Source organism: Schistocerca cancellata, chromosome 6, assembly GCF_023864275.1.
Source record: "Schistocerca cancellata isolate TAMUIC-IGC-003103 chromosome 6, iqSchCanc2.1, whole genome shotgun sequence".
Taxonomy (NCBI): domain Eukaryota; kingdom Metazoa; phylum Arthropoda; class Insecta; order Orthoptera; family Acrididae; genus Schistocerca; species Schistocerca cancellata.
In genome coordinates this window covers 576,154,294-576,731,009 of record NC_064631.1, presented here as the reverse complement: position 1 = coordinate 576,731,009, position 576,716 = coordinate 576,154,294, and the positions used below count along the sequence as shown (strand labels likewise).

The following is a 576,716-nucleotide window of genomic DNA, read 5'->3' as shown; positions in this document are numbered from 1 at the left end:
GTTTGATCGAAATTCACTAAGCATTTAACAACTGTCTTTTGCAAGTGGGACTATAAAGAATATTTGCATCATGGCAACTTTGTAAATATAAGGGTGAGCACAAAGTCTTGCCCTGATTATAAAAAATTATAACAGAATAACCATTTGACACAATAAGTTACATTTGATGCCGTTACATAGGTTAGTGTTACTAGTTTTTTAAGACCACTTATGTTAGTAAACCACAACGTGTGCTCCCTTGGTAGCTCGGAGAATGGAAAGGCGCTATTCCAGGTCCAACCAGGTGTTTTGTAACATGTGTTCTGTCACAGTACCCACAGCAGCTTGTTCAGTACGTCGACGTCAGCAACTGGTGTGACGAAGACTCTGTCCTTGATATAGCACCAGAAAAAAAGTCAAGGGGCATAATGTCTGGAGAGGGGAGTAATGTCCGAATCGGTGGATTGGAAGGAACAGTCCAACACCCTGGTCAACCTGCTCTCCAGACATTACGCCCCTTTACTTGACTTGACTTGAACTCCAGCATTACCAATGGAGGGCGCCACGAACTTGTAGCTCATTTTCAACCAGATGTCCGGAAACTTTTGATCACATAGTGTGTTTTCATATTGCGGCCTATTGCAGGGCAACCATTCATGCACATGATGAGGCATTTGGCTACCTTAAGGTCGTCCGATCACCGTCCAAATCTTACAGCAAATTCAAAGCTTCTCATGAGAGTGTTTTCAAATTTCAGCTTGTAACATGGCAATCTTTAATGCTCGTGACGAAGCATTTGGCTACCTTAAGATAGTCAGATCACCGATAAACCATTACAGCAAATTCTGGGTGTTTCACCATTTTCAAAACTTCATGTCTAAAGATTTGAAACTCCAGCCTGCTGCACAGTAACCATTCATCCTCATGGCGATGCATTTGGCTACTAAATCGCCGATTATGAATCCCCACAAGGAAAAAATTGACTGATATGTCAGAAGATTTATAAAATAATAAGTATATAGCTTTTAAAATTTATATAATATCGAGTATATAACTCGTAAGAAAAAAATTCAGTATGTGGAACATTTTGCTTTGGCGTCAGATATCTGGACGTTAAACAATTCATACTGCGAATTTCGGATGTTTCACAAGCTATTTTCAAAGTTTCAAACCAAAAGACCCAATACTGCAACCTGTACTGTGGTGTTTAGTCATAATACTGAACAGTCATTCGGTAACCTTACTCTCGTCCGATAGCTGTCAAAATCTATACAGCATGTTTCACGAGTCTGTCTTCAAAATTTCAGGTTGAAAGATCAGAACTTGCAACCTACGTAGTATCCATCACGCTCATGACTATATACGTATGTATAGTCATCTATTGGGAAAACGCAGAGCTCTGGTTAGTTAACTGAATTGAATCATAACCTGCGTAGAGGCAAAAGAGAGAACAGTGCTGAATGTTATATCAGTTTTTTTCATCCAAACTCGATTTAACTCACTTTACACAAACTTTCAGCTTGGTTAACTATTCAAATGTGTATGAATTCCTATAGGACCAAACTGCCGAGGTCATCGGTCCCTTGACTTACACACTACTTAAACTAACTTACGCTAAAGACAACACACACACACTCATGCCAGAGGGAGGACTCGAACCTCCGGCGGGAGTGGCCGCCCGATTCGTGAATGGCGCCTCTAACCGCGCGGCCACGCCGCGCGGCCTTGGTTAACTCCATTTAGCGTAAGCCCGAGTAGGCCCATCGCTATTGTCGTCTACCTTCCAGTTAAATAAATCCAAACATACAGGGGATAGGCAAAATACTGTGAACAGTGGTAGTAATGGGATGGATGTGTTTAACGGTCAACAATGCAGGTAAGACACATGTCGCGTTGGATTGTGCATGTTCATTACGGACTATTATTAGGCATCAGTGCATGTTGTTTACGAGTAGTGCATACTAGGCATCAGTGGTGGTTTCTTACGAGTAACGCACACTTCGTAATTGCATTCAGAGGCGAGCTAGACGTGCAATGAAAGAACTACCAGTGTTCCAAAGATGGCAGATTGTGGGGGCCTGACTAGCTAGAGCATCAGTAACCAAGATAGCCAAGTTATTGAATGTTTCCAGAGCAACTGTTTCAAAACTCACGACAGCCTATACAAAACATGGAAACACATTATAATGTAGACGTGAAAATGGGAGCAAATCAAAACTAAATGACAGAGATCGTCATACGCTAATACGAATTGTGAAAACAACACAAAACTACGGCAGTTAAATGACTGCGGAGCTCAATAATCATGTTAGAGACCCCATATCTATCGACATTGTCCGCTGAGAATTCCATAAAGCGAATATGCATGGACGAGTGCTATACTGAAACCATTAGTGGCGACAATCAATGCAAAGAAGCGTAAAACACGGCGTCAAGAGCATAAATGCTGGATGGCTGGATTGCTGATGAGTGGAAACACATCATATGGTCCGACGAGTCAACGTTTTCGTTATTTTCAACATTGGGCCGGGTTCAAATATGGGGAACGCCAAAAGAAGCTTACAATCCTGATTGCTTGACTCCAATGGTTAAGCATGGAGGTGGAAATGTAATGGTGTGGGAAGCCATATCATGCTACTCTGCTGGTCCTATCATTACTCTCAAAAGCCGTGTCACACCTGACGATTATATGGGCATTTTAGACAGTTATGTGCACCCCATGATTCAAATGTTGTTCCCCAACAATGATGCCATATTTCAGGACGATAATGCTCCCATTCACACAACCAGGACAGGCTGGAGCATGCAAATGAACTGCAGCGACTTCCCTGGCCAGTACAGTCCCCAGACTTGAACGTTATTGAACCCCATGTGGGTGGTACTGGAGCGCAGAATCCGGAACAAATTTCCGCCTCTCTCGTCACTACAGGACTTAGAAGAGGTTCTGATCGAAGAGTGGCATAACATTCCACTGGGGATTATACAATCACAGTATTCCAGTATTTCAAGAAGAATCACAGCTGTATTACAGGCAAATGGGGGTACAATGCCTTATTAATAAACCGTTCCCAAGTTAAGTATAGATGTTCACATTATTTTGCCTATCGCCTATATTTTGCTCCTTAACAATGCATCAATTACAGTGCAGTGTTGGATGGAAGAGGTTGTCAGCGAAACCGCATCGCTAGAGTAATTTAATTTATAAGTAGATCTTGTTGAAGTGATAACATTGCAACAATCAATAGGCTACATATTTTCGATGGTTTAGATACACACAAAGTGTTTTCAGAACATACATAACCTTGTTATTCAACTTCACCAACTGTCATGTCAAATGTTTAGGCCTACATTATTAAAATGATTCCTTAATTCCAACTTTTTCCCACTGCATGAAATAGATATTCCCATCGCACATTTTCAGCTTCTCTTTGATAATTGTTGCTTCCCAAACGAGCCACTGACTGCAGACTAATTGTATACTCGCACTTTGCTCCTGAAATATCTCCAGCTGTATTGAAATCTTCTTGGTCAATGTGCTATGCTTGGAAGTAGTTTGGCGATGTCATTCTTAACCAGTTGTGTAGACTTCAAGCAGTCCATATCACTTTATCAGTTGTAGAAAATTTAAGCTCCGCTGGTCTAAGAAATATTCTAAACCGCAATACAAGTATGGCGAAAGTATTCTCCACTGCACATCAAGCTCTCGATAGTCAGTAATTACGTATTTTTCTGCTTTTGATAAAGCAGTTCTGCTGTAACATTTCATTAAATTTTTTCGCACAGGAAGGGCATCATCACCAACATTCACTGATTTTTCTTGTATGTCAAGTAGATTATTCTGCACGGCTGTATTGAGAGTAGAGTCACAGAAAATGGCACTGTCACTAGCACATCCATTTCCACCCACATCAAAATTTCAGAAATAGTAATTTACATTTAACCAAGCTAAATAAAATAACACAAGATGTTCCCTTATAGCTGAGAAATGTAGAACCAATAGGCTGGGGGACACTTTATTTGGACATGCTTCCCATCAATTGCTCCACAGCATCCTGGGAATTTCCACCAATGCTGGAGACTACTAGATATTTGAATCCATTCATCTCTTTTTCTTGGCATCTGAAATAATAATAATAATTTGTATCAGTAAATAAACCAACAGAGGAATCCCTGGAATACAATGAATGTGAATGTAGTAATAATGATTCACAACTGGAGTCGTCTCTTAAAGCAGCAACTACCCCAATTAAGAGATCGCTAGAAAAAATGAATGCTCAGCAATTCCAGCACGAAAAATAAAAAAAAATCAGCATCACTAACTGCCAAGTCATTAGAGAAGTTCAGACTAAGTCCAAAATGAAGACGCATTTAACCATTTTGGAAAATATGTAGCAGCAGAATTGAGGCAACTTTGGCAGTGTTCAACAGAGTTGAGAGGAAAAGACTACAGTGAGAATCTTTCCATGTTCATTCTGTGCTCTCCCTCAAATGATGCAACAGAAGCACATTCGCCATATGTCAAATATATTCATTTAACACCTTCAGCCCAAAGTGACAACAGAATTCTTGAAGCCATTGCTGTTTCATTATTAGAAAAAAAATCGATAATAGTACTTTACTCAAGTACGCACAGACTGTTGTCACAAACTCTGATTTCATTTCTTTTCTTGTCATTCTCCTTGCTTGCTGTAAAATGTAATTTGCAAAAAAACTGTAATTCGCTATTATTCCTGACAAACGTTTTGAAAATATTTAACAAATGAATGAATAAACTTATGTGTACAGCTTATCTGATTTTTCACTGAAGAGCCAAAGAAACTAGAACATCTGCCTAATATCGTGTAGGGACCCCACGACCACACAGAACTGCCGCAACATGACGTGTAGTAGTGCTGGAGGGAATTGACACCATGAATTCTGCAGGGCTCTCTAGAAATCTGTAAGTGTACGAGGGGGGGTAGAGATCTCTTCTGACAGCACGTTGCAAGGCATCTCAGATATCTTCAATAATGTTCATATCTGGAGAGTTTCGTGACTAGCGTAAGTGTTTAAACCCGGAAGAGTGTTCCTGGAGCCACTCTGTAGCAATTCTGGATGTGCGAGGTGTCGCACTGTCATGCTGGAATTGCCCAAGTCTGTCGGAATGCACAATGACATGAATGGATGCAGGTATTTAGACAGGATGCATACGTACATGTCACCTGTCACAGTCGTATCTAGACATATCAGGGATCCCATATTACTCCGATTTCACACGCTCCACATCATTTCAGAGTCTCCAACAGCTTAAACAGTCCCCTGCTGACATGGAGAATACATGTATTCACGAGGTCATCTCCATACCTGAGTTTGTACTGGGTGTATTGAACCACGGACCTAGAAACGACAGAGAGGCTTCGTCCCACTGTAGCCCTCAGTGGTTCACAACCCCACAACAGGCCACAGCAGTCCACCCACCCCACTGCCGCCTCACACCAAACCCAGGGCTATTATGTGGTTCGACCTCCAGTGGACCCCCCCAGAAACGTCTCATACCAGGCGAGTATAACCCCAAATGTTTGTGTGGTAGAGTAATTATGGTGTACGCATATGTGGGACAGTGCTTGTGTAGCAATCACCGACATAGTATAATTGAGGCAGAATAAGGAGAACCAGCCTGCATTCGTTAAGGCAGATGGAAAACCGCCTTAAAACCCATCCACAGGCTGGCCGGCACACCGGACCTTGACACTAGTCCACTGGGTGGATTCGTGCTGGGGACCAGCACAACTTACTGCTCGGCAAGCAGTGCGTTGGACCATGCGGTCAACCACGTGGGCCACCATGGATTTGTAAGGTTGTCTCCATACTCGTACACGTCCCTCCACTCGATACAATCTGAAACGATTCTTGACCAAACAGGCATCATGTTTCCAGTCATCAACAGTCCAGCGCCGGCGTTGACGGACCCAGGCGAGGTGTAAAGTTTTGTGTCATGCAGTCATCAGGGGTACACGAGTGGGACTTCAGCTCAGAAATCCCATATCAATGATGTTTCGTTGAATGTTCGCATGCTGACACTTGTTGATGGCCCAACACTGAAATCTGCAGCAATTTGCAGAAGGATCGCATTTCTGTCACGCTGAACGATTCTCTTCAGTTGTCGTTGGTCCCGTTCTTGCAGAATCTTTTTCTGGCTGCAGCAATGTCGGAGATTTGCTGTTTTACCTGATTCCTGATATTCATGGTATACTTGTGAAATGGATGTTTGGGAAAATCCCCAGTTCATCGCTATCTCGGAGATGCTGTGTCCCATCACTCATGCACCGACTCTAACACCACGTCCAAACTCACCTAAATCTCGAAAACCTACCATTTTAGCAGCATTAACCTATATAAAAACTGGGCAGATACTTATTGTCTTACATAGGCGTTGCCAATTGCAGCGCAGTATTCTGCCTGTTTACATATCTCTGCATTTGAATATGCATGCCTATATCAATTGCTTTGGCTCTTCAGTATAAAACCTCTGTAATTACATTCAGGACTTGTGAAATGGACTTGGAGATAGAACACTGAGGTATAGGAAATAGATATTCAGGTGTTTTGAAGCTATCACCCATTGCCAAATGACGCAGTGTTACCTCTAGTTTTGTCCTTGGCAAGATCGCCATCCTTGTGGTGGTGTTCTGTTTTCTTAATTTATCCTCTACCATCTCCAATAACGTATCAAAGTTTTCTGATGTCATCCTCATTATGTTTCTGTAAGCAGAAGGATCTTTGCATGATGATTCCCTCAAAAAATTTGCATAAGTACCTATCCCTCCTCTCAATCCACTTTCTTATCCATTTGTTTAATTTCTTTTTGCCTTTTCCATTTTGTTTTTGTTTGATTATATGTTCTGTAAGATTGTTGCCAGTAAGACAACCCCAGCAATTATGACATTTTTCGAAATTTTCACCCAGTTGATAACTATTTTATTTGCTCCTGTATATGGCACGGGGCAACCAACACTAGGCGGCGACGAGAGAAACCAGCGACCAGCGAAAAAGTAAAGCACACTTCAACTTTTGATGCTCTCGTTTCAGAGTAACGACTTTATTCGCTGTCTGTTATTACACATGTCGAATTTAGCAGCTTCTTCCAAAAACGCCGGTGAATAGCGAATAAATAGGCTCCATCTTATATAGCCTTAAGGGTAAATATTTTATTTTTTATTTAATCTAGTAGTTTTTAAAATTTGTTAGTAATAGCTGTCCCTATCTGGTATTTACTTCTCTTAAGAACCAATATGAGATCACAGTAGACCTACAGTCTGGAAAATGTATGTGGCAGTGAAATTGTACTATGGTTATTGTTTGAGGAAGATGATCTCTCAGATGATGACTTCGGTATTTACAGCGATGTGGAAGAAGACAGTGTAGAAACAAGAAAAGAAAATACCGACACCGAGGTAGATGCAAACTCCAGTGATAGTTACAGTGATAATCATGTTGACGAATATTTCCTAGGAAGGAAATCAGTTATTTACTGGGAGTGAAAGGAGCTGCAAAGAATTCAAGAACACAAATGGACTGTTGGGAATGCTTTTTCGACAAAGAGCTGCTCTCTAGCAGTGTTTTGGACACTAACGAAAAGGTGACTGAAGTACAGGGACATTATTCCAGAGAAAAAGATGCTAAGGGACATTATTCCAGAGAAAGGGGTGTTAAACTGACAGACACTACTGAAATAAAAGCTCTGTTAGGAACATTGCATTTATGTGCAGCAAGAAAAATATCCACACAAGCCCACAAGACATATGGGCCTCCAATAAAATGGGAACTGAGTTATGTCGTCTAACAATGAGTGAAAGATGATTTAGGTGCTTCTTATACTGTTTGAAGTTCGGTAGCAGAGATACCCGAGAGGAAAAAAAGAAGGCTAATAATTTAGTCCCTACATGTGAAATATTTTCTACTTTCGTGGCTAATTGTAAAAATGCTTAGTCATTTGGGGAGTACTGCACTACTGATGAAAAACTAGAAGCTTTCAGGGGCAAATGTTTCTTCAGGCAGTACACCCGTAGCAAACCCAATAAGTATGGGCTAAAAATATTTGCTTTGATAAGTCGTGGGATGTATCACACCGCCAACCAGGAAATATGTGCTGGTAAACAGCCCATAGGGTCATTTGCAATTAGCAACAAACTGACAGATGTTATGAAATGCCTCACTTCTGTGATCTCAGGATCTGAGCATAATATAACCATTGACAATTGGTTCACTTCCTTAGAGTTAACTGCTAACATGCTTCAGATGAATCTTACTGTGGTTGGAATTATGATCCCAATAATAAACCTGAAATCTTTACAGAGTTTACACAGACAAAGGACCTCTGTTTAGGTTTCAGAAAAACTCAACTCTAATGGCGCAGCACCAAAAAAAAAAAAAAAAAAACTGATACATTCCACAATGCATCTTGGTAATGCAATTCATACATTTGGTGATAACAACAAGCCAGAAATGATAACCTTTTGTATCAGCTGTGTATTACATACATCATATCAACAAATACCAGCAGATGACCTATGGTGATTTTTTTATAGCATGATGAACATTGCAGCTACAAAGGCATAAATATACGATGCAAAAAATACTGATGCTTACACCAGGTGTAGTGAGTATCTGAAACTTCTAGCACGTAATCTAGTTGATGTTTACTTGCATCTACGTCCTCTATGTTCATCATTGCCATGAGACCTCAGACGAGATATTCAGTCTTTTTCCAGACGAAGACGCAATCCAACCCACAGAAGAGGACCAACACTCAAAACAACAGAGATGCTGTGAATGTGGTCGTTCAAAAAACAGATACACCTAGTATAGATGTTGCGGCTGTAAGAAATATCTCTGTTTAGAATATGCACAGCAAGTATGCACTGACTGCTAATTGTACAGCTCATTGAATGTGATACTTCTGATATAAACTGTATAATGCATCAAATAGGAATACTTCCATATAACGAGAGTAATATGATTTTCTAAAAAAATTGATAGTGGTTTTTCACCTCTCTGATAAATGAGATTAAAAATTGAGCAATGTAATAACCAACAGTTTTCTGGGGTGCATTTATACCTAAAAATCAGGAAACTGAAATATACTCTATTGGTCAGAATGTATATTCTGTATCTCTCATTTTACTTCATTAATAGTTTTAGACTTATAAATTTTGACAGATTGAACTAAATGTAGATTGTTAACATAACAATACTTTTGGTATCAGTGAATACAATATAAACCGATATACTATGAGTTATTTACATACATCATACTACAATATTTTCAATTAATTCCAATATGCACATACAAATAATACTAGCATTCGTCATTCTTTACGTATCTGCTCCTCTAAACCATAAAATTTTTTTCCCTTAAGTAAAACCCCTAGAAGCTTCTTGAATGTCCTTTCACTCATACTGTACTGTAGATTCTTGGAAAGCTGCTTTATTAATTATACATCTGAGTATCAAGGACCTTTTTCAGAAGCTCACTGTCTGTGAGGCATACTTCTCAGCTGACCTTCACTTCTTGTGTCATATGAATGAACCAGTATTTTAGATTACACAAAGCATTTCTGCATGAGTCTGTTCTTTATTCAAAATTGTCCTAATGATCTTTTTTGCACTACAAGAATTCTTCTTGTGTTATTATTGTTGGAGTCTTTCCCAAAACAGTAATTTCAAATGGTACATATGGTTCAAATAGTGCATGGTGCACTGAACATAGTAGTTGTTTATTAGCATAATGAACAATATGTTAAATAATAAATATTATGGTGCTTATTTTGCAAGAGACACTGTTTATATGTTGTCTCCATTGGAGCTTATTTTCAACTATAATTCCCAAAAAAATTTGTTTCATATATGGCTATATCTATGTCATCTCTCATTTCACTATTCTTGAACACTATGATCATTGTGCTTTTAGATTTATAATTAAGTCATTCTCTATGAGCCACTGTACTGTGTTATTTGTCGACATAACTACATTTCTCTCCAGTGTTTCCAGATTTTCTTCTACATTATTTAATGCCATGTCTACTGCAAGCAGTTCTTTTATCCCCCTCAACGACTTTAAAATGGTTACATATTAGTTGAACAGGAGTGAGCAAAGTATAGATCCATCAGGTACACCATACTGAATATCCCTGATTTCAGATCTGCATCCAGATTCTGTTGTCACAAACATATTTCTGTTACTGACATATGATTTTATGCACTGCATTGCATGTCCACATATGCCATAGTTTTCAAACTTTCTTAAAAATTAGTGCTTCATGGTTGATTGTGTGAAAATCCTTAGGCAAATCTGGAAACAAAGCAGATACAGTTTCTTGTCTAACGCATTTATAACAGTTTCTGATAGGCCTGATATAGCTATTTCTGTAGATTTTTCTTTTGGGAAAACATGTGCTGGAATAAGAATACTATGTTTCTCGAGGAATGTAGTCATTCTACTACACACGAGCATCTCTAGAATATTTGAGAGTCTAGAAATTAAAGGAACTGGTCTATAGTTATTTAGGTCATCTCCATCACCTTTATTATATATTGATACCACTTTGTTTATTTTTAATTTTTCTGGAAACACTCTATGAATGAGCTGTTTGCTACATCCAAAAGAGGTTCAATTATTTATTCATTTATATGCTTTATTAGATAACTTGGTATTTCATCATCTTCTGTGGACTTCTTGGATTTCAATTTCTGAATTATTTTAATGAGTTCTGGTTTGGTAATGGTACAATGAACATTGATTGGGATGGTTGCTCAAGTGTGCTAGGATGCTTCAACTCTTGATAATTTCTTTCCCCTTTTAAATTTTGCACAGCATCTATAAAACTGTTGTTGAGTATATTAACAATTTTTGTTCCAAGTGTATCTATATTGTTTTGAGTTTTTGTTGACTTAATAAAATTTCTATTATTTACACTTTTTTAACTATATCTTTAAGTGCTGATTATTAACCATGCTGCTTTCCTTTTATGATTTGAATTTGCTCTGGCTCTATTTATTGAAATGGCTTTTGTTTTTCTTATTGATTACCTGCACTTCTTCTGATACTGTTTATATGACTCCATGTTCCATTTTTGTCCGAGTTCTTTCACTCTAGTCCTTAGTTCAATTATTTCTTCTGTAATTCATTTGCTATGGTGACCTTGCTTTTTCCTGACAGATCCATTGTCGGAAGACCGCATGAAAATGATGGATTAGGGTGTTAAGAAATGCATCATAATTCTCATTTGTGCTTTCATTGTTTCAGTTCCATTTCCCTTCCTCAATGTTATTTTAAAATTTTTGTGTTTCATAGATTCATAACCCTGATTTCTCTCTAACCCCGATGTCTTTCGGTTTTTGAGCTCCTGTTTTGGCAGATACAAAACATTAACCCATGATGATTGGAGATAGTGTTTGCAGAACTTTTGCTTCACTATCACTGTTTTCAATACTAGCATTTATGTTATCAATGGTGGTCTAACTCTGATCAGGTACTCTTGTTATTATTTTCATATTACACTGTAGCAGTGGTTATTTGAATTTTTGTTTTGGTTTTGATTCTTCCAGTAATAATTTTGCTAGTTTTTTGAGAAATGTTGCAGTGTTGAAAATTCTTAGTTCTTTACACATTATACCAGTAATTTCAGAGTCTTTTCAGTGCATGCTGGAAGATTTATACACTTACGGTTTTCAGACTATCGATTTTCTTCTTGCATAAAACAATGTCTCCATCTTTATGTTTGATCTACAGAAATAATTAATAACCTCTTATTATAATATTGCAAAGTTCTATTTCATTTAGACCATGCTCAATAATACATAATACTTTTGGTCATGTTTCACTCAGGAGCACTTCTGTTTCTAGCTTTTTGATACCTAGACATCGAATGTTTTGGGTCAAGACTTGAATGTTATTTTCTTTCTGATGACTATTGAGCTGTTGAAAATCTGTTCTAGTTGGAGACTGACATGTTACCCCCCCCCCCCCCCCCTACATGTATTATTATTTATCTTGTCACTCTTCTCTCTCTTTGGCTGTGGAATAAAAAATCTTTTACTGAGTAGGGAAGAACTGCTTGTACTCTCTATGAAGTCCACTTTGGCTTCTTTTCTATTTGTTTAACTTCAGAAGTTGCTGTTTGTTGCTTTCTCATACTTTGATGTATTTCATATTCTTTTTGTGGTGTTGTATGTCATGGGTCATTTATTAAATTTAAAGCTGCTCAAGCAGGTTCTTCTGTTGACACATTGTGATCTTGATTTTTTTTACAGTGTTGAGGTTCCAATTGTAATACTACAGTTAATGCTGAATCTGCTTCTTCTGTTGTTGGATCAGTGTAATATTCATCGTTTTTGGCGTGTGAAGGTCTGGTTCTGACACTTTGCGGTTTGTTTCCTTTTGTAGGTGATTTTTCTTCTTCTGTCACTATGGTTTTTCTTGTGTTACTTTAAAATAGTGTGGTCTGCAAAATATGTTATTGGTCAGTTTTGTGTGGTAATGCGCTGAGAAATGAAACACTTCAAAACTTTGACATTTATTTGCTAATGAAAATCTACATGTTCAAACACATCATACAGTACTTAAAAGGGATTAAGTAAAGCCTGCTTATGTCACCTATATTTTTTTTCTTCTGTTACTAATAATGTCATGAACAACTGAATTTTTCTCCTTCATTAGAGCTGACATTTTCAATTATAAATCATATAATTGTTATTTACTGAAAATTGCTTCATCAGCTTATGGTCCCCTAAATACACATTGTAGCAAAACTCTGTTCTCTTACTGTAAAACCTAAATCATTTTTCGTTTTCAGATATCTGATCTCACTTATGAAAGAACACTCACTGGAAAAAATATCGAAGTCATCATGGAACATTTGTGCTATAACCAGGAATAACACAATAAATATATCATAGTTCTACAGCTTATTAACACGACACTGATACAAATAATTCTAATGCTAGGTGAACACTTTACGAAAATAATGTAAATTTGTGGTGGTTATACTAATGTCCAGGAAGTGCAAGCGGAATGTGGAATTCTGCGGAAATTACTAGTCAATTGACATACTAAGTGTATTTCACTTCATTTGTTATCATCCTTTTCATTATTTACATGATACAGGAAATGTCATAATACTGTCCAGAATATGCACAACAGAATATTACAAATTTCTATCAAACACACAAGATTAACATTATGTTGAAAATTAAAACATTGAATTAAAACACATAAAATTAACATTGTATAGTATGTTGAAAAATAAAACATTGAATTAATGTGTTGTTCTTTACATGCTCCTTTAACAAGTACTGCATGTGTGGATTTATATATATTTAGTAAATTTTGGGAAACACATACTACACATAATTTTAGAGTTAAAAAGAGTATAAATGACACATACAACTGACAATGAGAACATGATATTAACAATACAACTATCAGTTAGTGATTTAAGGATTCAAAATATTCCTCTATGCTATAAAACATTTATTTACCATAAACTTTTTAAATTCTGACTTAAATTTTCCTTCATCTTCTGTTGTTCCTTCTCATTTACTTTACCATACTGTATGTAATTTGTTTTATTTAAATTGAGTGCCAACTTATTAGTGTAAAACCACTGTTACACACTCTTCAGAACCTTTTGAGCTGTTGTAAATAAAGATTTGCTGTCATCACTTACAATTATGCTTGTATCATCTGCAAATAACATAATATTTGATGATCTGTTGGGCCTTTCAATGTCATTTATATAGATTGTGAATAATAGGGGGCCAAGAACACTACGCTGAGGAACACCTACTGCCACTTTCTTAGCATCAGAAACCCACTTTATTTTTTGCTTATTCTGAGATGAGGTGAGTTCCACAACCTGAGTTCTATCTTGGAGATAGGATTCAAACCATTTCCTCCCAATTCCTCTGATGCCTATTGCCTCCAGTTTGTCAAGGAGAATTTGATGATCTACTGCATCGAAGGCCTTGGAAAGATCTAGGTTGATTCCTACCACACATTTGTTATTGTCTAAATTTCTAATAATTTCTTCCATATAATCCTGTATAGCTGTTTCTGTGCTGTAACCTGTACGAAAACCATGTTGATTACGATTTAGAAGATTGAAGGTGTCAAGGTAGCTTATGAGTCTAATTTTCATCAGTTTTTCAAAAATTTTTGATAAAGATGGAAGGAGGGATATAGGACTATAGTTTTCTACCTCATGTATATCCCCATTTTAGAATAATGGTTTAACCTTAGAAATTTTCAGCCTTTGGGGGAACACACCTCCACTGAATGATAAATTGGCAGTATGTACCAGTTGTTCCAAGATTTGTGTGGCGACTTTTTTTATCATTGTCACTGGCACTTCGTCCAGTCCTGCAGACATTTTGGGTTTCATATTGTTAATTACTTTCAGTATTTCATATTTATTAGTGGAACTTATTGTCATGCTATTGACTACTTTTGGAGCTGTTGTTTTCTCATCTTTGGTAAAGCTCTTGCTTAAGTTATCAGGTACACTTAGAAAGTAGTTGTTAATGTAATTGAACAAGACTTCCTTCTTTATTTCAATGTTATCACTAGATTTAAGTACAATACCCTGGTCTTTAGAGCTTTTTCCTATTTCTCTTTTAACAATTTTCCATGCGGTCCTTGATTTATTGTCTGACTTCCTTATTAGTCTATCGTTACTTAATACTTTTGCTAGATTAATTACCCTTCTATATACCTTTTTGTAGTTACTAACATGTTTTTTGAAATTAGGCTCGATATTGGCTTTCATTTCAGAGTTTAGTCCTTTCATAGTCTTGGAAGAGTTTTTGATGCCAGATGTGATCCAAGAAATTGTGTGTCTGTGGCTAGATGAGTTGATTTTAACTTATCTTTTTGGAAACCACATTTCAAAATTCGTCATGAAAAGAGAGGAGAAAACATTGTATGCAGCATCTGTATCAGTTTGTGACAATACTTGTGCCCAAGATTGGTTAGTCAGTGTGATACCAAATTGGTTGCCGTTTTCAGGAGAGAAAATTCTATTATACATATGATGTGCTGTTTTTGCATGTATTGGAACTGTGAGCACTTTAATAGTAAATGCATTATGATCAGATATTCCTAGGTCAATATTCAAAACTTCTGTATCTGGGCTTTCTACATTTGAAAATATATTATCTATAAGACTTTCTAAAATGTTTGTTATCCTTGTAGGAGTGTTTATATTAGAATATAGGTTGAAACGGTGTAGAATATTGAGGAATTTAATGTAGAGAATGTTAAAGTGCAAGTGTCAGTATAGTAGCCAGATTCTAAGTCCAGAGTGCAGCATCGAGCAGCAGGTACACCAGTTCAAGAGACAAAACAGTCCACTACAGCACAGTACTTCTGAGTTGTGGAGTACAACGTAGCATGATGAGAACTGGCGTGTAGATGTTGGTGGCGACGATAAATAAGCCTCCATAGTTAACGGAGCAGGCATCTGGGGTGGCTGTATATTCTCAGCGGCCAGTTGTTGTGTGTTCTGAGTGGCCAGTCACTGTGGTTTGGAAAGTGAACATATAAAGGCGGCCTGTGATGCTAGCAGTGAGTCATGCATGGAGAAGTGGCGCCAACAATGAGTTTCTCGTCCATGATCAGATGAGTGCGCCACTGCTCAGTGCAGAGATTTAATAGTGGTGCAGTCCACATCCCTTCTCACTTGCTGTCTTGGGACACAGGAGCATATGAACGAAAACGCCTCAGCAGGGGCGAAAGTTGTACAGTGTTGACCTCGGCAGCGAAGCAGGTGGATCACGAGGAGCCACCAGCATATCTACATCATCATCCAGAATTACTCATGGTTGGTGACTAGGAGATATATCAGTGTCTGGGGAGGGCAGTCTCTGCAGCTGGTTGATATCTAGTGTAAGCAGCACTTGCTGCGGTGTGGTGTTGGTCAACTGGTTGTGGGCGAAAATCATGTATAAGTCTGGCATTACACTGGCAGGGTGGCTTGAGTAGGATGGGAACTAGGAGACCGGAAATGACAGTGTAGAGAGGAGGGAGAGAAAGACTGTTAGGAATCTAATAGGGGATGATGTTGATTTGTATGTCTCAGAACTTCCCAGTCTGGAAGCTGCACCCAGAAGACTTTCTGGCCTTGGTGCTGGATGATGGTTTCCAAAATCCAGGCTGTTTGCTGGCAAAATCCTTTTGCTCACAATGGGGTCCTAGGGCGGAACTTGGAAAGTGGGCAGCGGTGAAGCTGGCCATGGCGTCGGCATGAGCAGGCTCAAGAGAGTTCAGGCTTGCTGTCTGTGAAGAAGTTCCACTGAACTTTTGTCTCTGATGGATGTGAACCTGTAACTGCTCTCGGCTTCTCCATTAGATTGTGGATGGCAGGGCGGCATTATAACGTGGCGAATGCCTTGCTGGGCACAGAGAGCACGAAACTCCTTGCTATGGAATTGTGGACCGTTGTCAGTTACGAGCACTTCCGGCAGACCTTCAGCCGCAAAATTTTTTTCTAAATTTGTGATGGTGTTGGTGGTTGACATGGCATTGCATCGGATAGTGTACAGAAATATGGAGTAGCATCAACCACTATCAAGAATTAGCTTTTAAACACTGGTCCAGCAAATAAGTGTGTTTCCATTCCCAAGGGCAAGCACATGGTGGGCAAGAAGCAAATAAATATCGTGGGCTGCCTGCTAGCTTTGGCAGAATGGACATGTTCAGGGGAGTCGTTCAATCTCCTGGTTCATGCCTGGCTAATAAGTGAACCTACAAGCCAGAAGTTTAATTGGGGATACCCACCAGTGACCCTGTTGCAATAGTTGCAGGACATGCTGATGTAAACATTGTGGTGGAAGCGAGTAGAATTACTAGGTCAATCAACATCAGCTGACAGCGAGCATTAAAGAACTGACAGAATGCCACGGAAGCCTTGGTAGGTTTCGTTTGGACCATCCATGAACTATGTGACTGTGGACTTGCTAGAGTGCCTCTTCATTACCGACTGTGCCTGCTACCTGAGAGCTAGTCACTGGAAAAGTATCCATGGCGGCTTGCGCTTCTTCATCGATATAAAAGCACAGGATTTCTTTTTTGTCAATCTCTGCATTGGATCCCCATGGAAGGCAGGAGAGCTCATCAGGTCATCAGTGTTGTCATGCTCAGTCACATTGCAGAAGTGAATCTCGGACTGGTAGCGCGCCAAAAATAAACCCCAGCACTGGAAGCACTGAGCGGTCCAGTCTGGAATCTTTGCTGCTGGATTGAATAAGATCAGCGGTTTATGACCTATGATAAGGCGAAACTTTGTGGCATACACTAAAAGGAGGAATCTCTTTAAATCGAAGATGATACCCAGTGCTTCTTTTCTATTTCGGAATAGCTCGTTGAGTGTCAGTCGTGTTTTCGATGCATAGGCCACATGGAACTCAGAGCCATTTGCCTCTGTTTGTGTCAGAACCTCCCTGACGCCTGTATCAATTGCATCTATTGGAAAAACTATCTGCTCTGCAGGATATCAATCTGTGGAAGGCGCGCTCTAAAGCTGGTGTCCGCTGGAAAAGCACCACTTTTTTCCATAACTGGGACAAGGGGCGGCTCTGTTGCCGCTGCAGATAAGAACTTTCAGTAATACAATACATTCATCAGAAAGGAATGAAGTTGCTTAAGCATTGTTAGTCTGGCGAGTTTGATTGTGGCTGGTTTATCCAGTGGACTAATGCCAGAGCTGGAAATGATGTGACTGAGGTACTCATCTCAGGTTGAAAAAAACATCATTTTTTCTTTTCTGCATTTTACGCCAGCCTCCCTTAACAGCTGAATAAAGATTTCAGAGTGCAAAGGTGTTCGTCCTTGACTCTCCCCGTTACAATGATGTCGTCTAAATAGTTAATGCAGCCATCCACTCTGAGTACTAATTGTTACAAAAACCGTTAAAAATGGCGGGGACACTTGCTGTACCAAACATCAGGCATTTCAAACGATATAACCCAAACGACGTGTTAAGTGTAAGAAACTTTTGAGATTTTATAACAAGGGAAGTTGGAGGTATGCATCCGCCAGGTCTGTTTTAGAGAAGAAGTTTCCACCTGTTAATTTGGACAGTAATACCTCCAGCTTCAGAATGGGGTAGTCTTGATCTCTGATTGGGCACTGACGGTTACTTTAAAATCACTGCACAGGCAGATCTCCCCCAATGGCTTCCAAATTTTGACTAATGGGGTAGCACATTGACTAGAAGCAATAGGTTCTAGAATTCCAATTACAGTTATGCGATCCAACCCTTCCTTTACTTGGTGTCTGAGAACTAACAGAACAGCATGGGCTCGTAAGTACCGAGGCCATGCATTATGTTTCAGTGCAATGTGCTCCTTAGTATCCTTTGTAGTCCTGAGTTCTGGGGTGAACAGGTCCTCAGAAGCCTGGCAAAGTGTCTCTACGTGCGAGTTCAGAACATCTTCGGATACCAAATTCACAGAATTGTCTATCGAAAACCCAAATTTCTGAAATGAGTCAGGTCTGAACAAGTTCTCAGCAGAATCACTCTTAACGACTAAGAAGGTGATGTTGTAGGTGGCATTATGATACATCGTTGGCAGTGTGACTTGACCACAAGTTGGAATGGTTTGTCTATTATATACCTTTAGACAGCTCTTTGTGTCTTCCAAGGGAGGAGCTCCAAGTTTCAAATAGGTAGCTTAATTCAGGATGCTCACAGCTGCACTGGTGTCTACTTGTAATTGAATCCTGCCTGTACTGTTGCTATGTCCAAATCACCACTCGTATGGCCATTGGATGCTGACTCAGATGTGTTTACATTAACGGCTGCTATGTCGACCCACAACTCTACTTTCTTGTCTGCTTCTTGGGGTCACTTCGAAGTTTTGCAGTAAGTCCAAAATTTTTTCTAATGGCGGATCCTCGAGTTGAAGTGACTCACGCTGGAAATCCCTGCTTGGATTACCCTGGATGATCATGTCCCTGATCATTTCTTCTCAAAATAAGTCCTTACTTTTAGGAATAACAATGTGACATTTTCGCCCTAAGCCTTGCAACGGCACAGCCCATTATTTATGAGTCTAGTTTGGCTGTTTCTAGTATTGGTAAAAGACTACCCATGATGAAATAATATGGGTATGCCACTGGTAATACTTGGTCAGCAACGAGTGAATATTTCAAAAGGTTATCTCCAAAGGCTTAAATAATGGGGCCAGTGTGCACAGTAGCTGGTAAATCTCACGTTTTTATCAAGACAAATAGCAAAGATTTCATGAGGCTGGCATCAGTTACCTTCAGTGCACGGAAATGGTCCATTAATCTTAATTCATAGTCTTCCCAAACCTCCAATGCCTCATCAAAGGAAGGAAAAGCCGACACTTGCTGCATTGCTTGTGATTCTCATCCTGTCGATGAATAAGATGCATGAGTATAGCTTCCAGTGTAGATGGTTGCTGTCTGGTCAGCACTTTTATTGTTTTGTAACCACGAATTTACACAATAAATATAGCAGTTTATTAAGACAACCCTGGTACTAATAATTCTGTCACCAAGTGCCAAGTGGTAGGTGAACTCTTTGTGAAAATAATATAAATTGAAGGTGGTTTTACCTTGTCCAGCAATTGAAAGTGGAATTCCAGCAGATATCACAAGTCTGTTGATATACTAAGCCCAGTGAAAGTTAAAGTCCAAGTTCCAATATGGCACCCAGATCCTATGTCCAGAATGCTGCCAAGCCAACATCGAGTGGCAGGTACACCAGTCCAGAGACAAAACAGTGCATTGCAGCATAGTATTTCCGAGTTGTGATGTACAACATGGCACAATGAGAACTGGCTTCTAGACGCCTGTGGTGACGTTAAATAAGGCTCCATAGTTGATGGAAACGGAGGCTGGGGTCGCTGTAAATTCTGAGCGGCCAATCGCTGTGTGTAATGAGAGACCACTCGCTATAGTTGTAGTGCGTGTGCGCGAAGGCAGCCTGCGATGCTAGCAGCGGGTCGCGCTTGGAGAAGTTCGGCCAACAATGAGTTTCTGATGGGTGCGCAGATTTAATAGTGGTAGATACCACAGGCTGCATCAGCGCATCAGGGATTCCATGCGACGGAGGGTGGATGCATGTATCCTCACTAACGGAGGACATTTTGAACATTTCCTTTAACAAAGTGTTTGAAGTCACGCTGGCACGTTCTGTTGCTGTGTGTTTCCATTCCATGATTGATGTGATTTGAAGAGAAGTAATAAAATGAGCTCTAATGTGGAAAGTAAGCATTTCTGGACACATGTCCACATAACATATTTTCTTTCTTTGTGTGTGAGGAATGTTTCCTGAAAGTTTGGCCATAACTTTTTGTAACACCCTGTATAAACAGATATATGAAAAGCAAGGTCAAAGTCTTCAAATAATAATATAGCTTGTAGTAGTAATAATGGCAACATGATCAAATTGTAAGGCTTACATTCTATTTCATATAAAAAGCATTCCATCAACAAGTGATATACCAGTGCTACAAAGTCAGTTCTTATAGTAACGTTTAAAATTAAATGCTTTTGACAAAATATTACACTGTGACAAAGAATTCTTATAAAGAATAGAAAGAACTCTCCAAAAGATAAAGATTTAGCTTTTTTTTCATTTTAGTCATATTCCCAATGACTGATCTGACATTATATGGGAGTTAACTGTATGCGATTATGCTTGAATAGTGCACTCGTTCCTGTAACATGCTGAGATTTGTTATATCTTTGTGTAGATCACGTTTACTTCTTGTATCATGATCACAATATGCAACATTTGTTTTGAGAATTATATGATTATTATTCACAAAGCACATAAGTGAAAAAAATGTACTTGCATACGATGCTGAGGATCCCCAACTGTTTGAATAAATTTGTGCAAGGGCATATATGTTGCACTCTAGCCATAATATGGTATTTGACTGTTTTCTTGAAATTGTCTTGAATGATTAATTATGTCATTTTATTCTCCCAGCATGCTTTTCATCCCCTTGAATTTCAGTATTCTTCTAAAAACACGGAAATGAAATTCAAATAATTTGAAAGCGCTCTAAAACGCTCGTTTCGAGTCTTGTGATGCCTGTGACATCACTGTATAGCTTGATGCTTTTACTGTCATAATGATAATTCACAGTGATGTTTTATTTTGGAAAGTGAGTAGCAAGTGGTGTGTAGGACCATACTGTACAAATAAATATATAAAAACTATTGAAATGTCGTTTTTCAGTGTTCCAGTGAATGAATAAAATGTGGTTCCACTGCACTGGCAAATTTCAACCACATCGACACACAAGTTTATGAACCTAATTACAAATTTGTTGCACTGTGAAGATACACTCTCCCACTGTTACAAAGAAGGATAGCGTCATTCAATTAAATTAAACTCCTAGTGAAAATTATCGTTTCTAGGGTTGCCAAATTCTTTGAAATAAATGCTTCAGCTTTCATTAAATTTAGATTGCAATGGTTCATATTACCAGACCATCTGCTGTTCATCAAAGAAAAAATTCTTTCAGTGTGAGCATTAGATGCCAGTATAGTGAAAACAAAACCAAGAATTTCCTTGGCTTTAATCCCTTTGCCCTCTGCCTCAATCTGTGCTACCATTGGTGGCAATTTTTGTATTTATTATATTTTTCCGAAGAACAAAATTCATTGTACAGGTTATCCTCATTTATGTCTACCTGAATATGAGTAAGCCTGTTCTAAAAATCTTTAAAATCAACCGAATTCTTTAGGGCAGTAGGAGGAAGAACTGAATTGTAGCATTGTGATTATGTTTACATTTTATTCAGTGTAAGTATGAAAGGTATCATAAAATTCGACAAGATTATTTTGAATTCTCTTCTGATTGACAGGATCTAATCTATTTAAAATCTTGCTTCCAAGAAACGAGTCATCTTTCCTTTGCACAATTTTATTTGACAGAGCTTCAGTGGCACTACAGTACTCCAACATAGTTAAATCTGAAATCTCTAAATTCTTGAAGTTTCCAAAATATTTCCAATGTAAGGAAAAAACTGGAGACATGCTTCGAGAATTTACATTTTGCTTGAATCCTCATCACTAAAATATAATTTCAAAGCTTTAGGTGTTTCATTTATGCTTTGAAAATTAATTATTGGCTCCCAGTTATTTACTAGCCTGTCAGCAGCTGGTGTGAGGGACAGCTACCTAGTAGGTACATGACTTAAAATGTGTCACCAGTCAGTACCAACAAAATTAAAAAAAGATATTAATTATTCCCTGCATTTTGCTGACACTGAAAAGTGTCCATAAATCTTAACAAATGTCATTTCTATGCACATATCTAAGATATAAGAAGCATATTTAGTGCCATTATGGATTCTGTAATTTGTGCAGTTTGCTGTAAATATTATGTTATTTTTCTCACTCTTCATCACAGATTTATTGTTGCCATAATTGACGCTAGCATTATCGGCACTATATGACGAAACGTTAACATTTAATGGATGAGATTCCATACTGTTTACTATCAAACCATGAATATCACTAGCGCTTTCATCTGCTTGTTTCACAAAATACAGTTTATTTATGATGCCAACACAAGCTTCAAACTATCTGATTACTACAGGAAACATTTTCCTGTTGTTGACCTTGAGGCATCTGAAGCCACAGAAAAAAAGGTGCTACACTTCTATGGATCATTAAGCACACCTAGGAAATCAATTAGACTTCTAGGTGCTAATAGTTTTTTTTTAAATATTCTGCTTTTGTTTTGTCCTACCACGACGTATTTTTTGCCCGCATCCGAATCCATAAATACGTTCTTTGCAAGTTTATTTGCACAGTCCATGCTAATATAACTTCAGTTGTATTTCACTCTATGATACACATACGATAATTCATTTCACTGCAGATTTTTCAGATTCACCACTAGCCGCACTATCACTTGGGCACTGAAAATAGCTGGATATCTTACATGTGTTACTTCCACTATCTCTGCTTCTGTCCTTCGATGTTGGCGTGCTGCTGGCTGACTGTATTACCACAATGTGCTACGCGGAATTCACGCTTGCAAAGGGTGCAATGCCCTTTAAATTTGTTTCCTTTGCAGGATTAAATCGCAATGAGGTTCTTCCCATTTCTTCTGATACGTACAGAACTAGTTTCCTCTCTTTTTATGCGGAATTTTGGATTCATCCATGTCGTGTAACTCGGATTGGGCGGAACGACAAAGAAACAATATAATCGCAACGTGACTCGCGACACCGTGTTATGTTCCCTGCATACCATATAGCAACTGCATCGATTATACTATGCCGTATCGATTAATCGATGTTGTAACGATGTCGAGCAACGAGATTCGAAAAATATGCGGCAGGTTTAAATCTTAATCGGTGTCATTTTCTCAAATACGCGAGATTGTATCTCCCGTATAAAATACAAACAGGAGACGGGAGTAGACTTAAAAATTCAGAAAAATAGTGTTTCACCCAACTACACCTGAACTGTTCGGTACCAAAGTTGTTACAGCGGTAGACAGTAAAATTTTACATGTTGATGACCATAGATCGCTGGTTGGAATCTAACCCGAAAGAACATTTTAACTGATATGTAAAAAAATCGACAGTCATCTCATATGATAACCAAATCACAACATCACACCGATCAAAAATACAATATTCTGTGTTTTCCTTGCTGTTTAAGTGCACTAACATTTGCAACTCCTGTTCATACACTTTGTATTTAGAAAACTATTTGCTTGTTAATGTGACCAAACACTTTTTACTTTATGAGAAACAATGTTTTGATCTTCGTACTGTCCAGCTAGGATTCTTAAACTTTAGCCGTTTCGTCACCTCACATAAAGTACCGTAAAATGGGGTAACTTGGAATGGTGGGGTTACTTGGAACACTTGTGTTATGATTTGTTTCTACGTGGTTGGCAACAATGATATGAAGTGAATTTTTTCATGTTCAGCCAGAAGAAGAAAGCTTTATGTGTGTTTTCTGGCGCAAATTTATGGTAAACTACTACTGTTAGTACCTTTTAAGCAATTTTAACCACAGAGACATTTCTTAACCCAAAAATATAGCTCTGTAAACTTCTGCCATGCAACGAAATACATAAGAGTGAAATTAACGACACTTCGTCAGTTTCTAACCTCACTTATTGTCAACATGGCTATATCAACAAACTTTCATTACTTCTCAAACTTTCTGACATATTTACTGTTTTATATTCTAATGACAGATGTGGGGTAACTTGGAATGGGTGTTGCAAGTATCCCCATGCATTTCAAGTTACCCCAGTGTGTAATGTAAACGCAATTTCACACTATAATTACATAGATAGACAAATGGAATATGATAGTTTTATTTATTTCGTTTCTTTTGTTTTAGTCCAGCCAAGAGTGTATAAAAGGACCCCTGGTGCTCGCAAATATAGAAATTATTCTGAAGAAACCTTACAGGACGCTTTGCAAGAAATACAGAGTGGTGCTATTTCATTGAATAAGGCAGCAAAGAAGTATGGAATCACTGCATCAACTCTTTGCAGAAAATTACATGGCAAAAAAAATGAAAAATGTTGGTAGACCTGAGGATGAAAAATGTCTTGCAGAGGGAATTATGCTGGCAAGTGAATGGGGGGTTTCCATTTACTCAGTTCGATGTTCATCTCATTGTGAAAGGGTTTTTAGGTCGAAGAGGTACTGTAGAGAATCATTTTACAAACAATATGTCTGGAATTGATTGGATACGAGGATTCCTTGATAGACATCGATCAGTTCTGTCAGAGTTTGTGCCAGAATATAACTCGAGCAAGAGCAGCTCTCACTGCAGAAGTGATTGAATAATATTTTGAGGAATTGAAAAAATCTCTCAATGGGCTGATTCAAGAAGCAGTCGCAAACTACGACGAAATTAACACGACCGATGACGCCCAAAGGTAAAAAGTTATTACTCGCAGGGAATATAAGCATCCAGACCGAATAATTGATAACTCAAAGTCTAGTGTTTGTGTAATGTTTTGTGGTTCAGCCTCTGGAGTTGTTCTACCTGTCTATGTTTACTACAAAGCAGTACACCTGTATGACTCGTGGACTGAAGGCGGCCCTACTGGCTTTCGGTACAACAGATCTAAGAATGGTTCGTTCAATGGGATGATTTTTGAGGAGTGGTTTCACAGTGTTGCTTTGCCATACTTCAGAAAGTTGGATAAAGATTCTCCTAAAGTACTCATTGGGGATAATCTCAGCAGTCACATTTCAATGAAAGTTATCAATGAGTGTAAAGAGAACAATATTCGTTTTGTCCTACTGCCACCCAACAGCACCCATTTGTGTCAACCGCTTGATGCAGCATATTTTAGGCCTCTTAAGAGGTCTTGGCGGAAGGTTCTTGATTAATATAAGACTAAACACAGGGGACCCATTCCAAAAGATTGTTTCCCTCATCTATTGAAGAAATGTTTGAATGATTTCGAAAAAGATGGTTCGTCTATGCAAATCTTGATAGCAGGGTTTGAGAGATCTGAGGCCTCACAGACCAGTGCAAAGCATTCAGTTAATCAGTGCTCAAACTCACAGCACAGGAAGAAAAAGCGCCTTGCTGTAATACCGGGGAGAAGTGTTTCAGTGGATGACATTCAGCAACTACCGGTACAGCAAAATGAGAAAAAATAGCAGCCCTCAGGTTCCAGTACTAAAAAAAAAGAAGGCGAAGAAGAGACTGAATAACCCTCCTGGGAACCAACAAGTACAATCTGTACAACATCAGGTCAAGAGCACTAATAAAATGAGAAAACAGAATACCTCACAGGTGATTTGTACTGGCAGTGACACCGGTAGTGAGACTAGTGATTATTCAGTACATGAGTCTAGCAGTGACATAGACCTTATCTGTAGTTCCCCTGAACAATAAGGAGAAGAAGAAGAAGAAGAAGAAGAATACCGCCAGGAAGATGAAGAAAGGCAGTTTCATCAGTACACAACTGCCAGAACTGGAAATATTGACCATAGTCACCTAAAGCCAAATGATTTAATCTTGGTGTAATAGTGTCACATATAGTGTGAAATTCATGAGAAAATCAACAAAAGCATCAAACATATACATATTCCCTCAACAAGATGACATGGGCTCTATAAACATAAAAAATGTTGTCCGTGTTGTTACCCCTTTATTTGAAAAAGAGGACGCTACTATTTTCCATTGGAAACATAAGCTTGTACTTAAATTTACAAGTAATTCTTTAACTATTTTGCACTAATGTCACCCTCATGTAATACACATTTTGAATGTACATCAGTAGGCAATGCTTCAAAATGTTTACAACTGGTACCAGTGGTCAATTTTGGAATTTTTTATAAATAAAAAAATATCTAAAGTCTTCTTTCGTCTTTATTTCAGTGTTGCAAGTATTCCACAATAAGTCAAACTTGCAAAACTGCAAGTTTCTATTATAAAAGCATGTGTGTTCCAAATAACACCCTCCCATGGGGTAACTTGGAACACCAACATTTTGGTAAAAAACTAGTATAAAAAAATTTACAAAACTGTTTTTCTTCACATATTCATTTGCTCTGTAATGTCACATGTACTTTGGACTTATTTAAATTAATATTTTGGCAAAACTGAACAAACCAAGTCCAGATGAAGATCAAAAGTGTCTCAAGTTACCCCATTTCACAGTAGTAGTAAGTCTGCTTCAGACACCAACGTTAGTTTACACACACAAACATCACTGTCCTTACGTTTGTGATGCCTGCATATTGTACACACTTTATCTCTCTCTGTATAACCTCGTACTTTGGGCATGTGGTAATATCTTCACTACTAGCAATGCTTTCCAAAAAAGTGAATTGTGTGTTCATAAAGTAATTGCACTTATCCACCGTTGTTCATTTCTCAGACTAAGACTAATGTGAAGCTATAAATAACATATCCCACAATCGAAACAACAGCTACAATCTTTTCTTGCTAACACTACTTCGTATTTCGTGTAAAACCTTTAAAAATGTGTGACCCTGCTAGGATTCGATCATGTGACCTCTCACTCTGTAGTCGGATACGTTACCTGTTGTGCGGCCGAACGCCTGCTAGAAATAGGCACTGCCGAGTGCCTTCTACAGAGGAAATCAGCATTCAGTTTTTCCAAGAATAATTTTTTGCACACTGGGTCAAAGCTCATGACTCATAGTCAACAATCTAGCTATAATACATGGATCCATTAGTAAAAGTTTTACAATTCCTTAGTTCTGAGCCAGTTTAATTATGCTGCGGAATGACCGTCGCTGCATATATTGCCACTAGAAATGGGTGGAGCATAAATGCATCAGCTTTCGCAAGGTTTCCAGTGTTTCACATGATGGTAGCGTTCACAAAAATTTGTTTGTATAGTTACTTAAAAGTTGTTTAACTGCCTTTACCATCACTAAATAGCTAAACTGTTTGGCAAAAAAGTACTTAAAAACCTCACAACTTAGGCTAATGCTCCTATAACACACCTAACAGCTTCCTCTTACTCCTAGTCTGTGACATTGTCAGAGTATCTGCCAATAACAGAGCATTTTTGAGCATGTGACCAGATCTTTATATATAATGATGTGTAAGCTTTAATTACATAAAATAACATACGTTGTGTGAACATTGACTGTAAATCCTTCTAAAATATTATAATAAATCAGAATAACAACAATCTGAACCATATTTTTAATATAGGAAAATAGCCTATTCTGTCGATCCCTTTCTGCTTAATAAAGACTATTTGCTTGTCACTGGTTTCCCCAGAATATGTTGTCACTTGTCATAAGTGAATATAAATTCCAAGGTATGGAGCTTTGATGGTTTCCAAGAGACACAGATGGATCAGAGGAATGGCAATGCTGCTGTATTCAGTCTTTTACATATTTTGGTGACGAGAACTGATCAGTTTAAGTTGTTGTTAATATGTAATCCAATGAATTTGGACGACTCATCTCTCAATATTTGTCACCAAGTTTTATTTGAATGTTTTCTCTTTTTATTTGCTGTTTGAAACGGAATGAAATAAGTCTTGTTAACATGCAGAGCAGATTGCTTGAAGTGAACCAATCTAGAGCTTCTTTGAATATAATAGTCACAAAACTCTAGACAGCATTTGGGTACTTTGTCAATCATAATGGATGTGTCATCTGCAAATACAGAGAAGAGTGCTTTTTGTGTCCACCATGGCAGGTCATCAATGAAGATTAGGAAAAGAAAGGGACCAAGCACCGAGTCATGCAATACTCCACATTTCATTGTACCCCGGTAAGAGAACGTGGAGGCCACTGCACAATTATTTAGTACGACCTTCTGCTTTCTGTCATCTAGATATGACTCTAGCCACATCGCCAGTTAAGCATTTAAGCCATACTGCTCATTCTCCCTAAGTAGGATTGTGTGATCCACACAGTCGATTGCTTTGGATAGATCACAAAAGGTTCAAGTAGATGATATTTTCTTGTTTATAGATTCAAGGAATTGATTGACAGATAAGAAAATGGGCTACTCAATTAAAATACCCTTTTTTATTCCACACTAATTTTTATTAAGGATGTTATATTTTCTAAGATGATTCATAGTTCTCTTGAACGCTAATTTCTCTAAGATTTTAGAGGTGTTTGTAAGCAATGAAGCTGGCCAGTAGTTGAAAACCTCTGCATTACCACCTTCATTGGACAATGGTTTAATGATTGCTTTTAAAGACAGAACCTTGATCTAGAGACTAATTACATGTGTGACAGACTAAGAATAAATTTGCAACAGAGATCCTTTTGATAGATGTATAGTCCACCCCAGTGACACCTTTGTTTTTCATTTGACTTGTTACCTTTTCAGTCTCATCTCTTGTGATGTGGGTTGCATGCATTTCACTATTGTTCCAGTAGTTTCTATACAAGGTCCATAGCTTAAACCATAGCACCTTTGCAACCAATCTGATCTGCTACCATTTAAAGATATTGGGTGCTATCTCTCTTTCATCTACCATGCTTCCATTATGACACACTTCGACAGTCTGTATCTTCTGAAATTTTCTATCTCATTTTTAGCACCTTCGAATTGTTTTTATTTTATTATCTGAAGAGTCCATTTGAGATTTAATAAGCATTCTCCTGGATTTTTAAGCTCATTCTTTAGGATGCTACAGTATAATTTGTAGTGCTTCCTATCCTGCAGTTAGATAGAATTTCTGAGTGAAGTGTAAAGCATTCTCTTTGTTTTGCCAAATATTTTGATTCCCCAAGTAATATAGGACCTTTTCCTCACACGTGATTATTAACTGTATATGTTACACCTACACCACAGCTAGCTGTCGTTCAGTGGTCTAAATCTCTGTGCTTATCTTTGTGTTTAGTGTAGTTAGTCATGTAAGAGTCATTCCTCCGCATTTATTGCCTGTTAAAAGTTCTTGATCATTCATATTTAATTTATTGATGAGATAGTCAAAGGCTCCTCTGCTCATTCACGTGTATTGGAAGAACTTGTCTGGTGATCTTCGTAGTTGACGATACTTATGAAATTCTCCATGGAGATTGCTCCCTTTGCAAATTTCATGCACAGCATTCCTTTTCACTTTATTTTCTTAAGTAAAACAAATTGTGTATCCTTATTCTCCAGATAAAGTATTCTACAGCTTAAGGACGCCGTTTTATAGAAACAGCTGGTTGGCTCTAAGCAGCTATCTTGTGGCGTGACATGGTCGCTCACATGCAGGACTATCTAGGTTTTCACCTGATGTTGCTGCTTGTCACTGGAGTGTCGCGTATCCAGAATCCGCTCACTGTCGCTCGCTTCTGTCACTCACATAGGACACGGCCTTATGGAAGTTACGGGAAACCTAAATCACGATTGCCAGATGTGGGTTTGAACCATCATCTTCCTGAATGCGAGTCCAATGTACTAACCACTGTGCCACCTCAACTCACTAGCATAGGATGGAAGCACTTAATTGCCTCACATATCATCAGTAAATCACAGTTTTACATACTCAATTTTTGTTGTAACACCAACAGTTTGTATGAGAAAATGGCCAGAGATTGCCACATACTATTGTTGTATTGCTGAAACATTTCACCCACTACTGTCTGGCTCATGTCCACCACCAATGCTAGCATTGCGTTCGGCTCCATGTGTGCTACTAATGCAGCATCTTCTATTCCTTTGTCATGCAGACTGTAGACAAATTTTCTGTGTTTCTTTTGCATTTAGACCTGTTAAGGATTCTTGTATTTCTGCCACACACTGCAGGTTGCAGCAGTAAAAGTTCAGCATACCGATAAAATCCCATAATTCTTTTATTGTGGTCTGCCGAGAGATCTGGAGGATGGCTTCCACTTTGTGAGGTAATAGTAAGCAGCCCATGGGGAAATGCAGTGGCCAAGGAGGTCCAGTTGTGGTTGACTGAAGATACAATTTGCCGTGTTCAGTACCACACCATATTGATCTAGTCATCTGAGTACCTCCACAAGATCTGGCGAAGCTGTTCCAGCAAGGCTGAAAATACCAGTACATCACCTAAATAGGCAAAACAGAAGGACAGGCCTCGTAATACAGAATCGATTAACATATGCCATCTCATTCTGGGAACACATGCCTAATTTGCGTGGCATTCCAGAGGCCAAACAACATGAACTTCCTCTCAAACAGGCCAAAGAGGGCTATTATGGCTGTCTTTGGAATATCTTCTTCAGAGACTGGTATTTGCTTGTACGTCTTGGCAATGGACAGTTTTAGTCGTGGAGTAATGGCAGCTAGGTCTGGAACTGTATGGGCACTGAGTGATCTGTAGATGCCGTATGGCTACCACGTATCGCACTTCCGTGTAACCAAATGCAATGGTGAAGCCCAGTAACAGGTAAATGGCTATATGAGGTCTTCATATATCATGCAGTCGAATTCTGCCTTGGCTATCACTAGCTGATCCAGAGCTAACAATCATGGTCTATAAGATATGGTGGTCCTTCAGTGGTCTTGATGTAGTGTGTGGTGCTGTGCCTCACTACCTTAGGTGCGCTGAGAGACCTCATCAGAGTTGGAAAATCATGGAGTAGTATGGCATACTCACCATCTGTAACTTCAGTGAGCTTGGAGGAGTGAATGGCTGTATTACATTGGAATCCTGATAGCGTCAGTCAGGTGTTGTTGTAGACTAGTCACATTTTTATAATGTCAAGCAGAAGGTTGTAGTAAGAGAGGAAGTCATCAGCTTTGAACAGCAGTAGCTTTGGTATCTTATCCATAATTTTTATGTTGCTGTTGTTGGCAAACAGAATTTTGCATGACACTTTCTGGGATGCCATTAATATAGATCAAAAGTAGGGCTGGGCACAATATAATCCCCAGTGGGACTCCTATGTTAATATGTTTAATATGTGATCCCATATTTACTTGAATCTAAGCCGCACTCGAATCTAAGTCGCACCTGAAAAATGATACTCGAAATCAAGAAAAAAAAAAAAAAAAAATCCCCGAATCTTAAGCCGCACCTGAAATTTGAGACTCGAAATTCAAGGGGGAGAGGTAAGTTATACACCGCACCTCCAAATCGAAACAAAGTTGGTCCGTTGTAATATGAGAGACAATGCAGGTTGAACAAATGGACGATACAGCTACAGTAGTTTGGTTCGAGTCGAAAGCCTAGCAGTTAAGCTTTACCAGGTAGCCATTGCTATGCGTCAGGCGCTCCGTTCGTATTTATACGGCTACCCTTCCTTTTTCGCGTGCTTCGTCTGGTTTGAATTGATTGCTTATTTTTCTTTGATCTGACAAGTGCCGTTCTATTTGCTATAGGTATTTACACCACTCTAAGCTGAAAATGCATTATTGTACTGTGTTGTGCATTTTTTGTTGCATTCTGATAATGAGTGTTTACGGCCTGTTGCCGCTCGCGGCATGGATTGCTTTTGTGCGCGCTACCGCCGCTTACAATAAAAAAAAAGTGAGGAATTGTCTCATTAGCGAAACAATGGCAAGAGAGTGCTATTTGTTGTTACTTACACTGCTGCTTTCTTTGATAATGATAAACGAGAACCAAATAATAGACTGCATATGGTAGAAGATGTGAACGAGAGTTTAGTGAAAATTTTTCTCCGTTTGAAAATCTTTGCAGATGCCTCCTTAGTACATTACCTTCTGCATAGAAATTAGAGTCATCTTAGATTTAAAAATCTAGTCAGTTGCCGTGCTTCATCTCTGACTCTATCACTATTTGGCATAAGAATAATACGAATATAAACATGACATGATATGTATATTCTTTCGCGTTTGCTGTTGTCTCACTCTAGTTTCATAGTTTATTAGGCAGACAGGATTTAAATGAGATAGCAGCAAACACGAAGGAATACATGGCAAAATGTTTACATTCGTATTATTCTTATGGTGAAGAGAATACTGCATGTGATTCACAATTCGTAAAAGTTCCTATTAGCAACCATTACTTGTCACAGGTAGACAAAAATTCAGAACGTAGAGTTGGGTATATTGACAAACATCCCAAACAGTCTAGCCAGTCTCGGGGCGTAGAAAAAAGCTCGTCTTACACCTTTTTTTAAATTTATTTACTGACGCAGAGGTTTTGGCACCAATATTTATCTTTGTGCCTGCAAAGCATGCCTGTGTAGCGCTACATATATTCGACGGCAGAAGTTAGTTGTGGCCGCACTTACCAACATTTTTCAGAACTTCCACTTACTTTGCTCTCAATTCTAAGCCGCAGGCGGTTTTTTAGATTACAAAAACCGGAAAAAAGTGCGGCTTAGATTCGAGTAAATACGGTAGATGTTTGTCTATGCAATTGAGATCTGTATAGGTCTCTGAAATTTCTACTCGGTGTATTCTATTCATGACATATCATTCAAACTACCTTTTTACTATTGATTTTACTCCTAGAGCCTCTTGTTTGTGGAGGAGCGTTTCATGATGTACTGTGTCCAATGCCTTGGAAAAACCTAAAATTATTCCTGTTTCACAATTGCTTTTCTCCATATCTTCCATTATGATTTTAGCAAATTCTGACATAGGTGCTTCTGTACTACGATCATCTTGTCTGAAAATAACTTGAGATTTCATTAGAAAGTTATATTAATTAAGGTAGTGGATAGGAATATCTTCCATAACTATTTCTATTATTTTTGAGAATGAAGATAACAAAGATGATACACAATAGTTTTCCGTATTTTCAGTATCACCCTTTTGTGTGCTGGTAAAATTATGGCTTACATTAAGTACTCATGAAAGATACCTGAACTGAACAACTATAGAATGTTTTTTAGGGGCTCATTTATGTTGTCTATGCATTCTTTGAGACATACATGCTGCCCTTCTTTGTATATGTACAATATCCCCATTGAGCTCAGAATACAGTCATAATTTATGAAACATAGACGTTATTTTTGTGGATCACTTCTGTTGCAGTGCTTCTTGTATGCTCTCTTCCAAACACTGACAAAAAATTTTTTTAGGCATGTATAGTAAAATGTCACGTAAAGTAAAATCCAAATAAAGCTAGATTTTTGAAAGCATCTACATCTACATCTACTTGATTACTCTGCAATTCACACTTAAGTGCTTGGCATAGGGTTTGCCAAACCACCTTCAAGCCGTTTCTCCATTGTTCCATTCTCTAACAGCATGTGGGGAAAACGAACACTTCAATCTTGTATTTAAATTATGATCGTCATCTTCCCTATGTATGTGGGCATCAACAAAAAAAAAATTCACACAAAAGATACTTCCGCAACGAAAATTTCATAAGTTTTGGTTATAATTTGTCCCTGTAAACAGTAATGGAGACTTATCTTCAGCTACTACTTTTTACTACACCTTGCAATGGTGTGCCAATGATTAAATTCCATCACAATGGCCACTTTGCTTCGACTTTTCAGTTCCTCATGCTCAATTACCATTTTATTTATTATACTAGTGATGGAAAAAAAAATCAAAATAAATACAAGCTTCTCTCCATTCCCAGCAAGGTATTTAATGTCAGTAACATAGATGTGTTACTTTCTACTTAGCACTCTGGAGTTCAACTTATAGATTTGTTAAGATTTTTTTCCGTTAACTGAGAATACACGTCCTTTGTTTTACTCCCACATTAACGACACAGTTTAAGAATTAATTATTTCTACAGCCGTAGTTTTGCTGGTTTATTGGTATGTGATGTCTGTTCAAGAGTCAAATGATTCATACAAAATTACAGCAATACATCTGTTTCAGAAGAAATGGAATGTTATGCTAGAAAACATCTAGTTTGGTAATAAACCTTATGCTTTAACAAGAGGTCAAGCACAATTATTACAGGTACTGACCACTACACACATGAACTAAAATTTGCCCTACAACAAAGATTGGAGGAAAACACTGACACAAATAGCAGCATGTGTGCACCCCCCCCCCCCCCCTTGCGCGCGCACTAACACTAACACACACACACACACACACACACACACACACACACACACACACACACAGAGAGAGAGAGAGAGAGAGAGAGTGTGTGGGGGGGGGGGACTGACTGCAATAGAAAACTAAAATGAAATGAAAAGTCTGATATTGTCTCTTATGCGAAACACTGTTCATTGTTACTGCGACAATCATCTCAAGTGGGCAAGCTGTTTATGAATCCATTGTCCATTACCACTTCAACAGAAGTATATTACGAATATAGTTTCTCTCCATCTCTGACCTAAATATTTCCACATTTATAAGCTTGTTTCATTAGTTAATTGACACTGATAGCTTTCCAAGCACTGGCACCTAATTAAGCAGTAAGTTCTTGTACATGAAATGAAAATACATATTCAGAGGAATACTGTAAGCCCAATAACAGGGTGTCAGTACTGGGATCTTTTAAACTAATAGCATTTTAGCAAAATCAATTATCTGCAATGATCTATACATCAATACACCTAATACATCAATAATACATCTTGAATTTCAGTAACTTTTAACCATCACTGTATCAAGAAAAGTGTATAACATTAAGTTACACTTTATCTAATAGAAAGATTAATGATGCAAGGTGAAGGAATAATGAAATAAAAACATTGGATTTAAATGAGGGTTAAGTACATACTGCATCTGCAGAGGTTAAGCGCGTGACACCCAATCTGAAACATCACTACATACATGAAAAATGTTAAATTGAAAGCTTCACTGCCAAAAATAGTAAGAGCAAGAAGTTGTCTTAAGAATGTGAGATGAAATAATATTTACAGAATATGCTTCAATCTGAAATCAGATTTGTGAATTTCTATGCCCACAATTTGTGGGTAAAGAAGAATAACAAAACAGCAAAGGTAATAACAGAAATAATTCTCTTTCGCACATCAAGCAGTGTGATGACTGGAAAGAAATGAACAATGTGTTCTGTCACTTGTATCACATAGTTAAGGAACTGAGAGGTATGTACGTTAATGAGACTACTGCCTCATTGAGTATGTTGCGTCCATTAACTGGGCTTTACTTGTAAAATTAATGGATATACCCCTTCCAAATAACTGTGTTTATCTTGCAGAGAGATCTCATTTTTCTTTTAGCAATAGGGGATTTCTATATAGTTAACATTTCACATTCCAAACATGATCACCTGTTAAAGAATGTAACAGACTTCCATGCAACATTCATTCATAATGTGCAATAATAACCATCATGTAAACACCAAACAAAAGTGCAATAATTTCCTTTACAGACTGCCAGAACTTTGTATCAGCTAACAGTTCAGGTATCACAGACACTGTTGCAATGTAAATGAAGCCCCCAGCAGTGAATGGCAGAATCCAAGATGAAGCAGCATTATCTGAAAACAAAATTAATATTTTAGTACAAACCTTATCTTAGGGATACAAAGTGCTTATTAGTAAATAGACAATACATAGGAAAATTGATTATAAATATCTGACTGTGTGTGTGTGTGTGTGTGTGTGTGTGTGTGTGTGTGTGTGTCTGTTGGTCCATGAAAATGAATTAGCTCTTTTCTGGCCTGAAGGGAAATTAATTCTAGCAGAGTTATAACAGAGCCACTATTTCACTGGTATGTTGTTAGTTAAATTAATTAAGAAACTGTGTTCAAAAATTATTTGCCACACTTGTTTTACTGCTCCCAGTATTCAAATGTAATTACTTTCAGACAAATAGAATATCTCAAGTCAATATCACTTTCTTAAACGATTTGTGCTGTACCTATGGTATAACAATGAATTAAACAGTTAGATGGTGTTATGTGACTTATGAAAGCTATTGAAAATGTTAGTGATTTAGAAAAAAATCTAATGGTTGAAAAACAGATGTTTTGTTATCATATGTAATTTAGAAAACTTCTATAAACAGTTCCAAGAAAACCACATTGAGACAGATTTCTTTATTTCATGACTTACTTCTGAAAAACAGTTCCAGTTTCAAATAACTACACTGATTTATTTGAGTGTTAGTTATCTTCTTGTTGAATCTGATGATCACAATTGCTTTCTAGTTTCACTGTATTGTGGGCTTATTTCCAGAAATGATCCTTTTACTAGGTTTTTGTGTCTGTGGTCATTGTTATGTAGGAAACTGTTAACACAATTAAGTGTAGTGTCTGTTACAAAGTTTGTGCCAAACAGCAATGTTATTGTGTTCAGTGGTGCAGTGTTGTGTGTGGGGTCGGTGATAACAAAAGAGTCACAGCTGTCAGACAGCTTCCGCACCAACTGCCAAGGGTGCTCTGTTTCAGAATATGTCTTTATGTTCTCTTGTACTCTTTATTTCTTGGTTTGTGAAGTTTTACATGATTTTTGTATGTTCCATCTTTTTGAGTGATTATGTCTATCACTCTGGGATATAGTGTCAACAACCATTTTTTCCAACTCACTTCTTCCTTAGTAATATGCACACTAAGAACGTTTCACCTGCAGGTTAAATGTCCGGATTCATACTGGACTCAAGGAGTAACCACTTGTCTAATCAGTTACCACAATAGAGAATTTTGGTTCAGAAGAAACCTCCAGACCCAGTTTTGTTCATGCTAAGCAAATTCCAGCCAGCCCAAATTGTGCTGATCCCTACAACTGGTAATCTTGACATGATCTGGGGTGAAGAAGGAGGTTGAGTGATTACTAGGGACTTTAAGTATCAAGCAAGATACAGATGTGTCAACAGTGTCTAGACTAGTGGTCTCTTTACTTTCATTTTGCCTGAACAATGTGGTCCTAGGTTTTCTCAAGTCAAAACCAGCTTTAGCTATGCATGAATTATGGCCGAGTCGACAAAATTTACCCTCATCATGAGCAGAATTGACCACCCCTACACTGCAGAAGTAAAAGATGTAATCACTGTGCTGCTGCACAAATGAAAAGCTTAAATCAGAATTAATTTGGAGAGTCACTGCATCACACGAAAAGTGAATTGGACAGGTACTGACACAAGAAGACATTGGTAATCATAAGCCGTTACAATATCTGCATCATCTATGGAGCAAAGTTGATAAAGTTACACAGTGGAGCAGTCGGCTACCAACCCAAGTCAAAGCAACTCTGGCATTGCATATGGAAATATCACTGGATCATATTCAAAAGGCCATCACAAGTGCACAGGTTAATGCAGTGACATCGCCAGGCAGTAATATGACAGTGGCACCAATAGTCAACTTGCTTGTGGCAAAAGTAGACATGCTATGCACACAGATTGGTGTGCTATTGTCCCAGGATGGTGCTTGGAATAATGGAGGGCATAATTGTGGGAGATCCAGAAGCTAACCATCAACCAAAGCTGCGTCATCACCCATAGAACACCCTGTATGCTGGTATCACTGTAGGGTCAGTGAACATGTGCTTCAATGGACAGCACCATGTTCATACCTAAATGTCAGCAGCAGCCAGTAGTAGGTGCAACTGACTGCCCAAAAAAGTCATGATGCCTGTTTCTTAGTGATAGGAGGTCTGGTCAAAAGTATTTAACAGAAACTGACTCAGACTTAAGCATCTTACCAAGAACTTCAGTCCATTACTGTAGACAGCCAATTGCATTCCATTTACGTGCCACGAACAACTTACCCTTCTCTACATATGGAATTCAGCACGAGTTAAATTTGGGATTGTGTTGTGCATTCACCTGGGACTTTGCCACAATGTTGTGCAGCCAATAATAGGAGCTGATCTTCTGGCATATTACTGTCTTTTGTGAGATGTAGTCAACTCCAGATTGGTCAACAGCGTTACCAGACTGACAGCAGCTTGTTTTCACCGCAACACATCATTGCATAGTGCCAAGCCAATATATGCATGTGACCAGTAGTACATTACACTGCTGGGGCAATATCCAACCTTGACCAGACCACCAGTCGCACCTATGCACACGGCATACAACAAGGTACACACCATATAGAAACCACAGATGGTCTACCAGTGTCTTGTGGACCTACAAGATTGGCACATGCTTGTTTATCTACCACTAATGTGGAATTCTATGTGGTGCTCAAAGAAGGTATAATCTGGTTGTCAACTAGCCCATGGTCATCTGCACTACACCTTGTCCAGAAGAAAGGAGGAGCCTGGTGCCCGTGTAGCGACTATTGCATGCTCAATGCAAGAACCGTGGTTCATCACTCTCTGGTACCACTGCTACATGATTACAATTATGTGCTACACAGCATGACTGTATTCAGCATGTCAGTCCTTGCCAAATCATATATGCAGATACCTGTGGCAGAAGAGGACATTCCTAAGACAGCAATAATCACTCAATTTGGGCTCTTCTAGAGCAAATTTATGACATTTGGGTTATAGAATGCTGCGCAAACCTGGAAGAGGGTTAACAACTCCATTCTATAAGGACAGCCATTTTGCTTCACCTACCTGGATGATGTACTCGTGTTTTCTGCCACCAGGGAGCAACATCATTGTGAAAACCTTAGCCTCTGCCTTAAAGTCAACTTGGTTAGCTATGTTAGGCTGCCCGCTCCTTATTAACTACTGATTGAGGCAGGCAGTTTGAACTGGAATTGTTCTCCCAGTTGGTTAGATTCTGTGGGTTTGTACATAAAAAAAAAACTAGTATGTACCATCCTGCTAGTAACAGCCTGGTCATGAGAAGGCACTGGTTCTCTGAAGGTAGTTGCCATGTGCCCTGGTACATCCTGATCTTCCACCCTTCCGATAGTTCTCCTGGGCCTAAGAATGATTTATAAGCAAGATTCGGACTCCTCAGCCGTGGAATTAGTCTACAGTGAACCACTGTGTCTTCCCTAGGAATCTTCTGAAGCCAGCTCACTACATTTACAACTCAAAGCAAGCCTAACTCCTTTAACAATTAAGAGACCATGTTGGACACATATGACCCCCAGTGTCTCCAGCCATGATACACCAATCACTTACGTGTCTTGCAACTTGGAAACCTGTACACATGTGATGCTTCAAACGGAGAGTGTTAAGCCACTGCTGCAACTGCCATACACTGGCTTGTACTGTGTCCTACCATAAAGCACCCAGGCTTTAGACATTGTATTAAACAGTAAGCCTACAACTGTTGCCATTAACTGCATCAAACCTACACGTTTTCAAAGAAGAGCCATCATCCACAGCACTGGGATTAAAGCAGCGTTCAGCACTGGTTCCACAATCTCTATCACAGGAGTAACAACTGGCCAACGTCGACTGACGACGAGTGCAAAACTCTTTACAGCTGCCTCGTGCACACACTGGCCCATTTCTGTGCAGGCTAATGTACCACCAGCTACGAAGTTTGCACCAACTCGTGATGTTACTGTGTTCATTGGTGCACTGTTGTGTATGTGGTTGGCAGCAATAAATGAGTCACAGCTGTCAAACAGCTTCCACGCCAACTGCCAGGAGCGGTGTGTTTCATAATATGGTCTCTTGTATTGTTTATTCTTTGGCTTGTGAATTTTTATATGATTTTGTATGTTCCATGTTTTTAAGTTAGCTGTAATTATATCTATCACTCCAAGACACAGTGTCAACAACTGTTCTTCTGACTCTCTTCTTCCTTAGTTATATGCACCTGTGAGTTAAACATTCAACTTAGGCAGTAACCGCTTGTTCAGTCTGTGCAGCAGACACTGTTACCATAATAAGGAATTTTTGTTGTGTTGAAACATTCAGAATCAGTTTTGTTCATGCTAATCAAAGACTGGTTAGCTCAAATTGTGCTAATGCCAACAATAAGTTTGCACCAAAATTAAACAAGCAAGCTACAAAAATAACATCACTTAAACATATATGTGGTGTCACCTCCAGACACCACACTTGCTATGTTGTAGCCTTTAAATCGGCCATGGTCCGTTAGTATACGTCGGACCCACGTGTCGCCACTATCAGTGATCGCAGACCGAGCGCCGCCACATGGCAGGTCTAGTCTAGAGAGACTCCCTAGCACTCGCCCCAGTTGTACAGCCGACTTTGCTAGCAATGCTTCACTGTCTACATACACTCTCATTTGCAGAGACGACAGTTTATCATAGCCTTCAGCTACATCATTTGCTACGACCTAGCAAGGTGCCATATTCAGTTCCTATAATTACTACAAGAATGTATTCTGAACAGATAATATTGTGAATCATGTACCGTCAAGAGCGACATTCATCATTAATGGATTAAAGTTAAGTATCAAACTAAGTACGTCCGCTTTCTGAATTCTCATTCCTTGTCATGTTCCAGCCTCACGTCAGTATAGTTCTTCCCTCCTTACGCCAGCCTGTGTGAGCTAAAACACTTGCATTTCGGCCTCCACTCATAACACGGTGTTGGCTCTTCTGCTAACACAAAAATATATAAACACTGTCCACCATAAAAAAATCTGATGCAAGAAATTACATTAATACGAAATGATGATCTGACCGTATCAGAGGCAAAACAGGCAATTCACGATTAGATTTAAAATTTGATTTGCTACCTGTTACATATTCTAGGTTTTATCAAAATGGTCAGATACTTTTGTGGCTACATATTAAACAGTTTTCTGAAGAATCACGGCTTTAGTAACGAATAATCGAGGTCACTTTCACTTCTAGTGTTATAACTGTACAAATCATCACTATTTATTCTCAAATGATAATGATTAACTTTTGACAAATTTCTTATTCACTATCTACTTAATGACTGTTAGTGAATACAACATATTATTCTCATTGTCACTTTCATGCAGTCAATACTGTCTTTTTAAGTGGTGAATTACCTGAGAAAATTATGCCCCAAGTGATTCTTTATAATCATTAGCCATCTAATGTCCACTGTTGGACAAATATGCTCCTTTAGAGTTTGCATTATGGCCTTCAACCATATGGATTCATGTTGCTCTTACATGTTTTCTAATGTCATCCTTCCGAGATCTAGTTATTGTTTATATGAAACAGCATTATATGGGCCCCAGCAAATAACATAGAACACATATCCACAACTCCTGTAGATATACTTATCTTCTGGACAGTGGTTGTTAAGGGTTGCATAACCATAGGTCCATTTTATTACTGAGGTGACCTTGGGATTATAAATAACAAGCAAAAACTTTGTTATTGTCCAGTACAAAAATAATAAATGAGTATGATGCACAGCAATATCTCACAGTCAGTGCTGTCACCTTCACACTACACAAAAACAATATAGCACCATCTTAAAAACATGTACATCTCTATCTGTAAATGAATCTGCTTGCTAAACCCATTGCTATCATGTCAAGACACCCACAAGTGCCACTACTACCCACCTTTGAATTGCAGTTGTTCATAGATCTTAATGGAGGGATTGTAAATATCTGATTGAGGTTCAGTTTGCAACATATACATGTTTCACCTTTCATTCACTGTGTGATGCTGTTATACTTCAGTTGTGAATATCTGCTATAGTATCCTGGTAAGTTCGCAGCAAAACTGTCATGGCCTTCTTGTGGCGATGCTGCACTGTATTTTACGATCTACTTTCTGGATTTCACTGTCCTGTGACTGCCATAGCTTCTCATGGAAGGTGGGGGGCAGCCACCCAAAGATGGTCCTGGAGATGTGGGACCTCTATCATATCATGCAGTGGAACTGTAGGAAAGTGTTGGTAAGCATACAGCTAAGCAGAGTGTACAGTTCTCCACAGTTTGGAGTGACTCCAGATGAATTTCAGCAGCCTGGCCCTGATGACAGCAGCATATTTGAGGACAGGGCAGAGCAGTGCCTTGTATAGTGTGACAGCCAGTTCAGCAAGGGGTACAACTTGCTAAGGTGGCCCTTGGATTTGTTCTTCACATCATGGGTATGTTGATGTTACATAAATTGTTGGTACAGAGTTACGCCAAGATATTGTGCTGCAGCTGTCCATATGACAGGGCTGCCTTCCATAGTGATAAGTGCCAGTGTTGTGGAGACGATAAGGCGAGTAACTGTCCGGAACATATATTGGAATCGTTTAAGTTCAGGCACCAATTGACAGCTCAGGTGTTGAGACAGTCGGAGGCAAGCTGCAATCGACATTGTAGGGTGTGGCATTCATGCTTCGGTTCAGAATTGCTGTTTCAGCAGCATACAGCATCAGCTGCAAATGGTCTTGATGTGTCAGCTGCGTAAAGCGGGTATAGGATTGTTCCTAAAACCAAGACCTCTGGCAACATACTGTTAACAACCTAATGTTGGCATTCACGCTTTGGTTGGAAATTGCTGTATGGTGATACAGCATGAGCTGCATATGGTCTGTCTTTGATGTATCAGCTGCATACAGCACGTACAGGACTGGTTTGAAAACCTAGACCTCTGGCACACCAGTACAGATGCAAGGTACTGTGGACATCCTAGTTGTAGTCTCCTCACAAAAGATCCTCCTGTCAAGCTAAGAATGGATGAGGCAGCTGTGTGACACTAGCACCCCTGGTTCAAGTAACTTGAACAAGCAGCAGCTGTGCAGCACATTATCAAATCCTAGCACAATACACCCAGAAGCACTGAAACGAAGTACTCATGATGCTCCATCACCTCAAAAGGATCTTCTACTAGTCACAAGAGCTGATGCAGCATCGAATGGCTGCAGCAATCTGCTCCTTGGGTAGCATTGCTTCAGTGGTGATGTGATGCTACACGCTCTTAACATACACCCTCTCAAAACTTTAGAGATGGCAGTTAATAAAATTGACAAGCAATAACTCTGCACCAGGTGAAGTTGTTTCCCAGTCTTAAAAATAGACACAATTTCCACACAAGGTGATATGTTGTTGGTCTGGAATAACTCATTAAAGATGTCAACCAGATGAGTGGTGATAGCTGGTGGCATCTACCTAAAAAAAAAAAAAGTACTGTATATTTCATCACATCCTGTGGCCTTCTTGGTGTTGAGAGCATGAAGTGCTGGTGTAAATTCTTCTGCCAAAGTTTTACTATGATGTCCTTGTGTCTCTCTTTGTAAGGTAGTGTGGGAACCATTCACCTGTCAAAGCAATGTGGGCTGCAGCCAGTTGATTTTCAATGGGAGCAGAATTCACCTGAAAGGCTTTGACTACGGTCTGTGCATTTAGTTTGCTGACTGTAATCAAGTCAGATTATAGAAATCTTGTTTGCCTGATCTAAATTTCAGTATTCTTCTATGCCACTTAGACGTCTTGGCGCAGTCAGTTGAGCAGTCATATAGTGGCAGTGTTCCTTGTACATTGCCGTTCCTGGTATACCCTATTCTCTCGTTTTTGGCCACAAGTGTGTGTGGTATCAGGTGCCATGAGTTTTCCCTTATGGTGAGCAGTGCAGGTGATGTCACTTCCTGAGCAACAACAAATGTAGCAATGGCGAATTGTATTAGCACTGCATTGTTTCCAGTTTCTGCTGGTGACAAGTTGTTCTGTGATTTTGGTATGTAAGAGGTCCACACTGATGCCCGTAAGTGAGACTCCACATCGACAGTACAGAGATATTCATATCTACGTCAAAAACGATGGGGAAGTGCTCTGAAGGTAGTGCAGTGCACATTGACGCTGCAGAACAACCTTCATGACGGAAATATCAATGATGCCACAATATCAACAGATTTCAGGCCATCCTCAGATCATCATCTACTAGTAGCTGATGTCTTTGAATGCTAGCAATGGAGATCTTGCTATGCTAGAAAAGCAAAGATTCAAGATCAACGGTCTCCAGAGGACTAGACGATGACTTGTAGACTGCAATAAATGGAATGATGGCCATCGACGTTTGGAGGAAAACGCTGGTGGCCTCCAGCATATCCAATGGAGGGAGCTGATGCTGCTGCTTTTATTTCAGTAACTTGTGACACCATTTCCATGGCATCAAACAAGTGCTACATCAGAGTTATTATTGAGTTTCACGTAATTTTAAGCTATGTTGACAGCTAATTGTACAGTTAATTCTGTGCACACTGGGAGTGTCTCACAAACTGCCGCTTATGTTCACATGCAAATCGTATTTAATTATATATTGAATGAACTGGGTTGAAAGGGGGTGGACGGGCTAAAAGCATACAAAACAAGAATCGTAAAATATGGCAAAATAAAAATCTAACAATGTCATTGTGACGTATTTCAAATGATTCTGTCTGATCACAGGATTACAAAATTGAAATTGGATTTTGTCTAAGGCAAAGTACTGGGCAGTTATAATTAAAGTGCAGCTACTCATTGAGGTCCTGTGTGGGCTGTAATTATCATGTGGGAGCAAAACTTGGTTGATATGCTAATATGGAACTGATTTATGTTGGAAAACAAATTAGTTCCAACTGTGGCCATCAAGTGAAAATCTGGCCTCATACACTGTTTGTATGATGATATGGCTTCCATAGTCATTTGAAGAGCCATAACATGAGTGAATAGTATAGCCATCGAGAAGAGATACCATATGCTTTTAGTGAAACTGTTTTATATGAACAGCAACAATTATAGCGCTGCATTGAGAGAGTATCATCGATTGAAAGGTCTGTCGAGAGGCCCGATTCATTAAATGGTTTAAAGAAGAAGAAAATGAAATTCAGAAACATGGATGAGCTGGGTGTGGTAACCAGAACAGGAAGGCATCCTATCCAAGTGGAAGTTATTGATGAGGTTGCCGTTGCTGTAACTGACCATGTAGCACATGTCCCAAACAGTGCTAGTGCTTGAGCAGTATCACGAGAATTGTCTATGCCATTGTCAACACAATGGAAAATTTTGTGGTCTATATTACACTTGCACCTGCACAAGATCCAGATGATGCATCAACTGATACCTCATGATGCACAACAATGTTCTGAATTTGCTCTTAATTTCACGGTGTGGATCAAAGTTGACGACATGTGGTAGGGCAATATTCTATAGAGTGATGATGCACATTTTACGCTAGAGGGTGCAATGAAAACACAACACTGCTGAATTTGCGGTTCTCTTAAACAGTGTGTTGTGCACAAAGGGCCACTACACTACCCATATGTGACTCTGTGATGTCGCTTCATGAGCAACTTTATTCTCAGTCTGTTCTCCTTTGACGAGAATGCACCTAGAGGACCTGTCATGTAACGTGATGTCTGCAAGTTATTGAGACATCCTTGTGCAGCATGTGATCCTTGTGTTGGTAGAATGCAACTGTGTGGAAATCACCATTTTCATGCAAGTTGGGACAACACGTCACCCACACAGTGAAATCTACGCTTAATGCAACCTTCACAAACGTGTTATCTCCTGAGGTTTCCCAGCTGTATGGCCTGAAAGATACTTCTGGCTCCGGGGATATCTAAAAGAATGTGTTTACCAGGGACAAATCCAGTCTCTACCTGATCTGAAGGAAAGTATAAGGGAACAGATTGCTCAGATTCCATCTAAACTGCTGTGAGCAACTGTTGATCGCACCATTTTACAGACACATCACCTCATTGACGTTCCAGTGCTCATATTTAACAAATTGTTTACATGGCAGTTAATAATAAAATCAATAATATACCTTTCTCACTTGTTTGACCTCCTCTGCCTACATCCCGTTCATAATCCATTACATATGGAAACATTTTTAGACATCTTTCTTGCATTCACAGTGCCAGGTTTGCACCTAGTGGCCATAATTGGAACTAATTTTTTTCTCAGTGCAAATCAGTTCTGCATTACCGCATTAGCGTATCCACCACAGTTTGTTACAACAATAATTATAGCCCTTATGGGACCTGCATGAGAAGATGAACTTTTAACTGCAAACAACTGGTATTACGAAAGCTGTTGGTTTTAATCACTAATAGCAATTAAAACATCATCTTTAAGTGAAAGTAGTTATCAAATGGAGGTATTTTAACCTTGCCCTTGAATGAAATACATCAACTGCTTCAAAAGGCTTTTCTAAAAAAGTGAAAGATTAAGATGCACATTTTTGTTGTATGAGCTTTGGCAGAATTAGTTTATGGAAGCTATCACCCACAGAACTTACTACGTCACTGCAAATAAGAAGTGGTTTTGTCTCCAAATACATTTTAGTAAAGCTGGGGCTAATTTCTAAATGACACATTTGATACAAAAAATTTGGCTACATGAGGAAAGCTGGGTAAGTAAACACGAGCAAGAAGACTGACATGGAAAGGGGCAGAAAATTTCAAGCAATTTCATGTAGTGGCCAAAAGTGTCTTATGTTACACCAGAATCAATCTCTATTATGTAAAACTTGTGGTTTTCATTTAAAAAGCAGTCAACTTGGAATAGACAACGTGGCAACAACTAAACTTAAATTTATGAAAAGTGCAACACGTTCAATAGAATTATACCACAACCTCACCTCCCACTGTGTTGTCAAGTCCTGTCTTTTTTTACCTCTTAGGATCCAGTGAAGAATTTCCTGACCAGCCTACCAACCATTCACAGAGATGCACATCCCATCCACCTTCATTTCATTTTTCATTTTCATTACAGTCATAATTATATCTTCCATTCCAATCTGTTCTCTGCTTCATTTGTTTGATTTCATGTCTCTGCTAATAACTCACGACACATGTCTTTCCATTTCTCACTGAGCAACCCTCAGTTTCTGATTTTTTTATTCTCTCCATCCATACATTGTCTTCTTGTGATTCAAATACAATAACTCAATCAGTGGTTCTTCAATTTTATTGTTACTTTGTACTATATTCCTTTCAGTATATTGGTTATACATTATTTTAGTCTTTTTGTATTTGAATTGAAGTTTATTTTTAGACCTACTTTCCTATTTGCTTTATCCCAGTCTTCCACAGTTCTTGAACTTTATTTGCACTAGACACAAGGTGTATAGAGCCACCAGCAAAACAAAGCTCATTTAGATATGTTACACTAACATGTATTGAATCTTTGTTTTCTAAGTTTAAGGATTTTAAATCCTTTCATCTATAGGGTCATTGAGAATGATTTTAGTGATGCATCAAATCTTTCCACAATTTGTATTTCATTTCTGAGTCTAATGGAAACTGTAGCATTAACAAATATGTTCTTCAGTAAAACACAGACTAAATCAATGCCTCGTTTCTCAAGGGCTATTAGTGCAGATTTTGCTGAAAGCGAGTCCGAAGCTTTCTCAAAGTCTATGAATCCCAGGCATGGCTATATGTAGTTATATCGTTATTCACTAGTTTATCACCCACGTTTACTCACACAGTGAATATCTTCAAATTTTAAATAAATTGTTACAGTACAAGTCCCCAAATTTTAGTTGGTATCCTTGTATAGACAGTCATTTTAGTGCGCAAAGTGGATACTGTTTATGCACATATTGACTAATTTTGTTGTCCAGTACGGCAGAACAGGCTGAATGAACTAAAAAATAAAGTGGCAATTCAAAGGAGAGTTTAGTGTCCTGGTGTCTTTTCTATAGCCCCTAGATGGAGGGATACAAATTACATTCCCTGGGAAGAACGAGGCCATGTCATGTCCATAAATAGTGCTATGAATTTCTTTTTATTGCTAAATGATCATCATAAGTAATGAAGTACTGCTTCAACTGTAAAATTTCACATATTTAGAGCATGTTATTAAATTTAGGAAACATGCAGTGTAGACATGCTTGTGAACTCAATAAAGGCCAAAGGAGGCTATAAAAGCTCATAAACCGAGATGAGAGAACAAACCTTATGGTCAATAGAGGGAGCTGCTTGTGTCACTGTATTCTGCTCTGCTGTCAGAGCTTTTGCACTTGAGTTCCTTACAGTTCATGCTGTCAACAGTAACTTAGTAACAAGTCGTTAGAGCTTATTAAGTGGGAGCATGCTGGCCAAAGTTAACATTTCCTGTGATTTTTCCTGATGGAACCTCCTCCTAAATCTGCATGCAATGGCTGGATGACAGAATACACACTTTTAGGACCATGATTACACAGGCATTTAATACTGGTAGTTCACAACACACAATCCAAGCACTTTGTACTTGTAATTGACAACCCACAGCCCACTACAATGTCTCCAATACAGAACTGCACTTAAAATGTCAAACATGTAGACCACAACAACCTTACAGTCCAGGAACATTTATTTGATTATGTCAGTTAAATGAATGTATACATCTTTTGTCCCCTATCAGTACCAACATCCTTGCTAGCTGTAAGTATCATGAGACATGATCGCTATTCAGATCTTTTGCTGGAGTCTGGCAATGCAAGATTAGTAAACAGATTGGCTTTGATTTGAGAAACTAATAATATTGCATCTCACAACTTTTATAGTTCTCTACCTCAATTGATAAAAACGGAACCTTTATAGGATCATTTTGTTGTCTGTGTCTGAAAGTTGAAAACCCCTTTTCTCAAGAATGAGTAGACATATCAATCTGAAATTAATGTCAAATACTAAAGTCTACAGTCCCTTGGTGGTGTACAAATTGAATCCATGTCATACATTTTGATACTTACAAAGTATCTCATCAAAACTTATAGGGTGGTTCCTGTCGACCTAGAATCATGAAATTATGCAAGGAAGCGAGATTTTGCTGTCCAAGTAAAGGGGAAAAAATCTACAAAGTGTTAATTTCTAACTATATCACAAGAGAACCATATTTTTTGTCATTTGTTATCTGACTGACTGACTGTTGGTCCGTCTACCCCTTTCTATCTGGAATGGGTAGATGTATTAAGTCTAAATTATGTCATATACTAAGGTCTACGGTCCCTTCATGGTGTAAAAAACTTAAGCCTCTAAGTCAATGCAATCAAAAGACATGGCCACTTGTGTCAAATATTTTGGTATTCACATTATCGCCCATCAATACCTATATCATACTTCCCGCTGGACTAGAATTGTGGCATTTGGCAAGACGGTACGTTTCACACTACCAGTAAAGAACAAAAATCAGAAAAAATTGTTAATTTGTAATTATATCACCTGAAAACCTCAGGTTGGAATACCAACAATGTACGGAAAAGATTGATGCTTCCACTCTTATCAATATCTGCAGTCTGGTCCAAGCTGCCGGAGATGGCAATACTGTGTGCAAGAAATGTCCTTGCTTGTGTATGTTTCTTTTTCTGATGAAGGCTGTGGCTGAAGGTTTATGTGTACATATCTGTCTGCAACTTCATGTCACAACATTGAAAAAAAAATTATTTTGTCATTTGTTATCCAACTTCAAACTTGAAATTAAAACAGTCTTCAAAGTCTTGAAACCACCAGGACTGATATCTTGCCAGTGTCAAATGTCAATAGCAGGCAAAAATTGTCGATATTCTTAATCCATGGAATGGATGAATGTCTATATACACAATTAAGTTTGAACGGAATCCTGAGAATGTGATCCTACTTGATTGTGGCCAATTTCTTACCTACACAGTGTCAGCATTACAGGTACCAAAGGCTTACCTGACATCAGTAAGTGTGCAAACATTTTTCTAAAGTAGTTAATTCACATTTACTGTTCTGTTATACAATTTTGTTCCAAACTTGCAAATGGTTCTGTACATTATGTCCACTTCTGAAGCCATAGATTGTTCCTTTGCATGATTAAAATCTGAAGTCCCTCCTCCCACGTAGCTGTGATACTTTTGGTAAACATCTTGTACATTACGGAGGAGGAGGCTGACATGTTTATAGCCTTTTTAGTTTGCTATCTGTTTTTGTGAACCTAAATAATGGACACGTGAGTGCCTTTGTCCAGCACAGGCTTTAGGTTTTCTTTCTTTCTTTTCCTGTAACACAGACTAAACTGTTGTATTATGTTTTACAGCCATTGTCCAAAACACTGCCAATGAACTTACTGATCAGTTTTGCCTATTCGCTCACCATGGATGAAAGACTTAAAAGCAGTAAGCCTGTAGTCACCTAGAAAGGTATCTTGGCTGATAGCATTGTTCCAGTTTTGAACAATTGTCTTCCTCTACAGACATTCTGTAAACTATTTTTCACATTCCTTTTATACTACTTAGCCCCCAGCCTTACCCATTTCTACATGAACACGTACAGTTCCTTCCTCCATATCTCAAATGGCTTTATACACTGCCCCTGATATTATTTTCAGAACATCATTGTTTTTATTTTTACTGTCTGTGTTGTAGATTCATAATAAATTATACACACATTTAAAGAAGTCTTGTCTTATTGGTTGCTGCGCTGTCTTAAATGTTACATCTTTTTCACACCCTTATTGTTTGCAAAATTTTTACATTTTTATTCAGTTTCTCATGCTACACACTCCTAAGACAGTAATTAGTGGAAATATGCTAAATATGTTGAGACCTACATATGTTTATTTCCAAAAGCAGGAATCATGCTAAGCTGTTTTTGTGCTGCCATTAAGTTTGTTTGAATCCATGGTGAAAATATGGTAGTTTCTCACGCAAAAGAACTGTTCAATGGACACCTGTCTACTCCATAAAATAGCTCTTGTGGCAACATGTTATTCAACAGGTTTTTGCAATCCAATTTCTGTGCTACCAGCCTGGAGGATACCAGTTATGTGGTCAAGGCATACCAACATTCATCCACACAAACACAACTGAGGAATAAAAGGATCTGTAAATAAATTCAAATTAATGTTGCTTCTGAAGACCCTCTCTACCTATCTTCAAGCCCAAAATTTTATGTACTTCATTTTTTGATAAAATTAAATATTTTTCTTTGGATAAGGCATGAAACTAACAATTGGCTTATGAAGAATTCACAGCAGACACACTACATTGTTAGAACACTGTCAGACACAACAGCACATGTAAATTGAAGATAAAGATATTACAGAGGTGTTAATAACAAATCATTTCTTTATAACTTCAAACCACTATAGTGGTACATTCTGATAATTATGTTTAAAATTAATACCTCATGAAGAGCTGTAAAACCTTATTGGTGTAGTGCTCAGACTCAACTGAAAGCACAGAATTGTTATGTGATAAGTCCCATCCACCCAAGTATCTTAGTTATAAGGATCAAGAATTTGAAATGAACCATACTGGCAATGAAAGTAATGTGTTGTGGCTTGTTAAGCATTATACTTCATTCTATAATGAGTGCATACAATTGCAATGTGCAACAGAAGGTATACTGCAAATAACTGACAAATATCAACCAAGATACCTCTTTTGGTGAATACAGATTTGCTGCTTTTAAGTCTTTCATCCATGGTGAGTGAATAAGCAAAACTGATCAATACTTTCATTGGTGGTATTTTGGACAATGACTGTACAACATAATACAACAATTTGGTCTGTGTTACAGGAAAAGGACGAAAGAAAACCTAAAGCCTGTGCTGTACAAAGGCACTCACATGTCCATTATTTAGCTACGCACCAATTTGCGTGACTAAAAAACCATTGTACCGGAACTTAAATATGTGCTTATTGTGATCAATAAAAAATAAGCTACCTTATATAATCTTTCAATCCCCACCCCACCCCTTTCTCATTCCTCCCTCCACCTCTCCTACTTTTCATCAATGTTTTTACAGCTGGGTGAAATACTTTTACTTTATGACTTCAGTAACTTATTTTCTCTGTTAAACTACAGACTGTAGGCTGTTTTTCATGGCAATTTCTCCACTTTTCAATTAATGGCATTCCAGTATTAATGTAGAACATTTTTGTCTGACAGTATATTGTTTTCTAGCATAATGTTAATGAACATGTTTTATATTTTGTTCTGCATGTTTATTTCTAACGAATTTCATAAACGACAAAATATAGATTTGCTTTCTGGAACTCTTCAAATCACTTTCAGAATTCTCTATGATACTTACCCACACCTTCAGCTAAGAGAGAGACAACAGTTCCACTCAGAGCACCAAGAGCTGTCAGCAACTGCAATAACATAGCCTGCAAGAATATTTAAGAAACATTATGTTCAGCAAAATCCTTAAAGAAACCAGAAATACTACCAAATTATCAATTCATTTTACATCAGCAGTTACAGCAACACTATCTTACCTTCTTCCGATCACATCCAGATTGTATTAATATTGCAAAGTCACCAATTTCATGTGGAACTTCATGCAACAGAATGGTAAAAGTCGTGACAACACCAATTTGTTCTCCAGCTATATATGAAGCTCCAATAGCCAAACCATCAGTAAAATTGTGTGTAAAATCTGCAGCAAGATTCAGATATCCAGCCACCTTAATTTCACCTATTTGTACAATAAAAATGACAAGTTGTAGAATATATTTGGAAGATAATGAAAACTAGTGAAAACTAAACTACCACTTTCATTAGTGTAGAAGTTAAATTGGATTTTTAAGCACATGACGGGGAAAAAACATAACTATTCACAACACAGATTATCTTTGTCACAGAATCATGCAGGAACCATAAATTTATCATATATAAAGGCAGTGTCAGAGATAACACAGATAATTACAAATAAATAAGGTAACAGAAAGTCCTTGATGAAATATAAGTCACAGAAGGAGTGAAGGTAAAACTCAGTATATACACTGAATTGTTGTGAGTTTAACAGGCACCTAAGCAAGAACACTTTCATTACCATTCACATGTCTATCAACCACTCAGTACCGCGATGGGATTGTACCTTTATTCCTTCCCTTATACATAACTATAAGTAATCCACAATCATGAATCTTGAGCAAACTGAAACCAGGCACTCCTTTCTCTACAGCAAGGGGGAAAATGGATTGCTGAAACAAGTGACGAAAAAGAAAAAGTTGATCAGAACCCTGAACCAAAGTGGCACCAGCATGAATAAAAATAGGTACAAGTAACAGATTATATTGATTAGCTGCAGCAGAAAAAGTAGTTACCTTACCACAAAGCAATGATTATGAGAGAAGAATGACTGTCTTATGAGAAAGGGGAATTGGAAACTTGTGAAATAAACAACTTAGTTATAAATCTTTCAGTTTTCTCTGCTCTTTCCTTACTTCACAAGAGACTGTTCTTTTTTACATTTTTCCTTTCTACTCCCACTCTATGATCAAAAAAGTGCCTCATTAAATTTATCTGGTGCAGAATGTCACAGAGTCTCTCTTGTCTCACACAAACAATCACCAAAATCACCAGGAGAAATTTCATTAGTGAAGTATTAAATACTACAAAAAATCCTTTTAACACTGTGCATGTGAGACCCCTATACAGCACACTCATTCTACATATCCCCTTTAGCTCGAATATAAACCTTCAGTGTTGATCTGAAATGCATAGAAGCAAGATGTGCTATATTGGAGTCCATGGTGGTGAATCCTTAATGGTGTCACACTGGGGCACTTGATTCATTGTTACCCTTTGAATCACGTTCCATATATAGTAATCCAGGGGATTTAAATCAGGGCAGATGGGAGGCTGAAATTCTGTAGACTTGAATATATCAAAATTGTCCAACAGTTTTGCACCAAATGACTTGTGTAATTTGGTAAAAAGTATTGCTGAAAAACTTTCTTTCCTTTTCACCCTGTCTGGTCCACCTCCCCTGGTCCTAGCTTCTGGGCAACTTTACTGAATTCTACCTCTTTTCCTAAAACTCACCAGCCCTTTTCCTTCAGACCTCTTCCTTCCCTTTCAACCCTTCTGCCAGAAGAAGGAGTCACTGGCTCCGAAAGCTAGCAAATTGTAATACTTTTTATATGTGTGTTCTCCTGTTGCTGCTTGGTGAGTAGTTTTTTTATCTGTTCAATTACTTACATTTTGGTATTTACGAGGTGCATTCAAGTTCTAAGGCCTCCGATTTTTTTTCTAATTAACTACTCACCCAAAATCGATGAAACTGGCGTTACTTCTCGATGTAATCGCCCTGCAGACGTACACATTTTTCACAACGCTGACGCTATGATTCCATGGCAGCGGCGAAGGCTTCTTTAGGAGTCTGTTTTGACCACTGGAAAATCGCTGAGGCAATAGCAGCACGGCTGGTGAATGTGCGGCCACGGAGAGTGTCTTTCATTGTTGTAAAAAGCCAAAAGTCACTAGAAGCCAGGTCAGGTGAGTAGGGAGCATGAGGAATCACTTCAAAGTTGTTATCACGAAGAAACTGTTGCGTAAAGTTAGTTCGATCTGCGGGTGCGTTGTCTTGGTGAAACAGCACACGCGCAGCCCTTCCCAGACGTTTTTGTTGCAATGCAGGAAGGAATTTGTTCTTCAAAACATTTTTGTAGGATGCACCTGTTACCGTAGTGCCCTTTGGAATGCAATGGGTAAGGATTACGCCCTCGCTGTCCCAGAACATGGACGCCATCATTTTTTCAGCACTGGCGGTTACCCGAAATTTTTTTGGTGGCGGTGAATCTGTGTGCTTCCATTGAGCTGACTGGCGCTTTGTTTCTGGATTGAAAAATGGCATCCACGTCTCATCCATTGTCACAACCAACGAAAAGAAAGTCCCATTCATGCTGTCGTTGCGCGTCAACATTGCTTGGCAACATGCCACACGGGCAGCCATGTGGTCGTCCGTCAGCATTCGTGGCACCCACCTGGATGACACTTTTCACATTTTCAGGTCGTCATGCAGGATTGTGTGCACAGAACCCACAGAAATGCCAACTCTGGAAGCGATCTGTTCACAGTCATTCGGCGATCCCCCAAAACAATTCTCTCCACTTTCTCGATCATGTCGTCAGACCGGCTTGTGCGAGCCCGAGGTTGTTTCGGTTTGTTGTCACACGATGTTCTGCCTTCATTAAACTGTCGCACCCACGAACACACTTTTGACACATCCATAACTCCATCACCACATGTCTCCTTCAACTGTCGATGAATTTCAATTGGTTTCACACCACACAAATTCAGAAAATGAATGATTGCACGCTGTTCAAGTAAGGAAAACGTCGCCATTTTAAGTGTTTAAAACAGTTCTCATTCTTGCCACTGGCGGTAAAATTCCATCTGCTGTACGGTGCTGCCATCTCTGGGACGTATTGACAATGAACGCGGCCTTATTTTAAAACAATGCGCATGTTTCTATCTCTTTCCAGTCCAGAGAAAAAAAATCGGAGGCCTTAGAACCTGAATGCACCTCGTAGTTTGATCAAACTTAGCCACAGCAGTATCCCTAATAAGCTCAGCAAAATGTGTGTGGCAGATACTATGTTTTGTGCATAACAAAAAGTGTCACTTTTAAAATGTCAATAATATACTTACTGAGGAAAAAGACTGCGTATACTGGGAAGGGGGGACCTGCTTGTAATACTATATGTTCTATCAGTGGCAATCACCAATGAGTTCACACAGGCCTGCATCCATTACTTAGATTGTTCCAAACATTTCTGCATGTAATTTTCCTTAAGGAAACAATGAGTTCCAATGATTTTGTCTTCTGGCAGAGGGCATGATCACATCTGTAACAGACTGCTCATTCAATGCCAATATGTTGAAAATACAGACATTGTTCAAAGTCTAAAAATAGTTGTGCACTAACACACTAGGGCATATAGTTCCTTAGAAATGGGAGCACCTAGTTTCTTGTAACTGCTAGTACTACAGACAAACTGATCAAAGCAATAAATTATGGAAATTCAGAATCATATAGTGGAAACAGACAGTTATCCTTCCCTGACATCATCTATAGGGACTGAAGAGGGGCGGGTTACTTAAAACTGAACACTTGCACTGATAAGCCAATACATTATAACTACCGTCCATCAGGACAGTCGTGCAGGCACTGTGGGCATGTGATGTGGTAAGAAAAGTATATAAGCAGAGCAGAGACGAATGGGGAATCATTCTAGTGACAATGTGGGTCACAAATGAGGAAATCCACTAACAAACGCAACTCTGACAAAGGGCAGATTGTTTTGGGCTGTACATGAGAACAAGCACTCAGAAAATGGCAGAGCTGGTTGGCTGTTTGCACACTGCTGTCTCCAGTATTTTTTAAAAGTAGTTGAAGAATGACAAAACTTAGTAAGTGACAAGGTGCTGGGCATCTACATCTTACTGCAGAAAGTGGAGATCAGAGACTTGCACACAATGTAAAACAGTATGGGTGGCAATCCATGGTAGAGCTGATGACAGAGTATAATGCTGGTGTAGCTACAAGTGTTTTGCAACACACTGTTCAGTGCACATTGTTGAACATGAGGCTTCACAGCAGATGATCTCTCTGTTTTCACATGTTGACCCAGCGACACCATCAATTATGACTGCAGTAGGCACAGGATCATAGAGATTAGACTGTAGGTTAATAGAAACATGTTGCCTGGTCCGATGGATCAGTTTTGTTGTTACATTAGATTGACTGTCTAGTCCAGATACACCGTCATCCAGGTGGTTGGCTGCTGGAAACACGCACCACCTCAAAAACAAAGACAACTGAGGGCAGTATTACGTTTGGAGTACATATTCCAGACCATCCATTGGACCTGTGTTGCATTCAAAATCTACCTAGTATTTGTCGAATCCAAATGTACTGATAATGTGAATGGCTGAAAGCAGGGGGAAACTGAAGCCATTATTTTTCCCAAGTGCAATAGTGTTACTGTATGGTTTAATGATGATAGCATCCTCTTGGGTAAAATATTCCAGAGATTTCATTTGGATTGTCTGATGGGGACTATGCAGAAAGAAACAGGCATTCTATGGGTTGCATCATGAAACATCACCATCGCTTAATCAGCTATGTCGGTCAGAGAATTTAAAAAGTGAAATGGTTAGGTTGAACATAAATGTATTGGGAATTAGTGAAGTGCAATGGTGGAAAGATTGGGACTTGCAGTCAGCCAAGGTGGACACATTGCAAACACCCACCACAGTAGAAAAAGTTTATACACCTACTAGTATCGCAGATGATGAAGTGACTGACAGAATATATGATGAGATAAAGGAAATTATCAGAATAGTTGAGGCAGATGAAAATTTAATTATAATGGGATTACTTGAATTCATCACTAGGAAAAGAATGGGAAGAAAAAATAGCAGGAGAACAAGCACTGGGGGAGATGAATGAAAGGGGAAGCAACCTGGTAGAATTTTAGACAAAGCATTATTTAATCATTGCAAACACTTTATTTAAGAATTATGAAAGAAAGTTCTGTATATGGAAGACACCTGGGGACACTCGAAGGTTTCAGATAGATTATATAATGGTAAGACAGGGATTTCAAAACCAGATTTTAAACTGCAGATTATTTCCAGGGCATAGATATGGGATCTGGCCATAATTTATTGATTATGAACTGGAGATTAACACTGGAGATACTTCAGAAATTAAGGAGATATGACCTGGATAAGGCAAAGGAACTGGAAGTTTCATAGAGAGCATTAGGTAGAAATAGATGGAAACAAGGAAAAGAAATACATTAGAAGACAAAAGAGTAGCTCTGAGAGATGTACCAGTGAAACTGGCAAAGGATCAAATAGGTAAAAACACAAGGTATTGTAGAAATCCTTGGATAACACATAAGATAATGGATTTAATCAACAAAAGAAAAAAAATATAAAAGCAAAACATGTGAAGAATGCCAAAGGAATATTAATATCTAAAAATGAGACTGACTTAAGATAAAACATGGGAAAAGTAGGAATGGGTTGATGATAACAATGCTGCAAAAAGCATGCATGACCACAGTAAAGATGGACATCACTTGTGGGAAATTTGAAGAGACCTTTGCAGAAAACAGAAGCAGCTGTATGGATATCAGATGGCATGTCATTATTAAGAAAAAAGGGGAAGCTAAAAGGAAGCAGGAATATACAGAAGAACTATACAAGGGAGATATGATACAGTGAGAAGAATTTGACAGAGTTCAAAGGGATCTAAGCTGAAATAAGGAGTAGGTGATGTTCCCTGAGAATTACTGAGAGTCAATCACAGAAAAACTAATCCATCTGGAGTGCAGGATTTATGATAATAACAAAATATCCTCATACTTCTAGAAGGATGTAATAATTCCAAAATTCAAAGATTAGCAAACTTTCACTTTATGTCATAGCTGCAAGATGGTGACACAAATTGTTTACAAGAAGAATGGAAAACTGATGAGATACCAACCATTAGAAAGATCTGATTGGCTTCTGGAGAAATGTAGAACACACAAGGCAATATTTGCTGTATGACTTATCCTAGAAAATGTTGTTGTTGTGGTCTTCAGTCTAAAGACTGGTTTGATGCAGCTCTCCATGCTACTCTATCCTGTGCAAACTTCTTCATCTCCAAGTAACTACTGCAACCTACATCCCCCTGAATCCGCTTACTGTATTCATCTGTTGGTCTGCCTCTATGATTTTTACTCCCCACACTTCCGTCCTGTACTAACTGGTGATCCCTTGATGCCTCAGAATGTGTCCTACAAACCAATCCATTCTTCTAGTCAGGTTGTACCACAAATTTCTCTTCTCCCCAATTCTATTCAGTACCTCCTCATTAGTTACACGATCTACCCATCTAAACTTCAGCATTCTTCTGTAGCACCACATTTCAAAAGCTTCTATTTAGTCTCTTCTTGTCTAAACTGTTTATCGTCCATGTTTCACTTCCATACATGGCTACACTCCATACAAATACTTTCATAAAGGACTTCCTGACACTTAAATCTATACTCGATGTTAATAAATTTCTCTTCTTCAGAAACGCAACCATCATCAGTTATTTTGCTACCTAGATAGCAAACCTCATCTACTACTTTAAGTGTCTCATTTCCTAATGCAATTCCCTCACCACACCTGGTTTAATTCAACTACATTCCATTATCCTCGTTCTGCTTTTGTAGATGTTCATCGTATATCCTCCTTTCAAGACACAGTCTATTCTGTTCAACTGCTCTTTCAAGTCCTTTGCTGTCTGATAGAATTACACTGTCATCAGCAAACCTCAAAGTTTTTATTTCTTCTCCCCGGATTTTAATTCCCACTCCAAATTTTTCTTTTGTTTCCATTACTGCTTGCTCAATATACAGATTGAATAACCGTGGTGACAGGCTACAACCCTATCTCACTCCCTTCTCAACCACTCCATTCCTTTTGTGCCCCTTGATTCTTATAACTGCCATCTGGTTTCTGTAAAAATTGTAAATAGCCTTTTGCTCCCTGTATGTTACCCCAGCAGCTTTGGAATTTGAAAGGGAGTATTCCAATCAACATTGTCAAAAGCTTTCTTTAAGTCTACAAATGTAGGTTTGTCTTTCTTTAACTTATGTTCTATGGGAAGTCGTAGGATCAGTATTGCCTCACATGTTCCTACATTTCTCCGGAATCCAAACTGATCTTCCCCAAGGTCAGCATCTATCAGTTTTTACATTCTTCTGTAATGGATTTGAGTTAGTATTTTGCAAATTGTGACTTATTAAACTGATAGTTCGGTAATTTTCACACCGTCAGCACCTACTTTCTTTGGAATTGGAATTATTATATTCTTCTTGAAGTCTGAGGGTATTTCGCTTGTCTCATACATCTTGCTCACCAGATGGAAGAGATTTGTCATCGCTGGCTCTCCCAAGGCTATCAGTAGCTCTAACGGAATGTTGTCTACTCCCAGGGCCTTGCTTCGACTAAGTCTTTCAGTGCTTTGTCAAATTCTTCACGCGGTACCATATCTCCCTTCTCATGTTCATCTACGTCCTCTTCCATTTCCACAATATCACTCAAGTACATCTCTGTTGTATAGGCCCTCTATGTATTCCTTCCACTTTTCTGCTTTCCCTTCTTTGCTTAGTACAGATTTTCCATCTGAACTCTTGATATTCATACAGGTGGTTCTTTTTTCACCAAGGTCTCTCTAATTTTCCTAATAATCATAGAATATAGGCTAAAGAAAGACACAACTACATTTACAGCACTTCTTGATTTAGAGAAAGTTTTCGAGAATGTTGACAGGATTACATTCTGAAATTCTTATTACAGTAGGGATAAAATACAAGGAGCAAAAGAGTATCTACAACTTGTACAGTAATTGGAATGCAGTTAAATAGATGAAGGACATGTTGGGGAAGCAGCAGTTGAAAAAGGTTATAGAGGGTTATAGCCTTTACCCAATCTTATTCAATCTGTACAGACATTGTAATTCAGTCAGAGGTGGCAAAGGACTTGGAAGGATAGGTGAATGGAATGAATACTATCTTGAAAAGAGATTATAAGATAAACCCCACAGAAATAAAATGACGGTAACGGAATGTACTTAAATTAAATCCAGTGATTTGAATCAAATCAGGAAATGAGATACTAAAAGTAGTAGATAAGTTTTGCTATTTGTGCAGCAAGGTAATCACTGAGGACCAATGTAGAGAGTATACAAAACATAGACTGGCAATAGCAAGAAAAGCATTACTGAAGGAGAGAAAATTTATCAACATCAGATACAAATTTAAATATTAGGAAGTAATTTTTGAAGGTATTTTTCTAGAGCTTAGCTTTGTACAGAAATGAAACATAGTTATTAAACAGTCCAGAGCAGAAGAGAATTGAAACTTTTGAAATGTGGTGCTACGGAAGAATGCTGAAGTTTAATGGGTAGGCTGAATAACTAATGATGAGGTACTACATGTAATTAGTGGAAGAAAGAAATTTATGACAACCTAACTAAAAGAAGGGATTGGTTGATAGGAGGTATCATGGGGCACCAAAGAACTGTCAATTTGGCAATTTAGGCAAGTGTGAGAGAGAAAACATTTTAAGACTATACCAAGGCTCGAAAACAGTAAGCAGGTTAAGCAGACGTAGGTGGTAATAGTTTTGCTGAGATGAAGAGAAGCATAGTATAGACTAGTGTGGAGAGCCACATCAAATCAGTCTATGAACTAAATACAACAACATGCCAAATGAAAACTGTGTCCTATAGAGACAAGCTACTCATTCAGATACCTTGTCAAATGGCCTCAGAGGTCTGTGAGCAGCCCCATTCCAATCTGCCCACAAATCCCTTGCAGAACCAGGAACGAAACACAGCTCCTCCGCATGGGAGTCAGACTTGCTATACAGACTGACGCAAAACGTCATTGTATTAATGTCATCTCCCAACTTCTTTCAAATCTGGCAGAGGTTTTCCTGTAGCTCTGTCATGTTCACAGAGTCAGTCTCAGTGCTGAAACAGAATTACTCTCACTTTTTATTCATTTAATCATCGATTAATCCGTTCACACATCATATTCCATAAATGCCATAATGGAGGAGAACCTTTTGTAGTATTATAGCTTATCAATACTGCCGGAGGTGGAACCTCAAATATTCCTGCAGGTGTTGCAAGCACTGCTTTGCATATTCCGCCAATGAGGAATGTCCAGGCTGCCGACCAACAAAGCCAGCCAGGATGGTGTTAAAAGAGGTGGGCACCTGAGCACCAGTCTTCTACTCAACATTACTTCAGTTGCTAGTCAGTTCTAAATGTTAAACCACATTGTTGATAGTAAGCACTACCTGCTAACATTCAGTGTGCATATATGTTGGTTGTCTGCGCTCTTAAGTTGTCAACAGTGTAGCACTTCTTCACCCAAAAGTTGAGTGCAATATACTTATTTAAAAAACCAATTGTGTCAACTAACATTTTTCTTGTCTGCCCAGTTCCTTTTGGCGACCTTCCACCCACTTATCATTAGCAGTAAGGCTGTAACATTTGGCTCCTCGTAACTTAACAGTTACCGACTTGCAATGTAACATCTGGTGACAAACCTTATTGAATCTATGGCACCACATCATTTTTCTTCGTTTGTTGCCATTTTTTTTATCACTTGCTAGATTTTTTGTTGTACTTTTACCATATGTGCTTGGGAGTATTTCTGTTTCAGATCGATGCTTGCCATTTTTGTTCAGTTTACTTGTTTGCACTGTCAAATACTGATTTAACTTTAGTATTTTTTGCTGGGCTGCGGCTACCCCACCATCCCACGGCCCACGTATGCCTGCCTCACACTTAGGAGTGCCACAATTGCAAATGCCTTTGGCACCAAAGTTCAATCTAACACAGCTTTTCAGTTACAGGTGCAACAAATCACGCAACTTATTGAGATGATGAAGGGCTTCAGTCAAATGCAAATGGCAACCAATGAGAATCACAATCAGGTGCCACCAGCTACTGCACCACCAAATGCAGCCATCATTAGCGCCTCTGTTTTGCTCATTTAAGGAAGACAAAGAGGACTGAATTGAATAATTGCTCCAGTTTGAAGCTCATCTATCTACACACCAAGTATTAGGTACTGTTAAATAATTTTTTCTTATCAATGGTGGGTATGTTAGTGTATATGACGTTCTGCAAACTGTTCCCTGCTTTACAGCTAGACCTTGTGGACTGTGAAGAATTAATCCACACTTTGAATAGATACTGCGACACGAAAGTCCATGTGGGGAGACTGCCAGGTTTAAATGTTTCAGACTAAAGAAGCAGTCAGGACAAAGTCATAGACAGTAGGTGACAGAACAGTCTTACAAGGGCTTACTAGGCAGTGTAAGTTTATTGTGACTGTGGCAAGTATTGCAGTGACTTCATGATATGTGATGCCATTACTTAGAATGTGGCTGATAATCGAATAAGGGAACAGATTATTAAGTATCCCGGCCCTCCTTTGCGGCAAGTCACGCAAAATATTAACTATTAAGATTGTGACAGTGCCATAGACAGTCCCAGTCAGTAAACAGTTGTGATGTAGCGTCTAGCAATATCATTGCGCAGCTGCATAAGCAGCCTGTTTCCAAGTCGAGCGCACACTGGCCCACCAGAGCTCAGCTAGACCAGTAAAGTACCAGCATGAAGTCTTGCCCACACTGCTTCACAGGGCATAAGAGTTACTTACTCATATCATGAAATGCAGCTTCTTTTTCATTGGCAGAAACGGACATCTTCAAGTGGTATGCTTACAGGAAAAGAAGCCTCTCTCTCCTAAAATACACCCACAGAAACCAAACTTCACTCTACATGTTGTGCATTCTGAACCAAACAGATCTTCTAGTGTGGAGCAGAAGTCTGGTAGTTCTTAATTCAAGAAATTAGTAGCTTCTTCTTTGGTGAAATGCCATTCTAACAAATTCTTTGTGGACCTTGTGATAGCTCATCAAACCATTAAGTTGCAATTAGAAATGGGTGCTTCAGTTTCCTTGCTCCATCGCAGTTCTTATGATGATCTTGCCAACACTGAGCAGCAGAAATCACACAGTATGCTTACAGCATAGAATGGACAAGACATTCCAGCACTCAGTTCACGCAGCCTTCCTGCCATATACCAGAATTTTCAAAAGAATACGACATTCCAGATTTTGCATGTACAGAACCATGGAAATATATCTGGCCTCGATTTGTTTGGGTTGCTAGTGGTAGACAATGTGTTCAGTTACTCCGTTTGATTTGAAGGACAGTGTTGCTCAGCTGTGTGCTGAATTCAAAGGCTCGTATGCTGATGGCTTACACAAAGCTTCTAATTTTCTTGCTTCATCAGGGCAGGTACTCCATGAACAGGTTGCTCAGGAACTTTCACAGTGGCAGGACAGTGGTGTCACTGCACCCATCACAGCCAGTCAGCGGACATTTCCATCAGTATCTGTCAGGGAGCCTTCAGGCAAATTGTGAATTTGTGCAGACTTTAAGGGAAAAGTGTACCCCTAAACTGTGACTGCTTCATTTTCTTTACCTCAACCTGATAAACTTATGGACCATTTGGGAGCTGGTCGTTATTTCTCTAAGATTGATTTGTGTAATGCCTACCTCTACAACCCTTTAGATGACCAATCACAGCAAGTGTTTGTTGTTAATACACACAGGGGACTCCAAAATTGTTAGTTTGCCTTTCGGTAGTGCATTCACATCAGCAATTTTCCAGCATTATTTGGAACAATTAACTGCATCTGTGCTTCATGTACAAATTATTTAGATGATACAGTGGTATCAGGTCACACATCAAATGAGCACCTTAGTAATCTTTGCACACATTAAATGCAACAGAGACAAGTGTGTGTTCTTTCAAACTGCAATTGAATATTTGGGGTAACAACAAACCTCTCAAGAATGTTACTAAATTACGGTTAGTGTTAGGGAAGCTGATATAATGTACCTGTTCATTCGAAATGCAGCTCAGATTGTGGCACCAATGCACTGCCTTTTCCACAAAAGGGTACTTTTTGCACGGTCCCAGGAAAGTGAAATTGCTTTTCTTTGACTAAGCACGCCAATGCAGACATGTTTTCGCATCTTCCATTAAGATTGGATGCAGACTTCCACTTTTCAGAAGCATCTTGTTACCACACTGCTGCACAGTACTCAAGACGTGCTGGACCAATTTCCATTAGGTCACTAGATGATCAACCAGGCCACAGCAGCGGGTCTGGACCTGCAGATCCTGTTGCACAATGTCTGCACTGACTGGCCTCATACTGTGAAACAAATTGTTAGTCCAGAGGATTGCCCATATTTTGCACATTGACATGATTTGTCTATGTTATATGGTGTCCTATTGCCATGCACTGAATCTGAACAATCTTGTTTTGCAATTAGTTTGCTTCATCAGTGTCACTGAGGCATGGTTTGCACCAAACCATTAGCTCGCCGACATTGCACATGGTTTGACATGGACTCACACTAGAATATATGATAGATCAGTACCATGCTTGAGAGTAATACCATGCAGCCTCTTCTCAACAGTTCTTTGATTGGCTGAAGCATTGGCAGCTCTTGCATTTGGATTCTGCTGGACCCTATAGGAAAACTCATTGGCAGATTCCCATCAAAACACATAGCAAATCTACTTTTGTGGTTCCCGTGCACTCTACAATGACATGTTGCACCCTTCAAAGCCTTGTAATCCATATTTTGTCTTGAGGGCCTACCAGAGTTGCTTGTGACAGACAACTGACCTCAATTTGTGTCCGCAGAATTTGAGGACTTCTGTACAGCCAAAGGAATTTGTCACAGCACCAGTGTGCCTTACCATCCACAGTCTAACACAAAAACAGAACACTTTGTTCACACTCTTAAGCAGCAGATGGATAAATTAAGCACGCATCACATGTGAGACCAAGCTTTGCCACTCTTCTTGCTGTCCTACCACTCCCAGCCTTGCAACAGTGCAGCGACATCAGAGTTGCTTCATGAACGACGCACCGCATCTTGCTCCAGTTTCTGCGCTCACAATGGTGGACGGCGCCTACTCCGGCCCCTCAGGCAATGTATCACATTAATGACCTAGTTATTTTTTGATCATACAGAGGCCAGAGGCACTGGGAACCTGGCATCATCATAAATTTGTTTGGCAGTTGCATGTTTTTGATACAGGGCCCAGGCAAATTGCAGTGACAGCATCTGAATCAACTTCACACCTGTAAATTATGTGATCCTGAAACTTCCTGGCAGATTAAAACTGTCCAAGACTTGAACTTGGGACCTTTGCCTGCAAGTGCTCTACCAACTTAGCTATCCAAGCACGACTCACGCCCCGTCCTCATAGCTTTACTTCTGCCAGTAACTCACCTTCTACCTTCCAAACTTTACAGATGCTCTCCTGCGAACCTTGCAGAACTAGTACTCCTGAAAGAAAGGATATTGCGGAGACATGGCTTAGCCACAGCCTGGGGGATGTTTCCAGGATGAGATTTTCACTCTGCAACGGAGTGTGCGCTGATATGAAACTTCCTGGCAGATTAAAACTGTGTGTTGGACTGAGACTCGAACTCGGGACCTTTGCCTTTCGTGGGCAAGTGCTCTACCATCTTTCTTTCAGAAGTGCTAGTCGGCCAGGAAGTTTCATATCAGCACACACTCTGCTGAAGAATGAAAATCTCACTCTATGTGATCCTGCCAATAGCACTTTGTTCACAGATTCATTGCCTGCCTGCATGATGCATCCTGCATCTGCTCCAGGTAGCTCAGGTTCAGCGTAGCCAATACCTGACCTTGAAACAATGGACCTTGACCCTAAAGCAGGCAGCTGACATCCACAGGTGTTCGTCCCACTACTCCCCCCCTCCACAGTCAGCCAGGGGGCCACCGCACCACTTCAAGATGCAATTGCGGTTTGACCACCAGAGAACCTTGCTGTAACTGAATGCAGAGAGTGCACCCACCATATTGTTTCTCAGCTGGCATTCCAGGACAGCCTCAAGGCGAATGTTGGGGCGTAGACAGGAGCTCAGCACTAGCCACAGCTCTGGCTTCTATCTCCTCATCACGTCCTGCATCCACGACACCCCCCCCCCCCCAATCATCATCACCACTGCAGCAATCATCACTACACAATTACGGTGAGGAGGTTCAGGGGGGAGGAGAGTAGTGTCGTAACTTATTGATACTGCCACAGCTGGCACCTCAAACATTTCTGCAAGTGCTGCAAGCAGCACTTTGAACATCGCCACCAATGAAGCCTCCAGGCCACGGAGCAATGGAGTCTGTCAGGACGGTGTGATAAATGGAGGGCACCTGGGCACCAGTCTTCCAGTTCAAGATTATTGCTAGCTGAGATTATCCAGTTTCTGGTTGGGGCCGAACATTACACCAAGTTGTCAATTGTTAGCTCTAGTGGCAAACATTCAGAGTACACAGACGCACAACAATGTCACGACTCTGCTTATTGCTAGCCACAACTGTCGTAAGTTTTACAACCAATATTTAGGGATCTAGGCATGAAGCCCCTGCTACAAAAAAATGACAGCAGTACCAGAAGTAACTGGCTGTGCAGCTTGTACAGACAACTTGCTCCCATTCATGAGTGCACAATCTAGTGCACAGATAGAAGGCAAGATACAGATTGCAATGGAAATACTGCACACATGATGTTTACAAAATAAATTAACAGTTGCTGCTCATAAGACAGTGCATATGCTACTGAAATGGTAATTCTTATTTTCCAACTGCATTTTGTAATCATTTTCTCTAGATAATTTCTCAATCTCAAGAAGATGAGAGCATGGCAAAGAAAAGATCAAATAATATCAACCGAGTCATATTTTAAGCAAAACAAGAGAAGGATTTTTTAAAACATTCAATAATAGTTTAAACAATGACACATTGCCAAGTTGACTGTTTATAGATTCAAAAACACAGAGACTGCATATAATAACAACAATAACTGCAGAATACTTGCAGATTACTTCACAGAACTACACAGCGGCGATCCACAGAGGATTAACTTCATTTTGATGATGTAATCCAAATACAGCCAGACTCAAAACCACCAACAATAGAAAAAAAAAAAATCATAAATCATAAAGAAATTTAAAAATAATGAAGCGTCAGAAGCCATAGTTGCTGAATTCTGGGAACACTTTCTATGTTTAACAGAAATCATTAATGAAATTTGGACAACAAACAGCTTACCATCAGTATAGATATCAGCACTAATACATCCACTGCATAAAATAGGAAAGAAAACTGATCCTACAAATTATTGAGGAATCCTTCTCTTGCAAGTGACATGTAAGATCTTGTCCGTGGCACTTTAAGGAATACACGACCTACAACTAAGAGAATATTTGGCAGGATTTACGAAGGGAAGGTCTTGTGCAGAACAAATTCTAAATCTAAAGAACACAATAGAAATGAAGAAAATCAGAAACTTGAAATATATAGTAATTCTCAAAGATTTTAAAAAGGCATATTGTCACATAGAAGATGGTGTAATTAGAATGACGAACACTAACTTCACTTAACGAAGGTTTATTCAGCACTTGCACATACAAGAGCATGGAGCAAACTGCATCCGCCCAGAACACATATGGTATATATACAGTTACAGAACATTCCAGTATAATGATTCTTGATATTTGTGGATACTTCTAGGATGTCCTCGAACTGAATATAGAAATTAAAATTTCACAGTTCAGGTGAGTTTTGAACTCACGACCCTCCACGCAACAGTCTAGTATCATAACCGCTACACCACAGTGACGGTGCTACTCAGCTTCTTCTGCGACATTGCTCTCTCCTTAAGAGAACAGTGTCTCGTTACGTCTTCCTATGCCGAGAACGAGTCATCGGTCCTGTATACTCTGATTCCTGATGACCGATGTTCACCCTGGCAGTGACTTCCTTAGAACTTCCTTTGTCACTATGCTCTTCGTCACCTTTCCGCTTGTTGCCTGTGGCTGGAGCTACGAGTTTACCCTGGTTTGTAGGATCCTTATAGGGCTTCATTTGAAGGACGTGGACCCAATATCTGATTTTTCGTCATCTTGTGTCGGGATCGAAAGCTTCAACTTCGTAAGTAACATCAGACAACTGTCTTACAACCTTATAAGGCCCAAAGTAGTGCCTGAGGAGCTTCTCAGAGAGACCAAGCTTCCAAACAGGAGTGAAGATCCAGACGCTGTCACCAAGCTGGTACACAACAGGGCAGTGGCTCGTGTCATACCTTCGGCGATCGTTTTCTTGAGCCTGCAGTGTGCGGAGTCGAGCTAGCTGCCGAGCTTCCTCAGCTCTGGTTAACACCTGGCCAATGTAGTCGTCGTCCACATCATCAGATGTAACAGAAACATAGTGTCCATCATCGTAGTCGCTTCACGCCCAAGCACCAGGAAAAATGGCATAAATCATGTGGTGTCTTTATGGAATTTCTATAGAACATCTAAGCACATGTGTTTAGGAATCACTGGGTGTCACCTCTTTCCAAACGGATCAAAGTTTTTCTTGCAAAATAATCCATTAACTACCTTGAATTGTCCTTTCACATCCTCTGACCAATTTAAGGCAAGCATAATTTGAGATATCTTGGCGTCCTGCTCAGCAGAGAGATCCTGGAGTGCAGCGAGACAGTCACTATCTTCATCAAAGCCTTGATAGTCTTGCACAGGGTTTCTTGAGAGACAGTCAGCATCTTGGTGTTTTCTTCCACTTTTGTACACTATAGTAACGTCATACTCTTGAAGACGTAGTGCCCACCTGGCAAGTCGTTCTGTTGGGTCCTTAAGGCCTGTCAATCAACAAAGTGAATGATGATCTGGAAGAACTGTGAATGGCCTTCCATAGAGATACTGTCGAAATCTGCACATGGCCCAGATTACAGCAAGACATTCTCTTTCTGTAGTTGAGTATGTTTCTCTCGGCTTTATTAAGTGTCCTAGAAGTATAGGCTATAATCTTCTCTTTTCCATCCAAAATTCGCACCAGAACAGCACCAATCCCATACCCACTGCCTACCATCCACAAACTAACCAACTTACTGTATGCCTTAATAATACCTTCCGGATTCTCTGGTGACGATGGCCAAGATCCAAAAAAGTGGCTGAAGGTATATGAATGTATAGCCAAATTTAACAAGTGAGATGACACGGTGTGTTTGGCTAACGTATTTTTCTACTTGGAGGGCACTGCCAAGCAATGGTATGAGAACAACGAGGAGAAGTTCACAAGCTGCGAAGTATTCCAGGCGGAACTGCGCAAGTATTTTGGTGACACAATGACAGAAGTGCAAGGCTGAAGATAAATCAAAGTGCAGGGCACAGCATCCAGGAGAAACTACAGTATCCTACATTCAAGATGTCTTGGAGCTGTGTAAAATAGTGGATCCTAGAATGGAGGAGGAAGATAAGCTTGCACATCTCATGAAGGGTGTTGTGAGGACGTGTATCAAGCACTACTCCTGAAGGAGATTTCAACAGCAGACAACTCCACAAAATGGTGCCAGTATGTCAAGACAACGCATCAAAAAAGAATTGCACGCAATAAGTTTGAACAGGTTCCAAGCGCCGTATTGATGTCTGTGATGGAGAAATAAATTGATTTGTCAAATGTTTGTCAGATAGTGAGAAAGGAAGTTCAGAAGGCACTTAAATTGCACAGCGAGCGGAAAACAGAGACACTTCGAGAGGTCATAAGGAAGGAAGTGGAACAGACATTGAACCCAATCTCTCGTCCTTCATTTCCCTTTACAATGGCGAAAAAGTTGAGACCCAGGTGAAGTTACGTTCCTACAATGCTGCATGAGGAACCTGTTTGGGCACCAAGGAAGAATGATGTCTGGAGGACTCAGGATAACCAACCAGTATGTTTCCACTGTGGATGACCGAGACATGTGGTGCGCTATTGTCGAGAAAGGTGGCGGATATTTGATGACGCCCGCACCAGGAGACAGCAGACCGATCTCAGCCGACACCAACTCCGGGACAACGAAGATGAACAAGATGTGGGTACAAGACAATGAAGGTCACCATCGCCGCACGCTAGCCGCTGGGGAGGACGCTTCCCAAGATGCCGATCAAGGTGTCCATCGCCGTTTAGAAGCTCTAGCCAATCACCTAGCCACCCCAACCTGAAAAACTAAAGGGTGTGACCTTCCTTGGAGTTGAGGCTGCTGAAGAGAAAAATCCTCTGCCGTTGATCACTACAAAAATGATCGGAAACTACGTCGATATCCTCATAGATGGCCAACCAGCCCAAGCTCTTGTGGTCTCTGGAGCATCATATTCAGTCATTTCGGAGAAGTACAGTCGCCAGTTGCAGAAAACTGTATTCGTCGACAATAAAACATCTCTGCTGAAGGGAGCTAATGGGAAATATGTAACACCTACAGGAAGATGTACCATCCGTGAGGGTATAAGTGGCCACACACAGCCCTTAGAATTCATCATCTTATAAGAGTGTAGTCATGAAGTCATTCTCAGATGGGACTTTTTGAAAGCTTCTCAGGCAATTATAGATTGTATTCGCTCAAAAATTATGCTAGACAAGATGAGATACGGTGGACGGGAAGATGCACATCTGAGTGTGTGGAGACTGTGCTGGATGAAGTGATCATTCCTGTAGTCAGCGCTAGAAAGGTAACTGGTCACGTGTCATGCCATGCATCAACCCAAGGATCTTGTAGTGGAAAGTAAGAGGCATAACACTGAAGAATAACTTGGTCATCCCAGCCTCTGTCGTCTCATTTAAAAACGGATTCAGTGAATTATGGATAGTTAACTGTCGCCGAGAACCACAGATCCTTCCAAGACACATGTGCATAGGAAACGCTAAGCCATTAATTGCAGAGCAGCTGAGCATCATAGAAACTTCCCCTGCCGAGTCTGTGGGCGAAATTAGCACCATCACTACGAGACAAGATCTTCTAGCTCGACTATCACAGATCTCACTAAGGAACAACAGAAGAAGCTACTTGCCATTCTTCGAGAGTTCTCTGAATGCTTCAACCCACAGGTGAACAGCAAATTAGACAGATCGACGATGAAACACCAGATTAGCACTGGAGACCATCAACCAATAAGCCAGAGAGCATACCGTGTGTCAGCAAAGGAATGTCGAATAATTCACGACGAGGTAGAGAAAATGATGAAGAATGACATATTCGGCTTTCGCAGAGCCCATGGTTCTCGTCAGAAAGAGGGACGGCAGTTCGTGCTTTTGTGTTGATTACAGGATAATAAGACAATTAGAAAATATGTTTACCCTCTTCTACGAATTGACGATACACTAGATTGTCTGAAGGGAGCTAAGATTTTCTCAACCATGGACATGTTTTATTCAGCACTGTTTTAGAACACTTACAATGTTACTTGTGGAAAGTTTATAAGCCAGATAAGATCCGTTTATCTGAATAGTCGCCATTTGACATTTGTTGCCGTATTGTTTGAAACAGCTGTTAATAGCAATATGGCTCGATATTTCCGACAGCAGGATATAGATGCTTCTACCTGTTTGCATGAAGTGGACAGATTTGTACTTTTGGATGAGTTAACTATTATAATGAGATCACTGGGTATGAGTCCAACAATTCAGAAACTTAAAAAGTATATGAAAGAAAAATGTGTAAAGATGTCATTTTCAGAGTTCCTTGAAGTGATGCATATCCAGCATCTCCACCAGAATAATGTCATGTGGAAGAAGGTGTAATTAGATGAATGACAAATACTAACTTCACTTAACCAAGGTTTATTCAGCACTTGCACATACAAGACTACAGAGCGAACTGCCTCCGGCGAGAACACATATGGTATATATACAGTTACAGAACATTCCAGTACAATGATTCTTGATACTTGTGGATACTTCTAGAAAGACCTCGAACCGAATATAGAAATTAATATTTTACAGTTCAGGTGAGTTTTGAACTCAGAACCTTCCATGCAACAGTTCTAGTATCATAACCACTACACCACAGTGATGGTGTTATTCGGCTTCTTTTGCAACAATATAACTCAATTGGAAAAAAAAAAAATTGTGTGTGAAATCTTATGGGACTTAACTGCTAATGTCATCAGTCCCTAAGCTTACACACTACTTAACCTAAATCATCCTAAGGACTAACACACACACCCATGCCCAAGGGAGAACTCGAACCTCCGCCGGGATCAGCTGCAAAGTCCATGACTGCAGCACCTTAGACCGCTCGGCTAATCCCACATGGCTAACTCAATTGGTAGAAAAGCATTAAACAACATTATAAAGGAATTTGGACTCAACAATAAAACAACAGAAGTAATCAAAGGAACTTTAACAAACACAAAATCGAGAGTAAAATTTCTGGAAAACTGTCAAAACCCTTTGACATAAAATCAGTATTACAACAGGGAGATGGTTTATCATCTCTACTTTTCAACCGCACATTGCAGAAGCTAGTGAGAGAAAGGAAGAAATCCATCAATACTATGAGTGTTCAGTTAGGAAGAAACCAAGAAAAAGTTTTATAGCTTTTGCACATGACTTGGCAATAATTACTGATTCACTGGGTAGTGCCATAAAACAAATCACAGAAATACAGAAACAAGCAGATAATATAGGACTAAAAATACAATTTGAAAAACAATTCACGTCAAATATCGTAATTTCAGCTCAAATCTTAGAATTCAAAACAACACAACACCTAAAACAAACTGTTTTAAAGATCTAGGAGAAAGGATAACAAGCAATACAGAAGAAAGGATAGCCATAGAAAAGCACATAAAATGAAGAAACATATATGACAAACTTTGTCCTAGAACATAAAATTAAGACACTATCAACAAGTGGTAAGACCTGAAACACTGTAACAAGGTTTGGGGATCTTAAAAAACTGGAAAAAGTTAAAAGAAGAATTCTAACAAAAATATTGGGGCCTAGAAGTAATATTAATGTTGAATATAAATTAAGATCAATCAGAAAGTTCTGTTTGAAAATGGAAAAGCTAACTGATGTAATAAGAAAAAGGAGACTACAGTTTAAAAGACACATATACAAACTAAGCAAGCTGACCAACTTACTAAACAGCTGCAAGTCCAGACCACATGGTTCACTGAAATTGACAAAGATTTGTGGAACACTAAAATTACATTGGGCATAACCAATACACTACTTTATAGAGAAGCAACACAAAAGACAGGATAGAGGTCTGTACAAGGAAGAAAGTGGATACAGGAAGAAAAGGAATGACACTCTCAAAGGATGAAGGAAGTCCAGGAGCAATTATAGTTAAATGAAAAGAAGCAAAACCAAAGTTGATTTATGATACCCTCTGAAACGGTTATTTGTATCAATTAATTAATAAAAGGGAAATTATCTACAATGAGAAACCCTACAATTGGATCGAACAAGAAGCCTCTGAAGAGTAGAAAAAGGTAGTTATTAAGGCATCACATTAGACGAAAAGCAAAGGCTTCCTGGCTCAGCTTAAAAATGTAAGCACCAGAGCCTCAACCATAATGCAAAAAGTCATACATATAGCCCAAAATAAATTTAGACTGCCTTTACAGCTAATCCAAATAGATTAAGAGTACATTCTCACTGGCATCGTGGCATAAGGATGTAGTGTTTTCGCTCATAGACAGATGGTGGCAATGCTGGTAAAAGTGCAGGTACAGAGAAGGGTCTTGCTATGGCTTACCAAAGCATACAACACCAGGTAATGCCTCTCATTGTGATTTTAGGAATAAAGTCAACTGAATATATCATAATACAGGGTGACAATTACTGAACTATAGGAAAACACTGTAAATTAGTCATGCACTACAGCGTGCACACACTTTCTTCAACATGTAAACGTCACTATAGATATCTGTATTTAGGTTATGACATGTTCAATATGCCTGCCATCATTGGCAATGATGTAGTGCAGCCAAATAGCGAAATTCTGCATGACCTGCTGAAGTGTAGCATCGATGCTGTCAATAACCTCCTGAATGGCTATTTTCAGCTCGGCAATGGTTTTGGGGTTTTTGCTGTACATCTTTTCTTTAATATAATCCCAGAAAAAGGAGTTGCATGCCTTCAGATCAGAAGACTCAAGGGGCAAATGAGGCCCATGTCAGTGTCTCTGGGTCCTGCAGAGCCAGAATGTGGTCCCCAAAGTGCTCCTCCAGGACATCAAACACTCTCTTGCTTCAATAGGGTCGAGCTCCATCTTGCATGAACCAAATCTTGTCGAAAACAGGGTCACTTTGGATAACGTATATGAAATTAGCTTCCAAAACCTTCATGTATCGTTCAGTAGTCACTGTGCCATCAAGGAATATCGCATTGATTATTCCATGACTGGACATTACACACCACACAGCCACCTGTTAAGGGTGAAGAGACTTCTCGATTGTGAAAAGCAAATTCTCAGTTCCCCAAACCCACCAACTTTGCTTATTGATGAACCCATCCAAATGAAATTGGCTGCATTACTAAACCAAACCATGTCAAGCATACTAATTCCCATCATGCCCCACCGCCAACGCCAACCGTGCAGTTTGAAAGTCCTAACACAAACTATTCAGAAGTTATGCTGATTTCATTTCACATAATTCAATAATTGTCAGCCTGTATAAAGAGGAGTGGCATACTATCTCCAAAGATGTCACAGAGAAAAGTTCTGCGACATTGTGGGTGATTACACTTTTAGCAAATTACAAATAAAGCACAAGTTAATAAAAGAGAGGCAGGAAGCTTGGAATAGCAGCAATACCGAAAGACATGTTTATGAAATATTTCCTAACACTGAGGAAAGACTACTGATGGATGATATCCATGGTTAACAGAAATCTATTAAGGCATGTCAGAGATGTGGATAAACAGATAGCTTCTCTGGTCTCGCACTCCAATAAAAATACTGCAAGTTTCTTTTTTGTGTAACAGCTTTGTTATAGTCACTAGACAGTAAAACTTACATATGACAGCAAATAAAAATTAAATAAATTTATATATGTAGGCCTACATGTACACTTAGTGAAAAACAACAACCACTCCTCCTCTCAACTTAGTTGCTTTTTTTTTATTTAGTATTTCACACAAATCATTTATGTAACTTTGAGAAGAACACTTCCAACTGCCTATATACATTTAATGGAAAAGTAAAGTTCCATTTAGTACAAACATTAGAGTTAACAGAATTTACATCCCTTGTTCTATTCTTATAAACTGTTGGAGAAGTGGCTGCCTAGGTATCCTTTTTCATTCTTGAATGTCTGATGGTTTTCAGTTTCCAGTCTGATGTCTGCTAGCAACATGTTAGATTTTTGAATGGGAAACCAGTGTTCCCATCACTACATAGAGATGCATAACCTATATGGAAATTAGTATTGCGGTTGTCAAAAGGGCACTTCATTCTAAATTCAATCTTGTTATTAACCAAAAACATTAGGGAGAATGTGTTTGGCATGTAGGTGCAAGAATCCCTTGGCCCCTGAAGAAGATTGTGCAAGATGTTCAGTTATTGAATTTACAAAGTATTTGTACTGCATCCTTCTGTAGAATAAATACTGTGTGAACTTTAGCTACTGTGCCCTTAAAGATTAAGCCATAGGACAGTACTGACTGAAACAATGCAAGCACACTAGCAATCCAACCCACAGATAAACATAAGAAGAGAGATTTCCAAGGCAAAGAAATTCTGGTTTTATGTAAAAGCTATAAGTGGCACCAAAGTTAGAGCCCAGTCCCTAGCGAATGAGACAGGAACTGAAATTGAGAGTAGCAAAGCAAAAGCTGAAATGCTTAACTCTGGAGAAATTACCCAATTTAAAACTCAACCATTGAAAAGATGAATGAAGTAAGTATTACTGTCAGTGGTGTTGAAAAACAGCTGAAATAATCAGAAATGAACAAAGCTCCAGGCCCCGACGGAATCCCTGTCAGATTCTATACTAAATTTGTGGCTGAGTTAGCCTCTCTTCTCACTATAATTTATCATAGATCCCTTGAACAAAAAACCGTGCTCAGTTCTTGGAAAGAGGCACAGGTCACGCCCGTCTAAGAAGAAGGGTAGTAGAAGTGATCCACAAAATTACTGTCCAATATCCTTAACAGCAATTAGTTGTAGAATCTTAGAAAAATTCTGAGCTCAAATATAATGATGTATCTTGAACAGAATGACCCCATCAATGCCAGCCTAGTCATCGTCAGATGTAGAAGTAACTTCTGGTATGCCCCAGGTAAGTGTGTGGGTACCCTTCATGTTGTATATTAATGGCCTTGCAGACAACATTAATAGTAAAATCAGGCTTTTTGCAGATGATGCAATTATCTATAGTGAAGTGCTATCTGAGAGAAGCCACGTAAATATTCTGTCAGATAACTTCAAGTCGCTGTTGGAATCGGCCACCTTATACATCCAGGTGCTTGTAACACTTTGTCAGGATGTGAAATAGAATGATCACAAGGGTTCAGTCGTGGGTAAAGCAGGTGGTAAACTTTGGTTTATTGGTAGAACACTAGGGAAGTGCAATCAGTCTACAAAAGACATTACTTACCAATCACTTGCACAATCCATCCTAGAATATTGCTCAAGTGTGTGGGACCCATACCACATAGGACTAACAGGGAATATTGACGGTATACTGGGAAGGGCAACACGAATGGTCACAGGTTTGTTTAATCCATGGGAGTGACACTGAATGAACCAAAATGGCAAACTCTTGAAGACATACATAAACTATTCCAAGAAAGTCTATTAACAAAGTTTCAAGAACCAGCTTTTAATGATTATTCGAGGGATATACTGAAACACCCTATGTACAGCTCACACAGGGATTGTGAGGAGATGGCTAGAATAATTACTGCATGCACAGAGGCATTCAAACAATTATTCTTTCCACACACTCCATAAGTGAATGGAACAGGAAGAAACCCTAGTAACTAGTACAATGGGACGTATGCTCTGCCATGCACCTCAAGGTGGTTTGCAGAGAATAGATGTAGATGTACAGCAGGCTGAGCAGAGCATTTACATGAACTTATCTACATGTCAGTGCCATCTCAGTTTATTATCCACCTGGATATCAAGGAAACTCAAACATGACACCTTATCCAGTGTGCTCTTTGATCTCTACTACTGGTACCTGTAAGTTTTTCTTTGTTCGGAAATGCACAGTATAAGTCTTTGTAGTATTAAAGAGTTAAACTGATTGCTGTGAATCAGTTGCAAGCTCATTCTATTATCCTTGGTGTTTCTGGTACGGATGCATTTGAGTCAGCATATTAAATGTAGAGAGAGGTTTTTAAGAATCCTAAAACAGGACTAGGTCAAACATAAGATCTTGCAAGACAATGTATTTAATGTATTCCCACTCTAAAATTCAGTCTTACTCCTACTGTAACATTTGTTAAAGTTATCCTCTGTTTTTTATTGTTAATACATGTCCTCACTGATGAAGGAGAATGCCTTTAAAACCTTACTAATTTATTTGGATTTTATGACCTATACTACCACACACAGTGACAAGACTACAGAAAATATGAACAGGGTAATTTTCTAACAAATTTTTTTGTGAGACCATATATGTCTTTCCCAGGAGAGATGATAATGTACACAATGTTCTGGTTGAGAATTATGAATTATTTAGGAATAAAGGAGACGACTCACCAAAAGGCCAAAGTGCTGCGTCGTCAATAGGTACACAAAAAAAAAGGTACAAAGCTTTGCTCACTTTCAGATGGGGGTGTGGGATGGGGTGGGGCGAGGAACAGAGAGAGGCGGGAAGCAGGGAGCAGGTTGGGGACACGTATCTAGCAGCTTGTGGGAGAGTGGGGAGCCGTCTATGGGCTAGCTAGGGGTGCAGGTAGAGGGGCACGTGGCAGACAGCTGGGCACATGATTTCATACAGTAGGGTGCGAGATAACAGCAAACAACTAGCTGACACAAACTGGGCAGGGGATGATGAGCGTTAATTTATACTAATTAAATCTATTAACTACAAAAACTGCAGACAGTAACAAACACACATGTGTGGCCAGGCTGTATGGGAGGGATTTTTTGGAGTTGAAGTGATGATAGCTGTCAAAGTGCAGTTACTGTTGGTGGTTGGTGGGTCTCATGTGGACCGAGGTATGGATGGAGCCAGGTGTTGTCCTCCTCCACCCATCATACCACCTTCCTAGATGTCGATCTCCTCCTCTCAGATGGCTCCATCCACACCTTGGTCCATATTAAATCCACCAATCACTAATAGTAACTGCACTTTGACAGCTGTGTCACCCCTTCAACACCAAAAAATCCCTCCACCTGTTGTAGATGCTTCTGAAGTGATGACAACTTCCTCACCCAGTATGCTGAAGGCCTCACAAAAAGCCTTGGCAGACAGGTAATACCCTCCAGACCTAATTCACAAATAGATTTCCTGTGCCACATCCTCACACACACCTGATCCTCACATCCATTCCAAGAACCATCCACAAAGGAGTGACCCCCTTGTCACCCAACACCACCAGGACTGGAATGAGTTCCGCCACCCACCCAACCTGCGCAACATCCTAGTCTGTCACTATGCCACTCCCACCCCCCATACCCTGCCACAGGGATCAGATGGTGGTGGAAGACCCAGATCTCCCCAAACCACCCACCCAGCACCATCTACTCCAGTCCCGTCACAGGGTAATTCTACCTCATCAGAGGCAGGGGCACCTATGAAACCAGTCATTTTATATACCGGCTCTGCTGCAACCACTGCACAGTGTTTTACATTGGTTTGACAACCAACCAACCGTCAAACTGCAATGAATGGCCACCAACAAAATGTTGCCAAAAACAAGGTGGACCAGCCTGTGGGACATCGTGCAGCAGAGCACAACATGTGAGGTTGCAATGGCACTTCACAACCCATGCCATCTGGATCCTCCCCACCACCATCAGCTTTTCTGGGTTGCTTACATGGGAGCTATCCTTACAGCACATAACTGCCCCCTCTACCTGCATCCCTACATAGCCCACAGACGGCTCCCCACTCTCCCACAAGTCACAAGCCACTAGACATTTGCCCCCAACCCCCTCCCTGCTTCCCACCCCTCTCCATCCTTCACACCACACCCCACATCCCTCATATCACACCACACCACACCACACCACACCACACCACATCTCAGTACACTCATCGTGAGCCAGCAAGGAGCCAACTAGGCACAATGTAGGAAGACAGAGGGTGTGTGTGTGTGTGTGTGTGTGTGTGTGTGTGTGTGTGTGTGTGTGTGTGTGTGTGTGTGTGTGTGTTTTTCCTTCCAGCTTGGAAAAGGAAGTTCACTCAGAAAGCTAGCAGAGCTCTGTACCTTTTGTTTGTGTACCTATCAACAACACAGTGCTTCTGCATTTATGAAAACCAAATTGAGAGGTTATTCTCAGAATGGTGGTTCGATATACTGTCGTAATCTAGTTTTCAAAAAACTTTTGAAAACAAGGGAAGGAGGGAAATATGTAACATAATTAACTCCATGTTTATAAATTGGTGTTTCACTGCAAATTTCCATTTTTCCAGAAAAGCACCTTGACTCATTCACTGGTTACAAAGGAAACAAAGGGTACACAACAAAGTCAGTATATGACTTTAGTACTTTGTTTGGAATAGCATTATAACCACAAGAGTGTTGTATTCCGTGGTCTAATGATTTCTAGAATTCAATAAATAATTGATTTTGCAAAACTGTTTTCTGGTAGTGGAGAATGCAGTGCCCATACAATTGATCTACTTTTCATTGCCCTGTGTTTCCAGTTACTGTTAGGTAGGATTTATTAAATTTAGTGAACCTTAATTCAAATTATCATCAAGCCAAGCTATTACTTGTATTATAAAAGCTGAATGTTCTTTACCTTACTGTGTTCATTTGTTTCATACCTAATAATACTCCACAGTGGCTTTGCTTTGTGCTTGGACTTTAGGAATTTTTTGTCTGTGCTTTGTATGTTTTTTCCCTGTTTGATGACATGGTGAGGGATTTTTCAATATTGTCTGTAGTACAACTTTTAAGTCATAATTATAGCCTCTCTTCTGTGTGAAATAAAGTGATCTCTTCCTGGTGCAAGTTACTCTCCTAAGTTACATATAAAATATTACATTCTACTAGCTAATTCATGCAGAACTAGTATGGGAAAAGCAGTTGTTACATATATTTCAATGGAACACATGTTCAGAAATATTGAGACAAGTAGCTTTTTTAGTGATCAGTACACAGAAGTGTGTGCTTGTAAATTAATACTGAAAAATAGCTCACTTTTAATTTTAACTGTATATAGACCCCCACTGAGAAATTTTGTATTTTTTATCAGGGATCTGGATTCCTTACTGTGCTGCCAGACAGCAGCAAGTGGTTAACAGCGTGATGACTTCAGTGCAGATTTCCTAAGGAATCTGATATGAATAATGATCTGGAAATCTTATTTCGATCCTAGAATTTGATCCCAGTAATTAACTTTCAAACATGAATAGATAAATACAGTAGGACCCTAACTGACACTATTTACTTTGGTGAAGATCAAAGCAAGAAATAACTGACTTCCCAGTGATAAATGCTCTCTCTAATCAATGTGTACCATTAGTGAGGATGGATTAGACAGTGCTTTACAGTATGGATACTCCTCATTGTAAATCAGTTACAATAATTAATGACTCCAGGATAAACATTTTTAAGAATAGTTACCTAGGATGAAATTTATAATGAACCAAATACTAACATGAAATCTTATCTATTCCATGAAAAATTAATCTCATTATTTGAAAATAGCTTTTTGCTTAAGCCAATAAAAAAGGATATTAAATAGCCACAAAGAAAACCATTGATCACTAGACGGATTAAGTATCTTGTGAAAGGAAAAGGGAAATTTATCTGTTGGCAGAAACAAGTAGATCATGCAGTAGCTGCACACTACAAAAACTACTCAAAAATACTAAGCAAGGTCATTAAAAAAATCCGGGAACATGCACATAATGTCAGAAATCCATAATTCTGAAAACAGACTTAAAGGCTATATGTAATGTAATGAAACGAAAGACAGGACGACCAGCGACATAACGGAATAACATCAATACTGAACTGAACAGAAGGGCCATAAGTGATGAGTAACAGGTAGCCAATAAATTTAATAATTATTTCTTAAATACTGTAGAAAGCATTAGGACAAACAGTTATAAGAGAAAAATCACAGCTGTATGTGGAAAATGTAACTCTCATAAAATTCCATCATATGAATGTATCACCAACTCTTCCTTCTGAAATAAAATTATACTTCCTCTCAAAAATAAAAGCTCATCTGGTTTTGACAGTGTTTCCAATAGAATATTCAAGATTTGTTTCCATGTAATAAGCCTGGCCTTGTCCAAAATATACAGGGTGAACATTAATAAAACCGACAAACTTCAGGGACTAATTCCTGAAGGGAAATGGAGGAAAAAATGTCATATGAAATTGTGGCCTGAAATGGATGGTGCGCGTGCAATGACAACAAATTGTTCCGGAACACAGTACATAGATGCACTGCATCCACATCACATCTGACGTTCAAAGTGGACTCCATGGGCTGCAGGTGATAGGGATAGTAACGGTTGTCATGCAAGATACACATGATCTTACTTTGGCTTAGACCATGTTGGCAAGCTACTTGCCTTGAGCTAGTACTATGGTTTGTCTCAATATTACGTAGAACCTGGTCCTCTAAATCTGGTGTACGTGCAGCCCACTACCTCCCTGCACATGCATACATCTGAAATGACCCGTGATCACACAAATGCCCAAAAAGGGCTTGAAATGTTGTGTGGTGTTGTTAGTGTCTGTGAGGATACTTGTTTTGGTATAGCTGTGCTGCCTCTTGACCACCCCCATCTGCTTGGTCCTACACAAATACCATCTATCCTTGTTCCAGATATGAATACTGGGTCATTCTGCTGCTTACAGTAGGCAGGAACACACACCATGTGGTCAAAGGAACTGTCACTCGTCAGCACTAACTACCATGGCAACAATGCACATGATCACAGGGCCTTTTTTCCTCCAATTCCAGTCCGGAATCCATCCCTGTGGTTTGTCAGCTTTATTCCTCCAGTTCCAGTACAGAATCCATCCCTGTGGTTTGTCAGTTTTATTGATGTTCACGATGTTCACCCTGTATAACACATCACTAACTCAAGGTGGTTTTCCAGAGAGGTTGGAGTGTGCCATTGTTAAATCCCTCTTTAAGAAAGGTGATAAGAGAGATGTTAATAATGACCCACCTGTTTCACTGCTGACACCAATTTCCAAAATCTTTGAGAAGGTGATGTATTCTACAATAGTATCGCACCAAACCAACAACATAATCAGCAAATCACAGTTTGGGCTTCAGAAGAGTTCTTGTAGGAGAATGCCACATACTTGTCAATTCACCAAATTTTACAAACATTAAACAATAAAATAGCACTGGTTGGTATTTTCTATGACCAGACTAAGGAATTTGACTGTGTGAATCACAGTATTATCCTAGATAAATTGAAATTTCATGGGTTTGATGGTATAAACAGCTAATGGATAATGTCATATCTAAACAAACAAAAGCAGAAAGTTGTACTTAGTAATTCAACCAGTATAGCCCAGGGACGTAATTCTGACTGGGAAGAAATTAGGTATGGGGTTCCCAAGGCTCAATCTTGGGTCCACTATTTTTCCTCATTCGAGTGAACGATCTTCCATCTAATATATAAGCAGAATTAGTTCTTTTTGCAGATGGCACTAGGATTGCAAACAATCCAAGCATACATACAGAAACAGAAGAAATTGTCCCAATGCCCTTAGCAATATCACTAACTAGTTTTCTGTGAATGGTCTCACCCTCAGTTTTAAAGAAGTAACTATTCATTTCTGCACATCAAATGTTACTAAATCAGTGATAAGCATGACACATGGTAAAGAAATAATAAATAGTGCAGAAACTTCAAAATTATCATGTGTTCATATTAATGAGTATTTGAACTGGAAGCAGCATATTTTGAAATTAATAAAACAACTTAGTTCAACCACATTTTCACTTAGAATCATGGCATATCTTAGGGGAGAGACAAATCAGAAAGTTGACCAATTCTATATATATTTTCATTTTGTAATGACATACAGAATAATGTTCTTTAGTAAGTCATCTTTAAGAAAGGAAGTCTTCATTACACAAAAATGTGCTCACCCACAATCACCTTGTAGACATCTGTTAAAGGAGTTGGACAGTCTGACTACTGCTTCATATTATATTTATTCCCTCACAAACTTTGTTGTAAATACTCAATTACAGTTCAATAGGAACAATGATGTACATAAGGATAACAGAAAGAAAAATGACATTCATTACTCATTTTTCAGGTTGTCCTTAGAACAAATGGGCACACAATGCTACAACAAAATTCTGAACACTTACCTGGTGATACAAAATGTTTGTCTGACAAAGCAAAATTAGGAAACAAACTGAAAAACATTATCCTCCTATTCTGTAGAAGAATTCCTATTATTGTAATGTGTAAAGGGCGGGGGGTAGAAATTAATAACTCACATCTGCACATTTTAAAATGTAAAATAAAATTTTAAAAACACTTATAAATATTCAGCATGTAGCCATATTCACAAATTAATGCAATTAATTTGAATGTAAAATTGACTCGTTCCACATCATTAAAATTTATTGTGCAAAATTATCCATGAAACTAACTAACCCACTCCACAGTATTAGCTTGCCTTTCTCTTGGCTTCCACTGTAAAGGTCCTTAACCTGTTCCAAAGGTAAACTGGACACACAGTCTTGTAAGAATAATTTTAGCTAGAAATCAGAATTCTCATGTACCACATGTCATTCCTTCTTATTCCCTATTTTCATCTTTCACACTCTCTGAATAGTTACATCATTTATAATTCTGTGAAACCAAGCTTTTCTCATTCACATATTTGACTGTGAATTAACAATGTAACTGCTATGGGGCTCACATCTTTTTCATCAAAGACAGCTGAATTCAGAACTAAATAGGCCTAACTAAATTATAAGCAGTGTTGGAATACAGCCTCCTATTCTTGTTGAGAATGTTCCTATGGAAAACAAATCAAAGCTAGCTATCTGTAATATCTGTGTTATCCGAGATGAAATCAACATTGAAATCTCCACAGACAATGACCTTGACTAAGCCTTACCAGTGCTCTTTCTAACTGCTTAATGAAGTATATTTGATAAATTTCCTGTTGGAGATCTGTAAACTATCATTTTGTATGTTTCCAAGTCTGTTACTTCATCAAAAAACTCAAATAGCTGCTCAAAGCAGTACTCATTTATGTATAGAAACATATTTTAATGATATACATACTGAAATCAGCAGCATATGATTTCAGTAGCAGTACTGGGTACATGTAACTGCTAACACCTAATGCAAAACCCAATTGCAAAATAACAACAACCTGTGTGCGTAAAGGCGTAAGGTGTCAGCAAAGTGAATGGAATGCATATACAGCTAACAGGAATCTAGAAAGTAACTCAATGACAGCAGCACTCATCATATATAGCTGCCCATATTGGTGAAGTTACTTAAGATTAGAAATTCTACTTTATCATCAATGTGTAACTCATGTCGTCACCATTATTTACCATTTACAAATACTGCTACCCAGTTTAACCAAGTAAATTAATGGAAGGATAGCATGCGTCAGGGGGGGGGGGGGGGGGCGTTTCAAAATACTTCACTTGTAAAGAAAAAATGGTTCAAATGGCTCTAAGCACAATGGGATTTAACATCTGAGGTCATCAGTCCCCTAGACTTAGAACTACTTAAACCTAATCACACATATGCCCTAGTCGAACTGCGACCTTAGCAGGAGCGCGGTTCCGGACTGAAGCGCCTAGAACCGCTCGACCACAGATGCCGGCACTTATACAGGAAGGAACATTAAACTTACCGTCTGATGAATGTTGATCTATTACTCGTTTCTCGTTGATATCATGTTTGTCTTTTTTTATTTTCTTATCATTCTCTTTACTTCTGTCTCCAGCGCCTTCATTCTTGGCTACTTTCTGATTATCTGACTCTGTCTTTTTCTGGATTTTCGGTTTTTCTTTGTGTGCTACGTGGTGTGTGTGCCCATGCCCGCCTTTAACTAAACGTACGAATTTTTCGACAATTAGGAAAGTAATTATGCCTAGCAAAACCCACAAACCGACACTGGTGTCATGTACGTGTGGTTCTCCTCCCACATCTGTATGACTATGGCTATGGGAATGATCATGAGAATGACTGTGTGACTCGTGATCGTCACCATCGCTTTCGCCGTGAGAGTGAGGCGAAAGGGCATGGGGGATGAGATGCAGGAATGCATCACCTAACAAACTACCGGACGCGAAGCTCAGCAGTATCTTAAGCATAGGCTCCCTTTCCTTACTGTTGTCTAACGGGACAAATAATAGTATCAAAAATGGTGCAGCACTTATCAGTAACGTTGAGCATAGAGCTTGCACCCATAGTGTATACATGTCCTGCAATAACTTTGTTCTATGGAAACGTTCCTCGGGATCAAATTCTTCCGCTTGCAAGTTAGCCTCTCTCGAATATTTGTAAGATGGCCTTTCTTCGAAGTATTCTTGCGATAAGTCATGGCTATGGCCGTGGCTATGGCCCTCATGTGCCGAACAACCCAAAGGTAAACCGAAGAAAACCAAAACAAATATGACAGTGATAACTAATTTAAATAACACACGTCTATAATTGTTCATTTTGAATCAATACTACGTCAACAGGTGTCACTACTTCGGCTGCACGAATATAACATAAACAAAGCAAAGAGCACTGAAAAATCTTAAACGGAACTACAGTCACATGTCATCCTAGCTCCACATGTTATCGACGCGGAGATCTGCCTCGTTGTAACCAAGGACTTACAGCCTGAAGAGATGGAGATATTACTGTAGAAAGTGATCGACAATTCTCTAGGTTAATTAAGGGATTACAGTAATTAAAAGATTTGTATCATCACATTTAAAGCGTGCGATTTGCATCGCAAGGTTGCCGACGTCAGTGTGTTTCGCGAATGGCTATATCTATATGAATCGATTGTTCTTTGCCTCAGATTCTAATACAAATGTGACACATCAACTGTTTAGCATCTGAACGAAACGAAAACAATATATGGTAGCACATTCAACGGCTATCATCCTACAAGAGAGTAATTTCAAGATAAAAGACATAGTCTTTTAAAAGATTACTCATCAATAGTTAGAAATTGCAACCTATTAAGCAACAACAGGAGAAATTAAAGTGATCGTTAATTCAAGCGTTAAGGCATGTCCACACGCAACGATCTGTCTGCGCAAATGTCTGCGCACATCACATCTGCGCAGACAGATCGTTGCGTGTGGACAGAAGATTTGCACCAACCTGAGGTGTGTGCAAACCTGGAAGATGGAGTTGGAGGTTTGAGCGAAAACTCTCAAATCTGTGGGTTCAAACCACATCTGCGCAGACAAGTTGGAGCGTGTGGACAGGAGATCGCCACAAATCTGGCGCGAAACAGCTGTTTGCGCCAGTCTAGTGTTTGTATTTGTGCGCATAGGACATTAAAATGACTGACACTCGTCAGTGTTCTCGAGAGTTTGTAAGTGAATTCATTGAAATATATAGAAACCACCCATGTTTGTGGAAGATTAAAAGTAATGGACATAGTGACCGAGACAATAAGACAGCAGCATACAATGCTCTAATTGAAAAATTGCGGGCAGTTGACACCTCGGCAGACAGATAAACGGTAATAAAAAAAAGTCGTTGCGAACTGGCGAAATTATTTTCGGATGGATGTCCAAACTTATAATTATCTCTTAAAGCTTGTAACCCCTCATATTATGAGAAAAAATACTTGTATGAGAAGGGCAATTTCTCCTCATGAACGGCTGGCGGTAACATTAAGATTCCTAGCAACAGGAAGGAGCTACAAGGATTTGGAATTTTCAACTGCAATATCGAAACAAGCGTAGAGTAAAATAATACCCAACACATGTGAAGCTATTTACGCTGTCCTGAAGGATGAGTTCATGAAGGCAAGCTAAGTAAATTAAGTCTGTCAGCGAACTGTTTGCCGAAAAGAGTTATCCAAAGTTCAGAAATCTAGGAGATCTGGTGTAAGAGTAGATCAAGTATACCAGCCAACGTTATGGTATTTTGATCTGCTTGGCTTTCTTGTAGTGATCAAGAAACGCCAAGACCAAGCAGGAGTACAATTGAAGATGAAATTGGAGTGTCAATGTGCCAGGAAATGGAACACGAGGTAATGTAAAACAAAACAGGTTCGCCCTGCAACTCTCGCAGTAAATGTAGGTGAGAAAACTGCTTTCGCTTTAGCAACCACTGTCTACACCATTTTGACCGCCTTCTCTGTTTCCTGCGGTTGGTCTGAATGTTTTTTGCAACACAAGTTGCGAACGCAGACCACAACAGAACTTCCTCCATTTCTATATGTCAAAATAACTGAATTAAATTTTTGACGTTTACGGGGAGCGTAGTCGCTTGCCACGGATATTTCTTTTTTACACCGACAGATGGCGGGCGAGTAGTAGATTGGGGTTTGTGTCGTGTGAACACACCACATTTGCAGCGATCTTTTGCATGTACAGACATCTGCGCCAATGTCTGCGCAGACAGATCGTTGCGTGTGGACCGGGCTTAAGACACTGTTACGAAAAAAAATGAATTAAAAATGAACTGCACAGCCAAAATGAAAAATAAGTGCATCCTACCATTAAAATACATAAGAAGGAAAGTTAAACAAAAGAACTGTAGTAATTGATACTAAAAATTAGAAAAGGGCGATTCACACGAGACGTAAACGTACCGTCACGGCACATCACATCACGTCACCACCACGCCAGGGTGCATTTACACTGGACGTCGCCTCACATCACGTCAGTTCGTTGAAGCCTAGCTCCGAACGGTGAAAATGAGGTTACGAAATTTCATCTATGAAATTGTAGCGACGCTGCCGCGCGCTAATTCAAGCTCGTCGGTGCTTGTGTGTGTGTGGTGTGTGCGCGTGTGTCAGGGCAGTGCTGTGCGGTCGTAATTACTGTATACGACGTCTGTGTAGTTCCGCACCCAGCCTCTAGAGGCGCTGTGTTTTCTAGCTTTTATATACGTTCTGTTTATTATTATTATTCCTTGTTTTTTGAGCTAATTAGTAGTTCCGTGCCTCCTGGCTTGTATGGACGAGTACTGTTTTCTCTCCAATAACTACGGAAGTTTTCCCAGGATTAAGGATCCTTCTGTAGAGGCCGGAAGCAAATTTTGTAACTCCGATCAGTCCATGCATGCCGGGCGTCGTCAGATACGAGCTCGCAATAAAGTTATTGTTGCTGAACTGAAGGTCTTTATACTTCTTAATCACGTTAAGCAAAGGTCGGACAGCCACCAGTTAGCTGAACCCGACAAAATAAAAAGTTGTAGTATATTTTCGGAACTGAGGAAATACCAACGGTAAAGTTCATTAATGGACAAAGTAAAAATAACAACGCACGCTCTTGATTAATTTTGTGTGGCACAGTGCTGAGGGTGAAATAACACGTTATAACATCGATATTTGCCTGCTGGCGAAAATATATAGGCCCTACTTACAGACATATCAAACAATATTTACAAGGGAACAGACATTCTGTTTCACTTAACGATTAATTTTTTTTCCTTATATAACTAAAAGCGTCTGCGACACCTCCTTTTTTTTTTTTTAGTAATACTCAATAATAGGACTAATTCTCTCACACACCATATGTGAAAACTATGGCCCAGTTATGAATGATTGTCTACTCTCAGTGAGGAATAGAACCTCCTCAACAGACTATTCAAGGCCCAGTAGTCTTATCTATGTTGTCTGTTCTATTCTATTCTCTGAGTTTCAGTCACTTAGATATTTGGAGATTCATTCGTATTATTATCAGGTATTCATGTTATCAAATATTCAGGGACTCAGATATTCCCATTATCAGATTTCTTGATTACTGGATTATCAGATTTATTACGTACTGCAATTTTAAGACAATGTAATGTAAGTGTTCATGTTTTTTATTAAATGATAATTGTTATTTAAAGTCTGTGTACGTATTTCAGGAACCTTTCCACTACCTTTTCCTTAGTAAATGTGGCTAGTAGTTGTGTGGGTGATTGTTTATGTGGTTTGATTATTCTTTGTTTTCCAATTATTCAGAATTCCATTTTATGTTAAATGGCAACCCTTAATCTCTGCGTTTGCGAGGAGTAAAAATAATTCACGTTCAAATTTTATCTTTGTTTTCCAAAGTAATTTCGGACCACATTAGCTGCTGCTCGGGTTAACATTGGCTTGAGCAACACTGAATGTAACGCAATAAATTTTTAATCTAAATTCACATCGTAATATATCTTAAATTAATTTCAGCTCGAAATAGGAAGCATTCAGTTTTCAGTGTTGTGAAGTATGAAACATATCTTTGCTCTTTACGGTCAAAATAGTTGAAGTACTTTTACATTATGTAAATAAGGTATCAATTGCATTTGCATAGTAATAGTTGGATTTTATGAAGCTAAAATGCTGGCTTTGATGAACATTATTAGACTTCAGGTCACACATTTACAGAGATATTTATCTTTCTCAGTCACAGTGTATAATCGATCATCCAATGCATTGTAAGTGGCGAGCGTGACAGGACTGATGAAATTAGGGTTTGTAAATATGTGTGTATGGAAAATCTATATTTATGGAAATTGTTAATGATTGTTTGCTTCTTTTCGTACAAACTTCTGGAAATATAAAGGGTAACCCAGAGTAAGATCGAACACAAAAACGACTGAACTTACAGGATTCGACTTAAGGCAAGGAGACTGTCGTTGAGTTCTGTCACAAGATATCGTATTCCAGAAACTATAGTGACTCACGATCCTTTATTCATAGGGGTTTTGCTGAAAAAGTGTGTAAAGTACTGGGTTCTAGTAGTGAAATACGATGTGTTGCAAGATGGCGCTATGCAACTTTAGTTTGTTTTCGGAAATGGTTAGGGAAGAATAAAGAATCTGACTGCATGAAGCATTATCATAATTTTTGTCGAGTGTTAAATCTAAGAAAGGGTGCACATGAAGATATTAAGAGATTTTACTTTGCTTGGGTTATGAAAAAAGTCGGCACACATCCGAAGATGGATCCGGATGCACAAACTAGCCAAGAGAACGTTGCGATGATGAGAATATAAGTGATTCTGAACAAGAAAGTTTAGATCAGGTTGGATTTGTGTCAAATACGCCTCCACCAGATTCCGAAATGCAGGTGCAGGCTAAGCAAGAGACTACCTTGTCTACAGATCCTTTCGAAAATTTGTTCTGGAGAATTCAAGACCATGCGAAAATTCAGGACAATGACATGAAATCTACGTTACAAGCTTCTGCAAAGCAGCAAGGAGAAAAGATAGAAAAAACCTTACAGTCTTAGTTGCAACAACAGCATGAGAAAATTAACCATGCATTAGCCACCCTTTCAGTTGCGCAAGCTTTGCGAATAGATGATACATTGAAGTTGTTCATGGAACAGAAAGCTGAGAGAACACAGCAGATGCTAAGTCAGTTTGCAGCACAGTTCGAAACTAAGCAATATAATGTATTGACTTAATACAAACGCGATTATGATAAGGTACCACAAAATGTTAACAAGATCAGTGAAGATTTGTGGTGAGTGCAGATGACACAATCGAGTCTTAAGTTAGCTCTAAGAAATACTCAAGAGAAAGTACAAAGTTTATCACTGCAACCTAGAATGCAGATTGAATCAGAGTTTGAGAATTGCAAACAAAAAGTCACTACTCAATTTAACCAGTGGCTGCCACAATAAGATGAGCAAATTGTAGCCAATTTAAATCAGGAATTACCAGTGGCAGTGCAGCACACTGGTGCACAAATCACATCAGTTACAACAGAAAGGGTTGAAACTCTAGCTTCAGTGTTTCAACAGATTACTTAACAAACAAAGAAACTTAAAAATGAAATGCTTAGCATGAGACATGTTAACATGGATCAGCCATCAGTGGATTATGATAGAGAAGTGTGTTTTGGGAATAATCAAATTATTTTACTGACCCAGGAATATGTGTCACAATCCAATGCATCAAATGGTTATTCGCTAGCAGCAAATTATAGAGCTAGTCAACAGGCGAACCTCGATGATGAGGAAAGCCTCATAAAGCATAGGTAACTCTCAGTTGTTATTCAAGATAGGAAATCAATACATTTAGTGGTTTTCATTACGTTATTACTGATGTCATCTCTAGATTGTGGAGTGAAGGTCAAAAGATAGCGTTTGTAGTGCCCTTACACATGACGGTGTCGCATTGTGGGCTACGGAGACAACAGAGTGGTGTGATACATTCGAATAATTCAAATGTGCATCTTTAGACAAATTTTCGAACACTGTGTTGCAGGAACATTTATGCAATAAACTATACAACTCAGAGATGTACTCACAAAATAAAGGTTATTTGTCAAAATACTTTGGAGAGATATATTAATTAGACAAAGTACTCGAATGACCGTATGTTACTGAAAAATGTAATCAAGATATTGAAGTCCAGGTTACCGGTATCTGTACAAGAGAAACTGTTAACTATACTGGACAATGACATTAAAAGTTCCTGTCCATCATCAATTCCATAGACCTTATGCAGGAAGGAATGAAGGTGACTCAATGTAATCAGAACACACTTGGTCCGAATTGTGCCATTGGTAACTCCCATAATGAGAATGGTAAGTGGAACTGTGGTACTTTCAATGGTGGTGGACAGACACAAGATAGACAATATCCCTACATTAATCAGTATCTGTCTCCAAATAATAGAGGAAATGGATACTTTCAACCTGCAAATAGCAATAACCTGAACCATTCCTACCCAAACAACAAGAAGTGTAGGAAAGAAAATCGTCTATGTAATTATAGCAAGAATTATAATCAAGGTCAAAATGACAAAGGAATTTGCAGGGTAATACCTGGAGTCTGAACCAGCAACCAGGCAGATGGCCAACAAATAATCGATCGTCTCCTGGTGGAATGTATAATTGAAACAGCATATGGAATAACTGTGTATCCCAGAATACACCAAATCAGTGGCAACAACAACAATCTCATGAAATAAGGGTAGTGGGCGTACAAACTGAGTCACTCCCATCTACCTCAAATCTGACAAACTAAGAACGACCACACTGCACGCTCGAGTGTGGGTTACAGAACTGCAGAACCAAGTTACATGTTCGGAACAGGACACTAACAGACTCTACACTTATAGTTGGGATATAGAAATAATTACAGAACAGGTTCTTGTGAAGAAGACTTGAAACTATGTATAAGATAAAACGAGGATAGAGAAATGAAAGACGAACTCTGTGTTGAATCAGAGAAGTGTAAAACTGCAATGAGAGAGACAGTGCAAGCTGCCGTAAAGGAGGTTATTTGTAATTTTCAAATAACAGCCATTTGGGATGGAGCTAGTACAAATGTTATTAATGAAGCATTTGTTACGAAGTTGAAAGCCACATACGTCATTCCTACTCTGTCAATGCACGTAAAGTAGCAGGTGTGATTGGTGTGAAAGCAGGAACTGTAAAGTATCAGATACAGGTCGTTGTTGATCTAGGAAATGGAGCCTACAATTGCACATTCCAGCTAGTAAATGAAATGATTGTACGGCATTGTTGGCCGGGAGACCCCATGCGGGGTGTTCGGCTGCCGAAATACCTTTCTTTTCACATTTGGGAAGCTACAATGCTGTCCTATCTTCCTCGGACGTTTTGAAGAGCCAAAGTTCCCCCATATATTATGGGTATAAGTTATAAAATTTTTGACTGGTTTACCCAGAATACATACTTTCCACTGTTCAGATGTGAGAATACTTTGAAGGAATAACATAACTTTATACAATTTATAATGTTCTGACAGTTTACTTCATGGATTTCAAACTATTTAATGCTTAATCGTTTGCCATGTTGGATCGTTCTCTTGTAAAATCTTTGCATTTTTGCACATCCAAAGAAGTGACCATCTACACAATTGGTCTTTCATAAGCAAAATTTTAAATCGGGCAGTCTTTTCTACGAACTTATTATACTCAGTTAACCTGACTGGTAATCCTGACAAGCCATTGGCAGTGATGATGTCCTTGCCTTGAATGTTCACGATAATCATAATGCAAGTTTGTGAAGTAATTTGCGTGTATTCAAAAACAATTCCTTATGATCACAGGAAATCTTAATATGCTTCCCATAGATATAACAATGAAATTTTTTCAGCGCCCACACTACAGTTAAGGGCTCTAACTCTGTTGTGTAGTATGCTCGATCGTATTGCGACAAGACATGACTCATGTAAAGTAACTCTACATTATTGGAATAATCGACACCCCACACAGGGATACTTACTGAAACGTTTACACTTTTATGTTAGGTTAGATTCAGTTTTCGCTCTAATTCTAAGACTTGCAACAGGCGAGTGGTCTAACGTCACATGCCGTTTTTTTTAACAAATTACAAGATCTTGTGTGTTATGTCAAGAGAGTTATTCTATCAATGGCAGCAGTAAACTTGAATTACACCCCACAGTGCCTACTGAACCTCTTCAATTAACTTGCATCGGTGTATCAGAACTTCCACCCATGGCAGAGGGGGTATGAAGTATATGACTGCAATCTATGATGTCTATGATGTACTTTCTAAATATGCAAAATTGTATGCAGCAAAAGCGACCTCGGTTGGACCCATGATTCATAGAATTGCTACTGACAATATATCAAAGTTTTCTAAACCAGAGAGCATATTGTAAGATAACATGAGTAATTTTACTTGTTAGAAGTAGCGAAATTTCTTAAAGGATCAGCAGAACAACTAGGTTTTGATTTCAAGATGGCATCCACGACCAAATTGTGCAGACAGGGAGTTCTGAGAATGTAACTGATTCATACAAGCATATGCTACTGCAAGACCGACTCTGTGGACCACATTAATATAGCTATTTGAAGAAATAATCAACAATTTGCCACATCTGTCTGAAAACTAAACGCACACTGAGCTGCAATTAAAAATGAAAGATGACAATGAATGGGTGAAACTCTTCCCTAAAGTCCAAGCGGTAAATGTAAGTTACAGTGAAAAGCTGCAAGATGCTTTGTCATGCCTATGAAGTGAAGCCCAGGCTACAAAAAGAATGTACGATGAATATGTGAAGTGTGTGCGAAAGTTCCGAATTGAGGAAAAGATTCTACTAGGGGTTTTTCCAAAATCTTTCCTGCTCAAGAAAAAGAATAAGAAATGACAACATTTGTAATAGCCTGTGTATAATAATGAGTATTTCATATAAGGGGAGCTGTTTTCTAGTCTACCCCAGAATGCAGGAGCCAAAGGCTTATATCTCCATAAAGACATTAAGAAATACAGGCAGAAGTAAACTTAGAGGCACAATAGTATGGGATGCAGGTACCCTTTGTAGAGCATGTTTTATATCAGTAAGTAAAGTGAAAGAGTAAAGGAAAATATTTAAATGTCTTTAATACTTTGTAGTCTCTAAATAAAGTAGTATTGGGAAACCTTCTTTTTAATTTAAAGTCATTAGTTTATAACATGGTAGACAGTGTAACCAAAGAGTTAGTGTGGAAGACGTGATGCAAATAGATGGACTGCAGCCTGCAGGCTACTTCTTAGTGTAGCGCCATATGACATTGTGGTCAAGAGTGCCTAGGGATGAATAAGTGATTATAATGTCATAATTCTCACCATGAGCTCTAGCAGGAAGAGCTTTCTCATGTGTGATTATTTATGTAGACTATATTGTTAAAATTTTTCTTAGGTAAGACTAAACAACTTTCCATGAGGCAAATGAAATTTAAACATTAATTAGAATCAGATATCATAAACCGCAGCAAATCCTTACTGAAGAGAGGATTGTGCATGCATGCATGCATAACGCAAATTCTAGATTTACGCAAGAGCTATTTTACCACTCTTATTGCTTGAATCTGCTTAATGTTTCTCAGACTGGTTAAATACCGATATAAACAGTCTGTCACAGAAGATATTGTTTAAATAGCTGAGATCTCAACTCCAATCTCCCAAAGCACGAACAAAAAATTGCAACACTAACATTCGAAGTTAATTTAACAGTCCGTCTATGTTAGGCTGTGAGGTCAAGTTAATGTTAATCTCTTTATGGTATTTTGTAACAGACTTTGTGAACATGAAAGGTGCAATTGCAAGTGACAGCTGTATGCAGATCAGTGTGGGGCCAAGCTATGCTTAACTGTCACTGAAAACGTGTAAATCATACAAATTCGTGACAAAATGTCTCATACGAGTAGTACTGGAATCAAGACAGTATACTTACTACAGTGTGTTCTACTGGAAAACGAAGTATGTAATAGATAAAAAGTTATATGAACGTTATTGCTTCAGATTGCATGAAGTTTTAAAGATAGTCATTGAGTGATCAATACAAAGACACACTATTGTGTGGATCAGAAAGACAATGTATTACAAATATAAGTGTGATGTGTGTAAATACACTGTCACTGTAAAAGTGGTAACCAGGTGGACTTCACATGTAATGGCAGTGACTTGAGAGTGTTAAGTTATCAGCGCAAAATGGGTTTAGCAGTAGCAGCACAACAATGAAAACTACAATCAACGATCTGTTTAACGTGCTTCATGCCGCAGCCAATTGCAATTCTTAAAAAGATAAACTATTCTGAGTGGATTTGATGTGACAAGGACACAATTAAACATGTGAAACACAATCTGAGCAACATACGAACTTGGCTTACGTATTATGGACTTTACTACACCAAACACATAATCATGCATAATTGTAATGATCATTTTTTCTTTTGTAAAGTAACTCTACATTATTGGAATAATCGACACCCCACACAGGGATACTTACTGAAACGTTTACACTTTTATGTTAGGTTAGATTCAGTTTTCGCTCCATAGACTCAAAAATGAGATGATTCTCGTGGGTGTAGAACAAGACAGAAAGTATATTATAAAAACATAAAACATCTGAATATAATACTGACTCTCCTAATCATTTGTCAGGTGATTGTCAAGTTAGGCGAATACATTACAATAAACTGGAACTGTTAATATTTACAGAATTACAGAGTTACATACTTTTAATAAATTTATCACACACAAAATACCTAATCTTGCCTGTTGTGACTAAGTGTTGTCAAAACTAAAATCTAACAGACATTTTTACTTAAGCTGGTCCAACACTCCTAGTTAAGATATTTCATTTATAGAGTAGAAGTAGGTGCCTATCAAAAAGTCTTTCAAACTCTGTTTGAACTGACAAATAGTAATCATTCTTATGTAAAGTCGTTTGAGTTCATAAATGCTTGTGTAAATGACGGGTACAGGAAGTGGATGCTCAACGCCTGTTTAGGTTCCAAGTCAAATTCAGGGCGAGGTGGTGCACTGCCTGACACAGAGATTTCATGGAAACAGCAACTTGCAGCTTACGACACGGCAACAACTGTAAGGGTGCCAGCTGACTGTCAAGTTAGCTGATCTCAGAGTGAGGTCATTGTGCATCCCATCGCCATCTCTGCTGCTAGGTCAACGACCTCCATGTCTATCCATCGGAGAAGATAATCTACTTTGATTTGTATAAAGTTATAAATATGAAACCAATTTTCCTGTAGTGCTTGAAGTTTTGATTGTATATTGAAAGACATTCCTCAACCAGAATATTGCATATTATGGTACAGCTAAAATTTCATCCATTTTTAGTGTTGCAAAACCACCTAAATAGGAGTAACTTGATTATTTGAACTCACATATTTGAAACGTTAATCAAAATTAATGTTTGTGCCACATTATTATTGCACAGTTAGTAATCTAATTTCTGAATGAAAAATTAAGGTAATACTGCAGCTGAATATAATTTTCTATATGTGTGATATAAATTAACATTGTCATAAAATGTGAGGGAACACGTCGTACCTCTGTCCAAGTTTTAAGCTCAACTTTTCTTTGGACCTTGCCCAAATGGAAGAGCTAAATGTTGTTGTCCTGACTGCAAGTTATGATTTTATTTCACATATTCCCCCAAGACAGTAGACACGTTGTTACACAAGTAGTTTGTCAATAATTGTGAACGTAAGTGAAAGTGACTGAAGATAATTAGCTTGTGTTGATTTAGGGAGAGATTTTAACCTGAAATTTTAACATACATAAATGAAAATGTAATGGTAAACATAAATTGTGATATTCAGATAAACTTGGACTGTCAAATGACAGCATGATGTATTAACTGAATGTGATTTTTTTTTAAAATTGAACCAGTAAACAAACTTTATTTAATTTTCAGAAATGAAACCTTACTAAACGTTTTACATATGGAAGCCCGAAGGCAAGGTTTTTCAACACATGCCTTCAGCCTTCCGGGGGGCTGTGTGACATCTCCTTTTTTATTTTTAATACACAATAGTGAGACTAACACTTTCACACAGTATACGTGAAAACTTCGGACCAGTGATGAATGATTGTTTATCTTAGTAAGGTATAGAACCTTCTTGAAAGACTATTTAAGGCAGAGTCGCCATATTCATTTTGCCTATTTTATGTTAGCCTATCCTCCAAGTTTCAGTCACTTAGGGATTTGGAGATTCAATCATATTATTATCAGACATTCATGTTATCAGATATTCAGAGACTCAGATATTCCGATTATCAGACGTCTAGATTCTTAGATAACCAAATTTGTTACATACTGCAATTGATGGATTTTTTACTGAATAATAAGTAAGTGTTGTTTAAGGGGACCACACAGTAGTTCAGGTCGAAAAAAATCGATTTTCGGTTTTCATCATATTTCGATAGATTAAGGTTTTATTTAAGTACTCTGAAAAGGATTTTGCAGAAATAATTTTTTCCAGCATTTAAAGAGCATTTTCCTACCACGTGTGTTTATGGCCAAGAAAGCAAGACAAACATCCAGGACGGTGAAAAAGAAGCTGGAAGACCTGCTAGAGGCCAAAGAAGGGCCATAATATGCAGCAGGACAGTTTTAATTAATTAGAAATATCGTTTTTCAAATGTTTTTTCTTTAAAGTCAGTTTCTTGCAAACTAAAATTTTCAGTACATATGCCCCATTATATCAGAAACTGTAATAGATAAATCAATGAAATTTTCAGAGACTCTGCCTTACATAAAAAGCCATCCCTGGTACTACATTCATTAATATTCCCCCATTAGGAAGTCCACAAAAATATTTTCTGCAGAAAAAACTTAATATATTTCGTTAATGAATTTAAAAAAGTATTTCTTAAAACTATAATATGGATAAAGTAGATTTTAGTGCAGTTGACTCTATTAGCATCATATAACATACAGTAAAAATATTAAGGACCTGCATCAAATAGCTTTTTTTTCAGAAATGGGTCAAATATTTGCCTAAATTAACATGGGTTAGATAGGCAGGGTGTGGTCCCCTTAAAGTTTGTGTACGTATTTCAGAAACCTTTCCTCTACCCTATCCTTAGTAAGTGTGGTCAGTAGTTGTGCAAACAAACACTCATGTGGTTTGGCGATTCTTTGTTTTTTAATTATTCTGAATTCCGTTTTATGTCAAATAGCAACACCCAATAACTGAGCACATTCATTTTATAGTAATGGTTATAGTGTTTTGAGTGGCTTCTTAATCTTTCTTTCACTGGTTTGCTTTGTTTTCGTGGCAAATTGCAAATTCTTCTTGATCAGTTGGATATCTTTCCGGTATTTGTGTTTTACAATGATTACTTCATTACACCAGCGATGGATGCCCTGCAGAAAGTAATTTGCTGTATTATTGAAAGTTATTTGTGAATCTACTTTTGCAGTCCTTGAGCACACACAAATCCTGTTTCTAAGATGTAATAGTTATTAATAATTTTATCAGGGGCATATGTAAGTTGACAACATTTACAATAGCCAGTCATAATACTTTTTACACTATTGAACTAGAAATGTACCCATTAATTTTGGTTGTGCAATCATCTCTAGCAGCTATATTTAGTCTGGGAGGGAGGGAAAGTAACTGGAGATGCAACACTTTCACTGTTTTGTTTTATGCAACAATCTCACCTTAAAACTCTCAATGAGTTTTTCAACATGAAATATCTATTCTCTAATGTGAAAGAATTAAGGGAATGGACAAAAATATGGAAACGCCACAAGAGATACTGAATAAATGCATATTCTAGTCAAGCCTTCTGGTTGTACTGATGTATTTTATCATAAACAGCAACTGTGAAATATCCCAGTATTTAGCAAGTATCAGTTGTGGTCATAACAGTGTTCTGTGTATTTATGAGTGTGTTATATTGGCGCTAACACCCAAACCTACGGATGTCAGACACTCAGATCGACACAAAACGGTGTTTGTCGATAGAGACTGAACCAAAGCACCGATTTAGTTCGTGCTGTGTGCTGTCGTCCAGTAGAACATAGGTAAACGATAATTAAAAGGATGACCAGAGTTACAGATCACGGGAAAAGCTTATTGTGAGTAAATAAACTGCGGAACTCGAGTGTGTCGTCTGCTAAAGGTCCCACATTCAAATCCCATCGTTAACAATAACTTTAACTGTTTACATGTGAAACTGTTATATGGGAAAACATTTTCCTGGCATGTGGAAGAACTTTTCGGAGTTTGTAACAGTGTTCTTTTGGCAGTTCGCTTTCGCTTCGTTAGTTGAACGTTCTGTATTTATTATAGATTTAATTATTTTGTTTATTATTAACTATTATTATTATTTAGGGATATGTGATGCATTTCTTTATTTTCCTGTCATCACCATATATTCTGTGTAACTACTAATGTACACTGGACTCTACAGATTTACTTTCAAAGAAACGAGGCGACAACAGACTGCCAAGAGAACATTGCTGCAAACTCCAACAGCCCTTTTATATGTCATAAACTCACTGTCGCATATAACATTTCCATGTGTAATACAGTATAATAAATTGGCGACCTTGGGATTTGAGCTCGAGATCTTTGGTATCACAATCTAAAGTACAACAAATTTAGCCAAGGAAGCAGTCACAGTTATGCTTTGATGTACTCCTTAGTTCTAGTGTTACTTTTAATTAACGTTTACGCCCGTTTTGCTGGACGACACCACATAGTACGAACTAAATCGTAGTTTTGATTTATACTCTATCGACACACAACGTTTGGTTCTGATCTGAGTGTCTGACATCTGGAGGTTTGGGTGTAAGTGAATTCTAATCCATAACCAAGATATCCGACGTGTTGGGTGTATCAAGAAGCACCGTATCGAAGATTTACGCCACAAACAGGAAAAGCAGTAAAACGTCGTACGCTAGGTGGCAACGTGGATGAAAGTTTGTGTTTAATGACCGTGACAGATGGTCACTGAAGAGGATTTTGACAAAAAAAAAACAACAATGGGACAATGACTGGAAAAGTCACCGCTGAACTAAATGTCGCTCATGCGAATCCCATCAGTACCGAAACAACACAAGGATAGATCCATAAACTGAGAATTGCAGGGCGAACTGGAATTCCAAACCCACACATCATCGATTCAAATGGCTGTAGTAAAATTTGGTGCCATAGCCATAAAACTTAGACTATGTAAGAATCTAAGGGAGTCAGTTGGCTAGAAGATTATTGTTTGATACTGTTTCCAACTTACGCTCGAGTTTATGCTCCAAGAGTGAAACATGGCAGAGTTTCTTTGATTTGGGCAGCCATATCGTAGTATTCCATGGCCCCATGGTTACTCTGCAAGATCAACTTACTGTTAAGTTTTATATAAAAGTTTTAGCTAATCAGGTCTATCCCATGGCACAACGTTTGTTCCCATTGGTGATGTTATGTTCCAAGACGACAGGGCCACCATTCACACAGCTTATTTCCTATATTTTCGTGAGCATGAAGATGAATTGTCGCATCTCTCCTAGTCACCAAAGCCACCAGATCTGTAAATATTATTGAGATTTTGTGGCCTACTTTAGAGAGAAGAGTGCGTGATTGCTGTCCACCTCCATCATCATTACCTGGAACTGACACTATTTTGCAGGAAGAATGGTGTAAGATTCCCTTGAAAACCATACAGGTCCTGTATTTATACATCTCGGGCGAATGGAAGCTGTTTTTAACGCGAATGTGTTTCCTCCACTTTATTAGGCGTGGTAATGTGTTTTATTTTTGGTGTTTCCAAATTTTCGTCCAGACGCTCATGCCATGGGGTTTCTATATCAGCCAAAGTTTTCAGTACAATACTGCATTTACCAAAAGTTGTGATTCTATCTCGTTTTTCGGTGGTGTTTACTCTTATTTCAGACATACAGTACATAATTGTTCAAATGTTTGTGAAATCTTATGGGACTTAACTGCTAAGGTCGTCAGTCCCTAAGCTTACACACTACTTAACCTAAATTATCCTAAGGACAAACACACACACCCATGCCCGAGGGAGGACTTGAACCTCCACCGGGACTAGCCGCACAGTCCACGACTGTAGCGCCTTAGACCGTTCAGCTCATCCCACGTGGCAGTACATAATTCATGCTGTTCATATAACTATGCAATACTCTGAAGTATTTATGAAGTTACATCTTTTTCAAATTTGTCTATGATATTATTTCACATTTATGCAAACTATTATGTGAAACAATTACAGGACAAAACTTGGCGATCCTCTGGATTTCATTGCAGAAAATGAAATTTTGCGTCTATTAAAAATGTCATTCGTTATTTGTTTTATATTACTCACAAATAATGCCACTTATTTTCAAAATTTAGTTTACATAATGATAAATGAAACCTATCTCTGCACCAAATCAAGAACCATCCTTATACTTCAAAAACATGCTTAAATTCTTCAGAAACAACTTATCTTGATGTAAAAGCTTTGTATATACAAACCTTTAGACAGGGTATACTTTGAAATGGTTAAACTTCTTTTCTTAACTAAATAAAATAACATTTGTTATTGTTTTATTTCTCAGATTTTTGTATCCATAAAGTGATGCATTTTTTACCTAGATGTTTACTGCTTATAAAACAGGCGCGAATGATAACTCCAATTTGCAGGAATAGCTTCTAGAACATTTTGGAAAATAGTGTTAATTTATGTATACATCTACTTACATGCGAGTTGCATTGTTCTTGTCTGAGGTCCTAGTTAGGAATTGTATATGTCACATCGCATGAAGCATATGTTTTGTTACAAGTGGTTTTCTTTTGTATTAAAACCATGTGTTATGTTTTTTGATTCTAGCTGCTTGTAAACATATGTGTGATGAGAAATCGTTGAAAGGAAAATGTTGAAGTTGAAATTCTATGGAAGTGCTTCAGTATCACGTAAATAAAAGTCCAGATGTGAGTTATTATAATGAACACTGTTATTTGTAATCAGCCCCTAGGTGCTGACGCCAATTGAAGATAGGTATTGACATAGCACCTCCTCTGTGAACATAAAACATTAGCGATACTCACTAGAAGTATATGTATGAAGTATTAATAGTCTGCACAAGATTAGTTTGTTATGCCCTGTAACAGAGCCAGAGAAGGGGCATACACTCATAATGCAAACAAGACTAATATGTGAGCCACAGCATCTGATGCGCAAGATGCAACACCTGGAAAGCGTTTTGAGGAGCATTGGGTACTCCACCAGTTTTATAAGTGGTGTAACAGACTCAAACACTCAGCGAAGTGTACTTTCCCAGACTGATGGATAGAAATGGCCATATATTGTGCAAACACAGTGTAAAGACTATTTATAATCCGACAAAGAAGATCGAAGAGTGTGTCACATAGGAAGAGGAGAACAGGGACATACTTGCAATGTTGGGAATATATAGCATACTATGCACACACGGGAAACTTTATGTAAGAATGACTGGACAATCAATCAACACCAGCGGCATTGCAGGTTGCAGCAGGTGGAGAAATCGACTGTGGCAGAGCACTCACAATGTGAAACTAATCTCATAGTAAAATTCACAGACTTGGAAGTTCTGTCTGCAGAGAAGAGCTATCAAACTATAGAAATACACAAACATGAGAATAGCGTCAATAAGAAAGATGTAGAGGACAAGGGGTTATTTTTAGAAAATATGGTGTGAAATTGTGATTTAGTGTGTTTAAGTGCGCGATGCATCAGCCTCCCTGCAGACGGCGGAGGAAGGCTGGCCAGCGCGTTATGCAGGTGACAGAGTTTTGCAACGAGCGTCGGTATTGTGTATGTGCATGGTAGCCATCAACAGCCAGAATGCAGCATTAGCAGAATTACGCAGGCGCGAGCCTCGTGTGGCGCGGTTGCGTTAGCCAACTCATTGAGAACGTTCTAATAAACACGGCGCCGCGTAACCGGCGGATTCAGCAGCGGTCTGCACTATTTAAGGGCATCAGAGGTGGTCGTCGGCATTCGGTTCGACCGATTGGGCGTTCGGTCGCTGTTACGTCGTCGTCATAAGTGACGGTGTACCCGAGGACCGGCCGGCGGAGGGCGTTGCCCGCTGCTACACCGGTGACTCCCGGCGTCGTCACGAGCTGCCGCGTCTGCAGGAGGCGGGCTAGGCCGGCCCTTGTGCTGCTAACCTCCTATCGCCTGCGCAGCCGCTGACCGAGCGCGGCGTCGCGTTCCCTGGGCTGCGTGCATCATCACGACCCCACCACAACACGAGTGGTGGGGCTGAGCTACCGGAAAATGTATTGGAAGAACCAACAACAAAGAGGAAGATTGCTAAAAACGGCCACATTCTTCTACTCAGCTGTGCCCTACAACCCCGACCACGTCACCCGCTCCAGTTATCGTATTACAAAGAAGAAAGCCTTTAGGTGAACATATCCTGCATTCCCATGCTGCAGCAAACGACCGTTGCAAGTAGCAACAGAACCGCACTGGATATGACCGCAGAAAAGTCCTTGGACGTTGGCGCGCCAGATACATATAATCTGCGGTCGCGAGCTCGACTTCAGTCCACCACCAGCAATGGAGGGTGAAGTTTCCACAATGCCAGCCACTTCTCCTGGTGAAACGTCAGAAAAATTATCACAGAAACTTTGGCTGAAGAACCCCTACCAATATCATCATGAAAACTTTCTTCTTGCCAAATCTTCATGGTGACATGCCTTAACATGATGTGACATTTCGTGCCATTGTTGACCTGTGTCATTTGATAAACCTTGTAGAATTTTTTGATGTGACATGACATTTTTGTCAAGTGTAAAATGCCTTTAAGCAGGGGTTCCCACAGGCATGAATTATTTACACATGAATGTCTCAACAGCACCCACATAAAGTGGCCTCTAGACTATCAATAACATTGGACCATAATATTGTGCTTCTTTGGTACAGAGCCGAATGGAGGGTCTGAATCAGAGGCTGAGACGGTTCTGCGACCGTGTGGGCTGCAGATTCCTCGACTTGCGCCATTGGGTGGTGGGGTTTCGGGTTCCGCTGGATAGGTCAGGAATTCACTACACACAGCAGGTGGCTACACGGGTAGCAGGGCTTGTGTGGCGTGGACTGGGTAGTTTTTTAGGTTAGATGGCCTCGGGCAAGTACAGAAAGGGCAACAGCCTCAAAGGGTGCGGGGCAAAGTAAGGACATGTGGGGACCAAGCAGCAATCGGTATTGTAATTGTAAACTGTCGAAGCTACGTTGGTAAAGTACTGGAACTTCAAGCGCTGATAGAAAGCACCGAAGCTGAAATTGTTATAGATACGGAAAGCTGGCTGAAGCCAGAGATAAATTCTGCCAAAATTTTTACAAAGGCACAGACGGTGTTTAGAAAGGATAGATTGCATGCAACGAGTGGCGGCGTGTTTGTCGCTGTTAATACTAGTTTATCCTGTAGTGAAGTAGAAGTAGATGGTTCCTGAGAATTATTATGGGTGGAGGGTGCACTCAACAACCGAGCTCGGTTAATAATTGGCTCCTTTTACCAACCTCCCGACTCAGCAGCATTAGTGGCAGAACAACTGAGAGAAAATCTGGAATACATTTCACATAAAGTTACTCAGCATGTTTTAGTTTTAGGTGGAGATTTCAATTTACTAGATATAAACTGGGACACTCAGGTGTTTAGCACGGCTGGTAGGGACAGAGCATCGAGTGACATTATACTGAGTGCACTATCCGAAAATTACCTCGGGTAATTAAACAGAGAACCGACTCGTGGAGATAACATCTTGGACCTACTGATAACAAACAGACCTGAACATTTCGACTCTGTAAGCGCAGAACAGGGAATCAGTGATCATAAGGCCGTTGCAGCATCCCTGAATATGGAAGTTAATAGGAATATAAAAAAAGGGAGGGGATTTCAGATTACGTAACAAATCAAAACGAAAATTTCTGTTCAGACACTGACAATGTTGAGTGTTTATGGAAAAAGTTCAAGGCAATCGTAAAATGCGTTTTAGACAGGTACGTGCCGAATAAAACTGTGACGGACGGGAAAAACCCACCGTGGTTCAACAACAAAGTTAGGAAACTACTGCGAAAGTAAAGAAAGCTCCACTGCAAGTTTAAACGCAGCCAAAACCTCTCAGACAAACAGAAGCTAAACGATGTCAAACTTAGCATAAGGAGGGATATGCGTGAAGCGTTCAGTGAATTCGAAAGTAAAATTCTATATACCGACTAGACAGAAAATCCTAGGAAGTTCTGGTCTTACGTTAAATCAGTAAGTGACTCGAAACAGCATATCCAGACACTCTGAGATGATGATGGCATTGAAACAGAGGATGACACGCGCAAAGCTGAAATACTAAACACCTTTTTCCAAACTGTTTCACAGAGGAAGACCGCACTGCGGTTCCTTCTCTACATCCTTGCACGAACGGAAAAATGGCTGACATAGAAATAAGTGTCCGAGGAATAGAAAAGCAACTGGAATCACTCAACAGAGGAAAGTCCACTGGACCTGACGGGATATCAGTTCGATTCTACACAGAGTACGCGAAAGAACTTCCCCCCTTCTAACAGCCATGTACCGCAAGTCTCTAGAGGAACGGAAGGTTCCAAATGATTGGAAAAGAGCACAGGTAGTCCCAGTCTTCAAGAAGGGTCGTCGAGCAGATGTACAAAACTATAGACCTATATCTCTGACATCGATCTGTTGTAGAATTTTAGAACATGTTTTTTGCTCGCGTATCATGTCATTTCTGGAAACCCAGAATCTAATCTCTAGGAATCAACATAGATTCCGCAAACAGCGATCGTGTGAGACCCAACTCGCTTTATAAAATATCAAATACAGGCTCCCAGGTAGATGCCATTTTCCTTGACTTCCGAAAGGCGTTCGATACTGTTCCGCACTGTCGCCTGATAAACAAAGTAAGAGCCTACGGAATATCAGACCAGCTGTGAGACTGGATTGAAGAGTTTTTAGCAAACAGAACACAGCATGTTGTTCTCTATGGAGAGACGTCTACAGACGTTAAAGTAACCTCTGGCGTGCCACGGGGGAGTGTTATGGGACCATTGCTTTTCACAATACATATAAATGACCTAGTAGATAGTGTTGGAAGTTCCATGCGGCTTTTCGCGGATGATGCTGTAGTATACAAAGAAGTTGCAGCATTAGAAAATTGCAGCGAAATGCAGGAAGATCTGTAGCGGATAGGCACTTGGTGCAGGGAGTGGCAACTGACCCTTAACATAGACAAATGTAATTAATTGCGAATTCATTTATTGTATGATTATATGATAGCGGAACAAACACTGGTAGCAATTACTTCTGTAAAATATCTGGGAGTACGCATGCAGATCGATTTGAAGTGGAATGATCATATGAAATTAATTGTTGGTAGGGCGGGTGCCAGGTTGAGATTCATTGGGAGAGTCCTTAGAAAATGTAGTCCATCAACAAAGGAGGTGACTTACAAAACACTCGTTCGACCTATACTTGAGTATTGCTCATCAGTGTGGGATCCGTACCAGGTCGGGTTGACGGAGGAGGTAGAGAAGATCCAAAGAAGAGAGGCGCGTTTCGCCACAGGGTTATTTGGTAGTAAGCGTGATAGCTTTACTGAGATGTTTAGCAAACTCAAGTGGCAGACTCTGCGGGAGAGGCGCTCTCTATAGCGGTGTAACTTGCTGTCCCGGTTTCGAGAGGTTGCGTTTCTGGATGAGCTATCGAATACATTGCTTCCTCCTACTTATACCTCCTGAGGAGATCACGAATGTAAAATTAGAGAGATTTGAGCGCGCACGGCACACCGTTGGGTGGCTTGTGGAATATAAATGTAGATGTAGATGTAGATTTTGCTGGTTGTCTCTGGACAGCGAGTTACTATTATCTAATATTAGTGTTAAATTTGGGACAAACAAATAATGGCAGACATCAACAGCAGCTCTTGGACTGGCTTTGCACTCATGTAAGGAAAAGGAGAAGCCTAGATGAATTTCTTGGCTTTACAAAAAGCCATAGCATCATTGTACTGAACTGTTGGCTCCACTAGAGCATCTCCGCTACCTCTGCTTTTTAATACACTCATAATTCTTTTAAATTCTTTCCAGTAATGTGTCTGCAATGATTGTAATTTCTTTACAATTGCTTACCAGCTTCTCGGTGTATTATCCATATTTCGACAAAAACTGATCATATTACTGTGTTTTCTTCTGCTGATTACTATACTTGTTTCGTTTATAGACTCCATAAGGCTGGCAAACCACTATATACTTCCAATAATTCTCCAGTGGAAGTGCATTCTGCCGCTGTTGAAGTCATTTTCACTTCAGAACACAAAAAATTGTCTGAAGTAAACCGTTCAGCATATGACACTGAGCTAACAAATATAATATAAGGCAGAGACTATACAGTCCAAGCAGTTGCCTCAAAAAAATCAATTTCAGTAGATCTGTCAATATGTTACACGATTTCTTGCACGAATTTCATTGTCATCTACAGATACATGCCTTGATATGAGCCCTAATTTCTCTCATCTTATCTTTGTAGTCCTTACATGAAATGTACTTTAGTGGCAGTAAAATTCTTCTGCAGTCAGCTTCAAATGCAGGTTCTTAAAATTTTCTCAATAGTGTTCCTCGAAAAGAACGTCGCTTTCCCTCCAGGGATTTACATTTGAGTTCCCAAAGCATCTCCATAATACTTGCATGTTGTTCGAAAGTACCAGTAACAAATCTAACAGCCCACCTCTGAACTGTTTCGATGTTTTTCTTTACTCCTGATAAGGATCCCAAGCACTCTAGCAGTACTCGAGCATGCTCCACACTATTGTTCTATGCGCAGAGTCTTTTACAGATGAACCACACTTTTCCAAAACTCACCCAATAAACGACCATTAATACCTTATGCACTAGAACCCTTACATTCCTGTTCCACTTCGTATCGCTTTGCTATATTATGTCCAGGTATTGAAACAACATAACTGTAACGCTGTATTTCGAATATTACACAATTGTTTTTCCAGCTCATCTGCATTACATACATTTTTCTACATTTGGGCTAGCTCCCGTTCTTCCCATCAACTAGAAACTTTATCTATGTCGTCTTGTATCCTCCTAAGGTCACTCACTGCAGACACCCTCCCATACACCAGAGCATCATCATCAAACAGCTGCAGATTGCTGCTTACCCTGTCTGCCAGATCATTTGCATATACAGAGACAAATAGCAGTCCTATCATACTTCCCTCGGGCTTTCTCGATGATACACCTGACTGATGAATACTTGCCTTCATGGACAATATACTGGGTTCTGTTACTTAAGAATTCTTCGAACTGCTCATACATTTGGGTACCTCTTCTGTAGATATTCATCATCCAATATGAGTGATGGTGCTCCAAGCTATGCTGGACAGCAGAGCAAATGTAGCCTATGAATGCAGAGAACGTTACCTTAGCATACGCCATTTTGATGATGTCATCATGATTTAATTAAGCCAATCAGGTGCCGTCCATTGGGCATGTAAGTGTGAGCCTCTGCAGTTTTATGACAGTCAGACCTAGTCTTTGCCGATGGTGATGGAGGCTGTATGAAAAGCTTGGGCTATTGAACAAATTTGATGTGGCAAGTTAACAGATCTTTTTACCGATATGAGTAAATTTATTGTGTAAAACCGAGAGCTCTGCATCTTACAGAAATCTCTTCAGGGTCCTTGGGAGTCTTACACTTACATTTCAATATATTTACTTCCTGATAGAATTTGTTGTTAATAAAAGGTATAATTTTACTATGTTCAGTGAAATGAACTGTCAAAATGCTGGAAGTAAATATAATGTCCATGTAGACTACGCATGCCTGCCTACGATTCAGAGTGGAATTTTACATTCTGATACAAAAGTCTTTAACAGGTTGCTGCTATACATCAGACAGAAAACTGGAAATCCTCAGATATTAAAAGAATACAAAGTAAAAAAGTATTTTATTAGCCTCTCTTTCTATAATTAATTATAATTAAGCATAACGCTTCGACTCAAAGATGCATCTGCTGGTTAACACTAAGATTCATATTAAACAGAATTTTAACATTACTGTTATACTGTAAAATTATGAAATGCTTTGTATGAAGTATGAGAGAAAAATAGCACATGAATAAAAACTATTGATAGCTTTCAGGGCCATTAGAAACTTCCACTGGGAAGATGGATATGTTTTGGAAGATTGGGAATGAGGGTAAGATCACTTAGACCATCTGTGCAGAACACTACTGTGACCCATTCATGAGTACTGCTCGCTGAAGCAACACAGAGGCGATGGCTAGACAGGTTATCAGTAGGTTCAAACAATATATGAGTATTATGAAGATATTTGACAAACTCATATGAGAATCCCTGGAGGGAAGACAAAGTTCTTTTTGAGGAACACTATTGAGAAAATTTAGAAGATATGAGAAATTAGGGCTCATATGGAGGCATATAGACAGCCTTTCTTTCCTCACTCTATTTGCGAGTGGGACAGGAAAGGTAATGATTTGTAGTGGTACAAAGTACCCTCCGCCATGCACCATTTGGTCCCTTGCATAGTATGTTTATATATTAAAATACGGAAGAAAACTGTGACTACGTTACTACACTCATGCTCATAAATTAAGGATAATTGCAGAATGTGGCGCCACACAACGTGATACTACACAAAACTGGCGCTAATAGCATAGGCATATAGAGAACACACGACACAGATCTGTAACTCCACGGTATTGGTGATAACTTGAGAAAACCGTCCCAAAACACCTGTGCTACGAAACGCCATTGTTTCCTGCACATGTACCCCGATATCAATATGGGACATGATCACCATGCACATGTACACAGGCCACACAACAGGTTGGCATACTCTGGATCAGGTGGTCGAGCGGTTGCTGGGGTACAGCCTCCCATTCTTACACCAGTGCCTGTCTGAGCTCCTGATGTGTCCTAGGAATTTGATGACGTGCAGCGATACGTCGACGGAGAGCATCCCAGACATGCTCGATGGGGTTTAGGTCTGGAGAACAGGCAGGCCACTCCATGTGCCTGATATCTTCTGTTCCTAGGTACTCCTCCATGATGACAAGCACTGTGGGGCCATGCGTTATCATCTGTCAGGAGGAAGGTGGGACCCACTGCACCCCTGAAAAGGTGGGCATACTGGTGCAAAATGACGTCCCGATACACCTGACCTGTTACAGTTCTTCTGTCAAAGAAATGCAGGGGTGTACGTGCACCAACACAATCCCACCCCACACCATCAAACCACGACCTCCATACAGGTCCCTTTCAAAGACATTAGGGGGTTGGTATCTCGTTCCTGGTTCACGCCAGATGAAAACTCGTCGAGAATCACTGTTCAGACTATACCTGGACTCGTCCATGAACATAACCTGGGACCACTGCTCCAATGACCACGTACTGTGTTCTTGACACCAGGATTTACGGGCACTTCTGTGACCAGGGGTCAATGGAATGCACCTTGCATGTCTCTGGGCGAATAAACCATGTCTGTTCAGTCGTCAGTAGACTCTGTCCCTGGAGACAACTGTTCCAGTGGCTGTGGTAACGTCCTGAGCAAGGCTACCTGCAGTACTCCGTGGCTAGCTGCGGGCACTGACGGTAAGATAACGGTCTTCTTGTGATGTTGTATACTGTGGACGTCCCGTACTGTTGCGCCTGGACCCAAATCCTGTCTGCTGAAATCGTTCCCATAATCTTGAGATAACACTTTGTGGCACACGGAGGGCCCCTGCTATGACCTGCTGTGTTTGACCAGCCTCCAGTCGCCATAGTATTCTACCCCTCATGATGTCATCAATATGTGTTCTTTGAGCCATTTTCAACACGCAGTCACACTTACTCGCTGCACCATATTCTGACATGCACCAACACACCTCTGCCAGCGCCACCATGCGACGACCACAGGTGAAATGCACCACATGGTCATACCCCAAGGTGATTTAAAGCCGCAAACCGCCCACCAGAGCATTGTTTCACCATGTATCAGAATTATCCTTAATTTATGAGCATGAGTGGACATTAAAAAATATTAGTTGAAACAAACCTAAAGCTCCGCGATTTATTTCAGGTATTTTGTTCCACATTTAACTGTACCTGACACACTCTGATAATCAGTGACTTGCATGTGTAACAGACTGGGAGATCTCATTACTGATTAGATCTATTAATAATCCCTCATTCAGCTCTGTTTATCAAAATATCACATAAAAATAAACTAGATTATGAGAAACTACATATAGGAAGATGTGATTGGCAGATAGCTGCTTGTTTACAGAACAACAACGATAAAAAATTAATGCATATCGGTTGATTGGTTGGTTAATTTGGGGGAGGGTAACACAGATTGGGCAAGAGCACATCTGGCCTGGAGTACTGTATTGGAGTTCGCCCCTCCCCTTTCCCTAGAAACCTTGGGTGGAGTATCAAGTCTATCTGTAGCATAGTCTGAGTCCTACATAGGTCGAAAAGTAATAACTTCCTTGACAGTTGTGGAACTCAACATATGACAAATAAAGGTTTGGTAACAGACAACGTGTGCTATTGCCTAATATTTTATTTGCGCCATATTTGAATGCACTTTCCCACATTTAACGCATTTTTCATAATAAAAACTACTAGGCCATGCCCAAAAACATATATTAGACAATGAACAAGAATCCGATGTGCGTTCTGATACATATTACGTACATATACAGCACACAAACTGCAAAAAGGCAAGGGGCGTTCCACTACGTATCTTTTATCATATCTGATCCCTCTCTCCACATTTGTTACTGCTGGTATGGGTGCAAAGACAAATTCGTAGTTACGTATTGTATCCGTCTGAGTGGTAGTTACATTAGTAAGCTGCACTTAATACGTTATAAAAACACTTAGAGACATTGTCCTGAAGGCGTAATATGTGTTATGCTATAAATCACTCTACCATTCCCTAATAATTCGTAATCAATTGGCTTCAATCAATCACGTAAGGCTCTAATCTGTAACTCTGACTACAGTACGGGTTAGTATGTCACCATAATCGAGATTATTTGCATTTGATCCTTATTTCTACATTTAATTCTCATAACTGAAGCTTCATTCAACTAATCTGTATTAACTTGGCATTCCAAAATCGCGCGCTGAGAGCAGGTCCGTATAAAGCCTGTGCCCACCAGGCGACTGATGTCACTTACGTCAATAGAGCTGCTTAAAGGTCTAGTCACCAGGCAGCACTGTCATATTTTCGGCCTTTCTGATAACGTCATGAAGCGATTCGTCGGGGCCCACGAGATGCACATCTGAAAATAAGGCTATGCGATACAATCTCTGATTCTCTAGATTAGATTAGATTAGATTAATACTAGTTCCATGGATCATGAATACGATATTTCGTAATGATGTGGAACGAGTCAAATTTTCCAATACATGACATAATTAAGTTAATTTAACAACATACTTAAGTTAATATAACAACTCTTTCATTTTCTTGTGTTTTTTATTTTTATTTTTTTTAAATATTTTTTTTGTTTTTTTTAATTTATATCTAAAAATTCCTCTATGGAGTAGAAGGAGTTGTCATTCAGAAATTCTTTTAATTTCTTCTTAAATACTTGTTGGTTATCTGTCAGACTTTTGATACTATTTGGTAAGTGACCAAAGACTTTAGTGCCAGTATAATTCACCCCTTTCTGTGCCAAAGTTAGATTTAATCTTGAATAGTGAAGATCATCCTTTCTCCTAGTATTGTAGTTATGCACACTGCTATTACTTTTGAATTGGGTTTGGTTGTTAATAACAAATTTCATAAGAGAGTATATATACTGAGAAGCTACTGTGAATATCCCTAGATCCTTAAATAAATGTCTGCAGGATGATCTTGGGTGGACTCCAGCTATTATTCTGATTACACGCTTTTGTGCAATAAATACTTTATTCCTCAGTGATGAATTACCCCAAAATATGATGCCATATGAAAGCAACGAGTGAAAATAGGCGTAGTAAGCTAATTTACTAAGATGTTTATCACCAAAATTTGCAATGACCCTTATTGCATAAGTAGCTGAACTCAAACGTTTCAGCAGATCATCAATGTGTTTCTTCCAATTTAATCTCTCATCAATGGACACACCTAAAAATTTGGAATATTCTACCTTAGCTATATGCTTCTGATTAAGGTCTATATTTATTAATGGCGTCATACCATTCACTGTACGGAACTGTATGTACTGTGTCTTATCAAAATTCAGTGAGAGTCCGTTTACAAGGAACCACTTAGTAATTTTCTGAAAGACAGTATTGACAATTTCATCAGTTAATTCTTGTTTGTCAGGTGTGATTACTATACTTGTATCATCAGCAAAGAGAACTAACTTTGCCTCTTCATGAATATAGAATGGCAAGTCATTAATATATATTAAGAACAACAAAGAACCCAAGACTGACCCTTGTGGAACCCCATTCTTGATAGTTCCCCAGTTTGAGGAATGTGCTGATCTTTGCATATTATGAGAACTACTTATTTCAACTTTCTGCACTCTTCCAGTTAGGTACGAATTAAACCATTTGTGCACTGTCCCACTCATGCCACAATACTTGAGCTTGTCTAGCAGAATTTCATGATTTACACAATCAAAAGCCTTTGAGAGGTCACAAAAAATCCCAATGGGTGGTGTTCAGTTATTCAGATCATTCAAAATTTGATTGGTGAAAGCATATATGGCATTTTCTGTTGAAAAACCTTTCTGGAAACCAAACTGACATTTTGTTAGTACTTCATTGTTACAGATATGTGAAGCTACTCTTGAATACATTACTTTCTCAAAAATTTTGGATAAAGCTGTTAGAAGGGAGATTGGACGGTAATTGTTGACATCAGATCTATCCCCCTTTTTATGCAAAGGTATAACAATAGCATATTTCAATCTATCAGGGAAAATGCCCTGTTCCAGAGAGCTATTACACAGGTGGCTGAGAATCTTACTTATCTGTTGAGAACAAGCTTTTAGTATTTTGCTGGAAATGCCATCAATTCCATGTGAGTTTTTGCTTTTAAGCAAATTTATTATTTTCCTAATTTCAGAGGGAGAAGTGGGTGAGATTTCAATTGTATCAAATTGCATAGGTATGGCCTCTTCCATTAACAGCCTAGCATCTTCTAATGAACACCTGGATCCTACTATATCCACAACATTTAGAAAATGATTATTAAAAATATTTTCAACTTCTGACTTTTTGTTCGTAAAGTTTTCATTCAATTTGATGGTAATACTGTCTTCCTGTGCTCTTGGTTGACCTGTTTCTCTTTTAATAATATTCCAAATTGTTTTAATTTTATTATCAGAGTTGCTGATTTCAGACATGATACACATACTTCTGGATTTTTTAATAACTTTTCTTACTATAACACAGTAGTTTTTATAATGTTTGATAGTTTCTGGGTCACTACTCTTTCTTGCTGTCAGATACATTTCCCTTTTCTGGTTACAAGATATTTTTATACCCTTAGTAAGCCATCGTTTGTTACAAGGTTTCTTACGAGTATATTTAACTATTTTCTTGGGGAAGCAGTTTTCAAATGCATTTACAAAAATGTCATGAAATAAATTATATTTTAAATTGGCATCAGGTTCACGGTACACCTCATCCCAGTCTAACTGCTGTAGGCTTTCCCTGAAATTTGCAATTGTTAAATCGTTGACTGAACGTACTACTTTGGAGGACTGTTTAGTATTGCTGAATGGAGCTATGTCATATATTGTAACTAGCTGTGCACCATGATCAGAAAGACCATTCTCAACAGGCTGAGCATTTATCTGGTTAAACTTATCTTGGTCTATAAAGAAGTTATCTATCAGTGAGCTGCTATCCTTTACCACCCGAGTAGGAAAATCAATAACGGATGTCAAATTGAAAGAACCGAGTAATACTTCGAGGTCATTTTTCCTATTACCCTCTTTCATAGAATCTACATTCAAGTCCCCACAAATAATAATTTGCTTCCCCCTGTCTGACAGATAGCACAACAAGGAGTCCAAATTTTTCAGAAATAGATGAAAATTTCCTGATGGGGACCTATATACAGTTACAATTATAAATGTGCCTTTATTTAATTTAAGATCACAGGCACATGCTTCTATATGTTTCTCTACACAAAACTTTTTTGTTTCTATACTTTTTGCACAATGATAACTTTTGACATATATGGCAACTCCTCCTTTCTCCATATTTTCTCTCATTACATGTGCAGAGAGCTTATATCCACTTACATTTACCTTATCCATATCAGTAACAATGTGATGCTCAGACAGGCATAGTATATCTATTTCATCCTCAGCTTCTAAATCTTCTAAACAAACCAGAAGCTCATCTATTTTATTCTTTAAACTCCCGATATTTTGATGAAATATACTTACATTATTTTTAATTATACTTTCATGAGAACCTTTCCTTATTCTATTATTTGCAGTACTCTCCTGTCTGAGTTTCTCATTGTGCTTAGGCCTAGTTGCTATACCAGTGGTCACATGGTGTTCAGAGAGGCAGATTATGTCAACTGGGTTGGGTGACTTTAATTCATCAATGCAATTACCTAGGACTGAGATACAACTTGGTGGAGATAAAATTTCTGGTGATTGGTGAAAATTTATAATTGACAGCTGTGATTGGTGATCCAATGTGCTAGAATTGTGCTGTTTTTCTTTCCTAAACTGAAGATTTGTTTCAATCCTGACCTCTCGTAGAACTTGACATCTTTCTGTCTTACCTATCCTAAAAAAGGTGCTGCTCCAACACCTGTAACCACTGGTATTTTACCATTCATGGCAGTGCCTCCCCCCCTTAAATTTCCTGCTATTACCCCAGCCAGTTTCCCCTTCCCTTTCCTGTTGAGATGTAGGCCATGCCTGGTATAGTCCCACCTACTGAGAGAATCAACAGGAACCACACCAATATGAGCCCCCGCACCCGACCCAAGCAGCCGTTCCAACTCCAAATTAACTCTCCCAACAGAAGAGTTCAAATGAGGCCGGTCATGGCGCCTCAGGACAGATACAAATTCAACATTGGTGTGTCTCGATGCTGACGCAATCTTTACCAGGTCACACTCTATACTGTACCCAGGATCTCTGTCGATGCTGTTCCCTGGCCCTCCCACAATAACCACGGTGTCTTCCCTGGTAAATCCTTTACAGAGTGAACCTAAATCCTCTGTCACCTGATCCAGACTAGCACTTGGTTTGAAAAAATTTGTGACCTGGTATTCTGGTCCTAATTCTTCCTGCAGAAGTTGGCCTACACCTCTGGCATGAGAACTACCTAACAACAAAACTTTCTTCCTTTTCGATGGCTTTCCTACATTCTTTTTCAATTTCCTATTGAAAGTTTGTTGTGTCCTGTCTACACCTACCTCTGCTTGAGGCTCATCAGTTTCTAACTAAAGCAACAGGTCAAACTTATTTTTGACATTCACCACAAAACTGTCAGACTTAGTTCTAGGCCTGTTTCTTCTACTACCTGTTGCCACTTCCCACCTCTCTTTGCCCTTCTCCCTCCTTAACCTGTCCAGATCTTCCCTAGCCTGATCTAGCTCAGCCTGAAGGGCAGCAATTTTCCCCTCCTGTTCCACTATCTTCCTATCTCTGCTGCAAATCCTACATAACCACTGATGAGCCTGATCCACTTTCCCGACACCCACGCCACTGCAGTCCCCCCAGTGAAAAAAACTACTGCATCCATCACACCAAATCCCGGAACTAACAATTCTACGGCAAGTCAGGCACTTCTCACTCATGGCAAAAATAATACGTTAGCTAGAATAAATCAATTAAATTACCGAAAATCAAAAAAGACGTTACAAGAATTAAGCCTATTCACAAATGTATATAAGCAAGTTTCTGATTTAAAATTCCGCTGTTTTTCTGAGATCTGTATTAAAACAATGAAGGTATAGTCTATTTATTTTATATTTCACTCGATGGAATGAAAAAAAGGACAATTAAACGAGATACTTTAACTTTGATTCTCCAAAAACGTTACGAGAATTAGGCCTATAAACAAATGTATATAAGCAAGTTTCTGATATAGAGTTACGCTGTTTTTCTGAAATCTGTATTAAAACAATAAAGTTATACGCTATTTACGGTAGTTTACTTATTTGTTACCGAGAAATTAGTTAAATTACCGTGAAACAAGAAACAAACACGTTTACAAAATTTAAGCCTAAGCGCGACTTCGCGAAGTTACGATCTTTTCGTGTTTTCTGAAAAAATACGCAAAGAAAAGTCAAACCTTTAACGGCAAGACTAAATGATACACTAATGCATGTATTTAATTTGTTGTCAGCGTTAAACTAAATTATATTCCTGTCTAAATCACTTAACTTTCTGGAAATAGTTTCTGGCGTCACTTACTCGACGGCCATCTTGGAACCGATGACAACAAGTGGTAAGATGACAGCAAGTGACGATGGCGATTAAAAAAGTAAAGTGCAAAAACACATTAAAACCATGGAAAATGTTTTGGTGTGTGGACTATGGTGTAGAAAATCCTTCCACAATGATTGTGTAGACCTTAGTAACATTGGAGCTTGTGTTGTGACGTGCTCAAAACAGAGAATTGAGTTTCATTGTGAAGCATTCTGCTGCATTTGGAAATATCAAACCTAAAAGTAAGATCAAAACACTAGTTGGCACAACAGACAAACAAGGAATGCTGTACGGTTGCTACATCTTAGCAGAGTCAAAAGTGGCACAATTCCTGAAAATGTCACTAGCGTCCTGCAAAGATCTTTCTAACCATAACAACTTTACAGCTGAAAAACTTGAAACAAAGCGACTAAATAACAGTTTCAGAGTTATTCTTGACTTTGAGCTTAGAGATAAAGTAATGGAAACATTATATGGCCAAAAAATATTTTGGTAAAGCGTTTTTTATGCTGGAGAATGTCAATCATTTCTGTGAAATAGGCTCTTCTGTGACAAATAGGCACCAAGAGTATTTAAGCTCAAAGGGAGTAAGCTCTATAACTGAAAGAGCAAGAATTCTGATATCCACAGGTAAAAAAGGTAAAGAAAAAGCAGAATATAGAAAAGAAACAAACTAATATTCAGTATGCTTCAAAATAAGTAGAGGAGAGGGACATTTTACTTGCTGCCGAGGTACCAAATATCTACATAATGACTGAACATGGACTAACTGAAAATGAAATAAAAATGAGCAATTTACAGGGTTATAGTAGAGTGTCACATTGCTGCAGAACACAAAGTAAAAGTGGTGGGTTAGCATTGTATCTGAATAGCAGTGTAACTAAATGTGTTCCACAGCCAGTTACAGACTGTAGAGACATGTGTTTTGCAGCAGCAGTTCAAACAAATTTTCAGATCTAGTGTTAAGTATATATCTGTCTTGAAACCCCAGCATAAATGATTTCCTAACATAACTAGAAATACTACTCAGCAAAGCTATTAAGAAATTTCCATACTATTAGTAACTGACGGCCTAAATATAAATACATTGATACAGAATAGCTGCATAAAACGTTTTCATGATGTTGTAACCCAACAAGCAGCACTGAATCGTCAGAAACAACAATAGATCATATTTTTGCAGATATACCTTTAAATATACTGAAAGTACACATAATTAACACTGTCATTTCAGATCACCACGGACAGTTAATTGAGCTACAGAATAAGAAAACTGAAACTGGAAATATAGTTTTAGAATGTAGTATGACAAATGCTGGGAATCTCTACACATTAGAAATGTACTCAGATTAGAAAACTAGAAGGCTGTAATTAGCAGTGATGTGGAAGAAAGCTGTAAAACTTTCATTTCAACTTTAAGTCATCACATAAACATAGCTCATCCAAAAGGTAAAAGAAGGATAAATGTTAGGCATACGAAGAAATGGACCACCAGAGATATCAAGAGCGGTAGAGATGATTTAAAGCATTGAAATGAACGATATAGGAAATCAATTGGATTGTGAAATGTACAGACAAAAGAAGATAGAATACAGCAACACAGTAAGGCAAGCAAAATTGAGCTATTGTAAATGTAAAATAGGATCTTCATCAAATATTTCGAAGACAATCTGGTCACACATAATTACAAATAGGAAACAAATAAGACAGAAAGTGGGAAAATAGTATTTACAGCATAAGGGAAAGGACTGACTGACCAATGTGAAGTGTGTTCCACTTTAAATCAGTATTATGTAAATATAGTGCAGAAGCTAATGAAATAAAATGAAGCACTGACTAAAAAGAGTGTAGCTTTACCAGAAATAACAGAATGTCTGTTCCAATTTCGAACACATGAAATGGAAATTACAAATATAATCATATCAAAAATGGTTCAAATGCCTCTGAGCACTATGGGGCTTAACTTCTGAGGTCATTAGTCCCCTCGAACTTAGAACTACTTAAACCTAACTAACCTAAGGACATCACACACATCCATGCCCAAGGCAGGATTCGAACCTGCGACTGTAGCGGTCACGCGGTTCCAGATCGTAGCGCCTGGAACCGCTCGGCCACCCCGGCCGGCTATATTCAGATCATTAATAAACAAAGACACAGAGGACAGATACACTATGTGATCAAAAGTATCCGGACACCTGGCTGAAAATGACTTAACAGTCCGTGCCGCCCTCCATCGGTAATGCTGGAAGTCAATTTGTTGTTGGCCCAGCCTTAGCCTTGATGATAGCTTTCTCTCTCGCAGCTATACATTCAATCTGGTACTTGAAAGTTTCTTGGTGAATGGTAGCCCATTCTTCATGAAGTGCTGCACTGAGGAGGCCTGGCACGAAGTTGGCGTTCCAAAACATCCCAAAGGTCTTCTATAGACTTCTATACGATTCAGGTCAGGACTCTGTGCAGGCCAGCCCATTACAGGGATGTTAGTGACGTGTAACCACTCCGCCACAGGCCGTGCATTATGAACAGGTGCCCGATTGTCTTGAAAGATGCAATAGCCATCCCCGAACTGCTCTTCAACAGTGGGAAGCAAGAAGGTGCTTAAAACAGCAATGTAGGCCTGTGCTGTGATAGTGCCATGCAAAACAACAATGTGTGCATGCCTCCTCCATGAAAAACACGACCACACGATAACACCACAACCTCTGAGGTTTACTGTAGGCACTACATACGCTGGCAGATGACGTTCACCAGGCGTTCGCCATATCCATATCCTGCCGTCGGATCACCACATTGTGTACAATGATTCGTTACTCTACACAACGTTTCGCCACTGTTCAATCGTCCAATGTTTACTCTCCTTACACCAAGCAAGGCGTCGTTTGGCATTTACCAGCGTGATGTGTGGCTTATGAGCAGCCGCTCGACCATGGAATCCAAGTTTTCTCACTTCCTACCTAACTGTCACAGTTCTTGCAGTGGATCCTGATGCAGTTTGGAATTCCTGTGTGATGGTCTGGATAGACGTCTCCGTATTACACATTACGACCCTCTTCAACTGTCGGCGGTCTCTGTCAGTCAACAGACGAGGTTGGCATGTACGCTTCTGTGCTGTATGTGCCCCTTCACGTTTCCACTTCACTATCACTGGGAAACAGTGGGCCTAGGGATGTTTAGGACTGTGGAAATCTCGGGTACAGACATATGACACAAGTGACACCCAATCACCTGAATACCTTCGAAGTCCGTGAGTTCTGCGGAGTGCCCCATCCTGTTCTATCACAGTGTCTAATGACTAGTGAGGTCACTGATATGGAGTACCTGGCAGTAGGTAGCATCACAATGCACTTAATATGAAAAACGTATGTTTTTGGTTACATAGTGTAGAATATCTGCAAAATTAATCAAACACTGCTCACAGTATCTAGTTAAGACTCTGATGTTCCTATTAAATTTGGTAATGGAGGAGGGACTGTTCCCCACATGTCTAAAAAAGAATGAAGTAGTGCCAGTTTACAAAGGTAGTGACAAGGGTAATCCTGGAAACTACAGACCTATAACAATTATATACACCTTCACAAAAATTGTAGAAATAGCTACTAAATACAAAGTTATAAATTTCAAAAAGAAAAACAAAAATATCCTGAATGAAGCATGGCATGGATTTAGGAAAGGGAAGTCTAGAAAAACAGGTCTAGCAAGTTTTATGGTAGATTAAATCAGAGCTTTGAAAGAGCAAAATAAATTTAGTAACAAATTCTTTGATCTCTCAAAATCTTTGACTGCATATGACAAATTACTCTGTTAGGTAAACTGCATAGATATGATAAATCATTTATAGAAAACAGAGAACAAAGCGTAGAATTACGATACAATGTGAACAATATGATGGAGACCTTTTACTCTGATTTTCAAGTGGTAAAGTATGAGGTAGCACAAGGCTCAGTACTTCGTCCACTAATGTTTATATTGTATGTAAATGACATGGCAGCATCAGCAAAAATAACTGTTATCGTGTATGCAGATGATACATCACTAATTGTAAGTAATGGCTCAGTAAATAATGTAGAAACAAGAATTATCATGGACATAGAAAGGCCAAATGAATATTTCAAAGAAAACAATATACTGTAAATGAAAAGAAAACAATCTATATAGAAATACCTGCAAAGAGAACAACAAATGAAGAAAAACTAAATATAACACATAGAGGCACATTGCTAATAGAAGTTGACAGTTGCATGTTCATGGGATTCACAATAGACAGACTTATGATCTGCAAAAATCATATAGGAAAGACGAGCTTAAAAATAAGTAGCAGAGTATTTTTATGAAAGATTATGTCCCACACATTTGATGTAGATACATTGTACTATGGACTAGCTTATCCATATTTATCATACTGTATAATAATGTGGGGCAGGGTAGCAAACATGCATATGAACAGACTGCTGAAACTGCAAAAGAAGTAGCAATCAGATCTATTGGAAGGCAATCATCAAGAGAGTCACATAAAACCAAATTCAAAGAATATAAAATTATGACCTTACCCTCTATGCATATATTCTAAACTATCATGTATCTCAAATTAAATTGTAAACTGATGCTAGTTTGAGGCCTACACAATTACTGCACAAGAGTAAAATATGACTATCACATTAACACTAGCCAACGACAACTGACTGATAAACACCTTATTAAAGCAGTGCACTTATTGTGCAACAGATTATCAAGTAGTTTAAAAAATATATAAAAGCATGAGCAGTTTTCGAAACAAAACTTAAAGAGTGTTTACAAACAACATGTTTTTCTGTGTTAAAGAATATTTTGAGACCAGTCCAAAAGAATTAGACATATTTTGCAGTACTGAAGCAATAACTGACCTATGTACACTGTGTAAATGAAAAATGAACATGAAAATTATTCTTATGCCTCATCCATTGCAGCAGAAACTGAAACTTGTTTCCTATATGTAGTAAATTAAATTAACAGAAAAATCTATATTTTGCCTTTTTTCCATTAATTGAAGACATGTGTAGAAAAATGGGCTAACTGCCAAATATAAAAACTTAGAGATAAGTGTTGTCATCTGTTACTGGGTGCAGGAACTATCAGAATTGACATTGGTCTCACCCCTACATATCACTTAGTTTAAGTTAAGGGTTAGCCTGTTTTTCTGTGAATGTCTTCAATTGTCTTCAATTATTTTATATATATATATATACACACACACACACACACACACACACACACACACACACACACACACACACACACACACACACATATATATATATATATATATATATATATACACATACACACAAATATATATATATATATATACAGGGTGTTACAAAAAGGTACGGCCAAACTTTCAGGAAACATTCCTAACACACACAAAGAAAGAAAATATGTTATGTGGACATGTGTCCGGAAATGCTTACTTTCCATGTTAGAGCTCAATTTTTATTACTTCTCTTCAAATCACATTAATCATGGAATGGAAACACACAGCAACAGAATGTACCAGCGCGACTTCAAACACTTTGTTACAGGAAATGTTCAAAATGTCCTCCGTTAGTGAGGATACATGCATCCACCCTCTGTCGCATGGAATCCCTCATGCGCTGATGCAGCCCTGGAGAATGGTGTATTGTATCACAGCCGTCCACAATATGAGCACGAAGAGTCTCTACATTTGGTACCGGGGTTGCGTAGACAAGAGCTTTCAAATGCCACCATAAATTAAAGTCAAGAGGGTTGAGGTAAGGAGAGCGTGGAGGCCATGGAATTGGTCCGCCTCTACCAATCCATCGATCACTGAATCTGTTGTTGAGAAGCGTACGAACACTTCGACTGAAATGTGCAGGAGCTCCATCGCGCATGAACCACGTGTTGTGTCGTGCTTGTAAAGGCACATGTTCTAGCAGCCCAGGTAGAGTATCCCGTATGAAATCATGATAACGTGCTCCATTAAGCGTAGGTGGACGAAACTAAAATGAGCTCTAACATGGAAATTAAACGTTTCCGGACACATGTCCACATATCTTTTCTTTATTTGTGTGTGAGGAATGTTTCCTGAAAGTTTGGCCGTACCTTTTTGTAACACCCTGTATATATATATATATATATATATATATAATTAGGAGAAGGAATCACTTAAAATTCCAAAGTGTTACCAGAAGTCCAGCTACAACAATGAGTGTGCATAGTGAGTTAAAAAGACTGGAATACACTGGTCAATCAGCTCATCATATATATATATATATATATATATATATATATATATATATGTGTGTGTGTGTGTGTGTGTGTGTGTGTGTGTGTGTGTGTGTGTGTGTGTGTGTGTAAGATTATTTAAAGTAATAATTTATGTGCTCAAATTGTTATTTGCACTGTAGCTCGAATTGTAAATGCATACTGACATATCCAGTATCGCTGTAAACAGTGACCCTATGACGAATAAATGAATCAATACAAAAAGTTACACAATAGTATAAGGATTAGGGAATTAATAATTATAAAAGTTTCTTAATGTGTAAAGGAAACTTTAAAACAGTTTGTTTTGAAGAAATTTGTATTTGAAACTGTTAAAAAATAGGAAATTTATTGTCCAAACATTCCAGACATCGACATTTACGCTCTTTGATGAAAAGTATCCAGACACCCTTGTCAATGGGGAACTGACTACTAGATGTAATGGTCCTGTCATAATAAAAGGAGGCACAGAATGTAGTGTTATCAATAGAGAATTAGTAACAGCAGAATTAGTCAGTCAGGACAGTTCACGAACTTCGAACGAGGACTCGTCATAAGATATGACGTGTGTAATAAATTTAGGTTCATCAGGGACGTCTTAGTCCTTTTAAAGCTGCACAAGTCGACTGTTTGGGATGTTACTGTTAAGAGAAAACGCGAAAAAACATCCGCAGATGAACTAAGACCAGGCAGACCTCGTTTACTGATGAACAGCTGCATCAGTAATTATGTAGTGAGAGTGAGAAAAATCGAATAAAATTAGGAGAAGGAATCACTTAAAATTCCAAAGTGTTACCAGAACTCCAGCTACAACAATGACTGGGCATAGTGAGTTAAAAAGACTGAAATACACTGGTCAAGCAGCTCCTCATAAGCATTTCAGTAGTCAGTGGTACATCACGATTGAGTTGGCATGAAGAACGATGCCATTGGACAGTGGATAACTGGAAGCAAGTAATCAAGAGTGATGAATCATGCTATACTCTGTGGTAACCCGATGAATGTGTTTGGGCTTGGTGAATGCCTGGAGCACATTACCTGCCATCATGTGTAGTGCCAACAGTGAAGTACAGAAGAGGTGATGTTTCAGTATTGGGAAGTTTTTAGTGATTAGAATGTGATGCCCTTAAAACACTTAATAAAATTAAAATTGGGTAGAAAGTAAACACATTTTACAGCATTATGTAGAGTGTACAGTAAATGAACAGTTCGTAGACCCATATATAAAGCAGCATCTGTGAGACAATGATTTGTGGACAATAAAATTCCTGTAATGGAAGAGCCTGCCCAGATTCTACAGAGCCACACCCCCCCCCCCTTTTTAAGATATTATTATTTAAACAGATAACATCAGTAAATGCCATATCTAACAAACAGTTGATGAACTTTAAATCAGATAATATAAGAATATAGCTTATGTTCCCTGACTTCCTTTCCAGAGCAGGCACCACTATGAATTTAATTATGTAAAATTAGTTAAATTAACCTTCTGCAAGCTTGAAAGTAGAGAGAGGCAAAAATTCAATCATTTGCATAACATCATTTTCATGAAAGTCCCACGGTTTTTCAAAAGTTCACAGTTGAGGTATTATCTCTGTTTTTGCCTATAGATATCGATAACAGAGCCACTTCAGACATCAATTATTCTAGTGTTCTCTACAAAATTCAATTCTGAGGAAGTCAGATGTAAATTCCATCTACCATTACCACATAAACATCCACTTTAGAAATCTTGATAGACAATTAAACAATTTTCCACTTCCACAGAGATATTTTATTTGAACACAGTCTTTACAATAACATCGACGTTGATCATAAGCAGTCAAAACAAGAACTGAAATAGCTACCATTACATTGTCCTTTACAACAGTGATCGTCCTATTTTTGTTTGTTGCATGAAATTAAATGTATTTATTTGGTTTAAATCAGAGGGTGATAACACACGCTGACAGGATCTTGTACTGTGCAACAGTGTTCACTTGGTGGACAATATTGGTAAGCTCTCTGCTTGGCGACTGCACTGAAGATGATGCCATCGTTGTGTTACTGCCCTCTCCCATGGAAACAGATACAAAACAAACCATTTAAATACAGTTCCAATTTTATAAACACACAAATGACCTCAACAATAATCTCATTAAAGATCTGACGTTATGATTGAGGAATGCATACAACATATGATTAATTGTTAGGAGACTTGGAGTAATAATCTTGGTATTTGGTTACACTAGATTCCCCACTTGCTGGCCCAGTTTGGCAGGTAATAAGGCTCATACTATCCCTTTTTGCTTTTTTAAAAAATACTTATGACAGTCTCTTGTTTATCTATAGTGATTACATTGAGGTGACAAAGTTAAGGATTAGCGATACACACATAGGCAGACGGTGATAGCATCGTGTACACAAGATATAAAAGGGCAGTGCGTTAGCGGAACTGTTATATGTATTCAGGTGATTCATGTGAAAAGATTGAGAGATTGCAAGGCACTCTCACTTGTGTTTCAGTGTTATGCTGCTTGATGTTTTTAGGGAACATGATCTTTATTGCAATTTTGACTTCAGTAGTTAATGCTCTTGCTTGCGTGCTCTATGGAAGGAATAACGGTAAGCATTACCTGCATTCAAAGGAATAAGGTGCCGATTTAAACGACTGCAATAAAAGCGCACGGTGATGGTTGGCCGAGAGAAGCGCGTTTTTTTCTGTGGAACCTGGGGGAGACATTTCCGGATGGTCGAGTTCCGCAGTCTTTTTGTGCAGGCAAGTTAGTTGGTGCCGGTCGGGAGGCAGCCGCGTTCAAGTAGACTGACTAGCTCCGAGAAGGCTCATAGAAAAGTACCTGTCTTCCGATTTAAGCGAACGCGAGACCGCGTATTTGTATTTTTCGGGCGCGCGACATTAATAACAGATTGCGGCCGTCCATGACTTCAGTTGCCGAATGCATCGTGGTGTGCCGCCCTGACCACCAGGAGGCTAAAGTATTCGCTGCTACGGCGTAGGGCTCCAATATATGTTCCTCAGCACCCTGTTCTTTCGAACCATATTTTCATTTTTGGAATGATAGAATATAGACGCTTGATTGTGGTGTAGTTTTGTGCCATAACCCGGATTCACGTGTATGAAGTCAGATAAAGCGATTAGCGTTCAGGTTAGCGTCGTGTGTCGATCCCCAGCTGATCACTTTGTCCACCATAGACCCCATGTTAGTGAAATCGTTCGTCAAACAAAAATGTTTGTGCGACGTTTCTTTAGTCATTTGTGTTGTCTAGTGATGTTAAGGATGAATAAATCTTTTGTCATTTAGATCACAACTTCTCCCTGAGTTCTCATTAACAGTACCATCCCATTTTACTATTAAAGTCTAGATTTGAAACGTAAGTTGAAGGCGTTCAGTTGGCGAACTGCTGCCGGGATCCAAGTCCTTGGCACTTCTGTGATGCTGTCAGTTTGACTACTTCCCTTACAGGTCCACATTATGAGGAAATTAAAACAAAAGAAAAAGAAAAATGTGGTTCATTAGTATGCTGTAGATAATTAATGCTCTGATTGTGTTGTTTACGTGTTTATTTTTTTTTATTAAAAGTGCATTTGCGTCATCGACTTCTGTGTCATTTGTCGACCGTTCTCCCGTCGTTGCTAAAGGCGTTGTCGTATTATTTTTGTGGTGTTTACTATTGTATTTTCTTTGTATTTGGTTGTTTTTGATTCTGAATATCGTGTACTATTGTCACTGTATTGTACTTCGTAAATTTTGTGAGTTAGATAATACGGTTGCCACGTATTGCACGGATAATTAAAGTTTGTTGTTGATAGATAATTTGAATGATAACGAGAAATAGGGCTAGACAATTAGACCGGGAGCGGGAAAATAAAGCATACGTCATGGAGGAAGAGCGCAATGAAACGGTTGAGGCACAGTTTGAACGTAGGGAGGCGTTGCTGTTGAACGGTATTAGCAACAACGAGGTCGTACAACAAGAAAATCAGGGAGACGAAAGCGATATGGCTTTTCTTGAGGGGACAAACAGTGTCAGATCGAGTGTGACATAAGATGTGAGCGTACCACAACATATCGATGCTGAGGTGGTTATTAGAAATCCGGACAGAGAAGACAGGGCGGTATCAGAACGCAATGAAGCGACACACCACAGAAATCATGTACGAGTTCGGACGATTACGATACTGAGGCGAACGAAAAGGACATCAGTCTAGTGGCATTTTTAATGGGAATGGGGAAGAAACTTGATAGACTAAAGGGAATGGAGGCTGGACTAAAAGGAATGGAGGAAAAGATTAATGAAGTAAAAGGAATGGAGGAGAAAATTAACGAGACGAGGATGGACATAAAAAATATCGGGGCTCAGGTAAATCAGAAGCGAGAGGAACACAAGTCATGGGCAAATAAACTCCAGGAAAACCTACGGAAAGTAAACACGAAAGCAATGAAAGGTTTAAAGATTGCACATGATGCTAAGAAGACGTCAGAGAGCGCCAAGACAGTTGCAAGTTTAGCAAGACGAGTAGCTGCTGAAGAATCGAAAGCGAGTAAACGCATAGGATTGCAAGGACGAGAGGCGGTGATCAATTTGAACAAGAAGGTCGAAAGCGTGGAAAAGCGGCAAAATGACGCGGAGCAGTGCATCGACATAAAAATACGTAAAGTCATGGATTTTCCATGCGACAGCGGCTATGTACAAATTAGAATTTGAGCAGCGCGAATTAGGGACTGGTTCGGAGGTAACAACTACAACTCCAGTGAGAGAGACTGAAGAGGTCCGGACTCTCCTTTCGTTCAAATCGCAACAGGAAGCGTTCAACATGAGTGTGGAGAAGAAACTGGAGGAGGCGCTAAGGAAACAAATTCAAATGCGGCCAAGCGCGAACGCAACAGAACATGAAACAAATTTAGACGGGACACCGTTAGCATCGAGCAGAGGACATGATGAGATGAACGTCGCAGTTTCTCGAAGCCGATGAGGGAACACAGATGAGGGGACGTCGAACGAGGACCTTTTCGTTTTGCTGAAATAACTAATTCCACATTCAGGTACTTTTCAGAACAGACTCCTCAGGCATTCCTTGCCTTACGAATTCGCACCTGTGTATGCTTTGTAATCACACTACTCCATTCTATTACCTTTTCAGTTTATCACTTAATGCTTGTTTGTGATTAATGGCTTGCTGATCATTCTTCCTTCCTTTCATAGTTGTCCTCTGTCATCAACCACTACGGGAAATCGGTTCTCCCTCTCTTTGCTCTAGTTGCTTGGATTAGTAACAAGTATTGTGTATTGTGTATTGAAACTGTGGATCTAGAAATGATGGAGCGGCTTCGTCCCACTGTAGCCCTCAGTGGTTCACAACCCTACAACAGGCCACAGCGGTCCACCCACCCCGCCACTGCCCCGCACCAAACCCAGGGTTATTGTGCAGTTCGTCCTCCAGTGGACCCCACCTCCCCCCGTCCCCCCTAGGAATGTCTCATACCAGACAAGTGTAGCCCCAAATGTTTGCGCGGTAGAGTAATCATGGTGTACGCGTACAAGGAGACAGCATTTGCGCTGCAATCGCCAACATAGTCTAACTGAGGTGGAATAAGGGGTCCCAGCCCACATTCGCCAAGGCAGATGGAAAACTGCCTTAAAAACCATCCACAGGGTGGCCATTACACTAGACCTCGACACTAATCCACCAGGCGGATTCATGCTGGGGACCGGCACGCCTTCCCGCTCAGGAAGCAGCGCATTAGACCCTTTGGCTAGCTGAGCAGGCTACTTATAACTATTGGTAGTCAGCTGACATAAATCTATGAATAATTTTATTGCACCTTCTGCAAGGGGTATGCTTTGTACACTTACTTGTTGAGAAATGGTTAAATCTGCTCTACACCATCTAGACGTTTAATAACTTCTGATATTGGCTCTTTTGGTAACAAGAGTTTTGGATGAGACATCCATTCCACTACCAGCAGTCTTCATAAGAGTAAAAAAACTTCTTGCATTCCTTCTCACTTTTATAGCTTCTGGGATGTGATTTGGCTAAGACTAAGTCTCCTTCTTGGTAGACTGGTTTCCTAGCTTCCTGTCTGTATCTTCAAGTCTCATCTCAGCATTCTGTATTAAGTTATTATGTACTACTTCAGGCTGTACCTGCCAATTCGCTCCTTCCTCCAGAGGCCATGAAGATGTCCATAATAACGGTTCTCTTATTATGCGTTATTTCTAAAGGGGATGAACCTTTACTAAAATGTGGGAGTTCATTCAGACTTAACTAGTATTCCATTTCCCAAATGATCCACAATCCCACTTGTGCTTAAATGTGTGAGTTCATTCAGTCTTAATTCACTGGTAATCACGTATCCCACCAGTATTAGATTTCCCAAATTATCCGAAACCCAGTTCCACTCATCATTTAAATAAGTGACTAACTTGTTAACCCATTGTATTTGATCTTAATTCTGCACATGAAACACACTGGTAATCACGTATCCCACCAGTATTAGATTTCCCAAATGATCCGAAACCCAGTTCCACTCATCATTTAAATAAGTGACTAACTTGTTAACCCATTGTATTTGATCTTAATTCTGCACATGAAACACATGATACTCTCGTTTATGCTCTGTGTCAGTTCTGTCTTTTTCCTGGTATGGAATACACAGAACATAAGAAGCGATCCACACCGACCTTCCATTTTGTCCATCTCCAAACCCTTTCATCGAACTGCCTTTCGGTAGGGTTGTTTGACTACCTCCTTTGGTCACTTGTAATTGAGCAAAATAGTCTTTTGATCGCTTGTTACGCTTTGAACAGTATCCGTATAGTACTATGGACTATGTTAAACTCTGTTTCTCTCTACTACACTTTGTTGCAACATGTTTTGAAGGTTAGTTACTTCCCTCTCAAAGAATATTTCTGTGAGCAAAAGTTAACGCCCCTCAGAGTATTCGTTATCTATTTACTCTTATTTAAATGCCATTCGAAGTATTTTCTACTTTTGCTCCATCGTCCATTGTAAGGGCTTGGATCTCGTAGCTCGAATGTAAACTTCTGCTGTTCACATTCTGACTAGGATTTGTTCTTAAATCGTTGCATAAAATCTGACCAATTCCTAAAATCAGTTTTATGAAGTATAGCCTATCTGGCTGCTTCCTGTACTCATTAGACTATTCATTCCATTCAGCATATCACGTAATTCTTCATCACTTTCACTCAGGATGGCAAGGTCATCAGCGAATCGTATCACTGATATTTTCTCACCTTGAATTATAATTCCACTTCTGAACGTTTCTTTTATTTCCATCATTACTTTTTCGATAAACAGACTGAACAGTAGGGGTGAAAGACTACACACCCATCTTACACCCTTTTTAATCCGAATACTTCGTTCTTTGTCCACCACTCCTATTATTTCCTCTTGGTTCTTGTACATAATGTATATTACTCGTCCCTCCTTATAGCTTCACCCCATTTTTCTCAGAATTTTGAACATCTTACAGCATTTTACATTGTCGAACGCTTTTTTCAGGTCGATAGACGCTATGAACGTGTCTTGATTTTCCTTCAGTCTTGTTTCCATTATCAATGGCAACGTCAAATTGCCTCTTTGGCACCTTTACCTTTCCTAAAGCCAAACTGATCGTATTCTAACACATTCTCAATTTTATTTTCCATTCTTCTATAAATTATTGTTGTCAACAATTTGGACGCATGAGCTCTTAAGCCGATTGCACGATAATTCTCGCATTTCTTAGCTCTTGTAGTTTCGGAACTGTGTGGATGGTATTTTTACGAAAGTCAAACCGTATGTCGCTAAACTCATACATCCTGCAAACAAACGTGAATAGCCGTTTTGTTGTCACTTCCCCCAATGAGTTCAGAAATTCTGATGGAATGTTATCTCTCCCTATTGCCATATTTGTTCTTAGGTCCTCCAAAGCTCTCTTAAAATCTGATTCTAATACTTGATCCCCTATCTCTTCTAAACTGACTCCAGTTTCTTCCTCTATCACGTCATCCAAACCTTATCCCTCATAGAAGCCTTCAATGTATGCTTTCCATTTATTTGCTCTTTCCTGTCCATTGAACATTGGAATTCCCATTGTACTCTTAATGTTACCACCCTTGCTTTTAATTTCACCGAAAATTATTTTGACTTTCCTGTATGCTTAGTCAGTCCTTCCAACAATCATTTCTTTTTCAACTCGTTCACATTTTTCATGCAGCCATTTCGTCTTAGCTTCCCTGCACTTCATATTTATATTGTTCCTCAGTGACTTGTATTTCTTTACTCCTGTATTTCCCTGAACATTTTTACACTTTCTTCTTTCATCGATCAACTGAAATACTACTTCTGTTACCCATGGTTTCTTTACATTTACCTTCTTTGTACCTACATTTTTCTTTCCAACTTCTGTGATTGCTTTTTAGAGATGTCCATTCCTCTTCTGCCGTACTGCCTATTAAGCTATTCTTTATTGCTGTATCTACAGCCTTAGAGAATTTCAAGTGTATCTCTGCCATGTCCCACTTATTTGCATATTGATTCTTCCTGACTAATCTCTTAAATGGTAGCCTACGCTTCATCACCACTACATTGTGATCTGAATCTGTATATGCTCCTGGATATGCCTTACTATCCAGAATCTGGTTTCGGAACCTCTGTCTGACCATGATGTAATATAACTGAAATCTTCACATATCACCCAGCCTTTTCCAAGTATACCTCTACCTCCTGTGATTCTTGAACAGAGTATTCTCTATTACTAGCTGAAATTTATTACAGAACTCAATTAGTCTTTTTCCTCTCTCATTCATTAGACCAAGACCATAATCTCGTGTAACCTTTTCTTCTACTCCTTCCCCTACTATTGCATTCCATTCCCCCATGACAATAAGATTTGCACCTCCCTTTATGTACTGTATTACCCTTTCAATATTCTCATACATTTTCTCTATCTCTTTGACTTCAACTTGCGACATCGGCATGTAATATCGTTGTGGTGTTGGTGTGCTGTCGATTCTGAAAAGAACAAACCTCTCACTGAATTGTTCACAACAACACACTCTCTGCCCTGCCTTCCCATTCATAACGAATCCTTCTCCTATTATACCATTTTCTGCCGCTTTTTATATTACCCTATGCTCACCCGACGAGAAAACCTTGTCTTCTTTCCATTTCACTTCACTGACCTCTCCAGTATCTAGATTGAGCCTTTGCATTTCCCCTTTCATATTTTCTAGCTTCCCTACCGCGTTCAAGCTTCTGACTTTCCACATTCTGACTCGTATATAGTTAACCTTTAGTTGGTTATTCAACCGTTTTCTCATGGTCACCTCCCCTTTGGCAGTCCCCTCCCTGAGATCCGAATGGGAGACTATTTCAAAATCTTTTGCCAGTGGAGATACCATCATGACACTTTTTTAGTTACAGTCCGCATGTCCTGTGGATAAACGTTACACGTCTTTGATGCAGTGGTTTCCATTACCTTCTGCGTCCTCATGCCATTGATAGTTGCTGATTCTTACGCTTTTAGGGGCTGTTTCCCAACGCAAGGACAAAAGAGTGCCCTGAACCTCTGTCCACTCCTTCAGCCTCTTTGACAAGGCCGTTGGTAGAATGAGGATGACTTCTTATGCATGAAGTCTTCGGCCATCAATGTTGACCATTAATCAAAATTTAAGCGATGTGGGGCTTCGAACCCAGGACCGAGGACGTTATGATTGCTAACTAAAGACACTCCCCCTACACCACAGGTGCTTCCTAAACACATGTATGATAAGTAAAGATGTATTAATGTCCAAAATAAAAACTTTCAGGCTTGTTTTGCATTGTCAATCCTGGCCTGCGAGAAAAATTATAAGGTACATCCAGAGTGCACATTTCGATACAGTAGATGCCTTGACGTTTAGAAATGTTACAGCTTTGATTATATTGAGTTCCCTGTCAAGGACCAGGACATACCTAAATTTGAGGTGCGGAATACCAGAATATCGGTTCATGTTTATAGCCTGGAGAAGAAAAGCAAGTCAGATGAGCAGAACAAACATAGAGTCATCAGCCCCCTCCATTTCTCACAGTTTTCTGGCGAGTGTAATATGCATGTAAACATCCTCTTAATCTTCAAGGGGAAAAACAAGGAAAAGGCAATTATCATTATGTTCGGATCAAAGACATGTCCCAGATCCTTTCCTCCCAACTGTCAACAGATTGTCATGTAGAGTATATTTGCTTAAGGAGTCTGAACTATTTTTCCTCAGAGAAGTTATTAGCAGCACATCTAGCAGATGGCGCTTCCAAGGATCCAATACGTGTTATTATGCCTACTGAGGAAGACAAATTCATAATGTTTAAAAATGTTCACCATCAGGAACGATGCCCATTTGTAGTGTACACGGATTCCTCTGAACCACTGTGATGGTGTTCCTAAAGTCACAAATGCTGTCTTCACAGAAAAACACGTACCGTATGTGGCAGTGTACCAAATTGTAACGTCTTATGATTCAAGTATTAACCACCACAAATTTTATGCCAGGGATAGTCCTGCGGTTTGGCTGCTCATGGAGCCCCAAAAACTTTCATGGTACGTTGATAAGCTTTATCGCAGCAACATACTCATGACCAAATCGAAGCAGACTGACGATTTGCCGGCCGGTGTGGTCCAGCGGTTCTAGGCGCTTCAGTCCGGAGCCGCGCGACCGCTACGGTCGCAGGTTCGAAACCTGCCTCGGGCTTGGATGTGTGTGATGTCCTTAGGTTAGTTAGGTTTAAGTAGTTCTAAGTTCTAGGGGACTGATGACCTCAGAAGTTAAGTCCCATAGTGCTCAGAGCCATTTGAACCATTTGAACTGAAGATTTGTATAATAATGCGGTTGACTGTCATATTTATGGGCGGCCGTTAGAACAGCGGAAAGTCCTCATAGGGACTACTATCATATTACAGGGAAGTTCCATGGTGCAGCTCGCAATATGTCCAATTTGAAGTACTAGTTACTACGGCACATACCCGTTTCCTTTTATAATTTAAGTGGGTATGACGCTTACTTTCTTGTCGAGCACTTGGCTATTTTTACATGGAGAAAGATCAGGTCAGCGTTACGCCTGAGAGCATTGAGAAATATACTCGTATTTCATCATGCAAACGAATGACGCAAAGAATTACGCTACGCTTGCTTGACATGCTGCGTTTCATGCAGGCATCACTCCAGAAACTCATTGAAACTCTATCTTGGTAGGATACGCATATCACTCGAGTTGCATTTCCCGATGGGCAAAAGTTTTTTTCCCCATACGAGTGTGTGGATACTGTGTCAAAACTCAACGAAACCAGGTTATCTGAGGTAGCTGTATTCTCCAGAAGTATTACCGGCGATGCCATAACAGTTGTGAGTATGAACATGCGATGAATGTCTGGCGGGAATTCAGCATCTCCCATTTATAAGAGTATGCACCACTCTACATGGACACAGACGTGCGCTTGCTTGTGGATATTTTCGAGAAATTCCAGAGTCTATGGACGACTACATATTCTCTGGATTCCTCCTTTTATTAAACAGCAGCTGGGTTGCCTTGGGACGCAATGCTCAAGAAAACAAAATGCAGCGTTGAACTATTGACCAATGCTGACATGCTTATTTTCTTTGGGCGAGGGATGTCCAAGGACAGGCCAAGCCGAATATTGCACAGGTCAGTGACAGGTTCAATGCATCCCTTGATTCGAGATACATCATATACTTGGATGCCATAACGGTGTTGGAGGCAGAACTCACATACCCTTTTAGTTCACATGATGTGCATGCCGATTTTCCACAGTGTCCAGAGCAACTATATACCACATCACCTAGCACGGCACTTCCACGCATAGAAGCGGAGCAGAAAGAAAGTGTGGGGAGATGAGAACTGTGCATGTGCAGCAGTAGAGAGCAGGCAAACAAAGTCCACATTGCCGAACTGCATTGCTGCGGCAACAGTCAGGGTCTTTTGCCTACAGTATGTTGTATTATACGTTCAATTCTATGAGGGAAATAACAACTATTAAAACCAATTTCGATCAGTCGTCATGAGGGGAAATATTAATTCACGTCTTTGGGCCTGATCATCACCTTCTCCAAATCAAAGCAAAATTTATACCGAACATACAAATCAAGAGAACCAACAGACCTTTCAGAACAGATCCCGAGTACCTCCAACCAAACAAGAAAGAAATAATAGAAGAAATTACGAAAATCTACAGCAACAACTGGACAGAACTATCAGAAAAAATGAGAGAACTGATAAAATTGGGGCAAACACCAAGAAAAAGGAAACATTGATGGTGGAACATGACATGCAACAGAGCCATAGAAGACAGAATACAAAAAATTTAACGGCCACAGAACACAAGAAAAATGGGAAGAATTCAATAGGATACAAAAAAAATACTTCAAAAATAAACCGCAGAGAAAAATGAGGTTACGGAAACAGCACGCTGAAGGAGATAGAAGAGGACTTCACCAGAAACAGCACACGGAATTTTTACAGAATATTCCGAGAAAATTTGATAGGATATCAACCTCCAAGCTTATGCTTCAAAAGACAAGATGGAACACTGGAGGCAAATCCAAAGAAAAGCTATGAAATATTAGCTCGATACATTAACACATTACTAAGCTGTGATGAACCAAAACAGAGATTACAGTTTACAAAACCAGAACCTATCCAAGACTCTGAACCCCCAACATATGAAGAAATAGCGAAAATAATAATATCATTGAAATATAACAGAGCACGAGGAGAAGATGGACTGATTGCAGAAATATGGAAATTAGATGATGTAAACATTACACCCAAAATACACAGAATAATTAAAAACATCTGCGAAATGGAAACGGTGCCAGAAGAATGGAAGTCAGCCCTAATACACCTACCCCGCAAGAAAGGAAACAAAACAGACCCTAATAACTATTTAGGAATTTCGTTACTGCCTGTGACATACAAAATTCGGTCCAAAGCTCTGTTAAATCGCCTAGAACCTGAGATAGATCCACATATCGGAGAGTACCAAGCAGGGTTCAGGAAGGTAAGATCTTGCAGTGAACAGATCTGATGTCTGAGAACAATATAAACAACAAGAAAGTCCAGAAACACCACAATAACATTTGTTGATTTCAAGAAGGCCTATGATTCCATAGACAGAGAAACACTATTCAATGCACTGGAAGAAATGAAGGTAGACAACAAGACCAGAAAATTAATGCAGGAAACATTAAAAAATACAAAATAAATTTCATGACAGAGATCTCGGAACCGTTGGAAATCGAGACAGGAGTGAGACAGGGAGATGGTCCGTTCTTGAGAAAATAACCAGGACATGGAACAAAGGAGTCAATGGGGTAAAGATGGGGAGACACAAAAATAGAACCATCAGCATGAAATGTCTGGCCTTTGCCGATGATACAGTCATCATAACAAATAACAGAAAAGAAGCCAAAGAAGCCCTAGAGACACTACATGAAGTCGCAGCCAGAACAGGACTCTAAATTTCGTATAAAAGAAACCCAGTACATGGAAACAAAGTCCACAGACAGAAACCCGCTGGTAACAAAGTACGGAAAGATAGCACAAGTAGAATGTTTCAAATACCTGGGAGAGATTATACAGAAAACAGGACTAAACTCGACAGCCAATGAAGAAAGAGTTGCAAAGCTACAAAAAGCTCACAGATTTACATGGAAACATTACAACAAAAGAAGTATTTCCGTTACTGCCAAATTAAGATATTGCAAAACAGTAGTCTTACCAGAAGCCTTGTATGCCTCAGAAAAGACAGTAATCTGGGAAAGAACTAAAATCAAGGAAATGGATAAGCAAGAGAGGAAAATTCTGAGACAGATCTATGGGCTAGTTCAGAGATTAGATTAGATTAGATTAGATTAATTATTCATTCCATAGACCCACAAAAGAGGGGATCCTCATATGTGTGGAACATGTAAGATAAACACATCACAAAAATGTAATTAGAAAAACTTGAATTTCATTAATTTTAATGATCCTCAGTCAATAAACAGTAAAATTATGTAGATGAATTAAAATTAAACTTCTAATGTCTACAGGTTTAATACTTACATCTGCTTTCATTAAATCCATCATTCACACAGTAGCCAGTTACTTGGCTATTTCAATAAAGTGTTGTCAAAAATTAAAATAAATTATTCATTTTAATGCTCCTCAGTTAAGAACAATCAAATGATGTACAAGATTTAAAGTTAAACTTCCACTATTTACGGACTTAAGACTTACATCTGCTTCCCATACATCCGTCATTCACACAGTAGGTAGTTACTTGGCTGTTACAACCAAATATTGTCAAAAATTAAAGTACACTCCTGGAAATTGAAATAAGAACACCGTGAATTCATTGTCCCAGGAAGGGGAAACTTTATTGACACATTCCTGGGGTCAGATACATCACATGATCACACTGACAGAACCACAGGCACATAGACACAGGCAACAGAGCATGCACAATGTCGGCACTAGTACAGTGTATATCCACCTTTCGCAGCAATGCAGGCTGCTATTCTCCCATGGAGACGATCGTAGAAATGCTGGATGTAGTCCTGTGGAACGGATTGCCATGCCATTTCCACCTGGCGCTTCAGTTGGACCAGCATTCGTGGTGGACGTGCAGACCGCGTGAGACAACGCTTCATCCAGTCCCAAACATGCTCAATGGGGGACAGATCCGGAGATATTGCTGGCCAGGGTAGTTGACTTACACCTTCTAGAGCATGTTGGGTGGCACGGGATACATGCGGACGTGCATTGTCCTGTTGGAACAGCAAGTTCCCTTGCCGGTCTAGGAATGGTAGAACGATGGGTTCGATGACGGTTTGGATGTACCGTGCACTATTCAGTGTCCCCTCGACGATCACCAGTGGTGTACGGCCAGTGTAGGAGATCGCTCCCCACACCATGATGCCGGGTATTGGCCCTGTGTGCCTTGGTCGTACGCAGTCCTGATTGTGGCGCTCACCTGCACGGCGCCGAACACGCATACGACCATGATTGGCACCAAGGCAGAAGCGACTCTCATCGCTGAAGACGACACGTCTCCATTCGTCCCTCCATTCACGCCTGTCGCAATACCACTGGAGGCGGGCTGCACGATGTTGGGGCGTGAGCGGAAGACGGCCTAACGGTGTGCGGGACCGTAGCCCAGCTTCATGGAGACGGTTGCGAATGGTCCTCGCCGATACCCCAGGAGCAACAGTGTCCCTAATTTGCTGGGAAGTGGCGGTGCGGTCCCCTACGGCACTGCGTAGGATCCTACGGTCTTGGCGTGCATCCGTGCGTTGCTGCGGTCCGGTCCCAGGTCGACGGGCTCGTGCACCTTCCGCCGACCACTGGCGACAACATCGATGTACTGTGGAGACCTCACGCCCCACGTGTTGAGCAATTCGGCAGTACGTCCACCCGGCCTCCCGCATGCCCACTATACGCCCTCGCTCAAAGTCCGTCAACTGCACATACGGTTCATGTCCACGCTGTCGCGGCATGCTACCAGTGTTAAAGACTGCGATGGACTGCCACGGCAAACTGGCTGACACTGACGGCGGCGGTGCACAAATGCTGCGCAGCTAGCGCCATTCGACGGCCAACACCGCGGTTCCTGGTGTGTCCGCTGTGCCGTGCGTGTGATCATTGCTTGTACAGCCCTCTCGCAGTGTCCGGAGCAAGTATGGTGGGTCTGACACACCGGTGTCAATGTGTTCTTTTTTCCATTTTCAGGAGTGTATAATGAATTTTTATTAAAATGGTCTACTGCACTTGTTGAGAAATTAATGGATGGAATAGCAGGAGTTGGCCTCCAAAAATTCTTTTAACTTATGTTTAAATTGTGCCTTGTCTGAAATTAAATTCTTAATGTTTGCTGGTAACTTAATGAAAATATGCGTTTCTGAACACTGGACTCCTTTCTGGGCAAGAGTAAGTGATTTTAAATCTTTATGTATATTGTTCTTATTCCTAGTATTGATGCTGTGTACTAAGCAGTTATTTGGAAAAAGAGATGCATTATTTACAACAAACTTCATTAAGGAATAAATATACTGAGAAGTTGTGGTTATTATGCCCAATTCTTTAAATAGGTTTCGACATGATGTTCTTGGATTTGCACTATACATTACTCTTATTATAAGCTTCTGTGCTCTAAAACTTTTCTCTCTGTTTGTGGAGTTACCCCAAAATATGATACCATATCACATAATGGAGCGAAAATAAGCAAAATATGCCAGTTTTTTATATTTATATCTTCTATGTCAGACATCATTCGCATTGCAAACACAGACTTGTTTAGGCACTCTAGCAGTTTGTTAGTATGTCGCTCCCAACTGAATTTATTATCAAGTTGTAATCCCAAGAATTTTACATTCTCAACTTCCCCTATTTCCATGTCATCATATTTTATACACACACTAGAAGGAAATCTCTTGGAAGTTCTGAACTGCATATAGTGGGTCTTTTCGAAGTTTAATGACAGTGAATTGGCTATGAACAACTTATCAATGTCAGTAAAAATTTGATTAACTGCCCTTTCTAAATTTATATTTTATTTACTATTTACTGGCATCTGGTAATGTAACAGCAGTCCGGGAATGTCCCTGTGATAAGTGATTGATTACACAAATAAGATATGACTAAGTTCACATGAACGCTCTTTTATTAACTTTGTTGATATGTTATCACAACCACTAGATGCTTTGATTTCAATGACTTTATGATGGAGTCTATTTCTTTAGTTGAAGTAAGTGTCAGTTCCATTTTACTGAGATTGCTTGTGTGCACTGGTCTCAGCTATTCCATTGCATTATTTACTGAACCTGACAACACCATGCTATCAGTAACAGAGACAAAATAGTTGTTTAAATGGTTTGCAACACAACAGGAATTTGTCACCAGGATTTCATTTATTTTTAGAGCTATTTGTTCCTCCTCATTTCTGGTCCTACCTGTCTCTGACTTAACTATATCCCATATTTTCTGGCAGATTAAAACTTTGTGCCGGACCGAGACTCGAACTCGGGACCTTTGCCTTTTGCGGGCAAGTGCTCTACCGACTGAGCTACCCAAGCACAACTCACGCCCAGTTCTCACAGCTTTACTTCCGCCAGTACCTCATCTCCTACCTTCCAAACTTTACAGAAGCTCTCCTGCGGTAGAGCACTTGCCCGCGAAAGGCAAAGGTCCCGAGTTCGAGTCTCGGTCCGGCACACAGTTTTAATCTTCCAGGAAGTTTCATATCAGCACACACTCCACTGCAGAGAGAAAATCTCATTCTATATCCCATATTGTTTTTATTTTATTGCTGGATGTATTTATCTTCTTCTCATAATGCAAGTGTTTAGATTTCTGGACAATCTTTGTCAATAGCTTGCAGTAATTTTTGTAATGAGCTATAACGCTAATATCAAAGGTGTCCCTAGCTATCAGATAGAGTTTCCTTTTTGTCTCACATGATATCTTTATCCATTGTGTGATCCATGGTTTCTTAATAGACTTCTGCTTAATTTGAGTTACCTTCAGGCGAAAACAATTTTCGGATAAGGTGCTAACTTTATTAATGAATGTTTTGTATTTTCTATTTGTGTCTTGGATGCTGTAAACGTCCATCCAGTTAATTTCTTTGAGCAATCTCCTAAATTTCTCAGTTTTTGACTGTTTTATTGGCTTTCTGTACTCAGTTCTGTTAGCTGTTTTACCCTGAAAATTTTCAAAATTTAATTTTAGATGTTGCATGTCATGGTCAGATAGCCCCTTTACTACTGGTTTTGTAATGTGGCTTATTTGCCTACAATTGTCTATAAAGAAATTATCAATGGCAGTCTTAGAACATTTGTATACCCTAGTTTGGAAATTTATAGTAGAAATTAAATTGAATGACAATGTAACTGATTTCAGTAACTGTTCACTGACAGTGTTTTTCAGGACATCTATATTAAAATCACCAGCAACCACTAGTTTTTTGTTTTTTAATTTTAGATGAGATAATAAATCTTCAAGACCGTTTATAAACAGATTGAAATTTCCTGAAGGTGCTCTGTATGTGGCCACTATTATAAAGGACCTATTATGAAATTCTATCTTTGTTGCACATGCTTCTAAGTGCTCCTCTAAGCAAAATTTATTAATGTCAATATTCTTATTTAAAATGGCTTTTAACAAATGTGGCAACTCCTACTTTCTCCATATTTTGTCTACAGAAGTAAGAGGTCAACTTAAATTCTGTAAGGTTTAACATATCTATACAAGTGGTCACATGATGTTCAGAGAGGCAGATTATATCAACTGGGTTCGATGACTCTAATTCATCAATGCACATAAGTAGTTCATTAATTTTACTTCTAAGCCCTCGAATATTTTGATGCACTAAAGATAGTTGGCATTTCACATTTACCAAGATGAAATCAGGTGGATATAAAATTTCTGATGATGTGTAAATTTTTAACCAATAGCTGTGTTCGCTGATCCAATGTGCCAGGATTATGCTGTTTGATTTCTTTCTCAAACTGAAGGTTTGTTTCAATATTTACTTCTCTCAGAACTTGACTTCGTTCTGTCCTATATATCCTAATATAGGTTCTGCTCCAACACCTATGACCACTGGTATATTACTACTCATGACAGTGCCTCCCCCCTTACATTTCCTGCTATTAGCCCAGCCTGTTAACTCTTCCCTTTCTTGTTGAGTAGGTGTAGGCCATGTCTAGTATAATCCCACCTACTGAGAGAATCAACAGGAACCAAACCAATATGTGACCCCACACCCGACCCAAGTAGCCGTTCCAACTCCAAATTAACTCTCCTGACAGAAGAATTTAAATGAAGTGGGTCATGGCGTCTCAGAATAGACACAAACTCAACACTGGTATATCTCGTTGCTGATGCAATCTTTGCCAGGTCACACTCTATATTGTACCCAGGACCTCTGTCAATATTACTGTCCGGCCCACCCACAATAACCACGGTGTATTCCTTGGTAAAATCTTTACAGAGTGAACCTGAATCCTCTGTCACCTGACCCAGACCAGCACTAGGTTTAAAAAAATTTGTAACCTGGTATTCTGATCCTAACTGGTCCTGCAAAAGTTGGCCTACACCTCTGGCATGTGAACTACCTAACAACAAAACTTTCTTTCTCTTTGCTGGCTTCCCTACATTCTTATTCTATTTTCTACCGAAAGTTTGTTGGCCCTCTCTACGCCTACCTCTATCTGAGGCTCATCAGTTTCTAACTGAAGCAACAGGTCAAACGTATTCTTCACATTTACCACAAAGCTGCCTGACAAAGTTCTAGGTCTGTTCCTCCTGTTACCTGTTGCCACTTCCCACCTCTCTTTACCCTTTGCCCTACTTAACCTGTTCAGATCTTCCCTTGCCTGCTCTAACTGTGCCTGAAGGGCAGGAATTTTCCCCTCCTATTCCGCTATTTTCCTATCTCTACTGCATATCCTACAGAACCACAGATGAGTCTGATCCACTTCCCCATATCCCACGCCGCTACAGTCACCCCAAGGGAAAAAACTACTGCAGCCATCACACCCACAAGGGATCTGGATAAAAAAACGACAAAGCAACTCTACAAACAGACAGAGACAATTACAGACAACATCAGAAAATAAGGGCTAAATTCTATAGGCACATTTGTAGGATGAACGAAAATAGGCTGATCAAGTAGATTTTTAACATTGTGATGAGTGATACGATGAAAACTCACTGGGCAAAGGAAACCATGAAAGATCGCAAGAAATTAAATATCTCCATAGAAAAAATAATAAACAGAGAAAAATACAGAGGTAAAATCAGCAATCTGAGGAAACACCAAAAGAAAAGAAACCAGGAAGAAAGTGGACAGAAGAGAGGAAGAAGAAACACAGTGAATATATGAGAGGTTTTTGGGAAGAGAAAAGAAAGAGACAAAAAAAGAGCTATGAAAATTCATTGTGTATTAACGCTCTCCTAAATGGGGAATTAACGATAGGAATAATAATAATTCATGTCTTTGCGACGTTGCGACCACTGCTCTACAAATTTACGCTGAGTCACGTCAGGAGGTGAGAACAACTGACACAGCTTTGTGAAGACATAAAGCAGAATTTTTCTCAGAACGACAATACAATTGCCTAACGACAAGGTAACTGAAACTGCTTGCAATAATTACCATTTATTGCGATTTGAACCGTATTATGAGCAAAAATTTTAATACACAAAAAAATCAATCAAGCACAAACCGAAATCATCATATTTGTTTGACAACTGCTCCTGCTCGATTGAATTTTTAAAAATGTGTAAGGCTAGTGTGTGTGTGTGTGTGTGTGTGTGTGTGTGTGTGTGTGTGTGTGTGTGTGTGTTTGACTATTGCTAAGTGTAGTCACTGCGTGTAAAAAAGAATTAGTGGTAGAAAAGATTAATGTAAAAAAATGGTCATTGAGTTGTCATATCCTTCGTTGTTAACCAGCATTATTAGTCTAAACTCACACGTTCGAAATTACAGTGAGAAAATGCGTTTATAATCCATTGAACAAGCAAACAATTGACCATCATCTGCGAATGACTCCAGGGAATCTGAACGATAACATCGAAAAGCGATATCTCGATAACTAACAGTTACAACTTGGTGGGAGAAGCTTAACTTCTTCTTGGGCAATATGTTGAACATTATAATTTGCATAATTAAAATGATACTAGGTCCTAATAAAAAGGCTAGAAAGTTCTCATTATTATTTATGCAACTGATATGTTGACAAACACATTTTTTAAACCATGAGTCTTTAAAACTAAGAAGTATTATTACTTTGCTCCAAAGTCTGAACTGTAATACCATCGTCACTTCTATTTGAGTCTGTTTCTGAACAATCTGATTGTAAATTTGCGATAATAGGTTCAAGGCTTATATCAATCATCACTTCCCTGTGAAATTCTTCTTTCTGAAGCTTTCAGCACGCCACACAGGCTGTGCCCACGCTACAGGTGGGATGTTGTCTGTTACCTCATTGTGTATTGCCTCACGCACAAGCGATTCACTGTATGTTATCCTGAATTTTATTTTTTCTCCCACAAGGCCTTAAAACCTGTTTCTCAAATTAATTCTGAGGGGCTACAATGACAGTGACACAAGGGTAAACGCAAAACTATGTAACCCTATTCACTTGCAAGGAAGTCAAGTAAGTACGTTCTGGCGTGTGACTTGTATAAATCAACAAGCTGCAGTAGATCGGCATGAGTCTGGGTTATACAGTGCTTCTTATTTTTGTTTTTATGCTGCGTAAAAGTATACGCTTTTCTGGTGTTTGTACTCCGTGTTTTCTCTGTAACAGTTGAGTTATAATTGGCAATGACTGGCTTCTAAGCAAGGTATGACAAGAACTGTGAATCACGCCACGAAGATGACAGCGTTCATGTTCTCTCAGAAACAAAACCAGAAGAAGAGTCAGCATGCAGAATAATTATCTGAGAACCTATTCCTATGAGAACTTTAAAACTGCCAGTACCATAACTCATTTTCCAGCAGGTCTTCTTCGAATGATTTTAATTGACCCATGTTTCATCAAGGTAATACACTGCTGAACTACCTTCTTTTTTTCTATTGTGAATCTTTATATGGCATATAGTTTGTGCTGCACCTACATCACTTCTTTGAACTGAAAACTCTCTTCTTAACGCATCTGGAACCAACGTCTTTTGAAATTCTTTACATTGACAAAGCATCTATAACTGTAACACGTTTTTGTGATGCCGGGCATGCATCATTCATATGAAGCACGCTAAAAACAGCATTGTGTTACAGGTTCCTTGTGATTTCGATGCTTTCCAGGCTACACGACACCAGGTGTTTCTATGGTTGCTACAACTCGGACACTTTCGTTTACAATTCTTTGTACAGTTCTCTTGCCGATACCACATGGTTCTGGAGTCAGTTCTTGTGTTTTCCAATATCAACAGTAAGAGACCTGCTTTTAAATTCGCGTTTGAAAAAGTTATAAATGCGGTAAATAATACGCCTCGTCTGCTTGTGAAGCACTTCACATTTATTGCCGTCACCTGACTTTTCTTTTAATAGCACTTAAACATTTACAAAATACATATTCACTGCTATACTGCAGCAAAAAAAAAAAAAAAAGAAAAAAAAAAAGTACTGATAGTTGAGTGAATAATTTGGTTGTCGCAAAGTGCGGCAACAGTGCAGCATGTAGGATCGAGATCCTCGCTCTGTAGCTGTAACTCTGTGCTAGCCACTCGGACAAGAATGAATATTATTGGCCGCCAGTGGCTAGTGGAAGGGGATGCGCAGAACGGCTGAAAATTGGGCCGCATTCTTACATGACACGAACTTTAGTTCCACGAGGAGGCTCCATTCCAAAACTGATGACAATGCTGGGGAATAAGCAGAGATACACTATTCATTATTGAAATCTCCAGCAGTGCCTCAGCTTGGGGATGGAGCTGGTTAGAATCAGTGGTGGCTCATGAGTGCAGATTCTAGGTGTTCACAAACTTTGAGATTCAAATAAATATGACAGTGTGAAATTAATAGCATCTGCTGTATAACAGTCATGCTTACTGACATATTTATACAACTACAGCCACTGCCAACAAAAATAATAACAGTAATAATAATAATAATATGCATTACTTGTCTGAAAAAAGAAAGAATTGTTTTGTGGAATTTTTTTTGTTTTGTACATAATTACAGTTTATGGCAAGAATAAAATAGTGTTTGAACTTTCACTATTTCCTGTTTTGTATTTTTACATAATGGGAGATTTCATGATTTTTAGTTTTTTGAAACAAATGGGCAATATCTCTAACACTTGTATTAGTTAACGAATTGCCTTCCGGGGAGAACATTTAACAGAGAATTGTATGATAAGCGTAAATTGTTGTGTGGGTCGTAAAAATGAGAATCAGGCATTCTTAAGTTGCGCCCACACAACAACTTATTCTTATTTTACACTTCTTTGTTATATGTTCGCTTATAGTCACACTTATTTGATTTCGTAACTTTGTCAGTCAACAGATCCGGTCTCAGAGGCCCTAGTGCCTGTGTGGCTAACTTTTTCTGAGCATTTTCTTTTATGTTAGCACTTTGAACAGATTCAACAGAGTCCATGTACACCCTGCACATGAAAGCCGATTCCTACACAGTAAGCAAGGAACTCTAAGTACAAACTGCCATTTGTGGAAATGATTAAATTCTGCTAGTACTGTCTACCAACTCTGGCACTTGACTAGAATGCAAATGAGGCTCAATGGTCAAATAAAGACCAAAAGCACGCCATTTTCGAGCCCACATGTAAGTGAATATCAGAGAAACCAGTGAAACAGCTTTCGTGAATGTTCATACATACAATGTGGTCCTACTGTGCAGATAAAAAAGTTCCACCATAAAATCAGTAGATGTAAGAAGCATGACGAAATGATGATGTGCTTTATGGTTCTCAGCGCCTTTAATGGATTACTGTTTGGGAAAATCCAAAACTTAATATACTGTATCTCGTTCAGATTCCCACAAAAAAGATTTTTCTATCAGTATAACAGTAACATATACGTATGTCCGATCTAATTTTAGTATATAGTGAGTGAACTGCCATATCTGAGGATTATGCCACCGTCTAGCGGAATTTATGCCAAGTGAAATGGGATATAAGTCTGCTGCAGTATGCTACCACCTTGTTGGAACTGACGTAAACTTGTAGTTGAGTGGTAAGGGCTAGCTTTAAACGCTATGAACGTACACGTTGTTTATTAGAGCCGTCTGTATTTTGCATGTAAGTCGATTACGTCACGCCAGTCGCACAAGCGTAAAAGGTCCTTCTAACATGCACAACTGAAGCTATGTTCACGATCCTGATCCCAAATTTCAAGGTGTCTAGAGGAGTAGAAATGTAGCATAGCGCCATAGATTTAGTGCTGTGTATTTCAGATTACCACATCTACATTACGTTTAACAGCTTTGAAAGAAAAAGAACCAATAAATCCGCATGTTGTCAAAAGTCAGGGTATTGACGTGCTCTTGTGCTCTTACATGATAGCTGCCACTGGTTAGAATCACCCAGGTTATTTCCTTCAAGCAGTCCCCCTGGTTGAAGGTGTATATTGATTTAGACACGAGACAGAGAGCTTCTGTGACCTGTAACTTTAAGAAAGATTTTTATAACTTAATGAATAATTCAATTTTCGGCATAACAATAGAGAATTCGAGAAAAAAACAGAGGTGCAATTTTGGTTAGAACCGAATGGAATGGACGCTGAGGCGTAAGAAAATGCATAATCAGACAAAATTTTAAGTGGGCCACCATATTAAATAAGAACATTGTTGTTGTGGAGATGGCAAAGATTACAGTAGAGTTTACGAAGCCTATTTATGTGAGGATGTGGATACTAGACCTATCCAAACTCCACTGTACCACTTTCATTATGAGTTTCCGAAAACTCATTTTGCAGATCTTAAATTACTTTATATGGATACAGATAGCTTCATCTACTGAGTAAAGAACTGTGATCTATACGAGTTAATGAGGTACCATGGTAATGAATTCGACATGTCCTCATACATGACCGATAATCCTTATGGTAGTGTTCCACAGAACAAGATTATTGGCTCTATGAAAGACAAGACAAATGAATTGCCAATTGTGAGGTTTGCAGGTCTGCAATCAAAAATGTATGTATGTCACACACTGGAAGGTGCCACCCAGAGGAAGGCCAAATTGCGAGAGAAGGGTTGGGGGACTCAGTTGAATGAGAGGGAGAGAACGCGTGAGAGAATATGTGTTTGTGTGTTTGTGCGTGTGTGTGTGTGTGTGTGTGTGTGTGTGTGTGTGTGTGTGTGTGTGTGTGTGTGTGTCTGAAAATAGTATGACACTTTTATCATAGTATATGTAATTGTGTGTGTGTATGTGTGTGTGTGTGTGTGTGTGTGTGTTGTGTAAATATTGATTTACTTATATGTTTATTTACATATTTATTATGTATACTATGTACATGTATTGTATATATATGTTTGGAAAGAGCATAAAACAAGGGAAAAATACGTATAGTTATGTCTAAATATATAAGCACACCATTTGTGAGACAAAAGTAAAAAATCTAGACAAAAGCGTAAACACAGAAAAAGTATTTGTATGTTTATTTAATCATAAACAGTGTACATGTACTGTGTATATATTTGCATGTGCTATTTACATCATTAGTTTTTAAGATTCACCTGCTGTTAACTGTCCAAGACTGATTAGTTTCTGCATGTACACAGTCCATCAGATATACATGTTCAACTACTGGCACTGTGGAATTTTTCTGTTGTTAAAAAGAGTCTCTCTGCGTTAGTTTTTAGTCCAGATTTTAAAAAAAATTGTAAACATTCTTATCCAGTGCTACTGGAAAAAATTATAAAACATATTCTCAACCAGTCTTACTGTTGTAGCATGTAAGTTAGAAGTATCTCTGCATTGAAATATCAGAGTCATATTCTGTCTCAAGAAGTGAACTGTACCTCAAAAACTGCATTGAAGAGTATGTCAAAAGATTCAAATTATATCTCTGTGAATTGAATGAATGAAAAAATTCGTTACCATACGTCTTTATTGTCATTATTTCACAAATCCCTACCCTCACAAATGTATATATAAGATGTGCATGACACAAATGATACTAGTTTCTCTGAAGATAAGTGCTATTAAGGAGGTGAAGTTTAAGATGGAAGATAACAAAATATATAGATTTGTTGCAGGGGATTACGCCTATTGCACAGTGTGAGCCGGCTTATGGGAGCAGGAGGCACATGACTGTATCCATGTCCAAAAACATATGGCAAACACGTCTAAAATTATATCTCCTGTGTTTGAAAGAAACCACAAATATAGTATCTAGGTAAAACTGTATCCTATCAAAGTGGTAACATGATGGAAAATAGTAGACAGATATTATGATGTAACAGCTCATTTATTTCTCAGCCAAATTAAAAGTAATTTTACGTTTTCAAAATATTCTTGAGTCGATGGAGGGTACGACACCTATAGAATTGAACAGCAGAAAATTTAAGATTCAACGCATCCATGAGATCTTCCCCTTCAAGTAGATGATGGTACCTCTTTGGTTGAATAATTGAAGTGACGTCACCATATTTTTATAGGGTATGCCAGGATCATTCCAGTGAATTTATGGTAGAAATGTTTTCACCACTTTTCACTCTTTCGTGTTCTACCACACTTCACATTCTTGAAAGAACTCGGTGATGCAATGTTCGCTGAGAATGTCTCTATTATTCTGGCATCTTCTGTGTATGCTACGAATACAACATCTTTAAATATGAACTGTCTGTGCTCATCATCATATATACCCTGAGCATTTGCAATGACTTTCACACCTTGAGATAGCGTTGTGGAATGGTCCGAGTATGGCGCAGTACCTTTTCATTTATACAGCTTGTTGCACAAGTCTGGTGAGTGGGGTATAATTAATCACATGGTCATGTAGAACTAGGGCATACGCTATAGTATGTTCTGGGAAATTAGCTGAAGATTCAAATTCAGTTTGTACATCTATAGGTCCAGATTTAATTATCTCGTTCTGTTTTGAGCAGTCGATTACGATGATTTGCACCATGTCCTCGAATTTCTGTGGACTGAGTAGACATCCCTCCTCTTCATAGTATGAAGCACAGAACCTCTCATACATGCCATGTGCTACATTGTATATATTTTCATCCCACTGCAGGTGTAAATTGTCATACAGGTAGAATTCAGAGTTCAGATATATTTTGGTATTAGTTAATTTGAAATTATCAAATTTGGTGGAATCATTTGCTATATTCCCTCTTCTGTTGGTCTTAAACGCAAGTATGATGAACCTGGGCGTTTCCAGCTGAGCAGAGATTTTAATAGTTCACGTCTGTCTGCTTGCAGTTGGTAGCACTGGGTACTCAGAAACCTTTAATGAACGGAAAGATAACAATAGAAGTACACCAACGTTCAGAACTTTCAGAAGCTTCAAACACCGCTTATTCAATACTGTGATGTGTGGCATTTACCATATTATTTTATTGATGGTGATTTCGTTCTCCTCTTGAGCTCCTTGAAGATATGAGTAGTTATCCATTGCACTCCATGCCAGAATAATTTCCTGTTTAGCATTCAGAATAACTCTCCACATATCCTCTAAGCATCCCATAAGCAATTTTAAAGACATACATGCACTGAATCTTTTGTAATCGTCAACTGTTCTATCCACTGGCTCGTCAATGAATCACCCAGCATATTCTAAACCATTCAAATCCGAAGGAGAAGCAGGGATATACGTTTTAAGAGTTGATGTTATGCTTACATTGCGAGTACAGTCAATCTCGATCCTGTTAAGTTTGTATCGTATCTCATGGAACAGGAACGCTAAAGTATTATGTGTAAGGTTCGATGCAACTGTAGCAGTACAATCCCTTTTTGTGAATGATCCATCAAGATATATGAAAGTATTTCAAGGGAGGTTAAAGCGTCTTGGTGTTGGACGACAATTCTAATTTAATCGTTTTTGTTAAATATGGTTGATGTATAAGGTTCATGCGAGAAGTATTCTTGGCGTGTAATACACTCGTCATATTCAACTGGACTATTTATATCGAACGACGTCATTGCATGGCTTCAGACTCAATGATTTAAGAAACTCATAGTTTTCACGTGTTATCACCTTGCTGTTCTGTTGTGAAATGCCGTACTGTGCGTTCTGCACTTTAGTTTCATACCTTATGCCAATCCTGTCTTTACTGACAATATGGGGCTGCTGCGATCCCTGACTTGAAGCTCGCCACCGATGCTTCGGGTCCGCCAAGTTAAAGGCCCTCGATTCTGTCTCCAACAGATTCTGGCTGGTTGAAGGCTTCCACCACCACTTCTGGATCTCTGTACGTTCAAGGTCACTGCTGGTTCCGCTTTAGATGTAGCCATACAACGATTTGGACGCTATGAAAATCGACGGGTTGATTATCCTGGTCCACAATACACAGCTCCAGGCAGTCCAAAGCCTGAACTGTTACTGGGAGGTAAATAGTGTTGGTAAGGGTCTCAACGATCTTATACTCTGTTCCCACTGATGGGAAGAATCTGTAAACTGTATGAATCGATCTGTTCTTGATATAAAAGTTTGTTGCAATGTTACGCTTGATACGGTTTGTACTAATATGGAGTATATTCACTGTTTCGTCAGATCTGTAGAATTTATTAGGATCCTTCTTCAAAATCTGTCCTTAAAATCTGTCCTTTTGTGGAACCCACTAACCGTCCTATTGGCCTTTCTAGTTAAAGTAAATCGTTGCACCCGTTGTCTTACTTCAGATTTATGTGTATCATGCTTGCACATAGCGCAAGTGCTTTTTCAGACCGTTTTAAAACTTTGTTTAAATATTCAATATCGTATATACCAGGTTCTATTTCCACAATCTCTTTTCCTCCATTAATTTCCAGACAAGGTTTATTGTTAGCCTGTGTGATATTCGGATATTCGGAATGCTGCTGTAAGTCTCCAGTCCAGTCATCGCAATACTCCACTCCCCTTTCGTTAAAGCAATCGGTGGGAATTAATCCGTGAGTAATATTGACAGTCGTTCTTTTAAAGTCAGAGTATGCGACACTGCATCAGAACCTCAACTGACAGCTGGATGCTTAATACGTCTCCTCATATATATCCTTCTTCGTAAATGTTAGGAGAAACATGATGCACGGGTACTGGCATAAGGTTTCGATGAAAATTGTAGAACACACGTCTTCTGTTGGTAAAGTAACTCATCTGGCGGCTGCAAGTCTCCAAATGAATCGAAATAGCAGATGTTATTTGTATTTTTCGTAACAAACGCTACCCAGTGGGTTCCTGGTCCTCCAGCAACATATAAATTCACAATACCACATTCTCTGCATTTCCCCATAGTCTTCAGTAATGTATCCTGAATAAAAATACAGCGGAATCTTGAAATGCTGTATTTTCTCCTAACAAACTTGAGCAGATCTGTATTTGCAAGCGGTCTATCCGATAGGACTGCTAATGGTCTTTTTTTATGAAAAGACCTAATGATTTTCTGTATGGTTTCAGGTGCAGTCCTTTTCCGATGGCTGCTGCTTTCATAATTCGGTGATGTCTTCTTGCTTCCTCCTGGCAGTTGTATAGGTTCTTCACTATTCTGGCAACAGCCACAACACCACCTGGCAGTGAACCCATCGCTGATAGATCTGCGAGGGCAGGAATGAGGAAGGGAATAATTCCACCTGATGTCTCCGGTATCGGTAGAGCTTTGGGCGCTTCAACGGGTCCTTTGTGCTTCAGGGCGCTTTTAGCTGCATACATCGCTGTCAGGATTCAGTCTTTTGAACACCCCTTCTTCTTCTTCATCTCTGTCTTTTTCTTCCTCAGTGCATGATGTGCAGCATTAATAATTTGCTTCAAATTCATCATCCATAAGCCCAACTTAATTTTACCATTCATGATTTCATCAAATACAAATGCAGCAATGCACTGTCCTGCACCAATATACCTTTTCGCACGAACTGTCTTGGATTTATCAGCTAAAATTCGATCTGCAGCATGACGTCCTGGGACAGTTTTATTTTTGCTTATGCAGTGTCGTGTTCCAAACACGCCTCGTCAAGCAGGTTAATGCCCTTATCACCACAATCCTAATATTTTGAAAGCTTTGTAGCAGATCCACAGTAATAACAGCCAATAATGTGTAATTCGACAGGAAGTTTGCCTAGAATTTCACCACCTCCTATAATGCAACTCCTGTCATGCATATGGTGCTGGTTGTGCTCTGGCACGCCATTATGTAGCAGATCGTCAGTGTCAATCCAACTGTTTTGTGTTACATGAAAACCAAGCCATTTCACTAGTGCTCTGTTCCTTCGACATCTTATGATACGCTCAATGAGAAATATGTGTGCTTCTGCATTTCCTCGGTGTAAATGCATCCTAAAATTTCAGTGGCATTACCATCCTTTAAGATGTAAGTTATGGGATGTGTTCTCTGCACTTTAGGGGCCGTGAACATCTCGCTCGACCAGTTTGGGCGATATGACTTCCCAAATGTGTCTTGTGTTTTCAGATACTTACCAAATAACCTACATTAAATTTACGTTTACGTGGATCGACTGTTTTAATAGGATAGTACACCGTATCCATGAGTCTATTATCATGAACATCGATTGGCCTCATTTTTAGTGTGGTATGTTTGGGTCAGTTACACTGTGCAATTTTTTCTGGGAGGACACCTGTCAATATGTATGAACTGCGAAGATTAAAAGGCATTCGCATTTGACCTTCTATTGTCCTGTTCAAACGTTCCACGATACTTGCCTTCAGGTGGGTGAATGTTGAGTTGCGACGTATTCCATACAGTTGCATCACAGTCTTGAAATGCCTGTTGTAAAGCTCTCTACCATGATCGGTTTGGAGGCTGTTTGGGTATCAGTTCATCGCCATCTGCAACAAACGTTCAAACACATCCATGACATTTCTCCCCATTCTTGTTTTTACAGGTAATGTCCTGGCAAATTTGGAGTATGTCTCAATAACCATCGAAATATATTCGAATCCATTATTCTCATGTGAATATTTCCTCATATCTACAAGATCAGCCTGCCATAAGTAATCCAAACCTTTAATAATAACATGCTTATGAGAATATGATTTGTGTGCTGGTTTGTGCAGTTCTTGAACTACTCTCTCTATACTCATTCGATAATACCTCTCTCTCTGAGCTCTGAAATTATTGAGACAATCTCATTCAAAAGAGCTGTATTGCTGGCAGCAGTTGATGCCATAAGCAGTCGAAGTCATTCTGTTATCTCATAGGGGTCGTCATAGTACATATACTGAGGAGGCTGATAGCTGACTCTTTTATGCTAGATGTCAATACCGTCACCACTGCTACGGTGGCCGTGTAATAATGATGGTTTTATAATGTCGCTGTATTTCGCACTGCTTTGGTTTCCTGCTTTCCTGTGTACACTGGTCAATTGCAGTATTTCACCATACATCTCCAGACTTTTGGGTGATAATTTTACTGTTTTTGAGGTTTTTAGGAAAAGAGGTTTCGTAGACCTAGTGTTCTTTGAAATTCCCTATCCTCTATCTGTATTTTTTTCATTTAAAGTAGAGGCTGTGTACCCAACATGTATAGTTTTTCACCACTGACACCGAATGTTTTGTATATCCTAGCATAGCTGTGGCAGTTAATGAAACCCCCAATAACATCATCGTCTTTGTTGTGTAATTTCGCTTAGAGTTCATCGAAAGATTCAGCAGTTGGTTTAAACACTTCTCACAGTGTCTGCTCTTGTTCCAAATGTCCTAACCTCAGCAACTGTAACTTCTCACGAACGGCCTTCAGTGTAACGATGACCTTATGCTTAGTAGACATCTGGCTATATACTACGTCAGCTGCTTCACACGCTGTACCTTACATACATTTCGCTCAGTCTCTACAGTTAAGTCATCTACTTTCTTGTCAATTTCATCAACTTTTTCATGTAAGTCATCAACTTTCTTTATGAGAACTATGTGAGAGTACATCTCTTGTTCCTTAACCCTAGCATATAATTCGTTGATCAGTCTCAGAAGGGTCTGAGCACACGTCTGTAGCGCCTTAACTTTACGTTCAAGAGGCTTAATTTTACCATCTATGTACAGACTCATTCTCTGTTGATGCACTCCTATCCTCTCAGCCTCATTGCCTGATGTACATGCAAACTTGTCCATGGTGTGATGTATACTGACTTACACATTATTTTTTTCGTAGTTATATGTGTATAAACTCCTGGAAATTCCGTCTATTCATACTGTCATTCAGTTTTCTTGATTTATCAGTAACAAGGCACCTGTATTGTGCGTGTTTCCAGCAATCTGCAGATATCTTTACGAAATCACTGAGTGACACGTCAGTTCCTACATGTGCCTAGTAAATATGTGTTAGATTCAAACTGTCTTGTCTGATAGCTATAATGAGATTTACATTATCACTAACCAACTGTTTCGGGATTGTGATATCTGTCTGAGTCAAATAAAATATTTCAGTACATATATAACGACCAAAACAGAAATATCGTATAATTTGATCTTGGTTTTCCACAGCAACATCGTCAAATACGAACACTGAGTTTGGCTTTCCTTTTTCTGGTGGGGGAATTTGATTGCTTTGCCTTAATGTCATGTATGTCACAGCATCAACACCCTACAGTATCTTTTGCAGTAGCTGGTACTTGGGCTGAAACAGCGTTTAGAAAATACACACATGCTCAAATCAGACCCCATCCGGACGTGTGAGTAGTGACATGAGAACATTTGTCTTGATACAGTTGGTTGGACCCACAATTACAGCTCTTATGTTATCAGGGAGGAGTATCTCATTCTTCCTCTTCTTCCGGTCTTCTTCTACACCATCACAGGACCAGTCACTTACAACAAAGTCCTGATACTTCATCCACCCTGACATGTGCCCAACCACATCAGGTCATGACGTGCAATGGCCTTTTATAGAAAAATGAACACTTGTAATAATAATAATAATAATGTGTGCAGTCACTATAGCATAATCGTTTTACCGGCTGAGCTATCATAGCTACATTATAATGAGAGGGGTATAATGTAAGAAAAACATACAGGATTTGCAGTTACGTGTATTTACACATTTATTCAAAAATCATACATTGGATGCAACACATTTGAAAAATTAACGGTTTCTTTCTTCACCTTCACTTCTGTACAGAATTTACCAAATAAGAGTTTCTGGTATGTGTGGCGTTCAACTTAAATTTCTCTCAGCTTCTCTTTAGTTTCTTTTGGCATTGTATTTATACGAAGGTGTAAATCGTCAGCATGCACACTGTTCACTCAGAGATGGACTACAATGTCTTTATACACACTTTTAACGCAATGCAACCACCTGTTCAGTCTTTCCAAGACAATGGGTAATGCTATCCCTAGACCAAAACTGTTTGTAACCTTGGAGTGTTGCAGATAAATAATTGTGTTCCATAATTTCACACAGAGGACTGAGTCACCATACACTGTTGTAATTGAGACAGTTAGAGCACCAAAGTTAATGTCTCTTGGGGTACGAGTTGAATAGTGCTCGGTGGTCATCTGCTGATTGATATAGGCTTCAGCACGTTTTATTTCAGCCAATTTGTGCTCAGTAAATTGCACTTTAACATTTTTAGACACATTTTCAATTTCAAACAACAGACACCAGTCATTGGCTTCTAAGCTGTGAGTATGCCAATATTTAAACAGTTTCAACCTGTAGATGTTAAAATGTAAGTTGAGGCGAAAAGCATTAGAGCAATAGATGCTACTGCTAGTTTCTCATATACAGTACCTGCATCTCGTTCTTGTCGCAGTGACATTGGAATTATCTGAGATGGCTCGCATGTTGGTAGCCAATACTGATCTGTACCATGTAGGGTAGAACCACCTGAACACTTCTAAGAGTCAGGGACAGACTGTGTGTGTTCATCACTGGGTGGTATAGACAACAGCACATCACTGTCCTGCTCCAGCATGCTGACCAGGTGTGCAAAATGTTCCCACAGTGCTGATGTTGATGCTCGTCCTGAGACGTCACTGTAGATCCTGACAAGTCGATGGTTGTTGCTGCCGCTGGTCTGGACACGTCAGAGGTCACAGCTGAACAGAGAAGAAGCATTAAGCATCCACACAGACAAAGAAAATGGAGTTGATCTAAAGAAAAAAAACGGAATTCCAGTGAGACTACTTACTTTTATCGTTATACCTATTCCGCTGCTGTGGCGTCCCACTCGATCTCGGCTTCTGTTGGCGATGCTTCATGGTTCTTCATCTTCCAGAGACTGACTGAGACTGGCGAGCTGCCGCATTCGCCTTATATCCTCTACTTCATGGTTACGTGACCAGATATAGTGTTCCTGTGCTCCTATTGGTTCCTGAGGGATGTAGTGGGGATGGACAACAGCGCCCTTTGGTGTGATATTATGCACTAACTCACTCAAGACCTGAACACTTCTGGCGATTTCAGAAAAGGTAGGCAGTTCCAGCACAAGCATCTATCTGCAGGAGTTCTGAAATGCGTCATGAATCCATCCTGCCACATCGCCATTATTTGTCATAAAGTATTCACCTGACGCTCATGCATTACCTTTTCTTTGCAGTCGTCGTGTAGGATGTTGTGGGAGCAGTCCTGGGTTGCGTACTTGTACTTAGTGCAGTTATTAAACTCCTCTCTGTTGGTAACCATCTCCTCAACTGAACACATTGCTCACAAATGGGTGCTTGTGCCAGAATGGGTGAAAGTCTTTGCTCTTGTGCTTCAGAAGATTGACTGGGCTTTTCTCAAATGATTTGCAATTCCAGCACAGACATTTATCCACATGAGTTGCAAAGTGTAACTTAACCCATCAAGTTGCATGTTCATTATTTGATGAATTGCATTTGTATTCTTCAAACACTCGTTCAGTATCATCATTTTCCAAGCAGCATGGATGGAGCTATGGGCACAGTCCTCAACTACAAGATTACAGCTAATAAAACCGCTAAACTCCTCCTTGAGTGACGCAGGCATTACGTCCACTGAACATGTAGCACATAGCAAATGTTTACATCAGTCCTGTCCAATAGCTCAGCACAGACAGAAGCTCCCTCACAAGTGGAGGAGGGGGGGGGGATGTGGGTGGTAGGGAAGTGTGGTGGTGGGGGTGGGGAGGGCCAGCAGTACCCTCGGTGGTGGTGTTGTGAACAAGGTCAGTTGGTCTGCAGATCTCAAGGTGAACACACAAATTTTGGTATTCCCACCAATAAATTTGAACTTCCCACCAAAATTTCAATGTCCCACCCACCATTTCCAGAGGTGGGGGAGGTGATGGGAGGGGAGAGGAGGGAACAAGAGGCGAAGGGAAGGGGAAGGGACCCATGAGCTGCCTCAGGAAAACCCAAGACATCATCAGCAGATGGAGAGCGATGTCCTTGAATATGTATGCAACCGACAATAACAAATTGTCTCAGAACATCGTTTATTCCACTACTGATCTAACGAGCCAGTTGGGCAGAACATGGCACAATATCCTTCAGGAGGACATTCAAGAACTCTGCCAATAAATGCTAAGCTGAATAACTGCTTGCATTAATGTCAGAGGTGGACCAATGCTTGATTGACTTGCTCAATTTGTGAAGCTCTTTCTCTTGCATCAATCATGCGATTTTTCTGAAATTGTCATTTGTTTATCTGTACATGTACATCACATCTGCAGATTTTCTTCCCATTTGAATAATTCCTTCTCGGTACATTAACTTTACGTAGACAGGTATTTCATTTTATCTTTCTTATATTTTAGCATGTACACATACTATTGGTCTGCTGTGTATAGACGATTCTGCTTTCGCAAGATAAGAAATAGCTGTTGTCCAAGCTTTAAACAGTGCTGAACAAGTACAGTCGAAAATATTTAAATCGAAATCGACTTAACTTCTATCTAAGCACTTTTTCACACGTTAGAAAGAAGGAGAATAATATTTCTGTAAAGGATCAGGAAGAAATGTAAAGATGAATGCAAAATACTAATCCTTCTATGTAAATATTGCTAAGAGATTTTCATTTCATTACAACTCGAACTGTTACTGTACAACGAAGGAACAGAAACTCTGAAGTGAAAATTCTAATTTGAAACTTTGGCGAAGGCTTTGCGTGTTTCTTAAAAAACACTTAAACGTATGTCAACGAAGTAATGAATTTGCTAGAAGAGTAACGTCCAAGTTAAATCCTATGATGGCCATGTGTTGCTGTGTGCAACTGGACCCTTTCACCGACAGGTGCTTTCAACTTTACTTACTTTCTTGTGTTCCAGTGTGTAGATCAGGGATGTCCTCGGGAAGATTGCGCGTGCATGCAAACATGTGAACATGTTGACTGTTTCCCGCACCAGCGGGAGTGATCTCAGCTACAATCCTCAGTTATAGAATACAGATTTGATTATTTGATTGCTGAAACGAAGCGTCTAGTACATGGCGCCATTACAAACAGTCAAACGACATAAGAAAAACAACGATGAAATACGGGTTAAACATCGACATGCACTTTTCCAACTGTAAATATTCTTAGTATGTAACAGAATCACTCGTTGCGATTTGCAGTGATTAGGAAACTTATAAAATTGCACTACATTGAAAATAAAGAGACTTCATAATAAATTAATCATAAAAATATTCCATATCCAGTGATAAAAATTGAGCATATCTCTCAGATAAATGTACAGGTATGTGTATGCATGTATTTTATGTCTTGCTAGAATGGAAATTTTATATTCGTCCACTTAAAACTTTTCTTTTGCCACAACCATATCATGTGTTTGCAAAGATGTCACTGATTCAGCTGTACAAAAGTTTCATGAAATTTGGCCCTTGTTGACCATTCGATGCCTTCTACTGTTTAATCAATAATTTTAAGAATAATAATTACGATGGAAATTTGTTGGCGCCACACAAGAGGTGCAGCAATATTGAGTTCCCTCGGGAGCATGTGTCTCAGCTAATTTAACACATCGACGCACGCTCCAGACAGGCAGGTTTGCGATGTTTCGCATACATGAAAAATCTTGAAGCTAATTACTTCCTCTTCTTTGATGACAATGATACAGCGTCCAGCTTACTCTGCTGACATTTCTTACTTCTTCAAAGTATAACAGATACTGGTAATGCAGATACATAGATCAGATGTGCGCTATAGATACTGAGATTCGTTCCAGAACCACAGCTGTCAAGAGGAGACATTACCTGTACTTCGATCAGTATCAGACTTCAGAAGCAATCGTAATATTTAATTGTAGTTACGCTGGTAAATACGTTCCTGGTTCCCAATATTCTTGTGAGTCTTTTATGTATTTGATGGTCTGTAGACAACTTGTGTGGGGTTTAACTGCCACTGCAGTATGGCGCTGTGTACTAAATAGTGTTGCCGCAGAAAGTCACATCTGCAGAAAAAGAAGGGCTGACAGTGCTCCCACACCAGCAGCAGAAGCAGTTTGACGCTTAAATTCAATGATGGACGGACTGTTCCATTAGGATTGCTAGGAAGAATGCATCCTGTGCTATTCTGGGAAGCATTGCAACATCTCTCTTGGCACTGGACCCACACTGCAGCTATGCGTCATCATGCCAGCAATGGTGCCTAGGTGAACATGTCTCTCGACATGTATTTATTGGGTGTCATGTATGAAAGAGATGCCACTGCCTCATCCTTGTGGGACCCGAACTGACACCTACAGATGGTTTGGCAGCTGATGACTGTATCGTTACTTTGTGGGGCCGCCACACATCCAGATTCCTCAGGACGTGTGCGGAGTTGGCGATGTCGGATGTTGAGTGGCGGGATGTGTTTTTTATTATCGAACTTTTGTTTAAACTATATTTCATCGATTTCACTGACCAATAGGATGCTGTGAATTTAAAAAAAACTACCCCTTAAATGTGAAGAATATCGATTTAATTAATTTAAGTGCAGAACACTAGGTTAATTTTCATAATTTTTATGAAAAACGCAGTACAATAGTTTAAGGGGGTGAATGACAAAGAAGAATGCACCAGAAATGGCGTTCAAAAACATGTGGCATTCGAAAAGTGTACCAGAAAATAGTGGGAGGACATAACTATTTACTTAATTTTGTATCAAATTCAGTACAATAGTTCAAGAAAATGGGGTGCCATGGAAAACCACTTAACAGAACAATAGGTTAAGTGCTGACAAAGGGCCAAATATTAGGTTAAGGCACCCAGAGTACAGTGCCGAGCATTAGGTTATGCAACATGTTTGCCCCATGTAATTACTTCTTACAAGACCTACATGTTTCCAAACAGCAGAGAATGATGAGCAGGAAAAATCGAACCCCCACAAACTGATTTTTTTTTATAAATAAACAATATACCCTTGAATTTCCTTTTATGAGATCTGTCCTCTCCACCACCAGACCGCCATCTTGGAATATGTCACGGAAAGGACGACAGCATTCTCTGGTGGCAGTACTGTGTACTAGGTCAGTTGGACTCCTAACCTTGGTGTTTTACACACATGATGGCGGTACTGCCTCTAATTGTTTAAATAAATTCTGAAAATAAAGACTTATTTCCATCCTATCCAGCATAGCCTAAGTCCTTTTCCAGCCTATTCCTAGGAAGAGGTGGCGGTTGGATGACTTAGGTTAGTGGAGGAAGCCCAAGTGCGCATTTTTCCCGCCATTTTCTTAGGTTAGTGGAGGTAGCTGTAGTATGTTGTATTGCCCTGATGGAATCTGAACTTCCCGCCATTTTCTGGGGGAGGGGAGAGGAGGGAGAGGGGAGAGGAGGGGGAGGGGAGGGGATTTACCAGAGGAGGAGAGGTTAATTAATTGATCAAGTTCATTAAGTAGTAGTAGTAATTGCTAAGAGTGAGAGGAGCTACTCCAAAAACTCAGGCCTGAAAATATACCTGCAGCAGCAAGGGGGTGGTTTCCTGTGGGGGGAGGGGAATTGGAGGGTGTGGGTGCCTGTCAATCAAAAGGAAGGATCCTTTTAGCAGAATAATAGGTTAAGTACCTGTCAATCAAAGGAGAACAATAGGTTTTCCCCTAAGTGTATACCTGCCCCTAATGTAGGCAAGCTGCACTAACAAAATGGGCCAGAATAAAGCTTGTCCCACTACTAGTGAGGCCTGTAAGCATGTCCTGCATTGGATGCATTGATGACGCATTGGTATCTTGTGTGTCTACTGTGTCTTGTTCTGTCACATTTGAAACAAGTTCTTGTGACATGGAAAATTTGAAGTTTACTGACTCTGCATTAGTACGTCTTTCACTGGCTTCGTGCGAGAAAATGCTTCTTGGCGAGATTTGGAAGTTAATCTCGTCTACCATGAGTATGAGATATTATTGTTATCATCATAAACTGAATTTGTGTTATATTCACGGCTGTCGTCGATATGATCGACATTTTTTATGTCACTATCATTTGTCATTGCATTCATTACAGCAATATTTTGTATCTCTGCATTGTTTTGATTAGTCAACGTAAACTTTTTAACTGGTTCCATTTTGTAAATATTTTTTAAAGTTATAAATATAGAATAAAATTGAATTTTAATCTTAAAACTAATTACGGGAATTTTCCCGATCAGTACATGGTGTTTTCTGCACTAGTATTACAGGATATTGTTGTCATTTACAATTTTTGTAATCACATTCCAAGCTCTTTAAAATAAAATAAAAAATGCTTCAAATAGATGATGGAATAGAGTAAGGTACTGCTACTACTTTTGATTGAGGCGTTACCAAGTGCAGTCATGTAAGCTGTAAGTTAGAGTTCTTTCATACCTTATAGATAATCTTCTTAAATGTAGCTGGTACGATTCCTCTGGTTAACAAATTATAATATACGCATACCTTGTGGTGTCTGCCTTGGTTTTCTCTCATCAATGTTATTCCAAACATGAAACGAAGGAAACAAAAAAACAAATAGTACAGTAGAATGTTACACAACATGTTTTATATCATTTATTTACTGGAGCTGTCTAACCCATCTTGCACCGTCCTGTCACTTTCGCCAGTTCCACCGATTAATTAATAATTTTGAGAATAATAATTACGATGGAAATTTGCTTGCGCCACACAAGAGGCAGAGCAATAGTGAGCTCCTTCGGGAGCGTGTGTCTCAGCTAATTTAAACACGTCGACACACACTCCAGACAGGCTGGCTTACAATTTTTTGCAAACATGTGAAATCTGTAACATAGAATATTGACTTATTAGATGACATTTCTTCGAGACTTGAAGTTGTTTACGTCCTCTTCTTCCTCGAAGACTATGTTACAGCGTCCAGTTTACTCCGCTTACATTTCTTACTTCTTCTAAGTATTAGTGATACTGGTAATGCAAACACATAAAGCAGGTGAAATAAGGAAGTAGTAAATGAAGTTGACCTTGTACTATAAGAATTAATGTATTTCAAATTATTAGTGAACTAAACAGAAATTCACGTCCTCTATCACGGACGGGAAGAGCTAGACAGTACAAGATCGATGAAACATACGACAGAAGTTTTTACAGACATAAGAAGGTTAATGTTCATCATCTTTTCTCGCTATCTTCACAGGCTTGATTGCTGCAGGTATACCACGTTTAAATCTTTGGCATATACTACTTAGGTGGATGAAAGGACAAAAATAGACAGAAAAAATAAAACATATTCCACCGTACAGGTGAACCAACATTAGTTCGAATATAGCCTACATGAGTGACAACCTGATTGATTCGTGACATCCTGCACCAGTACTACAAGAAACGATCGAGGGCAGAAGCGTTTGTGTCGAGTTGTCAGTCCTAACAGGCAAGCAACGCTGCGTGAAATAATGGCAGAAATCAATGGTAGACGTAAGGCGAACGTTTCCGATAGGAGAGTCCGCCGAAACGTGGCGTCAGTGGGCTATAGCAGCAGACGACCAACGCTAGTGCCTTTGCTAACAGAACGACATCACCTGCAGCGCCTCTCCTGGGCTCTTGATCATATTGGGTGGACCCTAGACGACTTGAAATCCGTGACCTGGTCAGATGATTTGGTAAGAGTTGATGGTGGAATTCGAGTGTGGCGCAGATCCCATGAAGTCATGAGCCCAAGTTGTTAACAAGGCACTGTGCAGGCTGGTGGCTCCAGACTGGTGTCGACTGTATTTACATGGAATGGACTGGGTCCTCTGGATGTTTGGCTACTTGGAAACCTTTTTAGCCATTCATCAACGTCATATTTTCAAACAACGATGGAATTTTTATGGATGAGAGTGTGCCATGTCATCAAGTCATGGATGTACATAATTGGTTTGAAGAACATTCTGGACAGTTCTAGCAAATGATTTAGCCACCCAGATCTACTGACATGAATCCCATCCTACGTTTATGGGAGATAATCTGTAGGTCAGTTTGTGCACGAAATCCTGCACCGGCAACATTTTCGCAATCATGGATGACTATAAAGGCAGCATGGCTCAGTATTTCTGCATGGGGCTTCCAACGTCTTGTTGACTCCGTGCCACATCGAGTTGCTGCGCTACACTGGGTAAAAGGAGAACAGACACGATAAAAGAAGGTATCCCATGACTTTTGTCTTCTTGCTGTATAAGGAAAACAGGGCCAGCATTATTCAAGGGAACTGTTTATTAGAAAATTTCTAAGGAATATTGACAGCTTACTAAATGAAGAGATGGCATGATTGAATACACATCACGTACTTACATTACTAGATTGGCAAAGGCGCATCTTTTACTGAAGTCTGACGTTTCGTGAGGTAATATGGCAATGTCAGGAAATTTACTTATGGTACTACTACGATTTTCTTAAACAAAATGACGTTGTAAGCTTTAAGGGGGACATTGATGAAAAACACACACTATTTAAAAAATGCACCAAATCCATAGTTTTGGAGATATGGCAATGAAATTTTGTACCACGCTTTACATGAAAGTAACACATTTACATATGAAATCCTTTCATTACATATATTCAACTTTTTTAAATGAAACCCGAAATTTTATTTATACTTTCTCAAAAGTATTCAAGAGATTACTAAAAAATTCTCTGTTTCATCTCTTTATACGTTGTAAGCTTCTCTCCCCCCCCCCCTCCCATGAACCATGGACTTTGCCATTGGTGGGGAGGCTTTTGTGCCTCAACAATACAGACAGCCATACCGTAGGTGCAACCACAACGGAGGGGTATCTGTTGAGAGGCCAGACAAACGTGTGGTTCCTGAAGAGGGGCAGCAGCCTTTTCAGTAGTTTCAGGGGCAACAGTCTGGATAATTGACTGATCTGGCCCTATAACACTAACCAAAACGGCTTTGCTGTTTTGGTACTGCAAATGGCTGAAAGCAATAGGAAACTAAAGCCGTAATTTTTCCCGAGGGCATGCAGCTTTACTGTATGATTAAATGATGATGGCGTCCTCTTGGGTAAAATATTCCGGAGGTAAAATAGTCCCCATTCAGATCTCCAGGCGGGGACTACTCAAGAGGTCGCCGTTATCAAAAGAAAGAAAACTGGCGTTCTACGGATCGGAGTGTGGAATGTCAGATCCCTTAATCGAGCAGGTAGGTTAGAAAATTTAAAAATGTAAATGGATAGGTTAAAGTTAGATTTAGTGGGAATTAGCGAAGTTCGGTGGCAGGAGGAACAAGACTTTTGGTCAGGTGAATACAGGGTTATAAATACAAAATCAAATAGGGGTAATGCAGGAGTAGGTTTAATAATGAATAAAAAATAGGAGTGCAGGTAAGCTATTACAAACAGCATAGTGAACGCATTATTGTGGCCAAGATCGACACGAAGCCCTCGCCTACTACAGTTGTACAAGTTTATATGCCAACTAGCTCTGCAGATGATGAAGAAATTGATGAAATGTATGATGAGATAAAAGAAATGATTCAGGTAGTGAAGGGAGACGAAAAATTTAATAGTCATGGGTGACTGGAATTCGAGAGTAGGAAAAGGAAGAGAATAGAAACGTAGTAGGTGAATATGGATTGGGGCTAAGAAACGAAAGAGGAAGCTGCCTGGTAGAATTTTGCACAGAGCATAACTTAATCATAGCTAACACTTGGTTCAAGAATCATGAAAGAAGGTTGTATATGTGGAAGAACCCCGGAGATTCTAAAAGGTTTCAGATAGATTATATAATGGTAAGACATAGATTTAGGAACCAGGTTTTAAATTGTAAGACATTTCCAGGGGCCGATGTGGACTCTGACCACAATCTATTGGTTATGAACCGTAGATTAAAACTGAAGAAACTGCAAAAAGGTGGGAATTTAAGGAGATGGGACCTGGATCAACTGAAAGAACCAGAGGTTGTACAGAGATTCAGGGAGAGCATAAGGGATCAAGTGACAGGAATGGGGGAAAGAAATACAGTAGAAGAAGAATGGGTAGCTTTGAGGAATGAAATAGTGAAGGCAACTGAGGATGAAGCAGGTAAAAAGACGAGGGCTAGTAGAAATCCTTGGGTAACAGAAGAGATACTGAACTTACTTGATGAAAGGAGAAAATACAAAAACGCAGTAAGTGAAGCAGGCAAAAAGGAATTCAAACATCTCAAAAATGAGATCGACAGGAAGTGCAAAATGGCTAAGCAGGGACAAATGTAAGGATGCAGAGGCTTATCTCACGAGGAGTAAGATAGATACTGCCTACAGCAAAATTAAAGAGACCTTTGGAGAAAAGAGAGCCACTTGTATGAATATCAAGAGCTCAGTTGGAAACCCAGTTCTAACCATATAAGGGAAAGCAGAAAGGTGGAAGGAGTATATAGAGGGTATATACAGGGGCGATGTTCTTGAGGACAATATTATGGAAATAGAACTACTGACAGCCTTGGGAGAGCCAGGCCTAACAAAACTCTACCATCTGGTGAGTAAGATGTATGAAACAGGCGAAATTCCCTCAGACTTCAAGAAGAATGTAGTAATTCCAATCCCAAAGAAAGCAGGTGTTGACAGATGTGAAAATTACCGAACAATCAGTTTAATAAGTCACAGCTGCAAAATACTAACGTGAATTCTTTACAGACGAATGGAAAAACTGGTAGAAGCTGGCCTCGTGGAAGATCAGTTTGGATTCCATAGAAATGTTGGAACACGTGAGGCAATACTGACACTACGACTTATCTTAGAAGAAAGATTAAGGAAAGGCAAACCTACGTTTCTAGCATTTGTAGACTTAGAGAAAGCTTTTGAGAATGTTGACTGGAATACTCTCTTTCAAATTCTGAAGGTGACAGGGGTAAAATACAGGGAGCGAAAGGCTATTTACAATTTGTACAGGAACCAGATGGCAGTTATAAGAGTCGAGGGGCATGAAAGGGAAGCAGTGGTTGTGAAGGGAGTGAGACAGGGTTGTAGTCTCTCCCCGATGCTATTCAATCCGTGTATTGAGCAAGCAGTAAAGGAAAGAAAAGAAAAATTTGGAGTAGGAGTTAAAATCCATGAAGAAGAAATAAAAACTTTGAGGTTTGCCCATGACATTGTATTTCTGTCAGAGACAGCAGAGGACTTGGAAGAGCAGTTGAACGGAATGGACAGTATCTTGAAAGGAGGGTATAAGATGAACATCAACAAAAGCAAAACGAGGATAATGGAATGTAGTCAAATTAAATCGGGTGATGCTGAGGGAATTAGATTAGGAAATGAGACACTTAAAGTAGTAAAGGAGTTTTGCTACTTGGGGAGCAAAATAACTGATGATGGTCGAAGTAGAGAGGATATAAAATGTAGACTGGCAATGGCAAGGAAAGCGATTCTGAAGAAGAGAAATTGGTTAACATCGAGTATTGATTTAAGTGTCAGGAAGTCATTTCTGAAAGTATTTGTATGGAGTGTAGCAATGTATGAAAGTGAAACATGGACGATAAGTAGTTTAGACAAGAAGAGAATAGAAGCTTTCGAAATGTGGTGCTACAGAAGAATGCTGAAGATTAGATGTGTAGATCACATAACTAATGAGGAGGTATTGAATAGAATTGGGGAGAACAGGAGTTTGTGGCAGAACTTGACTAGAAGAAGGGATCGGTTGGTAGGACATGTTCTGAGGCACCAAGGGATCACCAATTTGGTACTGGAGGGCAGCATGGAGGGTAAAAATCGTAGAGGTAGACCAAGAGATGAATACACTAAACAGATTCAGAAGGATGTAGGCTGCAGTAGGTACTGGGAGATGGAGAAAATTGCACAGGATAGAGCAGCGTGGAGAGCTGCATCAAACCAGTCACAGGACTGAAGACCACAACAACTACAACAACAAGCTTCTCTCATAAGGTTTTTTGCATAGGTCAAATAGGAGAATTTTCTTAATGTTTTCATTATAATTCCACAAGTACAATTTTAAATTAATGCAGAATTCCAAGCACTTTGCCCCATATCTCAGATTGCAATCAAAATTTCAAAATTTGCTCTTGAGATAACGTTAATCATGTTTACAGAAATATGTGTACAAAATATCATAATTCTAGCATTCATAGAATCTGAGGAATATGTACATAAACTTTAAAAAACAAATTTTTCAGGAAACGCAATTTAAAGTTTTTTCGTTATGTCACTTCTTCAGAAGGCTCCACATTTGTACTCTGGGTCGCCTTTCGTTTCAAGGCTTCCGTTCTGGTTTCTTGTTGTCTGTCTTCTTTCCTCTATTGGGTCTTCAACTGACTTTTCAGCTGCAGACGCTCTGTAAATATATTTTTCTCAGGATGTCTTGAGTAAAACTTCCTATAGTGTAGTCCATTCTTTTCATCCTCCCGACGTTCCTATCATTAAATACACAACTGCATCATAAGTTGCAATTCTGACAACTGTAGCAGACGCAAATGTGTTTTTTGGTCATCGTTTCCATATGAGTTTATAAGATACGGAACAGAGTCAAAGATGATCTATAAAATCAAAGAGTATGTATCACGGGCTTCTAGATGTATCCCGCACATGTTTGGTTGTAAGTAAGACACAGAATCTTTGTTCACTGAGCTGGTATTGAAGTGCTGCTTCAAAACGTGGGTGTGGCAGGGAGGCCGCATCACACTTTTCATTAATTTTCAGGCACTTCAGATGCGATTTCAACATTGAAACTTTCGGAATTTATTGTCCATGAGTTGTACTAACAAATAAAAAATAAAGCGAAAACTGACATTTTTGGTCAATTTCATCACCCCTTAAGAGGTGATCTGAACATGTTTTGCAGTTGATCAAATATTTGCATACTAATTGAGTTTAACACATACACTGTAGAATCGTGTTATGAGAAGATCACGTTACATGTACTCACGTTTAAAGTAGACTGTAGTTCTCGTAAGAACACTCAGTTTAGTAAAGTCACTTGTTATCAACGACAAATGCCATGTTCTACTTACAGGAGCATTCTACTTATAATAGCAGTTTCATAACGATCATATTATTCGAAGAAAAGCAGAAGTTGATCAAATCTGTTTAAAAACACATTATTAATCCATGTCTGTTAATACTACATTTATTAAACCCCTTAAAGTATACATAAACAATTTAAATACTGCCAGTGTTTCAGATAAAACATACTGTAATGTAGGTGTTTAAGCTTACACATGGTAGAAAAGCAAAACTTACTTGCATTGAGACATGTTCCTTTCCTTGTATCCTCCGTCTGTTGTACAAAAAAGTACAGCTGGACCCAATATCCTGAAACTCTAAATGTAACATAATTATATCAGTTTATCCCCATTTAGTATGACTTTTTATCAGTAAATAAAAGGCCTTTTACACGTCTTTTGCACTCGCCATCATATTGCGATTCTAAACTTCAGAATATATAATAACGTTAGTCTAGTAATATATGTCTGTAATATGTATGTAGCTTAGAAGTAATCTGTGTCAACTTTTCATTTGTATTTCTTAAGGAACAAATGCTGGAATGACAGTATCTACTACTGTTTTTCTTTCCTTGGCTCTCCTCTGACTACATGTTAGGCACAAGGTGGTATCATTCTTTGTTGTTTATTTTATGATAGTTATAAACTTAATGAGATGCAGATTGTAATTACTTATTACTTTAAACATTTCCTTGAGCTAACTTGTTTTCTAAATATTTTTACAGCAAAAATTGCTCGGTCAGTCGCTATTGTAGCATCTTTAATTGCACATTGCAGGATTAGTAATAGAACCTTCCTTCACTTAAAATTCTCATTAAGAAGTCTGATATTATTTTGAGTAGTCTACAAGGGCAATACTGGCACTGAAATTCTTAATTGTCTTTTTCATGGTTACACATCATCTTATTAACTGTGGACCGATAACCACCACTTACTCCGGTTTTCTCAGCCTCGTCATCAGGGAGTTGTTATCTGCCCTTTCTGAATTTATTTACATTACACATAACCAACAACGTTTCAGAAAATCAGGAGAACAGAAAGAGAAGATTACAGCCTCAAAATCTCCGATTGCAAACTGTAATTTCTTGCTGTCATCACATTTAGATGGCAAAGCTCCCTCAAAAGTCCTCCAAAATGTAATTGGATGTAGTTGTTCTTCTAGTTTGAAACTTGGGGACTCGTTAGCCATGTGAGTATTGTTACTGTTAATTTAGCGAATATCGTTTACCCTCTTTATGTTGTTGTAGTTCCAGTGAACCGTTTTTGCTTGTTCCAGGTTCTGCTGATTTGGTTGTACCACTCGAATAATCAAAAATGGCTTAATCGACACTCTTCTCTACATTATTACTACTATCTGTAGTGTAAGAGCTCTTCGATACTGTGAAATCTGAGACCCATTACACATTTTCTGCAAACACAATTCGTCCTAGTAGTTCTGCCTTTTCTATTCTCTGACAGTCACCACAGTAGGAACACTCTGTGCAATTGTTATTTTTTAACGTACTTAATGCTTTATAGTTTTCAGATACTTGCGTTTTTAATTTCTCTATGTTTCTCTTATGCATAAGGAGTTATTACTGCCATCTTCCCACTCAGAGATAATAAATATTTCATGACTTCAGTAGAAACGTTCTTAATACATTCTAATAATTCCTCATGTACGTGTTTAGTTTGATTCATAATTTCTTAGCAGATAGCAACATTATCTTTAGCGTTTTGCTCCTGAACTACGACTGTCATACTGTCGACCTGCTTAGTCAATTTATCACGTTTCACTTGCAGCTTTTCTTCCCTTTATTCACGAACATGGTCGTCTAACCTGGAATGAATATTCGCAACCTGATACCTGAGGTACTCTGCTTCTTGATTCATTTCTTTATTTGAGGTATTTCAATTGCCTGGCTTTAGATTAATACTATCTAATTTGTGGTTTATCTCTACATTTTAGGTCTTTAAACTGGCTAATTTCTGGTTCGTTATTTTGGTCCACAAAGGCCACTCACCCATAACCACTATGCTACCTGCCCACTGATTACTGATAATTCAAAACTCTGTACTACTTACTGTTACAATAACCCACAGCCACACCGTCAAAGTCAAGTCTGTTTTCCCAGAACACTTGTATTGTTTGTCAACGTGAACTGCATCCACTGAGTAAACTTCAATTGATGGTCAGTTTGCTCGTAGTGTAGGGTACAGCCCACCAGTAGCTGTAGTTTCAGCCAGCTGCTACTATGTAGCTATCTGCGAAGTCAGCTCAGTGACGGCCCCTGCAATGATGCATTTGTTTTTGCCATTAACGTCTGGCTTCTAGCAGTAGATCATGTTGCTCGAGGCTGGTGACACCTGGCGGCTGCTACCTAGAATGTAAAATTTCTCTATTGATAACGCTCAGCTGCCATCACATGGCTTGTGTCGTTGCTCTCTACCTCAGCTGCCTCGGCAGCCACTACCAGAAATACTGCACCTCGTTGCTTTCACCCAATCGCCTGATAATGAATGTTATATTTCCCACTGCATTCTCTTGCACTCCTCTCCACTCCTGCATCAACCAGTGTCTATTCCTATGTTTCGTAATCTCGCTCTCTTCTCGTGAGCTTAGCCCCTGCGACCTTATTCTCAGATGTCACTGTACTGGTCGCCATGTGTGGCGCCGCATCCCTGTTTTGGATGTTATTATTTAAACAGACAATATCAGTAGACGTAGTATGTAACACCCAGTTGACGAAAACTTTGTCAAGTATATATAATGATTCAGGTTGATGGTTTCAGACTTCTTTTCCAGTGGGGCACTACGACGAATTTGAATTACTTCAGTGAATTAATTAAATAAACTTCAGTAAGCTCAGAAGTAGAGAGAGACTACAATTCAGTCATTTGCGTAACATCAGTATCATAAAACGTCCGTGGCTTTTCAAAAGTTAATATTTGGGGTATTTTTTTTTCTTTATTGTGTTTTTGATCACCTTACACAAAGGCGGGCTGTCAGCAGCATAGTACGCCGCTCTTCAGCCTTGAGTTTTACAATAAGTATTGCAGATAGGTGGCACAGAGAATACAATCAAAACTGCAGGCAAAAAATGTAGACACTAAAAAACAAAAATACACGGAGCCGTTCACGCTGGACGAAAAATATCACTAACACTAGTTGACACGGCGCACATAACATGGATGACGGCGACGGCACACGTGAACAGTGGTGGCGTGACGGCGAAAGAACACTAAACACAAACGAAGGCACACACACGAGACACTGATGGCGATGATCTCCGGCATGCAAATGTTCACTGAGCGTGTGCGAGTCTGAGGACCTGCCAAGAGAGGAGGAGGAGGAAGGGGAGTGGGAGAGGGAGAGGGGGGAGCAGAGATGCCATGGGCAGGGGAGAGAGGGGGAGGGAGGAAGGGGGAGGGGAAGCCTGGGGGAAGAGGGGTGGAGGAAGGGGGACGAGGGAAAAGGAAAGAGAAGGGAGGGAGGGTGCCTAAAGGAAAGGACACAGGAAGTGGGGGGGAGGACCAAAGTTGATAGGAGGGGTAGATGGAGGGGAGGAGGACACCATCAGGGAGGGGGAGCTGGTGGAAGCCACCTTGGGAGAGGGTAAGGAGGGTGGAGAGATGGAGACCGGGAGGGACGTGGAATACAGGCGAGGCAGCAGGCGGGGGTGGGAGAGGATGGGTGAGACAAGTGGGTGAGGAGGATCGAGTTTGTGGGAGGTGTACAGGATCCGTATCCTTTCAAGGAAAAGGAGGAGGTGGGGGAAGGGGATGAGATCGTACAGGATCCACGTGGGGGAAGGGAGACGGATGCGATAGGCGAGGCGGAGAGCATGGTGTTCAATGATTTGGAGGGATTTATAAAAGGTAGGAGGGGTGGAGATCCAAGCTGGATGGGCGTAACAAAGGATAGGGCGGATGAGGGATTTATAGGTGTGGAGGATGGTGGAGGGGTCCAGACCCCACGTATGGCCGGAAAGGAGCTTGAGGAGACGGAGTCAGGAGAGTGCCTTGGCTTGGATTGTCCAGAGATGGGGAGTCCAGGAGAGGCGAAGGTCGAGGGTGACGCCAAGGTACTTAAGGGTGGGAGTGAGGGCGATAGGACAGCTATAGATGGTTAGATAGAAACCAAGGAGGCGGAAGGAAGGGGTGGTTTTGCCTACAATGATCGCCTGGGTTTTGGAGCGATTGACCTTGAGCAACCACTGGTTGCACCAAGTGGTGAACTGGTCAAGATGGGATTGGAAAAGGTGTTGGGAGCGCTGCAGGGTGGGAGCAAGGGCAAGGAAGGTGGTGTCATCGGCAAACTGGAGAAGGTGGACGGGGGGTGACGGCTGCGGCATGTTCGCCGTATACAAAAGGTACAGAAGAGGGGAGAGGATGGAGCCTTGGGGCACACCGGCGGAGGGGAAAAAGGTGTAGGAATCTGTGTTATGGATGTTGACGTAGGAAGGACAGTGGGAGAGAAAGGAGCCGATCAGACGGACGTAGTTAATCCGAAGGGTGAAGGTTTGGAGCTTGAAGAGGAGACTGGAATGCCATATGCAGTCATAAGCACGTTCGAGGTCCAGGGAGAGGAAGATTGCAGAGCGACGGGAATTAAGCTGGTCGGAAAGGAGATGAGTGAGGTGAAGGAGAAGGTTGTCGGAAGAGAAGGACGGCCGAAAGCCACACAGGGTAACGGGAAGGAGGCAGTGCTAGCGGAGATGCTGGTGGATGCGTCGGGTGAGGATAGATTCCAGGACCTTGCTGAAGACTGAGGTAAGGCTGATGGGACGGTAGGAGGAGACGGCGGACTGCGGTTTGCCAGGTTTAAGGAACATCAGGATACGGGAGGTCTTCCACAGGTCAGGGTAGTAACCGGTGGACAGGACAACATTGTAGAGCCTGGCCAGAGTGGAGAGGAAAGAGACAGGAGCTTCACAAAGGTGACGGTAGGTGACACGATCGTGAACCGGAGCGGTGTTGCGTTTTGTGCGGAGTGTAGCAATGAGATCCTGTGTAGTGATAGGGGCATTCAGTTCCATGTGTGCAATGTTGTCCAAGTACTGGAAACCAGGTGCGAGGGGAGGGATAGAGGTGTCAGTTCAATCACGGACATCCGGGAAGAGGGAGTAATCGAACTGGGGGTCATCGGGGATGGAAAACACATCGGCGAGGTAGGAGGCAAAGTGATTGGCCTTACTAAGGGTGTCGGGGAAGGGGTGATCATCATGGAGAAGAGGATAGTAGGGGGAGGGTTTAATTACGGTAAGGCGACGGAAGGCTGACCAGAACTTGGACGAGTTGATAGGTAGGGTAGCATTTAAACGGGTGCATGTCTGTCGCCAGTCCCGGCGTTTCTAAGCCGCGAGCAAATTACGAATGTGTCGCTGGAGTTGCCGGTGGCGTCATAGTGTGTCCAGGTCACGCGTGTGGAGGAAGGCACGGTAGAGACGGCGGGATTCACGGAGGAGGAGGACGGCCTGTGGGGATAAGGTAGGACGGTGGGGATGGATGGCGACAGTAGGGACGTGGGCCTCCACGGCCTGAGACAAGGTCTGCTGGAGAAAGAAAGCGGCATGGGTCACATCATCAGGGTGGTGGTAGGTGAAGGGGTGGTTATCGACCTGGGTGGAGAGGGTATCTCGGTAGGCATTCCAGTTGGCACGGGAATAGTCATGGACGTACTTATGGGGAGGGTCATTACGAGGGTCGGGGCGGGGGCGACGACCGTCTGAAACGGTGAGGAGGACAGGGAGATGGTCGCTACCAATAGGCTCCAGGACATCCACCGTGATGCATCCAAGGAGGTTGGGGGAGGAGAGGATAACATCAGGAGTGGAGTTGGATTCGGGACGGGTGTGCTGGGGGATGGGGATGAGGTCGCCTTGAAGGGAGGAGAGGAACCGATGCCACCGCCGTAATTGGGCGGCGGAACGACTATGGATGTTGAGGTCAGCGGCGATCATGTAGGAGGAGAAGGTACGGTCAACGTGGGAGAGGAATTCGAAGGGAATAGGGACGTTAGGGCGGACATAGATGGTGGCGCAGGTAACGGTAAGGCCGGGGAAGAAGAGACTAAGGATCAGGTGTTCGGTGGGGTCGGGAAGGAGAGGTTGGAGCCGAACGGGGATCTGGCGGTGGTGACCAATGGCAACTCCACCACGCGCAATTGGGAGGGGATTATAGAAGCGGTGAAGGAGGTAGGGCGAAGTGTGGATGGTGTGGTGGGGTTGGATGAAGGTTTCATTGAGGAGGAAGGCATCCACGTGTTGGGCGGCAAGAGTGTGCAGGAAGAGGTTCTTGTTGGTGGGAAGGGAGCGGATATTGTTGAAAAGGATATGGTGCTGTCACGCCATGACAGAGATTTAGACGAGGATGTCGAGATGGGAGAAGGTGAAATGGGCCTGGTTGCTGGAGTAGGTGGCGTACATTTTTAGTTGGAAAACGGAACGGGCGGCAAGGGAGATCTGTTGGAGGGTGTGGGGGGCGCTGAAAAGGATGAACATTCTGAAGGACGATGGTGAGGAATCGGATGATGTCCTCAGTGGTAGGGGGTGGGCGAAGTGAATTGCTGGGAGGGGTGGGGGCGTCCAGAGGCCGGACAGGAATGGTGAGTTCAGGAGTGGTAGGAGGGGGTCGGGCCTTACATTTCTGGGAGTATGTAGGATGAGGGAGGTTACAGGTATTGCAGGAGGGGGGAGACTGGAGATTGGGGCACTGCCGTAAGAAGTGGGCTTGTCTACAGTGCGGGCAGTTGGGGGCCTCGCGGCACTCAGATGCCGGGTGTGCGTTATACCGCAAGCACCTCTGAAAGCGGCTTGCCTTTTTCATTGTCAACGCGGGTGTTGTGTTATGCCAGCCGCGGTGGCTGAGCGGTTCTAGGTACTTCGGCCCGGAACCTCAGGTGTTAAGTCCCATAGTGCTCAGAGCCATCTGAACCATTTTGTTGTGTTATACTGTGTGCTCGTAAAATTGTTTCCCTCCACCTGCCCAGAAACTAAAACTTATGACGAAATGATTGACGCTCTGAATTCCCACTTCCGGGATAGTGTCAATGTGGTAGCTACAAATTTTCGTCTCCGGCGTGGCCCTACTCAGTCAAATAAATCATGGTTCGCGGACCTTCAGGGACTAACTTCTAATTGCTCATGTGGACGCTCATATGCGGATATAATGACTAGAGACGGTATTGCGCAGAATGTGGCGGTTCACCGCATCCACGAGCAAATCCTAAAATTTAAAAACCCGTCTTTGCAGAAAGTAGTGGACTTGCTACACAGACAAGATACATTAGACATGGCTACTTCCACGTTCAATGTGACCCCGGTTGTACGTACTGTTAGCGAGGCACAACACGTGCCCTCCCACCCAGCCCCAGCACGGCAAGTCACGCCGCGCCCCTTGCATGCAAGTAAACAAGTTTCAAGCTTGGCACCCCACTAGGAAACTGATGAAATCTTGTCCGAACTGCTTTCGTGCCCACCCACGTAACAGTTGCCCATTCCGTCAAGCACAGTGTTATTTTTGTAATAAGAAAGGACATGTGCAAGCTGTGTGTAGTAAGAGAAACTCTAACTCACAACTTTTCTCCCGTTCGCGTGACTTGTGTGGGCGTCACCTCAACGGAAACTGCCGTGATCACGATTCCCATCAGCCTATGGACGTTAATGCATTTATTCAAAGCCTTCTGCTTCACCTGCTTCTACAGCTCCCTCGTGTGAATCAAGTTTTGCCAGACACTTCCTCTCGCATTCAGAGCACTGTAAGGAAACTTTTTGTGACTTTGGACGTTTGTGGACGTTCTGTTCGCATGCATCTGGACACTGGCGAGTCTGTTTCTTTACTGAACAGATAGACGAATGACTTGCTTGGTTCACCCCCGCTTCGTCGTTCGCATTCCACACTGACTGCATTTACTGGACAGGAAATCTCAGTGCTCGGCGTGTGAAGTTTGCAAGCCACTTATGGGGCAATGATATGTACGGTCTTTCCATGTGCTCCGTTCTAGTGATGCTACGAACATTTTTGGCATGGGCGCATTTAAACTTTTTGGCCTCGCAGTTCAGGACAATGTACTTTGCATCAACGCTAGTGACTATGCAGACTGTGTTGCCGCACTATGCGATGATTTTGCTGAACTCTTTTCTCATAGGCTTGGTTGCGTCGCAGACTTTGCAGCGCATATTGTAGTTAAAGACAATGCCATGCCTATTTTCCAGCGCGCACGCCCGGTACCGTACGCACTGAGCGACACCGTCGCTGCTGAACTTTAGTGGTGTCATTCAACCTGTTTCTCCTTCGCCATGGGCTTCGCCTATAGTGTGTTTGAAGAAACCAAACGGTCATCTCCGTATTTGTGCTGACTTTAAGTCTACAGTAAACCCACACAGTGGTCGCTACATTTCCTTTACCGCGTCCTGAAGACATTTTTGAACAGCTTGGTGTGGGAAAATTCTTTTCCACGATTGACTTGCGGGGCGCATACTTTCAAATTCCGCTCAACGGACAGTCGCAGCGCTATTTTGTGATAAACACCCACCTTGGCTTGTTGAAGTTTCGCCGCCTTCCGTTCGGTTGTGCTTCTGCTCTTGCTATTTTTCAGTCTTACTTGCAGCAGTTGTGTGCCACTGTCCCTGGTTGCTCAAATTATCTGGACAATATATTTGTGTCAGGTCGAACCCCTGACGAACATTTGCAGAATCTGAGTGCCTTATTTACTGTACTTTTGCAGGCAGGACTAAAGTGTAACAGAGATAAGTGCAATTTTTTTTCAAACTGAGATTCAGTATTTAGGTCATATGATTAACGGACAGGGTATCCACCCCTCGCCGTCACATATCAGTGTGATTAGAGACTTGCCAGCACTAAGGAGCTTGAAAGAAATTCAATGTGTGTTCGGCAAAATTACATATGAAGGGCTTATTACAATAGTGGTACAAGTCCATTACCCCTACTTCTCTGCCTATAACGCTTCTGAAATTAATGATCCAAACAAACAGAAAGAAAGGTTCATCTCTAGCAAGAAGCTATATGCTTGAATATTTCTGGTATCTCAACTGCAGATTTTTCAGCACTCATTTAACTTTAGGACTGTGTATCTCAAAATGAAATAAGCCCTTCATATTATATTCGGTTGATACGAAATGCTGCGCAGATTGCGGCGCCTTTTGCATTGCCTTCGGCGTAAGAACGTGCCTTTTTTTTTTCTTCGGAATGTGACGCTGCTTTCCACAATCTCAAATCTGCTTTGTTGAGTGATTGCTGTTTGATTCCTTTCGATCCCTCCAAACCAGTTCTCGCTGTCGATGCATCTTCTCATGGCATCAGAACGGTTCTCTCGCACCGCATTAATTCTGTCGATTGCCCGATCGCTTTTGCGTCTAAGTTGCTCAACTCTGCCCAGCAAAACTATTCTCAAATCGAGAAAGAAGATTTAGCTGTTGTATATGGAGTGACAAAGTTTCATGATTTTTTTTTTTTTTTTTTTTGGTACGCTCGCAAGTTCTATTTGGTCATCGACCATAAGCCTTTGACGTCGTTGTTTCACCCGTCAAAGCCAGTTCCAGCCCATACGGCACAAAAGTTGCAAGGTGGTCTTTGTTTTTGTCTAACTACAATTACGAAATTTTGTTTCGGCCTATGGCCCAGCATGACAATGCTGATGCTTTGTCGTCTGTCTATCGGTCTTGACGAAGTGTCTGAGTCTTCCGAATTGTCTTGTACGTTCATTGATTTGCTAGATAAGGAATTATGTGATGGTTTTCCGGTGGATTTTCGTCCCATTGGTTCTGCAACAGCCGCCGATACTTCTTTGCAGATTTTTTTGCAGTATATTCGTACTCAATGGCCTCCATCTGCTACACAGATTCGTGATCTACTTGTTCGACGTTACTTTGCGCAACGTCACAACTTGCCTGTACAACATGGAGTTGTTTTGTTATGAACTCACAATGATCAGTCTCGAGTGGTTGTACCTTGTTCGTTGCAGTCGGAAATCCTCAGAGGCCGCGCGGGATTAGCCGAGCGGTCTGGGGCGCTGCAGTCATGTACTGTACGGCTGGTCCCGGCGGAGGTTCGAGTCCTCCCTCGGGCATGGGTGTGTGTTTTTGTCCTTAGGAATAACTGGGTCGGCATTTATAAATTGAGAATTTGCTTGGTAATTGTCGCTTTTGCGCAGAGCACCAATCTGCTCCACGCCAGCGCTTCTTTGCGTGGCCGACTACTACTGCGTCTTGGCAGTCATATTGATTTTGTGGGTCCTTTCTGGGACATTCGCTGGTTTGATTGTTATTGATGCATTCAGGAACTTCCCTTTTGGTGTGCCTATGTCTTCTACTCCTCTCCCCGATGTTATTCAATCTGTATATTGAGCAAGCAGTAAAGGAAACAAAAGAAAAATTTGGAGTAGGTATTAAAATCCAGGGAGAAGAAATAAAAACTTTGAGGTTTGCCCATGACATTGTAATTCTGTCAGAGACAGCAAAGGACTTGGAAGAGCAGTTGAACGGAATGGACAGTGTCTTGAAAGGAGGGTATAAGATGAACATCAACAAAAGCAAAAGAAGGATAATGGAATGTAGTCGAATTAAGTCGAGTGATGCTGAGGGAATTATATTAGGAAATGAGACACTTAAAGTTGTAAAGGAGTTTTGCTGTTTGGGGAGCAAAATAACTGATGATGGTCGAAGTAGAGAGGATATAAAATGGAGACTGGTAATGGCAAGGAGAGCGTTTCTGAAGAAGAGAAATTTGTTAACATCGAGTATTGATTTAAGTGTCAGGAAATTGTTTCTGAAAGTATTTGTATGGAGTGTAGCATGTATGGAAGTGAAACATGGACAATAAATAGTTTGGACAGGAAGAGAATAGAAGCTTTCGAAATGTGGTGCTACAGAAGAATGCTGAAGATTGTATGGGTAGATGACGTAACTAATGAGGAGGTATCGAATAGAATTGCGGAGAAGAGAAGTTTGTGGCCCAACTTGACTAGAAGAAGGGATTGGTTGGTAGGACATGTCCTGAGGCATCAAGGGATCACCAATTTGGTACTGGAGGGCAGCATGGAGGGTAAAAATCGTAGAGGTAGACCAAGAGATGAATACACTAAGCAGATTCAGAAGGATGTAGGTTGCAGTAGGTACTGGGAGATGGAGCTTGCACAGGATATATTAGCATGGAGAGCTGCATCAAACCAGTCTCAGGACTGAAGACCACAACAACAACAATGTCTTCTACTACATCTGCCAGTACTGTTCGGGCTTTGACATCTATTTTCTGCATTGAGGACCTTCCTGAAGTTATTGTCTCCGAAAGGGCCCCCAATTTGTGTCGTCCGAGTTTGAACGGTCTCTCCTGTAACTATTGCACCCGCCTCTGCTCGCTCCCGCTGCTTAGCATCGTTCTGGCTTGGCGCCGCACGATTCCTCTACATCTACATCTACATTTATACTCCGCAAGCCACCCAACGGTGTGTGGCGGAGGGCACTTTATGTGCCACTGTCATTACCTCCCCTTCCTGTTCCAGTCGCGTATGGTTCGCGGAAAGAACGACTGTCTGAAAGCCTCCGTGCGCGCTCTAATCTCTCTAATTTTACATTCGTGATCTCCTCGGAAGGTATAAGTAGGGGGAAGCAATATATTCGATACCTCATCCAGAAACGCACCCTCTCGAAACCTGGCGAGCAAGCTACACCGCGATGCAGAGCGCCTCTCTTGCAGAGTCTGCCACTTGAGTTTGCTAAACATCTCCGTAACGCTATCACGGTTACCAAATAACCCTGTGACGAAACGCGCCGCTCTTCTTTGGATCTTCTCTATCTTCTCCGTCAACCCGATCTGGTACGGATCCCACACTGATGCGCAATACTCAAGTATAGGTCGAACGAGTGTTTTGTAAGCCACCTCCTTTGTTGATGGACTACATTTTCTAAGGACTCTCCCAATGAATCTCAACCTGGTACCCGGCTTACCAACAATTAATTTTATATGATCATTCCACTTCAAATCGTTCCGCAAGCATACTCCCAGATATTTTACAGAAGTAACTGCTACCAGTGTTTGTTCCGCTATCATATAATCATACAATAAAGGATCCTTCTTTCTATGTATTCGCAATACATTACATTTGTCTATGTTAAGGGTCAGTTGCCACTCCCTGCACCAAGTGCCTATCCGCTGCAGATCTTCCTGCATTTCGCTACAATTTTCTAATGCTGCAACTTCTCTGTATACTACAGCATCATCCGTGAAAAGCCGCATGGAACTTCCGACACTATCTACTAGGTCATTTATATATATTGTGAATAGCAATGGTCCCATAACACTCCCCTGTGGCACGCCAGAGGTTACTTTAACGTCTGTAGACGTCTCTCCGTTGATAACAACATGCTGTGTTCTGTTTGCTAAAAACTCTTCAATCCAGCCACACAGCTGGTCTGATATTCTGTAGGCTCTTACTTTGTTTATCAGGCACCAGTGCGGAACTGTACGGAACGCCTTCCGGAAGTCAAGAGAAATAGCATCTACCTGGAAGCCTGTATCTAATATTTTCTGGGTCTCATGAACAAATAAAGCGAGTTGGGTATCACACGATCGCTGTTTCCGGAATCCATGTTGATTCCTGCATAGTAGATTCTGAGTTTCCAAAAACGACATGATACTCGAGCAAAAAACATGTTCTAAAATTCTACAACAGATCGACGTCAGAGATATAGGTCTATAGTTTTGCGCATCTGCTCAACGACCCTTCTTGAAGACTGGGACTACCTGTGCTCTTTTCCAATCATTTGAAACCTTCCGTTCCTCTAGAGACTTGCGGTACACGGCTGTTAGAAGAGGGGCAAGTTCTTTCGCGTACTCTGTGTAGAATCGAATTGGTACCCCGTCAGGTCCAGTGGACTTTCCTCTGTTGAGTGATTCCAGTTGCTTTTCTATTCCTTGGACACTTATTTCGATGTCAGCCATTTTTTCGTTTGTGCGAGGATTTAGAGAAGGAACTGCAGTGCGGTCTTCCTCTGTGAAACAGCTTTGGAAAAAGGTGTTTAGTATTTCAGCTTTACGCATGTCGTCCTCTGTTTCAGTGCCATCATCGTCCCAGAGTGTCTGGATGTACTGTTTCGATCCACTTACTGATTTAACGTAAGACCAGAACTTCCTAGGATTTTCTGTCAAGTCGGTACATAGAATTTTACTTTCGAATTCACTGAACGCTTCACGCATAGCCCTCCTTACGCTAACTTTGACATCGTTTAGCTTCTGTTTGTCTGAGAGGTTTTGGCTGCGTTTAAACTTGGAGTGAAGCTCTCTTTGCTTTCGCAGTAGTTTCCTAACTTTGTTGTTGTACCACAGTGGGTTTTTCCCGTCCCTCACAGTTTTACTCGGCACGTACCTGTCTAAAACGCATTTTACGATTGCCTTGAACTTTTTCCATAAACACTCAACATTGTCAGTGTCGGAACAGAAATTTTCATTTTGATCTGTTAGGTGGTCTGAAATCTGCCTTCTATTACTCTTGCTAAACAGTTAAACCTTCCTCCCTTTTTTTATATTCCTATTAACTTCCATATTCAGGGATGCTGCAACAGCCTTATGATCACTGATTTCCTGTTCTGCACTTACAGAGTTGAAAAGTTCGGGTCTGTTTGTTATCAGTAGGTCCAAGATGTTATCTCCACGAGTCGGTTCTCTGTTTAATTGCTCGAGGTAATTTTCGGATAGTGCACTCAGTATAATGTCACTCGATGCTCTGTCCCTACCACCCGTCCTAAACATCTGAGTGTCCCAGTCTATATCTGGTAAATTGAAATCTCCATCTAAGACTATAACATGCTGAGAAAATTTATGTGAAATGTATTCCAAATTTTCTCTCAGTTGTTCTGCCACTAATACTGCTGAGTCGGGGGATCGGTAAAAGGAGCCAATTATTAACCTAGCTGGGTTATTGAGTGTAACCTCCACCCATAATAATTCACAGGAACTATCCACTTCTACTTCACTACAGGATAAACTACTACTAACAGCGACGAACACTCCACCACCGGTTGCATGGAATCTATCCTTTCTAAACACCGTCTGTGCCTTTGTAAAAATTTCGGCAGAATTTATCTCTGGCTTCAGCCAGCTTTCTGCACCTATAACGATTTCAGCTTCGGTGCTTTCTATCAGCGCTTGAAGTTCCGGTACTTTACCAACGCAGCTTCGACAGTTTACAATTACAATACCGATTGCTGCTTGGTCCCCGCATGTGCTGACTTTGCCCCACACCCTTTGAGGCTGTTGCCCTTTCTGTACTTGCCCGAGGCCATCTAACCTAAGAAACCGCCCAGCCCACGCCACACAACCCCTGCTACCCGTGTAGCCGCTTGTTGCGTGTAGTGGACTCCTGACCTATCCAGCGGAACCCGAAACCCCACCACCCTATGGCGCAAGTCGAGGAATCTGCAGCCCACACGGTTTGGTGTTCTCTCGCGTTTTCTCTGGCAGGCAGCGCTGGGAGCAGGGGCGCATTCTTCGCCAGCTTGGCCGCGCCTTATTTTTCATTTCTAGTCCCTCCGGCACTGACAAGCGCCAACTGAACCAGATCCGTATATGCCGTCCTCGGTTTTCTACCGCTGGTTCCTTTCCGGCAGAATTGGAGGCTTTGCGGCTTCCGCCACCTCAGCCCACGACCATGCTGACGGCGTCTCCGCTGGCCGCGCCTCCGCGGCAGGCACTCCTGAAGCCGCCGCCGCTGCTGCTCGGGTCTCTGCACCAACACCGACTCAAGGGAAGGCCTCGGCGCTTGTTGGTGACGTCACGTCAGCTAGGCACGGCGAACGCCAGGTCTGTTGCAAGCAGAAACGCCTGGGTATGCTCATCACTACAGGGTGTTACAAAAAGGTACGGCCAAACTTTCAGGAAACATTCCTCACACACAAAGAAAGAAAATATGTTAGGTGGATATGTGTCCAGATACGCTTACTTTCCATGTTAGAGCTCATTTTATTACTTCTCTTCAAATCACATTAATCATGGAATGGAAACACACAGCAACGGAACGTACCAGCGTGACTTCAAACACTTTGTTACAGGAAATGTTCAAAATGTCCTCCGTTAGCGAGGATACATGCATCCACCCTCCGTCGCATGGAATCCCTGATGCGCTGATGCAGCCCTGGAGAATGGCGTATTATATCACAGCCGTCCACAATATGAGCACGAAGAGTCTCTACATTTGGTACTGGGTCTGCGTATACAAGAGCTTTCAAATGTCCCCATAAATGAAAGTCAAGAGGGTTGAGGACAGGAGAGCGTGGATGCCATGGAATTGGTCCGCCTCTACCAATCCATCGGTCACCGAATCTGTTGTTGAGAAGCGTACGAACACTCGACTGAAACGTGCAGCAGCTTCATCGTGCATGAACAACATGTTGTGTCGTACTTGTAAAGGCACATGTTCTAGCAGCACAGGTAGAGTATCCCGTATGAAATCATGATAACGTGCTCCATTGAGCGTAGGTGGAAGAACATGGGGCCCAATCAAGACATCACCAACAATGCCTGCCCAAACGTTCACAGAAAATCTGTGTTGATGACGTGATTGCACAATTGCGTTGCGGATTCTCGTCAGCCCACACATTTTGATTGTGAAAACTTACAATTTGATCACGTTGGAATGAAGCCTCATCCGTAAACAGAACATTTGCACTGAAATGAGGATTGACACATTGTTGGATGGACCATTCGTAGAAGTGTACCCGTGGAGGCCAATCAGCTGCTGATAGTGCCTGCACACGCTGTACATGGTACGGAAACAACTGGTTCTCCCGTAGCACTCTCCATACAGTGACGTGGTCAACGTTACCTTGTACAGCAGCAGCTTCTCTGACGCTGACATTAGGGTTATCGTCAACTGCACGAAGAATTGCTTCGTCCATTGCATGTGTCCTCATCGTTCTAGGTCGTCCCCAGTCGCGAGTCATAGGCTGGAATGTTCCGTGCTCCCTAAGACGCCGATCAATTGCTTCGAACGTCTTCCTGTCGGGACACCTTCGTTCTGGAAATCTGTCTCGATACAAACGTACCGCGCCACGGCTATTGCCCCGTGCTAATCCATACATCAAATGGGCATCTGCCAACTCCGCATCTGTAAACATTGCATTGACTGCAAAACCACGTTCGTGATGAACACTAACCTGTTGATGCTACGTACTGATGTGCTTGATGCTAGTACTGTTGAGCAATGAGTCGCATGTCAACACAAGCACCGAAGTCAACATTACCTTCCTTCAATTGGGCCAACTGGCGGTGAATGGAGGAAGTACAGTACATACTGACGAAACTAAAATGAGCTCTAACATGGAAATTAGGCGTTTCCGGACACATGCCCACATAAAATCTTTTCTTTATTTGTGTGTGAGGAACGTTTCCTGAAAGTTTGGTCGTACCTTTTTGTAACACCCTGTATAAATCTCTTAGTTTTGAACAAAATGTTTGGTATTGTTTTGGATTCTGCAGTTTTCTTTAAATGAAAGATTTTCTTACTATCGTAAAGCTACAAATGAAGATCATAATTCTGTATTACTGAATCCTGTCAAAACAAACATAGATCAATATGAGAAGATGCTTTGCCCCATTGCAAGCTTCGGAAATTTTACATTCAAGTAACTAAATTTACTTGATCCATTTTGCTATCAAAACTTACCCCAATCCCCTTACAATGAACTCGTTTCTTTTATTTATTTATTTATTTTCGTTTGACAACGTCACTGGAAATGTCAACTAATTTACATGTGTAAATGTCCAACTGTTGCTAGTCATTAGATTACAGTCGTTTTCAACGAAAGGAATTCTAAACAGGAAACAAAATAGCTTCATACATCGAAAATATTGCTGAGCTTAAACTTTTTTAAACATGCACATTATAAAAGATAAATATTCCCCTCTTGCAACTGAAAGGAGAAACCTTATAAGATAAAAAAAATTTATTTGATAAAACAAGTATCTCTTTTGCCTCTTCTGTCCCCCACCCCCTCCCCCAACGTGTACAATCGCAAGATATTTCATTAACATTCAGTGCTCCTCACCCCATAGTCAACCAAGCTACCTAAAGAAGAGCACCAATATGTTCAGTTCCTTGTAAAAGCAACCCAGTACAAACGTAACTTCCTCAGATTTACAAATAAGGTAAAGAAGCACGAATTCTGTTGCTGCTGGACCATGAAGTTGTTTTTGTATGTCAGTCCTTTTTTAAATGGGTCAAATGGCTATGAGCACTATGGGATTTAACATCTGAGGTCATCAGTCGCCTAGAACTTAGAACTAATTAAACCTAACTAACCTAAGGACATCACACACATCCATGCCCGGGGCAGGATTCGAACCTGCAACCGTAGCGGTCGCCCGGCTCCAGACTGTAGCGCCTAGAACTGCACGGCCACTCTGGCCGGCTGTCAATCCTTAAAACAGGTGGAAATTTAACTTCAGGAGTACGCTATTTGTTAATAAGTGTTATGAATTGCACAATTAACTGATTGCAGAAATCTCTCAGAACAATGTGTGTTGGTCAACTATCGCCAATAGTTTCACATTTTCCTGTGTCAGAGAGGGAGACACCCCCATTGAGTATGCCTGCAACAGAGCTGGCGTTCGCCGTGCCTAGCTAACGTGACGTCACGAACAAGCGCCGAGGCCTTCCTTTGAGTCGGTGTTGCCTGCACCGGGCTGGCTCCTCTCGCCTCTCGGGTCGGCAGCACACCCTGGCAGTTCTGCTGTCCGCCCCCTCAGTTGCGCCGCCCCGGGGTCCCTCCACCCGCCGTCGGCAGCCACACTCAACGACGGTAGGCCATTTCAGGGGGGAGGGAAGCTGTGGAGCTCGACGAACGCCGCTCCACATCAGCCATTTGATCACGAGGAGACGACCTAGCAACATTGTTTCATTTTCATAATGGGCGAGACACTACATATTTTGCCTGTGTAACTTACGTTAGATTATATAATGGTAAGACAGACATTTAGGAATCAGATTTTAAATTGTAAGACATTTCCAGGGTCAGAGGTGGACTCTGACCACAATCTATTGGGTATGAACTGTAGATTAAAACTGAAGAAACTGTAAAAAGGTGGGAATTTAAGGAGATGGGATCTGGATAAACTGAAAGAACCAGAGGTTGTACAGAGTTTCAGGGAGAGCATAAGGGAACAATTGACAGGAATGGGGGAAAGAAATACAGTAGAAGAAGAATGGGTAGCTTTGAGGGATGAAATAGTGAAGGCAGCAGATGATCAAGTAGGTAAAGACGAGGCCTAGTAGAAATGCTTGAGTAACAGAAGAGATACTGCATTTAATTGACGAAAGGAGAAAATACAAAAATGCAGTAAATGAAGCAGGCAGAAAGGAATACAAACGCCTCAAAAATGAGATCGACAGGAAGTGCAAAATAGTTAAGCAGGTATGGCTAGAGGACGAATGTAAGGATGTAGACACTTATCTCACTAGGGGCAAGATAGATACTGCCTACAGGAAAATTAAAGAGACCTTTGGAGAAAAGAGCACCACTTGTATGAATATCAAGAGCTCAGATGGAAACCCAGTTCTAACCAAAGAAGGGAAAGCAGAAAGGTGGAAGGAGTATATAGAGGGTCTATACAGGGGTGATGTTCTTGAGGACAATATTATGGAAATACACTCCTGGAAATTGAAATAAGAACACCGTTAATTCATTGTCCCAGGAAGGGGAAACTTTATTGACACATTCCTGGGGTCAGATACATCACATGATCACACTGACAGAACCACAGGCACATAGACACAGGCAACAGAGCATGCACAATGTCGGCACTAGTACAGTGTATATCCACCTTTCGCAGCAATGCAGGCTGCTATTCTCCCATGGAGACGATCGTAGAGATGCTGGATGTAGTCCTGTGGAACGGCTTGCCATGCCATTTCCACCTGGCGCCTCAGTTGGACCAGCGTTCGTGCTGGACGTGCAGACCGCGTGAGACGCCACTTCATCCAGTCCCAAACATGCTCAATGGGGGACAGATCCGGAGATCTTGCTGGCCAGGGTAGTTGACTTACACCTTCTAGAGCACGTTGGGTGGCACGGGATACATGCGGACGTGCATTGTCCTGTTGGAACAGCAAGTTCCCTTGCCGGTCTAGGAATGGTAGAACGATGGGTTCGATGACGGTTTGGATGTACCGTGCACTATTCAGTGTCCCCTCGACGATCACCAGTGGTGTACGGCCAGTGTAGGAGATCACTCCCCACACCATGATACCGGGTGTTGGCCCTGTGTGCCTCGGTCGTATGCAGTCCTGATTGTGGCGCTCACCTGCACGGCGCCAAACACGCATACGACCATCATTGGCACCAAGGCAGACGCGACTCTCATCACTGAAGACGACACGTCTCCATTCGTCCCTCCATTCACACCTATCGCGACACCACTGGAGGCGGGCTGCACGATGTTCGGGCATGAGCGGAAGACGGCCTAACGGTGTGCGGGACCGTAGCCCAGCTTCATGGAGACGGTTGCGAATGGTCCTCGCCGATACCCCAGGAGCAACAGTGTCCCTAATTTGCTGGGAAGTGGCGGTGCGGTCCCCTACGGCACTGCGTAGGATCCTACGGTCTTGGCGTGCATCCGTGCGTCGCTGCGGTCCGGTCCCAGGTCGACGGGCACGTGCACCTTCCGCCGACCACTGGCGACAACATCGATGTACTGTGGAGACCTCACGCCCCACGTGTTGAGCAATTCGGCGGTACGTCCACCCGGCCTCCCGCATGCCCACTATACGCCCTCGCTCAAAGTCCGTCAACTGCACATACGGTTCACGTCCACGCTGTCGCGGCATGCTACCAGTGTTAAAGACTGCGATGGAGCTCCGTATGCCACGGCAAACTGGCTGACACTGACGGCGGCGGTGCACAAATGCTGCGCAGCTAGCGCCATTCGACGGCCAACACCGCGGTTCCTGGTGTGTCCGCTGTGCCGTGCGTGTGATCATTGCTTGTACAGCCCTCTCGCAGTGTCCGGAGCAAGTATGGTGGGTCTGACACACCGGTGTCAATGTGTTCTTTTTTCCATTTCCAGGAGTGTAGAAGAGGAGGTAGATGAAGATGAAATGGGAGATATGACACTGCGTGAAGAGTTTGACAGAGCACTGAAAGACCTAAGTCGAAACAAGGCCCCAGGAGTAGACAACATTCCATTACAACTACTGACAGCCTTGGGAGAGCCAGTCCAGACAAAACTCTGCCATCTGGTGAGCAAGATGTATGAAACAGGCGAAATACCCTCAGACTTCAAGAAGAATATAATAATTCCAATCCCAAAGAAAGCAGGTGTTGACAGAGGTGAAAATTACCGAACTATGAGTTTAATAAGTCATAGCTGCAAAATACTAACGCGAATTCTTAACAGACGAATGGAAAAACTGGTAGACGCCGACCTCGGCGAAGATCAGTTTGGATTCCGTAGAAATGTTGGAACACGTGAGGCAATACCGACACTACGACTTATCTTAGAAGCTAGATTAACTAAAGGCAAACCTACATTTCTAGCATTTGTAGACTTAGAGAAAGCTTTTGACTATGTTGACTGGAATACTCTCTTTCAAATTATGAAGGTGGCAGGGGTAAAATACAGGGAGCGAAAGGCTATTAACAATTTGTACAGAAAGCATATGGCAGTTATAAGAGTCGACGGACGTGAAAGGGAAGCAGTGGTTGGGAAGGGAGTTACAGGGATGTAGCCTCTCCCCGATGCTATTCAATCCATATATTGAGCAAGCAGTAAAGGAAACAAAAGTAAAGTTCGGAGTAGGAATTAAAATCCATGGAGAAGGAATAAAAACTTTGATGTTCGCCGATGACATTGTAATTCTGTCAGAGACAGCAAAGAACTTGGAAGAGCAGCTGAACGGAATGGACTGTATCTTGAAAGGAGGGTATAAGATGAACATCAACAAAAGCAAAAGAAGGATAATGGAATGTAGTCGAATTAAGTCGGGTGATGCTGAGGGAATTAGATTAGGAAATGACACATAAAGTAGTAAATGAGTTTTGCTATTTGGGGAGCAAAATAACTGATGATGGTCGAAGTAGAGAGGATGTAAAATGTAGACTGGCAATGACAAAGAAAGCATTTCTGAAGAAGAGAAATTTGTTAACATCGACTATTGATTTAAGTGTCAGGAAGTCGTTTCTGAAAGTATTTGTATGGAGTGTAGCCATGTATGGAAGTGAAACATGGGCGATAAATAGTTTAGACAAGAAGAGAATAGCTTTCGAAATGTGGTGCTACAGAAGAATGCTGAAGATTGTATGGGTAGATCACATAACTAATGAGGAGGTATTGAATAGAATTGGGGAGAAGAGGAGTTTGTGGCACAACGTGACAAGAAGAAAGGACCAGTTGGTAGGACATGTTCTGAGGCATCAAGGGATCATCAATTTAGTAATGGAGGGCAGTGTGAAGGGTAAAAATCATAGAGGTAGACCAAGAGATGAATACACTAAGCTGATTCAGAAGGATGTAGGCTGCCGTAGGTACTGGGAGATGAAGAAGCTTGCACAGGATAGAGTAGCATTGAGAGCTGCATGAAACCAGTCTCTGGACTGAAGACCACAACAACAACAAGAACAACAACAACTTATGTTAGCTTTGATACATCCAGCTGTAACGCCGGATATGCATAGCCTCCTATTTCCATCTATTGTACTATTTTTTTTCCTTGCTTTGTTACCTCAAGATATGACATTTCTTTCTCTTTTTTATATTGTAATTGTTTTACTGTTTGTATATATATATTTATGTATTTATGTCGATGTATAATTGGTTTGTTTCGTAAATATTATTTGTATTTTTACTCTGGGTCTTGCCTAGGGAAAACTGCTATCGAACGATTACGTCGATAGGTCGTGTGAAGAATCAAAGTGTGTAGGATCTTTGGTAGTGTTAACTCTGCCGCGTGGAGCGCGGGCTGAGCGGAAGGAGTCTGGCTGGAGTAGCGAGTGGAGCAGGTGTGTTGTGTGACGCTCCCGCGAGTTGCCGCGCTTTCGGGGTTTGGCAGCATGTAATTGCGCTTGACTTGCGATGATAGTTTCTGACATGGTGTCGCGGATGGGAAACATTAACTAGCGCACATCAAGAGCCCGTTTCGTCTGGTGACCGTGTCGAGAAGAAGGCGCGCCAACATCCAGCTTCTGCAACAGCGACGGCCGACAATGAGTGACTGTCGCCACCTCCTCGACCGACGGCTTCAAACCTTCAATCAACCGACAAGGAAGACTGGACGCACGTAAAGTTTTAGAACTGTATGGCAGACCTCAGCTTTTCAAACTGTTCCATTTTCGTCACTATAATTACAGCAACTTAGCATGAATGTTTGTTGCTCATTGTCCCAATTGCATTACCAAGCAGAGTCCCTTCCTTTTCCGAAATGAACCCGAGTGTCGTTGAAATTCAAACGCCAGCATTAAAGTCATATAGCTAACTCGTTTTCACTGCTTTAATTTCAAAGTTCAATTATGGCATTAATAGCTGGCTACAATATTCAGATTACACAAGCACGAATTAAGAGTGCGAGCTTTGTTACCGTATTTTAGCTTACCTGTGACTGCAGCTCAGCTTGGTACGTACTAAATTTTACTATTGTTAATTGTTCAGAATCATTTAATTCAAGTTCAAAGTTAAATCTCTTCTTTCTAAATTGCGTAGATTCAAGTAGCTTTTGAAATGATTGTTGAGGCAGTCCAAGACTAACCGTATTTTACTGAATTTCGATGTGCTTCAGAAAGAAAGCTCACTATTAACTTCAGTCACTAAATTAACTTTCGATTTTCCGGTTTCATTCATTCTTTTGCTAAATTAAGTCAGGGTGTAGCGAAATTTATTGCTTCTGACAAACTTTCAGTTTTCACACTACGCGTGTCAACCTTCAGTTGCCACGCTTCTAGTGCTAATTATATGTGTAATAACCTTTCTTTTTCAGTTACTATAGTAATTGTCCTTAGGACTGGCGACCGTGATTTCCCCCAAATCTCAAATACCTAATTACCGCTAGTTAATTGTTAACGTAGCGGCTGCACATTTACTTTCTTTATTAACTTTACCCCTTTTCAAAATTAATTTCCACCAGTTTCATTAGCACATTTCCTTTCATTTAGATGTAACCCTTTCCTCCCTCTTTACCGACAGGCTAACTTCGGTGACGATTGCTTTTCCAAAATTCCCATTAGGTACACGCGGTTTCATTTTTCACTGTCATTAAGGTCGGTAAGTGAGGGGGAGGTTACACGTGGCGACCTGGTGACAGGACAATCTTCGGATTTGAGGTTGTTCTGGACACGAATTTTGCATTGTGCAAATCTCGTAACAAAGTACTGGTTATGTACAGGCCGTTACGTCAGCGAGAATAAGTAGTGGGAGTAATCCTAATTATATTTGAGATTTGTCATTTATATTGAAAATTATTAAAATGAGTGAAGGCAACAATTACCAAAATTTGGTAGACTTGGATACGGAACAATCGTTCGAACAGTGGGAAACGCGCACGGCGGTTCCCATTGTTCAGGGGCAGGCGGCTAGCATGAAAGACGCGACCGCCGAAACGCAACAAAGAGCAGAAATGGAATTCCAAACTTTAGAAAATGTTTCGGAATCGGAAGCGAAAATCAAATCTGTACCCCTTGATGATGAATACGGGGGAACATATATAGAGGAACCAGCTACGGAAGTAAAACCGGTAGTCTCCGGGAATTTAACTGATTTATTGAATGTTTTGATTAATGAAATCAAGAGTCAATCGGCAGAAATTATAGCTCTGTCTGCCAAGCAAGAAGCTCAGTGTGCCAAGCAAGAAGCTCAGTCTGAAAAAATTGAACGAAAGCTAGACAATCAGAACAAAGCTATTAACGTTGTTAACAACAATGTTGGAGTTGTTAATACAAAAGTTGATAAAATCAAAGAAGATATTGTTGTAATTAATACCGAAATCGGTAATCTTAAACAGGAAATGATGGGCGTTCAGGCGGAAATTGCGAGCATAAATACTCGTTTTGATTCCGAAATTAGCAGAATCGAGAAAAGTGTAGGAGAAGCAGTTGCTCCGATCATCGAGAATAAGGTGACGGAACAAATTCAATTAGTGAAAAAAGAGGATCAACAGAAGGTGGAAACTTTAAAGGCTTTAGTGTCCGAAGTAGACACTAAAGTGAGGGAGCAGGCTAATACCTGCGAAGAGAAAAAGAGGGAAGTGGAAACGCTTGCGACAACCACTTGCCAAGTAATTACGAGAGTGTCGGAATTAGAAAAGAAACTTGACGAAAAACAGAGCTATGTGCCAATCTGTGCACATAGTTCGGAATTGTTGACGAAAGAGGAGCGGTTCGACCCCTTGAGAAAAGGCGGTATACACGCGACGGATTTCATTAAAAATTGTGAAAGAGTTTTACCCAGATCATGGACTAATGAGAGAAAAATTAATGCGGTTATTGATGTGCTGGCTGGTGATGCCAAGCGTTGGGGCTTAAACCTCAACATTACGAACCTGACTTTTGACGAGTTTAAAAATTTGTTTCTGGCTGAATACTGGTCAGAGCAAAAACAGCAAAGTGTCTGGCGCGAATTTGTCGTATCGAGGCCTTTCGATGCGAATTCGCGCGGTTCGATGAGGGAGTTTTGTGAGGGCTGGATCCGCAAGTTGGAATATTTGCGTGATCGCCGCACGGAATCCGAAATAGTCTGGGAACTCTACAAGAAGCTCCAGATGATACAAAACGCTACGTAGGAAGCAATTACAGGACAATCAATGATTTCCTGGAAAGAGTTGAGGACGAGGACAATTGGCGCAATAATCGCGACAGTGGTAGAGGCCGTGGTAACAACAACGGGTACCACCCCAACCATAACAACGATAACCATGGGAATAATGCATACCGCAGCAATAACAATAATGGTTCGGACCGTAATAACAATCGGTACAATGCAAATAATAACAGGAATGACAGAAACCAGTATCATACTAACGTGATACGGGCTTCACAGAATAGTAATAACGCCAGAGGGTGTGATCAGCCGCCTCAGCAGCATCCGGGGAGCGTATCTGCTGGGACGAGACAGGGAAACCATTAGCCGCGCCGGTGAGGGGCCGAGCGGGCGTGGAGAAATTTTGGCGGCCGAATAACAAGAGAAAACCCAGGTGTCGCCGTTATGAAAATTCCGTATGGAATAATCAACGGCGGGAGAGTGTGCCAGTGTTAAGAGAAAAGAGTGCGCCCACAAGCAGTAGATCAGCTGTATACACGGCAGTAGAAAATACATTCGCTGTCAGTGAGAACAATTTAAGTAGTGTTCCGGAAATCGATCATAAAGTGGCAGCTGTAATACCCACAGCAGAACTGGAGATTGAGTTTAATAATGATTCACAAGTGTTGAGAGAAGATCAGATGTCGGATAAAACGTCCGTCATCGAGCGAGGGGATGCAGAGAGGGATGAGGTCTGGTTAAGGCAGTTCGGTCGCTTATACGACGAACTAAGAGATTATAGGGGTCTGTATGGGAGAAGCGTTTATGGGGAGCGCGTGCAGGATTTTCCGCGTCTCGTCCCGCAGGAAGATAGTGTTTGTGAAATGATAGAAAGTTCTGGCCCTAATCGGCAGACTTTACTAGAAATAGTTGATGTTAAGGGGGAGCACGAGCAAGATTCGTCGTGTTTCGTCCCGCAGGAGTTAGATGTTGAAGTAGTAACGGAAAGTTCTGGCCCTAACCGGCAGACCTTACCGAAAGTTTCAGTGGTAGAAGTAACTGACCCATCCGACGCAAACCTCCAGTTTAAACATTGCGAGAGTATTAAGGAGAAAGATTGCGAAAATTTTAGTGATAGCCGGACACGATTGGCAGAAAAGCACATAGATTACAACGTGTCTGAGGTTAGGGCTGACGTTATACGGTCAGACGATAGCAGTGTGGGTTGCGCAGATCCAGAGGAAGTAATTGCAGATACTACTGAGCACATTCCTCCAGGTAGATTGGCAGATGAGATCAATCTGGCCAAAGATGAATCAACGAAGGTGACAATTAGTAAATTGATAGCAAAGCAACACTCAATAGTTGACGAGTTACAGGAAAAGGTTTCGGTATTGGAGGCGAAGCTACAGACTAAGCCTCAGGACAAACGTGTTGAAATTAAAACTGTAAGTGAACAGAGGCTGAAAAAGCCGCCAGATAAGCCGGATTTAGGATCAAAGTCGGATGTTTTTTTCTGGAATGACCTGGATATAGACGAGGATTTACTGTGGGAAAATAAAGAAACAGTCGAGGACAAGTGTAGACAGATAGTAGTGTCTGTTAATATACGTGACCTACAACTAAACGTATTGATTGACACCGGTGCAGAATTGAGTGCTGTATCTGGGAAAATACACTCCTGGAAATGGAAAAAAGAACACATTGACACCGGTGTGTCAGACCCACCATACTTGCTCCGGACACTGCGAGAGGGCTGTACAAGCAATGATCACACGCACGGCACAGCGGACACACCAGGAACCGCGGTGTTGGCCGTCGAATGGCGCTAGCTGCGCAGCATTTGTGCACCGCCGCCGTCAGTGTCAGCCAGTTTGCCGTGGCATACGGAGCTCCATCGCAGTCTTTAACACTGGTAGCATGCCGCGACAGCGTGGACGTGAACCGTATGTGCAGTTGACGGACTTTGAGCGAGGGCGTATAGTGGGCATGCGGGAGACCGGGTGGACGTACCGCCGAATTGCTCAACACGTGGGGCGTGAGGTCTCCACAGTACATCGATGTTGTCGCCAGTGGTCGGCGGAAGGTGCACGTGCCCGTCGACCTGGGACCGGACCGCAGCGACGCACGGATGCACGCCAAGACCGTAGGATCCTACGCAGTGCCGTAGGGGACCGCACCGCCACTTCCCAGCAAATTAGGGACACTGTTGCTCCTGGGGTATCGGCGAGGACCATTCGCAACCGTCTCCATGAAGCTGGGCTACGGTCCCGCACACCGTTAGGCCGTCTTCCGCTCACGCCCCAACATCGTGCAGCCCGCCTCCAGTGGTGTAGCGACAGGCGTGAATGGAGGGACGAATGGAGACGTGTCGTCTTCAGCGATGAGAGTCGCTTCTGCCTTGGTGCCAATGATGGTCGTATGCGTGTTTGGCGCCGTGCAGGTGAGCGCCACAATCAGGACTGCATACGACCGAGGCACACAGGGCCAACACCCGGCATCATGGTGTGGGGAGCGATCTCCTACACTGGCCGTACACCACTGGTGATCGTCGAGGGGACACTGAATACTGCACGGTACATCCAAACCGTCATCGAACCCATCGTTCTACCATTCCTAGACCGGCAAGGGAACTTGCTGTTCCAACAGGACAATGCACGTCCGCATGTATCCCGTGCCACCCAACGTGCTCTAGAAGGTGTAAGTCAACTACCCTGGCCAGCAAGATCTCCGGATCTGTCCCCCATTGAGCATGTTTGGGACTGGATGAAGCATCGTCTCACGCGGTCTGCACGTCCAGCACGAACGCTGGTCCAACTGAGGCGCCAGGTGGAAATGGCATGGCAAGCCGTTCCACAGGACTACATCCAGCATCTCTACGATCGTCTCCATGGGAGAATAGCAGCCTGCATTGCTGCGAAAGGTGGATATACACTGTACTAGTGCCGACATTGTGCATGCTCTGTTGCCTGTGTCTATGTGCCTGTGGTTCTGTCAGTGTGATCATGTGATGTATCTGACCCCAGGAATGTGTCAATAAAGTTTCCACTTTCTGGGACAATGAATTCACCGTGTTCTTATTTCAATTTCCAGGAGTGTATTTGAGTTACTGAAAGACAGACCTGGCATCGTAGTTATGCCAGTAACAGGAGTGAAAATTATCAGTGCTACTGGGAAGGCCAGTAAACCGGTCACAAAACAGATTTTTGTCCACTTCGAGATATGTGGGGCACGATTTGAACAAGAGTTTGTCGTCGTGCCAGACTTAACTACGGAAGTAATTGTCGGGTTAGATTGGCTATTAAAGTACCGTGCAGTGATTAATTGCGAAAGCAAAACTTTGACATGTACGTCACAAGATAAAACAATAGTAGTTAGTTTTGACGAGGCAGGAGACGGTGTGCATAGGCAATACCAGCCTATACACATTGTTAACTGGCCGGATGCTATTGACATGGGTATGAATTTGAACTACTGTAATGTGAGGAATCTCGGCATTGACAATAGTGTAGAAAGTGAATTGGAAAGTATTGTAGACGGTGTGTCAAACGTAACACACGAACAAAGACGAGGCCTGTATGAAGTAATAATGAGGAATAAGAGTGTGTTTTCAGACAAACCGGGACTTGTGGAAGGATATAAATGCAAGTTGCATGTAATTCCGCACGACCGTGAGACCGTATGAGACCGTATGCTATACCGCTGTCCAAAAAGGAAGCAGTGCAACGGGAGATAGATAAGATGATCGAATGGGGAGTGATTGAAAGAAGTACGAGTCCATACAATAACGGTTTGGTCATTGTAGCAAAACGGGATGGTAATGTGCGTATTGTGATTGACGCACGCACGTTGAATAGGGTCGTTCAACGCGAAACAGACAGACCAGAGAGTATGGAGGAGATTTTGCAACGTTTTCATGACGTTAAGTTCATGACTAGCCTCGATCTGACGGCTAGTTACTGGCAAATAGAACTCGAAGAAGAATCTAGGCCATACACCGCCTTCTTGTTTGCGGGCAGGTGTTATCAGTATAGAGTACTGCCGTTTGGACTTAATATATCTGTGTCCGTATTCATCAGGGCCCTAGATAAAGTGCTAGGACCGGCTTTGAGTTCAAGATTAACTGTATATGTTGACGACCTATTGTTGGCCAATGCCACTTGGCATGACCATTGTGACCTGTTAGATGAAGTTCTTAGAGCATTGCGCCATGGCGGAATGACTCTAAAGTTAAAGAAATGCGAATTTGTGAAGCAGGAACTGAAATTTTTAGGGCATGTAATTACCACTGCTGGTATTACGAAGGACCCAGAGAAACTAGAGGCAATAAGGAATTGTCCTCCACCCAAGTCTAGGAAACAGTTAAAAAGTTTTCTAGGGTTAACAGGATTCTATCGTAAATTTGTAAAAGGACAAGTGTTTAATGATGAAAATTTGAATAACCTCTTACGCAAAAACGTTCCGTTTGTGTGGACTGACGGGTGTCAGGCCGCTTTCGAGAGATTAAAAGACGAGTTGTTAAGATCTAACATACTATTTCATCCTGATTTATCGCTACCCTTCCATCTGGGAACGGATTCGTCGAATTACGGGGTGGGGGTAGAACTGTTCCAAGAAGTTGGTGAAGGAGAGGATAGGGAACACCGGACGATAGCGTTCGCGAGTCGAACTTTATCAAAAAGTGAGCGAAACTACACGATTTCTGAGAAAGAGTGTCTCGCTATCGTGTGGGGATTCAAGAAGTTCAAGGGTTACCTATGGGACCGTAAGGTGATTATTCATACGGACCATAAGGCGCTCACTTATCCGAAGGATTGTAAACTACTTCACGAAAGACTGACTAGGTGGTCGCTGTATTTACAGCAATTTAACTATGACATCTGTTACGTAAAAGGGACCGACAATTGCGTAGCTAATGCGCTGTCGCGGTTGCCCGAGTCTAATCAAGATGTATTGAAAGATGAGTCAGATGGAGTGGTCAAATTATACTATTTTAAAGAAGTTGAGGGACGTAAATTAATAGTGGACATCTGTAAGAATCTACGTCGTCATCAGAACGAGGACGGTTGTTTAAATATGGTGAAAACCCGATATGACGAAAGGAGTCCAGAAGGAGAGAAATTAAGAAAGTATTACAAGATATACGATCATATCTTGTACATACGTAAGGGTGAAGATAGTAATATTTGGCGGGTATGCTGGCCCACCAAATACGTCACGGAAATAATAGACTACTAACATTTGGCGTATGGTCACTGTGGACCTAAGAAATGTACGGAAAAGCTGAGTGAAGTAGTGAATTTTAACAACATGTTAAAACGCGTTACTGACAGAGTGAAAACTTGCGATTTATGTCAGAAGGTGAAGGTTACCAACTGTATGAGTCGTGGTCCTATGCAAAGTATAAGGCCTAACGACACCTTTGAATTACTGTGCGTGGACTTGTACGGACCTTTGCCCAAGTCATCAGGAAACTTTGCCTACATTTTAGTAGTGCTAGAAGCTTTTTCCAAGTTCATCAAACTATACCCGATTAGGAAAGCTACAGCCAAAGCGGTCTATAGCAAGCTTGTGAACGATTATTTTGTTCATATTGGCAAGCCCAAGGCGATTCTATCAGATAATGGGGCACAATTTACTTCTAAGTTGTGGAATTAAGGCATGGAAAGTAATGGGGTCGAGGTGATCCATATTTCAGCTTACTGTCCGGCTGGGAATCCCGCTGAGAGGTATATGCGCGAGCTAGGCCGACTTTGCCGTACCTATTGCCATCACAATCATAGGGCATGGGGCAAATATGTAGCAGTATTTGAGAGAATTATGAACACCTTGAGACATGAATCGACGGGATTTTCTCCAGAGGAAATCCTGTTGGATGACAGAAGTAAAAGTTTAGTGGAAGAGATAATCAAATTCCCTCCACGGATTGACATTAGTATTGGTGTGAAAAAAGATCGTTTGCGAGAAGTAATGAAGCTAAAAGCCGATGCTCGCAAGCGTCGTCATGACGCTAAAACGCGTTTTGCTAAGTTTGCAATCGGAGACTTAGTACTTGTAAAAGCTCATGAGAAATCGAGCGAGATAGACAATGAAATCTCTAAATTTAAGTTTGTTTATAATGGACCATATAAAGTCATTGGTATACCTCACACAAATGCTTATTGCTTAGAGTATCCAAGCTCTGGAAAACGATTAGGTATACGGAATATTGTAGACTTGAAATTGTACCAACCTAGGATCGATTAATACCACACAATGGGTAACTTGTACAGTATGTAAATATAGAGTGTAAGATTTAAGGATGTGCCATGTTACGATGCTTTTGCCTGACCTAGAGGTCATTAAAGAAGTTGTAATTAATAAGTAATTAATTTTGACTAAATGATTTAAGAGTAACTGATTAGTAATCATCTGAAAAATCCAAGCTGCTAGTTTAAGTTTTCAGCTGAGTCACAGTAGATTAAGGAATGTAAATATGATATTGTAACTTGCTGTAATATTTCATGAATGTGTGTTTTTATTAGTCATTGCCGATGTACTTAGACGCTGTTTTAAGTTTCAGGCTAGTACATGCGTGTCATGATGGACAGTGTTGAGTTATCCGCTGTGATAGTGTTTATGGACTCCTTGAGATTACTCGGGAGTGAGTTTTTCCGAAAGAATTCAGTGAAACGGACGTTCTGGAAACGCCGTTACAAGGGCGAGTGAGATCAAGCGTGCCGCACAGGCGGGCGCAACAATACTTGCGAGGCGAAGCCGCTGTCGGCTCTTGTGCCGCTGTCGGCGCTTGTGCCGCTGTCGGCATCCTTTGTACTTGCGAGTACGGAAGGTGGAGTTGTTTTTCTTCCCGGACAGCTGATGTGAAAGAATCGTGCTGTCAATATTTATGTTTTATTTTATCTGCTGTATATTATTTTCTTGTTTAGCGTTAATTGGACATGACGAGAATATTAATTATGAAAAGGTTACATAAAAATGTGTATTCTATGTAATTAATTATTAGTTTGCGTATTTTGATATACCTGTTTTTTATGACCATGTACTCTGATCAATTTTGCAAATAGTATTCCATTTCTTATAGTGTTACGAATTTTAATGATTTTGGAATAGCTAAACCACTTTCTATGTTTTCTATGAATTTTGATATGTTGTCAACCTGTTTTATTTTGTGCAAGATGACAGAGTGGAATAAGATTAGGAGTGTCTCCACTCAATTATTATTGTCTAAAAATTGGTTTATGGTTAATTAGACGAATGCTAAATTTTTTTGATGTTTTAAGCGTATGCATTTCCGCTGTTTCTTTTTTGGGACATTTTCTGAGTCTGTTTACGTTACACGAACATCCTCAGACAATGTGGGGCACGTGTAACGCCGGAAATGCATAGCCTCCTATTTCCATCTATTGTACTATTTTTTTTCCTTGCTTTGTTACCTCAAGATATGACATTTCTGTCTCTTTTTTATATTGTAATTGTTTTACTGTTTGTATATATATATTTATGCATTTATGTCAATGTATAATTGGTTTGTTTCGTAAATATTATTTGTATTTTTACGCTGGGTCTTGCCTAGGGAAAACTGCTATCGAACGATTACGTCGTGTGAAGAATCAAAGTGTGTAGGATCTTTGGTAGTGTTAACTCTGCCGCGTGGAGCGCGGGCTGAGCGGAAGGAGTCTGGCTGGAGTAGCGAGTGGAGCAGGTGTGTTGTGTGACGCTCCCGCGAGTTGCCGCGCTTTCGGGGTTTGGCAGCATGTAATTGCGCTCGACTTGCGATGATAGTTTCTGACATGGTGTCGCGGACGGGAAACATTAACTAGCGCACATCAAGAGCCCGTTTCGTCTGGTGACCGTGTCGAGAAGAAGGCGCGCCAACATCCAGCTTCTGCAACAGCGACGGCCGACAATGAGTGACTGTCGCCACCTCCTCGACCGACGGCTTCAAACCTTCAATCAACCGACAAGGAAGACTGGACGCACGTAAAGTTTTAGAACTGTATGGCAGACCTCAGCTTTTCAAACTGTTCCATTTTCGTCACTATAATTACAGCAACTTAGCATGAACGTTTGTTGCTCATTGTCCCAATTGCATTACCAAGCAGAGTCCCTTCCTTTTCCGAAATGAACCCGAGTGTCGTTGAAATTCAAACGCCAGCATTAAAGTCATATAGCTAACTCGTTTTCACTGCTTTAATTTCAAAGTTCAATTATGGCATTAATAGCTGGCTACAATATTCAGATTACACAAGCACGAATTAAGAGTGCGAGCTTTGTTACCGTACTTTAGCTTACCTGTGACTGCAGCTCAGCTTGGTACGTACTAAATTTTACTATTGTTAATTGTTCAGAATCATTTAATTCAAGTTCAAAGTTAAATCTCTTCTTTCTAAATTGCGTAGATTCAAGTAGCTTTTGAAATGATTGTTGAGGTAGTCCAAGACTAACCGTATTTTACTGAATTTCGATGTGCTTCAGAAAGAAAGCTCACTATTAACTTCAGTCACTAAATTAACTTTCGATTTTCCGGTTTCATTCATTCTTTTGCTAAATTAAGTCAGGGTGTAGCGAAATTTATTGCTTCTGACAAACTTTCAGTTTTCACACTACGCGTGTCAACCTTCAGTTGCCACGCTTCTAGTGCTAATTATATGTGTAATAACCTTTCTTTTTCAGTTACTATAGTAATTGTCCTTAGGACTGGCGACCGTGATTTCCCCCAAATCTCAAATACCTAATTACCGCTAGTTAATTGTTAACGTAACGGCTGCACATTTACTTTCTTTATTAACTTTACCCCTTTTCAAAATTAATTTCCACCAGTTTCATTAGCACATTTCCTTTCATTTAGATGTAACCCTTTCCTCCCTCTTTACCGACAGGCTAACTTCGGTGACGATTGCTTTGCCAAAACTCCCATTAGGTACACGCGGTTTCATTTTTCACTGTCATTAAAGTCGGTAAGTGAGGGGGAGGTTACACAGCTTCGCACCTACATGCTGATCTGTACGCAAAGTTAAGTAATATTATAATTTGTATATGTTCCTACACCAGTAAAAGAGCTTTAACCTATGCGCAGTACTGAAGTACTTCACCTTTTCATGCTCCTCCATGCGTCCTTCACTCTTGGCCTATTTCGCAGAAGCAGTTCACAGGAGCAGATTCATGTGCCGCCTATCCAGGCGGGATACAAAAGATAAGTAATTCAGTTCGAACTTCAATAATTATAGTATTCTCAACAAAATTCGATAACGAAAAAATAGCTACGCCATATTTAGTATATCTTTCATATGAAGCATTTTTCTGTTGCTCCTTTTCTGTTTCGATAGTTTCAGTGAATTGAGGAAACATAATTATTTGGGTAAACCTGGATAAAGCTCATATCTAGTTCTCCATCTCTGTAACAAATGCAATATTTAATCAAATTTGATTGACTACATATGTAAAACACGTAAGTGGCACCAGAATAAATGTTCTAAGCACACATTTTCATGTACAGTACCATGAAGTACATTAAACTATTCCTTTCAAGATGTGTCATTGAACAGTAGACGATTGCAGCTTCAGTTGTCATTGGCAGTTGACACCTTCGGTCACTTAAAAAGAGGAAAAGGAAAGTTATTTAATATCACTATGGGAGACAATGTATAGGAATCTCAAGTTCGAGTTTTCTGTCAACCTTGTCTATAGCAAATCGTGGCTTCAGGTTTATACGAGAGAGCATTACAGTATTTCTTTTGCAATCAGAGGTACATAATGAGGACGAATTGTGCCTGAATAAATTGTCACCAGTTTAAAGTGTGTTGCCACAACACAGACATATTACAACATACTAACTACAGGCAAAACCCTTGACTACAATCTACAAAAACTTTCATTTAAGTACCAGGGTACTTTCTAAAGAACAGAATTACCACGCCAAACACTAGTTCATAGTTTATGGTATAAAACAATAGCTACATCTGCATCTACCATGATACTCTGCAAGCCACCTACTGTGGGTGGCGGAGGGTACTCTGTACCACTACTTGTAACTCTCCCTCCTTTTCCACTTGCAAATAAAGTGAGGAAGCAAGGGAAAGACGACTGTGTGTACGCCTCCATACGAGCCCTAATTTCTTGTATCTTCGTGGTCCTTACTCGTGATGTACGTTGGTGGCAGTGTAATCGTTCGGCAGGTAGCTTCAAATGCCGGTTCTCTAAATTTTCTTAATAACGTTTCTCGAAAACAACGTCGCACTGAACCATTGACTGAAGTTTTCTATATCCCCAGTAATGTAAATTTTTTTTCTTTCCTTACATTAAACCTCAGAGAAGGCGACTGAGGGTGTAATCTATAAAAGACAGTAATCCATACACTTCAGATGATTCATGCTTTTCTAAAGAAAACATGACACAGCAACGATAAAGCTACCTGAAGCAGAATGGCACTGACCTTGGAACATCGATCATATGCCTGAATATACTTTTTATCATATCATTAATACAGTAACCTGTTTAGCAACTGTTGCCTTCACTTAGTTACAACTGCAGAAATGGGTTAGGCCTATAAAACAGGAAAAAACAGTAATACAAACTCTCACATTCCTCAGCTTTTATCTCTCTAAGACACTTCTTGTTTTACATACAGTAGCGAAGGCTAGAGGTTCTGATATTGAACAATGACTGAAAGGCAGCAACTAGGTACACCAGTGTTAGGTATGGATATAGAAAAGTCCCACAACTATTTAATGGAATTAGAAAACTACATAAGCAACTCCACTGTTGCTCAGAGTGCTACATCAGATCTTTATAAATGTTTTGCTGTGTCAGAAATACGTAAATGTATTGAAGTGTTGCAGATGTCATGCTGCCAATGAACTATGCACTTTCCTATTGGCCAAATATTAGGTGCTTATTTATTTGTTTTGAGATGTGTAAGACACCTTTTGATAATGAACTGCTAGCATACATGCTGAAGTAGTGATAATTTAATAATTATACATTGAATTACTTTCTCTTTTTTTATATATGCTTTTCTCTGCATTTTTCTTGTAGCTGTATCATGTGATCATGGCTGTACTGGGATAATAAATGTAATTGTGATAAGTAAATTGATATTACTAATCTAAATCCCTGCTTGGTCCTAGCATTAACAACAGGTTATGGACCCAGGTGCCAAGTTTTTCAGTTGTTGTTGTTGTTGTGGTCTTCAGTCCTGAGACTGGTTTGATGCAGCTCTCCATGCTACTCTATTCTGTGCAAGCTTCTTCAACTCCCAGTACCTACTGCAACCTACATCTTTCTGAATCTGCTTAGTGTATTCATCTCTTGGTCTCCCCCTACGATTTTTACCCTCCACGCTGCCCTCCAATACTAAATTGGTGATCCCTTGATGCCTCAGAACATGTCCTACCAACCGATCCCTTCTTCTGGTCAAGTTGTGCCACAAACTTCTCTTCTCCCCAATCCTATTCAATACTTCCTCATTAGTTATGTGATCTACCCATCTAATCTTCAGCATTCTTCTGTAGCACCACATTTCGAAAGCTTCTATTCTCTTCTTGTCCAAACTATTTACCGTCCATGTTTCACTTCCATACATGGCTACACTCCATACAAATACTTTCAGAAATGACTTCCTGACACTTAAATCTATACTCGATGTTAACAAATTTCTCTTCTTCAGAAACGCTTTCCTTGCCATTGCCAGTCTACATTTTATATCCTCTCTACTTCGACCATCATCAGTTATTTTGCTCCCCAAATAGCAAAACTCCTTTACTACTTTAAGTGTCTCATTTCCTAATCTAATACCCTCAACATCACCCGACTTAATTCGACTACATTCCATTGTCCTCGTTTTGCTTTTGTTGATGTTCATCTTATATCCTCCCTTCAAGACACTATCCATTCCGTTCAACTGCTCTTCCAAGTCCTTTGCTGTCTCTGACAGAATTACAATGTCATCGGCGAACCTCAACGTTTTTATTTCTTCTCCATGGATTTTAATACCTACTCCGAATTTTTCTTTTGTTTCCTTTACTGCTTGCTCAATATACAGATTGATTTTTCAGTACAACAAATAAAGGTGGAATAACTGTTCAATGAATTCAGTACATAATTCACACTGTTAGCTAAGAAAATGGAGAAGTACAGGATATCATTGTTTGGTGGCATGAACTTTAGCAGCTGGAAATTTAGGATCGAAACACGTAAGTCAGCTGAAATTACTGAGTTTTGTGGAGAAGTCCTATACAGAAATGATAGAATCGACTCAGTATGACACAGCTGAACAATGTGCACAGAAGAAAAATTTCTTGGAGAACTTAGCATAAATAATAAAAAGTGTAAGCCACAAATAATCCAAAGAATTCCAGACAATTATTTGTAGTATGCGAAGAACAAGGAAACTGCCCATAATAAGTAGACTCGTTAACTCAAACTTCTGAGCAGAAAGGTATGTTCAAATGTTCATATGTGTGTGAATTCCTAAGGGACAAAACTGCTTAGGTTATCGATCCCTAGACTTACACACTACTTAAACTAACTTATACTAATAACACACACACCCATGCGCGAGGGAGGACTTGAACATCTGACGGGAGGGGCTGCGCAGTTCATGACTTGACGCATCAAACTGCGCGGCCACCCTGCATAGCAGAAAGGTATGACTCATCAACTTTTATAAAGAAAAATACTCTGTTGACAGTGAAGTCTAATGCAAATGATGATAATGCTGAAAATCATTTTTTGAAGTGCAATAAGTTAATACGCGATTTGAAAGCATCAGGTGCTAATTTGGAAGAATCTGGTACAGAGTGCAGATTTTTTTACTAACAGTGCTTCCACAATATGAAGTTACAGTTACTGCTGGAGACCTTGTCGGGTGAGTAACTGAAACTCAGTTTTGTAAAGGGTAGATCATCAAACGAAGAAGCAAACTGTAATAATTCTAAAGATAACAAAAGACCTTAAATGCATTGTCTTTGTCAATGGCATTTACCTCTCGGCAAGGCCAAGGGAAACATCAAGTGACAACCAAGTTTAAAGAAATGTATGATTCAGCCGAAGTTCCATGTAAATATTCATGTTACAGATGTGGGAAACCAGGCCATATTAGGGCACGATGCATAGTTAAGTTCTCTCAAAACCATAAAAGTAACAATTTTGCAAATGTAGTTAAAATGTGCAAGAAATGAGTGGAGGTGAAAATGAGTTAGTTTTCTCAGCTGCTACTGGAAGTTTTGCAGATGGAAGAGTAGAGGGTTTTCTAGACTCAAAGGCAACAGAACATTTAGTTAACGAATCTGTTCCTCTGAAGAATGTGAAGATGTCAGCAAAGTAATTTACTGGCGTTATCTGATTGGAACTGTAAGATTTATTGTATATATTAACATGTTAAACACAGTTACACAAACTATTGTATTATACAGTCCACATAATAAAGAGAAACATTATCTCTAGCAATGCAAAAGATGTTCACCGAATCAAGGCCAGGTTCTAAACTCTAACATCCCGATTAGAATCATACCTAAAAAAACTACATTTTCAATCCAAGCTCTTGTAGCAGCAGATGATGGCGATATTTTGCCACAGGTTTTGTCATCATGTCTGCCAGCATTTGGTCTGAAGATATGTGCTCCACACTGACTTGGGCTGACTCTATTTTATCTCTTACAAAGTTGCGTCTTTTGTCTAAATGTATGGTTTGACTCTTATGGCCACTAGTCGTAAATAATAGTTTGATTCTTGGGGGTTGGAGATATTGCTTTGTCTAATCTCTGAAGCCATAGAGCCTCCTGACAAGCTGAGCTCAGTGACATATTCTCCCTCAGGTTATGGTTGGCTGTTTCTTACTCTGCCAGGATGTAACTGTCCCATGAAATTTAAAAAGACGTCCAGTTGTTGACGTCCTGTCATTGGAATCTCTGGCCTAGTCAGCATCACAATAACCTGTTATATAGTACTTCTCTGTTTTAGTAAACAGTAGCTTCAAATTCTTGGTTCCTTTTAGATATTTAAAGATTCTTTGACTGCTCACGAGTGTGGCATCCCTGAGTTGTTACAAAAACAACTGACCATTCCTGTCAAATAAGCTAGGTCTGGCCTTGTTCGTTACTGAGCATACATTAAACCCCCTATTGCTTCACAATAGGGCATGTTCTTCACGGCTTCTTCCTCCTTTTCTGTTTTTGGTCACATGTCAGGAGTGAGCATTTGGTTACCGTCCTGTGGCACAGATATTGAGCTACACTCTTCCATATTAAATCTGGTGAGATTACCATAAATAACCTTATTTTCGTTTCCTGGTAATTCAGTTACCTAAACAATTTGTAGCTTCACCAAGATCTTTCAGCTTAAGTTTTTCTCTTACACTGTTTCTTTTTTTTTAACGTCTTTCTCTTGTGAACTGTTACTGGAAATTAGCATATCATCCACATATACAGCAACTATTAAAATGTCTGAATCTTGATTTTTGTAATAGGCACAAGCGTCAGCTGTTGATCTCTTGAAGTTTAGATTCAATAGTATATTGTCTAATTTCAGTTTCCAGCGGCGACCACCGGAATATACTGCCTTTATTAATCTTTTAATACCAGTATTTTTCAACATCTCTGTAACAGGGTCTCTGTCTAGGACTTCACATAAATCTTTTCATGTAAGCCATCTTGTAAGAAAGCCACAACAACATGTAGATGACCATTTTTAGCAGCCATAGCAATTAAATACGTTAATTAGTTATATCTTATAACTGGTGCGTACGTTTCATCATAATCTGGACCTTGCTTCTAAGCAGAACCTTTTATTACTAGCTGTCCTTTATAGCAAACAACGTGGCCTTTCAAATCTTTCTTTGTTTTAAACATTTATTTCACATTTATTGGTTTCCTATCTGAAGGTGAAACAGCAGACTCCCATGCGCGATTGTAACTATTCTTCTATTTCCTTCAGCCAGTCTTCAGCACTGTCTGAAATCATTGCTTCTTCCAGTGTCAAAGAATCATGTCAGATGACTGTTTAGAATGATAAGTTACAAACTCATGTAGCTACTTTGGCTTTGAAATTCTGAATGACTTTTGTATTGGCTCAAGTTGCTGCAGTTGCTCATTATCATTATTTGCATCATCAGGGCGTGATTACTAATTGCAGCTAGTATTCCTCAAACTAATACTTGAAGTGATAGTCTCAGGTTCAGGCTCAAATTCTTAGACTTCAGTTGTTATTTCATTTTGCTTCTTTTCTATCAGTGGAAGAAACAATCGACGTGGTTTCTGTGACTCAGTTTTTTTCTTTATACCATTTAGAGCTACGTGCATCAAAAATTATCTCCCTTATTTTTATGATTCTCTGGCAATTAGGTTCAAAAAGCCTGTCTGCCATTGATAGATCTGGCTTCCAAATATTTGGAGATGTCGAAGATCTGGATTCTTGTTTGTTTGCTTTTTTGTCCAAGCTCTTCTGGAGTTCTGTTTTTTAGTACCTTGGTCAGAGACCTCTTAATTAAATAGACTACAGCGGAAAGTGCTGCTGCCCAGAATTTATTTGACAAATTTGCTTTGAAGTCCAAGCAACTTGCTTTTTCTACTATTGTTCCATAATAACGCTCAGCTACTGCGTTCTGTTCTGGTGTATATGGCGCTGTCGTCTGATGTCAGCATTACTTAATTATGTAATACAAAATACAAAATTTTATACAGTATGACTTATTTTTTTTAAACTGTTCAATGGCATTGTCCTGAAGTTATGTACATCCTCCAGTTCAGCATTAAAACCATGCACAGTACACTAGATCACTGGGCCATTGATTGGTTGAGTTCACATTCGCACGTTTGCAAGACCCTATGTTGTCGTCATCTCCCTGCTTCTTCTGACACCCGTCCTCACCAGGTTCAGCATAGTCCACACTCTTCTGGAAAGTTTAAAGCCCTCTATTGGTATGTTTGAGTCAGTAATCAGTTTTCTGTCCTTTACTTTGCTTCTACTCCATGAACTTTTCCATTCATTTTCTGGGCCGAAGGGAAACACCTCTTCACCTGTTTGCCATATAGATGATCTTGATCTCAGGCGGTTTTTTGGTGTCAGATCCTGGTGTTTGGGGAGGTTTGGGTTTGTCAGTATTTTGCTATATTCTCTTGATAGTAGCTCATTTCTTCTGATTTTGGGTGGTGCTGTGTTAGAAAATATGGGTAGCCAATCTATAGATGTAGGTTTAAGTGCTCCCAATCTTATTCTCGTTATCCCTCTTAGCCAGATATCGATTTTTGATACATGCACACTTCCGGCCCATACAGGTGCACAATACTTGGCGACCCTGTATACCAGTGCCAAGGCAGAGGTTCTCAAGGTATTTGCATCACATCCCCAGGTGGTTCCAGTGAGATTGGCTAGAATGGCATTTCTAGTTTTCAATTTTTGTTTTGTATCCTCTAGATGGGCTCTGTACATTAGGGACTGGTCGAGCTTTACTCCAAGGTACTGGGCATTGTCTTCATGTTTAATGGTCTGGTTATTCATGCAGATGTTCAGCTTTCTCTTGGCTTCTCTTTTATTGAAATGCATGTTTAGACTTACTGTTTTGTCTGGATTAGATTGTAGATGTCATTTGGTGTAGTAGAGGTGCAACAGGTTTAGGTCTTCATTCAATTTCCGCTCTATTTATTAAAAATATTTGCTTTGATAAGCTATTGCCATTACGTCCGTGTATGTAAACTTACGGGATGTGGTTTATGTTATATCTGCAGTTTAAAAGTTAAACAATAAGGTGGCCCGTACTGAGACCTGAGGTGGTGCAGTGGTTAGCACACTGGACTGCCATACGGGAGGACAATGGTTCAATCGCGCGTCTGGCCATCCTGATTTAGGTTTTCCATGATTTCCCTAAATCGCCTCAGGCAAATGCTGGGATAGCTCCTTTGAAAGGGCACGGCCGACTTTATTCCTTATCCAATGAGACTGATGACCTCACAGTTGGTCTCCTCCCCCCCAGACCAGCCCAACCAACTGAGCCCTACGGGAGTCTGTTGTAGAGTGCTACGCATCTGCTGGTTTTGCCATTAAGAGCTACTCTAATTTTTCTTACAGTTAAAGTGTTCTTCATAAGTTTATAGGTCGGGCTGCTCTGAGTTTTTTCTATCAGTTTATAAAGTAGGCCATCCCTCCACACTGCATCATACACTTTTCGATAAAGATTATGAGATTGTGAGAACAATGACTTGATCACAATAATTTCTTTTAGTCCTAAAACCTATTTGCTCCCTTGGTAGAGAGGGTTCTATATATGGGGAGAGTCTAGTCATCAGAATTCTTTAAAATCATTTATACACAGTGCATAAGAGAGAAATTGGTCTAAAATGTTTGGGGTTTTCCCCAATCTGCCCTGGTTTCAGGACAGCGACTACCTTGGCTTCTTTCCATATAGTAGACTTTTGTTCTGCTTGATGCACTCAGAGAATAGTTTTGCTAGCCAGTTTCTTCCTGCTGGTTCTAGATTTTCAAGTAATTCTGATAGGATTCCATCTACTCCTGCTGCTTTGCCGGCCTTCACTCCTGTCGCTGACGCTGACGCTGGAATGACGAGCCTGTCCTTGGCTCGTGGTGGTGAAGTTTAGACAAAAAATTTGTCATTCCTGCGGTTCCTGTAAGAGAGAGAAAGATGTATTACCACTCTTGTTGATTGGTCCTGTCTGGTGTAACCTGAAAAAGAGAAAGACACACTCTGTTGAGGGGTTAGTAAAACTTAATCCCTCAGCAGGTCAGGCCAACGCGTGGTTGGCCTGTGATTAGTCCACGGATGAGATGGTTGCGGGAGCGTCCCGTCTTCTCGTAGAACTTCCTGGCGATGGCGCGGAATCTGTCTCGGAGAGGCAGGATCCCGGTGTCCTCGTGGAGTTCGTGCGTCGAGAAGCGCCTCGGAAGATGCATAGCAGTCTTCAGGGTGCGGTTCTGTATCCGCTGCAGAGTCACAATGTGAGCATCTACGGCTTTCCCCCAGACCACGGCCACATACTCTAACAGTGGGTGAACCAATGTTAGGTAAAGCGTGATGCCATGTTGCGGTGGCAATGACGACTGCGGGTTTAGCAGCGGATACAGGGCGCGGAGGCGTCCTATTGCTCTCCCTTTCACATCACGGATGTGATGCTTCCAGGTGAGCCTGCGGTCTACGGTAACCCCTAGGTATTTCGCCGTCCCACTCCATGGGATAGGTTCTCCCAGGATTTCGACCAGGGTACGCCCTGGCGGCTGAAGTCTTTGGGTGAAGACGACTGCCTGGCTCTTTGTGGCGTTGAATTTCAACCGCCACTTTGTTGCCATGCTGCGAGTGAACAGGACTGTATCATCAGCGTACAGCGCCAGTTCCACTCCTGCCACTTTTGGCGCGTCGGCAGTGTACAGGGAGCACAGCGAGGGGCCGAGAACCGACTCCTGCGGCACCCCTGCACGTGTCTGCCGGTCTGTGGACGTACCGTAGTCAGCCCTCACGTGGAAGGTTCGTTCGGACAGGTACGACCGCAGCAGCGTCATGTGGGACGTCGGTATCCCTTGTTCAAAAAGTTTGAACTCGAGACCGTCGTGCCACACTGAGTCAAACGCTCGGGAGTCGTCGAGGAACACTGCTCCAAAGAATTCCCTTGTTTCCAGTGCCCTCATCGCCGGTTCTACCACCTGCAAAAGCTGGTGGGAAGTGGCACATTCTTCTCGGAACCCGAACTGCTCGTCCGGGATGATGCCCTCCAGGGTGACGTGTCGCAATAGTCTTCTCGCGTACAGCCTCTCGAAAAGTTTCGAGAGGGAAGTGCGTTATTGAAACTCTACATCTTTTATCAGATCTATGTTCTTCTTTTGGTTCTTCATTACCTCTTTTGTCATATGATCCAAGTCTTTCTTTTCAGATGTTCTTAGATGGATTTTCGAGGTTTGTTTTACGTGCAACGCGATCTGGGTGGGTGTCATTGTCGTCTGTGGTCTGTGTAGGGTTGTAACTCCTCCTAATCTTCTTAGCAGACTCCAGCTCTTGCTGCTAGAATGGGTGAAATCCATGCTCTCCATCGTTTCGCTCTATCACACCTACGTTCTTCGTTCATTGTTCGAACTAGTTGTTCTGCAACCTCATAGTTTTCTGTCTCCTGGTATTCCTCCAATAATGATTCACACTCTCTCGTCCAGCACAGAGTATATTCTTTCCTTACACTGCGTGGAATACTTTTCAGTGCACGTTTATATATCAGAGTAGTGAACCGCTCATATTCTTTGGTAGCGGAGGAATACAGTTCTCTGTTCTCTCTGTGAGAGTCAGAAATGTTTCCCAGACAGCCTGTTTTAGATTCCATCGTGGCATTGGAGGGCTTTGTATGACAGAAACTGACAGTTCCACTTCGACGATCACAGGTCAGTGTTGGCTTCTAGTGAACTTGGGCAATACCTTCTCTCCGCTTGGAGAACGTTTCCTGTTGCTCTCCTTGTAACAAAGGTCAAGTCAGGTGTTATTTGTGATCCCCATGCTGCTGATGAAAAGGTTGCTCCGTCTTTTGGATCGTACCAGAAGTGGAGATCTCTCTATTCAGTCCAGTTACTCGTTGTTTTTTTTTTTTTTTTTTTTTTTTTAAGTTTGTGGAGTGGCTGATGAGACTCTCAGTATTATTGTATCCTCGTCACAAGGTTGATTGGATTAAAGTTTTCGGTGAGTCATTGCTTCTCATAGATACTTTTGCACTCAAAATTTGCCATGATGTGCCTGGTCTGTATGTGGCTAATCATAGCTTTCAAGCCAAAACGCCCAAAATTGCCGCCTGTTGCATGATATAAATGACATTTTTATTCCTGCATTAGTTCCATCGTAGCCTCTTCCACATCTCTTATTAAAATAAATAGCATCATCTGCTTTTCTTTAAGAGTTTAAAACTCGTTTCTTGTTTATCACAGCTTCGCGTTGTATCATCAGCATGTCATACAACCACAGATACGTGTAAAAGTAGGACAAATACTCATGTAACTACACTCCTGGAAATTGAAATAAGAACACCGTTAATTCATTGTCCCAGGAAGGGGAAACTTTATTGACACATTCCTGGGGTCAGATACATCACATGATCACACTGACAGAACCACAGGCACATAGACACAGGCAACAGAGCATGCACAATGTCGGCACTAGTACAGTGTATATCCACCTTTCGCAGCAATGCAGGCTGCTATTCTCCCATGGAGACGATCGTAGAGATGCTGGATGTAGTCCTGTGGAACGGCTTGCCATGCCATTTCCACCTGGCGCCTCAGTTGGACCAGCGTTCGTGCTGGACGTGCAGACCGCGTGAGACGACGCTTCATCCAGTCCCAAACATGCTGAATTGGGGACAGATCCGGAGATCTTGCTGGCCAGGGTAGTTGACTTACACCTTCTAGAGCACGTTGGGTGGCACGGGATACATGCGGACGTGCATTGTCCTGTTGGAACAGCAAGTTCCCTTGCCGGTCTAGGAATGGTAGAACGATGGGTTCGATGACGGTTTGGATGTACCGTGCACTATTCAGTGTCCCCTCGACGATCACCAGTGGTGTACGGCCAGTGTAGGAGATCGCTCCCCACACCATGATACCGGGTGTTGGCCCTGTGTGCCTCGGTCGTATGCAGTCCTGATTGTGGCGCTCACCTGCACGGCGCCAAACACGCATACGACCATCATTGGCACCAAGGCAGAAGCGACTCTCATCGCTGAAGACGACACGTCTCCATTCGTCCCTCCATTCACACCTGTCGCGACACCACTGGAGGCGGGCTGCACGATGTTGGGGCGTGAGCGGAAGACGGCCTAACGGTGTGCGGGACCGTAGCCCAGCTTCATGGAGACGGTTGCGAATGGTCCTCGCCGATACCCCAGGAGCAACAGTGTCCCTAATTTGCTGGGAAGTGGCGGTGCGGTCCCCTACGGCACTGCGTAGGATCCTACGGTCTTGGCGTGCATCCGTGCGTCGCTGCGGTCCGGTCCCAGGTCGACGGGCACGTGCACCTTCCGCCGACCACTGGCGACAACATCGATGTACTGTGGAGACCTCACGCCCCACGTGCTGAGTAATTCGGCGGTACGTCCACCTGGCCTCCCGCACGCCCACTATACGCCCTCGCTCAAAGTCCGTCAACTGCACATACGGTTCACGTCCACGCTGTCGCGGCATGCTACCAGTGTTAAAGACTGCGATGGAGCTCCGTATGCCACGGCAAACTGGCTGACACTGACGGCGGCGGTGCACAAATGCTGCGCAGCTAGCGCCATTCGACGGCCACACCGCTGTTCCTGGTGTGTCCGCTGTGCCGTGCGTGTGATCATTGCTTGTACAGCCCTCTCCTCTAGTGTCCGGAGCAAGTATGGTGGGTCTGACACACCGGTGTCAATGTGTTCTTTTTTCCCTTTCCAGGAGTTAATTTTTATAGAATACAGAAGTTTTTATGAGATGTGAATGGCATTAGCCACGCTGAATTTTAATTATGAGTACTGTTAACTGCAGATGTACTTTTGCAGATTGAAGTCGGTTTTAAACTCTTAAAAAAAGAATGTTAACAGAATCTTCCGTTGGTTGTTGGTGGAACAACACTCGTCGTCGGCTGATACTCGTATCCGAGTTTTCATTTCTCTCCTGAGATTTCCTTTGTCACGGTTCAGGCGTGGAAGTGTCGTTGATGGCTTAGCAATCCAATCCTAGCGTGGAACAGGCGGCCACAGACATTACAGCTGATGGAAGGTGGAGGATGTGGCTGAGCCTGGAGGAGTTTACATCTCCGGCGTTTGTCATTCTCCATTCTTCGACGTTCCAGCTCAAAGTTTTGAAGAGCATTAGAGGTAACTGAGCGCCAGCGACTTCGGTCTTCTGTTATTGTGGACCAGTTACTCGGATCGATGTTCAAGTTTTTCAGATTTTTCTTGTACTGATCCTTATAACGTTTGAGAGGGGCACCTCGTGGCCTTTTACCTGTGCTCACTTACTGTACAGCATTTGGCGTGGAAGTCTGTCATTTTTCATCTGCTGGACATGTCCGACCCATCTGAGTTGCTGCCCAATGATAAGAGGTTCCATGCTATACATTTTTGGTTTCTCAAGAACAGCCGTGTTGGATATGAAGTCATCCCATTTCAGGTTCATGATATATCTTAGCTTCTGTTGGTTGAAGCGTTCTAGTTTGTTCAGATCACAGCGATATAACGTCCAGGTTTCGCAACCATATAGCAGGGTGGAAATGACTACAGCTTTGTATACCATCAGTTTGGTGTACAGTGTTAGGTCTTTATTCAGGAAGACACGCTTTGTAAGACGTCCAAATGCTACATGGGCAGCACGTAATCTATTCTCCACATCTTTTCCAGATGAGCAGTTATACGACAGTATGCTTCCCAGGTAGAGGAAATGGTCCACTTGTTCCAAGGGTGTATCATAAATGGATATGCTGAAGTCAGGAACGGAGGAGCCAGGAGTTGGCTGCGCCATCACCTTTGTCTTTGGAATATTGGTGGAGAGACCAAATCGTTCGTACGCCCTGCTGAAGGAATCAACTGACAGCTGCAACTCTGCAGGTGAATGAGCTGGAGAAGCATTGTCATCAGCATACTGCAGCTCTGTCACACGAGTGGTACAGGTGAACCTTTTTGAATGGAGTCTGGACTGGTTGAATAATTCTCCATCAAACCTGTACTTTAGTTCTATTCCTGCATTGTTTACGGTTGTCTCGTAAAGCATAGCTGACAGATACAATGCAAATAATGTTGGTGCAAGGACGCATCCTTGTTTAAGCCCACTTATTGGGTACTCACCAGTGGTTTCATTCTAGCAGAGGACTTGTCCAGTCATATCATCGTGGAGAGCTTCAATCAGGTGAACAAAATGTTCAGGGCAGCCGAAGACCATCCACATGGCTTCTCTGGGAACTGCATCAAAGGCCTTTTCTAGATCATAGAAAACAAGTAGTAAAGGCTTTTGCTGTTCTCTGCACTTCTCCTGTAGTTGTCGTGCACAGAAAATCATGTCAATTGTCCGTCTTGAAGGTCGAAACCCGTATTGAGACTCAAGTAGTATAGTCTCTTAAAGTGTCTGGAGGCGATTTAAAAGGATTCTTGCAAAAATTTTGCCAGTGACAGAGAGTAGAGATATTCCCCGGTAGTTACCACAGACGCTTCTGCCGCCCTTCTTGAAGATGGTGACAATTGTGGAGTTCTTCAAGTCAGCTGGTACCTTGCGGGTTCCCGCATTAATAGAATGAGTGAGAAGAGTCTAGTTTTTAGAGGCAAGCCGCCACCCTCAATAAACTCCATCGGGATGCTGTCAGGTCCAGGAGCCTTCCCAGGTTTCACACTCTTGAGTGCCTTGCAAAATTGTTGAAAAGTTGGAGGATCATCCATCCAGGGTTTTGGAGGGTGCTGTGGGACATTTTTGAGAAAATCTCCAGCGGCAGTAGAAGGGCGGTGTAACAGTGAGCTGAAGTGCTCTTTCCAACGATTTAAGATGTCCTGACTTTCAGTAAGAATGGTGGAGTTGTCAGCAGCTTTCAGTGTTCCTGATGAGGAGCGGATAGGTCCATACAGCTCTTTAATACCAGCTTACAAGCCACGCAGGTTCCTTGCATCGGAAAGATTTTGGAGTTCTGTGGCTTTCTGTTGCCACCATTTGTTCTTGATTACTCGTATTTCACTTTGACATTTCTGTTTGAGTTCTTGAAAGTGTGCTTTCTTTTCTGCGCAGGACGGATATTGAGCAAGGGATAGGTAAGCATCCCGCTTTGCATTGATGATGGCTTGGATTTCTCCATGGTTGTCATCAAACCAGTCACTTCTTTTCCGTGCACTAAAACCAACAACATTCTCAGCAGTTTCTTTGATGATGTTCTCTAATGTGGTCCATTCTTGTTCGACATCATTTGTGGTTGCTGGAGCTTTGTTAAGTTGTTCAGACAGTATGTCTTGGAAGTGTGAGCGAACGTTTTTGTTGTTCAGGTTGCTTATGTTGAATTTTCTGCGTGGTGGGTTTGAAAAGTGGGATCGTGGCTTGTGATACTTTGGTTTTCTCACTAAAAGTCTATGGTCAGTCCAGCACTCATCGATGTTTAGTGCTGCTTTTGTGATGAGAATGTCTTTCTTGTCACGCTGTCGCGTAATAATGTAGTCTATAAGATGCCAATGTTTGGAGCGTGGGTGCATCCATGTGGTCTTATAGCGGTTAGGCAAGCGTAATTGGGTATTGGAGATGAAAAGCTCATGCTCAGCACATAGACCAAGAAGTAACAACAGAATCTTCCGTTGGTTGTTGGTAGAACAACACTACAATAAATGAAAAGCATCTGATGTTTATTCTCTTAAAAATATTTATAAACGACTGATAGCCAACCGAACAACATACGTAATTCGAATCGCCTCGTTGATAGCGGAGGCCACCACGTAACGCGTGAACACAACTCGAGTTATAACAGTCTCTCATGGGTCGACTTTAAACCTTCTCAGCCCGAGATGACCCGGTTTGTTAACTCGTGTTCACACAGCTCTAGTACTCATTGTGTGTGGTCTGCCGTGTCCTGCGGAGAACGCACACGTAATGTTACATTTCATTTCATTCGCTCAAGGAGGCAAACTGTTCAGTGTACAAATATGGAACTGGCATCAGTGTGTTCTTGAAGAGTTGCACTAAGTTTCGATTCTACTTTTATGTGCGGCAACAAATTATTCAGACGATTATGGACAGTTTACGAAAATGCATTTTCTTTTGGTGTTACTAAATTTTCGACTCGCAGGAAAATTTTTTGTTATTGGATTTAGGTGAACACGTTACGAGAGCAAAATCTTAGGACATGTTCATCAAATTCAAACCGAAACTCCGTCAACATTTCCTAAAACGAGCTAATTTTGGTTAAATACCACGCGTAATGGTCTGTTCGAGTGTCAAGTTCATAAGCTGTCGCCTATGTGGTTCGTTCCCAGAAACAGATCGCTGTGTGTGTGTAATAAACAAATAGATATGGTTTGCTACAGAAAGTACTTCCAGGAAAATCAACAGTAAAGAGGTCCTGGAAGAAGACGAATGTCTTGGTTTGACAACCTCGGCAGCTGGTTCAATATATCTTCAACAGAAGTATTTCGTGTTGCTACCAACAAGAAAAGAATAGCCATGATCATAGCCAACATCCGAACCAGATAGGTACCGAAAGATGGCGATCCGCCTACTTATTTCTCACATAAGAAAATATAAGATTTATGGTATGAGGTGTCATGATGAAGAACATCAGGAAATGTCCATGACACAATTGTTTGGTGTATACCCAAGAATTTTCGAAAATCAGTCTAAAAACTTGAGTCTGGTAAATAACAACAATTTTTTTAATTTTCTTCTCGTTTGCAAGATTGCCACCTCTCCTTTCGAGATTTCCTGGTAGGTGTTTCGCCAGGCAAATAACTTTTTTTATTGTTAAACCCATATAAACTTCTACAGTTTCTCTCTTCAGTATTTCTTCGGGCCACGTATATCAATTTTTGCCTTCCAAGACACACAAATTCTGCCATTACTACCAAATAGCTGGGAAATGTTAATCCCTGCAGAACTTACTCAGCTTGAACTATGCTTCAGACCTCACTTCAAAAAACGGAGAATGTTCTGAGAATGTCGTGAGAAGCTCCTCTAGTTTTATTCATACGAAATCAGAGATGTTATTTGTTTTGAGCAACTTGGGTCACCCTTTTATTCATGCTGAGAACATTCTCGGGTGAAGTATATTCTCCGACTAGCTTTATTCATGCGAACGTGGGAGTATTCTCCAAAATTTCGAGTATAAAATATATTCTTTTTATTCACACGGCCCGTCGGGTATGGTAGAATGTTACTCAATCTTTGACTTTTCAATTTTGGCGGTAGAGATCAAAGATAGCTATTGAAGTTTCGGTTAAGATAAATTCAAACAGATGTCATATGGCGGAAACGTTTGAAAATGAATTGTGTTAACTTCATGAAATACAATTTTTATCCAAGTGATAGTAATTTACAAGGCAAGAAGTGTTAATCCGTGTAACGGCAGAAGATGTAGAGTAGATAATTATGACTGTCATTGCTTATATCCATAAAAATACTTCATTGGCGTGTAAGTCTCTAGAAAAACTGCTGTTTCTCTAGTAACTGTGAGAATAGTCTTCCTCCAAATTGTGTAAGAGTTTACATCGCAGATATGATAAAACTTATGTAGAAATGTTATAGTTTTTAGGTGTTGTGATACCAGAATTTGTTCAGTGACCTGACGTCGTATTCAGGATGTATAGTGCCACCCCACTTCCGAATGAAGCCTGAAAAGCAGTGTCATTTACGTCATTTACTTATTAACTTCTGTGGCAGACAGCTAATTGAATGCTTGTACCCAGTTTATTGGATTAATATTCGAAGAGGAAGTCTCGCACATTAAAAAACTTGATGAGCGATATGAACAAGTAAGTTTTGTTGACTGTCCATAGGAGATTTCGGCAGTGTTTTTGCTTTTTTAATTGCAAATGGACGTTTCTTTTTCAGACTAACCGATGAAAAACATTTTAAGAAAAGTTATGGCATGACTGGGCGTGGCACGCCAGGAAAACCTAAAGAGGAAGGTAATGGCCAGGATTCTGGCATTAAACAGAGAACAACGTTTCGGTCCCGCCCTCAGACACCCAATCACGCTCTACATAAACAAATTCAACCACAAGGAAAACAGAAATTATCTCATGAGGAAACTGACAGTAAAATGATCTCTGGCCACCTTAAACAAACTCCTGGGATAGAAAAACCACAGAGAAGCAATAGATGTGATTCACTAGGTAATACCCCTGTTTCACACTCATATCCTTTACCCTGCAAGAGAATTCTGAGATTATCATGTGAGACGCCACCAAGCACAAGAAATGTGAAGAATGTAGAGTATTCTGGAGCAACTCCAATTAATATATTGAACAGGGATGAAATTCCGCAGTCCTGCACAGACACACCTGAGTGCTACAGCAATGTGAATCTGGGTACACCTAGTCAGAGGTTTCATTGTGGAGACTTTCAGGACCTGCTAGGTGAAGAAACTAGCAATCTTACTGTAGGTATCAGAGTGAGGCCATTGAGTTACAGAGAAAAAAGTGTCCCATCTGTAACTAGTGTTGTAAATGTTGTTGGTAATGAAGTGAAAGTAACGTGTGATACTGGAATTCTACACAGATTTTTTTATGATCACTGTTTCTGGTCAAGTGACTCTTCACATCCAGAATATGCAGATCAAGAAACTGTGTTCAGCATTATGGCTCAACCACTATTAGATAAGGTGCTGAATGGATATAATGCATGTTTATTTGCCTATGGTCAAACAGGATCTGGCAAGAGCTATAGGTAAGTTTCATCAGGCCTTAATTTTCTACACTTCCCTCAAAAGAGGAAGTTTGGAGATTTTTTTGCTAGCACTGTGAAAAATTTGAGACTCGTCAGATTTGTTAATCCTCAAATCTTTCTAGATTTGTTTGTAAAATGTTCGTGTATAATATTGTTTCATATTAAGAAAAAGGTAGTACACTTTAGTGATTGGATACATGCTACAGACTTGCTGCAGTGAAATGATTTTTCTGTTTATACATAATAAATGTTCAAGTAAAATAGAGCTGCTAGAAATGCCTGTAGAAATTCTTGATCCTTGATTAATCCATCACTTCAATTGTTTGAAATCTAGAGGTTTATTTTCAGTTTGTGTCAAGGTATCATAGTTCTTAGGATATGGGTGCTGTAATTATATTATGAATACAGAAAGTTTGGTTATTCTTTGTCGTCTCTCCATGTTTGTAATAGTGCTACATTCAGCAGTATTCAGAGAATAGAAGCTTTCGAAATGTGGTGCTACAGAAGAATGCTGAAGATTAGATGGGTAGATCACATAACTGATGAGGAGGTATTGAATAGAATTGGGGAGAAGAGGAGTTTGTGGCACAACTTGACTAGAAGAAGGAATCAGTTGGTAGGACATGATCTGAGGCACCAAGGGATCACCAATTTAGTATTGGAGGGCAGCTTGGAGGGTAAAAATCATAGAGGGAGACCAAGAGATGAATACACTAAGCAGATTCAGAGGGATGTAGGTTGAAGTAGGTACTGAGAGATGAAGCAGCTTGCACAGGATAGAGTAGCATGGAGAGCTGCATCAAACCAGTCTCAGGACTGAAGACCACAACAACAACAACAACAGCGGCAGCAGTATCTATAACATCATTTGTAAATTGTTGAATTGAATTTTCTATTCTATATTCAGGACGATGTTAGTTGATCCCTGACAGCTTGTAGAGCTGTTGCCAGCTCTCGACTCTGAAACGCCACTGGCTCACTTGCAGCTGCAGACAGTAACTCTCTACAGAGCTATGGCAACACTGAAGCATTGCCATAGAGACATTTATAAAGTCATGTTATGTGATTGGTTGAGATGGGCCCACAGTGCTGCCTTGCCCAGCCCTTTGCAACCATCAGATATCAACTTATACTGACTCAACTGCAGACTTAATGTGTTACATTTCACAAAAAGTTTCCCAGTATGATCCCATATATGCACTATCTGTGACTGAATGACCACCACTTGGTTAGTTATCTTCAAAGATGTAATTGAAATAGTGATATTGCAATCACTGCAGCTGGTGATAGCTCTGTCTGGAAATGTATGTGTATAGGATTTTGCTGTAATAATAGAGTAATTGTGTAAATGAACTTTGTACCAGGATTAATATAAATATGGCACCGGCTGAAAATCTTATTATAGCACAGTATCTTCGATGAAATTTAATACGCACTCAAAAGAACTTTATTGATACTGTAATACCTGAAAGCGTATAGTACCCATCTGCACCCTTTCCCTTTCTCTGATGGTAACTGTGTGTTATTGCATGGTGTCATGATTCATAACTGCTCAGTCATCTGCAACTGATTGAGACTGGTTGAAGATTAAGCTCTTACGTGCACAAATCTTAGTCCTTGGTGTTCTGTATTTGTTCAATGTGATAATAGGTCGGGTGACACAGGGGATCACACAGACACCTTCATGTGTATGGAGTTTTCTTCAATTCTGACACCTTGGGAGTGGTTCTTTGACTTGCTGAAGGTACAGGTCAGCTGTGGACTGCTGTAGATAAACAAATGTATAGGTCTGCTCAAGACTGGACCATTACAGTCTGCGATAATAGACAAGACCCATCTCATAAACTTGTTGTCCACGGCAGTTGACTCTGATGGAGTAAGTTTTTCCCGCTATGCTTGGTGCACTCGCAGTATGCCCTTCACACGGTGGTATGGGGTAACTGAAGTGGCTGTAGGACCTTACAGGTTGAATACCCCTGTGCATCAGACATGATCAGGTTACAATCAGATGCACTGATATTGCATTATCCCTATCTTGCAGCAGCCTGGCACACTGCTGTTGAGTAAAAGATCTGAAAATCTTCCATTCACATGGCACTGTGAACTGTTACATTTTCCATGGAGACATTAGTGCTCTCCCTCCCAATTGCTCTTAGGTGTGTGTAAGATGCAAAGAGCTGGCCATATAAAATGCTGTGTGTACTGTGCCTGAATGCTTCTAATTCAGAATACTTATTGTTGCATGATACAACTTGGAACTGCAACACACTTCTTCTTATAATTGAAATGAAAGTTGTAAACCTGCATGTGTGACTGTACCAGGAAAAACACAAGTTTGTGGTAGTGAAAATTTACAGGCCCCCAGCAGGAAGAATTTTCATCTTCATAAAGCAGCTATAGTTGAGATTGTGTTAGATCCCTGACAGCTGTCAGCACTGTTGCCAGCTTTCAACTGCAAAGTACTAAAAGCTGTAGGTGAAAACAGTTGCCAGTTGCAGAACTGTGACAACACTGAAGCTTTGCTGTAGAGACGTTTATAAAATTGTATAACGTTATGGGGCGAGGTAGGCGTGCTAGGTTGCCATGCTCAGTCCACTGCAGCTTGCAGGGATCAAATTATGCTAACACAGCTATAGAGACAAATTAAAAATCTTGAGGTTGTACAGATTTAGCTGGAGAATCATTGTTGGTGAAGGCTTCAGTGTTGTTTTTGGTAGATAGTGCAGATAGAGGACACACAGAATTGCTGATGTGCTGCTTTTGATCATCTGCCATAGTAAAATTTTGTATGTGATTTGAAGGACACCATGTGGCAACCGTTGGCAACATGATTTCGTACTCATCTACCTTCTGTTAAATTGGTCTAACAGTGATAAGTAATGGTTTATCTAGTCACAATTGTTAAATGTTGACCTGGTTTCAATCATAGGAAAAAAAAGTGATAGCACAGTATCATAAAATCAATTTTAAGAGAGAAATTATGGGAAGAATGCTAGGATGAGATTTAAACATATTCTTGTAGAAATTTAAGTTTCCTTTTAAACCAGACAAGGGTACCATTGGACAAAACCAGTGATAGGAAACGGATAACATCCAAATTAAAATATATTGTAGTAGGAAGAGAGGTCTACCTAAGAGGGCAAGCTGTAGTCAAGAGATGGCAGTTTAAATTCTATGACTGTACTGTGGTGAGATCTAGGGAACACTATGGATGAATGGCTCTAGTTTCTTGTGAGATATGCCTTTATACTCCTCATTCCTGATTTAAAGTATTATACGAGCATTCATCAGTGACTCTGTACTTTGATTTGACAGCAAGTGATGAGTCTCTTGACCGAGGCAGTTCTATAGTTACATCATTAGCAGCTCATTGGTCACAAACTTACTTCAAAAGCTCTGTATCGTTCACCAAATAGAATATTATGCAATAATGAATAATTCTGGGTGGGATAGAAGCAACAAAAAACCACAACATCCACTCATTGAACTCTAGGCAGAAAGAGATTTGTGCTTGCTTAATATTTCCTTGATCTTTGTACAGTGAGATGTGCTCTATCTGCAAACAGAAGAACAGGAAAAATTGAGTGATATGTCTCAAGTTTTCACACAAGTACAAATGCTTCCTTGTAGAAGTTACTTGTAATAATTTATAGCATTTTACTGTAACATGCTATTTGTTTGTGTGTGCTGTTGCAAATGCTTTTTATGTTTTAATTTTTAATTGCCGTGATAGCTTACTGTGAATTCATGTTACTGGTACCATGAAAGTGGCTAAGGCTAACATAGTCCCATGAAAATGGGCAGAAATAAAGTGCTAAAGGCAACTACTCACAATAGGCTGTAGTGGAATCATTGATCAGTAAATACACTATAGCTGTTTATGTGCTTATCTATCACTCAGTGATTCGCGGATGCATTTACTCGTACTATTTCACGCAACATGGAGTGTCATGGATCAGTTTTTTGTTTTACAATCTCTGTTGCTCCTTGCAGTATGAGAACATCAACTCCTTATCACCCTGACTGTCACCTTGCCAACTCTAAGTTATATTAATTTTTTGTCCCAGTTTTTAATGTCATGGGCACTAATTTTAATACAGTGTATTAATCCATTCCAAGGTTTCATTGTAAGCTCACTATCAGGTTAAATATGCCTTTGTCACAATGCAGGTGCTATGAAAGATAGAATACATAGGGGCTGATCATGTTACATAGATCTTGTCTTCTTTGCATACCTGCTGCTGCAGGAGAGAGTTACTGCCATTGATATGAAATCTTTCCCATGCATGTGTCTGATCTCATGCCATTCCATAGACTTTTGGCAGGTCTCCACTTCAGTAGGCCCCTACTACACTCTGATTAAAATTACTTGCTAGTTGACACTTCATGGCGTGGAACTTAGTCCTGCAGCCAGAACTCGTAATGTGCCACAACTACATCAGTTCACTTGCAATGTTTGGTTAGTGTTGTGCTTTCACATCTGTTATCATCACTACTGACAGCCTGTTTGATATTTGCAGTTGTAGTGGTTGAAACTGTGGAGTCAACTGAAGGTTGTGGTACCCTCTGTCTGCTTTCACCTGTGACATGACTGTTGTATTGAGTGACATCATGGGGCATGACATATTTGAGATATATAGTTTTTGCAGAGGGCATCTTGAAGTATGTGATGGCACTTTCTAGTGTGAAATGTTTGTTTCTGAATTGTGAGTGATGTTACTGATTCATTGAACTCCATGAGTGCTGTTTTTGAGAATAATATTGAAAGTTTGTGGTTTGTTAATGAGTTATTTTGCTGTGGCTATGTATGGGATTTGAATTATCAGTGCAGAGTGGTGTTTATGATTTGAGATTTAATTTTGTGTTTCGTTTTTTATTTATGGATATGATAACGAAATTCACGAGTAGATCCCTGCTTGCCACAATGGTGGTATGACATGTTGACCATGATTAAATTCTTTCAGTTATTCAGTTTAATTGCTGAGAATGTGAAGTGTTTGTGGAGAAGGCGTGAAGTTAGATGTGGTACCAATAAATGTGGTGTTTTTGGTGGGTCAATGTATGGCATTCTATCCAGAGGGGTTCCTGGACTGAGAAGCCTAGGCAGGCCATTTGAGAGACTCTGTTGGTGACAGAAGTTTGCTTTTGCTGGAGTGCTAGATTTGCATGTCAGCTGACCAGGTGATAAGTATCTTTTTATGTTCCAGAGTTTTTATTTTAGTATGTATGGTATGCATCTTTATGTGCATAATTGTGTGTTTCTTATATATGGAAATAGCATGGATACAATTATTTAGGAATTTTTGGGTTGGGGTGTTATTTGTTGGTAATCATGTTGGATTGTGGTTGGTAGGTATCAAGAAGTTTGTAAAAACTGCGTTGGTGTGATTGGGTTTCTGATGTTAGTTATGTGAGTGAGTTTCAATTTTGTGGTACTGCAGACATTGTTTCAGCTATACAGGTCAAGTGAATTTCCAGTACCAGGTTTTGGAGCTATTTGTGGTATTGTGGATTCCATTTTAGATGTATAAGTCAAGGGAAATTTCTAATACTACCATAGTTTACAAATATTTTATGTGTGTGTGTGGGGGGGGGGGGGGCAGCTGAGGAGTTTGTTTACTTTATTTTTGTGTTAGTATTTGTTTTGGTATGTTCTCATTTCTAGGATTGTTGTGTATTTAGTTCGTCTCGTCGAGACCACCAATTCCTGCAGCTGTCCTGTTAGTATTTCTGCTATTAAATATGTTTTGTACTATTTTTGCCTAAACCCATGTGTAAAGAGTGATGTTAGCCGCCATACTGTGTAAGCTTGCAGTAGTAGTGTCCAGTGTCTTGATGACCTGATGGGTGGTACCGCAATCTGTGGTTTTGCCAAACTGTGTTCTGCTTGAGTTGGCACTGCAGACTCTTTAACACAGATGCAGCTGACAGCTGATGCCATGTGGCAAATGTGAGAAATTTATTCCAGTGAAAGTCAATTTCTGTACAACTATATTTTTTTTTTAATTTTTTGGATGTTTATTTCATCTATATGCAATTGATTTCAAGACAAAATTGTCTTATCCGTTAGACATGCTTCATGAATCAAGTGCCGTAAGTCCGTAACCATAATTTCATCAAGGACAGCATCTATATTGTGTCTGCAACACAGTTTGATAATTAATTCATGCCAGATACTATCTACTGTCTGCATTCGAACAAAATTTGAGCAGAGTAGAGGGTGTTTAAGGTGAATTATCAAACTGTGTGGCAAATGCATTATAGGCATCTTCCTCGTTGGGACAACAGTTATGGTGCTTACGGGATTTGATTCATTAAAGCATGCCTAACAGGTACCTGAATATGTGGTAATTTTGTCTTGAAATCAGTTGTATGTGCATGAGGTAAGCATCAAAATATAATTCAACGATAATGAATTTGACTTCCATTGGAATAAATCATAATTCCTTTCGCTATTCGACACACAGTCCACAAAAATAAGTGTGGAATGAGTAGTTTTAATTGGAATATGACTTCTATGTGCTAGCAAAAGGAACACATCTAAGGAACGTTGTTGTGGTCTTCAGTCCAGAGACTGGTTTGATCCAGCTCTCCATGCTACTCTATCCTGTGCATGCTTCATCTCACAGTACGTACTGCAACCTACATCCTTCTGAATCTGCTTGATTTACTCATCTCTTGGTCTCCCTCTACGATTTTTACCCTCCACGCTGCCCTCAAATACTAAATTGGCGATCCCTTGGTGCCTCAGAATATGCCCTACCAACCGATCCCTTCTTCTAGTCAAGTTGTGCCACAAATTTCTCCTCTCTCCAATTCTATTCAATACCTCCTCATTAGTTACGTGATCTACCCATCTAATCTTCAGCATTCTTCTGTAGCACCACATTTCGAAAGCTTCTATTCTCTTCTTGTCCAAACTATTTATCGTCCATGTTTCACTTCCATACAAGGCCACAGTCCATACAAATACTTTCAGAAACGACTTCCTGACACGTAAATCTGTACTCGATGTTAACAAATTTCTCTTCTTCAGAAATGCTTTCTTTGTCATTGCCAGTCTACATTTTACATCCTCTCTACTTCGACCATCATCAGTTATTTTGCTCCCCAAATAGCAAAACTCCTTTACTACTTTAAGTGTCTCATTTCCTAATCTAATTCCCTCAGCATCACCCGACTTAATTCGACTACATTCCATTATCCTTCTTTTGCTTTTGTTGATGTTCATCTTATACCCTCCTTTCAAGACACTGTCCATTCCGTTCAGCTGCTCTTCAAAGTTCTTTGCTGTCTCTGACAGAATTACAATGTCATCGGCGAACCTCAAAGTTTTTATTCCTTCTCCATGGATTTTAATTCCTACTCTGAACTTTACTTTTGTTTCCTTTACTGCTTGCTCAATATACAGATTGAATAGCATCGGGGAGAGGCTACAACCCTGTAACTCCCATCCCAACCACTGCTTCCCTTTCACGTCTGTCGACTCTTATAACTGCCATCTGGTTCCTGTACAAATTGTAAATAGCCTTTTGCTCCCTGTATTTTACCCCTGCCACCTTTAGAATCCGAAAGAGAGTATTCCAGTCAACATTGTCAAAAGCTTTCTCTAAGTCTACAAATGCTAGAAACGTAGGTTTGCCTTTAGTTAATCTATTTTCTAAGATAAGTCGTAGGGTCAGTATTGCCTCATGTGTTCCAACATTTTTATGTAATCCAAACTGATCTTCCCCTGAGGTCGGCTTCTACCAGTTTTTCCATTCATCTGTAAAGAATTCGTGTTAGTATTTTGCAGCTGTGGCTTATTAAACTGATAGTTCGGTAATTTTCACATCTGTCAACACCTGCTTTCTTTGGGATTGGAATTATTATATTCTTCTTGAAGTCTGAGGGTATTTCTCCTGTCTCATACATCTTGCTCGCCAGATGGTAGAGTTTTGTCAGGACTGGCTCTCCCAAGGCTGTCAATAGTTGTAATGGAATGTTGTCTACTCCCGGGGCCTTGTTTCAACTTAGGTCTTCCAGTGCTCTGTCAAACTCTTAATGCCGTATCATATCTTATATTTCATCTCCATCTACATTCTCTTCCATTTCTATAATATTGTCCTCAAGAACATCACTCTTGTATAGACCCTCTATATACTCCTCCCACCTTTCTGCTTTCCCTTCTTTGCTTAGAACTGTGTTTCCGTCTGAGCTCTTGATATTCATACATGTGGTTCTCTTCTCTCCAAAGGTCTCTTCAATTTTCCTGGAGGCAGTATCTATCTTACCCCTAGTGAGATAAGCCTCTACGTCCTTAAATTTGTCCTGTAGCCATCCCTGCTTAGCCATTTTGCACTTCCTGTCGATCTCATTTTTGAGACGTTTGTATTCCTTTTTGCCTGTTTTCATTTACTGCATTTTTGTATTTTCTCCTTTCATCAATTAAATGCAGTATCTCTTGTGTTACCCAAAGATTTCTACTAGCCCTCGTCTTTACCTACTTGATCATCTGCTGCCTTCACTATTTCATCCCTCAAAGCTACCCATTCTTCTTCTACTGTATTTCTTTCCCCCATTCCTGTCAATTGTTCCCTTATACTCTCCCTGAAACTCTGTACAACCTCTGGTTTAGTCAGTTTATCCACGTCCCATCTCCTTAAATTGCCACCTTTTTGCAGTTTCTTCAGTTTTAATCTACAGCTTTAATCAATAGATTGTGGTCAGAGTCCACATCTGTCCCTGTAAATGTCTTACAGTTTAAAACCTGGTTGTTAAATCTCTGTCTCACCATTATATAATCTATCTGACACCTTCCAGTATCTTCAGGCTTCTTCAGGTATACAACCTTCTTTTATGATTCTTGAACCAAGTGTTAGCTATGATTAAGTTGTGCTCTGTGCAAAATTCTACCAGGAGGCTTCCTCTTTCATTTCTCTCCCCCCCCCCCCCCCCCCCCCAAGTTCATATTCGCGTACTACATTTCCTTCTCTCCCTTTTCCTACTACCGAATTCCAGTCACCCATGACTATTAAATTTTCTTCTCCCTTCACTATCTGAATAATTTCTTTTATCTCATCATACATTTCATCAATCTCTTCATCATCTGCGGAGCTAGTCTGCGTATAAACTTGCACTACTGTGGTAGGCGTGGTCTTCGTATCTATCTTGGTCACAATAATGCATTCACTATGTTGTTTGTAGTAGCTTACCCGCATTCCTATTTTCCTATTCATTATTAAACCTACTCCTACACTATTCCTATTTGATTTTGTATTTATAACCCTGTATTCACCTGACCAGAAGTGTTGTTCTTCCTGCCACCGAACTTCACTAATTCTCACTATATCCAACTTTAACCTATCCATATCCCTTTTTAAATTTTCTAACCTACCTGCCCGATTAAGGGATCTGACATTCCTTGCTCTGACCCGTAGAACGCCAGTTTTCTTTCTCCTGATAACTATGTCCTCCTGAGTAGCCCTGCCTGCAGATCCGAATGGGGGACTATTTTACCTCCGGAATATTTTACCCAAGTGGGTGCCATCATCATTTAATCATACAGTAGAGCTGCATCCCCTTGGGAAAAATTACGGCTGTAGTTTCCCCTTGCTTTCAGCCATTCGCAGTACCACAACAGCAAGACCGTTTTGGTTAGTGTTAAAAGGCCAGATCAGTCAATCATCCAGACAGTTGCCCCTGCAACTACTGAAAAGGCTGCTGCCCCTCTTCAGGAACCATACATTTGCCTGGCCTCTCAACAGATACCCCTCCATTGTGGTTGCACCTACGGTACAGCTATCTGTATCGCTGAGGCACACAAGCCCCCCCACCAACGAAAAGGTCCATGGTTCATGGGGGGGAAGGAACATTGTACAGATGATTATTTCAATTAATCTTAATTTTATCATGTATAAACTACTTGAATTATTATTTAATGCATAGCTTTTTTAGTCCTGCTGCACTTTCGCACTTTGTTGCCGCAGTGATTGACACTTATTAATTTTTTTGTTGCCAGCATGATGGGCCTTGAAACAGATGGGGAAAAGGAGTTTGGAAAAGAAGCTGGCATTATACCCAGGTTCTGTCATGCGTTATTCAAACTCATTGAGTCTGGGAATGACGATGGAAAGAAAGCTTCCTCATCGGGAAATGTAGCAGTTGAAATAAGTTACTTTGAAATATATAATGAAAAAATTCATGATCTCCTAGGAAGCTCATCAGACAGAGAAAGGAGAACGCCACTGAAAGTTCGTGAACATCCTGTTCTTGGACCATATGTTGTGGATTTGTCAGAGCATGTAGTTGTATCCTATGAAGATCTCAAGGTGAGTTCACATGTTGAAAAATTTACACTTGCTTTTTTAGAGTATGTGAAGATGTGAGTGTGTGTGATGTGGTATTTCTTGGAATTTTTCTCTTACTTTTGGGAAGTGTGGTCTTAAAGTCCTTGTTTGGCCATCCACATATGTTTTTCATGGTGTCTGTAAATCACTTTTCATAAATGCTGGTGTGCTCCCTTTGAAAGGGATATGCTTGATTTCCTTCCCCATCCTGATCCAGTCCCCACATATTTAATTCTTTAAGCTTATTTTTGTTCGTTTTAAGGGTAATTTTGTGGAAAGTTCTGATAGAATCGAAAGACAAGGGGGCTCAATAAGTAATCGATCACTTTTATTTCCCTGCCCAGTTTTGTTTGGAAAAAAAAGTGGAATTTGTTATGAGCAGCATGGAATATTTCTGCTTTAGCCCTCATAGTTTTATGAAGTTCCACTTGGTGGCAGTGCTATACACAGTCTTCAAAATGGTGTCCGTAACGAAAGGTATGTTCCAAGCAGAGTGTTGTCATTGAGTTTCTTTTCGTGGAAAAACCAGAGCATCGCAGATATTCTTAGGCATTTGCAGAATGTCTATGGAGACCTGGCAGTGAAAGAAAGCATAGTGAGTCATTGGACAAGGTATCTGTCATTGCAACAAGGTTGTGCAAACATGTCCGGCTGGCTGCACACAGCTCTGACTCCTGCTATGTTGGAGTGTGTGGACACTCTCATTCGAAGTAACTGGCTGATTTCAATTAAGCACCTCGTTGCTCAACTCGATGTGTGTATCAATAGTGGTGACACACACATATCCAACAGCTTGGGTACTCAAAAATGCATGCCTCATCCAACCTACAGCTCAGATCTTAACCTTTCAACTTCAATCTGTTTGTCCCAATGGAGGATGCTCTCCTTGGGAAGCAGTACATGGATGATGGGGAGGTTATTGATGCAGCAAGACGCTGGTTCCGACGTCGGACAGTAAAGTGGCACCATGCGGGCATACAGGCCTTCCCAGAAAGGTAGTGTAACACTGTCACATAGAATGGAGATTATGCTGAAAAATAGGGTTTTGTAGCCAAAGGAGTGGGGTATAATATGGTGTATTGAAATCCTGAATAAAACCAACCTGCTTTCGGAAAAAAAAGTGTTGCAGTACTTATTAAACAACCATTGTACTTCCAGATTAAAGGAGACCACCCACTGAAAATCAGGAGCTTGAGGTGTTGACAGGACACATAAAGAAAGAAAACTTCCTAGTTTTTGAAGTAAAACTTTTTGGAGTTATGAGTACACACACACACACACACACACACACACACACACACACACACACACACACACACACTCTCTCTCTCTCTCTCTCTCTCTCTCTCTCTCTCTCTCTCTCGCCCCCTCCCCCCTCCGTCCCTCCTCTGAAAGCTAGAAATTTCCTACATCCTCCCTCCTGCTGTACATCTACTCTGTACCTCTTGATGATCCTTGACCAGGCTCTTGTCCACATGCACATGCTAGTAAAAATCAACTGACTCATGCTGTTGTGGGAGATGAGCAGGTATGTGGCTCTCACCCTCCCTCTTTTTTAGAGTAATTGGATTGTAAAAATCTCCAGTAAATGGATTTCATGCATATTTATAAATTTTATTAATTTGGGTAAACTATTGTATGTATAGGCTGTAAAAATGTTTTCTCCAGGGGGTGAACTGTGGTTCTGCTGTTTGCATTTTACAGCAAAATTCTTGATGATTTGAATAAATAAACCAGCTATTGAAATACTCGTTTAATTCAAATTTCACTGTGGTTTATATCTAATAGACTGTCTCTCACACATTGTTATGGGTTTGCGATTTTAGGGCTGGCTGATGGTGGGTAATAGTCAAAAAGCAACAGCATCTACAGTGATGAATGAAAAGAGTTCACGATCCCATTCAATCTTCTGCATTACACTTACTCAACGACAGGTAAGTTATTTTTATTACATGCTGCTATTTACGACTAATAATGAACTTAAATTCCTCACGAAATAAGAACAAAACATTAAAAGTTGTTAAAATACATATACATTATTTTGTTTGTTTTCTGTCAATGTGCCAGAAATTAACATAGTTTATTTTGACATGTCACTTGTTTCATTCACTTATTTCATATCTTTTTCTCTGCCTACAATCTCTTCGCCTCACCATTCCCCCATTTTTCCCTTTTAAAAATCAAAATAAAAGTATTTATCATTTGTGCAAGTAAAAAATTCTAATCATTGAACTGAATGATTATGTAAGTAACTGTATGAACTTTCAAATTGCTGCCTGATCAGGCATAGGATTTTGTTTTTCAAATAGCTGAAACAGGAGCCTTTGCAGCTGATAGAAACCAATTGCAGGTAGGTGCAAAAACTTCAAATAACTTGAGGTTTTTAGGACTTTAAAAAGAATGAAATGTGAGGCTGAAAGGGTAATAGAAATCTGGAAGAAAGAGAGAAGAGGCAAAAGATATGTGGTTCAGTGAAGAGAATTGATAGTCCGTAAGTAAGGTGGCAGTTATGACTTTAGCCACCTTATTTTACAGCACATATTTTGGTTAAGGTGTATTCGGTCCTCGTATCTGGGTTAGACCTCAGCCTTTTCAAAACTTCTCACAAAATGTGCAAACTATGAGGGGAAGATCCCCCAATATGCAGCATGGTAGTCCGTCCTTCGAGGACTCATTGGATATCTGTTAGGAGAAGCCCCTTGACCATGCAGAGATCATACACTTGACGGTGCCTGTCCCTGCAGGAGCTCTGGGCACTGTCCATCATGCCAAGTGACGTTTGCTGTGGCTGGGTGGTGCCTGTGGGAGTAGTCCTCTGAGTAGGTGGCATCATGATGGATATTTGGTGTCTGGCTGCAAGTCTGCAGTAGTCTCTGGACTGCAGTTCAGTGCAGGTCGTTGCAGCCTTTAGAACTTCCCTCCTTGCCCACACCATAAGAATAAAACAAAACCAAGTGATTTGCAGATACTAGGCTGCAGTCACAGTGCTATGGCCAGAAGCCTTGCCTTGGTCATCCCTCTTTCTCTGTTTCAGTTGCTTTTAGATGCTGTCCAACCTTTTTGTGCTGCATCCCATTTTACATTTTAGGATGAAGGCAAGACCTTAAGACTGTTGACAAATAAACAGTTGAACAGTTTTTATACTTTCTTCAAGATAATTTGTGTCATTCCCATCCACGCTTTGACTACAATGGATTGAGGGTGGGATGGCTGTGGGAGGAATGGCCCCCATCTCATACAGAGGCCTGGTGGACACTCAACTGGCCTCGCCCGCCTATTGACTTGTTTGTCTCGCCTTCTTTTATTTTTAGTCCAACTGATTTGTTGATTACTTTTTAGTTCTCTCTCTCTTGCTATTAAGATTTATCCCAGCTAGAAGGCATTTTGTAGCTGTCTTAGCCATTAATCAGGTTGATGGGGGTCAGATGCAGGCGAGGTTTCTCATGGTACAGGTGAGACCTGGGGAGCCCTTGTCAGTGTTCCGACTAGTGTACTGAACCATCTTACGCTTCCACCTCCCACAATTATTTCTCAGCCCTGGCATAAATATTGCCTTTATTTTACCACTCCTTCATACTTTCATAATTTGATCAAATGTCTTCCAGGCATCAATCACTAACTCCAGATCTACCTCTTGACCAAGAGACTGGTGACCTTGCTGTTTTGTCCCTGAATCCGCCAAACAACTCCCCTCCCCCACGTGCCTATTGCTGACCAAGGGTCTGGTGACCTCACTGTTTAGTGCCTTAACCCTCCAAACACCCCCACCCCCCTCCCACCCCACCCCTCCCCTCTGTTCCCTAATCTTCCATTAATGTTTAATGCCCAGAAAAAAACAGCCAGTGATGTACCATCATTTCAGAGCAAATATCTCAGTTTTACCACTATGTGAAGAAGTAATGTTTCTTGACTCCTCTGTGAACATAGCTACTGGATCTTCATATTAAACCTATGCAATGCTCATGATCTCTCCTATAATGCATTCTGTTGGTTATCATTGAACACGTCATTGACATACTTGCACTGGTTATACCTAACTGAGAATAACAAGGTTATTAAGAACTAGTTATTTACAGAAAAGGTACCATAGTAACAACCAATAAGAGAATGCCCTTGGTTTGACCATCTGTTCTACTCAGCACTATCATACCACTCTGCCACCTCAGGTGCTGTTTACTACATTCAGCTGCTAATGCCTTGTGATTTACTTTTGTTACAGTCATGTTTTTTTCCCTGTGGGGAGTGTTTATTTTACACATCAGATGATCAGGAACGCCTAGCAAAAGTACACAGAAAAGTGATAAAACTAATACAGTCTTGTAAAGCGAACTCAGCACTGCAGGCCAACAGGTAGCATGTGAATGTATTCAGTACACAACTGCAGAGTTGCTGTTGCTGACATAGCATTAGTGCTGTTAATGGTGAACCAACAGTGTCTCCCCTTTCCATGTTTGACTGTGCATGAGAGCCAACTAATTTGTTGTTGGAGTGCAGGTATAAACAACCCTATGATTGTTTTTTTTATTCTCTCCCTCACACTCTTTTATGCTCAAGAAATTAGATGGATCAGTCATTTGAAGTTAACTTTCTTCGTGAAAGAATTCTTCTTCTTCTTCTTCTTCTTCTTCTTCTTCTTTAGAATTCTTTCTGTTCAGGGACATGACCCTGATAGCACTCAATTTTTTTGCAGCACATTTAAAAAAGTAATTGCTGAATGAAAAACTAAAATTCCATTTCATTTGCCTCTCTTCTTTAAATACCCAAGCAGACCTTCCAAAGCGAAGTGAATGTCATATTTGGACTACAAAGATTCTTGAATGAACAGCACCAAGCAAAAGACTCAAAAAATGAATTATTTGCATTCTGCTTTCATTTCTGGTCAGTAGATCATGACATAACAATTACTTTGATTTTTCTTATTTATTTGTGTTTAATCCCAAATATTTTGTCAGCTGACTCTAAGGGAAACACTGATTATTTTCATTTCGTAAATGTAGAAAATTAAGAACTTGTGTAGCACATTAATATTTGTAACTGTAAGTGATTCTTTAAACTGTGTTTTCTTCATGTTTCAGAAAGATGTTCTTAATGGAGAAATTTATGAACATAGTCGCAGAAGTAAAATAAATCTAGTAGACTTAGCAGGCAGTGAACGTGTTTCACAAACCTGTGCAACTGGTGAGAGATTGCGGGTACGAAACAGCTTTTTTCTTGCACTTGAGTTACACATCCAGTTTAAAATGCCAGTGGGAAAAAAGCCTCTTGACCGTTATGTAGGAAACATATTTATTAAAACCAGTCAGTTTGTAACTGTTTGCTGTTAACAAATATTTTCTGTTTCCTGGCATTTTTTCAGGAAGGTGTAAGCATAAACAGGTCCTTGCTAACTTTGGGTAAGGTGATAGCGTCGCTTGCTGAAAATACAAGCAACAAGAAAAGACACTTCATCCCCTATCGAGAGTCAATTCTTACTTGGCTGCTTAAGGTGAGTACTATTCTTGAAGAAACAATTTTATAGCTACAAGTATAGTATTTATTATCCGGAGTATTTCGCTAGCTAATGAGTGTATTTGTTGTAGAAAACTGGTACACAAAAGGTACATTTATGCAAGGAATAGAAATGGCACATTTCTGATGGTGTGAACATTGTCATCCACACAAATTGCTTCTCTTCCTCAGTCTCAATCTCATCTTCGTTTTCAGGCGTTCTTGATTTTGATTGCATCGCTTGTTCAATTTGAGGCTGATACTGAGGAAGAGTCACCAAACGTATCATATCTACCTTATGCTGGCCAAGTATCCAGAAAGATTGATAGTCTTGTATGAAAGCATACCATCTAAATAAAAAGTATTCTTTGTAAAAGACGATCTAGGTCTCTGTAAGCTGGGTGTGTACTGCATTCTATGCAACAGTGACATCGTCTTGTTTATAGCAGACCACAGAAACAATCAAGAAAAGATGTGAGATATGTCAGTGACAAACACAACTAAAATATTCAAGCAAATCAAATCAGCTGTCACACTAGCACTGCCCTGAATATAATCATGAAATGTAATACAATGAGACCAGTGCTGTGGTGTAAATGTCTAGTTTCTGAGACAGCATACTTAAGAAATCTATCAAAATAAAGTTGTTAGAAAACCTAATAAACAGGGATATAGGTTTCAATTTAAATAACGCTTGGGACTGGCACTCAAATTATTAAAATCTCAATAGCCATCGCATCCACTAGAGTAGGAAACCGCTGTGCAAATTTGAGTTTCAAGGAATACACGAGAGATCTGGAAACAAAAGCATGAAAGGGTGTAGGGAACATCGGGAATTGAACTTGGCTATAAATAGCAGCACAAGAGACAACAGTAGTTCAGTCTGGTTGGAGTCCAGCCAGAGAATACACAAACATAACAGCGAAACTCGTAGAACCTGAAGAAGATGGCTGGCTCAGTCATCAAAATATTGTGCGTAAAATGGAAACAATAATTTGGCAGAACACCTGGAAGCACGTAATTAACTGCGGAAATTACTTTCAAATACCAACAGATTTACACAGTTGGAATTAAATACCTCATGTCAAAAAGGATTTTTGTTAAACAGAATATTTGCTGCAGCAGTTATATGTAAGAAGTTGAAACTGTGTGCCTAATGAGGATTTGATCCTGATTCCCAGCCTTTTTCTGGCAGTACCCCATCTATAATTACAGAAGGGGTACGCCCTGTGACAAAATTTAACACTGAACTACTTTGTGAGGCTTGCTTGGATGGTGGTAATTGGTAGTGAACTGCCCAGAACAAAGAGTTAGTGAATGTGTCCTGGAGACTCCAATTCATGCTTTTTAAATTCAGGGAAAATATTTTCTCTCATTAGAAAGAATTATTTTGTTTTGGAGGTTTGGAATGTTGAACACAGATTAATTTCAGTACATTGGCAATTGTTGTTCAGAGCAAATTGTCTCATAGCTGGAAGAAAAAAATTTTGACAAGCTTTGGTTGGTGTAAATCTTAGGTGTTTGAAACATTCTGAAGAGGGTATGAATAAAAGTGTAAACTGGTATGCCATACAAACCCACAATGATTTAGGTATTTGTTAACAGTAAACAAGAAAATGTTCCTTATAATTTATAAGATAGCATCCATATTTTCATGGAATGGAGTTTCAACTGTCAATTTCTTTTTTTAGTCCTGGACCATTAGAAGAATATTCTCAGTCACCAGACACTTCACGACCTAATCATATTTTAGAAAATTTTCTTCTTTCCTTAGCTTGCTTCTCTAATCCCCTTTTTTGCTCTCTGAATACCTATTTCACTAACCGATGTAGAATGATAATTACATATTTTTCTTGATAATTTGATTGTCTGCAGCACATCATGCTTACTAATACTCGCTTATTATTTTTTACTACACAGTGGCCATTCTTCTATAGAACATGAAATTTTCAGGGAGCTGGATTTTACCTGGAAAAATTGGGGAAATCTCAGGGAATTTTATAAAATGTTGAGGAATTGCACATTTTTAACTCTGCATTGAAACTGAAATTTACTGTGTTTATAAATAATAAATTTAAAATATGTAGTATTTCAAACACCCCGCACCTGGAATTCCCAGGTGTTGCCCCTCATAAGCTTGAGTAGCCACCCTGTATTATCATCATATACACCGTCACTACACACATTTTATATAATCCTGGTTGAATCGCACTCTCATTCTGATCCAGGAAAGTGCTATTTCTTGCTCTTTACACTTAAAAAAATATTAGTCTTAAGACAGGTTGTATGCAGCAGATAATTTAATTGCTGTTTATAATGATAGTTTTATGATTTTGCAAAATTTACGTTACTAGATATCAGAAATTGAGAATATTTGGATTTTGCAAAATTTACATTACTAGATATCAAAAATTGAGAATATTTGTTCTCCGATACATGGTTTCTTTGCACTAGCTGTGAGAGCTGTCTCTTTATATACACCTTCAGTATTGGCTGTAGCGTTATCTGTCAAATATCAGTGTCTTGTAACCCCCATTTAGGTTTCTACAAGAATAGGCACTGTATTGTTTTTATAAGAAGAAGCACTGAGAAACCATCATTTCCTCATTTTCAGGATCAGTGTACCCTTTATCCATGTAGATTGCTGCAAGGTGGATTGCATTGTACAGTATTATTTAACAATGAATACTGAATTAATTTTATAGGAACAGTTGTTACAGTGTACAACAATAAACTAGCAAAACAAAAGGTAAAGTTCATTAATTACAGGAAAAAAGTTAAACCTTTTAAGGACCGTCCACTTGCTGTGCTTGTGCACAGTATAGGCCAAATGTTGACTGTGCATCATATCTTGTTGGAAGCAGCCAGTTAAGAGGATGGTATAGGATATCAAGTGACAACTTCGTAATGTTATGTATATGTGCCAAAAATACTACTTGTTGATATGGGGAGGTACTCGATTACTTCCAGTGTTTGCTGCATGTTGATGCTTTTGTCACTGATATGTGTAGAAATTTTGAATTTCTTATGTTGAATTACACTGCTGGTCATTGAACTTGCAATACAACACAACTGCACATTGGGATGAAATATGCCGTATGCTTGGATATGCAAATGATTAGCGTTTCAGCACAACCACACGAAGTTGAGTAATGCTATCTGAGAGATATTATGGAGTGGGTTTCTCATTCAGAAAGAACGTTTGAATGTTGTTTGCTTTTTGCGAAGATCATGGTGCGCCACCTCCTGCATGAAGGAGAAATGTCTACCAGCACATGATGGAATAAAAAGGCATTACGATCATGGCCCATTGAGACTAAGATTTATCATTCAACAATTTTGTTGGTTGTTTTGGTCAGATCCCCTGACTGTCAGGTAAATATGGAATTGATGGGTTTAGGGGAGGGTCTTACTCAATGCCACGTAGGATCTGACTGTGTGACTAGAGCCCAAGAAAGTTAGATTATTCAGTTGGCTTTGCAGGATTGCACAATCATGTCACATGCCTTGAGTCACGAACTGAGCTTGTTTGCAGCAAGCGAAGTATCTACATGGCCAGTGCAATGGCACCTCAGGCACCACAGTGTGGAAACAATTGTTACGGCTTTGCAAAGAGACAGCAGCAGAGAAACACTGGTCATGTCGGTGGCACCACTTTCCAAAACTGTCTACAGCATCATGGTGGATCTGTACACGTGTAGAAGCTCTAATGAAGACAAGCATTGCCAGATTGTATTTGTATTGTCACACATGCTCAACACCTGGTGTGATATTGGTTATCATTGCGTAAACAACACTCAGTTTCACATAGCTGCTAATTTAGACAGCAGACATTGCAGTTCTGACTTCCTAAAGCCGGTGGATGTGCAGTATTTTCGAGGTATCTGTGACAATCTACCACCAAGATAATGCGAAATTGCATTTTGTTCATACTGTCCTGATAGGTGGAGTTCAGCTGTTGTTGCCGGCCGGGGTGGCCGTGCGGTTCTAGGCGCTACAGTCCGGAACCGCGTGACCGCTACAGTTGCAGGTTCGAATTCTGCCTCGGGCATGGATGTGTGTGATGTCCTTAGGTTAGTTGGGTTTAATTAGTTCTAAGCCATTTGAACCATTTTTCAGCTGTTGTCCTGGCTAGCACATATCCAGATCTCTCACGTGGTGAAAACAGCTGGTCCTGGATTGCTGATACACTTTGATGCCCCATTGACAGCCACTACGATTGATGAACTCTGATATAAAATTGAAGCACCATTGGTTGATGTGCCCATGTCGGTTATCCTAGCCCAGTTTAACTCAATACCCAGTTAAGTTGCCCATGTCCAGCCATCCTGATTTAGGTTTTCCATGATTTCCCCTAAATCGCTTCAGGCAAATGCTGAGATGTTTTTTTTTTTGAAAGGACACAGCTGACTTCCTTGATGGGTTTAGGGGAGGGTCTTACTCAATGCCACGTAGGATCTGAATCGATCTGTGTGACTAGAGCCCAAGAAAGTTAGATTATTCATAACGCTCATGGGACTGATGACCTCACTGTTTCGTCCCCACTCTCAAATCAATCAACCAACCAACTCACCCACCCAGCTAAGTTACTCATCCTTGGTGCCAGAGGTGACAACTCAGTGTACTGAATTTCACACTCTTTATAGCTCCAAATTGCCTAAAAATTTAAATCCGTATTATTTCTTCTATATTGTAAGTGTATACTAAGTAAAACTTTTTTGGTTTCAGTCTGAATTAGGTTACAAGAGTGTTTCAATTGCTGCGAGCAAAAAAACTTACTTTTTTCAGAAAATTTTATTTGTTTGCACTTGGAATTTGAAGCTTAACAATAAATGAAAATGTCATGTTATTGTGTCAACTACCCATTGCATCTTCAATAAGCTGTTACCAACAAATCTTTGGAGGTAAATACATGGAAGGAACTTGATAAACTTTTGGCCAGAATTCATTAGTCAGAACATGTGCAGCATACTTCGTTAAGGAACTTCTAGTTATCTGTTCATATTATACAGGTTTATTCTTCTAAGGCTATTACAGTTTGTGACATAACTAAAGGTATCTCATTTGTGTTGTCACATGTATATTCAACATTGCCAATAGTCCCATTTACAGATACAGTAGTAATATTTCGGTTTTTGGTGGGAGTGAACCATTAATCAACTTGCTGTGTTGATATGTTAGTACCGCGCTTTTTATCAGCTGCTAGTATTTTTATAACTTTACAGGGTGCTCCCTGCCGCCATTGGATAAGCAGCTGCAGCAGCAAGTCGTATACTGTTAGCTCACTTATTTGTTACGTAGTTTAATTCTTTATTCCTTTGCATGTTTTTGGTACTTGCATTGTTTAATTCATAAATTTCGGGCGTATTATAGTATTTGAGAGTGTAGCATCACGTTTTAGTACCTGAATAGTGTAAAATTGCGTAGTCTCCTTCCGCCGCCGAGCAGTGTGTCAGCAGTGTACAAGTAGCAGCATTACTGCATCTATTAGGCAATCTTGTATTTTAATAACCTTTTAAATTTTGTGCCGAATTGTTTGTGCTCTCTGTAGATTAGTTCAGACATTCTTTGCACAAAAGTTTTTAACATGAATAGGGACTGCAACTGCTATGTTCGGATGCAGGCTGAGTTGGCATCCCTTCGCTCCCAGCTTCAGGCAGTGTTGGCTTCGGTCACACAGCTTGAGGCTGTTGCCAATGGGCATCACTGTGGGGGTTGGGATGGGGGTTTGTCGGGGACGGCCAGCTCATCCCACGCATCCCCTGCCTGATCGGACTACGACTGTGGCTGCCCGGGATACTGCCCACATTGAGGCTGATCCCTCACATGTGGTAGAGTGGGAGGTCGTCTCGAGGTGTGGCAGGGGGCGAAAGACATTCCGGAGCGCTGAACGGAAAGCCTCTCCAATTTTTCTGACAAACCGGTTTCAGGCTCTGTCTCAGGCTGATACTGATCTTCGGCCGGACATGGCTGCATGTCCTGTTCCAGAGGTTGCCCCTCAGTCTGCAAGATCCGGGCGGTCGCAGAGGGTGGGCTTACTGGTAGTTGGGAGCTCCAACGTCAGGCGCGTAATGGGGCCCTTTAGGGATATGGCAGCAAGAGAGGGGAAGAAAACCAATGTGCACTCAGTGTGCATACCGAGGGGAGTCATTCCAGATGTGGAAAGGGTCCTTCCGGATGCCATGAAGGGTACAGGGTGCACCCATATGCAGGTGGTCGCTCATGTCGGCACCAGTGATGTGTGTCGCTATGGATCGGAGGAAATCCTCTCTGGCTTCCGGCGGCTATCTGATTTGGCGAAGACTGCCAGTCTCGCTAGCGGGATGAAAGCAGAGCTCACCATCTGCAGCATCGTCGACAGGACTGACTGCGGACCTTTGATACAGAGCCGACTGGAGGGTCTGAATCAGAGGCTGAGACAGTTCTGCGACCGTGTGGGCTGCAGATTGATCGACTTGCGCCATTGGGTGGTGGGGTTTCGGGATCCGCTGGATAGGTCAGGAGTCCACTACACGCAGCAAGCGGCTACACGGGTAGCAGGGGTTGTGTGGCGTGGACTGGGCGGTTTTTTAAGTTAGATGGCCTCGGGCAAGTACAGAAAGGGCAACAGCCTCAAAGTGTGCGGGGCAAAGTCAGGACATGCGGGGACCAAGCAGCAATCGGCATTGTAATTGTAAACTGTCGAAGCTGCATTGGTAAAGTACCGGAACTTCAAGCGCTGATAAAAAGCACCGAAGCTGAAATCGTTATAGGTACAGAAAGCTGGCTGAAGCCAGAGATAAATTCTGCCGAAATTTTTACAAAGTCACAGACGGTGTTTAGAAAGGATAGATTGCATGCAACCGGTGGTGGCGTGTTTGTCGCTGTTAGTAGTAGTTTATCCTGTAGTGAGGTAGAAGTGGATAGTTCCTGTGAATTATTACGGGTGGAGGTTACACTCAACAACCGAGCTAGGTTAATAGTTGGCTCCTTTTACCGACCTCCCGACTCAGCAGCATTAGTGGCAGAACAAGCAGAACAACTGAGAGAAAATTTGGAATAAATTTCCCATAAATTTTCTCAGCATGTTATAGTCTTAGGTGGAGATTTCAATTTACCAGATATAGACTGGGACACTCAGATGTTTAGGACGGGTGGTAGGGACAGAGCATCGAGTGACATTATACTGAGTGCTCTATCCGAAAATTACCTCCAGCAATTAAACAGAGAACCGACTCGTGGAGATAACATCTTGGACCTACTGATAACAAACAGACTCGAACTTTTCGACTCTGTAAGTGTAGAACAGGAAATCAGTGATCATAAGGCCGTTGCAGCATCCCTGAATATGGAAGTTAATAGGAATATAAAAAAAGGGAGGAAGGTTTATCTGTTTAGCAAGAGTAATAGAAGGCAGATTTCAGCCTACCTAACAGATGGTAGGACATGGTTTGAGGCATCAAGGGATCACAAATTTAGCATTGGAGGGCAGTGTGGAGGGTAAAAATCGTAGAGGGAGACCAAGAGATGAATACACTAAGCAGATTCAGAAGGATGTAGGTTGCAGTAGATACGGGGAGATGAAGAAGCTTGCACAGGATAGAGTAGCATGGAGAGCTGCATCAAACCAGTCTCAGGACTGAAGACCACAACAACAACAACAGATCAAAACGAAAATTTCTGTTCCGACACTGACAATGTTGAGTGTTTATGGAAAAAATTCAAGGCAATCGTAAAATGCGTTTTAGACAGGTACGTGCCGAGTAAAACTGTGAGGGACGGGAAAAACCCACCATGGTTCAACAACAAAGTTAGGAAACTACTGCGAAAGCAAAGAGAGCTTCACTCCAAGTTTAAATGCAGCCAAAACCTCTCAGACAAACAGAAGCTAAACGATGTCAAAGTTAGCATAAGGAGGGCTATGCATGAAGTGTTCCGTGAATTCGAAAGTAAAATTCTATGAACCGACTTGACAGAAAATCCTAGGAAGTTCTGGTCTTACGTTAAATCAGTAAGTGGCTCGAAACAGCATATCCAGACACTCCGGCGTGATGATGGCATTGAAACGGAGGGTGACACGCGTAAAGCTGAAATACTAAACACCTTTTTCCAAAGCTGTTTCACAGAGGAAGACCGCACTGCAGTTCCTTCTCTAAATCCTCGCACAAACGAAAAAATGGCTGACATCGAAATAAGTGTCCAAGGAATAGAAAAGCAACTGGAATCACTCAACAGAGGAAAGTCCACTGGACCTGACGGGGTACCAATTCGATTCTACACAGAGTACGCGAAAGAACTTGCCCCTCTTCTAACAGCCGTGTACCGCAAGTCTCTAGAGGAACGGAAGGTTCCAAATGATTGGAAAAGAGCACAGGTAGTCCCAGTCTTCAAGAAGGGTCGTCGAGCAGATGCGCAAAACTATAGACCTATATCTCTGACGTCGATCTGTTGTAGAATTTTAGAACATGTTTTTTGCTCGAGTATCATGTCGTTTTTGGAAACTCAGAATCTACTATGCAGGAATCAACATGGATTCCGGAAACAGCGATCGTGTGATACCCAACTCGCTTTATTTGTTCATGAGACCCAGAAAATATTAGATACAGGCTTCCAGGTAGATGCTATTTTTCTTGACTTCCGGAAGGCGTTCCGTACAGTTCCGCACTGGCGCCTGATAAACAAAGTAAGAGCATACGGAATATCAGACCAGCTGTGTGGCTGGATTGAAGACTTTTTAGCAAACAGAACACAGCATGTTGTTATCAACGGAGAGACGTCTACAGACGTTAAAGTAACCTCTGGCGTGCCACAGGGGAGTGTTATGGGACCATTGCTTTTCACAATATATATAAATGACCTAGTAGATAGTGTCGGAAGTTCCATGCGGCTTATCACAGATGATGCTGTAGTATACAGAGAAGTTGCAGCATTAGAAAATTGTAGCGAAATGCAGGAAGATCTGCAGCGGATAGGCACTTGGTGCAGGGAGTGGCAACTGACCCTTAACATAGACAAATGTAATGTATTGCGAATACATAGAAAGAAGGTTCCTTTATTGTATGATTATTTGATAGCGGAACAAACACTGGTAGCAGTTACTTCTGTAAAATATCTGGGAGTATGCGTGCGGAACGATTTGAAGTGGAATGATCACATAAAATTAATTGTTGGTAAGGCGGGTACCAGGTTGAGATTTATTGGGAGAGTCCTTAGAAAATGTAGTCCATCAACAAAGGAGGTGGCTTGCAAAACACTCGTTCGACCTACTCTTGCGTATTGCTCATCAGTGTGGGATCCGTACCAGGTCGGGTTGACAGAGGAGATAGAGAAGATCCAAAGAAGAGCGGCGCGTTTCGTCACAGGGTTATTTGGTAACCGTGATAGCGTTACGGAGATGTTTAGCAAACTCAAGTGGCAGACTCTGCAAGAGAGGCGCTCTGCATCGCGGTGTAACTTGCTCGCCAGGTTTCAAGAGGGTGCGTTTCTGGATGAGGTATCGAATATATTGCTTCCCCGTACTTATACCTCCCGAGGAGATCACGAATGTAAAATTAGAGAGATTTGAGCGCGCACGGAGGCTTTCAGACAGTCGTTCTTCCCGCGAACCATACGCGACTGGAACAGAAAAGGGAGGTAATGACAGTGGCACGTAAAGTGCCCTCTGCCACACACCGTTTGGTGGCTTGCGGAGTATAAATGTAGATGTAGATGTTGTGTGAAATTATCTTTTACATTAATTCATGAACATTTAAATTCTTTATGGGAAAGACTATATTATTGGATTAGTTGTAGACGTCTGTTAGACATAAGGGAGTGGCTTTCCTTGCCCTCTTTAACGCCGTCATCGCCTATTGTGAAAGTGTTTATATATATCACCTGCGAATAGTTTTATACTGATAAAATTAGTTTTGAATGCCATTGCGGTAGTGTGTACAACTGAGAATGGTTTTCCATTACAGTGCACTTACAGCACAGTTTTAGACTGTCCACTATGCATTCACGTAATCCTTCAAACACTATCAATGTTTGTTCTCATTCTTCATTATAAGTACTTGTCCACCCATTGGAAGTGGTGTTTGTGCACAGATTCTTCATTATCATATTGTGTACAGACTTAAACATTTTTTCAAGTGTAATTAATATGCCATCTCTAGGCTAAAGATTGAGGTGACCTCAGAAAAGTTGTTTATGGTTCAAAGTAATGAATCATTGCTGCATCAGTGCCCTATAGGAAACGTTGTGTCACATTAATATTGTCATGCCAGATGCACCAAATACAGAATCAAGTAGGGCTAGCACAAAATAACGTGGCATCTGATGAAGCACATTTTTGCCATAAGTGCTGCTGGGCAACTCCAACCCATTGTTCAGAACAGAAGGCCACCTCAGTTGACTGTCACCTGCTGACATCCACGCTTTGAGCATTCTTGTTGTTGTCTCTTTACTACAAAGCATGGCATCACAGTTTTCAAGCCCTGTAGGTCCAGGGAAAGTTCTTCGTAAGCAAGCACGTGTGATTATATGCAAAGCCACTAAATTTATATCAGAAGAGGAGAAGCATGATGCTAAAATCTCATTTTAAAATGTGCTTGAGAGAGCTGCTGGTACCACTAGCTATTCCAGTTGCACAATAGAGAGACTGGGGGGGCGCAACATGATATATAGAATCCCAGATAGAGAAGTAACAGAAGTATTTTTGTTTAAACTAGGGAGTCTCGTTCAGAAACTAACAAAAGAGCTAAAGAAAATAATTATCATAGTTGCTAATTTTAATATAAACATAATACATAAATCAGTGAATATAGGGAGTTTATTGTTCTGATTCAAGCATTTTGTTTCAAGCTCAACTTTACAGAATTCTTGAGAGAGAGCGAACAAACTGGAACATATGTAGACAACATTCTGTGAAATTATTCATTTGATGATACAAAAAAATACTTTACTGATTTGATATTTTTGACCGTTCTGCCTTGTTTTTGGAGCTACCAAGAATAAATGAACAAACAATTAAAAAAATGTGCATCAAACAATGATTCAGTAAGGAAAATATAAACTCATTTTATTATAGACTTTAAGAAGTAAAGTGAGCTGTGGATCATAGTGCCAAAAATTCTAAAAATTTACAGATTTCTGAATGTTTTCCCACATTTTTAATGAAATATTTCCTCCTGCAATCTGCCATAAAAAATGACACGCAAACTGAAGTAGATAACTTCGGTGTAAAAGTGTCAAGCATCTGAAAAAGACATTTACATAATGAACTGAAAAGTAATAAAAATTAAGATTTTATGAAGTATGCAAAATGGAGTAAAACTGTATTTAGAAGGGTGGTAAAGTCAGCAAAAGAAATGACACACACAGAATTCATTCTGAACCATACAAATAAATCTAAAGTAATATGGTTAACTGTAAAATCTGTCACAGCTGGCACTCCACAGATCTATCTCCAAAATTAAGATAGGGGACAAATCCATTGAAAATCCTGCAGAAACAATGGAATATTTCAGTGAATTTTTCATAAATGTATCTGATTACCTAGACAATGTCCATCCCTTTGGATTCATTCAGGATAAGAGGTAAGTTCTTACTAAATTTGAACAAATTACAGCTGAAGATGTATAAATAGTGGTATTCTCTCTTATAAATAACACATTAATGTGTTTGTGGGGGTGGGAAGCAAAGGGTCCCTCTACTCTAAGACTCCCGCCACAGTTTGGCAATACCCTTGGGGCCAGCCATGCATATTTGTTGAGCACTTTAACCCTCCATTAGTCATGTGGGTGACAGTTTAGGATCAGGAATAGAATTGTGTTATCTCACAGTGAGTGAAAAAAATCTTGATTCCTCCACTAAAGACAGGCACAGACACGTCTCAGGCCTAGTAGCTTCCTGAGAATGGGTGAGGTATAAGCCAGTGTAGGTCTGACTTTCAGTGAGTTAACTTTTGCCCTTTGAAAGTAAAATTCCTACAGTTTTAGTCCACCTGCCTTATGATGTAATCATTCTGCAATGCCTGAAACAAATGTGATACTGATGATATCCAGTCCTGCAGAGTATGATTATACCGATGAAGAAGATCAGTCACAGGAGGATATTTATGTGGATAGTGAACACAATAGGGTGAACCTAATATGGAATCGGAACAGAAAATTGATACAAATGAACTTCAGAAAGTTCATGTGATAATGCTAGTGACAAGAAAGATAATAGCAACCCATATAAATATTATTTTAGTAAAAACTTAACAGAACTGTTGCTAATGTGACAACAGTTGCCCATAATATTATAAAAATTTTCTCAGGTCCTAAAATGAATGTTAGGAATGCAAAAAAAAAAAAAAAAAAAAAAAAAAAAAAAAAAAAAAATCAATGTCTAAAATTATTTTTGGCTGATGATATTGTCACAAAAGTCATGACATGCCCCAATATTTGCATAGCTTCAATTAGAGAAAAGTTCTTATGGGTTCATTATTCAAGATTTGTATACCAAATAGAAATTAAAGCTTTTGCAGGAATACTATTCATTATTGGAAGCTTCTGTAGTTCAAGAAAATATTTGCATCAGATTAGGGACAGTTCCAAAGGATCAGAAATAGAGCTGTGTTATCCCACAGTGAGTGAAAAAAGATTTTGATTCCTCCAATGATGTCCAAGATTTGATGACATTCACACCAAAATGGGTAGGAACAGATACACAGGTTGACTCCAATCAGAAATAGTTTTGAAGTATTTGTACCCAATTTCCACAATAATTTTATTGCTAGTGAATATCTAACCATTGATGAACAGCTATTAACTATAGGGGCATGGCTCCTCCAAACAGTATATCCCCAGTAAGCTTGCGAAATACTGTATTAAAATGTTTGCTTTAATAGATGTCAAAACTGACTTATCATTAAATTTAGATATATATGCAGGAATTCACTAATCTCAAGTGTGCATCACAACATTGCCATTGATGAAGACTCAGAAGAAAAGAAACGTGAAATTATCATTTTTTAAAACAAAATAGGTTGGTTTAGATTTGTTTGTTCAAATGATCCAGAAATACAGCATAGCATGTACCATTTATCGCTGGCCAGTGGTAATTTTTTATGACTTAATAAATATTTGTGGCACGAACACAATGCATAAGTTTAAATTAAATAATGTGGACAAAGGAAAAAGCTCAGTTTCTTTTGAGCGCGAAATAAATCTTCTCGAAAAAGGTGTAAGAAATTTATTTGTAAGGATAATACGCGTGAAGTATGTCCATATTGTTATTTACATGTATGTAGCACCAGATATCATTCATTTAATATTTTCACACACAAACTTCTTTAATTTTTTTCTTTTTTGCTTTAGGATATGACATTTATTTTTGTTAAAGCTCTTCCTGTGATGTTAAACGTACATGACAAATCTATATGTATTTTTAATATTTACTATAACTTCCTTCTATTTCATGTTACAAGTCAACAGTTTTTCAAATAAAACCTCAATTAATCATAGACAATTTCAATTTTGCCATAAATACTGTTTACTTTTAAGCAGCAGGCAGGAGGATAACTACGTAGAACAAAAATGTTTCGTAAGATATGCAACCCTTTAGACAATCTTCACTCAGTTTCTAGACGGTTCACCACTGGTTTCTAATGGCATCTGGTAAGACACTGATCGAATATGCAAACTAAGTGATTGAAATGGGGTAATGTCCAATAGTTATGCAACACACGTAACATACAGGTAATGCAATTATGCTCTTAATTGACCAAGGCTAGTTGGAAAACCACCGTAGTCTACGCTTATGTCTGTAGCCTACAGTAGTCTTACAACTAGCAATGAGAGTAAAATTCTGATTCCTTCTGGTAGCACTTGTTTTACACTGACTAATACTGTGTTTATTTTTCTTTTGGTACTGTTATGATAAACTGTTGACTTTAATGTCTATATTTATCGATTTATTGGTTGTACAGGCATAACCTGTTCAATATATTCATGAGCGGACTGTAGCTGTAACTTGCTATGTGAGATATGAGTTTGTGTGTAGGCATCGGCTGTCAAAATTCGCATCCCCCATCAAACAGTGGTTGTTCACAAAGGAACCCCCTCCACCACCATTGTCTCCTCCCCTGATGTGCTGTCTGTGCAGTTATGGGCTGTTATCTGTGTGCACTGTACCTATTACAAGAGCAGCTTGTTAACAAGAACTAACACTTCATGTTGGGAGTACATTTGCTGAGCACACATGAAGTACATGTGTACATGTGCTGCTGATCTGCCTGACTCTATAGTGTGTACTCCTACTTATGCACACGTAGAATGCACTAATAAATTACATTTCATAAACAGGTCTGAGAACCTTATAGAAATTACAATTATTTAACAGTAAAACTGCAGGAGGCATGAAACAAAATGATGATCTGCATGTCACAAGCCAGCAACAATAACTCTTATGCTGTGACAGAAAAACTGTACACTGGCGTTGCTCCCACTACTCACAAAACAGTGACTGGCTGTTGCAGAGTGGACTATGACTTCAGACTGTGGATATAGTCTCATTGGTCCTCTGTATGGAAGTGATTGTAGATTCTTGTATTCTGATCATGTTGTCATGTCATTATCACTGCACCATTCAAATGGAGTTAATTACATCGAGGTATCATAACAGTGAATGGTCTGCCAAATAAATAAAATTGGACTTTGTTGATTGCCCAGACAAATGCTAGACACTGTTTCTCAGTCATAAAGTCATTCTTCTTGGACTTTGAGAGTAATTTACAAGTACAAGCAGTCACTCCTTCATTGCATTCCTGTATTTTGACTGCCCATTAGTATCAGTGTGCACTTCCATCTCAGTGTCCTCGTCAAAAAATGGTGGTGCTCTTGGAGGTGTCATTTCTTTTGCCTCTCTCTGCAGCAGTTCTAATGGCTGTGTTGTGCAATTGAAATCTTTAATTAAGTTTTTGTAGTAAGAGCACATCCTGAGGAAACCCCTTAATTTTTCTGTATCAGGATGGACTCCATTTTTGTTTACTACATACCCCAAAATTTTAAATTATTGGGTGACAAAGGAGCATTTCCTCTGATTCAGGCAAAGACCTGCTTCATTGGTACGCTTCAGCACAGTTGCCTGGTAGCTTAGATGATATTTAAATGTCTTCAAGAAAACAACAATGTCATCCAGATAGCAAAGACATATTGTCCATTAAAGACATCAAAGCGGGTTGTCCATCTTGCATTTGAAAGTGGTTGAAGTGTTGAGCAAACCAAATGGAACTAAGACATAAATGAATTAAGGACTTTAGCTGCCAGTGGATACTGATTTAAATCAATGGAAAAAGTTGAGAATTTGTGCCGGACTGGGATTTTAACCTGGGTTTTCTGCTTACCAGGCAGAATAACTGAACAAATAGTTCTCTTCAAATGGACAGTGTAAGGTTTCATAAATTTGCAGCCACTGATATAAGTCCAATTGGTTGCTTCTGTGCAGCCATTGGTAATTGATACATGAAAGCTGTGTCTCATCTTTCTTCTTCCAGAGTACACAGGGGAAGACCAACAACTATCTGGTGGCTGAATAATGTCTCACAACATCTTCTCTACTCATTTCAAAATTGTCATGCATCTGGAGGCTCCCTGTATGAGTGAAATGCAGGAGGATCTGCAGCAAATTGACGCACGGTGCAGGGAATGGCAATCCAATCTCAATGTAGACAAGTGTAATGTGCTGCGAATACATAGAAAGAAAGATCCCTTATCATTTAGCTACAATATAGCAGGTCAGCAACTGGAAGCAGTTAATACCATAAATTATCTGGGAGTATGCAATAGGAGTGATTTAAAATGGAATGATCATATAAAGTTGATCGTCGGTAAAGCAGATGCCAGACTGAGATTCATTGGAAGGATCCTAAGGAAATGCAATCTGAAAACAAAGGAAGTAGGTTACAGTACGCTTGTTCGCCCACTGCTTGAATACTGCTCAGCAGTTTGGGATCCGTACCAGATAGGGTTGATAGAAGAGATAGAGAAGATCCAACGGAGAGCAGCGCGCTTCGTTAAAGGATCATTTAGTAATCGTGAAAGCGTTACGGAGATGATAGATAAACTCCAGTGGAAGACTCTGCAGGAGAGACGCTCAGTAGCTCGGTATGGGCTTTTGTTAAAGTTTGGAGAACATACCTTCACCGAAGAGTCAAGCAGTATATTGCTCCCTCCTATGTATATCTCGCGAAGAGACCATGAGGATAAAATCAGAGAGATTAGAGCCCACACAGAAGCGTACCGAAAATCCTTCTTTACACAAACAATACGAGACTGGAATAGAAGGGAGAACCGATAGAGGTACTCAGGGTACCCTCCGCCACACACCGTCAGGTGGCTTGCGGAGTATGGATGTAGATGTAGATGTAGACTGAATACTGATCTTTGGTGCTGGCTTAGTGTTCAACAATAGGTTGTTGAGGCTATCTCACCTCCGCTGTGGACTTAAATGCACTTGGAAATTGAAAGAGAATAGCAAAACCTCTCACATTATTCCTTGCTCCAGCTGGGGCATGTTGGCAGCTGGGTGGTAGTGTCCTCTGGTGTGCAATTAGTAATGGTAGCATGACATGGTCTCCATTCATGGGACTAAGCTGTTGTCGATGGCAGTTGATGATCCAAAACTGCCCTTGATAATTAATGATGGTTATTTTTATCCCTGGCATATAGATTTATTTTATGAGGCTATTTACCTTTTTGCACTCAACAAGAACTTCATAGTTAAACAGTGTGTCCAGATTGTTGACTAGAACTTGTGTTGGTGGTGAGGCCAGGTTGACTGTGTCATCAGTGATAATGATTGCCCAAAGGAATTGCTGTTGTGACTGTGTGGGAGTAGCCTCGTCAGTCCGGAGATCAAATCTTCCACAGTCTGTGATTGTGTCTGACACCTAAAAAAGAAGTTCCATCCAAGGATAACACTATGGCTGCATTCTGGCAAAATAACAGAATTGAAAGTTTCTTTTCTGTGATTGATAGTTAACCTCAAAATAATAGTAGCTCTTGCTGACTGGACATATTTTCGTTTTGTAACTTTCAGCTTAATCATCTTTGAATATTGGGACATAATCTTATTCAGCTGGCAATATAATTCAGAAAGATGCCTCAGAATCAATTGCTGTCTGAATTTATTTATTTATTATTTTTTGTCAACAGTGATGTCTGTGATTACCTGTGTCAACGGAGAATTTTCATCTGCAGTGACCTCACTTCTATAGACAGTCATCTTATTTAGTTTCCGTGATTTTTGCTGCTGGATGAACAGCTGTAATCTCTAGATGGCGATGTAAAGCGGCCTTTTAAGAGTGGCCTCAACAGGACTACAGTGATGGGCTTCCTCCCACAGGTTGCACTAGTTGCTTATGCCATCTGCAGTTGCCTGGGGATATCAGTACCACTGAATGACAAACTTCGTTCTGAATTAGCAGTGCTTCCTAGTGACTGGGTTTGACATAAAATGCTCCTACTGTCAGACAGCTGGGTTTGATGTTAACAAGTGTCATAAATCTCTTGTATTTCTTCTAATTATGTGCAGTGTTAACTGCATGTGGTTGTGATGGTCTTCCATGACTATCATCGGTACATCATTAGACAGTATGTGTACGCCTTGGGAAATCTCGAAAAAACCCTGGAATTTTTTCGGGGGAAATCAGGGAACAACCCGAGAATTTTTTAGACTTCCTGGAATTTTTCATTATTTTAGTTTTCAGTTAAATTTTTGTAATTTTGACTGGTAAGGACAGATAACTTTGACAAAGAATTACTTTAGCCTGCAGAAATAAAATGTAAACAAGAGAATAACACCAAAATAAAACTTTAATTGCAAAGAAAATGTGTCATTTACAACAACAGAACACAGTGTGCATACGAGCATCTGCCAACAGCAAAATGTGTCAAAGGCCATGTAGTAACTCATAAAAACAAACTGCTTTCAATGCGTCTTTCATGAGGGCTTCTTTTTGAAGAGTGTGGCATCACAACTGTTTACATTTGTAACAGGTCACGACAAAATATTGTGAATGGTGGGTTGAGAAGTGTTACTTTCAAAGTAAATTTCCTTTCAAGCAAGATGAATTATGCTACACATGAGAATGTGCAGTGAATTTCTCAAATCACAGAGCACTACACTCTCTTTCAAAACTTAACACTGAGGACAAGCCACTTAGAAAAAGTTTTATGCCATTCTTTAATATTTTACTGGCAAATTTGTGTTTGATATATTTCAGGGGATAACACACACTAAAAAAGACGAAGTTTCAAGTTTAGTTTTTCATGTTTATTTTAGTTCTTTCATTGATTACAAAATATGCTATAATGATGGCAAAAAGTGTAAATATCCGTAAAAGAAGTGCAAAGTGAGTTCTTGAGCAATTGTACACGTAATTGGCTTTTCTATGGAAAAGATGAAGTGCTCGATGGAACATGTGTTCAACCAGGTAACCTACAAAATATTTGGTGCACGGCAGTGAAATTTATAATCATGCTTGTCAGGAAAATTCAGCTGCAGCAATTTAAGCTGTGTTCTTAGAATCCTGCCTAACCACTCCCTTGGAAAAGAGAAACAGCAAAAAATTTTTGATGGCCAATATTACATGTGATTGTATGTATATTAATTTAAACCATTAACTTTCCCCATTTGTTTGTTCATGCTTCTTTGCAATGATGTTGCTGTTGAATGACAATCACATGCCCTATGCTCTGAATATCTGCTGTCATTGGCTGGTGAGATCACATGACATGAGCTATGATTGGCTGACAAAAGTGCATCAAGATTGTGATTTTAGTGCTTTGGAAGCTACTGTGCCATTTTTGGTGGAATTCATTGGTTGAGCACTGCGCTCTGTTCTTTATTTGTTGTTTGGCTATGCAGTTCTTCTACTGGTTGGCACCAAATGTCCTCTTAATTTCCTCCAGAAATTTGCCCTAGCTTCTGTTTTCAAACCACTGCTGGGCTGTACCATCCAAGTAAAAGAAGATACTTCCAAGACGCATCATGTCATCCTACCTTCTGTATTTCATTCCGTGGTTGAATCCCAGCCATCTAGTCAGCTATTGGCTAGTGTCTGTTGAAAACAGTGCTGTATTCCTGATACGTGTCTGACTTGTCAGTGCTTTTATATCTATTGGTACCTTGACAATGCCAACAGTCAGATGTAATGGTACCTAATGGTTACCACTTACTGAGTTGCTCTTCCAAACAGCGTCCCATAGTAGCAAACCAGTTGTGTCTTTACCTCTAGTTACTCATAGTTTAGATACTTGTGCAGTGCACGGCTCTGTTTAAAGACAATAGCTGAATGCAGGCATAGGCTTGAGCTGCGCACATCTGCTTTCGTTCTCCACAGCTAAAGCACTGCAAATAATAACGTATCGCTGTAACCCTATAGTCAAATACTCTATGCGTTGGCTAGAATTGCAAGTTGATAACAGAAATACAAAATAAAAGTTAAATGAATAATTTAATAACAAGTGTTCTATTCTAACATCTGTAATTGATGTAAACAACAGAGAATTATGTTTATGACGATTATTCAAAAAAGAACAGGTCAGATATGTGGGAAGTGTTCATAAGATATTCCGTTATAATACAGACAGAAAATACCCTTATCAAATGCAGTAAAGTAACATTGAGAGAGTTACGAGAATGATAGCAAAATCCCCAAACTAAATTGTAATCAAAAATACACAAAAGCTAAGTCCATTTCATAATCACAATACAATACATTAAATATTCAGCAGCTCAAAACAGTTCAGAGCTAAAAATAATGATTCGCAAATTAATACACATGATACAAAGAATAGTAACTCATACTCTGTCTATCGTCAGTTCTGTAATACAAGTGGAAAAAGTCAGTCCTATATTAGAGCACGTTCAGACCTCTCAAAATATAGTCTCTAAAGAAGTTAGAGTATGATAGTGGCTGTTCACTGCCCAGTATCACTGACCTACACCTTTCTGAATTAGAAATGGATTTACTGCTGCAAAGGACTGACTGACTCTTCAGTACATGAAACCACTAGGAAAAATGGTGGGAGGGTCTTTGAATCAAGAGCTTCATTCCGTTTATGTAAGGTAGACATGGACTGCAAAGTCGATGATTGGCTCATTGCAGGAAAATGCGACATAACTGCCAATCTCTCCGATGGCACGCCCCTTCAAACTGGAAGGGGGGAGGGCTTCACAAGAGGGCACACTCACCTTAGGTGATTGTTCGCACCTCAGATCACACTTCCTGAACATCTGACAGAGGGACAAATTGGCAATTTCGGAGGATAGCAGCTCAGGCAATCACACCCCCTGGGCCTGTTCTGTGCCAGGGGATACATGCAAACCCTACCTGTCGACCCGAGGCTGGAAATTATACATTACCCAGTCACATGTTATGCGCCAAACATGTAGGCCGGCCTTTAGGAGCGCACAGGGAGGAAGAAGAAAAAGAGGAACTTCAAACGCTGAAGCAGAGGAAGGATAGGAGAAGGGGAACGAAAAAAGAAAGAAGGAATGAAAGACAGTGGAGAGACTGTTCCGATATCAGCGACTGAATATGTGGAACACATTTCTAACGACATCCCATACATGTTCCCCAAGGGAGGGGAAAAAGAACAGCAAGAGATAGATATGCAGCATAGAAGGGAAAAGATGATGCATTGGCTGGAGCCCCGCAGCTGCCATAAACTAACTTGCCAAAGAATGACAAGCCCCCTGTGGGAATATTAAGGCTTTTGTGTAGGGTAATAGTGAGAGAGATGATCTAGTTGTGTATGGGATTGGCAGATCAGGTTGTTTTTCAGCCACTGCTTTAATTAATAAAGTTCCATTCCACACTTTTTGTAGATTGTTTCACCAGACTTATCTTCAATATTCCCCACAAAAAACACGGAATTCATTGTTGTAATGAGTCACTATTTGTCCAGGTGCAAAATAAATAATCGGTAAATTAACTGACTCCTTATATCCTTATATATTCAATGACGAGGAGAACAAGGCAAGTGCAATTACCCAATTTCCAGGGTAGTGCCGTAACCTAATTTCCCAGAAACTTCGCTCAATGGAAGGTGGGTCAGAATAAGTGAACACATGTCGTGTGCCTTTGAGCGAGCAGAGTTCAGTCTTAGTGGTGGGAACGTAGCAGCTTTACACTTACATTCGAAACCCTATTATTAATTTTATTCTGGTTTTTCCATTTATCTACCCATGTTTGTAGAAGTTTACTAGATGAATGGTTCCATTCACATATTGAAATAATATTCTAATTCATCTATTAATTGTATGCTTGGTGAATATATTAAAAAGATAAAAAGAAGAAAACACAAAACAATAAAGTAATGAGACAATTATTTGAAGCTGTTCACAGTTTAGTGTTTCTTGATTCATAATCGAATTTCAAGTGCCAGTTTTTGGTAATGTGATCTGTTATGCGTGGTTTGCCACAAAATTATTACCAACATGTGAAATCATAAGCAATATTTCTTTTCCAAGTGTGATCCAAACAAAGAAATGTTCCTGCCAAACCTGCCTTTGTGCGATGCTTATGACATTCGAAACTTCTCTGTCTGTGATGTTTCTACAATCAGAATAATTCAAGGGAATGCACCAAGTCTTATTAAAGAATAGATGTAAGAACAAAATATAAGAATTTATATTTGAATTGATATAAGAATGAAATATAAGTTTATCAGAATATAAAAATATTGTACCATACTCGCTCACATTATGAATGAATGAATGTATGAGACTTATTGTGAAACCCATTGTAATTTTACAATTAATATACTGTCCTTGTATTCCCTAACTTGCTAAGAGGCATTTGTGTAGTAACCTCCAACAGTTGTGGCTAGATAAATGAATAATAAAATAACAATAATCAGGTTCAAAAAACGGGGTGGAAAAGTGAGAGGCTGCAACGCTAGCCCCTGTGCCACTATTTTGGCTGACATCATCATGTGCAAGTTGACAATTGTTTCCACAGCAACGGTAGTGTCTATGGATAAGCCATTTATTTTGACTCTTCTTCTTCTTCTCAGCAAAGTTTCTGAGAAATAAGGTTCTCCTCACGAGACAGCCAATCCTATGTGTCTATAATCTGGCTTAAGTTTAATTCTTTTAATTTGCAAGGTCTCCGCCCTAAATGCCAATTAATCCTGCCTATGCCTCTCCTGACAGGTGTCACTGCAACACTGACCAGGCTTGGTCATTGCTTGGCGTCCTGGTGCCTCTGGCTTACATGCGCAAGTACCAACTCCAGTATCAGCAATGCAAGCTCTTGGCTGTCAGGAGGGCTACGGTCTAAGCAGTGGCTGTCAAACTGCAACCTAATACAAATATTCCTGTGCTCCATGATTCTTAGCTGTATTTTATAATAATATGCATCTAGCAACTAACAGCTGAACCCCAAAACATCAACTAATGTTAAGAGCTTCTTAAGAGTGTAGTCTTACCTCTCAGTAACAAACAAAAGTACTTACACAGACAGTAATATTTTAAGATGTGCTTAATTTTAATTGGCATTGGTGAATTCAGTCATGAGGTAAGTACAGTTGGCCACTTTGTGAACAGGGGGGCAAGTAGTGTGGCCACTGCGTGGTTTCAGGATGCAAAAGGAGGAATGTTTTATCATTTGTGCTCCAGTATTACAATTCACTGGCGTACACAACTCATGTCAATCTGCTGTGATGGTATTACTTTTGAAACGGAAGTAAAATACATTCGTGAATGCACATTACAGAGACGGTCATCTCCAAATGCGGTACTTATTTGTAGCAAGGAATACTAGCTGTTATAATACAAAGCACTGAATAGGAAGAAAACTGGAATTTAAAATTATTTAGGAAACTTTTGTGATGGTCTGTCTTATTCAACAGTGCATATAAATATGAGAACAGATACTATTATAATCAAAGTCATTCACACACATAATAAAACCGACAATACTGCAGTAACCAACTCTGATGTCACAACTGTTAGATCACTGAGGCTGGCAGCAAACTGAAACAGACTACAGTCAAGACAAAGTGTTCTGGATGACGCCAGCTTAATGATCAGTACATGAGGGCCAGTGGCCAACATATTGAGCCCTCACTCTAGTGAGTCTATTGGGAGTACATAACATACTATTTTATGTAGATTTCCAGTTACTAATGCTGTCCCTATAGTCCAATAGTCAGAGTTGCTGCCTTCAGTGTGAAAGAATGCAGGTTTGATTCCCTGTGCTCACTCAGACTCTCTCTGAGGTAGGGAGTTCTTCCATGTGGTCCACTCAGAACTTGTGAGGCCAAGTAATGAGATGCTGGAATAAAGAAGTAGTGGCATCATCAGAATGCTTCTGCTGTTAATAATGGATGGAGGGACTGGTGACATTGATCACATGTGTAATGATCACAGATTGCTCCTCATATGCCTTGTAGGCAGCAGTCAGTCAGCTAGCCAGCCAGTCAGTCAGTCAGAACACACCTAAGGCCTAATATGTAAGGTGTGCTTATATTTTATCAATTAATAATAAAATGTGGTCTGAGGAGCTGTGCCACAATGACGTTATTGGCTCTTAAGCAAAGAAGTCTGACGATCACTGGTCTAGAGGTTTGACCCTACATAATGATCTGCCATGATCAATTGGCTACTGCTTTTGGCTTTTTCACAGGAGCGGTTGTCCGTGTACTTAGAATGTATAAGTAACCATCATATATTGTGGATAAATGCTGTTCAAGATATTTTCGTCTAAAAGATCTGCACTACCGTCTAAATTTTGAGAACTGAAAAGGATTCAAATCTGAAAGTTGGGGCTAAACTAATCTGTTGAAACAATGGTAGAGGAAAACAAAATATGTCTTCCTATTCTGAACATGGGGCACAGCCAGGTCAGTACAGGGTCAATACAGTTTGAGAACAGATAGCCTGAGGACGGGGTGGGGGAGAGGAGGGGTCAGTGGGCAGGGAAGGGGATTGTAGCAAGGAAATTAAGTTAATTCCAGTTAAATAAATGCACCTAATTCAGTCAAGAAGTAGATGTAGAAGGTTATGGCATGAAGAATAAGTGCTGAGTATGAACCCATGCATTTAGTAAACCATACAGTCTTGCAGCCAAACAAATATTGAACATAAATACAAAAACTTCTACCAGTCAATTTTGAAGTATTTGATTATTACTGTAAACTAGTCTGCAAGCCTCCTCAGGCTTGTCTTGACAGTCTTTGTAAAATACTTCAGACATATAGCACATTTGTGACACTAGCAGATATACAGGGCTATTACAAATGATTGAAGCGATTTCATAAATTCACTGTAGCTCCATTCATTGACATATGGTCACGACACACTACAGATACGTAGAAAAACTCATAAAGTTTTGTTCGGCTGAGCCGCACTTCAGGTTTCTGCTGCCAGAGCGCTCGAGAGCGCAGTGAGACAAAATGGCGACAGGAGCCGAGAAAGCGTATGTCGTGCTTGAAATGCACTCACATCAGTCAGTCATAACAGTGCAACGACACTTCAGGACGAAGTTCAACAAAGATCCACCAACTGCTAACTCCATTCGGCAATGGTATGCGCAGTTTAAAGCTTCTGGATTCCTCTGTAAGGGGAAATCAATGGGTCGGCGTGCAGTGAGCGAAGAAATGGTTGAACGCATGCGGGCAAGTTTCACGCATAGCCCGCGGAAGTCGACGAATAAAGCAAGCAGGGAGCTAAACTTACCACAGCTGACGGTTTGGAAAATCTTACGGAAAAGCCTAAAGCAGAAGCCTTACCGTTTACAATTGCTACAAGCCCTGACACCCGATCACAAAGTCAAACGCTTTGAATTTTCGCCGCAGTTGCAACAGCTCATGGAAGAGGATGCGTTCAGTGCGAAACTTGTTTTCAATGATGAAGCAACATTTTTTCTTAATGGTGAAGTGAACAGACACAATGTGCGAATCTGGGCGGTAGAGAATCCTCACGCATTCGTGCAGCAAATTCGCAATTCACCAAAAGTTAACGTGTTTTGTGCAATCTCTCAGTTTAAAGTTTACGGCCCCTTTTTCTTCTGCGAAAAAAACGTTACAGGAGACGTGTATCTGGACATGCTGGAAAATTGGCTCATGCCACAACTGGAGACCGACAGTGCCGACTTCATCTTTCAACAGGATGGTGCTCCACCGCGCTTCCATCATGATGTTCGGCATTTCTTAAACAGGAGATTGGAAAACCGATGGATCGGTCGTGGTGGATATCATGATCAGCAATCCATGTCATGGCCTCCACGCTCTTCCGACTTAACCCCATGCGATTTCTTTCTGTGGGGTTATGTGAAAGATTCAGTGTTTAAACCTCCTCTACCAAGAAACGTGCCAGAACTGCGAGCTCGCATCAACGATGCTTTCGAACTCATTGATGGGGACATGCTGCGCCGAGTGTGGGAGGAACTTGATTATCGGCTTGATGTCTGCCGAATCACTAAAGGGGCACATATCGAACATTTGTGAATGCTTAAAAAAACTTTTTGAGTTTTTGTATGTGTGTGCAAAGCATTGTGAAAATATCTCAAATAATAAAGTTATTGTAGAGCTGTGAAATCACTTCAATCATTTGTAATAACCCTGTATTGTGGTTAAGGGAGTAATCTGTAGCCAATAGACAAACTGGAAGCTGTCAGGTGGATACTAACCGCAATGCTGCCCACACCACCACAAGCCACTGCCCAGCATCACACTATGAAAATAGAGATGTAACTTCTGTATGCTTCATCCAAACATGAGACTGAAACAGCTCAAAAAGTACTTTATGTGACTAAACAAATATTTCAAAAGTGACATATACCAGTCTTTTGTATTTATATTAAACTAATATACAGTCGTGTTCTAGAATATCCACAATAGATAAACATAAACCATTACTGCCTCTTGCTGTACGTCAACCACTATAATGTAGCAGTCAGTTCCTGGCTGGTGACATGTACCTCACTGGTTCAATGCCCTCCTCCCACAATTGTTTATTGTTTAAGATTTTTAATTCCTGGAAGGTTCTGGAACTGACTAACAATTACAGTAAACAATCTGTAGTTTATTCAAACGTTCCACATATGTTGACAGGAGCACACACTGTTTACACAAGCTGTCCAGCTTTGCATGTATTTCATGGGTGCTCAAGATACATGCTTTCAGTGCAATGTGTTAGGTCTTGTTGACGACCCTGTTCTCTTAATGGTGCTCAATACTGGAAACTGTGTGAGACAGTTTGGTAGAGACATTAGGCATTTCTGAAAACGTCACTGTGGCTCTCATAAGGCTTCAACAACTTTATCTTCAATGCCAGGAACCTGAATACAAACTGTGCACTCTTCCATGTAATGTTACGTATACAAAGGCAAGTGATTTGACCACCTGGAAGTGGTATGAGGGGAGATGAAATTGTTGTATGGCTGGAAATGAGGGGAGATGAAATTGTTGTATGGCTGAAAGCTAGAGGGCTCAGGGCATGCCACAGCAGGTCCGGCTGGGTTATTAGTTCAGGTGAGTCCAGGTACAAAGGTGAAAAGTGTCACCAGAAACGTGTAAATCACAAAGTTAGGCGTTTGGATGGCTGTCATTCACATGGGATTGTGCAAGAAAGGCACCAAAAATGGCAGTGTGTCAGACGAGCTGAAAGATTGTTTCTTACAGCTCTTCAAGAATCTATAAAAACTCAGTCTAGTATTAAGGCAAATCTGAATACAACTGTGATCTCAGAGAAATGAGGTGCATCCAATGACACAACACTATTGCAATATCTGTAGAACTACAGAAGTTAATATTTCACGGCAAATAAACATTTTTGACAGTGAACCTCTGAATTAACAACTCTTTAACACTTCATGCAATTTCAACATACAATATCTCAAGTGACAGAACTCCACAATAGGTATAATCTCTGAAAGCTACATATCTGTATCTATTTCATTTCTTGATTTATTATGTTTTTTATATCTTTTCATTATGCAAATGTTTGTCAGATCATGATATCCTCCACAGTTACAAAGCAAATGAATGCAGAGCATATCTCGTGTATTTCATACGTGTGTATTTATTTAACAAACATTTCACTATTTTACCAGTAACTTTTTTAAATATTAATTAAAATTGATGCTACAAAACCATGGTAAATTAAGAACTGGTCAACCGCAAGAGTTAGGTGACCTTTGTAAAAGAGTGCCAAAAGGCAGTTCTGACAAGTGGGACTAAATTATTATTTAAGTAATATTTAACGACAATCTGTTGTTATTTATCGTGTGCACACTTACAAAAGAATATTGTTCTTGGTTATGCAATCACACTTTGCTTTTGGAGACTACTTCTGATTCTCAAGCACAGCAGCTGCTTGTCACTTCGCTTTTCCACCACCATTGGGTGAATAAAAGGTAGATGTCTCTTTAGTGTCCACACACACTTTTTTTCTCACCTTTGATGGAGTGGTGCTTCTGTCTGAGATGATAGCCTTACAAAGTTACCATGGTCTGACCGTACATTCCCAACTTGATGCGCTGCTGCCAGTGTAATTGTTTCAACCACACTGGAATGTCTTGTCGACACCCGGCCAAAAGCCTAACCTGTGGTAGGGATGCGCATGAGGCCAATTGTCCACCTCCTTCTCCCCACTGTATCAACTGCAACGGCAACCATGCCACCACCTCTCGAGATTGTCGTGTGTATCTTGAGGAGCGGGCTGTCCAGGCGATCCAGGTAAAGAAAAAAGTACCTTACTCGATTGCTCGCAAGTTATTGGCTAATTGCAAACCCTGCGTTCTCCTGTCTGGCACTTACAGTACTGATCTTGCCACATCTCGTTCCATGGAAGACATGGCCACGCAGACATGTGACCTCAAATTCAGCTCTGAGGTTGTGAAACTGCGCAGTGTTGTGGTAGCATCGCTGTCTCCTCATCCAGCTGTGCAACAAGCCATCAAACTTTCGTCCCACTGGGCAAAGTTACCAGCTACACAACCAGCAGACCAGACGGAACAGAAGGAAGACTCTCTTGAAGACTTCCTATGTCCCTCCGCCCAATACACACCTGAGTCATCCTCTGCTAACTGGAAATGCTCGAAGAAGTCAAAAAAAGGCAAACGGTCTTCTTCACCAACTCAAAGATCCTCTGGACGGTGTTGCTACGTGATACCCTTGCCTGGCCAGCCTCCATGTCATGGGTGTGCACCGCCAACCCGTTTTTCTCCATTGGACTCCACAGGCTGACAGCTGCAGAAAGACTTTGCTTTTGTAGACCTCATGGAGCAGGATCCTCCTGCCTCTGTGCCCTGTAGCAGCAGTCTTCACAGGCTGACACTTGGCAGCTGCCTTGGTGACACTGTTTCATTTTTTTCTTGTCATGACTCTCCTCCAATGGAACGTTAGTGGCCTTCAATCCACAAAGAGGATTTAGGGCTGCTCTTAAAATTGCAGCATCCACTTGTTCTCTGCCTTCAGGAAACAAAATTGTGTCCTCATGACCACTTTCAGCTTTCGCATTTCTTCCCGGGCCATTTTGACCTTCCCCGAGGTTGGCGTTCCATCTCGTGGGGGAGTCACGCTGCTCATAGAGGATGATGATCATAGTTAACCCACTTCCCTGACTACCTGTCTTCAAGCTGTTGCAGTTCGCCTTTTCTTTCTTCACTTGACCTTTTTCCTTTGTACCATTTATATTCCTCCATCATTCGATATCACCAGGACAGACTTCCTTCAGCTTATTGGGCAGCTACCTCAACCCTTTCTGCTGCTCAGTGACTTTAATGCACACCATCTCCTCTTGGGTTCTACCAGAACTTGTCAGAGAGGTATCCTCTTGGCTGACCTTCTTAATCAACTTAACCTCCTCTGCCTTAACACAGGAGCACCCACGTTCCTTTCAGACACCTCACACTTCTATTCCCATTTGGACCTATCCTTCTATAATGACCACCGAGCGAGGTGGCGCAGTGGCGCAGTGGTTAGCACATTGGACTCGCATTCGGGAGGACGACGGTTCAATCCCGCCTCCGGCCATCCTGATTTAGGTTTTCCGTGATTTCCCTAAATCGTTTCAGACAAATGCCGAGATGGTTCCTTTGAAAGGGCACGACCGATTTCCTTCCCAATACTTCCCTAACCCGAGCTTGCGCTCCGTCTCTAATGACCTCATTGTCGACGGGACGTTAAACACTAACCACCACCACCACTTCTATAATGCCCAACTTGCCCATCATCTCAAGTGGTCTGTTCTCTCTGACACATACTCGAGCGACCATTTACCGTGTGCTATGTGTTTGCTGACTCCTATCCCACCTCCGAGCACACCCAAATGGCAGGTTACTAAGACCTACTGGATGGTTTACTCCTCCCTGGCGACCTGCGACGAACAAGATTTCCCCAGGTGTGATGACCAAGTGAAATATCTTACAAATGTTATCCTTACAGCCGCAGAATGTTCCATTCCTTGCACTTCCTCTTTACCATGCCGTGTCCTGTTCCGATGGTGGACTGAGGTGTGCCGCGACGCAATTAGCCCACGGAGATGTGCTCTCTGCATGTTTAACAGTCATCCTATGATGGCAAATTGCATTCATGGTAAATAGATGTGTGCACAGTATCGTTGCGTTCTTTGGGATAGCAAAAAAGCTAGCTGGATTTCATTCACTAGTTCTTTTAACAGTTCCACTCCCTCTTCCGTTGTGTGGGCCAACCTCCGATGGCTCTCTGGGATAAAGATCCATTCCCCAATTTCTGGCCCGACAGTAGCACATGATGTCGTTGTAAACCCTATTGCCATCTCAAACATCTTGGACCGCCATTTTGCGGAGATTTCAAGCTCCTCCCACTATCACCCTGCCTTCCTCCATTGGAAACGAGTGGAGAAGGCTCGGGCAATACCCTTCTCTTCTCAGAATTGTGAGTGCTACAAAGCCAGCTGTACTGTGAGGAAGCTAGCTCGTGCTCTCACTTCATCCCAATCCTTCGCCCCAGGGCCAGATGATGATCACATTCAGATGTTGCAGCATCTTTCTCTTGCGGGCAAGCACTTTCTGCTTAATATGTACAGCCGCATCTGTGCAGAGGACATGTTTCCCAAACACTGGCATGAAGCCACTTTCATACCCATACCTAAGCCTGATAAGGTGAAACACCTTCCTTCTAGCTGCTGCCCCATTTCTCTCGCCAGCTGTGATGGGACGTATGATTCATGCCCAGTTGGTATGGTGGTTTGAGCCTTGCAATTTACTGATCACTGCACAATGTCGATTTTGAGTGCGCTGTTGTGCAGTTGATCATCTTTTCACTTTGTACACCCATGTCATGAATGGATTTCTGTGGAAATCCCAGACTGTGGCTGTGTTCTTCGATTTGGAGAAAGCCTACAACACCTGCTAGAGGGCTGGTATCCTCCGTACACTCTACATGTGGGGTCCAATGGCTGCCTGCCCCATTTCCTTCAGGAATTTTTAAAAGACCAAGTTTTCAAGGTATTTGTGGGTTCTGCCTTGTCGGACACCTTTATCCAGGAAAACGGTATGCCTCAGGGTTCCGTCCTCTTTTATCACTGAACGGCATCTTCAGCGGTGTCTCATTCGTCTTTACACATGGAGCATCAACAATGGCTTTTGTTTTTCCACTGACAAAACCGTTTGTATCAATTTCTGGCAATTCAATTGGTTTCTTCCACCTTCCTTACATCTTGGGCCTGTCACTCTTCCGTTCATTAAAACTATGAAATTCCCAGGGCTCATGCTTGATAGGAAACTTTCTTGGTCCTCCCACAAGTCTTATCTGGCAACTCGCTGCATGCAGTCCCTCATTGTCCTATGTGTCCTCTATGATGCTTCCTGGGGTGCAGATCGAACCATACTCCTCCGTTTGTACCGGACCCTTGTCCATTCAAAAGTAGACTGTGAGTGTTTTGTGTATGCAATTGCATGTCCGTCCCTCATACAGCATCTCAGTACTACCCATCATCGTGGCATCTGTTTGGCCACTGGTGACTTTTACACTTGTCCGATTGAGAGTTTGTATGCAGAAGCTGCCGAAATACGTCTGTCCTACCACCGTGACTTTCTCTACAGCAGATATGTATGCTGTTTGTCTGCCAGTATGGGGCACATCCCTGTTCTCTGTTACCTCCTGCATTTCACTTTCGGCTCTTGCTCGGGCAGCCTAACTTCGCGCTCCCTGCAACATTCCTGTTGAGTGTGAACCCCTCTCCACCGTGGGTTCATGCGGCGGCCCGTGTTCACCTTGGCCTTCATTCGCTACCTAAGGACACTACTCCAGCCTCGCTCTGTTGCCTTCAGTTTCTCCCAGCGGCTTGGAGACCTCATCTTGGCCTTCTCGCAGCAAGGAGGTCATTTTAACTAGGTTGCGTATTGGGCACTGTCTTTTTAGCCATCGCCATTTATTAAGTGGTGCTCCCCCACCACTTTGTGCTCATTGCACCCAACTTTTAACTGTCTGCCATTTCCTGACGGAATGCCCTTTTTTTAATCGCTTACGTTCCAGTGCTTACTTCGCGATAGTACCTTTGTGTACACTGATGGCTCTCAGACTGACCGTGGTGTCGGGTGTGCCTTTGTCATTGACGCTGACATTTTTTGGTATCGGCTTCCAGAACACAACTTAGTGTTTACAGCAGAGCTCTTCGTCCTGTATCAGGCCACACAGTACATCCAGTGATGCAGGCTTTTCAATTGCGTCACCTGCTCAGACTCTCTGCGCCCTTCGAATCTTCTGTGCACTGCACACCATCCATCCCTTAGTCCAATGAATCCAGGAAAGCTGTCACTTGCTAACTCCTGATGGAAGCACTGTGATGTTTATGTGGGTTCCTGGTCACATTGGTCTGCCAAGAAATGAGACTGCTGCTGCTGCCGCCGCCACCAAGGTTGGAGTCCTTGTACCTCAGCCTGCTAGTTCTTACACTCTCTCCGATGATCTCTTGTCAGCAGGTAGTGTCACTGTGGCATCACAACTAGTCCTCCCTTCATGGGAACAAGCTCCATGTTATTAAACATCTCCCAGCGGCTTGGAGACCTCATCTTGGCCTTCTCGCAGCAAGGAGGTCATTTTAACTAGGTTGCGTATTGGGCACTGTCTTTTTAGCCATCGCCATTTATTAAGTGGTGCTCCCCCACCACTTTGTGCTCATTGCACCCAACTTTTAACTGTCTGCCATTTCCTGACGGAATGCCCTTTTTTTAATCGCTTACGTTCCAGTTTGTGTTTGCCGTCTGAGTTATTGGCCATTTTAGTGAACGATGCGTGTGCTGTCGACCATGCTTTACTTTTTATCTGTCATAGCAAAATGGCGAAGGCCATTTAATTTTTAGTTCTGTACCTCCGTTTCTCTATGGCATATTTTCTAGACCTTTCTTCATGTCCCTGTTTTTATCTGTGTTCTCTTTCATCAATTGGGATTGACGTGCAGTCGTTTTTAACTTGTCTCTTTGTCTTTACACTTTTGACATGGGTGCGTATGACCGTAGTTGTTTTTGCACCCTAAACAAAAACGGCCTTAATTTGACCTAGAGTTTTTTATTTTTAGCAGAAATCTTGCGCTCCAATCTGATTAACTCAAAGGAAAATTTGGAATATCAAATCATTTTCTTAATACAGGGTGTCTGGGCTAGAGGTACACACAAATTCTTATAATGCAACAACTCAACATTTTATGTTGCTGGGTAAAAACGCAATTGATAGACACACTCCAGGATGTGATCCTCACCATTTGATGAATGACACTGAGTCATATTGTGCATGTACGAGCATGAGTGCAAATACTTACTGTACAGCAGGTAGATGTACTCAACAGTCAGCAAGTGGACAACACACAGAATGGTGCTGTGTGTGCTATGGTTAGTAGAGTTAAAATCTGTAACACTCGCTCAGCAAAAAAGGGAGTGGAATGTGGATCCTCCCACACACAAATCCATTTATTGGTGGAACAGAACTTTTTGAAAAATGGGAAATTTGATTTCAGATGCTGGAAAACTTGCTAAAATGCAACTGAATGAAGAGACCGTGGTAAGCGTGCACGAAGCATTCTCTCGAGGCCCATGTAAATCCATTAGATGAGCTAGTAGGGAACTAGCCATCTCCCGTTTCACTGTGCGTGACATTGTGCACAAATGTCTCTGGTTTTGTGCTGACAAACTCTAACTTCTGCTTCACATTAAGCCTGACGATGACTGCAAACAATGTGATTTTGTTGTTGAAATGTTGCATCATATAGATGAAAATAACTACCTCAATGCAGTGCTGTCCAGTGATGAATCTACCTTCCACATCTGCAGCAATGTTAACCAACATAATTGTCGAATATCGAGAAGTGAGACTCCAGAGAAGTGAATGAATGGGAAAGGGTCACACCAAAATTTAATGTGTTGTTGGATTGGATAAACATGGTGTGATTGGTCAATTTTTATGACATCTACTGTGACAGGGCACTTGTATCTCAATTTGTTGGTGAACTATGCTGTTCCACAGAAGCCTCCTGATGTCAATTTTCAGGAGGCTCATGTCCCACCCCAGTTAGGTCATAAGGGGGTGCCCCATTGCCTGTTGCACTCTATCTTGCAGTTTGATGCTGCTGGATTTCAGTGTGTGGAGGTTTATCAAGAACATTGTTTACAAAACAAAGATATGAGATCTGATAGATCTGAGGCAACAGATTTACACTGCAGTAGAGGCCATAACACCTGTCATGCTTATGAATATGTGGTTAGAATTGGAGTACCGTTTTCATATCTGTCAAGTTACAAACTGTGCCCAAGTTAAACTGTACTAACATGCATAAAAATGTTTGAAGTCCTTTGTAGTGTACAGTGTTGGACAAATAAAATTATAGACCTTAATAAGTACTAAAATATAAACAAATGTTTCATATACCTCTACCTGGAACACCCTACAGCGCACGCAGAAGGCAGCCAAAGTAAAACAGAGTTGGTACTTGTGCCTTCATATCGGCATTTGAAGTACACTTCTTAGCAGGAAAAGTTAGTGTTTCTATATTTCATGTTAAGCCTTATATCCTGCCACCCATGAGGATGTGCTTCAGATATTTCTGTTTTGGTCATATATTGTCCTGCTGTACTTCAAAACCCATCTGTGAAAACTGTAGTAGAACTGCTCACAGTGATAGATCTTGTGAACAACCTCCATTGTTTGCAAACTGCTGATACCATCACCTGTGCTGGTCACAAGTGTGCCCAATTTAAAAAAAAAAAAAAAAAAGAAAGAAAGATAAAGGAACAAGACATTTGATCATCTATATAAGCATGTAAAAAATATGAACGACGTCATCCAGTGGATGTGACCACAAAGTCATGATAAACTTCCAAAATCAATAAACTGTTTGAGGAAGAAGTTACCACTTTTGAATACCACTTATATGTCAGTGGATACCCCTCTGATAACCCAGCTGGAGCCCTTCATCTTTTTTCGCATTCTGGAGAGATGATGCCCCTGCCCAGGACATATCAGTGGGAGAAAGGAGTTAGAGCAGTGGGCATTCGAACAGTCAGTTTGTGCTGCTAAACGGATGTATAGTCTGGCAAGGCCCCATTTCCTCATCCCCTTAAGACTCAAAATTTCCTAAAGAAAAAAGAAGAGAAGGAAATGGAAAGATATAAAGCAAAAACTACGATCATAGTACTCCTCAGTCTCAAATCTTCGCCTACAGCACAACTACCTGTAGATATGGGTAATACGGCAGTTGTACAGGTGTTATTGGATGAAACCTGCACATTGGTACCATCATCCGCTTTTAAATTTGCTACTGGACATCACAATTGAAGCTGTATAGTCGTTTGACTCTAACTACTGCCTCACTAATGATGTGCAACTGATACCTGTGCCAGCTAGAGATATATCCCATCAAGAGATAGAAAAGTTGTTACATCGGTTACCTTTCCCTTTATCCTGCTGGGCAGCTAGAAGACAAACAGTTGAGGTCAACTAGTGGAATAGCTCCTCAAGGTTTTTAATCTTTGTCCGATGAGTAGAGACTCCAACACATTTTAGTGCCAGCCATGGCACCTTCTCGACAAGCAGCTTAAAGCTCTGCAGTCCTAACTTGCATCTGTGATAAAATAGCATGACCACAGAGATTTGTGGGACTGCAACCATTACCTGATAATTTTATCAATACCACATTTGAGATCCACTTACACTTTGCCAAGGTGGTCCTACAGAAAAGCCAGGTAGGAAGCTTAATCCTCTGAAGCCTATGTCACAATAGTCTAAGAACAAGATGTTGACATGATAGTGCAAGAACAACTATTGTGATTATCCATGCAGTGCGAAATGTGATACTTGTCTCTTCCAGGCCATTTCGGTGCAAACCTGTACCATTGTGGCCTCTGATAGTAGCTGAGACCATCAAAAACAGACAGCATTAAAATGATAAAGAAGACCTCCCTGTGTTAATAATCTGATAGTGCAAACAAGTGTGAGTAAAAGCTCATTATTTAATCAAATGGTGGAAGTGGGACTATCGAACAGTTGTTGCTTCATTGAATGTGATGCCATACTCTCGCTTCACTATACTTGGAACTAGTATTATTTGTCCGTATTACCAATAATGCATTGAATGACTTTTTTATTTTATGATATCCTTTCTTATACTGCAATTAAAATTACTCTATGATTGACATTGCAGCGAATTGAGTGGCAGGAGCTAGCTTACAGCCATTCATAGTTCTTTCTGTCTTGCCTGTTTTGGAAGTACATGCAGCGCCTTATGAAGTATGGCTGACTGCATGCCAGTAACATGGCCCTGTCTCTCACCAGTGATCCATCAATCACAGAGTAGTTTCAATCGGAGTGTAGTGTTGGTGCAGGAGGAGGGTGGGAAAGGAAGAATTATGAGGTAAATCCTCTGCTCCTTTTTTGGTATTCTGCAAGAACCTTTGATAGCACGCTTCCTGCTGCAACTTTACCTTTACCTTCACCTATGCACATTCTACATTTTTTTTATCAACACATGCAGTTCACGGTTCCACATAATTCTTTTCCTGTACCAATGTCACAGCTCTTGACCCGACTTTATCCGTATTTCCCACAAAACTCTTTTATTAGCTCACTGATTGAGAGAACAAAGGGACTAATAACTATACTGTTGAGTACCTTGGAAATGCCATAACACCATTCATTAGCATCATCTTGAATGACAGTAATTTTTCACCTATAAATCTTATCTCGTTGGGATGTCATATCCACAAGGAAATGTAGTTAGTTAAAGACCTTTAGATGTAAAGCGTTCTTTCACAATTTGACCTGCAAAAATATTTCTCTGATCTCTGATGACATACCTGTTGACAAAACGTGCTAGTAGTCTTGATGCCAATCTTATAGAAACATATCCATATCTGAGTGAGAAATGACTAGATAAGTGTCTTTTGATGCTTCTGTGAAAGAACTGACTTTGTGGTTTGGTAGCTGATATTGTAATAAGAGTTCTTTGGGCTTGTCACATACATGAGTAATTGATGTTTTAGAACTTACAATTGTGCAGGAAAATGATTTGATCATTCTGTGTGAAAAATTTCATATTCCATCTGAATAGTTAAAGTTATTTTCTGTATTTTCCACGTCATTGTGAATATAGAGCAGACCTTCTCTAAGAACATACAGTATCTCTGTGATGGCACTAAAGACAAGTCAGCACTCATTGTGTTGCCACATGTAAGCAATTGTAGCAGTGACTAAAAGAGATTTAGGTACAGGTACGTTATCTGACCAACTGTGCTGCATACAAATTGTAACATAAGAGATGTGTAAGAAGTTGAGGATATTATTCACTGTAATAAATGTAGGAGAAGTGCACAAAAGCTTTAGCACACATCCAAAAGAAGACCAGAGCAGTGAAAGAAAAGTAGATATTTGAAGCAATATGTATTTTTAACTTTTTATTTTTCAAGATCTTCACACAATCATTGGCAGACAATTGCATAAATGTGTATATTTCAAGACTAACAACTTACTAGTCATTCATTATTTTGATACATTTCTTCCCTCTTAATCTATGCTGGCTACTTACGATCTCTGGGCAGATTGTTTTGTATATTGTATTACCTTCCTGTCTAAGTCAACACTCCTGTCAGTCCTGCTTTTCTCATCATTTGGAGAGATTATTTCGATAAATGTTTTGTAATGCCTCAACTTTAATTTGATTTGAGATTATTATCTTAGTAACAGCCATTTTACTTCAACTGGTTGTGATATACAACCATTTTACCTCAACTGGTGGTGTTGACTTTCTCTCTCTCTCTCTCTCTCTCTCTCTCTCTCTCTTGACTTTGTGTGTGTGTGTGTGTGTGTGTGTGTGTGTGTGTGTGTGTGTGTGTACTACTGGTAGGGTAGAAAAATAAACAGCATTTGCTTGCATCTCTGTTCCTGTACTCATTTCTGTGGGTAGTGAACTAATGAAGTCATCCGTTCAGTGGAAACCTCTGCACTGTGCTGCACGAATCTGGTATAATATGCGCCCTCTGCTAGGCAGTGTACAGTGGTATGTAGAGTATGCTGTGGAAAGGTAAACTTTTTGTTGCACAAGTAAAAAATTAGACGCAAGAAGTCTCTAAAAAACCCTAGATTTGATGAAAATCCAATAAGCAATACTATAATAGAAATAAATGGAAGAATATTATCTTGTTAGAGGAATAAATTTGGCTGAGCACCTGATTTGACATAACATATTAATAAAGAACGTCTTTGCAGCAAAAATCATAGTAACAAAATATAGGCAGGCCTGCCTTTTTGATTGTGTAGTTTTTTAGTAAGATGCAGTTTGTAATGTTGAAATTTTATATGCCATTATATTTTTTTCTAATTGTTCTATTACATTTTTCAAATTCTTGAGATTATAAAGCATTGAGTTCCATCATTCATATCAAAACGGTCTCCTTTTTGATCGGATTTCCTTACGCAAGCCCATATGGAATTCAAAGACTGTTTATCTCATAGACCAACATTGACTGGATTTCTGAAGAAGTACAATATGTCTACTAAACAGTTTAAAATAATGATGAACAGAGGCAACAAAATTTGGGTTTACTAATGGGAATTTAGCTTTTTGCTCAAGAATTCTATAGAAATTTGTCATTCTACATTCTTCATTCTCTAAACATTTGTGTATAACTGTTGTTATCCTGAAATGCTTGTGATCATAGCATCTAAATATTCAAATACTGGAGAAGAATTAAAGTTAACTCATGACTGTATGTAAGAGTGCCATGTCAAATTCTTGGTGCCACTTGATTCTTTGTGATGGGGAACATAAAACTTAGATAATGCTTCCTCTACAAAATATACCGGGTCCTTAAATGTGTATCTGAATGGCTTACATAAATCTGTCTCCAGAGAATGTGAATCTTTATGGCTGTCACTTTGTATTTAATGGACAAGTAATTCTTGTTTTATTTTAGTGCAAATATTGTCAGTCATCCGCAATGTCTGTGAAATATTGCCAGCTTCACAATTTTCATTATTCTAGAGCCATAGTGGAATAAAATTACTAAATTTTATGGGTGCTAAGAAGGATTCAAGAGGAAACAGAAATCACTTTGTGGACCAGTAAACAAAGATCTGAGGAAAAGACTTGCCAAATGTTACATGTGGAGCATTTCACTATATGGTGCAGAGACCTGGACATTGAGGAAGGAAGATGAAAGAAGATTGGAGGCACTAGAGATGTGGATATGGAGAAGAATGGAAAAAGTGAAAGGGGAAGACCGAGTAAGGAATGAGGAAGTAGTAAGAAGAGTTGGAGAAGCAAGAAACATGCTGAAAGTCATCAGAAAGAGAAAACAGAAATGGATTGGACATTGAGGAGGGACTGTTTATTGAAGGAAGGAATAGAAGGAATGGTGGAGGGAAAAAGGGGAAGAGGAAAAAGAAGACATCAAATGCTGGACAATATGAAAGGAGGCAAATATTCAGAAATGAAAAGACTGGCTATGGACAGACAAAAGTGGAAGAGGCTTAATCCATGACAAGACCTGCCATATGGCAGAATACCATACATGCATACATGGGTGCTAAAGAACTTTTCACTGGGTCACTGACTAGAATAGGAGGTAAGTTGTCATTTTTGAATAAAGCAAATAACTCAAAACCACAAAATTGTTGTTTTGGAACAAATTCAATTTAGCAGCAAAAGCTATTAGTTCACAACAGCTAATCGCATAAGTGGTACAGCCCAGAGAGTTCTCCAAAGCCCCAAATTATGAAACCAAGGATGACTGTGTAGCAATGCTGCTCATGAGCTCCTCCAAGGATAAGTGCCATATCTGAAACATGTCAGTCAAGGAACAGGAAATGGAATTGGCAGATACTGTGTTCAAATTTGTGCCATTTCCTTTGTGAACCATTTTGGAAAGTTATTACTTCCTAACTTGCTCACACGAGTGTGAAACTATAGTATACTTCACATTTATTTTAATGAAAGTACTTGAAATATTTTCAGTGTAACATTTGTAAGTTAATTTCACTCAAAACCTTTGGTGTTGTGGTTAGAATTTTGTAAGTACATCGCTCATTGAAATGACATCATTTTTCTTAGAAATTGTCCCATAGTGTCTCCTTTGTATATGGTTTTTGCGTTTGTTCAGTGTTGGGTTATCTGATATATTTCTGGAAAAATTAACTACAGCACAACCCCCATCAGTTAGTGTCTATTTGGAGGTTGGAAACATTACCACGAGATTGCTTAAATTATTATAATGTGGGAAAAAGAGGTCCACTGTTGCAGGAGAAAATAGCATTTGGTCTAACTGAACGTACTCCTTATGTAAGACAAAAATTGAATCTGTTGATGCCATAACATTACATTATTTCATTTCCTATACTAAAGAAATACTGATTTGAAGTTATCTCTGATTTGAGCATTGGAAATATGGAGACTATGCAAGATATTTCAAAAACCTGGCCAGTTTTAAGTAACAAGTATGTAATAGTTTCAATAAACTTCTTTATTTCTTAGTAACATTACAGGTAGTCCACAACAAGAAATTTTTAATAGTCCAAGTGATGTAAAATATATACATACGAAATATTAGCATAGCCACATTTATCTTTCAGTTAACAGCAGCCTCAAAGGTTGCTTTGTGTGTCTTCAGTTTCATAAGCAAGTGTTTCATCACAGATCATTGTTATAGAAGGCAGAAATATAATACAGTAAAAAAGCCAAAATGAACTGTGTAATTTACACAGGATTACAACTGAAAATGTGGAAGACTTTTAGGTATGGTATAAGATACTGTGATGTCTCAAGTGATGAATTTTTGAGACCAGACTATAAGTGTGAGTTAATATGAAATGATGCACAGACACGATGCAACTTCCACTGGTACCAGGGGCACCATACACTTCATTTTACAGCAGTTGAATGTTATTATATAATCTGGTACACTGATTTTATTGTAAGAGTTCTATTATTCTACCAATACTTAAATTCATGTATTCTAATTGTAGTTTGGAAATTTAAAGGTGATAGAGTAGCAATTTTCATAAGGTGCAGAGGTGATGCTTGTTGCAATATTCACATATCAACTTATGCAAATATTATTTAATATTGACTGAATTGTGCAACTGTTGGATTTAAGTGTCACTATTAACTGTTTGCTTCAAAGTAAATCCTTTAAAACTACTGTTTATTTAGCAAACCATATACATGTGGTAACGGAAAGTCTTTGGTGAATTATTCATACAGGAAGGTTAGAGATAATAACTTGCACATATTGATGCATTGAGTGGTTGGTGAGAAATATAAACACAATTGAAAACATTGCTAAGACAATGATGGAAGCTGAAGAACTGAATTAAAATTTATTCTATGGCCAAGACTTGAACCTGCATGTGCTTGCTTACTTCAATTCATTTTATTAGCTTTCATCGTTTTCGCACATGAAGTTGAGACTCATACTTCTCTTTTAGTTGATGCCCTCCTTCAGATCGAAGTAGTATGAGGGACACACACACACACACACAAAGGACATTGCCTAAAAGCTTATCCAATGTTTATAATGTGCAATAAGTTTTGCAGCAGTGTTGAAACATTCTCAAGCATCTTGATAAAAAATAACATCTCAGTGTAGGAGACATTTATGTCAGCAATGTTGGATTGAGCCGGTAGTTTTTGTAGTAAGCAGATTATTCCTTATATTTAGCGATTTATGTCTTTTATGTTGCTTGCAGTTACTTGAATTGTGTATTACCTGTATTGAGTAAATGTACACTGATTTTCTATTTTTCCACAGAGAATACATTTCCCACAATTCTCTTTCCATAACTGTATGCTTCTGAAACTTAAATACAAATAAATCTTAAAAAGGACAAAGAATAAAATTATGAATTATTAATTCTTTATATTCTTTAAGTTTCATATTATCCGTAGAAAATTATACAGCAGATAATGAAACATAATTTTTGGTTTAATGCATCAAATCTGTGTAATATGAAAACAAGAGTGGTCGTATTACAATCCTCCTACACTTGCATGGAGGTTTGCACGATTGGCAGCATTCGCTTTTTGATAATGGTTTGCAACATGTAGATGTTGTCCTCTTCTGGTTTGTCAGCTTATCTGAAAAGAAGAGAAAATAGTTAACATTTCCGATACCATACAACTACAAATTGCTTATATTCAAGCTAACCAGGATACAAGTGAAACATTATTCTCAATCTAAATGCCTGATGTGCAGTTACCACAATGCTTTCTGCCCGTGCTGTACACTAGAATATATTGCCTGCGTGGTGCAGACGTGATTTTAGAACTTTGAAATGAAATAAATAAATAAATGAAAAGTTAAAATTTTAAGTTATTACCTGAAATACGTGTTCCCATTTGATCTATACTTGAGTTTGCAGCATTTCTGCTTACTCTGAATAATATTTTCTCTCTCATAGCTTACAAATCATTTGTTCTAGGCTTTAAAAATTTAGCTTCCTGTTTACAAGCGGAATCCTACTACACTGCCACTGTAACACCAGTGACATGACAAGGGCATCATACATTCCATTTGCCACTACTGTTTCTGCTGACGCAGCCAGCTCTTCATTTATCCAGTTCACTGTGAGTCTGTAAACATGGTACATACCTAACATTCCCCTGCCAACAAGAAGTTGCATACTTCAGTTAGATTCTTCTTCCAAACATCGAGACAAGGGAACTTCCTTGTTTAATGTAGTCACATCATTGTGCGCCTATGTACCATTCTCCCCACCCCTACCATCCCTCGTCTTCATTACAAATGCTGAAATTTAAAGTGTTCTAAAATTGTTTAAAAAATCATATTACATTACTGTACCATGTAACAATATCAGCTGAAGCAGATATTCTTTTTGTGAATATAAACACACACTTATAAATAAAAACATTATGACCACTTGCTTAATAGCATATTGCCCACTTCCAGAATGCAAAACAGAAGTGATTCTGTGTGGCATGAATTTGACAAGCCCTTGGTAAGTTTCTGGAAGCACGTAGCACCAGATGTGTATTCGCAAGTCACAAAATTTCAGAAAATTAGGAGTTGGCGATTTGTGAAGCTGACATCCAGTAGCATCTCAAATGTGTTCCATCAGGTTCAGGTCAGGCAATTTTGTGGCCAAGACATTGTGGGTACACTGTTAAGTTCCTGAAACCTCTGTTGCACAATTCTGGCCTTATGAAATGGACACTTACCCTGTTAGAAGATGCTACTGCCTTTGGGGAATACATCAGTATGAAGGGATGTTGGCAGTCTGTAATAATGCTCAAGTAGAACACAACTGTCAGTGTCTTTGATTATTATCACAGGTCCAATGGCATAATAATGGGTTCCACGGCTTGAATCCATGATGCAGTGCACATCTCAAGCGGTAGTTCACCTGGATGACAGAGTATTTGGACACTATCATCGACCTAGCAAAAAATGTTTCATATGACCAGGCAGTCTGTTTTTATAGTCCAGTTTTGATGATACTGTGCCCTCAGTAGTTGTAATTGACAATGTCATTGGGTCCGGCTTCCATGTTCCGTGATGAGACATGGACGTTCAATATCTTAGTGCCTAATCATGGTTTCATTCTCCATCCATGAATCACTTTCAATGGATGCTCATGCAGTAGCACACAGCCAGTCACCTTCCCTGTTCCTGAGAGGGTCTTTCCCAAGTGCCGTGCCATAATAGTCTGCCCTTCATCAAAATTGCTCAAGTCAGTAAATTTCCCCATTTGTGGCCAGTATTGTTGTTAAAATGATAACCCATTTGCGTCTGCTCTTCTTACATACTTTGCTTACTGTGTCACGTGCCTGCAGCACTATCAGGTGGTATTTAATCTTGCAGTAGGCAGTGGTCCTAATGTTTTGGCTCATATGTGCATATGAATAGACAGAGACAATTTTGAAACTTCCTGGCAGATTAAAACTGTGTGCCTGACCGAGACTCGAACTCGGGACCTTTGCCTTTCGCGGGCAAGTGCTCTACCATCCGAGTTACCGAAGCACGACTCACGCCCGGTACTCACAGCCTTACTTCTGCCAGTATCTCGTCTCCTACCTTCCAAACTTTACAGAAGCTCTCCTGCGAACCTTGCAGAACTAGCACTCCTGAAAGAAAGGATATAGTGGAGACATCCTTTCTTTCAGGAGTGCTAGTTCTGCAAGGTTCGCAGGAGAGCTTCTGTAAAGTTTGGAAGGTAGGAGACGAGATACTGGCAGAAGTAAAGCTGTGAGTACCGGGCGAGTCGTGCTTTAGTAGCTCAGATGGTAGAGCACTTGCCTGCGAAAGGCAAAGGTCCCGAGTTCGAGTCTTGGTCGGACACACAGTTTTAATCTGCCAGGAAGTTTCATATCAGCGCACACTCCGCTGCAGAGTGAAAATCTCATTCTAGAGACAATTTTACTCAGAATACAATATCTCAAATGCTGCCTACCTTTGTTTTCAGTATTGTTGACAGAACACTGGAAATGGTTTGCGGGATGTGCCTTTACATTGGATTTTATTATTTTTTATCGTTATGTTGTTAGTTAATTCAGATTTTGTAGTTCTGTATTGATTCATTTAATTGGATGGGGGACTGAAATTCAGTAGTAGGAAAAGGAAGATTAGGTAAAATAACAGGTTAATGTGTATTGGGAAAAAGGAATGAAAGAGGAAGCCACCTGGCAGAATTTTGCACAGAGCATTATTTAATCATCACTGACACTTGGTTTAAGAATCATGAAATAAGACTGTATACATGGAATAGACCTGGAGACACTGAAAGTTTTCATATTGATTATGTAATGGTAAGACAGAGATTTTGGAACCAGATTTTAAACTGTAAGACATTTCTGGGGGGCAGAAGTGGACTCTTGACCACAATTTATGGGTTATGAATTGTAGATTAAGACTAAAGAAATTACAAAAAGGTAGGAAAGGAAGCAGATGGGACCTGGATAAGTTGAAAGAACTAGAGGTTGTTGAGAGTTTCAAAGGGTGCATTAGGCAACAATTGACTATAACATGGGAAAAGAACACAGAAGATGATGAATGGGTAGTTTTAAGAGATGAAACAGTGAAGGCAGCACAGGCTCAAATAGGTAAAAAGACGAGGCCTCATAGAAACCCTTGGGTAACACAAGAGATATTGAATTTAGTAGATGAAAGGAGAAAATATAAAAATGCAGCAAATGGAGCAGGCAAAAGGAAATTGAAAAAAAGAAATTGATAGAAAGTGCAAAATGGTTATGCAGCAATGGCTAGGGGACAGATGTAAGGATTTAGAAGCATATATCACTAGGGTAAAGGTAGATACCACCTACAGGAAAATGCTTTGGAGAAAAGAGAATCAGCTGTATGAATAGAGCTCAGATGGAAAACCAGTACCAAGCAAAGAAGGGAAAACTGAAAGGTGGTGGTGGTGGTAGTGTACAGAGGTTCTTTGCAAGAGAGATGAAATTGAAGGCAATATTATAGAAATGGAATAGGACATAGATGAAGATGAATGGAAGATATGATACTGCAAGAAAAATTTGACAGGGCAGTGGTAGATCTAAGTTGAACCAAGGCCCCTGGAGTAGGCAATATTCCATCAGGACTGGGAGAGCCAGCCATGACAAAACTATTCCATCTGGTAATTATATTATTGTGGTCCTCAGGCTGAAGACTGGTTTGATGCAGCTTGCCATGCCACTCCCATCTTCTGCAAGCCTCTTCTTATCCGAATAACAACTGCACCTTACATCCTTCTGAATCTGCTTACTGTATTCATCTCTTGGTCTCCCTCTACAATTTTTAACCCCCACACTTTCCTCCAGTACCATATTGGTGATGTCTAAGAATGTGTCTTATCAACCGATCCCTTCTTCTAGTCTGGTTATGCTACAAGTTTCTTTTATTCCCAATTCTATTCAGCACCAGCTCATGTATTACATGATTTACCATCTAATCTTCAGCATTCTCTTGTAGCACCACTCTTCAAAAGCTTCTATTCTCTTCTTTTCTAAACTGTTTATCGTCCATGTTTCATTTTCATACATGGCTACACTCCATACAGATACTTCCAGAAAAGACTTCATAACACTTAAATCTCTATTTTATGTTAACAGATTTATTTTCTTCAGAAACACTTTTCTTGCCATTGCCAGTCTACATTTTATATCCTCTCTAACTCAGTCATAATCTGTTTCCCTCAGCATTGCCTGATGTAGTGTGAGTGTATTCTGTTATCTTTTTTTTTTTTTTTTTTTTTTTTTTTTTTTTTTTTTTTTTTTTTTTTTTTTTTTTTTTTTTTTGATGTTTAATTTTATATACTCCTTTCAAGACACTCCTCATTCCATTCAACTGCTTTTCCAAGTCCTTTGCTGCCTATGACAAACCTAAAAGTTTTTATTTTTTATCCCTGAATTTTAATTCATACTCCAAATTTTTCTTTTGTTTGCTTTACTGTTTGCTCAATATACAGGTTGAGTAACATTGGGGATAGGCTACAATCTTGTCTCACCCCTTCTCAACCACTGCTTCCCTTTCATGCCCCTTAATTCTTATAACTGCCATTTGCTTTCCATTCAAGTTGTAAATAGTCTTGTGCACCCTTCATTTTACCCCTACTATCTTCAAAATTTCAAAGAGAGTATTCCAGTCAACAGTGTCGAAAGCTTTCTCTAAGTCTACAAATGCTATACATGTAGGTTTGCCTTTCCTTAACGTATCTGCTAAGATAAGTTGTAGGGTCAGCGTTGCCTTGCATGTTCCTACATTTTTCAGGAATCCAAACTGATCTTCCCCAAGGTTGGTTTCTGTCAGTTTTTCCATTCTTTTGTACAGAACTCATGTTAGCATTTTGCAACCTTGACTTATTAAACTGATAGTTCAGTAATATTCACACCTTTCAGCTCATGCTGGTAATGGTCGGATTAAATCAGGTGCTGCTGAGCGAATTAGAGTAGGAAACGAGACTTACAGTAGTAGATTAGTTTTGTTATTTGGCAGCAAAAGGATGACGGACAGAGTAGAGAGCATACAAGGATATGAAATGTAGACTGACAATGCCAAGAAAAACATTCCTGAAGATAGTAAAATTGTTAACATTGAATGTAGATTTAACAGTTAGGAAGTCTTTTCTGAAAGTGTTTGTCTGGAATGTAACCATGTATGGAAGTGACACATGGATGACAAACAGTTTAGGCAAGATGAGAATAGAGGTTTTTGAAATGTGGTGCTACAGAAGAATGCTGAAGATTAGATGAGTAGCTTGTGTAAATAAAGAGGAGGTACTGAATAGAACAGGGGAGACAATAAATTTGTGACACAATTTGACTGAAAGAGGGGACTGGGGACTGGTTGATATAACACATTGTGAGACATCAATGCATCACCAGTTCAGTATTGGAGGTGTGTGTGTGTGTGTGTGTGTGTGTGTGTGTGTGTGTGTGTGTGTGTGTGTTGGGGGGGAGGGTGTTAAAAATTGCAGCGGGAGACAGAGATGGATACAGTAAGCAGATTCAGAAGATTGTAGGCTGCATTAGTTATTTGGAGATTTGTTCAGGATAGAGTAGCATGGAAGCTGCATTAAATCAGTCTTCATACTGAAGAAGACGGTGATAACAACAACAACAACAACAACAACCATTAATTTCCTCCTTTTATCAGCCAACAGTATGAAGTGGACAACTGGTTGCTGGAAACTCGTTTTGGCACTGTGAAATACATATGACTCTGTAGAAAGAAAAATAAGTAAAAACATAATGACTTAAACTCTGTGGACAGTATGTAATTTTTCCAAAAATCTTATGAATACTACCTTTTGAGCACAAATAGTTTTGTTTGTTGACTTCATAGCACAATGAATAACATTTCATGAACCAGAAAGTTTTAGAAAATTAAAAAGGCTCCACCAATCCATTCAAAACAGACTCTTAATGTTATCACATGGTGCTTCAATTCATGATGATACCTGACTGCCTGTTACTGCATTGACTCAACAATGATCCCTGAGGGAGATGATTGATTACACTCTGTACAGTTTGCATTTAGTACAAAGTTATTCCTACTTGTTTTATGAAATAGGTGGGCAGACAGCATTTCACTCATGGTAGACTGCAAGGTGCCACGAGAACATGGCTTAGCAGACTGGTGGCAGTGTCTTTTAGAGGGGAAAAGAAAGCCCATATATGTGTGTAGTAGCCATTCATAAATCCTTTCTAACAAATCTCACTTATTTCAGTTTTCAGCTTTTACGAAGATAAATAAAAAATTACCTTTGTAATATTTTAACTACCATTCATGTGTTTTTCATTGTTATAAAAAATAAACATGTGCTTCTGATAGCCTTAGGTTATGTGCTCCTGAATGTGTGTATTGTAATGCCCTCACATCAGGCATATGCCTGCATGGCGACAGTAAGAAGAAAACGTAAATTTCTTTATTATTTGACTTGGTTGTTTAGGGGTTCAGTGTAACACTACAAATTTAAGAGTTGGAGTATCAGTTCCTGACTGGTACTAATTTATTTTGTTAGTTCTCAATTCTGGTGATGATTTGGGTATGTGTGAAAAAATGCCAAGCTACACTGTGATTTGCAGTCATTGTTGAACAGTAGGTGCTTCTAGAATTGGCTGAGTCAATCAGTTCACAGGTTGTACCTTGTCACTCCAAAAAATTTTGAGACTGGATTGAGAGAGAGTGGGGGGAGGGGGGGGTGGGGGGAGGAAGAGAAATAAAATGTTAAATTTGAGCTTTTAATGCTTAAAGTGTTCTTCTACACAGTCTCCTCCCGCTTGAATACAACACACAGACTCTTCTAGAAGCAAGTGAAATTGTCAGAAAAGTCCTCCTTTGGGATGTTGTTCAACTCGTTCATCACATTGGCTTGAATGTTGGTTGTGTTGTCAAAGTGTTGATCCTTCACATGAATTTGTGCACTCTCGTGTTTTGTGGTAGGTTCATATTAACAGTATACAAGTCTTGTCACCCGTGACAATTTTTTTATTTTTATTTATTTTTTTTTTTTTTCCAGAATAGAATTGCTTTTGTTTTGTATGTCAGTAATGTCGTGACAGGCATCCATGTGACGTTTATGTTAGGGAGTTGATATACATGGGAGACACTTTTCACTTCCTGAAAGTATTCTGGAGAATGTCTTGAACACACGATTTAGAGAGGTTCTGTTTGTTGCTTATTGTGATTTGTAATGTTAATGCAAGTCACATATCTACAACTGAACACTGTCTGCTCACAACTTGGTGGCTGAACTACCATCTGTTGTGTACAGCTGTTAGTTCAAGCTGCAACCTTATTGCCACTTATACACCAGGAACAAATAAATCTTGGAACTTTTTGGACAGATGATATATGTGGCAATAGCATACCACCTCCAATTGAACCATGCCTAGAAAAGTATTGTGGTGGTCAAACCAGTCATTAGGTTAAGGACAACTCTACTTATTTAAAAAAAGTTTAATGGTTTAATTAGCAGCAGATCAAAGAGCCTACTTCCCATATTTATTTAACTGTAATTTTTGGTTTCATTCGAGTTATATAAAAATTGTGATCCAGCCTGTTTTGTTCATAAAATAATGGAAGAAGATCACTGCTATGCCCTGCACACAATGCTGCTGTCTGTATCATTTGTTTTATTCTATCTGAAGGTTTCTTACAGTGGGGCAACAAGTCATGTGGTATTTTGTAACATTAAAACTGATGAACTGATATTAATTCATGTTTTCACCTATGGTACCACAACCGTTACCATATTTGATTATATTTAAAAGCACACCAAGTATACCTTTCTTCATCAGGACAAAAGTGAAAGTGTGTCTTCTGCACCATTAAATTTGTGACATCATTTGGTTTTGACGACATTTTTTTCATTTTATTTGTTACAGTTCCCCATTTCAGGGTTTTTATGTCATCAAGGGTGCAACACTCTCTGCAGTAGATGTCTAATATATGAGATTCTTCTTATATTTGTATAAAAAAAGAAGTCACTTGCAATGATACTACATGACTTGCAACATTTTTCGGCTATTCCAAATGCAAAAACGCCATTCCTCATTTAACGAGTTTAAAGAAGAACCAGAAGTTTCAAAAAATTATCACAGCATTGTTTTGAATAATTTTGTTTGAATGCCAAACAGTTTTCATTAAGTGCGAACATAGGTACAATCCCAAATACCGGACGTGACTTCGGTGTCAAATGACCGCATTGCCGATAAAGGCCTATGGAACGGTTTTTTAAATACTGCAAACTTTTTTAAGGAGGGTGACTTCCTCGTCGAATTTCGTGAAGCCAGGTTCTCTGCCGGAAGCTAATGTTAATCCTTTCATATTTTGATTAAGTTCGTCGTGTTATACATGAAGGTTCATTTTTTACCTCCGTGGGGTTATATTGTTAACATTCATTGCTTTTAACGTGTGATTTTACGATGGATGCAAGGAGTGAAGTGTCTTTCTTGTGAGCAAATTTCGTTAAGAGAAAAAGTATTAGAAAGGGAAATGATTTTTTAAAAAGTTATTTCACGAACACAAGAGGAAGACACAGGGGTTTCGAAATGTTTTCTGTATTTTTACATTTTTTCCCGTATCGGTAGCAAAGAAGAAGTTGCTGATTTAATGTCATGGAATGTTAAGTTATTTCATCTTGGAATTCTCTGCAATGTGTACAATTCATTCAAGGAACTATGTCAAGAATATCACTCATGAATGTTGACTTTTCTTTTACTTGCTGTTTCTTTCGTGCTGAAACTCTACCTTTTTAAAGACCGGCCGTCTTTTTTCAGTACAGTGCGAATTATTTAGACATTACAACAACGCGACAGTGTTTATTGCATGAACTTGAACCAACCGATGTCCGATAGAGCTTTTTCATGCGTCGCGCAACATCCGGTGTGGATACCATAATCAGTCTCGGAGAAGGAATATAAGAAAAAAAGTACGGGTCTAGTTTAGCAGGGGATACAACCCGTCGGCTTTGACCAATGACGTCAACAAACTAATACTCCAAATTACCTCAATATCATTATGAATAATTATTTTAATGTACAATGATAGCGCTTATCCGGAACACAGAACTCATTTATTATCTATGCCTCGAAGTGAAGACATTACTATCTATGACTAAGGAATGACGTCATTGTTCAAAGCCGACGGGTTGTATCCCCTGCTAAATTAGACCCAAAAGTACAGTTACTAATGAATCAGATTCGCTGTCAAGTCAGTTCCTATTGCCACGGTATTTTATTTATTTTTCTTTTTCAAAATTATATCATGTTTAATAAAATTTTATTCACAGACGCAGAAAATAAAATCTTACAACTCAAGGCAAATGAAAGGCCGGTTAACGTTTATACAAAAGTTAATTCAATCTGAAGATTGTTAAAAAAACATACTCACCTGACGATTTCGATTCCTTTGTATCTTCCCGCTTCGGCCACAGCATCTTGGGTAACGTCTGCGCGAAGTAGATAAGTTCGTGGCGCCATCTGAGGATTTATATTGATGCTATTGGTGCACACGGTTTTCCGCACGGCACTTCATCGCGTAACTGCATGGTTTCGCAATGTGAAGACGTCACCACGTTGCAGATGCAGTTTGATATGGACTGCCTTGTTGTCAGGCTTTTCGAAGATATATATTGAGTGTGTCCAAATTTGGTTTTTTCGAAGACATACATTGAGTGTATGCAAATTTGTTTTCAAAATTTCTTTCACTATCCAGAGTGAAAAAAAGAATTATATTACAAACTGTAAAGCAACTCTCTGCGGTTTTCGTCCTACAGCTTTACCGACGAAAAAACATGCTTCAAGGAATTGCTGTACTTATATGTATTCTCTGTTTCAGAAAATGTACTTTGTTTCTATGGACAAACGCTACTGTTATTAAATGTTCCTCGCACTTGAAGATTTATGGTACTGTGAATCGTGGGGATGTTTTTATAATACTAGCGCTGCCAATAGGTTAGAATTCCGTACACGGTCACCGGACCCCTCGAAGTAATAGACTGCCAAATTTTACGTAATACTTGTCTATAGGGCATCGAAGGATGTCTATATTCTTCACTGAAAATCAATTCATCGCAGTATCACAACAGATTTCGGAGAGAAACTAAGCTTCGAATATACGCTAATTTAGAATTTCAGTATTACTGATCTCTCTCTAGTTGCTGCTAAATTTGTAGCTTAAAACGAAAAACATAGTGCATTATATTTATTATAGGTTTCAATTATTTCTTATTTCAGTACCTAAATGATTCTCGGAATCTTTTCGTTCTGTCATGACTGAAAAACATGTTTTGAATTGTACGAATACTTATTATTTGGAAAGATCTGAGGTTCAGCGACACTAGCTTAGCAAAATTTGTCTTCAGTTTTATAATTCAAAGGGAGGTACGGCGAGGAAATGTACGAATTAAATCATTCAGCACAATCACAACTTCCCGTTGCGTAGTAAGAAATGTTGCGCACGTCACCACTCGGCCCTGATCTCTGGAGACATTAAAGTTCTAATCTACTAATTTTCCTTGCATCTCTAATAGTTAATGGATTTCTAGGTGGTGGTGGTGTAAAGGACAATTCACTTCATGCAAATGAAAGAAAAAGAAAAGGTTTTATGGTTGCGTTGGTATTGTTTTTACGCAGTGGGGCAAAGTATCATTGAATATTTTTATTGTGATTAAGCATTTTAACTTCGAAAATCTCAAAACATTTTGTGGTTAAAATGTTTTGATTACTGGCAATTTTTTATCTTGCCCACAATCGAAAAAACTTTGCTTTCCACACCATTAAGTAGATTACAATCATAATAAAAACTACACATTACCTACAAAAAATAATTGTTTATTCTGATCACAACTCAGTGTATTTTTCGTTATTGATTTCTAGATGGTTACCCTGTTAACTGTACCTTGGGTGAGTGTGGTCCTTAAGAGCTGGGTGAGTGTGTTCCTTAAGAGCTGTTAGTCCCAATAGTTTATCAGCTTTTTTTTTCATTAATAAATAATACTGACATTTAACAATGGGAGGAAATATATTAGCACTTTTTCTCAAGAAAGATTTAAAGTCATCGGAATTTCTCGAGACATTTTTTTGTCTTGACAATGGAATGTGTGCTGTCACACTGAATTCAGCAGGCTCGCTTACATATTTATTGGTAACGTAAATAGGGTGATAAAGTAGATCACTGATAACATGCCATCCCCTTCTAATTCCTTCCCTCTGCTGCCCCAGTTGTGGTAAATTGGTACCATTATGATGCAAAGTAGTTAAAGTTTTTAAGTCACAATTCTACAATGTCTGTTAATTTTTATATAATGAAGTTTCGCGTAGCAGTTTTGTGTTCTTGACAATAAAATGTAATGGTGTTTTTTTGACATCCCCCCTAGTTATGAAATCTCGCTCATACTGACCATTAGTTTAGTCACATTGTTTACAGTTGAAACTAAAGTTACTTTTTTTAACTGAAAATTGCTGCTGTTATAGTTTTGAAATGAACTCTATTGTTGTCATAATTATTACTGCTATTATTTTTTAAAGACATACAGAGGTTTCAAAATACATTGGTTTACAGGTAATTGTGGTTGCACATCAGAGTTACAATGACAAGATTATATTTAAATGTCCAGATCATTGAGACAGCTTGTAAGAGGTGATCAAAAAGTTTCCATTTGAGGGTGTTACTGCAGTGTATATGCGATGTAGCACGACTCCACGAGGGTCTATAATCACCAACACATAGGCAACAGATTAGTGTGGCATTTGTGCCTTACCAATGTGTGTGTGCTTAATGTAGATACATGTGTTATGGCTGCATTATAACCAGATGTACCCAAATGGGACTAGCATGCTGGTGTTCTTTTCGTGCCTGCCAAAGGAGAACTCTTATCTCTGGATTGCACAATATCTCCTTCCTTTGCCAAAGGATGTCTCATACCAGCACACAAGCCAGTAGGAGGGCAATCGGTCAATGAATACTGGCCACTTACAATGTTGAATGCTGACTACAAGACCTTTGCCAGTCTTTTGGGCTTCTTGGCTCCCGAAGGACAAATGTCATTAGATGTCTATCGGAGAATGAAGAATGCATATGATATAGCATATTTGTTGAAAACCACCATTGTGGAATGGTGTGACATGGGGTGCTGCAGCTTCATAATGACATAAGTCCCCACTATTGCAAATGTTGTAATGTTGAAGTTCGCTAACTCAAGTGGGAGACATTCGAGCACCCACCCTACAGTCCAGCTCTCTCCACATGTGATTATTGTGCCTTTTGTCCCTTAAAAATGGCGTTGAAGGGTCGACAATACCTGTCAGATGAGAATGCGCAGCAGACAGTTGTGGACTTCTTTACACAGCAGAACACAGTGTTTCAGCAGACAGACATCTTCAACCTGGTGCATCACTGGAATGATTGCCTCGATGCCCATGATGATTTTACCCAGTTGGCGTATCAATTCTGGACTGCATGGCCTTTGAAAGGAAACTTATTGATTGCCCCCTTAAAGTGTGTCACTTGGTGTTTGAAGCTCTTTGTATTGTCAATGAGAGCTTCAAAGAGTACATTACATTGCTTTGTAGTAGACTATCAGCAGCAGGTTGTCATAATAACAAGTTCACGAAACAGAAATTGCATACCTCATGATGAATCTAAACTGGATTTATTGATTCTCCGCTTCTTAACGACACTTTTTCCCAAAAAGGAAATAGGAGTGGTGTCTTACCTGCGTAACATGTTAATAACTTAAAACACTCACATTCTTTATGAAATAAATAAGTAACAGTTTTCTACTGTTTTATAACTGCAGCACTTCATGTGTGGTCAAAAACTGTTTTTATGATCTTGTTAACTTGCAAATAGTGACCATTTTGGTTATGTAGCAAAGGTGGGAATTCAGAGAAGGATCTGATTACATATGTGTATTTCATCCTTCCATGTTTCTGCCTTTTTTATTTATTTTTCATTTTATTAATCAATCACATGTCCAAGTAATAACCAGTAAATCAGAGATATATATATCTTCTGAATATATATCTTCTGAATAATTCACTGCTGTCTTCTCAAATTCTACTCTGCAAACAGCTGATGGCCATAACATTTGTTAGCTCTATATGGCTTGAATAACCTGTTTCTCTCAAAACAGTGATTATATATATATATATATATATATATATATATATATAATAGAGGGAAACATTCCACGTGGGAAAAATATATTTAAAAAGAAAGATGATGAGACTTACCCAACAAAAGCGCTGGCAGGTCGATAGACACACAAATAAACACAAACATACACACAAAACTCTAGCTTTCGCAACCAACGGTTGCCTCGTCAGGAAAGAGGGAAGGAGAAGGAAAGACAAAAGGATTGGGTTTTAAGGGAGAGGGTAAGGAGTCATTCCAATCCCGGGAGCGGAAAGACGTCATTCCAATCCCGGGAGCGGAAAGACTTACGTAAGTCTTTCCGCTCCCGGGATTGGAATGACTCCTTACCCTCTCCCTTAAAACCCAATCCTTTTGTCTTTCCTTCTCCTTCCCTCTTTCCTGACGAGGCAACCGTTGGTTGCGAAAGCTAGAGTTTTGTGTGTATGTTTGTGTTTATTTGTGTGTCTATCGACCTGCCAGCGCTTATATATATATATATATATATATATATATATATAATCACTGTTTTGTCTCTCAAAACAGTGATTATATATATATATATATATAATCACTGTTTTGAGAGAAACAGGTTATTCAAGCCATATAGAGCTAACAAATGTTATGGCCATCAGCTGTTTGCAGAGTAGAATTTGAGAAGACAGCAGTGAATTATTCAGAAGATATTTGCAAATATTATCTGTCAGTTTGGGAATTGTCATTTGGACAGTAGCTATAAGCTTAAATTCTTGGTATAAGGTGTAAGTTGTTAATGTTAAAACAAAATTAAATATACATTTCTCACCATTAGTTCGATATTTCGGAGTACTCAGTTTAGGATGTCATACCACCCATGCAATTTCAGACCTAAGTTTTGAGATACCTGCATAAGATCCAAAGTGAAAACATTTGCCTCTCCGCTTTTCATTGTGTCGTTGTCTCTACTCTTTTTTATTTTATTTTTTTTTCACCCTAAAAAATGAGTCTACTATATGTTTCTTAGTGCTATAGAACTAGTTAAGATTTTTAAAAGTTAATAAATATTATTCTTTTGAAACATGCTTTTTTAAAGGTGGCACAGTAAACAAGACGACATGTCATAATTTACAGTAACATCTGAAAGTCGCTTTATACACTTATGCAGTGCACTAACAGTTTGTGTGAACATTAATGGAACTAAAACTAAATATAATTGCATAGGCTTCTGCAGCCAGAGTCAGTCGACGAAAGTTTTGCGGGTATGGTACCGCGTTATACTGTATAAAACTATTGCTGGAGAAAACCAATGTTTCAGCGACAGTTGCAGCGGCCTTCTTCTGGGTCTACTGGTGCGTTCTAGCTATGCAGTGTCCCTTATATTTTGTTACTACTGTTCACTGTGCATGCCATTATATCATAATTTTGAACTAAATAAATAAAGAAACAAGTTGTTTTTATTAGATAACAACTGGTTAATACAATATAGTGGCTCATGAGCACCAGCTTTCAGGACTAAAATTTTATTTGTCTGACAGAAGCGCGAGACTGCAGGGAAATTCACTCTCCAAAAGTTATATACAGCATTACAACTGAACGGGGAAGTCAGTGGAGTGCCTGTAAAAACATGTCAGTGGCAGTGTATGTTGTTGATGTTGTAGCCTTCAGCCCAAAGATCTTCAACAATCTTCTGTAACTCATTTCAAAAGCTTCTTTTCACTTCTTATCTGCTTATTGTCCACGTTTCACTTCTGTATGAGGCTGAACTCAAGAGAAATATCTTCAGAAAATACTTCATAATTTAATTTATATTGAATGTTAATAAATTCTTCTTTTTCAGAAATGCTTTCCTCACTATGGTGAATTTGCCTTTTACGTAGTTTCTGCTTCGGCTGTTAAAAGTTATTTCCCCCCCCCCCCCCCCCCCCTATGTTGTTAGTCGTCTGACTGGTTTGATGCAGCCCCCCACGAATTCCTCTCCTGTGCCAGCCTGTTCATCTCAGGGTAGCACTTTCAGCCTATGTTCTCAATTGAGATTTTCACTGTGCAGCAGAGTGTACGCAGATATGAAACTTCCTGGCAGATTAAAACTGTGTGCCCGACCGAGACTCGAACTTTGCCTTTCGTGGGCAAGTGCTCTACAATCTGAGCTACCGAAGCAAGACTCGCGCCCGGTCCTCACAGCTTTACTTCTGCCAGTATCTCTTCTCCTACCTTCCAAACTTTACAGAAGCTCTCCTGCGAACCTTGCAGAACTAGCACTCCTGAAAGAAAGGATACTGCGGAGACATGGCTTAGCCACAGCCTGGGGGATGTTTCCAGAATGAGATTTTCACTCTGCAGCGGAGTGTACGCTGATATGAAACCTCATGGCAGATTAAAACTGTGTGCCCGACTGAGACTTGAACTTGGGACCTTTGCCTTTCGCGGGCAAACGGAGTACTTGAACGGAATGACTTAAATGTCTAAAGATGGTTGTAAAAAGAGGAAGACAGATAGGAATACATCCAGCAAATAATTGAGAACATAAAAAACTTCCTGGCAGATTTAACCTGTGTGCCCGACCGAGACTCGAACTCGGGACCTTTGCCTTTCGTGGGCAAGTGCTCTACCATCTGAGCTACCGAAGCACGACTCACGCCCGGTCCTCACAGCTTTACTTCTGCCAGTATATCTCGTCTCCTACCTTCCAAACTTTACAGAAGCTCTCCTTCTTCTGTAAAGTATGAGCTGTTGATGAAGAGCCAGGGTATCAGTGCGTGACAAATGGCCCTGGTGTGCAGTACAGCTCAAAGTTCAGCCTGGAGGATACTACACTAGAAACTTGTGTATCCTTATCATTTTCAATGTTTGCGGGACCTACAGCCTGCCAATCACCCACCATGGGAGAACTTTTGCTGATGGTCTGTTGCACAAACTGCCAGTCCGTTGTTTATCCCTTCAGTCCTGTGTATAAACGAGGCATTTGGAAGAGATTCAGTAATGAATTTTCACAACCAGTGTGTATGGGCTGATAGCAGTCCCAATGCTCAGTGTGGGCTAGGCATTCTAATCAGTATAAAATTGTTTCGGCTGACTGTAGATGGCTGTCTGGTAGGGCCATACATCCTCCCAGAGTCAGTTGGGAAGCAAGAGGAGGACATTTTGAGCATTTATTATGAGTGTGTTTGGGATGAGCTCCAATCACCTGAATTGTAAAATTTCACTAACTTGAAAACAAAGGAATTTTGATTTGATGTTTGTATGAACTTTTTCCTTGTTTTGTTATAAGTAACCTGTCCCCAAAGTTTGTAAAAGTATTTTGGAAGTATCTTCTGTATTCCTTTCAGCTTTTCCTTCTTTGTTTAACACTGGCTTGTGATATGAGCTCTTAATATTCATATAATTGCTTATCTTGTTTCCAAAGATCCCTTTAATCTTCGTAGAGGAGGTAGCTGTCTTTCCAACAGTTATACAGGCTCCTATAACTTTGCATTTGTCCTGTAGCCATTCCTGTGTAGCCGATGTACACTTTCAGTCAGTCTTAGTGTGTTCCCTTTCACCTGCTTCATTAGCTGAGTCTTTATTTATTTTTTCAGTTAAATTCATTAATTTCTACTAGGCCTTGTCTCTTTACCTATTTGATCCTCTGCTGCCTTCATTATTTCATCTTTCAAGGTTACCCATCTATCATCTACTGTATTCCCTTCCCCTGCTTCAGTCAAACTGTGAAACTCTCAATAATTCTCTGGTTCTTTCAATTTATCTGGGTCTCATTTCCTTAATTTCCTACCTTTTCGCAATTTCTTAAGTCTTAATCTACAGTTCGTTACAAATAAATTGGGGTCATAGGCCTGATTTGTCCTTGGAAATGTTTCACAGTTAAAAATTATGTAATCAATCTGGAAACTTCCCGTGTGCCTAGGAGCCATTCACATATGCAGCCTTCTTACATGATTCTGAAACCAAATGTGAACAATGTTTAAATTATGTTCTGTGCAAGATTCTACCAGGCAGGTTCTTTTTCCCTTGTCTGTATCCTGCTGTTACTTCTCCTTTTCTTCCTTTACTTGCTATTGTATTCCATTCTACCATCACAAATTTTTGTCTCTCTTAACTATGTGAATTATTTATTTTCTATCATTATTCATTGTTTTATTCTCTCCAGCTGTGAAACTAGTTGGCAGATAAACTTGTACGGCTGTGGTGGGTGTTGGCTTCATGTCCACCTTGGCTGTGATAATGGTTTTACTATGCTAGCCATAGTAGCGTACCCCCATTCCTGTTTTTCCTTCATTATTAGACCTTCTCTCACATTACCCTATTTGATTTTTTGTTTATAACCCTTTACTTACCAAAAGTCCTGTTCTTCGTGCTGCTGCACCTCACAATTTCCCCCTATATCTAACATCAACCTATCCATTTCTCTTTTTAAATTCTATAACCTCCCTACCAAATTTAGGATACAACATTGCGCACTCTGGCACGTAGAATGCCAGTTATCTTTTTTCTGGTGACACATCCTCCTGATAACCATCCAGACAGCTGTGCATGCTCTCAGAAAAAATCACAACTATGGTTTCTTGCTGCTTTCATTTGTTTGCAGTACCAGTGCAACTAGGCCATGTTGGCTAATGTTACAAGACCTGATAAGTTAATCATTCAGACTGGTGACCCTGCAACTACTGAAAAGACTGCTGCCCCTCTTCAGGAACCACAGTTTATATGACCTCTCCATAGGTAGCCTTGTGTTTATGTTGCACTTAGACTGTAGCTATCTGTATCACTTTGAGGCACTAAAGTCGTCCCAGCTCTGCAAGGTCCATAGTTCATGGGGTTGACAGTGTATATTGTATTGGCCAGATAATAAGACGCTACCACATAAAAGCTGCACCTCTAAACTCTGAGGAAGAAATAAAAAAAATTTTTGCATGAAATAAGCCACACTCAGAGAGGAGAAAAATTATCAAAAACTTACTTGTACTTAACATGTATGATGTAGGTATGTACTATAAATGTTTGTTCTGGCATATGACTCATTGACACCTAACATGTCGGTAGCATATTTTATCTTGCTCGCTCTCATCATTCGCACTCCAAGTATTTTATCCATTCTCTTCCCACTGTATGTCAGCCTCACAGCCATCTAGTGCATTCAATGATCAGCATTTCTTGAACCCCATGATGATGGATTCTGATGATTTGGAGGACTGTAGAGCAAGAATCCATTCACACAGAAGGGTGACTGACGGCTTCTAGATATATCACATAGTGTAAGGGTATTGTGTTCTACCAGGAGCCAACCCGAATACATTTTTTGGAGTTTGTCCTTGAATGGCTTGTTTATGGCCTTGTTTAGCACCTGTAATTCTGAAGTCATTTCTCCATGTATGATGACAAGGTTACTTCTGTGCAGCAAGTTTATCTTATACTTCATCAGTTAGCTGTCCCTTAAAACATCCAATACTAGCATGGCTCTGATAGCAAGCCGTGCCCGAGGTCTGTGATTCCAAACGATAGACGAGCAGTCAACAAGAAGTTGGGCTGTCATCCAGCCTTTTTCTTGGTAGCAAATCACTAAACCCTTAGAAAAGTTTTCTTTGGGCATATTTTTACCTTCAAATTGACATTGGCTGTAACAACAAACACCACAGTTCTATATTTTCATTCCTTGTCCCTCCTAATGGGCTTCTTTTTGCCCCTTTCATGTCAACTGTTGTATTAATCAGCGTGTCAAAAAATAATGGCAATTTGTCAGCATCACCAATCTGATGAAAAAGGTATGAATGACACTTTTGCAATTGGATGATGTATCACTGGATGTTAACCAGTTTCTTCTTGAAATCAACTGACGTTCTCTCTGCTAGTGCAGTACTTCATTAGAGAGCAAAGACCACTTCTTTGCATAAGCAGACAACAACCAGTACTCAAATGGAATTATTCTTGTGTCATGTTTAAGGCTCATGTGTTTTCCAGAGCCTTCAGTTGGATTATTTCCTATGAGACAGGCATCCCATCTTTCGTATCTCGCACACAGGAAAGAACCTTAGCTTTAAGTTCTGGATATTTACCACATTTTAGTTCTCTTGAGTGATTTTTTCATTAAAATTGCCTTCTTCCATATTTCTTCTGAAACAACCCAATGTTGCACATTAGATTTGTCCAGTCCATTCTGTTTTGGACCTGTCTGTTGGTTGTGGTTATAGTGTAATGCACAACCATAAGTTTGAAGCCTGCATCATAACTGCACTGAAATCCTCACCTGAATGGCTTTTTGCTCTAAATGGTCATTTGTATCAGCATAAATTGGGATTTCTTACCAGTATCCAACAACTGAATTATAAGCTCATGTAACATTATTAGTAGACTTAAAAAGTTTGCATTGTTGTGTAATAATATGTCTTGCTGCCAGTTTCCATTACAGACAGTAGTTGTATTGTTGCAAATCAGCATTATTTATTTATAGCAAGGTATGTAAAAAGATAAGGTAGTGGATATAAGCCACACCCTTACTATTCAAGGGTTAAATCTGGATGAAAAGTACAGTTTATCTTAGGGCCAAAGTGGTAGTACTAGCAAATGAGAGATCAAGGATACAAATGTAGATGGACAGATGTTGACAGTAGCTTGGTGGACAACTGTTGACAGTTACTTGTCTAAGGGGTGAGGCAAGTTCTGGATAAGAACAGAAAAGGCAACCAGTGGTAATAAAAATAACAAACTGCATAATGTTAAAGGGAGACCGAAAAGGAAAATAAGTGTGAAGTAACAATAAATTATGTCAGACATGAGAGAATGGCAGTACATAAGAACTGGTAAAATGAGTATGAATTATTATTGAATGGCCATGCAAATCGAGTATACATTGTATAGAAAGTTCCGAAATTTGGAGGTTCAATCTTTTAGTGATGGAAGTAAAATCCAAACTGTGTCCATGGCGGACTAAACATAAAGTTCATAGTTGCTATTACATTACAGCATGTATCCTGCAGCAGGGTATTGCAAAACAGTTGCTGTTTAGCATCTGTTGCAGCTCAGGTATGTAAGGATTACCTTAGTTAGCACAGATGTGGTGATGTCACTTAAGTTTAATCACATGGCCTGATACTGGAAAGTCCTGGGTGAAATATAAATACTGAAAAAAGTAATGGTAACTAAACAAAAATGATGATTTTTTTTAATAATGAAACTTCCACAACATTTCTACTGTAGAAAGCCATATAAACAAAACTAATGTGCAGATCAACTTTGCACTTGACCTACATTCTTGTGTTACATACAACCAACGTAACAAAAATAAATTTTCATTTATATAAATGCTGCTTCTGTGCTGGACCAAGGACTTCCTACTGCACCATCATATAAACAGTTTAAATTATTGGTAACTGACACATGCTCCTAGCAGTATCAGTATTGTAATATTCAAATACATGTTGACTTTTTTATTTTAGTTTATTATCTTTTTTGTCTTCAAGGTGGACCATGTGAGTCCTGTTCAAATATGTATGCCAGGGTCATCCACCCACCTCTTCCTCAGGCACCAAGCATATTCTCAACCAGCTGGTGTATAAAAACGAAGCATTTGTCATTGGCTTCTGTCTGTAAGAGGTGCTAGTACCAGTTTCATTCTTATATCTTTCCATTTGTATGTAATATTTTGAATATCTGTTCAGTGTCTTAATTTCTTATTTCATCTCTAAGCATATGTCTAGTTATTTGTCTTAAGAATTTGTTTTCCACTGTTTCAGTAGATATCTCCTTTCTATTCAGTTAGATTCTCACAACCATGTTATCACTTCATAAAATTTCAGTTGCGTGTCCTTTTGGTTGGTTTTCTGTTTGAAGGCCCATGCATCAGTTGAAATTATTCAGTGTATATCCTAGAACTTCATCTTGATCGTAGGATGTCAAACATCTGAAATAGTTTAACCCACTAAACTGCTTGATTATATCACTGTCAGTTGTAATCTTTGAACAGACTACATAATCCCCACCCTCTCCAGTGGAACTATGCCAGTTTTTGGAGAGGCACAGTGGTGTTAACCACTGGTATACCTTAAGGTCACAGCTAATAGTCTTGAGGGATTTCAGGCAGCACAACGACATGTCATGGACATTGTGCGTCATCCTGTGTTATGTCTCATGTGACTAATATCATGGCGCCACTTTCCAGCAGGACAACGTTTGCTCACACGATGTGTATGTCCATGAATCGTCCGCATTATAGGGTATTCCAGAGGCCAGCAGATTAGTCCCCAGTAGAACATACATGGGACTAGGTCAGTTCCATCCTGGCATCAGTATCCAGGGTATCAATACAAGTTAAAACAGTTGTGGGCCAGTTTGCCAGCTAGAACGGTTTTACATGTTTCCCAATTAATCAGTGCATGCGTCCAGGCCGTAGTATGTGCAGCAAGATACTGACAAGTGGGCTCGTACTGCTAAGTTGTAAATTTGACTCGGTGCCAAAGTCAGTGAAAGAACATTACATATCATCTCAGCTCCTGAAGTTCGTTTCCTCCTCCTCCAGTTTTTTGTCAGGCAGTGGTTTACTTAATAATTCATGACCATAGGATGTTTGGCATAACCACAATTACACAGTTTCCTTTATTCCTGTTCTCCCCACGCTACATGTCCGTTTGTTTTTTATCTCCCCCTTGACGTATCTAGCTTGAGTGGCCCCAGCAGAAGATGATTATTAGTTAGTAGTTACTAATTTCTTTGGTATTCCATATATAAAGTATCTTGCAGTAGAAATCGTATATTTTTAGTTTTATCTATTTATCCTTTAATTTCATGTAAGCTGTGGCAACTGATTAAATCTCTCTTTGTTTTCAGTCGTTCTTATCTGCCTGTTATTAACACTCGTACAAGAGGCCATTCTGAAACCATTAAATAAACATGCAATAACTCTCTTTGTTCATCTGTTAATGCTGTATCAGTGTTCAGGATCTGACTCCCAAAATGGGAGCAACTGATCCAGAGCTGTCATGTGAAGTGGAAAACACTTTACACTTTGAAGTTTCAGAACTTAATGAGCAATTTTTGTACCATTAACGTCCAGATTAGTTTTTTGTGATTCTTTTAAATCGTTTGAGGCAAATGCTGTGATAGGTCATTTGAAAAGTTCATACAGTCAGTTTACTTCATCATACCCAGCATGAGATTGTGCTCAATCTCTATTGAGCTTGTCTCTGACAGGACATCAGACTCTAAGCTTCCTTCCTTTTTTTCCTTTTCCTTAATCCTTTTTGCCATTCAATTCTTTTAGGAATTCCTGTTTTAATTTTTATGTTTGGTGTATAGGTAGACCAGATAGCCCCTAAATACAATTTTCGTGATTCTAACAATGTACGATGTCTGTTCAGAAAATTCAGGAACATTTGTAATTTCATGCCAGTGGTGTGTTGGAGCAAAATGCTGTTGGCATCCTTGCACACACCTGTATTTTATGTTTAACTGCTGTTAAGTTTCATTGTTGCATGTCTGTTAGTTATTGTTCAGTGCTGTATTGAGTGGAAAGTTGTGTCACACAGTTTGCGAATTTCGAGATGACAGAGTTTGAGGAACAATGCCCCTCCATTAGATTTTGCATGAAACTCAAGAAAACCTTTATAGAGATACACCAAATGATGCAGGAAGCCTACAGTGATGAGTGCTTAAGCCGTACTCGGTGTTACGGATGGTTCACACGATTTAAAGGTGGCCAGATAGTAGTCAAAGGTGACCCTCATCCAGGACATCCTTAGACGCCTGCCAAGGATGCTCATGGTATGAACATAAATGAAATTGTGTGTGCCAATCGAAGACTGCATGTTAGAGAAGTTGCCAAAGTATGTAACATTTCAGTTGGATAATGCCATGAAATCCTGACAAGGCATCTTGGAATGCATTGTGTTGCCACCAAGTTTATTCCACAGCTCATGAAATCAAGACTAGAAGGACATTCAACTCGCATTCTGTGAAGAGCCTTTGGATCCGGCAAATGAGAACGATATGTTCCTTAAGAGAATCACAACTGGGGATGAGCTATAGCTCTATGTTTGTGATGTTGAGACCAGGTTCAATCTATAGAATGGTTTGGGAAAGGTTCTCCAAGAGCAAAAAGAGCTTGTTAGGTCAGGTCAAATGTCAAACAGTGCTGAGAGTTTTCTTTGACTTCGAAATATTAGCTCCTCGTGAATTCATGCCACAGGGACAAACTGTTTATCAGTGGTACTATCGGTAGGTGTTATGGTGCCTACGAGACAATTCATGACTCTTGCACCATGATAGCGCACCCACACATTCATCCCTGTTCATGCGTGACCATTGCGCAAAAAACAAAATCATTATATTGCCTCATCCTCTGTACTGTCCAGACCTGGCCCTGTGGGCTTTTTTTTTTTATTTCCGAAGTTGAAAAACCCACTGAAGGGATGAATATTTGCAACGATAGACAAGATTGCTTCACGTGATCCACCAAGATTGCTTCCGGAAGGGGAAACGGGGTTGGGAGTGGTGTATCAATTGTGGAGGAGAATATTTCAAAGCAGATCATGTACAATAAGTAAAAGGTAAGTGTAGAAACATTTTGTGGATGAAATTCTGGAATTTTTTGAACAGACCTTGTATATTGTGAGAAACAAAAGTGTATTCTTGATATTCATATTGAATTTTCATACTAAATATTTTAAAGAGCTTATTTTCTCATTACACTACTAGGAAATAGATAAGCAAATAAGGGAAAAACTAGCTCACCCAATGATAATTACGAAAAATAAATATAACACACAATTATGCACAACAATAACGTATATACACTCCTGGAAATTGAAATAAGAACACAGTGAATTCATTCTGTCGTCTCTCTATGTCGACTGCTTCATTCTTGACGCTGTGTTCGCCTATGATTCACCCAGTCTCCAACATTGTCGACTAGTGGCATTACACCTATTCAGATATCGAGCGATTCATTTCGGTGGTTACTCCAGTTGGCTTCTTTGAGCCCAACTACTTGTCCTCTGTCAAATGCTGACATTTGCGTGTGTTGTTCACGCACCCGTCTGCGATACATAGTTACTGTGCAGAAGAGTTCACGTAATCAAATTCGCAAAGACTTTATGCCCCGGTACCGAGACGTCGTGTTTACTGTTCTTGCCAGCTGTGTGGTGAAATTGCGTTGCAGACGTCACACATTCTTCCATTGGGCACCGAAGTTTTCAATCGCATTTTCATCGATACCTATTTGAATATCAATTCGTGACCTTATCATACCTCTTTCAGAATGGATCATGTACTTTAGTCCTTTTAGAGGAAGACGCATATACATCCTAAGTCTAGTGTGCAATGTGTGGCGAAATGTACCTAGTACACTCCTGGAAATTGAAATAAGAACACAGTGAATTCATTGTCCCAGGAAGGGGAAACTTTATTGACACATTCCTGGGGTCAGATACATCACATGATCACACTGACAGAACCACAGGCACATAGACACAGGCAACAGAGCATGCACAATGTCGGCACTAGTACAGTGTATATCCACCTTTCGCAGCAGTGCAGGCTGCTATTCTCCCATGGAGACGATCGTAGAGATGCTGGATGTAGTCCTGTGGAACGGCTTGCCATGCCATTTCCACCTGGCGCCTCAGTTGGACCAGCGTTCGTGCTGGACGTGCAGACCGCGTGAGACGACGCTTCATCCAGTCCCAAACATGCTCAATGGGGGACAGATCCGGAGATCTTTCTGGCCAGGGTAGTTGACTTACACCTTCTAGAGCACGTTGGGTGGCACGGGATACATGCGGACGTGCATTGTCCTGTTGGAACAGCAAGTTCCCTTGCCGGTCTAGGAATGGTAGAACGATGGGTTCGATGACGGTTTGGATGTACCGTGCACTATTCAGTGTCCCCTCGACGATCACCAGTGGTGTACGGCCAGTGTAGGAGATCGCTCCCCACACCATGATGCCGGGTGTTGGCCCTGTGTGCCTCGGTCGTATGCAGTCCTGATTGTGGCGCTCACCTGCACGGCGCCAAACACGCATACGACCATCATTGGCACCAAGGCAGAAGCGACTCTCATCACTGAAGACGACACGTCTCCATTCGTCCCTCCATTCACGCCTGTCGCGACACCACTGGAGGCGGGCTGCACGATGTTGGGGCGTGAGCGGAAGACGGCCTAACGGTGTGCGGGACCGTAGCCCAGCTTCATGGAGACGGTTGCGAATGTTCCTCGCCGATACCCCAGGAGCAACAGTGTCCCTAATTTGCTGGGAGGTGGCGGTGCGGTCCCCTACGGCACTGCGTAGGATCCTACGGTCTTGGCGTGCATCCGTGCGTCGCTGCGGTCCGGTCCCAGGTCGACGGGCACGTGCACCTTCCGCCGACCACTGGCGACAACATCGATGTACTGTGGAGACCTCACGCCCCACGTGTTGAGCAATTCGGCGGTACGTCCACTCGGCCTCCCGCATGCCCACTATACGCCCTCGCTCAAAGTCCGTCAACTGCACATACGGTTCACGTCCACGCTGTCGCGGCATGCTACCAGTGTTAAAGACTGCAATGGAGCTCCGTATGCCACGGCAAACTGGCTGACACTGACGGCGGCGGTGCACAAATGCTGCGCAGCTAGCGCCATTCGACGGCCAACACTGCGGTTAATGGTGTGTCCACTGTGCCGTGCGTGTGATCATTGCTTGTACAGCCCTCTCGCAGTGTCCGGAGCAAGTATGGTGGGTCTGACACACCGGTGTCAATGTGTTCTTTTTTCCATTTCCAGGAGTGTATATGGCCTCCACCGGTTCTCGAACTCTAAACGTAAACCCTGCTTCTCTAATTTTCTATGGTGATCTCAGTAACACTAGTGACAGCACAAACTATGGGAATCTCTCCACTCTTATTTACTGCATTACGTTCTCTGAATGAAGCTCAGTGGTTTTGAAGGGCCTTGGGGCTGATGCAAATTGCCTAATGGTACAGTCAAATGTCTTGTCCATCATGGCACAGGTCATTGAACACCCTTTTGTGTAATGCTTTCGGATTTTGCACTGGTTGGGCAAGTGACTGTTGTGAGATGTACTTCTGAAAGTGACAGTTTACCACATACCTTGTGAACCCAGGTAGATCCAGTGGTTTCTCCTTGTACTGTTGTGTTTGTCTGTATAGCAACCAAGCATTTAGTGGGGAAAGTGAGAAGTTAGTAGTACCATTTCTTTGTTCTGAAATTAATCCTAATATTTTCCAGTATCTTCATCAAGTGTGTCAACTCCTGCTGTGGAAATGTTATAGTTAAAAATTGTGGCAGGTGTGGATATGTCAATAAACTGTTGACCGAATGGAAAGAAATTTCTTCTGAAGCCAAGATTGATAATTAATTATTATTATTTAGTGATCTTCACTTCAGAAGAAATTTCTTTCCATATTTCACTTTTTTTTCCAAATCTTCTCCTTGACATTGCTTTTGGGACAGCTAGGTTATAGCAATCCTTGCCCATTTCCCAGTACATTCTGTGTGTTGGTAGAGGGTGGTAACCAATTAGAAGAAATATGGTCAATAACACTTTTTTTCAGCCCTTGATACCTTGAATGTTATATCCCCTTGCTGGTGGTTGGAGGTATTTGTATAATTAGCTAGCATGTCTCTAATAAGGTGATCATAGAACAGTTAAAATAGCTGAACATTATTGAAACTGGTGGTGCTGGATGTTTAACACAGTGGCTCCTTAGACTCCTTAATCCCTATGTAGGAATCATCAATCATATTTTTATAGTTACGGATAAATATCTGAGAACATTCTAATAAGCATATTTCATAACCAGTCTTTTCACGTCATAGTAATCTACCTCTTTGGTAACAATTTCTCTATTACAATACTTTGTAACTTTTGCTTCTGCAACAGGATTTTTCTCTCTTTCACATACGCCATCTTTCTTCATCTGACTGTCTTGGGTAACCTTGGGGGTATGTGTATAATTCAGCCTCAGAAAAATCAGAATCCTCTTTTAATTAGCCTGTCATTTCATTGGCAGTCAACCAAGTGCTTGCAATTATTTCAATGCTCCCATTCAGTCCCACTGTTCCAAAAATGGAAAACTTGGGTATAATGCATTATAACCCTTTGTTGAGAAATAATTATGAACAAATACCACATACACATTAACATTCAGTTGCTTATACACCATATTTTGTAAAAGTAATATGACTATCTAGTGTCAAATATGATAAAACTTATTTACATTTTCTTTGAAGCCACTTTTCCATAAACAGTAATTACTGTAGCATTAGCAAGGTTGCTCTGCAGAAGTTCTCACCAGAACTGTATGTTTTACACAAAAGCACAGAGCATTTGCCTCAAAAATGTAGCAGTGGGATTAACTGGATTAACACTGCAATCAAACTAATTGGTAAGCAGCCAGATCATTCATCATAGTTCAGTACCTTGCCCTTGGACATAGACCTACTAGAAGATGGTCGGTCGACCAAAAGTAGACCTTATATAAAATAATATCCTTGTTAAACTTTAGTTCCCCATGTAACAGGCTGGATAAGTCAGTGCAAAGTCCGAAGAAAAGCAACGACATAACACCTACAATAGGATCGTGCCTAGCAAAGCACTGTGGCATTCAGATCATCCTTCAGGTTGAATATAGGTTTACCTTAACTTAATAGCAAATTCTGGTGATTTTGGTAGCAAGATTTATTCATGAATTGCCTCAAGGTTAGTGGAACATAACTTTTGAGCTCTTAAGATTTTTCTGGTAAAAAGTACACACATTCACACTCTACTACGCAAACCCTCCACTACGGTGTCCACCGTGATCCATATTATTAAATTGCAATTACCTGGGTTGATAGATATAGGGAGCAGGCAGGGAAGAACACACGGGACAAGGAGGGAGCAGTGGATTAGTGCGAGGTAGGAGTGGGAAAGAGAAATGACTCAGTGGCTGCACCAGAAGAAGAAAGGATTTCTGAGGAAGGAGAGGAACAGGGAGAAAGAGACGAAGGTTGAGTCGGAGAGGGGAATAGGGAGGAGAAAAAGGAGGGGGTAGGGGGGAAGAGATAGGGAGGGAGGGAGATGAATGCCTCCTTTGGAGAAGGGTGACAGGAGAAGGCAGTACACAATCTGGATGGAGAAGTAGTGTTGTGGACCTTGACAGAAGGAAGAAGGGAAATGTAAGGTGAGACAACTGAATGGAATTTGTTTTTGATCCTGTAGGATTACATTGTGTAAATAAATGTGCGTGTAATATAAGACATATCAAACATTATCACTTATTTCTGAAGGGGAACCGTTTTGAAACCTCCTGCCAGATTAAAACTGTGTGCCCGACTGAGACTCGAACTCGGGACCTTTGCCTTTCACAGGCAAGTGCTCTACCACTGAGCTACCGAAGCACAACTCACGCCCGGTCTCACAGCTTTACTTCTGCCAGTATCTCGTCTCCTACCTTCCAAACTTTACAGAAGCTCTCCTGCTTCTGCTTCGAGTCTCGGTCGGGCACACAGTTTTAATCTGCCAGGAAGTTTCATATCAGCGCACGCTCCGCTGCAGAGTGAAAGTCTCATTCTGGAAACATCCCCCAGACTGTGGCTAAGCCATGTCTCCGCAATATCCTTTCTTTCAGGAGTGCTAGTTCTGCAAGGTTCGCAGGAGAGCTTCTGTAAAGTTTGGAAGGTAGGAGACGAGATACTGGCAGAAGTAAAGCTGAGAGACCGGGTGTGAGTCGTGCTTCGGTAGCTCAGTGGTAGAGAGCTTACCCGCGAAAGGCAAAGGTCCCGAGTTCGAGTCTCGGTCGGGCACACAGTTTTAATCTGCCAGGAAGTTTCATATCAGCGCACACTCCGCTGCAGAGTGAAAGTCTCATTCTGGAAACATCCCCCAGGCTGTGGGTAAGCCATCCTTTCTTTCAGGGGTGCTAGTTCTGCAAGGTTCACAGGAGAGCTTCTGTAAAGTTTGGAAGGTAGGAGATGAGATACTGGCAGAAGTAAAGCTGTGAGACCGGGCGTGAGTCGTGCTTCAGTAGTTCAGTGGTAGAGCACTTGCCCGCGAAAGGCAAAGGTCCCGAGTTCGAGTCTCGGTCGGGCACACAGTTTTAATCTGACAGGAAGTTTCATATCAGCGCATACTCCGCTGTAGAGTGAAAGTCTCATTCTGGGAACCGTTTTGATTAAACTCCTGAATATCACTGATCGTAAAGAACAATATAAACAAATTTAATTTAGTAAATACTTTTTAATGCTAAAAAAATGCTTTTCGACCAATAATATTTGAAATTTTTTTGGAAAGTTAGTGTCATGTATGCTGTCATGCAGGTTTTTTGGCAGATTGTGGGAATATGATACTCTAGTACTAAGGTCATTTTACAAACATTGTCAGTCAGTGGGTTGTGCTTTGTGTATCATTCTTTCCCTGTGTATTCAGGTGTGTACACTTGCATTTGTAATTCACTGCGAACTATCTTTTGTGATGTATGTTGTTGTTGTATATATGTACAAAGACGCAAAAATTAAATTTTTAAAGAACTTTGTGCATGTTTCATAAGCCCTTGTTCATCTTTTGTTTTTTCGATGTTTGTGTTTTGCCACACCGTCACTCCATACTGAAGGTACTGTTCAGACTGATCATGGTATAGTGTGTACAGAAGCTGTTCGTCTGGGTATCATGAAAGCTGCTTCATTATGAATGTGAAAGAGCTTAGTTTCTTAGAGACAGAATTTGTATGCTCTTTCCATTTCAACTTATTATCTGCAGTAATGCCTAAAGATCCAGTGGATTCTACTTCGTCCATCTTTATATCGTCCACCTCTAAATTCGCAAGCACAGATTTCTCTCTGTTTGTGAACACTGCATACATAGTTCTCTTCAGATTTGTAGCTAATTTTCTGTGAACCCCTGTGCTATGACATTTGCAGAAATACATGCTTTTTCTCAAACTGTTCCACATTTTGGTCACTGTTGTGTATTGTCATGTCATCTGCATATAGTATTTCCTCCTCTCTCTCTCTCTCTCTCTCTCTCTCTCTCTCTCTCTCTCTCTCTCTCTCTCTTCAATGGCTATATCATTTACAAACATTAAACGCTAGTGATCCCATTACTGATTCCTATGGTACTTCATATTTGATGTCTTTGGTTCCTGACTGACTTCCCTATTGATACCTTGTTGCATAAATATTATTGTATCCAGTCTTTTGCTTGGCATCAAATTCCACAGTTTTCCAATTTTTGTATCAATCTTTCGTGGGCAATGGTGTTGAATACTTTGGGTAAGTCTGTTAGCACTGATGATGCTACACAAACATCACTGCTCTCAGTTGTTAAGTGAAGGTCTTCGGTTACTGTATTGCCCTTGGTGAGAGGTAGTGCCTGAAATTTGGTATTGTCGGCACACTCGTGATGCTGTGGATCTCGGAATACTGAATTCCCTAACAATTTCCGGAGTGGAATGACCCCTGTGTCTAGCTCTAACTACCATTCCACATTCAAAGTCCGTTAATTCCTACCATGCGACCATAGTCACATCAGAAATATTTTCACACGAACCACCTGAGTACAAATAACAGCTCTGCCAGTGCACTGCCGTTTTATACCTTGTGTACATGATACTACCGCCACCTGTATATGTGCATATTACTGTCTCGTGACTTAAGTCATGTCAGTGTAGTACTCTGATGTTAATAACAAGGCTGGTGTTTCTTTCAAAATATCATTTGAATTATGTGTGTGACATTGTCTATTACTGTAATGCCCCAATGACAACAGATTATTGTTGTGGTTGCTGCTGCTCCTGTTGCTGTTATTTGTAGTTATTGTCTGCACAGTAATGCACAAATGTTTCACTTGAATTTAAAGAGAATCAGTTCTGGTGGCAAGGATGATAAAACTTAAAGCACCATGGCATCTTTTGCTCTTAGCTCATTCACATGAAATGACGCACTTGGCAAACTGCAGACTTCTACAAGGCAGAGGAAGACTAATTATTTACTGATGGTGTAGAAACTATATATAGAGAAGTGGAAAGTAACAGTTGAGTGTGAATAATAAACTTTGGAAACTTTTTTGAAGATAATCTCCCTTTGATGGGATAATGCTTCTAAGAACTATGGGTAGCTTAGTATAGTACCCCAACAGGGAAATTTCATTATTGGTTTTTTCTACTGTTTTATTGTAAACAGACTTAGGGATATATATAAAATATTATACATAGAGTTAATGAAACTACAAACCAGGTATGTGCATAATCTGCAAAATAAAAAAGGATACTTTTGCTCAGGAGTTTTTTTTTTACTCCTTTTGAACATCAGTGAAGATGAAGATGCAGTTAAAATTTAATTACCTTAATGGTTCATAGAGAGGCTCCAGCATAAGTAGGGGAAATGTAAATACTGTCACTTTTTGGGAGCATGAGAACGATTCAGTGTATCATTCTATCTTGTTACAGCACTCAATAATGTAAACTTTAAAATATGTTACAGAACACAAATAAAATAAAAAAATGCTAAACAAACTATGACAATTATCTCATTCTATACAAGTATTCAGTCTGTTAAGTAAATGACTAGTGTTTTGAAGTCTTATTGGACTTGGAATGTAAACAGTTTAACACACACACTTCCTGGTCAAAGTCAGTTAAATTCTTAAAAAAAAAATATCGTGTTATTGCACTTGAACATACTGAAAAGCATCTTTCAGACTTACATTAACCATTTTCATGAATATCATTCTCGAATTATTTACATTCTTCACCAGGATTGTAAGAGACGGTAGTAAAATTTCAAACAAGTTCTAGATTGCATTGTTAATTATCCAGTGCTACAATAAAGTTACTGGAATTGTCTTATTCAATGATATTCCTAAAAAATTATGTACAAGTAGTATTAAAATACAAATTTACAACCCCTGCAGAGGTAGTTCAACTATGATTTTATTTGACTTCGTGCTGATCCCTGATCCTGTGCCTGAATGTTTAATTCTGCTGTTTTTTGTGAATGTTGTTCAGGATTATCAGTCTCTTCCTCAATACAGGCATCATTTTTGTGATCTTGACGAGATTTAGTTCTAATGTAGGTGGACAGAGGTCTGCGTTGCTTTTCTTGACATATAGGACATGGCTCCTTTGATGCTTTTGCTCCAGAACAAGAAGCCTTGTTTTTATTTGTCGCTGCAGATGCTTTGTTGCCTAGAAGAAAAAAGAAACATTAAAATAGCAAATGGTATATGTTGATTGAACAATACATACAAACAACAGATAGAGAAGGATTTATTAATGAAGCAAATTTGATTGATGATGGATACAGGTTACTTATAAATAATGGAAAATTCTACAGTCCTTCCTGATTATATTGATATATACATTATAGGGTTTCAAATGAAAAATGACCAATATATACCAATTTTAAAGTTATGGTCATGTATGCCGCCACACCCCATTTATTTCTGTTACATAACCAGTATTATTTCGTAAAGAACTGTGAACTTTGTTTCCAGTGATTATATGTATGATACATTGTATATGTTGGTAACAGTGCAGCTTTCTAGTGTCTGTAAATGATTATCTTTGCTAGTATTTACTTTTGTTTTGCTGAAGCAGTTTGTTCACGTGTTGTTGCCCAAGTGCTACATATATTTGTGGAAGTACATATCCTTTGTAGCGTGGAGAGCTGCATCAAACCAGTCTCAAGACTGAAGATCACAACAACAACAACATATCCTTTAATGTGCAATAAATACAAACTATGCCACGCATAAAGAAATTCAATAAAAGGAAATTCCGTGGTACCCAGTTCACAAATAAAACAAGCCACACTGTTGAAAGTAACTTATGGTCTTCACAGAAGAAACTCCCACATGGCACACTTCCTATTGATTCAAATTTTTGTGTTAAATAATGATGCTCTTTGTAGTGGATATGTTGTTGTTGATGTTTGATAAAGGAAGTGGTGAAATGTAAACAGTGTTACGGTGTAGGATGTCTGGAAATAACTGAACAACAAAGTAGCAGGAAGGGTTTAGCATAAAAATTAGTTGTTCTGTGTAGATCCTGCAATAAATCTACCTCAAAAATGACTTTGAACATTGTGCATCATTCATATGATGTGAATTTGAGGTTAGTGTATGCAATGCGTGCAACAGGAAAAGAAAAAAGGCTGCTCAAACATTTTGTGGTTTGACGGATCTTCCTCCTCCTCCCAGTAGGTTCAGCAAATACATAAAAATACTTTTAGGTTCCTTGACTGTTGTATCTAAAGCATGTATGAAACATGCAGTAGAAGAAACTGTAAATATTAGTGGAACCAGGAACATTGCTGTTACACTTAATGGGACATGGCAACGTCGAGGACATCGTTCCTTGAATGGTGTTGTAAGTGCTACTTCTCTGGAGAATGGAAAAGTTGTTGATATTGAGTGCTTATCTAAGTACGGCCACACCTGCCATGGTAACACTGAAGGACATATTGAACATTAGTGTTCTAAGAATTATGATGGTTACAGTGGAGGTATGGAGTGTGATGGAGTTCTAAAAATATTTCAGAGGTTGGTGCCTGTTTATAATGTTAGATAAACAAATGACCTAGGTGATGGCGACTCTAAAGCTTTCAATAAAATTAATGAGTTCAATGTTTATGGTGATAACTTGGTAACAGTACTGGAGTGTTGTGGACATGTGCAAAAGAGGATGGGTGCTAGATTGAAGAAGCTACGAAGAGAAATGAAAGAAAAGTTGCTATCTGATGGAAAATCTCTGTCTGGCCAAGGCAGATTGACAGAAACTGAAATAGACCTTCTTCAGAGTTATTATGGACTGGCAGTTAGACGAACTGCACCTCTGAATGATGTTACAGCAATGAGAAAGGCTGTATGGGCCACCTATTTTCATAAGTTGTCCACAGATGACCACCCTGTCCATGGACTTTGCCGTAAAGGAGCAGATTCTTGGTGTGGTTACAGAAAAGCAAAAGAAAGTGGTCAAATATACCATCATAAGCATTCTCTTCCTGAGCCTGTTATGAATGAAATAAAACCAATTTTTAGAGACCTAAATGACACTGTTCTGCTTAGTAAATGTCTTCATGGGGCACGCAGAATACAAATGAAAGTTTCAACCATTGCATATGGGAAAGATTATCCAAGGAATGTTTTTGTAGGACTAAATATATTAAAAGTTGGTGTACTATATGCAGTGATATGTTTCAGTGATGGAGTGATAGGAAAGTTGGAAGTCCTGAGAAATTTAGGCACAAAATGTGGCTTTAATATGGAAGATAAAGTGCTTGCGTGTGACAGATAACGGTTGTATGAAACTGAAAGATCCGTTCTTCAAGTTACTAGAGAAACAAGAAGTGCTAAAAGGAATGCCAAGAGGAAGCTTGAAGATGGAGAAATGCTGCAGGATGAAGACTATGCTTCAGAAATGTTCTGAGGCACAGTTTAATTGGACTCATATCTTCATTTGCAATTTCCCGCAAGTTGTATTTTTCAGAATTCAGGTACAAATATTTCCTAAAGTTTATAAAGCATTGCTCTAATTTTTTCTGTAACTTGCAATAGTCCATACTTATGTAGTAGACCTAAGCTTTTTTGCAGAATCAACTAAATATAGAAAAAATAACATTTTTATTAGGAAAAAAATATAAAAATTAAAATGTAAGATGTGATATTTTTTTTATCCTTGTAATATACATAATAGTTGGAATTAAATAGTCTGGTACCTCAGCCATCATGTCATGCATATCTGGTAAAAATTTTGTCTCCTCCAAATGTGTAACATTGAATTAAATGGTACCTCAATTTGAGGAAGCATTTTGGAAACAAATTGCATCAATTTCTTTGTAATTTTTTTTATGACCCTGAGCAGGTTAAAAAATATCCAAAATAATTTTAATTTGTTTAGAAAGTGTGCTGCATTACCTGATATAAAAAAAATCTGTAAAACATGTACGTTATGAACAGTACCTGAAAGAAATAGGTATTGATTTTTACATAATGCTGAGCCGGAAAGTACCCTGTGTCCTTAAGGGGCTGGGTTAAAATATGCACTATGTAATGCTGACATTTGAAGAGTGTCTCCATTTCAAAGATTTGAAGCCTTGAAAATTAGTAGTGTCTTGCGTCAGTTCCCAACCTCCATTTGCCTGGCTACTGCATCTTTACCTGTATCTTCACCATAATCTTCCATTTGATCACTGATTCTTGTTAATTTTCATCAAACAGATTTTGATGTGGTAAGAACATAGGAAATGAAATGGAAGAAGGCAGCCACTCACTATAATACCCTTGTGCAGTGATCCTAACAGTATTGATTTTATTAAATGGTGCACACTTGAAGCAAACTTTGTTCCTCATAAACAGTTAGCGGAATTATCATAAAGTGTTGCACATTAAGAAGAATTATTAGTGAAACAGAAAGAGTAGACAGTCTTCAGATGCTTTAAAGACTTTATCATTTATTTGAAGATATACTTGCAAAGCATAGTACTGCAACTGAAAGGGGAGTGTTACATGTGTACCTTATAGTTAGTGCCAAATAAACATTTGGATTTCGTAATATGGAGGAATCTGAGATAGCATGCTGATTTCTTTTTGAGTAAACAAAAATCACATCTAATGTAATTGCTTTTATTGTCTGCAAATAAATGGTTTTCATGATGAAATATTAGCTGCTTTGGTATATTAAATGTTTCTGAAAAGAATACGTGAAGGTATCTCTTATACTCTGTAACATAGGATAATGGTTTGGTGAGACATTACTGTCTGTGCTTAGAGAACATCACTGCGAGAATTCAGAATTGTTGCAAAAACATCATATGCATAATTTAATAAAGTCAAGCACTAAGTGAAAAAACATTCGTCTGATTATGAAATTTGATGTGACTTACCAAATGAAAGTGCTGGCAGTCGACAGACACACAAACGAACACAAACATACACACAAAATCCAAGCTTTCGCAACAAACTGTTGCCTCATCAGGAAAGAGGGAAGGAGAGGGAAAGACGAAAGGATGTGGGTTTTAAGGGAGAGGGTAAGGAGTCATTCCAGTCCCGGGAGCGGAAAGACTTACCTTAGGGGGAAAAAAGGACGGGTATACACTCGCGCACACACACACATATCCATCCACACATATATAGACACAAGCAGACATATTTAAAGACCAAATTTGATATATATGCATCTTAGTGCTCAGTGAGCTCGTCATATTCAAGGTACTTTATTTTGTGCAGTGTAATCATTTACACTGTTCTTCGCCTAAATTATCTCATTACAAGTTTGCATTTCTCTAGCTTTTGAATTTATAAGTACATTTCAGAAACAAACACAATATAAAGTACAAAGCCACAACTTTTGTATGTTTATCACTGTTGATAGTTGCATGGTAGTAGAGAAACAGGCTCTCTTTTGCAGCACTAATCTTCTAATATATTAATATCTGATTGTTTTTATCATTGATTATAATAGTAGTTGGTTTCTCAGCGATTATTTGCCTTTATATTTTATAAAGTTTTTTTATGGTCAACGGTGTTAATTTAAGAGGTGATAAATAAACTTCTTGTATAAGGTCATGTGGCATGTACCTGCAAAGGCTTTTAACATTATCTGGTAAACCGAACCCTAATTTCATGAGTTTTACCTTACTTTTTACATGTGTAGATAATGTACCTTCAGCCAAGGACAAATATGCTCTCTTTCAGAAAGAGAAAAGAGACTTTTCTATTGATGGTTACATCTTTTTCAATAAGAATGAACATATGCAACATTGCTAGTTACATCATCCATTAATGAGTAACTAGATAGATTCTGCTCAAATGGCAGCACTGTGAAAGTATATATGTAAGTACACTCATGTGATTCATGTGCAGTCATTATTTTGCCATTCCTAATAGTCTGATGTGATCTAGTGAAATGTGGAATAAGGGCATAATTCCTTTTTAAAAATTGATGGATGACTCTCACACTATAATTAAGTAATCCTCCTGAGAATTTCAACATAAACACAAAGGAAGTAAGCTAATGGATTAAAAAACTTCCTTCCCATTCAAAATAAAGAACAGCTTAAAAAGGAAAGATGTAATGGATCAGTATGCACAGTCTCATTAGCCTTTGTTGATAAAATTACTTTACGCTAAACTTTGCGGAAGAACTGCATCTATGTGCTGCTTATCTACACCATAGTATTTCTGTCTTGTTTTCATTAAACATAGTTTCAGGAAGAGTCAGTATGCAATAGTGTTGGCCAGAGTGGCACTTAAGGCAGGCCACTACAAGTACAGCCAAAGTGAATAAATATATTGAGGTACAGTTTTCACTAAGTACGGTGCACAATACAGCAATTTTTTGACATATGCAACTAAGTTTTAATGTTCATAGCTGCCTTATTGTGAAACTATGTACTTTTCCTGTGACATTGAAGAGAACCTTCAAATAGCAGTCAAACAACATGACATGTGGAACTTGGTCAAACAGTAGCAAGGTAACAGCACTGCAAATCACTGTCATGCTATCTGGAGAAGAGATCCCTCAAACAGTCCATTGTACAGTACTAAATCTAACCAACATATAATTCGGGTACTGTTCCTGTTTGACTATCGTGTCATATGCCAAAAATGTTATCCTTGGCATTGATACATACTGTAAAGTGATTCTGGGTTGATAATACTGCACACTGAATTTCATCTGAACTTACAACAACACAGGCCTGTATCTTCAACTCAGTTTTCCTTGCAGACTGCTAATTTTAATTTTCTCTACAGATGCAAGACCAGAGATATTATGGTGAGCATACAAACTGTTTTGTTTTCTCCATATGACCCAAACAATGATCTCCAAATGTTCTGTTCAAGTCTTTAATTATGTCTGCAGAATGGGTGGTCATATTGGTACCACACAGTTTGTGTTATGTCTAGAGGGATGTCTTCCAGTTAGAGTGGCAGCATATCTAGTAGTAAATAGATTTTTCCGACACTCTAGTGTCCCATGAAGTGGGTAGCAGTGATGCAAATTTTAAAAAGTTCACACGACACATTAGCAGACAAGAGTCTTTGCTTATCCACTTCTCTCAATCAATGTGAACTATCTTCCTTGCATCAGTTTCTGTTACTCAGTTGTGTATTTGATTCTTCACAGTTCAGATGACAGACTTATTTAAAATAATATTTGCAAAGACAGATAATGAGGATTTGGCATGATATGGCTACCTTCCAGCATACAGCCACACTACTAACAGTGTGGTATCTTTCTCCATAAACAAAAATTGTGTCCATTTTTTTTAACTGTAATATTTATTCAAAAGTCTGAATAGCTTCACGAGCAAGTTGTCTGATCACTAGTCTGATCACAACAGCAGTAGAGCACAAACTGATAGTCACAACTAAACACATGAACCATACCTGAGTTATGTGTTTACTTATAGGTGCAGTACGGCAAACATGCTGTGGTTTCAAATCTTGGTCATACTCCATGTGCTTGTCACCATGATGGCTAGTATGAGAGCTCTCAACACACAATATGTTTAACTATTACATTGGAAGCAATGGAAGAAAAATGTCTCACTTGTGTAATGATTTTGCTTGTTCTTCTAACAATAAGGTATACCTCTCACTTTCAAGACATTCTGTTTGGTTTAACATGTATTTTATTGTGTTCATGTGATAGTGCCTTGAAAACTTGTTCCATTAACATAATCAGTTCTTCCTCCTGGGTTGGAAAAAAAGAAATTGGTGATCAGCTTGAATCTGAATTTTCTCTTATTTTGTACTTATTTCATTTTCTGTCTGAAATTTCTGTTAAGCTGTACTGGGATGGATTGTATACCGAAATAGTGAAAAGTGCATCATAGAGCCACAGTTCACAGAAGTGCACTGCGTGTTCAGTTATCTGCTTTTGGTCTGTCTCCTCCACAGTTTCCATCATCTCAATTAATGACACACAAGGAATTGGACACAGTGTAGTGTATGTATTTGCTGTCAGTAAATTAACTGATGAGGACCCCTTTATCTACATGTTTTTGGATACAGAAATTGAGCCTAGTTGATTCAGTTTTTTTCCCAGCCAAAGTGCTTGTTTTGATATAAATTCAGTAATGGGCCCCCAAAAATTTACTAACCAGGTAATTTCAGTCAGCATGACCATCTTCAGATCTGACTGAAACCAGTACATTACATAATTTAAGTAATTGCATATATCATGTTAATCAACGATACAAGCTTTGTCACAAAATCTAAAAATTTTTCTGACTACCATAGATACTATTAGGTCAGATGTGTTGTTTCTTGAGAGACATGAGGTATACTACCACGCTGCAACGGGTGACTTACTTTGAGAGTGCAAGCACATCACTTGTCACAGCATATATGTCATGTCTGTGAAGTGTGAACACATCTTCCATAATAGTGTCCACGATACTCGGAAAAATTTTCAGATTTTGTAACAAAGCTTGTATGGCTGATTAGTGTGTGTGTGTGTGTGTGTGTGTGTGTGTGTGTGTGTGTACTGGATTCACAGGCCTGGAGATGGTCATAACTGAATCAAGTACCACTGGAGTAATGTAGACCCAAATAATTTACACCAACATAAAAACATACATTACAGTTGTTCAATATAAAAGTAGTGATTCCATCTTCATAAATATTACGTTAAGGAAAAAAAGAAATTTATTTGCAAAAAACTATAAATAAATTTTAGTGTGTTATTAATACAAAAATGAATGAAATATCATTGGATACAATTGACTCAGAGAAAGTATCGCACATTTAAAAAAAATAGCTTTGAAAACAAGAAAAATATGATTTTCCATTGTGCTTAATGGATCTTATTGACTCCAGTGGTACTAGGAAATTAGTAAGAGAAGTGTAAGGAATTTTACATTAGATGTTGAACACAATAAGCATTAAAGCTCAAAACTGTGCAATTACTGCATATGTATTGAAGCACCGTATCTCACGGCGTGCGGATTGCACAGACTTTATGCATCTAGTATTTTGGCTTGAGAGATTTAGAACTTGCAAAAACTTTACACTTAATTTCTTACCTTTTTGAGGCTTTTTCTAGTTAGCACCCCAGGCAATATAATAAAGGAAAAAAGTTTGTCGCTTACTACATTTCCGCTGTCTGGCAGTCAAACTTAAGCATCATGTTTTAATTTATTGCCTCTTTACGACCGACTCTAGTCAAAGCATATTTTGCAGACAGTAGCCATATACACCCCTGAATGCACCTGCAAATTGATATCATTGCACAACACGCAGTTCAGGAGATATGATGTCTTAAAAATTGAGATAAACTAGCTTTCACCTAAAATTGAGATCACCTGCCCAGTGTATGCTACGTACAGCAAACTTTTTTTTTTTTTTTTAAACTGTTTTATACATGGAAGTTCGATTCTTTGAAGGAGATGGTGGGTTGGGGGGGAGTTGGTTAGTGACAATAAATAATGCAAGTAAGCAGTTTACGAAGGCCGAGTGGAATCGCACTTGGATTATAGAAGGCAGCAATGAACGCTGCATGCTATTATTCGAAAACAACTTCCCTGTGTTTTGTTATCTAGTGTCTCAGGACGCAAATTTTCCTTGGAATAATGGATCGTGTGTGGCACGAAAGCAATTTCTTTCGTAGGGCATCGTTGCGGCTTGCATAACCGTGGTAATGAGGACAGCTGTAACAGTGATGTTTACTGCTTGCGTTAATTGTGTTTTAAGGTAATAGGGCCATTAATTTTATTAAACACCCTAATTACTTAAACATTCAAGACTGCTTGAACACGTATTCGGCGTAGAAAGCTTTGTTGTCGCGCCTGCGATAGTACGATGACGCCTTTCGAGTGTCCAAGGTGAACCGGTGGTTGTGTTTTATCTTTTGTTGTTGATAATAAGTAGTATTTTTTCCACAAGGCTGCGCATCGCGCAATATTTTTTATGCCTGTGACCAAGTAAAATGACCTTTTTAACCTCTAGATTTAAGTATGACGTTTATCTATTAAAATACACGGACGTTTCCGGTAAGAAACAGTTTATTGTGCACTGGAAACTATTTCGTACTGCTTGAACTCCAATGGCGACAAAATTTTTACAAAATGCCAGTTTTTCCGCAGAATAGCAACGTATGTCTTTGCACAATAATTGTAGTCCAACACTTAACGTAAATTTTCAATGCGATATGGTCCTCAGCTGCGATGAATTTTTTGAATGATTTCTTGAAGCCTTCAGTTGCCATTTTCTTTATTTCCTGTACAATGGTACAATTTGGGCCTTAGGCCATTTTCAAGTATTTTATGGATGATTTTTTGGTAACAGATTGTCATATACGTCGTTGCACATATGACATAATGTTATGCTCATAAATTCGAAATAATTTATGAGCATAAGATGATGTCATAGGAGCAACAACGTATATGACATAATCTGTTACCCAAAAAATCATCCATAAATTACTTGAAAATGGCCAAAGGCCGAAATTGTACAATCGTACAGGAAACAAAGAAAATAGCAGCTGAAGGATTCAAAAAAACCACTCAAAAAAACTTAACGTGAACGTTGATGGCGGCCCTTCGACGAAACACCCACTTACGTATGAGAACTACCTTCAGTGGAGTCAGCCTCTGAGGATTATTAGATCGATAACCGGCATTCTTATCAGTAAAGAAAAGTCCACACATTTATGCACTGCAAGAAATAAGCAACCAGCCACTAATTTTATTTTTCCAAGTACTTTAATCCACAGCCACGAAGCTCAACCAACATTATCATGGACTGAATAACGTAGGTAATTGCTTATCCCTACAGACAATGGTATGCATACACACAGAACATACTTCTTTGAGGAACGAATGGCTCCCACATGTAACACACGCGTTAATACGTATTTGTAGTGATTGGACAAACTGTGAATTGCGACCTGCCCTACTATAAATAAGCCCTGCTTTCGGATCCAGTCGCTCAGAATTCTCTTGCAGATTAATGCATATAAACTGCAAATGATGGCTAACGTTTCTTTTTTGTAACTACTGTAAATAACCTGTCGCAATTCCCTGAGAGATGCTGGAGGACAGTGACATCCTTAATCGTCTTTCCGGTATACACCAGTGGCTGGATAATATTTAAACTACACGATTGTGAAGGCCTAGAAATAATGCGTTATTTCATCCCCAAGTTCATCAAACGTATCCTGGAAATTTTATACCTTGTGGTTTATGGCAGTGTCCACTTGGAAGACAGTCTTTGCTGGGAACAACAAGCTACCTAAAATGTTTTATGGACCTTAGCGGCTACGTTGCCGTGCAGCGAGACCGTATGACTCCCTGAAAATCATAACATGACCAGCCAAACTATTGGAGAAGTTAACCACGCGTACGGGTGGAAGAAGGCTAGATCATGAATGTGGAAGTCGGTGTACCGGAACATGTTGTATTAGTGCCCTCTAAATTGTGACATCTGGAATAACAATACTGTAGATGGGCAATTTCGCTTTGCGTTAAGAAATCCTGGTTCTTGGACAACTAAAAGACGACATTGCCAACCAAATATCCCACAGGGAACGGCAAGGGTTTAGCGGACAAACTGATGCAAATGACTGAAGCGTCAAGTAGGCCTACTGTACAGGTTACCTCAGGTAAATAATCACTACTTTGAGCTTCTCGCGTCAGTCCCATCGTGTTACATAGAATTATTATAGCCTAATTATGTTTAGCATTGATACAGGGTGGTCAGAAACAATTTGAAAATATTGTAAGGATGTTGCAGGGGAGGGTGTGCTGAGAAATAATTGCTAAGAAAAAAATTCAATACCTTGCGCCGTTGCAGAGTTATTCAGCATTGAATTTAGCCAATCAGGTCGTTGCGCGCGCAAATTCAAGCACTTCGATGCGCTAAAATGCGGTAATGCATAGGCATCTGTGGTCCGTTTGTTACTTCTTGAAATGCTCATTACCAGTTAAAAATGTGCCATTTCGTAAGTGATAAATTTAAACTAGGTGAGCGAAAGCTACGTTTGTTCGGTTTGAGAAAACCAAACGAAAAATACGTTTGGCGAGACCGCCTCTGATAGTCGGCTTGAGTCTGCCTGCGCCTCGACCTGGCTAATTTCTACGCTAAGTTGCTCAGAAACAGCGCAACGTATCAAATTTTTCTTAACAATTATTTCACAGCACAACCTACACTGCAACACCTTACAAGCTTTTCAGGCTATGTTTAAATTCTCGTAAATGGAAATGCTAATTGTTTACGTTTGCTGTGGACAGACTGGTGGTAGATAACGAGGGATATGTATTTCATAATGTTCATGTGTGCTTTTGCATCAGGCCAGAGTCCTTCAAAACCATTGAGCTTCATTCGGAGAACGCAATGCAGTAAATAAGTGTGGAGAGATTCCCATAGTTTGTGCTGTCACTAGTGTTATTGAGGTCACCATAGAAAGTTAGAGAAGCAGGGTTTACGTTTAAGAGTGCGAGAACCGGTGAAGGCCATATATACGTTATTGTTGTGCATAATTATGTGTTATATTTATTTTTCGTTATTCTCTTATTATTATTATTATTATTATTGTGTGTTAAACTGAAAAAAATTACAAAATTATCAGTGTACTGCAGTTTTCATTGCTGCAACACCCTTCAGTATCTACCTGCAACTTTAGTTGCTTTCTAGTATAGTGTTTAGCAGACAGTTCTCTCAGTCTATGCTGACACGACACGAGATACAGTAGCTCTAGAGCCCGCTGTTGACACCAACAAAGCGGACATAGACCACTTGCCCTAGCAGGAAGCTTGTATATATCGTATATTAATGACCTGACAGACAATATAAAAGGCAGTCGAATGAAAACGAGACAGTTGGAGAAAAGTTATGATAGTGAGTGCACGCTTAGATTTTTTGTCGTGCAAACTATGACGTCAACGTAGCGTGTGTCAGTTGCTGCTATAGTTCCTTAATCAACTGAATGGCTTGCGCAATTTTCAGACGAACGCTTTCCAGATGCTCCATTTATATGAACTGCAACTTCTTGTAGTTGCCCTAAAGCGGTGTGCTATGCACTGGTGTAAACAAATATTTAAAAACATTTTAAGTATATTATTATTATTAAAATCGTAGGAATTCGTGGCACGTTAAAAGCGGAGATGGCAGCAAGTTATATTTGGGAATGGGAGAGACAGGAACATTCTGTAACTCCTCCCTCCCTCAAGAGAACCCTGGGTCCATTAAGACTTCAATACATAAGAGGCAGTCAAATGAAAACGAGAAAAAAAGTAAATAACTCTACATTATTTCAAAATTAATCGCAATAATTGCTAATACATTTAAACCAGTGTTAGATACAACAGGCAGTAGCTTCATAGAAAATGTTTGCAGTTGCCTACGGAACCATGATTGTACCCAGGCGTGCATCTCTTCGTCCGAAGCAAATCGGCGGCCACGAATGCCTTTGGCCCCAAAAATGTGGAAATTATTTAGGGAGAGATAGGGACTGTATAGATGACGTGTAAGGGCTTCCCAGGGAAACTTCTGCAGTGTACTCCAAACGTTGGCAATATTTGAGCGGACGAAGAGGGTGCACGCAATCGTGATTCTGTAGGCAACAACAAACATTTTTCCGTGAAGGCAATTACCATCATGTCTCACAGTGGGATAGATTTATTAACAGTTATGACGATTACCTTTGAAATGACAAATACTTGCTTTGTTTTTTGCCCCGATTGCCTCGTTTTCATTTGCCTGCCTCTTATGGCATCCAGAACGAATATTTCACTCGGCATCGGAGTGTGCGCTGCTTTGAAACTTCGAGGCAGATCACAACTGTGTGGCGGACCCGGAACTCGAGATCGAGTCCTTGCGTATAGCAGCCAAGTTGTTTCTGACTTGTTTATCCCGACACGACAAACAAAACACCCTCACAGCTTCAGTTTGCCAGTACCGTCAAAGTTAGAGTTTGAGTCCTGATCTGCTCACAGTTTTAATCAACGTGGACGTTTCTATATTAATAGTAATCTGATTTTTTGCGGGTGATACAACTGTGCCCAAATATCACATCAGATCTTGATAAAATTGCACAATAGTGCAAAAACTGATGATTTTCCTTAAGTTCAGAAGTATAAAATTGTACACTTCACAAAACGCAAAAACGTAATAATCAAGGTCTGCAATATCAGTATGTCATAGTTGGAGTTAGTCAAGTCGTACAAATACCTCGTTGTAACAGTTAATGGAGATATGAAATGGCATCATCACATAGGCTGGTTCGGAAGTAAAGTTGGTAGCAAACCTCGCTTCATTGCTAAAATACTGAGAATAGGCAGTCGGTCTACGAGTTGAAATTTTAAGCGGTTAATTTTTTGATTGTTTGCAGGTACATACAGAAACGGACACAAGTATTCAAATTATGGATATCCAGCTTTAAATGTTGGAGTAATGGATACAGAAGGCGAAAATATTTGTTATACCGTGAGTCCACGAACGCATTATGTCATGTTTTAAACACACACGGCACACGAATGATAAGAATACATGTGTATTATTCAACATGTGATTTCCCGTAATAACATTACGTTACCTTATAACATAAGTACTCAAACGCAATCTGCAATATAGCAGCAAACACATGTTGTTGTTTGTACCTTCAGAACGCGTTCGTGTCTGCTGTCATAACAGTACACAAGCAAGTTCAGTTACGAGTGTCCACAATCCGAGTGGGACGGAAAGTAGAAGAGGCGACCTTAGAGGAGAGAACAATCATTTTGCATATGCATGAACAGTAAAGAAATTGGAGAAGCTGTCCACAAAAATCCGTCCACTATGTGGTGCGGCCTCCAACGTTGTAAAACCTAGGACAGGTGCTATGTTAAAATTTACTTCAATAGATACAAGACATGAGCTGAAAATGCTGAAGCAAAATTCCAGCATATCAGCAACAAAAATTAGAGCAATTCTGGAAGAACATCTTGGGAAGATGGTTCACGAAAACAGCAGTTAGTAGTGTTCTGATCAGCATTGGTTACAGTTCCAGAACACCAAGAAGAAAACCGTATGTAAGTGAAGCAAACAAGAACAAGCGGTTAGTATTTGCCAATGAGTACGTAACGAAGGAGAATGAGTTCTAGGATCGTAAGTTCAGTGTATACTGAAGTGCTAACCGGTTAAGGGTTGTCTTAAAAATATGGAAGCTAGGGTCAAACACGGAGGCGACAGCGCAGTTGCGTGGCGTTGTATGGCGTTTATTGGTTTGGGTAAGCTAGTTTTTATTGATGGCAACATGAACAAGTGTTTTTATAAAAATATACTACAAGAACATCTGTGCCGGCCGGTGTGGCCGAGCGGGTCCAGGCGGTTCAGTCTGGAACCACGCGACCGCTACGGTCGCAGGTTCGAATCCTGCCTGGGACATGGATGTGTTTGATGTCCTTAGGTTCGTTAGGTTTGAGTAGTTTGAAGTTCTAGGGGACTGATGACGTCAGATGTTAAGTCCCATAGTGCTCAGAGCCATTTGAACCAAGAACATCTGTAGAGAAGCGCTCAAAAAAAAAAAAATCTTGGACGGAATTATTATTTCCAACAAGCTTACCACAGAAGTTGCTAGGTTACGATCGTCTACAACATACCACATTAAACTCAAACACCAGCTCAGTCACCTGGCCTGTACCTGACTGAGTGAACACATGGTAAAGATTGGAAGAACCAGATAACACCATATCACAAGTAAAACAAGACTGAAAAACATTATTCTGCAAGAAAGAAATAATATTGATTCGGATGTAACCAGCAAGAATGTACATTCAATGCTAAGGCCTTATGCAGCAGGAAACTCCATGAAAAGCAAATACTAGAGTCCTGTGTTTTCTTTATGTCCAAATGTTGGAAACTATATTTCAGTTTTCATTATGAAAATGTATTTATGTTTAATTTGAGTAAATACATGAGACATTAAAAACGAAAGAAAGATGTGTTGAAAACATAAGGAGATTTCAGTGTGTACCAAACCTGGAGACATGAACCTGAGAACTTGCGTATATTTGTTTTACGAGTTGATAATTAAAACATTGTGATTACCCTTCCTACAAAGGAGACTGCCAAGAAAACACTTGTGCGAACCATCCTAGAATATTGAAGAAATGCATCGGACACAGACCTCATCTTTTGCCCTAGCGTTTATTCCGTCTTGTACGGAGCCCGTTTTTTTCTAGGTTTAGCAAATTTTATTTTACCACTTAAGTGTGTCAGGCGTCAAAGTGACCCCTAATTGGGTGAAGCCGAGAGCGTCATGTCTCAATCGCGTAAATTTTGCCCTGTGTGTGCTCGTATTTTAACTGTTTGTATTATCGTTCACTGTGAGGTGGATGTTGGGGACCAGCGGAGCATTTGCCCAAACGAGCATGGGAAATTGCCTAAAATGCACACTCGGGCTGGCCGGTGTACCATCCCATCCCATGCCCATGCCCATTAATCCGCCGGGTGGATTCGATCAAGGCCTGGCTCATCTGTCTAGCAAGCTAGCGCGCAACGCTATACGAACTCTGTAGGATGCGCAGACAAAGTAAGTGGGAACTAACAGGAGATACAGAACGTATACAAAGGTCAGTTCAAATGGTCAGGTTTATTTCATTCACGTGAGAGCCTCACAAAAATACTGGGAAATGTGGACTGCAGACACGTGGAGAAAAATGCCAACTATTCCGCGAAAGTCTGTGGAGTTTCAGAACCAGTGTTACGTGAGGATTGTGGGAACATACTGCAGCCCGCACAGGATCTAGAATGTATTCATTTATTTAGCTTATGGCATTACATTTCAACAGCAACTAACAATTGTCGATTACATAATTTTACAAAATTTAATGGCTCAGGTGTCTGTCTGGTTGGTTCTGAGAAGAACCGTTCTGAAGCAGTTCGCGTTCATGTTTAAGCCAGGAGATCTGCAGTAGATAAGTCTGGGCTGCCAGCTTTGATAATCGCTTAGCACCATCCAGATGCGTGCAGTATAGGGTGTGCTGCGGACGCGAGTATCTCGAAGACAAGATTATACTAATTACGGCGCAGACAGAAGTAATTGAACAGCCACTGTTCCGCCTTCCATACGTAAATGGAACGGAAGGTATGTGGCACGATCCTCTTCACAAAAATTAGAAACATATGGCTGTATATGAATTTAGATAAACGATCACGAACGTTCTGGCTGTTCAGAACACATCTGGAGACACAATTACGGAAGGAAGCAAACATTTCATGCCTGTTAGATGTGCTTCGCTAATTTACGAGACGCAAATGCGCAGTCAGTGCGCAGGCGCGGCTTCCATTGGTTGGGAGAGCGGACTGCGCAGAAACGTATAGCCGCCGGCAAGGTTCCGCGCTGCGCGGCAGTGTTTACAGGATTCGTAACGAGGACACGCGGACCGCAGCCGCTCCGCGCCGCGAGCTGTCTCCAGAAATAGACGCTGGGCGCGCGCCGAAGGCCGGCCAGGGGCTCGGCCGCCGAGCCGAGCCTCCTGCTTTTCCAGCCAACCACCAAGCGCAGCACTGCGAGCTAATGAACCCGCAGCTTTCGGCCGTGAACTGGCCGCACTGGCACATCTCGTTCGCTCATATCTAACACAAACACATCCCTCGTAACGTTTAACGATCTCGTTCTTGGATACTGCTGTTATTGCTAGTCCGGGAGTTTTGCCCATGAAGGAGCAACCGATTACGTTAAAAAGTGATCAATCTTCAGAGTGTGAAGAACGTGTCGCGACGATACCCATAACACGTTGTACCCAATCTAGGCACGCTGCTTTCGGGAAATGCAGTGACGATCTTGAACAATCTTTTTGAATTATGTGTTTCAGCCAGGCAACATAACCAGTTTTGACTTACTGGTTACTCGTCAGATGATTTAAATAAGTCACGTAGTTACTCAACCAGGCGCGGAGAACTGCTCTCAATGTAAACACACATCTGCGTTTTGATTGTCGGAACTAAAAGGTATAGCTAACTATGTACCTTAGTAAATACTATATAAGATCAAAAATGTTCACAGTGCAAAACTGATTCTGAGAAAAGCCTTCCCAAAATAAGAACTAGTAAAAAAAAAAGAGAAAGAAAACCTTAGTTGCTGGTTTACATGAGCTAAACGAGTATTAGGAGCATGATATAAGACGCCCGTCTGCAGACGCGATCCGACAGTAGCAAACTTGTAGCTGGCGAATACTGTATGTCATTTTCCTCAACTTCAAACAGGTTTTGTGACAGCAATCATAAATAATGAAACTTCAAGTGCAGAAAGATACTCTGGACGTATTCATGGATTTGGGTTACGCCCACGTCATTGGTTCTCCTGTTAAAAAAAATACTTTTCCTCAGTTTGACTTTGACTCTTATCTAAAAACCTAAACTGTTTCCTTTTCCAAATGTTTTCTACCTGATCATGAATTTGTAATTGCGACTTCAGAGAATCGAGATGTTTGTAAACGCACCGTGTGGAGTGCGTGTGTCCAGTCACGTACGCAGCACTCGCAGGTTTCGCGGTTGCCTCTCTCTATCTGGTAATAGGGACCATTAAAAAGTCTCTCTCTCCCGACACAAAGTTGGAAATAACGTTTCTACTTATTGCTGTCTACCTTAAACGACACTTGTTAGTAGCTTCAGCTGTGCTGTTAAAATCAAACACGCACGAAGCTGGGTACCAGATGACTGGATTTTCAGTTTGTCATGGAACATATTCGTTTACAGTATGTGCCTTTTTTGCATATGGAAAGCGTATGGCACTGAAAGAACTCCGCCGTAGCAGAAGAAAGTAGATTTAACAGTCAAAAGTGAAAACTCGTACCGGGCGAAATCCGCGCAATACGAAAGGAGGCCATGACCGGTGACTGACCTTTGTGATCCTGCTGTGTCGTCCAAGTGTACTCGTATCCGCTGTGCTTGAGCGAGTGGTACGTGAATACGTCGGGGAGCGAGTTGTACACGTCCATTCTGGATGCCGCGGCGACCGCCACTGACGCCGGGTCCCAGTCACGCCTCTTTATCGCGTCGGCCGCGCTCAGGCTCCATCTGCTGTGTGTGTGTGTGTGTGTGTGTGTGTGTGTGTGTGTGTAGGCCGCTGGCGCGCTCGGATACTCTTCCGGCAACGGACTCGCTTTTCCACACTCGGGAGGCGGGTCACGCCGCCAGGGTTGCCATCTGATCATTACTGCAGCCAACGTTCTGGCTGCGATAGGCTGGTAGAAGCGACGTCCTTTCATCTTCTTCTCTATTTCTCAACTTAGTCCTAAAGATCAGGTAAGACTGGATGAAACAACTATCCAAACAGCGGAAACCAGTTATACGGGGCAGTAGGAATAAAAAATGGACAGAAAAAAGTATGTAAACTGTGTATTATTTCAGATGTAATCGCCATAACTGTTAATGCACTTACCGCTCTGAGAGACAAGACGGGCAACGCCTCCATGGAAAAATATTTGCGGTTGCTTGTGGAACCATGATTGTACCCAGGCGTGCAGCTCTTCGTCCTAAGTAAACCGATGACAACGATGTCTTTCCTCAGGGCTCCAAAATATGGAAATCGCATGGGTACGGATCGGGACACTGTGGAGGATGTGTAAGGGCTTCCCTGACAGCCCGTCGGCCCGTCCACGCGTTGCCAATGTTCTTTCGCCTATACTGCAGAAGTTTGGCTGGGAAGCCTTTATACATTCTCCATACAGTCCCGATCCCTCGCCATGCGATTTCCATAGTTTTGGAGCCCAGAAGAAAGACATCCGTGGCCGTCGATTTGCTTCGGACAAAAAGGTGCGCGAGTGAGTACAATCACGGTTCCGTAGGCAACCACAAACATTTTTCCGTGGAGGCATTGCACGTCTTATCTCACAGTGAGCTATAAATGTACTAACAATTACGGCGGTTATTTTTGAAATAATACACTTTTACTTACTTCTTCCTACTTAGCTCATTTTCATTTGACTGCTCGTTATGTATTGCAATCTGTGTGCCCAGGGTTCGGTAGGGGGGAGGGGAGGGAGGGACGAATCACAGATTGTTACTGTCTCTCTCACTCCTAAATATAACTAGACGTCACAACCCACTTTTAACGTGACACAAATGCCTTCGGTTTTGATAATAATAAAATACTTAAAATGTTTTAAAAGGTGTAGCAAATCGTATTAGAACAATGTTTAAGAAATTGCAGTTCATATAAATAAAGTATTTGAAAGGCGTTCGCCTGGAAATTGTACATTATATGTAGTTGATTAAGGAACTACCGCAACAATTGACACTCCAAATTTTGTCACCATAATTTGCTTAACAGAAAATCGAAATATGCACAGTTGTCTATCATTTGTATTTCACTTAGCTCGACGACGGTGAATATGATTCTGTAGACCGATTATGCCAGCATTTATGTGAGGCAATTTTTTGTCTTTCACTTGTTTTCCGCCCACATTCCGAAAGTCAGCCTTCTATTTTTAGGAGGAGACTCTTTTCCCTTTGTTGATTTCTTCAACTATATGTTGTCTGCCGGTTCTACTTGTGTATCACGGACCGTATCGGGCATGTTGTTGACATCAAATACGGCAAGCCTATGAATGAGCTACTTTTGTTGGCGGGAAAGTTTTCTGCAAGCCCATCCGCGCGGGCAGGCCTTTTGGGAATGCAAGTTACCCTGTGGTAAACATAGCGTAATGAAACTTGTCCATGTTTTGACACGCATCTAACTTTCCTGGTGTTGCAGTCTTATTCTGAAAGTGCCTCATCCTGTTCAGTTCATGATTGCACACACCTGCAGCATTCATTAGACGGCGATTAAAGAAGTTGAACGGTTGGAAGTTTAAGAAATATTTGCGTTCATAGACGTCCGCAAGTAGGGGTGCTGGAATCTGGAGTACGAAGTTTTTGTTGATATGTTGATTGGATAACCCTTATTTCTCGGGGATATAATAAGTTTTTAATCTCATCTATAAATTAAGTTCTTATGGCATTACGTGTCTCGAAACTGTGTAAAAAAAGACACTGGGCTCGCATTCGGGAGGATGACGGTTCAATCCCGCGTCCGGCCATCCCCATTTAGGTTTTCCGTGAGTTTCCTAAATCGATCCAGGCAAATGCCGGGATGGTTCCATTGAAAGGGCACTGCCGACTTCCTTCCCCATCCTGCCCTAATCCGATGAGTCCGATGACCTCTCTGTTTGGTCTCTTCCCCCAAACAACCCAAAAATGATAATTACAGAACCTACCTCCTCCTTGGAACAATTTCTGTGGACTCCATGTGTTTGCATATGTCTGTGAGCTTGCAAGCCGCTCTTAGTTTTTTTTATTTTTTCGTTTCGGTAAACTAATGGAGTGAATGCACAGAAATAAACGGACCTTCGGTTGAAGACTTGATTTTCCTTCATTCAAAATCTGGCGATTTCCACCAGTCACCTCAGCCCCTGTGGTTCGACAAATGACCTCTTCCTCTTGTTGTTTATTTCTTCCCCTTCTCCACGTAAGTTACTCTGTGCGTCCATAAAAATATTGAAATTTCTTGTATGACCCGTTAGTTTGACCATTCATTGTTACACATCCGTTTTTAGATCCCCGTGAAGTTATCAGATTTCTGTCATGATTATATCTGAAATTTTTTCTCACAGAAAATTATGAAACTGAGCTTTTTCTTTCTTTCCTTTTTTATGTGACATCGTATCAATCATCCTTGACAGTCCAGTTTCAGTACATTGCCACAGAGCACAAGGAAAAAACTTTGGCCAATGGCAGATTTCTCGTCTTTTGGGCCCGTAAACCACTGATTCCTTAAAGAACCAAACTTCCGTGTGCAAAATAGTATCGAACGTCTGATTGCAAATGAGCTTAATATTTGATGCTAAGCATATTATCGAGGAAAAAAATTTAGAAAAGCTTTAAATTCTGTATGATGTTCGTTGGAACCCGCTAAGTTCACTTATCATCAAACACTAGATGAATATAGTCTGGGTAATTTGTCCTCAATTTTAAGTTAAAGGGAGTTTTTCACGCACCTCAGTATCTCCTGAATTGCATGTCACACAATGATAGAATTTTTCAGGTGCATTCAGTGACATATTTATATAGATCCTGTCTGAAAAGTGTCTTGCGAATAGAGTTAATAGTAAAGAAGCAATAAATTAAAATGTCGTGTGTGATGTTGAGGTTTTCTTTCGCGACATTTTAAACAGAAGCTAGTTTTTCGGGCATCAGAATGTGTATGACATCATACGTTCTGGACGCTGTCGTGCGGTGATATAATTTTCCAGGTGCCTTTACTGGTATACGTGCATACTGTGTGCGAACTGCGTTGCGAATAGAGTCGGCATTTTGTGGTTAGTGTCGGTGCGCGCGCGCGCACACGCACACACACACACACACACACACACACACACACACACACACACACACACACACACACACACACACAGAGTTTTCAACGGTATCTCTTATTGTGTTAAACTGTTAACACGAAATTAAACCTCTTAATAAGCAGATCATGGCAGTATTTTAAATTTTCACATTCGGCTAATAATTGCGCGAAATACTGAAAATCAAATTTTTGTTACCCATGGAAGCCGTTAGACAATCTACGTCTGGTGCAGAGTTCCATAGTTGTCGCTTAGTAATATTTTGATACTAATGAATATATTTTGCCTGAAAGCGTTAAACCTCGTTGCATTGCCTATTTCATTGTTTGAGCTCAAGATAATTTTTATCGTTACTGTAAGTAGAATAATTACGCCACGCTACTTCCCCTGTAGTTTATATTACTTTTTCGTATGCTGACTTTCACCTGATCACACGTTGTGCCGTCCCCTTGTCCCCCACCAGTTTTATAACTGACGAGGAGCGCAGCGCATTACACAATCATCACGATTTGCGTCGTTAAGGACTTTCACTGTGCTGCTTGCGAACTGGGAGAAAGACGGCGGAATATTTGGCTAAGGCCCTAGACTAGAGAGTGCAACTCGCGTGCCGCATGCGGCAAAGGAAGTGAGCATCTATAACGTGAACGCTAAAGAAAATAATAGTCCGTAACATCCCGTGTATGTAAAGTTACGATGAACTGGAAATTTTCAATTTGTCGTCGTAACTGCCGTCTGCTTCACGTCTGCTGTGCAGCGAGCTACCTTAATTTAAGTATTAAGTGTATTTTTCTTACTTGTCTCTTCTTCTTCCGTGTGTATTTGCTTTTAGGAAGCTTTAATTGTCGGGTGCTATTAATAGTGTTCCATAGATTTCGTGTTTGTTTTGAATACAGTCAGAGAGAGTCCCTTTAGTCAACCATAGTGCCAGTAGTGCTAGTGTTTGTTTTCAATACAGTCCAGAGACAGGTAGTGCTATTTTCATTGTTTTCTGCAAGAAGTGGCTAGCAACCACAGTTTAGTGAATAAACAGCCGCCTTTAGTGAATTAGCAGTCTAGTTAAAGGTTGATTAACTCTCTTCAGTAAATTGATTCCTTAGGATGGATAGGATGTGTGACTGCTGTGTACGGACGCAGGAGGAGCTGGCCACTGTTCGCGAACAGCTGAGCGTGTTGATGGCCGCGGTCAGCCGTCTTCAGGCTGCTGCCTCGGAGTGTAGCGGCAGTGGGGAGTCTGGTGCGTCGCAAGGTACACCCCAGGTGTTACATGCTTCACCCACTGTCCCTGTTGTCGAGACATCTTCGCGGGTACCGGGCGCGGTTGGGCCACCCTCTCACCAAGGGGAGTGGCGGGTTCAGCGGCGTTCGCGGCGCACGAGGCGGAGGTTCAATGTGGAGGCTGGCCGTGTGGTATCGCCCGCTCTGCCTGTGAGTGGACATGTGGCCGCTTCTTCAGCAAGGTCCGAGCAGGCACACGGGGGGAGGGGTTTATTAGTTATTGGGAGCTCCAACGTTAGGCGGGTGATGGAGCTCCTTAGGAAAATAGCGGGAAGGTCGGGGAAGAAGGCCAGTGTTCACTCTGTCTGCTTGCCGGGGGTCTCATCCGAGATGTGGAGGAGGCCCTACAGGCGGCGATAGAGAGCACTGGGTGCACCCGACTGCAAATTGTTGCTCATGTCGGCACCAATGACTCCTGCTGTCTGGGTTCAGAGGTCATCCTCAGTTCGTACAGGCGGTTGGCGGAATTGGTGAAGGCGGAGAGCCTCGCTCGCGGGGTGGAATCAGAGCTATCTATTTGCAGTATCGTTCCCAGAACCGATCGCGGTCCTCTGGTTTGGAGCCGAGTGGAAGGCTTAAACCAGAGGCTCAGACGATTCTGCGGAGATCTGGGGTGCAAATTTCTCGACATCCGCTATCGGGTGGAGAAATGTAGGGTCCCCCTGAATAGGTCAGGCGTGCACTACACGCCGGAAGCGGCTACAAGGGTAGCGGAGTACGTGTGGAGTGCACATGGGGTTTTTTTTAGGTTAGGGAATCCCCTCCCTAGGCCCGACAAGACGCCTCCTGAGACGCGGCAAGGTAGGAGTAGGCAAAATGCAACAGGGAATAACAATATTAATGTGCTAATAGTAAACTGCAGGAGCGTCTATAGAAAGGTCCCAGAACTGCTCTCATTAATAAACGGTCACAACGCCCATATAGTACTAGGGACAGAAAGTTGGCTGAAACCAGACGTAAACAGTAATGAAATCCTAAACTCAGATTGGAATGTATACCGCAGAGACAGGCTGAACAGTGAAGGGGGAGGCGTGTTTATAGCGATAAGAAGTGCAATAGTATCGAAGGAAATTGACGGAGATCCGAAATGTGAAATGATTTGGGTGAAGGTCACGGTTAAAGCAGGCTCAGACATGGTAATTGGATGTCTCTATAGGCCCCCTGGTTCAGCAGCTGTTGTGGCTGAGCACCTGAAGGATAATTTGGAAAATATTTCCCCACCATGTTATAGTTCTGGGTGGAGATTTTAATTTGCCGGATATAGACTGGGAGACTCAAACGTTCATAACGGGTGGCAGGGACAAAGAATCCAGTGAAATGTTTTTAAGTGCTTTATCTGAAAACCACCTTGAGCAGTTAAACAGAGAACCGACTCGTGGCGATAACATATTAGACCTTCTGGTGACAAACAGACCCGAACTATTTGAAAAAGTTAACGCAGAACAGGGAATCAGCGATCATAAAGCGGTTACGGCATCGATGATTTCTGCCGTAAATAGGAATATTAAAAAGAGTAGGAAGATTTTTCTGTTTAGAAAAAGTGACAAAAAGCAGATTTCAGAGTACCTGTTGGCTCAACACAAAAGTTTTGTCTCAAGTACAGATAGTGTTGAGGATCAGTGGACAAAGTTCAAAACCGTCGTACATTATGCGTTAGATGAGTATGTGCCAAGCAAGATCGTAAGAGATGGAAAAGAGCCACCGTGGTACAACAACCGAGTTAGAAAACTGCTGCGGAAGCAAAGGGAACTTCACAGCAAACATAAACATAGCCAAAGCCTTGCAGACAAACAAAAATTACGCGAAGCGAAATATAGTGTGAGGAGGGCTATGCGAGAGGCGTTCAATGAATTCGAAAGTAAAGTTCTATGTACTGACTTGGCAGAAAATCCTAAGAAATTTTGGTCTTATGTCAAAGCGGTAGGTGGATCAAAACAAAATGTCCAGACACTATGTGACCAAAATGGTACTGAAACAGAGGATGACAGACTAAAGGCCGAAATACTAAATGTCTTTTTCCAAAGTTGTTTCACAGAGGAAGATTGCACTGTAGTTCCTCCTCTAGATTGTCGCACAGATGACAAAATGGTAGATATCGAAATAGACGACAGAGGGATAAAGAAACAATATAAATCGCTCAAAAGAGGAAAGGCCTCTGGACCTGATGGGATACCAGTTCAATTTTACACAGAGTACGCGAAGGAACTTGCCCCCCTTCTTGCAGCGGTGTACCGTAGGTCTCTAGAAGAGCGTAGCGTTCCAAAGGATTGAAAAAGGGCACAGGTCATCCCCGTTTTCAAGAAGGGACGTCGAACAGATGTGCAGAACTATAGACCTATATCTCTAACGTCGATCAGTTGCAGAATTTTGGAACACATATTATGTTCGAGTATAATGACTTTTCTGGAGACTAGAAATCTACTCTGTAGGAATCGGCATGGGTTTCGAAAAAGACGGTCATGTGAAACCCAGCTTGCGCTATTCGTCCACGAGACTCAGAGGGCCATAGACACGGGTTCACAGGTAGATGCCGTGTTTCTTGGCTTCCGCAAGGCGTTCGATACAGTTCCCCACAGTCGTTTAATGAACAAAGTAAGAGCATATGGACTATCAGACCAATTGTGTGATTGGATTGAGGAGTTCCTAGATAACAGGACGCAGCATGTTATTCTCAATGGAGAGAAGTCTTCCGAAGTAAGTGATTTCAGGTGTGCCGCAGGGGAGTGTCATAGGACCGTTGCTATTCACAATATACATAAATGACCTGGTGGATGACATCGGAAGTTCACTGAGGCTTTTTGCAGATGATGCTGTGGTGTATCGAGAGGTTGTAACAATGGAAAATTGTACTGAAATGCAGGAGGATCTGCAGCGAATTGACGCATGGTGCAGGGAATGGCAATTGAATCTCAATGTAGACAAGTGTAATGTGCTGCGAATACACAGAAAGATAGATCCTTTATCATTTAGCTACAAAATAGCAGGTCAGCAACTGGAAGCAGTTAATACCATAAATTATCTGGGAGTACGCATTAGGAGTGATTTAAAATGGAATGATCATATAATGTTGATCGTCGGTAAAGCAGATGCCAGACTGAGATTCATTGGAAGAACCCTAAGGAAATGCAATCCGAAAACAAAGGAAGTAGGGTACAGTACGCTTGTTCGCCCACTGCTTGAATACTGCTCAGCAGTGTGGGATCCGTACCAGATAGGGTTGATACAAGACATAGAGAAGATCCAACGGAGAGCAGCGCGCTTCGTTACAGGATCATTTAGTAATCGCGAAAGCGTTACGGAGATGATAGATAAACTCCAGTGGAAGACTCTACAGGAGAGACGCTCAGTAGCTCGGTACGGGCTTTTGTTAGAGTTTAGAGAACATACCTTCACCGAAGAGTCAAGCAGTATATTGCTCCCTCCTACGTATATCTCGCGAAGAGACCATGAGGATAAAATCAGAGAGATTAGAGCCCACACAGAGGCATACCGACAATCCTTCTTTCCACGAACAATACGAGACTGGAATAGAAGGGAGAACCGATAGAGGTACTGAAGGTACCCTCCGCCACACACCGTCAGGTGGCTTGCGGAGTATGGATGTAGATGTAGACGTAGATGGAAGTACCGCCACACGATTCTCTCATCGGTCCATCTTCTTTCTTTCCTTCTTTCGGTAGTATTTTTAAGCATATTAAGTGAGGCCCGAAAACACTCGTCATCTTTCAGTGTGACACGCGTGTATCCATGTCTTCTGCTGCTGTTTATGGCCCACAGTGTGGAGCAAATCAGTAATTCTCGCTTTTTCCAGTCGGGGACAATTGTTAGAAATTTCATTTTGACCACACTGCTCTTTCAGGGTTAAAAATGGGTACTGCTGTATGTGTGTTCTCGTAGTGGTGTACTATACACTAATTTAATTTTTTAAATAAGGTCCAGTATCTGGAACTAGTGGATGCTACATTAAATTGATTTTTGAAGGTTTTCGAGGATGGCTTACAATAGCCATTCCAGTACGAAGGTGAATTTTGTTTACGTTAACGAATGACTCACTGCTTTTTACAACGTTGAACTGTTTATTTTTTAAGCATCTGCCCTTTCGAACTCACCACTAACATCCATTCATTTGATAGCACTTCGTAGTGTGCTATAACTTGATCATTTAACTCACTTTCAAATAACTTGTTATTCCGAACATAAGTTTCTTTCGAAACACCTGCATTTTGTTCTTTAAAATTATTAACAGAATTGATATCAGTACAGTGACTGCTTGCATGAAGTGAATCAGCGTTTCTTTTCAATGATCAAGCTCTGTTAATTACTCATGAACACTGGGGACCATTTCATAGGCAAAACCACAAACTTCTACTGTGATTTTCTAATATTTGGATTTCTTCCGTCTTCATTTGCCTGACATTTAAGACGGCGAGAACAGCATTCGGGAACCAGTGGCGTTAGTTGACCGTTATCTGGGGAATGTTGGCATAATTTCGTTTAAAGGGCTTGAACAGTGTTGTTGAGGGAACGTTAAACTCGGAGGTCTATAGAATTGGGCACGAACTCTGCTTACAAGGACAGGGAAGGAAATCGGCTGCGGCCTTTTTGAAAGAACCACAACATGTGCCTGTAATGTTCAATAGATAAACCTAAAGCAAGACGACCGGACGGAGATGTAAACGCCATTCCTTCCAGAGAAATCGTTCGGTGACTCAACTGCTGTGCATCCTTGCTCGGCCTTTGATGGGACTTGTGGAGCCTTAAGTTGATAGCTTATTTCCAAAGACACGCGAGTACTCCTAAACGACGCCAGAGGCAGAAAGGATAGTTTGCCTGTGGTGCGATTTAACAAGAAAGCCATAAATAACAGGCATGGTCTTTGCTATCCTCACTTTCCGTTGTGAAGGGTTGGAGTAGTAGTACTAATTGCCGGTCTTGTACAGTTCAAAACAAGATTTGTATGAGGCCTCTAACGGTCCACAAAAATAATTTTTTGTTCTGTACACTAATGAATAGCTTCACCATGTTCAAACAACGTTTTGATTTGCTTCGTTGAAACAGGATGCTATTTATACTACTAATGCGTCATGTAGTCCCGAAGTGGGATCGTTGTCGATAGGAGATTTGTGTCAAGGATACGAGTGTTGTAGCGAGTGCTGGCTGTTCTCGAACGAATGGAGTTGGAACAGGAAGAGAGAAAGTTAAGTGTAGCGACGGGGACAAGGGGTTTTACTTACATCGACAAAGATTTATTGATATTGTCGTCAATACGTTGCACGATATGGATCGGTAATTGTGAGGTTCTTTTACGATTTAACAGTCCTCTGAAAATGACTGTAGTCAAGTTACGTTATTTGTGACAGCGCTGAAACTCCTGTGTCTGTTCCTTGGTGTTAACTTTTTGAAAATGTGAGTTTTAAACACTATTTTTCTTGATTAAACGTGCTACTGCAGATCGTAAATTTGCGACAGTTTACGGCCGGGACAGCGAGACCTAAGTTAATGCAGTTACCTCGCAAATTGAGCTTCCCTGTCGTTCCGTCCCTTTCATGCTTTATTTTATTGATTTTAATTTTATTTTTTTGGTCTGAACTTTTTAAATAATTATCTGTTTATTAATGTCAAGAGTACACGTGAAATCAGGTACATAATTTCATCCTGTACTAAATTCAAAATATGACGGCACAATCTGTTTAGTAATTCAGACTGAACGCTTAAATGCAATGACTCGCTAAAAGGTTCACCTAATACTGGACTACTTGATGAACATTTTCTTGCGACATTGTCTGTTCAAAATAAAGTGCTCTGTAACCCCCCCCCCCCCCCCTCCCGTATGTGTTAGAGATAATTAGTTCTTCTCCACATTCATAGAAGATCTAATCTATAATGCTGCTTCATTTTCTGAGGCTATCGCCTTCACATGACCCTTTCGACGTTTTTTATGCGGAACTGGGTGGGTGTTATCGTGGTGGTGAAAGCTAGTGATAAGCATCCTCACATTCACTGTCTCCCATCATATATTTGTGTTTATTAAGTGGACTGCAGCAGGTTTCCACAGAAAACTGGTTCAGAATTATCCGTCCACTGTAGGTCAGAATTTAACGAAGAGGGTTGATAGTGAGTTTAAGAAATCACACCTTTTATCCTGACATTCAGTTTAGCAAAGTGGCGTGCAGGCTGTCTGTACTATAAAATTAAGCCCTCTGTACCTAATCCAACGCATTGCTTAAGTGTCAACATTTGTCATACCACCATGATTTGCAACGGAAGGCTACAAATCGACTGTGTGGCTCCATTGCCCATGAATCCGATATTCAATGTACTGCCCTAACCCATGTGTGTAAGTTGCCACCAGACCCATCCAGTTCGGAACAAAGTGTATCTTGTCATTGCAGAAGAGAACAACATGCAGGAGTTGAAACACACAACTCATCTCATACCGTGACGCAAAGAAGGTGTTAAACGCCTCGGAGCCACCCACATTCATGCAGTTGTTTGCCTCAGCACTGAAGCATCATGTACAGAAAACTAGTGCTGGCACCCAGTCGTTGACAGTGGAGCATAGCACGTCTACCTGCAAATGTCAGTGTAACTGAAAACCTGCACAAGAAGTCGAACAGCATAGCTCTAATACATTCTGCACAATGATGGCAGCAGAATCTGTCAGTTCCACACAACGGACAAAAGGGAACCGAAAACATATTTTTATTAATGCGGCCGCAACCCACCGTCCCCAGAATCCAAGCTGGGAATGAAAACCAACAGGCCAAAACAGTCAGGTTCGAAACCATCAGACCATGCGACCTCAGTCGTGTCAATTGGATCAGATGATGACCATATAATCCATGATACGGACGACGACGTCTGCCTGATGGAATCACTGAACACCCCCCCCCCCCCCCAAGTAACCTCTCCCCCTCCTCCAACCACTCCAGTTACTCCACGACGGAGGAACGACAAGAGGAAAGACAGAGGAAAAAATTGTTAAGATGTATTCCGTACTTCTTGGATGTGTTTAGGACACATGTGGAGGGACTACGTCTATTAGCACAGGATAGATCAACATGTATATGTATTCAAGAGACAATTTTCAGACGTCCATGAGCTATGTGGCTACATTCTTCACAAAAATGACGATCTTAGTGGAGAGGCAGATAGAGGAGGAATGGGTGTTTTCGTAAACAAGCCAACCACTCTCGCATCCCACCTTCATAACCAGCCTAAAAGCAGTTGCTGTATTGGTGCCTGTGCGTTATGACTTGAAAGTCTGTTCACTCTACCTGCGACCTGCATTAAGTACTTGAGGAAGAAGTTCAGTGAATTCCTTACTCAGCTCCCCCAGTCCCTCCTCCTTTGCGATGATTTTAACGCACACGGTGTGCTTTCCGGCTCTGCAACTACAGGCTCCTGGAGTAGAGCAACTGAGAGCCTTCCTATGTCCTCGCGTGAATGTTTGTTGAAAATGGGACAGAGCTCGCACTTCGGCACTGCAACAGTGTAGTTCACTGCTGTCCGATCCTCGAATGCACCGCTTAATGGGAAGTGGTCGATGACTTGCACTCAAGTGATATTTTCCCGATTTGCATTCACCTGCCAGACAGAGTGGTGGTGTGCACGAAAGAAAGCCACCAAGATTGGCGCGTAGCAGACCAAAATGGCTTTGCAGCCAACTTGTTGTGTTTGACACTCTTACAGCATCCAGGAATGGTTAGGTCGTGTTGCCAGAATGATCAACCACGATGCTGAAGCATCCATTCCGCAGTCTCAGGCCAGCTGAGAAGGTAGCCTGTGCTTTGGTGAAGAGATGAATGTGACTCTGTGTAGGTTGAAGTGCCGGCCAGCTACAGAGATCTTGGTAGCCTTTCGGTTAGCCAGGACTAAATGTTGCTGAATTATCAGATGAAACAAAGAGAAATCGTGGGAAGAGTTTCTCGCCGCCATAACCAATTCCGCAGAAAGTACAGTCGTATGGAAGACAATCACTATGATTTGAGGGAGAGGAGGGAGGTACCCAGCGGCTGCTGTAACGGTGGGCGCAAATATCGCAATTGGTCTTCATCTACATCCATACTCCGCAAGCCACCTGACGGTGTGTGGCGGAGGGTACCTTCAGTACCTCTATCGGTTCTCCCTTCTATTCCAGTCTCGTATTGTTCGTAGAAAGAAGGATTGTCTGTATGCTTCTGTGTGGGCTCTAATCTCTCTGATTTTATCCTCATGGTCTCTTCGCGAGGTATACGTAGGAGGGAGCAATATACTGCTGGACTCTTCGGTGAAGGTATGTTCTCGAAACTTTAACAAAAGCCCGTACCGAGCTACTGAGCGTCTCTCCTGTAGAGTCTTCCACTGGAGTTTATCTATCATCTCCGTAACGCTTTCGCGATTACTAAATGATCCTGTAACGAAGCGCGCTGATCTCCGTTGGATCTTCTCTATCTCTTCTATCAACCCTATCTGGTCGGGAAACATTGCCTAGGCTAGGGCGGCCTGTTTTACAACACGTACCGCCACTGCCAATTATGATTCGGCTTTCGAAAACTACAGAGTGGCAGCTCAGAGGGGCATTTGGGATTTTAGCTCTTCCATTGATTAAAAATACAACTACTCCTTCTGTAATGGAAGCTGGATTTTGTATTATCTGCTGCTCGTGATCACAATGGGGCCAATTATAGTATGTTACGGCGCCTCACAAGACGGAGCCAAAAACTCCTCTTCCCCCTTTTTAACCTCATTAGGGCGTCAGGACATATTGCTGACTCGTAGCGCGAGACAGTTTTAATTCCACGTCTAAATCTGGGAAGGACCGCATATACCCAAGTAGTTACGTAGTGTTGCCTTGCCTTCTCTAGCTGTGTGGAAAAGACCATGGAGAGGATGATCAACCGTCGTCTTATCTAGATCTTACAATCCAGGCAGCTTCTTAGTAGCTTTCATGGTAAGTTCAGAAGATACCGCTACATCTTCGATAACCTTGCGCTCGTTGAAGCAGCTAAACAACAAAAAAATGGCTCTGAGCACTATGGGGCTTAACTTCTAACGTTATCAGTCCCCTAGAACTTAGAACTACTTAAACCTAACTAACCTAAGGACATCACACACATCCATGCCCGAGGCAGGATTCGAAGCTAAACAACAGGCTTGGCTTTCCTCCGCCGTCGTCTTATCTAGATCTTACAATCGGGGCAGCTTCTTAGTAGCTTTCATTGTAAGTTCAGAAGATACCGCTCCATCTTCGATAACCTTGCGCTCGTTGAAGCAGCTTAACAGCAGGCTTGGCTTTCCTCCGCCATCATCCCTTAATGGGTATAGTTTTTGACATCGAGGTGGTCTACGATACTACTTTGAGGCATATTGTCCTCGGGCAACCCCACGAATGTTGATTTGAGCATTTCTGGCGCGCGCGCACTTTTCTGCCTTTCATCATGTTTTTCTTTGCAATTAACGTTTTAATAATTTTGCAGTCTTTATGCACACTCGTCTCGTAGTTTGGTACAGGCGCTAAAAATCTTGCTATCATGCGCGCACACCGACGCATCATCATCGGTAAATACGTCGTACGAGTGGGTAGCCATGCCTGCTACGGCACTGTGGCGTAGGGATTACATTCTGTGCCACCGACTGCAGACATGTATCTGCAAACAAACTTAAACTAATTAGGCAACGTGGTAATTAAAACTTTGAATATCGTTGTAAGTGCGAAAATGGGTGGATAGGTCACATCGACTGAAATGAACTTTTGTCATAGATAAGTTATGTGACAGTGCACAAGTGATTCGGATTACAGAACTGTACATTATCTTTCAGAGTCTGATATCATGCAAAGTTCACTGTGACACAGTCAGCTTCTAAACGTCGTCGCGTGCCATCAAGGAGAGCTATATGTTATTTGATCCGTCTTTCTCGTTAAATCTTTATGCAATTCCTCAAACCATCAGTAGTGGAGCAGTGATTGCTGAGCACCATGATGAATGAATTGCTGTTTGCCATATCCAGGACGTTGATACCCATTGTTGTTTGAGGAAGACTTACATATCATGTTCGGTATGTATGGTCAGGCAGTGTTGTGGGGATATATGGATTTCGAATTCGCCTGAACGGGAGTAATTTCTTTGGGCTTTAAAATCTCAGTTGTGTGGCTGTTACTGCTCTATTGTCGCGGCTGTGTAGTAGTAGAAAGCGTATGTTGCATCCGTTGGCGCTGTAAGCTATAAGACTTGGCGTTCACCCCGCCCTGTCCCTCCCGTATGTAGGTTGTCAGACTCCGATCACCACGGTGTTGTAGGTTCAAATGCATATGTGGTAAACTCTCTTCAACAAGATGAAGGGAGAGTTCATCGGAAAGCATTACTTGTCCCCGTCCACTCCCCACCCTAGACTTGGTTCACACATCCATTCCGACGCTTAACATTTTTGGACAATGGGACATGCTGGGAGTGATACTCATGGTGTCGAGCCGTCGCCACACATTGATTGACACCTGTTGCAGTGCTTAACGTCGATCCAACATGTACTCGCACGTCCCTGCGGACAACTATCATATTCCGTGGTTCCTCACCATCATTGTCACAGGAACATGCCGTTTACGAAGAAGAGGAAATATTCATGTGAACATTTTGTTTTATTCACGTACATCATGCATATCAGCTGCTACATTCCGCCTTCCTGAATTTCCGAGAAGCTTTCAACACCGTATCACATCGTCGACTGCCTACCGTGATGCGAGCGCACAGAGTATCTACGTGGATTCATAAGATACGTGATTGAATCGATGAATATTTTACTAATAGAACCCAGTACTTTATACTGGACGGCGACTGTGCAACAGAAACTGGAGTAACGTCGGGTGCGCACCAAGGAGTCGTAGTAGGGCATATTATGTTCTCAGTATATATAAACGATTTATCAGACATTATCAGCAGCACTGTAAGATTGATTGCTGACGTAACTTTTGTTTACATGACGATAATAAGGAAATGCTGAGTGACTTGTACAAAATTACCGTTTAATAAAATGAATTGCAGCCGTATCAAATTTGGATGAAGGCAAGTAATGCTCTGTAACGATGAGAAAGAACCCGATAGGATAGGATTATAGGTTAGTGGTGAATATCTTGAGCGCGACACATCGTACAAGTATTTAGAGGTAATACTGAGAGGCGGTATGAAATAAGACGATCGCGCAAAATCTTTATAAGAGAAGGCGATTGGAAGACTTGAATTCGTTGCAAGGACTCTGGAAAAGTATAGTCCATCTACAGAGGAAATCTCATACAAACAGCTAGCACGAGCAATTCTGTAATGTTGTTCCAACATTTGGAGTCCATGTTAAGTGGGCATGACAATAAGCATAGTAGGAATTAAAGACGTAACAGATTGGAATAGCCGGTGCGAAAGTACAACCTAAATGCTCGAGAACGTAAATGGGAATACTATGAAAGACTACACGTAGTTCTCGCGAAAACCGTCGTGTGTAATTCAAGGAATAAGTATTCGAAGAAGACTAAAACAGTTCTGCTGTCACCATCGTATACACTGATGAGCCAGAACATTATGGCCACCCGGCCTGCTGTCGATAGAAACCGGTCCAGGCTTTAGCAGCGTCACCTGGCGAGGAGTGATTGATTGTTGGATATACACACGTTGCATATAGTATCAATGAGCATGCTGTCCGTGTGTAGAATAGGGAAGGCACGCAATTTATCTGAGTCCGACCGAGGACAGTTTGTGACCCGGAGACTCGGCGCGAGCATTTCGGAAACTGCACAACTTGTCGGATGAGTGCTGTGGTGTCTTTAACTCGTGGCGAAACCAGAATGAAACCACTTCCAGACGTCGTGGGGTTGGGCGGCCACCCCTCATTACAGACTTCGGACGTCAGAGGCTGGGCAGGCTACAGGACAGGCGGCGAACTTTGACGGAACTAACATCAGACTTTAATGCTGGGCAGAGTAAAAGTGTGTCTGAAAAAGCAGTGCGCAGGATACTCCTAATTATGGGCCTCCCCAGCCGACGACCCGTGCATGTGCCTAAACACCACACCATCGGCAACTACGACTGTAATGGGCACGTGACCATTGGCACTGGACGTTGGCGCAGTGGTGGTGCGTTGCATGGTCCGATGAATCCAGATATCTTCATCATGCCGATGGGAGGATGCGAATACGTCGGCTTTTAAGAGAACAGCTGACACCTGCACTGCGGGTCGGAGACAAGCTGGCGGCGGCTCCGTTATGCTGTGGGGCACATTTACGTGGGCATCCATGGGGTCCAGTCGCTCGTGCAAGACACCATGACGACCAAGGAGTATTGTCAACTGGTTGCAGACCACGTACACCCCTTTATGACGATCATGATTCCCGACGACAGTGGCATTTTCCGACAAGATAATGCGCCATGTCACAGTCACAGGAGTGTGATGGAGTGGTTTGAGGGACACAGTGGCAAGTTCCAGTTGATGTGATGGCGCCCTAATTCGCCAGATCTGAACCCGATCAAACACATCTGGGATGTGATTGAACGTGGCGTCAGAGCTCATCGTCCCCTTCCCGGAATTTACAGGAATTAGGTGACGTGTGTGTGTGCAGTTGTGGTGCCAACTCCCTCCAGCTACCTACCATGGCCTCATTGCTTCCGTGCCACGACACGTCGCCGCTGCTATCCGTGTCAAAGGTAGGCATATCGACTGGTCATAATGTTTGGGCTGATCAGTGAATATAGGGAGCATGAGGATAAGATGAGAGAAGTTAGGGCGCAGAGGCATTTAGACAATAATTTTCCCCTCGCTCTTAACGGGAATGGGGTAGAGCAGATAATTGATAATATTGTTGCGGAGTATTTATGTGGAAGTAGTTGGAGCTGTCACATCATGACAAATACAGTCCAGAGAGATTTATCATTCAGCATCTCACGAACTCTCACATGCTGATATTCTGAATTTTGCTGTTGACAAGGCATGCAGACAAATCCTTCGTTTGACGGTCCTTCACCTAAGAGTTTGGCATGGCGACGACCATTTTGGTTACATAAGAAAGAACGCCGCTCTTACCAGGTACATAGCAGTCAACATAGTTTTTATTCATTTATTCTGTGTGTTGCAGTTTCATAATTTTTACTGGGTTTTAACTGATTTATTTCTTCGCGGCCTTGTATCACCTAATTTTGAAGGAATTTCGGCGACGTATTGGGTTTCTCGAGCGTGTGACGTTTATATCTCTTATGTTGACATCCAACACTCTCGGATGCTTTGATTTACACCAAAGCTGGTATATTGTGCTGTAGAGTGACTCAGGCCACTTGCTAATACTCTCACTGTGCGTGTCGTGACTCAGGCCACTTGCTAATACTCTCACTGTGCGTGTCTGATAACAACCCGCCACACCGTATAGCTAAGTGATGATGTTAGTTTTAATTTTCGGGACGGTGCTCGATACGACCCAAAATGATCTTCATATACTTTGGAGAGAGGCACTAGTCTGAATCGGTGCCACTCTATAGCACGCTTTTTCCTTCCAACATCTCTGTTTCTCAGATGAGAGGCATATATATTTCCGAAATAAGGTTTTACCGGTTTTTAATAGTATAACGACATTGTCAATATTTAGCTAAAAATGAAAATTATGACACCACGGCAGTATGTAGAACAACTCCCCCTGAAGTGGAATATTTCCTATGCAATATTTGCAGACTTATTTGCGATAATAGTAATTAGACGTCCTGTTTCCTCGACTATCGTCATCAGTTGAATGCAAATAAACAAATATGTATTTAAATTATTCATAACATTGCAACTGTCTCGCCAAAAATCATGGTTCTGACATCGCCAAGGTAACCAAGAAATGTTGTAAACAGTTGTGCCTTTCGCGTAGCTTGTGTGTATATTCGGACTTAAATGCTCTTGGTGCTGTGTTGACCTCGATCTCATTAGCTATGGCGTTTACCTTCTGTTTAAGTTATGTTGACTGTGATTATATCCTAAGACAAAGACATCTGGACGAAAGCGGATTGTGCTCCTTCAGTATGAGTCCAATAGTACTCGCTAAGTCAGTCAATGACTTAGGGGGAAAAGTCTCAGTAAAACTCTGGGTAAGCTAGAAAGATATCACAAAAGCCTTTAATTCAGATCGTACACTTTAATTGTAGTATTGTGTTCTTGTCTGGTTACGTCATCCTCACTAGACAGATAGGAGGCTGGCTGAATTTATAACTTTTATGGACTCATGTGATAAGTCGGCTTGATGCGCATGTTTGGATTTTAGCGGCTGTTCCGAAAAAGATTGTTGTTGGGGTGGGGCAACTCATGAAGGATACTGTGTAAGATGTATGGTAGAGCCCGGTACAAAAAAAAAAAAAAGTAGTGTAGAGCTCATAACTCTCAGTCTCATACTAATTGGTTACTGGTGTCTACTGGGTCTGATTTGTTGCCAGATAGTGTGTGTGAACTAGATGCTTTGGTTTACTAGCGTGATGCGCGCAGATCTGAGATCCAAACGAAAATGTTTGTACACTACCAGAATATTCGTGATACGTCTCAGAATTAGCTTCATTTGGTGTGGCACAGGCGAACAGCGATATTCTGCATGACCCGCTGAAATGTCGGAACATCGATGCTGTCAATGACCTCCTGAATGGCTGTTTTCAGCTCAACAGTGATATTGGGGTTATTGTTGTACACCTTGTCTTTAGTATAGCCACACAAAAAGGAGTCGCATGTTTTCATGTACAGCGAATATGGTGGCCAATCGAGGCCCATGCTAGTGCCCTCTGGGTACTCCACAGGCAGAATGCGGTCTCCAAAGTGCTGCTCCAGAGCATCAAACACTCTCCTGCTTCGATGATTCTAGTTCTGTCTTGAATGAACCACATCTAGTCGAAATCAGAGTCACTCTAGATAATGGGGATGAAATCATCTCCCAAAACCTTCATGTACCGTTCGGTACTCACCTTGCCACCAAGGAATATCGCACAGATTATTCCATAACTGGATATTGCACACCATACAGTCACCCGTTGAGAGTGAAGAGACTTCCCGATCGCGAAATGCGGATTCTCCGTCCCCCAAATGCGCCTGCTTTGCTTGTTGACTAATCCATCCAAATGAAAGTGAGCTGCTTCGCTAAACCAACCATATTTACACTAAGGTCCTGTTAGTTAATTCTGTGGACAATAGTGTTGACGAAACACAGCCGCTGTTCCATTGCCCTGAGGCTTAATGACTGATGAGTTTGAATTTTGTATGTGAAGAGATGCAGGCCTTCAACAATAATTTGTCGTAGTGTCTCCCGGGTGATAACCACCTGTTGTGCAGCTCCGCACCATTTTTGTGCGACCGACATTGCCAACACTGTCATCAGGAACACTACCCGTTCTCTCAAACTTGTGAATCAAATTCTTGATTACCGAGAGAAGTGGCCCAATTGTTAGCACACGGACTCTTCATTCGAGCGGACGACGGTTCAAACCTGATTTAAATTTTCCGTGATTTCCCAAACCTCTTCAGGCAAATGCAGGGATGGTTCTTTTGAAAGGGCACGGCCGACTTCCTTTCCCATCCTTCCCTAATCTGATGACCTCGTTGTTTGGTCCCCTCCCCCAATTCAACCAGCCAAATTCTTGATTGTTAGTACACTTGGACTCGGCCGCAAATTTCCTATGAGCCGCAGTTGGGCTGTTCTTGTTCACATATTAGGCCTTCACAAGCGCTATATCCTAAGGCAGTACCGTGACATTTTCACGTGCAGTGACCGACGACGACGACAAGGCGCGTGCTCATGCACATACCAATTCCCATCATGCCCCGCGGCCAACCGTGCAATTTGAACGTCCTAACGCAAACAGTTCAGAAGTTACGACGATTTTATTTCATATAGTTCAATAATTGTCACCCTGTATCTGTAGTGTAATGTTCTAAGTTATGGTTCAAATGGCTCTGAGCACTATGCGACTTAACTGTTGAGGTCATCAGTCGCCTAGAACTTAGAACTAATTAAACCTAACTAACCTAAGGACATCACACACATCCATGCCCGAGGCAGGATTCGAACCTGCGACCGTAGCGGTCGCTCGGTTCCAGACTGTAGCGCCTAGAACCGCACGGCCACTACGGCCGGCAATGTTCTAAGTTACTTAGTACGTTTTCTGAGTAATGATATTTCGGTGATAATGACAATGACAGAGACATTCATATCCCGCTGCTTCACTTTTGTACACTAAAAATGATTATTTAACGAAGGATGATGATAATATCCTTCGTTAAAATAATCATTGTTGGCGTATAAAAGTGGAGCAGTGGCATATGAATGTCTCTGTCTCTGTCATTGGAATTGGTGTTCATCGAGTTAAAAGCTCAAAAATTTTCGTTCTCTGTGTACAATAAAATTTGTCTGTCAATCAAAACTAAGTTAAGATCTTATAAGACGGTGGTTCAACCAAAGGTAACATACGAAAGTGAAACTCTTTTCAAAGCTACACAGGAAAACAGAATCAATAAAATCCTAAAAGTGGAGAGAAGAATAGATAGGACGTGTATAAATAAGAAATATCAAAAAGGAGGACAATGGCTGATTAGGACAATGGCTGATTGTGCCAAATGAGTGCTGTACAGCGAACTGGAGTACAGATACTGTACGGGAAAAATCTCTTTTTTTTCGCAATATGAGTACACCAGAAACGAGACTACCAAAAAGAAATTATAGAAAAGCTTTGGAACATGAAGCAAGAAGTAGCATGAATAAAGGAAATCAGGAAGGATATGATAGAACTGGTTTCAACTCTGGGCGATTCGCAAAACTGAACATTTAAAGACACTGAGAAACATAAATATCAGATTTAAACCAAAACTAGACAAGTGGCAAACAATGAAAAGGATATGAGAAACGAGAAAAAAGATCAGAACGAATGAAAAGATGCTGGACAATTTGGAAAGAAAACCTGAAAATGATGAGCAGGAAAGGATTGACTGAAGTGGTCCGATGAGGTCGCAAAGGCAGAAATAATAATAATAATAATAATCTTGTGTCCGTCTTTGTAGACTTGAGAAAATTAGTATTTCCGTATGTCGTGAGATCTGGTTAAACTTCAATGAATTCGGTGTCGATCAGAGAATGTTATACATTGATAGTGTCACCCTGACAGGTTCCTAGAATATACCTCGCACGCCTCTCTGACCGACACAGGAGTCCGACTATGTGATTACTGTTTCTGTTGCTTTGCAGTTGCGTTCTCGAAAAGATTATTTAAACCTGGCGAACAGAACTAACAAAAGACGCCTACCATCACGAATGGGAACCAAATGCAAAGGGATCGCAGTAAATTGACAGCGTGGCGATATCGTCGGCAAAAGCTGGACAAACGATACAAAAACCACTAAGAACGCAATTAGCCTGCTAAAGGAAATCATCGAAAAAGTTACCTTACAGAAACACACAAGCAGTAGACAGTCTACCAAACATAGACATAATTCAACACTTAGCATAAAAAATATGCAATCGAAACCGAGTTCCTAGCTGGCGAGAAGGCTTCTCGGAGAGCTGCTGGAGAAGGAGCACAAAGTCATGATAGGCATACTAGGATCACAAGAACAGCCTTCATTTAAAAAATCCACTGAGAAATGTACCATAAAGTATAAAAAGATAGGCACCATGCAGTGGTCTTGTAGAAATGGACAGAATTAGGAGACTAAAGAGATACTTGACTTTTTAGACACAAAACCGCCAAACCTCAACGTTATGATTTGCAAGTACCAAAGACTACATGCAAACAGTCGAATCAAGCCCGAAGACGGTTTCAGCAGTGACATTTTTGGGTAGAAGCTGGTGACAAACTGAATGAAATGAGACGAACACAAGAAACTGTCGCGGTGTCCACTAGACAGAGGAGGGCAAATAAAACCTATTCAACGCGAAAGAAATAAGAAACGAAGGAATTTTGGGCACAGAAGAAAATGAAACTGACATCCACATGCAATAAAACTTAACGAGGTCCAAGGAGCTCCCAGCGACTAACAACAATAATTTAATAATAATCATAATATAATTGTTCGAAACGTGAGCTTGGTATATTGAGTGATAGCTGATGCTTAAATAAGGAAGTCTGTGTGGTATGCGTATACTAAAGAGAAAGCTCGATGTTTTTTCACTAAATCGATCAGTTTCGGAATGGCAGTTGAAAGCGGTTTACCTTGCGGCGATACTGCCCAGTGACTAAGCGGTTGGGAGGACAGTTTTTAACAAGGACACGCTACCGGTGTTGGGTGTCTTGAAAAACTCTTGGATACATCTTTAGTGCTACTGGCCGTTTTGGGGCTAAATTGGAATAACATAAAAACAAATCTCGATGTTAGTAGCGAGAAATCCATGGTCAAGACTCATTTTAGATGTTTCCAGTTAATTCCTGTTTATGTTCTACACGGGAGAATCGAGAATCGGAGCACACAACTTCCATTGCGTATAAATGCAAGGATAGCAGTGTTTATAACTAGACGTAACCATCTATCACGGTGCTACCTTCATAAATAGTTTAAATATTCTCTTGATTCTGGTTTATACTCCAGTATTTTTGCTTTACCGTCATTCGTGTAATTAATAGTAGCATGTCTCTTAAGGTTGCAATTTGGGTACTGTTGCCAGTTTTGAGATTTCTACGTTTAAACATGAATCAACAGGGGTTGGCGGAATGGTACTCCCTCCAGAACCTACTACCATCGAACCAAGGCTTCTCTGTGATGTTTTAGATTTCATAAACCTCTATTTTTGAAATGTAAAGGCGTGAAAATTCTCATGTGCTTAATGTGTAGAAATTAGACAAGCTGTTCTTGATTTGTGAAATTACGCCTTGGCAACACAGCACAGTGCGTTAATAGTTATCCTTCAGTGTCCTCAGCTTGCCGCGTCCCCTTCCATCGCTTCCTTGAAATATGACATCAGCAGTGGACTTTTTTCTCCTGCTCGTTTTGCATATCTTCTTTTGGCAGGTTGCCTTATTTACTGCTGTTGAGACGGCTTGTCAGCGCAGTCTTGCCTTGGTATGGCAAACAAACAGAATGAGAATTTGAAGCTTGACTTTAAAGGTATGAAGCAGACGCTCTTTTTAATGCTGTTGTCTGTTTTGTTTTGGTCCAAATGCTATATCATCGGGGTTAATGTAGCTATATTCTTTTTCAGGCTGTCACGGAACTGAAGGTTTGAAATGCGCAAGATGCATATGATTCTTTGGACCACCTAAGGAACCATAAAGCTGTCACAATCATACAAGCTCCTCATCACTTAACAGATACGATTCTTGATATGAGGAAATGCATGCAATAGGTACGAAAAAACGTGTATTACTGCTTGTGGGATCACAGACGACATATGATTACATTTTTCATACCTCCACGAGTGGCGCACACTTTAAAGACTTGGAATTTACTTGAGCCTCGTTATAAAATCGTACCAGAGGTGGCGCAATTGTAAGACACGGTAGCAATATATTTGGAAGAACGGGAATTCAAGTCCCCTTCCTGCCGTAGAGGTTTGGGTTTCCCTAAACCAAAGCAAATGTCGGGACGGTTCTCTGGAAAGAGCACGGACGAGTTACAGCCCTATTCTTCCCCAATCCGAGCGTTTGATCCCTCTCGTCGATGGTACACGGGTGCGACACTGACAAATTTTAGAAAATCAAACGAAGATCAGTTTTGAAAACTTAAATAATTTTATTATTTTTCAAAAATATTCCCTCAAAACACAAGTACATTTCCTGAGGCATTTCAGAAACTGGGTTTTTATAATGTTCCTCAGCTTCATTTGATGACGATTCCTAGCATTTTATCTTTAGTTTTTGGAAACAAAATGAAACGCAAGATATATCAGGGCTGTATGGTGGAGGGTCCATGGTTCTGACCTTTAGGTCATCCAGATACTTACTCATTTGTTAGTTTCTCGGCATGCGACGATGTGTGGTCATGGTATCTAATTATTTTTCATTTTAGGCGTTTTGCATGAAGCTTTTGAAAAACTTGTGGTAAACTGACAGTTGTGTACCAGTCGGCACAAACGGTACGTCCATCTACTCGTATTAATGCTACAGTAGCATTATGGTTAGTTTTGGGGAGGGAGGGGGGCGAGGGGGAGAGACCAGCAGCCATCTGCTTACCAGCAATGCAAATTCGTTGGGCTTCTGTAGGTTTAGGTTCTGTTCGAAAGTTTCAGTGATCCGACTGACTTCCCTTTTCAGAATCATAACAATAAATCCAGAAATAATCACAGGAAGGATATCCGAAAGCAAATTTGTTGTAATATTTTCATAATGCGGGGCCACAGTCATAATATATTTCTTTAAAGTCAGTACCGCTATTAGACTGTTGTTAATTTACAGTGTTACATTTACGCTTACACAATCATGATTTCGGCTTCAAAGTGCCGTTATCGAGTGTTGTAAGTGTTATAAATTGCCTAAGATGGCACACACTATTAGACACAGTGTCTAAGAGTCGCCCATCAGTAACAGGAGTTCTTGGGCGCCCGTCACGATATTTATTACTAATAAAAACCGATCTCTCTTGAATTCATTGCGTCAATTGTAAATTTTTGTCTCAGATAGTGCTGATCTTCACATTGTTAAAGCGTTAATGACGATTTAAAAGCGTAAAAAATAACAGCCTGGATTTCTTCTATAGTTAAATTCATTTTTCAGTGCACACACAATCTTTAAACGATAATTAACCACTATTATAGCAAATCGAATAAACTAAACAACAACTTGCAGAACAGAAAGTAGCTGTCAAACACATTGACGACCCAAAGAAACTGGTACACCTGCTTAATATCGTGTAGGGCCCCTGCGAGCACGCAAAAGTGCTGCAGCACGACGTGGCATGGACTCGACTAACGTCTGAAGCAGTGCTGGAGGGAACTGACACCATGAATCGTGCAGGGCTGTCCATAAATCCGTAAGAGTACAAGGGGTGGAGATCTCTTCTGAACAGCACGTTGCAAGGCATCCCAGTTATGCTCAATAATGTTTGTCTGGAGCGTTTTGTGGCCAGCGGAAGTGTTTAAACTCAGAAGAATGTTCGTGGAGCCACTCTCTAACGATGCTGGAGGTGTGGGGTATCGCATTGTCCTGCTGGAATTTCCCAAGTCCGTCATGAATGGATGTAGGTGATCCGACAGGATGCTCAAGTGTGTGTCAATTGTCAGAGTCGTGTCTACTGTACAGCTGGAGACAGCGTCTGCCGTAAATTATCTAGGCGTAACTATCCAGAGCGAGAATGAGATTATCACTCTGCAGCGAGTGTGCGCTGATATGAACCTTCCTGGCAGATTAAAACTGTGTGCCGGACCGACACTCGAACTCTGGACATTTGCCTTTCGCGGGCAAGTGATCTACCAACTGAGCTACCCAAGCACGACTTATGATCCGTCCTCACAGCTTTAATTCCGCCAGTACCTCGTCTCCTACCTTCCAAATTTCACAGAAGCTGTTCTGCGAACCTTGCCTTTCGCGGGCAAGTGCTCTACCAACTAAGCTACCCAAGCACGACTCACGACCTGTCCTCACAGCTTTAATTCGAGTCTCGGTTCGGCACGCAGTTTTAATCTGCCTGGAAGTTTCATATCCAGAGCGACCTTAAGTGGAATGACCATATAAAACAGATAGTGGGGAAAGCAGACACAAGACTCAGATTCATCATAAGAATCTTAAGGAAATGTAACTCAGCCACGAAGGAAGTGGTTTATAAGGCGCTTGTTCGCCCGATTTTTGAGTATTGTTCATCTATCTGGGATCCCTATCAGGTAGGAATGATAGAGAAGATCCGACGAGGAGCGCGTTTCGTCACGGGACCGTTTAGCTGGCGGAGAGCGTTACTGTGATGATAAACAAACTCCACTGGTAGACGTTACAAGAGAGACATTATGCATCACGGAGAGATTTGCTTATGAAAATTCGGGACAGCACTTTTCAGGGGAGTCAGACAACGTATTACTTCCCCCCCCCCCCCCCCCCCCACATACATCTCGCATATTGACCACAAGGAAAAAATTCGAGAAATTAGAGCCAATACAGAGGCTTGCCGACAATCATTCTTCCCACGCTCTATTCTCGAGTGGAACAGGGTTCGAGGGATCAGACAATGGTACCGAAAGTACCCTTCACCACACACCATTATGTGGGTTGCGGAGTATTATGTAGATCTAGACGGATCACGGGTCCAATATCACTCCAGCAGCACACGCCCCACACCATTACAAAGCCTCCACAAACTTGAACAGTTCCCTGCTGACATGGAGGATCCATGGATTCATGAGATTGTCTCCATATCCGTACGCGTCCAACCGCTCGATACAATATGAAACGAGACTTGTCCGACCAGGCAACATGTTTCCAATCAACAGTTTTCAGTGTCGGTGTTGACGTGCTCAGGCAAGGTGTATAGCTTTGTGTCGTAGAGTCATCAAGGTGTATAGCTTTGTGTCGTAGAGTCATCAAGGGTACACCAGTGGGCCTTCGGCTCAGATAGCCCATATTGAATGGTTCGCACGATGACCCTTGTTGGTGGCCCAGCATTGAAATCTGCAGCAGTTTGCGGAAGGGTTGCACTTCTGTCACGTTGAATGATTCTTTTCAGTCGTCGTTAGTCCCGTTCTTGCAGGATTTTTTTATTTTATTTTTTATTTTTATTTATTTTTTTCTTCCGGCCGCAGCGATGTCGGAGATTTGATGTTTTACCGTATTCCTGATATTCACGGTACACTCGTGAAATGGTCGTACGGGAAAATCCCCCACTTCATCGCTACCTCGGAGATGCTATGTCCCATCGCTCGTGCGCCACTTCAACACCACGTTCAAATTCACTTAAATCTTGATAATCTGCCATTGTAGCAGCAGTAACCGATCTAACAACTGCGCCAGACACTTGTATTGTGCCTGTTTACATATCTCTGTATTTGAATACGCATGCATATACCAGTTTCTTTTGCGCTCCAGTGTAAAAAAGAGTTTGTTGCTTAGCAACCATGGCTTTCTAAAAATTTTCAGATTTCTGTCGTACTGTTTCATTCTCCTTTGTAAAAAGCTGTAGTGCTCCATGGAGAGAGGTGATGATCACCTAAATTAACCGTGAAAAAGAGGAAAACACATCCGTTTCGTATAAACGCAGGATCCTCACTAAGAGGCATGATTTCATGTTATAAGTTTAACAAAGTAAGACAAGTGTTGCAGTTAGAAGCTCTGTGCGTGCGTCTTGAGGCCGCGTAACTGAAAGCGCACAAGTATCAGGACTTTATTCGTCCAGTACATTGAGGTGACTAAAGTCATGGGATACGTTCTGCTATCGTATCGGACCTTATTTTGCTCGGTGTAGTGCAGCAGATCGACATGACGTAGACTCAATAAGTCTTTGGAAGTCCCCTGCAGAAATATTATGCCATGCTACCTCAATAGCCTTGCCGGTGCAGGATTTCGTACACGAACTACCTCTCGATTATGTCCCATAAATGTTCAATGAGATTCATGTCAGGCGATCTGGGAGACCAAATGATTCGCTCGAACTGTCCAGAATATTCTTCAAACCGGTGACATGACTGATTCTCATCCATAAAAATTGTTTCGTCGTTTCGCAACATGAAGTCCATGAGTCGCTGCAAATGGTCTCCAAGAAGCCGAACAAAATCAAATGGTTCAAATGGCTCTGAGCACTATGGGACTTAACATCTGAGGTCATCAGTCCCTTAGAACTTAGAACTACTTAAACCTAACTAACCTAAGGACATCACACACATCCATGCCCGAGGCAGGATTCGAACCTGCGACCGTAGCGGTCGCGCGGTTCCAGACTGAAGCGCCTTTAACCGCGTGGCCACACTGGACGGCGAAGCCGAACATAACGATTTCCAGTCAGTGATATAACGATTTCCAGTCAATGATCGTTCAGTTTGTCCAGAGGAACCAGTCGATAGCTCACACCATTGTGGAGCCACCACTATCTTGCACAGTGCCTTGTTGACAACATGTGTCGATGGCTTCGTGGGGTGTGCGCCACACTCGAACCCTACCATCAGCTCTTACCAGCTGAAATCGGGACTCATCTGACCAGGCCACGATTTTCCAGTCGTCTAGGGTCCAATCGATATAGTCACGAACCCAGGTGAGACGCTGCAGGCCTTGTGTGCTGTTAGCAAAGGCACTTGCATCGGTCATCTGTTGCCAAATCCCATTAACGCTGAATTTCGGCGCACTATCCTAACGAATACGTTCATCGTACGTCCCACATTGATTTCTGCGGTTATTTCACGCGGTACTGCTTGTCTGTTAGCACTGGCAACACTAAGCAGACGCCGCTGCTCTCGGTCGTTCAGCGAGGGCCGTCGGCCACTGCGTTCTCCTTCGTGAGAGGTAATACCTGAAATTTGGTGTTCTCGGCACACCCTTGACATCGCGAAACATTGAATTCGCTAACGATTTCCGAAATGGAATGTCCTTTGCTTCTAGCTGCAACTACCATTCCGCATTGAAAGTGTGTTTAATTACCGTCGTCGGGCCATAATCTCGTCGGAAACCTTTCCACATGAGTATGAATGACAGCTCCGCCTGTGCACAGCCCCTTTTTACCATGTGTACCCGATACTACCACCATTTGTAAATGTGCATACCGCTATCCAATGACTTTTTTTTCGCGTCAGTGATTTTAGAATAAGACCACTTGACGACTGCCAACAAACTTTATACATGATTTCCAACGTTCTCTAAACTTTTCCTCGCTTACCTTCTGGGGCTAATGGTGTTAGGTAACTGGCGGCGTTCAAGCTCTTTAATGACAGTAATAATTCCAGTAAGTGCTGGGAACCCATGTGAGCTACTATTGTTACTATTGTTTCCATTTAACACAGCCTTGTTGAGATTAATATATATGGAATTTGAATGCGAAACAGTCTAGATGGACGAAAGTGTCAAATTTGCTCCAAAACTGAAAGTAAATACCTGCTTCTAACGGCGAGCTGCATCAACTGTCGAGGTGGCAAAACGAACCATTAACATAGAGGGTGTTAAAAAAAAGTCGTTTCTTATAGGAGGTATTATTGATCAAAATTAGAAGGAAAGATCTTTAGTGACATGTTCGGAAACCATTACCTGTTGAGATATGGACCAATCTATCTACTCATTCCCATCTGATTGGTACAAAGAAGTGGCAGTGCTGCATGTGGTTACAATGCAACCTGTCACATCTTCCAACCCTTCTTCGCTGTGAATCACGGACTTTTCGAAATGCATGTTGCTCCATGCATTGTTCACACGCTTCTGTAATGTCCGCACGTTTGTCTATGGGTAGGGCATTCAAGTCCGGAGAATGGTGAGGCCATGCTACCGAACCTCCTTGATCAAGCCATTGCTCATGAAACGTTGCGGTGAGATATTGTCGTCCGAAACGTAGGAAGTAAGGTCGTGCCCCATCGTTCATGAATCACATTCGTTGTCTTCCCGCAAGGATACGTTCTTCACCATCAGTGTCCAGCAAATTACAACCATTCAGACATGTACAATGAATTGCAACAGTAAGACAGCGTACACCACCGAATACTACACATTACTCATCACAAGTAAAACAGTTCATATCTCGACATGTATTGGTTTCCGGACATACAGTTATAGACACTTTCCTTCTAGTTCCTGTAGGAAAAGCAAACCTTTTTTTAACAGCCTGTGTAAAAGTACAAGAAGAAAACAATTATTTCATTTCAAAGCGTTGTTTACGAATGGCAGTAGCGAAAGAATATTTTTGTTTGTAGCTGGTCATAACAAATCTGACCGGTCACGTTCCTGTTATTGTTTACGCGAAAAAGAGCTACTTGCTTAAACATTAAAAGCATCAGAGCCAAGGCGCATTACATCATGGCCCGTCTTTTGACTATGACCTTGCTAATCACAGCAACCACGTAATATCACTTTTTACCCCGAACACTTAAATCGAGTTGTAACACACGCTTTACCCAACACGTGACATCTTTTCCTTAACTCACTGGAAGATAAGATTTCAGCGCTTCCGATTAGACCGTTACGTCAGTCGCTTTACTGTGTTAGAGGTCATTTCAGAGGTGTCCAGTTAGCAAATACCAACTGCTGTACTTTGTGTTGGGCTGTTCAAAGTTTTTCTTATAAACCGAAAACCAGTCCGATGTAATGGGAATTAAAGTCATTTCATTTCATACTGAAGAAGAGAGAAAATCACTATCGTGCTAAGGTTTTTTATAAGGGGGCGATCAAGAAGTTTTCGTTTCAGGGCGCTGCTGCAGCGTATGTGCATCATAGCGCGACTGCGATGCGGGTATATAAGCATCAACATGTAGGCAAGGGATTAGTGTGGCATTCATATATTTCCGACGTGCGTGCGGTAGATGTGGAAACATAAACTATGGCGGCGTTATTACGAGATTCGTCCAGACAGGACCAGTGTGCTGTTATTCTTTTCCTGGATGGCGAAGGAAAACACAGGTAGACATCCACCCGAGAATGAAGAATGTGCATGGGCCAGCATGCCTATCAAAAACCACTGTTGTGGAATGGTGCGCCAAGGGGTGTTGCTGCTTCATCGTGCACGTCCACATGTTGGAAACGTGGTAACGCAGAAGTTATGCCAATTCAAGTGGCATACACTAGAGCGCCTGCCCTTTAGTCCTGATCTCTCCCCATGGGATTATCGCGCTCCCGGTCCCTTAAAAAAAGGCCTTGAAGTGCAAGAGTGGTTGCGGTTTTCGGTCGGTCAGCGGCCGACCGTGCTCTATGAAACAGGAATTGAAGGTCTCATCTCCTAGTGGGATAAATGTCTTAACGCGTGTGGTGCTTACTTTTGAATGGACCTATTCAATGATCCCATTGTGGTCGATGTTCGGTTTTCATTTGACTGCCCTTATAATAATAATACTCGTAATAAACGACGAACCAAGTCAGCGGAACACAAAGGCTGAAGCGAATTTCTATCGGACTGATAAAATGAAAAAGCATAACTACAGAGCTCGGGCAATAGTTTCTCCACACAAAGCACCCAAGAAGCTTCTGAACTCGCAAAAGCCTACAGTGTTGGCGTGATGTCACCCAGCTATGTTACTTATCATATATACCCTAAGACATAAAAAGACATACTGCGAAGGAATTGTCCAAGTGAAACGGAAATTGGAAGGTGTGATGTATAAGTTACGGACAAACAAATGATCACAATTTTAGAAAAATTGGATGATTAATTCAAGAGAGAGAGCTTTACAAATTGAGGAAGTCAATAACGTGTTGGTCCATCTCTGGCAAGCAGTTATTCTGCTTAGCATTGATTGACAGAGCTGTTAGATGTCTCCCTGAAGGATATCGTGCGAAATTCTGTCCAAGTGGCACGAGCCGGTTTGAGGGCCGTGCCCATAATGCTCCAAATGCTCTCAATTGGAAAGAGATCCGGCGGCCTTGCTGGCACAAGCACTAGAAACGCTCACCGTGTGCGGGCAGACATTATCTTGCTGAAAGCTCAGGATGACTTGCGTGAATGGCGACAAAACGGGGTGTAGAATATCGTCGACGTAATCCTGTACGGTAAGGGTGCCGCGGATGACAACCAGAGCAGTCTTGCTGTGAAACGAACAGGCACTGCAGATCATCACTCCAGTTGTCGGGCCGTATGGCGGGCGAAATTCAAGTTGGTATCCCACTGCTGTCCGGGACTTCTCCAGACACCCCTTCAGTGGTCATCGGGGCCCAGTTCGAAGCGGAAGCGGGACTCATCACCGAAAGCAATTCTACTCCAGCCGCCTATTAACGACCCCCCTTGTGGTCACCGAAGCACCAGTTGGACAACGGATCGATGATAATGATGAATCCGGGGCTCTGAGTGCCTCTCTGAAGACAGCACGGTCCTTTTGTTCTGTCGTCTCTCTATGTCGACTGCTTCATTCTTGACGCTGTGTTCGCCTATGATTCACCCAGTCTCCAACATTGTCGACTAGTGGCATTACACCTATTCAGATATCGAGCGATTCATTTCGGTGGTTACTCCAGTTGGCTTCTTTGAGCCCAACTACTTGTCCTCTGTCAAATGCTGACATTTGCGTGTGTTGTTCACGCACCCGTCTGCGATACATAGTTACTGTGCAGAAGAGTTCACGTAATCAAATTCGCAAAGACTTTATGCCCCGGTACCGAGACGTCGTGTTTACTGTTCTTGCCAGCTGTGTGGTGAAATTGCGTTGCAGACGTCACACATTCTTCCATTGGGCACCGAAGTTTTCAATCGCATTTTCATCGATACCTATTTGAATATCAATTCGTGACCTTATCATACCTCTTTCAGAATGGATCATGTACTTTAGTCCTTTTAGAGGAAGACGCATATACATCCTAAGTCTAGTGTGCAATGTGTGGCGAAATGTACCTAGTACACTCCTGGAAATTGAAATAAGAACACAGTGAATTCATTGTCCCAGGAAGGGGAAACTTTATTGACACATTCCTGGGGTCAGATACATCACATGATCACACTGACAGAACCACAGGCACATAGACACAGGCAACAGAGCATGCACAATGTCGGCACTAGTACAGTGTATATCCACCTTTCGCAGCAATGCAGGCTGCTATTCTCCCATGGAGACGATCGTAGAGATGCTGGATGTAGTCCTGTGGAACGGCTTGCCATGCCATTTCCACCTGGCGCCTCAGTTGGACCAGCGTTCGTGCTGGACGTGCAGATCGCGTGAGACGACGCTTCATCCAGTCCCAAACATGCTCAATGGGGGACAGATCCGGAGATCTTTCTGGCCAGGGTAGTTGACTTACACCTTCTAGAGCACGTTGGGTGGCACGGGATACATTCGGACGTGCATTGTCCTGTTGGAACAGCAAGTTCCCTTGCCGGTCTAGGAATGGTAGAACGATGGGTTCGATGACGGTTTCGATGTACCGTGCACTATTCAGTGTCCCCTCGACGATCACCAGTGGTGTACGGCCAGTGTAGGAGATCGCTCCCCACACCATGATGCCGGGTGTTGGCCCTGTGTGCCTCGGTCGTATGCAGTCCTGATTGTGGCGCTCACCTGCACGGCGCCAAACACGCATACGACCATCATTGGCACCAAGGCAGAAGCGACTCTCATCGCTGAAGACGACACGTCTCCATTCGTCCCTCCATTCACGCCTGTCGCGACACCACTGGAGGCGGGCTGCACGATGTTGGGGCGTGAGCGGAAGACGGCCTAACGGTGTGCGGGACCGTAACCCAGCTTCATGGAGACGGTTTCGAATGGTCCTCGCCGATACCCCAGGAGCAACAGTGTCTCTAATTTGCTGGGAAGTGGCGGTGCGGTTCCCTACGGCACTGCTTAGGATCCTACGGTCTTGGCGTGCATCCGTGCGTCGCTGCAGTCCGGTCCCAGGTCGACGGGCACGTGCACCTTCCGCCGACCACTGGCGACAACATCGATGTACTGTGGAGACCTCACGCCCCACGTGTTGAGCAATTCGGCGGTACGTCCACCCGGCCTCCCGCATGCCCACTATACGCCCTCGCTCAAAGTCCGTCAACTGCACATACGGTTCACGTCCACGCTGTCGCGGCATGCTACCAGTGTTAAAGACTGCGATGGAGCTCAGTATGCCACGGCAAACTGGCTGACACTGACGGCGGCGGTGCACAAATGCTGCGCAGCTAGCGCCATTCGACGGCCAACACCGCGGTTCCTGGTGTGTCCGCTGTGCCGTGCGTGTGATCATTGCTTGTACAGCCCTCTCGCAGTGTCCGGAGCAAGTATGGTGGGTCTGACACACCGGTGTCAATGTGTTCTTTTTTCCATTTCCAGGAGTGTATTACCAGTTGTTTTTAGCTGCCTTCTATCTCATCGACTAAAGGTTCCTTGGGAGACCTGCTACCTACAGTACGAGTCAGAATTCATCTAACTTTACCACAACCGCCGTTTCATGTATGTCAGTGGGAGACGGTAATGCCTTCGTAGGCATATCTGGAAACGTGGTTTCTTCGAACTGGTAGACCAGTTCTTTTCGTGATGCCAGTTTTCTGTCACGTATTTGAGATATTTGGGCATATTTGCTAAAATTTCGGTCATACTAAACAGATCCTCGGTCAGTTGTGTCAATCGTTTTTTTTTTTCCTCCGTAATCGTGTTTGACAAAGATTTATGAGAGAAACCATACTCAAGAATAGTCGAGATGTGAATATTGTACTCAGCCTCCTTCGCAGGCGATTCACATTTTTATAACCATTATTCCTGTGATTCTCAACCTGGCGGCTTCTTTCATGGAATCTGCACTGCAGTATTAGATTAGATCGAACGCACATTACATGAAAGATAAGCTTTTGAATCCGCTCTGACATTGTACACTGACGGCCATTAAATTTGCAACACCAGACATTGAATTGGCATCACTTAGTGCCAGTAAGATGGATGTAGAGGAATTGTGGGCAAAGTTTAAGCAGGTTGTAAATAGTGGGCTGGAGAGTTATGTGCCTAGTAAGTGGATAAAGGTTGGAAAAGACTGCGAGCTAACACCCCAAAGATGTTCGGGCTCACATGCGGTTCCTCTTCATCGAAATGTCTTGGTTCAAACTCGTCTAGGGGTTGAGCCACACGTGTCGCATTGCACGCCCTAAATTAGACACTTGTGACCTTATGGTTAAATTGTCTGGCTGATGGTAAGTTCACGTTCTAGATAAAGTAACAGTAATATCCATTACAGAATAAACGTTAAATTCTTTTACACAAAACTAAAACGATTTCCTTCTTAGCTTTGAATGCCAAAGCTTGACCACTTTCACGTTCTAAATAAAGTAACAATAATATCCATTAAGTAATAAACGTTAAATTCTTAAAAAAATATATACGATTTCCTTCATAGCTATGTATGCCACAGCCAGTAGCCTTGCACCAGTGTGCTTTCTGATAAATAAATAAACTGTTATGCACTAAACTTTACAACAAATATTCTATTACCTAATGATTCAAGAAGGTGTCATGCTGTCATCGTTCAGTGTTTGTGTGGAGGAAATGATGATCTGATGCTTAACTGAAAATACTGATAATGTAAACTTACTATATCTTTTAAACAAATAAAGTTACAGAGTTGATATTTACAATATTTGTCATTTTAATGATTCGCTTCTGTATGAAATATCGATCGTTAAGATTTACCAAAGCGTTCAGATTTTAGCATTCAAGTCTTTGTTACAAAACTTGTTAATTTCACTTTAACAGTAAATCCTAAACTATTATAGATATGAACAATATTAAAGTTTTATTGGGATCACCATGAAATTTAATGAAGGATGGTAGATTGAAATTACTGTCGCTTATTTCCCTGCACTACTATAGAATTAGTTTTCATAAATGTTTCCCTTTACGACTGATCTTAGGTCCGCCATATTTAACACTGCTACGTTCCCATGGCCACAAATGGCTTCTACGGGATTTCCCTATGATGTAGGTTCTCGTTTGTCTCACCCGCACACTACAGCGCTTAGGCCTCATTCAGCATAATAGATGCCTGTGAATTTCCCCATCTCGTGGCGAATCGGCGCTCTTTGTGGCACACGGTCCTGGACGACAGGGTTCGTTTCACAATTCCTGAAGGCTGACTTTCGGTCATATATTTAAATGAGAGCGAAATGCTCGTTAACTCACAAGACCCACCATGATTTAATAACAAACTTCAGCGGATGGTGAGGAAGTAGAGGCTCTTACACTCTTGGTGCAAGAGGGAACGCATAAATGACGACAAGCGAAGATTAAGAGACATTCTAGCGTCTGCGAAAAGATCTGTGCACGAAGTATACAAACACTACCACCGTTATGCGTTAGCAAAAGGTCTGGCAGAGAACCCGAGCTAATTCTGGTCTTACGTAAAATCGCTAAGCGGTTCTAAGGCTTCTGTTCAGTCACTTGTTGACCAGTCTGGTAGTTGATGATAGCGAAACGGTAGCTGAAGTTACTTGTTTCACGTTCAAGAAATCTTTCACGCAGGAGAATCATACAAACATACCGTCATTTGACCATCGGACAGATTCCCATGTGGACAGCATAGTAATAATCATAGCTGGCATGGAGAAACAACTGAAATATTTGAAGGCAAATAAATCACCAGGTCCGGATGAAATCCCAGTTCGATTTTACAAAGAGTACTCTAAGGTATTGGCCCCTTACCTAGCTTACACTTGCAGTGAATCTCTCGCCCAGCACAAAGTCCCAAATCACTGGAAAAAAAACCGCAGGTGACTCAAGTATATAAGAAGGATAAGATAACGGCCTCGCAAAATTACGGACTGCAGTATCTTTGAACACATTCTCATTTCGAATATGCGAAGCTTATGTCCACGAATTAGCATGGTTTTAGAAAGCATCACTCGTGTGAAACTCAGTTTGCTCGTTTCTCACATGATATACTGTGAACTATGGGTGAAGGGCATAAGGCAGGTTTCCGGAAGGCGTTTGACACGGTGCCCCATTGCAGGCACTTAACGAAGGTACGAGCATATGGAATAAGTTCAATGTATGTGAGTGGCTCGAAGACTTCTTAAGTAAGAGAACGCAGTATGTCGTCCTCGACGGCGACTGTTCATCAGAGACAAGGGTGTCGACAGGAGTGTCGCGGGGAAGTGTGATAGGATCGTTGTTATTCTCTATATACGTGAATGAAGTGGCGGCAATCTGCTTTATGCCGTGGTGTACGGTAAAGTGTCGAAGTTGGGTGACTGTAGGAAGAAGCAAGACGACTTAGACAAAATTTCCAATTGGTGTGATGAATGGCAACTAGCCCTAAATGTGGAAAAATGTAAGAATGCGAATGAGTAGGAAGATGAAAGCTGTAAGATTCGGATACAGTATTACTAGTGTCCTGCTTGACACAGTCGAGTCTTTAAATATCTGGTCACGGCGTTGCAAAGCGATATGAGGTAGAACGAGCAATTGAGAACTGTGGGAGGGAAGGCGAATGGCCGAATTCAGTTTATTGGGAGAATCGTAGCAAAGAATGGGTCATGTGTAAAGGAGATTGCATATAGGGCGCTGGTGCGACCTATTCGTGAGTACTGCTCGAGTGCTCGGGGTCCGTACCAGGTCGAATTGAAGGAAGACATTGAAGCAATTTAGAAGCTGGCTGCTAGATTTATTACCGGTAGGTTCAAACAACACGTGTTTCAGAGATGCTTCGGGAACTGAAATGGGCATCTCTGGAGGGAAGGCGACGTTCTTTTCGAGAAACACTATTGACTAAATTTAGGGAGCCGGCATTTGAAGCTGATCGCCGAATGATTCTACTGCCGGCAACATACATTACGCGTAAGGACAACGAAGATAAGATAGGACAAATTAGGGCGCATACGGAGCCATACAGTCGTTTTTCCCTCGTTCCATTTTCGAGCGGAACAGGAAAGGAAATGACAAGTAGTGGTGCAGGGTACCCTCCGCCACGCACTGTATGGTGGCTTGTGGTTTGTCTCAGTATATGTACGCCGGCCGAAGTGGCCGTGCGGTTAAAGGCGCTGCAGTCTGGAACCGCAAGACCGCTACGGTCGCAGGTTCGAATCCTGCCTCGGGCATGGATGTTTGTGATGTCCTTAGGTTAGTTAGGTTTAACTAGTTCTAAGTTCTAGGGGACTAATGACCTCAGCAGTTGAGTCCCATCGTGCTCAGAGCCATTTGAACCAATTTCAGTATATGTACACGGTACCCTCCGCCGCGCATCGATCGTGGTTGGCGAAGTATCTATGTAGTTGTAGGTGTAAATGTAGATGGCATGTAGCGAAGTTTTACCTATTTTGCAGGTACAGTTTAGCAGAAAGAATAAATGCATGATTATTCCTTCAATTCAATGTTAGGGTCTACCAAATATACAGGTTGGCGCCTGGCGAATGGTGGCGTGCAGTCTCTCGGCAATCCGTGAACCGATGTTTTCAATGGATGACAGTTCTGGAGAACGTGCAGGCCAAGGCAACTGTTTAACACCCTCTGTATTACGTAGGTCAGAGCAGCACGCGTCTTGTGTTATCGTGTTAAAAAATAACTTGACGGAGACCTTGAAGACAGGGCACAGTCACCGGCCTTAAGGCGTCAAAAATGTAACGCCTGATGTTCAAATTATCATCTTTGCGAAACCAAGATGATAGTGTGTCGTGTACCTCATCGCACCCCATACCATCACGTCAGGTGCTGGCTCCGTTTGACGCTGACGAACGCAGTCTGGCAGCGTTTCTTCTCCTTCGGGCCTCTGCACACGGGGACTTCCATCGCCTTGCGGTACGCAGAACCGGGACTCGTTTGTGGTGCCTGGTGCCTAGTGTTGTCGTTGGCCGCAGTAACGTCGGTGCGCCTCTCACTTCTGCTTCATCAAGGAAGGGAAGCCACAACAATGGTTATCGCGTTGATATTCAGTGGTGCTCCAGACCTCATCATACTGCTCCTTTGAAATAAAAAAGTATTTCTAATAAATGTGATGAGCAGAGTAACCATAACGTTTTGTCTAAGGTTAACCGAATAAACATTTTGAAATGTACAGTACGTCATCGCAGTGAAGTATTTATCGCCTGCCAGCAAGAGGCCCTTCAAACAAAGACAGTGCAATCTAAGAGCGAAATCAGCTCCCCAAATAGAAAAAGACATTGCAATTTGCAGAGTAAAACTAGAATGTTGTATAAGAGAAACTTTTCCACCTGCAATACAGGGTGTATTAATTATCTATTAGCCACTTTAAAATAATTCAGTCTTTCATTTGAAGAAAATAGTATTCATAAAATACCACAAAAAGTCTTGTGGCTGTAGTAGTATTGTGAAATAGAGGTAAACAAATCACAAAAAAAAACATTTATGCCATCATCTCGTTGGGCTTTCAGAAATTCAGTGAAGACCAGGCTACCAATTCAGACAACAATAAAATTTTCAAAGCAGCAAGAGACATGTAGAAAGGTACCGTCTTTCTTAAGCTTCGTTCATTGGTATATTGATAATTTTTACTTATGTACCGTCTCCGAGATTATGGAATAGGAGGCAAACTTTTGCAAGCAATTAAAGGTCTTTACATAGATAGTCAGGCAGCAGTTAGAGTTGACGGTAAATTGAGTTCATGGTTCAGAGTAGTTTCAGGGGCAAGACAAGGCTGCAACCTGTCTCCACTGTTGTTCATATTATTTATGGATCATATAATGAAAACAATAAACTGGCTGGGTGAGATTAAGATATGTGAACACAAAATAAGCAGTCTCGCATATGCAGATGACTTAGTTGTGATGGTAGATTCGATTGAAAGTTTGCAAAGTAATATTTCAGAGCTAGATCAGAAATGTAACGAATATGGTATGAAGATTAACATCTCCAAAACGAAAGTAATGGCAGTGGGAAAGAGAGATAAACGGATTGAGTGCCAAACAGGAGGAACAAAGTTAGAACAGGTGGACGGTTTCAAGTACTTAGGATGCATATTGTCACAGGATGGCAACATGGTGAAAGAACTGGAAGCGAGGTGTAGCAAAGGTAATGCAGTGAACGCTCAGCTACGATCTACTCTCTTCTGCAAGAAGGAAGTCAGTACCAAGACTAAGTTATCGGTGCACCGTTCAATCTTTCGACCAACTTTGTTGTATGGGAGCGAAAGCTGGGTGGATTCAGGTTACCTTATCAATAAGGTTGAGGTTACGGATATGAAAGTAGCTAGGATGATTGCAGGTACTAGTAGATGGGAACAATGGCAGGAGGGTGTCCACAATGAGGAAATCAAAGAAAATCTGGGAATGAACTCTATAGATGTAGCAGTCAGGGCGAACAGGATTAGATGGTGGGGTCATGTTACACGCATGGGAGAAGCAAGGTTACCCAAGAGACTCATGGATTCAGCAGTAGAGGGTAGGAGGAGTCGGGGCAGACCGAGGAGAAGGTACCTGGATTCGGTTAAGAATGATTTTGAAGTAATAGGTATAACATCAGAAAAGCCACCAATGTTAGCACTGAATAGGGGATCATGGAGGAATTTCATAAGGAGGACTATGCTCCAGACTGAACGCTGAAAGGCATAATCAGTCTTAAATGATGATGATGATGATGATGATGATGATGATGATGATGATGATGATGATGATGATGATGATGGCCCGTCTGATAGCAGCTGAATAAAACACAAATTTATTGCCAACGCGTTTCGCCTTTATTTTCTGCAAGGCATCATCAGTGGCCTGAAATATGTACATATGTTTGCTATTTAATTTACATTTTTGTCACTGTCCCTATAGTCATTGGTTTTGCTGCAAAATAGCACAAAAGGAATCGAATGCACAGAATACTAACAGAGTTTCAAGGTTAGGAACAGATTGACATTCTGTGGATACATCACAAGAAACAAAACAAAAAAATCAACATTGCCTTACTTTCTCTTCCTTTTTAACAATATCCAAAGATGCATGGCATCATCACATAGAAGCGATAATGCTGTAGCGCGCACAAATATCAGTCAGCTGCGAAAGTCGTGTCTCATTTTTGCTTTCACCGACCGAGGTGGCGTAGTGGTTAGCACACTGGACTCGAATTCGGGAGGACGACGGTTCAAATCCCCGTCGGGTCATACAGATTTAGTTTTTCGGTGATTTCCCAAAATCGCACGAGGCAAATGGCGGGGGTAGTTCCGTTGAAAAGGGCACGGCGTATTTTCTTCCTCATCCTTCCGTAATCCGAGGTCTTTCTGCCCCGTCTCTAATGACCTCGCTTTCGGCGGAACGTGAAATTCTAATCCACCCCTCCCGTTTTCCTTTCGTTGGGACTGAAGAAAATTGGCAGACAGAGCCAAGAGGCGATTACCCGTCCTTCAAATTAGCAGTGAGGACGTTTGCTGAATGTATGTCCACTATATGGCTCGTGAGAAACCAACCTCGTTCGCCCTATCTGAGTATTTCTTCCCCTAGCGACAGATCGTAAAACTGAGCAGCTTCGTGAGAAACCAACCTCGTTCGCCCTATCTGAGTATGTCTTCCCCCAGCGACAGATCGTAAAACTGAGCAGCTCGGGTCTGGGGAGTCCCACTCCTGACACACCGCCTCGCCGGCTGTCCCACTGCGGCTCAGCCAGTCTCCAGCAACCGCCGGTGGCACGGTCGAGACGGCAATAGAGAACCACTTTAGTCATTTTGATTCCGTAGTTTTGCAGAGGTGGGACAAAGTCTCGTTCGCCATCAGCACCAAGTTCTTGGGCCTGCAGTCCAGCACAGTTTATGTTTCGCTTAATTTTCTCAGCAATTCTCTAATATTACTTTGATTTTTGTGTGTTGAAAACAATATTTGCTTGTAATGTGAAACATGTTGTTATTACATGAAGAAAATTTGAAAACGTACTACCTGTTTTAAATACTAGGTAACAGGTTTTTAAATTTACAATAAATGAAATGAAATACAAAAATGTCCGTTTGCATATTTACCTTGGTGCAAGTAAGACCATTTCCTGTCCCAAGGTACAAGGGATCCCATATGATAGTTTTTAGGAAGGGACCTAGACGCGGGCGTGTGGAACATTTTTAATGTCTTGGAAACCGAACGGCGACTAGTAATTGGCCGTAAGGAGGTTTCAGCTCTGACTCTGTTAAAAACCTGCGTAATACCCACGTTTTAATCATTTTCTTGAAGGAAAAATACCTGACTATTATATTTTCTACTTTCCCAGAGAACTTGGGGGGAGTCCCGTGCGCAGGTATGGCTGTACGAGCTTGCACGACCTAATGAATGTCTGTCTTCTTGGACGCTAGTCGCCAAGCCCGTTGAGATCTGCATGGCGTTGTGTAGGGTATATAGCCATCCTGAACCAACCGGCTCCGTTACCGCATGACATCATACTACTAATATCCTAGACTACAGTAATCTTAAGGGTGGAGTTCTGTCACTTACAGAGTACTGCTCGTGTAAATGCCACGGTGACAGAAATGAGATGAGAACAGGCGTACATATCCCATCTTTGTTGTTTACCACACTTCACTAGCAGTATCCATAGCACTATCTTCCACTACGGTGCCGAGACGTTCATCACTTTCGAGAGCGAGTTGCTTGACAGGTTTTATATATCTATTACTTAAGAAAGATTGGCGTCAGTTCTGTGGGATTTGAATGGGAAAGATATGGCGGCAGATGAAGCAGAACAAATCAATTCTTCCTGCAATTTATTCCTATTGTACAGATAAGAGAAATAGCTATATTTCAGCAGTCTTAGTATATATCCTTATTCTCCATATCGTCGTAGAAATTGCCCCCTATTAGCAATTTTATGCACATGATCGCTGGGGATGCCTATTAAGAGGGGTTGATTAGTTGTAAATCCTTTTCACTTCAGCACCGTGCTCCTTCTTTCGAATTTTTCTCAGTATACATTTACGTAGCTATGTACTTCAGGAAACACCATCACCTGTATTTGAGTTTTATCCCTCTTACAGATCTTTTAGTAAACTCAACAGTGCTAATAACAAGCTTACACACCGAGCGAGGTGACGCAGTCGTTAGCACACTGGACTCGCATTCGGGAGGACGAGGGTTGAATCCCGCGTCCGGCCATCCTGGTTTAGGTTTTCCGTGATTTTCCTAAATCGCCTCAGGCAAATACCGGGATGGTTCCTTTGAAAAGGCACGGCCGACTTCCTTCCCTATCCGAATAGACCGATGGTTTCGTCCCCCCAAATCAACCCCAAGCTCATACGCCTGCTCACGAACTCATTTCTCGCAATAACTTTACAAGCTTGCAGTGTGCGATGGCGATGCTCTACTTGTAAAAGGTATAATGCTGTACCTAGTCACACGGCTTTTTCTTCCGCTAGTGCCATAAGCATAGTGAATTCTGACTAGTAATTATTTCTTAGATTAACTGCTGGCAACTGATCCTAAATTTCAGTTTTTAGCGTTCATTCTCTTTAGAAACGAAAGCTTACAGAAAAAGTAACAATATTTATTCTGCTCACGCGACAGCCGATACGTGTTTTTTCTTCGTAGTTACTTGATAAACGACCTTCAGCTTCATAATCGTCCATAGATAAGGACAGACGAAAGACACTCGAGTCGCCTTTAATCACGTGCGAATAACTTTTGTCTTCCCTACACACATAAACACAGGCAGTTATGTGAGTATAGTTTGAGGAACCCAGCATAGCTTTCTCTGTTACCTCTCGCATTCCTGTTAGAGACAAATCTGCTGATCCTTCCTCTTGTGCGACTCAGTGAAACACGGTTAATTTGTTTCATTGATTGCTAGCAGCAGACTAGAAATTACGGATCATCCGCGATCGCGGAACTTTTGTAGTGTGATGTTTGGGTTTACAGAACAACCTGCAGTTTCAGTGACCACTGCGAACTTACTCGTAGCGTCTGTAAAGTCAAAACTCAGTGTTGACGTCGTGGGGAAGAGTAATTTCCTAGTCTTCAAAGATGTTTTTGTTCAAGAATTTTTTAAATTTTATTTTTCTAGTAGTCATTGCAGTTGGAGTATTAGCTCAGTTTTGACAAGGACTTTAGGACAATGTCAACCGTTATGTTATTGACCACCCCCGCAGATACCTAAAACGATCGGGGAGAGAGAGAGAGAGAGAGAGAGAGAGAGAGAGAGAGAGAGAGAGAGAGAGAGAATCGTAGGTTATGTCGTTGCGACTGTAATTTGAATCTAGTCCTCTCAGACGAGTCCAGTTCTTCACTGCCAAACCAAAGCATCCGCTCCCTGAAAGTCATTATCCAGACTCGAGTGAGACACTGTAGCAGCAGTAATTCGTCCATTGAGTGAAAATTCTGTCTTAGTTTCGGGCACGAGAGATGTGCTGTTTCTTTTAGTCGTGGAGAACGCCGTCGCGAAAATTTTCTTACTCTCTGAATTAAAAAAAAGCTGCTTTGCTAGGGTTTAACGTACGGTACCTCCGGACAACGAAACGTCATTAAAGGGAGGGGCCGGGAATTATAGATATCCCCTAAATCATCGATGGTACGGCCTAAGTCCGTTTCATTTGGAATAGAAGCCCTTCCCATCCATTTGTGAGAACGGTTTCTTAAGCACTGCTACTTGTCTTATAAGCAGACAATAACTGGAGAGTGCCAAATGCTACTTTCTCACCACTGAATGTAACAAGATAGTGCCATTTGTTCAGCGCTTATGTACAAAGAGCATCCATTTACTACCATGTAGTCAAATCTTATTTATTGCATCCGGCTTAATCAAGAATTTTTACAAGGCTTAAAAACCTACATTTTACCTTTGCCTTATTCAGCAACTGTTCGCGAGGGAAACCGAATAGCATCCTTTCCCTAAAGACTAATATTTAGGGACATGTTTGCGGGAATGCATCCACACATGTACTCGCACCTTAGATCGGTTAACGCATTAGACAGCCAGGCTGCGGCAGCCGCAATTTTGAGCAGCCAGCTGACGGCCAGTCGTGACGAATTGGCCGAGCGAGATGGACGTGGCAGACGCGATAACTGTTCACCTTTGTCTCAGAAGAAACGCAGAGCCAAACAGAGATGAATCATCCTCTACTGTTGGAGCGGCACACAAAGGGTTTATTTAAAAATTACTTCTAGGATCTTCGAAACTATCCAGATCGTTTTTTTAACTGTATAAGAGTGTCAGTGGAATCTTTGGATAACCTTCTGGAAAATACAAGAAATTCCATAACGGGTACTGATACTCGTATGCGAGCTTGTGTAACCCCGGAAGGACAATTTTTTGATTACTTTGAGGTGAGTTCATAAACAAATATGATAGTTCATTTTTAATATTATTTGAAAATAATTGGCCAGGGGTTAAAACTATGTCACAATTTACTTATTTCTTTTTAGAGAAGAAAAAATAGTACTCGCTTTTTCCAAATCCTGCAGCAACTATCAACATCAAAGATTTACGTCGCTGACTATTAATGGTCGCTCGGATTAGAAAATGTAAAATTAAAAAACTGCGCCGGCCCGAGTGGCCGTGCGGTTCTAGGCGCTACAGTCTGGAATCGAGCGACCGCTACGGTCGCAGGTTCCAATTCTGCCTCGGGCATGGATGTGTGTGATGTCCTTAGGTTAGTTAGGTTTAATTAGTTCTAAGTTCTAGGCGACTGATGACCTCAGAAGTTAAGTCGCATAGTGCTCAGAGCCATTTGAACCATTTTTGCTAAAAAACTTCAAAGCAGTAAAACGCCAAATTTGTGTGAAAAATTATTGAATTATCATCGGTTTGTCCCGTGGCCCTTCGATTACAATGTTACAAATTTGAAGGAACTGAAACCGGACGAAGTCAGAAGACAGAAGTGATAGTTTGAAAATATTACAACGTGTATGATGATTTGACATTATTATTTTAGTTTCATATGCTAAATTATAACAACATTTGGAAAGAATATTTAATATTAAAGTTGTTGTTGTACTGATGACTGGAACAGATAAATTATTTCAGAATTCTGAGTTGACACAGTTGAGTTAGTGGGCGACGACAGCTCTTCGTATTCGGGGGCAGTGTCTTATCTGTATGTAATAGGCGTAGAATAATCATGGCAGACTTTCCTTCTGCCCTTTGCTGAAGTCTGCTTGACCATCATTTGGCTGTAGTACGCATCCATGCTGAAACTGCTGTCTACTCGAGGCTTCTGGTTCATACCTACGGCTATATGCTCCAGCCACTGTTGTTTCTGACGCATAATCAGAATAGCCTTGGTGATGAAAGCATTTGTGCTCTTTTTATGATGTCAATCTCCATTTTAGCACTAATCTTGCGTTGTTCCGGAATCTTTTTCATGTCTTCTAGTAATGAAAGCAGAAATAGTCTATCTGAATCAGATTCTTGGTTCCTTTCACGCTCCTCCCTCAGTGCGATACTCTGTTGTAGTACATCAGTCAATCCGTCGTCGTTATTTTTCTGCTTCTTTCTGGGAAGAAGTGAAGGGCTTAGTACGCCACATACCCCATAGTTACCTTCAGCAACGTCAGTTTCATCCAGGCTACTTTGAGTTGTAGTGTCTACAACAGTTTCCATAAAAAGCTGCAATTGCTCGAAATACACGTAAGGGCTTTTGCGCAAAGCTCTTGATCCACTTTTGGCACCTGCTCTGCGTTTTAATTCCCTGCTGAAACTTGTCCTAATATTCCACTTTTCTGTAGAGATTTGCCTGCAAAAAAAGTCTTCGTTAGCGGCGCCGATGGGGTAACATTAGGGATGTTAATAATGTTAAAAAATTCCTGGCAAAAATGCGTGGATTTAATTTTTTCATATGAACATATATTTCGTTACAGATATCTGGCTACAGGATGTATTGTGGCAACACTGAGTCAATTTTCGGATCAGATGTACTGCTGTCCAAGAAGTCATATATGAAACTTGCTTGGCGATTTGGGACAAAATGAGACAGACGGCGTTTCCAGAATTAAATGATGAAAGATGGATGGAAATAGCAAATGGATTTAATAGATATGCAAACTTTCCCAATTGTATCGGTGCCATCGACGGGAAACATATCAGAGTAATAAAACCCCGTCATTCGGATTCACTTTACTATAATTAGAAAAATTATTTTTCGATCGTTTTACTTGCTTTATTTGATGCAGATTATAAATTCACTTACATTGATGTTGGAGCATATGGAAAATGTAGTGACTCTTCTATTTTTAAGAAATCAGTTCTGTGTGAAAAACTCCTAAATAAAAATTTGCAATTACGGTACCAGAGAAAAGCTCGAGATCAAACAATGGAATACCGATGCCGTACGTCATTGTCGGAGATGGGGCGTTTGGTAGTCTGAAAATTTAATGCGTCCTTATGGGAGGAAGGAGTTTAACAGACAAAAAAAGAATCTGTAACTACCGACTGTCTCGGGCTAGGCGATTTATAGAATGCACGTTTGGCATTCTGGCAAATAAATGGAGAATTTTTCATCGCCCTATGGATGTTTGGGAACAATTTGCAATTGCCATAATAAATGCATGCTGTTTTTTACATAATTATGTGCGAGAAAGAGATGGCTACAAATTTGAAGATACACTGTACGTCCCTCCAGAACTGGAAATTTCCCCAGGTCCTACAAGAGCAGGGTGCCGTTCATCATCATCAGCATAGAGAGATTTATTTGCGAATTATTTTAAAAATGGAAATCCGCTGGAATGGCAAAACAGAATTGCATTGGGGTAATAATTATATGTGTTAATTGAATTGTGGATGTGACTATTACTGCTTTCATGTGAATTGTGTGTTAGTATTAAGTGTACAATGATACCCTCTTCTTGATTATTGTACCTATAACCATTTTTATTATGTAATAAATAATAAATGACTTACCGAATTAATTCTTTTCATTTTCCGTCATATTCCCCTCACACATTATATTTGTGATTTCCTCCCATCTTCTACTCTTAACGTCACCGTCACTGTACTACTCACAAGATACGTCCCAGATTGCTCTTCGTCTTTCAATTTCTTGAATAAATTTCTCGGTGTCGAAAGCCATCGCGACTTTTGGCTCGAGGTGCAGAGAAGGTGTGGCTGCTCGGACAAGTGCGCGGAGACTGAGGCAACCACACACGCTCTTTGTGGGACCCGCAGCTCGCCACTGCTACGCGCAGCCGCCTGGCTGCCGTGCAGTCGCCCGTGTTGTGTTGGCTGCCGCGGCCACAAAATCCTGGCTGCCCAGTGCGCTGCCTGCAATCAACTGTTACTGTTTTATTGGCTGCCGCAGCCTGGCTGCCTAGTGCGTTACCGGCCTTGCAGGGTACTGCGGAGGGTACCACTACCATTTCCCCCTTTCCATATGAAAATCCAGTGTGGTAAGAACTGCTGGGAAACGTGTGCATGAGCCTAATTTTTCAGATTTTCGTCCCGTGGTCATTTCGCCAGACGTACACGGAAGAATTGTGTTGCCAGACTTTTTATGGACGTTCTCGGATTTTCAGCTGTAAAAACTGGTCTGTGATGACTGCCTCTCTAACGTTCAACACTGGTATTGTTGAGCATCTGTTCAACACTAGCCGCTTCCTGTGACGCATACATTCTATTATTTGGCGGTTCTTAGATGATTCCTGTGATTTGGGGAAAGACATTGCTGTTTATGTTAGCCTTTCTGATAAATACAAGCGTAATGTAACTGGCACTGGATATCAGATTCGCCGATATTAGACACGAGACTCTACGGGCGTTCTCTTGGGCGCAGACGCGCATACTGTACGAAGAGACTTGTTTCACAATTCTCTCATCACCCGAGCTGTGAATAAAGAAAGAACACATTATATACTGTCGCAGATAAAATTGGAACCCTTTGTAGAACAGCTATGCATATTGATTGAGAACAACTTCAGTCATAAATCTAATTTCAAGTAGTATAAACTGCACAGTAGGAATTCAGCACGATGCAACTAATTTCCTCTTTTCCGAAAAAGCAACACCACGAGAGATGTGATCACGCTTTAATGACGGCACGGTTTTTACCTCCACCACTGACTTGAAGTCGTGCGCAAGCATTGAAAAATCACACGTTTATGCACTTGGCATTAAATTATCAGAAAACTTGCTTAACTGTGTTAGTGTATGTGCAGAGAGGGCCATTATACGTTATTGAGCTAGACAACATTTCCGCACCTAGGTGCCTTACAACCTATTTCCTAAATAATTAATGTTCCTGATCTTTTATCAACTTATGGGATGTATTTTTGCAGAACAGTTACGAAAATTGTAAGGAGGATCATCAAGCAAAAACTCTCAAATATTCTCAGGGCAAACAAACTCCGAGTAACTAACACCTCTTGTCTTAAGTTTTATCTATAAGCTGAATATTGCAAGCTGGTCTGTCACATCATTTTTAACATCCAAGAAATTGACAATAAGTGAAAAATGTAACAATCAGGACTGCACCTTTTAAATTGCCTCCAGTATTTTTGAAGTCCTGCCAAGGCAAGCACTGTACTGGTATGTAATTTTAATGACCCAGATTTTTTAAAATAAAATAAAAAATGCTTCAATCACAGTAGCAACATGTAGATCAGTTTAGACTAAAGTAAAGGAACCCCACCTGGAAGCTAGGTAAAATCTACTTACAGAAAATTTAGAAAAACTGGATCTAATTTTAGATTGTAGCTGATAAGATACATGGTTCACCTCCCCAGGAGAAATTGGAACTGGGCAAACTGTGAGCAGACTGATCATAGTAGATGGGGGTAATGGACATTAATTACATTAATATTTCTTCCATAGATCATGAACATGACAAATTGTAAAGATGTGAAACATGTCAGTTTAAACTAAGTTCATTACACTTCTCTTGTACAGTTAACACTTCATATTCAAAATTTCATCTGTTGAGTGGAAGGAGTTGTCATTCAGGAATTCTTTTCCTTTGTTTTTAAATGTTGATTGGCTATGTGTCAGACTTTTAATGCTAATTGGCAAATGACCAAAGATTTTTGTGGCAGCATAATTCACCCCTTTCTGCGCTAAAGTCAGATTTAACCCACAATAGTAAAGATCATACTTTCTTCTAGTGTTGTAACTACACACTTTGCTATTATTTTTTAGTTGGGATGGGTTATTAACAACAAATTTCGTAAGTGAATATATGTGTTGCGAAGGTACTGTGAATATATGCCTGCAAGGTGATCTTCGGTGGGCTCCAGCTATTATTCTGATTACACACTTTTGTTCAAGGAATACTTTTTATCTTAATGATGAATTACCCCAAAATATGATGCAATGTGAAAGCAGTGAATGAAAATAGGCATAGTAGGGTAATTTACTGATATGTTCATCACCAAAAATTTGCAATAACTCTACTATCGTAAATATTTGTCCATTTCAGCAGATCATCAATGTGTTTCTTCTAATTCAGTTTCTCATCAGTGCACACACCCAGAAATTTTGAATATTCTGCCTTAGCAACAGACTCTTATTCATAGTCTATATTTATCAATGGTATTATACCATTTACTGTACAGAACTGTATATACTCTGTTTTTTCAAAATTTAGGGAGAGACCATTTGCAGATAACCACTTAATAATTTTCTTAAAGACATTATTTACAATTTCCTCAGCTGATTCTTGCTTCTTGGGTGTGAATACTATACTTGTATCATCAGCAAAAGAACTAGCTTTGCATCTTCATGAACATAGAGTGGAAAGTCATTAATATATATTAGTAACAATAAGGGACTGTAGACTGAATCGTGTGGGACAACATTCTTGATAACTTCCCAGATAGAGGACTCTGCTGATTTTTACAGACTATCTGTACTGTTAATTTCAACCTTCTGCATTCGTCTAGTTTAATATGAATTAAACCATTTCTGCACTGCCCCACTCATATCACACTACATAGCTTATCTAGAAGATTTCATGAGTCACACAGTCAAAAGCCTCTGAGAGATCTCAAAATATCCCAATTGATGATGATTGGTTATTCAGGGCATTTAATATTTGATCAGTGAAAGCATATATAGCATTTTCTTTTGAAAAGCCTTTCTGAAAACCAAATTGACATTTTTACAAATATGTGAAGCTACTCTTGAATACATTGCGTTTTCAAGAATTTTGGGTAAAGCTGTCAGGAGTGAGATTGGGTAGTAGTTGTTAGCATCAGACCTGTCCGCTTTTTATGCAATATTTTAGACTATCTGGAAAAGTGCCCTATATCAGTGAGCTACTAAATACGTGGCTGGGTATCCAACTTATCTATTGGGAATAAGCTTTTAGTGCTCTGTAGGAAATGCCATCAATTACATGTGAACTTTTACTTTTGAGTGGCTCTTTTTTCCTAATTTCAGTAGGAGAGGCGGTTTGAATTTCAGTTTTGTCAAATTGTATATGTATTGCCCCTTCCATATACAGCCTTGCATTTTCTAATGAATGGCTGGATTCTATTTTCTCCACAACACTTTAAAAATGATTATTAAAAATATTTTCAACTTCTGACTTGTTGTTAACTAACTTTTCATTGAGTCTGATAGAAATACAGTCTTCCTGTGGTCTTGGTTACCCTGTTTTCCTTTTAACAATATTCCAAATGGTTTTAATTTTATTATCAGATGTGCTAATCTCAAACATAATGAACATACTTCTGGACCAGTGCAGTAGTTCTTATCATGTCTGACTGTTTCTGGATCATTACTCCTTCTAGCTCTAAGATACATTCCCTTTTCTGTTTTCAAGATATTTTATGCCTTTAGTAAGCCATGGCTTTTTACATGGTTTCTTACAATTAAATTTCACTGTTTTCATACAGAAACTGTTTTCAAATATACTCACAAAGGTATCGTGAAATAGGTTAAACTTCCAATTAGCATCAGGTTCGCTATAGACATCATCCCAGTCTAACACACCATTTTGGAGTACTGTTTTGTATTACTATATGGAGCTAGGTCATATACTGTAACTAGCTGCATGCCATGATCAGACAGACCATTCTTAACAGGAAAAAATTTTATTGGTTAAATTTATCTTGAAACTTCCTGGCAGATTGAAACTGTGTGCCAGACCGAGACTTGAACTTGGGACCTCATTCTGGAAATTTATCGTGGTCTGTAAAAACATTGTTTATCTGTGTTACTTTCCTGTACCACTCGAGTAGGAAAATCAATAATTGATGTCAAATTGAAAGAACCAAGTAATACTTCAGGGTCATGCTTTGTATCGGACTCTTTCAGAAAATCTGCGTTGAAATCCTCACAAGCAATTATTTATTTCCCTCTGTCTGACGGATACCACAATAAAGAATTCAAGTTTTCAAAAATAGCTGAAAATTTTCCAGTGGGTACCTATACACATCTACAATTATAAAAGTACCATTATTTACTTTAAACACACATGTACATGCTTCTGTATGTTGCAGTACACAAAATTTTTTAGTTTCTACATTTTTCACACTATGACATTTTAACATACATAGCAATCCACCTCTCTCCCTAGTGTCTCTACTTACATGTGCTGAAAGCTTGTATCCACCTACATTTTACATTGGATGTACAAATGGGGTAAAAAGTGGAGACTTTGGCAGTGTTACCAAACAAATTTTTCAATTACAAGTTGTAGCAACATTGTTGAAGACATACATGTAACCACTGATAGAGTATATTGAGTCAGACTACTGACGTTCAACTAGGGCTGAAGTTCTCAGGATTTGCTTTGTATGGTGTAATCTTCTGTAACATATTAATTTTGTCTTCACTGTTAATTACAAGTATAATGTGTGTTACTTATTATATTATATATAACATTAAATTTCAGGAAAGTCTTGGAGGAAATTCACGCACAGCAATGTTGGCTACTATCAGCCCTGCCAGTGTTCATGCGGAAGAAACATTGGCAACATTGCGTTACGCTTGCCAGGCAAGAACCATCGTCAACAGAGTTCGTATCAATGAGGAGCCAAGAGATCGTGTAATCAGGTTAGCTGTCCGATTTTGTATTCAATCAGTTGCCTTGGCATTTATACACTATTTACCTGCCACCGGCTGTACTAAGCTTTAGCCATTAGGTTGCCTGTTGGGAAGAATTGAGATTGTATTCTGGGTTAAGTCTTCATTGCTGCTGTCATCCTTAGCCTGCAACACTTTGTCCTGAGTGACTAGTGTAATATATTGCAGAATGAACAACTGCTAGTGTAATATTTGTATGTAGATTTACTGAAAAGCTATGAGTGTGTCAAAGTGTCTTGCATACATGTCCTTAATTTAAAACATTAAATAGCATTTCTGCTACATGTTCTTAAAGTATTAATTGTTTTACTTGGGATTACTTTAAGGTAGAACAGCATTCCATTACAATAGCAGTAATTAATGTTCTGCTTAAGTTGCTAATGATTTAGTGCCACAACCAGTTTTGATTAGTGAGGTAGTAATCGTGTGTCTGTGAAATTTTAGTATGAGCCTTAAGAATGAGTATCTTATGTAGAATTGTTATTTCCATTGTTTTCAAAGTATATTTCTCATTCATCTCTAGAACTATACAAAGATTCAAACGAATCCTCAAATACATATACAATTTGGCCTCTGTTGTTAGTTACCGATTCATGCTAATGACGGTTGAGTTCTGTCCATTGTTTTTGTTCTGTGTTCTTCACTCTCTTATTGTTTTAATTGTTATTCTAACAAAATAATTATTATATTTACTTTCATCATCTCAGACATTTTCAAATAAATTTGTTTAGTCAAACATATTCTATAATATTAATATTGTCTTGTTCATCTTGAGCTCCCAAGCACATTGTTGTCAATATTGATAAGAAACTACCACAGCTGTATTGATATACATTTAATATGTCACAGCCAGTTTTGGTTGTAAGAAGATCGTCAGGCTACACTGCCAACAGCCTTCAAAAGAAATCCCAACTGACACTATGACTTAAAAAGTCTTAGTTCTATTATGTAATGTTAAAGGCAAACCTTGAACGTGTCAGTCATATAAATACTCTGTTGCCTGCCTAGCAGAAGCTGAGTCTGATGTACACAGCATACAAATCGCCTGAATTCACTGGTTGTTGTGCTTCTGCTACGCAGTTGACAACATGCTTCATATGATTGTCATGTTCCATGGTCTGTTGCATCATATATCTAAGACTTTCAAGTCATGATATTGGCAGACCTTTGTGGAGATTTCTGTTGGTATTGTAACCTGATGGCAATCTTTTAAATGGAATTGTTTGTGACATAAGCAGTATGTATCAATACAGCGATGCTGTGTTGATTTCTTACTAACATTATTCCTATTGCCATTTTCTTGAAACTCTCTTTGTTTCATTTTTGCTTTGCGCCAGCCGAGTACCTTTATCATTTTTTAAATGAGAGAGGTGGCACTGTGGTTAAGGTGAAAATAACTATTCCATGATTGAATTCTAAAAATTTTCTTACTATGTATTTTCACATTTAACATCTTCAAATATTGTCTGTTTTATCCGTTAACTCTCCTACAGACTTGTGTGTTCTTATTTTGCTCCATTAATGATGTCATTAAAAATTATTTTATCACCTCAGTGGCTTTTATGTTCATTATTTCCAAATCATTCTGAATACTTTGCATTTTAGCTTGTCACATCAGTTGTCAAAATCCACACAACAGTACACTGGTCTCTGAACACATTGCATCAGGTGAGCGAATTAAAGTTTACAGTAATGCATCACCCAAAGTGTGACTGTTATGTAACATCCACATTAATCGACTTTGACAAGTGAACCATGACAATGGCAATACTGACATTAGGTATGCGTCTTGTAAACTTTCGATGTGGTCACTGGAAGCGACTGCCAGCAACATGGTCAGAGAATTTAAAAATTTGTTATTTCTAAGTTCTCCCCAAACCCTTTCTTGTTTTCGAGAGGTTGTTCATACTCTTTCCCAGTGTTTAACTTTTGAGGTTCTTCACAGCATCCTCCACTGTAAGTTACAGTTGTCTTGCTCACTTTCAGCAAAGATTGTCCTTTGATAGTTGCTGCATACACCTGTGAGTGTTACTTCACATTCAACTGTACAATCACAAAATATGGTGACATGATTCAGGGGAAATGTTGACTGACATATGAGGGCATGTCGAAAAGCAGTGCCTCTGAATTTTTTATTCTGTTCTCAATACGCTGATGCAAGTTGCAACCTTCTGGCTCTGGAGGGTTCCGAATTTGTAGTGTGTAACGTGGCCATTTGTAAATTACTGCGTTGGCATGTGAGAGAGCCTCAGAAAACTGAAAGCATTAATTCAAAGTGTTCATACACACATGGAGCACCCCCTCCTTCAGCATCACAATGCCAGACCACACGTGAATGCTGTGATGTCTGCAACACTCATACACCTTGGTTTCACTGTTACCCATAATCCTGCATGCTGTTCCAAATTGACCCCATCTGATTTTAATTTGTTTCCAAAACTTAAAGAATACCTTTGAGAACTTCAGTCTGATAGTGGTGAATTGGTGCCACCAGAGGTGAAGTTATAGCTTGCTCAACAAAGTCAAACATCCTACAGTGACGGTATCACCAAACTGGTCTCTTGCTGGGTGAAATGTGTTAGATGTCAGGGTAACTATGTTGAGAAATAAATGTGTAGATACCAAGAATAAAGTTGTAGATTGTTAGTAAAGTTTGTTTCATTTACAAAGCTTTAAGAGTTTTCACATAAAAATTCAGAGGCGTTACGTCTCAGCATGGCCTCGTACTTGTGCTATTGTCATGCACCATGTCACAGTCTTCTGTTTCAAAATATAAATACATAGACATTTAGAGTCATTTGTTCAGAATGTAAGGTGAAGTTTTATAATAAGACAGGCGATAGATTTAAACAAAGGCACGTTACATTCCTTGTTGTCACCTTACGTAAGTCGTTACCTTCTGATATCTCCTATGTGCTCTTGTGTATTCTTGATGCAGCCTCTGCGACATTGAAATCTGTCTGGTCATCTGCAGTTTTCATGTACGTTCTCATACCTCATAATTTGTATTTGTTATCATGTTAATAATAATTCTATTTTGTTGTTTAAATTATGTGTGAACTTGTGCGCCACCTGGCAATTTATGATTGATGCTGACAAGGGCACAGAGCAGTCAATGTTCTAATGGCTTCAAATGGCAACAGACGTGCTTGACCAACTTTGTTGACTTAAAAGTCATAACAAATTACAGTTCATAAAGAGGATGTGTAAACTTTGCCTTCTGGTGTACTTGCTAATAATTGTGGTATGTTTCCTTACATCTTACATTTCTGATGTGTATTTTTAAATTAATTTGTGTTTTAACTCATCCAGTGCTTTTATTTTCAATGAAAGAATGAGGCCCGCCCCTCTTGCGAGTTCAGAATTGTGGTCAGTGACTTTATTGATATAACATACATTGTATTGTAACCTGGTTCGTTAGTGAGCATTGGTATGTTTTAGCTATTCATGTTTGCCTATTTCTATGTGGTCTTAAAATTTTTTACAGTTCACATTGACCTGATAGGTGTTTTTCATTATTTACATAGTACATGTTGGGACTGTCAGAGGATGACATTGTAGTCTTCAGTGTACATTGACACAGTGTTTTTACCATGAGTGGTTTGTTATCATTATTCAGTGTTCATTACCTTGAAATAACATATGTTCTTGAAGTTTGTTTAAGTCAGATTAAGGCAATTTTCTGTTTTTTCTTACTTTTATAGTTCTGAAGGTAGTTGTTAGCAACTAAAACTATTATTCAATTTTAATGTAATGAATTTTTTAAGCCAAGATGAAAAAGATTTTAGAAAACTTTTAAAAAAGTCTTATAAATGTTTATAAATTTGGCAGCCCTAATAACTGTACATAAATTTCAGTAAATGGTATTTCTTGGCTTTTATTTAACTTATTCCTTCTGTTCTCAATTTCTAGGCACCTTCGTGAGGAGGTTGAGCGGCTGCGTACCTCAAGAGGAGATTGCGAACATCAGAGGCATATGAGTATGCCTCTTTCTCCACTAGATGATAAACAATGTCTTGAAGATGACACATGTGAAATCAGTCAGAAGGAAGAATTGAAGAAGTTGAAAGAACAACTACTTCTGAGCAAGGAGGAATTTGCTGAAACCCAAAGGTAACTCAAGATAAATAGAAGCTTTCTGAGGAATTTCAGTGATTTATTTTAATAAGCAACTTTAGGTGTCATTTGCTGAAGCATATTTTGTCAGATGTAAAATAAGGGTTATTTGTTAATGTATAAGTACATGAACAGAAAAATAATGTGTGTTGGACTTTTTCAGGCGTTGGTCTGAGCGGTTGGAGCAAGCAGAAAATATCAAGAAAGTCGAACTAACTTACTTACGACGTTGTGGAATAGCATTAAAGCTTGATATAGAAAAACAGGCATGTCTCATCAATCTAACACCAGATCCAGTCCTTTCCGGCACACTTATTTATCTTATTCCTCCTGGCCGTGTTAATATTGGACGTGAAGATCAAATTGATTCCAACACTGATATTGCCTTAAGTGGACCTCTTATTAAGGACAGCCACTGGTAAGAAAACTTTTAAAAGATAGGAGTTTCCTTACATCAGAAAATTAAAATTTTCTTTCCATTGTTTATCTTTAGTTTTAATGTGTTTATCAATGCAGTACAATTGAAAACAAGGCAGAAGGATTGACACTGATACCAGGAAATGGACCCTGTTTCATCAATGGTGTAGAAGTAACTGAAGAGCATTCCCTACATCATGGTGATCGGCTTGTCATTGGAGGGAACCATTATTTCAGAGTGAATAATCCAGAAGACCCAGATGCTTCAGAAAAAGGTGGTGAACCTGCTGACTACTGTTTTGCACATGAAGAAATCAGAACTGTCCAGGAGAACAGGTGACAGAAACATCAGCATTGTACATAATCTTGGCCACTCCTAAAATGTGAAGTTTCTTTCTTTCTTTCTTTCTTTCTTTTTCCATTGAAAACACCTTTGTATCACTTTACATACATAATGACAACACAAAACTATACAAGATTAGTGGTCACTCACTAGAACTCAGGATGCATGGTAGATTTAGGTCTATACTTTGTCTCTTCATAAAATGAATCTCTCTCTCTCTCTCTCTCTCTGGTGCCAATAATTAGCTTTCTGATGTTGCGTTTTCTCGCAGAATTGTGCTGCAGTCTGAATGTTCTTTGCTAGCCAGTTGTTCACATGTTATGGCTATTTACTTTGTACTTTAAAATTCCTTTAAGGTTTGCTGAATCTCATAATTTCATAGAATCATTTGTGACAGTCAAGTGATTCTTTTACCACAGGACTGTAACTTAAGTGACACGCACATGCATGCGTGTGCGAACGCACTTTACACACACATGACCACTTGAACAGCCAGAGAATGTGGTTGTGTGTGTTTGTGTATGATTTTCTATCTCCACGAAGGCCTTGTTGGCCAAAAACACTTTTTGTTGTGCCTGTTTGCGACCCAGCATCTACACTATATGTTGAGTAGCAGCTATCCTTTTCGTAATATTGTTACATTCCATCCTAGATTTTCCATTGTTTGGTTTTACTACAATAACTGCTTTAGATGCTGCCATCTCTTCTTTTGCCATCTCTTCTTTTGCCATCTCTTCTTTTGCCATCTCTTCTTTTGCCATCTCTTCTTTTGCCATCTCTTCTTTTGCCATCTCTTCTTTTGCCATCTCTTCTTTTGCCATCTCTTCTTTTGCCATCTCTTCTTTTGCCATCTCTTCTTTTGCCATCTCTTCTTTTGCCATCTCTTCTTTTGCCATCTCTTCTTTTGCCATCTCTTCTTTTGCCATCTCTTCTTTTGCCATCTCTTCTTTTGCCATCTCTTCTTTTGCCATCTCTTCTTTTGCCATCTCTTCTTTTGCCATCTCTTCTTTTGCCATCTCTTCTTTTGCCATCTCTTCTTTTGCCATCTCTTCTTTTGCCATCTCTTCTTTTGCCATCTCTTCTTTTGCCATCTCTTCTTTTGCCATCTCTTCTTTTGCCATCTCTTCTTTAGACCAATGGCTGGATTGGTGAATCCAGTTAGCATCGCATGCGGGGTGCAGGGATAGCTTACTATTTGTGGTGTCATACCCAGAGGTTAGAGGAACCCCTTGGTGGAATTGGTGATGAATTGCCTCTCAAAATCAAAGGTACATCAACCACATTTCTCTAAGAAATTTCTTTCTTGTAGATCGAAGAAAATTAAATGTTAACATGATATTAGTAAACTGCAGAATGATTTGTTGTGGTAGAGTCCCAAAATTAGTATCACAAATTGGAGGTAATAATGCCCAGATAGTATTAGGAACAGGACATGAATAGTAGCAAAATCCTGAATTCAGACTGGAGTACATATTGCAAGGCTAAGATGGATGCCAAGGATAGCAATTTATTTGGTAATGTAAAGAATTCTATAGTATCTAGTAAAGTTATTACAGATTACAAAATTGAATTAATCTTGGTGAAGTTAAGTATCAAAGTTGGTTCAAATCTGGTATTCAGATGCTTTTATAGGTCACCTGTGACAGGAGCTGTAGAGGCAAAGCGTTTCGGAGAGAACTTGCAAAATATTGTGAGTAAGTTTCTAAATCATGCTGACGTAATAGGAGAGGCCTTCAGTTTTCTGTTATACATTGGGATAGTTATGCAATCAAAACTGGTACCAAGGGCAGGGATTCATGTGAGGTTGTTCTGAATGTCTCATCTAAAAATTACTTCAAGTAGATAGTTAAAGAACTGGCTCTTGCAGGCAACACAAGACTCCCAGTAACAAACCAACCAGAACTTTTCAAATCAGTTATTGTAACGGAAAGCACCAATAATCTTTAGTCTATGATGGCATTGATGTGAAGAAAGATAAGTATATATTTTCGCTTTGTGAGAGTGACAGGATACAGTTGCACAGTAAGTAATGAACATCAGATTCAGTTCTGAGGACGAAGCTGTGTATCACAAATGGATAAAATTTAAAAGTATAGTTGAATATACATGTGACCAGTACGTGTTGAGAAAAATTTTAAGGGATGGGGAAGATCTGTCGTAGTTCAATACCCATGTTAGAAACTTCTTCCAAAAGCAAAGAGGTCATTAGCACAGTAAAATCAAAGCCTAGTTAAGAAACTAAATTGGAACAAAGCGAAAATGAGAATAAGATAACTAGTGGAGAAGGATTTTGAAAGTAAAGTTTTACCATTTGATCTCACTAAAAACTGTAAGTAGTGTGGGTCCTCTATTAAATCAATTGTGGATTTAATCATCTATTCAGTCTCACAGTGACCATACTGGCACCAAAACTAATATGACAGAGAGGAGGCCAAAATAGTGAATTCCAAAACTGTGTCAGTTGCAATATGGTTCCTCCTCTCAGTCAGTGCACAAATGCCAAAATGGCATGTAGTGAGGTAAATGACTACGGAATAAAAAGAAATCAATTAAAATTGCTTAATAGCAGGAAGGCAATCCGGAAGAATTAAGATGTATGTTTTTGTGTAGATCATGTGAAAGAATGTGCTCCCCTTCTATGAGTAGTTTATAATTTTTTTTCCTGGAACAATGGTAGTTACCTAGTGACTAGCAAACAGCACAAGTCATTCCTGTTTTCAAGAAGGATTGTAGGGCAGGAGCACATAATTATTTGCCTGTATCACTGACACCAGTGTGCTGTGGAAGTACTGATTGTGTTTTGTAATCACACATGAAGACTCTCTTGGAGAACACACATCTCCTTGAAAAATCACCATGGATTCCACAAACAGAGATACTTAAAAATTCAGATTGCCCTGTTCATACATTAGATCTAAATAACTGTACGCAGTGGCACGCAGGTTGTTGCTGTAATCTTTGACTTCAAAAAGACATTTGACAGTTCTGCACTGTGGTGGTTTATTGAACAAAATACAAGCTTTCAGAGTGTTTACCAGATTTGTGATGAGATTGAGCAATTCTCCACAAATAGAATTCAACACATAACTCTTAACAGAACAAAACTAAGAGATGTAAAGGTAATTTTAGGTGTACCCTAAGGGAATGTGATAGGACCTTTAATGTTTACAATAGGTATAAATTATGTAGTTGGTAATGTTAGAAGCTCCATGAGACTGTTTCAGGATGATGCAATTGTCTATATGAAGGTAAGAATGCCAGAAGAGGTAATGTTAGAAGCTCCATGAGACTGTTTCAGGATGATGCAATTGTCTATATGAAGATAAGAATGCCAGAAGATAGTAGCTAATTGCAGGAAAACCTAGAGATGATCAAGGATTGGCACAGGGATTGGCATTTGACCCTGATCATAAATGAAAACAACATTTTGTCCATAAATTACATAATTGGTGACAAATAACTAGGAAATTAAATACTGTAAAGTAAGTTGGAGTAATCGTCCATAGTGAGCTAAAGTGGAATGACCGCATAAAACAAACTGGAGAACAACAAATTGTCTGGCTGAGATTCAGTGGAAGAACGTTAAGTAAATGTAATTAATCCACAAAAGGAGTCGACACTTGTTTGGCCAATTCTAGGGTATTGGTCGTAAGTCTGAGGCCCTTACCAGGTTGAGTTAACACATTGGAGACCAAGCCCAAGGATAGCTTGCGCCTCAACTTTGGATTAAAGAGATCAGGCCTGAGTATAGGTCGAATCACGATTTTCTCAATGTGCAAGCCACCAATTGCTTCAAAACTGGACCCATTTTGCATGAGAACAGTGTATGGATGTCTCCCAACCTGTGCCTTGACTGCTGCTACCTCCTGTTGTCAATTTCTATAATTATTTCAGAAGAAACAGTAGTGAACAAGACAGCTGCTGTGTTAAGTTTAGCAATTCACTCTAATTCTGCTACAAATATATCACGTTTGTTGAGTGAGCAAGAAAATTTGTAATCTATCAAAGGACTAAAGTAAATATGAGAAACAAATCTTGAAGCTTGGCACTTTTTTTAATCACTCTTGACAGGATGCTCAGCTGTAAAAAATACTTACTGAAATTGCTGCTAAGATGAAGTCAGGGAACATCATTTTGCAGAAACTTTGTGGTATGACGGAGGATCATCAGCTCCAACACTAAGAACATCTGCTCTTGGGCTGGTGCAATCTGGTTCAACAGCCCAATCAGATTCATTGATACACAGATCAACTGAACTATGTCCATCATCACAGGAACAATCAGAAGCACTCCAGTTTTCTGGTTGCCTATTCTCAGCCATATAACTCTTCCATTTTTGTGATGAGAATCTGCTCTCAAGGGGGAATTTACAAAAAATAGCTGGTGATCCTTACCTTCCTGTACATGAGGACATTCCTGCACTACATAAAACAGAATTTGCTCCCATCATCCACCTTTGTAAAGTAGAAAATTTTTAATTCATTTATGTCCATCTTACTGCATGGACAAGGGACTTCAGCTGATGACATACAGGGTGAAGAAAAATTGTCACGAAATTTTAACCCTGGATAGCTGATGCCAGTAGGAACCAAAATTACTAATGTTGTGTAGGTTGACACTGCATCATTTTAAACTATGGAAACTTGGCGCCACGTGCTCCGTTTGGCTGCGGGATTGCCCTGTTGCTGGATGCTCTGGACAACGCATGACAGTGAATGCTTTGCGTGCCGGAGATTGTGATGTACCCAAGGCGGCCCGCACGCTTGGTGGTAGGGATGTTTGTATGTGTGAACCGACAGCCATAACGCTGCCTGTCAACCGATGAATTGCAACAGAGCAATCCCACAGCGAATCAAAGTGCATGGCACCAAGTGTCTGTAGTTTAAAAATGGTACGTTGACCTACAGAACATTAGAAATTTGGTTCCTACTGGCATCAGCTATCCAGTGTTAAAATTTCGTGACACAATTTTTCTCCACGCTGTATATGAGGAGTAGTACCATCACAGTTATATCTTGAGAATGTCTTTATTCTATCATATGACTAGTTTTGGTGTCACATTACTGCCTTCCTCAGCTCTCACCACTGCCAAAAGAGCATTTGATTTTCTTGGAGCATTTACTATGGGATCCTAGTTATTAGTATAAGTGGGTTAACTTTCATCAGGAGTGTATACTTGACACCATGTTGTCTCCAGTGCAGTCACGTGTGTCAGGTGACATGTAATTGCAGTGGAGACACAATGTGTGTTAGTAACAAGGATCCCACAGTAAATGCACCAAGGAAATCAAATACTCTTTTGGCAGTAGTGGGGCCTGAGGATGGCGGTAATGTGTTGTCGAAACTAGTTGTTTGATAGAATAAAGTCATTCTCAAGATACAGCTATGGTGGTACTTCTTCTCATATATAAAATTTTTGGTACACAATGGAGCAACAGCAACAGACCGATGGGCAGAAATATGGCAGGAGGACATTACCCTAGAACACTTGAAGATGCCCTGCATTTCAAACAAGCCACCAGGTTTTGAAGAGCATCTCTGGATAGCATTCAACAGAATATTTGTGAATAGTGGAAGATGTGCTGGCTCAGTGTACAAATGAGTATTAACAATGTTGCCCAGCTATGATTGTGGTGCAGAACAACGAACTGTTCAACATATTGTATGTATGTGTCCACAATGATTCTTTCATGGCCATCTGGAGGAGTTCCTGTTGCCAACAAAGACATCAGCTGTGTTATGTTCAGCAGCTGGATATTTGTCTGTGACCTTCCATACTTCATAAATACTATAAATGTACATAACATTATAATTATTTTTCAATGTGTTAGATGTATGTATTGTTAAAGAAAAAAATTTCCTGTGTAATGTAATGCTAAGGTTTATTTACCGCAGACATTAACCACCTTTACAATTATGTTCATGCAATATTGAGAGCATTAGAGTGTACAAGATATGTTGGAGTTTCTCATCAAGCCAGCTCATTCCAGCTGGCACTTAGTGATGTTGAGTATCTGTTAGCTGCTGTCTGAGAATGTTATTTATTACAGTACTAAAATCTGAATGTGGTTCGCACTAGGAATCATTCTAACTTGTAACGTTCTGCATTTTCGTAATAGAATTCCTAAGTTTCAATGATTATAAAATGTAATGACAGATTCTTTTCCGAATTACCACATAGGGTAGTGTGTCATTATATTGTTATTCCCATGTTGTAGTTTTAAGGTTTTATATTGTTAATTTAGGAAATCCAAGATGATAACAGAATTTCCAAAAAGTACTGTTAACCTGAAATTGCTAGTTTTTTTTTTTTTCTTCTTAGTTATTTCTTTCCTCAAATAATGCCCAAATTGCAAGGCATATCCCCATCTATCAATGACGCAACGACCCATCCCACATTGAATGTATGTGCTTTTTATTTTCTTATTGGATGTATCCTTTCTGATAAGGTCTCATTATTTTCTTTTGCAGTATGTTATTTGAATGTTTGCTTTGTTGCTGACTTTATCTCCAATATCTCCCCCTCCCCCCACCCCTTCCTATTTGTTCACTGAAATGTTCCTTCGCCCCAAGTGGCAATGCATTCTGGCCTCTCCACATGCATGTACCTATTGAGGTTAGACAGCAGCAATTTGGTTATGCAACTTGATTTTTCCACATTACATAAGAAAACATATCTGGATCAATATTTATCATTGCTGTGTTCATTAAATTGTTTGAATAAGTGTCTCCAGTATTGTTTTGACCCATGACATGGGATTATTTAGTTTGCACCCGTATATTACTTGGCCTCCTACTGGTTTCGATGAATGTCCTTGTATCACTAGTGTGTGAAGTCTCAAGGTAACAGCTAAAAAGATAAGAACCTTCGCACAGTGAGATAAATTCCTATTTTCGACAGAAACCACACACTTGATTTCTCTGTTATTATACCTAGCCAAGTCCATTTCCTTGATATACATATATCTGCCACTGAAATATATCTCCATATCTAACCAAAACACAAACTGAAAGCTAACCGTATTTGGCTTACAGCATGCCCAACTTTATTTCATGAACATTTTACAGGGCTCCCCAGTTACCTCAGTCCAAATTTTTCTCCAGAAAAAGTTGAGTGTTTGAGTATTAAGCAAATCTGCAACATTTACAGTTAATTGGCTTCTGCCTGTAATGAACAGTCTGCTTTCCCTTTCCTCCATCTTCTACTAATTACCATTTTCTACTTGGTACTACTTCCTCACAGAAAATTTTATCACTATTATTCTAATGTCTTCCTTTGAAAAATCTGGATGGTTTTTAGTGATGGAAGAATCTGCTAAAAGTATTCAGCATTTTTTGAGAAACCTCACCTCAATGATACACTCTTTACTTATGACTGCCAAAAGGAAGTAGCCCTGTCCATGTGTGTGCACTAGGCAAACCTAGTGCAGAATGTTTGTAAAATAACTGCCCAAATTAAAATCCAGACGACTTGATCACAAAAACTTGGTTCTGATAAACTCAGGATCTTTATTACACCTATTGCTCTTCTCGTTCATCCCATCCTGATCTGCAGTATCCTTTCCACCCTCTACATCACTCATTTTTAGTCTCAGCTGTCACTATCATTTATTTGGTAATTTTCATTTAATTGTATCCACTTCTTATTACTTAATTAAGTCCTGGTAATTAACTCATGAGTAACTAGAATGTTGCCGCACAGTCAGAGGCGTCTTGTCACGGTCCGCACGACTCCGCCTGTTGGAAGTTTGGGTCCTCCCTCAGACATGAGCGTGTGTGTTGTCCTTAGCGTAAGTTAGTTTACGTTAGATTAAGTAGTGCATAAGCTTAGGGACCAATGACCTAAGCAATTTGGTCCCATAAGACCTTACAAAAGATTTCCAAAACTAGAATGTTACCTATGCAGATGGATTATCTAGAATGCTGATTCTATGTGCTTGTTAATATAAACTATTTGGGAACAGGTTAAGATATCTGAATCCTTTTCACCATAGGTGTTCGCAGAAATTTATTGAACAGGAGGCAAGATTCTAAAATTTCCATTTTTATTTTATGTAACTGATTCGTTGAATTTGAAGACATTTTGTGACCAAATAACTGTATTTCATAGGAAACTTATTGTTGCTCAAAAGACACACATTTTTGAAGGTAGGTTACTTTGATACCCAAAAGGTGTATATATTTCATTTTGTAACATCACGAAATTGTTGACTCTAGCATTCATACTCCTGCCTCTGGAACAATCACAGGTAGTGTCTAGTTCGACAATTTTTTGTTTGATGGACTATTGTGTCATATATTTAATGTTTTCTTCCTCAAGGATTTTTGTTCTTGTTGTAATTTTTTAATTCATGTGAGGTGAGTGAGTTTCGCAGCTGATTGGGGTTCATCTGCCACATAATATTAAATAGCCACTGTTGGAACTGTCACACAGACAAATGGTGAACAGGCAATCTCCATGTTGCCTCATAGTTAACTAGCTAATTATGTGTTCCATTGATCATTTGCACTACTCTTTTATCAAAATGATGGAGCACAAATCAGTTTAGTTTTTTCAGGCTACCACTTTTTAAATAGAAATTCATCCAGGGGATAGAAGTTGTCCAGGAGAAATGAATTGAGGCCAGATTTAGAACTTGCTTTGCTCCAAGTCAGACAGTTTTATGGTATTGGGAAATTGATCAAAACTTTTTGTTGCTGCATGTTGAACTTCTTTCTGAACCAGTGTCAGCTTTAATAATGGATAATAAAGATTATTTTTTTCATCTAATGTTGTAGGTTTGGACATCACTGTTCTTCTCAAAATGTGAATGATTATTTATGACGGGTTTATTTGGAGGAATATATGTATCCTGACAATGCAGGTAAAATGCCCCACTATTTGAAGACTCCATGAAGATTGTGGGTTAACACCACATTTTATTCTCACTGCTCACTTTTAGCACTTTCTTTGTAAGAGGTGAGATACCCCAAAAATTATTCCATGTGATTTTATTGAGTATAATAAGACTAATGATTGTACGGAGATCAAGAGTTGCTGAACTAAATTGTTTGAGAAGCTGTGTTATATGCTTCTTCCAGTTCAAGTTTAATCAATATGTACACTCAAAATTTGGAGCATTCTGACTTCTGTTCAGGTGCTGCATTAGTTGTGGGTATGACTCTTTGTTGTAAAAACTGAATATAATGCATTTTCTGAAAATCTAGGGAGGGCCAGTTTTCAGAGAACCACATAATAATTCTTTGAAAAAAGTCATTAACAATTCTTCTCTGTCTTACTCTGCAATAGGATTTATTGTAACTCCAGTATCGTCCGCAAAAAGTAACAATTCTGCTTGTTGAATGTTAACTGGAAGGTCATTCAAATATATAAGGAATAGGAATGAACCCAGAATTGAACCCTGTAAAAAACACTGTTTCCTCTTCACTCACTAAATTTTTCTACCTTTCCAACAGCACAAGTTTTCTCAGCATGAGGTTTTTTATTCTGTTTGTTAAGTATGAAAGCATGCCAAGAAAACATGTTGACACTCTATAGAGCATATAGGATTACAACAGCAGTATGAGAGCGAGTGTTATGCTACTGGAAAACCTCCTGGAATGCTGTTCATGAATGGCAGCCCAACAGGTCGAATAGCCAATTTGACATACAAATTTGCAGTTATTGTGCTTGCAAGAACCATAGGAGTGCTCCTACTGTTGTACAAATTTGCACCGCAGACCATAAGTCCACGTATAGGTCCAGTGCGTCTGGCACGCAGGCAGGTTGGTCACAGGCTCTCAACTGTGTTTTCCTAAACAACACACAGCCATCAGTGACACTGAGGCAGAACTGGCTTTCATCTGAAAACACAACAGACCTCCACCCTTCCCATCAATGAGCTCTCGTTTGACATCACTGAAGTTGCAAATGGTGGGGTTTCAGGGTCATAGAATGCACACTACAGGGCACTTGGCTCAGAGCTGTCCTGGAAGTAACAGATTTGTAACAGTTCATTGTCAATGGTGCCAACTGCTGCTCAGATAGCTGCTGCAGATTCAGTAAGATGTGCAGAGTCATATGCTGAACATGATGGTTTTCCCTCTCGGTATTGCCATGTGGCTGTCGTTTTGTGACTATACATTCTCGTGAACACCACTGCCAGCAAGTACAGTGGCTACATTCCTGCCAAGTCTTTCTGCAATCTCACAGAAGGAACATCCAACTTCTTGTTGCCCTATTACGTTACCTTTTTCAAACTTGGTATGTTGTTGACAATGGCATCTTTGTTGACTGAAAGGCTTTCTTGACTAACTTCAGCTCACCACATCCAATCTCAAAGCTAACTAATGCTCATGGCCGTTACAGTGTGTACTTACAAGCAAACCTAATTTGCACCCTCATAGTGGCGCTACTCCGGCACTACTACCCCCACATTTATACAACTGGGCGAAATCTGAATAGACCTCAAATTTCGGATGTAAAAATATGCCTACCAACTTTCATTTGTTGCAAACTTCTTATGGTGGTGCAGTTTTTTCTGCCAGTTTATTAGGATGTGGAGGATTCGCCTGATGAGGGGATGATATAGAGTTGCTAGCAGCAGTCACAAATTCAGGTTTCTGTCACTGTATCAGCTTCCTGCAGTAAGTCTACATTCTGTAATTGGTGCCAGAGCACGGCAGGTGCCACACCGCATTAGGGCAATCGCAGACTCACTCCATCAGCAAGTTGGCCTCCTGCCCAGGTGCAGTGGGTAGGGTTCCATGCATGGCAGCCGCCTTCCACCACAGCCAGTGTAAGTGCCTCTAGGCCACATCATTGCTCACTGGGCACAGCCAATCACCAGGAAGCTGGCTACTCTTGCAAGAATCCGGCTGCATTTGAGCATCGCTGATGCTATCTGCTTGTGGTGCAACAGATGTAACAGGGTTGCATGTCACATTCTGAGCACTGTCATCAGCGATCCTGGGCGTGTATGTCGCAGCCTGTTGGCTGGGCACTAGCTGTCACCTTGCTAGCCACATGGCCCTTGCAACATGTTAAGAGGGTTGTGGTTGCTACTCTGCGTTGGCCTGGGGCAAATGTCTGACAGTGAGTGAAATAAACCATTTATTTTGAAAACCATGGATTTGGCCACCAGCATCTTCGTTCCAGCCCTTTGCCGCCAGCCATCCTGCACCAAAGCCACCCTACATCACCCGATCAGCTCCAGCATTGTTGACAGAATTTAAAATTGTACAGTGCTACTCATTAACAGGTGTAATCTTATTTTAAAAGTTTAACACAATAAGATAAGCATTACAATTAGAAACGTGTGTTTGTCTTGAGACAGCATAACTGACAGCGCACAAATACATGGACTTTAAGCAACAAGGGGTGCCCAGAAAGTAATGCACTGCATTTTTTTCTTCAACAATTCTTTATTGAACATTATGAGAATTACGTACACAAAAGAATGGTGTTTTATCTACTCACCCTATTTTTCCACATAATCTCCATCCTGTTCTATGGCCTTCCCCCAGTGCGAAACAAGGGTGTGTATGCCCTGTCAGTACCAATCCTTGTCCTGGTGGTGGAGCCAGTGCTTCACTGTGTGAATTGCCTCCTCATCATCCTCAAAATGTCTTCCATGAATAGCATCCTTTAAAGGTCCAAACAAGTGGAAGTCCAAGGAGGCTAGGTCAGGTGTGACAGCTGTGGATGGTCTCCCCATTTGCTGCAAATTGTGGAACTCCGCCGAACCGCCCTCTGATGACCTCATCCTCCATGCCCAGCGAATAACTGTACTTCTGTCAACAGCAGGTGCTCCATAAACTTTGCACAAGTGTTTGTGAATATTCCCCACAGTTCCTTTCTCTGCAGTAAGAAATTCAATGATGGCACATTGCTTGTAACATACATCACCTACAGACGCCATTTTGAAACTGTCCTGTAGCTAAGCTGTCTATTGGAAGTGACGGAAACTTGCCGCACTCACTCAGGAGACTTCAGATAATACATACGTAACATTTTGCATTTGTAGCATTGTTTTTGGCTGAGAAAAAAAACGTGATGCATTGCTTTCTGAGCAACCCTTGTACTTCCAACAAACTTTACATATAATTTCAAAGCTTTTTATTGCTCAAAAACCATCACAAAATTCTGAAAAGGAAAAAAAAATCCCTGTTCGTATAGTAAAACATGAGACACGACATTTTAATTTATCATTTCTTTACTATACTCCAATTAAGATTATTTTGTGATTGAAAATTGCAGTGGGAAAGGGGGAGGGGGGGGGGCAGTGTAGCCATGTACAGGCAACCACACTTCATGAGGCATTGCACACGTCTACAAAACAGTTGTTTGAGAAAGTGGTATGATTGGCTGGTGGTTGGTCACTACCACATGACTCGCTGAAACACCGGTCACAAAGTAATTTTAATCGGAGTATACCTACATGTTTGCAACACAGTTTGCAGACAGCATCCATGTGATTGACAGTGTACATGCAAAATTACATCATCATACAGCACATTTCAAGAGATTTTTACATCATAATCATAGAGATGTGCGAAAAACATGTTTTTGCATGAAATGGAGTGCAAATTACACAAGCTATATTCACCTAGTGACTTCCAACAAACATTAAGTATAATTGCAAACCTTTTCTAAACTTTTTTTCGTTTTAAGGATTATGAATTATTTAGAAATAAGGAGACGGCTCCCCAAAAGGCAGAAGCGCTGCATCGTTGATAGGTACACAAACAAAATGCTTGTTGATAGTTACACAAACAAAAGGTTCATCAATGGGTACATAAGTTTCCAACACCTCCAAAGTGGTGTTCCACTGCCCACCCAACCTTCCCAACATTCTAATCCATCCCTATGCCATTCCCACCTGCAATCCGTGCTACTGGGATCTTACCCCTGTGGAAGTCCCAGATGCAAAACCTGTCCACTCCACCCATCCAGCACCACCTACTCCAATGCCATCATAGGCTTATCCTTCCCCATCAGAGGCTGGGCCAGCTGTGAAAGCAGCCATGTTATATACCAGCTTTGCTGCAACCACTACACAGTCTTTATATAGGTGTTACAACCAACCAGCTGTCAATTAGAATGAACGGCCTCCACCAAACTGTTGCCAAAAACAAGGTGGACCAACCAGTGGCATAACATGCGGCAGAGCACAACATTAGAGATTTTGGTGATTGCTCCACAACCCATGCTATCTGGATCCTCCTCACCACCACCAGCTTTCCTGAGATGTGTAGATGGGAGCTATCCTTACAGCACATCCTTCGCTCCCATAACCTTCCTTTCCTAAACCTTAGGTAACTCGCTTGCCCCCCCCCCCCCCTCCAGCAGTGTGTGTGTGTGTGTGTGTGTGTGTGTGTGTGTGTGTGTGTGTGTGAGTGAGTGAATGCACCGTCCTCTGCCCCAGTACTCTCACCCAATTTCCAATTTGTGTCCTCACATCAGCTAGTTGTGTGCTGTTATCTCAAGCCCTAGTCTATGAAATCATGTGCCCAGCTGTCTGCCCCCTCCCCCTCTACCTGCACCCCTAGCTAACCCACAGATGGCTCCCCACTCTCCCAAGAGCTGCTAGATGCTTCCCCCCAACCCCCTCCTGGCCTCCTGCCTTTCTCCATCCCTGACCCCTCACCCCAACCCAAATCCCCACGTCACCCCAGTTCACTCACTGTGGCCCAGGAAAGAGCTGGCAGTCAACTGAGCACAGTTTAGGGAGGTGTGTGTGTGTGTGTGTGTGTGTGTGTGTGTGTGTGTGTGTGTTCTACAAACTTGAAAAAGGAAGTGCATTCTGAAAGCTAGGCGAGTTCTGTGCCTGTTGTTTGTGTACCTATCGATGATGCAGCACTTTTCTCGCCTGTGTGCTTAATATCAAATATTTCACACATTAACCCATTTGTAAAGTAATCAGACATTTGAAGCTATTTTATACATGACAGTCCAATTCCTTAAATAACTGGGAGTTCACTGGTTTTTCCTGAATCAGTTGTTAGTGATTTTGAGTTACTTTGAAATGTTGCTCATGTACTCTGTTTTGGTCGTGGAAATTTGTACTTTTTACATAGAGATTTTTTTAAATAATAGATGAATTTGTTAGTGTAGGAAAAATGGCTCCCATTTACAAAAGACTTTCTGAGCATGTCTGTTTATAGCTCCAAATATGATAATTTATTTGTGTTTCTTATGTACTTTTTCCATTCTGAATTATTTTTCCCAGCCATATTTCTGTAAGGATCCTATTTTAATTTGGATTGGTTATGAGTTTTATAAGACATTTGACTCTGAACTTACAAGTCTATTTACTTTAAAGCCTTAGTGTGGAGAACAGGGTTGACCTGTCTGCAGAATTGTATGTTTTCTGGAAATCTTCAAAAGTTTAGCACTCTTCCTTTGTCATTACATATTGTTTCATTAGTCTAGAGTGTGAAATTATTTCCTTCTAGTTTTTTCCCCTTCTTTTATTCAACATCTGACCTACCTGAGACACTGTGTTGTTCACATTTCTACCACCCCTTCATTAATCATTATGAATATTGTCATTGTTTTTCTTCTTTCTCCTCTTATCTTTTGTTTGCTGTTGTTAATCATGACTGCTCACTTGTTTCATTGCTTTGGTGCTCAGTCGACCTTATTATGACTATCACTATTTTCGAAGTCCTAAGCATCAGAGTGACAGTGTACATATGAAAAGTATATTCTGTTATTCAGTTTTCAAACACTACATAGTAAAATACAGATTGTACACTACCTCAGTCTCATATTTTCATCTGATTTAGTTATAAAATTATTTGCACATTACTTTCTCCATACTTGGCACTTTCTAGCATTTTAAATCTGCTGTTATGTCAAAAGTATAAGTTATTGTTTTACTAATTTGGTATAAACATTGTGATGTGTATTACATTACCTACAGGCTGAAAACTGAGTTAGAAGAAGCAAAAAAGAGAGCCCTTATTCAACTGGAGGAAGCTGAAAAGAAACTGAGTTCCCAGCGTAGCACATATGAAATGCAGATACAAGAACTAGGCAAGAGCTTGGTATGTATGAAATTTTAATTTAGTTTTTTGCTTAGAAAGCAACTGTGAATTTCAAACTTATTGCACTATATGTAAAAATTATACGCAGGACTTAGTTCTGTAACAGGGTACTTTATGCCTGCAAAAAATGAGGTACAAGATCTTAAATTTTTATCTTGTGTATGTAGTTGACAGTACGTTGAATCCAAGTTTTCAACCTCCAAAACCCTTGGAACAACTTTTTGTGGCCAAAAAACCAATAAATTTTGGTACTTTTTTCAGGTTTTAGTCACTCAGAAACTATGCACCCTACTGAAAATGTTACCAATACCAAAATGAAAGAACATTAAACTTTTGTGTCGAGTGACCTATTTAAATGTCAAAATCGGTGTAGTCGCTTAGCTACAACCAGTTGTCAAAGTTCGTTCATTTTTACCAACTTGGTTAAAAAGTCAGCTCCAATGCCTGTAACTCAAAAACAGTACTCCAAATGAAAAATGTCATGTTATCAAAGTTGTAGAGCATGAAATTTCATGTTACAAAAGCATCTAGTCCTGTAGTTTTAGGCACTATTTAAGCGTTCATACACTTGAAAGCCAAAGTAATTCCATTTTCTTATTTTTCTTGTAAGTCATAGTTATTCAATGAAATGAAATTTTCAGTGAGAAGACGGCTCTCTAATGAGTGCATGCGTGTTCTCTATATGTACTTTTTTTTAAATTTTCTTCTTCATGTATATTTTTATTCATTTTTATCCATGCCTTAATTGGTAAGAGTGGCTTGCTGAAATGAAAACTAAGTATATAGTAATGGACAATATGTATTTACATATGAGTAATATAAAAATTTGCACAAATTAACCAATAAAAGAGAACTGCAGCATTAAAAAAATTTAAATATCAGAGATTAACACTTTATCAAATTGCAACTCCATCAAAGCCATCTGGGAAACTGCGGCAGGTCCTGGTCCAGCATGGGATCCACTGCAGCTCTTTCACCAACTTTCTTGTCCTGGAACATGCCTTCTATCTCTTCCCATCCTTGTAGGGTCCAGTTCCTGGGGCGTTCTCGCAAGATAAGCCAGAACAGTATTTGTGCATTGAGAAGCAGTTCAGTCCAGATTTGCAACTCCATATACTGCTGCACATCCTGTTTTGCATACACAGGAAACCATATTCAGTAGCGTATGCGAAGTCCGCAGCTTTCGTCGTCATCACGGGAAACAGTGCTGATAAGTTTTCCTTACAGCCAATCTGGCATGGATCAGTTTTCTTTCCGAGCCACGACTAGGATTGCAATGAGTGGCACTTTCCTGTGTCTGTTGTTGGTGAGTTGCATTTCATGTTTGAAAGATTTACTTGGGGCAGACTTTAAACAAAGCTCTTACCTGAGCTGTCCCAAAGTCACCCAGTTGGAATTCCCATACAGTACTAACATCAGCTGTTCTTCTGCCTGTGCTATTAAGCCTTGAGAGACTAAGGTTTTAACAAATTCGGCAGCTTGCATGTTGAAGTGTGGCTGTTGCTCCCTAAGGTGAAGCCAAAAAAAAGAGGATGTCATATCACAGCCTCTGAAGGTATGGCTGAAAAGGGCAAGTCCAGGACCAAAACTGAAACAATTACTAGACTACCACACTTCTCTGATTTCACTCTTCCCAGTTTATGGAAGTACAGGTTGTTGCAGTTGTTTCCTCAACCTGTTAGGTGAACAAGCACACTAATGTCCTTACTTTTGATTACCACATTGTCAGAACAACAACTTGAGAAATCACTGTTTCCACAATTAATGAATTGGGATCTTCTTCTGTTGTAGCATTTGAATACCTCAAATTTCCTCATGAGTGTCAAAATAAAGTGGTTCATGTTGCTCTTATTTACAAGAAACTTCTCCTGCATGACTGCAGCATTTGTATCATACATACATACATTAATGTATGTATGGTACAAACGCTCATCATCAAATTCTGCATCATCTAAAATGATGTCTGATGAAGAATATGGTATCTTGAACAACAAGATATTTCAGAAGACTTTGTTCCCCTTTACAAAGTATCACTTTCGTTGACAAAAAATTCAGAAGTTGAACATCATCTTTCCCATTCAATGTTCTTGTCAGTCTCCATAACTGTGCAGGGAGAGACTGCCATGGTTCCTCCCATGGAATGGAAAGTATTCAAACCATCAGTCATGCAGATATTAAAATTAGTGTTATCAGAGATGCGCTGGATGAACCCTTCACTGGTTATGTTAGGATGCTCAGTTTGGGCAGTTGGGGACGTCTCAAATGGAGAAGCTTCCATTATTGGAGCTGTGAATCCAATTGCACTAAGAGCATCGACAATAAGTTTTGATCCAAACCTTTTGTACATGTATGTGCTGAGCCCAGTCAATAGTACACAGTTAAATACCTTTGACAGATCACAAAATGGAGCCTGTAATGCGTTGTCTAAGTAATTAGGTACATTCGCACTACATATGTAGATAATTTACACAATTTCAGAACCCTTTCAAAATCCAAACTGTGACCCTGACAATATGTTATTTGCTGTATATTACCTTTTCTAAGATGTTACAGAACGCTGGCAAAAGTGAAATTGGATGGAAATTGGATGGTATTTCGATGGTATTTCTTTATATTTTTTAAACAAACTTAAGTTCAACATGTTTCAGCCATTCAGGAAATGTTCCTCTGATAAACAACTGGTTATGCAGCTAAATTAACATGTTAATAAACCCAGAAGCACACTCCTTAATTAACTTTGATGATATGAGGAAGAATTGGAAAGTAACACACAATTTTGTGTGTGTGTGTGGGGGGGTTTGCGTTTTTTGCTGGAGTGTTGAAATTTCACGACAACATAGTTTGAAGTTTGAACAACAGAGGATATTTTGTTTTCATGTGCAGCTCTGGTGAGAGAAGCCTGAACTACAATACAAACATGGTGTGCATGTTACTGTAATCAACTTGTGAAGAGCAGCAAAATGTAGTTCCATATTCGTGGGGCCAAGGGGCATAAACCAAGCGAAATTCATGGGGGCATGATGACGTGCGTGTGTCGACAACTATATGGACAGTAGCAATTTCTCCAGGTGGTGTGCATTCTTCCAAGAGAGCTGTGTGAACCGTAGTGATTCACCGTGCTTCCAACAACTGGTAACAGCTGCAACCTGCAGAATGTCAGAGCCGCTGAAGCAGCTATTTTGAATGATGGACTGGAGCAACTGTGAACCTTGTTGCAGTAGTTCAGCATTTCCTGTGGTGGACTGTACAATAGTTTTCATAAGATGTTGACATTTCACAAAGTTTGTGCACAATGGTTGCCTAAGTACCTAACACAGTCACAAGGGCTAGCAAATGATGATAAGCTTGGATCACTTAATGTGTTACGCCGCAAAAGGGCATGACTTTCTGAAAGGAATAGTCATTGGTGACAAGTCGTGGGTGTACCACTATCCTCCGAAACCAACCTGGCATCTATGGAGTTGAAACATGCTGGATCCCTAGGACAAAAGTGCTTGTGACAGTGTTCTGGGATATGCATGGTGTGGTTTTGGTGGACTTTGCTGAAGACAGGACCCTGTGAGTGCTGCAGTCTACATTAAAACTTTTCTTAAGCTGCATCATGCCGTTCTTCACAAACGCCACAACATTAATCATGACGGTGTCAGACTATTTCATGATAATTATTGCACCCATGTTGCTGCTCCTGTTCATGAGAAAATCGCCAGATTTGGGCTGTAGGTGCTCCAGCATCCACATTACAGTCCAGATGTTGCACCATTGGACTTCAATTTGTTTGGTCCCATGAACAAATTCCTGGCCCGCCAAAGCTTTGCAACAGATGTGGAAGTGAAATCAGCAGTTCACAGATGGTTATACTCCAAGCAAATGGACTTAACTGTGTGTGACTTTCTGATCTTTTCTCATATTTTATCATAACCACTAGAATTTTTTGATTTTAAAGATTTCGTAGTGGACATTACCTGTGTTGGTGTATTAAGGGTCATATTCATACTGATGAAGCTATTTATAATGAAAGGTTTGAGGTATTCCATGACAGCATCTACTGAGCTTGACAACCCCAGCTTTTGAGTAGTTGTGAAATGCCTGTTAAAAAGTTTTGCAACCCCGCATACATCTTTTACCAGTTTATCGATTATGCTGAATGCTAACTGCCCCTCTCCATATCTTGTTCAACCAGTCTCCTCCTCTTCTATAACCAATATTGTCTTTATTTTGTTATCCAATGTGCAAGCTGTGGCTGCTCTGTTTGGTAGATGGGACTGGGAAGTACTGTACCATTCACCATACTCCCCAGACTTAAGTTCTAGTGACTTTGATTTGATTCCGAAGATGAAGAAAACACTTCGTGGAATTCGCTTCAGAACTGTTCCAGAGATTCGACAGGCAGTAGACCGCTCCATCAACAGAACAGGCTCTGCTAACAATATACTACACATTCCACATCGCTGGCAACGGGTTCTGCACAACGCTGGTGACTACTTTGAAACATAGTAAAAGGTGCAAACAAGTAACTCTTTTGTATCGGTTGTGAATAAATAGTTCCAACCCTCATATATCTTGTTCAGTATTAACATTTAACAAAATAAACTGCATATCATGGTCTGAGAGGCCATTGACTATTGGTTTTGTAATAGTATTTTGTTCATTAGATCTTTCTAAAAGTAAATTATCAGTGGAGGTTTATGAGCAATTAGCTACCCCGTTTGGAAAGTTTGTAGTAGGAACAAAGTTGAAAGAAGACATTACTGACTGTAACAAATTGTTATCGGAAGAGTTTTCAAAAAAATCTACATTAGAATCACCAGCAACCCATATTTATTTATTTTTGGTTGTTAAATGTTCCATCAGAGCTTCAAGCAGATTAAAGGTACTTGCAGGTGCTCAGTATACACTTATTGAATTGGTGCATAAGTTCCACTTATTGAATTGGTGCATAAGTTCATTGCATTTTTTGATAAGTTACAAGTTTGACAGTTACAAGCAGAATGCGGACGGGTGTTAATTGTGGAGTAGCATCACTTCACATATTCTTCCTGGTCATTGTTCTTGGCTTGCATTTGCAAGATGTCTCAGATGTTGACAATAAATGTCAGCAGTGATGGTTACACCTCAAGAAACAATTCAAAGTACACAATACCGTCGCTTTTTCACCAAATGCATAATGTTATCTGTTGTGGATGGATGCAGGTCTTTGTACAGGGAGTTACTGCTTTGTTTGGGCTCACCATTCTTTTCTTTTCCTTGTGTTAGCATAAAAATATCATTGCTTGTCACCAATAACTTTACAGAATCGGAATGGTCGGTGTTGTCCACAAGCCAATTTATGACGAGCAAGCAAAAATGCGCATATGGTCAATAGCTGATTTTTGTGATTTTTGGCTTATAGTGTGCGGTTCCCTTACACCCAATTTTTTAACCTTACCAATTGCATGCAAGTATTGCACAATGGTGGAATGATCACAGTATTACCACATTCTTCAGTGCTCAAGTGTAACGGCTTGGATCATTGTGGATTAATACGTTTAGACGATCTTCATCAAATCCTGAATGTCAAAATGGCCCTCCTCAAAAGTGAGAAAACCAATTTCTTAGCATGCTCTGTCCAATACCATTATCCTCACACAGAGCACAAATGCTTCTGGCTACCTCGTCTGCTGTCGCCCCTCTATTGAACTCAAACAGAAGAATATGTTGCAAATTTTCTTATTTCTCCACTTGGCACTCCATTTTCTAGTGTCCACAGCTCCAATACCATCTCCAAATAACAAAATCACAATATGTAAACCCAAATAGCAAAAGTGAACTACAAATAAAAAAAGGCAATTGACATAAACCCATAGCAACTAGAATACTGAAAGGGGAGGGGGGGGGACCTATTAAGTTATTCACCAACATAGTACTAGTATGGAGGATTTATTATTAAATTCTACTTCTGTTGCATATGATTTCATAGGCTGCTGTAGGCAAAATTTATGAATGTCTATATTCTTAAAATTAGGACAATTCCTGATGAATGTGACAACTCCTCTGTTCTCTGTTTCTGCTCTACAAAAGTGATATTCTAATCTAAATTCCGCAACACTTAACATGCCTATACCACTGGTCACAAGGTATTCAAAAAGACAGATTATGTCAATTGGGTTTGATAACTCTTAATTCATAAATGTACGGTCATTAATTATGTTTCTTAGTCCATGAGTATTTTGGTGCAATAAAGATAGTTGGCATTTCACAATGACTGAAATAAAATTGGATGGAAATAAAATTTCTGCTGATTGCTAAAAGTTTTTAGCAAACAATTGTTTGTGCAGATGCAAAATAGCAGAATTATGTTGTTTGGTTTCTTTCTCAAACTGAGCATTTGTTTCAATTCTAACTTCTCTTAAAACTTGGTTTCTTTCTGTCCTACCTGAAAAGGTGCTGTTCTAATTCTGTAACCAGTGGTATGTCATCACTTATGACAGTACCTCTCTCACGCTTAAATTTTGTGTATTTAGCCCAGTGAGTTCACCCTTCCATTTCCTGTTGGGTCATGCCTAGTATAATCCCATCTGACAGAATCTACAGGAACCACATCAGTATTTGCCCCTTTATCTGACATAAGCAGCCGTTCCTCCTCGAAATTAACACATCTGATGGAGAGGTTCAAATGAGGTCAGTCATGATGTCTAAGAGCAAATACAAACTGGACATTGATAAGTCTCGATGCTGATGCAGTCTTTGCCAGGTCGCACTTTGTATTGTACCCAGGATCTCTGTCAATATTATTACCTGACCCACCTGCAATAACAATGGTGTCTTCCTTGGTGAATTCTTTGCAAAGTGATCCTAACTCCTCTGTCACCTGCTGCAGATCAGCAATAGGTTTAAAAAAGTTGGTGACTGGTATTCTGATCCTAGTTCATCCTGTGCAAGTTGACCAAAACCTCTAAAGTGAGAACTGTCTAACAACAAAACTTGACAGACATCCCTACATTCTTGCTTTTCAGCTGACTGCTAAAACTTTGTTAAACGTTGTTTAAACCTTCACCTCTTTGAGACTTATCAGTTTGTGACTGAAATAACAGATCAAACTTATTTTTCATGTTCACCTCCAAGCTATCAGATGAAATTCTAAAGGGTCCTCCGCAGTGACTGACTGAGAGCGGTATTGATGGTTTGCATAAATATATAGTATGGTGCAAGAGTAGTACTGTGCAGTAGACAGCAGATCCTCTCGAGACCAAAAGAAATTAAATTTGTTCCAAACTAAATTCTGCAAGTAACTGAAAAAAGTAACGGACAAAGGATCAGGGAATGTGCTGGAGAATGTATATTAAAACACCTTGCAGTACTTTGAGAAATGAAATTCATGATCATTTAAGGAACACCAGATATGTGGCCTTGCCAACAGACACCTGAAGATCATGGTGTAATGACAGTAAGCAGAAATATTTGTTTTACTTATAACAGTTTTCTGAATTGGCAAATGTGGTCAGGTCAACTGATCAGTGAGTGTACAGAGTAGTGGTGGCAGCAGCAGCGGTTGTTGTTGTTGTTGTTGTTGTTGTTGTTGTTGTCATCGTCGTCGTCGTCCCCCCTCCCCCCCCCCTGCCCAACCTCTTTGTTGCAGTGTGCAAAACAGTTGTCACACCACAGACTGAAAATCATATAAGCTTTTAGTCAGTAATCAGTAAATAATTGATTTATTTCATTTGCAACAATTGTTACTGTACAGAATTATGTAGAAAATAGCTCATGTACACAACAAATTATAATGTTCACTTGTTTAATTTGTAATTAGCTATTGCTTTGGTTTACAAATGTATGCTGCAGCGAATGAAGACCTGCTCCACTGAAGTGTTTACAGGAAGATTTTCAGACTTTTTTAGTCCATTATGCATAATTTGTACTTGTGTTTTGTAATTCAAGCAACTCGGTCACAATTCATGCGAGTTTCAGATCATTGAGCACTTACATATTCCGTACGAAGGCAGAGTTCTAACTGATGCATTTCGGACATAAACATTGTGCAATAATATAGTGTCATTCTTGGTGCCACACTTTTTCGTGATGTCTAGACACAGTAATATTGTGCAGTAAATGCTGATTGTATGAGGTCCCTTAAGCCTTCTCCTTCTGTTGCCTCATGCTACTTGCCGCCTGTGTTTAGCATTCTCCCTCCTTAATCTGCTTAGATCTTTCCTAGCTTCGTCTAATTTGGCCTAAAAGGTAGCAGTTCTCCCCTCCTGTTCAGCTGTCTTCCTGCGTCTGCTAACATATCTCGCAAAAACACTGAAGAGCTCCCCTTTTACTTCCCCAATTCCCAAGACACTACAGTTGTATGAATGGAAAAAATTACAGCATCCGTCACACCAATGCCCAGAACTAACAATTGTGTGGAAAGTCAGGCACTTTTCGCTCAGAATAAAAATAATACTTCAGGAAGAATAAGCCATTTAAATTACCAAGAAACCAGAAAACACAATTGCAAAAATGAGGCCTTTACCCAACCATATGTAAACAGATCACTAGTGGAAAGTTGCTGAAGCAAACAATTTAAAATTGGAAATATGAGCCAAATAACGAAAGAGTACACTCATCTGAAATTGCTGGAAATAACAAGAACTATTAAATGAAATTCTCTAAGTTTACTGTGTCAAAACATAAGCAAAAATACAACAACCCGACTGTCCTGTCTTTTCACATTTTCTGTAGTTTTTGTGAACAAAATTGAAGTTTTTGTAGCAATATTTCATGACAGCCAGGATAAAGTTTAATTCTGATTTAGGGACATGTTGATTGTGACAATCCTCTACTATTACTCTGTAAAGCATGTATTGCCATTTTGACGTTTATTATTAAGATATGGCATTTTCAGTGCAGCCTTAGTAGGTCATGCTGGAGAATGAACTAGTTGGTTCAAAACTAGTTGCCAAACATATGTACTACAACTGTTACAGATTTATTAATAAAATGCTTCATGAAATACAGTATTAATGAAAGACTGCAGGTAATGTATTAACGAAATTTTGAAACTGAAAAAAATTCAATAGTAAACTTAAAAAACACACAAATACACACATTTACCAAGTAATCTGTACTATACTAACTGTTATCACAATCTAAATGACTTGAGTTTAAGAGAGGATGAAAACTCGTGCATCTCACCTGGCCCAGGTCTTCTCAAAATGAATCGTCAAATACAGATGTGATAAAAATAGGACCATTAATAAGTTTCGGTACATTTCTGTTAACTGCTTTAGTTGGGTATGTAAATTTTTGATAGCTGTTTGTATGGAGACAATGGTATGAGAATTTAATTTTTATTATGCATTTTTATTTGATGGCTGTCTTGGTGTAACAGTTATTAATTTTTTTTTGTGTGTTTCCACTTTATAGCAGGAGCATATTGAAGCCTTAGCTGAAGTTCAGAAAGAGAAAGACAATTTATCAATTAAAAACTGTGTGCTGGAAGAAAAGGCAAAGAGTGTAGAAAGAAATATTACTAATCATAGCATTCTGGACTGTTCAGTGGATATTCCAGTCACGCCATATAGAAGCAATTTGGTAGAGGTTAGTGAAAACAACAATTTCTTTAGTTTCAGTTCTTTAGTAATGTGTTTTCCATACTGGCAAGGATAAAAAATGTTTTCATCAAGTGACGACAAATACTTTTTCAAACAAAAAGTTACATGTATGTTAGTTTTTAGTATCATAAGTTCTTTGTTGGCAAAAGAAAAGGAAAAGATTAGCACAAATGAAATGCAGCTAACCAATTTACTGAGAGTTAACTGTGTACCAATTACCATTTTCCTTGAAATTATCATGTTTTTTATGTTAACTGCAGTCACTCGACATATTCAAGCTATAATCATTCCCAAAGTAAAAAACTGCAGTATTTTAAGCTGACTTATCTTATGTTATTTATGTTTCGTTGTTATCCCCAACTCTATATATTGGCTTTCCCTTTCTATTTCCGAATAGTACTACATCAATACTTTGTTTTCATACAGATACAGCTTACCTCAAGTAGAAAATTGGAATATACAAAAATTGTAAAATTACTAATATGCCAATGTCGTAGTGAAGCACAGGAAAAAGTTTCATTTATACCACTTCAAAGCTGCTAAAATCTCTCTCCCTCCCACTCTCTCCCCCCTCCCACTCTCTCCCCCCTCCCACTCTCTCCCCCCTCCCACTCTCTCCCCCCTCCCACTCTCTCCCCCCCTCCCACTCTCTCCCCCCTCCCACTCTCTCTCTCTTCCCACTGTCTCCCCCTTCCCTCTCTCCCCGCTCCCACTCTCTCCCCCTCCCACTCTCCCCCCCTCCCACTCTCCCCCCGCTCCCACTCTCTTCCCCCGCTACCACTCTCTCCCCCCGCTCCCACTCTTCCCCCTCCCACTCTTCCCCCTCCCACTCTTCCCCCTCCCACTCTTCCCCCTCCCACTCTTCCCCCTCCCACTCTTCCCCCTCCCACTCTCCCCCCTCCCACTCTCCCCCCTCCCACACTCCCCCTCCCACACTCCCCCCTCCCACACTCCCCCCTCCCACACTCCCCCCTCCCACACTCCCCCCTCCCACACTCCCCCCTCCCACTCTCTCCCCCCATCCCACTCTCTCACCCCTCCCACTATCTCCCCCCTCTCACTCTCTTCCCCCCTCCCCCTCTCTTCACCCACTCTCTTCACCCACTCCCACACACTCTCTTCACCCCCTCCCACACACTCTCTCTCTCCCCCCCTCCCACACACTCTCTCTCTCCCCCCCTCCCACACACACTCTCTCTCCCCCCCTCCCACACACTCTCTCTCTCCCCCCCTCCCACACACTCTCTCTCTCTCCCCCCCTCCCGCACACTCTCTCTCTCTCCCCCCCTCCCGCACACTCTCTCTCTCTCCCCCCCCTCCCGCACACTCTCTCTCTCTCTCCCCCCCTCCCACACACTCTCTCCCCCCCCTCCCACACACTCTCCCCCCCTCCCACACATTCTCCCCCCCTCCCACACACTCTCCCCCCCCTCCCACACACTCTCCCCCCCCTCCCACACACTCTCCCCCCCTCCCACACACTCTCTCCCCCCTCCCACACACTCTCTCCCCCCTCCCACACACTCTCTCCCCCCTCCCACACACTCTATCCCCCTCCCACACACACACTCTCTCTCTCTCTCTCTCTCTCTCTCTCTCTCTCTCCCCCTCCCACACACTCTCTCTCTCTCCCACACTCTCTCTCCCCCCTCCCACACTCTCTCTCCCCCCTCCCACACTCTCTCTCCCCTCCTCCCACACTCTCTCCCCCCCTCCCACACTCTCTCCCCCCCTCCCACACTCTCTCCCCTCCTCCCACACTCTCTCCCCTCCTCCCACACTCTCTCCCCCCCTCCCACACTCTCTCCCCCCTCCCACACTCTCTCCCCCCTCCTACACTCTCTCCCCCCTCCCACTCTCTCTCTCTCTCTCTCTCTCTCTCTCTCTCTCTCTCTCTCTCCCCCCCCTCCCACACTCTCTCCCCCCCTCCCACACTCTCTCTCTCCCCCCTCCCACACTCTCTCTCTCTCCCCCCTCTCACACTCTCTCTCTCCCCCCTCCCACACTCTCTCTCTCCCCCCTCCCACACTCTCTCTCTCCCCCCTCCCACACTCTCTCTCTCTCCCCCCTCCCACTCTCTCTCTCTCTCCCCCTCCCACACTCTCTCTCTCTCCCCCCTCCCACTCTCTCTCTCTCTCTCTCTCTCTCTCTCTCTCTCTCTCTCTCTCTCTCTCTCTCTCTCCCCCTCTGCCTCCCTCCCTTCCCTCCCCCCATACACTCATTTTGTAGGGTAAGATTTGCCACCTATTAAATTTTAAGGTTTATTGTGGTTTATTGGTTTTATAACGTATACAAATTGCATGTCAGCTTTAGTAAGGTGAAGGGCAATGTCAAGGAAAGATGCTTTACATTTGGGAAAGGACCAAGTGACATAGAATTGTGGAAGATGAGTTGAGCAGTGCCGGGAAATTGAGTAGTTAGTATTTAGGAATAAGATAACCAACTGAATTTTTGTACTCTCTTCTTCTTTACCTCTTTAGTAGCACATCAGTAGCTGTGGAATTCAAACATCACTGATGTACGAACACCATTTTTGAATTAACTTCCCATGTACTTATTAAACTTGATGTCTTATTTTTGGGGCAATGAGTAGTTTCTTAACTTTGTAGAATAAATAGCATCTAAATCAGCTTAGCTCTCACATACAGTAACAGCCCAGTGGCATAATTTAGTATACATATTATGTCATTGTTAAAACACAATTTTTAGGAACACTGTCCAAGCATTAGTATTTACTCTAAAAGTCACCCAAGCAAAAATACTGAATGTGGTACAGAACACAGTTCATATTTACATTACACATCACAGTAAAGGCGGAGCTTGTAATAATCTATCAAAGTAAGTTACACAGCAGTATTTCACTAGCTCCAGTCTTTAACAAAGACTGTAATGCACAACAATCAATTGTTCCAATGAAAATGCATGCCCAATCCTCCTACCTTCCACAACAGAATTCACAATTCAAATATTTACAAATTTGAATTAGAGGATTCACGAGTGGGTTTTTAGGCTCTAATTTTTACAGATAGCGATGAATGTACATTCATGGAAATGGTATTATAGTGAACATTTTCTGCCGACTTTTAAAGGAACATGTTATGTGAATGAGTGGACTGAGGATTAGGTTGGTGTCTCACTGAGCAAATTGTTGCTTCAGAAACTACATAATTATTTGAAGTATTGCTAAAGGAGATTTTGCTACTCAGGATAGTCTATATAAGTTTTAACAGTAATTGTTCACGAGATCTGTGGTGGTCTAAGGAATTAAAAAATTTTACAACATTAATTTATGCGTCTGTATTGGGAATTCCCTATTTCCAAGTAAAAGTTCCATCTCGATAATTGTGGTAAATTATGCAAAAATCTTAATTAATCAATTAGTGAAATATGTCATCTTGCACATAAAAACTGAGTCAGTGAAAGTAAAATGGAAAAGATTGGAATCTAACAAGCACAGAGGCAAGATCTACAATGAAAAATGTAACTACTTCTGAATGTAAATGTTAATTATCTCATAAGTGAATTATATCCACATAATTTCAACTAAATTGCTGAAAATTAAGAATGCCAGTTTGTCTAATGAATGGTTTCACTAAGTCTACAAATGCATATTAGCTCACACAATATTTGCTAAGTTGTACTGCAGTAAAAAGTTCAGTTACACACATCCTTTGATTAAGAGATTCGCCAGTAAAACTAAATGAAACATTGGAATCAACACACCGAAAATATCATCTTGAATAATGAATTTAAGTGAGGAAGAGCGTAGTTAAAGTTTTGAAATATTTGAACATCTACTACATATATATTACTTAGAAGTCATACAAAATTTAAGAACTAAGCAAAGAAAAAGAGGTGCAGTAAGAGCGGACTGCATATTCCAGCTTCTTCTTATTCTAGTTCTTCATTGTGGATCCAGACTACATAAGTGTCATTACTATGCAATGCGTGCAAAGTTGCTGAGGGAGTTCGTTTTGCTACAGTGAACTGGAACTGTCTTTCACTGAGAATTGGACAAAATATTAAACTGGAAAAAGAGATGTAAACATTTGACACTCCAAAAAAATTTGCTTTCCTGTTGTTATGCTAGAGTCGTACATTACAAAAACTGAGCAGTGCATAAGTAGCGTTGGGCTACTACAAATTAAAAGCACCAGCTATCACATTGATTCTGCCAGCAATTTTTGAAGCACATAGTACAGCATGCAGAATACTTGAAACATTTATCATATGTTAACATTTCAAACATCATTTGTAACTTTTTTAAAAAGAAGTAATAGGAAGTAAAGGTTATATAGCATCAAGCATTAACAGTGTTCCCTGTTTTACATGCTAAACCTCACTGATTTTATTAGCAAAGGCCAATCTCTCTATTTGTTGCGACTGTACATTGCCTCACCCAGTAGTATTAACAGACGGGAGTTTCAAATTAATCTATTTCACTTTTGGTATCATAATGTTAGAGGACTTCAAAAAGTTAGTGGCATATGTCATCTCATGTTAAGACTATTGTGCAACAAGAGTGGCACATTGTCAGCATAAAGTACATGTTCTGGATTTTCTGCAAACAGTTCTCCTGCAGTACAGATTACAGATGCATCATAGCTTGGATTTTAAATAGTGCAGCAACTGGAAATGTTATCAAAAGTTGAAGTTTGGAGAACAGTAATGTCCTTGCAAGCAAAAGTCTCAATTACACATTGATTCACTATGAAACTCTGCTAGTATATGGACCAAATGCAGTGTCTAGTCTTGATGCAACATGTATATGGGTGGTACTGTTTGGGATGGAAGATTATTGACCACAGATGACAAAATCAAGGCAGTTAATGAATTGTTTTACAGCAGTTGCAGATTTTTTTATGACAATGACATTCACACGGATTTCTATAGTCATGGAATTGGACAATTGATAGAATGTTCCAACCATTTTTTACAGGAACTAGTGACTACTTTGAAAAATAGTGTCATGTATATCACTTTCAGGTGTAGTGCAGCATTCAATAAAAGTTACATGACCAGCTATAATAAAGTGTAACTAACTTTTTGAAGATCCCTCATAAAAACTGAGTATAGTTTCCTTTCTCCAATGTATCACAAGGAATTAAATAATTCCAAGGATCATATTTTTTCAGGAGGTGATGAAAGTATTAAATGAATCAACTGATGATCCAGAATTCTTGATGCCAACTGATTCTTTCAGTTTGCACGATATAAAAATCATGTGCCTTGAAGCTGAAGAACGTTGTAAGGAAACTGGAATAAACTTCGTAAGTATGTCTGTGTCCGTGCTTGTGCCTGTGCCTGTGCAAGAGAGAGAGAGAGAGAGAGAGAGAGAGAGAGAGAGAGAGAGAGAGAGAGAGAGAGAGAGAGAGAGTGTGTGAGAGAGAGTGAGACACGTGCGTGCATAATAAAATAATTTAAACTGAATGGTTTTACATAGCTTTCAAATATTTATGGATGAGTTTTCATCTAATGTCTGCCATTGTAAATACACGGGAATTACATCTTCAAAACCACTGTGAAGAAAATAAGAATTAGGGGGTTCAATCTTTAATCTGTAAAACCTTGAAATAACTTCCTCATAAGAAGAAAATGAATGATATGAAATAGAAAAAAAAGAGTGAAATGTGTAGGTGTTGGAGGGGAGGAAAGTTATTGGAAATACTACTTTAGTGAAAAAGAGCAGCTGCTAGAGGTCTGTCAAAACTGTACCAAATAGCTGAAGTTCATTTTCTATGGTACTGATAATGACACTGCAGAAAACAGAAAGGCAGTTGTGAGAACTGGGAGAGGGACATCTACAAGTATAAGTGAATATGACACTCCAAGTAGCGTAGCACAGAATCATCCACACTTTCATTCATATTAATGCCACCAACACACAACAGTATTTCATATTGACTGTTGTCCTTCCCAGACCTACATTTAATTATTAATTTAACAGAAACAGAACATAGCCAAAAACATTCTGTTAATTATTCATGACCAGAATTTTTTCTGTTTGACTATGATTTCAAAAAGCAGTATCTCAGAAACCATACAGACTAAAGCTGATGTTTGTGATACATTTCATTAGGAAGGTCCATACCACTACTTTGTACACAAACAAAATCTAGGATTTCCATATCACTCAAAACCAATGCTATGGTAAATCCTGTTAAGTGGCTCAGAAACTTTTCTTCCCCAGTCCAAGATTATGGCCTTCTCTAATTCCATAGGCATTGACATGACATCACCCTAATATCACATCACAAAGGGTTTCGTCCTAAAAAACCTTCTACGCAAGACAAGCAAATGCTCCCTCCTCCTTGTGCCCCACACGCACCCTCCCCTACTTGAGCACCGCTCGCACCCCCCCCACCCCCCTTGTGCCCTGATCCCAACCTGGCCTCTCTTGTGACTCGCTCGCAGCCCCCCCCCCCTCCCCTCGTGCCCCGCTCACAGCCCTGCAACCCCCTTGTGCCAAGCTCGCAGCCCCACCCCCCTCCCCCTTGTGACCTGCCCGCACCACCGCCCCCCCCCCCCCTTGTGCCCCGCTTGCACCCCCTCCTCTTCCTCGCTCCTCAGGGGGCTCGGCACTCTTTGGTGGCTTTGAGCTTGGCTGTCATGGGGCCCATCCTTTGGCAGCATTTCTCTCTTCCGTGCTGCATGTTTATCCACTTGCTATATTTTTTCATCTCTTTCTTTTTTCCTCCTCCCTGTGCACTCCTGAAGGCCAGCCCACGCATCTGACGCATAACAGGTGACTGGGTAACGCGTAATTCCCAGCCCTGGGTCGACACGTAGGGTTTGCATGTAATGCCTGGTACAGGCCAGGTCCAGGAAGGGGTCATTGCCTGAGCTGCAACCCTCTCAAATTGCCTATTGGTCCCTCTGTCAGATGTTCGGGAGGTGTGACTTGAGGTGTGAGCCATCACCTAAGGCGGGTGTGTCCCCTTGTGAAGGGAGCGTGCCATCGGAGACTCTGGCAATTGTGGGGGATTTTCTCATGGTGAGTCAATCATATCCCCATTCAGTGTCTACCAAACATAAATGTAATGAGGCTATTGATTCAAAGACCCTTCCCACTGCACCACAGTTCCTTGTGGTCTCACTTACTTAAGATGGTCAGTCCTTCGCCATGGTCAATCCATTTATTATTCAGAAAGGAGTTGATGCAGTTGCTGGCCCTGTAAACTCCTGCTCTCATTTACAGAATTGCACTTTCCTTTTGGAGACAGCTTCTGCTTCCCAAACACAGCAACTGCTTGCTATCTCGCTTCTCCATGGCTACCCTGTTCACGTTGAGGCCCATCTTACTTTTTAGACACTGGACTCGCATTCGGGAGGATGACGGTTCAATCCCGCATCCGGCCATCCTAATTTAGGTTTTCCACGATTTCCCTAAATCGCTCCAGGCAAATGTCGGGATGGTTCCTTTCAAAGGGCACGGCCGACTTCCTTCCCCGTCCTTCCCTAATCGGTTGGGACCGATGCCCTCGCTGTCTGGTCTCCTTCCCTAAAACAACCAACCCATCTCACTTTGAATTCTTTCCGTGGTGTAATTTACACCAGGCTGCTCGACTCTCTAACTGAGGCCGAAATACTATCTTATCTCTACGATCAGGGTGTCATTGCCAACCATCGTGTGATGAAAAATGTAGAGTCTTCCTTAGTGCCCACTCGCAGTCTTTTCCTCACCTTTGATAGAGTGGTGCTGCCGTCAAAGATCAAAGCAGGCTATGAAATTATGACAGTCCAGCCGTACATTCCAAACCCGATGCGCATACCAGTGTCATCATTTCAATCAACTAGAACGTCTTGTCGACACCCAGCCAAATGTGTAACCTGGGGTGAGGATGCACATGAGGGCAATCACTCGCCTCCTGCTACCTGCTGTATCAACTGCAATGGTGGCCACGCCCCCACCTCTCGGGATTGTCCCGTGTACCTAGATGAGCAGGCTGGTCAAAGAGATTTGGGTAAAGGAAAAGGTGCCTTACCCAGTAGCTCATAAGTTACTGGCTAGTTGTAAACCCTGTGTTCTCCTGTCTGGCACCGATAGTTCTCTTCTTGTTGTCCCTCACTCCACGAAGGACACGGTCGTGCAATCGTGTGACCTGAAATTCAGCTCTGAGGTTGTGAAGTCACCCAGTGTCACGGTAGCATTGTCATCCCCCCGTTCCGCTGTGCAACAAACCGTCAAACTCTCGCCTCGAGGAGTGAAGCCACCAACTATACCACCATTAGACAGGAAAGGATAGAATGAGTACTCCTGTGAAGACTTCCTCTTTCCCTCCAGCCAAACACCACGTGAGTCTTCCTCTAACTGGAAAGGCTCGAAGAAGACCGCTTAAGGCAAACAGTCTTCTCCTTCACCAGCTCGAAGATCCTGTTCGACGGTGTCGCCGGTGGTACCTCAGCCCAGCCGGCCTCTGTCTCACCAGTGCACATCATCCACTGTTTTTCAGCACTGGACTCCACGGACTGACCACACGAGCAAGCCGATGCTTCTGTGGACCCCACGGATCAGGAGCCTCCTGCGTCTGTGCCCTGTAGTAGCAACTCCACACCGGCTGTCACTTGGCGTTCGCCGAGTTGACACCCCTACATTTCTTCCTCCTCGTGACTGTCCTCCAATGGAATGTTCGCGGCCTTCAGTTCCACTAAGAGGATTTACGGCTGTTTTTAGCATCGCAGCACCCCCTTGTACTCTGCCTTCGACTGGCATTGTAATTCTTCCCTGGCGACCTTCGAAGAACGAGATCCCCCAGTTGTGATGACCAGGTGAACAATCTCACCAGTGTTATCCTTAGTGCTCCAGAATGTTCCATTCCTCACACTTCTTCTTTACCACATAGTCCCTTGATAGACTGAGGCAGACCGCGATGCAATTCGCACACGTTGACGAGCTATCCGCATTTTTAACCGCCACTCTACGCTGGCGATCTGCATTCATTATAAACAGATGCATGCGAAGTGTCGTGTTCTGTGGGATAGCAAAACAGCTAGCTGGCTTTCATTCACTAGTTCTTTTGACAGCTCCACACCTTCCTCTGACGTGTGGGCGAGCCTCCCACGGCTATCTGGCATTGGCTGATGATGTCATCATGGACCCTCTTGCTATCTCCAACACCTTGGGCCACCATTTTGCCAAAGTTGCGAGCTCTTCCCACTATCACCCTTCCTTCCTCCATCAGAAACAAGTGAAGGAGGCTCGAGTGATACCCTTTAAACATTTAAGTTCCTGCTTCGGTTTGCCGTCTGATTTATCAGCCGCCTGATTTATCAGCCATTTTAGCGAATGACTCGTGGACTGTCAACCACGTTCTACTTTTTATCCGCTGCTACAATATGGTGAAGGCCATTTCATATTTAGTTTTGGATCTCCATTACTGCATGGCTTTTTTAGCCCTTTTCCACATGCCTGTTTTTAACTGTCTCCTATTCTGTCCATTGGGACTAATAGTCGTTTAACTCTGCTCTGTGTTTGTGTTCTCTAGTTTTTACTTGGGTGTGTATGACCCGAGCTCTTTTCTTTGTGCCCTAAAGCAAAACAAAACAAACTCCTCGTGCCCCCATCGCCCTCCCCTCCTCGTGCCCCCATCGCCCTCCCCTCCTCGTGCCCCCATCGCCCTCCCCTCCTCGTGCCCCCATCGCCCTCCCCTCCTCGTGCCCCCATCGCCCTCCCCTCCTCGTGCCCCCATCGCCCTCCCCTCCCCGTGCCCCCATCGCCCTCCCCTCCCCGTGCCCCCATCGCCCTCCCCTCCCCGTGCCCCCATCGCCCTCCCCTCCCCGTGCCCCCATCGCCCTCCCCTCCCCGTGCCCCCATCGCCCTCCCCTCCCCGTGCCCCCATCGCCCTCCCCTCCCCGTGCCCCCATCGCCCTCCCCTCCCCGTGCCCCCATCGCCCTCCCCTCCCCGTGCCCCCATCGCCCTCCCCTCCCCGTGCCCCCATCGCCCTCCCCTCCCCGTGCCCCCATCGCCCTCCCTTCCTCGTGCCTTTGCCTCCCTCCCCCTACTCCCCTTGTGCCCTCCCCCTACTCCCCTTGTGCCCTCCCCCTACTCCCCTTGTGCCCTCCCCCTACTCCCCTTGTGCCCTCCCCCTACTCCCCTTGTGCCCTCCCCCTACTCCCCTTGTGCCCTCCCCCTACTCCCCTTGTGCCCTCGTGCCCTCCCTCCCTCGTGCCGTCCCCCTCCCTCGTGGCGTCCCCCTCCCTCGTGCCGTCCCCCTCCCTCGTGCCGTCCCCCTCCCTCGTGCCGTCCCCCTCCCTCGTGCCGACCCCCTCCCTCGTGCCGTCCCCCTCCCGCGTGCCGTCCCCCTCCCTCCCCCCCCCTCGAGCCCTCGCCCCCCCCCCCCGCCTCGAGCCATCGCACCCCCGCCTCGAGCCCTCGGCCCCCCCCTCGAGCCCCTCCCCCCACCCTCGTGCCTCCTCCTCGGCCTCTCATACCATTCCATTGACTCATTTCTCATCCTCTGTGACAATTTATCATCTTCCTTATGAAATTGCTCTAAAAAAGCTATTTTTCCATTTTGTGTTCTTCAGTAAGTAGCCTTGGAACCCAACATGCACATTTCACAAAATTGCAACTTTTCGGGAGCAATTTTGTGCAAAGTTGTCCATTCCACATTTGGAAATTCCACTGCTAAAGTTGAAATTGTGAATCACCGGTCTTCACGAATCGTTTCATCCACAGCTTCGACCAAACTGATGGGTGGCCTGATCGTGGTGTATTATGGACATTTTTCCCATCCATCGTTGAAAGTTCCCACTTACGTGTTTTGCTGTCACTCATTCCATTGGGGCCATACACTTCACTTATTTGACAATGAATTTCTGCTGCTGCAACATTCCTTGTTGTTAAAAACTGAATCACAGACTGTATTTCACAGTTGATGAATTGTTTTAAACATTTTGAACCGACACTGTAAACAGCAGACTGTGACAAATCCAATGCAAATGGCGTCATTTGATTTCAGTGTTCACATGTCATTCTATTAGCTATGGCAATTTGGATCTTACTTTCTGAATAACCCTCGTACTTGTATCCTAACAGAGGATGAGAATTTGCATCATGACCTGTTATTTAGTGTTTGATGCTGTAGATCAATCACAAGGAAATATAACTACTACAAACCTAAAATTTGGGAAACCTGTCAAATAAACAACAGGTGTTTATTGACTGCTTTGAAGTTGCTCTCATGAAACTCTTCCAGAGATGTAGTGAAAGCACGCAATGGACACACGTGTACTATATGTGGCCCTGCCTGTATGCCTGTATCACATCGCTGCAGTCGCTACTTGGAAGTTCTTGGTATTTCCAGCTGTATAGGGTAATAGCAGTTCTTTCCATTCCACATATGATGTGCTCAAGATTGTGCCAAATGGCAGTACAAAGGTTGAAGTCCAGACGTTTAGCAGATTTTTAATTGTGGAGAAACCTTACGGGGATAAAGAATGGCCTCATATTTTTATGTAGTCTTGGGATTGAAAATGGTGGGTAACAGGATCATGGCGGTTCTTCCACTAGTTGATGAGATTGTAGTCAGATTATAAAACCTAGGTGAATTATATTGTGTATGATATGCTACATGCAATGTCAGCAGCTTGCTGAATCTGAATATTGAGTTGTTTTGTGTCACAACTGTTTAACCATAAGGCTGATAAAGAAACAAAGGCCTTTGCTATCATTCTCATTTTCTTTTTGTTGGTTTTCTATGAAGTCCCATTTTATGTTTTCAGCTGTTCTGCAAAGATGGTGTTGATAGCTAAGTATCCTATCAACATTGATACCCAGATACTTTGTAGTGTTGTTGCGCTGTATTTCCAGATAATAATGTACTTTGTTACTGAGGTAGAATACACTAGACTCTCACTAATCCGGCCATTCCTGGCACATACGGGTGTCGGATTAGCGGAAGTGCCGGATTATTGAGTGTCTGAAATTTATTTTATATTTTTATTTTGTTTTTTATTTATTTTGAAAGCATAGGGGATATAGTGTACTGTACTTTATTAAACTGTAGGATACAGTTTTAAAACATAGAGGATATACTTTATTAAATCCAAAAATACATTAATTTTTAACTGTCGCAATGATGACGGAGGCATGTTTTATCATGAAACTGCTTTACAAGCATTACATCGGTACTGCATGTATCTGGTTGTTGCATAATGTACTCCAGGAAGACCTCGGCAGCATCAGCACTGGCAGTGTGGGAAATCTTCATGCTCTCCCCTCCTGTGTCTTCTTCATCACTTTCATCATTACTTTCTTGCACACGTTTTATTATTTCTTCATCTGTTTTGAATGGCTCTCTGCGAAGAACCTCGATTTAACTTATCTAAAAGTTCAAGTTTCTGCTTGAGGTCTAGCGTAACGTGTTTCCTTTTAGAAGACATGATTCTGAGCTGTAAAGAAATCTACAACTTCAAATAAAGTATATAAAGCATTGTTTAACTAAGCATGATAATTCATTGTGCATGTGTTTTTGGATGTGCACTGGATTGCTGAGAGGAAGGACAACTTGAATGCCAGATTAGCGAGAGTCAAGTGTACAGCAGTTTTTCAATGGGTTTGCATGGAGCTCCTGCCTCGTATATTATGTATCTAATACTTGCAAGTCCCTGGTCACAATTTCTTCTGCTTCTAAAACTTTGGTCTGTTGAACCACTAGGCAGATAGATATCTGAGATGTATATAAATCTGACAAAGTTTCTGGCAATCCATGGGAGTGTAGGCTAAACAGCCTAGGGGCAGAGTAGAGCCGCCTTGAGGATACCCATTGCTCAGTTTGTGAAATTCACCTTTACCTTTGCCCTTGACCAAAGTAAAATTTGAATAGCTGGAGATTCAGCTTATTGTTCAGTAAAGGATATGTTCTTTTTACAGGAATTGCACTGATCAGTTTAATTAAAATTATCTCTCTGCTGATTGTATCACACACTGTGGATATGTCTCGGAAGGAAACACTTTTTCTCAAAGACAGTTCCCAAATAAGAGATGGAGGAGAGACCTCAAAATAACATTCTTGATTTGGGCAAAACCAAGTTTCTTCTGCTGGGATTAGCACTTCAGATGCTGGTGCTATTCTGTTTATGATCAGTTATTCAAGCAATTTCCCTTATGACAGAGAGTAGTCTAACTGATCTGTATATTTGTTGAAGGTCTAGGTGTCTCTGGTCTCAGCAGTGCAAAAATGTTAATTTTTATGAAGACTGGCATCAGTCTGTCTGATTGTTTATTTGGTAATTATCATTTAAAATAGTCAAAATAGTAGAGGGCTCACACAAATTAAATTTACTCTACTAACCTGACATCTTCATATACTTTTTTTTCCTCATGCACATTATTGTGTACCGTCTTATTTTCTCATTTGCTAGTGCAATGATGTATTTGTCTTAAACATATGAATTAGTACCCTTGTCTTGTGTAAATGATTTTATTTCTTAATGAAACATATTTCACATGATTGCTTTAAGGATCTTCTGTGGTCTTCAATGGAAATTATTTTATAAATGAAATCTTTATTTTGGTGCATTTGCTTTTGGTTGGTATTTCCCCTTCATCTCCCTCATACTTTCACTTCAAGCATTCCTCATCCTCATTCTGCCATGTACATAAGTTAACCATTCCAAAATTACATGCCAGTTTCTGTCATTTTCTTCCAATGATTCATATACTCCACTTTTCCTCTATATTGTGCTGCTTTCCCACTGTTACAGCTGCATTTCTTCAACAATTAAAACGTTTAGACGTTTGTAATAGGATTGGTGGTAAGATGTATTGGAAGTGACACACATCTTCTGTCCATAAAAATTTAAATGCAGAAACCTTGCCCCCCTTTTTCTGTCTTTGTTGGTGTCCGCATTATAGGGAAAATACTTTTAGTACTTAAGGAAGCAAAATGTAGACACAGCCATATGTTGTTTTTCTTAAAGTATTAATTGCTTGCCCTAGGTATACTATAATTATGTTTTTATTGGTTTTTGAGTTCATGGAAGTAATATACAGACAACTATTGTTTAATTATTTCTGCAATAATTTGAAAGTAGTTTTCTGCTTTATATCCTTTGCCAGGAATTTTATCACCAACACATTGTTAAGGATCACAGATTAATTCCAGTCATAAAAGTATATGATACTGAATGTGATGTAGTTGCAGTCTGGGAACCTGACTTTTTTGCTGATTGGTTGCATCAGCTGAGAGTCCATGAACCGGTAAGTACAATAGAAACTTCTTTTTTCTGTGTGTGTCGGAATTAATAACTGCTGTAAATAAAACTCACCTCTGCCACAGTTTTCTTTATTGAATGTTGACAACTAGTCAGCTAGTAGGAAGTCCAGGACAGTGGTGTATGTGAGCTGCTCCATGGTGTCCCCTGCTTAATGATGATGTAGGTTCACATCTGTGTTGGATGCTGTGGTATGAAATCTGGAGGCACCTGGTGTCCAAAAGTATACCCTGTCAAGTCACATCGGATGATGGATGTAATTTCATTGCTGTTGGTGTCTCACTCTTTGTAACTGGACAGAGTTACCCATTCTACACAATGTGATTATGGTTGCCCATATTCATATAACTGAAGTTGAAAGATATCATCCAAAACCAGAAGTTTTTATTACAAACATTGTGCAAGTGGCAAGTTTTATTTATGGTAAGTACAGAGCAGAGGAGGAGACTGAATGGCACTAGTGCAGCCCTTTAATAGGCATCTACCAATTTACACTTGTCTTACTGTTAATAAATATTAGAATCACTTTACCGTAAATATTTCCATTAAGAATTTACTTGTACACCTAATTCCCAGAAGCATTCACTGTAACTAGATCTGTTCAATCTGTATAATTTCCAATAAGACCACTGGGCCTTTTTTATGGTAAATATTTCGAAAAGAAAAGCTGAGGAATAATTAGAGACACAGTTCAACAATAAGTGGAGAAACGGAAAAAAGTATTTCAAGAATAACAATTGTAAAACATTAAACTTGTCCATCAGATCACAACAGCCTATTAAATGCGAAAGAGGAGCTACTCTTGTTAGTACAAGACAGAAAAATCAAAAGCTATTCTTACAGGTGTGCTATTCATAACAGAACAACATTTTCAAGTGACCGAAATTGATTAGCTGCACCTGGTTGATTTCAGCAAATGGGAAGTGGCTTTAATCACAGAAAGTGAAATAAAGTCCTCCTCCCCCCCCCCCCCCCCCCCCCTGCACCTCTCCCCTTGTTGCTTCTTTAGTTGCAGTGGTAACCAGTTGATGAGTCAAGGTGTATTTCCTGAAAGATTTAAGTATGCTATTGTAGTGTGGGTTCTGGGTGAATTAGGGTTTGGGTTGGTGGGTTTTGCAGGTGTGGTCTTATTTTATAAAAACATTTATTAACACTCAAACACAATGATACCAACAGAATGTCAGGCAATTAATAATGAATCAACAATATTCTGCCTATAGCTAATACTTCTTTAAAATAGGCATAACATGATAATAAAATAAATTTAAAAAAATATCCCTGAGCTATGCAATACGTATAAAATTCAAATGTACTTCAGCCCGTTTAAGACACAAGCAGGTGCCAACTGAGGGCAACAGAATAGAAAGCACAATATTCAACCTCTCTGCCTATAGCCTGTTACAATTGGACAGTCATAGAAACACAGTAGAAACAATGATTAGAATCACAATAGTATCTACCTCTACTACCAAGGATCTCCACTAGCAACTTACTTACACTACCTACAGCAGTGCTATCTAGTCTACAGACAATAACAGCAACACAAAATTCAGAGAACTTATAGCTTTGTACATCAGTTGAATACACCTTCAGTGTGATTACAAATTGTGTATAGGATTCCTGTGTACAATGGAGATAAGGCACAGCACAAAAATCACATGCTTGCACCCCCATGACCACACCATGTAATATTGTAAAATGTAACAAACATGAATATTCAAAACACATACACGAGCCACTATTCAAAACACATTACTAGCATCTGCCGTCCAGTAATTTCAGTCTGACAGCTTGTCAGCTGCCTGCCAGACACTTCAGACCACTAAAGCACACTCCTAGTGCTCCATAAACCACAGCGGAAAAAAAAGAAAGCTCTTCTCTGTTTCCAGTTGTGGATGCTGTCTTCTTTGACCCCCAGGTGAAGACACATCTGCCCTCTGGGTAGGTGTTGCCCCGGATTGTTGTTGACTGCCCGGCTCCTAGGCACAACACATTCTAGCTGAACTAATGGCTTGGTTGCTGGTCACCAACTAACACTCTGCTCTGCTCCAACTGTGGCTCTCGACAGCAACTTGGACTCCAGGACAACTCTGGAGAGGGCGCCAATACAGGACCGCTGCTACTTCATGACTTTCACACTGCTAGCCACTGTGGCTTCCAACAGTGGCTGAAGTTGTCCACTGACTGACACATCAAGGCTCGGCCAGCCAATACGGACAACCAGGGCCACTGCATCGATCCTTGGCCGCGACAGTTTGCCACATGTTTGTCCACCTCTTCCACTGTGGCAGAGCTGTTGGCCTGTAGATGGTGCCTTTACCACTTGTTACAGCTGACTTACTTATCACTCCATCTTCAGGGCCAGCCAGTCATTAAGTACACCTCAGCTGTTGTGCCAGTCTGGCTCTTGGCAACACTGTTCGGGAGGACGACGGTTCAATCCCGTCCGGCCGTCCTGATTTAGGTTTTCCGTGATTTCCCTAAATCGCTTCAGGCAAATGCCAGGATGGTCCCTTAGAAAGGGCACGGCCGATTTCCTTCCCCATCCTTCCGTAATCCGAGCTTGTGCTCTGTCTCTAACGACCTCGTTGTCGACGGGACGTTAAACAGTAATCTCCTCCTCCTCCTCCTCCTCCTCCTCCTGGCAACACTCTCAGGGCCTGTCCATCACTTCCAACACGACAATGTCACTGGACTCCAGATGATGTTGGTTTCATTTGCTTGCTGGCTGACTAACTGTTTCTACATCTCGCCACCCCAGCTAACCTCAGAGTGTCGCAGCTGCAGCTCAAACACACACAACCATGCCCTCTGGTCAAATTATGAACGCCAGAAAAGTGCTGCCATGGATGGCTGGATGGGAATGAAATCAAAATGCTGCGAAATTCAGTTTCATGGCACACAGCAGCAACACTCTCTTACAAAAGTGGAGATAAGCAAGTGACCTATAATTATCGACTAATCTCCTACTACCTGTTTTGTCAATTTTTTTGAGGTGGTAGCTCTCTGAGAATAACACATTAATAGCAGTTCGATTCAGCTTTCTTATACCTCCTAGTACCAAGATTGTTTTGTTTCATTGAGTACTACTGGGGTCATAAAGACTCCAAGTAATTTACACAGGATCTATTGGCAGTATTTGATATACTTCTGAACTGACATAAAAACGCACATAACTGAATTGAAAGCAGGAAAACCTCATGTATAACAACTTTCAGATGTTGTCTTTGTCCTTTATATTGATCATCCTTGCATTTACAACAAAGCAACTCCAAATATTATTACAGATAAAAGAAATAAGTCATTTGCACTGTTTTTTATGTTTTCTATCAACAGATCATTTACATAGGGAGCACTGTCCATATTTTAGCCCCCCTTCCTTGCACTTGTGCTGAAGGAAGAACAGGAGCTTTGCTGCTCCGACTTCTGTTAATGTGTAAGAGAGATGATCCCAGTTCAAGAAGGAATGCTGCTCTTTTGTAGTAGATACCTTTCTCAAATCCAGGAGTTAAGTCCAGAAAAATTATGAAAACACTGAATCACTAATATCCAAAATATTATTAAAAAAAATAGACATGGGCAATCTTCTTGTCATACTTTTGTGGTATAGCTCCTGACTAATTTGTCCATTGTATATATGCTGACTTATTTGTATTATATACATGAAATACATATGCAGTTGTGAATATGGACTACTATCAGCTGTATAATGGAACAGGACTCGGACCTGGATTTTGCGCTTATTGCAAGTTGGTGGTCGTCCATAGCCACAACTGGGAATATATTTCATCTGTTTCATAACAGCTTTAGTCACCACAGTGCCTGTTCCTTCAGATATGCATGCATGTCTGGAGGAACTTCGCATTGTAATTCAGAATAATACTTGCACTGGAATATTGTATTTGCTTTCTGGCCTAGGACTATAATTGGTTTTTCTGTTTCACCTACTTCCTCTTTGACATGCATAGTACTTAGCAGTGTCACCATCTTACCCCTATTTGAACAATAGGAGACTATTGTAGCTGATTCCTGTAATCCGGAGAGACTTGAAACTGCAGTTCTTCCCCTCCCTACAACAAAGTCTGCCAATAGTTCACAACAATTTTTCGTTATTATACCAAGCAGAATCATTTGTTTCCATTCTGATTCCTTTGTCATCTTGAAACTTGTGAAGAAATTATTGTTGTGATATTTCTACCTTCCTGGATGAATTTTCTGTCAAATCAAACAATGCTCTTTTTCCCTGATTTATTTCTCTAGGCTACTCTTTCTCTTTTCCTGTGTACACTTGCAGCTTTGTAACAAAATATAATTAGTGCTGTTACATGCAGCCTAGATTAGGATAGTATACTTTCTGAGATTTGAGGGGATATACTGGCAAAAAAGGACGCCTGCCCCCAAAAGTTACCAGTTGTTAATCAGTTGTAATATTCTCATGTGGTCTGTATGCACCATGTAATGTGCTCACCAGCTGTTCAGACATATCCCTTATTGAAGCCGTGATTTTTTCGCCACTGCAATAAATCATCAAGCTGAATACAGAAAGACATTTCTGCAAAATGATAACTACTGGAAATACTATAACTTCAATACAGACAGTCATGATTGCAATTAAGTTGTTTATTTTTAGTTTTAGCTGAATGGTTTTAATCTTTTAAGAGATCATCTTCAGTTCTTACAGTCTGTGAAGAGGAACAAAACATAATGCTTCATTTCCAAACAAAAATTACTATAAAGAAGTGCAGCTGATATACCATTGAGACAATAGGAACACTTGGCGTGGAGCAGATCCATCTGTACAGGCATGGAGAACACTGCTAAATATGACTCTGCTGCTGATAGTTAAGGGGATTTGTACGTGAATAACTGTCAAAGAATCATTTTTTAATTTTTGTCTTAAAAAGTCACTGTAGCTTTTTGAACTAGAAAAAGTTTACTTCCAGGAAAATGGGCCACAGAAAGTACCAAATTATAAGAATTTAAAAGTGGCTGCATGCACCATGACGTCCCCATGGCACACAGTCAGCTCTGTTAAAAATAAAGTTTTGCTTTCATTTGTTTCGTTTTTATGACATTTTAGTCCCTTAGCTTGGCTAACCTGCAAAAGCTTATCTTTTGTTTATACAGAGAGTTTAGTATTGTTTGCTGCTGTTTTGGAACAAATATTTTGTTTACAGGGAAGTAATTGTGTGTGTGAGTTTCGTATTGTGCACGTGAGTTTCTTATTCCACTTGAAACCAATGGGATAAATTCAGAAGTTTGCTGCTAAGCAACGTAAATTTTGTAGGAGTTGGTTCACCAAACAGATTAACTCTGATAATACTGAAATACAATGCGATACAACACTTGAATTAGCTTCAACCACTCCAAGTGCTTCAAAGCTAAAAATTAAATATTTGGGCAATGGGCTTGACAGTATTAATGATGATAATATAGAGATGCCAACTATTCATTCAAGTTGGGTTATTGTTGAGCTCTCTGCTCTATGTGCTAATAAATAAAGCCTTGCAATGTAAGGAATGTGGCATTGCTGTTGTGAAGGTAGTTGAGGAGGTACATGCTAGAAGAGGTTGTGCACCAAAATTACGAATAGTTTGTAATTTTCATGATGTGAGCGAATGTGGTTATACTAGTGGTATAACTAAATATAGAGTGCACAACACAAATATTAAACTTGCTTGTGCTATGAACTGTGTAGCAAAGGGTACAGAAGTGCACAAGTTTTCTGTGCTCTTATGGTCTTACCTCCTCATGAAAGGTCTGACAGCTACAATAAAATTCTTCTACAGACTTTAGAAGTAGCCAATGATAATATGAAAAATGCTGTTCAGGAAAGTGTAGACATGAATGACAGCAATACATGTATGTCTGCAGCCCTGGATGCGTCCTGGCAATGAAGAGGCCATCATTACCGAAATGGTGTAGTGAGAGCTACGTCCTTGGACACTGGTAAAGTGATGTGGAATGTCTTACCAAGTACTGTCATGGCTGTACTAGTGGAACTGAAAATCATAAATGTTTCATTAAGTTTAATGGTTATGGTGGAGGGTTGGAATCTGAAGGTGTTGTGAAGATATTTCACAGATCAGTGGAGAAATATGGTGTGATGTACACATCTTGCGTAGGAGATGGAGACTCAAAAGGGTGCCAAAAAGTGTGTGAATCCAAACCTTATGCTAACACAAAAATTGGAAAAATGAAAAGTGTTGGACATGTCCAGAAAAGGGTAGGTACAAGATTGAGGAATTTGAGGGAAAGAAATTAGCTGATAGTAAGTGCATTAGTGGACGTGGTCGACTTACAGACGAAGAAATAGACAGGTTGCAGTATTATTGTGGGCAAGCCATAAGACAAAATAAAAGTGACCTTGAGGGAATGAAAACGGAAATATGGGCTACCTTCTTTCATAAATCCTCCACAGATGACAACCCATGTCATGCACTCTGCCCACTTGGCAGTGATTCATGGTGTGGCTACCAGAGGGCTGTTACTGAAGGTGAGATCTACAACCATAAACCTATATAGGGGGATCTTAGTGACACAAGATTATTACAGAAATGTTTGCATGGTAGAACTCAAAATCCAAATGAAAATGTCAACAATTGTGTATGGGAATGGATACCTAAAACTGTACTAGTAGGTCTAAAATACTTTGAAAATAGGTATATATAAAGACAAAGATGATGTAACTTACCAAACGAAAGCATTGGTATGTTGATAGAGACACTAACAAACACTACCACATACACAAAATTCAAGCTTTCGCAACCCACGGGTGCTTCATCAGGAAAGAGGGAAGGAGAGGGAAAGACGAAAGGATGTCGGTTTTAAGGGAGGGGGTAAGGAATCATTCCAGTCCCAGGAGCGGAAAGACTTACCTTAGGCGGAAAAAGGGACAGGTATACACTCGCGCGCACACACACACACACACACAAACACACACACACACACACACACACACACACACACACACACACACAAGCAGACATATCAGTATGGTATGTTAGATACGGTTCTATGTTTCAATGATGGTGCAGTTTGAAGGCTTAATGTTATGGAACTGATAGGAGTGCCTGGCGGACTAAATATGCATAGAGCTCTAATAGCCATTGACCGAAGGAGACTCTTCAAAGCAGAAAAATCATTGTTGGAAGCCACCAAAGAAGCAAGAATGAAAAGAAGAGGAAGAAGAAGAAGTAGAAGTGTGAAAAAGAGAAGGGAGGGAGAAAACACAGGATACAAGATGAAGATGGACTTGGGATACATTAAAGCCATGTAAGTTTAATAGAAAAAGCAACTTTAACTTGAATTTCCTGGAAGGTAAATTATTTCATGTTCTGGAACACTTTAGCTAAAAACTATTAAAGATAGAAATCTGAAATTTTGTATGCTTTCTTAAAACATGCTTAACTAAAAAGTAGATCCCGAATTCATTTCTAAAATTTTTGATAACCATACTTGAAATTTTTTTGTACCACAATTTATGACAACATCTTTTCAATACCCTGCTTTAAAGATAATACTGTAAAGAACTTAAAGGGGAAAAAATAAACCATCTACTTTGTATTTTGAGTAATGTGTACCTGTGATGTAGATAGGCCTAAATAATTAGCATGGTTATTTCACTTGCAACAAAAAAATGTAATTAAAAAAAGTGTGAGAGCTAAAGCTGTGGTTCATACGTAAAAATGTTCCCAAAAGATATCTTAGAACAGGGCTTAACAACTGGCCGGTTTTGAGCGCGAGTACTCACGTCTGCTCAGGCACGTGCTCACAAGCAGGTGCAAGGTCGCGGAATAGGGAAGGAGGGGAGGGAGGGGAAATGCGCGCGCACGTTTGAATAGGGCCGCAGCGTGCCTATTGAATTCGCGGCGACTGTGTAACGTTTAAAGTACTACGATCAGCTCTAACAGTCACTTCGCTGGTTAAGAATCATGTCAAGCCACTGTTGTATAACCCCAACCATGCTTTCGCAGTACAACCCCCATTGGGAGGAATTGTATCTGTTTACAGAAAAAGATGGAGTTGCAAAATGTTTAGTATGTCACAAAACGCTGAATTCTTTTAGGAAATTTAATTTGCAGCGACATTATATGTCATACCACACGAAAGACTACGGAAGTGAAAAATGTGGTGGACCAGATCGTGCACAGGAAGTTATTAAACTTAAAAGGAAGCTATCCGAAGAAGATCTGCACGACGAAGAAAAATCAACTGAGGCAGCTCTCAGAGTGAGTTACAAAATTGCTTTGCTTTTAGCAAAATCCCTGTGCCCCTTCACTGACGGCGATTTAAAAAAAGAATGTTTGGTAGCTGCAGCGGAACATTTGTGTCCATCTCAAGTTGAACAGTTTCTGATTGTGCCATTATCTAACATGACCATTATGCATCGCATACAGGACATGGCAGACGACGTCCAGAGCCAGCTTGCAAATATCTGCAAAGATTTTATGGCGTATTCTCTACCTCTGGACGAAAGTGTTGATATCACTGGAACAGACAGCTTGCCATATTTATTAGAGGTGTTAATAGAGATCTTCAGGTGAGGGAGGAGCTCCTCGATGTAGTAGTCATGAAGAACACTGCAACTGGAGGTGATATTTTAATTAGTGTTGAAGAAAGTGTTGAAAATATAGGATTGTCGTGGAATTCTTTAGTTTCAGTGTCTACAGACGGTGCACTAGCGATGACAGGGAAAAAATCAGGTTTCGTTGCGCTGTTGAAGGAGAAAATGCAAAAACTGACCGTGCCGAATGAAATAAGCGGCGTTCACTGTGTGATCCACCAGGAAAACTTATGTGCAAAGAGTATCATTCTAAAAAATATGGAAGCATGGGCTACAACACAGACAATTTAAAAGCTTTCTTGATGATGTAGAAAACCAGTATGGTAGCCTGCCTTATTACAGTGAGGTCCGCTGGTTTAGTCGTGGCGAATTATTAAATTGATTTTTTTGCCTATTAGATGAGATAAATATGTTCATGGAAATGAATAACATGTGTGTTCCTGAATTGAAAGAGCCTTCATGGAAATGTGATCTCGCGTTCTTAGCAGATTTAACTAGCCATCTGAATGCTTTGAACATTTCACCACAAGGTAAAGATCTGCTAATTACTCATTTCATAGATCGAATACGAGCTTTTAAAATGAAATTGACACTTTGGGTGAGTCAGCTGGAAACAGGAAATCTAGCTCATTTTCCTAAATTACAATCCATGCAAGATGTTCACAAAAACTGTGAGCGTTATTCACATAGTTTAGTTGCCCTTAAGGAAGAATTTGATCAACGCTTTCAAGATCTGACAGCACTAGACAGTGATTTTGATCTGTTCTCCTTTCCATATTCAGTGAATATTGAAGAGATTCATCCTGAGCTGCAACTAGAAATTATTGACCTGCAGTGTGGCAGAGAATATGGAGACAAATTTCAGAACAAGAAAAACATTTTGGAATTCTACAGACACTTCCCTCAGCATAGATTTCCTCGTTTGCACAAACTGGCGGCTACAATAATATCAATGTTCGGTTCCACGTATGTTTGTGAACAACTGTTGTCTGCAATGAAATGTAACAAGACGCGCCTGAGAAATGCATTTTCTGATCGAAATTTAAACTGCACACTGTGCCTAAAATGCACAAGAATAATTACTCCGAACATAGACGCAATTGTAAAGGGCAAAAAGTACAAGATAACCGAGAATCCCACACTTCAGTGACATGTTTTATTGTGTAACAGTTCACAAATTAATGCAAATATAGAGGCATACACTATGCTAATAAAATTATGTGGCATGTGTACATTCTCCTTTATTTGTTTCATTTGTCGCAGTAATAATTCGTGAGTGATATCCCTGCAGGTGGCCACGGATTTACATTGACTGGCGGCAGCTGTTGTGTGCCCCACGTGACTTTCCCCACTCTCCGCTCTGTTCCGGTAGTGGGGGTAGCGTGCTCGCGCTGCTCCGTGCTCGCACCTTGCTGCTCACAGCTTGCTCCGCGAGCACGTATGTTGTGAAGCCCTGTCTTAGAATATAGTAAGCATTATATGGGCTTATAAATCCTAATTTTTGCAAGGTTTCCCCTGGTATTCACAGACCAGTCACCTTAAATAGCAGAAGCCCAGCCCACTGTCTATGGAATAATGTCATTGGTAGCCAATAACTGAGAGACGTGATTACATTGTGGGAAGAACATACACTGAAAATATAATTATTAGGAGTTTGGTCCTTGAAAAAACAAGAAAAAGATATTTTGATGTTATACTGAAGAACATGCATTATAAAAAGCGACAAAATAGAAAATTTGCCATTACCCAATGATAGGGTACATTTAAAGATGCGCTGCCCTCTACAGGGCCTTATAATAAACCTAAACATAAAGCAAATATGGTCAGTAGGATGTTGGCCTGGCAACCAATGAGACGAGCTATGTTCTACCACTAGTCAAAGCTGTTAGGAATTTCCATTGGCAAGGAGGACACCAGCTAGTAACTATGGAATTGTGGAATCGGTAATTAACATCATCTGCCAACATATGTACATAACGATCTGCAGCTAGTGTAATGTGCTTGGGCAATGTGTTATTTTACATAAATATCGTTACATTTGCTCAGATGTAATTGTTTTTTGCTAAAATGGGCAAGCCAGTGCTTACAAGGAGAATGCAGACCTAAAGCGTCTGCATCTACATCTACATCCATACTCCGCAAGCCAGCTGACGGTGTGTGACGGAGGGTACCTTGAGTACCTCTATCGGTTCTCCCTTCTATTCCAATCTCGTATTGTTCGTGGAAAGGAGGATTGTCGATATGCCTCTGTGTGGGCTCTAATCTCTCTGATTTTATCCTCATGGTCTCTTCACGAGATATACGTAGGAGAGAGCAAATACTGCTTGACTCCTCGGTGAAGGTCTGTTCTCGAAGCTTCAACAAAAGCCCGTACCGAGCTACTGAGCGTCTCTCCTGCAGAGTCTTCCACTGGAGTTTATCTATCATCTCCGTAATGCTTTCGCGATTATTAAATGATCCTGTAACGAAGCACGCTGCTCTCCGTTGGATCTTCTCTATCTCTTCTATCAACCCTATCTGGTACGGATCCCACACTGCTGAGCAGTATTCAAGCAGTGGGCGAACAAGCGTACTGTAACCTACTTCCTTTGTTTTCAGATTGCATTTCCTTAGGATCCTTCCAATGAATCTCAGTCTGGCATCTGCTTTACCGACGATCAACTTTATATGATCATTCCATTTTAAATCACTCCTAATGCATACTCCCAGATAATTTATGGAATTAACTGCTTCCAGTTGCTGACCTGCTATATTGTAGCTAAATGATAAGGAATCTTTCTTTCTATGTATTCGCAGCACATTACACTTGTCTGCATTGAGATTCAATTGCCATTCCCTGCGCCATGCGTCAATTCGCTGCAGATCCTCCTGCATTTCAGTACAATTTTCCATTGTTACAACCTCTAGATATACCACAGCATCATCCGCAAAAAGCCTCAATGAAATTCCAATGTCATCCACAAGGTCATTTATGTATATTGTGAATAGCAATGGTCCTACGACACTCCCCTTTGGCACACCTGAAATCACTCTTACTTCGGAAGACTTCTCTCCATTGAGAATGACATGCTGCATTCTGTTATCTAGGAACTCTTCAATCCAATCACACAATTGGTCTGATAGTCCATATGCTCTTACTTTATTCATTAAACAACTGTGGGAAACTGTATCGAACGCCTTGCGGAAGTCAAGAAACACGGCATCTACCAGGGAACCCGTGTCTATGGCCCTCTGAATCTCGTGGATGAATAGCGCAAGCTGGGTTTCACTCGATCGTCTTTTTCAAAACACATGCTGATTCCTACTGAGTAGGAGAGTTATGACACACAGCCAGTTTGTACCAGTATATATATATATCAAGAATTCACTAGATTCAGGATCGAAATAAGTTTGTCACAGAGAGCAATAAAATTAATAACAATGATAAGGTGGTACAGTAAGAGCTGTCCTATATGACCATTTGGTAAATATTTGCATATGAACATATAATTTACAGTTTATTATAGCATTACATTTGCATGGACATAATATTTATCACTTAAATGGCAATAGCATGTTTTTCAAATATAATAATATAATCTTACAGAAGTGTAAAATAAATGCATACATCAAGAATGTGAATGACTTTAGAACGTCAATAAGTCTTTACTGCAAAGATTGGTAAAATTAATAGCTGTGGTGAGGTGGTATAGTGAAAGCGGTTCTGCATAACTGTCTGCTTTGACAAAACCACTAACACTTATCTGAGCTCTCAAGTTATTTAGATTCTTGATGCATTCGATTTACATATGTGTAAAAGTTACATGTATATTTTGCTGCCTATAGTGTAAGATTGTATTATTATATTTGTAAACAGTGTCGTAGCCATTTAAATGATAAATGTTATGTCCATACAAATGTAATGCTATAATAAACTGTAAATTATACATTCATGTGTAAATATTTACCAAATGGCCGTATATGACAGATATTACTGTACCCCCTTATCACTGTTATTAACTTTATTGCTATTTGTGACAAACTTATTTTGATACAGAATCAAGTACATTCTTCATATATACATGTATCTTCCTCTGGTACAAAGTGGCTGTGTGTCTTGCAATTCATGTTTTGGGTCTGTATTTTTCTGCCATTTAAACAAAGAACACTTACATCTGAGCAAACATAATTACATATCAAGCAGCTAATTTACATAAAAAATGCATTACATAAGTGTATTACACTAGCTGCAGATGGTTACGTGCATCTGCTGGCAGATGACATTACTGATCGATTCCACATTTTTTTTTTTCCATGGATACTGGCTGGCATCCTTCTTGCTAATGGGAATTCATAACAGCTTTGGCTAATGGTAGAAAATATATCGTCTCCTTGGTTACCGAGCTGACCTACCAACCTCTATGCTACGTTTAGATTAACCAGAAAGCCCTGCAGAGGGCAGCCCACATTTAAATGTGTCCTGTTATTGGGCAATGACAGTTTCTTTATTTTGCCACTTTGTATAGTGCATGTTCTTCATTATTATATCAAAATATCTTTCCTTGTTTTCCCAAGGACCAAACTCCTAATAATTATACTTCTAATATATGTTATTCGCACAATGTAATAAAGTCTCATGGCCATTGGCACCCAATGGTGTTATGCCAGACACAATGGGTGGGGCTTCTGCTGTTTAACTATCAGCAGCAAATCTGTATTTAACAATGTTCTACATGCCTGCACAGATGGACCCGCTCGGGGCCAAGAGTTCCTAAGGTCTTCAAGGATATATTGGCTGCATTTCTTTACTGCATTATTTTATTTTAGAGTCTGACTCGATTGGAACTGAAGCATTACGTTTTATTTCTATTCATAGAATGTATGATGTGAAGATATCATAAAAGATCGAAGCCGGTCATCTAAAAATAAAAATAAATAACTTAAATGCAATCACAACTGTATATATTGAAATAAGTTACAATATTTTAAAGATCTCTGTTTTTCCTGGAACAATGTTCCAAAATATACTGAAAATATGTTGGCCTGCTGCTGACCACAGTGGCCGAGCGGTTCTAGGCGCTTCAGTCCGGAACCGTGCGACTGCTACGGTCGCAGGTTCGAATCCTGCTTCAGGCATGGATGTGTGTGATGTCCTTAGGTTTAAGTAGTTCTAAGTTGTAGGGGACTGATGACCTCAGATGTTAAGTCCCATAGTGCTCAGAGCCATTTGTTGACCTGCTCTTTGTTCCATACCATCGCTATGTGCCCTATATATACTCCTGCAGATATAAGCAGGCCAAGAAAGCACTTAAATTCAGTCAGATTGCTGCACATGGAGACAGTGGTCATTGTGTGTGTGTGTGGGGGGGGGGGGGGGGGGGAGAGGTCGTACATGTTCCATTATTTCAGTCCCAGCATAAATTACCTTCAGAGTAGTTGGTGCCATTACTAAGAGAAGACAGAGAATATTTTACTGTGATACTGTAGAAGTAGCAGACATTGAAAGAAAATAATTTCGCCTGTTTCCAGTGTCCAACCCAAGCGACAGTTTACTAAAGTTGTGAAAGTTAAAGGGAATTTTGATTGTTTGGCACTGGGGAGGATATCAGCTGGCAGGTTGAAGTGCTGCACTTCATGAACAGCTAGAGATAGGTGATCATGGAAATTATTCAACTATGTTCTGTGCAAAGTGCTTGGGGCGGCTGCCAGATTTAACACTTTGGCAACTAAACTGGAGCGCAATTTGTGTCATGACGCAGCGCACAAAAGACCGCACCCGAGTATATTTTGAGCTGCAATATTTCACAATTAGCAAGCCACCTATCACTTGAAAACTAGACTAGTTTGGTATGAGAACAGTGTATAGACATCGCATGACCTGGCTCTTGACAGATGCTGCCCTCTGTTATCAGTTTACAGAATTACTGTGGTGCAGTAGCAAACAGAAGAGCTGCTGTCATTATTGACTGAGCCATTGTGTGCTTTCATTTTCGAGAGATTCATGGCATGCCCCCCCCCCCCCTTTATATATATATATATATATATATATATTGATCTCTGCCCAAACTCTTTGTCTTTAAATATGTCTGCTTGTGTCTGTATATGTGTGGATGGATATGTGTGTGTGTGTGCGAGTGTGTACCCGTCCTTTTTTCCCCCTAAGGTAAGTCTTTCCGCTCCCGGGACTGGAATGACTCCTTACCCTCTCCCTTAAAACCCACATCCTTTCGTCTTTCCCTCTCCTTCCCTCTTTCCTGATGAGGCAACAGTTTGTTGCGAAAGCTTGAATTTTGTGTGTATGTTTGTGTTCATTTGTGTGTCTGTCGACCTGCCAGCACTTTCATTTGGTAAGTCACATCATCTTTGTCTTTATATATATATATATATATATATATATATATATATATATATATATATATATATATATATATATATATATATATATACCTAAAAACAAAGATGATGCTTGTGTCTGTATATGTGTGGATGGATATGCGTGTGTGTGCGAGTGTATACCCGTCCTTTTTATCCCCCTAAGGTAAGTCTTTCCGCTCCCGGGACTGGAATGACTCCTTACCCTCTCCCTTAAAACCCACATCCTTTCGTCTTTCCCTCTCCTTCCCTCTTTCCTGATGAGGCAACAGTTTGTTGCGAAAGCGAAAAGTGTGTATGTTTGTGTTCGTTTGTGTGTCTGTCGACCTGCCAGCACTTTCATTTGGTAAGTCACATCATCTTTGTTTTTAGGTGTGTGTATATATATATATATATATATATATATATATATAATTTATTTATTTAACCAGAAAGATGATGAGACTTACCAAAGAAAAGCGCTGGCAGGTCGATAGACACACAAACAAACACAAACATACACACAAAATTCTAGCTTTCGCAACCAACGGCTGCCTCGTCAGGAAAGAGGGAAGGAGAGGGAAAGACAAAAGGATATGGGTTTTAAGGGAGAGGGTAAGGAGTCATTCCAATCCCGGGAGCGGAAAGACTTACCTTAGGGGGAAAAAAGGACAGGTATACACTCGCACACACACACATATCCATCCGCATATACACAGACACAAGCAGACAACCAAGAAGGCTTCCTCTAAGCGACCCATGAATAGGTTGGCGTACGAGGGGGCCATCCTGGTACCCATGGCTGTTCCCTTTAATTGTTGGTATGTCTGGCCTTCGAAAGTGAAGAAGTTGTGGGTCAGGATGAAGCTGGCTACGGTAATGAGGAAAGAGGTTTTAGGTAGGGTGGCAGGCGATCGGCGTGAAAGGAAGTGCTCCATCACGCCTGCCAGGCCTGCCAACCCAAAGTTTGTTACAGATTTATTGATGACATTTTCATGATCTGGACTCACAGTGAAGAAGAACTCCAGAATTTCCTCTCCAACCTCTACTCCTTTGGTTCCATCAGATTCACCTGGTCCTTCTCTAAATCCCATGCCACTGTCCTTGACGTTGACCTCCACCTGTCCAATGGCCAGCTTCACACGTCCGTCCACATCAAACCCACCAACAAGCAACAGTACCTCCATTATGACAGCTGCCACCCATTCCACATCAAACGGTCCCTTCCCTACAGCCTAGGTCTTCTTGGCAAACGAATCTGCTCCAGTCCGGAATCCTTGAACCATTACACCAACCACCTGAAAACAGCTTTCGCATCCCGTAACTACCCTCCCGACCTGGTACAGAAGCAAATAACCAGGGCCACTTCATCATCTCCTCAAACCCGGAACCTCCCACAGAAGAACCCCAAAAGTGCACCACTTGTGACAGGATACTTTCGGGGACTGGATCAGACTCTGAATGTGGCTCTCCAGCAGGGATACGACTTCCTCAAATCCTGCCCTGAAATGAGATCCATCCTTCATGAAATCCTCCCCACTCCACCAAGAGTGTCTTTCCGCCGTCCACCTAACCTTCGTAACCTCTTAGTTCATCCCTATGAAATCCCCAAACCACCTTCCCTACCCTCTGGCTCCTATCCTTGTAACCGCCCCCGGTGTAAAACCTGTCCCATGCACCCTCCCACCACCACCTACTCCAGTCCTGTAACCCGGAAGGTGTACACGATCAAAGGCAGAGCCACGTGTGAAAGCACCCACGTGATTTACCAACTGACCTGCCTACACTGTGAAGCCTTCTATGTGGGAATGACCAGCAACAAACTGTCCATTCGCATGAATGGACACAGGCAGACAGTGTTTGTTGGTAATGAGGATCACCCTGTGGCTAAACATGCCTTGGGGCACGGCCAGCACATCTTGGCACAGTGTTACACGGTCCGGGTTATCTGGATACTTCCCACTAACACCAACCTGTCAGAACTCCGGAGATGGGAACTTGCCCTTTAGCATATCCTCTCTTCTCGCTATCCGTCAGGCCTCAATCTCCGCTAATTTCTAATTTCAATTTGCCGCCGCTCATACCTCACCTGTCTTTCAACAACATCTTTGCCTCTGTACTTCTGCCTCGACTGACATCTCTGCCCAAACTCTTTGCCTTTACAAATGTCTGTTTGTGTCTGTGTATATGCGGATGGATATGTGTGTGTGTGCGAGTGTATACCTGTCCTTTTTTCCCCCTAAGGTAAGTCTTTCCGCTCCTGGGATTGGAATGACTCCTTACCCTCTCCCTTAAAACCCACATCCTTTCGTCTTTCCTCTCCTTCCCTCTTTCCTGACGAAGCAACCGTTTGTTGCGAAAGCTTGAATTTTGTGTGTATGTTTGTGTTTGTTTGTGTGTCTATCGACCTGCCAGCGCTTTTGTTTGGTAAGTCTCATCATCTTTATTTTTAGATGTATTTTTCCCACGTGGAATGTTTCCCTCTATTATATATATATATGAATAAGAAATTTTCTATTCTAGATAGAGTTGAATCCCTCTGGACTCTACGAAAAAACTTGGGTGGGAACAGTCTGGCGGAAATAGTGAACAACACTTCCAAAAAGAGATATCACTGGCTCTAGAAATCGTTTCTAGTGCAACTATCGACAGTAGGTCTGTAGGAGGACATGATCTTCTAAAATTCCTCAACACAGGTTTGCAAAATTTGTTTGAACAAAATAAAACAGTCTTCCGGGAAAGCAAGGAGGAAAGAAAGAACCTGGTATTTCCCTGATTTCAACATAATTCCCTGTGGGTAAGAATGTTTCACAGTTTTCCATACAAAAGTCGATTGCATGTGAAATTGCACCGAAATTCATCTTATGCTTTATGCTTTGTTGTCATTATCATAAAATTTGTACTCAATCATGGAACTAAATAAAGATGAAAATTAAGCTCTAAGCTTGGTCTTTTTCGGTTTAGTATTGCCCTTTCATATCTCACAAATATGCTCCTGTAACATTTCAAATAATGGTATAAATGGCTGGTTTTCTGAGAGGCTGACATCAAAGTTTAAGAGAGTTTTATGCATTGAATTTAGTGTGCATGGCCAGTCAAGTATTTCAGGCACAGTTGGATATTGGACCAGTGCCATGATTTTGTTGTTGTTGTTAAAACTTTGCTGCTGCCAATCACAATTTTCATTAGTTTATTTATCATGCACATGAAGTGATTCAGGAAATAATAACTATTGTCACATGTGTTTTTTGTTTACCTCTTTTTACTAAATCCAATAAATTAAATTTGAGGTTTTGTGTGTGTGAAGAGTTGCAGTTTTCCGGAAACTACATAGTAGAATAATGCCAAAGTTTAAATTTTCTTCATATCTGTATCCTACAAATACTAATGATATGAAATTTTTAATGTCATTTTGTTTCTAAGTCTCGTGGCTAATTCTCACTTACTCATTTTACTTGTGTTTTCAAAAATCAGCAATTCAAACACAGTTATGACATAACCCCATAAAAACATAAACAACCCAAGCATACTGTGCTCAGAACCATCAGGCACAATATTAAAGAAACACAGATCAGGTATCAGTAATAAAACTTACATCCCTATTTGTCTTAGTCGTGGTTTACAAATTTATTAGCAGCTCCAGGGAATACCTAACCCCACAGTTTACCTATTCTGTGTAGTTTTCGTCCTGAATTTAAACATGTGGACATTTCATCCTCACAAACACTATATATAAAATAAGATGAACTAGAATATTTACTTGATACATTATGTTTGTGGGTACTGGATGGACAGTTTAGCCTTGGAATAAATAAAAACAGAGAATATTATAGTTTTTAACTAAGCGAAGTGGATCTGTAAATATCTTGCAGAAAACTTTATTTGCTTTCTCAATCACAAAAAAACTTCATAACATGTATGACCAATGATGCCCTATTCAGATAATCTGCCCATATGCTCGGCTGTAGTCTGGAAACCTAAAAAACTTGGCAGTAGCTGCATGTTTAGGTTCCTGGAAACTCAGATGATGCCCTCTGACAGGTCATGAACTATAGAAGATGAATATCAGGATAAACTAGTTGAAGAAATAATTTCAAAGATGTTTGGATTTTTTTGCGAGGAAAAATAATTTTTTTCTAATAAATTATAATCGTTCACTCACAGGTGTGATATGGCTAATATAAACAATGTAAATGTCTTTTTTTCCAGATATTTGAGTTAATTGTGGGAAAAATATTAATATCTTAAACTGTAATTTCAAAACTGACTCCAATGGCACAGTTTAAGACAGCCGATATGTAATCTGAAGTGGGAAGATTGAAGTCTACAACTATTCGTGCTGATGATCTTTGGTTTACTTAAACCATCTTAAACACACACCAAAATGGCTCCTGCAACAAAGCCAGAGCTGATTTCATTCACTCCTCAGTCAATCCATAGGGACAGTATGAAACGGTCTTGTCATATCTGTGGAACTGTAAGAAGGAACAGAAAAGTTGTTAAATTATGTACAGTGTTTACTGTTAAGAACACTGATGTTCTGTTTTTGTGTTTTAAGATCAATTTAAATTGCCTGATTCCTTATTCATTCTGTAGATTTAACCAGTAAATAATCGTATGGGGATATGGGTTGTGTTCAAGTTTTTTTCATAGTTGACACCATTCTGCTTGATCAATACTTTAGAATTAATGCTGAAATAAGAAGTTTAGAATATAACTGTGAAAATAGTGTTAGTGTTTATGAATTTTACTGAAAGAAATGCCTGTGTGATCTATAGTCATTTTAACAATGACATCCATATATTTTATGCAAATTCACATTAGTCACCTATTATATATCAGTGATTTTCATGTGCAAGTGATGTTTATGCTTCTGTGCTTCCTGAAAATTTTTACATTATCTTGCTTCAAGGACGTAGTGGATGAAGCTAATTATATACCATCATTTTTTAAAGGGTGAAAACATAGCCCTATTAAAGAGAGGCAATGGATCATGGGAAAAAAGTGATGAATTTCCTCCAGAGGATCAATCATCCCATCTACTATCTCTAAGCATGAGTGAAATAAAACGGCAGTTGGATGATACCCTTACAGGAACTGAGAGTAATGATTCTGCTTCTACTCTATTTAATCAGACATCACTGAGCATCAATAACACTCTCTTGGAAGAATCAGAAGGTAAGGCTTTTACAAGCACTGTGTAACTATACTTTACATATAGTATGTGGCAATTTTAAGATGATAAGACACATTGCATGGCTTTATAATTGAGCTAGAGTCATTTGGCTAAAACTCAGAATGTTGTGAATTGCATAAATTTACATACAGCTTATGATACTGAATAAATTCACAAATGATTCTTGATTTACACACTCACTTTGTTCAGTCATTATTCACATGCTATTTATATACTGATGTTTATTAACAATTACATGAGTCTACTAATCTTCGGTGTTCTTCTATATCATCATGTTCCTAAAGCTTCTATATTCTCTTCTCGTATAAATTGCTTATCATTCACATTTCATGTGAATAGAAGGCTACACTCAATACAAATACCTTCATAAAAGAATCCTGCCACTTAAATGGATATTTCATGTTGACAAATCCCACTTTTAGAACAGGTTTTATATCCTTGGTTATTTTGCTGTCCAAATGATATGGTTCATCTACTACTTTTAATGTCTCATTTCCTAATCTAATCCCTGCAGTATCGCTTAATTTAATTCACTTACATTCCTTTACCCTTGTTTTTCCTTTGTTAATATTCATCTCGTTACCTCTTTTCAAGACTCTATGCATTCCATTCAACTGCTCTTCCACATCCTTTGCTGTTTCTAACAGAATTACAATGTCACCACCAAACCTGAAAGTTTTTATTTCTTCTCCCTAAACTTTATCTCCTTTTGAAATCCCTTCATTTCCTTCACTGATTGCTCAATGTACAGATTCAATAACCTGAGGGATAGGCTACAACCGTGCCTCACTCACTTCTCAATTCCTGCTTCCCATTCACAACCTTCGACTCATGTAACTGGTGTCTGGTTTTTGTGCAAGTTGTATGTAATCTTTCGCTTCCTGTATTTTATACCTGCTACTTTCAGGGATTCAAAAAGTGTATTCAGGTCACCAGTGTCAAAAACTTTCACTAACTCACAATATAAACATAAGTTTGCCATCCTTTAATATATCTTCTAAGATAAGCTATATGGTTAGATTTGCCTTGTATGTTCCTACATTTCTCTGGACCCCAAACTGATCTTCCCAAAGTTAGTATCTTACAGCTGTAGTTTTTTAAACTGGTAATTCATAAAATTCACACCTGTGAAGACCACATTCTTTAGAATGGGAATTATTATACTTTTCCTGAAGTCTAAGAGTATTTCACCTTTCTGTACATGGTAGGTGGAATAGTTTTGTTAACTTTCCTTATTTTCTCTTCAGGGATACTGTCCCTCTATATACACAGGGTTGCCACAAGTTCTGGAAATCGGGGAATTTCAGGGAATTTCAAATGTGACAGGAAAATATCAGGAAAATTTGAAAACACTGGAAAAATCTCTTTTTTGTCTCGGTAGATGAAATGGTTTGTTTACTGAGATCTCATGCATTGTCGCTCGCTGGGCACAGCTGAGTGTGTGTGCCATTTCTCTATTCCCTCATTCTTGCTGCTTCTCCCCTTCCTAACACTCCCATCAGCTTGCAATCAGTGCTGCCACCATTTCTTGCCACTAGCCTAGCAGCTGCTGACGAGAGGCAGGGAGACTAGAGGAATGGTTTGTTTGGATATGATTCTCAGAGATTATTGATGCAGTGGCCGGAGATGGCAGTCATGTTTTGCATGAGTTGCAACTGTGTGAATGTGTGTATGCTCTTGTTTTCTGACAAAGGACATGGCCGAAAATTTAGTTGTGAGAGTGTGTGTCTGTCTTTTCTATGTGCTTGTCTGTGGCTCAGTGATCATCTTTATGGTGAGTCTCTACCTATCCTCATCAGTATTGTTTCTCAGGGTATTTGTGCAAGTTGCCTTTTGCATGGATTGATCAACACGGTCTCATTTCATCGACATGGTGTCTGTGACACATGAATAGCTGACCACGAGTGGACTTGCACGACGGGCCAAAACCGCAAGTCATTTCTGTGGACATCTCTAATGGATCGGACCTACCAATCTCAAGCCCATTTTTGCTCACATGGGGGAGAAATATAGAAGTTCTTACCCCCTCTTTTTTTTCCAATTTACATCTTTACTTACCCTTGAGATCTGAAAATTTGTCAGGGAAAAATGCTAAAACTTGTCTGGAAATCAGGGAATTTCACTTGGGGAAACTTGGGGTAACCCTGATACATCATCCTTAAATCTATTTCCTAACCCATTAATGCAGTAGTAGGTTCTCTATTCTTGGTACACCTACCCTATGTTCTACCATACCACATATACACTGATTCAAATGAAAATGCAACATCAAGGAGTAGTTTCGCGACATCAAGGAGTAGGAGTAGTTTCGTGACATCAAGGAGTAGGAGTAGGAGTAGTTTCGCGACATCAAGGAGTAGGAGTAGTTTCGCGACATCAAGGAGTAGGAGTAGTTTCGCGACATCAAGGAGTAGGAGTAGTTTCGCGACATCAAGGAGTAGGAGTAGTTTCGCGACATCAAGGAGTAGGAGTAGTTTCGCGACATCAAGGAGTAGGAGTAGTTTCGCGACATCAAGGAGTAGGAGTAGTTTCGCGACATCAAGGAGTAGGAGTAGTTTCGTGACATCAAGGAGTAGGAGTAGTTTTGCGACATCAAGGAGTAGGAGTAGTTTCGCGACGTCAAGGAGTAGTTTCGCGACATAAACGAAAGCTGGTAGGTGTTTTCTACATCTGAAATTTCATGCCAGTCGCATAAGAGAGGCGATACTAGCATGGCTATGAAGACTCAAATCAGATTTACTCTAAATACACGTTTTAATGGTTGTGAGTGTTATCTTTGACATTGGACACAGTGAGTTCATGTTAGTAAAGAATGCAACAAAGATGCGATTATCAGCACCTCGCTGAGTTTGAATGAGGTCGTGTAATAAGACTACGAGAAGCTGGATGTTCCTTCTGCAATATTGCAGAAAGACTTGGCAGGAATGTAGCCATTGTATATGACTGCTGGCAGCTGCAAAAGAACTGGATTTTGTATGGCCACATAGAACTTCCAAGAGAGAAAACCATAGTGTTTGGCTTACAGCTATGGTGCATCATACTGCATCTGCAGCAGCAGTAACTCGTGATTCGACCGGTTGTGCTTCCATTCATGAACTGCATTCCAGGCGACATTTACCAACAGGATAACACTCACCACCACACCACTTTTGTAATCCAACATGTTCTACAGACTGTCTACATGTTGTCTTGGCCTGCTCAATCACCAGATCTGTCTCCAGTTGAGCACATATAGGACAGCATTGGACAACTCCAGCATCATCCACAAGCTGCATTAACTGTCCATGTATTGACAGACCAAGTGCAACAGGCATGGAACTCCAACCCACAAACTGACAACCGGCACCTGTACAACACAATGTATGAACATTTACACGCTTGCATTCAACACTTTTGCAGTTACACCGGTTATTAATGTCCCAGCATTTCACATTTGCAATGGCTTATCTCTTACTTGCATCAATCTGTGATCTTGCAATGTTACTCACTTAAATGTGCTATCTATAGTCTGATTAAAATTAGTTGATTGTTGATACTTGACGAATTGGAGCTTGTTTCCTCCAATCAGAGCGTTCATGATGCCTGAACTGTTTGCCATTGCCAGACTGCGAACAATTGGTCAGTTCACTTCTAATTCTTTATCCAGCATTCTTTCTTGATGTTCTTGGATCCGAATTCATGGGTCTGACGATTTTGTTTCATATTTCATCATACATGATAACCACATCACAAATAACACACACACACACACACACACACACACACACACACACACACACACAATGATGCTAATGAAATACACGTTTCATACCCAGTGCTGGCTAAACACAATAGGATACTTCCACACAAGACACAATTCTGTGTCACTTATGCGATTATCATAGTCACAGAGATCTGCGTAAATTAGATAAGCTTCTCGTAACATTGCATGAAACAGAGATTCTGAAGGTTGCAATTCATCATTGTGACTAGGTGATCACAGCCAAAAATTAAAAAAAAAAACTTATCTCAACGTTGTCGTTTAGTGCAATAGTTAATGTATGAACCTGTCATGGTGAAGGTTGTAGGTTCGAAGCTTGTCAAATGTTGTGAAATGTTTTTGTTTCTGAGTCTAATCAAAATAGTTTCATTATCATCTCTATTAAATAAGTTGGTTTAAATTTAATTTTTTATTTCTAATTATTTGACACATCATTTTCACCATTGTATTGACTGGTTCATTAGCACTTATTTTTCTACCTGTAAATTTTTTTCATCTGGAATTTGCCTGTGTCATCTATAATCAGCAGCCAGGTGCTCATCGGTTGGCAATGCAGCATCTCGTGTAACCAGATAAGATAGTTTCAGGTAACCAGTGATACCAAGAAATTACAGTTTGCTTTTAGCACTGAAACTGAACTTTTTCTGCCTTGAGTTTGCTCGTAGAGGTTAGCTTTAATAGCCTTGAACAAAGTGATCATGATTTTAGTTCTGCCACAGATTGTTGACCACCACTTTCTCAGATACATTACGCATCACAAGATTGTGGTTAGCATGAGTTTAAATTCAGGTCTACAAAACATGTCTCTTGCCGCAGTTCAGTCATTGGTCACTTAAAATTAGCTGTTGACGGAGCATCTCCCATTTCTGACCTGCATTGGGACAGTCATTTCCAACATTCCTGCGCATTACACATTAACAACATCTGTGAAGTGACTTGCCGTGCTTGTGTGTAACCTATAACAGAGCTGCAGCTGGCGGCTGATGTGACAGACGTCAACTATCAAGTAATTTTAAATGGCCTATAGACAAAAGTATTCCTGCAATTTCATTACTCTACATTAATTATTTTGTGGTGTTGCAGATTCTTCTGGCAGTGTGTTTGGGTACACCAATCTGTTTAAAACTAACACACCTCAAAACTTCAGGCCCTTGCCCCCCCCCTCCCCCCCCCCAGGTGCCCCTCCTGCCATCTGTTGCTCTCTCTATGTCTTTATGTTACTTCACTCCTATACCATTGTAGCTAGCAAACTTTGTCATTTTATCATCTCATTGATTTGCTAATTATTAAATAATGTTATTGTGTCATAAATATTATTTTAACAGTCATGTTAGCATGTCACAAATATTATTTTAGCAGTTGCCAGAGTATGTCACAAATGTTATGTTAGTGCATCATAACTGTTATTTTAATGGTGAGCTATTTGACTATTTCTTCCTCATTTCAGCATATCATTAACATGTATTAACAATCCAAAGCTATGCAGTATAAAACTCCAAAAGTATCTTGTTGCCATTTACTCAATTTCTTTTGTCAATTAAGGTTTTGAGATACAATTTGTACTTGCAAGAACCATTTCTTATGGTGAATTTGTAGTCCCAACCGATTCCAATAACGGATTTGAAAGTTAAATGGGAAAGGGAAGGGTCTCGCATTGAGAATATGTGGAATGTGGATATGAACAGATTGACAATATGTGGATATGGACAGAGGGAAAAATAAATTCAGAATAAAAAGAAAGGGAAGTATGAAGTGAAAAGGATGATCAAGAATGCTGAGATTGAAGAACAAAAGATTATAGCCTCAAAGCCAGATATCTCTCCATGATGGACTTCGCTGGTGGGCCAGAGGATAGAGGTTTTCATCAATCCTATAGAATGGATACCATCAGCTTCATTGCCACAGGCCCAGAAAAGTGATCTCAGCACCCTGCTATTATCAACCAGTGTGGATTACACATCCTCCTCAGTAAACGCCTACCGACTTCTAATCCCTCCCCAAAAAATGAAATAGCATATCTTAGCAGAAATTCAAATCAGAGTCTTATCCATTAATGCCTTCATATATTTAGTTACCCCAAAATAGAATTACCAAATGATGAATCAGTTGCATCTAGACACCAGTATCCCATTGCAGACTAATAATATCAGGAACAGGTTTGCATTGTGATCCAGTGAACTACAATCACTTGACTAGGTAAGACTTCCATATGACTGCAAAATGAAGGCCCAAGCTACAGAAGTGTCAAAACAGGCACAGGCCGTTAACGTAAAGAATAACAATCTTAACCCTCCTACTACCAGAATTTTTTTTTTTTTTTTTTTTTTTTTTTTTACACTGAGTACCGCTGGGGTCAATATTACCCCAAGTAATTAACACGGGATATATTGGCAGTATTTTATTTATTTTAATGAACTTACATAAAAGCATACATTACTGATTGAAACCATGTAAACTATGTATATAAGCACTTACAGATCTTGTCTTTATTCTTGATCTTATAGATCCTTAAATTTAAAACAAAGCAACTCTTTACATTTAAAACAAAGCATCTTCTGCATGTTTCTGAATGTTTTCTATGCACTGAACATTTGCGTAGGGAGCACCGTCCACATTTTTCCCCCAATGCGCTTTAGCTGAAGGAGGGGGACGAGGAAGAGAAGCTTTGCTGTGCTGACTTCTGTTTTTCTGCACTAGACTTATTCCCAGATGCAAAAGAAATTATCTTCTTTTGTAGTCTGTCTTTTTATTCCAATCAGGATTTGAGTCCAGCCAAATTATGAAAGCATTTAGGTCACTAATATCCAAAGTATTATAAAAAATAGCCATGGGCCATCTTCTTGTCATACGTTTTGTGGTGTGGGTCTTGATCAACTTGTCCATTGTGTCTACACCTGACATAGCTGCATTATAGTCTTGGATTATAATAGGTTTTGCTGCTTCACCATCACCCGTTTCCTCTCTGAAATGCATAGTACTCAGCAGTGTCATTATCTTACCCTTTTTTTGGGCAATAGGAGACTATTGTAGCTGATTCCTGGAATCCGAAGAGACTTGAAGCTGCAGTTCTTCCCCTTGCTTCGATAAATTCTGCAGATAGTTCACAATGACTTTTTCTAAATGTTCATAACAGAGTCATTTGTTTCCATTCCAGTTCCTTTGCTAACTCCAAACTCGTAAAGAAATTATCTGTTGTGATATTTCTTCCCCTCCCAGACGGGACCGATGACTGTAGCAGTCTGGTCCCTTTAACCCCCACAAACCAACCAACCAACCCCTCCCAGACAAATGTTCTGTCAATTCTAACGCCATTCTTTTTCCCTGATTTATTTCTCTAGGCTGGCCTTCGCCCTCCCCTGTGTAAACCTGCAGGTGTGTGACATAGTAATTAGTGCTGTCACATGTAGCCCGTGTCTTTATAACACACTTTCCAGGTTTTGATGGGATGTATTGGCAAAATGGACACCTAACCCTAAAAGTTACCATTAGTTCATCAACTGTAATATTCTCGTGTGGTTCGTATGGAGCATGTAATGTGCTTACCCATTGTTCAAATAAATCCTTTATAGGAGCCAATTTATCAGAGCTACAATTCTGTCGCTGGTGCTGAGCATCATCAAACTGAATACAGTGTGATATTTCTGTAAAGCAGTTGCTAGCCGTAGAACTATTAGGGACTAATGACCCTGTAGTTTGGTCCCTTTATACCCCAAACCAACCAACCATAGAACCATTGAAAATAGGTCGACCATGCTCTTTATTCTATAAATTCGCTATGCCCTCATTGTGACCTTTGTACAATCCCGCAAGAATAAGCAGGCCAAGAAAGCATTCAAATTCTTCTGTATCAAGATCTGTCCATTTGTTACTGAAAGTAATGTTACCTTCTTTGTTGGTCCATTCCAAAATAATCTGGAAAATGCTGGCTTTCATAAATAATTCAAATGCTGACTGCACAGTATTTACGTTCCTTACACTATGCTTCATGGGACCTGGAGCCACTTCAATATATTTCGTGCTGGCTGTCTCCCATGTAATCTAACAGGATTTTTCCCCGTGTTTCATTTCCATTTCTCGACCTGAAAAAAATGGGATTACTATTTTACATGTGTGCTTACATATTATTATTATTATTAGTAGTAGTAGTAGTAGTAGTAGTAGTTTCTGCAAATATATGGTAGATTATATATACTTACTTGGAAACATTCTGATTTGAGAAGTCAGCAACTTCAAGAAGTAGAGTTTCCAAATCTGCAACATCTTCATCAGAATCTTCAGTTGATTTACACTTCCACAAATAATATCATCAATTTCTTCATAGTCATCAGGCAGTATGTCTCCTCATTCCACTTCTCCATTCAAAATTGCTTGTATTTCAGCACTACTCAAACGTTGAGGCAAGAAAAGGCAACAATGGGTATAAATAATAAGTGGGAAATGTTAGTTTCATTGTTGCAGGTGTTTCGTATAACATCTGTTACATGTAACGTTCATCATTCTGTTTCCATTGTGTTATATTCAAGAAACAAAACAAAAATTTAGATTGGGGTCATGCTGACCCCAGTGATACTCAGTGCATAGCCCATGAATAAATTTTAAGATGTTGTAAATGTAAAACTGAAAAATATGTCATTGCATACAAGCAACTTACAGAGACAGTCATAAATTTTGAAAATAATCGCTTGGAAAACAAGGGAGATATAGATTTCAAATGTGCTTATGGGGTCATATTGACCCCAGTGGTACTAGGAGGTTTAATCAATTACTCTGGGGGGCAGGCACTGACTACTGCAGAGAGATCATCCAGAAGTAGTGGGAAAGCTGCCAAGAGAGCTGGGACTGGGGAAGACATGCCACCCAAAAGTACTGGGAAAGCTGCCAAAAGGGTTGATATTAAATTAATGCAGAATCATTATGCTAAGGGTAGCCATACTACCACATCTCATGCCTTTATTGATACTAATAGAACATGTAACAGGGAAAATTCAGTTCGACATCTTAACTGTTATGGGCAGAATGAAGACACCTGGAAGAGTAATGATAATAAGCAATCTGCTTGAACCATTATGGACAGAAGGAAACTAGTAGGAGGAATAATAATTATATTGGAGAAAAATCACAAACAACCATCAAAGAAATAAAAGAAACTTAAAAAGCTTGGTTGTTGCTTATGTTAGAATGCATAGGGATTTCAAAAACACTGCCTATCAATTCTGTCCGTCTAATTAGTGATGCATATAGATAAATAAGTAAGAGTCCTACTGTCCCTATGTAATAACCAGTGGAATCACTTTAAAGGGAAAAAGCTTAGTGAGTTTCTCATAACTAACGAATAGGCATCCAGATAAACACAGAATTATTATTCTTGCCAAACAAAGTAAAGAACAAGTGTGTGTATCGATTTAGATACATACTGATTGTGAAAGAAACTATTGAAAGGTGTGTGGAATAGTAAGAGGTTTAATCGAATGAAATTTTCACTCTACAGCGGAGTGTGCACTGATATGAAACTTCCTGGCAGATTAAAACTGTGTGCCGGACCAAGACTCGAACTCGGGACCTTTGCCTTTTGGGGGCAGGTGCTCTACCAACTGAGCTACCCAAGCCGAACTCACGCGCCGTCCTCACAGGTAGGAGACGAGGTACTGGCAGAAGTGAAGCTGTGAGGACGGGGCGTAAGTTGTGCTTGGGTAGCTCAGTCGGTAGAGCACTTGCCCGCGAAAGGCAAAGGTCCCGAGTTCGAGTCTCAGTCCGGCACACAGTTTTAATCTGCCAGGAAGTTTCAAGAGGTTTAATCATTGCAATGAAAATGAAATACGGAAAAAAGGCGATGATGCAATTGGGATCTTGTAGGAGTCAACTACAAATTCACAAAGAATGTCAACTCTGAGATCTTTCTTTCTCCTCCTCCTCCTCCTCCTCCTCCTTCTTTTTAAAGATGTTAGTCTTTTTATCATACCAATATTGTATAGTCCTATATTTCCTCCAGTAAATGCATCTGCTTGCAATACCATCTTCGGGTGTGAAATGTCTGCCACTCTATAAGGACCATCATACCTACAAAATAAATTTTATTTATCTCCTTCTTTATGTTAGAATTAAGATGATAAGCTGTAACCAATACCGTATCATCCACTTCAAAATCAGAACTGCACCTGTAATATTATTCTGTTTTACTCTGTGGGATGCCTTTTGACTTTGTTTTTACAGTTGTGGATATTATCTGTCTGTTGAATTACAACATCCAGCAATTTGAACATTTTTAATAAAGGTACCTCCATAAATTTCCTGTTTTTCACTTCTACCAGTGAAAGGCTGGTAGTTAAACTAGGTAACTCACTCAAAATGACTTGTATTAAATGTATTCACAATTGTGAATATGGACAACAATCAGTAGTAGCAATGAAAATCTGTGCCTGGCTGGGACTCGAACCCAGATTTCCCAGTTATCGTGAGCAGTCACCTTACCATCAGGCTGTCCGTGCAAGAACCATGGCCAGACCCAAACCTCCACATGTCGTCATCCGTTTTTCTACAACCTGTACTCAAACATCCATTATGTATATTCTCATGCAAGTGAGACATCTCACTTGAAAGTTGATTGCACAGTGACGGTGGATACACACAGTATTGCAGTGCCTGTGTTATTCCAAATTACAATGCAATGTTTGTTTGGATATTCATGCAATTCGTGATGGTGAATTGACCACTAAAATTCTGTGGAGAAGCCTAGCATAAAACCCGTATTTTCTCTTCCTCCCCTAAAAACCAACCAGTTCAAATCAGAGATCACTCTCTTCTTCTTCTTCTTCTTCTTCTTCTTCTTCTCCTCTCTCTCTCCCTCCCTCCCTCCCTCCCTCCCTCCCTCCCTCCCTCCCTCCCTCCCTTCTTCTTCTTCTTCTTCTTCTTCTTCTTCTTCTTTTTAACACACACACACACACACACACACACACACACACACACACACACACACACACACAGGGTCAAGAAAACATGCAGCACGGCAAAGAATCTAGATATAACTAGCAGGCGATTACAGCAAACTTGCTGTTAAATAGTGTGTCCTATCATTGTTGTTTTGCGTACTAGGCAAGGGATTGTTTTGCAAATGTACTTGTACATTACAGTGCGACTACATGTATAGTATGTGTGGCAAAGACATGCTTCATAACATGTGGCAGTTCCACCTGTATTTATTTTCTTCATTTGTTGATTGTTTGTTGTCCTCGATGTCATTGTTCTTCGTTGCTACACTGGCTGAAAAATGGGTTGTGGATTCTGACAAAGACTATTGTAAATCATGTAGCCAACAGGTGCACAGTTGTGTTTCATAGTACTTTAATTTCACTGTTCACAACCCCCCATTATTACACAGTTATATGGCCAGTGCACTATTACGTAACCTTCGATAAGCCTCATTAATAGTTAGCAGGCGACACTCCACATACTGCTACAATAGTTTCTTGTTGAACATTTATGAGCAGTAAAACCTAACCACATAGTTCATGGTTCTTGAAGAATAATCAGGAACGTATGGATCAGACACTGTCACTGTTCTTGCACACAGCCTAATTGTTTAACACTTATTACACTGTTAAGTTGAAGCATTGTTGTTGATATAACCAGCACAGGTTACTCGTCTGAAACTCAGCCTTGGACTGACTGACTCATGACCAAAAATCGGGCCTTTATATGTCATCACAATAATAGACGCTGAAAGTACACATAGTTCGAAGTTTAATTTACAGAAATGACAGTTAAAACTTAACTGATTACATTAACTGAATACATCGAAAAATTGGTTCTTTTTAGCAGTTTCTTCTACTAAGAGGGTTATGCCAAATTATTTGTTTAAATCGTGAAATTAACAAAAAACAATACTTTGACAGAACTGTTAATTACACTACTGGCCATTATAATTGTTACACCATAAAGATGACGTGCTACAGATGCGAAATTTAACCTACAGGAAGAAGATGCTGTGATATGCAAATGATTAGCTTTTCAGAGCATTCACATAAGGTTTGCGCCGGTGGCGACACCTACAACGTGCTGACATGAGGAAAGTTTCCAACCGATTTCTCATACACAAACAGCAGTTGACCGGCGTTGCCTGGTGAAAAGTTGTTGTGATGGCTCGTGTAAGGAGGAGAAATGCGTACCATCACGTTTCTGACTTTGATAAAAGTCGGATTGTAGCCTATCGCGATTGGGGTTTATCGTATCGCAACATTGCTGCTCGCGTTGGTCGAGATCCAATGACTGTTAGCAGAATATGGAATGAGTGGGTTCAGGAGGGTAATATGGAACGCCGTGCTGGATCCCAACAGCCTCGTATCACTAGCAGTCGAGATGACAGGCATCTTATCTGCATGGCTGTAACGGATCGTGCAGCCACGTCTCGATCCCTGAGTCAACAGATAGGGACGTTTACAAGGCAACAACCATCTGGACGAACAGTTCGATGACGTTTGCAGTAGCATGGACTATCAGTTCGGAGACCATGGCTGCGGTTATCCTTGATGCTGCATCACAGACAGGAGCGCCTGCGATGGTGTACTCAACGACGAACCTGGGTCCACGAATGGCAAAAACATCATTTTTTCGGATGAATCTAGGTTCTGTTTACAGCATCATGATGGTCGCATCCATGTTTGGCAACACCGCGGTGAACGCACATTGGAAGCGTGCGTTTGTCATCGCCATACTGGCGTATCACCCGGTGTGATAGTATGGAGTGCCATTAGTTACACATCTCGGTCACCTCTTGTTCGCATTGACGGCACTTTGACCATGGACGGTACATTTCAGATGTGTTACAACCCGTGGCTTTACCCCTCATTCGATCCCTGTGAAACCCTACATTTCAGCAGGATATTGCACGATCGCATGTTGCAGGTTCCTTTCGGGCCTTTCTGGATGCAGACAATGTTCGACTGCTGCCCTGGCCAGCACATTCTCCAGATCTCTCACCAATTGAAAATGTCTGGTCAATGGTGGCCAAGCAACCGACTCGTCACAATACGCCAGTCACTACTTGTGGTGAACTGTGGTATCGTGTTGAAGCTGCATGGGCAGCTGTACCTGTACACGCCAACCAAGCTCTGTTTGACTCAATGCCCAGGCATATTACGGCCAGAGGTCGTTGTTCTGGGTACTGATTTCTCAGGATCTGTTCACCCAAATTGCGTGAAAATGGTGAAAATGTAATCCCATGTCAGCTCTAGTATAATATATTTGTCTAATGAATACCCGTTTATGATCTGCATTTCTTCTTAGTGTAGCAATTTTAATGGCCAGTAGTGTACTTCGGAATTCATGAATGGCTGGTTTTGCTAAGATGTTCTTGAACAGAGCTAAATAGATACTTAAAGACTGCTAGCATTTCATCTTCCAATTAATTAAAATTATTACAGAATTTATATTTGTTTACAGGTCCACAATAGAATTTAAGTGCCGATAGAATTACTGATTTCACCCTATAAAAATGATACTAACTAGGAATAGTCAAAATAAATTAGAAAATCTATTACATAAGCACAAAATTAGATCTGGTGTTATTCACTTTAAAACTGAGGGCCAATCTTTCTCTTTTATGGAAATGCAGAGTATATTAACAATGTTAAAGATAATTACTTAAAAGTAACAAAATTAACCATACAGTGAGACCTTCAGAGATGGTGGTCCAGATTGCTGCACACACCGGTACCTCTAATACTCAGTAGCACATTCTCTTGCATTGATTCATGCCTGTATTCATCATGGCATACTATCCACAAGTTCATCAAGGCACTATTTGTCCAGGTAGTCCCACTCCTCAGTGGTGATTCAGCGTAGATCCCTCAGAATGGTTGATGGGTCACCACATCCATAAACAGCCCTTTTCAATCAATCCCAGGCATGTTCGATAGGATTCATGTCTGGAGAACATGCTAGCCACTCTAGTTGAGCGATGTCATTACCTGAAGGAAGTCATTCTCAAGATGTGCACGATTGGGGCGCGAATTGTCATCCATGAAGACGAATCCCTCACCAATATGCTGCCAATATGGTTGCACTATCGGTTGGAGGATGGCATTCACACATCGTACAGTCATTATGGCGCATTCCATGACCACCAGAGCGCCCCCACATAATGCCACCCCCAAAACAGCAGGGAGCTTTGTCTTGCTGCACTCGCTGGACAGTGTGTCTAAGGTGTTCAACCTGACCGGGTTGCCTCCAAACACATCTCCAATGATTGTCTGGTTAAAGGCATATGCGGCACTCGTCGGTGAAGACAATGTGATGCCAATCCTGAGCGATCCATAAGGCATGTTGTTGGGCCCATCTGTACCATGCTGCATGGCGTCGTGGTTGAAAAGATGGACCTCACCATGGACATCAGCAGTGAAGTTGCAAATCATGCAGCCTATTGCTCACATTTTGAGATAACATTCCCTGTTTCCAACATGTATATGGGATGAAACTATTCATCCAGTCTCATCAGTCTTTTATTTTCTGGGACAACCACCTTGCCATGTCTTTTTTTTTTGTCAGTCTACTGACTGGTTTGATACGGCCCGCCACGAATTCCTTTCCTGTGCTAACCTCTTCATCTCAGAGTAGCACGTGCAACCTACGTCCTCAATTATTTGCTTGACGTATTCCAATCTCTGTCTTCCTCTACAGTTTTTTCCCTCTACAGCTCCTTCTAGTACCATGGAAGTCATTCCCTCATGTCTTAGCAGATGTCTTATCATCCTGTCCCTTCTCCTTATCAGTGTTTTCCACATATTCCTTTCCTCTCCGATTCTACTTAGCACCTGCTCATTCCTTACCTTATCAGTCCACCTAATTTTCAACATTTGTCTATAGCACCACATCTCAAATGCTTTGATTATCTTCTGTTCCGGTTTTCCCACAGTCCATGTTTCACTACCATACAATGCTGTACTCCAGACGTACATCCTCAGAAATTTCTTCCTCAAATTAAGGCCGGTATTTGATATTAGTAGACTTCTCTTGGCCAGAAATGCCTTTTTTGCCATAGCGAGTCTGCTTTTGATGTCCTCCTTGCTCCGTCCGTCATTGGTTATTTTACTGCCTAGGTAGCAGAATTCCTTAACTTCATTGACTTTGTGACCATCAATCCTGATGTTAAGTTTCTTGCTGTTCTCATTTCTACTACTTCTCATTACCTTCGTCTTTCTCCGATTTACTCTCAAACCATACTGTGTACTCATTAGACTGTTCATTCCATTCAGCAGCTCATTTAATTCTTCTTCACTTTCACTCAGGATAGCAATGTCATCAGCGAATCGTATCATTGATATCCTTTCACCTTGTATTTTAATTCCACTCCTGAACCTTTCTTTTATTTCCATCATTGCTTCCTCGATGTACAGATTGAAGAGTAGGGGCGAAAGGCTACAGCCTTGTCTTCCACCCTTCTTAATACGAGCACTTCGTTCTTGATCGTCCACTCTTATTATTCCCTCTTGGTTGTTGTACATATTGTATATGACCCGTCTCTCCCTATAGCTTACCCCTACTTTTTTCAGTATCTCGAACAGCTTGCACCATTTTATATTGTCGAACGCTTTTTCCAGGTCGACAAATCCTATGAAAGTGTCTTGATTTTTCTTCAGCCTTGCTTCCATTATTAGCCGTAACGTCAGAATTGCCTCTCTCGTCCCTTTACTTTTCCTAAAGCCAAACTGATTGTCACCTAGCGCATTCTCAATTTTCTTTTCCATTCTTCTTTATATTATTCTTGTAAGCAGCTTTGATGCATGAGCTGTTAAGCTGATAGTGCGATAATTCTCGCACTTGTCAGCTCTTGCCGTCTTCGGAATTGTGTGGATGATGCTTTTCCGAAAGTCAGATGGTATATCACCAACTCATATATTCTACACACCAACGTGAATAGTCATTTTGTTGCCACTTCCCCCAATGATTTTAGAAATTCTGATGGAATGTTATCTATCCCTTCTGCCTTATTTGACCGTAAGTCCTCCAAAGCTCTTTTAAATTCCAATACTGGATCCCCTATCTCTTCGAAATCGACTCCTGTTTCTTCTTCTATCACATCAGACAAATCTTCACCCTCATAGAGGCTTTCAATGTATTCTTTCTACCTATCTGCTCTCTCCTCTGCATTTAACAGTGGAATTCCCGTTGCACTCTTAATGTTACCACTGTTGCTTTTAATGTCACCAAAGGTTGTTTTGACTTTCCTGTATGCTGAGTCTGCCCTTCCAACAATCATATCTTTTTCGATGTCTCCACATTTTTCCTGCAGCCATTTCGTCTTAGCTTCCCTGCACTTCCTATTTATTTCATTCCTCAGCGACTTGTATTTCTGTATTCCTGATTTTCCCGGAACATGTTTGTACTTCCTCCTTTCATCAGTCAACTGAAGTACTTCTTCTGTTGCCCATGGTTTCTTCGCAGTTACCTTCTTTGTCCCTGTGTTTTCCTTCCCAACTTCTGTGATGGCCCTTTTTAGAGATGTCCATTCCTCTTCAACTGTACTGCCTACTGCACTAATCCTGCTGCATCTATATCGTTAGAAAACTTCAAACGTATCTCGTCATTCCTTAGTACTTCCGTACAATAACTTATTCATATAAAATTAGCCCTAAATATTGCACTTCTTCCTTCGGCCCTATATTCATTAGTCAAACCTTAATGGTAAAAGAGAGAGTGTGTCAAGAACTACATTTTATGATCATTTAATGTAATTAATTTCTAATTTAAATTCTTGTAAACATAATGTTGTTGAGACTGGTTTCATGCAGCTCTCCATGCTACTCTATCCTGTGCAAGCTTCTTCATCTCCCAGTACCTACTGCAGCCTACATCCTTCTGAATCTGCTTAGTGTATTCATCTCTTGGTCTCCCTCTACGATTTTTACCCTCCATGCTGCCCTCCAATACTAAACTGGTGATCCCTTGATGCCTCAGAACATGTCCTACCAACCGATCCCTTCTTCTGGTCAAGTTGTGCCACAAACTCCTCTTCTCCCCAATTCTATTCAATACCTCCTCATTAGTTACGTGATCTACCCATCTAATCTTCAGCATTCTTCCGTAGCACCACATTTCGAAAGTTTCTATTCTCTTCTTGCCTAACTATTTATTGTCCATGTTTCACTTCCATACATGGCTACACTCCATACAAATACTTTCAGAAAAGACTTCCTGACACTTAAAATTATACTCGATGTTAACGAATTTCTCTTCTTCAGAAACGCTTTCCTTGCCATTGCCAGTCTACATTTTATATCTTCTCTACTTCGACCATCATCAGTTATTTTGCCCCCCAAGTAGCAAAACTCATTTACTACTTTTAAGTGTCTCATTTCCTAATCTAATTCCCTCAGCATCACCCAATTTAATTCGACTACATTCCATTATCCTTATTTTGCTTTTGTTGATGTTCATCTTATACCCTCCTTTCAAGACACTGTACATTCCGTTCAACTGCTCTTCCAAGTCCTTGCTGTCTCTGACAGAATTAAAATGTCATCGGCGAACCTCAAAAGTTTTTATTTCTTCTCCATGGATTTTAATGCCTACTCTGAACTTTTCTTTAGTTTCCTTTACTGCTTGCTCAATATACAGATTGAATAGCATCGGGGAGAGGCTACAACCCTGTCTCACTCCCTTCCCAACCACTGCTTCCCTTTCATGTCCCTCGACTCTTATAACTGCCATCTGCTTTCTGTACAAATTGTAAATAGCCTTTCGCTCCCTGTATTTTACCCTTGCCACCTTCAGAATTTGAAAGAGAGTATTCCAGTCGACATTGTCAAAAGCTTTCTCTAAGTCTACAAATGCTAGAAATGTAGGTTTGCCTTTCCTTAATCTTTCTTCTAACGTAAGTCGTAGGGTCAGTATTGCCTTACGTGTTCCAACATTTCTACGGAATCCAAACTGATCTTCCCCGAGGTCACCTTCTACCAGTTTTTCCATTTGTCTGTAAAGAATTCGCATTAGTATTTTGCAGCTATGACTTATTAAACCGATAGTTCGGTAATTTACTCATCTGTCAACAGCTGCTTTCTTTGGGATTGGAATTATTATATTCTTCTTGATATCTGAGGGAATTTCGCCTGTCTCATACATCTTGCTCACCAGATGGTATAGTTTTGTCAGGACTGGCTCTCCCAAGGCCGTCAGTAGTTCTAATGGAATGTTGTCTACTCCCGGGGCCTTGTTTCGACTTAGGTCTTTCAGTGCTCTGTCAAACTCTTCACGCAGTATCATATCTCCCATTACATCTTCATCTACCTCCTCTTCCATTTCCATAATATTGTCCTCAAGAACATCACCCCTGTATAGACCCTCTATATACTCCTTCCACCTTTCTGCTTTCCCTTCTTTGCTTAGAACTGGGTTTCCATCTGAGCTCTTGATATTCATACAAGTGGCTCTCTTTTCGCCAAAGGTCTCTTTAATTTTCCTGTAGGCAGTATCTATCTTACCTCTAGTGAGATACGCCGCTACATCCTTACATTTGTCCTCTAGCCATCCCTGGTTAGCCATTTTGCACTTCCTGTCGATCTCATTTTTGAGACGTTTGTATTCCTTTTTGCCTGCTTCATTTACTGCATTTTTGTATTTTCTCCTTTCATCAATTAAATTCAATATTTCTTCTGTTACCCAAGGATTTCTACTAGCCCTCGTCTTTTTACCTATTGATCCTCTGCTGCCTTCACTATTTCATTCCTCAAAGCTACCCATTCTTCTTCTACTGTATTTATTTCCCCCATTCCTGTCAATTGTTCCCTTATGCTCTCCCTCAAACTCTGTACAACCTCTGGTTCTTTCAGTTTATCCAGGTCCCATCTCCTTAAATTCCCACCTTTTTGCAGTTTCTTCAATTTTAATCTACATTTCATAACCAATAGATTGTGGTCAGAGTCCACATCTGCCCCTGGAAATGTCATACAATTTAAAATCTGGTTCCTAAATCTCTGTCTTACCATTATATACTCTGTCTGAAACCTTTTAGTATCTCCAGGGTTCTTCCATGTATAGAACCTTCTTTCATGATTATTGAACCAAGTGTTAGCTATGATTAAGTTATGCTCTGTGCAAAATTCTACCAGGCGGCTTCCTCTTGCATTTCTTATCCCCAATCCGTATTCACCTATTACATTTCCTTCTCTTCCTTTTCCTACTCTTGAATTCCAGTCACCCATGACTATTAAATTTTCATCTCCCTTCACTACCTGAATAATTTCTTTTATCTCATCATACATTTCATCAATTTCCTCATCATCTGCAGAGCTAGTTGGCATATAAACTTGTACTACTGTTGTAGCCATGGGCTTCGTGTCTATCTTGGCCACAATAATACGTTCACTATGTTCTTTGTAGTAGCTTACCCGAACTCCTATTTTTTTTATTCATTATTAAACCTACTCCTGCATTACCCCTATTTGATTTTGTATTTATAACACTGTATTCACCTGACCAGAAGTCTTGTTCCTCCTGCCACCGAACTTCACTAATTCCCACTATATCTAACTTTAACCTATCAATTTCCCTTTTTAAATTTTCTAACCTACCTGCCCGATTAAGGGATCTGACATTCCACACTCTGATCCGTAGAACGCCAGTTTTCTTTCTCCTGATAATGACGTCCTCCTGAGTAGTCCCCGCCCGGAGATCCGAATGGGGGACTATTTTACCTCCGGAATATTTTACCCAAGAGGACGCCATCATCATTTAATCATACAGTAAAGCTGCATGCCCTCGGGGAAAAATTACAGCTGTAGTTTCCCCTTGCTTTCAGCCGTTCACAGTACCAGCACAGCAAGGCCGTTTTGGTTAGTGTTAAGAGACCATGTCCGTCAATCATCCAGACTGTTGCCCCTGCAACTACTGAAAAGGCTGCTGCCCCTCTTCAGGAACCACACGTTTTTCTGGCCTCTCAACAGATACCCCTCCGTTGTGGTTGCACCTACGGTCCAGCTATCGTATCATTGAGGCACGCAAGCCTCCCCACAAATGGCAAGGTCCATGGTTCATTGGGGGGGGGGGGGGGGGGGGGGGGGGGATAATATCCATCTCTTATATCGCCAATATAATAATGTACTTTCCATCAAGTATGTCAAAGCCTGATTGTCTGTGTATGTTATTTAGGGCCCCATATTGAAGTTGGTAATTTTTGTAGACTCCAGACACTAGACAGAAGTTCATTTTCTGCTGCCGAATAATTCAGCTCATGTGTATTGAGACAGTGACTAGCAAATGTATAGTTTGATGTTCACCTCTTTCTGGATCCCATTCTTCCTGTAACAGTTCCCACCCTAAGACCGTAATCTGATGCGTATTGGCTCATTTTAGAATGAATCAAAGTTCTAGTTTTAACTGATGTTTGCTTAATATTATTGAATGGCTCAGCTGTACCATCACCCCATAGCCATTTAGCTCTCTAATAAGTTCAATAATGTAGGATCATTCATGGCCTGATCTTGTACAAACTCCTGTAGAAAACAACTAAACCTAAAAATGTTAGCAACTGTTCACTTTTTGAGTTTGGGGCAGTCAATGTTGGCTTGTATTCATTCAGGATCAGGCTTTATTACTGCAGTTTCTATAATATAGCCTGAAAATTTTAATTCTTACTTTGCAAAATGCTATTTAGAGAGTTTTATTGTTGCTCCCTGTTCTTCTAATCAACTTAAGTTTTGTATTAGTAATTGACAATGATCTTCCACGGGTTAGTAACTAAAAGTAAATTATAAGAAGGCAGAGTCTTGTGGCAGTAATGTTCAATAAGAAGTTCTCGGGTTTCTAGCCATGTCAAGAGCTGAAAATTACATGATCTCTCAGCCAAACACTCATTGGCCATTGTTGTGATGTGGTGGCGCTGTTTACGAATGTGCCTATTAAATACTATTTGGGCCTAGTGTCCCAGCTCTTTGTAAATGATGTGGTCGAGCTATTTAGGCACTTCTTCATATGTTCTTATTTTCTATACAAAGGCCAGTATTATGATCAGACAGACAGCACTGCAATGGGTAGCTGTTAGCTCCAGCTGTTGCAAACATCTTCAGTGAGAATTTTGAGGATATTGCCTCAGATGCAGCGCCATTAAAACAAACTTGTTTCATTCGATATGTTCATGACAAATTCGTAATGTGGCCCCATGGCTCTGTGAGAAACTTGATTAGTTCTTGCAACACTTCAGTGTTATTAACGGCAACACGCAGTTCACCATGGAGATACAAAAAGACAGTGCGTTGTCTTTCCTCATCATCCATGTCCACAGCAAATGAAATGGGTACCTTGGCCACACCATCTACAGAAGACCTACCCATACCAACCTGTACATGCATGCCGTCAGCTATCATCATTTAGTGCAGACATGTACTGTGCTACAAATACTGGTGCAATGTGCGAGAATGATATTAGATACTGATAACCTGCCCCATGAGCTGAACCACCTATGCTAGGTCTTCATGAACAGTAGCTATAACCTTCATCAAATAAATGAAGCGATTTCAAGCAAGAATTGTAATAAGGCCATAAATGAGGGGCAGGAAAAGAAACTTGCTTTTTTAGTCATTCTGCAGCTCTGTTTCGGGCAGAATAAGCTACATGCTGAAATGACACAAGATCAGATCAATCTTCAGGCCCCCGACAAAAATCCATCAATTACTGAGACCAGTTAAAGAAGTAGGAGATATCAGAGGATCTGGGGTCTACAAGATACCTTATGAGTGCGGCCAGTAAAGGTTTTATCACCTGCGCTACCCCGAGAAATCTGCTTTTGCTGAGTATGCTTTAGAAAACTGTCACTGGATAAAATTTGATGAACCTTCAACATGGCCTGCATGACTGCTTCTGGGACTGCACAATTAAAGAAGCCATTGAAATAAAAATCACCAGAAACACCCTGCATAGAACAGTGGCATGCAGCTCAGCAAAGTGTGGATCCCACAGTTGTGCAGTTGATATGGGCACATCAAACTCTGAGTCAACGTATGCCCATATGTGCGATGCCAAGAGCACCAGTGACGTCACAGCCAGCAGATAATGTATGTAAGGGGCATACCAGCTGCCCATTGGCAGTCATATCACTTTACAGTGACAAAGGAGTGCTTGACTGAAAACTTTTGTAATTTTAACTCTTGATGTGGCTGTAAACCCAAGAACTTTTTGTTAAAAGTATATCATCTACATATGTTATTAAATCCTGTACCAACACGCTGCCCAAAGGGTCATCGAAAGCTTGAATAAAAGTCTCTATTACTGTGATGTTTCTTAATTTTAGAACATTTATGCTTTTACATTGAAACTGCGGAGGATACCGTTATCTATTATTACTAGTAATACTATTATTATTATTTCTCTTTCCTGTCTCAGACGTTATGTCTGGTTAAAAATGGAAAGTGACGCGGACCTTGATCAAGTGTGACTTCCTTTTAACTGTACAGTGTATGTTACATTGTATTTAGGAACTTTCAGGTAATTGAACATGTATCAATAATTACAGATTTCTGTAGTTGTATATATACGTTCGGATGTAGCTGTATTGTGTTGATGTACTGGTGGATATTGTGTGGTATGACTCCTGTAGTTGACAGTATAATTGGTATGATGTCAACTTTATCCTGATGCCACATGTCTTTGACTTCCTCAGCCAGTTGGATGTATTTTTCAATTTTTTCTCCTGTTTTCTTCTGTATATTTGTTGTATTTGGTATGGATATTTCGATTAGTTGTGTTGATTTCTTCTTTTTATTGGTGAGTATGATGTCAGGTTTGTTCTGTGGCGTTGTTTTATCTGTTATAATGGTTCTGTTCCAGTATAATTTGTATTCATCATTCTCCAGTACATTTTGTGGTGCATACTTGTATATGGGAACATGTTGTTTTATTAGTTTATGTTGTATGGCAAGTCATTGATGTATTATTTTTGCTACATTGTCATGTCTTATGGGGTATTCTGTATTTGCTAGTATTGTACATCCACTTGTGATGTGATCTACTGTTTCTATTTGTTGTTTGTAAAGTCTGCATTTATCTGTTGTGGTATTGGAATCTTTAATAATATGCTTGCTGTAATATCTGGTGTTTATTGTTTGATCCTGTATTGCAATCATGAATCCTTCCGTCAAACTGTATATATTGCCTTTTCTTAGCCATGTGTTGGATGCGTCTTGATCTATGTGTGGCTATGTTAGATGATACGGGTCCTTGCCATGTAGTGTTTTCTTTTTCCAATTTACTTTCTTCGTATCTGTTGATGTTATGTGATCTAAAGGGTTGTAGAAGTGGTTATGAAATTGCAGTGGTGTAGCCGATGTATTTATATGAGTGATTGCTTTGTGTATTTTGCTAGTATCTGCTCGTTCTATAAAGAATTTTCTTAAATTGACTACCTGTCCATAATGTAGGTTTTTTATGTCGATAAATCCCCTTCCCCCTTCCTTTCTCCTTAATGTGAATCTTTCTGTTGCTGAATGTATGTGATGTATTCTATATTTGTGGCATTGTGATCGTGTAGGTGTATTGAGTGCTTCTAGGTCTGTGTTACTCCATTTCACTACTCCAAATGAGTAGGTCAATATTGGTATAGCATAAGTATTTATAGCTTTTGTCTTGTTTCTTGCTGTCAGTTCTGTTTTCAGTATTTTTGTTAGTCTTTGTCTATATTTTTCTTTTAGTTCTTCTTTAATATTTGTATTATCTATTCCTATTTTTTGTCTGTATCCTAGATATTTATAGGCATCTGTTTTTTCCATCGCTTCTATGCAGTCGTTGTGGTTATCCAATATGTGATCTTCTTGTTTAGTGTGTTTTCCCTTGAGTATACTATTTTTCTTACATTTGCCTGTTCAAAAAGCCATATTTATATCATTGCTGAATACTTCTGTTATCTTTAGAAATTGGTTGAGTTGTTGCTGCCAGTATTATTATTATTACCATTACTTCAAACAGAAAAGGTGTATACTGTTGTAATCTTACCCTCCCACACATCACTATTAAAATTCTCTCTCTCTATCTCTCTCTCTGCACAAGTTTTGAAAGCTCCGTGAAGGGTAAGATGTATAAAAGAAAAACTTTTTACTCATCTTCATTTTTTCTCTTGTTGTTGGCGCCAGCCAGTTCTTGTGTCTAGGGGTACATTCTGCGGAAATTTTGATTTATGGAGTTGTTGGTTCCTGATGACTAAGTAACCGATGAAGATTTGCCCTACTATTCTTCAATTTTATCTGTGGTTTTCATCTTAAGTATACTCTCCTGGGCTTCTATTTAAGCTTTCTAATCCTCCTATAAGAGTTGGTAATTCAGTAACATCAGCCCAACTACAATACAGTGTCTCCTTGTCTGCCTGGTAAAGTAGACAATAAACTAATGACATCACCAAGTGACTTTCCTCTGAGGGGTTATATGAATATTTTGACCTTGCTATGTGCAATTCCATATACATCTTACAAAAACCCCAACTACTAATATCATGAATAGGATCTAAAAACTCAAGTGCTAATTTTTCATGTGCGCTTGATGACCAATATATCTTTTTAAAATTTTCTTGGAAGTCGTTTCACAAAGTGCATTCTTTCGAATGTACTATTTTTCACTTGGCAGCATCCTCTGCTAAATAAATGAGAAAAATATGTTTTTTGTGTCATACCAACACATTGACAATGACTTAGAAAATGCTCTTAAAAATACATAGGATGGACAGTCTCTTTCGGTTTAAATTTTGGAAATTGTTTATTTAAGTTTGTCCCCAGTTCTAAACAAAATTCTTCTAATAATTCTATTGCAAGCCTACAACTCACATTATATTTCTTTGTTCTAACTAATTCCTTAATTTTTGCTAGCTCCTCCCAAAGTTTTTGAAATTCCACCTGTGTTTTTTTGAGATCAGCTAGCAATTGAGGTGTACTAAGGGATGACTTTATATTTTCTTGAACTTTCTGTTCAACCAAATCATTCACATTTTCCTCCAATGTTATGAAAGTGGAAGCTGAGATAGTTATTTCACCTGAAGCTCTCATTGTTCTCTACATGTTAATGTTTGAAATTAGTTTTTTGCACTTCTGCAAATTTCTATTTGATAGACTGTTTGTTTTAGATCCATGTTCACTATACTTTTACCTCATTCTTAAATAAATCGTAGTAATCTCAGAAATTAACTGGCATTTTAAATTTAGTATAGTTGTTTTTAATTCTTACTTTTTTATTTATCCGATTCTTTTCCTGATATGATATGACTAACAAATATGTTACTCTAATGCCATGGTTTTCAACCTTTTTGAGTTTGTGGCTTTCCTGACCAATTAGGTTGTTTCTGTGACTCCCCTGTAAGATACCTTGTAAAAACTGAAATAATTAATAAAAAAAAGTTATGAATAAAGTATTGCTCACCTCAGTGCAACACTAGATCTTGCTTCTTCTTACACAACTTGTTAAATTTTGGCACCCTCATTTTCTTCTCCACATAGAGCCTTGATTTATATTTTGTTTTAGTTACAGTGACTGCCAAAACCCACTCTCGCAAAGATAGGAGGTTGCAAAATAAATTAGTACTTTTAATGCTTTCTTGCTCAAGTTAAGAAACTCTTTCATTACTGAGTACCAAAATGTTGCAATGCCATTGATGAGAACTTCACTTGTAGCGAAGAATCTGATGAAACTTCTATCAACTCTTCCTCTTCTGCAGTATTGAACTTGGAGAATCATTACTGAAGGAATTTTGAACTCGCTGAAACCAGTCACAGGCTTCAGGAAGTATTTTTCAAAATAAACATGAAGTTCAGATAAATGTCCTTCAATTATAGAATAAATATCTGCAGTAAGACCAATCTCTATGCCTTTTATAGAATGTTGCAGGCATAGAAAGTAATCTTTTTCTCCTCCATCATTCATTCTTATCTTCCAAAGCAGCAGCTTCTTTTTTAAGACTGAACTTCATCAATTAGCTGAATGAAATGGGTTTCACTTCCTTGGGGAGACTTATTCAATTAGTTAAAATTCTAAAATAAGTAAGTATCCATTCTGTAACAGAAAGTAAGTGTCGACAAAGCACTTAGCAATGAAATGATTTTCTTCTTCCAGGTAAGAATAGACATCTCGCAGAAGTTCAAAAATGTGCCGTAATACATTTCCCCTGGATAACCATCAAGTTCTACTATAAAATAAGAGATTTATGTTCAGCAGCCATATTGTGACTCATTAATCTAAAAAATATAGCTTTCTGATGATTTATTAAAAGTTCACCACATTTATGACAGTTTGCAGCACTTGATTCAATCAACATTCAGATGTTGTGAAGCAAATACTTGCCTATGAATAAAAAAATGGGTCGACAATACCAGGAGCTTGTAGACCACTAATGCCCCAACATGCATCACAAACCATCAGTACACCCATCAACAGTGGAATCAGTTAATTTAATTTTCTGTTGTGAAGTTGTCCTCTATTTCGAGCAGATTATTGTCTGTCATACCTGTATTTATTTCTGTACAAAAAAGATCTTACATCATTTTGTTATTTATTTCATCAGAAAATCAAATGAGCACCTCTGTTGCTATCAAAGGCCTCATCATGTGCAAACCAAAATCTCTCCCTGTAACTTTTTCTGTAATTTATTCATGAAAGTCCTCTCCTAAATGTCCTCTCCTAAATCTTGAATGTGACAACTAATTGTAGCATCAGACGGAAGAATGGGAAAATTCTGTTTTCCCATGGAGTCTCCAAGCATAATGGACACCATTGTAATAGCACATAGCAAAATTAATTCTTCTGCAATTGTGTGGCCTTTCTTACAATTTGCTGCTTGGTAAACTACTTTGAGGGACACGAGAGGTGCTTTATTCGAGATTTTTGCCTGTTTGGTTGGACCGTGTCATTCTTATGAACACTTTCTAAATGACACTATAATTTCCTAGGTAGCCAACATTAAACAGAAAGTACTGTCAAACACAAAAGACTCTGTGAACTCTGTTCATTGTCGTGAATTTTAAAATTTTCCCGGCGAATTGACTGTTCAAACAAATTTCGGGCTTGCAGCCGGTCGTCGTTCAATACTTCGCACGATATTTCAACTAGGCACCTGCCAGTCATCTTCAGGTGAGCCGTCGCAGACTGGCGAAAACGTCGTCCATTCCACAATATATAGCGTACTGTAACTATTCTGCGCATGCGTCGAAAACTTGATAGTTGAACCACTCTGCCCGCCGGCAGCGCCTTTGCTGGTGGAATAGCGGAACTCAGTCGCCCTCTGCGTTGCTGTTTGCCACGGCGGTCGACGCAATCTGTCATCTTCGATTTGAGCAAATTGTGGAGATGATGGGATTCCATGCACTGTCCAGCTGGTAGCCGCTGTTACGGTTTAACAGATTTTCCGCCAGTCGTATTTCTACGGATTCTTTAATAATAGAGTCCCAGAAAGACGTTGCTGTGGACCAAATCATTGTTTTCTCATACTCCATTGAATGTCCAGTAGAAATACAATGTTCAGCCATAGCGGACTTGCTTGGCTGCAAAAGGCGGGTGTAACGTTGATGTTCAGTGCAGCGTTCTTTCACGGTGCGTGTTGTTTGACCTATGTAATCTGTTCATTGTCGACAACAGTGCACATGAAACCAAAATCTAAGTTGCTACTGTTGTATTTTCTGTACTTGCATTTCCTATCTTCACTGCCACTTTCCTTGTTGTCCTTGGAAATCCTCACTTTTTACTTCCACTTGACAAATTAGAAAACTTTTCCATAGTTTATTACCTTCATCAACTTTACAAGAAAGTCACAAAACAATAAAAAATGATTTAGAATGTAACAATCACTTCTGGTGCTAAGTGTAACACACGAAGGTTCAGCTTTGAGGTTATGACTGCTTGCAGAAGCTGCTGGCATCTACAATGGAATTCCTCCGAGGCCACGTAGGTTGATACGAGAAACAAAATTTCCCAGAACTGTCTTCTTTGCCACTAACTACCTCCGCCACACACCGACAGGTGGCTTGCGGAGTATGGATGTAGATGTAGAAAACAAATGCAGGGTGCCCAGGCAGGCATTCATGGCACTCCAGGGTGTTGCAGCACACAGGTTGAATACCACTGCTCTAACACATTGGTTTGTTGGTCAGTCTTCTCATTAGTTGTATCTTAGTTGACATTTGTCTCAACAACTTTAACACTGGTTTATCCCATCACTGCTTTCAGACCAGTACTTAGTCAGAAATAGCTCATTAAATAATATTTTTAATACTGTCACATAATTTAAACAATAATATTTGCACACCACCTTCCTAATTCACATCAGTTTCTGACACAGGCCTAGGAACTTGTTATTTAAACTAAATTCCAACCTCGTCCACCATGCCCACAAAGAAAAATAAACAGGACATAAAAATATTTCAATGTTCACACAGCTGAGCTGGATGTGTTGAGCTTATTGTTACAGTGTGATGTGTATTGCACTTGTCTCTGTTGCTCTTGGAGAAGCTGTGTGGTAGTTGCACAGCTGTGTCTTAAACTGGAAATCACTGTAAGCCGACGGTCCTTTACTGCAATCAGTTGATGGTTGTCAAAGCAATCAGGCATCTTCGTTCTGTTAAGTCATCTTTTAAAAAAATCTTTGTTAAATAAAATGCTGTGAATTTTAAGTGTAATGTATCAGCATGAAGGTTAACGTGTACAGTTTGTTTCTTTGATCTGTTATTTATCGATTGCTATTGACAACACATCATTTCTATGACAATTCAGGGGGAAGAAGGTGGAGGGGGGGAGGGGAGACAGATTTTTTCCATATATACTTTCTTCCAGTGTTCTTCCTTATCACACTTTGTACTCTAATATTCTGTTGTTAACTTGAAGTTTTTACTTCACTTTCAGAAACAGTCAGTTATAATGTTATCCATGTCGTCCAGTGGGCACCACAAATACATGGTAATGTTCAATGTGATAATGATCTTCTTCACCTTTTTGTGCGACCATTATTCCATTGAACTTCTCTCAGATTTCTTATCTGATTATACACTGATGGAAAAAGACAGATTTGCAACACAGAGGAGGAGTTCCACGACATAAATCAAAGTTGATGTGCATGTTTCTATTCAAATTTTGCACAAGTCATGTAAGAGTGGCCCTAGTAGCACCACTATGAGGATGCAAATCAGGTTTACTTTAAATACCCGCTTTAACAGTCATGAGCGTTAGTTACTTTTTGCTTAATAAGACTACGAGAAGCTGGGTGTTCCATCTGTGATAATGCAGAAAGACTTTGCAGGAATGTAGCCACTGCACAAGATCACTGGCAGCAGTGGCCATGAGAATGTACAGTTGCAAGAAGACTGGGCTCCGGATACTCACTTGGTACTACCGAGAAGGAAAGACATCGTGTTCAGTGTATGGCTCTGACGCATCATACTGCATCTTCAGCAGCAATTTGCACCAGTAAGACAACAAACTGTTACAGATCGATTTCTTCAGGGACAGCTCAGAGCTAGGATCCCTCTAGCGTGCTTTCCACTGACTCCAAACCACCACCTTTTGCGTCCTTAGTAGTGTAAAGTGGGAGATCATTGGAATGCAGGGTTGATGTCTGATAAAAGCTGGTTCTTTATCAGTGTGAGTCGGTTAAGAGAAGGCCAGTTGAGGACTTGCAACCAACCTGTCTGTGTGCTAAACATTCTGGACCTAGGCTCGCTCGATCCCAAGATATGTCTACAGTCATGAACATAAGGGACAGCATTGGACAACTACTCCACCGTCATCCACAAAAAGCATTAACCACCTCTGGGTTGACTGCCCAAGTGCAACAAGCATGGAACTCATTTCAGGAACAGACATCCAGCACCTGTACAACACAATGCATGCATGTTTGCATGCTTGCATTCCTCAGTCTGGCAGTTACACTAGTTATTAATGTACTGGCATTTCACATTTGCAATAGCTTATCTTGTGCACATTTAGCTGTGACCTTGCAATGCTAATCACTTACATCTGTTCCCTAGACAAATGTATTCCCGAAATATGATTACTCTATATTAATTATTTTTTGGTGTTGCAATTTGTGTCAGTCAGTATAGTTGCTGTAAAATCAGAACAGCTCCGCCACATTTTTACATAATAAGTCATGAGAATCCTGTTCAGTTAGCCTCTTCTGTATTCTCATCATTGTTGCATACATTAACACATATTACATTATCGTCTTGGTTCAGCACCCAGAATATGAATGACAATGATAGTTCTTTTTACTTTTCTGGTAATAAGTTACCATTGTTCATATACCTATGATTTGGAAATCCATGCATCTCCAAGACAGGCCTGAGATTCAAGGAATATTTATTTCCTGTCGCTACAGTCACCATCCCATGCCAGACACAAGTTGTCCCTAACCACATGCAAATTAAAAACACCCCAGCACAATACCTGTGCCATTATATTTGGCATTTTCTTGTATAACTTTTAGTTGCGAGCATCATTTGCTGGTAAGAAGACACAGATATACACACCACTCCACATCACGCATTTTTTCATTGTGACAGTGCATTTTGATATTCTGTATGTCTTACTGATATAAGGAAGACTGTTCCAACCCTCGGATGCTTTCTAGCACCAGTAGCTTCACCAGTATGCAGGGTATACATACTACAGGCCACTGATCATGTGGCCCTATTCCATTGCATTCATGCACGTTCTATTACATGCGTGGCCCGTTTGGCCATTCTCGGCCGCAAGCACTTGGTGAGGGCATAAAGTTGCACAGGCTACAGTCGGCATACTGACTGCCCGCACATAAGCTCTTTGCCCATCTCTGCCCAAATGGGTGCACTTAAGCTGCAACAGCTTGATCTAAAAGGATTCTCCTGTGGCAAAAAAAAAAGTTACTTTCCAGTTCCTCTTGCTTATAGAAAATTTTTCAGAATAGTATCTTCTGTGTTCCAAGTAAGGACTCAGCATTAGCTTGGAATTCATCAGGCTGAACTTTAAAATCTGCCGAGTTACTTTTTGCATTTTTCTGGATTCTGAATTGCATTGTCTGATTGAAAGTGTCCAAACTTTCCATATGTCTCCGTTTGTGTTCTGCAGTATCCATAGTTGACATTGTTTTAAACTCTCACAGCTTTAGCAGAAACAGTTTGTCTACAACAAACACTCCGGAATAGAATGTTGTCTTCCTTTCACACAGCACTGGATGGCATAGGCAGGTCATGCAGGTTTCACAGTTGTAGTGACATTTATATGGCTGGGCTGAGCAAATGGAACTATCTGAACAGGGCTTGTTGTAGTCTACAAAAAGAAATCCAATAGTGTGATACCAGGCAAAGAGAGAGAATTACCCTACAGCCTACCTTTTCCTTACCCAGTCACCTGTAAATATTATAACTAGAGCCAAGGTGTGCTTAATGTTTGGGGTAGAGAGTATAGTTCTGCTGGAGAAGAACATACACTGTAGGTTCACTATGTAAAGCAGCCTGCATATATATGCTTACCAAAAGGAAACAGTCATGTAATGGTATGCACAAGTTGGATAGAATTGAAAGTCCCAATACATTGGACGGTTGGAATCATTGTACCTGTCATCAAATCAGGAAGCAGTGGCAAATATCGAGGAATTTCACTCTTGTCCCATGGACTTAAAGTTGATGAAGAAAATTACTGAAAGCTGTTTAAGAAAGGTAACTGAACCACACCTTCAGAAAGTATTGTATGGGTGTGAAAATAACAGAGCAATGACCTCTTTTTTTCTGTTGGAATGATAATGGAAAAACACGGGGAGAGAGGAAGAGATATCTTTGTCTTCCTAGATTTAGAAAAGGCATATGGCAGCTTGCCAAGAGACAAATTGAGGAAATATTTGGTGAGCAGGAACATGGGTTCAGATAGGAGATGGTTTCTCTCACTGGTTTGATATAATAGAGGAGTGAAACAGAGTAACATATTGTCTCCACTCCTATTCATTGCTGTGATGTTCATCACAGTAATGATAATGAAAATAAAATCGCATGCTGTGGCGATGTGGGGAACAGAGGTACAACAGAAATTAACTAAGTGGAACCACCAACTGAAGCAGTTTATCTTAAAAATCTGCCACACAAAAACAATTTTGAGGTCTGTCAGCAGACAAAGGTTGCATGTGAACAATATTCTGGAGGGAGAAAATCTAGAAAATGTTGATCGCTCTCAGTTCGTACCCGGGAGTACTGTACCTTGAGACACCAATCCAAGCCTTCACAGATTGCACCAGCAGAAATGAGAAAATAACTCCCTTTTACCAAAAGGTTCGAGAGAATGGCTCAAAAAGGATCTTAAAAGCAAGATACCTAGAGGTGGAACGAATGTAGTTTGAGACAGAAAAGTTTACCTGGACAGCCAAAGATGGGTAAGCACTCTTATACGACACATAGGAAACAGGATATTGTTATGATTTACAACAAATGTTGAGATTAGCTCTGCCTTAAGTCATCAGGTGCTCAAGTCTTCATCATTAAAAATATTTAATGTTCCAAACACACACAATGTAGGTTTGTAAAAAAATCATAAAATGTGTCGAAGTTGTCCGTTGAATTGTTGCAACTCTGATGATAGCATTTTAGTCTATGACCCTATTACTTCCTCAGTTTTGTATTTTTTTGTACACACAGATGTGCAATCATTTTGTGAACTACTTAGGAACAGCCACTCATATGAAATGGAGTTTTATTTTCATTGCACTTTTATATCACTTGCTTGCCAGTTCTGCATTGTGTGCATTTATGATTAATTAGTGTTCTCTGTCGACTCACCAGAGATATGCTTCCAGCCTCCACAATACCCTCTGAAGATTGCGACTTTTATATCCTCTTTGTTCAGGTAGAACTATATCTGAAAAGAGCCTATGAACTTGCAATGCATTCTCCATAGTGGAAATTTAAAGTTCTCTAGAACAGGAGAGTTGTTGTTCCTCCAGTACCAAATTGGTGATCCCTTGATGCCTCAGAACATGTCCTACCAACCGATCCCTTCTTCTGGTCAAGTTGTGCCACAAACTCCTCTTCTCCCCAATTCTATTCAATACTTCCTCATTAGTTATGTGATCTACCCATCTAATCTTCAGCAGTCTTCTGTAGCACCACATTTCGAAAGCTTCTATTCTCTTCTTGTCTAAACTATTTATCGTCCATGTTTCACTTCCATACATGGCTACACTCCATACAAATGCTTTCAGAAATGACTTCCTGACACTTAAATCAATACTTGATGTTAACAAATTTCTCTTCTTCAGAAACGCTTTCCTTGGCATTGCCAGTCTACATTTTATATCCTCTCTACTTCAACCATCATCAGTTATTTTGCTCCCCAAATAGTAAAACTCCTTTACTACTTGAGAAATATTTTTAATAACTTATACAAGGGACAGTTAATAAAATCTCATGCTGTTGCGGTGATGTGGGGAAGCAGAGGTACAATAGAAATTAACCAAGTGGAACCATCAATGGAAGCAGTTGATCTTAAAAATCTGCCACACAAAAACAATTGAGAGGCCTATCAACAAACAAAACGTTACATGTGAACAGTATTCGGAGGGAGAGAACCTAGAAAATGTTGCTTGCTCTCAGTACCTTGGGAGTACTGTACTTTGAGACACCAAGTCTTACACACACACACACTTATTTTTTTCTTTTCATTATCCTTTTACTGTTCTTCAGCATAGTGTCCCTACTTTTCTGTGACTGCATCCCAATGTCTTGGAGAGACTATTATTCAGGGTGTATACAATCCGGGAAAAACCCGGGAATTTTTTCATCCGTGAGAAAACCGGGAAAAACCCGGGAATTTTTCATTGTTTTAGCTTTCAGTTAAATTTTTGTAGTTGTGATTGCAGAATTGATTCTCTAGCAAAGAATGTTATTGTATCCTGCTACTGGAGAATGATACTGCAGCAATAAAATATAAACGAGAGGGAAAAAAATAAAACTTTAGTGGCAAAGGAAGTGTGCAATTTACAACAACAAAACACCGTGCATGCACAAGCGTCTGCAAATAGCAAAAATATGTCAAAGGCCATAGGGCGCAGACTGTAATTCTTCGTAACAATAAACTGCTTGCTATGAGCATGACATCACAACTGTTCACATTAGGTTCGTTTGACCAGTTGCCAGCGGTCTGTTGCGCATGCGCGTTTGACTCGTGTATAAGCAGTACCTTCTCCCGCTTCCCGCTACTTGAAGTTTGGCTGTTACCCGTATCGGTAGTAGCCAGATGCAAATGAGAAAAATATTTCTCGCGCGCCCTAGCTGCCAGATTCACGCTTGCACAGAGTTGTCTGAGTTGTAGTGGAGAGGGGGTTAACCTCCACGTTAGCCGTGTTTACGTTAAGTTATTTCGCTGCTTCTCTTCGTGTACAGCTCCCATGTCAAATGAAAACAAAACGGATTTCTGTGGCCGGGAGCTATCAAGTGAATTAAAATACATTAACATAATTACGGAGGGCAAAAATATATTATTAATTTCAGTTTTCCGATTTTATTTTATTTCCAAGTTAGCAGCAGTCAAGCATTAATCGCCTTGCAGAACAATGAAGTTATTTTTCCAAGTTTGCTAAAGAAATTTGGCTTTATTAATCTTTCCGCTGAGGCAATCATTTTATTTTAAACGAAGTGTTTCATTCTACAGTACTGGCTAGTTCCAACTGTTCGCTGAATTTCAAGTGCACGTTATCATCTTCTGCCATATATTGCATTATGCCGTAATAAAGAACCTAAAATGAGATCGTAGGGTACTGGTACTCCAAGAAAATTTACATCCCAAAAACCACACTGAAAAGCTTAATATCAGATGGGACTTACTTCATTGTGAATCTGGAAAAAGCCAATTTGCACTTCAAGCCGAATTATGCATTTTAGTATGGTTTACGAAATTCCGATGCTCTTTGGAGTATCCTCTGATGCCCTGTTTCTTTTATTGTGTAATGTAAGCTCTCTTAGTGCTTTATACACATGAACATGCGGGCTTCCTGCACCACTGTAGTTGCACACGCACAATAATGCCTGTTTCCTGGCGCTCTCTGGCAACTGGTAAATCGAACCTATTTCTAACAGTCTCCGGATAGTATTGCGAATGGTGGTTAGAAAAGCGTTACTTTCAAAGTACATTTCTTTTTACGCAAGGTGAATTATGTTACGTGCGAGAAAGTGGGATGGATTTCTAAATCACAGAGCATTCGAAACTGAACTTTTTGAGGACCAGCCACTTACAAGAATTTCGAGCCGAGACATTAATGTCATAATTTTAAATTTACTGGCACATTTGTGTGATGTATCTTAAAGTATAACACACGCAAAAAAAGATCAATATTAGATGTGAAAGCTTAGCTTCTGTTGTAGAGTGTTAATCTTAGAGACCAATATTATAAGTGAAAGCTTAGCTTTTTATGTAGATATACGGTACTGTGTACATTAATGTAAACCGTTAACTTTTCCTCTTGTGTGTTCGCATGTAACCAGTGATGTTGCTATTGGCTGACTATAACACGTGTCCTATGCTCTGAATAGCTGCTGTCATCGGCTGGCGAGAATTCGTGGCTTGAGATATGACTCGCTTACAAAAGGACATCGCAACCTCGGTTTCAACGCTCCGGAAACTAACGTGCTGTGTTTGGTGCAATTGGAATTTATACTTTTGTAATACGAAAATATGCAGCGTATATGTTGCTGCAAATCATAGGTCTTTCCAAAACTTCTCTCCTTTTTTATTAAAAGTCTCTCCAAAACTTCTCTGTCCCGTCTTTTCTTTTTTTTTCTGGGAAGTTCTACGCGATTGTATAAAACGTTGACCATTCAAAGGATTGATAAGTTTTACAGTTTCGAGGGAAAATCTATGGAAAACCTACTGTCACTTACAAGGGGAGACCGCCAATTGTGAAATTCAGATTCGATTCATACTGCGCATAATAAAAGCTCATGGCCAGAGGCGTAATGTGGCAAAGCACCAAGATGCACTTCTCAGCCGTTGTCGAGAAAATAGACAGTTAAAAGAAACCGTTGTGATGAAATACTGTCTATGATTAATAGTTTCCTACAACGTCGTGGCGCAGCGGTAAACGCTCGGATTCCTAATCCGAAGGTCGCCGGATCGAATCTCGCACCATCCAACTTTTTTTTATTATTTGTTTTTTGTAATACAAATGTATACAAACACACACACACACACACACACACACACACACACACACACACACACACACACACACACACACACAGAGGCTGTCCTGGTAACCCGACACGACATGAACAAGGTGACGCATTCGTATACGGTACAATATTCAATCACGATGTCTGGACGAGTCTTGCCACTTGTTTTCGTATGCGTCCAAGAGTCCACAGGTACGTTTGGACCCAGAGTACAGAAGACAGTCGACGATTACGCCAAGAAGTATACCAACGTTTTTATTACATCCTCCAAATCCGGTAAACTAACAACGGGCTTGTTCATGGACTTCTTGCGTAATGCTTTGCAACCATACATACAAAAGAAAGAATTTCTCCTTCTGATCGACTCTTGGGGTGGGCAAACGAACCCGGCATTATACGATGAGATGTTCCAGGACGATAAGAAGTTACCAACGTGCACTATAAAAGTCATTCCTCCAAAGTGCACTCCTCTCGTCCAACCGTGTGACGTGTATTTTTACCGGCAGGTAAAAAATTTGATCAAGCGCCTTCAAAATTGTGCTTTTTTAATCGAGCGAAACCGTGACATCAACTCCAGATACGAATGTATAAAAATCCAATCCATCGTCCACCACCAATTCTCTTCTCCGATTTTTGCCGATACGATACAATAGGCATGATATGCATCAAACCTGACATACGATGGAACAATTTTTCAGAATGTCAGTCAGGTGTGTTTCCCAACAGATAATTTAAAAAACAATTGTTCTTGTAAAAACGCATCGTTCATCAGATGTGCTCGATGTCGTGCTGTTTTCTGCTTTCCATGTTTCTATGATAACTATAACTCTGGTTCGTCCGATACTCCAGCTACTTCTGGTCACTAATTGTTAATTATGTGTGAGTGTACACCGAACTTATCAATAAATTGTATCCACTTGAATATTATTTGTGATATTGTGTTTTATTTCAAGTTTTATTTTTCCACAACAAACGACATTCAACAACTTATTATATGCATAATTGTTCCAACTGATTGCCGGGGGGGAAAAAAAAAAATATATATCTCTCTCTCTCTCTGTGTGTGTGTGTGTGTGTGTGTGTGTGTGTGTGTGTGTGTGTGTGTACACATTTGAATTACCAAGAAAATAAAAAAAATTTGCATGCCGCGAGATTCGATCCGGCGCCCTTCGGATTACAAACCCGAACGCTTAACGCTGCGCCACGACACCGTAGGAAATTATTAATCGTAGAGAGTATTTCACCGCAACGGTTTCTTTTATCTTTTAACTGTCTATTTTCTCGACAACAGCTGAGAAGTGCATCTTGGTGCTTCGCCACATTACGCCTCTGGCCATGAGCTGTTATTATGCGCAGTATGAATCGAATCTGAATTTCACAATTGGCGGCCTCCCCTTGTTAGCACAGAAAAAGTGTATTTTCGCCCGGGAAAAAGCATATTTTTTAAATGGGATATCCGGGAGAAATCCGGGAATAATCCGGGAATTTTTTTTCCTTGTCCCTGTATACACCCTGTTATTCTATCCAGGACTTCACTTCTGTTCATCTGACAAATGGCTCAGTTAATGATGGTGGATGTGGCAACACTTTCCATCCATAATCACACAGTTTTGGGGCTACAGCATTGCCGATATGCTGGCGACCATTTTCATTGGGAGAATGAGTGGCCCAGCCTCGGACAACTGAGGTTGGGTTTTGTACATTTTTCTGCACATTTTGCATGAAGTTACAATAATACACTGCTGTGACACTTTTTCAGCATGGGGCTCTTATGTCGTGATGATTCCTTGGTGATCATAAGCAAAAATCATCATTTGATTGAGCATTTCGAAACTTTCTTTGGACATGGAGAATCTGAAGCTCTTCACTCACCGAATTGTGATTTCAACGCTGGTTCACAGTCTCTGATGCATTTTTCGTCAATAGCAACAATTTGACACAAGAATCCTTGACCTTCATGGTCAAATCGTTGTTTTAGCAAGTTTGCATTGACCAAATGTTTCTGCCCTCAGGGGCTCAGCATTTGTGTGCTGGGTACAGGCTTGGCAACCCCTGGGTTCCTGAGCTGGGGACTGGTAAGAGCCACGAGTCCCCTTTCACCATAAGCTCTGGGCGTGCATCAGCGACCACCATGTACCGGCGGTGGTACATTGTGTGTCTCAGGGAATGGAGGTACTGGCTAGGCCGCCCAGATCATGAGAATAGTAAAAACTGCTATGAAAAAACACCTCAATCTCAAGATGTGCTGTGCACTGATGCGATGCATGGCTGTTGAGGTGGAAAAGTCGTTAGCAGGCAACCTCTGGGGAACCTGCCACACCTCAGTTGCATAAGGCGTACTCAGGCAGATGGGGGTCTGTCTGAGTAGACCCTTGTTTCCTTAGGCTGCTCGTGGGGCCAAGATGGAACCCTGGAAATCGTCGTCTTCTCCTCCCAGTGCAAAGAGTTTACTGTCTGGGAGTATTCACACCCATTTATACGAGAGAATGAGAGGGGCTAGTTCTCCTGATAGTAAGAATACTTTAGACTTCAGTAACAGGGCACATGGAGTCATGTATAACAATGTGTTTCTGGTGAGAAAGAGGAAGGAGGCAACATTTGAAAAAGTGTCCCCCATCTATATATACAAGGGTTTGGAAGGCCTTACTGGCACCTTAAAATCTATAAAATGACTTCATAATGGCTCATTGTTGATTGAAACTAACAGGTCAAAGCGTGTGGAACTTCTTCAGAAATTTCAGAAACTGTGTGAATATGATATCACTATTGAGATGCACACCTCTCTCAACTCCAGTAGAGGCATTGTCACATGCCGAGACATCATGGACATCGAGATAGCAGAACTAAAGCAAGAATGGGCATCCCAGGGGATAATTGATGTGGAACAACAAACACGAAGGAATAACGGAGAAACTAAAGAGACAGTCACATTCATTGTCACATTCAAATCTCCAACACTGCCTGAACATATTATGACAGGGCACCTTCGATTTAATGTTTGGCCTTACGTTCCAAATCCTATGCAGTGCTATAAATGCCAGCGTTTTGGCCATTCAACCATGAGTTGTAGAGGTGAAGCAATCTGTGGGAAGCGCAGAAAAGCCGCTCATGACATTGGGACTGACTGCTCCAGCGATCTACGTCAGCAGCTCTGGGAGCCACCCAGTCTGGTGCCAAGACTGCCCTGCCTTTGCTGAGGATCACAAATTACAGGAAATAAAAGTGAACAAGAGGACCCACTATGCCAAAGCCAAAAATAAATATAATACAATGAAATCCCCCTGTCTTTGCTGCCTCATATTCTTCCATGGTGCAGAAGCCTTCCCAAGGGGGACACTTTTAAGCAGACGATGTCTGGTGTGCCTGGATCCACCACAAGCACCTGTACTGGCATGTGTACATGTGAAGGGGAAAAGACTCGGGACAAAGCAATCCAGGCAGCTGCACCAGGAGAGACCAACAACAGTTCCACAGTGAGCATCCAGAAGGTATGAGAAAAGCAGAGTGCCTCTCAGCTTCCCCTTTCCCCCCTCATCTTCGAAGGGACAGGGTACAGGGAAAGGCTCATGACGTCTGTATCGAAAGCTGTCTCAAATGCCATCAGACATAATTCTTACCCGTCTGACTGATGAGGAAATCATAGGAGTTAGATGCCTTCGATCCAGGCAGCCCCTCCACTCGCCCTCACTCTAAAAGTGTTTCACCTCCGCGGTGCAAAGGTAGCAGTAAATTAAAACCACTTCGATGAAATGGCTCCCATCCTACAGTGGAGCTTAAAGGGGTTCAAGATGCATGTGGAGGAACTCTTCTCTTATCTGAAGATAGACCACTGTGTCTGTGTCTCCAGGAGACTAATTTCCATCAATCTTACACCCCTGAGCTAAGAGGCTGTATCCTACACAAAAAGGATGACCTCACCCACCCCCCCACCCCTCCCCTTTCATCCTCTGTGATGATTTTAATGCACACAATGTGCTTTGGAGCTCTGCAACTACCTGCCACAGATGTAGAGCAATTGAGAGGCTTCTCGTGTCATCATGTGCGTACTTGCTAAATACAGAACAGAGCACACATTTCTGCACAGCAACTGGGTCGTTCTCTGTCATTGGTCTCTCACTTTGTTCTCCAGCTCTTGCTCACACTGCTCAATTGGAAGTGGTCGATGACTTTCATGGAAGTGATCAATTTCCGATCTGGATTCATCTGCCAGATGGAGTGGAACTCTAAAGGAAACCACCGCGATGGGTGCTCGGTAGAGCAGACTGGACACTTTATACCCAGTTTGAACATTGTGCCAATGTCGAGGCATGTGGGGATCACGTTACCAAAGTGATTCACCACATCGCCGCAGCATCCATTCCACAGACCACGGGACGACGGAAGAGGCAACCTGTTCCTTGGTGGAGTGACAAATCCCATTCTGGAGTCAGGACCAGGCGTGTGGCTCTGTGTTGGTTCAAGTGTCAGGGCAAAGTGTCGCCAAATTATTCGAGAGAGCAATAAGAGGTTGTTGCAACAGTTCCTGAAAATCGTTAATAGTTCTATGAAGAGTTCTGTTGTATGGGAGAATGTCAGGAGAATTTCTGGGAGAGGAGGGAGGTGCCTCATGGCTGCTGTGATGGGGAACAGCACTCTCTAAACAAATCCAAGGGACATTGCCCAGACGATGATAGCCTATTTTACCACAGTTACTGCAACCACCAGTCAGGATCCAGGTTTCCAGCAACATAGAGCGGTTGCTGAGAGGTGCAGTTTTGACTTCTGGTCCATCTCTGATGAAGATTACTACTGCCCATTCTCCCTGTGGGAGCTGGATTCTGCATTGTCTGCAGCTCGTGACACATCCCCTGGTCATGACAGAATCCGTTACAGTATGCTGTGGCACCTCAAAAGGTGAAACAAAGATATCTTCCTCGCACTTTTTAATGCCGTTTGGGCGTCAGGTCACTTTCCCAACTTGTGGCATGAGGCAATTTTAATTTCTCTCTTAAAAGCTGTAGTTTTGCCCTCACTAGTTGTGTAGGAAAGACCTTGGAGCAGATGGTCAACCTCTGCTTTGCCTGGACCTTAGAATCCAGGCACCTCCTTATCACTTTCAGTGTGTCCTCGGGAAGCATCGCTCCACCTTTGATAATCTGACCATACTACACCTTTGATAATCTGACCATACTGGAGATGGCTATACAACAGGCTTTCCAACGCTGGCATCACCTTCTAAGTATATTTTTTTTACATTGAGAAGGCTTATGATGCTACTTGGAGACATCTTATCGTGTAGCAGCTTCACGAATGGGGGTTTCCGTGGTTGTCTTCCCATTTTTATTCAGTCCTTCCTCTCGCCATGATATTTTAGATACCGAGTCGGTGATGTCCTGTCTGATCGCTTTGAGTAGCAGAATGGTGTCAATCAAGGTAGCATTTTAAGTGTGACTCTCTTTGCCATAGCTGTTAATAGCATTACATCCATAGTGAAAAGTCCTGTCCAGTGTTCTTTGTTTGTGGCTGACTGCTCTGTGTTTTGCTCTTCTTCAAGCCTCGCAGTGACAACATGTCAGTTGCAACTAACTCTTTGACATTTGGATGAATGGGGGCAGAAGAGTGGTTTTAAGTTTTCCACTGAGAAGTCTGTGTGTGAAACTTCCTGGCAGATTAAAACTGTGTGCCGGACCGGGACTCGAACTCGGGACTTCTGCCTTTTGCAGGCAAGTGCTCTACCTGGTGGAATTAATGCTGTGAGGACAGGACGTGAGTCATGCTTGGATAGCTCAGTGGTAGAGCATTTGTCTGCGAAAGGCAAAGGTCCTGAGTTTGAGTCTCGGTCCGACACTCCGCTGCAGAGTGAAAATTTCATTCTGGAAGTCTGTATGTGTTCTTTTTAACTGTTCTCGTTCCATTTTAAATTTTGAAGGGATCGTTTGTCCACTGGGGCATTCAGAATAAGCCCCATACCAAACCTCTGTGCCGAGGTTGGTGAACCGCCACTTCACATCAGGCAATGGTTACTTACGATGCACCAGGCGTATAAAATACTGTCCACTCTATACACACCCGCCTACCATACCATTGCTCGGACTCCACTGGAAAGGCTTTTTTGTAACTGGCATTAGGCAGCAAGGCCCTATGGGATTCGTTCTCAGGATTGCCTTCTTTGTTACCTTTGTTTTCTGTGCTATTTTATCTTCCTGCTTTGTGTATTTTACCAACACTCATCTGAATCGGTTTTTGGGCAGACACTGAAGACCTTGCTGCCGTACACACCATACCAACATCTCTAATCCACTTCAGAGCTTTCTGCTTCTCTTCAGCAGTCAAACCATGTGGGACCCATCTCGCAGAAATTTTTCTTTTCTGAAAGTCATTATTCAGAATATGGAATACTGATGGAGGAATTCCTGTGGCTTCAGAGAATTCCTCACAATTCACATTGCGATCTTCTGCAACATTTGCCACAAGTCTCACACTTTGTTCATCTGTTGACAGTTTTGACCTTTTTGGGTCTTGAATTATTGTGTATGCTCATACGACCACCATGAAAATGATTAACCCAATGTTTGAAAATGTTCTGTGGTCCACTTTAAACTCACCACAAACTCTACTTAACACACTGTGGATTTCTGTCAGGTTTTTGCCGCATAAAGTTTCGATCTTGATGTTGTTGTTGTTGTGGTCTTCAGTCCTGAGACTGGTTTGACGCAGCTCTCCATGTTACTCTATCCTGTGCAAGCTTCTTCATCTCCCAGTACTTACTGCAACCTACATCCTTCTGAATCTGCTTAGTGTATTCATCTCTTGGTCTCCCTCTACGATTTTTACCCTCTATGCTGCCCTCCAATGCTAAATTTGTGATCCCTTGATGCCTCAGAACATGTACTACCAACTGGTCCCTTCTTCTTGTCAAGTTGTGCCACAAACTCCTCTTCTCCCCAATTCTATTCAATACCTCCTCATTAGTTACGTGATCTACCCATCTAATCTTCAGCATTCTTCTGTAGCACCACATTTCGAAAGCTTCTATTCTCTTCTTGTCCAAACTATTTATTGTCCATGTTTCACTTCCATACATGGCTACACTCCATACAAATACTTTCAGAAACAACGTCCTGACACTTAAACCTATACTCGATGTTAACAAATTTCTCTTGATGTACGACCTCTGATCTTCAACAGTCATAGTACCCGAGACCCTTGCAGGGTCCATTTCTACATCTTGTCAATTTTATGTTAGAGTACACAGCAAAAAAACAAACACAAGTGCTTCTTCCTCAAGCTCCCAGCTACGTATGACTTGATTTTCATCAGTGTTGCATCAAACAACACACAGTAATACCACCGTGTGAATTATTTATGAAACATCCCTTGTAAAAATAGTGCCACTTCATTCTATTCGTCTTGTACTGTCAGTACTGACATTTATTGAAGTCTTTCAGAACTTTTAGTAATGTACTGTTGCCTGGACCTCACTGGAAGAAGATGAGAATTTTTGCCGCACATAATATACTGAACACTAACAATAACTGCTGGGGGGGGGGGGGGGGGGGGGGAGTTGGACCAATGAGAGAACAATACCATATGGTGTGAGTTTCAGATTGAAAATATTCAATTCATTGTAACTTTACAGGAATGTATTTTTTCTCTCTCTCTCTCTCTCTCTCTCTCTCTCTCTCCTGATCATGTGACTTATTGGGCCGCATTGGTACTTGCTTTCGGCAGCATGCAGGTTGGACTCCTCTGGTTTAGTACAAACCATGAAGGTATGCAAATAATATTATGAGATTTGAATGCACTAGGGTACATGAATGAATGAAGACAATAGCTGAAGAAGGTTAAGTATGAATATTTCTAGCAAAATAGTGAAATGCTATTGAAGAGATGAAAACTTTTTAGGTGGCTTCCAAAGTATAAGTGAAGCAGCTGAATATTGTGTTTAACAATAATTCTTTCATTTTATTTTTAATTTCTGTTTCAGCTGGCAGCAGTAATTATGACGTCTTTGAAGACGTAAGCAACAATTTGCAACAGATTGATCAAGCTGTATCCAATTTAAAACAGCTGTTTAGAGATACAGTAAACAAAGATGTTGAAGAAAATGTTAATGTTTTGAGTAACACCGTGGCAAAGCTGAAATCCCTTCTGATGATTAGTGATGGTGAAAATTTCTGGCAGGATTCTTCCATGTCAAATACTGTGATAAAGGTTGAAAATCAGTTAGAGAAAATAGATACATCAATAAGTCCTTCAGAGACATGGAGAACAGAAAGGAAATATGATAGGCATCACCATGTAAGAGTAAAAAAGTCGGTAAGATTCATCTTTACGGACAGCCAACAGCAAATAGAAGATAGCTGATAAATTCCTGGCCTGTATTGTTAACTGAAAATTTGCACATATCAGATAACTGTCATGCTTGTAGTTTTAACTGTCAGGAGGACTGTACAGCATTGAAAGTGATAAAGTAAAAACAGTCGTAACTTATTTTTCTTAACTCAACTGCAGAGTGTTATTTTTGTTTGCATATCTTCTGGTAGATCTGGGATATATTTTCCACATCAGTGACTTTGTATAAAATGTACAAATAAAAATATTCTTTTAATTACTTTCATTATTAAATATTTGCTTTACTGTTGATTGTCTATTTTTGACAGAGCTTTGAAAGAGCTAAGTTGAAACACAGTCCCTGAGGTAGGTGAAATTCCCTCAGACTCATTGAGGTCCTTGGGAGAATGTACCATGACAAAACTGTTCCACCTGGTATGCAAGATATGTGAGACAAATTAAAAACTCTCATACTTACAAAAGAATGTAATAATCCCAACTTCAAAGAATGCAGTTGCTAAAATATGTGAATATTATGGAAACATAAGTTTAATAAGTCGTGGTTGCAAAATACTATACTTAAAAAAGGCATGGAAAGACTGGTAGGATCTGACCTACTGAAAATCAGTTTGGGTTCTGGAAAACTGCAGGAACACCTAAGTTAATACTGACTCTATGACTTACCTTAGAAGATAGACTAAAGAAAGCAAAACCTACATCTATAGCATTTGTAGCGTTAGAGAAACTCTATGATACTTCGACTGGAGTACAGTCTTTGGAATTCTGACGGTATTAGACATCAAATAAAAGGAGCAAAAGGTTAGATAAAACATGTAGAGAACCCAGCTTGCAACTATGAGTCAAATAACATTAAAGGGGAGTAGTAGTTCAGAAGAAAGAGAGGCAAAGTTAGAGCAGCATATCATTGAAAGTTACCTGCAGCAGATTTTGATTCACAGGTGTGCACTTTCAAACACACTGGCTATATTCTCATTATAGTAGTGTTTTTCATTTTACTGTCAAGTTAGTCTGTTTTCCACATAAGGCTTTTTCTTACATTCTCTGCTTCCCTTGAATCTAAGCCCATCACATTCTTAGATATGTAGGTGGTGCAAGACAATATTTGAGCTTTTTATTTAGTAATAATGTCTTGTATCTAGCACCTTTGAATCATTCAACACAGTGCTCAAGGTGGGTATTTGTCAGAGTGTGTGTATACAATTATTTTTTTTTCACTGTATAAATACAAGATGAAATAAATAACCAAAATTGAAATCTGAAGTAGTATAGTGTTGGTGTTACAGTGGTCAAAGCACTGAACTTGCATTTGGAAGGAATGTCATTAAAATACTATCCAGACTAAGGTTTATGTGGTTTCCCTAAATTGCTTGTCAAGTCCCAGGACAGTCGCTTTGAAAAGGACTTGTGTCAATTTCCTTTCCATCTTTTTTTAATCTAAGCTTGTATTCCTTCTCAAACTACCTTGTCATTGAAGGGATGTTAAATCATAATATTGCCTTCTTCTGATATAGATCTGTCAGTACAGTAAATGAGCTGAGTTTCAAAGCAGATGAAGGCTCCGATGATACATTTTGGCATAATTAAGTAAAAGGAAGCTACTTTGCCACATCCTGGGAAAGGGGAGCTCATACTACATGGAATAAGTGCTAGGATAAAGAAAGAAAAAAAGGAAGCTGAACTAAGCTTTTCATGTGGCGACATATCTCATTGTGATTGATGTATATTGTTGCTACCCACTTCTGTTTTACTGTCTTTAATGCTATATGGTGAAGACCAGAAGTGTCTACTTAAAAAACACAAAACAGTATCAGACTCTCATCTTGATAAGACTTTTAAGCCAATCCTTTAATGGTAGAAAAGGCATTTGAGAAATAGGGAAATTAAGGAAGTAAATATTATGCTTTGAAAAAAGTTGCACCACTTTTTGGATTGTCAGGTATGCATGCATGAGCACACATGTGTGTCACATGGAACAGTGGCCTGTAAAAGTATAAATTCATATTCTTGATGTTAGTCATTCATAGACAAAAAATAAAGCCCTACAAACTGAAAAGATGGTGCAAGGTGAAGATGGAAGTTAAAATAGTTGATAGCAGAGAATATGAAGTATGGAAGTGAGGGATCTGAGAAAAAGCACAGTAATGTGTCCAACTTTTTTGAAAATACTTGTTTTATTGTAAGCCATATTTTCTTTGTATGTTGCCATGTACTTTATGGAAAGGTCATCAGGTGTTTCACTTATGCTTTTTTCATTTCGTCTGAAATGGCAAGTTCCCACAATATGGTATTACTTCCCGTCCATCGTCATAACTCGAAATTCTTTCAGTAAGTCAAGTATCATCTTGCAGTGATTGTTCACGCAAAACCATTCATTAAACAACTTTCGCAATAATCTTCTTGCCAAAGAACAGTACATGAAAGACATTATTTTAATCATGAACAGAAAAAAATCATATTTTAACACAATTTCAATAAACCCACAAAATTACTTGAATGGGCTTATCCTTCGGTGATGTCCAATATCTCACAATAATTTTCTTGCCAGAAGAACATTACATGGAGTACAATATTTTATCATGAAAGATAAAATCATATTTTAACACAATTTGAATAAAACCTTAAAATTATTTGAATGGGCTTATTCTAAGATGATGTCCAACATCCTAAAGGTTGCATGCAGGGACTGCATGCTGATCAAATTCTCAACATCAGCCTTAGTCAGTCACAATTTGTGGCAGGACCACAAACAGTATGTAACAAAAATACACATAATAGGTTTACAGCTTTTTCTATTACCCGTACTTAAATTATGCAGAGGAAGGGGAGGGATTATGTTTTCTGCACTACTGCATACAGAAAGTAACAGAATAACATCACTGTTGAACTGAATGGAAGGACTATAAATGATGAGTCACAGATAGAAAATACATTAAATAACCATCTCTTAAATGTAGAAGAAAATATAGGGCCAAATAGTTAAAGAGAAGACTCACAGTAGTATATTAAAAATGTAATTCTTATAAAATGAATGTATCACGTCCTTCTGAAATTAAGAAAATTATGTATTCTCTCAAAAATAAGAGTTCATCTGGATTTGATGGTGTTTCCAGTAGAGTCATAAAGATTTGTTCCCATATAATAAGTCCTGCCTTAAATGAGATATGTAATGCATCACTAACTCAAGGAATTTTTTCCAAAGAGACTGAAATAAGCAGTTGTCAAACCCTTCCTTAAGAGAAGTGACAGGATAGATGTCAATAACTATTGACCTGTTTCACTACTGACATCATTTTCCAAACTTTTTTAGAACGCGTTTTATTCTGGAGTACTATCTCACCTGAGCAACAACATCCTTTGTAAATCTCAATTTGGATTCCAGAAGAGTTGCTCAAATGAGGGTGCCATTTACACGTTCACTCACCAATTGGTATTTTTTGCGACCTCTCCCAGGTAAACTGAAGTTTCATGGGATTGTTGGCATAGCCAGCCAGTGGATAATTTCATATCTAACTTCAAGAATGCAAAAACTCGTACACAGAAATTTAACCATTACAGCCCAGAGACATTATTCCGACTGGGGAGAAATCACATTTGGGGTTCCCCAAGACTCAATCTTAGGTCTGCTGCTGTTCCTAATTTATGAAAGCAATCTCCCATCTAATATGCAACAAGCAGAATTAGTTGTTTTTGCAAATGACACTAGTATTTTAATCAGTCCAAGCATACATACAGCAACAGAAGAAATGGTAAACAATGTTCTTAAAAGTAACATTGACTTTTCTGTAACTGGTCTAACCCTCAATTTTAAGAAGGCATGGCATATTCAGTTTTGCTCATGTGGGTGTACTACTCCAGTGACACATCTAACACATGGTGATGAAATAATAAATGGGGTGGAAACATAAAAATTCTTAGGTTTCCATAGAAAGCAGATTTTGGAACTCCTAAAACAACTCAGTTCAGCCACATTGGCTCTTAGAATCATTGCAAATCTTTTGGAGAGACAAATCAGTAAGTTAACATATACAATAATGTATGAAATTATGTTCTGGGATAGCTCGTCATAAGGAAGCAAGCTTTCACAGCTCAAAAACATGCTGTACAATTAATATGTAGTGCTCATCCAGTCACATTGTAGGCATCTGTTTAAGGAATTATCCATTTAGACTGTTGCTTGACAGTACATTTGTTACCTAGTGAAACTTGCTTTAAATAATCCACTGCAGTTCAAAATGAACAAGAAGTACATAATTACAATACCTGAAGAAAAAATTGCATTCATTACACCACATTAAAGATGCGTTGTCCTAGGTGCAACAGTGGGTTGTGGCAGCAACAGGAACCTCTGCAACAAAAGGGGCTGCTTGCTCACACATGTGCAGTTTGAGTTCGGGTTGCAATGTGCGGCTGGTGCAGGTCCTGTTGCAGCAGTGCACCAGTGACTAGAGCTGCGACAGAAGCCGTGCAACCGAGGTGTTCCACTTAGTGTTACCGCATGATGTCCACGCAAAGAAGAACTACAGTGAGACACTGTGAGTTAGTCTCTGAGCGTCTGTGTCTTTAGGTTTAAAACATCATAAGCACAAGGGCACTTTGTTCCAGCACCATCACAGTTGGAAAACAGCTGTATGGTCAAAATTTCCTTTGGTTGTTCAAGGAACTGGAAAGAAATAGGAGAAAGTTTGTTGATGAATGCCTACAGTACTTTCAGAATTCTGCCGGTGTATTCTGTATAGATTCATGGGAAAATTTCTCCTGTCGCTACAAACTGAAAAAATATAATTAAGGTAGTACACTTTTATTTTTAATAGGTATGTATTTCATGGCATTTACCGTATTTACTCGAATGTAAGCCGCACTTGTTTTTCCGGTTTCTGTAATCCAAAAAATCGCCTGCGGCTTAGAATCGAGTGCAAAGTAAGCGGAAGCTCTGAAAAATGTTAGTAGGTGCCGCCACAACTAACATCTGCCGACGAATATATGTAGCGCTACACAGGCATGCTTTGCAGGCACAAAGATAAATACTGGCGCCAAAACTTCTGATTCAGTAAATAAATTTAAAAAAAGGTGGACGACGAGGTTTTTTCTCCGCCCCGAGTTTCAACCACTGCATTTTCATACATTATCCAATGAAGTAAATAAAAATTCCGTATTGTTCATCTTCGAATGCAGCAGTATTTCAATGTACTATGAAAATCCGACTGGCAAGACTGTTTGGGATGTTTGTCAATATGGCCAACTCTACGCTCTGAATTTTTTCCTACCTGTGAGAAGGAACTTTTATGAATTGTGAATCACATGCAGTATTCTCTTCACCATAAGAATAATACAAATATAACTATTTTACCATGTATTCTTTTGTGTTTGCTGCTATCTCATTTAAATCCTGTCTGCCTAATAAACTACGAAACTAGTGTGAGACAACAGCAAACACGGAAAATATACATATCATGTCATGTTTATATTCGTATCATTCTTATGCCTAATAGTGATAGTCAGAGATGAAGCACGGCAATTGACTAGATTTTTAAATCTAAGATGACTCTAATTTCTGTGCAGAATGTAATGTACAAAAGAGGCGTCTGCAAAGATTTTGAAATGGCGAAAAATTTTAGCTAAACTCTCGTTCAGAACATCTTCTATCATACGCAGTCTATTATTTGGTTCTTGTTGATCATTATCAAAGAAAGCAGCAGTGTAAGTAACAACAAATTGCCATTGTTTTGCTAATGAGACAATTCCTCTTTTTTTTTATCGTAAGCGGCGGTAGCGTGCACAAAAGCAAGCCATGCCACGAGCGGCCACAGGTCGTAAACACACACTATCAGAATGCGACAAACAATGCATGACACAGTACAATAACGCATTTTCAGACTAGAGTGACGTAAACACCTATAACAAAGAGAACAGCACTTATCAGATCAAAGAAAAATAAGCAATTGATTCAAACCAGACGAAGCATGTGAAAAAGGAAGGGTACCCGTATAAATATGGGCCTGACGCATAGCAATGGCTACCTGGTAAAGCTTAACTGCTAAGCTTACGACTCAAACCAAACAACTGTAGCTGTATCGTCATTCATTCGACCTAAATTGTGTCATATTCAGCATGCGATTTGCAGGGGGGGATTTCCCCCCCTCTGCATCAGACCATCCCCTCCTCTGGTTTTAGTTTATGCATCCCAACCTGGGATGTTTATTTCCCATGCACTGGAGTAGAACTTAACATATAATTTAAATTTGTGGTGCAAAACACTGAACATTTTTTAATACAGTCTTACTATTAATACTATTAATATGTAAGCATTTCAAAACATTTAGAACTAAATCATCATTCTCATGTTGACATTGTTGCTTTCGTCTAAGGTGCGTCATCCCTTTACTTGCGAGGGAAGTAGTGTGGCAGTCATACCGCAGCAGTTGTACCACGGAGTTGGGTGAGCTGGGGGCTGAAATTCTCACCCCGGGCCCTGACACAGGGTGGTGACCGGCCCGGTACCTGTGCGAACATTTACCGTTAGGCCACCTTTTAGTAATGGTATGGCGCAGACTAACGCGCATGGGACGAAAGCACACATTACTAAATAACGCACCATCGTCTGCTTCTGGTACCTAGGATACTATTTCATGGACCTTCTTTAAATATTGTTCTCTTCCACCATCGTTTTCTTTTCCTTTGGTTTTCATTTCCGTTGTTAGCTGCATGTGCAAGTACCAAGTAGGCCGCCGCTGCGATACTTTATCATCCTTTATACTGCAAGCCGACACACGTGTGGCACAAATTCTGTTGCTTTGGTATAAATTAACCTGCCGCATGCAACATACGCCCCAAGATGTTGCCTGTTGTAGCATGCTGCAAGACGACGCACGCCACATTTCTGTAGCATGCCACAAGGTTGTAAGACGTCGCCCCAGCGTAAACGAGGCTTTTGAGCCAGGTCTGTATTGCATGGTGGATGTGATGTGTTGCGTACGAAACTAAAACCTGGAATCAGATCCAAACGTCGTGGGGAAACTGTGAAGAGGTGTCATCCTGCAGCAAGATAATGCTCGCCCACATTCTGCCAAACGGACAGCCGACGCAATAAAGGAGTTGAGATTCGAGGTGCTGGAACATCCACCATACAGTACAGACCTGGCTCCAAGTGATTTTCACATGTTTGGACGCACTACAGGGAAGAAGATTTGAAAGTGATGAAGACGTCATTGCTGCGGTGCAAAATTGGTTACAGATGCAACCGAAAAATGTATCTTCTGATGAAATAAATAAAAACTCGTAAAATGTCGTGAAAACTGCATTGAAGTCCAGGGAGGTTACGTAGAAAAATAACGCATGTTTCAATTTTCTATCATCAGAATAAGTACAGCTTTTCACAAATGTGCCTTTACTTTTTGAATTCCCGTCATATACCTGTATGCATATGATTTTGTAAATAAGCTTTACCTATAATATACTTTTAAATATATAACAAGGGATGGCTTTTCTGATAGTGCATATGAGTGAATACTGAGTATCGGCATTAACATGTATTTATAAATAACTGTTTAAGCATGGGTAACGCCACGGTCCAAGCTAGTAACATATGTAATTATACTAACCCCCTAAGACATCCCCCCCCCCCTCCCCCCACTGGTAAAAGCACAAATCACACACTGCTCATATTACAATGGACCAACTTTGTTTCGATTTGGAAGTGCGGCCTAAAACTTTTCTCTCCCTTGAATTTCGAGTCTCAAATTTCAGGTGTAGCTTAGATTCGGGATTTTTTTTCCCCCCTTGATTTCAAGTCTCATTTTTCAGGTGTGGCTTAGATTCGAGTGCGGCTTAGATTTGAGTAAATACGGTAAGTGATATTTTAAAGAACATATGGGGAAACATTAGGGACTCATGCCATAGAAATAGAAGAGAGAGAATGCTTGGAACAGAATGAAATGCCTCAGTGAAACCAAAGAAATGGGTTCTGTATGATCACTAGGTTTTCCTGGATACAGTTCAACATGAAAGACAATAAGTAAATTTATTGATTTTAAGCATACTACTTTCCTCTGACAGTAGTTTCCACTTCTTTGGCTTTACGAAAATAAATTTGGGCTGTTAAAGCACTTGCAGGGAGTTTGACAGGCCTAAATTTCATTGAATCCTCATGTCTCCCTAAAGCGACAGCAGTCAATGTCTTACGTGATGTTATTAGTCAGCTTAATTACAGATTTTCCGTTTCATTTCACTACTGTAGCTCTAATAATGATATGTTTTACCGGTTTGTAAACAGAGCTAAAACATTCTGTTTTTCTAAAATCTTTCCTTTCTCAAAAAGTACTACTCCTAGAGCTACAGATTTCTACTTCTGTTTCATTACAGCATAGAAATCATACAAATACTAACACTAAATTATCCTGTTTTTCTGACTAAAATGTTACCTTCCTCGAAAAGCACTGCTCTGGCACCTATGGAATTTCTTACTACTGCATAGAAATCATACAACTACTACCTACTCATTTTGTCAAACAAAATTTTTCCCCGATAAATTTGGTGATAGAATTTCTCTGTTTCATTCCGTGATAACTCCCGATTGGCAACAGTTAGACCCAGTTTGAGTCCTGATTCATTACAAACAAGACATGGAGGAACCAAATGTCTAATCAGGATTCATCTAAGTGTTGCCAGTCGGCAGTTATGAAACAAATTGACCAATTTTGCCACCGAATTCAGCGGGCAAAAATAATCTTATTATTTTATCCCTTTTTGATTGGAGAACAGTGCGACTTTTTCTGTAAATTACACTGTAGGAAATACTGCAAACAGCCACAAGTTTTCTTGAAATGATTTTATTATACCATGACCAGTTTCAGACCTGAGCCCATCATCAGATGGTAGTGTTGACTTCTTTTATATTTGTGTCACCTCCTTTACTTATTATAGGAGGACTTTTCAGAGAAGTCAACGCTACCATCCGACGATGTGCTGAGGCCAATACTAGTAAAGATATAATAAAATCATTTCGATAAAACTCTTGGCTAGTTGCACTACTTCCTAAAGTTTAGTTTAAAAATAATCTTTCTTGAGGGGTACCCAAATCAGTAGAAATTTTTTCCCATGTCGTATTATTATTCTTGTGATTGTTATGGTATACTGAAATGGTATTTAAAATTTAATAGCAGTAGACTTCGCAGTTTTAGAGAAAGGAAACATTGCAGTCGGAAAAACAGAATTTTTTAGCTCTGTTTACAAAACAGTAAAACGTTAAATCTTTAAAAGTATTAGAACTAGAGCAGTGAAATTTTAACTATAAAGTAGTATTTCAGATCTCTAATTACATCGCGTAAAACATTGACTGAAATATTGTAACTTAGGCAACACATGTGGGTTCGACAGAATTTAGGGGTGTCTCTTAAACTTTCCACAAGCACTGTATTGATGCAGTTGATAAACTAAAGGGGCTTTACAGAAAAAATGTGCATTTGTAATTAATTCACTACAGTGTTCTTCATTACTAGACAACTCAATGTACTTCACCATTCTTCAGACTTGGCTCAGAGTTTCCATCATAAGTGGCCGTGATTTCTTTTATAAATTTGAGAACTGATCATTACACTTTCCATTATAAATTTCAATATTTTTATCAAACAAAAATTTAACAGATTCTACCACACAAGTTCTTGATAACATAATTCAGTAACTGAAGAAAAAACATATAAATTGTTGATGAGATGTGATGTAAACCAAACTCAAAAGATCCTAATTCCCAAAATTAAAAAATATGAACATTTGCAAAAAAAAAAAAAAAAAAAGTGTTCGTGTTAAATGCAAAAATGTGTACATGTGCGCATAAATGCAAATGAATGTTAACTTCTAATATAGCAGCACATTTATAAGGATTTGGTGTAGCACTATGGGCAACAATGGAGTTACTTGTATAGTTTTGTGTTTCCTTGCTAAAGTTATGGGACTCTGCAATAGCAGTAGCTATCAACATTCCAGTAGTATTTCAGTCTTGTGTATTCCTCTTGCTGTTTTATAAATCTGATCAATAACAGAACCTCTAGCCTTGGCTACATTGTGCAAAGCAAGAAGTGTCTGTAAGGGATAACAGTTGAGGAATGTCTGAGTTGAGGTTAGTGAGTTTTTCTGCTTTAGGCCTAACTCTGTCCTGCAGTTGTAACTAAGTGGACGCAGCAGTCACTGAGCTGTGACTGTATTAATTGTATATCACAAAGCATGATTAGTAGGCCTATAATCACTGTTCCACATCTGTGCATTCTGGTTCAGATAACTATCTGTGCTATGTTGTGTTATCTTTTTTAGAACAGCTTGAATCTTCTGAAGTGTGTGGACTACTGTCTTCTAAGAATTACACCCTCAGCCATCTACTTTGATGTGTGACGTTAGGGAGGAAAAAGAAAAATTAAATTTACAGTACTTAGACAATCTTGGTCAGTGTTTCTGTGTTGCCTTCTTACAATCTCTGATCCTGTTTCTACAAAGGCACACACAACAGATAGCTTCATGTTTTAATCTATGTGTGCATGTGTAAATCTCATCTAGAATCTACATGCTACAAAAATATCCATAGCTCAAAAACTTGAGACATCAGATATTTTTGTGTGTACCTGTGCACCACAAATCAGTTGCTCACAGGTGAGTAATTGCCTGTCTTCAATTTTTGTTGTCAGGTCTTTGTAATTTGTAATTGGTTGCACATTTAGGTTACATATTAATAACTAACAACCATCACATGTGGGTGGAAGACTAAGGATGTGTTGGAGGCAGGTGCATGTAGAGGAGACACAGGGATGACGACTGGATTCAAATACTTGAGATGGCAGTATTTTCTGTTGGAAGGGGGCACCACTTGATAGCAAATTCATCTGTAGACAAAAATCCCTGTAGAATCAAACCTGATGAAGACTCGTATGTGTCAGAGGGTGTATGCAGTTGCAAGATTACATGCAGTTGTAGTCTGTTACGTTTAGTTGATCCCACATGGTTCCACTGGAAAGCTCATGTAATTTACAGTTGTTTTGTCAGTTGAAATGGAAAGCTTGCTAATCACAGGTCGCATATTATGCCAAACGTCAGAAACTGATAACACAGTTTCTCAGTGACTGAGGATCGTGCCATTTAAACATTACTTTAGAAGCAGCAGTGAACCTCTACCAGATGCCAAAAGCCTTATGTGTGTTGTTTAAGACCATAAAGAATGAAATTATGCCTTATTTAATGTTTAGTATGGTCTGTTGAAAGCACCCTGCTACTTGTTTTTATAGACTGCAACGTACAATTTTGTAATATGTCTGTGTTGTGGGAACATTAACTTGTGTGAACTACCCTCAGTAATTGTATAGGTGTTCTCACTGCAAGTCAAAGATCAATCTACACAAACATGTACAAGAAGGCCTTGACACAATAATGCAAAATGTGCCACCAAGAGGTTCAAAGTCTGAAAATAGTTAGTATTTTGTTCTCAGAAGTGACCCTGCCATATGGAAGCTGTGAAAGTGAACAATGGGACATAATTCAGTTGGGATGTAGCCAACTAAGGAAGTTTTTTATTTACATACACAAACATATATTCTCTCTATCTCTCTCGTAGAGAGCCTCACTCTCCTATCTCACAGTATCAAGTACAGTCAGTGTCTGAAGTTACAGTCCTTTTCCAAAGTAATATTTTCAGTACACAGTTTGTCAAATAGTAATATGCTTTGTGTAGCAAACACTTACTGCTGTTTAAATGAGTCAGCAGTTCCAAAACATTCTTTAATAGATTTCATGCAAGATATTTGTTCAGTCACACTCCCCATTCAAAAATTGACTCCCCGTTCAAGAATTGTAACAAAACATAATACTTTTAGCAACAGTTATAAGCCATCACTAATGCTTTATTAGGACTTAGGTTTATATTTCAATACGTTGTAAGCTTATAAAGACTGACTGATAAGCACCATTCACTATTACAAATGCATCATTCTTTGTTGCAAAATGTTTTAATTGAATATGTATTATCACTGGAATATTATTCCCCTTGTTTACCCCAACACTCGCATCAACTATCACCAATGCACCATTTTTTATTTTTACCTGAACGATGATTATTCCTCTATATCTGAATAAAGTAAGCAGGCACATACAGTTTATTTGGCACACACAGAAATGTTGACCAACAGCTTGAAAGCTGCTTTATCAAACAACAAATTGATTTTCACACTCTTTAGAAGACTTATCACATTTATTGTACAAATAAATGATATGAATATAATAGAGGGAAACATTCCACGTGGGAAAAATATATCTAAAAAGAAAGATGATGAGACTTACCAAACAAAAGCACTGGCAGGTCGATAGACACACTAACATACACACAAAATTCAAGTTTTCGCAACAAACGGTTGCTTCATCAGGAAAGAGGGAAGGAGAGGGAAAGATGAAAGGATGTGGGTTTTAAGGGAGAGGGTAAGGAGTCATTCCAATCCCGGGAGCGGAAAGGCTTACCTTAGGGGGAAAAAAGGACAGGTATACACTCGTGCGCGCGCGCACACACACACACACACACACACACACACACACACACACACACACACACACACACACACACACACACATCCATCCATCCGCATATACACAGACACAAGCAGACATTTGTAAAGGCAAAGAGTTTGGGCAGAGATGTCAGTCGAGGCGGAAGTACAGAGGCAAAGATGTTGTTGAAAGACAGGTGAGGTATGAGCGGCGGCAAATTGAAATTAGAAATTAGCGGAGATTGAGGCCTGGCGGATAGCGAGAAGAGAGGATATGCTGAAGGGCAAGTTCACATCTCCGGAGTTCTGACAGGTTGGTGTTAGTGGGAAGTATCCAGATAACCCGGACGGTTTAACACTGTGCCAAGATGTGCTGGCAATGCACGAAGGCATGTTTAGCCACAGGGTGATCCTCATTACCAACAAACACTGTCTGCCAGTGTCCATTCATGCGAATGGACAGTTTGTTGCTGATCATTCCCACATAGAAGGCTTCACAGTGTAGGCAGGTCAGTTGGTAAATCACGTGGGTGCTTTCACACGTGGCTCTGCCTTTGATCGTGTACACCTTCCGGGTTACAGGACTGGACAGGTCTTCTGTAATTACCCTCCCGACCTGGTACAGAAGCAAATAACCAGAGCCACTTCCTCATCTCCTCAAACCAGAGCCACTTCCTCATCTCCTCAAACCCGGAACCTCCCACAGAAGAACCCCAAAAGTGCCCCACTTGTGACAGGATACTTTCCGGGACTGGATCAGATTCTGAATGTGGCTCTCCAGCAGGGATACGACTTCCTCAAATCCTGCCCTGAAATGAGATCCATCCTTCATGAAACCCTCCCCACTCCACCAAGAGTGTCTTTCCGCCGTCCACCTAACCTTCGTAACCTCTTAGATCATCCCTATGAAATCCCCAAACCACCTTCCCTACCCTCTGGCTCCTACCCTTGTAACCGCCCCCGGTGTAAAACCTGTCCTGTGCACCCTCCCACCACCACCTACTCCAGTCCTGTAACCCGGAAGGTGTACACGATCAAAGGCAGAGCCACGTGTGAAAGCACCCACGTGATTTACCAACTGATCTGCCTACACTGTGAAGCCTTCTATGTGGGAATGACCAGCAACAAACTGTCCATTCGCATGAATGGACACAGGCAGACAGTGTTTGTTGGTAATGAGGATCACCCTGTGGCTATCCATGCCTTGGTGCACGCCCAGCACATCTTGGCACAGTGTTACACCGTCCGGGTTATCTGGATACTTCCCACTAACACCAACCTGTCAGAACTCCGGAGATGGCAACTTGCCCTTTAGCATATCCTCTCTTCTCGCTATCTGCCAGGCCTCAATCTCCGCTAATTTCTAATTTCAATTTGCCGCCGCTCATACCTCACCTGTCTTTCAACAACATCTTTGCCTCTGTACTTCCGCCTCGACTGACATCTCTGCCCAAACTCTTTGCCTTTACAAATGTCTGCTTGTGTCTGTGTATATGCGTGTGTGTGTGTGTGTGTGTGTGTGTGTGTGTGTGCGCGCGCGCGCGAGTGTATACCTGTCCTTTTTCCCCCCTAAGGTAAGTCTTTCCGCTCCCGGGATTGGAATGACTCCTTACCCTCTCCCTTAAAACCCACATCCTTTCGTCTTTCCCTCTCCTTCCCTCTTTCCTGACGAAGCAACCGTTTGTTGCGAAAGCTTGAATTTTGTGTGTATGTTTGTGTTTGTTTATGTGTCTATCGACCTGCCAGCGCTTTAGTTTGGTAAGTCTCATCATCTTTCTTTTTAGATATATTATTGTACAAATAGTTGTAACACAATAATTACTTTACAATGCATAATTTTAAAAAGAAGACTGATGAAATGTAGGCTCTATCCAAAAGTATCAACATTTTTCATTTCAATTTTTCAAAAATCAATTATTACTTTATATCTACATGAGACACTGCCTTGCTTGTGCCAATTGCATTATAACATGGAAAATGATAATCTTAACATCAACAATGTTTCTAACAAGCCTATCACCTATAGTTTGACATAGGGAGCCATTCCAACATAAAATAATCTGCAGTTTTCTTTAATAAAAAAAAAAAACCACACATTAATATTTCGTAGCATTAAGTGTGCATAATGGAGTGACTTGGTAATTATTTCAAATAACATCTCAGCATATGGTTATAAAATGCATAGTAGGTGTATTACATACTTTGATTTAATACAAATTTTGATACAAGCTGTTTTTCTTGGAGAATGCCAGGAATTTCTTTTCAGATGGCTTCTGTTGGAGTGAGAGGGACAAACCTTTACACTGCTTCACTTTGGCATATGCCCACAGATTGTCGGGAAAATGTTGCCTTTAAAAAACCGACAACAGGACGACATCTGGCATCTCTCTTGGTTGCTGTTCTACAACACAATACATGTCTTGAGGACATCTTCAGGTTGACAACTACGGTAGGTTGACAATTATAGCAGGTTTTTAACAGCAGTGGCTCCATAAGAGTAACAAATCATTAAAAGCACCGAGATGGTAATAGGAACATGGCTCTGCGTACTCTTCAAGATCTCATGTTGGTGATCATGATGTACATGCAACAAATTGTACAACACATATTAGTTTCACGCCACAGTAAACCACAGGATCCCAGAAGCATTCACAGACCCATACTACACTGACTTGAAAAATGTAAGAGCAAAAGTAACTTTCGCATGATGTGTCACTGCCAAGTAACATAGCTCGATGAAATTATACTTAGAAATAACTACTTGAATATAGTACAGAAGGTAATGGAAGAAATACACTATGACATGAGAAATGATGCATTCATTCAAAAGACAATAATTACCCTGAAGTAATCATGATTTATGATGGTCCCCTGGACATTACAAGAAGGGTGTGTAATCACCAAGGATGGCAATGCATACTCTGCAACGTGCTCCCATGTTGGTCACAAGAGTGGTAAGTATTTTTTGTGGTAGTGTGTTCCATTTCTCCACCAGTGCAGTGGACAACAGCTCAATGGTTGGTTGTGCATGTGGCCATGCTGCAACATACCTCCCCAACATGCTCGATGGGATTTCAGTCAGGGGAATGGGCAGGCCAGTCCATTGACCGAATATCCTTGAGTTGCTCCACCTGCACTGTTTGATGCGGACATGCATTGTCATCCATAAAAATGAAGTTGTGTCCAAATTTGCTCCTGAAAAACCAATCATCGAGGAGATCAGTGTCATGACGATGTTGACTGGCGAGTGTACTGTGTTCAAAGATTTGAAGGCAGTATGCCCTTGCACCAGGAGTATGCTTCCCTACAACATAACAACTAGACAACCAAAACTATCATGTTAGGCAATGTTGTTGGGGTGCGTTAAGTGCTCCCACCATAAGCCCACAAGTAATGCACCCAGGACCATTGTCAAACATGTTCATTTTACTAGTCTAGGTGTTATGGTGTGGAGAGCTGTAATGTTGCATGAATGTACTGTCTCCAAATCATGGAACATAGTTCACTTATAGGTCAACATCATTGTGACACTACTTCTACCAGATCTTTGTCTTTTCAGTAGTACATTAAGCCTCGACATCATTTTTGTGTATGACAATGCATGTCTGCATCAAACAGCGCAGGTGCAAGAGCTCTCAGAATGAGAATATATTAGATGAATGGGCTGGCCTGCCCATTCCCCAGCATTAATTCCCATCTAGCACAGTTGGGTGTGTTGGCACAACATACTGCAGCATATCCACCTCCACATGCACCAACAACAATCCTGCAATTGTCAACTGTGCTGGTGAATGGAAAACCCTACCACAAGAACTACATACCAAACTTGCGGCCAGCATGGGAGCACAATGCAGAGCATCCGCTGCCATCCATGGTGATCCCAAGTTCTGCCTTCTGTAATGTCCAGTGTTCTGCTTGCAACTCTAAATATATAGATACCATTTATGGTTATTTAACAATCACTTTACAATTTTGTAAAATTGCCTTACTTAAGAAAATACATTTAACCCCAAACTAAAATCAATGTAATTGCACATGATTACTGAGCAAAGACTTTACACCATAATGAGAACGTGAGTTTGATTCTTCAACCTAACAGCTGTTCCTGAATCAACTCCTTTGTTGTGGGGCTGGGGCAGTGTGCTGGCAATACCACACTGACTCACGAATGGGGAGAAAAAATTTACACCACCATTGATTGAAAGTAATGAAATAAACTACATGCAAGAAACAAACAGTTAATTTCTTGTATCTGCACATATTGTTCTTGCCTTTCTTTTATTCTATAAAATATGGCTCGAGTAAGTATTGCCTGAAGTGGCAGACTTCCTGTACTGTATCCTGTGGTCTAAGTTAGGTTTATATGTGGCTGTCTTTTTACAGTCTGTGAATGCGATTGAAGTAGGATTTATCTACGCGCTAGCCTCACACTGAAGTTTCCTGCCGCAAAGGTACAAACAAATTCAAATACAACAAAATATGCTGTAAATGTGTTTCCCTATCTGCCATAGCCAAAAAATTCCGGTTTCTTTCCTATGTAAACTTTAGAGATGGGTCTTAATTCCTGCACACTCTGTGCACTACACTTTAAAAAGAAACAGGATATGAGGTAAGCATTTTCATAAAGCAAAAGGAACTGCCATACATATATGCACAACATTAAACAATATTATATTTAATACTTTCCTTAAAGTAATACTGCAGAATGAGATACAACCCAATGGCTTTGACTACTGATGTCACACGTTACCACATATGATGCAGTGCAAAGATTTAAAAGCATAGACATATGTTGGGAAAAAACATTATAGTGCAGAGAGAACAGATCATGGAGATATATCACATACATCCAATCTTCAAAGATAATGTTATGTATATCACTTCTTTCACAGTAGAAAAGCCTAGTTGCTATATACATCAACCGAAGAATAGGATACTTGTGCTAGAAAAAAAAAAAAAAAAAAAAAAAAAAAAGCTACATGCGTAATATTGGCATGGAGATGGAGTACCTCAGTTACGTAATAAAAGTTTTACATTTTACATGTGTTGGTTTTTTCATCTTTGCAAGTACTAGTGTCAGTGGAAGAGTAGGATACTGTCGCTGTGATTAGCACACTACACATTTGATCAGTATTTAAACCATTTGAACCAATATAGTCTACACAAAACGCTACTCGTATCAGAATGCTTTCATTGACTGATTGTAACCTCTGTCATTGGCTGACTGTGAAATGGAGCACGTATCTTTAGAATGGAATGTATTTTAGTTTGGAGAAATAAGCATTCATCCCTTCTTACTTGCGCATTCGCTTTACTTAACAATGATGTTGCTACTGACTGACTAAATCACATGTCCTATGCTGTGTATCTTGACTGTCATTGGCTGGCAAGATCATTATCTATTATTGGCTGACAGGAGCAAATCACAATTGGATTCAGTGTTTCGGAAGCTTCTGTGCTACATTTGGTGGAATTAGTGTTTATACTTTGCTGACATGAAAATATGCAGTATAAATATCGCTGCAAATGCAAGATATTTCCAAAATGTCCTCTTTTTTCCTCTCCTGGGATTAGCTTCCTAAAATGTAAGGAAGTTCTACGCAGATGTATAAAACATTCGTCATTCAAAGGAATGGTAGGTTTTACAACTCTGAGGGAAAGTATATAGTCACTTAATACAGAAGAAATGTACTTTCATCTGGGAAAAGGTGTATTTTTAACTGGGAAATTCGGGAAAAATCCAGGATTTTTTTTTTTTCTCTTCCGCATATACACCCTGAATGTAGGCAGTCCAGTAGCATCCGTACTCATTCTGATCTAAGTGGAACACTTTCTCCACATTTCACAAATTTTGCCCCTCTGTTAATGAGTGGCATCCAGAATATTCATCATCTAATGAATCTTTGCAGCTCTTCTGTCACTGGATGCTTGATAGGCTTGCCCTAACATTTTTTTTTTTTTTTCCAATTGAGTGTTTGTGTACTCATTGTTCAGTCTTTTGCACCACTTTAAGTTGTGCAGCAGTTTGGCATTTTAAGTGTCACAGAAACGTAGTGTGGGGACGTAGAACCACTGGCTCTACCCCTGCCCCCCCCAATAAGATCGCTGCCCTACCGTAGTAAGAACAACTGTATCTTTGCCAGATCAGTTCTCTGTGGTACACACATTGTGCATAAGCTGCAAGAATAAAAGTATTCATAGAAAGAGACGGGAGTGCAAGTGATTATCATCGTAATTACCATGCCCGCTCCCCACTACCTACAGTGATGACCCCATTATTTTCTTTTCAACCACGCAACGAAATACAGAGTTATACTCACGCCGGAATGCCGCCGATCACCATGGGATACAAAACTTCATGCCACGAAGAATACGCCCCACGATGGTGCTTCATCACCTGGCATAACTACAGATGATTTATTTGTGCATCTATTTGGTGTTCTCACTGATTCCTAGATGATATAATCAGTGCAACTGTGTTTCTCAAACGGTCGACAATGTTCCCATTATTTCAACAACCGCCAAACAAGGGCATCATTACCTCTCTCCAAACAGATGAACATACTAAATCGCAAATCAAGCACAATGTTATCAGTGAAGGTGGTGGGATAAAACCCGCCACTCCCTTAATTAACGATGCTACACCAGCAGTGACCATACATAGTGAACAATGGCCACCTGCCGCTGTCCCCGCCTCCCACCTAACCAGCGCTAATAATATACTGATCAATGACAGTGTTAATGTACTACATCACACTTATTTTTATTCTAATGACTCAGCGTGTATCAACATTCTGTGTGCAATGTACCAAATTATGGACACCCTTCAGAGTACTGCAATTGTTGACAAACATCGCCACCATGTACGACCACCTTCCACTGCAGAGAACCAATATTTACGGGTTATTGTGAACAAATCTGTCCTACAAGTGACCTTCCTAAGCCAGACCATGTTTTTCCATGGCCTACACCTCAACTTTACATTCCGCGCGATACCGTACATCCACCCAGATGACGTAACACTCCTTGATCCTCATCACGTCTTTGCAAAGATGTCACACTGACAACAGCCATGCTGCCGGTCCAGGCCACACCTGCCACAAGACATCACTCAAGAAGCAGGCACACTGTGTCTACATGCAAGCAAGCAAGCAAGCAGTATTTTCACACCTAGTGACCACAGCGTATCCATATGACAAGCCTGAGTGCAACTGTGACAAGTACACACAGAGTACCTACAACAGCCACCACATTGGGTGACCTACACCCTTGTGCCATCCACCACGATTGGCACCAACGAGGATCAGACCACTGCGCTGCATTCCTCGCCAACGCACAAGCCACGTCCCATGATAATTGGCCATGACACCCACGTTACTGGCACACCTACCGCGACTACTGTGCCATGACGCCAGCTGCCGCCTCTATCAGCACCACCAGATGGTATTCACGAACTCACACCATGTACATTGCACGATTACAACCATCTCATACTGGTTCCAGCCCCTCGCTACCAGGCAGATTAGCACAGGCCACATACCAAGTTACATCTGCCGCCACTGCTAGTTGATTCTCCCCAAGTATGATTCACATTCTGCGAGTGCATGATGCAGTCGGCCGGGATCACAGACGACCATGACAAGTTTCTGATGCTTTTGAACCACTACCACTGATCTTATCAGTGACCACCTATTCCACACACAAACCACTGACAGATACGAGACAGTGAAGATGCTCATACCACAGCACATGTCACATTCACCTGAACAACAGCTTCACCTAGCCACCGCTGAGACATCACCGGGCCACAATACCCCACCAGCGCTCTGCCACAGGTTACACCTCTGAATTGACACAAACCTCTTACCTGCCACAAGACGTACATATGGCCAAGCAAATGCATGAGGACAAACTGTTGGAAACCCAGTTACGCCTTGCTGACCAGATATTTGCCCTCGCGCAACATCACACCTTGATAAACACTCACATCGGCTCCCGGCACCGACATCAACTCTGGTTGCATCTACAGCCAGTCTGCACACGGAGACTACTGCGCAGTGCCTGGCCAACCATCAGATGCCAATCTGCTCCAACCTCAGGCGAGCCCTTCCACACCGCGCCCACAGCAGCCTTGCAAGTCTCCGCTGTAGCAAGGCACCAGCAATCAGATACCACAACAGATCTAAGTGCTATGTTTGTAGGAATGTAAACAACCAAATGCCATGACATTCAAATCCAGCTGTCAACCCACAACTAATCTTCACAACTACTCACTCGGCCAGGATGCTGCGTCTACTCAGCCGCACCACCCCTGATGGTTCCACACACACTTTGGTGCCAACGCGCACCACTGTCATCAATCCTACAGCTACCCAAACTAGTACAGTGGCCTGACACATGCACATCAGGTCGGTCCCCGGCTTCAAGCCACCTCACTATAAAACATGACAACACTCATCATATCCCATGTCTACATTCCAACAGCGTGCAGCTCTTTGTCTACAACAACCGTCTTAGAGCGTACTTCCTAGTCGACACAGGTGCCGAGGTTAGTACACTGGCACCTCGTACACCATTCGCTATACAACAAACAACGTGCCACGAACGATTCACTGATTCCCGTGATAGCACAGCCTCTATCCCAGTTCATCTAGACAACCACACCCGTCGCCCACGGATGTTTCTCGTGGCCACCACCATAGAGCCAGTGTTGGGCACAGATTTTTTGAGGCATTATAATCTTCTACCAGACCTGGGTAAGTCATTACTACCACATCGCAACGAGTCACATGCCGATCAGTGTAGAGTAAACAGTCACCACCTACTGACAGTTGGAGACTCCACCGCCTACTCCTCCTACCTCTCAAACAATACTGGACCTCATGCTAAACTGACAGACATTGTTTGAGAAGCTTAAAACCATGACTGCTGCATACACCAACCTTGGTCTCACCAATGCCGGCTCATGAGCAGCTAACGAACACTTATGCAACTGCTGCTCCGAGCTCACGGCACAATTGCATATCACACAGCAACTGCTGTTGTCGCACCAGCAACAGGAGCCACATGCCCGAGATGCCGCCAGGTCTTCAGAACCACAGGTCATTCCACTGCCTCTTACTTCTGGTGACGATGCTCCCACAAGCAGGCTGTGCAAAAACAGTGATACTATTCTCATGAGCAGGCCAAATGTAAACAGTGACACCGACTCCATGTGCGTCATGCACTACTACACGTGAGCCCCATAAAAAGATTAACATTGTAGGCGACGGTACTATACACAGAATTAATACTATCCCCTGGCCCAATGCCGGCCCCATTGCCTCACCCTCACAAACCAAAGGCAGTCAAGGTCGCAATTGAGGAACTGTTACGCGAGGGCACCATCAGGCCATCATACAGTGTGTGGACTTCATTGATTACTATAAGAATGAAAAAAAAGATAAAACATGGCACCTGTTTGTGGACTATAGACATTTGAATTCATGCCCCATCATTGATAGTTTCCCCGTGCCCAACATTCAGGACGTCTCCCAGGAACTGGCTGGTGCGTGATTGACTGCAAAAAGAGCTAATTCGTAGATCCCAAAGACAGCAATAATTACACCTTTTGGCCTATTTGAATTCCTCTGTATGCCCTTCGGACTAAAGAACACAGCCCAGACTTGGCAACATTTCATTGATGGCCTTTTTTTTTTAACAACCATGCCCTTCTGCTGTTGTCACTTGGACACTGTAATTATCTTCTCACAAACAATTCAAGATCATGAGAAATACCTCCAAGTGGTATTCGACAAAGTAGCAGAGCATGGTGTTGCGGTCAACAAGGACAAATGCCAATTCTGGCAAAAATCTATTACATTCGTAGGCCACCTCGTCGACACTTAAGAGCATCTGCCCCACCCCGGAAAAGATAGATCAAATTCATAACCTACCACCCCCAAACCCAAAAATCAAGAGATGTGCCGTTTTTAGGGGGTAATTAATTTTTACCAACAAAACCTCCCCCATGCCACAGAAACACTTCTGCCACTCACAGAGCCATTCCACAGCAAGAACACGCCAGCCAAACAAAAGTTCACTCGGACTCCTTATATGCAAGCAGATTTCAAGAACATCAAAACTGAGCTCACTCAGAACACCACCCTGGCACTCTCATCGCCTGATGCCCATATGGTTATATCAGCCGATGCCAGTGACTGGATGATTGGGACGGTGCTACAACAGGAAGTCCCTGGTGTAACACAACCCCTATGGTTTTTCTCACGGAAACTTAGCAACTCCCAAAAAATGTGGTCAACCTTCGACTGTGAGCTTTTACCGATATACGAGGTGTTTCGGTACTTCCGAGATGACATTGACGGCAAACCACTTACCATCTACACAGACCACTGCCCTCTGGCTGACACCAGGAAAAACCCACCAGCCAATACCTTCCCTCGATAATTCTGCCACCTGGACTTGATTTCACAAAATACTATGAATGCCCGCTATGTACAGGGAGCAGAAAACATGGTGGCTGACTACCTCTCTCAACTCTCCGCCACATTCACACATCTTGACTTCGACCAACTAGCAAAGGCACAAGCAACTGACACCAACCTTCAAAACCTGCTATCTGGACACATAATTGGACTCCAGCTCAAGCAGCACACCATCACAGGCACAACCAATCTAGTTTGGACTGACATATCCCGTGGTAGGCAATTACCAGTCATCCCACAGAACTCCAGGAAGATAGTTTTCAACTTCCTCCACAACTTGTCTAACCCCGGAGTACACCCGACACCGAAACTCATAAAGGAACGTTTCGTTTGGACTAACATTAAACAGGACTCCTGCATGCAACACCAACAGGCCAAGACAGAACATCAAGACCAACTGCCCTTTGGGAAATTCCCCATCCCGAAGGGCTGTTTCCTACATGTCCATATAGACCTGGTGGGGCCACTCCCAGATTCAATCAGATACAAGTACATCCTGTCAGACATAGACGGGACAACTCAATGGGTGGAGGCCACACCTCTGACTGACATCTTGGCTGACACCATCGCCCGAGCTTTCATTGCACTATGGATTGCACGCTTCGGCTGCCCAGAGTCTCTGACAACTGACCAGGGTAAGTAGTTTGAGTCAGACCTGTTCTCCAAACTCTGCCCCCTTTGTGGGTGCTGCCCGTTCCACACGACAGCCTACTATTCTCAATCCAATGAACTTGTGGGAAGGTGGCACCGCACCCTCAAGACAGCACTCATATGCCATGACCAGGAGTGGACAGAGGCCTGATGCTGGGTGCTGCTGGGCATACGAGCTGCCTACAAAGAAGATCTGGATGCCACACTGGCAGAGGTGCTCTACAGGGAACTGTTCACCCTTCCAACAGAGTTCATATCACAAACCACTGACCCCGTGGATGTCAACCTGCTGGACCTAGTAAAATGTGTCGGGGACAACATTCACCACATCTGCGTTCCTCCACCATCCCACCACGCCAAACTGACTATCTTTGTGAACAAGGACCTGCAATTGTGCACACACAAAATGTTCAAGACTGACGCCATCAAACCCGCCCTCCACCCTGCATACAGTGGTCCGTACAAGGTGTTGAAATGAGGGCCGAACAATTTTGATATCTTGCAAGCTGGAAAAATGACAACAGTGTCACTCAACTGCCTAAAAGAGGCACGGACTAAAGCGGACACACCTGGTGTCTACCTTCAACCAGCCCCAGCTCCAGGCCCCTCAAGCCAATTTACAGTCAGCCTAGATATTTCCATAACACTGCAAGACTCACTACTCATGCTTAGGGCCAAATCTAACAACAGACAGCCAGGCTACAGCACGGTCTTGAGGTCATTGTAGCACTCAATATCCCTTCTGCTTATGATAGACACAGCAAGTCAGAAATCCATTCTTTCTTTGGACGGCTACCTCCTCATATCAGCCCCACAGCACCTCATGACGACTGACATCCTAGACACCACTGCTGATGGACCAACAGCCTCACCAAGACCGGATGACGCACCACCAGCACCCCATCAGCACTGCCACTGATGTCGCAGGCATGCCGCCCAGGCACCTGGCAGACTATATGTCTGCCCTTGCCCTCACCAGTGGGACAACACCTGACTTATACCAGTCACCGTGCTCCACACTTGTGGGGTGTCTCTTTGGGGATGTAGAACCAAGGGCTCTACCCCCCAATAACATCGCTGCCCTGCCGCAGCAAGAACAACTGTATCTTTGCCAGGTCAGTTTTCTGTGCTCTATGCTACACACATTGTGTATATGCTGCAAGAATAGAAATATTCATAGTAAGCGACGGGAGTGTGAGTGATTATTTATCATCATAATTACCATGCTCGCTCCTCACTAACAACAGCATTAGCAATCTAGTGATTTATGTGAAAGCTCAGAGGTGCCAGATTCAGGGGCTGGCTGTGCAATTGAAACAACCACCACCATTCAAACAAGCAAAAATATTTCTCTATTGTTGATCCTAGTAGCCAATTAAACTTATTACTTTTGAGTCAGACGTGATGCACGTTGGTGCACTATATTTTACGTCATATTTTTGACAAGGTAATAGGTTTTTTACTCTTCTGAATACACTAAGACAAAAAAGACACTATGAAGAAATTACCCTTATGGGGTGGAAAATCATGGATATGATGTACATGTACAGAGAAAAATTAGATGATTTATTTAAAAGAGAGAGCTTCACAAATTGAACAAGTCAATAACACATTGGTCCAGCTCAGGTCCATAGGCAAGCTGTTCTTAATCTTAACACGGGTTGATAAGAGTTGTTGGATGTCCCTGACACCACTGCAAATGGGCTTGTTGGCACACAGAGGTCAGTGCAAGGGGCGTCTTGAGCTCCAGCCCCCTTTCTTTAAGCTGACTATTAATAGTCCTTGTGCGCACTGAAGCACCAGTTGCATGTTGGATCTATGATGATAATGGAACTGGGGCTCTTGAGTGCCTCTCTGATGATTGCTTGGTCCTCCCATTCTGTTGTCACTGTAGGTCGACTGCTTCCTTCTTGACATTCTGTTCGGCCACGGTTCATCCATTCCTGCCAGCACCACGAAATAGTGGTATTGATCCTAATCAAACATAAAGTTATTCGCCAGTTACTCCAAACAGCTTCTTCGAATACAACTGCACACCCTCTTTCAAGTTCCTACGTCTGTGTGTATATTGTTCATTCACCTGTCTGTGAGGCATAGTTATTGGGCAACTGAGTGCACGGAATGAAATTCGCAGACTTTGTCCTGGTATAGGATTTAAAATGGAAAGTTTTAAAGCACTACACAGAACATAAATGTCCATAGTCAAATGTTTAAACTATATAAAGTATTTATACAAGTTGTGGCCAGTATTTGAATACGCTGATCACGTTGCTTCACCCATCACCATTTCCAACACAGATCACAAATTGGGACACAGGCGGAACTTCATGAGATGACTAGGCCCACATTCACACAGCGATTCACCATCTTGCGTAATGCCCCATTTCTTGGGGCTGTCCATGGGTCTTATAATGCCTGGGCACAGATGTTTAACGACTTCCACGCACATCATCTTTCCTCATGACCAGGCAGCAATTCTTAAACTTTGATACATTCCAGATGATCAGTATACCTCTGTTTCCAGAGCTCAGTCCTGGCATTTCATGTGTCTTACTGAAATGGAGCACTTCCTGGACTCAGGCAACCTGATGTTCATGAAGGGGATTGGCTGAAATGTTACAAACCTTTTGCCACTCTTCTATCAGGCAGGGCTATGTCTGTAATTCAGTACAATTTCTGTGTACGTGTTTGTTTTGAACAACCTGTTGATTAGCCTGCAGATTTCATTCAGGGCAATATTTGTATGAGATTTGTACCATGCATAACTACCATATTCTGCAGCAGAGTGCTACAGCTCTTGTCCTTACATCTGAGGATGGGCACCCCAGGCCCCAGCCAGATCCATTCACTGTACACAGCAGACTTATGTGATGAAACCTTTGCCTTGATGATGTTACAATACACTTTGAAAGTTAGAGAGCAGTCTAAGGTAACAGATAAGCTGGAGTCCTATGTTCCAACTATACTCCTTTCTTGTTTCACAAGATAGCTTCCCTGAGTCACCTTTGTTCTTAGTTTTCACTGGATTTGGGTTGAGATGATTTTCCTCATAATAGTGAGAGTTTTCATAGCATTAGTGAGATTTCATTCCACAGTTTCTAAGTTTTTACTCTGAGTCGGCAGGACCACGTCAGAGCTTACAAGGGCTCAACAGTGAGGTTATCAGCAATGACCAAGTCCTCTGCATTGAGACAAGTCTCTGTATGCGGTTGGTTATTGGGATATACATTAAACACCACTGGTGCTAGAACATGGACTTGTGAAAGACCATTTTTCTGTATTTTCCATCTTCTCTGTTGGCCTTTAAATTCGGCAAAGAAAGGTCAGTTGTGCAGTAGTGTGGCAATTTTTGTAAGCTTGAAGTCCATAGTAAGATGGTAGAGTGTCCTTAAAACTTTCTGATGTTGTACAGTGCCATATACAGAAGAGAGATCAACAGAAGCTACCCCAATATCACCACATTGAAACCCATCTTTATGCTGTGTCAGGTTAAGAATCTGTGTACAGCAGTTCTTTACTGATCAGAATCCTGCCTGCTCTGGAATCAGACAAGGTTCAGCAACTGGTATTATATGACTCGGCATTCTTTGAAAAATTTTATACAGATGACATAAGAGTAAGATGAATGTGGGCCTGTTTTTAGCATGTTTCAATATTGCACACATTTACTCTTCTTCCAGATTTTAAGGATTTGATACAGTTCCAGACAATACTGTAAAGCTGCAGTATCCATTGTCTGTAACATTTCTGAAGTGGTGAATGTTCTCAATACAGATATTGTCTAATCCTGCTAGCTTACCTGTACTTACTTATTCTCACTGCATCTTCCAGTTCTTCTGTACTGACGGAATTGGAGGGACAGGGTGTTTCTTCTTTGGTATTTCTTTGAAACTTTGGTGGTCATTTTCAATTATTTGTTTTGCCATTTATTTGTAGATGAAAATTAGTCTAGCTGTAATGTTCCTGACTAGAGGGCCTTTTTGTGTGGTCATTATACAAACATCTCAGTAGATTCCAGGCTTCTCTGATATTTTTTGCCATGTCTAATTCTTCCATCAACTTAACCCAATGTTTTCTTTTTATTTCACTTATGTGCTGGATTAGCTGGTAACCAGCCTAGCTTGTGTTGTCACTGAAATGCAGTCCTCCAAAGACTAATAAATATTCTGGGGTCTGAAACCTTTACATGGTATTGACCTCCTGGTAATCAAATTGTATTTCACAACGGGGCTCAAGGAGTCATAATCAGAATGTAGTTGTTGTGATCAATTGGAAGGAGGGGATGTCTGAAAAAAGTGCTGTCCTTATGTATTCACAAAAGCTAGAAGGGCTTGCTAGTAGCTTAAAATTTATTAAATGATTATAAAATAGTTCCTTACTGATTGAGACTAATGGCAAAACAGATGGAGCTTCTTTAGGAGTTACAAATATTGGGTGACTGATGTAATTCTCGAGTTGCATAACTCCCTCAAATCAAACAAGGGTGTGGTCAAGTGTCATGATATTGTGGGCTTCAACATCACCAAACTTAACCAAGAACAGGCAGCACAGAGGATAGCTGATGTGGAGCAGAGGATGTGAAGGAATAACAGAGAAATCGAGAAGACTGCCATCTTCATTGTGACCTTCAATTCTCCAACGCTGCCTGAACACAGGCATCCTCCATCGCTTGCGACAGTATGGGCATACCATCGCAAGCCAGCACCCAGCAATTTGCTAGAAATAATTATGTATCTTGGAGAAACCATCTGAAGATGAACCTGAGAAGGTTCAAAAACCAATTCATGGAATAAAACATAATTATTAAAAAAAATGATTGGCTGCACTTTTATGTACTTATTTACATTCAATTAACAGTCACGGGTTCTAAAATATCCATAACGGACAAGCATAATCTGGTATTGTTCTTGTTATATACAGTCTGTTAAAAGAAAAGTGCCTAATATTTTGAGAGGTGATAGTAACAATCAAGACAAGGAAAAGAAGCCAATATATATGGGCTCTAAAATGCATACTTTACGAAGTATGAGCACTTGTTCAATAAAAGACGTGTGTTTCACAGTAGCAGTTCCCCAAATGCTCATAGCTCTTACGACATGTATTTTAGAGCGCATGTCTTGATGGTTTTTAAAACCTCTCAAAATATTTGACACTTTTTTAAAAACTTGTATAAATGATCTTCCTCCATATATCCAAGAGCACAAATAGTTCTGTTTTCTGACAATGCGTATATTATAATCAAGTCAAATGGAGTAACTTCAATGCTTTTGAAAATGTAGATAACACTATTCTTGAAAATTGATAACTAATTCTCTGCAAATGGACTGTCACTAAATTTAGATGAAACATGATACATGCAATTCCATACTGTTACAGTTCATCTTAGCTCTGAAACTTTTGCATTACAGATTATATCAGATTTTGGAGACGAAAATGTATGAAAGTTGAACTGCTTGTCCCATTTCCATTCACTATGTCTTATGGCACCATATTATGGTGTACGTCTTCACTGATGAAAAATCTGATTATTGCACAGAAGTGTGTGATAAGGATAATGTGTGATGTGAACTTCAGAACATCTTGTAGACAGCTCTTTAAACAGTGAAGGAAGCAGGCAACAGCCTCCCTTATTGTTGTCAACAATATATTCCCATTCAAAAACAGTAACATTCATCAATACTAGAAAAGAAGTGGTTTGCATAACACATCACTCAGCCTTAGCGTGGCACAGAAAGGAGCAAGATATTCAGCCACAAAAATCTTTTGTCAACTACCCAATGATAGAAAGAACTTGATGGATAATAAAATTAACTTCATACACAAATTGAAATCATATCTGCTTGACAACAATGTGTGTGTGTGTGTGTGTGTGTGTGTGTGTGTGTGTGTGTGTGTGTGTGTGTGTGTGCGCGCGCGCGCGCGCGCGTGTGTGTGCGCGCGTGTGCGCGTGCGTGTGCGTGCGCGCGAGCTGTTATCGATCCCATATTTAACTGAATATCAGAGAAACTGAGACAGCTTTTTGTTAACGTTCATACTCGTACATATAATGAATGCACTTCTATACCACAGACAACCAGACTCACTATCAGATCAACAGATGTCAGAAGCATGAATAAATGCTACAATCTCACAATCAACATTGATGCTTTAGGTTCTTCTGGTTCCAGTGCCTCAAATGGATTTCTGTATGATAAAATCCAAAATTTTTATACACTGTAAAGCATTCAGAAACCAACAATACATTTTGCTATATAGTAAGTGAATTGACATATCTGAGGTTTTACGCCAAGCAGAGGAGGATAAAAGTCTGCTGCAGTGTGTTACCACCAGGTGGCACTGATGTAAACTTGTAGTCGATTGGTAGAGGCTAGCTGCGCATGCTGTGAACCATGCACATTGTTCATCAGATCTGTATGTATTTCACCCATAAGGCAATTAAGTCACGCCAGCAGTGCATGCACACGAGCTCCTTAAAATGTGAACTGCAGATGTGCTTGTGGCCACTCACAGAAAAACAACAAATAAATCTGCAATGTGTCAAAAGTATGAGTGCTCATAAGCTCTTGGGCTCTTACAAAGCAGCCACCACTGCTTACAATGGACAAAGTAGAGAGAATATAGAACTCAGACTGACTATAACATGAAAAGCATTTATGAGAAAGAGGAATTTGTAAACATTTAATATATATTAAGTGTTACAAAGTCTTTTCTGAAGCTTTTTTGTATGGAATCTAATCTTGTACAGAAGTGAAACTTCAGACAAGAAGAGAATAGAAGCTTTTGAAATGTGGCGTTACAAAAGAATGTTGAAGGTTAGATGTAACTAATGCGGAGGTATTGAATCAAACTGGGGAAAAAAACAAATTTATGGCATAACTTGATAAGTGAATGGCTGATAGGACATCTTGTGGCATGAAAAAATTGAGATGGAGAGGCTGGCATGGAGAGCTGCTTCAAACTAGCCTTTGAACTGTAAACCATAACAATACACTGGTTTTACACTGAACCAGCCACTTACTGATGTGTTCATTTATTTCAAATATCCTTTTAACACCCGCATAAAACACACACTTCAACTGCATATTCAGATAATCAAATTAATCTAAATAACCACAAGTCTACGGAAGAACAGCAATGTAATTAAGACAATACTGGAGCACATAAATATCAGCATTTCTGCATGTATGACATAGTAGGCATATGTACTGTCTAGCATCCACTAAAATTAGAACTTAGTCATGCATTATATAGTAACAAATAGAGCTGCAGGCAAGCAGAAATTGCAATGCACTGCAAAACCCCACAATGAGACCGAGTGAAACCTCAGTTGGGGGACCAAAATAAACATTGACTTTTACAATCATCCTACAGTATTTAGCAAATACCATGGAAAACTAAATCTGAATGGCCAGAGGGGATTTGAAGCACAGTCCTCTCAAATTAGTGTCCAGTGTCTAACTACAGTGCCATTTGGCTGGTTTAACAGCAAGAGGTGCCATCTGCAGGTTGCTTCATGTAGTGTGTCAATCTAATTACATCTGAAGAAAAATCAAACTAAGGGGATGATCATTTATTCAGACAAGTCAATATTGCATCATCTTTTATTTATTTCATAAATTTGTTTTGCCGTTCCCCGTGGACGTCGTGGACATTTGAATAGCAGGAAAAATGGAAGAGTCAGTTTAAATCAAACAATGGAAAATCTAGGGTGGAATGTAACAATATTATAAAAAGGATAGTTGCTACTCATCATATGCCGAATTGGAGACAGGCATTAAAAAAAAAAGACTGTTGGAAAGCGAGCTGTCGGCCAATAAGGCCTTCATAAAAAATAAACACACACACACACACACACACACACACACACACACACACACACACACACACACGACCACAGTCTCTGGCAGCTGAAGCCAGAAGGACCAGTTCAATTTGATGAGCTACACAATATTGCATTTGAAATTATTGTGAAGGAAAGCAAAGTGGGTGTTTTATTTATTTTCTGCATCATGCTCTTTGATTATAATGGGGAACAAAAAATGTGTATGATGTGTTATTCAAATATAAGTACAGTGGAGAAACAAAATAATTAGGTTTATAATTACAAAAATCAAATCTCAATGCATTAATGAGTGATCCAGCGCAATACATTATTATACGTCACAAAAGTTTCATAAAAATGGACAGAAATCAGCAGCACAAGCCTAGTTCTGTCCATCAGATAACCATGAACAGTATTAACCACAACACATATTTATAACACGAAACATAATTCAGATAATGTACAGGTGTAGACATAAAATTGTTTTGTTATGCAAAAACAGATTGTCAAAAAATAAACAAATCAAAGGCCAAAGTCACTTTTTAATTTATTTGCTTGTAATTTAAAGTGAGCTAGCAAAAATGTCAAACTTCAAACACAACTTTATGACCAGCAAATTTCACTGTCACAGAAATAAAATTACATCTGACGTAACTTAATCGGCTCCTATAAAAAAAATTCACCTCATCAACTCTCAACCACAGGTACGATATCATTAAATTCCAACATACTGAATACCTAATCAAAAATTTATTTCCTTAACAGAATCAGTAACACAGTTATCAAGCCACAATAGTAATAGCTTTGAAAGACATAAGTAACACCAGCAAAAATACAACTAGGTTGCATACAATTAACAAAAGCTTTTAATTCTGTAGTTTAATCAAAGTAGTCTTCTATGTCAATGTCAGGATTAAGAAGATCCTCCCCATACACACTGACATCTAGCTGATTAAGTATTAAATTTTCACACATCTCTTCCAAGTCAGTTTCACCAATCAAGACTGCACCGTGTACCTTACCATCTTTTATTACCAACTTTATGTACTCATTTCCTTTCGTTACTCTTACCAAAAGTTCATAATCACTGTTCAGTTTCTGACCATTGAAAAGACCCAACAGAATCACTTTATAGCCAAAGAATTTTGTCACATGAGAAAATAGTTCAAAACAAAAATCTTGCATAATTTCCTCATTTGTTATTGATGCTGCCATACATTTTCCAGCATAAGATCCCATTTGCCTAGCCTGTGTCCAGAGCCGCATCTGAAACCAGTGAAATGCATGGGGCCATGATGCTGTACAAACGTCTCCAGCAGCAAAAATATCAGGAACAGATGTTTCCATTTTCCAATCAACCTTTAAGCCACCGTCAGAAGCAAAGTCTATGTCTTTCAAATCTTTCACAAAAGAGGTATTTGGGATCACACCAGTCGCAGATACAATGAAGTCACAGCCATAGATAATTCCATTTGTCAGTTCAGCAAAGACTGGCCAATCACTTTCCTCTGAATTGTACTTCAAATGGTACTCATCTGCTGTAAGAATTTGCTTTATTTCACAATTGTACTCTACAGTAACTTTTGAGTTCTCCAGCTGGCTTCCTGATATGTTGAAATTTAAATGCCAGTCTGGACCTAAAGCTGCACCCCTTTCATCAGTTAGTTTCATTTTTGACAACGTGTACTTCATCCTCTTCACTACTGACTTTTCTTGATTATTTTCGCCCTTTTTGTTTATCTCTTCTTGAAAGAATGCAGCAGCTCCCGGGTCAATAAATGGAGCTGATATATGATTGTCTCTTATGACCCAAATTTTTTCTAGACCTTTTATTTCATGTACGATTTCAGTTGCAATGCCACCATTTCCTACAACTAAAATTCGTCTTGAATTTTTTACACGTTTTTCAAACTGTTCAACTGATTCTGTGTCCCTGATACCAATCACATAAGGATTATTTTTATCTATTAGTTTTGGATATCCCCCAGAACAGATGCAAAGCTTCTTGTATTCTACAGTGCGTCCTTGCTTGGTGTGAACTCTGTGGGATTCAGCATCAACATCTACAACTATGTCTTCAATCACAGAGATAGAAGGGTATGTTTCTATGAGTGTGTGTACATCCCTTTCTTCAACTTCAAATTCTGTTAAAGTTTTGGTGAGTGCAGTTACATTTGTTGCTGCTTTAATCACAGGAGATGCAGTTATTAATAAGCACTTTTCTCCAGGAGAGTAAAAGGACAAGCTTTCTGCACATGAAACACCTGCTATTCCACCTCCAACTATCACATATGTTGGTTCCTCCATATCTTCCAGTTTTACCTTAAATTTTACAATTCAGAGCAATTAAATCTTCAAAGATGGGCTCAGACTGCATCAAGACTTGAAGTAACGAGAGTAATCATAGGTCCGTAGAGGTACATCAAATACTAAAAGCCCATAGTCTCTAGCTTTCTCAACTGCAACCAAGAGTTCAGCGTGGCGCTTTTGACACAAACCAGTTTTCCTGTAATGAGACAGTCTATAAGAACCAGGGAAAAATACACAATCTGTAGCATACAAATGAATCATTTCAGTACAATTACCTTCTCTTTTCATTTCACACTGACTGAATTAAATAATATGAAGAATCTTCAAACATACATACATTGTAATTTTGACAATAATACAAATTATTTTTACATGCTAATTAGAATAATTCTGTAACTCCACTACAAGACAAATTTCTGTTACAGTCTACTTACAGGAGTGTACTACTATACATACTTATTTTCTCATCTCTACTTGTCATTCTTTCCATAATACTACGCATGAAAGTACTTCCTCATGCCCACATGATACCCTTGTGTAATACCCCTCTCCCCTGGAAGGAGATGACCAAAAAGCAATGTGTGGCTGTTGCTCTTTTTTAAAAAAAATCATGTTTATTCTACATCTTCAGTACTTATAGGCTATATAGACAAATCCTTGCTATTGTACTCAAATGCAGTTCAACCTACTTTTACACACTACTTTGACAGCAGTCTTTAGGATTTGTGGCCTCATTTGACATTCATCAGCTTTTAAAAGTCTGGGACAGAGAGAGACAAATGTGGGGAAAGGTTATGCCTACAATTTTACACTGAGCAAGTCTTTAACTATGCCAGCTCACAGTTTTATTAATATCCACCAACTTAAAACAGAATGACTTGCATGGGAAGGTTCAATATGCCTAACAATGGAAAATCCAGATTGGAATATTGACAGTATAGGAAAAGATAGATTGCTACTTACCATAAAGATAACATTAAGTTGCAGACAGGCACAATTAAAATACATTTACACATAAGCGTTTGGCCACAGCTTTTGTCAGAAAAAGAAACACACTCTATTCATTCACACAAGCAAGCACACCACATGCACACATGACCACCAACTCTGGCAGCTTGGACCAGAATGCAACTATCATGTGGAACGGAAAGAGCAATCTGGAGAGGGCGGGGAAAAAGGAAGGGATAGCAGCGTACAGGTGAGGTGGGGGTTGGGAGAGGAGTGCACAGAGGGCACCCATTTCAGTAGATTTTTCACACATAGATGTTTCAAAATGGCTCTGAGCACTATGGGACTCAACATCTTAGGTCATAAGTCCCCTAGAACTTAGAACTACTTAAACCTAACTAACCTAAGGACATCACACACACCCATGCCCGAGGCAGGATTCGAACCTGCGACCGTAGCAGTCCCGCGGTTCCGGACTGCAGCGCCAGAACCGCTAGACCACCGTGGTCGGCACACATAGATGTTTGATGTGAATTAGGGAAGAGTGGTTACGGGGGCCAAAAATAACAAATATTAGTGTCAAGTTCACTGTCACCAGAGGTGGTTAGGCAGAATAGTTATCATTATCTTTGACATTTTCCAGCCGCTGGCTAGGTCTGGTTGGAAAATAAGCCTCTCCATTGTCTTGTCTTCTGTCTTGCCACCATCTCTCCATCTTCGCTTTGGTCTTATGGACACATTCCTCCAATTCCTTTCAGTCATCTGTCTCTTGGTCTTCCTCTTGGTCTCCTCCCTTCCAGTTTCATCTCATGTATCCTCCTGGGTATCCTCTTCTCCTCCATTCACTCAACATGCCCATACCATCTCAGCCTTGGTTTCTCAATCACCTCCTGTAATGGTTCCACCTTCATGAACTCTCCAATCCTCCCATTTCTTAACCTGTCTATCTTTGCCACTCCAATACTGTTCCTCAAGAATTTCGTCTCACTAGCTTGTACTTTGCTTTTCTCTCTTCCTTTCGTAACCCAGGTATCTCGTGCACATGTCAGGATTGGGACACAGTATGACTGGTATATAACCTTTTTACTCAACATGGTAGAGAAGAAGTATGAAAATGGTTCGATGAAGCCCCTGCCAGGCACTTAAGTGTGAATTGCAAAGTAACCACGTAGATGTAGATATGGGTACATACTTGCTCCATACCAGACTTCTGACACTTCCGAAATGCTTCTGCTTTCCTCCCCCACTTGTTTATTTCTCTGTCATATTTCCATCTTCTTGTATCAGGCTTCCTAGGTACTTTAAACTCTCCTCAATCGTTCCCCACCAATTGTTATTCCAGTTGTTCCTCTCTCCTTCATTCTTGTTGTAATAATCATCTAACTCTTACTTATACTAATTTTCATCCCATATTCTTGTACTGTTCATTCCTGTACATCCTCCTCCTCATTCCACTAATCATCAGCTCATCTGCAAACAACATAGCTTTCATATTTCCTTCACCAATTACTTGTGCTACTGTACTCGTTATATCATCCGCCACTACAACGAAGAATAATGGTGAAAGTGCACTTCCCGTTTCAAGCCATTCTTCTGTTCAATCCAAGTTGATCTCTCTCCTCCCACTTTCACACAGCTGACACCTCCATGGTACATTTCCTTATCCTCCAAATAATCTGTTTTGCTACTCCTCTGCTCTCCATGACTTTCCACACTTAGCTTCTACGTACGCAGAATGGTAACAGTCTTAATTACAACTGACCAACAGGGGTGGGATAGGGTGTTGTGTAAAAAGTAAGTGGTGCAGAATGCATGGAGCAGTTAACTTGGTACATATGGTGCTTACAACGTGGAGAGAGAGGGGAGGGGGGGGGGGGGGGGGGGGAAACAACGCGACTCGCATGGGGGTAAGACGTGCCTAGAACCCACAAATGCAGAGATGGAAGTTTGTGACATCGCAAATTACAAAAATGATGTATTAGTGTCACATCCAAAGGCCTATGTGATCACTGGCTGTTTGGTGACAGTTCTGGTGACATTTCTGTCATCGCTATTGATGGGGTATGAGTGGGAATAGGGAGTCCTGAAAATAAGTAACTGAGTAACATCAGGTAATTAGTGTATAGTGAAGCAAAATCCCCTTTCTTTGATACTGTAACACTGAAAATTAGCATACTTACTTTCAACTGGAGTTCTTAATATTGTAGCACCTCATATCCTTTATGCCTTCCGTTTCATGTACGAATTAAGTTTCTTAGAATTTTTAATGAAATGGTAAGTACTAATTCCACAATTAATATCCGTCTGAGCTAACATTAGCCATAGATAACACAGTGTGCATATCACTGCCTACCTTTTTTTGTTTTTCCCCTTTCTGTAGAGGAAGACGAAAGCTATAAATGATTAGTCTCTAGTGATCTGTCTTATTTAACAGTGTGTAGCGAGTGAGTGTGCAACGAGAATACTAATCTGCCACTAGGAAAAGCATATGAATTTTTTTTGTGGTAAGTTCCTATGGAACCAAACTGCTAACATCATTGGTCCCTAGACTTACTACGCACTACTTAGTCTAACTTGCACTACAGACAACACACACTTCCATGCCTAAGGGAGGACTCTGCACCTCCAATGGGGGTGGAGCCATGCGAACTGAGGCAAGGCACCTCAGACCATGCGGTGAAAAGCATATGAAAATTAACACAGGACACTGTTGTAATAATCTATATAAGGAGCATTTCTAATGGCTATAATAAGATAAGTTTTACATTCAGCATACTCACATATGTGAGGCTAATGAAAAATAATAAATGTGGAGGTATATTTAATAACTTATTATCATGATTAAAGCACATTTTTCAAACATAGCATACCACTTTGCAGTCAAATAATTTTTATAAGACTTTCTGCACAACAAAGTCCACAATTAAATGTTACTAAGGAGAATTGAAATTTAAAATATGTATGTGACTATTTAAAATATGTAGTTATTATTTTACATGGAATGTAAGACTAGCATTTAATTCACATGGTATCAGTTTATACTGATCCACCAATCTTGCTTTATTAAACCTCCAGATAATGATAAACAATACTTACATGAAACTTAATATTTCACCATTGTGTGGTGAAATGAATTGCTTTAGCAGGTTAATATTTTTGTGATGTAACACCAAATATTCATCTCTGCAAATTGGACAAGGGTTTCCAGTTGAAATTACACCTTGCCTCTGGAAAAAAAAGGGGGCAAAAAGCTTTGATAAAGGAATAAATTAATGAACATGTACTGGAACTATCAAAGAATATTAAAAATTACAAAAATTCATAAAAATAATGGTCAACCTTGACGCAGAATTCTTGAACATTTTCTGAGTTCGAATATCATAAATTACATTGAGCCCGAAAAGCTTTAATGTCAACAAATTAGCGTAGTTTTAGAAAGCATTGAACTCAGCTTGCCCTTTTCTCACATTATACACTGTGGAGTATGGATGAAGGGCAACTGGCACATTCCATATTCTAGATTTCTAAAAAGCATTTGATATGGTCTCCCACTGCGGACTGTTTACAAAAGTAGAAGCATGTCAAATAGGTTCCCATATATGAGTGTGGCTCAAAGACTCCTTAAGTAATAGAACCCAGTCAATTATCCTCGATGGTGAGTTCATCAGAGACAAGGGTATCATCAGGAATGTCCCTGGGAAGTGTGAAAGGACTACTATTATTTTCTATATACATGAATGATATGGTGCACACGGTACGCAGCTACCTACAGTGGTTTGCCGAGATGAGGTGTATGAGGAGGAGTCAAAGCAGAGTGACTGTAGAAGGATACAAGATGACTTAGATAAAATTTCTAGTCTATTTAATGAATTACAGCTAGCTCTAAATGAAGGAAAATGAAAGTTAATGCAGATCAGTAAGAAAAACAAGCCTGTAATGTTTCCATACAGCATTAGCAGTGTCCCACTTCACAGTCATGTCAATTAAATATCTGGGCATAATGTTGCAAAGTGATAGGAAATGAAACGAGGATGTCAGGATTGTAGTAGGGGAGGCGAATGGTTGACTTCAGTTTATTTGGAGATTTTGGGATAGTGTGGTTCACCTGTAAAGAGAGAAATTTTGGCAGCTAATGCGACCTGTTCTCGAGTACTACTTGAGTGTTTCGGATCTGCATCAGGTCAGATTAAAAGAAGACATCTAAGCAATTCAGAGGCAGACTGCTAGATTTGTTACCGGTGTAAGCTCATAGGCCCATTTTTCATAGATGGAACACTGAATGCACACAAGTATTGCAGACTTAACAGACCACCTTCCACAGATACTAGATGATGTTCCTCTGCAGATCGGGATGAGCTTGTGATACCAACATGACGGCTGTCCAGCTCACAGTGCACGAAATATTCCAGTATGTCTTCACAAATTGTTTCCAAATTGCTGAAATGGATGCAGAGGACCTGTACCTTGCCTAGATTTGATGTCTGTAGATGTTTTTCTGTGGGGAAAGCTAAAGACACTGTCTGCAAGGACATTCCAACTAGCTCGTACATCTCCGCTGAAATGCTAGCGTATGTACAGTAGTAATTCCATATCATACTGGAGGCATGTTGCAGTCACCAATAGTCATTTTGAACCCAACCTGTGATGGTCAACTGTCTCATTACTGGTTAGAATCCATATGACTAGTGTATGACTTGTGTTGTTCTTCAGTGTGTGCTATCACAGGTATTGTACAAGTGTCAGTGTGGGAACTTTTCGAAAGAGGATATCTGGTAAAGGGCTCACAATAGAATTCTATGACAACCATCACTGACATTCTAATTTACCCTACTTCTAGTTTGTTCATGTCAATAGGCACTGTTCCATTTAAAAACATGTATGTTTGCACAAAAAATACACTTTCTAAGTATTATTACAATCTGTATATTGGGTAACAATACAAGCCCCTGATTACCAATCCATTCTGTGAAAAACAGCATGTAATAGCACTTTCCATTTCCATTATATATGCAGGGTAAGTTTTACACGATTCACCTTACCAAACAGGAAAGCGCTGGTAGATAGATTTTTTATTGTGTCTATCTACCAGCTCTTTCCCATTTGGTAAGTCACAGAATCTTTGTTTTGGTCATCAGCCGGTTTGTTGACCACAGGCAACTACAATGTGACAGATCAATATTTTGTGCCTCACTACAGCAGTTTAATGTTCAAATGACATCACTATGGTGCACGCCAATTTGGTGGGCAACTTCCTGTACTGGCAACCCTTCTTGCCCTAAAGTGAAAACTATGCTTAAAATGACTGATGGATGTTGACAGACTTACAAGCTGCACTGTTCCATTTGTGATTAGAGATACAGTGTGTTCCACTGAACTGCACTGAGAATGCAGGAATACTGTTACTTGTATTATACAGGTGGCTGTACAAAGCAATTTTCTATGATCAGAGGAGTGTTATAAAGTGGTTCTGACTAAAAACCTAACCATGTAAATCAACTAATCGATGCAAAACTTTCTGATCTCTTTATTAAAGATACTGAAGGAACCTCAAACATAGCAAGACTTGTTAAAAAGAATCATTAAAATGTAATATCTTTAATTGAAGTAGACACACCATGATGCATACATTCTGATCAAGAGGTAGAAGATATCTATGAAGAGTTGCATTAAATGATAAATAACACGAGTATTACTAAAGATGATGAAGGAAGTAATTCTTAGCTGTCACTTTTGTCTCATGATTACAGCTTACGTACAGATGAATAGTTAATCAAATCATACAAAAATTTGTTTTTAGGTGAACATTTCAAGACTTAAAAATCTACCGAACTAAACAAGCAGCATTTGGAAGATTTTTAATGCAACCATATAAAATGACAAGCTGTGGTTGCATGAAATTGCTATGGCATTTAAATCATATGATGAGCTCAGCTCACAAATGCATGCTTCACTATATGAATGCATGCAGTTCATTTTCTAGCTAATAGATGTCCCTTAAAAGTATTCTAAAATGAAGTACAGGGCCAATGTATGTTGTGGTAGCTGGTCTTAGTAAACAACCAACATGGTACTTCATGGTGATCATGAGAGTTTCAAGCAACTGCCAGAGAGAGCACAATTCCCAGAGTACTGTGTTCGCAGGTGACCATGAACAAGTATCACCATTACGACACTTCAGGCATAATGAAGTGCTCATTTCCCAATGCACATGCCTCCCACTGAGAAGAAAAAGAGTGCCACAAAAAGGTGTGTTATGTGCTACTCAAGAGGAAGAAGTAGTTAAAGTGCGTGGCATTGCAAAAAGTGTGGTGGTGGTGCTATACATTAGAACATTACATATCAGCTAGTACAAACAATCATACTAGCTGAAATACAGGGTGTGCCAAAAAGAATAATCCAATTAAAAAAAAGTCATAACTATTATGTTATTTACGATATGTGCGTGAACAATGTACCACTGGAAAGAGCAAACACTCAAGGTTTTCATGGTTCCTGCTACACAGCAGCAGTGTGCGCCCACTTCACTTCTATTAAAAATGGTGTTGGGACAACAGAAAGCATTTCATGTTTTACGTTTTTTGCAGTGCGAGTCAGTAATACGATTTTGCCTGACTTTTGTACTAGGTTAGCATTAGACAATGGCATGGAAAATTCTGAGAAACAGGTTTGGTTTAAAGGCAAATTGCCGGGCCACCCCTGAGTGACATATACGTCGAACGCATCTGCCATAGTTTCACAAGCAGACCACAGAAATCTGTTCACCGTGAAGCTCAACATGCCCCCGATGTCTGTCTGGCCTGTGTTGCGTCGACGTTCACACATGAAACCTTAAAAACTCAGCTACTGCAAGCTCTCCGTGGAGGTGACAAACAATAACGTGTGAAGTACTGTAATTTCGTTCTTGGCAAGATGGAGGATGACGGTTTTCTTCCACACTTAGTGTTTAGTGATGAGGCAACATTCCATTTAAATGGAAACATGAACCATCATAATGAGATAAAATGGGATACATAACAACCACTTGACGATGTACAACATGAGATGGACTCTCCAAAATTTAATGTGTTTTATTTAGTTTCACGGGAAAAGGTATACAAGTTGCACTGGGCCAAGTGATTCAGCCTTATATTACCGGCCTGCAAGGTCAGCAGACCTGAGTGCATGTGATTATTTCTTGTGGGGGTTTATAAAAGATTGTTTATGTGCCTCCATTACCAACAACAACGAATTAACTGAGACATCGTATAACAGCAGCTGTGGAAGCTGTAACTCAAGACATGCTTGCTGCAGTGTGGAAATAATTTGAATACCACATTAACATATGCCATGCATCTTGAGGGGGGCATATTGTACAAGTATGAGAAAGAATGAAAAAAACTTTTTGATCTTCCCGTTCATCAAAAAACAAAATTCATTGTAGATGTTTATTAGTTTCAGAAATATATACATGCCAAATCTGATTTTTTTTCACACACTGTATATTAAACCTGATTTCACAGCAAACATTAGGGAATTTAAATATGATGTTATTTACTACAAAACACAGCAGACAAAAAGTAAGGTATAAACTCATATGTATTTGGGCACAAGAACATCAGTCTTCCTGAAGAAGTGTGCACACAACTTTCAGTAATTACAGTAATATTATCCAAAAATCTCTTCTAAACACTTGAGAAATGAAACAAACAAACATCATTATCATTATTACAATCAACATAGCAAATGAGTCGCTACACCAGATGATGTATTTTATCACTAATCTGACACTTCAAGAGTCTAAGGCTGCTGGATTTATCGGCAGATAATCTGCGCAAATTCCACTGAAATGGTTGTTGTGGTTGGCATATGGATTTATATCAATGCCTTGGTTTTCAAGTGCCCATTAATCTTTTGGCACTACTCCCAGCACACCGAAAATAACTGGGATCACATTCACTGGTTTATACCAGTTGCTGCAGCTCTATGTTTCAGTTATCATTTCTCGTAAGTTTTTCCACCTGTTTCTTGTCGACTCTGCTACCACCTGGAATGGAAATGTGAATGATCCCCACTTCCTTTTCATCCAAAACTATGATGTCTGGTGTACTGTATTCCAACATTCGATCTGTCTAGAGTCTGAAGTTGCACAGTAATTTGTCATTTTCATTTCCAACAACTATATCTGGCTTGTGATTCCACCAGTTCTTTGCGACTGCCATATGGTATGTTTGGCAGAAGGTCCAGTGGATAATTTGTACACCTGTTTTAATTAGTCTCAGCAATCATTTTGCAACAGATCAATATATAGTTAATTGTTTCTTCAGCTTCACTGTAGGGTCTGCACTTCATGGTTTGCTTTCTTTATTCTGGCTTTAATAGCATTAGTTCTGATGGTTTGTTCCTGTGCAACAAATATCGGCCCTTCAGTTACCTTCTTTAGGGTTCCATTGGTCAGCCAAGCTCAGGTCTTTTCTTTATCTATTTTGCCTTCAATCTTATCCAAAAACTGCCCATACATTGCTATATTGTGCATGCAGTCAGTTGGGCATAGGATTGCAGCTTTCTGGTAGAGATTTCTTGGTTTGGTAATGAAGGTTACTACTTGCCAAAGACTAAATAATTAATCAGTGGCAGCCATCATTTGAGAATCACAAGAGAGCAATGTGTGAGGGCAAATGGAAAATTTATCTAATTGGCATAAAGACAGCACTGATATCAAACACATTTTGTTTCTGTTATGTTGCTAAGTAATCATTCTCCACCAATTACAGACTGAATGGAATCTACAGTAAGAAATACATTTCTATCATATGAACACCACCATTCTCCAGGGGACTGATGACCTTCGCTGTTTAGTCCCCCTTAAACATCCCAACAACAACAACCATTCTCCAGCGAATCCAAAGAAAGATCAAATCTAGGACAGATACTAAAATTCACTGAATGATTTTTGCTCTAGTTCATTTCTTTTGTATTTAGGGAGCACCCAATGACATTAAACTGAACACAATTTCAGCAATTATTATATATCAGTACTTCTCATCTTTTCATAATGAAAGGGAACATGAAACGAGTTTTTTATTAGTGGCACCATTCAAATAAACACACATACAATACTGTGTTCACCCATAATCGCAGGACACAGAACAGTATTCTACTTTAGGGATATCCACTGGAAACCAGGAAAACAACAAACACAAATATGTCTTTGTCTTCCCCCCCTCTTTTATGACAAGCAAATCATATATAAATGAATGGTTTTATCTCTGCTTGGTCTTTGCGTTACAGATCACAACTTATTCAAGCTACACAAAGTATGATTTGATGAACAACCACAACTGAGGATGATGACAAGACTGACAATTTTGCTTCAGTTGTAAATGATATTTTGTTATCACATTAACTGTCATTTACAACTGTAGCAAAATTATCTGACTCAAGCTACATAAAAAGAATTTTTTTGTTCTCTTTAACCTTAAGCTCACTACTTTGAAAACAACAGAGACTTTTTGGTTGTTGATATTTATTCTACCTCTCAAATTAATCATGAAAATTAGTCAAATTTTATGATTTCTTTAAAATATGTCACTTGGAATACATTTATTATTCTGTCACTTTTTCCTTTTCTTTTATGACAATATTTTCATTAATACAGAACTTTATTAAGAACGGTGTAAACAGTTAATATTCTGCTTCAATGTTACTGGTATCTGTGACTGGCTTGGGCTAATACACCTTTCTTACATGTTTTTCAAGAAAATTGGGTCCATATTCAACTAATGTAAACTAGATTCCATTTTCTTTCACGAGTTTGACAATTTAGCAGTACTCAAGAATACTTGTGAAGGTATTCAGATAAATGGAATAGCTTAAATATGTACAGGACACAAATGAAAATGAGATATGCATGTGTCATACAAAAATGTAGCTGAAACATCAAGTTTGTCTTGTTTTCACTCCACCCACACCTTTCCAACATCGGCAAAAGTGAAATTCTATGGGAATGGATGACTTACGCCTAAGTTCAGCTCCATAGGTGCAATAATCAAATTATTGGCAGCTGTTAGACGGAAAGGCAGATCTGCACTGATTAATGCTACTGTGATGACTGTAACAGTGAAATCAATGAAAATAAACTTCCGCCAGTTGTGGCAAATGCCTGATTAGTGGAAAGCATTACTGGTTTAACTGTCACCGGTTTTCATCACAGTGCAACCATTCACAGTGCTATACTTGTGCAGACACCTGAAGGTGAATATGCTTTGCTGTTAAAGCAGTTCCCGAACCTGACCAGGCGACCCGGTGCACCTAAACAGATTCTGCATAATACAGTCCCAGTTGTGGCTGTTAAAGGGTTCCGCACCCAGTCACCAGGGAGCTGGTTTATTTTTTCAGCTGTGCTTGTGCCTTCTCCATGCACGATATTTATTCCTCTGCTTTTATGTTCCATGTTTTTATGTTCAGTATTGTCACTCTAAGTTACAGTTCAATTAGCCTTCTGCTCTCACTAAATAAAGAGTTTCCTGTTGAGTGTACCCCTTTAGCGTTGGACTAATCAGAAATATTAAGTTGACCAGTTTGAATTACACTGTATAGCGTCCCCAGTGCCATATTACGAAAAGACTTTATAAATAATTTAAAGAAGACATTCATAATTTGTAAGAGTTTTTTTTTTCATGTAGCCGTAACATAAGAATTTCTCTGTCCAAGTTTCAAATGCAAAGAAATAATTTATGACAAGAATACACTCTTTTGTTAATTTTTTTAGTCGTCTTTATTACTTCTTCTCTTGTTTTTCTTGTATATAGACGGACATCTTTCGAGTGCTGACAAATGTAAGCATATTTGTATGAGTTAAGCAGATAATATATTAATTGAATATTATTGTGCACTTTTAATTTGTAAGAGGTGATCCCGATTTCATGTCCGCCTTCCTTGAATTAACCTGCATTCAAGTAAGTTACAGCTCAACAATTGCAGCGGCCGATGCAGCCAACGACGCCATTACGTGGCGATATTAACTTATGAAAAAAATTAGCGGAAGCTGAAAGCTCGCCCGCTATTAGCATAATATTAATTTTTCTCCACAGCCGCCCGACGTTGCAGAAAATACTTAGCTTTAAGATTCTTATTTTCAGTACCATAGCCGAGACCCAGAGCCAGGACTCTGACTACAATACAATGGTTAACGGAGGTAAGAAAACTCTCGCGCGTGTGTGGGCCGCAATTGTAACTAATAACTAAAGATCTTATGCTTTAAGGTGAACTGACTAGCCGAGGAAATTAATATGAAAAGTTTAATACATTGTACAACTTATATGCTCATGTTTTAAGATTCAACGAGTCTAACATTCATTAACGTAACGAATAATTTGAAATTAATATTGTTAAAAAGGAGAACTTCAGGAAAGCATTTAACCGTAAAAATCAAAATTAAATGGAATATCACTTTTATTAAGGCCCACCACGTAAGTCGGCAACAATCAAAAAATAATAATAGTAACAATAATATATATATTAAATTACGACGGCCGAAGTTACGCGAGACCTGACTGTGACAATTTTATAGGTAGCAAAAGAAACAGACAAGGAGGAATGGTCAGAAGTGTTCTGATAAATTAAACAGAGTTTTCAAAATTATTCTGCTATTTGTGGAACAAAAACTCTATAATCTGTGTGTTTTGAAAGTTTTGACTAATGATTGTGAGACAATTAGTATATGCAAACCATTTAAAAACTAATAGTTGCTCTCCGATTTCAGGGAATGGAATGAAGGGGAAAACTTAATTATAACTGTACTGAAAATGAAATTAAGATGTGCAGGACTTTCACGAGGTCAATGGATGGTAGATGAACCAAAACAGCTTTCTGACAGATTCCAAGAGATAAGAAAAGACCAATACGATGTACTAAACAGCATGGAATTTAAGAAAACGATAACAGACGGATACACAAGTGTAATATAATGCACGATATCATTCCATTTATATTTAATACAGATTTAAATTTCACTTTTTTCTAATGTAAAATAAAGGAAAAAGAAATAATTAACAGACATTAATTCACAGACAAAAACTGTAAGTGATAAACAACCTTTTGTATACGAGCATTAGTCCAAAATTTGAGGCAATCCACTGCTTTATAAAGGAAGCAGTTCTCTTCATAATAACTCATCAGGTTTTTAACAATTCTGAATGTAAGATACTACATTAGATAATTCAGAAATTTCTCGGCATTACAGGAAACAAAGGTAAATGGTAATATATCAGTGTGTACAACAGCATTATAAATGAGAAATGTAAGTATTAGACGCAAGTAATTGTACTCACAATGCACGTTTTTCGTGTTTTCTTAGGAGCATACATTCCTTTATGGTTTCGTCTGTAGTGCACCCAAACTGGATCATTTCCATATGTTTGACTGTAAGCTGTAATTAAAATTGGAGATCTATTGGTAAACATCTACAAAATGACACACACAAATTAAATACCGCAACTTCTATTTATACATGTAATTATTCAGACAGGTGTCAGAACTATTGAGAAAGTAGCTGCAGATCCTACAGAACAGTTTACACTCCATTCATTCATGACAGTGAATTCAGTCCTCATATACCCTTTATATGTAACACCAAATTTCTTTTCTCTTTCGGAGAGGGAATGAATTCTGAACTGTGACCTCACAGCTCAAAGTATTCTTTGTGTTGCCTAGCTCATCTGATATAATCAACTCCCACTACATTCATTTATTTATACTGAAGCTACCTACTCTGTAAAGACATAACAAACCTGTAATTTTTTAACTCTAAGAACTGCTTTGCAGTGGTGTGTGATCAGTCTCTCAACTACGACTGACTGACCAAAATCAATACAGATAACACTAATCGCGCATTTATGTTCCCCTCCCAAGACATATTTATGAAAATATGGTGGCAGTTACAAAGTAGGGTGCTTGGGTCTGGGATTTTTTTTAAAAATTTAGTAGGCAGACTCATGGATGGTAGCTTCATGTGTTAGGATGACTTTAGAGAAAAAAAATAAGTGACAAACAATGATAAATGCTGCAAGCAAGTCGTTGGCTGTTCGAGACTGCACATGGCCAGTCATCGCTTTCACAGCACTTTGCCACATTTTGCTCCGACCAGCACCCGCAACTTCATGTTTTCCTGTCTACAATCACTGATGAAGACATTGCAAGTCACTGAACCAGTGCCATGACCACACCAACATGCAAGTTTAGAGTTTTGTGTCAACACACGCCGCAAGTGATCTCTAGAGCACCTCAATAAGTTAAGAACAACTGCTACTGGATTTCTGGGTATTGTGAGTTGTGTCGTCAGCCATGGCAGATCTGACAATGAAATGACCAGCGATTGTGGTTCGGAGCAGGAAGCTAGGCCACAGGCAGAAGTGCCAGCAGAAGCTAATCCATTGGATCTTATTTTGGCATTTCAGTTAGGAGAATTAAACTCACAATTTTAAAACAAATTGGAAGATTTATTTTCAAATAGTGGTAATTTTAATTTTAAGTTTGAAAATAAATTTGGGAATAAGAACTAATTTTGAAAAGAAGTTTAGGGGTTAAATGACAAATTCAAGAGAATTTAAAGCAGCACAAATGATGGATGGTGGGAAGTTATATGTTTTCAGACGTCAAAAAACATGTCTTCTACCAAGTTGGAAACAATCAAGGAGATTACAAGGAAGGATATGAGAGGGAATAAGTTAGAGTGGAACAACTAGTATGATTAGCAGCAATGCTAAACATATGAAATCTGAATTAAAATGTGATATGAAAACACAAGCTATAAGTTTTGACACCAAGTTAATGGCTGTTATATCCTTACAGCTGTTAAAAGCAGGAAGTCCTGCATACTTTACATTCACCCTGTCAATCAGGGACCTGTGTCAAAACCAGTTTTAGGTGACAACAGCTATCAACCTGTATCTTATCATTATGTAGGAATAATTTTGTCACGGGGATGCTGGACAATATTTATGAAGTGTGAGAGTGTTCTGTGCAATCTCACACAAAACAACTTAAGTTCTAATGGATTTGGAAATGATAGTGTTTTTGAGAAGAGTATCCTCAAAAAATAATGGCATGAGATCAAGAAGATTAGGCTACAAAACAAATTTTTGAACAGGTTAGTGCATGGAAGCAACAAGGAGACAATACTTTTTTCTACCAGCGAGAACTTTGCATATTACTCCACTTCTACGGACCACTGGCGTGGCGAGTTAACTGTAATTTACACTCTTCTTGAAACACAGTTAAATGAATTGTTCAACTGAAATTTAATTCACAGTTCTACTGATTCAAATCTCCCCCCCCCCCCCCCCCAATAAACCATGGATCTTGTTGTCGGTGGGGAGGCTTGCGTACCTCAGCGATACAGATATCTGGCTGTACTGTAGGTGCAAACACAATGGAGGGGTATCTGTAGAGAGCCCCAACAAACGTGGGGTTCCTGAAGAGGGGCAGCAGCCTTTTTAGTAGTTGCAGAGGCAACAATCTGGATGATTCACTGATCTGGCCTTGTAGCATCAGTCAAAACAGCCTTGCTGTGCTGGTACTGCAAATGGCTGAAAGCAAGAGGAAACTACAGCCGTAATTTTTCCTGAGGGCATGCAGCTCTACTATATGGTCAAATGACGATGGCATCCTCTTGGGTAAAATATTCCGGAGGCAAAATAGTCCCCCATTCAGATTTCCAGGTGGGGACTCCTCAGGAGGACGTCGTTATCGGGAGAAACGAAATTGGCATTCTACGGATCAGAAAGTGGAATGTCAGATTCCTTAATGGAGCAGGTAGGCTACAAAATTTAAAACATAGGAATGGATAGGTTAAAGTAAGATACATTGGGAATTAGAGGAGTTCGGTAGCAGGAGGAACAGGTCTTCCGATCAGGTGAATACAGGGTTATAAATACGATATCAAATTGGGTAATGCAGGAGTAGGTTTAATAATGAGTAAAAATACAGGAACACAGATAAGCTATTATGAACAGCATAGGGAACACATTACTGTAGGCAAAATAGACATGAAGCCCACACCCACCATGGTAGTACAAGTTTATATGCCAACTAGCTATGCAGATGAGGTAGAGATTGAGGAAATGTACAATGAGATAAAAGAAATTATTCAAATTGTTACAGGATCCAAAAATATGAATAGGACGACTGGAATTCAAAAGTAGAAAAGGGAGAGAAGGAAAAGTAGTGGATGAATATCAACTGGGGAAAGGAATCAAAGATGAAGATGCCTGGAAGAATTTTGCACAGAGCGTAATTAACACTTGGTTTAAGAATCATGAGAGAAGGTTGTATATATTGAAGAGGCCTGGAAACACCGGAAGGTTTCAGGTTGATTATGTAATAGTTAGACTGACATTTAGGAACCATATTTTAAATTGTAATACATTTCCAGGGGCAGTTGCATACTCTGATCACACTTTATTGGTTATGAACTGCAGATTAAAACTGAAGAAGCTGCAAAAAGGTAGGAATTTAAGAAGATGAGACCTGTATAAACTGAAAGAACCAGAGGTTGTAGAGGGTTTTAGAAGCAGCATTAGAGAACGATTGACAAGAACATGAGAAAGGAATACAGTAGAAGAAGAATGGGTAGCTTTGAGAGATGAAATACTGAAGGCAGCAGAGGATCAAGTAGGCAAAAAGATAAGCGTTAGTAGAAATCCTTGGGTACACAAGAGATATTGAATTTAACCGATGAAAGGAGAAAATATAAAAATCCAATAAATGAAGCAGGTGAAATGGAATACAAATGTCGAAAAAATGATATTGACAGGAACTGCAAAATAACTAAGCAAGAATGGCTAGAGGACAAATTTAAGGCTATAGAAGCATATATCACTAGGGGTAAAATAGATACTGCCTACAGGAAACTTAGAAAGACCTTTGGAGATAAGAGGACCACTTCCATGAATATCAAGAGATCAGGTGGAAAACAAGTCCTAGGGAAAAAAAAGGTAAAGCAGGAAGGTGGAAGGAGAATATAGAGGGTCCACACAAGGCAGCTGTACTTGAGGTCAATGTTACGGAAATGGAAGAGAATGTAGATGAAGATGAAATGGGAGATATGATACTGCGTGAAGAGTTTGACAGAGAACTGACAGACTTAAGTCAAAACCAGACCCTGTGAGTAGAAAACATTCCATTAGAGCTGCTGATAACATTGGGAAAGTCAGCCATGACAAAACTCTTCCATCTGGTGACAAAGATGTACGAGTCAGGCGAAAGACCCTCAGCTCCATGAAGAATATAATAATTCCAATTCCAAAGAAAGCTGGTGCTAACAGGAGTGAAAATTACTGAAGTATCAGTTTAATAAGTCACAGCTGCAAAACAGCAACAGCAATCCTTTACAGAAGAATGGAAAAACTGGTAGAAGTGGACCTCGGGGAAGATCAGTTTGGTTTCTGGAGAAATGTAGGAACACACAATGTAATACTGACCCTATGACTTCTCATGGAAGGAAAGGCAAACCTACATTTCTAGCATTTGTAGGCTTAGAGAAAGCTTTTGACATTGTTGACTGGAATACTCTCCTTCCAATTCTAAAGGTGTCAGGGGTAAAATACAGGGAGTAAAAGCCTATTTACAATTTGTACAGAAACCAGATGACAGTTATAATAATCGAGGGACACGAAAGGGAAGCAGTGATTGAGAAGTAGTGGGATAGGGTTGTAGTCTATCTCCGATGTTATTGAATCTGTATACTGAACAAGCAGCAGAGGAAACAAAAGAAAAATTTGGAGCAGAAACTAAAGTCCAGGGAGAAGAAATGAAAACTTTGACGTTTGCTGGTGACATTGTAACTCTGCCACAGACAGCAAAGGACATTGAAGAGCAGTTGAACAGAATGGACTGTGTCTTGAAAGGAGGATACAGGATGAACATCAACAAAAGAAAAAGAAGGATAATGGAATGTAGTCAAATTAAATCAGGTGATGGTGAGGGAATTAGATTAGGAAATGAGACACTTAAAGTAGTAAAGGAGTTTTGCTATTTAGGGAGCAAAATAACTGATGATGGTCGAAGTAGAGAGGATATAAAATGTAGACAAGCAATGGCAAGGAAAGTGTTTCTGAAGAAGAGAAATTTGTTGACATTGATTATAGATTTAAGTGTCGGGAAGTCCTCTCAAAGTATTTGTATGGAGCCACGTATGGATTTGAAACATGGACGATAAACAGATTACATAAGAGAATACAAACTCTTGAAATGTGGTGTTACAGAAGAATGCTGAAGATTAGATGGGTAGATCACATAACTAATGAGGAGGAACTGAACAGAACTGTGAAGAAGAGAACACTGTGCGACAACCTGATTAAAAGAAGGGATTGGTTCATAGGACACATTCTGAGGCATCAATGGGGCACCAATTTAGTACTAGAGGGAATCGTGGACAGTAAAATTCGGAGAGGAGGCCAAGAGATGAATACAGAAAGCAGATTCAGAGGGATGTAGGCTGCAGCAGTTAATCGGAGATGAAGAGGCTTGCACAGAATAGAGTAGCACGAAGAGCTGCATCAAGCCAGTCTTTGGACTGAAAACCACAACTACTACTCTGATTCAAATGAGATCAACAGTAAAGTATTTGGTTGGTGCATAAATTCAGTGTTTTTCCGTAAGTTTTATAAACACAACAGATACACACGAGACTTTAGTCATCAGCAATACCGTATTTACTCGAATCTAAGCCGCACTTTTTTTCCGGTTTTCGTAATCCAAAAAACCGCCTGCGGCTTAGAATCAAGTGCAAAGCAAGCGGAAGTAATGAAAAATGTTAGTAGGTGCCGCCACAACTAACTTCTGCCGTCGAATATATGTAGCGCGACACAGGCATGCTTTGTAGGCACAAAGATAAATACTGGCGCCAAAACCTCTGCGTCAGTTAATAAATTTAAAAAAAAAAGTGGAAGACGAGGTTTTTTTTTTTCTCCGCCGCGAGTTTCGACCACTGCATTTTCATACAATATCCAACGAATTAAATACAAATTCCGTATTGTTCATCTTCGAATGTAGCACAATTTCAGTGTACTACGAAAATCTGACTGGCAAGACTGTTTGTTTGGGATGTTTGTCAATATGGCCAACTCCACGTTCTGAATTTTTTCCTGTCTGTGAGATGAGATGGTTACTAATAGGAACCTGATGAAATTTGAATCACATACAGTATTCTCTTCACCATAAGAATAATACGAATATAAACATTTTGCCATGTATTCTTTCGTGTTTGCTGCTATCTCATTTAAATCCTGTCTGCCTAATAAACTACGAAACTAGAGTGAGACAACAGCAAATGCGGAAGAATATACGTATCGTGACATGTTTATATTCGTATTATTCTTATGCCTAATAATGATATAGTCTGAAATGAAGCACGGCAAGTGACTAGATTTTTAAATCTAAGATGACTAATTTCTGTGCAGAATTTGATGTAATAAAGAAACGGCCGCAAAGATTTTCAAACCGAGAAAAATTTTCGCCTAACTCTCATTCAGAACATGTTCTATCATACGCAGTCTATTATTTGATTCTTGTTGATGATTATCAAAGAAAGCAGCAGTGTAAGTAACAACAAATAGCAGTCTCTTCCCATTGTTTCGCTAATGAGAAGATTCCTCTCTTTTTTGTTTTAATTGTACGCGGCGGTAGCGCGCACAAAAGCAAGCCATGCCGCGAGCCGCGACAGGCCGTAAACACGCACTATCAGAATGCGACAAACAATGCATGACACAGTGCAGTAATGCATTTTCAGCTTAAGAGTGACGCAAACACCTACAACAAAGAAAACGGCACTTATCAGATCAAAGCAAAATAGGCAATCGATTCAAACCAGAAGAAGCACGTGAAAAAGGAAGGGTACTCGTATAAATACGGACGGAGCGCCTGACGCATAGCAATGGCTACTAGAGATGGGGGATCCGCTCTTGAACTAATTCATAGAGTTGAATCTTTCAAAGGAGTGAACAATCAGTGATTCAGAAAAAAAGAACGGTAGCCCCAAACGTTTCCCACGGCAGAGAGAGAGAGAGAGAGAGAGAGAGAGAGAGAGAGAGAGAGAGAGAGAGAGAGAGAGAGAGAGACAGCATATCAGCAGCGCTTCTGCTTGTCAGAGCACAGTGCACGCCACACAACACAGCCAGCGCCAGCCTCTGCCCTGCTTCTACCTTGGCTGCCTGCATTGTGCAGTGCCCCATTGGATTTTGTGTTTCACATATGCCGTGCCGTCTCTGTGCGTCGTCTGCCGCCTGCAGTGTCTGGCGCAGCGTAACTTCGCATCGCACTCTGTCGGCGATCGTTTCAGTTGCACGTCCTGCCCTCTGGGCAGTTGATGCGAGCAACAGGACAGAGAGCCACCTAGCGGATAACATAGGAACTACTTGCAACAACCTGCTCGCAAGGGAACGGACGATTTGTCTCTGAGCGGGTGAGTTCACCGCTCCCCCCCACCCTCGGAACTCGCCCGCTCAACGCTCACCCCACCGTCTCGACTGTAGCCAGAGCGTTGAGAAAAGCGACTCAGGTGTCACTCTGGTCTCTGCGGTCTCAGCTCACGCAGTAATACAGCTCGCGGCTCGACCTGCTCGACTCAGCGCCTCTGCATCGGAGTTCGTCTCTACTGGATATTGTTCTTCGTAGTAATACCGCTATGTATATTACATTATTATGTTATGTATACATCAATTGTTTTTATTTTATTTTTCTTTGTTTAAACTGATTAGATTAGGTTCCTGACGACTCCTCTTACTATAGGATTTTTATTATGGACACTCGAATTTACGCTTTAATTACGAGCGAACCGATAAACATATTGCAAAATGTGATACACCAATATTTTCCTTGTTTTATTCTGCGTAAGGCTATATGCAGCACTTCCGTTTTACAGTCAAATTTATATTTTTTTTTCTTATTCTGGTACGGATTTTGCGATTTTAGGCGTCTTCGGAAGGAAACGTTCACTTTAAAAATATATGGCTTGCGATGTATTTGTATGAGGTTAATGAAATTTTAATACATTATAGCCAAATATATTGTTAATGTAAATCTCAAGTTACAACATTTTCCGATCACCCAAAAAACCACGATAGTGCAAAATAAATCAATAATCCAAAACTTTGTCATATCGTGGAAATTTCAATAAACAATACAAAATTCTCACTCATTATCTGTGTTACTTCAAAACAGGATCAAATAAGATCAAAATACAGGTATAGTACTGGAATAAACCAAGTTTAAAGGGCAATGTGCCTTCCATTTATTTTCTATTGTAAATGAGTGGTGAGTCATGAAAAAGAGCTAATTCATTTCAGGGAGTGAACAGTTCTGATCCAATCTCTGAAAAGAACAGTTTTGTCCATCTCTAATGGCTACGTGGTAAAGCTTAACTGCTAAGCTTACGACTCGAACCAAACTACTGTAGCTGTATTGTCACTCATTCGACCTAAATTGTGTCTCATATTACAATGGACCAACTTTGTTTCGATTTGGAGGTGTGGCCTAAAACTTTTCTCTCCCCTTGAATTTCGAGTCTCAAATTTCAGGTGCGGCTCAGATTCGGGAAATTTTTTTTTTCCTCGATTTCGAGTCTCATTTTTCAGGTGCGGCTTAGATTCGAGTAAATACGGTACATATTCTCCTTCACTATTTACATGTCTGCCAATTCTGGATTAACTTTTTGATTCCGCAATTTTAGAAATGACAGGGTTTTGAAGAGAAGAACTCATCGACAGCACATTTTCACCTACAAAGAAAGTTCCTTGAAGGTTGTTTTTTAGAGAGAGGAAAAGCTGAAAATCAGAGGGTGCACAATCAGGTGAATAAGATGAGTGCAGAATGACTTCCCAACCCAACTCCAGTATAGTGTATTTCATGAGTCCAGCAGAATGCTGGCGGGCTTTATCAAGGAACAGCATCACTTCACACAGGCTTCCTAGTCATTGTTCTTGGATTGTGTCTGCAAGACATCTCAGTTGTTGACAATAAATGTCAGCAGTGATGGTTACACCTTGGGGAAGCAATTCTAGTACATCACACTCACTGTTTCACCAGATACATAACATTTTCTTTTGGGAATGGGCACCGGTCTTTGTATTGGCTCAGAAACTCTTTTCTTTTCCTTGTGTTAGCATAAAGATACCATTTCTTACCATCAGCAACAGTAAAGGATAGGAACGGCTGGTGTTGCTGTTGAGCCAATTGATGAGGTTCAAGTACAGATGCACATATGGCTACCTGCTGATTTCTGTGATTTTGGCTTAGAGCACGCAGTACCGAACACACAATGTTTTAACCCTCCCCATTGCATGCAAATGTTGCACAATGGTGGGATGATCACATTCACTGTATTTGCTAATTCTCGAGTAGAGTGACGTTGATCACTGTGGCTCAATGAGTTTAAAAGACCCCCAAAGGTCAATCTGAATGTGGAGAGTCCCTAATGTTAAAATGATCCTTCTTAAAATAAGGTGCTCTGTCCAACGTCATTATCCTCACACACGACACAAATGTTTCTGTTGGCTACCTCCGCTGCTGTCACCCCTACAGTGAACTCAGATGGAAGAACAAGTCAGAAACATTCTAATTCCTCCACTTGGCACTCCATTTTCTAATGTCCACAGCTACACCACTCACTCTCCAAATAACAAAATGTAAACTCCAATGAAAATCAATAAATAAATTGCAATCAGGCTACAGTGGAACCTCGCATGTTCCAGTATCTTACTCGTAGTGCAAAACATTAGTTAAGGGAAACAATTCATCCCTTGTAAAATATGATAATCCGTTTCATCCAGAAAAGGTACTAAAAGTTTTATCTTATTTGTGCCATTTATTCAAAGAGAATTATACATAGAGTATTATGTGCTTTATTATTCACGATAAATAGCCAATTCTCTCTTACTAGGGAGCTATCGTCATTTGTTTCTGCAGAGGCTTCAACTCTTGGCGAAAATGTGACACAGCATCATCATCGTCATAAATGTTTAGCAAGTGTAGCCACTGCTTTATTCAGGTGATGATTTTCAATGTACAATGCAACCGATTCGCAAGCTTTCAGAGTGTCTCCTATTGCGCCACAAGATTGCTGTTACCGCCTCTTCCTCCTCCTCTGAAGAACTCCTCTCTACAACTTCCTGCTGTGAAACACATTGCAACTTCATAAGCTCTTTGGTGGTCATATCTTGGCTGTGATCTTCCACAAGCTCATCAATATCATTGTTATCCACTTTTAGTCCTATGCTCTTGGCCAAAGACACAATCTCGTTGACTACAGGCTTCACAGGTACCGACTCAAATGCCCCAGAGTCACATTTGACAAAGCACTTCGGCCAAAGCTTCTTCCAAACAAAAGCGAGAGTTCCCATGCCTTTTTGATCATCTTGGTGCACACACCAATTTGAAGTAATTTTTCCAAAACTCTCAGAGTGAGATTGGAAGCTTCAGTCAACTCAAAGCAATGCTCGATGAGCGCTTTAGTTTAGAGCTTCTTAAAATTAGAACTGATCTTTTGCTCCATAGGCTGGAGTAACGAAGTGGTGTTGGGAGGCAGAAATTGGATATTGATGAATTGAAATTCTTCAAGGACGTGGTCTTGTAGGCCTGAAAATGGGCAAGAGTGTTGCCCATAACAAACAAGACAAGGAATGGCAAATTCATCTCATCTCAAGCAAATACTTTTTCAATGAAGGACCAAACACTTCATAGATGCAATTACAAAAAAGATTGTGTGTCACTCACACCTGGACCTCCACATCACATTTAACCTGCTCTTCAGAACTTCGCACTTCTTGAAGGCTTGTGGAGTTTCTGAATGGTACACAAGCAGCAGTCTAATTTTCAAATCACTGCTTGCACTGGTATAGATTAGCATTGAGAGACAGTCTGACTGGCTTGTGACCAGACAGTGCCTTCTCCTCTGATGTTATAAAGGTGTGCTTCAGCATCTTTTACCAAAATAGACCCATCTCGTTACAATTTGAAACCTGTTGCAGCAGATAACCTTCAGAATCTACGAGCATCTTGTAGTGACTGATGAAGTTCTCTGCTGCTTTTGTGTTGGTGCTGGCTGCTTCACTGTGACTCTCAACACTGTGGATGCCAATTCTTCTCTTGAAGTTCTCTAACCACCCACGGCTTCCCTTAAACACTACTTGGGCCGTTTATGATCCTGGTATTTTCTTAATGACGCTGGCAAAAATCAATCTCGCCTTCTCGCAATTAATGTTCTCTTTAACAGTGTCACCTTGCAATTGCTTTTCATTTATCCACATAAGGAGCAACTTTCTGACATAATCCAGAATATGAAACTGTTGTTTAGATATTCTTGTCACTCTCTTTGAAGCATATATCTCCTTAATCTTGTCATTTTTCTTGAGGATGATGCAAATAGTTTATGTAGACTGACTGTAAGTACATGCTAAATCAGCAACGCTCGCACATCTGTGTTCTTCACCGATTTTATGTTTCATTTCTCAGGTAATTTTCTTTCTCTTATGGTCATCTTATTGCAGCTTTACCTTCAGGGGCATTTCTATGAAGATTATTAAAATCTGCACACAAAAGAACACTGTGTGAACCAAGCTTAGAGAAATCTGATCAAAAGCTGCACCTAAGAGGGTAGCGGAAAGAGCGCTAAACCCAGACTGTAGTACATACTAAAGAGATTGTACATAGCTGCTGCTGGGAATGAAAGATGTTCATACTGCTGAACGTTTCCCATGCTTTAAGCAAATGACTGGTGATGTCACACTAAATCGTCATCACTCGTTATGCAGAACGTCGCTCATTAAGAGTGTCAGTTTTTTTACAATTTGTTTTGCTTGTTATGCAAAGTGCACATTATGGAAGGTGCTGGTTTACAAGGCTCCACTGTACCAACATGCAAAACTAAAACACTACAAACTTATGCACCAATCCAATATGTGGCGTTGAAATGTGTAGTTAGATGTTGTGGCATTTCAGTGTTGATTCCATTTGGATTGAGTGCTGTGTTGTGTTGTGGCCAAGAGCCAGAGCCTGAGGAGTTCTCATTATTCATTGAAACAAAGTTTATATGGTTCCAGCCATGAGAAATGGACAGGTTTTTAACGTATACCAGGCTTATGGGTAGATAGAAGGCTGAGGAATGGCTGTCAGATGCAGATGCTTAAGCACAGTGTGCCACTTACAAGGGAACCTCCCCATTGCACCCCCCTCAGATTTAGTTATAAGTTGGCACAGTGGATAGGCCTTGAAAAAATGAACACAGATCAATCGAGAAAACAGGAAGAAGTTGTGTGGAACTATGAAAAAAATTAGTAAAATATACAAACTGAGTAGTCCATGTGCAAGATAGGCAACATCAAGGATAGTGCGAGTTCAGGAGCGCCGTGGTCCCGTGGTTAGCGTGAGTAACTGCGGAACGAGAGGTCCTTGGTTCAAGTCTTCTCTCACCTGAAAATTTTACTTTCTTTATTTTCGCAAAGTTGTGATCTGTCTGTTCGTTCATTGACGTCTCTGTTCACTGTAATAAGTTTAGTGCCTGTGTTTTGCGACCGCACGGAAAACCGTTCCATTGGTAAACGAAAGGACATGCCTCTCCAATGGGAACCGAAAACATTTGATCGCAAGGTCATAAATCAACCGATTCCTCCACAGGAAAACACATCTGATATATTCTATCGACACTGGTGACGGCATGTGCGTCACATTACAGGAATATGTTGTCGACCCACCTAACTTGTACACTTGGCGAATGGGTAAAAAGATTCTTCTACCTTGCCCGATTTAGGTTATCTTGTGGATGTGATAATTACTCCCAAAAAAGTGATGAAAACATAAGAGTTTGTCACATAAACTGAAAATAAAAAATTAAAACTTTTCACTCGAGCTGACAGATCAGGTAAGCTACCTCCTGACATGTCAGCTCCTCCTTCGGGGAAATAGCAGGGTTGCCACAAGTTTCCACATGTGATATTACCCGATTTCCAGCCAATTTTAACATTTTTCCCTGACAAATTTTGAGATTTCAAGGGTAAGTTAAGACATATGTTGACAATCTGTCTTTGCAGCTACAGTACAGGAAACAATAATGCAAATGAGGAAATATCTAAAAACTTGCAAGCAGATAGAGTTTCACGATGTACACAAGAATCTTAAGCACTAACATCGACATCTTTTTTAATGAACTGTTTTTAGATGGACAATGCAAGAGAAATGGAATGAGTGTTTCATTAGACCACTAATGTTATTTTATTTCAACAAAATGAAACACATTTGGTGACAAATATACACATTTCCTTGGAGCTGCAAGACAGGTTTAAAATACCTTCACTGATTTCAGAAATAACCTCAGAAAAAAAGCAGACCTCTTGAAAGAAGTGTATAATGTAGGGAAGAATTGTGTAAAGCAACACTGTAGGTGACTGCCAAAAAAACCTTGATTCTACTATGTTTGTTATTGTCGGTTACTACCCACTGTGTTATATCTATTATTTTACAGGTATTGTGCGATTTTTCTTTCGAGAAATATATGAGTACATAGCATACAAACCACCAGCGACGGACAATTTTCTTCTACTTATCATCCATACCTTTTAACATACAAACTACTTTTGAAGTGCCAAAATGTATTAGAGCAAATAAGTATCCATAAAACACCACACTGTACAGCGTACTTGCGGTGAGACACTCACAATTTCTGAAATCTTATTACTCCTGGCATCTGGCCTGCTGAGGAGCACCGCAGTCCTGGGTCCATGGATAAACCATGAAAATCTGCTGCATTACCCCACACACAAACAGAACCAACCTGCAGACAGATCGGTGAGACCAGATCCAATGGGCAGGGCCTGCATATTAGTGGAAACCGAATAGCTTCTGATCGACTGACCTGATCCATTACAGATACTCGCAGAAACGGCCTCCGGTTTTGGCCAGTCATGGAAATCCATTTGTGTGGCCAGCTATTCACAAGCCATAGACACAATGTTGATGAAATTAGATCACAGTGATCAATTCATGCAACAGATAACTTATTCAAATACTCTGAGAATCAATTACAATGAGGATAGACAGCAATTAACCATAAAGATTACCATTGAGCTGCCAACAGGCATGTAGAAAAGACAATCACACACTCACAACTAAATTTTCAGCCATAACTTTTGTCAGAAAACACGCGCGCGTGCACCCACCCACCCACACAAAATCACTCGGACACAACTCAGGCACACATGACCGCCATCTCCAGCCCCTGTGTCCACACCCTCTGAGAATCAGACCCAAACAAACCACTCCTCGTGCCACCCTGCCTCTATCAGCAGCTGCTATATAGGCTAGTGGCAAGAAGTGGTGGTAGCACTGATTGCAAGGTGAGGGAGTGGTAGAAAGGAGAGAAGCAGTAGGAATGAGGAATGTACTCAGCTGCACCCAACCAGCGATGATGCGTGACATCTCAGTAAACAATCTATTTCACCTAGTTAGACAAAAACGAGATTTTTCCAGTTTCTTTTTTTCAAATTTCCCTGGTATTTTCCTGACGTGTCTGAAATTCCCTAATATCCCCTGATTTCCAGAATATGTGGAAACCCTGAAAACGCATTAGGGAGAGTAAAATCTCTAATTGTCTGTGTGACAACAGCTACAATTCTTGAGGAGGAGGGGGGGGGGGGGGGGGGGGTAGGATGTCGAACGGGCCGACTTGGAGCAGGAGAGGCATCTCAGGACATTTTAATTTCCAGTGTCTATACTTTTACAAATAAATTCATAAAACTTTGTCAGCATTACCAGGAAAGATTCAGGATTCACACTCATTGCACTGGAAGTTCGAAAATATAACAAAATAATTTTTTTTGCATGCGAAATGTCATCATTTTTTCACTTACTAATGGCTGCATTTGTTGCTATAGGTTCACTTTTCTTCATAAGTTGGAGAGATTCTTCGATGAATTTTGCACAGCATACATACCATACTTACAGGTGTATGAAACTCTACAATTTATTTAATTTATGAAAAAATGAATGAGCTGTTATATTTTAAACTTCATGATTAGAAAAAACACAAATTTTATAATTATTTACCTCAATTTTGACCACAGTTTTTAATAGATTTGGAAAATCCTAGAGTTTCATACACCTTTAAGTATGGTTCGTATGCTGTGCAAAATTCATCGTAGGATCTCTCTCAACTATGAAAAAAAGTGTACCTATAGCAACAAATGCTGCCATTAATAAGTGAAAAAAAAGATGAAATTTGACATGTAAAATATTTATTCCGTTATTATTTTCAAAGTTCCACTGCTAAGAGTGTGAATTCTGAATCCTTCCTGGTCATGCTGACAAAGTTTTATGAATTTATTTATAAAAGTACAGACAGTGGAAATTAAAATGTCCTGTGGTGCCTCTCCTGCTCCAAGTCAGCCCGTTTGACCTACCCCCCTTAAATGTACTGAATGGAGCTCGATTACTAAAAATGTTTACAAGCACCATTGTGCAGACACCATCTGATGCCACTACAGGGCAAAATAGATTTTTGAAACAGCAACTGTGATTACATAGGATAGGTATATGTTTGCTGGAATTTCCTGGAGAGCTAAAAAATACTGCTGGACAAAATGAAAGCACGTGTCTAAATTCTACTAGGTGGTGAAAATATGCATTACAGCTCCACTGGATGATGATTGTAGGGGTAGCCAGGGGTGGTGGGAAGGAAGCAAGAAGTTAGGTCACGTTTCAGCCTCTGGATAAACCATTTGTTGAGTAGGAGCAATTTCAGTGTACCCCCTTTGATATAAAACCTGGCCACCAGCACGCCACTGCAGAGGCTAAGTTCAAGACATTCACTTAAAGGACCAATACAACTGGCTGCCCTACAGAATTCTAAGTTCAGCCATCTGAACATTCTGGCAACACTGTAGGAGGCAGAATTGTCTGGAGGAAGTGTTGTCTTCTGCTCAATCTGTTGCAGTGCTGTATTTGCTCCTGGCCTACTGGTAAACACCACACAATGTAGACACACAGTTGCAAATTTGAGTGTATGCCTTCCTTTATTTTTTAAACTGCATTTTAGTTGTCTGCTAAAGGTATCAGTCTGATGGAATCTCAAAGATACTATGCTTCGCTTTCTAACCCACCAGTACTAGCAATAGCTTCTCGAAACATTTCCGTGAAAGAACATGGGGCTGTATCAAGATCAGAACAGTTCATGCTAACGAATTTCCTCACCCTATGGTGGCCACTGGCTATCTGACGCTAGCCACCATCTGACCAGCAGACCACAGCATAGCACATCTTTGACACATTTCTGCTCTCACATTGCCAAGCAAACAACCGTATTATTACACTTTGATTTTCTGCACAAAATAACTTTGATAAAATGAGTGAACACCAGGCAGCAGCACAACATACATAGATTCCTGAAAGTTCATTAATCAATGGTCTTTTCTTATTTGAAGTTCTAGTGTTTGTCTTTCAGTTACATACTGGATTTTGCATACCTGAATTTAATGAATGTTGTTTAGACAACAGAATCGCAAGTGGAAGAAGATTTAATACTTGTGATATGCTGTTTGCTTTAGGCTTAATAGTGGGATGAAGCCAGCAGAGGCAGCTCAAAAAAACTTGTGTATGGGGAGAATGCCAGCAGGCCAACACACTAGAAAAGTATTTTCTTGTTTGAAGAAGGATTTGTCTTGGCATCAATGATTTTCCTCATTCAGGAAGCCTCAGTAATATGAGAACTGTGATCATTAACACTTGTGCAACAGCTGCACTCAATAAGTAAGTTCAGGAATTGAGTGTAGGACTACAGTATTCTTTATTCAAAGCAAGAAAAATCAAAGTTGTGACTGTTACTGGCTTTTTTGTCTGATCATCAACAGTTGCTCATTGAGCATTCCTATGCAATATTATTACCGATGACAAGTTGTAATGCCTTTACATTAACTTCTTAAGAAGAAATTAATGGCTGAATCCCAACAAAAGTTATGTACTCGGAAGCAAGGGGAGATATAAAGTATTGGCAGTAATTAATAATGTACCTAAGCATCAAAAGACTGGGTTTCATGTTGTGAGAGAATATCTCATTGACGATTAGTTTCCCTCTTACATTTATTGTTATGTTCAATGAACAAATGGAAAAGCACCACTAAAATATGGGCTGTGTTAGTAACAAAAGATTACAAGTTACCACAATATCTCACAACGAAAGCCTATTTTAGTAGAACGCGAAGCATTTGTAACACGAGAATGCCTAAGTCGGCATAAATTGGTGCCCACTTCGGACTTGGGAAACAGTTCTGTGTTTGTGCTCTGTACTATGTCATGCTCAAGTAGTATGGAAGTATGGCATGTGTAGTACACACAAAGAAACCCATTCAGTAAATTTCTAAGTGCTGCAATCACAAATAAAATCATGTACTTATAAATATTAAGAATTATATTAGGAGAAGTAGAAAAAGCCGCTATCAATGGTATTGTAAGCTTTTCACCCTTACACTATGGGGTAATAGAGGTAGCGAGAAAACTTATGCTGGAGAATTGTTCATAAGATTTCCTTTTTCATTTTTGATCTGGCTGCTTGGTAGCTCTACCACAGAATTCATATGAAGCTGGCCTTCAGTGAGATTGGAACTGAGAGACAATGCAGCCTTCACATTACGCAGCAGACCCATTACCGTGGAGCTAGGGAATAGCAGTGGCATTTGTCTCCTAACTGCTTTATTGGTGGCTAGGACAGCTGTATCACAATGTGAAAGACGAGATTAATTGCAATTTCCATATGTAAAGATCTACCTAGATCTTAAAATCATAAATTGATAACCTGATGCCGCACCTTCATTCAGATTATTCAACAGAAATCACAAGAAAGTACCATGTGAATTTAACAGGATAACTGTGTTCTATCCAGGAAGCAACTACTTGATCACACAGTTGCTAAACAAATTCTCTGTTGTTGCCAAGTTTCAACTGTACTCCCAGCAGAAAGAATATGTATCCAAGCTGATGTGTTCCTGGAGCAGGCTCAGAAGTGAGTATAGTTTGCATTTCAGATGTGGCTGCCAAAGGGCCAGAATACCAAAAATATTAGCCCATGATTTTTATTCCCACTATCACATTTATTTTTGTTACACATACTGAAAACTGGAAAGCTCATTCAACAGACAGAATTAACATTCTTGGAGCATATCCAGTGGTTGTACTGTAAACATTACAGGTACAGAACATCTTTTTATAATTATAGCACTAGCCCCAAAGCATAGGAACGCAAATGAAAACATAAGAATGCAGCATGGAGTGCAAAATCTGAGCATCTGCAGAGATACTTCATAAGCTACAAACAACAAATTTCCCAATTGGGAAAGCCTAATGTACAAGGAAACCATGTAACGTAACCAAAAAAAAAGTGGGCTCAAAAGCCGTGATGATAATAAAACCAGCAGGTATGATTCCAGCTTCTGGTAACATGAAAGGAGAAACAGTTGTCATGACATAGACCAAGAAACACAAAATGTTAATAGTAATGTCTAGATTAAGTCGTCCTTCAGCAAAACTGTCATTCAGAAGAAAATATAGATGTAAATGCTGCTCTCAGTCTTACAATTTTCGGTTGCTCGATGTAATTATTACGTTGTTACATTGTCTGCACAAATAAATTGCATTTACACACAACATTTGGGAAGCCTAAGTTTCCAAATTACATGCCAGAATCATTGCATCATACACCAAAACATTAAATCACGTGCTGGACTGACTAAATGTATCATACACATGTCAACCATGCCATGTGAACAACCATGTCACATGATCACCACATACCATGACAAGAGAAATGCCACCAGGAATCAATAGCAACAGCAACTGATATCAAGCCGAACAGCCAATGACATTTTATAACAGTGCACTGTGCTAAGCTACAACTTCTTGTTGACACAGGTGCATCTCTCTTATCTTACCCTTCTCCTCATCTTCCACGGCGGAAAACCAATAGTAATTACCTGTATACTGCAGATGGACTTCCCATTAATACTTATGGCTACATAAGTAGATCTAAATTTCAAGATTCATTTTTGCTTGATGTGTTGTACAGAACTGTTGGAGCAGTCTTCTTACCTTTTTATAGTCTCCTCACAGACCTTCGCAATCAGTGCCAGCTTGATTCTAAAACACAGTTGTCCAGTCATGGGCACCTACATCACGCCAATCATGCTGGCATGAAAGCGTAGTCGTCATCTGCCGCCTACTACAACACTGGGAAGGGTCTTAATGGTACACCACACTGTCACTACACTGGAACTGTTAGTTCATGCATAGCCTCAATGTCTGCATCCAGAGAAACTAAAGACCACAAAGCAAGATTTCTATTTTATATTAGCACACGGGATTTGTCACGCTTCAAATAGTAAATGGGCATCTACACTCCACAGAGTTCCTAAAAAGAATAACAGGTAGCAGCCAAGTGGTGACTATTGTCAGCTGAAAGCAAGAACAATACCTTATTGTTATCCTGGGCTACATATTTAAGACTTTGTTATGCACATTCACGGTAAGACCGTTTTCTCCACAATAGACTTGTCAGTGCTTTTTACAATATATCAGTTTCAGTAAAATATGTACCCTAAACTGCTCTTTGTACTCTATTCAGGCTTTATGGATGAAGTAACTGGATATTTAGATTTTTGTTATGTCTACACTGACGACCTGCTTGTAATTCATCTAGCGAGTCAGAGCATCTAGCACACCTACATCAACTATCCACTATGCTACAAGAACATGGTTTAGTGATTAATCTGCAAAAAGTGTCTTCGGAGTGACAGAAGAATACCTTATCAATGCATAAGGGATACTTCCACCCCAAGACAGAGAGGGAGCTATTTCTCAGCTTCCCCAGGTCACTACAATATGAGACTTATTTTGTTTCTTCGGGTTGATCAATTTTTATGGACATTTTGCATCTGATCATCCATTGTTGGCAGCACCTCTCACTGAAATGTTAAAAGGTTCACCTAAAAAATGGAGACCCACTGCAATATACTGACAAAAGGAAAGAATCTTTGGCCAAAGTGAAAGCTGCTATTGCAGAGTTGGCATTGTTAGATCATACCCTTCATGATGCACCTCTCTCTGTTACAGTAGACGCATCAATAACTGCAACTGGAGCTGTGTTACAACAACATGCTCAACACGACTGGCAATCTCTAGCTTTCCTTAGCAAGAAATTATCGCCTTCAGAAGCAAATTGGTCAATCAAAAAGTTTAGGCACATGCATGAAGGCAGACATTATGTTCTCACAGACCATAAGTCATTAGAGTTCACTTTCCAGCAGAAGCTAGAAAATGCATCACTAGGCCAGTTACAACACATGGACTTCATTTTGCATTTTAATATGGACATTTGGCATGTTGATGGTGAGCAGAATGGACCAACAGCTGCAAGGCTCTGAGCACTATGGGACTTAACATCTATGGTCATCAGTCCCCTAGAACTACTTAAACCTAACTAACCTAAGGACAGCACACAACACCCAGCCATCACGAGGCAGAGAAAATCCCTGACCCCACCGGGAATCGAACCCGGGAACCCGGGCGTGGGAAGCGAGAACGCTACCGCACGACCACGAGATGCGGGTCAACAGCTGCAGTATCTCATATGACATCATTGTGAAGGAACTTGACTTTGTAGCACTTGCCAACATCCACGAAGGTGATAATGAATTGAAGGCATACCTTGAAGCATCGTCAGGTTTACAGCTTCAACGATCCAGATACTGAGCTCATATGCAGAACTATACTGTGACATATCAATGTGATCATTTATTACTACAGATTTTCACAAACAAGCAATTTCGTCTCTTCACAGCCTCTCACATCCAGGAGTAAGGACTACTGTAGAACTGGTGAAGAAGGCGTTTACCTGGACAAATATTGAGAATAATTTTAAGGCATTTGTTCACCAGTGCAATGCTTGTGAGTGCAGCTAAGCAACTTGGCAAGTAACAGCTCTGCTCAGTACCTTCAACCCATGAAGTCCATGCTTCAAACACGTCCAAATGACATTACTGGTCCTCTGCCGCTGTCACAAGGGTATCAATATTGCCTGACAGAAAATGACTGTTTCTCACAATGGCCTGACACGTATCTTATTAAAAGACAACAGCAGCAATTGTAGCCATGACTTTTTCCGCAGGTGGATCCCATGCTTTGACATTCCTCTCTTTGTCACTACAGATCAGGACAAGCAATCCAAGTCATATCTTTTTAAAGCTCTCTCAGCACTGCTTGGCATGAATCTGCAACTAATAGTCTTGTGGAACGGCTTCATCCCCAATTAAAGACTTCGCTCAGATGCCATGCCACCAAGCATTGGACTGACAGAATCCCTAGTGTTTCACTAGGTCTCTGGACAGCTGAGATGCTATCTATGTGCAGTTCTACAAGGACACCTGACACACCTATTTCTCCACCATCAGCACCCATGCTTTCAAGTGAACCTCACGTCTTAACATTTTTTGGATGCTGCGTCTATTTCAACCCCAAATATTGCTGACACTTGGGAGGCAGTGATTTACAGAGCGATGTAAATCATTTGCAAATATTTCATGTGAGCCATGTAAACTCTGATTCTCCACACTGGTCTGAGCAAAAGAAAATACAGATACAAATGTTCCTTCCTGTCTTACAATTTTCAGTTGCTCTCTGTAATAAATGTTGTATGCATAAGCAAATTTCATTTACACACAAGTCTATAAATAGTGAAAGAATGACAATTACCATCCACTCTTAATTATTTCAATATAACTGCTGCTGATGCTTGTTGGCAAAAGTGATAAGTGCTTTGCTGAAGAGCTTTCCAATTGGCAGTATGCTAAAGACAGTGAGAACCTCACATAACAATAGGTTCACAAAGCTGAGTTTGGTGTTTATTAACCATATAGTGCCTCACAGTCAGCACTAGTGTTATTAATTAAGCTCCTGATAGTCTCATACACATGATGCCTCTAGGCTACCACAATATTCATATGAGACCTACTGAAATGTTATGTGATGCCACAGATGGCCAGATCACTCTATAATTTGCAGAGTGTATCCATATACTGCTGATTCATGATGCCAAGCTATCACCACTTCATTTTAACAGTGGTCATCATTAGCTAGGTTATAGCATATATGTGAATCAGAATTCAGCACCTATAACTTCAAAAAATAACAATAGATACATTTCTAAACAGTGGTACAGCAAGCTAATCAACCAACTATAACATATAGAACCTGTGTAGGGATTGTCATTTCCATTTTACAGCAGGTGATAATATTTGTTATGGAACTATCTCCATAATTAATGTAATTACCAAAACAATGAGCTCTGCTGACATTCTTGTATCATTAGCAATTTGTGAATTGAGGACTATGTTCATTAAATCAGATAATTCAAACTGATGCCAAATACAAGAGATATTGTTATGAAATAAATTGTGGGTGTCTTTAGCAACTAGCAAACTAGCACTGGCAAACAGGGTATTCCTGTCCCAGTTTACTACCATCAAACATTGGCCTTAATTTGAGGAAGAATTTTCTGAGAATGTCTGGGTTGATAAGATAAGGAATGAAGAGGTTCTCCACAGAAACAGCAAGGAAAGGAATATATGGAAAATACTGACAACAAGAAGAAGGAACCAGGTGATAGGACACCTGTTAAGACTTTATGGAATGATTCCATGGTACTAAAAGAAGCTGTAGAGGATAAAATGACACAGTAACCTCTCAATTATCCACTTAGTTTTGCAGGATTCCCCCCCCCCCCCTTCCTTCTTCTCCTGCTGAAAATTTTCCATTACCTGGGAGTGGTAGCAGATAAGGGACAATCTTGGGTTACATGAGTGTAGCAAACAATGTGCTGCTCGAACACTGCAAGAGCTGGACTGAACTTTGTTTTTAAGTAGTGTTAAGGTCACATGAAAATATTGTTCTGCATTTGTTGCGAGTACTGAATTTTCATGTAAATTACGACAATTAAGATAGAATTTATTATAAACAATCGTTAATGACTTTAATTATGATACTGTTATTTTTGTTTTCCAACTGCCCTAATTCATTACCGTGTACTCAAATTGCAGATTATATGCAGAATTCGATTATCTGTGGTTTTCAAGTCCCCAATTACCATGGATTATCGACAGTTTACTGTACGTAAAAAAAACTTTATTTATGAAACGAAGTGCATGAAGAATCATTACACATGCGAAATTGGTACAAGAACAGGCAAGATAATGTGTGGATCAAACTGTGTTGAGCAGTATTATTTACACTAATAACTTATTTCATGAAAACCTGCAGATGCACTATCTTCAGCATTCTTCTGTAGCACCACATTTCGAAAGCTTCTATTCTTTTCTTGTCCAAACTATTTATCATCCATGTTTCACATCCATACCTGGATGGCTACACTCAATACAAATACTTTCAGAAACGACTTCCTGACACTTAAATTTATACTCGGTGTTAACAAATTTCTCTTCTTCAGAAATGCTTTCCTTGTCATTGCCAGTCTACATTTTGTATCCACTCTACTTCGACCATCATCAGTTATTTTGCTCCCCAAATAGCAAAACTCCTTTACTACTTTAAGTGTCTCATTTCCTAATCTAATTCCCTCAGCATCACCCGATTTAATTCGACTACATTCCAACAGCTGAAAGCAAGGGGAAACTACAGCCGTAATTTTTCCCGAGGGCATGCAGCATTATTGTATGATTAAATGATGATGGCGTCCTCTTGGGTCAAATATTCCGGAGGTAAAATAGTCCCCCAGTCGGATTTCCGGGCGGGGACTACTCAGGAGGAAGTCATTATCAGGAGAAAGAAAACTGGCATTCTACGGATCAGAACGTGGAATGTCAGATCCCTTAATAGGGCAGGTAAATTAGAAAATTTAAAAAGGGAAATGGATAGGTTAAAGTTAGATATAGTGGGAATTAGTGAAGTTTGGTGGCAGGAAGAACAAGACTTTTGGTCAGGTGAATACAGGGTTATAAATACAAAATCAAATAGGGGTAATGCACGAGTAGGTTTAATAATGAATAAAAAAATAGGAGTGCGGGTAAGCTACTACAAACAGCAAAGTGAACGCATTATTGTGGCCAAGATAGACACAAAGCCCAGGCCTACTACAGTAGTACAAGTTTATATACCAACTAGCTCTGCAGATGATGAAGAAATTGATGAAATGTATGATGAGATAAAAGAAATTATTCAGGTAGTGAAGGGAGACGAAAATTTAATAGTCATGGGTGACTGGAATTCGGTAGTAGGAAAAGGGAGAGAAGGAAACATAGTAGGTGAATATGGATTGGGGGGAATAAATGAAAGAGGAAGCCGCCTGGTAGAATTTTGCACAGAGCATAACTTAATCATAGCTAACACTTGGTTCAAGAATCATAAAAGAAGGTTGTATAAATGGAAGACTCCTGGAGATACTAAAAGGTATCAGATAGATTATATAATGGTAAAGCAGAGATTTAGGAATCTGGTTTTAAATTGTAAGACATTTCCAGGGGCAGATGTGGACTCTGACCACAATCTATTGGTTATGAGCTGTAGATTAAAACTGAAGAAACTACAAAAAGGTGCTAATTTAAGGAGATGGGACCTGAATAAACTGACTAAACCAGAGGTTGTAGAGAGTTTCAGGGAGAGCATAAGGGAACAATTGACAGGAATGGGGAAAAGAAATACAATAGAAGAAGAATGGGTAGCTCTGAGGGATGAAATAGTGAACGCAGCAGACGATCAAGTACGTAAAAAGACGAGGGCTAATAGAAATCCTTGGGTAACAGAAGAAATATTGAATTTGATTGATGAAAGGAGAAAATATAAAAATGCAGTAAATGAAGCAGGCAAAAAGGAATACAAACGTCTCAAAAATGAGATCGACTGGAAGTGCAAAATGGCTAAGCAGGGATGGCTAGAGGACAAATGTAAGGATGTAGAGGCTTATCTCACTAGGGGTAAGAGATACTGCCTACAGGAAATTTAAAGAGACCGTTGGAGAGAAGAGAACCACTTGTATGACTATCAAGAGCTCAGATGGAAACCCAGTTCTAAGCAAAGAAGGGAAAGCAGAAAGGTGGAAGGAGTATATAGAGGGTCTATACAGGGGCAATGTTCTAGAGTACAATATTATGGAAATGGAAGAGGAGGTAGATGAAGATGAAATGGGAGATATGATACTGTGTGAAGAGTTTGAGAGAGCACTGAAAGACCTGAGTCGAAACAAGGCCCCGGGAGTAGACAACATTCCATTAGAGCTACTGATCGCCTCGGGAGAGCCAGTCATGACAAAACTCTACCAACTGGTGAGCAAGATGCATGAGACAGGCGAAATACCCTCAGACTTCAAGAAGAATATAATAATTCCAATCCCAAAGAAAGCAGGTGTTGATAGATGTGAAAATTACTGAACTATCAGTTTAATAAGTCACAGCTGCAAAAATGCTAACGCAAATTCTTTACAGACAAATGGAAAAACTGGTAGAAGCCAACCTCGGCGAAGATCAGTTTGCATTCCGCAGAAATGTTGGAACACATGAGGCAATACTAACCTTAAGACTTATCTTAGAAGAAAGATTAAGAAAAGGCAAACCTACGTTTCTAGCATTTGTAGACTTAAAGAAAGCTTTTGACAATGCTAACTGGAATACTCTCTTTCAAATTCTGAAGGTGGCAGGGGTAAAATACGGGGAGTGAAAGGCTATTTACAATTTGTACAGAAACCAGATGGCAGTTATAAGAGTCCAGGGGCATGAAAGGGAAGCAGTGGTTGGGAAGGGAGTGAGACAGGGTCGTAGCCTGTCCCCGATGTTACTCGGTCTGTATATTGAGCAAGCAGTAAAGGAAACAAAAGAAAAATTCGGAGTAGGTATTAAAATCCATGGAGAAGAAATAAAAACTTTAAGGTTAGCCAATGACATTGTAATACTGTCAGAGACAGCAAAGGACTTGGAAGAGCAGTTGAATGGAATGGACAGTGTCTTGAAATGAGTGTATAAGATGAACATCAACAAAAGCAAAACGAGGATAATGGAATGTAGTCGAATTAAGTCGGTGATGCTGAGGGAATTAAATTAGGAAATGAGACACTTAAAAGTAGTAAAGGAGTTTTGCTATTTGGGGAGCAAAATACCTAACGATGGTCGAAGTAGAGAGGATATAAAATGTAGACTGGCAATGGCAAGGAAAGCATTTCTGAAGAAGAGAAATTTGTTAACATCGAGTATAGATTTAAGTGCCAGGAAGTAGTTTCTGAAAGTATTTGTATGGAGTGTAGCCATGTATAGAAGTGATACATGGATGATAAATAGTTTGGACAAGAAGAAAAAAGAAGCTTTCGAAATGTGGTACTACGTAAGAATGCTGAAGATTAGATGGGTAGATCACATAACTAATGAGGAGGTATTGAATAGAATTGGAGAGAAGAGGAGTTTGTGGCACAACTTGACAAGAAGAAGGGACCGGTTGGTAGGACATGTTCTGTGGCATCAAGGGATTCTGCGGCACCAAGGGATCACAAATTTAGCATTGGAGGGCAGTGTGGAGGGTAAAAATCATAGAGGGAGACCAAGAGACGAATACACTAAGCAGATTCAGAAGTATGTAGGTTGCAGTAAGTACTGGGAGATGAAGAAGCTTGCACAGGATAGAGTAGCATGGAGAGCTGCATCAAACCAGTCTCAGGACTGAAGACCACAACAACAACAACAACAAGAACAACAACAACATTCCATTATCCTCATTTTGCTTTTGTTGATGTTCATCTTATATCCTCCTTTCAAGACACTGTACATTCCGTTCAACTGCTCTTCCAAGTCCTTTGCTGTCTCTGACAGAATTACAATGTCATCAGTGAACCTCAAAGTTTTTATTTCTTCTCCATGGATTTTAATACCTACTCCAAATTGTTCTTTTGTTTCCTTTACTGCTTGCTCAATATACAGATTGAATAACATCGGGGAGATGCTACAACCCTGTCTCACTCCTTTCCCAACCACAGCTTTCCATTCATGTCCCTCAATTCTTATAACTGCCATCTGGTTTCTGTACAAATCGTAAACAGCCTTTCACTCCCTGTATTTTACCCCAGCCACCTTCAGAATTTGAGAGAGAGTATTCCAGTCAACATTGTCAAAAGCTTTCTCTAAGTCTACAAATGCTAGAAACGTAGGTTTGCCTTTAGTTAATCTGTTTTCTAAGATAAGTCGTAGGGTCAGTATTGCCTCATGTGTTCCAACATTTTTATGGAATCCAAACTGATCTTCCCCTGAGGTCGGCTTCTACCAGTTTTTCCATTCATCTGTAAAGAATCTGTGTTAGTATTTTGCAGCAGTTGCTTATTAAACTGATAGGTCGGTAATTTTCACATCTACCAACACCTGCTTTCTTTGGGATTGGAATTATTATATTCTTCTTGAAGTCTGGGGGTATTTCACCTGGCTCATACAACTTGCTCACCAGATGGTAGGGTTTTGTCAGGGCACCTCTCCCAAGGCTATCAGTAGTTCTACTGGAATGTTGTCTACGGTACTTCCGGGGCCTTGTTTCGACTCAGGTCTTTCAGTGCTCTGTCAAACTCTTCACGCAGTATCGTATTTCCCATTTCATCATCACCTACATCCTCTTTCATTTCCATAATATTGTCCTCAAGTACATCACCCTTGTATAGACCCTCTATATACACCTTCCACCTTTCTGCTTTCCCTTCTTTGTTTAGAACTGGGTTTCCATCTGAGCTCTTGATATTCATACAAGTGGTTTTCTTCTCTCCTAAGGTATCTTCAATTTTCTTGTAGGCAGTGTCTATCTTACCCCTAGTGAGATAAGCCTCTACATCCTTACATTTGTCCTCTAGCCATCCCTGCTTAGCCATTTTGCACTTCCTGTCAATCTCATTTTTGAGACGTTTGTATTCCTTTTTGCCTGTTTCATTTACTGCATGTTTATATTTTCTCCTTTCATCAATCAAATTCAATATTTCTTCTGTTACCCAAGGATTTCTATTAGCCCTCGTCTTTTTACCTACTTGATCCTCTGCTGCCTTCACTACTTCATCCCTCAGAGCTACCCATTCTTCTTCTACTGTATTTCTTTTCCCCATTCCTGTCAATTGTTCCCTTATGCTCTCCCTGAAACTATCTACAACCTCTGGTTTAGTCAGTTTATCCAGGTCCCATCTCCTTAAATTAGCACCTTTTTGCAGTTTCTTCAGTTTTAATCTACACTTCATAACCAATAGATTGTGGTCAGAGTCCACATCTGCCCCTGGAAATGTCTTACTATTTAAATCCTGGTTCTTAAATCTCTATCTTACCATTATATAATCTATCTGATACCTTCTAGTATCTCCCAGATTCTTCCATGTATACAACCTTCTTTTATGATTCTTGAACCACGTGTTAGCTATGATTAAGTTGTGCTCTATGCAAAATTCTACCAGGCGGCTTCCTCTTTCATTTCTCCCCTCCCCCCAATCCATATTCACCTACTACATTTCCTTCTCTCCCTTTTCCTACTACCGAATTCCAGTCACCCATGACTATTAAATTTTCGTCTCCCTTCACTACCTGAATAATTTCTTTTATCTCATCATATATTTCATCAATTTCTTCATCATCTGCAGAGCTAGTTGGCATATAAACTTGTACTACTGTAGTAGGCCTGGGCTTCGTGTCTATCTTGGCCACAATAATGCGTTCACTATGCTGTTTGTAGTAGCTTACCCGTACTCCCATTTTTTTTTTATTCATTATTAATTAAATGACTGGGTGTGGCGGTGAAATGACGGCTGGGTAGTGCTGGACTGGGAACAGGGAGATGGCTGGGTGGGTGAAGACAGTGACTAACGAAGGTTGAGGCCAGGAGGGTTACGGGAATGTAGGATGTATTGCAGGGAAATTTCTCACCTGCACAATTCAGAAAAGTTTGTGTTGGTGGGACGGATCCATATGGCACAGGCTGTGAAGCAGTCATTGAGATGAGGGATATCATGTTTGGCAGCGTTTTCAGCAACAGGGTGGTCCACTTGTTTCTTGACCACAGTTTGGCAGTGGCTGTTCATGCAGAGAAACAGCTTATTGGTTGTCATGCCTACATAGAATGCAGCACAGAGGTTGCAGCTTAGCTTGTAGATCACATGACTGGTTTAACAGGTAGCCCTCCCTTTGATGAGATAGGGGATGTTTGTGACTGGACTGGAGTAGGTAGTGGTGGTGGGAGGATGTATGGTATGGGTCTTGCATCTAGGTCTATTATGGGGGAATGAGCCATGAGGCAAGTGGTCGGGAGCTGGGACTGTGTAAGGATGGACAAGTATATTGTGTAGGTTCGGTGGACGCTGGAAAACCATGGTAGGAGGGGTGGGAAGGATAGTGGGCGGGACATTTCTCATTTCAGGACACGACGAGAGGTAATCGAAATCCTGGCGGAGAATGTAATTCAGTTTCTCCAGTCCCGGATGGTACTGAGTTACGAGGGGAATGCTCCTCTGTGGCCGGACTGTGAGGCGTTGGGAAACTGGAAAGATAAGGCACGGGAGATTTGTTTTAGTACAAGATGGGAAGATAATTAAGGTCAGTGAAGGCTTCAGTGAGACCCTCGGTATATCTTGAGAGGGTCACTGCAGATGCAACGACCACAGGTGGGTAGGCTGTACGGAAGGGACTTCTTGGTATGGAATGGGTGGCAGCTGTCTAAGTGGAGGTATTGCTGGTGGTTAGTAGGTTTGATATGGATGGAGGTACTGATATAGCCATCTCCGAGGTGAAGGTCAACATCTATGAAGGTGACTTGTTGGGTTGAGTAGGACCAGGTGAAGCAAATGGGGGAGAAGTTGTTGAGGTTCTGGAGGAATGTGAATAAGGTGCCCTCACCTTCAATCCAGATAGCAAAGATGTCATCAATGAATCTTAACCAGATGAGGGGTTTAGGATTACGAGTGTTTAGTAAGGATTCCTCTAGATGGCCCATGAATAGGTTAGCACAGGATGGTGCCAAGCAGGTGCCCATAGCCGTACGCCGGATTTGTTTGAATTTGATATTCACTGAAGAGGGATACCATCATATTTTGTAAATATTATAATAGTGCTGCAGAAAACTGTCAGTTTTACAGCAAAATAAAAACAAAGAGCATGCATGTATTTTGAACAATATAACACCTGAGGAGGAAGTGCATGTTATTAATTAAGCCCCTGAATTACATCTTGAGCATAAGTAATATATGACTAGACAGTGGTGGTGGTAGGAGGTTACATTATGTTATAGCGAGCAATCCTGATAGCTCACACTATGAGTTTCCAACAGAACAGATTCACTCAGAGAGAAAAGAAAAGAAACTTAAGTTTCTGTACAGAGCGCCATGCAATAAATGGGCAGGTCTTTACAATCTAAGAATTATTGATAAAGAGTTCCAGTGGTAAGAAACAGTAGTCTACATTATTATTTACCTTTGCTTTCTATGTACTTTATGCTTGTTTCAACAGGAATTTCTCTCGTCCTGTCTTTTGAAGCATGCTTCTGTTCTGTAACTACGTCGTTTGTTATTTCTTCAGCACTTTCTCCAGAAGAAAGTTTCTGCCTAAAGGCTCCCTAGAACACAAGAATGACATTACAGAGGTGTTTTACAAATTTAACAGCATATTGTCTTAAAACTTTCAATAGGTCAAGTGAAGCTCACGGCACCAACCATCTTTGACCTGTGACGTAATTGTTTTATGTGATATGGTGTATTCGAAGTGGTTCCAAGTTTGTACAGGATGCAGTGTCACTCTAAGTGTGGGATGTTTACGTTTCTAAATTATTTGAGCGATTCACTGGGCTGCATCAATACTCTTTGTAAGAATAATGGAAGCGCTCTGGAAATTTGTGAATTATTTAGATGAGGCAGTTTTGGGTTTCAAACTATTAGTGCAGTGTGTTGTTTACCATTGAATATTTATATTTTACATTTCTTTTTTGGTAGTTATGGATATGGCAACAAGGTTCATGAATAGGTCGCAACAAGCCACAATAAGAGATGATGCGTTGAACTTAATTCTTACAGCTGTTCTGTCATTCTATCCGGAGGAATTTCTGGTTTGAGAATTTTATGTTGGCCGTTCGACAGACTGTTCTGACTACATTATATTTGCTATCGCTTGTCAATAGGTCAGTATGTTGGATTGTGATTGGTAGGTATGTCAGAATTTGTTTTACTAATACTGATAAGGTTAGGTTTTCAATATTATGTAGGCCCACACAAGCGAGTTTTAGTGTCGTCATACTGTGGACCTCGTTTTAGCTCTAAAGGTCAAGTGAAATGATTTCAACACCAGATTTGTCAAGCTGTGTGTGGTTTTGCAGTCGTGAGGCTTTCCAGTACCAGTTTTTGAAGATATATATATATGGGTTCATGGTATCATGAACTTACTTTATGAGTCATGTAGGTCAAGTGAAATTTCTAATACCAGTTTTTCCCCCTTGATTTTTGCTTAAGTTATGTCTTCGTTTATATTTATTTAAAACATCGAAAGTAAACAGTGCTGCACAGACATGTGGCAAACCAAAGGGTAAATTGAAAGACAAAGAAACCATTTGGTGCAATGATAGAGTGAAAGACACAGTTTAAAAAATGTAATATGGCAAAGAAAAACATGGAGTTTGAAAAAAGAAATCAGAAGCAGGAGCTGGTGCCAAAAGGTGAACACAAGGTGACTACTCTGGAGACGGAATACTGGCAAAAGAAACTCTAAGCAAAGAGGATTGTGGAAGAAGGAAAGGAGAAGAGTTGGGAAATATTCACTCAGAAACTAGAGCAGGATAGCAAAGGGAATCAAAAAGGCTATATGGGTTATTGAAAAGTAAAAGATATGATAGAGAAGACATAAAAGCGATTGAAACAGAGGATGGGGATATTATCAGGGACGCGGAAGGTGTCAGAGAAGAGATGAAGAACTATTTTGAAATCTTACTGAATGGGGGAGGTGCACAAGAAAGTGACACCGAAGTCATTGAGAATCAGAGGAGCAGAATCCAGTTTCATGGTTAGAAACTAAGAATTCTCTGAAACAGTTGAAAAGTGGGAAGGCGGCTGGAGTAGATGAGCTGATAGCAGTTATGATAAAAGCCATAGGAATCCATGGAATACAATGGTTACACGGGGGGCTGGGAGTGATTTGGAAAAAGTGCTGGATGAATGGAAAAAAGGTATTATAAAACCATTGTTCAAGAAAAGCAGAAGAAAAATGCATCAACTACCGAGGAATCACACTGCCTAAAGATAATGGAAAATGTTATAGAAAAAAGATTGAGAAAATTCTAAACCACCAATTAGAGGAACAACAGCATGGGTTCATAAGTAATAGGGGAACAACAGATTTCATTTTCTCCATCCGTCAGTTAATGGAATAGTACTGGGAAAAAGGAAAGGACTTGATAGTAGTATTTGTGGACTTGGAAAAAGCATACAACAGTGTATCATGGGATAAAATACGGAAAAGCTTGAGAAAACATAATATTCCTGATTCATTAATTAAAAAAATCCAGATGCTGTATGATGGTTGCGAGAGCAGTGTACAAGTAGGAGGTGGAAGATCAAAATGGTTTAATACAAAAAGTGGTGTTCAACAAGGCAGTTCACTCTCCCCTTTACTCTTCATTACACTTGTGGTCAGAATCGTGAAAGAAATCAATGATTTTGTTTTTGCTGATGACATCGCCATTTGGGGAGATACGGAAATGGAGGTTCAGAGGAGACTAGATTACTGAAACACAAAATTTAAAAAATTCAGGTTAACTGTGAGTACAAATATGACAGCGGCAATGAAAATGAGCACGGCACCCACACCTTGTAACATCATACTGGAGGGGGAGAAGGTTGAATGTGTGAAAAGCTTCAATTATCTGGGTAGCATCATATCACGCGATGGGAGTTCCAAACTAGAAGTCTTAAACAGAATAACAAAAGGATCTAGCTTCTTCCTCCAAGTATGAAATCTAATCTGGTACAAGGAAGTCCCTCAGAGAGCCAAACAGACCATGTATAAAACTTATCTCCTGCCAATCATGATGTACAGTCTAGAGGCCGTGTCATCAATAAGAGAGTCAAATACAAGCACGTGAAATGAAGTTCCTTAGGTCAGCTCTACAAAAAACTAGGGAGGTAAGGAGAAACCTGCATGTGACATTGACTACAGAGGAGAGGGTGGGTGCTTTGTGATTGAAGTGGTTTGGTCATGTGAAGTGAATGCACCTGACTAACTCGACGTCAGTGTTTGGAGATGGAGGTACCAGGAAGAAGCCTAGTTTGATGGCCTAGAAAGATATGGACAGACCAAGTTAAGGAAGATCTGAAGAGAGGAGTAACATGGGATGTAGTGGAGAGGGAAAAGCTATACCAGGACAGAAACCAATGGAGGCATCTTGTTCACCTAGTTCCTAGCCGGCTCGTTGGAAGGAAATCCCAATGATGATGGTTATGTCTTCATTATTAGGAGCATTGTATATTTAGTTTGCCCCTGCCCAAAACCCCCTATTCCAAAAGACTGTTCTGTTAATTTCATGTTACTTCTGCAATTAGACACTTTTTGTATTACCGTGTGTTCATGTGTGTAATGTGTGATGGCATGGTTGCTACTGTGTAAGCTTGAAAAAGGTATGTCTGCCTTCTCGATGACATCATGGGTCAAAGGCAATGGGTGGCATCGCAATCTTAGTAAGCTTCCTTCAATGAATGCAAACTGCAACTCATACCACACACACAAAAATAGGCAAATTGTTATTATTGCTCAATTTGTAACACTGAAAGAATGTCTGTAGCACTTCATAACTTTTCCTCAGTGGCAGCGAGTTAAACAAGGCAGTGTGACCATAAAAACTTTGTAAGTTTACCATTCACATGAGTATTTAGAGAAGTTGTATCTGCAAATATATCTTTAAAGGCTTGCAAAGCGATTACAACTGCACACAGATGCTTCCAGAACAGTAATACTTTTTGAATTCAGATTGACGGATACGTAATTAAACAGCTAAACTGTAGAAATCACCAAAGTTACAACTTTATGATTCTCTGAGTACCCTTTGACAGACAACAGCAGACTAACCTATGCAGTTTGGCTGGGGATGTCTTTCTTCATTAATGCTCTTTCCTTGGTTGAAGTTCTGTGTGTCATGTTTCCATACATATCACAAGCATGTAATACAGAAACAAAGTGTTAGCCTTCCTCTTCCACAAAGAGAAGGTGAGATTGTGCACCTAGAACTTGATGGAGCTCAGCTCGTCCTTAACTAGGTCACTAGAATACCATGTTTTAATTATATGCAATTCCCTGGATCACATGTTCTGCAATCATTCATAAACCAAATCTATCAACCCTATTTTCAAAAACTGTCCTAATGATCCACTTACACATCTCAAGTTCACTGAGTGGGTCAAGAATTACAGAAACATTTTAATTGTTCTCTCAGTGTTGGAGCCAAAACGCCATCTATCAATTCTCTAATTCCCAACAAAGTTGGAGGAACTCACCATTCTCAAAATTAAAAAAAAAAAAAATGTTAATCTGTCTGGTATGCATGGAGAGATGAACACTATTGAAATTCCAACTGTTTCCCTTGCCAATCACACTGTAGCAAAAGAACGTTTCTGGCTGAAAATTTAACTCGAGCAAAATGAATAACTGAAGCCTTCTATAGGCTACCACTTCAACAAAATATCAAACCGTCACATTTCAATCTAAATAGGGTATCAAGCTACTCTACTTCACTAAGCTCACATTTCAAATTTGTCGACTTTGCCAACTCTGAATCAAACTGTCACCTTTCAACCTAACCTATACCTTGGACCACACTACATATCAGTGTCATTACATCCTTCATTCCAAACAAAAAAACAAACACAAAATACATTATCAGCGTTACGTACTCCTAACGTTTATAGATGTATGAGGTAATATAGCACATCATTAAGTACATCATGGTGCGAAGTCGACAATTCATTAAATTCAGAACGTGTTGCTGATGTAAACATAAGTACGAAACTGGCCTAAGTTGTTCTTGCCAAGAATCAGGCAAATATCATCTTGTCACTAACTCACAATTCCAAATAATAAAGAAAGGAAGCTTATGTTTAGTATCCCATCGACGGCGTGAATATTCGAGGCCGAGCCAAGCTCAGATTTGGCAGCTTAGCTAAGAATACCGCCGCGTTGTTCCAACACTACACCTCGAATGGATAAAAAAACGTAGCTCTTTGAAACACCTCTGTCACACAACAGGAATTCGTCAAGAAGTAACAAACGCTGGAGAACTGTGAAAAAGATCCATTTTGTTTCACGGGAGATATAGAATCTAGTACTCGGCCTCATCCAAACACTATGCACTTCTTTGACATTGGCGACGATCCTCACTGCAACGTTTAACTTACTTATGGTTAGAAACACGTTCACTAACAAAAACACGACATCTGTCAATTACCTGTAAAGATACACCTCTTTTACAAAGCTGAAGTGACTCATACACACCACTATATCTCACAACTCTACTCAGGAACATTTTCCTACAAAGAACTTCACGAACAAACTAGTGAACTACGGAAACCTTCCGACGAAAAGATATATCTACTCTATTTTCAACAATTACGAGCAATGAATCGACGTCACCAGGGTGCGCGATCTATCGATAAATCGCAGCGAGAACAGAAATGACGTGCTAGTCTAGTTGACCAAAAGGACATTCCATTCCAACGATAAGTTTAAATGTAAGGCCAGTATTGCCGGTATTGCACTAACAAATTTCTTTGTCAAATATCTTTGTCCCATATCTTTGTCAAAGATACGAGGGTTGGTTTTTAAGTAAGGGCCCGTTCGCGCGTATAGTCCCGTTGTTCGCGCGGACGCCGCAACAAGCCACCGCGCCACTTGCCGGCATACTTCCCGTTCACACTGATGGCAAGTTGCAGCTCTGTAGCTGACGTGTACGCATCGCTGTTCTACTTTATAATGTTTACGATTATTGAATCGCCCGCCGCGTGTGAGATACAGTCAGTGATACGTTTTTTGACCGCGAGAAGCCTATCAGCTGCAGAAATTCATCGTCAGTTAACAGAAGTTTATGCAATGAGTGAAGGTAAAGTGCGTCAATAGGTTAGAGAGTTAAAAATGGCCATCAAAAGTCCATGACGAAGAACGCTCAAGCCGGCCCTCTGTGATCACTGATCATTTGGTGGCTGCAGTCGAAACAAAGATTCGTGAGGACAGAAGATTCACAATTCCCACTCTTTCTTTGGAATTTCCACAAGTTTCAAGATCGGTTTTGTACAAAATTGTGTCTGAAAACCTAAACTTTAAGAAACTGTGTTCTCGGTGGGTACCCAGACTCCTCACAGAGGACCACAAAGGGAAGAGATTTGCCACTTCATTGGACTTTTTGATTCGTTACAAGGAAGAAGGGGATGACATGTTGAGTCAAATTGTCACTGGAGATGAAACATGGGTATCTCATATCACTCCCGAAAGCAAGCGACAATCGATGGAATGGCGACACACAACCTCACCCATCAAGGTCAAAGCCAAACAGACGCTGTCAAAGCGCAAGATTATGGCAACTGTGTTTTGGGACCGGCGCGGTATTTTGCTAGTGGACTTTATGCCACGAGGAACGACAATCAACTCAGATGGCTACTGTGCAACTCTAAAGAAGCTCCGCAGAGCAATTCAAAACAAAAGGCGCGGCATGCTGACAAAAGGAGTTTTGCTCCTGCACGATAACGCTAGGCCTCACACCTCTCAAAAGACTCGGGGTTTGATTGATTCTTTTGGCTGGGAAGTTTTGGACCATGTACCATACAGCCCCGACCTTGCTCCTAGCGATTTTCACCTTTTCCAGTACCTGAAACACCATCTTGGCGGGCAGTGCTTCAATGACGACGATGAAGTGAAAGCGGCCGTGAACTCTTGGCTGTCGGAGCAGGCGGCCGAATTCTTTGAAGAGGGAATTAAAAACTTAGTTGTATGGTATGACAAGTGCTTAAATAAACAAGGCAACTATGTAGAGAAATAGGTAAAAGTGTGTAGAATCAAAAAAATAAAAGTTTTTTACAAAAGTATTTGTATGTTTTTTTTAAAATAAAAACGGCCCTTACTTAAAAAACAACCCTCGTATTTGATGGTGCAATAGGGAACTTTGTCAAATGTCGTCCAATATTTGATCAAATCTAGGGCCTCGCTGTAGATTTGATCAAAGAAGTCGCTTGTCTTCTGTTCACTGCAATGTGCCATAATACCACATGGAGCGCTAGCATCGCTGCATTCTGTCGTCTGAAGTGATTTTATAAACATTGCCGGTAAATACAATTGGTGTGTGCCGACAACTACAAAATTAATAGGGATGTATGAAGCTGATGAGGCGCTTTACAATGTGAGGAACGCTGAATACAAAAATAGATTACGAAGATTGGAGAGCTGACCTAACCTAACCCTTTCCTGTAGCAATGAATCGGAGTTTTACAGTGAGCCCATCTTCTGCAGATCTAGCAGTTCTTAAGTGAATATTGTGCTTTGTGATATGAGGATACACTTCATTGAGCACATACAGAAATGTATGCTCATCCATTCTTAAGTAATTGATGACGTCCTCCACTATAAGCTCACATAACAAGTTTTGTTGAATGCTTTTATCGTGATGTCGTAAAACCCACGGCTTCACCCAGGTATGTTTCCTTTTTCCCCCGCTTCTCTTCCACAAGTGCACACAGTTCAATTGTTGTACTTGCAACTGCTGCGGTTAATAACAAGTTGTTGTTGTCAGCCATCTTGAACTTTGACGAAAAATAATAAATATGATGACAGTGTAATACCCCTTCTAGCGCTACGTCAAAGATCTTTGTCAAATATATTTGACGGAATATTTGATCACATCTGGATGTGGTAACTTCTGTGTACTACATCACTTCCCGTGTTTCGCTGTCGCTAGAGTCCTGTGTGAGAAATGCAATTGTGAAGAGTTCCCTAACGAGGTTTTAATACCATTCCGCCTCCTTCCATCAAAAACTGTGGCGGGTAGGATACATTTTGCAAGTAATGAAAGAATTGGTGCACATTTTTTTTTTTATCGAATTCATGCGTCTTTCGCGGATAATTCTAAATAAATCAGAGTTCTTCCCAATTTTTCTTTTTCTCGATTTCAGTGCCACCTGTCAATGTTTTAAAAATGTTTCAGACAAAACTTGATTACTTTTTTTATGGACAATCTGCAATAAAAAGTGGGGTTTTCCATTTAAGATTTAAAAGGTCACTACATGTGACCTCCAATCCAAGGGGGTTGGAGGTCACATGTAGTATCATTTAATGTTCCCCTTTGAGCTTACGAACTTGCCTCCCCACTATTTTTACCCCATGTATAGTTTTCGAGATAATCTCATCCAAAACTTCAGATGGATCACCCTGTATGATATGCAAATATTTTAATATGTTACTCTGCAAGTAAAACTAAGAAAAAATCTCATATAAACATAGGTCTGCAAATGTTGAGTTACGGCTAGTAAAAGATTTTGCCAGAGATTTAACAAATTCGCTAATATAAAGCCATCGCCAAACTATACATGGTTAAAGTAAAGCACGATTTCCATTTATTTTGTTGTTATTGGTCTGGTGAATCTAATAAAACATGTGCCATGTATCTGCAGTAGTTTTCCGGAACATTCAGACAAGCTAAAATTATTATACAAGTAAATTTGTTTAGTTTCCATTAAGAATGCAGAGACGTTTCTGTCATTGTTGGCAACAGTTACTGAGTTGTTTCAGTCGTTTCCTAACCTTGGAACGAGTTAGTTTTCTGTATTGTTCAGTGAAAGAACATAATAACAACAGTGTATTTAAGTGAAACCACAAAGCAACTGCTGTAGTTTGTAGATATTTTATGAAATAGGGATGCCTTTCAAATTTACAAGGGATGAATATGGCGATATGGTGTTTATTTATGGCAAATGTGATGCTAACGCTATAGCTGAAGTTCACAACTATTGCATATGTTATCCAACTCGGAGGATTCCAAATGTACAAACCATTAGTGGAGTATTTCGAATGTTACGGGAGAGAGGTTCTCTACCTAGCGTTCATAATCAATAAAAACTACAGCAGATACACGTCTGGGATATGTTTTATTAGATTCACGACATCAATAATAACACAATGTATGGAAATCGTGCTTTACTTTAACCTCCT

General features: G+C 40.3%; 6 protein-coding genes and 1 long non-coding RNA gene across 7 annotated transcripts; 2 read left to right on the top strand and 5 right to left on the bottom strand.

The window, feature by feature from the left end:
• The first annotated feature begins 23,882 nt into the window (after positions 1 to 23,882).
• LOC126190695 (uncharacterized) lies at positions 23,883 to 26,319 on the top strand. Its single transcript, XM_049931153.1, has 2 exons — positions 23,883 to 24,006; positions 24,371 to 26,319. The coding sequence occupies exon 2, from the start codon at positions 24,994 to 24,996 to the stop codon at positions 25,375 to 25,377; it is 384 nt and encodes a 127-aa protein (XP_049787110.1). The 5' UTR covers positions 23,883 to 24,006; positions 24,371 to 24,993; the 3' UTR covers positions 25,378 to 26,319.
• Positions 26,320 to 34,105: 7,786 nt separating this feature from the next.
• LOC126190694 (protein catecholamines up) lies at positions 34,106 to 86,379 on the bottom strand. The gene is made up of 4 exons (XM_049931152.1): positions 85,241 to 86,379; positions 52,278 to 52,477; positions 52,091 to 52,166; positions 34,106 to 35,789 (listed from the first exon to the last, which is right to left on the bottom strand). Exons 1-4 carry the CDS (start codon positions 86,049 to 86,051, stop codon positions 35,614 to 35,616), a joined length of 1,263 nt encoding a protein of 420 aa, XP_049787109.1. The 5' UTR covers positions 86,052 to 86,379; the 3' UTR covers positions 34,106 to 35,613.
• Positions 86,380 to 221,001: 134,622 nt separating this feature from the next.
• LOC126190690 (kinesin-like protein KIF14) lies at positions 221,002 to 491,021 on the top strand. Its single transcript, XM_049931150.1, has 17 exons — positions 221,002 to 221,190; positions 221,304 to 221,530; positions 221,610 to 222,446; positions 232,447 to 232,756; positions 234,601 to 234,708; positions 237,850 to 237,966; positions 238,131 to 238,259; positions 382,557 to 382,717; positions 386,660 to 386,860; positions 387,027 to 387,281; positions 387,380 to 387,616; positions 402,530 to 402,653; positions 412,038 to 412,211; positions 417,361 to 417,495; positions 426,289 to 426,429; positions 446,295 to 446,517; positions 490,395 to 491,021. The coding sequence occupies exons 2-17, from the start codon at positions 221,514 to 221,516 to the stop codon at positions 490,772 to 490,774; spliced, it is 3,549 nt and encodes a 1,182-aa protein (XP_049787107.1). The 5' UTR covers positions 221,002 to 221,190; positions 221,304 to 221,513; the 3' UTR covers positions 490,775 to 491,021.
• On the bottom strand, positions 279,578 to 290,625 carry LOC126190692 (uncharacterized). Its single transcript, XR_007538272.1, has 2 exons — positions 289,095 to 290,625; positions 279,578 to 279,820 (listed from the first exon to the last, which is right to left on the bottom strand). It is a non-coding gene; the product is annotated as an uncharacterized LOC126190692 (long non-coding RNA).
• On the bottom strand, positions 310,932 to 329,759 carry LOC126190691 (uncharacterized). Its single transcript, XM_049931151.1, has 2 exons — positions 329,604 to 329,759; positions 310,932 to 311,963 (listed from the first exon to the last, which is right to left on the bottom strand). Exons 1-2 carry the CDS (start codon positions 329,698 to 329,700, stop codon positions 311,701 to 311,703), a joined length of 360 nt encoding a protein of 119 aa, XP_049787108.1. The 5' UTR covers positions 329,701 to 329,759; the 3' UTR covers positions 310,932 to 311,700.
• A 31,737-nt stretch (positions 491,022 to 522,758) lies between the features above and the next one.
• On the bottom strand, positions 522,759 to 524,538 carry LOC126190858 (pyridine nucleotide-disulfide oxidoreductase domain-containing protein 1). Its single transcript, XM_049931452.1, has one exon. It carries the CDS (start codon positions 524,536 to 524,538, stop codon positions 523,111 to 523,113), a length of 1,428 nt encoding a protein of 475 aa, XP_049787409.1. The 3' UTR covers positions 522,759 to 523,110.
• Positions 524,539 to 524,599: 61 nt separating this feature from the next.
• On the bottom strand, positions 524,600 to 573,104 carry LOC126190859 (28S ribosomal protein S18b, mitochondrial). Its single transcript, XM_049931453.1, has 5 exons — positions 572,971 to 573,104; positions 567,966 to 568,107; positions 537,798 to 537,895; positions 528,586 to 528,716; positions 524,600 to 524,737 (listed from the first exon to the last, which is right to left on the bottom strand). The coding sequence occupies exons 1-5, from the start codon at positions 573,046 to 573,048 to the stop codon at positions 524,608 to 524,610; spliced, it is 579 nt and encodes a 192-aa protein (XP_049787410.1). The 5' UTR covers positions 573,049 to 573,104; the 3' UTR covers positions 524,600 to 524,607.
• Between the last annotated feature and the right edge of the window lie 3,612 nt (positions 573,105 to 576,716).

Bases quoted from the DNA above. Each gene is read 5' to 3' on its own strand.
- LOC126190695 (XM_049931153.1), top strand. From the start codon at position 24,994: ATGTTTTGTGGTTCAGCCTCTGGAGTTGTTCTACCTGTCTATGTTTAC.
- LOC126190694 (XM_049931152.1), bottom strand. From the start codon at position 86,051: ATGAACAATTATAGACGTGTGTTATTTAAATTAGTTATCACTGTCATA. The intron at 52,167-52,277 runs GTAAGATAGTGT...ATATTCTTGCAG, and splicing joins CTGGATGTGATCGGAAGAAG to GCTATGTTATTGCAGTTGCT. The intron at 35,790-52,090 runs GTAAGTATCATA...TTTTGTTTTCAG, and splicing joins TCTCTTAGCTGAAGGTGTGG to ATAATGCTGCTTCATCTTGG.
- LOC126190690 (XM_049931150.1), top strand. The intron at 232,757-234,600 runs GTGAGTTCACAT...TTGCGATTTTAG, and splicing joins TATCCTATGAAGATCTCAAG to GGCTGGCTGATGGTGGGTAA. The intron at 234,709-237,849 runs GTAAGTTATTTT...TTCATGTTTCAG, and splicing joins TTACACTTACTCAACGACAG to AAAGATGTTCTTAATGGAGA.
- LOC126190691 (XM_049931151.1), bottom strand. From the start codon at position 329,700: ATGGACGTGTACAACTCGCTCCCCGACGTATTCACGTACCACTCGCTC. The intron at 311,964-329,603 runs GTCAGTCACCGG...TTTTTCTTCTAG, and splicing joins GACACAGCAGGATCACAAAG to GCAACAAAGCATCTGCAGCG.
- LOC126190858 (XM_049931452.1), bottom strand. From the start codon at position 524,538: ATGGAGGAACCAACATATGTGATAGTTGGAGGTGGAATAGCAGGTGTT.
- LOC126190859 (XM_049931453.1), bottom strand. From the start codon at position 573,048: ATGTTCCTGAGTAGAGTTGTGAGATATAGTGGTGTGTATGAGTCACTT. The intron at 537,896-567,965 runs GTAAATAATAAT...TTTTAATTACAG, and splicing joins AAAGTACATAGAAAGCAAAG to CTTACAGTCAAACATATGGA. The intron at 524,738-528,585 runs GTAAGTATTGTT...GTCTCATTACAG, and splicing joins GGTGAAATATTAAGTTTCAT to GAAAACTGGTTTGTGTCAAA.